This window comes from Tympanuchus pallidicinctus, unplaced genomic scaffold (assembly GCF_026119805.1).
Source record: "Tympanuchus pallidicinctus isolate F22 unplaced genomic scaffold, pur_lepc_1.0 scaffold8, whole genome shotgun sequence".
In the NCBI taxonomy this organism is placed as follows: Eukaryota; Metazoa; Chordata; class Aves; order Galliformes; family Phasianidae; genus Tympanuchus; species Tympanuchus pallidicinctus.
The window spans coordinates 34,764,925-35,341,640 of NW_026294802.1; the positions used below are offsets into that span (position 1 = coordinate 34,764,925).

Genomic DNA, 576,716 nt, shown 5'->3' on the forward strand with positions numbered 1-576,716 from the left:
CATCATCTGAAATGAGTCAGTGCAGTTCTCAGAAGTCGTTACAATGTCTTTGAACACAGCTGGAAAGAAAGCCTCTGCGAAGGTTACGGCTTCTTCCTCAATTTAACCATTATTTGTTTCCATTCCTTTCTTGGAATGGGCTCTTGTTTATGGACAGTGAGACTCATTCTTCATCAGGAGACCAGGACTTCCTTTTTTTTACCCAGGAATGTATCAAGACCGTGTACAAAATCTTCCATGTTGCATTTATTTTTGCAGGATGTAGAAGCTGGGATTCAGAATGAATTCTTTGGGAAAAGAACTTCTTTAAAATCACCATTTTTGGAGATAAATAAGAGCTCCTACAGCAGACAAATTTCCTGCCACAGAAGGTCAAAAGAAGGGAAGGGCCTGCTGTGTAGGATTTCTATTTCAGTAAAACTGCTCACAAGGACAGGAGCTCCCCATTATGGTTAGAATTCCTGCAAGTGAATGTGTGTATGAAATTAAAGCTAACTTGAGCATGGCCCTCTCTTTCTGGAGAAATATATGTCTCCATAAGCTTTCCTTCTCTCTTTGGACACTTCTTAATACTGAGAACCTGATTTACATTTTATTAATAAACATATCATCTCAGGCACTGTTTTGATATCCAACATCAGAGGCACTTACAAGGTACAGCACAAATGTAATATGCCACCAGAGAACAGATAAAGAACTCCTCCTCACTTCTGCTGGCAACTGGAGCACCTCAGTGCACCAAATGCAAATCTGTATGAACTAATACAACTTGTTCCAAAGTCAAAACACATTATGCTGCATTCAGCAGAAGCCTTCTAAAAGTCCTGCTGCTTAAAAGCAGCTTCACTCTGAATGCTGTATGTTAGAAAATGGTGAGAAAAAATTCCTGCTAAAACTGACAGTATCTAATCATCTTGCTCACAGCTATGAACAGCTCAGTTACTTGAGTTTTTCATCTAAAAAGGTTTAATATATTTTGCAAGCATACTGTCTATATTTTTTCTCCCTGCTTGCTCAAAGGCTGAGTTCATTTGTCATGAAGCCAGGGACATCCATGAAGGGAATATTAGATGTTTGTGGCATTTGTAATATTGCCTTCAGGCCAGTGCATTCCAAAATAGGTTGGATTCCCTCCACCTGTTTTTACAATGCTTGTTGAGTGCAGGTATGGTTGTAACTGTGTTTACACGAGATCTGAGCCAATGCCCACTGAACTCAGCAGGAGTTTTTCTTTCAAGTTCCAGGGATTTCAGATCTTGCCTACAGTCACGGTTATTTCACTTTAGACAACTTAATAGGAATTAGTTCTAATTTCTTTTTCTTTTATACTGGCACAGGAATATAATTAAAGACTCAGGGAGACATTTGAAATGCAACTAGAGAGACATTTGAGAAAGCGCCAGTAAAGTTTGCTTCAATTAGGAAAGGAGAATTGTGTTATACAGCACATTAAATGGCACATTAGCAGATGTAAATTCTTTCATCAAATTAAAAATGGCTATTTTGCTTGTTAGATTACTTTTTGTTACAGTAATTCTGCAGTTTTCTGGTTTTCAACAGAACAGAGAAAAAGAACTTATCCCACTTTTCTTCTCTACGTATGGGTTGACAAATGAAGATTTTTTTCTGGGAAATAGTGGACCACTGCATGCAATGCAAGAAGGCAGCAGACATAGGAAAGGCTTTTTTAAATGGAGCAGGGCATTCCCAGAAAAAAATATTTAAACATCTACAATTCTAATTCATTTTATAGCTATTTTACAGACTGCTTCAAATATTACTTCCACAGATAGCATCCATATTTTAAGATTCACTATCTCTTGGAAGGAAGAAAATGAAAAGCAGAGCAGTTGAAAAGGTATTTATGGTAGAAAGGCAGCAAAGCAAAATGGGTAACCTCAATGTGGTTGAAATATGCTGAGTTATTTCCCAGAAGGGTTTCCTGAAGAGATAGTCAGCCATCCCACGCAGAAAGACAAAGCAGGAGTCATGAAAAAAGCATGGCAAGTAGAGCTGAAGCAGGAGGGGTTTGTTGCTCTGCCTCCAACTGGAGCACATTACTGCACTGTGAAGGCGAGGAGTCTTGTTTGTAGCAAAGCTCTACTTCAGGCAAAATGACCTCCCAAAGCTTTTTGGTCCTGAAAGCCTCCACCACTCTAACTGGGAGAGCATGGGAAAACAAAACACTGAAAAGACAGTGAGATATACAGGTGTCTTCTCTTCACCATAGTGGCATTTGGAACAGCCTTCTTAAATGTCTATCCTAGCCTTTCCATTAAACACAAATCAGAGTATATTGACCTAACATTCTGTGGAGTAGAAGCTCAAAACCTGCAAAAACCTCAATTGATACCACTGTACCATGAGCAACCAGAGTTAATTACCTAGTCTGCTTTGACTTCTGCAGGATCTTCTAAACGCATCCTGGAAAAGCTTCACTTGTACTTGGAGGTGAAATTAATTATTGCAATTATTCAGAGATCCCACAGAGATGACACAGTATCTCTGGCATGCTCATGGGCCTCAGGAAGGTTCTAGGACTGGTGTCGATAGTGTGTCTCTCCTACAGCACTGAAAGTCCTTGCTCCCAGACTAGGCTTACTCGGGGAAAATGTCTCAAGTATCTCAGCAGTAGAATGTGCAGAACACAAAAGCTGATGCTCAGCTGTCTGAAACTGCAGAGATAGGTCACACACCCAAACCCCTGTCTCCCCTGAACAGGCTAAGTTACATGGTTACGTAGTTGGCGTAGAGGCCAGGTTCCTCTCCTAGACATGGTATGCTGTAATATTTTCTTCACTTAGCTAGCTTTGATTGAACTCACTGCACAGTAACATTCCCCCATTTTCAAGCAACTTTTATGTTCATCTGCCTTGTAGCTAAGTCACTCAGAAATGAGGAGTGAAGAGTAAATGCAGCCTTTCAGAAGGATCATAAGGCAGTTTCCATTTCCTGATTTGAAGACTTCTGATCCTAAACAGAGGAAAAAGCCCAGCAAAACCATACATTTGCTCATACATCTCCTTCATCTCAGTGTGCAAAATTAGATCATTACAAGCTGCAGCAGCCTAATCTGGCAGTCTTTGAAACACAAAGGCCTCTGACTCAAATAGAGTTAACAGAATATTTTTTTTCCACCGCTCCCATAATGTTTAAAGTAATGCACGTTTCAACAGAGTGCTCAGTGATGATTATGAGCAATGCAGCTTTGGATTCAGTTATACCTGTGCTTCCATCTGTTGTTGCAGAAACCAATTCTATCATAGTTACTTTCTTGTTAATGATCTACTTCTTGAACTCATTAAAGATACCTGTTCATCTCACACTCTTCTTCAGCGGCGGTGTCAGTGAAATAGCTGCCTCTGTGTTCAAACCTCCCAAGCACAAAAATTGCCAGTTGAATTATGTCTGTGCTCGGTGTTGAGATGGAGAGGAAAAAACACCTTCATTTTCTACAGCTTGTAATGAACTGATTCTCTGGTTGTTGAGGCACATCGTCTGACAGCACCTCTTGGTTTGGAAGTATCTTTTTATATTCACTGGCATGTCATTAATGACACACTTATCTTCAAATTTCTGGGGAAGGATTTCATGTTCAGCCAGTTCTTGCTTCACTTGCATCTTCTCAGTAAATTGCAATTTGTTCTGGCAATACAACACCTACCAGGATACTATTCACTGGTATCTTCTGCCTTTTTCAAAGGTTTTACAAATTATGGTCAAGGACTATTTAGACTAAATTTCCATTTGAAGGCTATTTATAGGTTACTGTGTGTATATATGTGTACTTTCTGTGTGTGCTTCAAGGATACTTCACATTACTCCATTACTCAGTTTCTCTCTGTGTGACATTTGAAACTCAAAACTTGTTTTTAACCATCATCAGCAAAACTCGCGGCCCCATCCTCTCCTGAAGTGCAATTCTTTCTCTTCCCCCTTTGCCTCAGTGCTTTGGCCAAATTACTCATTTCTCTGTCTATTCAACCTCTTTTACTCAGCCCCAGGTTTCATACCCCTGCAACTTTTCTCCTCTCCACAGCAGCTGAGCTTTTTCTACCTTCTGCTTTCAGCACTGAATAGCCAGAAGACAGAACCCTGTTACACACCCTTGCTTCTCTGCCTGGGCTGCGTTTCCAAAAGGGGAAGAGCAGAGCCCAGAGCCAGGTGCAGAAACCATAGCAGATCAGAATTTGCTCTGGTGAAGGTGACTGGATGGTGCTCCTAGTTCATCCAAAGAGACAATATGTTTATTAATTAACACGTCCCTTTTTGACATGAACATGGCACAGAGCAGTGCAGATCATCAGTCCATCAGAACTCCACTGAGTTCTGCCCAGTGCTGATCACTGCAGCTCCTGGGTCACTGCTCCTCACCAAGTTATGTCACATGATCAAAACTGGAGAAAGTGGGCAGATGTGGGGAAAGACATCATCAGTGTTCACCAGCCCCTTCAAACTTGAATGCAGTCTGTTACTGTTACTTCCCCCAGCATGCCTTTCTTTATTTCCTATTTATTCTGAAGCAGAAGGGTAATTATATTATATTCCAGGTTATTTTTTAGATGTGTTGTTTTGCAACGCATAATTAGATGAGAGCTGTCAATACTTCAGCACCTGATGGTGAAACTGGAGGACTGCAACTGGGAAGTGAAGGCATTTCTCTTCTCCAGGCAGCAATGACAGCAGCATTTTGTGATCTCGATTCCCTTTACTTCCTTCAAAGCAAAGAAGATGGTGGAAAGAAATACACGTGTGCAACAGACTACAGTAATGTGACAAAGGAAGTGGTGGTAGTGAGGAATTCTTTTCTGGATATTTGGTAAAAAGTTTTGAAATGAAATATCTAATAATGGCATTTATTGAATGCTTTTGTAGCACAAGAAATCATAACCGTTACTTTGGTGTTTTTATTTTTGCATTTGAAAGAGATTTTCAGTAACAAAGCTGGAATCAGTCCAAGTCAGATCACACATACAATTAAAAAGCTATGTAATAGAAGGTAGAGATGAGACCTTTCATCACAGACATGAGATAGAAAGTCCTAAGGAAAAATGAAAAAATAATTTGATGTCTCATCCACCACCTTAATCTCCTTGTGGAGACTGTGCTTGTTTGACCTAACCTAACGAGGTTCAGCTCACTTTGTTGTTCCTAGAGCATATTGCTGAAAATGCTAAAAGTGAACAGTACATTCACTGTACTGATACAACCTGCACCACAGCAGCAAGAATACCCACATCTCTCATACTGTGGATCATTTTTCTATTCCTTATCCTTCTAAGTAGGCTTCTTATTTTCTGCCACATGATTATACATTTGGAGTTCACAAATACAACCACAAAAGCAATAAAAAAGTGCTCTGACGTTTCCACGTTACCCAATAAACACTGAATACGTGATGACTGTTTCCTTATGTACAACAGTGCTATTATTTCAAAGACGTAGTAGTGAACACAAATGAAACATTTCTTTTTCTCAGCAAGGCCTGTACTTTTAAGAAAGAAAAAAAATACTAAACAAGCACTGTGCACTTTGTAATTGTTTCTTATTCTCAAGAAGAGTGGGACATGATTTTTCTGCATTTCTCAGGGCCAGAACAATCCAGGAATAGCCAAATAGCCAAGGTTCTCACTCTCTGGCTTGGAGCTGCAGCTGCAAAGCCCTTCTGCAGAAGGTAAGTAGCACTGCTGGGATTTTTGTTTGTTTGTTTTTCCAGAGGCCACCTTTTCCAAACATGGTTTGAGCAATCTACTCCTGTGGTGAGTATGAATTACTTAGAAAAAACTTCTGAGATGGTCTTGCCTTCCCGAAGTCCATCCCTTGCCTTAAGTGGACACTACTTACCAGAAAATTCACCCTTTCTTAAGAACAGGGTTCACCTGATCTTTCCCCTGCTGCTGGATAAGTAGAAGTGGTCTATAATTTGCTCCAGAAAGACATGGCTGGGAGGTAAGTCTGACCCTCTGATGCTTCTTCAGCATATCGGGTTAATGAGACAAGCTAGCTGGTCCACATGAAGTGGTTCAGAGTACCCCAGCCTAGCTCCAAACTGCCTAGTACAGCAAAGGAAGAAAAGAAAGATAACCCAGGTTAGAATGGAGTTTGATCAGACAGTTTGTGCATGTTATTCCCAAGGAGTTTCATTGCTTCTTTCAACTGAGTGAAAATCTTCAGATTTCAGAGCAGGTAAGCATGGTCATTTGGCTCAATGAGCAATTAGAACCAATAGAGATAGATAAAAATACCCTGCTTTCATTTTTACCACTTTTCCTTTGAGAAATGTAATCTATGCAATGACTCTATAACCACAGAGAGCTAAAGAATACATGGCAAAACAGCAAAGGTCAACTCTGGACTTATCTTTTTGATTACAGAAATGACACAGTGTGTAGCAGAACTTCCACTGCACCAAATGATTGATGTTACCAAAAGCAGAAATAACTTCTGGGAGCGTTTTTTGCAGTGAAGATGGAGGCATCTAATAAACTTGCCTTAAATATCTTCCTCTTACTGGTCTACAGCAAGACTTTACTCAAGCTATTGACCATCTTCATAATCCTAGTGTCTATTAAAAGAACCAAACAGCTGCATTTATTGCATTTGGTCAGGCTATAAATATGTACATCCAAGAAGGATGACAGGCAATTTAGTAAATTAATGATGATTGGGTTTAATTTTGCAGGGTTTACATTTTCTTCAGTTCATCATAGTGCTGTACAGCATAATTCCCTGTGGAAGGTACCAATCTCTTAGTGCTCCATTTCTTTACCCATTTGTAGTCAAGACATTTAGTGAAAATAATAATAATAAAAACACAGCAATATACTTCACCACCCCAGTGAACACAAAATTAATAATCTCAGAAAGTCTGTATTCAACCTGACACAGTGAGTGATGCAAACACAGTACAAAGTCTATCTTTACATTTATTTTCAAATGCGTATAGATATGCTTCATATAAATTAATCCTCTATTTCATTATAAGGAAGGAATTATGTCTATGGTCAAAAGGGTGGGGTACACTTAATCTGATTTAGCACAGCATGTGAAAAATTAATTGAAAGTCAGAACTCCATAGTGTTTATTATAAAGTAATTTCACACCAGCTCAGGATTAGCATGGTAACAGGTGACAATAGGTCATTACTATGTTAATTGAAAGACAGCATGCTTTGGTTAAAAAAAAAAAGAAAAAAAAGAAAAAAAAGAAAAAGAAAAAAAGGGATAGAGGCAAAATGAATTGAAAAGGAATATAACACTGAAATGCAGTATTTCATCTAGGATTGGGCTCTAGTTCTGTGGGACACGACATGGGGAGAAGATATCTTCAGAAAAGAACTCTTTGGCTTTTTGGTGATAACCTGGCATTGTTCACTGTGCCACGAAGCATGGAGAGCGTCTGAGCGTTCCCTTCTCTGCTCCCCACACATCCAGCTGGCTGCCTCTCTCCCCACAAGAGCAGGCTGCATCTCCTATAGCATGGGCTGACATTTTTGGCTCTCTCGAGCTGCTCACTGGCCCAGACCCACATATTTCACTTTCTTACTCTGAGGCACTGTGCAGCCCAACAAAGCCACTTGGAGCCATGGGATTTTGCAGCAGTGCTTAACAGCAGAGAAAACTCTATTTGTGTTCCTTGACAAGAGGATTAATAAAATAAAAAGACTTTCAAACCACAAATGGAAAATAAACTGTCACATTGATAGCACGCTGAAGCAAGAAGCCGGGGCAAACTCATCCTTCTCCTTGAGCTGGAATGCCATTATCCTGGCTTGGAATGGAAGTGGGTGCTGTGTGCTCAGCTCTCACTCTGCTGTGCAGTGCATGGCATTCCGCATTAAGGGCTGTGCTCTCAGTAAGCAGTCCTGAGTCTCTGGCTTCAGCCCACTGAAATAAATGGGGAGACTATTTTCTTATTTTATCTGCATAACAGCAAAAGGCATTAAATGAGTTGTGAGGGCAGAAACCATTCCATAGGTCCTCCTGTCGGCAGGATACAAAGGGCACAGTGTGCACCTGTGAGTAGGTGTGCGAGACTTTGTCCTTTCTGCAGCCACCACAAAAGGACCTTTGCTAATGGCAGTTATGATTTAAACAAGGATCATTTCTGAAACCAAAACACTATGACTATGCAATGAAGCCAGCTGCCTTGTGCAAAGTAAAGGGAAATTCAGCAGCACAGCTGGGACCTGAATAAGGGAAACTGTGATTTTATTTCCTGGAAGAAGAATTTAACTTCTTCGGAGATCTGCGTGCAGTCTGATACATGAGCTGATGAGAAATGTGACCTTTCAGCTCACTCTGCTTCAGAAAAGTTTGCAATCCAGCCTGACACACTGTTGTAATATGTTAATCTTGAGGCAGCTCTGCCACAAATACTAATCATGATCTCTGAGACCTTTACGTCGTGCAGCAGAATCCTTCCAAAATTCGCTCTCATCTCAAAGCACTCCGATTAAGGTGCCCGTTTTTCTAATAAAGGTCAAAAGGAAGGAAAGTGTCAATGTTCTTTGATTACTTACTACAAAGGAAGATGCTCAGACAGAGGACGGTACTTTTGCATTCAGTGCACTGTGCTGTGTGATGTTTTCTGCTGATATAGAGAGCAAAAGGGAAATGCCGATCCTGAACTGATCACTGATCATCACCTGCAACCCTGGACCTCTACAGAGCTATAGCAGTAAACCAGTATTAATCTCCATGGGATAGGAACCTGCCAGGCAATTGTTGGAAATAGCAATAAAGGAACAGTATTTGCATATCCCCAGCAGGAAAACCTCTCAGGACAGCTAGGACAAAATATGACCTCAGGTCTGCCTATGGCCTGAAGGTATGTTTTTCCTGATTGGACAGAGTAGTGAAGCAGAAGAGGAGAGGAACAGATTCCCCACTCCACATATGACACTGGAAAAGTATATTAGGGCTGGTGGTTTATTTAGTGACCGTGGTTTAATTGCTGCTCAACAGCAGTAGCCAGGCTCACTTTTAATAGGTTTGCCATGTATTTGCAGCTCAACAGCAGCAAGCCAAAGTCTTCAGTTGCCCATTCAGACTTTCGCAATGTGCATCTCTGTTCTGAATCTGTTCCTCCAATGCAATCAAATTGGTCTGCAAGGAGCCCAACTCCAGGTAGCACTGCTATCCTGCCCTGCTCACTCCACACGCCACAGGCCTGGGGACACGTCCAATTCACCCAGCCACTGCACTTCTCTTCTCTAGAGAACTGCAGAGGAAATTCTCCCACCTCCTGTGAGCACAGGGAAACTTCTGGAGCAGTCCCAGCACAACTTGCTCAGTCTGAGAGCAGGGCCTTCTGAGTTCTCATTTCTATCCAGCAGGGCCATCCCACAGCTTTCAGTGGTGCTTAGGGATGTTGGGTGCCTCTGGAGAGATTAATGGGCCTCACACATGGTGCTGGGAACACAGCCAGCACATCACCTCCTCTTGGGTTTGCTCTGATGTGGGCTGCTTTCTGGCCAGTACAGAAATCATTGCTACCGGCATGAGCAGAGCTGAGGGACTTTGAGATGACACTGATACCACTGCTATTTCCCTTCCTGTTGTGTTCTCTCAGGCAAGAAAGAGTGCCAAGAAGAGGATATTTTAAATGTATTAGCAAAACTGATGAGATAAACCTGAGAGAACCTGCATGGGAAGCTGCAGCAAACACAATCTTCCCTATTCATTTGCTCTGCTGCCTCCAGTGTACTCTGCTAGTCTGTGATCTTTAGCAATAACAGTTCAATTTAAACACTGTTCAGGGACGACTCTGCCTTCTCACCTTTCTGCACACCTCAAGGATGGGTTACACAGCCTGTGTTATGCCTTTGACCTTTCTAGATGAGGGATGTGTTGATTTGGTTTCAGCTCATTAGTTCTCTAAGGAATATTTTTGAGCCTAGTAGTCTGCAGGACTGGAATCACCCACACACCAGGATCAAGGTTTTTTTTTCTCTTTGGAGGCCTGGAAGGGTCTCCGCAAAGGTGCATACACTACAAGGAGCCCCAAAGAACTACAGGGTATATACTTCATGGAAAATGAGCATCCTCTTTTAGGATAATGAAATCTTATGTGTAGTGTTTGGTGTTGTGGGACTCATAAAGGTTATCAGGCAGACATTTATAATAAAAGTTCTTCCTGCTTTTCCTGGCATGCATTGGGAAGATGGGAGTGTTATCAGGCTGACATTTCTGTCAGAACTGGTATTTGAACCACTGGATGATTCTGACAAATGCCACCGCTGTCATCTGCTGCTCATTTTTAATTACGTCTGACTGGAGCTTTCAATGGCAGCAAGCAGAAAACTTAATTAGTTGGTTTAAGGGCTGATCTTCAGAGTTTAAGGAATCCAAACAGCTCTGCAGCATTTCTTACAGAAGCTGCCATTTTCACTCTGATGGTGCAAATCACAAGAAATAATGGCCCCCCTCAGGAAGGAAAACAGAGGGACACTAACAGTTACATACGTTAACAAAACACACCATTTCTGGACGAGATGCATCAGTGAGGCAACTTGGTGCCTCAGAAAATGCTGTGCTGGCTCACAGGTGGGTCTCAGACAAATGGTAACAGAATGTGGGCAAAAGATCTGGTGCTCATGGGAGCATGCAGTGAATGAGCATCTGTTACCTTAGACAGAAAGTATACATTTATTCTGCAGTGGACTGCAAGCACTGCACTATTTGGAAAGACTGAAAGGCTGGCATTTTCTCACACACCAATGAACAGTTCAAACAAGCTGCTTAAAAGAAGATTGCATTAACAATTTATACCACTTCTCTGTTTGCTTTCTGAATGTTAATATGATTATATTTCTACAGCATATCCTGGAAAAACAAGCATTAGTAAGATACAATGTCAAACTGCTAATATGATGCAATTAGAAGTCAACATTACAAACTCATATGCTGGCTGTAGGTTTTCTGTGGGGAAAAAAGAACAGCTGAAAATAGATCATTTTGTTCCAGAAATGCCAGGGTTGTGAGTTTGGACACTTAATCTGACTGCCTCATGGAGATGTGGATTGGTGGATGATGGACTTGGCCTGTCAGCGTGCATGGTCTGGAATGGCACTGCTGGTAGAGTAGCTGTGATCATATACGTTAGGATACAGCTAAATGTCATTGTTTGAATAGGATGGACTTCCTACATAAAATGTGCCAAGAACTCTGTGCTTGTGAACTGCAATTAGGCGCCAAAGCACTGTATGACATACTCCATCTGATGGAGCTGATCTGCTCTCGTTGGTTTCCTCAAAGCCTGGCTGGATGTGGCTCTGGGCAACCTGGTCTGGTGGTTGGAAAACCTGCAGATAGCACAGGGGTTGAAACCAGATGATCATTGTGGTCCTTTTCAACCCAGGCCATTCTATGATTCATGATTCTATGATTCATGATTAATGATCACACAAAACCTTTGTGCTTTTAAGTTAGCACTGATCATAGAACTACAGAGGCTGGAAGGCACCTCTGGAGGTTGCCTAGCCCAACACTCTGTTTGTGGCAAGGACACCTATAGCAGTTTGCTCAGGCATGTGCCCAGTAAGGTTCAGAGAATCCCCAAGGATGGAGACTCCACAACCTCTTTGGGCAACATGTGCCAGTGTTTGATTTTTCCTTATTTTGGTCTTGAGCCCACTGCCTCTCATGTTTCTGAGCACCTGGCTCTGTCCTCTTTACCCCCCCATCAGGTATTTATACACATTGAGCAGATCCTCCTGAGCCATCTCATCTCCAGGATAAATTGTCTCAGATCTCTCAGCTTCTCCTTTTATGAAAGATCATAGAATCAGAGGATCATACAATCACCAAGGTCGGAAAAGACCTCCAAGATCATCCAGTCCAACCATCCACCACTACCAATAATTCCCACTAGACCATGTCCCTTCTTGTTCAAGAAATCTAAACATTTCTTGAACACCTCCAGGTTTGGTGACTCCGCCACCTCCCTGGGCAGCCCATTCTAGCACCTGACCACTCTCTCAGAGAAGAATCATTCCCTAATGTCCAACCTGAATGTCCCTTGGCGCAACTTGAGACCATTCCCTCTAGTCCTATGCCACTTTTTTCCTTTTTCCAAATGGCTCACCCATCAATGTGAATGTAAATAAATGCAATAACACCCCTACCCATATTGTACAGGGTCTCAGGTTAAAGAAATTCAGTCTCCCTCACTGAAACTTGCATCATACATTGTGCCTTGAATAATATTTTAGCCAATGGTCATAACAGGAGCGTGCTTACATGGTTGGGGCTGTGTGGCAGGAAACAGTTTTGTCAGAAACAAGGAGTTTGAACAGCTCAAGGGAATGACAGCTGACACCCCAAAGCCATCAGGTGTCAGACTGCAAGGTTTGAACATAATCAAATTCATCAGTCTGTTACTATGTCTAACCAACTCTAAGACATTTAGCAGACACAGAATACCCTCTTTGAATTAACAGCCTCCTGAGTGCAAGTGTCACGGGAATTTCAACAAGCTGTTGTGTTTTGCAATCACAAAATGGAGTTTTCTTGCCAGCAGTAACTGTACTGCAGTTACAGCAGATCTCAACATGAGATAGGCTTTTAAAAGGCTCAGTCTTCTCTTACCATCACCAAATAGTTGCCTTATTCTTTTAAGGAGGGATGCAGAGCAATCAAGTTCCTCATAACGACAGCAGTTCTGCTTCTGTACGTGTATGACCTCCTGTAACCACAACATTTTGATATCAGAGTATGGAGGCCAAGTTCCTGGCAAAGAACATGATATACTACCTTCTTGGTACCTAAGTGCTGGAACTACTGTTTCCATCCTCTGGCTGCAGGATACTGCACCATACTAATGCTTCAGCAATACTGCAGAGGAGCGGAGCAATCACAAAATTCACTACCCATCCTCCTGAACTGTGCTGTGGCACCCTGTTGAAGGCAGGAGGGTTTACTTCTGTCTTTCAGCTCTCAAATGCTTGTGTCCCACCATAGGCCAGCTTCCTCCTTTAGTTTCGAGAAAAGGAAGCTCAGGGAGGCCTTACCAATCTCTACAACTCTCTGAAAGGAGGGTGTAGTAAAGTGAGGGTTGGTCTCTTCTCCCACATAACAGCGATAGGATGGGAGGGAATGACCTCAAGTCATGTCAGGGGATGTTCGGATTGGGTATTAGGAAAAATTTCTTCTCATGAAGAAAGGTAAGGCATTGGAACAGGCTGCTCAGGGAGGTGGTGGTGGAGTTGCCATCCCTGGAGGTGTGTGGATGCATTGACGGACATGGCTTAGTGGGCATGGTGGTGATGAGTTGATGGTTGGACTGGATGATAGTAGTGGTCTTTTACAAGCTTAATGATTCTCTGATTCTGTGTTTCCATGTGTACTAACAAGTGGAGAGATATCCCCCAAAATGATAGATGCACACATGCATATTTTTATCTACACCAAACATTCAGGACCACCTATGCTAAACAACTAAACAACATGGGAAACAGATTTGAGGCAGATAAGCAGTACAAGTACAAAAATTGTTGTCTGCATCAGAGCTCACTCTTGCATGTCTGTTATAATATCTGAACACATGCTTTTGTGTTGAAAGCAGTCTTCATGAAAACAGGGCCCTGCAGCACAGCCACCAGAAACACTAATGATTTCAAAGATATACCCTGGTTTGAACATACCTGCTTCCAGGCCTTCAGTTGCACAGCTGTTCTCTGTAATGCAATGAAGTCTTCAGGGGCATGTAGTGAGTGTCAGCAGCCAGACATCCAGACACACTTAGCAAAGGAGTTTATAGTTTTATGGCTCTTTCCATGAAAAAGTGTATATGTGTAACATGGTGCCCTAAGCTTCAGTGCATCTTTGGCCTGGTTTGTAGTGAGCCAAACACAGACACACACCTTTTCAGGAGAGTAAACCCAGACCTTTTGTAAACCCAGTTCCCTTTGTGATAAAATTTCTGGAAAAGCCTCAAGGGGAGATAGCAGTCAGCTATCAGACGATTTTGTAAGAGCCACATTTGCTTATTAACTAGAGCATCTATATTTCACTGGAGAAGCATTTAATTCAACAAATAATTTGAGTTCTCCTGCTCGCTTTCATGCTGCTAAACCTTACAGTTCTTTCGGAGTTGTGAAGAACAGAAAATTCAAGTAAGATGTATATTCAAGCCAGGTTTGTTGGTTTTTAATGACAAGTGAGGGGAACTCCTCATGCTGAATTTATAGACTGCCCTTAGACAAGATCTCCATGGGGCCATAGAAGCTTTGATATTTTTTCTCACAAAACTCCCACAAGTCGAACAGTGTCAAGGAAGCAAAGCTTCTCAAGGAAGCAAAACTGGAGTTCACAACCATGTCAAATTCACTGCCTAAAGTAAATCAGAGCTTCTGGAGGAGCTGGGGACTGAAATGGCACTGTGGCCTAAACATCTCACTCTGGCACCCAGGACCCAGTGATTTCCCTTTCCTCTTAAATAATGCACATGGAAATGGCAGTGTCCATTTTTGGCAAAAGCCTTTCATAATTCTGTCCCTTTGTTTGATGATGGCTGCAGTGTCTGCCAGTACAGACTCAGCCTTTTGGCTCAGTTGTCATTGTCCATCATCCAGCAAGCACAATTATTTCTATATTATAGGCCCATTGTTTTACACTGAAGGTAGCAAGCTAATATATTAGCTAAAGAATAGTTTGCTGCCTTTAGCAGGGAGACTTTTCTTTTAAAAATCCCACTCATCTTTCCTTTGCAAATGGCTGTAAATTGCATACTGGAACAAAAAAGCCACTTTCTGTCCAATTCTTTCTTGATTTTACACAAGAGGTACATAGAAAAGGTTGATTGAATTGTTTGGTATTGCTCTGCCTAAAGGAGATACATGGCTCTCTCATCATATGCATTCAGGAGTCCATAAAAGAGGAAAAGGGCACTCATGTTTTTTAAGACTAAAGCTATGTGAAACTTAGAGAATCATAGAATCATAAAATCATAGAACCACAAGGTTGGAAAGGACCTACAAGAGTTCAGTTGGAGCTAGCTGGACAATTGCGCTCCATGGCAGCGCCATCCTACAAAGGAAGATGTCTGTTAGAGGTGCCTCTTCTCTATTTCTTTGAGGACAAGTAAAGTTAGGTGAGGTGATGCCCACTGAAGTCTGCAAGATATTTACATATTTTTTTCCCCGTTTAGGCAAAACCTTCTTTTAATTCTGGAGGACAGAGAAATCCTGAGGATTCTCTTCTTGGTGCTGGAGAATCCAGAGATGAGGATAGCTTTTTAGCAATATAAAAGAAAACAACAATAACTGTTTTTTTCCTTCAATTTTATCTCCTCCCAAATCATCTGGGAACTTCTACACATTTGGGAATGGATGTCATTTCAGATCACTTCCATTTCTCAGTTAGCATGAGCACAAAAACTAAAGGGAACTTTATTCCTTTTCATGTCAGCAAAAATGGCAAGGCATTCAACCTTGCACTGAAAACTGAGATGAGGTAAAATATGAGGTATTCTTTATATATAAACCCTTTAAAATAAGATGATACAGATGACATAAGCATAAAAATTGTTACTAACATGAATAATTCACTAACTATTGCATGGTATAAGTCACCAACTAATGTGTATTACGTGCCATTTAATAGTGGATGTATTTGAAGAAATATGGAAATTGGAATACTTTAATAACTTTCTATATGAAAGATGATGAGACTGCCTAAATGATTAAGAGGAAGATATGTTATAATGAACTAAAGCCACTCGAGTGTAAGGTAATTTTAATTCAAATCTCCATCTGCTTATGTATAATTAAGACTCATTTAACAAGTTAATGCCTAACAGAGAGAACTGATAAGTTCGGTATTAAAGAGCTTAAGAGAAGTAAATTAAACTGTCGAGTTTGAGGAGCTTTCATTTGAATTCCCTGTACCTGAACCAAAACACAATCTTCCAGGGGCATTTCTTTACCATGACCCTGCAGCCAGGTGCCAAAGTTGGGGAGAAAAAGGAGGCAACAAAACAGAATATCCTTTTCATATTTTAATTTTTCATATCATTCAACTCAAGAGTTTGACAGCATCTTTGCTAACATGAATATTTATACCGTTCAACTTGCTCACTATACAGTATCTATACACCATTAAGAGACACTTTGCATGCCATCAAAAATATTTATGCATTGCAGAGATTGCCAGTGGGGTTAAATAACCTATGAAAATATGAGGGTTGCCTTTGAAGTGCAAAAAAGTAATATTTTGATCTGTGGTAAATTTTATGTGATATTCTCCTGCTTAACTTTCTATTTCATTCATTCTTCAGATATCTTTCCTGCAAGGTCCAGTAGTCAAAACAGTGACTTCAACCTTTTCATCTTCCATCATGCAATTTTAATTCTCCTTTTTTGGCTTCTTATCCACTGTCAAGATGAGAATTTCCTATATTCACTTCATACTTAAAATTCTCTGTGCTTTCATTTTTTTCTTTGTCGTTGGAGCCAGGGGTTGGCTTTGATTTGCTCCTAGCACTCAGCAATAAGTTATACACTTACAGGAATGTACTAGAAGAGTAAATGCCACAGTGTGTGGTCAGTGTCAGTGGATTAAGGAAGAGCAACTGATGTCATCTACCCGGACTTGTGCAAAGTTTGACATTGTACCACATGACATCCTGGTCATCAAATTGGAGAAAAATGGATTTAATGGATGGACCACTCACTGGATAAGGAATGGCTGGATGGCTGCATTCAGAGAGTAGCAGTCAATGGCTCAGTGTCCAAGTGGAGACCAGTGGCGAGTGGTGTTTCTCAGGGATTGGCGCTGGCCCCAGTGTTAACATCTTTGTAGGCAGCAAGTTTGCAGATGACACCAAGCTGAGTGGTGCAACTGACACACTAGAGAAAAGGAATGCTATCCAGAGGAACCTGGGCAGGCTTAAGAGGTGGGTCCATGTCAACCTCATGAAGTTCAAGGCCAAATGCAAGATCCTGCATCTGGGACAATCTTAAGACAGATACAGGCTGGGGTAGAGAATGGCTTGAGAGCAGCTCTGAGAAGAAGGATTTAGGGGTGTTGGTTGATGAAAGATTCAACATGAGCAGGCAGTGTGTACACACACCCCAGAAGGCCAACTGTATCCTGGGTTGCATCGAGAGAAGTATGACCAGCAGGTTGAGGGAGGTGATTCTGCCCCTCTGCTCTGTTCTTGTGAGACCCCACCTGGAGCATTCCAACCAGTTCTGGAGCCCCCAACACAAGAAGGAAACGGAGCTCTTGGAGCAGGTCCAGAGGAGGACCACAGAGATGATCAGAGGGCTGGAGCACCTCCCCTGTGAGGACAGGCTGAGAAAGTTGGGGCTACTCAACCTGGAGAAGGCTCTGAGGGGATCTTATAGAGGACTTCCAAACCTGAAGGGAACCTACAAGGAAAGCTGAGGAGGGACTTTATCAAAGCATTTGAGTTAATAAGCATTGTGTATGTTATTGTTTGTCTCACAAGCAAGGGAGCATATGTTTTAAAAGGTCTTCCTTTCCTCCAGGGCATAAAAATGCACTCTGTACAGAGATGTCACTGAAGACATTTGCAGCTCTTTAGCAGGTTGATCTGCAAATGGCATAGGAAAGGTTTGGGACCAAATAATCTAAAACTGACTAAAGATGGAAAGATACAGTTAAACACTGACATGCAGTTTCATTTGTGCTGGTAAGTTGATCTATAAGGAAAAAAACAAATAATTCCCTGAAAGCTCCCCCTCCAGTATTTATTATCTTTCAATTTCAATAAAGTCCTGCTATTAAGAGGAAAGAAGAAGCAATAGAGAGGGGAAAGGAAGAAGGGAGAAAGGGAGGCAAGGAGACTTAAAAATGCAACATGAGATTACAGTGCCAAGAAATTAAAATTCTAGACAAATTTTAAATCCAAACGTATACACACCAAGTTAGAAGTTCACAACTGCGCCATGAAATAGTCTACATTGGTAGGAGGTATGCATTATTTTTGAATGATAATTTCACACTGTACATCTTTTCTCTGAGAAATGCTGCTGATGTCTCTTTCCTGGTCCCTGAGTATATCTCAGATCATGTTGTGCTGGAACAACACTAATATTCTGGATGGCAGTGTCACTTCTGGCTTTTGGGATGAAGATATTGTTTTCATGGGACACCTTTGTATCTTTGCTGGAGAAAGAAGCTTTCAGCAGGGAACATCAGCGTGAGACTAATCAGTGAAGACTCGGTCCTGAGGCTTTATTAATGACATCGATGAGGGAATTGAGTGCACCCTCAGCAAGTTTGCTGACGACACCAAGCTGAGTGGTGCGGTTGATACGGCGGAAGGAAGGGATGCCATTCAGAGGGACCTCGACAGGCTGGAGGGCTGGGCTCGGGTGAACCTAATGAGGTTCAACACAGCAAAGTGCAAGGTTTTGCTTTTGGGCCGGAAGAACCCCAGGCACCCGTATAGGCTGGGAGGAGTGGTCCTTGAGAGCAGCTCGGCAGAGAAGGACCTGGGGGTCCTGATGGACGAGAGACTTAACATGAGCCAGCAGTGTGCTCTGGCAGCTCGAAAGGCAAATAGGATCCTGGGCTCCATCAGGAGAGGGGTGGTCAACAGGGAGAGGGAGGTGATTGTCCCTCTCTACTTGGCTCTTGTGAGGCCCCATCTGGAGTACTGTGTCCAGGTGTGGAGCCCTCAGTACAAGAAAGACATAGAGATCTTGGAAAGGGTCCAGAGGAGGGCGACTAAGATGATCAGGGGGCTGGAGCACCTCTCCTATGAGGACAGGCTGAGGGAGTTGGGCTTGTTCAGCCTGGAGAAGAGAAGGCTGCGGGGTGACCTCATTGCAGCCTATCAATACCTGAAGGGAACCTACACCCAGGAGGGGAGTAAACTCTTCAAAAGGACTGACAACAGCAGGACTAGGGGAAATGGATCCAAGTTGAAGGAGGGAAGATTTAGGTTGGATGTTAGGGGGAAGTTCTTTACAAGGAGAGTAGTTAGGCCCTGGAACGGGCTGCCCAGGGAGGTTGTGGATGCCCCGTCCTTGGACGTGTTCAAGGCCAGGTTGGACGGGGTCCTGGGCAACCTGATCTGAATGTGTACGTTTGGTGGCCCTGCTAGGCAGGGGGGTTGGAACTACATGATCCTTGAGGTCCCTTCCAACCCGGGTGATTCTGTGATTCTGTGAGCTCTGCCCATCCTTATGGACTAGCGAGTGTGAAATACAGCACAACAATCTGGATGTAACTTAGCTGTCAATTTTACTTCACAGTTCATATTGGAAATTAACATTGTTTACTGTTTACATCTACCACACAGAGGATGGCACATGAGACAATCTCCTGGAGGCTGCCTCCTGGTAGCAGGAGCCAGAGCCTTTCCTCAGGAGGGCAAGAATCCACTGGCTCCCAGGGAGGGCCCAGGGACTGCACTTGATCTGTCTGCTCTGCCACCCACACCCCACATTCCCAGGTTGTGCCAGTCTCAGAATTGACATCCAGAGACTATCACCTGCCTGTGCAGCTGTGACTCATATTGAACTGAGAATAGTGATGTCTGAACATCTAGACAAAACCTATACATGATGAAGCTATCTGTAACAAAATGTGGAGTGCTTAGCCTCGAAAATGCACCAATTGTCATCCAAGAGGAATGCTCCTCTTTAAACAAAGAAATGTGTTTCAGAGCAAAGGCATTTGAAGAAAAAGCCTGCTCATTATCCCTCTGCAATGAATGTTCTCCAGCAGTTATCCGACCTGCCTCTCACAGAGCACACCACCCCTGGTTTACAACAGCTGATCTGTTTTGCTTTAGCCAAACACTACTCCACATCGTGTTCATTCTATTCTGACTCCTTGAGAGCATTTAGTGTCCTGAATAAAGCAGTAAGACCATAAAAATGGATATTAATAGATCACTCAGCACATACAAATTTGCAATTAGCAGTTAAGAACCCAAGTAAAACAAACACAATTCCAGTCCTGAGCCAGGAGGTATTTTAGCAAAGTAGCCATGTCATACAGCAAGGATGCTGCTGTGTAATTTGTAGAAATGGAGTTTGGACATAAAACATTTATTTAAAAAAAAGTGAAAAAGGAAAGTCAGCCATCATGGTATTAATGAATAATTCAGTCCCCACTATTTAGAATGTAATGCTAATGTTGCTGTATCATCTCTTCTGAGCCCTATTGTGGCAAGGCAATGCATCAAGCAAAGAGTACTTTCCATCTCTGCTCCCATTCAATTCAAATGTGTTAGCAGTTCCTTTCTTTCAAAAAACACAATAGCCTGACTCAGAAGGTTTAGCTTATTGACACGAACACACTAAAAATATAATTTTCTCTTTAAGGATACTTACACCAAAGAAGAAGATCCAGCAATCCTAGGAATTCCAACCTTACCTATGGTGGCAGTATAGCTTTCAAGGGGCACAAGAGAACTCTTTTTACAAGGCCATCTTGCTGGCTTCTTGGGAAGAATTATCTCCCATTGGTCTCAGCTGGGAATCAGCTCTGGGAGAGGGATGAGTGGGATATTAACTCCTTCCCCAGCTGTGACAACACACCTATGCAGCTCCTCAACGCCTTTTGCTCTGTCCTAGAGCTGCAAACAAAACCTCTTTGACAAGAGCTGGTCTTGTTCCAGTTGGAAAGCATTTCTATTTTTATGTCCTGTCATGCAAAAATAGGTAAATAAATAAATTCATTTTCACAACCAGTAAGACACTATTACTTAAAGATTTATGGCGGCACAATATATATTTGTTTCTTCTCTTATAATGTGCCTCAGTGCTAAAATGTTATTTTCCTCATTGAAAGGTACTGAATTTCACTGATAGAGAGCTGCTGGGATGAAGGAGCACAATGCCAAATCCTGCCAGCTGTGAGCAGCAAAACCCTTGGCTGCCTCTCTGCCCCTCTCATCACCACAGGCAGCATCACAACCCAGCGCAGCGGCCGCATGGTTATTTCCTCAGCTTCCAGAACTGATCAAGACACTTCATCAAGGCATCAATCTTTTTCTCCCAAACACTGCTTAGAGAAGAAAGGAAATGTTACTTAAACACTGCTAAGGCCTACCAGAGAAGAAAGAGGAGGATAAGTGCCAGATGAAGGACTGGAGAAGGAGGGAGAGGATGGGTAGTTCTGTCAGGCAGTGTCCACATGCCACCAGGAGGGCTTAGCAGGACCTCAGCTTCACAGTGGGCTTCACAGTGGGCTCTACAGCTCTGACAATGGCCTGGAAGTGGTGTTTTGGGGGAGGAAAAATGGGAGGGGAATGTGTTGGTCATATTATTATTTTCTTGATGCATTAGTTAATATTGATCCATATCCTTTCACTTTTGCTGCCCTCCTATACAGTTATCTAAACTGACAGCTTAATCGCTATGATTTTATTGTTTTTTTTTTTTTTTTTCTCCCAGAATAAAATATCATCGTATCACCGCTCAGTCAAGGATTTTCCTAAATTTATTTCTCAATGAAATAAATTAATGATTTTACATTTTCTGAAGATTCCCATTTTTCTCTGAATTTGGGCAAAGTAATATTTTGTTTCAGAGCAGTTCTGAATTAGTAAAGGAGAGAAAACAGTCCTGTTCTTAAGAGAGAGGTATAGCAATAGCTATTATCTGGAACTGATGGTAGTCAAATTCTGATTAGGAGCAAGATCTGCTTTTAAAAGTGTGATTATTGAAATGCAACAAAGGAAATGGTGACTTTGATGTCTTCAAAGGAAGAATGCATATCTTTCTAGATGACTCAGGCTGGTCAAAGACAGTTCATTCGATCAGTTGGAGGGGTAGTCTAGTAACAGACCCTTGAAACAGCTCTGTTATCACCCTGCAATTCCTTTTACTCTTGGATTCCAAAATTTTTCCACTTTAATAAGAAAAAATGGAAGTGTTCCTCATTATGTATATTTTAGCAGAGGATTTAGAATGGTATTTTCCTGAGACTGATATGGAGAGTATTCTGATTATCAAACTGTGAACTGTGAGTGGCATATTTTTCCTGAGCACTCAGGGAGTAGTGTTCTTACAGTATTTATGTGCCTAAAGATGCAGATAGCACTGCCAATGCCTTCTAGTGCCAGAAGTGGTTAGAAAACAAATGACTGATTTCCAGAATTAAAGGCTTTGGAATAATATGTCCTTTTGCATCTTTATCTTTCAAAGCTTGATGCCAAGAGAATTCAGCACCTAATCCTGTTACTGAAAACATATCAGATAAGAACTGCATTGGCTGGGAGAACAAAGTGGGGGTATTCACCAAAAGCTTCCAAGCCCAACAAACTGCCCAAGACTTGCCACTTCAGTTTGCTGTGACTCACTGGGCTGCCTGAAGCAGCAGCTCAGAAAATGCCCCATTGGCAGCTGAGATGCCTTTGCCACAGGGAAAGACAAAGACTATACTGGGCAGCAGACAGCTGTCCTTGCTCCCCATCACCAGTCAGCCTCTAGGGCACTTCCAAACTACCTACATCTTCCTCAGCAACAAAATCAATGTCTTAACTCCTTGATTAATTCATTAATTCTCTATTTTTTCTTAACTCATCTTCTATGAAAATGTCAGTGATGACCACTGTTACTTCCCATGCATGAGATTTGGCTGAAAGTTAGCCATGTGCTCTGTTTATATTTTCTATGTGTAGAACACATAGAACATGTAGAACGCGTGTAGAACAAATACCAAGCTCAGCCAGGAAAATGACCCAAAATAGCTACCCAACAGCATAAAGCACAACAATATATTAAAAATCATTCAATCGACTAATAATAGCAGGTAAGAAAAAGCCAGCGAGCCAGACAAAGCATCTCACTCCTATGTGTTCTAAAAAGGGCAAAGCTAATTCCTAAGAACTAGTCTATGGTATCTTTTGTGTCTTGTGTTCTTGAAAGATATGCTGCAGAAATCAGACGAGGTGAAAATAAATCATCCTTTAAAGGCTAACAGTCAATTGAAATCAAACAACTTTTCACTTTTTTTTCTTAAAGATAAGCAATAATTTATTTCTCTTTCATCTTCACAATTACCACAGACTGCCTAGCTACATGACCAATGCTACTACAGAACACAGGAGAATTGTCCATCTACACTTTACTTGGACAAATACAATTGCAATTTATAGAATAAATGTACTGTACAATGTGTTGTTGGAAAAAGGACGTTCTTATCTATAAGACGGGATGTGGCACATGATTTATAAACAGATGCAATCTACAATGTGAAACTTCAACAACTTGTTAAGCCAAGGATACAGTATAAAGCATTTTGTTTTGGTATTGTTACTAAAGTAGAAAAAAGAAAACTAGAGAAATAAATCCAGATATCAATTCAGGATACTTATGAGGTTAAGAAATTAATTGCCTTCTCTGCTTTTTTTGTTTGTTTGTTTTGCTTTTCTTTTCTTTTCTTTTTTTTTTTCCTACAAATGAGTAATATGAATATATTGCAGGATATAGAAAGACTGACAGATAAAGCAGGTACCATTATATGAAAAACAAATGAAAAATTACCAGGTAATTTTGCTTACAAAAAAGATCAAACTATAAACAGTCACAAAATATATAAAAATGCCACATTGAACGAGGCAATCGTACTCTACCTAAATGGTAGTATACTCTCTGAAAGAAGTTGTGTTCATACAGTAGTAACTGATAAAAAGGCATTGTGCACTCTTGTGCCATCTGGAGACTTAGCACCATGTGTCATCAGTTCTTGGATTGTCATCCAGTTGTCCAAGATTTTCTTGTTTCTCTTTTTCATCATCTTTTTGTGACTTAGTTCAATAATGTTAATTTCCTTTTTGCCCTCGCTGCCACTCTGCGGACTTTCCTTCAGACACTCCAGCCTGCTACGCATCATGAACTCCCGTCGCCTCCTCTGCTCCTTGGCTCTCACCAAGTGCTGCTTCCGCTCCTCTTTGCTCCAGTAGCGACCCATCTTCATCTCGCTCATTGTATCATCATCTGTCGTCATTCCACTGCGCTCTTCTTTAATTTTTAAGGCACGTTCCTTTAGGATTCTGTCTCGAACTGGTCTCTTTGTGATATACCTTGTCCCATCACTCCTTATTTTCACTTTCCATTCCATCTTGGGCTCCGCACACTTCTGTGAGTCTTTACACATGCTCACCAGGCTGAGCTGGCTCTGGGCATACTCCACAGCCGACTTCTGCTGGATCAGCTGCATGTAGCTTTGATAATGCTTGGCATGAGCAGGTATATTCCCATACCTGTAAGAAGAGCTGTGATATGGGGACAAGTAGGGAATGTGTTCGGTGCTCTGCTTTTCCTGGTCTGTGAATTTGCTGTTTTCTGATGCCAGCATCGTGTCTTCAGCAGTGCTGTTTTGCTCAGTGGGTTTGGTTTTGACTGAGATTGTTTCCTTGTTGCTTTGTCCTGAGGATGACTGATTAGCCACAATTGTGCTCCTCAGGTTTTTCCTGTTGGTGATGTTGATCATCCGCTGGAGCGAGTTGTCCGGGGATCGCTCCACAGTCAGAGGGGTGCTTCTGCAACTTTCAGCCGTATTGTAAGCACTGGAGCTGTCCTTGTCAGACTTCTCAGGGTGCTCCAAGATGTCATCGAGTTTGCCTCTTTGTACGTCTATGCTGGTGTTGTAATTCCTGAATCCTTCATCATGCAAAGCCCAAATGTCTCCATACTGATCCCTCACTTTTTGGAGCCGGTGAGCTTGCATGATATTCTGACATTCGAGTTCAATGTTCCTCAGCTCTTCATTGAGTAGCTGCAGCTCATGTTCCACTCCATCTTGCTCTCTTCTGTTGCATTCTATTGTGCTGCTTGAGTAATACAGGTCATACTCCCCGTGGTTTCGAATCTTGCACTTCAGCTCCAGCAGCTGTCGAAATCTTTCACACTCCTCCTCTGGGTTCCCTATGAAATCAGATTCAATGTATTCCCCTGACACAAAGCTTTCATTGCATTGGAGCTCAACACTTCCTAATGTGTCTTGGCTATGACCCAGCTCTCGTTTGTTCTGCAGAGTTGCACCGTTCTGCTCTTCAGGTGCATTTTCTTGCTCTGAACTTTCATCGTTACGAAGACTCTCATCTGTAGGTCCCACCCCACTGTCCTTCTCATGATTGTTGGATGATGAGGTTGCAGTGTCTGTAGTTCCATCCTCCTCCTCATGCTTCTTTGGCTAAAAGAATAAGCAAATCAAAGTGACTATCATCACTAAATAAAGATCACATTATAGGAGAATATTTTCCAGCTCTGTTTTGCTTAAATTGCTGGAGTCTGATTTAAACTGAATTAAAAGAGATCACTAAACAGCAGTCCTAGTGCTCCTGGCTTTGAAACATTTCTGAGATTCATGCTGTGGTGGCCATACTGAGAGAAGCAGATGAATTACAGTACTAGTGACATATTTTCTGAAGTCCGGAAAGAAACATTTTCCTCTCTAGCTAAGCCACCTCTTTGCAATGCTTGAAGATAATGATTACCAGATGGTGCACTGTTTTTGATTCTGGATAATGGCCAGAGACTGGTGGAGCTGAGACCTTCTCAAACTTGGAAAAAAGCTTCAGTGCTGATATCACTTCAAAAATAACTAAATAAATACATACATACATACAAATAGAGCAAGCAGCCAATATAAGAATGACTAGAGCAACCTAAGAGGGTATGAAAAGACTGCTTTCATCAGTGGAGCATTTTTTTTTATCTGAGGACTCCTTATATGCTTCACGAAGATGGGCAGCGTGGAAGACTGCAGGCCAGCCTGTTCTACTACACCCCCAGTATTCCTGTCTCCTACTTTGTGTATTCAGTAGTCTTTTTCTGAAAGACTGTTCATTTTGAATTCCTAGATTTTGCTCAAGTAGACTTCTCTCTCGTACATCTCTGGAGATAATTTCTATTCCCTAGTTGGAGTTTATTTTCCTTAGAAATAAAAACAGCCTTTTACCATTAAGTGTACAACGACACTGAGTGCTTGCCATGGGCATGATGTCAAGTTCTTAAACTGTTGTTTTTTAATTAACACCCAATCGCTGTACCTAACCTATTTATATTCTTTTAATTCAAAGAATGTGAAATAATGTCTCTCTGAAGAGACACGTGCTTTTTATTTTTCAAACTGGATGTGAAAAGAATTTCCCTCTACTCCTCTCAGAGAGTAATCAGCCAGAGTGCAATTTATATGGCCTATTCACCAAATAGAAGTGCATATAGTATCAACCAAATGCTTCTTTTCGTTTGGAGGTATAATTGCATAATTATGTATAATGGTAGGAATAATTATGGGAGAAAAATGTACAGCGTACCCAATGAAAGGAAACAAATTCAAAGAGGACACTGACATAATGCCCTTTTTCTCTTCTATGACAGACAGTAAAACAGGATGAAAACAAGTCTCCCATCTCCTCCTTTCTCTTGTCTTCTTGTGTACCCCACGATCACACCACACACCTTTCAGCTGGTTTCTTTTCTTCAGTCACAAGGAAAAAATAATGGCCTAGTCTGAGGAAAACAAAGATAACCTTCACCCCCAAATACACAGTAACAGTAGAATAAGATAAATACTGAAAGAAGCAAACAAGATAATCTAGTGTCTGTGATGGACCAGTTACAAATCTCTAAAAGAGTGTTTTAGCAATGTGTTCTCAGACAAGACTTGAAAAAAAAATATTTATCCTTATAATAGTAGCAAGGAGTTCATACTCATCATTTTGTACATATAACATACAACTAATAACAAGGCACACAAGTGCTTAATTCCCATACATATTTGGGTGTCATATCTGCCAAAATTTTCAAAATTTACTGGCACATATGTAGACTCCCCAAAAGTACTGCCTCTGACTAATTTCCAGAGATACTACAACAGATACTGAGAACACAATAATACTATTTGATAGAGAATTTTTTCAGCTACAGAACAATATTTTTCAACATAGTCACCACCATTAGCTGTGCATTTATACCAGCAATGAATAAGAGCCCTCATGACTCAGTCATAAAAATCTGTACCAGTGGAAGTGATCTGCTTTTTCACAGACGCTATGATGGCATCACTGCTAGGAAAATATTGCCCACACAACTCCATCTTTCATCAACTTGAACAGATGGGAGTCAGAAGGCACCAAATCTGGACTATATGGTAGGTGTAGTAGGACACTCCAACCAAGATTTCAATGTGCTTCACGGTCTTGGGGCTTGGCATATTGTGTTGCAGGAGAACAATTGTCTTCTTCTCTGGCCTTACTCCAGAAGTTCAAACCTTCCGCTTAGTCAGCATTATGATGTCATGGTCACAGCTGATGGTTTGTTTGCATTCCAGGAAATCCATAAGTATCACTCCTCGCTTATCCCAAAAGACACTGCCCATCATCTACCCTCCAAGGGCTGCATCACAAAGTGTTTCTTTGATGGGGAATTCACATGCTGACACTCAATAGTAGTTTTGACTTTGAAACATTAAAATGCTGCCATCATTCCAATGCCCTGAAGCTGATATTCACAGTTTCCTGGCTGTAATCCTCTGATTTGCATGGATGAGCTGATCGAGACACTCTTCATTTTGTGGTATGACAGTTATGCATGGCTGTCTGGAACATGGCTTGTCTTTCACATTGCTGTCACCACTGCAAAAATGCATCATCCACTGCCTCACTATGCTCATATGCACTGTTTGGTCTCCAGAAATATTCGGCAAGAGTCAATGAATGTCAATGGGTGCAATTTTTTCTGCATGTATGAATTCAATTATACACTCTTGCCTCATAAGCACCATGGTGTCAGACCCCATATTGTCAGACTTCCCCTCTGCTGCCATCTGTTGCAAAGCAACAAACTGTTATCGAATATCAGTGGTAAGATTCAACCTCTACTGACAAACCATCAACATCTGCCTCTGATGTCAGGGGCCAACATAATAAAATAGAAAACATTACTTTTGGAGCAGCCATCGTATTTCCCCTGTCTGAGATGCTGTCAGATCGTTCTACTTAGCCACTTAAATGTAAGGACATCTTGTTGGAGGAAGAAGGAATATGAAGAATAGAACTAGTAACACTCTAAATAACTAAGTACTGCAGAATTATTCAGCAATAATTAATTATAATAATTTATCTAATCTTTCTTTCCTCAACTTATGCATTGTTGCGAGAGAGCAGCAGTTTATTTTAGGTTGTTGTTAAGGCTCATTAAATATTTCCAAAGTGGTCGCAACAATTTAGTTCTCTCTTCATGAGTATGTGGAGAAGTGATGGGACCTCAACTCTTCAGACATCAGCTATTTTTAAGTTACAAAATTACAGATTTTACACAGAGAAAAATTTGCTGCCTACGAAATTCTTCATGAAATTCCAGAGTAATCAGAAAGAAGGGCGATCCAACCAAGGAAGTGTCTAGGGCGTTCATCAGAAGTGCTGGAGATTTGTGTTTAATTTCATTTTTGTTCCCTATTTATGTCTTCCAAGCAAGTGCTGCTATATCAACTATTCTGGTCCCCTCTTTCACCTGCTTTGAAGCTGCTTCAGCTTGTATTTGTGTCTTCTGTTTTCAATTTTTTCAGCAGAGTTTGAGTGTGCACTCTGGCCACAACACAGTGTCACCTATGGCTCTTACTGCTCTGGAGAATATTCAACAACAGATGCAAGGTCAGTCCACTGGACCCTGGGATGGCCTTGCTGCAGAATAACCAGAAATTTGGGTGCCTGTCTGAATGTCACATTCTACATCACTAGTAGATCGAGTGAAGGAGGATGGCCAAAATCCATTTGCTGACACCAATGGGGAATGACACAACACAGTTTGTGTCTATGTGACTGAACTCAGCTTACACTTCAGAGTGGCTTATACACATTGTGCTAGAACAGTTATACAGCTTCCAGGTGCTGAGCCACATCATATTATTATAGACCTTCCTCTGGTATCTCAGCATGGTGCCACACCACCAGATGTTTGGGTATATCTGAAAAATCCTTTAATGTATCTGTTTGCACAGGCTTTTAAAGAAACTTCACAGTATGGGCTCATGCAATCAACACTTTCAGAATTTGGGGCTCATTTTCTATACCACTTTAATCAATGATTTAAATTTTGCTCCTTCAACTTCCATATGATCTAGATGGAGTGAGCATAATAAATTGCCTCTACTTTGCATAATCAACACACACACACACACAAAAGATGTAATTAAAGTAAAATCCATCTTTTGAGTCTATTGGAAATCAAATAGGTGGGAATCACCTGATCAAAAATGTCTATTGTACAGACACCTGAATGGAAGGTAGTCACCCCTGGATTCCTCTTCCTGTCAAGAAGAAACAATTGTCTGTTTAGGTCCTTCTCTGTCGAAAGCAGACGCTGAAAATAAGTTAACTTCTTTCCCAGGAAACAGATAGATGCAGCAAGCTCAAATAATAAAACTGAAAGTTTCTGTGTGCTTTTGAGAAACTTTTACAAAAATCCTCTGTGCTTTGTGCAAGATAGTCCCTGGCTTTTCTGTCCTGGACTTGTCATCTTTGACAGAGACCTTGAACGTGTGCAGGCTGAGCAGTCTTTTACAGTATGAGATTATTTTCATTTTGTTTTGAAGCTTAATTTCAGGTTAGGTCCCTTTTGCAAACCAGAAGATGGTCTTCAAATACCAATGTGCTGCTTTTGTCTATGTTATCTATTCCAAACAAAGTGTTTGTTTTCAAACATACATTGTCAATCTTGGGTACAATTATTTCTGTTTGAAATATCAAAGGAATCCTTAGGCCTCATCTTTGCAGCGAGCACTCAGATAATGAGAATGCAAACCTGGCAGTGTGTACAATCAAACAATAAATGAACCACAAAAGATGCTCCAGCAAGCATTCATGCCTATAAAATGGCTAATCTTGCAGGAATTTGGGCACTGTTCAATTCTAATTTTACAACTTAGGATGCATATTGTGATTCATAGCCCACCCTGCTACTGAAGTTTGAAAGCAGTGAGATTCAGTGAAGGCTTTTAATCAGCCTGGGCTCCCTGGTCAGTCTGAGAGTAAAAGGGAGGCTGACCACAATGAGAGGAATCTCCAGTGGCAGGCTAATCATGAGATACACTCATCACAGGGGAAGACTGGAACTGATTTCAGTTGTGCTTTAGAAGGTAAAATGCTCTTCTGCAAACAGTGCTGCTCTTTTGAAACAGACCTCTCTCTCTCTGTCTCAAAAAAAAAAATAAAAAAATTCCCCAGATATTTTCACTGCACTTCAGCTTTGAATGAACTGGAATGAATAGTTTTATCCAATTCTTTCTTTTCTTAATAGGTTTCGATATATTCCATGGTACTGATAAGAATTTCTGCATGGCAAATGTATGGTATTCATATCAAAGTTATCACTGCTACACAATGGGCTGCGATGTTCTAATGGGGAAGGAATAAAATGAATTATAAAAAATGAAGAATTAAATATTTCCTTTAGGTTTTTTGGAGAAGATACAATTCTTGATTAAATTCTATAGAGTGGCTAAAAAACACAAAAAGGACAGGACTATCCGATTAATTCTATACCATTCTTCTTTTACAAACTGTACCAATCCTTCCTCTGACAGCTCATACCAAATGTTCAAATGCTGTTGATAAAAAAGATTCATATTTGGAAGGATAGCCTGCTACTGTATGCATTCATTCCTGCAGATCATATGATTCATGATGGTCAGATATTATGAAACCAGAAAACTGTTCAAAAATTAAGGCTAATGTTGCAGCAAAATCTCTGTGGCCAACCTGGGAGCTTAAGGCTACTCAGCTTGTCCACTTGCAGCTGCAGTGAGAGAGTTTCATTATTCCAATGTATTATATGATTATATGATTCACCTCAGAAGACTGCTTGATTTCCTGGCCTAACAAGGCTAGGAAAGGAGTAAAGAACTAGTTTTCTGAGTTGCCGAGTCACTACAATAGAGTATGGAGAGACAGCAGCTGTCACAAATTACTAACGGCCCATTACACATCTAGCTGCATTTGGTTGATTCAATTACTCATCAGAAGGGCAAAGAACTGTCTGGCTGTTCTAGAATTACTTCAAGCAATGCAATGTCAGACACATACTTACAGACCATAATCTTTTCAAGTGTAGCTCTCTTCTGCCATGATATAAAATCTCAATAGGGGAAAAATATTCCTAGTCTAAGACTTCAATAGGAAAAAAAAATCTCACAGCATTTGATGAAATTGCCACATAGAACATCATCATTCAGTAATGAACACTATCCATAAATGAAATTCAGTGAAAAAAACAACAGTTTCTGGTTAAAAAAATAAAAAAAAAGATGCCATGTCTGACTGGTTAGCAGTGCAGTATTTAGCACATTGAACCTGGGAAAGCAAGACTTGGATCACTGCCTGGAAAAGAGAATCATTACTAAAAGGCCAATGCACATTCCATTGTAAGGCTCCCTTCACCTCTGACACTGGAGTTATTCCACTTTGTGTGAATAATTAAATGCTTGTAAGATCAAGGATTTGTAATCTGGTCTATCATATTCCAGATAATAGACTTAATTGCTTAGCTATTCTATCAGTGTCTCTGTCCCAATGAATATTTAATTTGTGTAAAGTGAATAGATTTAATGGGAGTTATCAACAGCATCAAAGTAGAAGGAGAAGGGGGGATGGAATGGGCTAAAAACAAGTTCAAGTCCCCAGCATGGAGCAGGCAGTGCAGGATTTGAAGCCAGGTCTCCCATCAGACAAATACTGTGAGCAGTTTTGGATTCCACAATATGAAGATGCCATAATACTGCTAGCAAATACCCAAAGTAAGGCTATGAAGGTGGTGAAGATTCGAGAGGGCAAGATGTATGAGGAGCAGCTGAGGTCCCTGGGTTTGCTCAGCCCAGAGCAGAGGAAGCTGAGGGGGGCCTGATGGCGGCTGCAGCTCCTCAGAGGGGCAGTGCTGAGCTCTGCTCTGTGTGACAGCGACAGCGCCCGAGGGAACGGCATTGAGCTGTGCCAGGGGAGGGCAGCTGGGGTTGGGGACAGGGTCTGCACCAGAGGGTGGTGGGCATGGAACGGGCTGCCCAGGGCTGTGGCACAGAGCTGTAGGAGTTCAAAATGTGTCTGGACAATGCTCTCAGACGTAACGGTGTTTGAATGCTGAGTGGTCCTATGTGGAGGCAGGAGTTGGACTCAATGATCCTCGTGGGTCCCTTCCAACTTGGGATATCCTGTGATCCTGTGAAATCATTTCCCTGGTTTCCAGAGGAAGGAAGGCTCTCAGAGTCTCTCCCTCTTCACTTCAAAGGAAAATGCCTCAGGCTTTGCTTTCAAACAATTCAAAACAGGGAAAAAATTCAAGTTGGAAATTTCTGTGGTTAGAAAAAGAGTTTCTCCCCAGCTGCACACATGCAGAAGCTAGGAGATGTGGTGGGATATTATGTCCTTGGCTCCACATGGGTATGCATGCTGACACATCATCTGCTTCAGGAACGGATAAGGTCTCTTACACCTTTCACAATGAAGTACAATTTTATTGAAGATCCTTTGATTAAACTGTACGGCTGAGGGCTGCACGTGTAACTCTGCCAGAGCTGCACCACTAACAGTGCATATGGGCAGATAAAAGGCTAGCAGCAATCTGAGACTATGTTAACAGTATGTGCCTTTGTTTCCATTAACAAAACAAATGATAAGCAGTGCACTGCTGGTGTAAGAAAAATACACTTGTGTTACCAAAACACCTGTTGTTTCTTTTAAACACCTCTTTTATCTCATTTATAAGTTAGCTTACATGCTCCCTGGTACGTGAGCTGGCTCATACCTTGCATGTGTACAAAAAGAGTGGCACCTATTCCAGCTCAGAGCTCTACATGCCACACTGATCCAATCCAGTAATTAATCAACATAAAGCCCAAACACTTCAGTGTTAAAGAAAGCAATAAATATTAAAAATATTATTTGGAGAGCCCAGAAAAAAAGAAAAAAAAAAAAAAAAAGAAAGAAAGAGAGAGAGAGAGAAATCTGCACTTATCCAAGCTTCCTAAATCATTTGCTAACTTATCATACTTGGCCTCAATATCTATTGTTCCCCTCTGCTTTACCTAGTTCAGAGCATTTTAGAGATAAAATTCTGCCAAAGCTTTTGACTCCATTTAACAGTGTACTACTTCATTCTCTATTAGTATGAAGTATACCCAGCAAAATTTCAAATGACACATTTAGTAGCAGTCCTACCTGCTCCACCTCATTGGCTGTGTACTGCATCGCTTCATTATGTTGCTCTTCCAACATTTCCAAGTTCAACTCCTCCAAGAATTCATTCCTTTCATCATCCAGCCACCCTTCCTCCAGCTGCAAACAATACATTAGTACATTATATTATGTCAGCAAGGACACATGCTAAAATAGGGTAAACCCAAATGGCAATGCTTGACTAGTTCTTTTTATCATAATGATTCACTTCAGAAAGCCAGGCGGTAGGAGTCCGCTTCTCAGAAAAGGAAGAAGAAAGATAAAAAATGGGACTCTCATGCCTTTTATCCTTTCTTGAAACAGTATGACTGATTTTCTTTCATAATGAAGGAGACTGCTCAACACAGACATTTTTTCTTTTCAAAAGGTATGAAAGGCACAGTGCATAATCCTGAGGCTGTCATGTTCATTACCGCCGAGAGCCCCAGTGCTGAAAGAGCGACATCATTACTAATAGGACCATGAGACAGTCAGGTTCTTTCTCTCAACAGCCTCCACCTCAGTGCTGTACCTTAGTGCTGCAACCTCAATAACAGCCTTGCATTGTATTTCTACTGCAATTTCCCCATTGATCTTCAAGGCTAACATACATATAGAAGATGGGAATAGGCAGATGCGGTGCCTAGAAGAGTCGTTATATTTATTCTTACAGTGAGCCTGGAAACAAGTCTTATCTGTTTGTGTTTTCCCTAAGTGTAATACTTGGACATTTGGTGAAGACAGTCTTGTGAAAGGACAGGAGGGAGTGTTGCATTTTTCATCTAGTGAGTATACCCACTTTTCACATCCCATTTGCCCCCTTCACAGCTTTCAACACTAACAAAACTAGCACCCCTGTCCTAAAATGCTCCTCTTCTCATTTTGCTTATTGTGCTCATGTGTATGTGCCCATTTGTATCTGTAATCCTTTGGCAGATGGTGCACTGCACTGACAGGGAAAATACCAGTCAGTGACACTCCTGTAAAGACTGTACTGGTGGGAAAAGAGCAGAAGGCAATATTTATTGTTATGTCACTGGTGAAAGGAGGAGGAAGGTGACAAAAGGATGGCACGTTCCTAAGCACTAGACAGTGACAACAGTACCAACTATTCATGTCTCGAGGCAGCCAGATCAGTGCAACACAGGCCACCACCTGCAGCAGAAGTGCCACCAGAACATCAAAGCACACTTAAGCAAATCAGCAAGTGGTAGTTCAAAACTAGGCAGAGAGTGATTAGTGTTGTGTGGTACTTACACCTGAACGCTGGTAGGATATCACTGTTTCCTTCAAAAAGTCTAATGTGCTTTTGTCGAACATAAACCTTCCATAGTTTTTCTTGGCAAGTCAGCCCAAGATTAGAAGGAAGGATGCTTTTTTTCTTTAGGACATGTAATTTTTGTTTGTCCTTAATGGGACTTAAAAAATATTCACTGAAACGTGTGGTACTGACCAATAGTTTTGTTAACTGTTCTCATTTTCTTTTTCTCCCAAGGAAAGCAGGAACTCAGTCCTTCTCTACTGTGAAGAATGCAGTTTAATTTACCACATTTGAGGAAATTGCAAAGATAACAAAATCTGGAGGATGAAAGATGGATCTCACTTGGGTAAATCTGCTGCTTTGATTATGGCAGACGGTGAATTTAACTTAATCCTTAAGATAAACTTTTAGAATACGGATAATATATACTGTAGCATACATGTGCATTACTTTCACTCTTACCTACACATGTGTGAATTCACCTGCTTGTGCTACTTCTTTCCATATACAACAGGTTAGGCGCCCCTTTAGTGACATGCTTCAAAACTTAACTTAATTATCCATCAGTATTCACCACAGAAATAAATGGCCAAAGAAGGTTTTCTTCTCTGTTGCCCAATGAATGTACTCAGCAGTCAGTCTTCAAGATTGCAATACTGACAATAGGTTTTTGTATCTGAAAATAAAAGCCTGCTTAATCCTGCTATTTTTTACCAGATTCAAAGCAAAACAGCTAGCTGAAATAGGTTTGCAGCAGTCTGACTTCTGATATACTATAGCTGTTTATTCAGTTTTACATAAATATGTACTCAAACGTAAAAATTAAACTAAACAAAAACAAACAACAAAAAAAACCCAGCAAACCAAAGTACACAGCATCCTGTGATATGGAAGGAACATCAGTATAGGAAGCAATAATGGTATGAGAAAGTAATTTCTTATGTCATATCAATATAATTTTTCTAATGTTCACCAATCTAAACAAATACAGAGAACAGATTTTCCCTGAGTATGCATTTTATTGGTTGGTGGGTTTCTGTTCCCTACAGAACAACAAAATCCAAGTGAAAAATAAAAAAAAATGATGTTGAAAAAACTCTTTAAAACTTCTGCAACTTCCGATGTGAGCTACAATAGCACCAGAGATAAATGGCAACATAACCAACTTCACTTGAACTGCTGACAGATGGAGAGAACAATGACAATATAACGTCTTTTTTGCTTTGCAATGGCTTAAAAATAGCATATAAAGGAAAGTACAAACAGTACTCTTTTTTCACTCTACCTCTCCTTTAGTTTGATGATCAACTTAACACCCCCCCTGCAATGATACGAAATATTCTTGGCATGACATAATTTTATTTTTAGCACTATTGAAATATTTCTAAAAGTGTTTGAAAAAGCACCTCCTGAGATATGATTTGTAATGTACCAGCATTTTTTTTTCGTGACCAGGGTACTTTGAAAACAATTCGATCCAGAGCTGCTGACTGGTACTGTAGTGAAATTTCCATAACTGGTACATAAGTGAACAATTGCTTACAAGTACATAGAATAAAAATCACCATCACCAGTGAAAAACTACAGCTTTGAGTAAGCTCGTATAAATGACTGAGGTAAGCATGGGAAGTTTATCCCCAGAACAACTAAGAATCATCACACAAGCAATATACAGTTTTCAAGTTCTACTTCATATTTTACTACAAAGCTTTACTTTGCTTATTTTGTCTGCCAAAAAAAATTGCTTATCTTTGGGTAAAGAAGTCCTGGCAATATCACATTATTTCCTCTGTTGGCTATAAGTTGCAAAGCTGTGCAACTATCTTTTTCCTCCTTTTGTTAGGAACTTTGGCATTCCTCCTTCTCAGCAGTTCGTTACTTACGGTGACAGTGAATGTACAGTATAACCCAGGTCCTGGCTCAGTGCATCTATTTACTCTAACCTGCAGTTCTGGCCTTGCAACCAGCAACACAATTTTCTTGCATTCATCACTGGAGAGCAATGCCACTGCCTCTTCTCGATTCTGGACATCTTGCCCATTAATCTAGAAAACAAATGAAAGTGGCACATTAGTTTCTATTTCTACAAAGCAACACACAATAAAGGGCAAATATCAGCTCATTTGTGGTGAATGTATGGACAATGAAACTCGCACAACGGGCTCATCTTTAGCCCCTCAGTGGTAAGTGCCTTCACTCAATTATGCGCTTACTGTAAGAGCTGTATCGATCGCTGAAGGATGGCGGACATCAGAGGAAGCAGTTATGTTCATAAATGTCCAACCTGCGCCCTGGTAACATACATCTAGCAACACAATTAACCAGCCCCTGACAGGTGACGTTCATCTTTCTTCGTTCAGAGTAATGGAAGTGTCACTCTGAGATAATAGTGCTGGTGGAAGCAAGACTGGTAATACCGCAGCTGAAATCAGTCACACCGTGTGCGTGTAGAGGGCCAATTAGGGAGCTGCAGCATTATCTCTTGCCAGGCAATACTTACAGGCCACTGCTTATTGCTGCTCCATTTAATCACTTTACATTTGTGTGGATAGATTAGTATCCAGAACCACACACAAAACATATGTATCCCCCTTGCCAGGGGATAATCAAAATAGAAATAGTTCTCCAATAAGAATGTGCTGTTCTTGTTACCCTTCTGCTGTTCTGTCACCTCATCGAAACAGACATGGCTGTGACTATGTGCAAATTGTATTTTCCGTATGTACTTAGTTTTGTCTGAATCTTAAGAAGTGGATTATTCCAATTGTGGTAGTGAAAAAGTAATTAGTCTGTTTGAAAATGGGTGCAAACAAAATGGGAAGGTGGAAAGACATGAACATTCGGGACAAATAATACAGTGCCCAATACTTCATCTCTTGTAAGTAGCAGGAATTTTCTTTCTGAAAAGAGAACGTCATACTTCTCTATGTGTGTGTAGGCCTGAAAATTAAGACACAAAACACAGCTTTAACTCAGATTAAAGAAAAACCTGTTCTACCCTGAGCATCCAACTGGTAATGAGTAAATGTTTGAGACACTACACAGGTTATGCAAAGGGGTAATGATGAGCTGCTCATGGCTTTCCACTTCTTCCGTCTTTGGCGACACAGAACTGCCCTAACCCAAAATGCCACAACATAGATTGTGAGAGCCAGGAGCATATCTCCAGCTTATCCAAACACCTCAAGCCACAGCAGCTGCTCCAGCAAGTCCTATCAGCTGGGCAACCACCCAGAGACCACAGCCCTGCTGACTGCACACCAGTGGAGCCATCACTGGGGAACAAGCAGGTATTCAGTCATGGAGATCACATCTCCAAGGACAGCATTTGTTAGACTGGAGTTTCACAGCTAAAACCAGCAAAAGTTTAGAGAGTTTCACTGGGACTGTCCTAATAATTTTTTTTCCCTTGGCTTCATAAAATTTGACATGAAATATCCAGACTTAATATCTTTAAGAAGACTGAGAAGGTGACTGGAGAGGTTGTGTGATGTTTGTGAGAATGGGAAGGGGACAGTTCCAGCCTCGTGAGGAAATCCACTGTAGTTTTGTGAGAAATGCACAAAATACTATCCCCCTTTAGCTGTAAGCAATGCCATCTTCTGCCCCCATCAAATGCCCCCATGCTCACAGCTCTGCCTTGCTCCCAGCCTCGGTATAATCCCCAATAATGGCACTGTCACCTTCTATTCCTCTGAGTTATCTCATCAATAAGAGTAGATAGAGGGTCAATGTGTTTTCAGATATGAAAGTAAACCCCACATAACTCTCTGGGTATTAACTTTAATGATCAAACTCATAGCTATATATCAGCACTGACATTAAAGTAATGCTCCAGCCTACAAGAACATGGCAGAATTACCTATGCTTTCTCTCACCTCTGGAGTCTTTACTCACAATTGAAATAAATTTCTTAAGGAATTTGTGAATGTTTGCCTGAGCTGCTCATAGCTTTCCACTTCATCCAGAAATTTCAGAAATAAAGGAGAATAGCAGGAAATGAATCTACCTTCAATTTACTTAAAGTTCATAGAGGAGGAATGAACAATGAACATGGTTTCTACTTGGCTGAATAAACAGGATTTTTCTCTGATTTTTTAAAGTTAAAAGCACCACTATATTTTGTTTACTTCCTTCAGTGGATATTTTATAAGAAGACATGGAAAACAGTACACTGACTTTTCCACTCTCACTCCCAGTCTTCAGTGTGGTCCCACAGCCACATCTTACTGTGCTCAGGAGATTAGCTACAATTCTGAAGCTGATACGAGGGTGAGAAATACAACTAGAGATTTCAACAAAGATGCTAGCTGCAAAAATGAGAAGACTGGAGAGAAGGAACTTGTGACAACCAGAAACCTAATGTTAAAGAAGGGCAATTCCAAAACTGTTTACAGAAAAGCAACCTGTCATTACCAGCAGCTATTTCTGGAAAAATAAAAATACAAGGGAAATAGACTGGAAACTAGACCTAAGATGCAGTAGTAGAGAAGTTTCCAATTGACTGATTTTTGGTAGCTATTTTGTGATTTTGTCATCAGTTTAAAATTGTCACTGACCATTCAGAACACAAACCCACTGCCATTCCAGCTATTCCCCTCTCCATACAGTACCTGCGTTCATTCCTCCAGACCTGGGCTACGGGTGCTGTGACTTATTGCACAAACCTATGTGCAGGACAGCTGCAAAGGCAGCTCTCTGAATGAGAAGATCCATAGAAACCAAAGAGAAGAAAAAAGCCAAGATGGTAGATCAGCAAAGAACCCCACAACAGTGTTGTTTTATTGGCAGAGAAAATAAAATATTAACAAAAGCCAAGTGAACGCCCTGCTCAAGTACATTCAAGATCATCCATTATGGACAACACATCTTTTGTGTGAAAATTCTTACCATCAATGCTCAGCTCAAGTGAGTTTTACCCAAATTTATGCAATCAGTGAATGATCAGCAAATTTCTGATACCTGTATTTATGTTTTCTGGATTCCTATTTCGAATTTGACACTGAGATGCACATAGGGAAAATGAGATTTGCTAATAAATACAGCAATGAGATACATGGGATGTAAGGGCATGAGCCAGAACAAGTTTGTCATTCTCATTTTTCAGTACACGCACTTTAGCTCCCAGCTATTGTGTTAAAAAACAGACAGACATGGATTTTCTCATCGATCACAGTAACAAAGAGAACTACCTTCCCTCATTAACAGTCCACGGAGAAGACAGCTCTGTATGTTTGAAGAAAGAGTTTAGGAAAGAGGCTATTGTCACATACTTGCAAAATGCGGTCTCCTTCACGGATCCGTCCATCTCTGGCAGCAATGCTGTTTGGATCAACCTGCATAGGACAACATTCAGTAACTGAACATTAAAATATTTTTACTGGAAACCAATTACAGCTGCTGAATTTGAAAACATGCCTTTTTTGCTCTGTACAGAGGCAATTTAAATCTTTTTTTACAACCCCATGAACTCAACAGTTCGTTAAATAATTGTATAAGCTTGTTTGAGACAAAAACCTAAAGACTGAAGGGGTCAGGAGCATATCACTGCCAGATTAATACTGTTCTATGCCACTGTAGGCATTAACCTTCAGCTGTCTGAGCACGAAGAATTAACTACAGAGACCCTCTGCTCTGGAAGTTCACTATGGGCTGTGGTGATTCTGTAGCCATTGATGCCACCATACAGATGGGCCTGTCTTTAGGAAAAAGCAGGATTATTTCTCTTGCATGAAAATATTTACTACTAAATGATTGCTTCAGTTATCAAGCTGTTATTTCCTCTGGAATTTTGCAGTTCTCAAGGAAACAGCGAAAAATCCCAAAGGATCTATTCTGTACAGATCACTCACAAGTTCTGTATAATGTTTCTGGTCTGAGCCAGTTAATTTTAAGTTAGTTTAACCTAAATAGAAGTTTAGAGCTCCATTAACAGTTTATCAAAGTCACTATAGCTCATCCCTGAGCAATGACCTACTGTTCACTGCAGGGCAGTTCGATCTATCACCTTTCATTCGATGGATATCTTGAATCATTTATTTTGCTTCAATGTGCCATAAGCTATTTTTTTCAAACAAAACATTTGAGTTTAGCATTTGTTTGCAGGTTACATCCTCTCCAGCTGTTAGATATCATTTTCTTCTCATGCACTATCATAGAAAAATATATTTCTTAAATGTTTAATCAAGTATGAAAGACAATAGAATTGCAGTCACTTTAAAAAAGGTCTGAGAAATATCTACCATGTAGGAAAACTAGCACATTTCACATACAGTTCTGGAGTGTATTAGAAGGTTCCTGCATTTTATTTCTCTTCACAGGTCAGACTTTAACAGCAGCACCCATACACCTGTTGGAAGACTTATACTAGTTCTATACTTTGTTCTATACTTATACTTACTAGTTCTTACTCTATACTTATACTAGTTCTAGGGCTGTGCTTTTCAGCTTCTTTGACACTGCTTCTGGCCTGTGAAAGATGAACTTTCTCTCCATTCTTCTTTATTAAGCAGGAGAAAACTCTCTACCAATTAATTCTGTCAATGAGCTTCATCCAGAATATGGTACAACAAGTCATAAAAATGTCAATCTGGGAAACTAGAACAATCATTAGTGAGCTTGGACTCACAAGAGTTCTGCTTTATCCAGGAAAACAACCATCTTGGATGTGAGTGGATACCCAAAGGGAATTAATGTGCCTGGAAGTCTTCTGGATTGACACTGCGGAACACCTCAGGATATGTGTAGGATGCCATGTTTTCCTTGTAAGTTACTGGAAAACTCAGGGTTCTGCTTATCTCAATACCCAGATACTCTATTTCCTGACTGATAAAAATACAAAAATTATTAGGAGAGATCAGTCATTTCTGACATGTTCATCTCCAGGCTATTCTTTTCATCCAACTGTGATATGCCTGTGATGTCATCACTGTACGAAACCCACAAATAATAAAATAAGGATTACTGAGGTTGTGAAAGGATGAAGTGCAAGCAGGGTATGGAGTATGCTTTCAAAATTCTGCCTGCTTTGCTATATAAGGGCAGGTTTCTTTCAAAATTCAGACCATGCTCAGGCTGCTTTGTATTTCCCTAACTATGATGCTTTAGTTAAAAGCATTTGGATTAAAGAAGCGTGCTAGTAATAATTACACTACTTGAGAAACACAATTTAAATTGATAATCTAAATGAATTGGAAGTGACACATGCTGGCTGATGGCCGACATTTCTGCAGCCTGGTCTCAGAACACTTGCTCTCATGTTCCCTGATGTGTTCCCCCTCCCCAGCCCATGTCTTTACCTCACTGACATAGATCCCTGTGTCTTCCTCATCATCAGTTCTGTAGCAGACAGTCAGTCCCAGCTTCTCCTGGCTGCTAATGCGACACAGCTCCACCTCCTACAAAGAAGCACACAGGCTCATGCAATGGCTTTTGCCAGAAGTGGAAAAAATTACTTGGCACAAAGGAGCACTGATTCCATTCTGTCCAGCCTGTACAGAAGGGACAGTTCTTCCTCAGTATGTCAAATCTCACACCTATACATCAAGATGCAGCTGACAAATGGCAGAATTTTGTTGTAACTGCTCAGTCTCAAGATACATTATTTTGTGTGCAACTTCAGGAGAGAAATTAAGAAGGAAATTCCAATATATGGTAGGTTCAAGTTATACAGAAACTATTTCCAAAGACTTTCCTGAGAAATATAGATGTGAATTGATTTTGCAGTTTTTTAGCCTTTGGATAATAGGAGCTGACTTACAGTATATTATACAGTCATTTTAGTCCTATCATGCCAACTATTGACTTATAGGATATAGGACAGGCTGGCTACACATCAATCAATCCATCACACTAGCACCACTCCCTTTCAGCAACACTCTAAACCATAAAGCAAAACCACAGCCTTCCACTAATAGCATTATTCATTCCCTGGCCAGCTTAGTGTCATACTTTCCTTGCAGAAGTTGTTAGATAACAGAGGGATGCTTCAAGGAATCTCCTGTGAAGCTGAACAACCATTGCATCCTCCTCAATTGCGAGATGATGCAGAAAACATATTTTTAGTGCCAGATATCCCAGCAGTGGCATCTCATGAAAAGTACAAGTTTTAGGGCAGATGGCACAGTGATAACTAGTACATCCATCCATCTGAGTTAAGCATCTTTAGTTTCATAGGGGAACCATTCATAAAAATGCAGAACTGTGCTTGGTTTCAACACACCGTGAAGCAATTAATTGCAATAAAGCATGATGAATCTAGTAACAGAGAGTATTAGCTTGGTTGCAAACAAAAAACTTTGGTTTATAAAGGTACTTTAAAGGGAGTCTGCAAGTGACACTTGTAACCACACAAAAGAAAAAGACAGAAGAATCCTTCACAATCTCACAATCCATCCACTTTTCATACTCGAAACAGTACAGTCTCATGTTCAGCAAGTGTCAGGAGAACCTCCCTAGCACAAGCCCTGTCAGGGCAAACGTGGGACCTCTTTGTCTGTTCTCTACAGTTCTCCTTCAGCAGCAGAGCCCAGTGCTGGGCCATGGGGAGAGAAGCTACACTCCTTTCTGCCTGAAATAGCTATGTATCCCAACCACAGACTTCTCCCTCTGGCTGGTGGAGAAGAGCAGAAAGACCTCAGGTATTGAGTTTGCTGCACAGTGACAGTGACTTGGCTATGCCACAGATCCAGTCCTCTCCTCAAATCCAGAGTTTGGTTCTCAGTCTGTGATATAGTTTATCCCTCCCTATCCTCAGTATGTCACAGAGATCAAGATACAAACAGGCGTAAAGCAGGGAGTCCAATGGAGAGGTAGGGATCAGACATCAACACACCACTTACTGAAAACCTCTGGTTCACACACAAGGGTTAGCCAACAAACCCCATGCAATTTGCTTTTCAGTAAGTGTGCTGCTGGGACTTGATGCCCTGCTCTCTCACCAGTGCCCAAATCTACATGGGTTCAGTATCTGCATAAACTTTATAAATGTCTCCCTGGACTTTGAACATTCAATGCTTTAATAAAAAACTTTAAAAGCATAGAAAATACTATGATAACCTGTAGTCATTCTTTAGTCTTTTTTCTGAAGTGTGATGATCACTTTAAATAGCTTATTGTGAGGTAAGATGTGAAATTAGTTGTGACTACATGTGTTATACATCAGGTTTGATAGGAAAAAAGAAGGGACAGTGTTTTACTATGAAAGAGAATTACAGTGACCTGATTCTGGCATTGGGAGTGAAAATACGTATACGGAAGGGAGGCCTGTTCAAAACCCATAACAATTGATGCCTCCAGAGGGAAAGAACACTTCACTAGAACTGTAATATTAGGGAGGAATTACAGTAACAAAATGGCTTCAATTATGGCAACAAGGTATACTTTTAAGGAATAAAGAAGCTTGCAGGCCCTTGGAGGCCTATAAGGAAACCTAAATACACCATAAAGGGCTGAGACTGGGACCTTTAAATCAAAGCAAATGAGGAGCTGTGCACAAGCTGAAATCCATTGACTTTCATTGTCCTGCTGGCACCAGCTCCCATCTCCCTGCATTGAGGCTGGACAGGGACCCCAAGGACTGCTCTGAACATAATTTCTTTGGTCAGGAATAACCCTAATGTTCCTGTGGATGATTTGTCTCAAAATGTTTGTTACTACAAAGCCACATGACGTTTCAGGCTGCAAATGAACTGAAACCTTTCAGCACGTGCTGGTTCAACAAGCAAAGTAATTTAACCATTTATGGCATTAAAGTGAAGAAAATGAGGGCAACTCCAGAGCTCCATCCTGGGAATCCAAGAGGTTTGCTACTTACTCTCTGGGAACAGGCTGCTGACAAATACCAGTGACAAACATCCCCCAACTGGGATACAGCATGTCTGGCTGTGCACAGTGTTTGTATTGACACAGCTTTCATTCCTTTTCCCTGTAAGAGAGCTCAGAGCTGAGATCTGTTTTCTGTAGTCTTGGGATTACACCTTTCCTACACAATTGTGTGAGATGTACTTTGATGATAGCGTTTGTGGCTGTGTGTGGCCTTAGAAACGGCAGATAGCCACTGTAGTACTCAGCATCAAAAGATAATTGCCCAACAAACATTTCACGTTGTTCAGTCTAGACTCAAGTATAGACTCAAGTAATATGTCATTCTGATGGGATGAAATTGGATGGTCTCTTCCTCTGTATGGAAATCACTCCAAATAACAATCCGTTTCCCACCACACAACTACAGTACTAATTTCAAAGCATCTTCTTTTTTAAAGCAAACAGAACATACTCTAGTCAAACAAATCGGGGCTAACAACATATTTGGGATATATAAAACACTTTGTATAAAATACTAAGTCATCTCTCAGACCTAAAGTCCACAAGCTCAATCTTTAGCTGATGGCTAACACTAACATCTGAAACAAAGAGAAGAGCAGCTACTGAGGCACCAGAAAACCAAGACCATGATGGTCGGAAGCATTTCACATTGCATTTCATGACAGATGCTTTTTAATGTGTGTTGGCGTTGTTGTTGTTGTTGTTTTCCCTACTGTTCTTAAACAAAAGAAACAATAAGTTTGGCAGCAGTAATGAATTTTTAAGGATATGTTCTCCTTCCTTTAAGTCCCTTCAGATATACACACATGCACACACACACAAGCAGATAGTTGCTTTCTCTTAATTCTAGTTTGGGGTTTTGTGTGTATGCATGCAGGGACTGAACTGTCTTCAAAATTCAGCATTTCAGAAAGCTGTGAGAAACAATATTTGGGGATTCATGAAGTGTGCTGACAGACAGATGGTGGAAGGAGAGGGACTGAGCAGAGCGCTCAGGAGATGACAGCCTCCCCCTCTTTTGGGCACTCTGGGGGCAACCGCTTCTCAACATGAATAGTATTCTGCTGCCAAGTGACAGAAATCAATGCCAAATTGCTAAATCTTTGACTTGGTGCTTCTTTTCTCTGTGTGGGCAGTACAATAATTCTGCACAATTCCATAGTGAAGACAATACTTCAGAGGGTTTTGCCATAAATTACTTTCTTAAAAGACAGAGATTAAAATTAGAATAAGAACTCTCCTGCCCTGAAAGACCAGGGTGCCAATGTACAAGATAGCCCATTTCTGCAAAGAGTTGGAGGTCATGCTGTTGAAGGACTGAAAACTGGTTATATTGGTCATTCTCTAAAGTGATGGAGTGGTGGTTATAGCTTCTGGCTCCCAGTTAAAGACCATCATTTGCTTTGGTGACAGAAAACCAGTTTACTGGCTGTCAGCCTCAGGAGACATAAGACCAAGCAAGGAGCTGTCACATCTTTGGGGTGGGAAGACCAGGTTAATACTGTCATTTCTCTCAGGTGGCAGAAAAGTGGGTTAGAAGTGTAATCAGCTGAGCTGCCTGCTTCCTACGATTGGTGAAAAAAGGTTAAGGAACATCAAAAGAGTGCTTGTAAATGTTTGAATCAGTTTGCAGTTACAGTAGGTCTTTCTGTTAAAAGCTTGATTACAGTGAGTAAAGCTGATTGTCTGTTAGAAAACAGATTGTGAACCCTTCCGTGACTTTCCTTGAATAGTCTTCTATGGACAAAAAGAGCTCTGAACTCTTCACGTTTTGCTGCCATATGGAGGAAAACAGATTACAGCCGAAGCTGGTAGTTTCCTCTTGCTGCACCCAGATGATGCTGATGAGAGTCATCCATTTGATGACGTTATGTTGGAATAACTGCATAGATCAAAAGCTTTCTTTGTCCCATTTTTCCTAGCTCTTCACTCTGCCAGTGGTCTCCACTAGGCCATAAGCACCTTAGAATCCTTCCCCCACTTTCTGTCAGGATTAGTTATACCTCTTTAAACCCATGTACAGTGTGGCTGAGCTCTGCATCATCACTGCCTGTCAGCCTTTCTCATTTATCCCATTCCATTCCATGCTAGCACTCTTTCTAGAAACAATTCTCTGTCTCCACCCTCAAAGTCCCTCTCAGCTTATGCTTCCCCAAAGTGATCTCTCACCCATATTTGTACAGACAGCAGCTTCGCTCACTCTTTTCCCCCATTTCATCCCAAGCATTTCCATTCTCAATAAATGCCCATACTCACATAGCCCTGGCATCACCTTTTTTTTTACCACCACTTTATAAACTATCCTGTTATCATGTCTCTAAAAATCTGCAAACTAATTACTGCCTGGCAAGCCAGAAGTCCCATATACTAAAATGTTTCCTTCGTTATGTATAAAACAGAGAGAGCTTGGCACTACTGAAATCATGAGGAAGTCTCAATGATCCTTGTGGATTCCCTCCAATTCAGGGTATTCCATAATTCTATGAAATAACGTTTTATTGGTGCCATGTTCTCTTTCCTCTCTTAATGTCCAATCTTTTGTTGTCTTACACTCTTGTGTGCTGTGAAGAAATCTTTGTAAAGATGGGAAGTAAATCAAACAGGAAATTAGAGCTCAATAGAAATCAGTTGTGATCAATAGCAAACTATACATTTTTCCATGGTGAGAGCTTCTCAAAGCCCATATAAGTACTTTGGAAGCAAGGAAGTGGTTCTGAAGCTCAGAATCTGGTGTGCCCCCCTCCTAGAACTATAGGAGAATGAGCAAATTCTGGAAATTTCTGACACTTTCTGTGATAACAGTATTTTTGTTAAATCTGACCTACTGCATTCACAGAATGATTAAAGACATTGATTATTTCCATAGAGCTATAGCTCTAGTGCAATTGAGTGCAATTAAGGAGAATAACACTGTTCCAACTCTAAAGAGCTTAGGTCCAATTGCTGGACCTCATAATATTGTCTTGTCTCAATTTTTGTCCATTTTTCACTTCCATCCTTTTATGCCTTAACTGAAACAGCTTCAGTATATTTTACTGTATTTACTGTAGACCATTTTAAGTAACAAGAGTTAAGTATTTAACATCACTCTACAGTGTGACAGATATAAACTGTACATGTAGCTGCCTCATAACAAAAAAAGGTGTCCTAGAGTGGAACATGAGACTACATTAAAAAAAAAATAAATCAGATCCTCTTTACAATCTCTTTGTATGGAGAGACTCACTGATCCACTTCTGAACTGGGCACATGTTTGACATTCATCCCTGGAAGATGCTATACACTGAGGAAGGGAATTTGCACCACTTCCTTAAATTCACAATCATTTTGAAAAATACTGAGTGAAGTTTTTCCTTGTGAGACAATTTTTTTCAAGGGTTTCCAGAATTTTTCTGTCTCTAAGTCTTAAAGTAAATTCTCACAAGATGAGAATTTCCTAATACAAATTTAAAAATAACTAAAGTTTGGAGCATGGCATTAAACTTGAATAAAATTCAACAACTCCAACACAAATCAGAGAAACAAATTTGGGATCTATTCTGTATTCAGCTGTAACTGTTTCAGTGTTTATGTTGTAGATGTTGGTGCACATGCAACTGCTTTTGGTCACTTCAGGTAACTTTTTGTGACTTGTTTCCCTCATCTACGAAAAGCAGACGACAATGCAAACAGCACAAGAGTAGCACAACAGAAAGGAATGAATGACTACAGAGTGTTTGAAAAGCACTGTGAAAAAATATTATAAACACTGCATGTCCTTCCATTATTCCCTGGCTGCCCTTATAGCAGTTGTTGTACACCACTAAAAGGACCAAGAGACTATCAGGGTTGTATTAGCTATTGTGTTCCATTCACCAGTACAGTATATCAGAGTAATGTGTCCCACGAACTCTGCAAACACCACGGGGTGGGGGGGAGCAGGGAATCAAAATATAACAGGTTTTTTCCTAAATGAAATGTGTGTGTTATCATTTGAGTTAATATTTAAGTCCTAATGACAATGAGGAAATTACCTCGCTGGTGAGAAAGCCAAAAGCCAAATTAATTTTAATCAATGTTCATTTTAGTGTAATGGGAATATGTTATTTTAAAACCTGATTCATATTTCAGCATTTGCTTTTTTGAGACATGCTAAGATAAAAGATCCTGAACGCATTCTGCTTATGATACAGCTGAATATTTAATCCCTTAGCATTAACCAGCATCAGCTTTGTCCCATTGAATTGAAAGGAAGTTTTGGTATTTACAAGAATGAAATCTCCAGGTTTTAAATTAGGAGTCAACAGTATATATACTGCTTTTAGGAAAGTAAGTCAATACATCCTATAGGAAGATTCTTATTTCACCAAAGGAAAGAGAAAAAGCTGCCAGTATGGAAAAAATCATTGTGTGGTGAAACATACAATAGAATTGAGATATATTTTTATTTTCATCCTAAAATGTATGAAAAGGCTATGTCCTAGCTCAAATTACAAAGCCCACAACAACATAACATGTACTAAGGCAGCAGAATTCAGAGATGGGCAGTACATGGAGGTCTCTTGGTTCAGCAATAACTCTGTAACATAGGACGATTAACAGCATCTCTTGGATCAAAATAAGATTATGAACTGTTACTAATTGTTATTATTGCAATATCAGGGGAAAAGAAAAAAAGAGAAAAAAAAAAACCCTAAAACCAGAAATTATCTTCACAGCCACCCAGAATAATACAGGTATCACAAACTAGTAAGTTAACATTCATCTCTATCTTGCAGTAAGTGGACACATGCATATTCTGCAACAATTCCAGGTGTGAGCAGAAACACCTTTATGTTCCAGACTCATTGAATGCAATGAATACATGCAACACCTGATGATCCACAGTAAAGGAACACAGCATTTCCCAAAAATTTAAAAGAAAACAAAAATAGTAGAGCAAAGTAAGAAAATACTTATTTTTATCTCTGTTTTTCCTCTTCACATGTAGTAATAGCTGAGAAGTTGTTCTAATGTTCATTTTGCTAATGTCATGATTACCAGAAAGATTACCTGACTGAATAAAGCAGAGAAGGCCAAGAACACGGAACTTACAGAATAGCTCAAAGAGGAATTAACTGAGAAAGTACATTAAGGACTGAATTATTAAAAAAAAGCTGCTTATGCTTAAAACAGTGTTCTTCTGAACCCTCAGACAGAAGTGCAAAGGGACTACAGACACCTTGGAATTAAAACTCATTCTTCAGTATCATTCTGTGTCAGTGTGTTTATGGGTAAGATCAACTTCTAGTCTATATGCGTAGTTGAACTGAGGACGCTGTTAGAAGGTTGTTCTAGCAAAGTCACATCAATTTTATCAGCTTCTTACTAGTAATTTCTGTAAACTAGGGAAACCAAGCAAATCTTTCTCTCAGCCTCATAATTTTGTTCAGTGATGCCATTTTTGCAATTTCTTATCCCCTTGCAGGGAATGACATGAGCAACCACTTTATAATCAGGCAAAGCATCTTGGTGGTGTATCCCTGACCACATTCACTTTCTCGGTCTCTATTTGGCTTGTCCAGTCTTGCAAATCAGCAGTCATTTATGTTGCTACCTTCTATGATATTTAATCTTCATAATGCTTCACACCTGTTGTCACTGGCAAGTAATCCTGCTCATGAAATAAAAATAAATAACACAAACAGAACCAGAGCTATCCCCTCACAGGAGCAGGCTGACAGTTCAATCTAATGAAGTCCTAGGAGGGTGAACAGATAACAGTGAAGATTCTGGAAACTAAAATCCATCTCTAATTCAGAAGTGACGAGAATGTAACACATATTACATGTTAGATAAAAACATATGTTACAAGTGAGTGTGGGTATAAAAAAGAGGAAGCAAGTCTGGGTTTGCATTAAAAAAAGGCATGAGTGGTTGAATAAATGATGATGATGTTCTTTAGACGATGTTCTTTTATAACATCATTTATTACACCTCTGAATTTGTTCAATGCTGCAGATGTGGCTGTCATGTACAAACAATCAGGGTGTGCACAATAAGTAAGGTTGCACACTTCAAGAGAATCTTGGTGTTTCAAACAAGCATTGATTACTTTACTCAAATCATAGTTCCCATTCTCTGACTTATTTAGGGCCTTTGTTTAGCACCAGTCTTTAACTGTGACCAGAAATAATTTGACGAAATTCACAAAAAAATGTGCAACTCCTAGCATCAGTAGGAACCGTCACAACAATCTATTTTAAATATTACTTGTTTCATTTTATTTTCTCTAGGGGTTACTAATCTCTGTTCAGATGAAAAGAGAGTCTGTGGTGCTTCCAATGTTCCTTTAACAAAGTAATTTCACTTTAAGTCTTTAAGTTAGTTATTTCATATTCGGGTTTGAGGGGCATTAAATATTTGTTTACTTGTGTGTGCATGTGTCTGAGTGGAGGGGTGGGAGTGGATGTAAGTTTATGTATGTGTGTGTACATAGGGAGATACAGTACAGTGTACACTGGGCAACCCTGGTCTAATGGTTGGCAACCCTGCACACAGCAGGGGGGTTGAAACTAGATTATCATTGTGGTCCTTTTCAACCCACGCCATTCTATGATTCAATGTGATTTTATGATTCTATGATATGCCTTTGTGTTTTGTAGCTATGCACTAAGAGGAGCCTCTTCTATCAATCATCAGTTCATTCTTTTAACAGAATGACTGCAACTCTTAAAATCAGAGATCTATTTCTCATCCATAGTGAGAAATCAGAAGTATCCAATGATTCCACAATACACACTATCAGAGCTGTGACATTAACAGCCATCTCTGGACTCTCTTTTTTAATGTTAAACCTTATGGAAGCCTAATTATCTATTAACAACAGTAATTAGAGATATAGCAAAAGGGAACAAGAATTTTCAGTTTGCTGGAAGAGCTCAGCTAGACCAGTAAAACAAAACAATCCCTAACTTCACCCCCATCATGCCTATGTGCATGGCGTAGGGCACACAAGGAAACAGCTCACAGGATAGATTATATAAAGGAAGTGGCTATGACTGCAGCTTTCTTAGGCGCACCAACAAAAAGATCAAACGATGCCTAGGACTGCCAGATTGAAGGAAGCTATACAGCAGGCAAACAAAGGCGTCACAGACCTGAGAACCACCACAAGTCCACCAAGGGTTATACTCCCTCCTCAGAAGGATTTTACAGGAAATATGTTAATGTCTATGAAACACAGGCTAATTGCAAGATATGTAGCAGAAGTATTCAGCGTGAAGCAGGGTGTAATTAAACTGCCCTCTGCTTCACAGGTCACTGCAGGTCCTATTGCATTTTTTCCACAAAGAAACTATATCTGAATGTTTGTAGCGCATTTAATTTACAAACACCAGCCACTTTCACTTCAGAAAGCATGTTTTCATCAAAAAAACAAAGCCCTTAACTCCTCAGGCACCATCACCAAGACAGGCAATCAGCATCACAGGATTTTAGCAGATTACATTTCATTTTTAGAACCTATTTTGTAAATGAAAATAGAGATCTGGTTGAGTTCAAGATTTCTCTTTTAAGGCTGCAGACATTCTTGACTTGTGAAAATAACCTTCTCTAACACTCCCAGTGTGTTCTGTTATGCAGATTTTACATAGACAGACACATCCACAATGTACTTCTGGGCTATTTGGATGGAAATAGAAAAGCTGTGGAGCAAGACAGAGCCAGCCTGGATGTAAACAAGCAGGAATTGCTGGCAGCTGTGCTGTTACAAATAAAATTGCATTCCCCACTGTCTTCTCACTTATCAATTCTGACAGAAGACTGTCCTGACTTCTCATAAACAGCATCGAAAAGGACAAATCACATTGGGTGCCAGATTTGCCAGAATGGATTTGGTTGGTAGCCACAAAGAAAGAGAGGGTTATCTCCATTCCACATGGTGGGGAAAAACAATGATCTATCCAAGGGGTGGGGGCTGTACCTGATAGGATAAAGTCTCATTTAATCCTCATTTTTTAAACACTGGTTGAGATTTGAGAATCTTTGATACAAGATTTATTTACATCAAAGCAGAAAGAAAAAGTACCAGCAAGCATTTCTCAAATGCATAATCCAAAAGCAAATACAACACAGAATGGGAAATATTTTAAAATTAAATCACTTTCCTGCTGATCCATATTTTATAGCAACACTTAGAGCCATGTGCTGCTTTGTATCTAGACAAAGAATGCTCTGGGACAGCAGGATGCTGTAGACAATGATACTGGTGTTAAAAAAAGGAAAGTTAAAAAAAAAAAAAAGAACAAAAATAGTAGTAGCAGAAAGAAAAAAAAAGCCACAAAATAAGCACGATGACATATAGGCATCTATTAATAAAATATTATTTTGCAATTGTGGGAGCAGAATTTGGCCCTGTAGCTGACAAATCCTTTAATGGTGAATCTGGACACTGGAATTCAGTATTTCCATGCAGGTCTGGAGGGAAAATTTTTGTTGTGTGCTGCACTCCTATCTAGAAAATTGAATAGTGGAGAAACTTAAGGCATGACAAGCCTGCCAGGGTGTATTCAGCACTTCTGATGTGTGATGATCGGTAGCAGTTTGATGTCCATGAGTGGGAGGGGAAGGCACCCAAGTGTCAGCTGAGACTCCCAGCAGGTGAGGAATGGAGGGAGGATAGCAGCCGCAAGAGCAGATGGGGGAATGGGTTGGGCTGGGTGAATGATGGAGCTGGACCATGAATGTGAGAAACCTCTGATCACTGCACCACGAACAAATTTAGCACTGCCGTGGGAGGAAGGATATAAGCATATGGGGATGAGATAAACACAACTTTTAGTTCTGAGGGCCTCCCAGTCTTGGTAGGGCCTTTCTGACTTCTTTCTAAAGGATATTTTAAGCCATGAGCTTAAAGACACATTGTGGACTTCACAGTGACTGTATCTCATAAGGAAGTCAAAGAGAAATAAAAACCCACCACCACCAAGCCCTTTAAAGATTACAGACTTCCTGGCTGTAAAAAGCTCAACAGCTGTCAGTATATCCTTCAGTAAGTCACAAACATCCACTTGAGCTTCAGTTTTCCCCCTCAGCTAGCATGCATAATAGTGACTCTTCAAATCCTTGTCAAAAGATAAATCCAAAAATGAACTCTTATGGGAAGCATATAAACATGAAGTATACTAAGCAGTAACAACATCAAAAACCCACATTTGTTTCCTACTATCTGAATGATCACACTTACTGGAAGGTCTTCAGCATATTTTGTTATTTCAAATAACATATGATCTTAATTCTCTCTCTAATTCTTCAACTTCCCCATATATTCTCTTTGTTTCTGTTCTTTCCCTATGGTGTGGTACCAATGCTAACTTACTAGGAACACTTAATGATACACACATATTTTCTTATGTTATATTTCTATATAAGTTCTCACCTGCTTGAGACCCAACACCCCTTCTGATATTTTCTGCACTTGAGAAAGCCATGAATCCTTGCTTCCTGAGCAAAGAGATCTGTGATAAAATGCCTAGATACAGCATTTCTCAGCAGTTGGCTTTGGTCCTCACTTTCAGTCTTTCCCTCAATAAATGTGTGAAGCTGCAGGGATATGAGAAGAGTTTAAAGTACAATTGACTAACTGATGATATGTGGCTAAGAGTTTCCTTTTCACTGATCTTAGATTCTACATTCTCACTTGCTTCTCATTGAACAAAGTAAGTGGGAATAACACAGACAAGACTGAAACAGGATCTTATGGTAAAATGAGATAAGCAGACTGGAGCAGTAACTATTTCACAGTGCAGTGTGTGAACGTATTAAAATGTCACACTGGCTTGCAGCCTCCGTATTCCAAAGAAAACCTTTACTTTTGGAGAATTTTGACAAAAGTAAATGAAAGAGATTTATTATTACATATATTTGAAGAAAAAAAAAAATCTCATTTTTCATTAGTGTTCCTATCCTGACTCTCCCTGTTGAAACTTTCTGGCTTTCAATACTAAAAAATAACAGAGAGCACTATGAAATGACTGGTCTGAGCCATTTAAGCTGAAAAAAAAACCCACCCAAAAAACACCCAACAAAACAACCAACTAAACAAAGAAAAAAAAAAACCCACAAACAAATAAACTAATAAACAGATTAAAATTTTATCCACTTTTTGTGTTCTGGTGTTTTGGATTTACTTTCCAGTGTAAATGACTTCAACATGAAGTATTAGAAAAGACATTCTCCTGGTTATCAGGGAGGAATACAGCACTCCGCATCTGGTTAGAAATCCATTAACTAATTACATGGATGGACTACATCTCTGATGAGAGGAGGATGCTGGTAAAACTATATTCAGTTAGGCTTTTAAAAAGGAAGTTCTCCATAAGAGTGAGATCTTATTGCTTCCTTCAAGTACCAAGTACTCAGGAAATTTCAGTCAGATATCAGAAAAGTGCTTCTTATCATGAAAGTAGCCAAGAGTTGAAAAGAGATGTAGAATCTCTACTTACAAAAGTCTGGCATTTGTCTCAGCCAGGGTTTGGACTACACTGTCTCCCTCATTTAAGTCCTCCATTATTTTGTCTTCTCTGGAGTGGAAACTATAAACTATAGATCGAACTATATCAGCTATATAATCAACATCCATATCTTTACCGCTTTAGGTTAGGTTCTCTACGCCATTTCTGGACTTGCCTGACATAGGGGTATTTGAAAGCAACTCAAAAAACTTGATGCTGCTGCTTCCTGAGGGGAATGAGCACAAGGCATCAATGCTGAAGTCTTTGCAATGATTTCTCTTACCATTTTCCATTCATTGTCATGAAAATTTAAGTATGGAAGGGAATCAATAAATAGAGCAAAAGCTCTGTGTAGTTGGAAGACAATCTCTGCACTTGAGATGGTCAGATATATCCTTCTCTGTCCATGAATACCCTCTTTGACAGAAAGATGGATCTTCTCAAGAGAAGACCCCAACGTCTGGAATTTTCCTGACTCTACTGGTATAAAAGCATTCAAGGGATAGAGGAAGAGAAGGCAGCTGTTGGAGAGGGTCCAGAGGAGGGCCAGCGATGATCAGGGGACTGGAGCACCTCCCCTATGAAGACAGGCTGAGGGAGCTGGGCTTGTTCAGCCTGGAGAAAAGAAGGCTGCGGGGTGACAGTGCAGACTTTCAGTACCTAAAGGGAGCCTACAAACAAGAGGGGAATCAACTCTTTGAAAGGGTTGATAACTGCAGGACAAGGGGAAATGGTTTTAAGTTGAGAGAAGGGAGATTTAGGTTGGATGTCAGGGGGAAATTCTTTACAGAGTGTGGTGAGGTGATGGAACAGGCTGCCCAGAGAGGCTGTGGATGCCCTGTCCCTGCAGGTGTTCAAGGCCAGACTGGATGGGGCCCTGGGCAGCCTGGTCTAGTATTGAATGTGGAGGTTGGTGGCCCTGCCTGTGGCAGGGGCGGCTGAAGATTCATGATCTTTGAGGTCCCTTCCAACCCTGGCCATTCTGTGATTCTGACATTCCGTGAAAACCTTTTGTAAGTTAGGATCATGATAAGATAAGGAACTTCAAGTCTCTAGTCGGCAGCTCTTCCCCTTCCAAAAAAGCAGATATGATATACTCCCTGATCAACAGATAGAAGATTCCTAAATCTTATTCCCCGCTCTCTTAAGTTTATTACAGAGGTACTTAATAGCTCAGAGCTCTTTCTAAACTTCATCTGGTGCCTTTTTTCTAGCTAACAAACATTATTTATACAAAGTCCAGAGACTTATGGGTTGTCACAACTCTGGTTCAAATCACCTAGGACTACTTGGTAAAATTAGCGCTAGCTTTTTACAATAATTTTCACTTTTTCAGGTAGAGTCATACTTTATTTTTGTCGTATTTCAAATGTTACTGCCCAGCGCTTGTCTCTGTAAACATCATCATTACTGCTGCCTGCTTGTTTTGGGCCTGAAACGTGTCAGAAGATTTATCTGTCTCATCAGCACTTTCTAAACACCCAGGCAGCCAATCGAAATGGGGAGGCATAACAGATGTGCCAACATCTGCTGCTGTGAACATTTATCTAGACTGTAGAACACATAGCTGTAGATTCAAACTCCTAACTAGTTACAACTCCACACATTTGGGCAGCCCCGATCTACAACTGTATGAAGGCTATTAGGGAATATTAATTAAAAACAAGTTGAAAATGTTATCTCTCAGTTTTAGACAGCTGTGAGAAATACACTTTTTTCTGTAATTCAGTTTATGCCTTTCCAACCCAATAAATGCAAAACACTGTGAAAAAAGATAAATTCAATGTTGAACTTATAAAATGAGAAATTCTCAGAAAGCACTAAGATAAAATTCCAACTACATATATATTAAAATATGGATAGTTAAAATATGCAAATGTTAATCACATACATGTACCTATAAATCAAGCACGCAAAGTGGTATGTACTGATTTTTAAAACACATTTTCATTTTCCTGGCACCAAAATTAGGTCTATGGGCACCATATCCATGCTGAGTTACAGCTGTTCAAACTTCTGTTACCCATGGAAATGTCCTCCTTCCCCAAACACATACTTGCATAGATTGACCATATCAGGAGATGAAATACAAAGCAAAACCATCATCTGCTTTTTTGATGCACAATACAGTCTCACCTGGATTTCTAACTTACAGTCCATGCCCTCCAGGAATGACTATCACATTCTCTTTGAAGAGCTGCCTCATTAAATAAAAAAGCAAATTTCCAGAAAAAGACTGCTTCTGTTTTTTGGTTTTTTTTTTTTTATTTCTCCTCTGAAGGCCCAGCATGCATAATACTGAAGCCTTGTTTAAAGTCTATTTTCTTGTAAAAGGTTCCTGTCTTGCTAGAGGGATTTGGTCCTTGCTTCCTGTGCTCATGAATTTCCTAATATACTAAGATTAAAAAATGTGACTTTATAAGGAATATACAAAAGAAAGTATTTTCTTGTGTCCTTTGTCTAGATAGCCAGATTCCATGACTCTGAAACACACTGAACACACTTTCAAGCAGGAGGCATATGAAAAACAGCATTAATAAAAACCTTAGAAACATTTTCACTGTAAAACAGATACAGGGGTATGTAGTATAATGCTATAAAAACTGTATAAACAAAGCACGTATCCAAAACATAAGATTTATAATCCACAGATTTCCATAAATATGAAAATAATGCCAGCACCTTCCTCTTCCTTCACTCAGTGAAAAACACATGCCATATGTTGCAATGTTGCCCAACAATAAAGTGTTGCTGAACTAAGCTCACTTTTCTTAATTTTCTAGGGAAAACATAAGCTCTGACAACAAAGAAGAATTTTTATTTGCTTCCAGGTAAAGTAAGATGTAAAACTGTGTTTGTTTTATGAAATCATGAAACAAAATGAATATCACTGACTTGATATATTTTCCTCCTGTTTTAAAACACAATAAATGGTAATAACTTTGATAAATTTGCCCATGTCAGTTTTGTGTCTTTTCCTCCCCATTCTCTCATGATGTCCTATAGCTGGGGACACAATTCAAGCCACTAAACTGGGATGTTCATTACTTATGGGAGGTAAGATGACAGCAACTTCATCTGCTTTGAATGTCAGATTTTTGTGATGAGATACAATAACATACTAAAAATTAACAAATAGCTATGGCAAAAATTACCCCTATGTTCTCTTCCATCTAGCTGATGGAACAGGAAGAAGAGTGATTTTATGGCAAAAAAAGCCACAAAAACAAAAACAAAACAAAGCAGCATTATAAATAAAGGCTGTGGTATTTTTACTGCCAGTTCTGTCACTGACTGTCTTGGCAGTAGAACTGACTCAGACTGTCCTCAGTTCACCTGCTTGTGAATTCCTGTGGCAATGCAGGATATAGCAGTACTGAAGTACCCCAGAGGAACAGTGTTAAGTTTAATTAATTTATACTTGAAAACTGACAGAATCACAGAATCACAGAATGGCCAGGGTTGGAAGGGACCTCAAGGATCATGAATCTTCAACCCCCCTGCCACATGCAGTGCCACCAACCTCCACATTCAATACTAGACCAGGCTGCCCAGGGCCCCATCCAACCTGGCCTTGAACACCTGCAGGGATGGGGCATCCACAGCCTCTCTGGGCAGCCTGTTCCATCACCTCACCACATTCTCTGTAAAGAATTTTCCCCTGACATCCAACCTAAATCTTCCCTCCCTCAACTTAAAACCATTTCCCCTTGTCCTGCAGTTATCTACCCTTCCAAAGAGTTGATTCCCCTCCTGTCTGTAGGCTCCCTTTAGGTACTGAAAGGCTGCAATGAGGTCACCCTGCAGCCTTCTTTTCTCCAGGCTGAACAAGCCCAGCTCCCTCAGCCTATCTTCATAGGGGAGGTGCTCCAGTCCCCTGATCATCTTCGTGCTCTCCTCTGGGACCTCTCCAACAACTCCCTGTCTTTCTTGTACTGGGGCTCCAGACCTGGACACAGTACACCAGATGGGGCCTCATAAGAGCAGAGAAGAGGGGGACAGCCAACTCCCTGTCCCTGCTGCCACTCCTCTTTTGATGGAGCCCAGGATACCATTTGCTTTTCGAGCTGCAAGAGCACACTGCTGGCTCATGTTAAGCTTTTCATCCATCATGACCCCTAGGTCCTTCTCTGCAGAGCTGCTCTCTAGGACTGCTCATTCAGTCTGTATGGATGTCTGGGATTCCTCCGGCCCAAATGCAAAACCTTGCACTTTGACTGCAAAATCAGAAGTAAAGAAGTGTTCCCTTTTTTTTTTTTTTACTAATATTTAGCTCATTTACAGTGTACAATTGGTCACAGTTAGGGAGAAATTACATATTTATTATTGTTTATAAGTAGATTATGGTGACTTAAATCTCCAGGGGTCTTGAACATAAAAATATCAGTGAAATGCATGATCTTTTGCTGTAGTATGCCAAATGCATACTAAAAGAGTTTTATTTTATTTATTACACAGTGCTATTCAAAGATTTACAGGGAAAAAATGTACCAATGTCACTTCTCCATTTTAGCTGTCACTTTTCCAATGTAATAGTCCACAATGACAGTCAGATGAATCACACACTGGCTATTAGTAGCTCAGAATTACTTTTGAGTTCAAATGAGAAAATTTTGAGGAATGCTTTTAAAAGTTCTATTGCAATTTTTTTCAACAGGCCCAGCTGAAACAATATTCTATTTACTAGTCAAAGAAAGAGAGTTCCTTGCAGGTTTCCCAATTAGTGTATTAAAGATATAGCTTGTAGTTTTCTCTGTATTTCTGTGATTCTCTGTATCACAAGCACATACATATGTGTTTACATCCTTCCTGAAGCTCCTTAACAGGTGCTAATTAATAATAAAAATTACTTTGAAATTCCTGAGCAGCAACTGTGGTATAATGTCTTTATACTATGGAACACCTACTATTCAGCAGTACCTTTAAGGCAATTATGAAATGCTAGACAGAAAATAGATGTAGGATGGTAATTTGCAATTTATCTGAGCCCACTCTGACTTGTCAGATCAGTCCTTCCAGCACTACTGCAACAGCAGCAGGCATCTGGTGAATAGTGCCTGTTTACCCTTTAAAATCTACACCATATTTACCAGCAAGCCTTTTTCCCCATTACACCAATGAGATTTGACCTCAGTGGTAAGGTATGGCCTTGTACACAACTTTGGCTCTTCAGCATTACAACAGCTACATGTCTATTAGAATTCTGCCTGTATAACATCATATTTCTTGAAGTCTTCTATTTTCAATTATATCTGGTGTTTGCTGAATTTGAAATCTGCCTTTCATTCACTGAAGGCTCTTTCTGATTCCTCCCAAGTTTTACGAGGCTCAGGAGAAAAGGAATTGAATCCCAGCAGGAAGTAGAAAAGAAAAAAGCTCAATGTGATAGCAAGTCACAAAGGTATTAGAGTGGTTCTGCTCATTCACTTCACTGCCATCCTACCTGCATTTGGCTAGAACTTGTCTCGTGTGATCCCTGCTGAAGCAGGATTTCGCTCACTCTGTCTTTTTCTCTCACCCCTTTATATTATTAAAAAACACAACTTAATAGATGTAAGGAAAAATGCCATGCTACATGTAAGGGATTTCTGGAAAGCTCTTATCTCAGGAACGTCTTCCATTTAGCTGGTTATGCTTCCATCTTTTGAGTTAGCTCTTATGTACAGAAATACTCATCAGGTAACAAAACAAAAGAGCATGACTAGCTTTCAGAAGCTCTGGCAGCGTGCGCACGGGCACTGCTTCCACAAAAACTGTTTATTCAGGTGCTAGCAATTGAAACAGGAGCTCCAATTGCACCGCCACAAGTGCCCATAATGTTCGCTAAAGGGTGTTTGCAGGCTATCACAGCTCTGAAGGGAGCTGTTACACACTATCAACTCAGTAATCCTCATGTTAAGAAGGCCCTAAATATGTATTTACAAGATAGATAGATCCCTTTGGTTTATTGGTTAAATAATCCCTGTGCTGGAAAGGCCTTAAATACTAATTCACAAGGCAGGCTGGTCTCTCTTGGCCTCCTACAGCAGTGATGGGCCTTCCAGAAAGGCTCTGGCATCCATATTTAACAGCATGGCCCTATAGCTAGAGTGCTGGGGGCCTCCACCCACAACTCTTTCTGCATTCACGTGACTTATATGGTTCAACAACCTCACTTGGATTACTATCTGAACAAAATTACTCCTTTTGGTTCTGAAGAGAAAGCATATCAGTGACAAAATGTTCTGCCACAGAAATGGAAAATTCAAATTTGCACCTGACAGAGCAATCTTCCCTACGTAACACTCAGGAGTGTTACTTGGAACAGCAAACCCAAGCTTTACCTCTCCATCGCGTCAGTTACAGTAAGAGAAATGAAGACAACAGAACAAAATTTTCCCTGCTACGAGAGTTTTAAGGAGTTTGGCTCTACGCAAAAACTTTTTTGAGGCCAGTTCCTTTAATTTTCAAACCTCTCTCTCTTTCTTGTTTAGTTATTTGTGAAAACAGGCAATAGCATGTGATCCAAAAATGCTCAGGTCAAAAGAAAACCTCAGCAATTTCAGTGCAGTTGGATCGGGCCAGTGATAGAACTGAAAGGGCTAATCCACATTTACAGTTAGCAGATTTATGAGTGCAAATACTTATCAACACGTTTAAGAGAACGGCTGTGCAGAACCATAAATTAGCACTTATATTCAGTGTGCATACACATACACATTTCCTTATCCTGACTAAAAATCTGTCTCTTGCAACTACCAAGTACCAAAAGAACTTACAGCTACTCAATTTTGAGACAGAGGTATTAACCCATGGGTTGTTCTTCTCATGAAGAGACACTAATAATGGAATTAAGAATCTTTCATATGAATTTTCTCATTTTCAGAAGCTCTGTTTTTTTCAGACCACGGAAGGAATCAAAATGGCAGGTTTTTTCTCAATGTAATATTACTATGCTTTTTTTCTCAATATAATATTATTATGCTCTTCTGTGGTTGCCATTTCTGGTGGGATGTCTGACTCTTTATTTATTCATAAAAAGCTTCTGAAAATCTTGCCATAGAAAAATCTTACTTGTGCATCTAGCATACTGGTCTGTTGATTTGGTGACATGCACTAAATTCTTGAGCAATACTTATCAATTCTTCCTAGCAAAGCAGAGAAGCTCAAAGATTTCTAACATATGAAGTGAAAAGCATCAAGAGCATCCTCATAATTTCATATACGGTCAACTCAACCTTTGGCAAATTCTTCCAGGTAATATGATTAATACTGCCTCAACCTGTCAGCACGTGTATTTGCATACATTAAAACAGGAGTCATTGGACACAGACAGGCTGAGATAATGGTTGCCATTCTGCATTTTTCATTCTGAAAATGATAATCCTGGCATCCAGTGGAAAAAAAAAGAATCTTTCTTATCTCAGATGCACAAGATTTTAGGAGCTGTAATTTCCATAACATCACCTCTCATGGCAAAATCCAGTCACTTCACACTTTCACTTTGTTTAAGGGTACTTTTTAGTACACAGACGTTATTAAGGTTTCTGCCACAGGATAAAGAACTGTTGACTAAACAATAATATCTGCTTGTGACTGCCTGTAACATTTTATTTTCTGTCGTCTTTCTTTTTGAAAGGCAATCATCTCAGACTGAGTATGTAGGACCAGACACTAGTGATGCACTCTTTCATCCAGCTTTGTCTTTACAACGTTTTTTTTTTTTGGTTCAATTCATTTCATTGTTCCAGTATGTAACTGATTTTGTACCTCTAATCTCTGCATTACAACAAATGTTCCTAACCAAGTATATGGTGCTTCTCTCTCTTTGATAGCAGGTTCAGAAGTGTTATTAGCAAAGCTTGTTTACTCCTCTCTAGAACCAGTATCTTCTGCACTTCTAACAAGCACAAATCTTTAGTGCAAATTTTGGAGCTATATGTAACACAAAATTACTGGAGGCTACAATGGTTTTAGTCCTTTTGCCTCATTGGTAGTAGGCAGTGTGATGCATACTCTAGTATCACATGAGGTAATTCCAGCAGCACAACTCATAGCCAGAGAGAAGCTGGGTTTGTCCTTGAAAATATTTGGCTCTCTTTCAGTCATCTTGACTTCAAGTCCAACTGAGCATTTACAAATTGGTCAGTTCCTACTTTATCTTAAAAGTCCTCCTGGGTATCTGGGTATGCCAGAAGCACAGATCTTTTGATCTCTTTCTGTCAACACAGACTGTTGCTGGCTCTAACCTGTCTCAATATAAATCAACAATTCAAATTCCTTTTAGGACAAGCTTTGCAGGAGACACATTAGGACACTTGAGCTGGCTCCCAGCAATCCCCCAGCTTTGTCATCTTCCCAGCTATTTGTTTAAAGTGTGGTGCTGAATGGAGCCTAATGAGCCTCCCAGGGAGTTCACCCTTCCAAGACAATTGGCTTGTACTTGAGTTTATTGAGCTGTGGCAAACTGTACTCAAACCATTATTTTTTTTTCTAGTGTACAAATGGAATCTTGCAAGTGTCTAATCCTACAAAATCCACCAGCAAGTGCAAGTCCATATCCCCAGTGCTGGGTATCAGATATGATCGTCTTGTTTTCTTTTTATGGTGGTAATTCAGGTAAACTCCTGCACTTATCTGTAAGCCAGTTCCAAGCTGATCAAAGCTTTGCAGGACATTGCCTTTCTTGGAAGACATTCTTGTTTACGGCATCTCAGTTGTTAATAATCTCACTTCTTCATTTCCTGATTTGGTTACATACTTTCTATTTGTCACATCAAAATAGAGGGACTTTGCACCATTCTAGAAAATAATCAGTCATTAGTACTCTTTCTGCATACTACCTTGTTTCAAAACCTTTCTGAAATCTCCACATTTGGCTTCAAAATTCATTTTTAAGTTCTTTGGTTTGACATGGAGACTTGTGAGCTGCTTACCTATCACAGAATCACAGAATCATAGGGGTTGGAAGGGACCTCCAGAGATCATCGAGTCCAACCCCCCTGCCAAAGCAGGTTCCCTACAGCAGGTCGCACAGGTAGGCATCCAGGCAGGTCTTGAACATCTCCAGAGAAGGAGACTCCACCACCTCCCTGGGCAGCCTGTTCCAGTGCTCCGTCACCTCACTGTAAAGAAGTTCTTGCGCACATTCGTGCAGAACTTCCTATGCTGCAGTTTCTGGCCATGAGAAGTTTCAGCCTGGAGAAGAGGAGGCTCAGGGGAGACCTCATTGCTCTCTATAACTTCCTGAAGGGAGGCTGTAGTGAGCTGGGGGTCGGCCTCTTCTCTCGTGTCATTAGTGATAGGACCAGGGGGAATGGTTTCAAGCTACGGCAGGGGAGATTCAGGCTAGACATGAGGAAGTATTACTTTTCAGAAAGGGTGGTCAGGCACTGGAATGGACTGCCCAGGGAGGTGGTGGAGTCACCGAACCTGGGGGTGTTCAAGGAAAGACTGGATGTTGTGTTGAGGGACATGGTTTAGTGGGAGCTATTGGGAATAGGTGAACGGTTGGACTGGGTGATCTTTTAGGTCTTTTCCAACCTTGGTGATTCTATGATTCTATGATTCATTTCCCCTTGTCCTGTCTCCACACACTGCTGAAAACAGTCTGGCCTTGACACTCTGCCCCTCACACCTTAGATATTTATAGACTTGGATCAAGTCCCTCTCAGCCTTCTTTTCTCAAGGCTAAACAGACCCCATTCACTTAGCCTGTCTTCATAGGGGAGATGCTCCAGGCCCTTCACCATCTCTGTGGCCCTCCGCTGGACTCTTTCCAAGAGATCCCTGTCTTTGTACTGGGGAGCCCAGAACTGGACGCAGTACTCCAGATGAGGCCTTACCAGGGCAGAGTAGAGAGGGAGGATCACCTCCCTCGACCTGCTGGCCACGCTCTTTTTAATGCACCCCAGTAAGCCATTGGCCTTTTTGGCCATGAGGGCACACTGCTGGCTCATGGCCAACCTGTCGTCCACCAGGACACCCAGGTCCCTCTCCGCAGAGCTCCTCTCCAGCAGCTCATCCCCCACCTGTAGTGGTGCTTGCAATTATTCCTCCCTAGATGCAAGACTCTACACTTGCTTCTGTTAAAGCTATCCAGCTATCCTTTTAATGCATGGAAATGCTAACCAGGTAGTTTGTTTTGTTCTGTGTAATTAGCTGGGGCTCACACCAGAAAGTCCTTACAAAGAAGGAAAATTAATGCCCTGCTGCTTTTCCCCTGGACAGCTAGAAAATCCATTTTGACTCGGTCCTTCACGAGATCTATTTTTGAAGATGTGTATCTCTGGGCTCTCTACTTACACTAAAGGAGCTTAATAACTTCTCATAAGGATATTAAATAACTTCTTATGAGGATATTAAACAACAGGTAATACAACCAATGAGCGATCATAATAAATCATAGTGCTACCACCACACAGGTTCAAATTTTAGGAAAGGGTTTCACATTTGGAGCTCTAGTAAAAGGTTCCAAGATGCTTCTCCTTCAAACCTTTCCTATTTAGAATGGATTCTTCTCCTGAAGGGAGAGCAGACAGTTCATTTCCTATTTGAATTTCACATGAAACACTATTTCAATCACTCAGTGCATTTGCCTTGGGCCACTGAATCACAGCTGACAGCAAATTAATGTCTGTGATGGTATGATTAGCAGTGATTACAGGCAACTGAGAATCTGCTGAAGTATTTGCCACTATGATAATACTTGTGCCAACTATTATTAGGGATTAATAATGGCCATAAAGAGGACTTGATTACACTAGGTAGACCCTATGCAGATTTGAAATCCATTACTATTTTAATGTGTAGCTGATAATCTAGTGAAAGAATATTTTCACCTAAAAATGTATCTTTTTAAAATTTATTTCTTCTAGATGTTTCCATTACTAATTTATTTAAATATTACTTGAAAAATAGCTCCTACTAGTTTAAGGAAAAAGCAATATAAACAAATACACTTGTCACAGAAACTTAATATTGTATTACACCCAGGGAGCTGAAGCAGTATGTAAGCTCTGAGATTCTTATGCTGTGAGATATCACACCAAAACCCAACTGGGAAGAAATAATGATTTCACTAATCCCTAGCAATGATTTTTTGAGAAGTTCAAATAAAAGTTTGCTTGTTTTGATTGAGATTCACTAAGCAGATGTTATTTGATTTTTCTACTTCCTGGGGAAGAACTTGGGTTCCCCAAGCTGCTAGGAGAAAAGAACAATGAGATGAACGTGCAGTAAAGCATCTTAGCTGCTAAAGGTAAGATAAAAGTGAAGACATAGCATATTTGCCAAAGCTTTTGCCATTCATTTCATTTCCAAATGTCAAATAGTTATGTGAAACCTTTAAAAACATTTCTTAGGATACTGCAAACAGAAGGATAGGATATTTTAATTCTTGTATTAAAGGTATTAAAGGTAAACCTTGTATTAAAGGTATTTAATTATTTATAATCACTCCTGTTTAAAATACAGCAATGTGAACTTATACAAAGACTTAGCACCGTTTAATAATAAAAAGAACCATCTGCTTCTTATGCCTGCTTCTACAAATATATTCTTCCTGAAATATAGCAGAAAACACAAAAACTCAATGATTGACAGGCAAGAATACTATTCAGGTATTGAAATGAAAATCTAATGAAGAACAACAACAATCATGCTATCATTTGGGGAAGCCCCAAAAAAGATTTTCCAGTGATTCAGAAAGACATCCACCCTTGTCACTAGAGAATACAATACATTAAAAGCAAAGGGAGACCTGTGGTACACAGCACAATTTCTTGTAATTGCAATACTTATAATGTCAAATTCAAAGAGCAAATAACAGAAATTATATTTATTATATTATATTATATAATTTTATATATTTTATATTTTATATTTTATATAATTTTTAATATTATATAATTTTCAAAGTTATAACCTGATCTTTCAAATGCTCAAGCACACGCCTAAGTATCTGCGAGACTAATCCCTAAGGCATGAGTAAAGGCCAATTAATTCTTAAAATTAAAGAGAAGAAAAAGAAGAATTAAGTTTTCAGCTACCATTTCTGATTTTTTTTTTGCTTTAGAGAGGTAAATGCACAAAGAAGGAGCATACTTAAAAGGCATCTCAAACTTGTTTGGTGACACCCAGTGCAGAATTTCACTTCCGTGTTTCACATGCATAAACTAACTACAGTAAAGCTTGTGAAATTATACAGGTAAAAAAGAACACTTTCTGATATTAATTATTTTCAATTTTTCCCCAGAGGAGCTTGCTATTACCTGTGCAAATACCATATCTATAATAGCAGAAAGAGAGGTTGCAGTGTGCCATTGATCTTACCTCATACTCAAAGTCCTCTGCTCTATCTGCATCAGCAGGCAGGCTGGAAAGATACTCATTACCTTCATAAAATTCATGCTCCACTGGCTGAAGAGAATGGCAGCTACGTAGAACAAAGCAATACAAAAAACAGTAGATGAAATAATTTGTTTTTTAAATTAAAAATGATTTTTAAAAATCACACAAAACCCCTGATCTGTAGTTTTCTTATCTCTGAAATATTACTCTCAATTGCCTGAGAGCCTGAATGAAATAGGACCTGAAGTAGAAAGGGCTGTTTTCTTTTCAAAAGCTCAGATTGTAGATTAGCTCATTTTGCTGGGTTCATCTTTTGTTAGATTTGCAGAGTGTGATCTCTTAACAGGGTCTGTTTCAGGCCAAACTACTTAATTATGAACATTTGGAATTCCTTTTGCTCATTAATGTACCTAACTACACACTCATATGCTGCATCATGATCAGTGCCAACTTATCAATCATCTCGTTATAAAAACATGAACATCTTCAATCTACAACCCACATCAGGCTTAAAGTTGTTCAAGTGCTTGCATTAAATGCTTTGCATTATATGGTTTTGTTAAAGTGATAACAGGGTGATGAAGGGCACTTGAATAACCGCACATTTTAGAATGTCGGTAAACTGAATGGTTACATGAGTTTGAGACACAAATGAGGTCTTCACAACATGCACTTAGGTACAGCTTTGGATCGCAGGTGTGGATCTACCTCAAACCCTTTTTTTTTAAATGATGTTTGCATCCAATTACATTTCAGAAGATGTTCATTCAACGAAGGCATAATTCACATTATATACCATATGAAAGGTGAAATTATACTTTCCTTCTCCACATTTTTGAAGTGCCTTAGCTAAGGGGGACTTTTAATAAAATAAAATAAATTACTTTCCCTCTTTCTTTAAGAAGTTTGAAATAATAGAAAGTAACAAGACATCTCTTTATGTGTTTTATAAGCCTTTTCAATACTCTGGAACACAGAACTGTTTTTCTTCTTGATCAAAGCTTAATGTTTAGATGAACATTGTGCACGAGCACAAAGTAAGTGAGAACAACATTCCTTGCAATTCTCTTGCAACATGCAAGAGTTGAGGAAAATCATCAGTAAAGTCTAAATGGGGCAACAATTACCAACATCTACAATTTATTTAAACTGTTCCTCTGACTTTTGTAAAAGAAAGCTAAAGGCAATTGCAATGCCTTAATATCACCTGAAAACTACAGAAGATAAGCCATACCTGTCTGAAAGCAGAAAAGGACAGATATCAGGAACAGGAGGTGTGGAAGGCCTTAGTTTGGCCAGAGCCATAATGTGCTCAAAAGTGATGTCGGTTTGAGTGCAGGCATCCACAAGCCGTACATCCTGAGAGCTACCATGAGCTTTGCTAATTGGGGCTCTTCGTAAAACCTGAACTACAATTGGCTCCTTAGCATTGCGAAAAGCTTCCACTGCCTCTTCATGAGTGGCCTTGGAGAGGTCCTTCCCATTGACCTGGACAAAAACAGTAAAATATACAGATATACCAAAGATCACACACAAGAGAAAAGGCAGAACAAAAATGAGAGTGTAAAATACAGGCAGAATAACTACTTGAGCAATACATCAAGTCATTTGCTGACATCAACTGAACTTTCTTTTGGTAGTCATGCAAGAGAGCAGATAAGGCTAGAGAATAAATAAATTCTTTATCATAGAAAATAGAAATGTTTTGAACTGTCACAATGGAATCTCAAAACAGCAAAGAAACATTTAAAATTAGTTCTCTCATTTTATTTTATTTCCCTCATAAAGTACAAATGAAAAAGGAGGGGTGTCTTTAATTTTCAATTTCAACATTTTCTGTGGCTTGCAACCATAATAAGGGATTTCTGGCATGGTATTGTTATTAATGCAGAAGTCAATAAACACATCTTGGATATCTGAAAAGAAACAAGGCCAACTTTCAGTGTTTTGCCACTTATCAGCTATTGCATTCATACGATAATTAAGGCCAAAAAAGGGAAGATTTGACTGACAGTCAGCTGCTGCTATTTCAAGGAAAGAGAAATCTAAAGCAAACAAACTGAAGAATTTATTTGCTACAAACAGACAACTAATAAAACAGAAAATTGTGCTGCAAATGCAGCACAGCTTGGGGAAAATAAAAGACTGTGTAGAAAGGTTTCTTTCTGCTGCTAAGTGAAGTAGCAAATTCCTACAAGTCCAAGTGGGGTCTTTTCATATTGAAAAAAGGTAACTGTAAGACTTAGTGCTGAATTCACATGAACTCAAGAATTAAGGGAAAACTTGACGAGAACCATCCCACTACAAAATGCAATGACTAATTTGCCAACAGCAGCCGGTATCCAAGTCCTAAAAGACAGTGCAACAATACAGAAAGTTACACAGAAACTACAATTCTGCATTGTTTTCAGAGCCATGGGCTTCTGTTCTGTTGCACAGCATCAAACTGTTGTGAGCTGCTGTGGAGGTGAGATGATCCTGTACTGTGGTAGAATGGCATTATTTTCTAGAAAGAACTGTGAATATCTGAATAGTGCCAAAGATAGATTTAAATTTATATCCCTGTGAAAATCTCCTCGCTGACAGCAAATCAGAAATAAGATTCTACTGCAACATAATGCCCAAATTTACTTTGTTATATAGACTATCAAGTCCTAAAACTTCTCCTTAATGAACTAACTCTAAGCCCTTCCCAGACACTGGACAAAGTCCACCAGAGACTTTTGCTGAAAGCAACATTTCTTTGCCACATGACTCTTTCATTAAAGAAATACCTGGAACTTTCTTGTCAAAAAACAAACAAACAAAAAAAAAAAACAACAACCAACAAACCAAAAAATCCAAGGACAACACCAGCAAACTCAAAAGACCCACTCAGCACAGTCAGCAAGTAACAGTTTTAAGCCTGCCAGGAAAAGCATTTGCAATTAAACATGTCATATTTGAGGCAACAGGTGTAACCATACCTACTCAGCTGGATGTTTATAACAGAGTTGACCATTAATTACTTACATATACCAACTTGATACATTTCCAGAGTGCATGCTTGAGTACAGTATATAACCAGCACTGCTTTCATGACCATGTCACCCATGAGGACAAGGGAAATGAGGACATACTGTAGTGTGGTCATCAGTGCAAGGATTTGATACCGTATAGTCACGAGCAGATTAGAAATGTCCTGAATAGATTTCTTTACCTAAAACTCCTCAAAACTCATGTGCTGAATATCTGGGAGCCTCAGAAGTGCTACACAATGTAACCTAGACTATCATCAAATAATACGAACGGCAGCTAGCTTAATCACCTGATTTCAACACATTTGTATGAAGGCTGCTCTGAAAGAAAAAGCCTCCTACTTTATCATGTCAGCCCACAATGCCATAGGCAAATGGTGGTGGTATGGCAGTAGAGTTGGATATCCCACCAATATTCCATTACATTTTGTTGCTGCGTGACAGATGGCAGCAGACGGGCAGTCTGACAGAATGGCATCTCACACTGAAGTGTATAAAGCAAAGGTGTGTCACTGAATTCCTGCATGTGGAAAAATTGCACCCAGTGACATGCTTTGAGGCTTGTTGAATGTTTATGGAAACAAAGCAGCATATCTATTTGCTCTATTAAATAGTGTTGTTGTGCCTGTTGTAGCTGTTGTACTTTCCATGGAAATAAATAGGAGGTATTACTTTCTGAGTGACTGCATGCTATTTCTCTGACGACTGAAGCCAGAAAATGTTAAGATTTTATCTTTCAAATTATAATTCATCCAATTACAACCTTTGGTTATGTTAAACTAAGTTACATGCAGAAATATCAGTGATGTACAAGAGGCAGTGGCAGCATGCTTGAAAAATAAGCTATGTTATGAGAAAATGAAAGAAATTTCCCCAAGGACTCAGCTTCTGCAAACCCTCTCTGATAGCACAAGTTACACTGCCAGGGCGTTCAGATTCAGCCATGTCTAATAGAGGCAATTAGAGATAAAGCTTTAAGTCTGGGTCTTCCAGCCACTCTTCAGCTCCAGCCTCTCCTCTGCTTCATTCCTGCTTCTAACTCAGATCCTATCAAAGAAACAATTTTCCACAGTTTTCACAGTTTTGGCAGCTTTTGTGAAAAGGCTGTCCTACAGGCTTTCTGAATAACTCTCATTCCCAAGGCTTTAGGAACATAAAAATTACTTTCCTGTCTTCCCAAACCTTTTTAATTCTTTTAAAAACTTTCTGATAACAGATGTGGTGTTTCTCCTAATAGCAAGTGTATAGGAAAAAATACAACATATTGTTGTATCATTTTCTTTTCCTATTCAAGTAATAAGGACACAATTCTGCCATATCCCACCTGAATTATGTGGTGATTTTTGGCAGAAGCTGACCATTTTACCACAGATCTGTATAAGCAAAGTGAAAAGATATCTGGATAGCATACAAAATATATGCTAGATTATTTTGAAATATCAGAAGCTGTGTAATTGATATCAGCCAACACCTAGCCCTTAGTCTGAGGAAACAGACATAAATACATGCTAATGCCATTTACATGCAAATTTTATTTCCAAAGAATATTAATATTTTAAAATCACATAAATGTGAAAAATCACAAAAGATGCACATTTTCATTTATCCTGGCAACATATGGCTGACCTCTATTTTCATTTAAATGCCTGTTTAATTTAAAGACTTTGAAAGCATTCCATCCTTTATGCTGGTTTCTTATGCACTCTGGACACCTAATACTTGTTTAAATTGTCACTTGAAGTTCATCAACACACTCTGTCGATCTGCATAAAGGTCACCTAATTTATGAACGCTGCCTTTCTCAGAAGGAAATCTATAGCTGAATTACTCTACTCTGGCAGCTGTCCTGCCCACTTGGGGCTGGAAAGAGTGAATTTATTTTAAAACCCAAAGCCAATACTACAGATGGGGCTGTAAGCTCTCTTCACTCAGTTTCTTTAAGGTTCGTCTGCCTCCTGCATCATCCCCTAACTTAACACTCACATATAGTTATCCTGGGAGGTGTAGACTGCTGAGCACTTATTTACAGCAAGCCACTTACAGATTCTTAGTGGACGATTAAACAAATTCCTTGCATCAGAAAGGTTACTTTCAGTGGAATCTAGGGTACTATTTTGAATGGATAGAGAAATCAGTCACTTTTAACAGTCAACACAAAGACATGGGAATACATTTGTTGCAGCAGATGGGCTAATTAATCCACAAGCAAGTTGTGAATGTTAAGTAAAGAATATATCTTTTCTCATGTAAACCATCCTCCTGCCCTGTTTGATTAAGCTTCTGTTTAATGAACACTCTCCCCCCTTTTGGACACATTGCAAAGTCTGGGCCACTTGTCAGCATCTTCCCCAGAGCGACTGGTGGCCGCTGCCTGGATGCTGGCCATCCCTTTGCTCTAAATCCAGCCACATGCAAAATTTCAACAGCATCAGAAAATAAACAAGCAATCAGGCTTTGTTTTTCATGCACAAATCAGCTGACATTGGCCAACCTCCATTTCTAACACCAGCACCACAGCACATAGGTTTATTCCCACACATGCAGAGGTGGACAGCAGAGAAGGACAGAGGGGACTGGAGTACATTACAAAACACTGAATATAAAAAAACATCAGCAGATGGTTGTTATGTTATTCTTGCACTTCGTAATCTAAAAAAAAAAATAGTGATGTAAGAGTGCTTCAACTAAGACTGCTTCCAAGATTTAAATGCTTGTGGTTGAAATACCCTCATCTTTAAATGTTTTTCTGATGTTGGTGATTTCTATCAATGCTAGCCAGAATTTTTTAATGAAGAGCCAGAAATCCTGATGTTTCTTGTAGTCTATCCTTCATACTATGTATGAAAAGAGAAAAAGGAAAAGAAGAAAAGAAAAAAAAATATATGTGTAATCACATGAATGCAACCATCACAAAAGTTATCACAGTAGCAGTTTAAGAGATAACCTTCTCTCTTCAGCAAGAAGCTTGCATATGCAACTTAAAATTTAAGATTGGCTCTTCTGAAGTAAAAACCTCGGAGACCTCTTGTTAATCAGTAAGGGCAAAGGAAGAATAACTTGAGCATTTTGCTAGACCACAGACGTCCAGCTACAAGAGTTTCCTGGAGAAATGACAGAGATAGTGTCTGACGTGATGATGGAGTTCACAAGGCTTACTGTCCGGAGAGATTTCAACATTCATGCAAAGGATGCCTCTGACCTGACAGGTGTTAAATCTGCTCTCATCACGACAGTCTCTTCACCTCCAGTCTCTTGCCCCTAAAATACACCCAGGTAACAAAATCCCAGAGTGCATCTTTGGATAGAAAACTGATTGAGCACTGTGTCATAGTTTGATCAGTCTTTTTTTAGGACAAGAATTTGAGCTCTCCCTAACTACAAGAATAAAAACAAAGAAAAAGAAGGAAAATATACCATCTTTCTCTCAGACATAAAGCTTTTGTTACATACAGACATTTTAGAAAACTTCCAATGCTAAAAGCTGCCAGAGATGAGGCTCTCCAGACAGAACAGGGGGCACAGGACATGTGGGCTACCAGAGATACGTGGGCTGCGGAGAGAACACTGCAACTTTTCTGCTAACACAAACGTGATAGTTCATCTACAGAAATGGCATTCAGCACACTGACCTTTTAGGTTATAGTTCAGTACTAAACTGCATTTCTTGAGCAAGTAAATCTCTAAGGTAGCAAATACAGTCATTATCCAATACCACTATCTCCATCAGGGTTCATGGAAGTTCAGTGAAGGGACAACTTTTATTATTCTGGTTAATGACATTTCTTCTTCCTCAGCCACATGAGTTAAATGATGTTTGTTCCCATTTGATCCTTTGTTGCCCTAATCGCCCAATCATGTCAGCCCTTCTGAAAGCAACAGAATCACATAATCTTAGAATGGTTTGAGTTGGCTGAATACACAGGCTCTGGCTGTTTTTCCTCAGGCTGTTTTTCCAAAGGCTAAGTTCTTCTTGTAATAAGAACTAATTTCCTATTTCCTGAACAGCTTAAGCTTGTCCTATTTGCTACTCTGTGTAACTGGTTCAACATCACTGAACAGACTCAGGCAATGGTCAATACTGCAGCCTCCTGTGCGGTTTCCTACGTGTAACCAGCATCAGTTCAGTTACCCAATATTTAGCAATTACCTACTGTGTCTGAAAAGCCTGTGCCTAAGATTTAAACTAAGCAAGAAAATATAAGTGTTAAAAAATTTATGAACAACAGAAATATCCCTGTTTCCACTTTGTAGAGCATCTTTCTAGAGAGAAACTTCCCAGGGACTTCCTAGTGATTTTGATTATCTAAACAGCAGCTGTCATAAGAAAGCATTCTTCTTTCAATTGACCTCAAGATTGTGCTTTGCTTTGTTCAGATATCCTCTGTGATCTGTGGGTAGGTCTGAGTGCTGCAGCTTCTCTCTGTGAAGGGCTGGATTCATCCCCAAAAGACCCTGGCAAAGAGCTGGACACTGCTTGAAAGTACTGCGTTAACAAGCTACCTTAGGAAACTCGAAAGAATTTTACACTGGATTGGAAATAATGCCTCAGGTAGATGTTCTGAGAATGGAGAAATAATTCCCATCACAAGTGCAGTACAATACAGCAAACTAGTGAGCAAGGTAAATAACACAAAAATGCTTGAGCAATTTTGCCTCTCCATCGGATACAAAATTGAGCTTAATATCTAATTCTCCTCAGTGTTACCTTCTTTACCCAGTCATCTCTACCTAAAACAAAACTCACTGCAACAAGTGCTTCCCAAAACTTTGGGTACAGAACCCCATTCATCTGCGAATGGAAAATCAAATCCACTAAAAGCAAAGAAATCACAAAGCCCTTCCCCCTCCTTAATGAGGAAGTTTGATGTTCTGAATAACAAACTTATTCTTCCTTGCAGTTAAGGTATCAAGCATAGTAAGACGATGGTATTTTAGATGCATGGCTATACCCTGCTTCCAGCTGGCTGGGTTAAGAATAACTGTAACCACAACTGTATATGAACACCTAATTCTTCTCTGGCAGTGTGTAGAAAATCAGGCAAAATATCCACCCTAAGAAAAGACAGCAAAAAAGAGACACTCAGCATTTCCATGTCTGAACTTTCTTTGTGGCTCTGGACCTTCATCTTGAAGTATTTTTCAGAAGAACACTTGGATGCTACAATGCTGCGTTAGCACCACCAGGAAAACTATGCCTGCTAGAAGTTTGAAATCACTTCTGAGTTAGCAGTGCTAAACTGTGCCCAAAATGTGATCTCAGTTCCTGTAGTTCATAGCATGGCACTTGACAGACAGTGTAAATGGAAAATAGAATATTCCATCTACTCACTACATGTTAGAGCAATGCAGTTCTTTCAGCTCCTTTAGTCTTGAACACAGGGATAGATCAGAAGTTCACCTGAGTTACGAAACAGCAAGCATACTCATCTGCAGTTTTGCTGGTTTGTGAGAGAACTGAAAATGCCAAATTAAGTGTAAGAATCAGTGAAGCAGTTTCCCAGTGAGCTGCTCAGAGCCAAGTGCTGGAAGACATGAATTTGTGAGCAGCCATTATTCTTCTTTTCTGTCTCCCTCCATACATCCAGCAGAGGTGTTACTGGACACTACGGACATCCTTCTTATCTCTTCCAGATGGTACTCTCAGTCTTGTTCTCCTCCTCTCTCTCCCCTCTTTGGCTTTCAGCTCTTTTCACTCTGCCCCCTCTCTTTCACTGCAGACCTCGTTTTTGTTCCCAGGACTTCCTTTCTTTCCTGCCTTAATTCCATCTTTCCTCTCCTAAATGCTTTTCCTGCTGTCTGTCTCTAAGCTTGGCTCCTTCTAGCAGGCTGGGAGCACCAGCTTTTGTCATCAACCCACCGTGACATCTGGACAGTCGCAGCACTTGTGAGGTTTACCTTCACCAGCACTGCCCAATACAACTCCAAAATCTCAGCTAACCTAGATGGTGATGTAACAAGGCTGGAGTGTATTTACTACGTAAATTGCATTTAATATTGACAAACAGTTTTTCTGATGATATTCAGATTATGCCTGAGGGCAATAAAGACTAAACTAGCTGTGGCATGCATAAAATATGTTATGTTACTCCTTGATATAATTAGACCATCACTTATTACATTAATTATTGCAACCTTTTTCTTTTTGTGGGTAGGACCTTAGACAAATTTCTCACCAGATCTACCACATGCACCAGCCCTTTGATGGTAGTGAAGAATACAGTCAAAGTCCAGTGTGTGTGCTCAGAGTAAATCATTTTTATCACTAAGCCCCTGCACTGAATGCTATATACTCCTGTGAACTTTATGGTGTTTTCTCTAGCACAAGCTCACTGTCCAATTTCTCTTCCAGAGTATGTATTTTCCTCAGAAAACAGGATTTGAAAAGGCAGTTGCTATTGAAATTTTAGGAGATCAAATTAATCACATTCTTTAATTGTCTGCAACTTCCAAAGAATAGTGGACAAGGCTGAACGGCAGATTTCAGGCATCTGTAAACAACGTGCTACTTTTCTCCTGTGAGGGGAACCATATCCTACATTTCATTAAAAGAAGAGTCTCTATTTCACCTTTAGAAAAAACCCCCGACCTTCCATGAACTCAGCGAGGGCTGGCACCACTGCATGAGTGTTACACTTATCACTGTCATAACAAGTCGCCCACATTCACAGGCCTGAAACTCCTGCTCTCCTCTGAACCAAGTAGTTTAAAAAGATAGATGGCTACCTTCTGGCTAATTGTGGGGGTTCTCTCATTACTACGAAAAGACTTTTTATATCTCAAGTGACTTTATAAGCAGTGAATAATTAGACTTAAAGTCTTTGGAAAGGAGTCCACTGATCAAATGCTAGGATAACTTATGGGCATAGTGACCTTTTCCTCAGCAAGATACTCCAAACTGCTGCTGTTGGCACATTATTAAAATTCCCCATTTAATGCATGCAGTTAAGCATAAGGCAGATTTTATCCTCTACTTTTAAATTCAATTTAAGGTAGTCCAGTGAAAGCTAGAGGACTAACTGCTACCTGCTCCAGCTGTGTGGGACCAGGACACACAGCAGCAACCTGCTCAGCTGGCCAGCTCTTGGCGCTGCTCTGACTGCTGCACTCCTGATCTCCAGCAATTCCTGTCGCAGCCAGGCAGCACTTTTCCTGCCCACAAATCCACCAAAAACCACCAGAACTCTGGGCTTTTTGTTACAAGCAGCAGCAGCAGCAATGAGCAGTTGACAGCATGCTGCCTGCAGCCCATCCAGCTGGTAAGTAGGACAGTGCCTTGGCCAAGAGGGTACTCCAAGAGCCAGTGTTTCATACTGTAAAAAAGCAGTGAGGTTAAACCCAGCAACAGAGCACCAGGCCCAGTCCCCTCTCTGACTGAGACATGGGATACTGTCCCAGCTGATTGAATCCCTCAACCTGCTGGGCCTCCAACCACATGCAGTGCTGATCCCTCAGCATTTACGTTTGATTTTCTTTAATGGACATACAACAGACTTGCTCTACTTCAGCATTCATTCCTTACTGTATATCTGTTTTTAAATTTTGAAGGAACAGAAAAGGCTCCTCTTCCCTTGGAATAAAACACCGCAGGTCCTTTTCAGTCATTTTCCATTCTTCTCTCACACTGCCTTGACACTAATTTGACACTGCTGTTCTCCATTTGTTTACATGGCTTTACTCCAGAAGCAGCATATTGGCAAAAAATCCTTCAACCTTTTACAAGACTAGATGTTTTAAAAATACTTTTCACAGGCTCACACATTAACAGTGTTTTAGCATTAGGGTCCAACACAGCAAGAGTTCACAATAAATTTTAATTTCATCCTGCTTCTGGAACAGGGCATATGGCACAACTTCCTTGATCTCTTTTTCAATAAAGTAGAAAATCCAAACTCAGAAGGACTCGTCATCTGACAAAATAAAGCCGGTGATGGGACTTTACCTGCTATCCAAAACACCATTTCATCTCTTTCTGCCAAATAGCTCCCATCAGCTCTTACGAACAGCCTTAGCAACCGCTTCTATTTGAGTATCAAGAAAGCAGGTAATGCTGACAAGAGCATCCTTGTACATGTTCAGCTACACACAATGAACACAAACAAAACTGCATACAGAAGCATATTTAGAGAGATAAGTTATGAGAGAGATACCACAATGATCTGTAAGATCCCTTCCAACGTAAGCCACTCTGTAACTCTTATAAAAAATGCTTGTGTCTGTTTCTTCCTTTTTGCTTCTCTCTCTTCTACCTTGATACTCCTTTAAAGACTATTTAGCCATGTAGGATTTCTTTACTTTTCTAATGAGTGATGGGTTACTGTGCTATCATGAATATAGCTTTTAATTTCTGAAGTTCAATTTCCACATTCCATGTTTGCAGGAAAAATTAAGTGATGTTAATGTGAGGAGCAGTCTAATTCTATCTATCTTATTTATACAGCACTGTGGCTGTGTACATGGAGTCAGCAATAAGAGCTCCAGCTCCTTCCTGGCTTAAAACCAATTACAGCTGCTATTGCTGTCCCAGTGTTTCTATGTTTATTCTTCCTTCTGGAGTGTCTCTTTCTATATCTGTCTTCTCTCACAATTTTTCCCTCTCTGTTTTATTCCACCTTCCACTTTGGCTTTCCTCTCCTATCCTTCTCTCACTCCTTTTATTTCCTTTATCACCTTGTGTTTGGTCTCTGCAGTGCCAGCAGCAGCAGCTGCTCCTGTAAAACTTCAGCACTTAACACCTGCAAAGGGAACTTTCCCCTTATGGATAAGACATTTCCACATAGGATTCAGGAGACAGCAAAGCTGTCTGCAAAGAGCTGCCCAAACACCTGCAAAAGGCACTTACTGAGGAAATTCCCACAGGACCCCATCAGTCTCCTTTTCCCAGGAAGCTCTGGGTGCACAGTAGAACTGTGCTGCAGTTGCTGCTCCAGCAGCAGACCACTTTTCAGGGCACGTCAAGGCAGTTTTGGACCAAGTAGCTGAAAGCTAGAACAGAGAGCTTACGGATGGCCGGTGGCCAAGGCTGTGATGTTGGCTGACCACTGAATGTGCTGCGCGGATCAGATTTATATCAGCATTGTGCAATGCTATGAATATCACTGAAATCCAAGGAGATTTTGAAGAATATCCCTGTTAGCTATTCAGAGGCCACTGGATGCATATGGCCATTCTTTCTGCTTTGTTGCTGTGAGTGACATCAGATGGGGAGCACTGTGCAGAAAAGGCTTCTTAACATCATGAACAGAGCAATGCTTTCTGTTCTTAGCAAGAGTCATCCTTTAATATTGAATAGGCTTTTGATTACTTAACGGAAAAGCAGCAAGAACAATTCAAAACACTGAAAAAATACTGCATCCACACTTTATACCTTTTGTACTTGTCTATTTAGATAAAATTGCCTAGGTGCAAGGACTGTGTCTTTTTGGCAACACAGCATCAAGCACTACAGGGTCTCAGACTAAATAGGGTACTCTAGGCATTGCTGCAGTAACAATCATGATTATACACCTGTGCTGAGAATTTAGATAACAAATTATGAGGGGACATGAATCAAAACAGACATGCTTTAAAACAAAGTTTATGGCCTAGACAATGAAAACACTTTAATGTGGTGTGGTATCAAGACAAGGGTGATTTCATCTTTGCTTTATCTCAGTAATACAATTCTTTTTAAAGGAGCTTTTTTCTTTTTAGCTTATATGGCATATGATAAAATAATAATAATTTTTAAAAAACCAGATACCAGTGAAAGAAGGATGTAAAGCTCTTTGTGTTTTAAGTTATATGTTAGATCACTCAGGTGCTCTTAAATGCTGGATGGCAAAATACAAATTATATACGTAGGATGATTTTATAAAGGCAGATATAAGTTCTACCTGTGCCTATAAATGAATGATCAAATAATAACTGACAATTCATACATGCTTTCAAAACATTTTAAACACAGTGTTGTGTTTGTAAACCCAGATGATGCCATTTAACCAGTGACCTTAACTGATGAAGCTGTTATGCCCAAATCAACAGCACTGAGAAGCAACATTTCTCAGCCTCCCAGTCAAATTTTAGGACAGCATAGTTAGCATCTTACCATGACTTCTACCTTTTAGTGTTTATCCACACAGTAACTTCTGTAACCTTCTTCAATGGAGGGCAAGAAACATGCCAAAATATAGCATTTCTGCTCACAGAAACTAAAACATGATGTTGCAATATTACTGCTCGTAGCAGTTGTACACTGAAGAATAGAACACTGGCAAGAAGGAACTGTAGGCCCTCAGTTCCATGGACACACAGCATCCATGTGCAAATTTTGACCAAGTTCTCATTCTGGGTGCTGTAACAGGTCAGATATAGAATCTACATCCAGATCGAGATTCAAGGGTTTGCTCTCAGCATATTTGCAGAAGAGGTTATGATTCAGAAAGGTTCCATTGTAGTAAAGCATGTTTTCCCCTTAAATTCAAAATCAAACAGGCTCCTACTTCAAAACCCACCTCATGCAGGACCCAAGAGCAGCTCTCATGTTACTGCTGATAGATACATTCTTTAAGAAAGCCAGATTCCTTTAAACTTTCATTGGAAGCTGGCTTTACAAGATAACAAAGCAAAATGTCAGGGTACAAAGTTATTGGTGAAAAGAACCGCAGGTGAAAATCTGCAATAAATTGAGAAACGTACGAAGTCAGTTCAAAATGGCAGGACAAAATTTAAACGAACCTTCCCCATCCCAGAAGAGGCAGACGGGCATAAATCATTCCCAGCAATCAATTCTGCTATTTGAATTCACACTGACACTTGTTGGGCTCAGTTGCTGACATGCAACCACGGCAGAAAGGCCAGGCCACCAGGGAAATTTGGCCAGCTTCCACCTCTGAGAGCGGAGCACCTGACTGCAGGTCTCCAGCCCTCTTAGCACCGCTCTTTGTTCCTAGCAGAAAATGCTCTGCCCTCTATTTCATGTCTGCCTCCAAGATCTGACAATCAAAAAAAAATCTTGAATTACTGTTCATCCAAAGGACAAGAAATACTAGGTGAGAAGTAGCCAGAGGTACTGCAGATGATTTTTCAGGCAGACTATTTAAAAATAAAACAATAAAGTTAATATTAATAGTATTGTTTCTCACTGTGACTACATTGCAATTAATTATTGACATATATTAGACAACAATAAAACATCAGAGAAAAGGGACTGCAGACTTCAAATTCTGTCAAAATTCAATATTTGCATGCAAAGGAGACGAACCTGCCCTTGATAGAGATTCTCAGACAAGAAGACTTTTGTGAGAAAGAATTTGCATACTGGCCTCGAGTGCTTCTTTAATAAATACCAAATGGAATTACCATCACACTCTCCTATGTTTGCCGTTGGTACAGAAGTTGCACTGAAGAAGAGTTAAAGTAGCCGGTGCTATCTTACATAAATTCATAACACTCATATTTCTTTCCCCAAAACTCAGCCTTAGGAAAACTGGTAAATGAGGAGGTCAGGTGCCCAGTCATGCAATCTGCACCTCCAGCTTCTTCCTGAAGCTGCTGCAGTCGGTAGAAATTAGCTGCAGGCAAGCCATCATATCCAGTATGTTGCATAAGAGGAATTACTTGGAGCAGTTTGTGCTACTGAGATCTCAGAGAGGGAGATGCTGTCCCATCTGACATCCTCATGCATGATCATTAGATGATGTGCCAGAGTACCAAAAGGGACTCGGAGTCTTCATTCCCTCCCTGTGTTGTTTGGTTTGGACGAACCACAGAGCTCCTCAGCTGTCAGGCAGGAAACGCACAAGGTCTGTGGGGTAAGCAAGGAGGCATTGTGCACACCAGGCTGGAAGCAAACTTGAAAAGCACTTTTGGTGCTTCCATGAAGCCTTGCGCTTAAGCAGCCACTTCTCTGCAGCAAGTCATCCCTGTTATTTCAGGTCTAGACTGTCAGTCAGATTTCTTTAAAAATAAGGAGCCCAAAGGAACACTGGACTTTCTCCTTTCTTTTAAAAACAGCAGAGAGAAAGGGCAGCAGCAGCAGCTGCATATTGAGAGTAGTCTAACAAAGCCATTTGCCTAGAAATTGTGAAACCTGAGCTCAGCATAAGGGTGTATGAAATCATGTTTTTCACTCTGCAAAAATCTGTTCATCAGGTTAGCAGATATTTTGGAACAGAACAAATCTGCAACATTTTCTGAAGCTATATTTTTCAGTCATTAAATATTATCTAAGCAGATATCAAGTAGAGTCAAAGTTAAGGAGTTAGTGTGGGTAGGCAAAGACTGCTCTTCCACAATGCTCCTTCCTTCTCAAGCTCTGTTCCAGTCAAATGAGTACAACAGCCATGTTTGGAAGTCTCCAGATAGCAGCAAGTGAGAGAAATAACAGATCTAGCCTCACTCTCCTGCTCTCCTCTCTTTATTTATTCTGCTTACTGTACTTCACTAAATCATGATTCATTACATTGTTGCTCTTTTTTTTTTAATCCCCTTTCTTTCCTCAGTATTCAGCTTTCCCCCCATCTCTTGCCCTCCTTACCCTGTTTTCCCCTCAAGGCACCCAGGTAAACCTCACAGTCCTGCTGAAGCCATCCGTATTTTAGATGGCATTAGATGCTTGAACTGCCAGGTGAAGACTACTGATATTTCTGCAAAGGTCACTAACAAAAGTGTTAAACAAGATCAGTACAAAGACAAACCCTTATGGAGCTCCAGCAGTAACCTCCCTCCATCCTTTCACTTTCCTTTTTAACATTACACACATAGATATTCTGGTGGATTTGACTCCATATCCTCCTTGTGACTGCTTATCTAACCATTTCTGTTTCAGTTTTCTCTAATAATTCCACCTCAGATATTTTTGTTTTTCTGAAGTCCAGATAAACCAAACCTACTACGTATTCTTTGTCAAGATAAAGTATCTGCTAATGAAAAAAAAGAAAAACACAATCCAAAACTATCAGTGAAGCCTGGCTTTGTAATCATCTACCTCCATCTGTGATTCAATATATCCTACTTACCCTTTACCTCCTTTATCCCTAATCATCCTTTCCTTCAGATTGTACTCCTTCTACACCGCGAACTTGAAGGCTTGCAAATCCCAGTCTGATCCTAAGCACAGGTACACTATTTAATTTTATTCTATCATCGTCAGCATGCTAAACTATCTTAACAAATGGCTTATTCATCCTGGCTACAACACTCTCTACACTGACACCCTTTGCCTCACAGTTATGCCTGTAGTGCTTATTCTGGGGGCTGTTTTACAAATCGAATCAATGAGAAAAAAAAAAAAAAAAAAAAAAAAAAGACTTCAAAAATCTTCTTATTAAGCTGTTAGTTTTTGATGTATAGATACCAGCCTCCCGCCTCTGCATCGCCTGTGCCCCACTCCTACCCTAACTCTGCAGGCATTTTTCCCCTCCATTCAAGACACGTACATTTGAAAATCCTTCCGAGAAGCTTTTAAAATTGCTGCTTGACTCTGATTGTACATCCCCCAAAAGAAAGTCATCTTCAAAAGGGGCAGACTGTAATAACATGACTACTCTCCATAGGCTGGATTTCATGTAGCTGGTCAGATACAGTTAGTGTGCAGTACAGCCAACCAGCTTTTCAGGTTGAAAAGAAGACAGCAATTTTTCCTGCCTGCTTAACATCCCGTATTTGCAGTTCATATTTTAAGCATGTTCATGCAGTTTTCAATCTTGCTATCAAGTAGTAATTGTATAATACGCAAGATGAATCATCATGTGATTAAATCATACAAAACACAATGAAAACAGAACTTTGATTCCTAAACCTACAAATAAACGTAATACAACCTTTCAGTTTTAAGAAAACTTACCCTTACGGGGGAATAAAGCTGCAAAAACTCAAGTGACCTGGAACGCTACACAAACATTCAACTTTAAAAACAGAGAGCTGTGTTTCACCGTAACAAAATCAATAAGGACCACACTTTGGGCACCCTTTGGTATCACAAAGCACTGGCAGTGCAAGAAGAAGCAGACCTCCAGCACTCAGCTCCGCCTTAAACCTGCCTGTGGCACGTGGGTTGGAACCTGATGATCCTTGAGTTCCCTTCCAATCCAAGACATCCTATGATTCAATGATCTCTGTTTCATCTCTAATTCTGCCAGTAATGTACTTCAGCAGCTTATCAGCTTCTACATCCAACTCTGACACAAGCAGAAGAAAGATCTACATTCACCCAAATAACATCTAACTTTCACACAAGACCTGCAGCTGCCTTTCCTACCATTATTTTTCTGCATGTCCATCTGAAGAGATTATTTCCTCCAGTTACAAGTCAGTGGGTGAAAGGTACCAGCTCCACCTAATGAACTGCAATTGGTCTAAGTTTTAGGGAGTACTAACTAACCTTCAGGTAACTTAAGGAGGTTACCTTCGGTAACTTAGGAGATACTGCCTACCCCAAAGTGGAGAGCAACCAGATAAACTACTGAGGAATTAAGAGATAAAAGATCAGGCATTAAAGTAAAATGATGAAGATAGAAAGAGAACAGATTTTAAAATGCTGAAAAAATACAGATATGTTTTATTATGGCTTTTGGTAACCGAGGGATAACATCTCTATTAATAGATAGCACCATTCAAGGATGTTGTAAACATATTTCCCAGGATGAAATCTGATTTATATAGTCCTGGACAGAAATTATTCTTCTCATGACTTATAAAAGCAGAAAAAAGCATTTGCTCAGCGTGGGCTTGAGTTACACAAGTATAACACAGCGGAGTCTCCACTGTTCCTCGATCCCTTCTGTGTTGCCATAAGTTAGCTCAAACATAGTTTAATTTTTTTTTTTAGAGTAATATTTTACAGGCTGTTAATCCACAAAGTGGATTATTGCCTTTGGGTATTTTGTGAAAAAAACAAAATTGAAAACAACTGAGGTATTTCATTTAGGATTGCTGCTGCTGTGCATGGGCAATCATTTATTTTTCTTCCACAATATAATAGGCTTCTCAGCACTTGGACTTCCTACACTTCACTAACATAGTTGACTGTCAGCCCCTCAGAGCCTGTCCTGTCAATTATCTATGAATTTAGAAGGATTTACACAAAAGATTGTAAAGAGCTGGGTTTGAAAGATGCCATAAAGGTATGAGGCATTTATTGTAAAGCTTCGAACAGCTATTCTGGAAATGCATACTGTATCAGCTCTTGCACTCAGACAATGAGGTTTCTTTTTCCTTTTTCCTTTTTCTTTTTTTCCTCTTTTTTATTTTTTTGCTTTTTAAATTTTCATTCATTTAAAAAGTTATGTTGAAACAGGCAATTGAACAAAGCAGGGCTGAGGATGCTCAAAGTCTGTCTTTATCACTGCTTGACCTGGTGACTTTTGCACAGACACTTACCGTGACTCAATTTTGACTCAGTTTTTCACACCTGTTGTTATGCTGAAGGTAAAATGTACATAGGCTGAAAAAAAAATCTAAAAAGGCAACGGGTGGGTAATAGCTGATGACTCCCAGGTCAGATTCACACAATCCCAAAATGGCTGAGGCTGGGATGGCCCTCTGGTCCATGTGTCTCAATCACTGCTCAGCAGGGACACCCTGAGCAGGGTGCCCAGGCCCACATCAAGCCAGATGCTGAAGATCTCCAGTGAGGAGATTCCATGGCCTCTGGGCAGCCTGTGTCAGTGCTCCATCACTCATAAAGCGCTTCTGGTGCTCAGAGGGACCCTCCTGTGCTCCAATTTGCATCCACTGCCTCTTCCTCTACCACCAGAACAGAAGAATGCTCCAAGTTTCTGTCCTCCAGCAAACTCACACCTTCCTCTCTCTGACTGCAGAGGTTACCCAGCAGAGCAGCAACTCACCTTTCTTCTGCCTACCCCAAAGCCATCATCCCTCACCATGCTTCCAAGCAGCATTGCATGTAGGCAGGAGAGGGACATCTCCCTGGCTTCTGTTGGCCAAGAAAGCAAGTGCTGTGCCATTTTCCAGGCACTACAGCACTGTGGGCCACCCTGGGCAGAGATGACAAAACCCATAGGCAGCCTCGGCCTCTGAACAGCAGCTGGAAGCTGAAAGGCAGTTGAAATGGCACTGAGTGAACAGGTTCATCAAACTGAATCTGCTGTCGCACACGTTAGGTTCTCAGCGGCTTGGAACAGACCTGGGGTCTGACTGTAAAAAGACACTGAAGAAAAAGGTGAACATTTTTTGTATTTTTTAGAGTTTCCAGTTTGTCTGCTTCATGCAGTATGACAGGTAAGGGAGGCTTCCACGTCACAGTCTAGCCCATAAGGTAAAAATCAGTTTTAGAAACAAGGTATAAAGTACAGGAGAATCCTCCCTGACTACAAAGGGGAGAGTATCAGAGTCAAATAGCCAATCCACTGAGAATTTAAAGCCTTGCAGATCATTTTGCTTGTCTCACATTGATCCACTGCAGTTTGGTGGATGAGAGCACACTGATGGTAAACAGCCTGCTTAGCTAACAGATGTTCAGGAATTTCCTTTTTCTAAGGAGAACTAACCAGTTCTCCTTAACATAAACAACAGCCTATTTTTTATATATATGCATATATACATGTGTAGATGAAACATATTTGCTGAATATGCGAAGCATCGTCTCCAAGTACGACACATACCTGTCATCTGTCAGAATCTCTGCATGGCTGAGTTAATGTTTGCAAAGCAATTCTGAAATCTCAGAAAAGAGCACACAGTTGCAAAGCAAATTACAATAAAGACAGATGTTCAAGTTTGATAAAGGCAGCAGCAACAGCACAAAGCAATAACATCCAAAGTTATGACTGACATTTGACCCTCAATTTGTTCATGTATTTCCAAATGTCACCAATGTTTAAAATTGGTACAGGATATGTTATAAGGAAGGGAAACACAGAGCCTGTTAGTATAAATAGGGCAAATTGTCAAGCCAGAATATCTGCATTTTCAATCTGTCTGACATCTGAAGGACTTTATTTAAGGTTTGAACACTAGTTGGCACACAGCTGGTGTCACAGATGTAAATAGCTTGAAGGTACAGGTCCTGGAAACATGAAGGCTGCAAAGAACCACTTCCAGTGGAGAGCACTTAGACAGCTCTGTCCAGCCCTGCCACAGGCTGAAACAGCTCTGTCCTGAGATTTCTCACTTCTGCTTCAGTAACACAGTGGATACAGGCAGAATTAGCCACAAAACGTGGGCTCTGCATGTTTATCTTGCATGTTGTAACACGGATGCAGCTGGGTCAGGACACTATGACAATTTGCTCTTTTGCCTGTTAGAAGAGTCTGGGACTCTCAGGTTGGCAGATTTGAAACCAGCACTCTCCTTTGGTGGCACACTGCATGAGGAGATGTTCAAACATCACCATAACAGGACCTTTGACTCCTTCAGGAACTCCATCCTGTGTCAAAAATAAAAAATAAAAAAAAGGACTGGAAAAGTCCTGAGGACAAAGGGAGAAAAAAAAAAACAAACAACTAGGATATATGTTGTTAAATACATTAACTAGCCTACAGGAACATTTACATAAAACAAGGCTTGTGACATGTAAAATTAAAAAAAAAAAGAAACAAAACAAAAACCCACAACAGAAAACAAAGAAAAAAAACACAACAAAAAACAAAACAAACGAAACAACTCTGTGAAAAAGGTTAGAGGCATATTTGATGAAAGGCCAGAATATCGTTGCCTGAAGTAGAAAGATATTTATAGACCAAGATGTGCAAAACTGGAGTGTAATTTTTGCCAAGTACAAATTAAACTAATGTACCATTAAAAGCTGTCAGCTCATATGCATTAAAGATTGAGATTAGGACACAGACCATGCCATGACAAACTGTCTGTGCAGGGACATGATAGAAGTGATCTAGCATCCAACTAGGAACTTGAACATCATCTTGCTACTTCTCCTATGGCATATTAAGGATGAGCTTTCTGAACACTAATACTAGTACAAAGATGTGCTTTCTTCCTTGTAAAGGACATGAGCAATGGACAGAAAAGAGCAAAAACAAAAAGACTTATCAGAGGTAAGGCAGCACTTCTGGAGACAGAATATATGGTTTTATTATGATGCACTGCTATTCTATGTTGCTTGAGGCTCATGGCTGCGATAAAGTTATGACCTCATGGCTGGAAGGCTCACCAAGATCTGAATCCAAGGTACTCTGAAGTATAGAGACATTGAGACATTCTTATTATGCGACAGTGCTCTAACCATGGTGCCATAAGTTGGTGTGTACTGAGTAACTCCATTGCTACTAAAGGAAAAGGATAAATGCAGGAAGCATCTTCCTGAGCACAGTGCACTTGAATGTGTTGCTCCAGTCCCCTCTTTACTCATCACCAGGACCCATACTGCTGCCTTTCCAGAAGGAAAACAAAACCTGTAGAATTCTGGTCAAAGCTGTTCGTTCTCCTAGATCCCTATGGAAAATGCAGCCCTAAATTTATTCATAAATCAGTGAGGAAAACATAGATCTGAATTATCTCCTAGCCGTGTGACATCAAACAAGCCGGACATCAGCAGGTTCATCAAACAGGAGTGGGATGCAGACACACCAGAAGAGGAGTTTAGGGGAGAGGCTGCACCTCCAGAAAGATGACAAGTTGCACACAAAAAGCAAACATCTCCATCTCTGTCAGTCAGACTCCAGTGCCTGCATTTGTTACTGTCTGGTTGGTAAGCTGTTTTCCACACTTTCTTCATCAAAAACAATTATCATATGTGGCCTTTAGAAATTATTTTCCAAAGATAAAACAATCATGCCAAGGACTAGTAAAAGCACTCCACTGTTCCATATCTTCACAAATTACCTTGTGTTTCAGATGATTTTATGTACATTTAACCACTACAGATTAATTAGATGGCATAAAGAAACCAGCAAAACACTGAAGAGCTAACTTCAGCTTAAGTGTGTATGCAGCTAACTTGTGGCTTTTTAGAACAATTTTAATTAAAATTACTAGAAAAATCATCCAACTGAAAATATTGGGAGCTTTGGGATGGGCTTAGCATAGTTAACTAATTGTATATTTAATCAAAGCAGCCTTCGGCTGTAATTAATAATCTATTTTCCTCTGGTAATAAATACGGGTAATTCTGTGAAATAGAATATATAATTCATAGAATGCCATATGTATGGAAAATTCATCCTGAAGAGAGATCATTGCAATTCCATCCTTTGGAGAGGAGGTTGTTTTTCTTTTAAATATGTAAGACTATTTTGAAATCAGCTTCAAATGTCACATCATAACAACAGTTTATGAAAAAGATGCCCCAGAGTGCTTCGGATTTCTCTGATAAAGGAAAAATAATCTGAAGTGACAGGTTTGAATAAACCTGACTTTTCCAGTGTGCCACAGAAAGAACACAAGAAATGTCCTCTGGCTCAGACCAATGCTCCGTGGAGGTAGCCGGCTGCCAGGACATGCTATGAACAGTGAGCTTATGAGACCAGCCACTCCTGGTAATCTATTGCCACATGCACTCCCAGGAGCTAAAATAATTTTACAGATCATCTTTTAAAAATGTCAGTTGAACAGAGAACCCGAGAACCTTTTGTCATTTTGTTTCCAAGCAGTACAGTATGGTAGCTGGCAGATTTCCGACTCCAGCCATCCAGACCAAATGCTGAATGTGATCCACACAACCAGATGAAAACACTTCCATTAACACAGCATAAACCTTCCAGCTTCAGGAGCCACAGAAACACCCATCCATCTACTCACATAACGAAAGCCAAGAGCTGCTTCAGCATTTTTTCTACTAGAGACTTCCTTACACTTATATGACACAAATTCCCAACTGTGCTGCCATAACGTTTTTTTTCATGCAGTCCTGCACTGAATTACCTCCACTTCTTTAACTGGGTAGATGCAAATTTAAATAAAATGGCTATATTAATCTAACATGATGCATCTTTCACTCCTGAAATATCTAATGCTCTAATATAAATAACAGCTTCAATTCACTGCTTGCTTTGTTAGTTCAGAATGCAAAGCATTTTATCTGCACTGCAATACTGCATTCAGTTTTAAAAATAAAAATATGTTCTTACCTTTTCTCTCAGTTAACACAAGAGACTGAGTAGAAAATTATCAGTATGGTGCACTCTCCTGATACAATTAAATTGGCAAACAGATTAGATATTGATCTGCTAGCAAACATCTATTAATGAGTTCCAGCTCATTGGGAATTAGAGTTGAAATGGAAATGGACGCTTCGTTTATACTATATATTATACATATATATTATATATATATATACATACATTGCAACCTCTGGTCATTACAGTCACACCATAGTAAATTCATAGATCATTGCTTTTATCCAAACACGCACACATGACGTGCATAGATTGTGTGAAATTACAGGCTCTTTCCCTGTAGGAAGACCGAACATTCACTCCGATTCTCTTTAATCGCCTCCTCTTCTTCTACTTTCTGGTCACCTATTACTTGAATATCCTCTTCTTCTAATATCCAGGAAACACGACCTGCTCTTTCTGATATTCATCAGAATATCCTCAGTGTGTTGCACAAATCTAAAGGTGCAAACTGGCAGTGCACAGATTTCTGGAAGCCTTTCTGGAGAACCTCAATTTCATGGTCTGCATTTTCAAAAGGACGCCACAAAAGGGATGAAGCTCTAGTCAAGGAATTGAAACCTGGCTACAAAACCATTTTTTTGTCATCTATTTTATTTCTATATAACACCTATTTTGTCTGGCAAAGGTATAGCATTTGGAGCACGTGGGAACTGCATTTACCAACAAACTCTCTCACTGCCTTCCAAAAGTTACAGCTGGGCCTTTCTCCATAGCAAACATGTCCTAATCACACTCACCTGGTTCATCAACCTTTTATCCCCATGCAAAAACATCCCCAGGAAAGGATTCTGCAAACTTATCTAATTAGAAGTGAAGCAATAAAGGGGCTTACTCTGCATGTTTACTCTGTAACTAACATTCCATGATAGCAAATCACTCATGTTTTTTAGCTACATTCCCCTTTATTCTGTTGGTTCTCATTGTTGCTAGCTGAGCCTCTTCTGGCACATTGCCTAAAATATCATCACTATTTTTCAAGACATCCTTTAATTATGTTATACCAGATACCTTTGGAAGAAAGCTATAAATATGTTGTTAATATACACTAAGAATGTGAAGAAAAAATAAAAAATAAAAAATTGTATTTGTATTCCATATTGACAACAGGTGTTTCTAGTGTTTTCTGTCCTGCCCTCTTTTTAGAAGGTATCAGCATATGGATGTGTTAAGCCTTACTCAGGTAGTTTGTTCTATAAGCACTCAAGAGAGGAAACTGGTCTATAGTAAACACAGATGTTGGACGGAAATCAATCAAAATGTAAGCATGGAATTTGAGGTATAAAACCATTCATTTCCACCTATGAATCTTCCACATGCTGCCAACTATAGTACCTCACACAGCGTGGATCAGGAGATAAAGATGGTATTTTAAAGAAGTTGGCACTAGCTGGATTGAACAACAATTGCACGTATAACAAAAGTAAAAAAAAACCAGATCGTTCATATACATATAATGTGTTATCTATAATTCTTATTCCGTAAGTCCTCAAGCTTTGCTGTCTGTTCTTTTGCACAGTTGCCTCCCACTGCATACTTCATGGAGAAGGAGGCTGGAAAGAGTTGTGCTTAGTAAATGGAATGTTTAAAAAGCTCTGATTGAACTTGTTTTCACAGACATTATCGCAGCAGAAATCATTTATCTATTCCGCTCTGAGTAGATTATCACTTCATAATTAGTGAAAATAAAAGTGTATCAAAATCAATAAGAATGAAAATCCGATAGAAGAAAAAAGGATCAAAATGTTGCTTTATAGGTCCAACTGCTGATATAAACATTCAGAATTTGCTGTAGAGAAGGTACCAGAGCAGCTGTACATTAAAAAATATATATCAAAACAAAACAAAGCAAGTGCCTTCGAAAATATGAGAATATGCAATACGTCTTATCTCTGCTGTAAGAGATAGAATTAGACTTAATTTCATTCTCATTGTTTTCAATAAATGATCTAATAAAAAAGCATTTCTCTGTTTCAATGACACACAGTACGCAGTCAGTCATGGCATTATTGCTACTATTATCTAAAGACATCAGAATAAAATACGTACAACAAGCTAATGTATCTTGCAGAAGAAAAGGTCATGCAGTGGTTCCACAGTTTGCTGATCCTAGATATATGCACAGTTGTATACTCTGCATTATAATCACATTTCTGATGTATTGCCAGAGATCATGATAGGAAGTTCATGGTACAATGCCAATTACATGACAACTGTGAGAGAACAGACAATTGTTGATCCAGCACAAAGTTAGAATGGTGCAGACAGATGAGATCTGGTTTGGTATTAAGCTTAAGCCTGCCTGTAGGAAATTAACCAATCAACTTTTTCAACAAAACTGAACTGGAAGATGAATTTTAACTCAACGATAAGTGCAATGTGGTTACAGAATTTGCTGCCTTCTATTTATAAACTCCAGAGTTGCATTTACTGCCTCAGTGAATGACAACCCAAGAGAGATGGCAAATATACATGGAATTTAGCCAGGCAAGCCTTTCTTCTCAATCAAAACAGACACAGCAATTTTAAAGGAGATGAGGACTGCAAAAACTGCTCTAAATAAAACCCAGCTATATTAATGGCACAAAGTGTAACAAAAAGGTAGTTAACACACAAAGAACAAGAAATGGTACAAATGAGGAGCAAGAACTCAGAAATAAAGCAGAAGAACTAATCAGCAGGTGGGAACAATGAAGGATTAGCTTATTCAGGCACAGGCTGTGATAGTAATTTATATACCAAAATGTCTCTATGTAGCTCATGATTTTGGGTTTGCATTGAAACATCTGTAAGCAACATTTGTCTCTGAGGAACTGTTTTGCAGGACCGCTTACATAACAGATTTTATGACTTTCGCAGAAGAAGTTATCATATTAAATGTTTCTTATTGATTGATGATGATAGGATCCATCATTAAAATAAATCAAAAATTAGATACTTTTTATGTAAGTCTATAAAGCGGAGTTTCTGTGAATATGAAATCAAAAAAGATTCAATTTCTCATCATTACAAAACAATATAAAGTAAAGCTGGGTTTAACTAAATATTCTAAATTATTATTGACAAGGTAATAGCAAACCACATCAACATTTAAGAATAGTGAAAATACCTGAAAGACTTGAATGAAGTATATGGAGATAACTAATTCTCTAACTAGGATGCTAAAATAAGCTCAGGTGCAAGTTTTCACTTGCACCAACCTATGGAAAAACTTTCCTTCTACTTTTTTAGAAATGATTAATCTTTTCCATTTGGGGATATTCGTTTTTTTTTTTTTTTTTCCATTGTGGTGTATCTAGGACTGTAAATCATGTAAGAAAGCCTGTTTCTGAGAAATTTCCTGTCTTAGTTTAGAAATGTACTCACTCAGACTGGACAAGTAGACACATCATAAAAATGATTTGGATGCTTCAGACTTAGTACGAACCAAGCTTCCTGAGCTCCTGAGGAATTTAAAGTTTTTCAGGATTTGGGAGATTTCTGAGGCTTCCTATTCAAGTAATGTTAGCTTTTTAACATCAGATATTGTGCAAAAATCTTATGTATGGAAGCTTATGTCCCACTCCCAAATGTTCTCTGCTTAAGACAGAAGCTCACTATTAAAACTACTGAACATAATTTTTTTCTCTTTAAAAAAATTTGAAATCAGGCCCTAAAGTCTCCACAGTGAATCACCAGTAGATCCAGTTATGCGCATTGAGGCTAGAAATATTCTGGGAAGGAAGTACAATCATGTCACTGGAAAAGGATGAAGGTAAGGAGAAATCAAAAAGGAAGGGCATTAAAACAAGAAGGTTATCTACTTTGATTTCTGTCAAATTTCCATTTAAAAAGAATACAGGCTGGAAAGAGTTAATACAAAGTGAAGGGGCCAATAGAACAAGCAGAAATACTGCCATACTCTGGTCTAAACATTGTGTTTGTTCAACAACACAGCAGTAGCTATACCAACTCTAATCCCCCACCAAACCACCACTTCCGACCAACTGCCTTAGATACTCCTCTAATTAGATTTCAGTACATCCGAGCTGCCACTTCGGAGCTAAAGCAAGCCTTGTCTCGTGGCTGTGCATCAGAGAAAGAGGTTTCAGCTACATTTTAACTGCCTTCTTGTAGGACCACAGTCAACTCATTTTTCAGTCAAGCAGAAGAGAAAAAAGATACGCTGCATCTTGTTTAGGATGAATCAACTTGGGAAAGGCACTCTAAATATCCCAAAATTCAAACGTATCTTCTATCAAGACCTAGAATGCAGAATCATAGAATCACAGAATCTCCTGGGCTGAAAAGAACCTTAAAGATCATCTAGTTTCAACCCCCTTGCCATGGGCAGGGTCACCAACCACTAGACCAAGCTACCCGGAGCCACATCCTGACTGGACAAAGGATTACAGTGTGATGTGGCCTTGATGGCAGCACTAACAAGGAAAATGTCAGGATCACAAGCTAAATGGATGGAGAAAAAAGTGACAAGCTATTTGTGAGGCAAGAGAGATGGAGAACATGTAGAAAACTAAGTGCTAGTTTTACTTCTTCAGACCAAAATCAGGATCAAATCTAGGAATAAATGCATCTCAACTCTTACAAGTTTTAAGCACATCTATAGTTTTTGTCTAAATTAGACAAGGCGCAATCATCAGTCACAGTGTATTAAAAAAACCTGTAAAAGAAACCCTTTAGACAAAGGCAAAGCTTGTTCGTTCTTATTACAGACCATTTGTAAGCTCTTCTTGCTACTCACATCATTGTTAGTTATTGCACTTTTTTTTTCACGGCTCTTATTGGTGAGTAAAATAAGAACAGCAGGATCTAACTCCTATCTCTGTAAGTCTTTCATCTGCTTAGCTACCCATATTAGTCACTTTCCCTGAACGGGGAAAAGGGGAAAAAGTTCAACAGCAGACTGACACAGCAACAAGAACACAAAATATAGATGAAAAGAATGTATGTCTAAATGTCTGATGAACTGTTATTACCATGTAAATGCACCGTATGTACAACAGCAGCCTTTGAATTAAAACACAAAGAACACTTTATGCTTGATTAGTTGTTTGTTTTTTTTCTTTTAAGGGGACACATCAGAGCCACAGACTGATGCCTTAATAAGGAACCCAGAAACCCTTAGTGGAGATTAAAAGGGCTAATGGTTAGATGTCATAATTTATGGATACTGATCGTGCAGGACTTTGACAAGAACCATTAATTGTCACTGTGTAGCTAGCTTCTGAAGTCACATAGTCAATTTAGTTCTAGTTCTTACAAGATGCGGCAGGATCATTAAAGGAAGCTTGAGGCTAAGCACAAATAATGGGAGCATTTTAATATTCTTGGTACTTTTACAAAGGAACAGCATGTCATACATCAGTTCTACGTATTGCACCTAAACTCTCAAAAGCAAAGAAAACAGCTTTTTGTTGCCTCCACTGTTATCTAAGAAAGTGAGGTATTATGCTTTCCGCTCTCTCTTGCAAGCCTGAGGCACAGGAGGAAGCAGGAAAAAAAAAGGCAGAGGGCTTTCATATTGCTTTTGTTTGAGGTCTGCCTCACCTTTCGGACTGCTCTTACAGATTGCCTGCTGTTTCACTGTACAACTTGCTGTTCCTTTAAAGTAAAACAATTAAAAGCAAAGGCTGCCTTCTTTCTTACTCAGAAGGCTTCAGCAGTCCTAAGAGGTAGGATCTTTTTTTTTGTTCCAATTACAATCAGGATGGATAAACAGCCAGATAAATGGAAAATACAGTAGAAACTTTTCCCAATCCTCTTTCTGCCTCCTCGGCATTTGCTTCAAAGGAGCAAAACAGAAACACAGTAGGATTAACAGAGGCCAAATGTGCCCATGCAGGCACAAATGCAGAAGAACATTTAGACATGAGGCCATGTCTCAGTGCTCATAATTAGGGTAATAGCAGGATTCATGTCACAGAAAGTACAGAAGAGGCTTGCAGGGGGAGACGGCTCCCTCAGAGCTCTGCATCTGCCTTCACTGGAAGGATTGGTACTTTTATTCTTCCATATGCTTTTCCTATCAGACAAACACCTCACCTACCTCACCCCTTTTTTAAGATATCTGAGCATACTTGCCTAGAGGCTGCAGGCTTGCTTTGAAGTCAAAGGGAGAAATGGGAGCCAATTCATCTGATCCTTTTTATCTCTGCTAAGGAAGAGGTCGCTGCCTTCTGATAGTATCTGTTTCTTACTACATCCAGGCACATGCCTGAATTAGGGCAGATAAATCCCAATCAAGCCTCATTCATTTCTTGGCAGCTTGGCTACTGACCACAGTGAGTCAGTACTTCATCTAGCGGCTAACTGGGCACCAGCCCCAATGGAAAGAAAACACAAATTACAAATTGCAATTTAAAAATTCACCAAGGGTATACTAACATACAAACAGCTTCACAAACAAGTCACCAGAAGTTTTCATTCAGGTAGTCTTATTTTTGCATACATTTTGCTAACTGGATGAAGCTATTTGCTAATTAAGATCACATTCTAGTGTTTTAATAGATTGAATACCATCATTGTTCATTCAGGACCACTTCCAATCTCAGTTCAGATGGATACTGAGCTCAGAATCTGGCTCTATGCCTGTAGCAGCCACAGGGTTTTTGTTCCTTCCTTGAGAGCAAGTGAGCTATTTCTCAAAGTGAGACAGCAAAACTGGTAATATTTCAGGAAGCTTCAAAACAAACTAATTCACTGTTCATAAAAAGGGAAACAAAGCCCAAGAAAAAGGTTTCAGCACTACAATTTCCCCCGAGGTTGGCCAATTAATTTTGGTTGTGGTACATTTGGAAGATTCAGAACCTGCTTTGTTTACTACTCACTCTATATTATTTAGCACATTATCATTGTTGACATCACATTAATTAAGGAAGCACAAAGACAGATTGTTCCAGCTCTTGAAAGCAGAGAGAATAAAAGACCCAAAAGAACAGATTTCTCTCCTTCACCATTCCTAAACTGGATCAGAGCCGGAAGTTTCCCCTGACACAATTACCAATTGTACCAACAAATACCAATCTCTCGGCATCTCTGTTTCTGTTTTGATTACACACCACACAAGAGGAATTAAAAACTGCCAGAAGCCTCAAAAAAGCATTCACTGAATAGGTAACTTGCTTTCCTGTTCTCTGTGATCACATATATAAGGTGAATTTAATGGACCAAGAGGTCATGGGAAACTTCTGTATGAAAAGCAGGGTGAGCTGTGACAAAAGAGGCAGCCCACATCGGCTGGCTGGAATGTCCTGGCAGCACTATTACAGCTCAGCACTGCTTCCTCCCCCTCACAACACAAGACCACTGTGGGGCACAGTTTTTGTAGGAATACAGATCACAAGTGAAGTGGTGCCATCAGAAAAGGTCCGGGAGTTCACAGCTCCTGCCTCCAGCACAAGAGATGGCCACAAATGGTCTGTGGCAACCAGGAGAGTAGAAGAATCAGTAGAAGAATCCACCCCATGGCACAAAATGCAAAGGAAGCTAAGTTGCATGACCCAGCTGTAAACTTCTGTCATTGATGCTAAAGAGTGAATTTGCACTCAACAGCCCCCTGAGCAGCAATGATTCCAGACTGGAGTCATGTGCTGCTTCCTCTGTCTTAAGGAATTGATTTAGAGCAGTAAGGGAGACATACATCTGCGAGAAAACCACTGCTAAAGCACTTTCTCTATAGCAAACCATTCCATTTAAATGTCTATATGTAGATAGCCTGACAGGGTCTCCTAGGACAGCTAATCTTTTAGCTACTCTTATCCATGCCATGACTCTTTGCTCATCAATATATCTGCAATGTCACCAGTGGAAAGGTAAGTATTTCCTTCAGTTTGCACAGACCTTGAAAGCTGCTGCTAGGAAAATAGTTGGCTTGTAAAGATTTGATCAAAAGCCAAAGGGAACATGTTGGTAGCCCATGCTGTTCTCTCTCTCTTTCGCTCGGCACAATCCACCCAGAGCGGAACTGCTAATGTTGTATCTCCTGCTACAAAAAGACAGTTTCTCTACTCAATCCTCTGAATGGAGATTTTTGGCACACAAAATTCAAGAATCAGAATAGTTGCAAAGGTTTCTGTTTCACTCCTTTCTCATATTTCCTTTTCCGCATTTTTGTGTCCTATCTGTTTCCTTCTTTCATATAAAATGCTGCTTCTTGCCCATGGAACTCCCTTCCTGACTTCTCTATCTACAGATCACATGGATGTACTGTGGAGAGTCTGCTCATTCATTTCATGTGTAGCCTATGGGAGCACGGTGGAATGACTACACATCTTTCAGATCTGCTATTAATATAAAATAAACTATTTTAACACATCCTTAATCTTTCTTTAATAATCCATCCTAAGTGAATTATCTTGAAGCTATGCTGGACTGTGATTGATGGCACCCCCTATAAAACCTCGCTGTTGGCTCAGTACAAAGAAATATTGTACTAATAATAGAAGGCTCACCCTGGATACTCAAACCAGCTTCTTGAGAAATGTGGTGAAAGAGAATACCAGTACTGCTGGAACTGGCTCAGTGAGTCTGTTCTGTATGAAACAAGACAGATGCATTCTACTGCCTGTTCTCATAGCTAACATCTCACCCTGTGTATGCGTCACTGGACTTATCACTAACTGCAGTAAGGCTGCACATGAAGTACTAGCACTTCCATGCAAACAGTGCTTATCAGAGCTGTATTTGCACATCTATACAAGGTAATCGTTGTAAAGGCATGGACACTTACTGGAATGGTCTGTGCTTTGTGCTGCTTGAATTATTGATCAATTACAAACAGATTACCAGCAACTATGAATCATTAAATCCTTACAATAAATCACACAGACAAATAAAACATGCCTAGGGTAAAAAATCTTATCTTCCTCCTTCTGAATTCACTACCAGAAGGGTGGCACAGGTTTATTTATAGCAGGGCTACCTTCTAAACCCAAAAGAGCAATATATTCAAAGAGCTGGTGGTCATTTGAAGCAAAAAGAGTCCCTACTCATGCATTACCTTAGCCGCCAAAACAGATATTAACAAGTTTATCCTCTAAAGTAGTTACATCTTTGAAGAAGTTAGTCATAAACAATTGACAACGACAGTAACAGAATGCCTTTTTATTCCTTTAAAAGCCCTTTTCTGCAGCAACTTGGGCAAACAATTCTTGAAAAATTGAGATGTTATCTAATAATACACATTACAGTGCCCTAACTCAAAAATAAGTGAACAACAATAAGAAATAATTTTCACTGATCAAGTGCAGTAGATCATACAGCACCTGGGAAACAATAAGTCTGTTATATTTAAACACTAATCTGATACTGATTTCCCAGGGACTTTCTATGTTTCACTGCGGTTTATTTAGCAAACAGACTCTTTACTCAAACAACTGCATTCAGATTTCAAAGTAGTCTACAAGGGCTCTTCCAAAAGCAATGCCTCCTATTTCATTATACTGGCCCGATGTTGGTGGTGTGGCAGGAGAGGCTGAACCTCCCCACTCATATTAGGTGTTTGCTGTGTGACAGATGGCAGCAGAGGGGCACTCTGAGGAATAGTGTCTGACATGGAAGTGTGGATGATAAAGCAAAGCTGCAGCACTGAATTCCTCCATGTGGAAAAAATGGCACTCACTGACATTCATTGATAATGCTGAACATTTATGGAAATGAAACAGTGGAAGTGAGCACCGTGAAGCAGTGGGTGATGCACCTCTACAGTAGGGTCGCCTCCTCTGGTGCAGACTTTTATGAGTGTGGCACACAGGCTTTTGTTCATTGCCAGTGAAAATGTATAGCTAATGGTGGTGACTGTGTTGAAAAATAGTGTTTTGTAGCTGAGAATTTCCTCTACCAAATCGTGTTATTGTGTACTTTGTATCTGTTGTACTTTCCATGGAAACAAATGGGAGGCATTACTTTTGGAGCAACCTAATTTCCAATTATAAAGACAAATCTCTAATGTGATGGATTGGGATGCAGGGATCCCAGTTTGTGAACTGTACTCCAGGTTCTTTCACTCACACACCAGTCCCTGCACTGCAAGTCACCCTACACTTTATTATACGTAACCTCTGAGCCTTCAGGTGTCAGTGTGGATCTTACTACAGAGATGAAGTCCCTCTTCTTCCATGCACTGTTGTGGATGTTTCTACAGTTTAAAGCAGAACAGTCCCTACTTTTGTCACAGAAATTGCTCTAATTTCATGGTCTTTCAGGTCCTTCTGTCCTTACAGAAGTAACAACATTCCTCTTGGACTTTCAAGTATTTTAAAACTCCCAATAAATATGCATGGTGTATTCCCAGCAAACAAATGGTGTGTTTCACTATTTATGCACTAGCAAGAGCCAGACTCACTGGTGTCAGGCTTGGAGCTGTCAATTTTAGGACTATCAGTGCAAAGAAACCACCACACCACGACTGCTGAGAATACTGAAAAACAAGATGACAGGAAGCCAAATCTTCACCAAAACAAATAAAATCACAACAGCAGCTTTCCTCAGTACTGAGGCAGATATCCTCTCTCTGGTAATATCTTCCTTGTTTGATCTTAGAAGGGTTTTGAGGAAAGATGGGTTGAAAGTTTCCATTTGTCTTGCCTTATCCTAGTCATGATCATCACCTCTGCATCCAGGCTGATCTGTACGTGCTCAGTGAGAAGATACAGCTTGAGCAAAGTGGCCCTTCTAGCTCCCAGAAGGGAAGGATTTGTACAGCACAGCATTCTGCAGGCAGGAACAGACCAGCCTGCTAAGAGCAGGATGAGAGGGTCTGCTAACAAGGCATGTGGCTGGTTAGGCAGGGGCTCAACAAAGAGGTCCTTACCAACAACTGTGAAACAGATTAAAGGAGGAATGAAGAAAGCGAGGGGCTAGAGAGCTTTGCTCTTAATGCTGCAGATAGTAAGATAACAGTGGGTGGGCCATGACTCCCTTGGTTTTTATGCTGTTCACAGGGAATGCAGTAAAACACGAGTGCTCAAGGGTCAGGATACTGTTGCCATACCTTTATGTGGAGGCACAACCAACAGTCCGTGCCTGGAAGACTTTACAGTTCAGCACATGAAAAAGAAATCTGCACAGAAACGCTAAGACTGAAATCATCGTATTATTTATATAAACTCATTCTATAATGTACTGCTGATATTAAATGATATCTCTGTTTTTGAAAGCATAATTAGTGTCCCTTTCACTAGTTACAGAAATGTCAAGAGCACATCAAAAAGAAAAACAAACAAAAAAACACCTGGTAACACTGCAGCAAACTGGACCTTATTTTTAACTGAAACCTCATTTTTAACTGAAACCTCCTGACTCTTCAACTAATAGAAAATAAACAAAACCTAAAAAACAGAGTGTCTTTAAAGATGTCACCACTTTTATTCTAATTACACCAAAAATCTGGCAAGCTAAGTTATACACATCTCAGTAATTCCCACATGAATTCTTCTAGTTACATTTCAACAAACCCCAGGTGGATTCCTTTACTTGCTGGAAAATAAAGGAAAAAAATTATCAAAACACATTAATTTCTCAGAAAAAGAATAGCTGTAATTTCAGGATTCCTACTCAGCCTCAAAACAGCTTCAATTACACCAAAAATTCCATGCAAGACATGAGGGAGTCCCCAAAAAGCTGTTTTAATCAAATTGAGCTAAAATTATTTTAAGCTTCAGTACTTTGTTCTGCCACTCTCTTACACCGCTGTAAGTTGTTCCCCAGCCAACGAATGAATTCTGGACCAATTCTGAACTAATGTGGGGAAAACCAGGTCCTTATAAAGATATAGGTTTGGTGAATGTAACACAGGGATGTGTAAAATGCATCCTTAGTCTATCAAACTTCTAGGCCACAATAAGAAAACCAGCACTATCTTCCCCCTTTTCCTGCTCTATTATGGGGATAACACAAGAGCTCAAAAAGACTAAAGATCTTACCAAATTTCCAGTGGGCACAGGTAGTCTGAGCCGCTGAAAGGAGAAATGGAGTAAACAGTTGTGGTTGCTCCATCTACTGTAGCAACATTTGGTGAGCACTGCTGGCTTCTGGATTACTGCTTTCTCTCTTCCTGAGCTCATGATGTTCAGGAGCCATAACAGAAACTAGACCACAGACAGCTTCACCCTGCCTTACACCAATAATAAAAAAAACCCTTGTCCTATATCCAGAACACCTCAATTCAATCCAATCTTACCAGACACATTACAGTACCATGAGTGGGCTAAGAGGAACTTCACTGATATTTTCAACAACCTAATGGAACAGCAATACACATCAACAAGACGTGCATGCTGATGGGGAAAGGGGAATTCCAGTCATACGCTACAAAAAAATACTTGGTGGACAAACACTGGAACAGGTTCCTCGTGAAGTCTGTGCAATATCCACCCTTGATGAGGTCGTGAGCTACCTTCACAAAACCAAACCTGCTCTGAGAGGGGACTGGACTCCTTGTCCTCCAGCCCTTCCCCCTCGTTATAGATGGACTCTGGTTCTGGGATTCTAGATCACCATATGTCATACAAGTGAAGAGAAATGAAGATAAATAACTTACCAGCCAGCTGAGTGCTTTAAAGAAAATAAAAGCGCCCTTACCTGAAAAACATAACAGAAAGCAAAACCTTAATAATTCATCAAAAGCACCAGCATAGCGAATCAGAGCAATTCGTGGTACATAAACTACACACACAAGTATGCATTCATAACATTGTAAGCATTTCCTGAATATGATTGTTCTCTGAGCATAAGATGTAGCAGTGCTAGAATGCAACCTATGGTCTTCCGTGTATCTGCACCTCCTGCATCTTACACCCATGGCACAGAGAAAGTAAGTTTACCATCTGCAGGTTCTGTGACCTGAACATTTTTATACTCTCTTCCTTAACTATTTCAATTTCACAAGACAAGTGCTAACATTTCTTGTAGACAATTTCACCTTCAGTCCCTACTGAGGATCTGTCCACTAATGACCATAATGAAACATGCTTTGTGTGAGAGCCTGTTCATTTATTTTCATTCCCATGAGTGCCTTCAGAGACCAGTGTTGCAATCACGGCTACTTACTATTTAATTCCCAGCCAAATTTATGGCCAAATTGAAAAATGGATGCAGCCTGCCTGATGCAGGATGCTTTTGTCTGAAGTGTCCTCGTGGAATCATTATACTTGCATTAATCTTTAATCTGCAATTAAACAATCAGTTTTATGTAAAAGATAGCTGCAAACAGATCTCCTGAATGTGGACGAGACAATATATCTTAATGGGCACACACATGCCACCGAGGATCTGGGGGAAGAAAAGTCGGCAATTAGGGCAGAATCCATCACTGGGCTCCAGGTCAGCCAGAGGTTACAGGAGAGCAAAATCTCCCAGATATGCTGAGCATCCTCTACCTGCTGCTGCTCTACGGCTTCTCCCGTACCCCTGGGGATCCACGTGGTGAAATGAAGAGAGAAGCCAGGTGGGGGTGGGAAAGGAAGCACGATGGATTAAGGCATGGTGGTGCTGATAAATCTGTCTTGGCAGAAAATGCAACCTGCTTTGAATCTGTTTCTTTCCAATTAAGAGCCCTGCTTCCAGCTCCGGCAGATGCTTAATTGGAGACTGAGACTGCCAGGCAGGCACTGGCGCCATGATCATTAACAGGTAGTTTGAAGCCATTAAGGTGTTCTTGCTTGTCAATTTCCCTCTCATACACTACTGACATAAACAAATGTATCTTCTTCCTCATGGCAGCAAGCTCGCCTCATAGATAGAGAAGCACATGTGGTTGCTGAAAACTCGCCTTTGGGCCCTAGGACTGTGAAGTTACTAAATTAGCACCCAAGGCATTTGATTCACTGGGGAATAGAAACAGCTTTCCTATCTCGTGTCAGTGTAATATTAGAGTTGCACCAACTGGCTTCAACAATAGGTAAGCAGAAGGGTGTCTGTTTCAGATTAGATGAAAACTGCATAATTAGATCTTGGTAAAAGATACCTCTGATCACGCGAGGTTTTACCAAGTGCTCTTGACTGGTCCAAATAATGCTAGAAATCAGTTGAGAAATTCTAGAAATCATTTTGAAAGCAAATGTGAGTGCTACCTTAAGAAACTCCACACCTGTGCAGAGCCCTTTCTATGAATAGATACAATACACTTGGTTTCTAATTACAAACACAAGGAAACAGATCTACCATAATACCTGTGAACTGTGCCTTATTATATTTCTCCCTTGCAAGTCCTAATCTTAATAAACCACACGCTCCTTTAGCAGAACAATGTCAATGAGTTTAGGTCAAGCAGTGAGACTGTTTTCTCTTACAAGGGTATCCCAACCAAAACTTACAACCGTCCCATTTGACAGTGTAGAGAAAACACTAACATGCACCGTTCGTGGCTTACAAATGAGCAGATCTAGACAAATATACACTAATTAGGGTAAGGAAGTAAAAGACATTTATTGATTGTAAGGTCTGAAGCACTAGAAAACTGATTAAATATATGTTGTTTAGGAGTTAATAAATGATTTAACTCCGCTATGCCACGCTCTATGTACACCCAGGGCTATGGCAGCTAAATGGCAATTCAGTGCTATAGTCTTCCATTAATTCCAGTGGGCTAATAAGACAAGCAATTAGATTGTTGTCTTCCTTTCAAACCACAGCATTAAGATACTCACTTGTGCAACAGAATGAAGGATACACAGCAGGTAGGAACAAAATTACCATAAATGAAATATTTTGCAGAAAGAAGATCCATTTGTTTAAAAAATGTTGCAAGAAAGTCTCATCCAGCTGCCATATGAAAACAGTATTTTACAGTTGCAAAGTGATCAAAGAGATTTCATATCCATGGTCCAGGAACAGAGAGAAGCATCTTGCTCAAATGTGTGACCTTTTTAATGGACTTGTTCCTAAGGTAACACAAGCCGCCAGAAAACTGAAATGACTGTAAAATGATTAACTGTGATACTTCCTTTCTGACAAATGGACTGCTGTTCAAAGCTCAATGAGTAGGCTCATCCTGAAACAGAAAACCTAGGGCCATATGCCCTAAGCCAAGTTTCAGACAGGAAAATGAGAGTTTTCTTGAAGACTATGTAGATGCTAACATGCTATAAACATTGTTCTCTACCCTATGGTGGCAGGTGCTCCTGGTTGAAAAGGGAGAAGGGCAATTAAAGCACCCTGTACCTACACACCCAAGGCAGGGCAGCCATCCCTAACTAAGGAGCCAGCTGCAGCTTGACAAGATTGCAGATCATCCCATAAGCCATGAGATGGGACAGCCTGGGGCTTCATCATCCCTTGTCTATCACTGGCCTTAGGCCATAGGCAGTTTGATTGGACAAATGCCACAGTCTTCAAGTTCTGCTCTAACAGAAGAATCTGCTGCTCAGGCAAAATAAGCATAATCATATAAACAAAGCCATATATTTCACTTTCTGATTCTCTTCCTAGCTCCATACTGCACTCTTTCTCATTACATTCCTACACTGCTTTGCAGAATGTCAAATGAAGACAAAGCTTTTACTAAAAACTGAGAATGTTTCTTTTTTTTCCTTTGCTCCTATAGCATATGCAATTACAAATGGGGATCAGAGAATAGAAGGATGCTTTGTAAGTTTCCTGTGAAATAAAGATCATCATCTCTGCTCTTCCTTTTCTTCTTCCTCACACATACACATGAACTCACTACACACACAGAACAAAACCATAGAAAAAACAGGCACAGTCTCACCTCAGGCAATCTGGAAAATCCACCCCACTATATCAAGGATTTATCTTAGAACTTTATTTACTCTGTTCTCAAAACCTACTGGTAATGGATGCCTACCAGCAACTCCCAGCAATTGTTCTTCTTGGACTTTAACCCAAACCTATACTGCTCTACTGTTCCAGTGCAGCCACAGAATATCCCGAGTTGGAAGAGACCCACAAGGATCATGGCACCCAACTGGCTCCACACACAACCGCACAAAACTGAAAGCCTGTTGTGTCTGGGAGCACGGTCCAAACGCTTCTTGAACTCCAACAGCTCTGTTCCATGCTCACCACCTCTGGCGCAGACCCTGTCCCTAACCTCCAGCTGGCCTGAAGTTGCTTTCCACACACATGCACATTTGCACGGGCATCTGGATTTGGACTGTTCAGCTTGGAGAAGACTGAAGGGAGATCTTATAAATGCTTATAAATATTCAGTGGTAGGTGTCAAGTGGATGGAGCCAGGCTCATTTTGGTGGTGGCCAGCAAGAGAACAAGGGGCAATGGGCACTAACTGGAACAGAGGAGGTTCCATACCAACACAAGGAAAAAATTCTTTACTTTAGAAGTGACAGAGTACTGGAACAGGGTGCCCAGAGAGGTTGTAGAATCTCTTTCTCTGATTCTCTGAGATGTTCAAAACCTGCCTGGATGCTTTCCTGTGCAATCTACTTTAGGGAACTTTATTTAGCAGGGAGGTTGGACTACCTGATCTCCAGAGGTCCCTTCCAACACCTATGACTCTGTGAATCAGTGATTTTAGCACATACTTTTAGAGAACAGATCCTTCAAAATGAATTGCAAGAAACTTCAGTGACAAAAAACAAGCTCAGTGGTTTGGTGCTAGATGCTTTCAAACAGGTGGGCTGTACACTCCCATCACCAATTTGTGAAGCTGGAAAAGGCTGAGTGAATGTTACTTACTGCCTCACTGATCACAGGCATGGGCAAAAAAACAGTTCTATAATGTATCTCTAAAAACAGACTTCTCCTCTATCAGAGGATAACACACCACTCGAGCTTCATTTCCTTGCCAACCCACAGGTGTGACTTCAGCCCTCTCCCTCTCTGCTGTTTTTTCTCTCACATAAATTATGAAGCTTTACACACTGAGCCATGCTGCATATCCTTAGCAATAATGTGATTTCTCTAAGAGTGCTTCGCTATTCTGAGAATGCCAAATATAAACCAAAGCTTTTGGTGCTTTGCATCTGTCAATCACACAGCATGCTCTTTCAAAAGTCATCAGTAAGAAAGAAGTGATGGATGGTCATCAGAGCAGTGCCTTGTGCTTCCATACTCAGCACAGAGGGCTATACATTTTTAACCAGGAAGCTGCAAGGGTAAGGAGAAAAAGGATTTACCAATCAGGATAAAACGTTTCAAGTGGCACATTTTCACTTTCTGTACACTTCTGAAAGATGACTGGAAGTCAGTATGAGAGATTAAAGTCTGTTGGCGGTGCAGGCTATTCATAATATATTAATAAGTGAATATGCCTCAATTTTGGTTTGACATCAGCAATAGACTAAACTACAAAAGGACATTCATACAGAGGTGAGAATGAAAGCTGAAGGTAGTGACAAGTGATTAGCCTCAAGTTGTGGAAAACAGTAAGAATGATGTTCTGTTTGCAAAAATACTGTAATCCAGGTATCGCTCAACAATCTTCCAAAATGAAAAACTGCCTCTGTGCATTTTGCATTTTAAACTCCAGGAGAGCCCCAGTAAAGCCAGCAAGTTACAGGAATAGAAAGAAATAAGTGACGTGCTGTTCAGATATAATCTCACAGCTTTGCTATGCTCTTGCAGTTATTACTCACATTTCGGTGACAGCAAGAGGCCCTGTTAGGAGCCACAGCCCTGATGCACTAAACCCATCCTACAGCTGGAATTTCCTCCCAGTCTGTTTACCAGCAAGTTAAGCCTCTTTAGATAAATGAGTTGATCCTTTCTAGCCATTAATGATTTAAATAAATATTCTTCTCTCTTTGAGGGCAAATCTTCTACCTTTGAATGTGCTTTCAGCAATGATGCATGGCTGTATTTATTTAATTGGAAACAAATCTACCCACACTCCAGGCTTTTAAAGGCACAAAGCATACTACATGTCACAGCTCATGTGAATAATGGCAACTGGAAGTCAGGCTCCTTGGACTGCAGCCAATAGTCCTCTGACACTGCTATGGATTAGAAAGTCAGCATCTCAGTGGGGAAAATGTTTTGTCAATTAAGAAGCCCCTTTTACTGCTTCTGGAAACAGAAATTCAGGTTTCTACCTGAGACGTTTCCCACTAATGAACAAACTTTTTGCTGAGCCATGTAAAAGCCAAAAGGTTTCTTATTGGATTGGGGTAGTTTTTCTGCTTGTATTGCTGTTACTTCCATCTTAGCTCCCAGTCTGAACTGGGAGACTCACCAAAATGGAAGTATATGCAAGATGCACTTGCAAAAATCAGACCAAGAGATCAAAGCCCCCTTACACGAATTACACAGGGGTGTATGTACCACTTTTTCACCTTCTTGCAGATATATTTTCAGTGTTTCCAGTCGCTAGTATTAGTGGAAATGTTATTAGCTAATGGAAATACAGAGAAAATAGACAGGTTTGAATCAGAGACACACAGGAAGTGCAATGCCTATGAGTTCAGGCCACTCAATGTCCAAGGAAAATTAAATGGTGAAATAAACACTTACAAGGAAAAAGAACATTAAGAAAGGCAAAGGTTACTAAATAAAAGGTGTTCTTTGCTTTCATATCCAGCTGAGGATCAAGACTGGGCACTGTAAATGGATGCAAACTCTGCAACTAACATTCAGATATACTGCACAAGTCCTACATGTCCTGTGCTATTTTGCATTGCAAAAGCAGATGATACAGGTCAGAGATCTGGTCGTAGATCACAACTTGAACTGAAGCCGAAGCCTGCAGTTTTCTCTGGGTCATGTATTTTTATATTCTTTCCTTGTGCTAGGCTAAAGATTGAAATATGCTTTACCTATGTAATCTCTCTTATTAAAAGTAATGGATTTTTTTTTTTTTTTCCAGGAGAATGAAGTGTGAAGAACAAAACATAGCACACAATGCATGCATTTATATTCCATTGAAAATGTTGTGAATGAGAGTGAAAATGAAAAAAAAATTGTATGGAGATGAGAATATCTTTAATCTGATGGTAGCATTTTATACTGCACCTTCAAGAATGTCACAAAGAGTAATTTGCAGGTGCATGGATGTTGCATTTACAGGCATTAGCTCTACACTGAGGCTAACACTGATTCTCATGGCATTTTGAACAATTTAATCTCAGACTGTGAACAAGAAGGCCCAATACATAACTGAGATGTTGGCTCTGTCATACTTCTTCACACTCAAAAAATCAAAGTCATCTATGTTAGCCTACTATAACTTCCTTAAACCAAACAGCGGAGAGAAATACTCGGTTCCTCTATATTTCTTTTTCTTTTTGCAAAATTTGAAACTTCCTAACAACCTTCCCTCCACACTGCCTCCTGTCACCCGTCCACATCATTGAAAATAATATTTGTAGCCGGCTGTCACAGCCACCGGCAGCAAAGCTGCTTGGTGCTGCCGTGCCAATGACTGCATTCATCACGCGAGCTTTGTTAGCCGCCCATTGTGCTCCCTATCGTCCTCTGCCCGGCCCCGGCGGCCCCGCAGCGCGCAGGGAGCACGGAGCGCAGTGGGAGCGGCTCCCCGCGCTCCCTCTGCTCGCAGCCCGAGACCCTTTCCCACTTCTGGAGGAATTACTTGAAATGGAAAGGGCTCTCAGAGGGCTGCAGTTGCCTCCTCCTTCTCCCTCGTCTCCTCATTTTCCTCTGAAATTGACTGCCCCGGCCAACCTTCTGCAGGGACGTGCTTTTAAGAACAGCTGCTGAAACAAAACAGTCTGAGCCATCACGCGTATCTCAGCAGCCCAGCAGGCTTGCAAAGACAGAAAACGATATTGACAAGTTTGGAAAGGGACGGACGCCGACTCTGATGCAGGCAGGCACTTGGGGCTTTTTTTTCATTAAATCTTTCACTGCTTAACGCAGTCCAACATATCATTCTGTACCTCCAGAGAAAAGCTTTTGGGGGCTGGAGCCAGAGATTAATCCCTCTGTAATTTCCACTGCTGCTGGCGGTACTAACTGCCAGGGGATTTTGGGGAGAGATAATGGTGCTGTTAACTTGTAACCTAGGTGTAAAAATGGTCCTAATAAAACCAGGAGAGCTGAGGCCCCATCAATATCCACCACGCACCCATTTTACTGGATGTAACAGATACAATCTATTTGATGTAAGGCAGGAGGTTCATCCTAATACAGCTGTTATTGTTGGGGAGATACTCAAACAACTGTCTTCCAGAACAACTCAGTTCAACCTCTAAGCAAACGTAAAGATGAGAAAACAGACTTAGGAAGAGAACTGGTCTGGATCTTCCTTTGGTGTAAAATGCAATTAAACTGTGTATAAAATCTGTGTATAATTAAACCGTTTTGGAATGATTCTGTCAGATATTTCATAATTAATGTTTATAGAAGAACAGATTTTCTGTTTTGCAAGAATCAGCAGATAATCAAAGTTGATTGTTAACCTGCAAATATGCTGATCCAAGCGTAATTATTTTTACACATACACCTAGCCTTCCATTAAAATGTAAGCAAGAGATATTTTTTCTACCTGTGGAACTGCAGTAGCATTATGAGGCCCAATTTCTAAGCAATTCCAATTGTATTTTCTCTGTTTATCTTCTGCAGTTGTTATTATTTTTTTTAAGGGTGGAATTCCTAATTTCAAATTCTTTGTACCCTGTGTGCCTTTGGGCAAAGATTTTTCTATGCCCTATACTTTCTCGTCCGAAATCAAGATTAATCTTGATATAAGATTAATAGGTGCTTTGACACTACAGTTAGGGTAAGCATCCTATGACCTAGAATAATACTGCTGTCCACTCTGTGCGATGTAACTATAGATACATTATGAACTAAGTGCAAAGTTACTGTAAACCCTTTTTGGACAAAGAAGAATAAGTAAAGATCTGTAGAAGTCAAAGGCCAAGAGAACAGAATACTAGGAATCCATCAGTGTGACAAAGAAAATAAGAGAAATTTAATACCACAAGACAGATAGTTTTCATTGGAAACTTCCACACTGCTGGTCTTCTGTTCTTTCCAATTTCATGTGGTGCCTCACCTCCCTGAATCTTCAGTTTTTTTGCCCTAGAGGAGCACACTGATGGCTCACATTGGTTTCTATTAAACACAACTGTGAATTTTCTGTATTTCAAGTGAAGTTTTGTAAATACAACTGAGCTTGACTGGGGATTTGTTTAACCATTTCTAACCATTACTATCATTTCAAGAGGCCCTGAAATGCTAATAGTCAAAATAAATTTCTCCTTTTACAAGAAATTCCATCCAACTCCACCACTTACTTCCTAAGCCTTATGGTTCATCTCATCCTCTGAAAGAGATCAGATTTAAGAGCTAGCCACAGAACACATATGGCATGGATAATGATGAATCCTACTACATCAAAAGAAACATTCAGATGCAACACTTCACCTTTTTTATTCTTCATGAGGTTGAGTAGTCAATACTAGGGAGTAAGTCACCAGTTTTCCAAAAGCTGCTCCTAGACTTTGATAATATCTGCTGTTATTATCAAGTCTTTTCTCATTTATGATCTTATTTTGATTAGGAGAGCAGTCCTAATGTGGCTGAGATTCCAGGTGTACAATGGTAATAAAAGCAGACAGCCCTTAAAGGCATGCCCGTGATAGCTGTGCTATGCATTTTTAGTAACAGTCATTAGCAAAGTTTCTTCCCTGTCCCTCCCTCATCTTATTCCAACCATGCAAAATTTATCACTGAGCAGAAGGCCATCCAAATCTTAGACAGTTTTTTCATGCGTTTCCTTGAGGATTGATAGGCCATTATCAGAAGAAAATGCCAAATGACTGCTGGCACCTCCAGTCAGCTGCCAGGAGCTGGGAATGTTACCTGTTTCACCCCCACAGCTGGCTGCAGCACAACACTGAGGAAAAGCTTGCTCGGGCTACCTCAACGACACAGCCTTGTTTGTCTCCTTCTAAACAGAGCTGAAATCTGAAGGGTCCACAGAACATGAAGAAAACTGAAAACCAAAACTTCTCGAAATTCAGTTGCAACAAATACCTGACTATTGGTAGGGCCTTTGAAAATTCTAGGCAAAAAACTGAACAACGCTAGAGGTAGAGGACCATATAGAACTTACTCTGCCTGTAACCAACAGAATAATTTGCATCTGTACAAAAAAGCATGAGTAGAACAAACTACTCGTCTATCTATACAATATTCATAATGTCTGTAACATATACAGTGGTTTACCAGCTGGTACATGCTATGTCACCTCTGGTGAAATGCTTGGGAAAATGGAACTGTTGTTTATATCCTCTGTATGCTGAATTACCTAGAGACAGAAAAAAACATAACTGCATACTTCTTACCTTTCTAAGTAGTTGTCTGTGTACCACACTACAGAAAGCTTCAAAGTGTACATACTTTGAGAAATGGGAAGCAAAGAGCTGAAGCACTGGATATTCTATTAGCAGCAGGAAAAATCTTTCAATTGGCCACAAACTCCACGGCACAGAAGATTAAATTTTAGTAGAAAATTATCAAATCAGCAGAAAATAAAATTGATTGTTCCCATGCACACTGAAAAAGCAATATTTTACTGAGAAGACCGGAGCCCTCAAAAAAAACATAAAAGCTTGCCATAATGACAGATAGTTCTATTACAAAAGGTACTGAGTGCATAATTAACTATTGCTAATACCTATCTGAATATTTAAAAAGAAGAAAAATTTACTCAATCGGGATATAAACTATTCACCAGAGCTGTGAAAAATATATAAATGAAACAGCTACAGTGAAAACATGCAGTAATCAGGCTATGTTTATGATCCTCTGACAGGAGATGTATAAATAGGAAAAATTTACCACTCATTCACTCGGGGCTAATGAAGTAGAACTAAGATCACACGTTCACCATCACTCAAGAGTAGGACATTTGCAACTTCTCAATTTTATAAGGAACTGCCTGTTCAAGTCACATATTTTGTAACAAAGGTCATTTTTTTTGTTCCAGTCTAAACAGTAAACTGTAATTGGCTCAGAAGTTTCATTTTTCTTATGCTAATGTTAATTTAATGAGTATTCTCTACACATTTATGGAAATAAGTGATGAAGAACTTTGCTTTCTCTGTTCCCTACTATCAGGCAGTTACATATAGCAAGGAACAAAAAGTGCCTCCAGTAGAAGCTTCCTCCTCTGTAAAATGGTTTACACTCTAGTATATACAACCACAACTCTATGATTTATTTTTAAATTCACAAAAATGAAGAAAATGTGACCCTGTTCTTTCCATACTATCCAAATGACTGCGAACATTTAGTTGCAAATGTGCAAACAGTTTAGTATGCATAATTTAAGAAAATGTTTTATACAGCTAAACATTTGTAATGGATAATCAAAAGTTTACACTCTGTAGACAGGTGCAAATAAGGTCTAAATTCTCAAACAACGGCAAGTTTCCAATCTCTGAATGTTCATTTAGAGTAATGCAAGCTGCATTACTGTGCCAGCCAATAGAGGCATATGGACAATATTCCTGAATATACTCTCAGTTCTGAAAGCTGTAACATTTGCCACTTGCAAGTGTAAACATATTTATGCATTCTTAGCATCATCTTATTCTGCTGACTTTATTCATCTGTAGCGCATAGCATTTTCTAGAACCTGTGAATGATATGTAACTTAGCTCTCACTGACTGGTTTGAAATATTTCTCATGAATTTCCTTTTATACAGATCCTACAAAAAATGTGGCCCTGTACTTTCAGTCAGTGGATTAGCCCTAATATATTAGTTTCTTTCTAATTTATTTACACAGCCTACAACACACTTAACAAAGATCTGAGTGTGCCGGGTGCTCTGTGAATACTAAAAAGATTAAATGGAAAAACAACAGTGCCATATGTTTCCAGCAGTGTACTAGAAAAATACTTTCCTAAAACAAACTCTACCCTTCTCAATGTAATGCCAAAATATATAGGAAGCATGCCTTCCTTCTGCTGCAAATACAAATCTCCATTACACTTATAGTATAAAAGTGTCCTTCCTACAATACTGACAAATTTAATTCTGCATGTTGAGTTTTAGAAGCACACTTTACAGATATCTAAAATGGCAAAGGGAAAAAATTGTTACAGTCCTAAAATATATGAGTATAAACAGGGTGGGGAATGACTGCATACAATTGGTTGACAGTGATAGGACAAGGGTGAATGGTTTTAAATTAAGACAGGGGAGATTCAGGTCAGATATTAGGAGGAAGTTTTTCACACAGGGTGGTGATACGCTGGAACAGGTTGCCCAAGGAGGTTGTGGATGCCCCATCCCTGGAGGCATTCAAGGCCAGGCTGGATGTGGCTCTGGGCAGCCTCGTTTGGTGCACATAGCAGAGGGGTTGAAACAAGATAATCATCGTGGTCCTTTTCAACCCAGGCGATTCTATGATTCTATGGAACCACAAGCAAGGAGAGTGTTAGCATTGCCACAGAGAGGACCACCCTTCACTTTTCAGCTACCCTGGTTAACAAATCTGCAGATCTAAGAGAAAGAGAAACAAAGTCCTTCTTCTTCGAGATAAAAGGAAAGGCTCTAGAACTCTGCAATTTTCTGTCAGTGACTCACTGAAGCTCAGACCATGCGTCTTTAACTTCACTCTCTCCATAGGAACCTGCCTGGAAAGGGATGACAGATACAGTTATCATCTACAGACTTGACCAAAGACCACCTTGCTTACACTTCAAATTGCCTAAGAAAAACTGTTGACTGAGCAAAGCGTTGCTACCAGGACTGGGGCAGGTCCTACTCAGCAAAGGCTGAAGCTGATCCTCTTTTTCCTTATAGACTGACTGAGAACAAACATTCATCATGACAAGGAAGTATAATTTCCTCAGTGCAATACCTTATGCACTTCTTAAATTGCTAGGTATAAGATGTAACTATCCACTACATGAGAAAGGCTATCAGTATTTCACAATATTTGAACTATAGAGAGTAATGTTTACTCCACACCGTTGCTCATATTAGCAATGCCAGTCTGAGTTGCATTATTCAAATGACTATTCGTGTGTGTTGTGAAGGTGAATAATTGAATAACTTAATCAGAGTTCAGTATGTGATAGTATTGAACACATCCATACACTTTATACAAAACCTCCCACAAAAGGAAGAGAAAAGAAACGAAAAGAGACAATTTGGTTGATGGCTTGAGAAGACATCCCATAACACTTTATTTTTATACACCCAAAGTATTTCATTGCTGATGAATTTGCAAATAAATTTTTTAAAACAGTTCAAATCCTTCAACTTTTTAGCTGTTGCTGAGGTACAAGTAGCAACATCTATAGTACTTAATCATTTTGTTTCACCGGTGAACAAAGATTGATATGGTAGTCAGAAAATCAAATTAGAAGAAAGAGACAGGAATAAATATTCTACAGTGTTCCTGTACAATAAAACAAAATCTGATTTTCTCAGCCCTCCTCTTGCACTCCGCTCTTCCTCACTGCAATAAAAAAATCTAGGCATTTCTCAGTATATTTCAATTAAAAAAAAAAAAAAGAGGACACAATTTTTTTCTGAAAACCTGTAACCCAAGGCATGGAGTAGCTCCCAGCTTAAATCTGCTGAGGCATGGGGAAGTGGGAGGCTGAGACTGAACCCTTCTCAAGTCACATTAGAAATGAACAGTGCTATTAACAGCACATGATGACCTTTCTGCACAGTGCTAAGAGGGGGTTTTCTTTGGCAACAGAATTTATTCAACAGGTCCTATTCTCGCACTGCAGCTGCTGATCTTTCATTTCAAGAGCAAGATCAATTCAGTCACCCTCAGTGGTGTCTGCAGTGTATTTGTGGGGGCTGAAGAAGTCCAAGAAGGGAAGGATTATTTTACAGCTCCAAGCTCGTGAGGACCCAAGAGGTGAGTGATAATAGCTATTGCCTAAGGAAAGCAAGATCCAGAGCTGAGAATTCAGCCAAGTTTGACCAGAAACAGCCAGGAAACCTCACCACTCTCAGAGCATTTCTCCAGTGGAGACCTGACTTCTGTGGCAACTGCAACCCAGCACCACATCTCTCAAAGGAGTCTTTGGCCAGCTTTCAAAGCAATAAAGCAGTGGTGTAAGTATGTCACCACATACTGCATTTATTTGAATGCTGCAGCACCCAGTTCACCTCCTTCTCATGCTCAGTGCTCTCATTTGGTACAAAGAGGGAAAATGAGACCTAGATATGCAATATTAGAAGAAGCTGAAGATCAGTGGAAGCCTCTGCTCACCCACTTCCCTATTCCTTTGTCCTGTAGAAAGCAAAGTTTTCTCCATTAGTACTGAGTTTCTTAAGGTTTCCAGGTGCAGAATCCCCAGAATTACAAAACTATACCCATTTACTTTTGGGAAAGTCAATAAAACTACTCAGAAGATGAACTTGATTCCATATCTGACACGTTGTCATTGGAATAATTCTCTTCAGCCTTTCACTTTGCTCAATTCTTTTGTCTTTGATATTGTTTTCTGTACAAAACTTGTTTCTTCAACAGACGCCACTTCAGTGACCCAAAATAGGAATGGAGGTTGTGAAAGAAACAAAGACAAAACTCAGAAGACAAATGTAATCTCAATTCAGGAGGGTAAATCAAGCTTTCTGTCCCACTTCTCACCTTTTTCATATCCCATAGAAGGTACAGGCACGGGAAAGAACTGCCATTATGGAGGTGGAAATTGCAAAGCATCAGATGTCTGTTGCATACTCCTATAAAAGGAAAGGTGAATTCTTCTTCCAGTTCTGTTTCCACATATCATTTTAATGAGGTGAAAAAAAATGTGCAAGGGTGCAAAGAGCATATTTGTGCATGCAGTTCATGTCCTTGTTTACCCTAGAGTAACTTGTTCAAGTGTCCTTAACGTTAAGGGTGACAATGTGCTTCAGCAGTACAAAGCTGCCCTGCATAAGCAGAAACTGACTGAAGTTTCACTGTATTTTTGCCTGTCTTCTACTCATTTCAGGAGTTAATTATCTGTAAGAATGTTCTCTTAAAATAATGAATCCATTCGCAGCTGGAGGTCAAGTAAGCAACTGAATAGAGCAAGGGAGCTTATAGAGAAATGACTAAATTAAGGTTTTAAAGTCTGATTTGCCTATTTAAATTTTAGCCAAGCTCCTCTTCACAAATTATAGACAATTGTCTTTAAAATATGGATAAATAATAACCCAAGTGAACCCATGTCAATGTGAAAATATTATCCACTTTGTAATACAACATCTGCACCCTGAAAAAACGTTGAACAAAGCAACAGGCCTTGATGTGTATCAGCAATCTCAAATAACTATAGATAATGGCGTGGAAAACAATCTTTTGTTTCCTACAGAGCTCTCTATCTCAGAGCTCTTCACAGACATTTACCAAAGACGTTTTGGAATCTTCAGCTACATCACCACCTCAGCCACAACTGCCGGGAAAAAGCACCTATTTCAAGGTAAAGAAGCCCAGATTGCTGCAACATATGAACCTGAAATGTACACAGAAATAAAACTCTAATGCACACAAGTGTTACTGTGGAAGTGCAGAACTGCATTCAACACTTGCTGAAGTCACTACAAGAATAACAGGGAGTCTAACGGGGCACACTGTGTTGCATATCTTAGGTTTACAAGTGAGATCACGGTCAAAGCCCAAATTTTTTCTTAAATGACAGCCTTTTTACCATGTACAAGTGAGAAAGAAAGGTTGGCTTCTACACTGAGAAGACTGTCACATAAGCTATAAGTAATGGATGTACCAGTCACACAGGAAACCTCACTTTTGCTTTCCCTCTGTGTTTTCTCTTGGACTGTCGATAAATATGACATCTATCCTCTCCATTCAGCTAGCTAATGGCTCTCATCTAACTCTGAAACACTGGACTAGCACTTTGGGAAGCCGTCTGCATCCATGAAATAAAGATAAAGCCAGTGTTGCAAAGGCTTCTGTATTTCCAATCTCCCATTAATTGCCCTGCAGATCTTAGTGCAAGGTGAACAAGCACTTATCTCCTAGCAGAACCTCATGAAATCCTACACAGGTGTCACCCCAGAGCATATGGGCTGTGTCTAAGAAAAGACCTGTGGGTCCTTCCTCAGTGGAAAGACTTGGACTCATCAAACATCTTTCCATCCTTACCTGAGAAGGTATTTAGGCACACAAGCCATATCTCCTCAGCACGGTTACCAGAGACAGCTGATACAAAGAGTCTGTATGTCCACATACCGTCACAAAATTAAAGGAGCAAGTTATTGACATAAATTTACCACTCTCAGTACAGTACCAAAAGAACAAAATGAGAGATCTAATATTAATAAGGATTAAGAAAAGTTAATTCATATTGCTTAAAACAGATCTACGTATTCAATTCACTCTAGATAGCAATAGAGTCTCATTTGCTCTTTGAAAGGCATAATCAGTTGAAGGGCACATTTTTCTTCTCTTTGTTCTTTCCCATCAATTTTAATGGGTGCAGAACATCAGTCACATGAAATGTAATGGGACAAGAAGATGGATGAGTACATTTGAAGCTACTAGTCACAGGACAGAAAACATCCTGACAAAGTGACACTGGCAGCATAGGGTTCAACAATAGAGCCTGGACAATATTTAGTAAGTGAAACTATAGTGCTACATGATTTGGTATTCTCACTGGGCAAAATCCTTTCCCTGTCACTATTCATCACGTTCCCAGAGGTCAGACTTTCAAAGACATTCTCTTACTGAACATGACCAAGTGACATTTTTAATTCAAGGAAATACGTAAATCTGGGGACAAAGAGGTCATTTGGAGATAAATGGGAACAACCTCCTGTATTAAGAACTTAAAACTACTTCATCAAGAATGTTTTAAATGGTTTAATAAGATTCACACATCAGATTTAAAATATATTATTCCCAGAGGAGTAATGAGACTTTATATCTAAGCTGAACTTACCAACAGCGATAGGACTCAATTGCTAATGAACAAGTGGCATAACGCCTATTTTTGCAAGTACTTGAAGAATACATTACCAATAATAATATTTATAATTCTGACAACACTAAAAAGCCTCTGAATAATTGTCACAGAAAAATAAAATACACAAATGAAAAAACAGCATCCCCTTTTCTGAGAAGAGGTTCATGGAAAATTGCAAATAAAATTCCAATCACAGTTGACATTTAGCACACAGTGAGGGAAAAACAGTCTTCCAACAAATTGAACTCAACCCCGTCTGAACTGTAAGGAAGCGTGGGATTCAAGAGCAAAGCTAGCACTAATATTGAAAAATGCTGCCAGATCTAAATTCTACTGCAAAGACCTACCTGTGTAATAGCCTTACTGATAATCACTGAGTGGATCGATCTAGCATTTTGCAATGCTTATTGTGATCACCATAATTATTATCACTCAATACTACCCTGCTTTCTTCATTAGCCATTAACCGAGATCTCTACAGTTAATCTTTAAAGCTTTAAATAAAACAAAACTTTATACCAGAAGGGGAAAAGTGAAACCAGATATTCAAATATATCTACAAGGAAAGGAACTGAAGCCAGACTTTGAAGTCCCACTGCTGTGCTAAATAAGCCCTATTCCTCAACATGTCACAGACATCCAGCCAGTAGCATGCAAAAGCCAGAAGGCAAAAAGCCAGCTTTTGGCACACACTCTTAAACAGGGCAATGTCTTTCTCTGGCATCACAACACACATGTGAATGTGATTGTGTATTCTTTTATAACAAATACTGTGTTGGAAACCATTTACATAAGCACTCCTTGATATGTATACTCTCCTCTTCCACTAGATGCAAGACTGCTCTCTAACAGCACCTGTACAAGAAGCATACATTGGTAAAAATGGGAGGATTTTTCTGCCCTACCAGAACACCAAGTCACATATCTCACAATGGAAATCCACCAACGAACAAAATTCCACATCAGGAGAAGGTTTGAGATTTCACAGAGAGTACAAAGAACTCTAGAAAGAGCAAAACATTTTCAGGCAGAAGAGAACTTTACTCACTTGGCTTCCATATTTCATTTTATGTACAGTAACACTCTATTTAAACAGTCATGAACATAAGATGGTTCAGAAGTTAAGTAACCCAAATGTTTCTCTAAGAAAATACTCAGACATTTTTGGAAATTTCTTTCTATGTTTCTTCTTAACAAGAACGTTTTGGTGATGGAGATACTTACTATCTCTTTATTAAGCATTTTGAACAAATTATACACACCAGGGAAAGGAATCTAGACAGCACACACATTTTCTGGAATTCCTGTTTATACGCTTAAGGATCTCTGTCTTTCCTGACTGTAACAGCAGAACACACAACAAATAGAAAGGGAAAAAAAAAAAGAAAGACTAAAAACACATTATAGTAAGCGATGATGCCACCTGCACATTTAGTAACCTTGACTTATGAGAAAGCATTCCAAATACTGAACTTTAACTAATAATTGAACCTCCTTCTCCCATCTTTTCCTGCCATTAAAAAATGTTTTTAACTGACAATTCATATGCCCATGGATATCATAAGGAAACTGAATACATCACATTCCAGCATTGAGAAAGTCTGAATAATGATTATTCCCCAAGCAGTTTCCCTGCAAGTCCATCACTATAATATGCAAAAGCACATTATAAGTATGACCCAGCATTTGAAATAGGTCAGCCCATTGTTCCGTTAGACTGCAGGTAACTGAAGATAATATTTTTTTTTCCTGATTATTTCAATTGTTCAGTCCTGCAAGAGGATTTTCCACACAGTTCACCCCTTTCCACGTTGTTTTGTCCTCAGGGCACAAATACTGGTACTGCAGTCAGAGTTGGCACCACAGTTATTTCCTTCTTTGACATTAGAGAGCAGCCAAACACTTCATGACTTTGTGCACCTTTCCCAGCAGCCTCTCCAGCTTGCCACACTCAGACATAAAAGCTGCGTAGATATTTGCAAGCGAAATGGTCCCTAAAGGCATATCCAAGGGTGCAGTGGCCGAACCTGAGTGCATTACATGATGTTATGATGTGGAATACTGATAACCAAAAATCGTAGAACTATGACAACTGGTCAGGGTCTCATGCCATGCAGCCAGAGCTGGCTCCTGCTGGTACACTGAGGACAAACATCTCCTTTCTCCTAAGGGCCACGCATGACTTCTAACCCCACAGCCTCACCACTCCAGCAGTGATGGCTACCACTCTGAACAGCCTACATAGGAGGGTTTGCTGTTTCTTAAATCTTTCAAGGTCACTCCAATTCCTTTCCATTTTCTTAAGCAGTAAATTAAGCCTGACTGGTATTAGTGAACTTTTTTCAGTGATCATGAGGCTGCTCTTTTAATAAAAAGCATCTTCTCAAGACAGTAGAATCCCAAGAGCCAGAAAAAAAAGTAATAACGATGTGGAATAAAACAACAACAGCAATCCTCCACCTAGTTGGAGAACACAAGGCTGAGCTGCATCTATCAAATTAAAGGTGCTTGTAGACTTTTGCAGATGGAGTTCTCTCAGGTTCAACTGTGGCACTAATGCATATGAAGCATATGAATTCTACACATGACTTGGTAGGAAGATTACTCATTCTACTCGGCTTATGTTGTTTCAGAGGTCAAACTTCATGGCCAAAACCTCCAAGGAATAAACCATACACAGTCAGACCACAAAGGAAATGAAAACGAATGTTTGCTTTGCTTCATTTCACTGATTATTAGGGTTTGCCTCTGTTTATTTAAAAAAAAAAAAAAAGAAAGAAAGAAAAAGGTAACCTTACTCCTGGAGGAAAAAAATGAACAACATTTTTCCACCTGAGAGAAGAAGGATAGGTAGTTTCCTAACTTCTTCAAAGTGAAACAATTAAAAAAAAAAAAAAAAAAAAAACCACAACAATGAAGTTCATGCAAGTTCACATCATCACATTATGAAGAAATGACCAAAGATGCCCTTTGCCTGTCCACACCAACGCTTTAACCTTAAATACAAAAGGCAAACAACTATAAGAGACAATTTCCAATGGGTTATATGAAGAAATCGCAATTCTATTTCAAGGCTCAGTCCATTGCATAAAAAAGGAGTATTGGAAAAATTCTCTTTATGAACCATTGCTTCTTATAAAAAAATATTAGTAACCTGTTAACAGTCATTGATTTCATAGGAGAACAGAATGATTTTTGTTTTGATAATAATAACACAAAAGAAAACAAATATTAAGCTTATAACACACAAAACAGCTAGTAACTGTCTTCACTGCAACCACAAAGCAAGTCTGTAAACAATTATCTCCATCTAAGTTTTTAAACTATTTCATTTATTGATGTTGAGGTGATATTTACAGGCTGGTAATTCCCCTTGCTTTTGAAAAAATGATTTGCCTAACTATCATCAAACTAACTTTCATAAAGCCCACGTATGTCTGCACTATCACAAAAACAATTGTACTTGAAATTAGACAGTGGGTTTAAAGTTATAGGGTGAACAGAAAAGCAAATACTATTAGAAAATCTCATTTTCTCTACACAAAGATGTCAAGCACTCTGAAGTTAAACTTCCCTAAAGCCAAAGGCGCAGGCATTTTTCAACTTCCAGACATGGGACTTCATGAAATCCCCGGAAGTAGAAGAACTGCTGGTTGTGACCAGGCCTTGTTGTGCAGGACACCACAAAGGTCTTACCTTAAGAGGACTTTTGGGTGAAATGGCTCAGTGAAATGTCAGTTAACACAAAATTGGCACAGCTTTCAGCTGACATTGTAACCCCTTTAATACTTCCCCTCCAAAACAACAACTGAACCCCTACCATATGCTTCTTTGGCAGCTATAATTCCTGCTACTGCTGAAGGTAGCAAAATTGGTTTCCTGACATCACCGATGGGTAAGACTCACGTGAAGCTGTTTTGCCTTAGGCCTGAGGATTATATCCATAGCAAAACACATCAGGAAGCCAGCCTCCAGAAAAGCTAGCTCTCTGAAAAATGTACAAAAATCTGATCATTAGAAGAATCCTTAATCCCCACTGTTAAATTCAAGATGTAAAGAATAGAAAAAACTGGAGAAAATCGTGTTATTCAATACCTCAACTGTTTCTTTTTTTTTTTCATGGCATTGCATGTCCCTGTAGGTTACTGATATAATCTCGGTATGGCTTTTATAGCTGCCACTGTTGTACCCATCCCCTGAATTGTTATCTCAGAGACTATTGTCTGCTTTCTTATCTCATGACTTTTCCTTTATCCTTCCTCCTGAGGTATGCGCAGGAGCTGTATGCCTTTTACAAGACTGTAAACAAGCACAGAAAATGAAAGCCTGGCTACAGTGAATTCAGTGGCAACATTTCAGGGTTTCCTGGATTTTATCAGGGAAAAAAAGAAGTGTTTTATCAACGGCAGTTGGGGTGACAATGAAAATAAGACTTAGGCTCTTAATGTCACATACAGTGATCCCCCCAAAATCCTGCTCTAGCCCTTTAGGAAAATAGATGACAACTTCCTTCCATGCCTGGTTGCATGCATGGCCACCAGCTGTCTGGGCAGCCAGGGCTGTTTATCTTAGAGCAGCACAGATCCCCATGGCACCATCCTCCAGGACTCCCCAGGGAGACTTCACAGTTCCGTGTCGCTCTGTGGTGGGAGCCTAAGCTTAGGTCAGGGGCTCTGGGGGTCTGTCTCTGTTGGCAACCGATGCTGCTGAGGTCCAGCTCCTCTTCAAGGACCAAATACTTGGTCATTAGCAATGCCCCAACACAGGAACCTCCTCTGCATTACAGTTCACAGAAACCTAGTTACTTAAATGAACACTGCTCACTTACCAGTTTAAAGAAAAGAAACAAGCAAACAGAAGAGCCAGAGAAGCTGAGACTGCTAACCACAACCATCTCCTATTCATCAGGGAAAGCCAGCTTTTATGAAGTTAGTTTTAAAGTTCTTTTTACTTCAGCAGAGAAGTTCTAAGCAAGTTTCTAGGACATGGCTAGAAATGCCTGACAAAGTCTACTTGATCATCTTTTTACTATAAATGCCTTGCTCTACTAATATGAGACAGTGCAGCAGTTAGGGAAACTCTACAAAGCTGGGCTCTAAACTTCTGCAGCTTAACGGAGAGAAAATGGTACACCTACAGTTTTGCTAAATACTTGAACACAATTTTTTTTTTTCCTCAAATTTCAAACAGATAAATCAGTATTCAGAACAGCTGCATGGAAGGATTCAGAATTGAGAGTCTCTATTTTGTTTAGAAATTTATCTAGGAACTAGAAGGGAATACTAGGGATTACAGTGACATTAAATTGGATCTGCTTTTGCTACTTATTTAATTTGATTAGGACAGTTCAACTAACTTCCACAGAATTATATCTAGATTCTTTTCTGTTCACATTTTCAGAGCTAAAAGTATCCTGCCACAAAATTTCTATTAAAAATAAAGATTATGTATAAATGAACCCCAAAATACATTTGAGGTGATACAGTACAAGATGGACTTTCCCATTTCTCGTGAGATTCATGGGAAGAGTTTAGAACAGATAATGGTACACAGCAAACAAAGGTGATGCAAAATCTTTTGTCAGACACCTCTAGAAAAGAAGGAGAGCTAGTGACAACCTTCACATTGAGGAGTAGTCACATAATGTCTCTCATGGCATAAGAACCAAAAATGAGTATTAGTGGCTGGAGGCTGGTTCAGAAAGAAAATAAAGATCACATTATCTAGTGTATTTAATTCTCTGAATAAATCCAGACTTCACTGAGATTAGAGAAGGCAGGTCCCAATGACAAAAAAAAACACTCTTGGCCTCCAGTCTTCTTTCATTACTGCAATGCCAGCTATTAGGATCATGCTCTGAAAAATACAGAAGTGCCTCTGCTTTCTCAGCAGGCAGGCCTGATGTCTCTCCTGTGAACACTTTTCAGTGTGAAGAGATGAACCACTACTACTCACTACTTCAAGTAGCCCAAGGGATGTCAAAATGAACATAAAATCAGAACTCTAAAGTGGTAAAAATTTGAGCTTTATGCTAATTATGGAAACCAACACAAGAAGCAAACTGCATAATCAGTCTTCAGAGGATTTAAAAACGCTGCAAGCAGGCTCTACTATCATCTAAGGTCAAATGTAAAATGAAAATGTGCAACCTTTTAGCTTTAATCCCAGCTCTTCTATCACTTACTTTTTCGAGCCATCCCAGACTGCCTCTGTTTTCCCTTCCAGCTTCCTTCTCTTCTCCCTTTCAATTTTTACTTCACCTGACCTGAGACAGTTTCTTGTTATGTAACTCCAGAAAGTTTACAGTGGTCTTCAATTGACCTCTAAAAGTTCTGGTGTTCTCTCTCTCCCTTTTCTCTTTTTCTCTGTGTCAAATTGCCCATTTTGAAAACAAAGCTTAAAAATTCTAGCAAACAGAAACATTTCCATATGATATCCATAAAACTGAGAGGAAAATTAGCATTTCCTTGAGTTTCACCTAAAGCTAGTAAAGATCACTGGTGACAACTGATCAGATGCTACTCCAGTTCCACTCACAGAATCACAGAATCACAGAATTGCTCAGGTTGGAAAAGACCTTAAAGATCATCAAGTCCAACCACAGCCTAACCATACTACCCTAACTCTAACAACCCTCCACTAAATCATGCCCATTCCCTTCAGTCTTTGGCATATTACCTCTTACTTTCCTCTAAGCAGGAAGATTCCTCACCCTTTAGCTAAGAAATGACTTAAACTCTCTTCTTTCAAGCTCCATTCCTAATAGACACCAGCACCCAACAGGTCCCACATAGCCTAAGGGACTCAAAGTAGACTTCCTGACTGCACGTTCATTAGCTCAATACTGCTTATGCAGCATGCAGGAAATAACAATGAAGTGCCCCACAGAGTGGTATGTAGGGCCATCAATTTCAAATTGAGACAACTTTCATTTGTCCACCGGCAGGAGTATGGAAACAAGGACTTTGGTGGCTGCTCAGCGGCACTAGATGCTGCCTGGTGCCTTCTCAGGAGGAAGTCGAGAGCAAAGCTGAGGCATCGTCGTGCCCTGAGGACAGGTGAAGAGGCACTCAGGAGCACAAGGGTGCTTCACCAATGCATAGTGGTACCTGAAAAGCCTTTATTCTTAAAATGTGAGGGTTTGACTTTTTGTTTTAATACCAATTGACATGTGCGAGACACAGCCATCAAAATAAAGGTCTTCAGCATTCAAACAAATGCTGTTTTCTGAGTGGGCCCCCATGGTCCCTGCTCTGCTACCCCAGTGACCGCATTGAGCCTAGAGGAGGGGGTGGGGAAGAGCAAGGAGTACATATTCTAAGGATGTCTTCATTTCCCAGCAGCTCTACAACAAAAAGCTCTCCAGTGCTGAATTGAACTCAGTACAAACAGCAGCAGAAAACAAGTCTTGCTATAAGCATTTGCATGGCTTTCCTCTGCAGACATGCTTTGCTTTCCTTTGTTTATTGCATTTTCAGTACGCAAGCACACTGACTGCCCACAGAATCAGGTAGCCTAGCACTGCAAAGGTGAGAGATGAGGCGAGGATCATTGCCTTATATGAATATAAATTACTCTATCTGATCCACATATGCCAGTGAGCCACAGCTCATCCTCAGTCAGTTCATGTCCCTGACAGGCTAACTTGTCCCAGGCTCTCCAGAAATCATGCAGATGAAAGAGCCAAGGCTGAGGAATAGGAATTACAGGACTGGAGAGTTAAAAAGGGATTTGCGTATCAAGTAGTAATGCCTGTCTTGGCTTAATTTAATTTATCATATTCTGTTGCTGCTTCCACCTCCCACCCCCAGCAGCAAACCAGGACTGTACACAGAGATAGCTGTGCTGTGAGCCGCTGCCTGATCCCTGCTGTAACACCTGGTTACTAACATGCTTAGTATCCTTTGGGCTCTGACCTGCATACACTGAAACAAAGATAGCAAGGGGTTTACAGATGAACACAGGATCTGGCAGCAAGCATACTAAGTCATTTCTCAGCTCTCCTTCTGCACCTTATCAGTGACATTTCCCTAACAGCACAAGATGCAGCACCAGGCTTGCTGCATTTAACTCCCTAAGGAACCTCACTCAGGTTCTCCTCAGGGGTTACCCTTTATCTGGAAGCACCAGAGTAGAAAGTAAAAGCATTAGTTCATTCTGCACCTTGGTTGTTTGTATCCACAAACACTCCAACTCAACAGCACAGAGGATAAATAAGGGGAAGAATGTCCTAGCATCTTGCCCTCACCCTTTTAGTTTGCTAATCATTACAGTAGCATTTATTGCTGTGCAACATTAATGCAAGGAATGTTTCGCAAATGCATTCTGTGAACCAGAAACAGCTTCTTTTCTCCCTAAACACATGCAGCCATTCTAAGATTGTCTAATCCCCTTCAGAGTGCAACCCAAATGTCTTATTCTCTGGCACAGAAAAGCAGGCACCGACCTACTCCACTCTCTCCATTTTGCACTTTCAGACCAGTTTGGCAGTTCAGAGCTGGGAGGGGGAAAGGGAGGAGATGGAAACGTGCTGCTGTGCTTTTCCCTCTGCTACTGCTATAAGAAAAAATGATGGTTGGATTATGAGCAACTATTTAACTAAAGGGAAGTGTTCCACCTAGAGACTGTCTTCATGTGCCAGAATAGCGGGCAGTTACCTGCAAGCAGACATTCTTTTAGGATTGAATATGCTTGACAGTTCATTGGTAAAAAATGATGCAGAGGTATTGCCCCCAGTAGTAATTAACAATGTTAATCTTTTTCTTCCTCTCTATGGTGATAAAAAGAGTCATTTTTGTATTTAATTAATGCAGAGGATCATTTTGGAAACTGGCTAATGAGGCTCTGATCACATTACCATGAAAATGTGCATTAACACTGCAACTGAGGAGGCTGCTTCATGTGTAGAGAATCCACTTTGTAATTAGCCCACTGCGAAATGAATCACGTCAGGAGGAACTCGCAGGGAACCAGTCGGCAATGGGCACTTAGCCGCTGCTGTGCCAATAGACCACCAACGCTGCGAGCTGTTTTCTCCTCCGTGCTGCCTGTCAGCAGCAGCGCAGCCCCAAACTGCAGCGCTCAGCCTCCGTCAACGGCAGTGTGTCAAAGCGAGGACAAATTACGGAGGGGGAGCGAGCAGATGCTGAAAGGCACTAAACTTCATTCTGTGAGGTTCCGCTATGCCGAGGGGAAAACAAACAAAAAGCCGCAAATCAAATGCTGATTCAATGGGATCCGAGCAAAATTGTGGGCTATTATGGTAAGTGCTTCTTTCGTCTTTTCTCGTCTTATTCCGTAGGAGCTGGGAACACGTTAGCAGCACAACGATACGCTGCTGCTCATGCTGCTACCATACTATTCTCCTGCTGCTGAATGAGACGCCGAAATAATGGGATGGGATTAGGATCTTTGTCTAGTAGTAAGCAGGAATAACACACGCAAGAGACGAACAAGAAGCACACCTCACCCATGGAGACCCTGTTGTGCTTTGCACCTGGTTAAAAGTAACAAGCATATTCTGGAATAATTTCCACTCTAATTAATTTGCAAATTTAATACACATCTCAGCCAGCACAGACACACCATAAAAACTTTGTTCCTTAACTTAGAAATACCTGACACCACAGACCCAACGTTATCAGAGACAGCAGTGCAACTTTACTGAAATGAGTCTTATTAGCAAAGCCAAGGGCTCTGTCAAAACACCACCGACATGGTTCAGTGAGACTGCTGCTATATGACTGATATCTTGGCAGAAGATGCACAAAAATGTTAAAAGAATCCCACAGGAAGTCATCTGAAGGGGGAGTGGCAAACGAACAGAAAACAACAGACACCCAAAATACCAATAATTACCACTCGCTCCCCTCCTTCCTCCCCCCCCCCCCCCCAGTATAACTTAGCAAATTTGCAAAAGGAAAAAATAAAAGCAGAAGAAAACAAAAGCATCTCTACTTACTGTCTGCAAAGCACACACATTTTTAGTCTGTAGATGCTGGAAATATCCTCTGCAACTCACCTGTGAAACTTCATAAAGCAGTTTGTAGTGTTCCTCTCTCTTCTGAAAAGTGCACAGATTGCAGCCCATTCTAATACAAAACACAGGAGCAAAGCCTCTAATTTCCCCAGCACTGGAAGCCAAATGCACTGACAGGGAATCACCCTCCAGACTTGACTACTGTTTTTCATCAGTCACTCCAGCCCAGAAACACAGACACACCAGTGTGCGCGGGAAGCACCAGGCAGGGCACTGTGTAGCAGCATGCTCTTCTTCCCTTTCCCTAACTATCTTACACTCACGTATACACACAGAGTTTCGACTCAGTTCATGGCAACACTCCCCCTGTCTCTGCATCAGTGCACATGACTACACAGATTCTCACTCATGAATATTAATAGCCTCTCATTGATTATTTATGACAGAACGTGTTAGCGGGGAGGGGTGTCATAGCTGCTGCTGATGACAGATGAATATTCACTAATTAAGAAGCAAATGTACTGTGGTTAAACAAAATTCACTTGTGTCAATACCATCTCTGTTTATTAAGGTTAGAGGGACCGGGGCTCATGCATTTCACCCACGTTTGCCTTAATTTTTATAGTGATTGTGAGACTAATTCATGAATGGGGACAGGAAAGGCACAAACCAAGTCTTATGTTAGGTCTCCACCTTGTGCAACAGGGATCATCTAATACATTTACGAGATTTGTAAGCATTTTAAGGGAGTGCTTATAAAACCTGGGCTGATGTTGCTAAAAAATTAAAAGAAAAAAAGGAGAGAAAATTAACCCAGATGCTTTCACTGCTAGCATCAACTATGACACAGGCAAATTTAGCCAAAATTCCAGTGTACTCATAAAAAGCACAAGTCTGCAACAACTTGTCATAAAAACTCAGTATATGTGGAATTGCAGGCATTTTACATATATGCACACGCTGTACTGCTTATTAAATAATCTCGCTTACAAGTCACTTTTGGCATGTAAAACAGATTAGTAGTAATTATAGCCTCAGTTCAACAGTTATACCCTCTTGGACTCTTGGATATCAAAGCTTCTATTACAACATGCCATTATATCTAATTTTAACATTTGTAAATTAGATTTTAATGCCTCCACGGTTCTCAGTGTGTGTAAAAGGCGAGGATGCATTTAAAATTAAACCTACATGTTAAATGCTAGGATCGATGGAAATCACCACTTAATTCCAAGTTGACATTAATTCCTATGCTGTATATTGTGTAATCCGTTAGAACAGTTCCACAAGGTAATAAGAACCACAAACAGAGATGGAACATGAAAACTTTCTTTTGTTTCTTCTCTCCTTTATCAGCAACTCTGCTAATCGAGAACTATGCCCTCGTTACAAAGCATCTTTAATCTGGAGGCGATAGCAGGTGGGATCCAAAGCAAAAATAATTACTTGGAAACCAATGAGACCGGTTAGTTGAGATTGACACTGGGCCCTAAAGAGTTGTAATTACTAAGCACTGATGTGCAGCTATGGTGTGGGTTTTTTTTGGTGCAGTTTCCTAAAAGTGCTTTGTCAAACATTTAAAATCGATAACAGGAAATGATTCTAATGAGCACTAATTGTTAACAAATTGGCTTTGCATCCAGGAGCACCTCAAACACCACCACCACTGAGTAGCAAGAAGATCAACAATCATGCACTGCTTATCAGTCCTGCCCCTTGGGATGCAATAATCCTATTTTCTGGGCCTTCATTTTACCTAACAGGCAGGATGAAAGCCAGAGAAACCTACAGGAAAGACTGGACCATTGCTGTCAACTCTATACGTAAGTAACGCTTGATAGAACCTCTATGTAAATTACAGATAGCTTGGAACTAAATTTTAATTAATTAAATTTAGTCTCCTTTAATAAATGGGCAGAGTCAGGAGGAATCAAATAGTGATGATTAACAGAGCAAGTTCTTCTTACATCAGCTTGTATATCAGAAATACAACATTAAGATTTATTGTATTTGGTGATAAAACACAAGTAGACAAGTTCAATTCAGATCTCTCTTTAAGTCCAAGGGATGCCAAGCCAAAACATGGGGGCAGGTTCATCATTGTTTGAAAGAATCAGCCTGTGTTCTCCTCCACGCCACAGTGAAATGCTGCTTATGCTGAGAGGTTTAAACCCATGAAGCAAACATTAACACAATCTTTGAAGGTTTATATATTGCGAGGTGCAGAAGGATTCTCAGATGTGCAAATTTTGAACCTAAGAAAGTCAGATCAAGGAACCAGACAACAGTCATGCAAGGACAGCCATGCCATCTTTCGATGAAAGTGTTCTCTCCTTCCACTGACACAACTTCCTATGACACATTCACAGTCTGAAAGCTAAACTAGACTCATAAAAGGAGCCATGATTCACCCCGGTATATTTTTGCTAGCCCTTTACAATTAATTCTTAAAAAAAAAAAGAAAAAAGAAAAAAGAAGATATATTACTACAGGAATCTGGTTTTACGTGCACAAAGTAACAAGAAACAAACAAAAGAAACAACAAACATGAAATAAGCAGTGGAAAACTACAGTTAATCTTTCATCAGTTTCCCTTGACAGTTTCTTTTTTCATTGCTCTTCCTCTGCTTCTTTGTTTCCTTCTCTGAAGCCGACATAGGCTCTTCTGCATTCATTTATCAAGTGCCTGCCCTTTGCCCATACGTAGAATAAAAAGGGTTCTGTCTCCTGCTTCTACTGCCACTTATGGGCACAGTCTGCAGGGCTGAACAGATTTACTTGAGGAAATATATATTTCCAGGTTCTTCAGCTCCATCTAAAATATGCTGCTTTGATTTTACATGTGGTCAAAATACCAAACTTCATGCATCACAAAATGAAATTCAAGGCAAAACTCAATTAACTAATGACTAAATTGAAATGTATTATGTGATTTTGTCCAGCTGAATTTTACGTAGGGAAAGAAATCAATCTCCTTCCTTCCTCTCTTCCTTCCTTTTCCACCTCCTCTTAATTCCCCTCCCACATCAAATTTGTAGCTAAATGGACCAAGGAGGTACTAAGCCTTAATCAAGTAATTCTTATTCTACATGTAATTCAAAGATATTTGAATAATTCAATACTTTTCTTGATTGTGGAGTTCTCCATGTTCATCACCTACAATTTAATGTTACCTTAAAGACTAAAATCATAATTTACAGTCAAACCAGGAATGCAGTAATGCAAAGTGATGGAGCTCAATTTCAGAAGAGTTACAGCAAAATTTCTGTTAACATTTTTAAACAAGGTGCCCTTGTTTAGGTCCCCTAATTCATTTTAAGTATCAAGAAGATGACTTATACACTTGGTATGTAGTTTCCTCATTGGAATACAGAAGCATCTAACTATAAGCAGTCATGCTTGAAAGTTTATCATTCCAAGTGAGAAAAATTTAAGGCAACGACACCACAAATTAAAGGTCACTCGCTCTTTCATCTTCTTTATCACACAGCTAAAAGACATTACATGAATGATAATATTCAATTTGAGAGGAGATCATGAAATTGTTGATCCAAACTCAGTGGTGAAGCCCAGTGAGCCAAATGTAGAATTCCAAGTTTTGTTTACCCTTCTCTAAACACATGCTCTCCCCCTGAATTTACCAAGCCCTATGCATACTCCATAAATTTTGAAGAATCCCTGGGAATTCAGCTAACAGAATAGACAACAATGCAATTTATAGTATTAGGGCTGCAAAGCTGTAGAAGAAAAATAATAAAGAAAAAAGGGACTTCCTTGGAGAATGGAATGTAGGACATGGAATCCCCATGTTCTGTTCTTTCCAGGAGAATTATATATCTGAAAATTATGCAGGTCATTCTGTCTGCACATCAAATGTGGTCCATAAGTGATCCTACGATCAGGCTTAGATGCCTCTTGGAAGATAGGGACCACCAATCATATGGCAGAAGTCCTGTTTATTGGGACTTTTTCCATCCATGGTTTAATTGACATTTATGAACTCTACTATGAAGCAGTGGGATTACCAGTTCATACTGTAAATATGTGTTTAAAAAAAAAAAAAGAAAAAAGGAAAGCAAGCACATGAAGAACCTTCTCTGCCAGGATACCTTTCAACATCAGAGTTACTCATCCTTTTTGCCCTCCACAGAAAAAATAAAGCAAATAATGAACAAACTAAAACCCCTCAACACTTTATTTACCATCCTTGTTTAAACAGGCTTGTAAGCTTTCTTTGGGGAAAAGTACCATGTTATTACCAGGCCTACTAACCAAAATTCTGACAGCTCAGATGCCTTATTTCTCTTCTTAAAGTTTTGTCTATGATACTGTTCTCTGAGGCTTTCACTCAGATCGGCTTCCCTGTCTTTTCTTAAACCACTCCCATAATCAAATATAGAGGTGTTACATGATGTTGCTTTTGTACCAAACAAGCAGTGTCAGTTAAATGGTCAGTTAAACTCTAGGAGTCTTCTAGAAACTAGGGATTTTCTTAACAAATTCTGTAAGAAACTGGACTTTATCTTCCTCATCAACTACTTAGAATGAAACCATATGGCCCACTTTTACTTTCCCTCCTTCCCTTTGCCTGCCCTCCCTCCCCATCATGATATCACATGAAACTGGACTGGTTGTAGCTTTCACTGTATTCATGAGCTTCAGTGCTCTGAAGTTACTCAATAGAATTACTCATAAATAAGCTTCAAATGATTTAAAGGAAATGACAATGTTTTTTTCAAGATATCCAAAACTAAAACAACTGAACAGAGTTGTATAAAAACTTTTGATTACAGAAGAAAACATAGAATCATACAATCATCGAATGGCCTGGGTTGAAAAGGACCACAATGATCACCTAGTTTCAAAATCCCTGCTATTTGCAAGGATGCAAACCACTCAATCAGGCTGCCAGAGCCACATCCAGCCTGGATGGAATATAAAATCCCATGTCAATTAAATAAAGCACGTAGGGAACACTGTTAAAACATCCAGAGCTGTGGCTTCTAAAGTCATTAATTATACTCAGAAAATAGACCTGGAGTTGTGGATACTTTCCTTGAAATACAAGTTCAGTATTCAACCACAGGAAGAGGTCAAGCAGAATGTGAGGATTTTTAGGAAACAAATGACAACAGAGCAAAAACTGTCATTGGGAAACTGCACAAAAGCAAGCAATGCCTACACCTGAACACAGCCATCAGTTTTCCATCTGTAAATCATTCCATGGAAATGGAAATGCTATGGAGAATAGATGAGAAACACAGATGGAAAACAATTCACTTTCTCCACCTTTCCTGTCTTAATCTTTATTTTTCCCTCTAGTTCTGATATAGAAGCCATTCCTTCGCACATTACACAGAGAAATAATCAGATTTAAAGCAGTAGAAGGAAGTTTGCATTTTTTTTCCAAGTTACTGTGGAACTCATTACAAAATCCATTGGAAGAAAAAAGCTGAAAAAGGTTCAGAAAGGTATGAGACAACTTTATGACAAAGAACTGTCAGCAGTCATCTGCCTGCTTAAGAAGTCTGTAATTCACTGACTCCTGGGAGCTATGAGACAGCAGTGAGAGAGCTCTCCATGCTTCCTCCTGTCTGAGTGTTTATTGTTGGCCTCTGAAATCTAATACTGGCGATATCTTTACTAATTCAATTCTAAAACTGAAAATATACCAGTTCTTGCACAACAAACTAGAATATGTACTAAACCCAAAGTTCCTTAGCCAATGCTAGCTGGTAAAACTTCATATAATCTAACTGCATTACAAGTCCTTACTAATGGTTGCAGAATGACTTTGAACTTTAGAAACGCATATAAAACTATGTTTCATCACTACCCCTGCTGGTTTCAAGGCTTTTCAAGTCACATATTAAAAAAAAACCCAACACAAAAACAAAAAAAGAAACCAACAAACAAACCACAGAATTTGTTATTAATTTTTTTCCTCACATCTTAAGATTAAACCTGAGCTCTTTTGCATCTGTAAGAAAGTCTGTCTATAGATCTGAGACACTACAAGCCAATTTCAGGCACAGAGCCTGAAACGCATCGATAGAAAACTGAGCCCACAACACAAAACACTAAATCAAATACTGAAGCAGCAGGAACTGGTTCACAGGATGGGAGCAGCAACACAGAATCCCTGCCTGTTCTCTGTCCTCTGCTACCTGCATCATTAGAAGTGCTTTTTATTTTTATATTCTTACTTACTAAAAAAGTAACACCTGTCTTGTAGGAGTATTAACTCAATGAACCTTCTTAAGACTTTTCAGAGCTTTTCAAAGAATGGACTATATAGTGATGTTACACCTATCTTAAGTTCTTCTTCTGAGGCCACCCCTGCAGTCTCCAGCAGTCAAATGTAATTATGATGTCTTGTGTGGTTAACTAATTAAAAGTTTTAAGTAGTATGCATGGTGTGCAAATCAGTATGAAAGTACGAAAGAAAAAAATGACTTCTGATCTGAGAAAGTCTCCTGCTAAAATGACGATGAGCAATGTGAGGGATGAAAAAAGATAAACAACAGATAGACCAGAATGATGTTTTCAATTCAGGGTGGCTAAAATACATGACATAGAGGTAGATAGGACTGCTTGCTTTTCTGGTTGCCTTCTGGCTTAAGTGCCTTTAGTTGGATAAATCTAAACAGTAGTTTTGTTGCATCCAAGTATTTCCAAAGTGAGGTCAAGATTCTGAGAAAAGTATCCTGTCATATAAGGCAGTATCATTATAAGGATATATTTACCAATATAGACACTTCACTGTTTACTGGCAAAGCTCATTCAAGTAAAAATCTGGAAGGCTGATCAAGTGATAAATTCAATATAATAGATCATTTGTTCTTGCCCAGTATAAACCACCATCTGCCTTAAAAAGCAAGATTGGGCAAGTTCTTCATTACTTTTTTTTCATGGTATTAAAGTGCAAAAAGAGAGCTGTACTGAATCAGGCCATAAAATCAACTTCTTTCCACTCTGCCAAAACATAAAGGTGTTGTAATATTATTGTCAGAAGTTCATGTTACTATTGGAAAAAAATGTGTACAGTTGTAAAATAAATAAATAAATAAATAAATCAACATAGAAATAAGTAATCTCTTAAGTAAAGTCTCCAAAGGAATATTAGGGCAGAGGGGAGATGGTTGTTTTTTGTGATCTCATTACACTATAATTAGTATCAGGTCATATATGTGCCTCTCAAATCTGGCACACCTGATAGAATGATGGATGGAGGAGCTGCACTGTGCAGTGCTACAGGAGGAATCATTCATACTGCTCCAGTGTCTGACAGCTGGCTAGTTTGATTTTAAATTACAATTTGAACAAAAATCAGCTCTGTTTGTTGACAGCCATTAACTGACTGCCATAAAGCGACATTAATTCTGTTGTAGCCAGAGAAGGTTTTCTAATGATCTAAAAGCAGCACTCCCTCCTATGAAGGTTTACTTTATACCCTGTTTGGGCTTTCTAATGCGTAAAATCTCTGCCAATGCACCTGCTTTCTAGAACATCATTAGGTAAAAATCCCAACGAAGTCCAATCAACCTGGCTTTAGTTACCTTGCCGTCTGCTCTATAAGAAAACTAATGTTATTAGCTGTGTTTTCCTCTGAAAATTGCTGGTGTTGTGTTACTGCGCCAGCTGTCTGGGAGGTGCACGGGGCTGCTGGACGCTGCCCTGGGCCTGGCAAGCTCCCGGACCTCATGCTGGCACCATGGGCTCCCCATGGCAGCTGCTCCAGCAGTGTGGGGGCAGCAGGACCTCCCAGCACAGCGAGCCCCGCCGTGCCAGGCAGCCCCTACAGCCTGCTGTGCTCACCCAGGCCTTCATAAAGCAGAAATGCTCAGGTGTGGGATGTGAGAAGGGTGAAGCAACTCTTGAAGGCCACATGGATAGAAACAAATGAAATCTGATTAACAAAGCCTCTTTTTTTTTTTTCTTTTTCCTGCTGTGCTTTCTTGCAGAACGAAAATTAGCATAGCAAATCCTGCTTTATCTCAGAAGAGAATTTCAGATGCTTAATCTGAAATCTGCTGTTTCCTCACAGAACAAAGAGGCAAACCAAGGAGCTTTTCAGCTTCAGAGGGACATCTGTCACAGGTTGGTAGTTTTAGGGGACAGGCACTTTCCTTGGTGCCCAGCAGTGGTGACACCCACATCTCTGCTGCCGCTCTCTTTCTGCCTTACCGCAGCACTCTGGTGCTGCTGGTTGGTCCCAACCCTCTGGACAGGTGAATCTTTCTGAATACAGTTTCCTAAAGACTAAATCTGCTGGAGAAAAGTAGCCCAAGTTCTGTTTGCAGTACAGGAAAAGCGTTCAGTCATACTACAGTCGAATGGTGCAATTAAAGTGAACAGTTTAACTGATACTTGGTATGACAGCTATCAGAAACACAACAACGGAAGTGACAAAATCGCTTAAAAGAAAACTTGAGATGGGTGGCAGAAACTTTAGGGTCTCATTCACTTTACCAAGACTGAAGTAGTTAAAAAATTTCAATGTATGCTGAAGATGGACTCCTCAGTGTCTTTCTTCACCATCAATTATTAGTGGATGTAAAAGTAGCAACACAAGTGCAATTCATCGGGGATGAAAACCCTTTCCAATTAAGTTTTCACACTGTGAAAACTATCTCCCTGAAGTTTTTACATTTTAGATTTCAAAATATGCTCCTGTTGAAATGCACTCTCAAACCGTGAGTGTATTTTCATTGTCAGTATCAGCCACAAATAAAGATAAAGCATGGAATAGAGAATTATGGTGAGAAATTACACAAAAATCTGCTCAAAAATATTCTGCTCTGTTAGTTCTCCATTTGTATTCTCTCCAGTCCTAGAGTTGGGAAAAAGGAAGCATCTCTATATTTAATTGAATTTTTTGCTTATTAGAAATGTCAACATGCTTTGTCCAATACAACAGCATGTGCCTTTGTTATCCTTGTACACTACCAAAGGAGGTTGAATGTTTTTGGAGACATTCTTTGGAGATCTCCATCTCAAAAAGCTCTAGGCCACTTGCACAACATTTATCAACTGCTCTAGCAAGGCAGATGTTGTAATTACATTTGCAAGAGTTTAAAAATGCTGTCACACTGACACCTTCCCTGTGCCCCTGAAACTACCCATCGACTTTGCCCAGTCCAACAAAGCACTCGCTGTAATATTAGAACAGATAGACCTAATCTTACGTACTTCAAAGACAATTTTAGTAGTACCAAATCATTTACGTTCAAAAGGAATACAGTGTGCTTCAGGACAGGTTGGCATCTCCTGTGACTAAATCTGATCATATTCCTACTGGTCTGTGAGAACTCAGCCCCCACATTTTCAACTCTTCGTTTTTAAAAGGGACAGATTCTCTCATTTACCACAGGAAAGAAAATGACATCTGTGAAAAATGAATTTGCTTATCAGGCTTCAGACTACAGGAAGCATGCATGAGAGTATGTACTGGAGGGAAAAGCTGCACATTTCCAAAACTCCCTTATATTTCATTTTTACAGAAATACAACTCAAGAAACAGACAAAAAAAAAAAGTAACCCTCCTCCTCTCACCCATCCCCCCCCCCCCCAAAAAAAAATAAAATCAGAAAGACGTTGGAATAGAAGGGGAACTATTTAAGCTCTCAAAGTCAAGACTTGTTTCTGTCATTGGTCCTGTAGAGATATAATGCAAATCATAGATAAATAAATAAATAAATAATAACATAAAAATCAAGCAGAATAATGGACTGATTTTTCTGCAAGACCTTCAGTTCTAGGCTGAATCTTTTTCATTTCTGTTGAGTTCTTGTGTAGGACACTAGGATTATATGCGTCAACCTAATTCAGTGATAAGAAAATCCTTACTATAAATCCTACCGTGTGGGACAAATCTGTCAAGATCTTGATTATCAAAACAAATGAACAGACAGTAAAATGTGACATGCACAGCATATACTTTACATGATAAATTAGCCCTTGAACAACTGACAGGCATACTGTATCGGGATGGTAAGGTTGCTATGGAAAACAATGCTTTTCCTTCCCCTGCTACTGAACTACAAGTTTCTAAGGGAGTGATTGACTACTAGCAAAAGATAACAAATTTTCTGTGGTTAAACACTACCTGCATATAACAGACATATTTCTGTAGTGTTCTTCAGAAGCTAGTATCTCAATGACCTCAAAGTGTCACTGGAGTGACTATAGCCAGAAGCTGTAAAGTTGTTCTCTCTCCCTTCAGTATATGCTTTTAGTGATTTACACTAATGCTTTAGGGATTCAAATAGTGATGGTCAAATAAATTAGAAAATGTAATTTATCATGTGCTGAGCAACAACATTGTCGGCTCAGGGAAAGCAAGAAACTCCTGTCTCAAGTTAGAAATGTGAAATACAACTTCAGTTACTTTATCTATCCGAAAGTTTGGATGCTATTCATTCCTCAAAACTAAGTTAACATGTAAGAACAGAGTTTCTTCTTCATATATATATATATATTTCTGTTTGAATAAAAATTGTGAGAAAGCTCAATTTTCAGCATACTTCACATCCAAGATGGTGTTTGAAACAGCTGAAGCAGGAAACATAATGATGCATTCAAAGCAAAGAGCAAACATTAATAAGAATTTAGTAAATCGTCTTTAAGAGTTATTTTCCTCAACAAGTCATAAGCATGCAGTCAAGAGCTCTCCTGCACAAAAACTAAAGCTCCAGAGAGACTCAAAGGTGATTGTATGTTCCTGATGTAAGACGTTCAGAACCCAAATCACAATGGACTCACGTCTGCTATGAAAGAATAACACAAGCCTCATACAGTAATCCTGACAACTTTGTGGATTACGTCTCCTGGAGCCCTGTCAGAAATTCAAATTAAATTAGTTTCTCCTGGCTTTCTTAGCAAAATCCAAACATAACTATGTTCTAGTTGAGCCCAAAGGAAAAGTGGATGCCAGCTGATCACAAACTCTCATTTAGTTGTTAATTTCTCTGGTTATAGGGCATCTTCTTCCTTTTAAGTTATGAAACATATGTGTTTGTCACTATCCAGTAAGGCTCAGACCCAGCTATGCCCACATCATATCCACCATGCAAACTGATCAGGTGTCTGTCTACAAGATGTTTTGCCATCTTTCTACTTGCTGTTGCAGTTAATCAAAAGGTCACAAGTCAACTGATAAACTTAATCATTTAGGTGCTTTTTCAAACACATGCTATCATAATGGAAAGTTAAGTGATAAAACAAGGGTGACAAGAGAAGGTCCTAAAAATCCTCAGCAATTTCATCAAAGCTCTGTCTATCCTATTGATAGAGGAGAATAATTTGAATAAAGACTTATTTCTATTTGAGATATTTTTAATTATCTTAGGCACAAGCAGAAGAGAGAACAAGTAAAACAAATTGGTTTTAACTATTAAATCTTAGCTTCTGTCAAAAAAATCTTCTACATGTCAGTAAAATATTTACATAACAACAGAAGTCAAGTTTCATACAGAACTTCTCATACAGAGGTATCAAATTATTTTATAAAGTCAGGTAACTTTATCACCAATGTACAAATATATGAATAATACAAAAAACGAGCACAATACTTAAATACTACAAGTAATTGCCAAAATGTAGTTCAGTTGTGCAAATCAGCAAGAAACTTAAAGCTGAGGGAGCTACCCAGCACCAAACAGGGTGACTGCAGAGCAATAGCACAGGAGAGAATAGAATCTAGGGGATTTCAGAAATTGTTTGGAATAACAACAATAACAAAATCAAGATCTTTTTCTATGCTTTGAAAAGAAACAAAATCAGTGTGACATTAAACCCAATTTTAAACAAAAAAGGAAGTCTCTTTGCAGGTGATGCTTGCAATAAGCCATGTAGAACACAAAATAAAATTGGCAGTAACTTCCCACTGGCAAGACAAATCTATGCAGTTTATCTCATTTTCTCATCTCCTTCCTTTACTGTACACTGAAATTTCACTTTTGCACATGTTGCTCCTTATTGTACTGTTTCCTATGCCCAAATTAAATTCTGTGCCCCACCATAACTCAGTATTTGTTTTCCCACTCATCCATTCATTACTCTAAACTTGACTGCTTTTGCACAAAATGTTCTTCTCCTTCCCAAGTCTCCTCTGCCTGATTTCCCTTCACCATTGGTTTCAAAATTTCTTTATCTTATGCATCTTAGTAGGAGCTGAACTCTAAAATACCCCCTTGCTAGGCAGAAGGCCACAGAGGAGACTTGCTAGAGTACTCCTGTGGATGGTCCCAGCTTGGGAGCTATTGTAAGCAACAGCTGTGTGCCTTCTCTCCTGTGCACAGCAAAACAAACTGGGATGCGTGGGTTGCTGGTTTAATTGATTTTTTTTTTTTTTTTTGGTCTTTCACCCTGCTTCAGATGTCAGCGTGATCAATGCTATTTCACACTCTCCAGCACAAGCTCTGCTGATCCAACCCCCAACTAAAAATACATTGTTCAAAGCAGCACCAGGGGAGGCAACATTTATCCCCCACAACGCACAGGGAATGTCACGTTACAACTTCCTCTTTGCTTTCCTCTTTTATTAAGAGAGGCGTGGAAGGAGGAGAGGGAAAAGGGACTCACAGGACAGAAAGGAGAGCCAGTATTGGAAACTGATGTTGTGTGTTTACCCACTCACATTAAGTATGGAAGAGGCAGTCACAGTTCATGCTCCCTGAGCGCTCTTGCAAATTCTCATCCTTTCCATCTTCCAGTGGGTGACAGAAAATAGCAGTTACTGACAAATTCTAGGGGAAAGCACAAGACCTAACAAATAAATAAAAGATGCATTCATATCTATAGAATGCCGTCCTTCAAGTCCACACAAAGTACCTATGAGAATTCTCTTAGGAAGCAGTGGAAGCTGCCAGTTCCATTCATAAAGTTAAATAAATGGATTTTCCTACTTCTTCCCTGCATTTCTTTAATAATCTGAATAAAAGTTATGAACTAGTAACACAGCAGAATGTATTAATTCACCCATACAAGGCATCCTTTCCCTTGGCAAGCACTCCAGTAATGAGTGAGGTAACTGGAAAGGCCATCTCTGGGAAAGGGAAACATCTCTGCAGGAGGTACCTAAACACCACGAACACAAAGAAGTAAGACTGGTTTTGTCAGTTAGTTCCATGGGAAAACATTACATTCTATAAAACTGACAACCTGCTACATGGACATGGTGTGAAAAGCCACTTGGACCACTCCAAGAATCTTTTTGTTTCCTCTCCATTCATCCATTCCTATTTCTTTCTCTTAGCTTGTTGTCTTGGTGTGCTTTTCATGGAGAATAGTCTCTCAGTCCTCTTCAATGGTGGGTCTACTGTTAACTCCTTTTGTGCCTTCTCCACATTGTCCCCACTGTTTTTCTATGTGGAATAAAAAAATCTCCCTGAAAGGTTGAGCCACGTTATAGCTTGATTATCATCAATCATATCTGCTGATCATTTAAATACTTTCTGTTTTGAGTTTTGCTGAGATCACTTCTTTTTTTAATCACTTCTCATTGAAGGTGGGCATCTTCACTAGAGACTCTGACACACAAATTACATCTGATACTCTCTCATATCATTGCTCCTCTTCCCAGAGTCCCTTCTTTCCAAGCCCAGCTTAAGTCTTCCACTGGTACCCCTGCTGCTATTGATGGAACTCTACAGTGCGAAGATAATACATTCTGTACCAAACTTCTGGCATCTCATTCATAAATCCCTGTTTCTTCTAGGGAGTCTTTCTACATCAGATTCCTCACAATGAAATCTCTATTCCTCTGCCTAAGCTGAGTTCTGGGCTGCTCCATAGATGGGCTGTGACACTTTCAGATGCACTTCCTGAACCTCTGTCATCTGGTTCTGAACTTGCTATGTTCTGAAACTCCCAAAGAAATCATTTCTTCACCCACTTTCACTCAGAATTATTCCAGAAACAGATTTTCTAGACCAGAAATATGAATCCAAAGCTTTCAGTGCAAATGGAAGAATGAAATACACTCTGCTTCTGAGATAACACTAACACAGCTCCAACCCAGGAATTGTGCCTTGCAAAGTGTTTCTGCCAATTTGAACAACTGAAAACAATTTATGCAGAAATCACAGGCTCAGAGTAATCAGATGTGCCATATTCAAACAAGTTTTCAAAACTGCTAAATGCTTACTTTGGGAAACCACAGCAGAGCATTATATGATGAAGAGCTTGACGTCACTTCCCTAGAAGCTCTCAGTTTGACCTGTGGGTACTAAATGAGAAGAATCATGCTGCCTTCTCATTTCATGTTGCATGAAGTATCCTCTCACCTGAACACTGACTACTACTCTTTCAGAGTTTCTTATCATGAGGTGTTTGCAGAAAATCATAAAAACCACTTCAAAACATTCCCCAGGATAAAGCAGAACTAAAACCATTATTTGACACCTCAGCCTATAGCCCTGCAAGTGTCTGCTCTGGACCATCAGCTAACTGGACCTCAGATGTGATGAAATAGCCAACTGGAAAAGAGCCAACGTATCTTTGTGCCCCAAAATTATTTTTAAAATAAAAAATAAACTCTTGTTACAAATTAGGAGTTTTCTTTCAAGTACTGTCTATAGAGTGATAAGAATTACTCTTCCCAAGCCTCAATTTCAAATGCTTTTTATTTACAATATAACTTTCTTCAGATATTAGTGCTTCTTTTTTTTTTTTTCCCTCTCTCAAAACAGATAAACACTGCCAAAGTAATTACTAAATACGTCTCTCTCCACATAGCCAACCAGGGCTCAATTTTGAAAACTTGCGCTATTAATAAATGACACACCGTAGTAAACTAATTGTATGTAAAGTCAACGGGTGCACGTTTAAGAATTTTAATTACTGCTCCATGATTGCTTTATATTCAACACATAACATCCAGGTAACACAGCCTTTATGATGATAAGCAGTTTAATTAGAAAGCCAAGATAAGAAAAAATGCCTTTAAGTTACTGAATTTGCTTATGCTGGCCATGCGATAACTTGAGTACATAGTTTCCCTCGGTATTTTAAAATGTGAAATGTTAATTCTACCCAAACCTTTGTTTCCTCACACTGTTCCAACTGCTTTGTGTGCCATTTGCTTCTCTCTGTCACGTCTGTCCACAGCACAGGTTCACTGGAAGGCAAAGCCCAACCTGCCCCTACGCTCTGGCCAGCCCACCCTCTGGGTGGCACACAGTGTTCCCTGTCAGCCCCACAGGCTGAGACAACCATGGGCTGCCCACAGCACACATACTCTCTCGGCAAACTGTCTCAGAGGATGGCCATTGATTTCCTAGTTATTATGAACACGAAATTATTGAATGACAGATGATAGAGTGTTAGGTCCTACAAGTATTTTCCCAAATGGTTATCTAGCCAGGGTTGCCGTGGCAACGATGCTGTTTGACAGCGCTTATGACAAAGAAGCCTTTGCTCAGAATTCAGCTACAAAATCACTCCTTGCTTCCTACCTTGGACCCACAGAAAGCGGAACAAGCTGCAAGGTGAAGGGCTGAGCACTCCCCATCCCTCCCCAGTGTCTACAGACATAGGCACAGGGCTGCCAGAAGCCCCAGGAGAGACCTCTGCCCTGGGTGGACACAGTGCTTCTGCCCAAGATCACATTGATCCCTGTAACATAAATTAATAGGTCTGACAGTGCTAAATCCATGGGGAACACAAGTTCTGCATAAGGACACACTGCTGATTATGCCTAGGAGAAGCCATGCTCGCAAATCAGCCATCGCTTTGCACAGCAAAAGGCTGGATCACTTCTTGCCAACAGGCTCCTTCTGTTGCAGGGACATGGTGAACTTCTCATTTCTCTTTCTCTTTTTCTTAATCATAATAAATTAAGTTTTCGTACATAATGGTTTATTTATTCACAGGCAGTTTCACAGTTCCAAGCATGGTCACAGCTCCTTCCCCTTAACCCACTGCAGAACACCTGCCCCTTTCCCCCAGCATCCCCTGGCTGTGGGCCCCAAGGGAGTTCCTGGGTAGTGCTCCCTGTAGAGTGTCTCTCTGTTTGGGTGCAGAGCCACAGCTCAACATCAAAGCAGCACAGCAAGGAAGCTGCAAAGGCTTAGATCAAACAAGAAAAGCAAAGCACAGGAAAAGTTACACTTCTGGAATATCTGCTCAAGTTCTCTTTCAATTATAGCCCTTCTACCTTCAAGTCATGATTATGGATTTTTTGTAAACCCTATTTCTACTGGTAGGACACAGCCCAAATATCCTTAAATGAATTTCTGCTACAAACTTTTTCCAATGGCCATCACCTTAGTCCAACTTTTCTGATGATTCTAGAACACATCTCCCTCATGAGTTTCTGACTCACAAAGAAAGTTGCTTCACGCAAAAACAGAATTACAGACGAACACAAATTTTCAATTACAGGTTGCTTTTCTTAAGCCAACTCACCCACAGTTTAATTCACTGGTTAGTTTTTCAGAAACTGAATTACGAGGGAGGAATTTACTGAAGAACTGAGAAGCTCCGCCTCCTTGCAGTGAGCTATCACAACCCTGTAGATTTTGGTGCCCAAGGGGGTCCTGGGTCTCTGCTCTTCACCCCCCTATCTGTGCCACTTCACAAGCCAGTACATGGGTGGGAAGAGGATTATTGAAATGTGACTGTTTTCAACAAGTGCCAAGTTATCAGAACAGAAGGCAGAAAAGTACACCCTGGAAAGCTGAAGAATGCCCTGCTATGAAAAAAATAAGTTAAAAATGTGACAAATAATCCCTGACGTCTTTAATGAATGTGAGATCTTCCTCCTCCCTCCCCCCCTCCCCCCCCCCAAAAAAAAAGTAAAAAAAAAAAAGTCTAAAAGATAGAAAAAAAAAGTCACCAAATATAGGTTTTTAAAGCAAGTGGTATTAATGAGGGCAAGTGATGACCAGGAGACACTGAGAACTAGGAATGGAGGGAGAAAACAGACAAGTTTCTGGGATGAAGCTCAAATGCTCATCCTGTGCCAAGAATTCTGTTTCTGGCAAAAAAATATTTTATGTCTTAAAATATTTTTAAGTTCATTAAAAAAAATATATTCCTGGTGCAGCCACATCTGCTCATAACAGCACTTTTATAGAACCGCTTCAATTAGAGCTGGCTCTCAATGAGCCTCATCTAGGCTGTGCTGCATGAAGCAATAAACAAGGCACTGAAAGCACATGGAGAGCTGCAGCTTCACGCTGCCACCAGCCCCCACTGTCATATTTCCTCTCCTCTCATCTCCTCTTTCTAACATAAGCAAAGCTGTAAATGTTTTAGGGCTGTGTGATAGTCCCTGAGAAAAACAGAGAGCATATGTAGTGTATTTTCACGTGGAAAAAAAAAGAGGAGATCCTAATTTCTAAATTGTGCCTTCTGTCCAAAGTATACCCTTGACGCTAACTCGGCTGTGATGCAAATCACTTTACACAGATTACTCAGCCATAGATGATACTAAGGTACCATCAGAAGGGTATTAGTCAACAGTTTCTCATGAAGCCCAATTACATGTTTTCTATATAATTCCCTGACTACCCACTAAAATTTTGCTGATATTAGCCCATCCAAAAGGCATTTCAGGGACCGAGAGCGCAGATAATATCCATTACAAAACCATTCTATGGTTTCTGTCAAATCTAAGTTAAATGCACAGTAGAGACTACTGTGGCTACAAAACTGCAGATTCAGGATATATATGAAACAAAGACACTGTGTCAATGCACTATTCTTTTCACACTGAGAGAAATTCAAACATGCGAAGACCAAACAGAAAAGAATGCATACATTGGCATAACACCACCCCAACCCCAAATGCTACTGGGACAGAACTGTAAGCACCCGTCTGTCCCACAGACACCACTGGTATTACCTGGCTTTTCTCAAATTGCTCATGCAAATACAAAATATCACATCTACTGAATTTTTAATTGAGAGAATAGGTGAGAAGTTTGGGAAGCAAATCCTATCCCTTTCTCTCTTCCCAGCCAGATTTTTGGGATGTTCCCCTTCTGAAGGCATTTAAACGGCTTGATGATTGAAAGCATAAGTAATGGCTACAAAGCCCTTCACCTGTAGGTCATAGGTTTGAATTCAACCCCAGCTGATCATGATGGAAAATTATTATGATGAGACAGCTGTTCAATGGCCTATCTGAAACATGCTGGTAGTCTCAGTCCAGTTCCTACTGGGCAGGTGTTTGTATTAATAAAACCACACCACTTAATTCAATGGCCTTGGTGGTAGTGTCAGAAAGGGGGCCAAGGACAGACAGACAGACTCATAGACTAGGTTCATTTTCCTGACAGAGAACCAAAAGACCTTTGCCTGCATGAGGTTGATGCAAAATGATGAGTAGCAGTGGGAAACATAAGCTGTCACTGGCTTTACTAAACATACTTTAGAGACAAAAAAAAAGAGTTTTCCATATTGCCATAAAAACTTCAACCAACTATTCCTTCAAGATTTGATTATTTTTAAGAATTTCTTATTTCATTTGAGTTTGCATACCATGACAAAACATATAGAAGACTTCAAAGTGGAAGCAAGCCTCACAAAGAATTCCAAGACCAAAAATTGCTGAGGTGTGGGGGGTAAAGATGTATGTTTTGTTTCTTTGTATTATCCTCATACACTCTTTCTCAAAAGAAAGGACTGAAACATTTGGAGAAGAGCAAACCCTGTGATTCAGGTTATCAGCATAAGCATATTTCTTTGTGGGGTCTCTGGGAAACATTCATTAATTCATTGATTTATGTTACAAAAGCTGTCTAACAGAGTACAACAAAAACTTAATGAAACAAAACAACTTAAGCACTAGCCTTAACCATAATCAGCGCTGGCACCTCTCAGTCAGTGCTGGAGAGAAGGGGATCAACTCCCATAGTTTAAGCTATGAGTAAAAAGAAAAGCAGTAAGCTACTCATTCAGGAGTTGACTGGCAGCAGAAAAACTCCTCGAAATATTTACAGATTCTGTGATATTTGCCCTTTGGGTTCATACGGCAGGGTTCATACTGTTCCACTTTTTTGATGATGGGTCCAGCCATTCATGGGCCAAAGCAAACTAGGAAGTCATTACTGAAGCAAGCTTGGAGAGAGAAACACTAACTATCCTGGTTTGAAAACTTTTTAAGAGTTTTGAAAGAAAATAGCAATTTGATTATGCTTTTTCAATTAAGAAGACAAAAATGTATCTATAGAACAACTTTCAAAAGGGAGATTGTGTTCCAGAAGCTGTAAGAGGGAAAAAAAAAAAAGCTTCATTGAGGAGACAAGTGCTAAGGAATATCCCTTTTTCACTTGACTGAAAGTGATTGCATTTGATTATGACACTGCAAATTGAATGAAAAAAGTGAAGGGCTATTTCACTCAAATGCTTCTATTTTAAAATCCTGATTAAAGTCTTAGTACAGTGCAATACTGTACAAACACACTTGTTTAAAGATAACAGTACTCAAACTTATTTTGCTATGGGCAGTAAGCTAAGAAAACAAAAAGAATACATTTACTCGCTGGGCAGATTTCTCTTATAAGACAAATAGCAAATTCAATCTGCTGTTAAAAAAAATTACTCCATTCTAAAAGCAATTAACAAGGGCATTTTCCCCCTAGCTTGACTTGTCAATCCTATTAGACCAAATTCTAATTAAGGGTAGCTATTTTATATGCCAAATGAAAATAATTTAGTGCCAGTTAATGAATACTGGCTTATAACTGATTAGTCACTTTGATTCGGGCTTGTTACAGTGGTAGAAATTACCTTTAAAAGACACAGTAGGATCAGCAGTCATTTTCACACATTTGTTAAACAAACAATTTTCCTTTGTGACCAAGTTAAGCTATGGAAATACCTGAAAACATGAAAAAGACAGGTGTAACAGTTTGTAAGTAGCTTGGAAAATATTAACTACTCCAAATAATAATAATAATATCTAATAATAATAATAATATCTAACTATTGAGAATGGGTATATTTTCCCCACATCACATCTGCAACAAGTAGACTGACTAATGAAGTCCAAGCCCCTCTGGACCCTTTCCAAAAGCTCCACATTGTTCCTGTATTGGAGGGCCCAGACCTGCATGCAGTACTGCAGATGGGGCCTCATAAGGGCAGAGTAGGGGACAATCACTTCCTGTCCCTGTTTGCCACCTCTTTTCTGATGGAGCCCAGGATACCATTTGCTTTCCAAGCTGCAAGAGCACACTGCTGGCTCATGTTCAGTTTGCCATCCACCAAGACTCCCAGGTCCTTCTCCACAGAGCTATTCTCAAGGAGTTCTTCTCCCAGTCTATATACATATCTGGAGTTACTTCCACCCAACTTCAAAACCTTGTGCTTTGCTATGTCGAACCTCATTAGGTTCACACAGGTCCACCTTTCAAGTTTCTTGAGGTCCCTCTGAATGGCATCCCTTCCTTCTAACATGTCAGCTGCACTCCTCACTTGGTGTTATCAGAAGACTTGCTGAGGGTGCACTCCAGCCTGTCATCAATGTCACTGATGAAGATGCTGAAGAGTACCGGTCCCAAGACAGACCTGTGGGGGACACCACTCATCACCATCACCACCACATGGACATAATGCCTTTCAACACAACTTTCTGTCTATGGCCTTCCAACCAAATAGTCCTCCCCTCAAATCTGTATCTCTCTAACTTAGATAGAAGGATGTGGTGGGGTACCATGTTAAAAGCCTTGCACAAATCCAGGTAGATGACACCGGTCACCTTCCCTTTGTCTACCAATGTGGTCACTCCATTACAGAAGGCCATGAGATCGGTCAGACACAACCTACCCTTGGTAAAGCCATGCTGGCTGGCTCAGACTATCTGCTCACCCCTCATGTGCCTTAACATGTCTTCTAGGAGGATCTGTTCCATGATCTTCCCAGGCACAAATGTGAGGCTCACCGGAGAAGGAGCCACTTGAACTGTTCAGAAGGCACCCCAGGACAGTTTGCGTTTGGTATGCCAGGACACTGCAGTACGTGAAGCAGAAATTTTATTTACAACCTTTTGAATGACTGTATGGTTGTATAGGTTTTAGCATTTCTCTACAATGATTTAAAAATATTTAATGCTTTCCCATCAAAATATCTAGAGTACTTTCTAACAACTGAGTTCTGTTTTTGTGGCACCTTACCTTGTCTTCTCATGTGGACATAGGTACCCAAACCTATTAATTATTATCAGCTTCAGAAAAAGTAAATTGAAAAACAAAGAATTCAAGATTGAACTGAACATCTCATCACCAGAAGAAGCCAGATTTATGACCAGTTTCACTCACACGAAGCAGATGTGCCTCTTCATATATTTGCCACCACAGCACCAAAATCACACAAAGTAGCTCTTCTCAGACTAGAAAAGCCCAAGAGACTTGTGTAGATGATAATAATCCAGAGTAAAAGCAGTAATAAGAATGCAACAAAAGCAAACAAAAGAAGTGGAGAATTCAAGCATGACAAAAGAATCACTTTTTGGATACCAGAAAGCTAATTTTTTGTCAAAAATCTAAGATACGTATTCAGAAATACACTTTAATTTTCTTAAGCATTTGACCAGTTCCTCCTGAACTTCTCACATAAAGTGCCTAACTGATTTTCAATCTAGATTAAAATATTAGTTGCTTAAAAAAATACAGTGGTAAATCAGTGGACAACATTCCAATATTTCTTTAAGCAGCAAATTTATATTCTACCTAAAACAAATCAGCGTTCACTCCTGTCCCCTCTCTGCAATGATTTAAAGCAGCTGCAGTATTGATATTTTATAATATTTAGACTTGACATTGAAAAAACACATACTCTACACTTATTGACAGACTGTGGCTCAGGATACCTAATTTAAAGCAAGTCACATTGATGAAAGGATTTTGCTGGCCTCTGTATTGCACTTTTTTATATTCACCTACACTTTTAGTTTATACAGGAGTCGTGGTCATCAGTGAAAATTAATGAAGGGGTAACAGAATTAAAAAAAAAACACACCTGGATATCCTCTGTATTTGATTTATGTGCAAGTTTCACCTTGACTTCAAATAGCAAATAAAAATCCAGATCCTTAAAAAGGATCCTTCTAGAATTCAGAACCGTATTCATGTAAAGTGTGGTAAATAGCTTCTGTTATTGAATCTATATCTACAACTATCACCATAAAATGATTCACATTTCAGTTGTACCTAGTTCCCTGAGATCCAAGTGTGCCACTGTAGCTCACAACTGTGTCCCCAGTGCAGGAGTGTGCCCCTTGTCCTCATACCTGTTAGAAACTGCCATCTCATGTGCTACATACAGCCCGTTCACATGCAGAAAGCAAAGAAGTTTGCTGTCTTCATCAGGATATTTCCTAAGCAGCAGCATTCAATTTCAGTTGCAGAAACAGACACAGATATTTCTGGTTTAAAACTGTGCAGCAACTCCATTGCTCTTTAATTTTGCATAGTCCCCCTGAAGCACTTTGCTGCTGAATAGCCTTTAATATGATTTGAAGCAAATACCACTCCAGGGCTTTCTCATCTTCATCACTTGTTTGTTTTGACCTTGACATTTATTCAATTAGAACTGATTTGCCAATCATGCACAACCCTTCTTAAAGTCCATTTCCATACACCAGTGAATGGCCCATTCAGTTAGCAATGATCTTTCAGCATGCCCAAAATAAAAACGTACAAACCCAGAAGCATACAAAATAGCCAAGGTTCCCATCACAAGGAATCCGCTACTTCTTTTCCTATCATTGCTCTCAGTAAACGGAAATGAAGTGGATCTATAAAACATCTTTTGGCAAATAATCAGCTCCAACATGGTCTCTCTGTCAGATTAATCAGTTCCTTGAAATCTGCGTCAGCGGAGGCATGCCTCAAGTTGGCTGAGGCAGGATCCGTCCCTGATTATCATGTCAGCTCCTTCACAGCTGGAGAACAGAGGAGAGCACGCCGTCCCTATCACATGTCTGTCACACGCTCAGTTTGGGGAGAGAAGGACTTGTTAAGATTGTCAAGTACCATTCACGAATTTATGCCTGTGGAGTTGTTCCTCCTGGAAGAGAACCAAATAATTCATACTTTTTGAAAATTGCTTATGACAGCTTTTCAGTCTGCTTCAGGCTGGCTCTCAGTGATGATTTGTATTTTCATATACTCCTCATAGATTAAGAAATTTACACCTGTCAGGTCCTGACAGAGTGTCTCCATCTTCAACCTTTTCAGGGAAAATTCTTTGCTTGCAGACATTATCCAAATAAGTTTCTATCAGAAGTCTGGGTGACATAACAGGTGGAGGTGCAAGAAATATGTGGCAGACAAGCAGTGAATTTTAATGAGAGACAGGGGCTTCTGTGCCAGCATGAAAGGGATGGAAATTACAGTACTGATCCCAGGCACTTTAAACTGCATATGAAGCCCATGGGTAATTGTTAGGAGAAGACATAAATGCTGGGTTGTGAAACTTTCTTTACTGCCCAGGTTGACATCAGACTTATTTCTGTTTAGAAATCATGCTTGGTGTCAAAGCAGCTCAGCTGACAAAGTCCTCATAAATAAAGAGAAAGTGGTTCTTCCCACTGGTATGTTTGTTTATAACATTGCAAAAGTTTTTCCTCCAGCCAAAGCAGAGGGATGCAGAGCAGGCAGTGGGTGCAGAGGGACTCCTGGGCATGGAATTCTAGGCATTCAGTCAATCCAGACCTGAAGCTCCTTGAAAGGCTGACACCCAGGAAGATGCTCACTGCTTATCATGTGGGCTGGGGCACTCTGTTCTGGCTAGACCTGCTGAAGCAGTGGGTGGACCCAGAGGTCCCTGCCAACCTCATCCAGTCTGTGATTCTGTGACTCTCTGAAGTAACATGATGATAAAACTAGGTATTCTGGTGAGGAAAAGAAATATTGGTAGCTTTGCCAGATCAGACAGTGGGCAGGCCATGGGATGCAACAACACATTCATCATGCTCATGTGGCTGCACGTCCTTCCCTTTGCCTCCTCCTCCCTCCAGTCCCAGCAGATTTCACCGTGCCTGATATACTTTGTTTTTATAAGGCAGACTGAATTTGCCTGCAATGTGGAACATCATGAGTGAGAAGCCAGGGAGACACCCTTGAAAAGCAGCACAGGGAGGAGGTTGCATCACCTCCTGCATCAGAAAAGTAGCATGTGAGGCCTTGGTGCAGCCATGTCTCCATGTCTGGGGCTACAACTAAAAGAATCTGGGGCAGTAGCATGGGGAAAGACATTGAGTATCCCACAGAGGTTTGTTTTGCATCACTGCTGTGAATGATACCTGAATGAAGGGCTACAGAAAAAGATGACCAGGGAGGCCCCACTTCTTCCCTTGCCCTTTGGCATCAGAAGGAAGCAGCAAGCAATAACCGTATTTTTACGCTCCATTCAGCAGCAGGCAAAAGACTGAGTGTCCCTAACACATTCTTCCTTCCCTGCAAAAGGATCTACTTGGCAAAGGAAAAAGCAATGTGGGGCAGCACCATGCATCTCCAGGCCTACTCCCTAAAAGAGCAAGTGTTTGAATTCTAGTGTTTTGAGGCAAGTTATTTCACATGCTTCCCTGCTGTAACTAACCATATAGCACCGCTGGGCAGTAATGCTTAATTACCATTGCTGTTACAATTTAAGAAATGGATGGATTACTAACGCTAAAAAAACACAATTTGGTAACTATAAATTAATGTTATTCAAATTAACTTTTGTTCATAAAGAGGGCTTTTAATGTCACTTATCCATTCAATGTTTACTGCCCCTATTTTGTGACTGATGTGAGAACTGCTGAATTATTGGATTTCTTTGATGTTTTAAAATTCTTTATTACTTGATACCTTCTCCCTTTAACAATCATGCCAAGTTCTTCCAAATAAAGAGCTCTGTTAAAAGAAAAGACCCAGTTAACCACTCAACAGATTAATTTTCCTTCTTATGTAATTCTCACTGTGAGCCTCTCTTCTCCCTTTGATTGCAGGAGGAATAAAACCTCTGATATGTATATTAGCTCTTGAACCTCTTTCTTTTGCTCAGGCAAGATGTGTAAGTTTGCTTATTTCCATCAAGTTTTAAAGGTAAAGGTAGCTGTGACATACATGTACACAGTGTTGGAGCTTGAGGAGGCACTCACTTGCTAGGAAGTTCCTGAAAAGGTCACTTCAGTCCTAGAGGCAGTGAAGTCAACCCCATTAATGGCATAGTCAGGCGCTTTTGGCATTATCTTTCCCAAAAGGCCATTTTAAGGTTCAGGCTACTAAATAAAGACTTCAGCTTTATTCCATTCAGAAATCCTTAACAAATTTACCACATTTAGATAGTCTTCCTATAAAAATGCTGTTTTACCTGATTGGGACAGTTAAACTATTTCACAAGATAAAAAAGGAAGTATTTCTTTCAGGTTTACTTTTTCAATGAGAAAGTTCTTATAATAGCAATCTTCTCCTTAAGAGATGGCACCTGCCAAGCACTGATACGGAGGATTATATGTATATGAAAATATACACAAGCATGAAATGATGTCATCCTGTATCAAGTGACTGTAATTAATTTCATTAAAAAATCAAAAAATATTTGTAAGTGGAGACAGACTTACTATTCAAATAGACAGCAGTCTGTTAGCAACGGCACAGCTGATGAACACCTGCTCTAATTCTATACACGACATGATGCCCAATTGTTTTGTCATTCTTTCTTATCTAGAGGAGCTTTATTACAGGATTGGAGGAAGTGCAGACATAAAGACTGGGAAGAAGAGGAGGAAATCATCTGCCTGACCCTCTTAAGCTGAGGCAAAAGAAGCTGGAACCTTCTCTGCTTTTGACATTGGTATGAAACAACTCTGAAAAATGTCTTAGAACTGGCCTGAACATGATCAAATCTCAGCAATGAAAAAAAGCTTGGTGAAGACAAAAAGGCTGTTTTATATGATATTATATTATTACTACTATTTGAAGTGACATTTTTTACTTGTATCAAGAAAACGAACGAAACTCCTTGTTAATAAGTATACAGTACTACATCAGGGAAAGTTCCAAACAACACTGAAGAAAAAAAACATGAAAGAAAATTGAGTGAAATTAAAAATATGGGTAAAATAAAGAAAGAGAATAGATGCAGCTACATCAAGTCTATCTGAGAGAATCAAAGGAAAGAGCCAAGTGAATGGAAATGTGTGAGACTTCTGACAGTTGAAGTGAATGATGCAGATGAAGTGATGGTGACTTCGAGCAGCAAATTGAGTATACTTGTAATATGATATAGATGCAAAAATTAATGTTTGTCGCTGTTAGTGAATGACAGGTGTGCATTCACATAATAGCAAGTTCCACTCCTTTTAATAAACTGATCTAATATCCTCCAGTTTCAGACACTGAAAATTTTGATAGCAAATCTTGATTTCTGAATAGAGGAGGTGAGCTTCTTGTCTCCTCCCATAATACTAAAGCCAAACTCTAACACACAGCTTTTTCAGCACTGCTGGTCTGGCACAGCTGTAGTCCAGCTTTCTGCGACTTACACAGTTCACTTACAGAGATTGCAAGGCAGTTGGTGATCCGTCAAAAAGAGATAAATATAATATGTATTTTATCACTCAATCTACACAGATTCATATCAATTAAGAGATTTAAAGTAGCTTTTAGCTTGTTTAAGACTAAATTCTCACATCTTCCATTCAGACATCCCCACTACTTCATTACTCATGTGCTCACCCTACTTCATCACATCATGTCAGGAACTACAATGTGTAAATTCTACAAGCATTAGTTTTTTTTTTCTTAATTTTTCTTTTTTCAATTTATATTTCATGGCTCTTCTTTAACTTTTGGTAGCTTAAAAAAACAAGCAGTTTAGCAGTCAATGATCATCTCAAATTATTGCTCCTTGTTCTATTCAATTGATTCCATCAACAAATACACAGAAGCTGAAAATTATATCTACACAAGAAATGAGAAATAATTTATTTGAACAAAGTTTACAATAATTAATTGTACTATTTCATTTTTTAAACATGCCTGCCATGTGGCTGAAGAAACTTTGAACAGAAAATTTTCCCAGTGCTGAAAACCATGACAAACTCCTTTTGTTAAGAAGCGCATCTGGAGAATTACTGGATAAGAAGATCAAACCAGTAGTGAAAGTATGCTGAATCAAATCCAGTTCCCTCAGTCGTAGAAAGACTCTTCAAGCCACTACAGATCACGTTCAAGAAAGCATCATGATACAGCTCCTTCCTTAGTGGCAGAGGCAGCCACATGCCCTAGTGACTGCTCAGTCTCTCGTGCAACCCTTGGAAAAGCACCTTTCTCTCATACTTTGCTCTCTCTCCATGTCCTTGCCAAATGGCCTTTGACAAAAGGCCATAGTAAAACTTAGAACTAGATGCCTGAAATCAAAAGATGCTGGCCTATTAAGTAAGCTTTACAGTGCCTGCAAGGGACAAACCACAAGCACCAGACACCTTCCTTGGTAAAAACCTCACTAAAGGAACAATCTCCAGGGAGACCAGCAGCCACCTCTCCTGCTGGCATCACAGCCAAGCCACAAGCTCCTCTGCATGTAGGCATTTGATGGAAGGCTTCCCCTGTAGCCACCATTGCACCTTCAGCATACACTGGGCCTGGATCTGGGCCTGCCAGGCACTGCACTGCTTTGTTCTGGCTTTCTTGCCAAGAAATGCCTCAATTCCAGCAGTAGAAGGAAAAGCTTTCCCGTGCTGTGCTCTGATAAATCATGAAGCAACAGTTTTCCAGCAGATTGGAGTACACTCATTAGTAATTCATCAGCATGCTTTTCTTTCCTACATACATGCTGCTTCTCATTAATGCACCACTGTGGTCTTACCCAAAGAAAGCAAGGAAGGAGCTGACAGTCCAGGTGCAGCATGCATGGGATACATGTACTCACAATGGATAGATATCCCTAAAATAATAGGGATATTTGTATAATGAATTCATGCATTGACAGAGAGAGGTCTGATTCACTGCCTTGCAGTTCCAGTGTTGTGCCAGGAAGACTTACTGGGAAGATCTCCTAGACCACATTGCCAGTACTCCACTGCCTGATACAAATCAAGCCAAAGCTGAGTTAAATGTACAAAAGCCCAGGAAAGAGATGAGAGTAAATAACATAATATTCAGGGGAGTTCAGCATAGGACTATCAATACTACTTCAGAATTAAGTTTTCAAAGGCCAAGTTCTTATAACCACATAAACGCACAACTCTGGACATTCTACTTTTATCCATGTCTAGTATTTTCAGTGTTCATTGTCCTTCACAGGCCCAAAATGTCCAGAGGATTCCTATTCTTTTTTTCCTGTAGGATGTTGCTTGCTTGTTCTTCATGATTTCTTCAAACAGATTTATAGCAGAGCTTGTGCTCTGATAGACATAAAAGCCTTTTCATTGAAGATGACACAAAGTTTTACCAGGAAAAAGTAACTGAAAGTAACTGTCTCTGCATTGTCATACCTAGACATTCATTTTGAGTTGTACACAGCACATTTTTCTTGTCGGTGCCAGGAAGCTCAAAAAAGGAAAAATAATTACATGCCCTCAAAAAAAGAAAAAAAAGGAAAAAAAAAAAAAAAGAAAAAAAAGAAAAAAAAAGAAAAAAAAGAAAAAAAAGAACAATTCCTGAGGAGATCTTTTCTTTCTGTCCCTAATACTGAACAGGGCTACTAACATGGATCAGCCTTTATTTCCTTTCTTGAATGTCATGTCATTGACACTGAACTGCCACACAGTTTTAACAAATGCAGGAGCAGAAGGATATATAGCAAAGCCTCTTAAATCCCCAGAGTACTTGAACTATCCATTTATGAGAAGAGAATAGGAAGCTCTTCCTGCTGAGAGCCCAGCCATCAATTTCTGAAGAATATACGTCCTCAGTGAAAGCAAGTCCTACTCTCATGGCTGGGTAGATAACCTTCCAAGTATGAGCTCCTATTCATGACTGGATCTGCAGTCAGGCAAGCGTGATGCCTCTGCTCCTGCTCATAACATCTCAGAGAAGCAACAGAGAGAAGTTAACAAACCAGGGAATGACAGAAGAGTTGCTTTAATTCAGGGATATTGGTGTTGCTCAATAAAACAGCACTCAGTTACTGGGGAAGGACAAATGATCTGTACTTTAATATCAAGACTGTTTCCCAGAGCAGCCAAGTATTTGGAAGGCAAAACAAAGATCTGCATGGTTGGAAAAAAAAAAAAAAGAAAGAAAGAAAATGAAGAAAACAACACTTTACCTCTTTCTCAGGAATCAGGTTGAGGTTAACTGTTACAAGTTTGCTAAACTACACACCATATTGAGTTACGCGGAGGTGTCTACAAATGAAAACCTAATAGAACCCTCTGCACCCATCTTATTCTTTGAAATTGAACTGTTCAGATTTTGTCTTCCTTCCTTAGCAGGTTTTTGTCTGCTCCAGTCATCAGCAAATTCCTCTACCTAGCACATGCCTATTAATTTCTTCAAGCCACAAAACAGTACAAATGCCTCTAGGTGAAAATCATCATGAAGTGAGTTATACACCCTATCTTTGAAGGAGATAGGCAGAGACTCTCTTCCTCATGCACAGCACTTACTATGGTTTTGCAGTTAGACACATTCAGGAGAAAATACAGCATGTTAAATAAAAATAAGTGATAGTTTTCCCCTTGGAGCTTTAAGTATAGAGTAAAAAAAAACACCACCACAAATAGCACACATATTTTAGGGTAAGAAAACAAAATAATGATCAGAAAGTTTGCATTTTTATCCCAATCTTTCGGTTATTTTTAGACATAACCAAAGTGATAATCTTATTTTTTAGGCTGATTCATGTCACATAAGGCATTAATCAATCTTCTATTCTTTCCATCTACAATGGTCTTGGTAACTGTTAATAGGACATTCAAAGCAAAAAGCAAGCTGTCATTTCTTTTTTCAGCAACAAATAAATAACTGGGGAAAAAAAAAAAGATTATACAGAATACTGGCACTGACTTCATTTGCAGTTTTTGCATTGACACAACAGTTGTTTTCATACTATAGAATCATGGTCTGCATTAACTCATATTTGAAATTCTTCCCCCGAAGCTACTTGCCACTTCTCTTTCTAATGTATGTTGAACTAAGAAACGAGGTTTCTAATACAGTTTTAAAATAATAAATGAAACCTCTTTTACTAAGAAAGTTTGGAAGGAAATGCCTAACAATTATCAATGAACATTCCTATCATGGCAAAAATAAGCCATACTGTCTAAATGAAGCAAAATATTGACAGCAGACTTTTTCGTTACGTTTTCAGTTAGATTTTTTTTCCATGTGGCAAGTTTCTATGGTCAGAATCTTCCTTTTACCACACCAATATTTAAGCATCATTCTTTGTCTGCTATTTCTGCTCTGTCAAATCTGGCAATACCCGTTTTACTGCTAAAGTCTTGTAAAAAGAAACAGGTTATCCAAAAAGGAAACATTATGGTCTATCCCATTAAACACCGTAAAACTTTAAGTCTCACATAAAAATAGGTCACCCAATTACATGGTAAAAGCGACATTTTTTCATTGTCCAGTACACAATATATTTACAGGAAAATTACCAGAAACCTCTCAGCTGTGTCAGATCTGAACCTTATATTTAGATGCAGTCATATATTACTGCTGATAATGTGATGCCAGTGAATAGATTGAAATTTTTCACTGTCCTTTATCAAGATAAATTGTTCTGTCAATAGCAAATGGCTGGTAAGTATTAACACTCTGCACACTGTATGACTTTTCATTCCAAGCAAAAATTGTATTTAATGCTTTTGCACAAAATCTATGGCCGTGACTATTCCTATTACGTATTTAACTACCTTTTAAAAGGAGGATTTATTTCTGAAAATTAGGATCCAGGTAACAAGATGGTACCATGCATCATAAACTTTAAGTCAATACAAGGCAGGACACTTGCAGTTCAAATGGGGAAATACCTTTCTCTCATCACTTAGTCATCCAGTAGCATTATCAAGCTGTGGTGGGAGCAGCTGCTCAGAGCAGAACTTTATCTTGGCTTCCTTCCACCTACACCGCCACAGAGTCCCACAGTAGCAATTTGCTCATTGGCCTATTACTTTCAATAGGTATTCCAGTAATTGGCTATTTCACACTTGTAAGGCTTGATCTGGCAGAGTGCAAAGGGCAGGCAACCAGCCTGTCAGGGTCCTGCAAACTAGTCGTCCATCAATTATCATCAGCTTTTACAAGAATGAGCAAACTCTGAAACCTTGTTGGCTTGGATCAGTTTTACTATGAGTGCAGTTTATCTCCAAATCATGTTAAGATCCCATGTAAAGATCAAAGAGGTTGCTATGGAGGAGCACATTCATGGCCTGGCACATACTGAGGTGGGAGGTGGCAGCTGAGGGACAGTGCTGATTATCTGGAGGACCGCAGCTTGTCCTAGGTTCTGTGGCCACCTGCTGTCCCACATACATTCCTTTTGGCAAGAAATACTCAGACAGATATATTTTGTTTTGTAAATGATGATTTAAAAGAAGAAACGATACTATCTCCAGCAGCCTGATATGGCTGGACACATCTAAGTATTTGAGGCAAAATGTTCCATACCTGCATTTATGGCAAATATGTCCAATGAAAACAAAATCAACAACCAGGGTTAAAGCACTAAGGTGTGTTAAAAAGTTACAGAGATCCTAACACAATTGCTTTCCTACCTCTTTCCATATCAGACTTTTCATTACAACTACCTAAAAAGCGAAAAGGGATACAAGTTATTGCTAATCTTATTTTCTATTTGTTAGATGTCCAGAATCTATATAATACCATTTTGTATAAGGTGTCTGGAGTTTATTAGCTACCAGCTTCCTGCATAACAAATCTGGATGATGCATTCCAAAAGGCCATTTGGATTTCTGTTGATCGGCTAAATAAAAACGTGGCCTTTCATCTAGCAACTAACTGCCTTGAGCAGAGTAAGCAAAACACAATTAAAAACAAGCAAACAAACAAAAAATTCATCCGTTACTGGTGTTAATAACACTTCAAATGTTTAAAAAAGAAAAAAAAAATCACATACATATTAAGAGCAAAGTGATTTAGAAAGCTGCTAAGGATGTTCAAAAATCAATTCCAAACTTTGAGAGGACATGACTAAGGCTCTTCATAAATCCACCTCCAAATGGATCTAAGAGTTATGCAGCCTTACTAGTTGAATAAATGAAGTGACACTGAAGCATATCTAATTGTAATACATCACAAGATAATCTGTCAAGCCCCAAGTGTTCGGGTCCTGTCACCCTTCTTCATCCATTATTTATATGCAACCTTCATTGCCAGAGAAATCCCTATGAAGTATAGCATGGCATCCAAATGCAGCCGTTTTAGTTGCTCAGCAGATAAAGACAGGGATCAAACCCACACAAGCTCTCCAAAATAGCTGTTACTCTGCTGCAGAGAGAGATCAGGAAGGAACAAATACAAAAAGAAGCTAGAAAGGCCACAATCATTTTCTGCCTTGCTTAATGGACTGAAGAGCTACCTACCCCTGTGCCTTTGCCAATTGCAGTGGATACTATGGTGTACCCTGCTGCCAAAGCTTGCTTTATATCCACTTCAAAATGCTGTCGGGGTCCCCTGTAGCCTTTATTCCTTTATCCTATTTTAGACAGGAAGGCATCTGCTGCTGTAATAGTCAAGCAAACTAATGGAGCAGCACAATATTTTTTACTCCAAACTTGCCAGAGATGTGTGAAGGGCAAGCAGTTGGACATATTTACATACATTCATGATCCAGAAAGTCTCAGATCAGCAGCTGCTGCCGCAAAGGCAATCCTTTCCTGTTAGCCCACTCAGCAAGCACAGCTCTGCTCTGCATCCTGTAGGGAGTGATGGGCAGCTTGCAGGGGAAGCCTCCAGTGCGACTGCTGGGCTGGAGGGGGGCTCTATGCATTTTTCTTTGTAATACACAAAGTCACAATTTCTTAAATACCACATTATTGCAGAGGAACAGGCATTCCTCCTCTTGTTCCTCTTCTTCCCCGAAGATGCACATTTCACGGTACTTTAGTGGTTCAGCCAGGACCTCTGCGTAACTCATGAGATTGCGATAACAACCCAAAGCTGCTTCAGGCATGCAGCACTAGAAAATTAAAGGACCTGTAAATTACATGGCTATATTCCCCCCACAGCCCAATAACTGGCTTTATAATTTGTCAGTAAAGTACCAAATAAAAAGGGTATTCTCCAGATAAGGCTGCTGTTGCTGTTTGGCTCTGGCAAGTCTTTAATGGCGTTCCATTAAGCCTGTGGTGTGACAGTCACTGATAGGCCACGTGTTATCAGCAGGAGCCCCACGGACACTGTTGGTGTCCCCGGGGCCCAGCCTCCAGCAGGCAGGAGGCCGCTCACACACAGCTCCATCTTGCCTTATCGCTTCCTGCTGTGGGAGCTCTGATGCTGCCTCCCAGTTAACAAAGCCACCACCAGCAGACATGTAGCCCTGTCCTGAGCTGCTGCCTGCCCCTCAGCATGGCAGCTGTTACAACCCCAGTAGCCGGAGGTAGCCATGAGATTTCTCCTTGCATACTCAGAAGGAAACAGGAGCAGGCCTCGGAGCAACACTTTCACCCTGTTGAAAGTTACTGTCCCTCATTCTTAGGCTAAAAGCTTGCCTGTTGCTATCCCTGATGCTCCCACCCCTTCCCACCTGCCCAGCAGGAGTAATTGGACAGGAAATCTCTCTCTTCCTCCATCCCTCATTCATTTGCACAGACTTAATTATATACAACTTTTTTTTTTTTCAGTGCAAAGAACAATGGCTCTCAAGCTGTTACTATGCCCGTGCGTTTTCATCGCTAAGAAATGGCAGCAGCCCTCAGGTTGCCAGCCCTTGGGAAGCAAGGCATTAAGACATCAGCACAGCACTCCCATGGCTTAATGCGAGTGATTCTTTCCCCTTCCCCAGCTTTTTTAATTTCAGGTACTTTCTACTTCCTATTTGGGCTTCTGAGTGATACAAGTGTGTAATTAGCCAAAAAGACGTTAGCACCTATAAGGCACTCTTCACCATCAAAAGAATCAAGCTATGCAATTCTGCATGCTGATTCTTGTAATTAAAACATTAATTTCTTACTTTTGGGGAAAAATAAAATTCCTGTATTTCACAGATGATGGCAGAGCTAAAAATTAATTTAAGATGATAATGCCACATGAAAATAAAAACCTCTTCTGATTGAATTTCAAGGACTCTTCTGTTTAACTAGCTTCAAGAGTCCTTTTTTTGATCATAATAAAATTATTTGCCATATGGTTCAGATGCTTGTGATCCTCTCTCAATGAGAGGATTATGCATGAGATATAATGCCTACTGTAGCTGCAGCCAAGCACACAGCTGGCTCTGATAATGCCAACAAATGGCTTCATCTATCTCAATGTCACGTAGGAGCTGGTGCGATAAGAATCAGCCCAGAGCACAATTAAAATCTACATCATCTGTGAGAAAGGTGATGGAGGTTCTGACATCAGAGCTGTGCCAGATTCATCCTCTTTCCATTGTAACAGAAGAAACATGTTGCCCCCTTCACCCTGTCACACTAATGATGCGCTTTGCACTTCCCTTCCTCGGCACATTAAAGGTAGTAAATCATGGAGACTCCTATTTAAAAGCTTCACCTTTATCTGACATTCAGTAACGAGAACAATTTCTAAATTTAAGTTAAGTGTATTTCTTGCTCCCCTCTCCGTGATGAGATAATGCCATTTGAAGTCTGCAAGTGAAATACGCATGGAGGAGTTTATGATCCACATTGCCCCAAATTGTGACAGCATGCAAGAATTTCCTTGTTTTAGTTCCACAATATTTAGTCACACCAATAAAATCAGGCCTGTGCATCCATTTCTTCTCCACCAAAGCAAATTTTATTGCAAAAATTTCCATAATTCACAACAAACAAGCTTGATATCAAGTCACTGATGAACCTCTTCTTTACGGTTTTTAAAACTAGTGGAGGACTTATGCAATTATTTTGCTTTATTGCTACATTCATTAAAGGGGAAATCCACAAAGATGTTTTATTAGCGTTTTCAGTGTCTTAATGTAAATATAAGACATAATTACCTATGCCTAACTCTCAAATTTTATTAGAAGACTGGGCTCTATTAAAATATTTAAAGCTTTCTATGTCAGATATGTAAAAGCTTGTCTAGTGGAACATAGGAAAACACTAGCTAATGCTGTTTTCTCCTTTCTGTCAATTTATCTGCATCAGTTGTGGCACACTGCAAGTGGTATTGCTAATCAATGCAGTGTAGGCACTGAAAAATAAAGATATGCAGGTTTACACTTGCTTGTGATCTGTAATGAGTTTTGAGATGTAATTGAAGTCTATTTGAAAATCTTTAATCACACGATACACATGCACACCATTTTCAGCTATCTTCTGGTTAGGTCTTAAGTTAAAGCCCCAGTGCAGGCTCCCTAATTACACTGATAAATGTATTTTTAAATGCTCATGTTTTGTACTCAATCAGACAAAATACATTACATTTGACTTTCTGGAGTTACTTTAGCTTGATGTCATTTGTCATAATGGTGCTACACCATGATAAAGCTGATAATATGCAAGTATTAAAGTATTATGTTATGCAACAACAGCAGAAGTCTAAATCCAGGAACAGAATGCTGAGCCTCTCTCCATATGAAAATTATCACCTCACTGCTTTCTATTAAGTAGTCAGTGATAATAGAAGGCTTTCCTTATGAGCCAGGCTGTGCATCTTGAACAACACTCTATTAACTTGATTTGGAAAAAAATGGCAAAATATTCTCTTCCTCAAAAGGTACAAGGTTTGGGGAAATGTCCAAGTGAAATTAAAAAAAAAAATAAATCAACAGCTTAGCGTGGCGAAACTTTTAGCATGGCAAAGAATTGCCATCCTCAAATGTTAAAGAACTGTATCAATGCAGTTTCTAAAAAATACCTCAAAAAATTGATGACTCTCAACTCAGCCATGCAATCTTTGTAGTTCATGTAAAATATCCTTACCATGGATTCCTGGGTTAAAAAAAGAAAGAAGGATATCCAGGCCAAATTTTTACTGCACTTGTTATGCCTGTTCATATCTAAACTCACTGAGCTAAAGACAAATTAAACAAAAAGCTAGGTGCCAAGGCTTCATCCCTCATTGAATAAATATTTGTTCCCTCAGCCTTTACTCCTCTATCTTTTTCCTTCCCAAATAATAACAGCTCGTAAAACAGCATAACAGTGCACACATTTATAATTCAGGCATGGGCTCTTTAAAACTCATACTAAAGATACCCTGCTTTTGAAGATAAGACACCTCCAATTATATCCAAGTTCAACTTTGTTCTTTTACCTGAGCAAATAAACAGCGTAGTCTACATCCAAGTTTCAAAATGTACTGCAAAAGCTCATAAAAGTAGCTACTCTAAATGACAAATTGCCATTTTCCACGCATCTTTCAATATCACTGAAATAAAGAACTCTGTCCTGGTTTGCACTGGGATAGAGATAATTTTCTTCCTAGTAGCTGGTATGGTACTGTGCTTTGGATTTAAAATGAGAATAATGTTGATAACATACCCATGTTTTAGTTGTTGCTGAGCTGTTCTTGGACAGAACCAAGGATGTTTCGGCTTCTTGTACTATCCAAACAGCAAGGGGGTTGAGGATGCACACAGAGCTGGGAGATGACAGAAACAGGACAGCTGACCCAAACTGGCCAAAGGGATATCACAGACCATCTGGTGTTATGGTTGGCTATAAATCCAGGGGAGTTGTCTGGCAGAGTAGCCACTGCTCAGGGAGTGGCTGAACATTGGTCAGTGGTTGGTGTGCAACTGTGCTGTGTAATTTTTTTATTTATTCTTTTATCATTATTTTTATTTTCCCTTCCTTGTCTGTCATACTGAACTCTCTACATCTCAACACACAACTTTTACCCAATCTACTGGAGGGGATTGAGGGAATGGCTGCATGATGCTCAGCTGCCTGATGGGTTGAACCACATCAAAGTCAAACCGCAGAAAAGGGGAAAAATATAAAGCAAGAATTCATAATATTATTTAAGGGTGACAGTTGTACAGGTAGTCTATAAATTTCGAACACAATCCACATCATCCCATCAGGTGAAAACACCATTAAAACCTAATCACACACGTCTACACTGTATTGCTGTTAGCACAGCTCAGCTTGGGAGAGTGATCAACACACTTTCTGTGGAACTCCCACAAATACAAGAGTTGCACAAATTTTAAATCCTGATACACAATGTAGGAATAAATAAATAAATGAAAGTGGATGTATTCTTAAGATGCATCTCTCAACAAAATAACTTGAAAACCAAATCTGTGAGCTTTCTATTAACAGCAGATAATGGCGTCAGATATATGCGGCTCTTTAAAGAAACACCAATGTTATAAGGGAAACAAAAACTCAACAGACATGCAGAAAGACAGACTGCCATCCTTAGCAATTAAGAATTTGAAAATCAATTCAGAAGATTTAATGAATCAATTCCTTTACAAAACTGTGAAACAAATATATAAGATATTAATCTGAAAGCAGACTTTTACTGTATGTAAAAGTATCTGAAATCAGACTTTTACTACATAATTACAGTATGTAATTACACTTAATGGCACAATAATACTTGAATGAAAATTAAGACAGAACTCTACAGGAAAAGACAGCTACAGGAAAAGAGAGAGATGGAGAAAAAGGATGATGTGACTGACTGAGATAAGAAATGTTATGGTAATCCCATCCTTAAGGACTTGTGTGTGCTTTCACTTTGTCAGTGTGCACAGTAAAACTCAATTCTGAGAGCAACCCGACAGTAAACTGCCAGACCCTTGAACTTCCACTATTTCAAGTTACATGGCTCAAGAGAAGACACAGAAGAAATTTGCTTCTGTACAGAAAAACAACCAACCAACCAAACAAAAAACTTTGAAGAACTCCAAAGAAAGAACTCAATGACTTTACTATCCCCTTGATTTCTTGCAAACAAACAAACAAAAAAACCCTGAAGTCTAGCTCTACTTATTAAATTATTTGGTCCAAACAGCTGGTATTGGTATAAAAAAAGTATAAAGACACATAGACAAACCAATACCAGATGTGAAATAGTACAAAGCCTCTCCTTTGGAAAACAAAAGAAAATTACTGACTCCTGAATCAGTGATGATCTCATAGAGACCAAATTCAGAATGCCAGAAAGTACCTTCAAGTAACAGATAAACTAGTTCAGTAGTGAAGTACTGAGGTTGGAAAGGAGGAAGAAGATGAATCACAAAAACAAATCTATCACATACAATGTTCTGTTTTTCTCATTCTCAGCAAATCTCTCCACCCAGGATGTTCTGAGCCCATCATTTGGAAGCAACAAATTTTTCGGAGAGCGCTTCTTGTCTTAACATGCTGAGCTGTCCAATTCAGTTTCTGGTCAGGTCACTTACGAACATCCAAAATATTCTGTTACAAGCTTTTAACAGTGCTTGTTATTCCACCTTTAGTATGTGAAACATCTCTTATTAAAACCAAAGTATCTACAGGGCCAGGTCCTTAACAAGTGTAAGACACTCTGATAGAGGAATATATACATGTGCTTAAGTTAATGCCGCTACCCAAACAGTCCTGCCCTGTTTTAAAGATCATATCAGAAACTCAAAGAGCACAGGGAAAAAAGAAAGAAGATGGGGAAGAAAGGTTTATTTTTGAGCTGGCACCAGTGCAACCTGGAGATCTGATATTTTCTGTTCACCTTCTATTTCCATTTTTCATTTTCCTAGACCCAGCTGTCTCTTCATAAAGGCAGAAAGATATTGCTTACTATGGTATCAGTATTCTTGGTATAGCACTGACAGATTAGAAAAGGTTGTTGAAAAGCAAATGCATATATGCAAATGTTTTTCTTATTAAATGGAAACATTCCAAAAACTCAAATGATCCATGTGAAATTTTAATTATAACTTAACAGCTGTTTGAGCTAATTGAAGGATATCAGAAAGGTGATTTCCTTCTCATTGTAATTAAAGAGTTAAGCCTAATTTACTGTTGTCAGAACAAGACTAAATACCAATCTGGTCTGCTTAATTACATAAAAAGGTAAACAGTAGAACTCCAAGAAAGGCACTAAGATGCTTTTTTCCACCTCAAAAAGCAATCAAAAAACAACACAGCAAAAGGAAAGTAAAACAGAGTTTCTCAAGAATTCCTTCTGCTGAACATCCTTCTTGGCCTGGAGATGGGCAATGACCTTTATAGCAAGTGAAGAGCTCACTCTAATTCTGCTCTGCCATGCTTTTATTAATCTTCCCTGGAAGCTATTTTCATTTTCATTTCCTTGGCTCTACAGCCTCATTGTTTAATACTGTGGCTGTGCATAAAGGTAAACATATGCTTCACATTCACACATGCTGCGTTATCTAGTTTTCACCAGCAAAATAATGGCAGTACAAAAATAATGCTGAAACAGCTGTTGATCTAATAGAGTATAACATTTTTTCCCCCTGAAACTTTGAAAATAAAAAATGAGAATCAAAATATATATGCACGTTGAAGAGTTCAAAATGAGGTATTAAATACAGTGATTTTTGAAACAGATACAATTCTTCATTTGAACAAAAATTTCTGCAAGTATTGCTTTAATATAAAAAGCTCAAGAATTTTGTTTTGTAAGCACTCGATAGATAAACTGTGAAGATACTGAGAACTTAACTACTGCACCTTTTGCCACCTCCCTTGCAACAGAGCTAAGATCTACTAGAGACAAAAAACCTGTCTCCAGGTATCAACAATATTCAGTGCAAAGGTGATTACTAAAGCATGAATTTTGTCAACATTTTTATATAATCGCATTTACTAAATCACATTTGCTGAAGTGTCATCTTCAATACATTATGGTGATCACCAAAGAATTTCAAAGTGATATATTCACACACACATAAGGGCAGAATTAGTGAGAAATGAGTGAAGCGGTGACTGATACTCCCCTAGAGAAAGGTCTATCTGCATATTCAGTTCACATTTACACCACACCTGAAGCTTTAAGTGGTTCATGTGCCATCAGCATCAGATCCTGGGGAAAATAAGCAGCAGGATTCTAGGAATATAACAAATAGCTCCACTAAACAGCATGTCAGTGATACATCAGGAAGCCAACTGAAAAATGTGAACATATTCAGAACTGTTTAGACCACATGAATCAGGAAGTGCCAATGCAATACGTCAGACATATAGGATGCCTAACAAAGGCCACTGCTGGTGGGAATGAAGTGAGGCTGGACAGACTCAGACTAACAGTAGGGCATCCTGTGCTGAGCATCATCTCTGGCCAGACAGCTGTAGTTTTCAACAGAGTTCACTGAGGCTGCTTTAAACAGGCATAAATAAAATACAGGGGAACAGTTATATAGTGACAACATAAGAGGCAATTTTGCATTAAGCATGCTTAGTGCATTTCACTGCATAGGAATCCTCACATCAATGCCAATCGCACTCTAAGCACTAAACACTCTGCTTTTACGCTCAATTAATGTGACTTAATCCAGTCATAAGCAGAATATTTCAGGCAGCTAGATTCTACTAAGATTCCCCTGCCTCCTTGTGCTCCAGTGGTTCTCCTGACCTTGACAAATCTCCTGGTTATCATCCACACAATACAATTTTCTACATCTTCCCATAGAGTCATAAGGAGACAATGTACAGCAAAAACTTAATGAGGAGTTATAACAGCGTACTTGAAAACCATCTCTGAGTAATTAACTTCAACACACATTAAAAAAAATTGCAATTTTATTTTCTATAGAATATTGCAAGCATAAATGGTACACACTCCATTTCAGCTGCCATGTCATTTGTACAGAGCAGGCCCCCACTCCCAGGTCAGTAGGAACAGCTATAGATGCTTCCCTGCCTTCCTTCAGCTGCTGTCTCTCATTCATTTGTGCCCAGATATTAAGAAAAATTCAGGGACACTGAATTGTTCAGGGACGCTCATCAAAATATTCACCTTTACAGGTTTACTTTTGCAGATAAGGAGCTAGTCGAATAATATTATTTTACTACTTGTCTTTTTCTGCCCAGTCAGAAGTACATTTAACATGATCTATATGATAAATGTGGCCTCATGAAAAGTGGGAGGGAAAATTAATTTGAGGGCCTGGCAATGAAAAGATCATTTGTCACTGCTGTGCTGAGACTTGCCAGAAAATGAGTACAGCCCAGCAATGTATTGTTAGAAGCCACTGTCTGCTGCCTGTTTTCTGCCCCTTTCTTTAGCAAACTCCTCCTCCCTAATGCTTCAGTTCACTCTGAATGAAGGTTATTAGCGATACTAACCAGCCACAGTGGCTAGCTTAGATGCAGTAGTGGGTGGGACATGAATCTGTAAGAACTGATTTGTCTAATGTTCAGTAACAAAGGCAAAGCGTCTGCACTGTGAATTAATATCATATCAATCACCGACTAACTGCTTGAGCATGTGTAATGAGAATATTCTAAGGCCAAATCTATGGTCTGCACAGATAGCTGGGGAGATAATAACCCACGTGAAATTGTATTTTAATACAAATTCCATATTCATAATAAAAACAAACAAACAAACAAACAAAAATGCCTGGAGGGGCTACCTTTGGTGTATTTGTATGCATACATATTTATATCCACACAGACGCATGAGCCTTTAAGGAAAGACCTTAGAATCATACAGTATAGTATATATTTCAAAAAATTAATGCCTAGTACTTAGAAAAATGTTCAGTTGGCTATAAGGTTCCTGGTTGAATAGCTCTTTTCTTTTAATTCCCTAAATTTTTTTACAGTCTCTGCAGCAGTTTTTAATGATGTTGCGAGCTCATCTTACTGTAATTTCAATTTGTATAAAAATAAAGAATGCTTGAGAACAGTTTAACATCCAGGAGTTTTTTTTCCTCTTCATTTACTGATCACATTAAAGGCAAATAGAAAAACATATATTTTATACTTATACATTAAACATAGCCACAATTTCAAAACCACATCCATTTGCATTTTTTTAACAAGGGCATTTACTGTTCTCATAGAAACAATTCCCCATTGTTTTCAAAACATGAATTTCTGTTTGTTTGTTGTAAAAAAAATAAAATCATATCACAGATTAAAAATGCAGACAGGCTGGGGTCACATGGAATAATTAATGGGTGCAACAGGCTGACTGCACTACTACCACTAGAAACAACAAACTCTCTGTGCACAAAGATTTCTCAGGGAGACTTTAGGAGTGCTAAGGAAGCCCAAAGAAGGACTTAAAAAAGTAACAAAGAATTAAGAAGGAGAAAGACATTTATCATGAAGATGAAAATGAATGTAGCTTTTAGAACAAAAAGGTTCACTGAACTCAGCATACCACGTGTGTTCTCCAGCGCAGCATACACATCCTACTCGCTACTCTCTCAACATGAGAAAGCTGCAGTGAAGCAATGAGGATATTACAACCAGTATTTATAAAGAGGAGGAACACAGCTCTTCTCAAGTCAGACATGACAAAGAATGAGGAGAAATTGCATGTGACTACCAAAGCACTCTCACCACCCCCCACTGCCACCAATTTATGTTACTACTTTGCTAATCATCTTGCTACTTCCAGCAGCATATGATAGCCTTAGACTAGAGATATCTAATATTGGTCTGCTAGGATGCCTCCTAGGTCAAATCATAGGTTTCATAAGGTAGACGTTATGCTGCCATCCAATCTGAGTGGTTTGGGATTTCAACCATCGTATACAGAATGTTGTTAGCCGCTGCTCTCAAATTTAAAAACAAACAACAACAAAAAATTGCATTCAATTCAAGACCTCACTATCATCTTTTAAGCACAAGCCATGCAGTATCACAACCCCGTCTCTAGACTAATATGGTCCTCAGAAAACAATGGGAGAGAGCAAACCACAGTCTAATGTCTTTGATTGGGAGTTTTGTGGAAGCATTATGATGTGACACTCTGGAAAGAATCTGCTATAACATAATATTTGGAGATAATACTTACAGTGGGCCAAAAAATCAAACAGAATTCATTTACCTTTTCCAAAATAACAAATGAGCAGAGGGAAAGCCATAGCTGCAGAAAATGACATACAACAAAAACATTCCTTTGTTGTTTTTGTTGTTTGTTTTAAGCAAAGGATGAACTGCAGCTACCTTACCCAGACAGGATTCAGTTAACCCCTCGGAAAGGCTATGTTTTATGTGCCTATTGGCAAGGGGTGCTGGAACTAATAACAAGAACCATTTAACTGAAATTCTTGTAGATGTGTGTTTATCAGAACAAAATATACATGTACAGAAATAGCCACACATCACCATATTGGTTACAGTAAACATTGGTTAAAGTGACATCGAAAAATATATATTACTGTTATTTATCTGTGGAACAATTACTTATTTGACAAGATCAGTGTGCATGTATTAAAGTTGTATCTGAAATGCTTTTTTGATTGTTTTATAAAAATTAAGTATTAAGCCTTCAGTTAGTTAAAGTACATATGCTATTTTTACTGCAGGTAGATGTAGATCCAATAGTTCAAACTTGACTCAGTGAAGAGCATAAGAATAAGCACAAGCATTATTACTTATCTCAGGATATGTAATACACAGTGCATTTCACCAGTCTAGGACAAGTCCTAGGAATGAACTGTGGTACAGAATTTCTTTCCATTACTATGACAGAGAAGAGAAGTAATTTACTGCAGCTGAATAGAGATTGCAGTATTTTCCTTTTCTTCTAGTAACTGGTAGATTGCAGCAGGTGGAGGAAATAAAGGCACGTATCACAAAAGCCCCTCTTCTTCTGCCCAGCTGGAAGGAGTTACACAGTCTCTGAGCCAGACTTCAATTCCCATACAGGAAAACACAAACGACTCAAAGGAGAAGCTCTGAATCACACACTGAAGGACTTCCTCTCCTTATATGACCTATAATATCTTCAATTCTTTTATAGACAATAAATAATTTTGAAAAGGAAAATGACTTATTATTTATTTAGAAGTGAAAACAAGAAAAAGAGTCTGGTTCTCACTTTAAGTGAACATTTCACCTATTAAGCAACAATTCAAAAAATTACATTGGTGATCAAATGGCAGCCATTATTTTAAGTATTATTTTCCCTGCCAGTGTCCTATAAAGCATGTTGATAGTGGAACAGTTGAAATCACCTTCAAACTATTTCTACAAGCCTACTCATAGAAAATCATGAACTACTAATCATTCACAACTGGCAGTGAATACATGTGTGCATTTTGTTAATTTCTATGAGGGCTGCTCTGAAAGCAACATCTCCTGTTTTATGATGTTGGCCCACAATAGCAGAGGTGGATGTTGATGGTATGACAGCAGAGGTTGAACTTTCCCACCAATATTCTGTCACATTTTCTTGCCATGCAACAGATGGCAGCAGAGGGAGAAAACGGCACCTGACATGAAAGAGCGTACGAAGCAAAGGTGTGTTACTGAATTTTTCCATGCACAAAAAATTACACCCACTAACATTTGTCAATGCTTACTAAACGTTTATGGAAACCAATCAGTGCATGTAAGCAGAGTGTCAGAGGGTGATGCACTTAGTGGTGAAAATGGATCACATCCGCTGGTGCAGATTTTTATGAGTGCAGCATGCAGGTGCTTGTTCATTACTGGCAAAAATGCCAAGCTAATGGTGACTATATTGAAAAATAGTGTTTTTTAGCTGAGAATTTGCTCCATCACTGTTATTGTACTCTTTATATCTGTTGTAGTTCCTATGGAAATAAAAAGGAGGAATTACTTTCTGAACGATCTATGTACGAATGGAATAAAATCAGGACTCATTATTTCATATTAATAAAAATAGTAATTTCAAATGCACATCAATTATGGTTTTCCACTGCTTACTTGTAGGAAAATTATATACATTTTTGCTCAAAAAATAATATTTGACATTTGTAATAATCAAAAGTGAGAATTCTAAAATTCCCAGTGACAATAGATGTAAAAGAAGCCTTTCATACACATTCATACATATTATCAACTGTGGCTTATCTTCTGTTGCATTTTTGTTTTGTTGGTGAGAGGTTGGATGGTTTGGGGAATCAGCTGAGTGTGTGGAATTAAAACCAACTCCCACTCTGGTGAGTTATCTATGGTGTGCAAGGCTGACACCATCCATTATGTAGCATCAGTGAGTGACAGTATGAATGACAGTCTTTGCCAGTTAAAGCCACGATAAGACCTGGATTCTGAGAGAAGCTCCTGCTCCATAGTGATCTCTATTGTTCCAGCCATCAATGTTGGCAGTAAGATTGATTGAAAGATAAGACAATAATGATGCTAGAGTTTTACACAGAAAAATCTCAGCAAATAATCAGTTCTTCTGCATTTATAAATACAACAGTGAAATTCATTTTTATTATGAAGAGCTCCATTGACATATTTTATAATTGAATAATTTTAGTACACAGATTTTCTCAGAAACAAAATCTGACTGAAGGCATAGTTACACAGTATTCGTTATTTGGATATCTAGGAGCAACTATCCAGTAACAGCCCTCACAACCTCACCTCTCCTTCCTTCTTTGTCTACAACTTCATTGCTAGCGATGGGCACATGTGCTGAACTTCAAGTAGCACACTTCTACTACTATAACCTTCTGCTCATCTAAACACGAAGTGTTCATATTCCCCTCTTCAGTAAGGGGACAGGGAATGAGGGTCTGGCAAGACTGCAGCATACAAAGAAGTTGAGAGAAAATGAAGGCAGGTACTTCAGTGGAACCTTTCAGCACCACGGACAGCGAACCAGGACCGGCTTTCCGAGCCTCTTTTTGAATGAGTTGATGAAATAGCAGTTTAATTGACCCAGTGTAATTAATTCACGTGATTTTTCAATGAGATTTTGATACGTTACCTCCATGAGAGACTTTTAATGAAAATAAATAACTATGGGGCAAGGGAGAGAGTCCTGGAATTGATTCAAAAATTGTTAAGTGGAAGGAAACAATGAGTAATGGCGAATGTCTGCTCCTCAGAAAATGCAACAGTGAATACTCTTGGGGCTGCTATTGAGATGAGGACTATTTATTAACGACTGGGAAATGGAACTGCACAGCAAGTTAATAACTGTTGTGATACTACTTTACTGGGCTTTGTAAGTGAATACTGGGTGGTATTTACAATGATTATCTTTTAAAAATAATCCTGAAGATCACAGTGTACAATGGCGGACTGTGACTTTTTTTTTTTTCAAAATGAAAGCTATCAGCTGAGCCAATACAAAGCAAATTATCTGCATGTAGGCTACAACAAACAGTCCTTCCATTTGCCTCTGACAATACCAAGTATATCAGTTAGTCCATTTCCTTTTGTAGTAAATATGAAAGAGAAAGCATTTGTCAAAATCACTAAATCACTGACTAAATTTAGCTTAAATAGACAAACGGTGTTCCAAATTAGAAAAAAAAAAAAAAAAAAAAAAGATCTGCTAACATTACAGATAATTCTCAAAGTGTATCGCAGAGATAACTGGGCTCAAAGGTCTGGTGAGGAATGAAAAATATCAGTTTCAGCAATTTTAAATTTGCAATTATTTTAGAGTCATTAGCTTAAAAATGAAATCTGCAGAAGAAAGACTACATTTTCTTTCTCTTTTACTACACTCCTTGTGGCATGAGAAAATATTGAAGAAAAAAAACAAAACAAAACAAACAAACAAACAAAAAAAACACCAAGAAATACATGCCTCAGACCATACAATGTGTCATTTTAAATGTGTGTTCACTTTAAAAAACAACAAGCAGACAAAAAGACACAAATAACTCCCACAGAAAAAAAAATAGTTCTAAGATGAACCAATAAATAAAAGGGAATTAAAGAAACAGCAAAGTTCGAAACTATAGCATCCAAAATGACATGCAGCTTAAAAAGAATTTCACAGAGATACTCACAATTAGTAGGATATATTAAAATCTGATCAGGTTCCTCTTTTTTTCACATAAAAAAAAAGGGAGCTTTAAATCACAGAATGGTAAATGTAGAAACCATAAAAAACACTTATTTTATATTGTCAATGGAATTGGCTAAAAGATCAGGTCATTGAGATTAAAAAGTTACATTTTAAAAAGAACAGGATAATTTTATGACTTCTAGTAACATCTGTAGCTACACAAACTAGGATAATAAAGGTAATCAAATCTCATGCTTCGGGGTGTAAGACAATTAACTGCAAGGTTTAGAGAGAAATGTGCAGTGCCACATAAATGGGTAAGACGCATTAGCAATTTGGGAAGAGATTTAACTCCTTTTAAAAAATCAAGAAACAGTCAATGCCAGAGGAATGGCACTAGACTATAGGGACCTAAGGTCTGATCTGCTGTGACAAATCCTTTGTTATTATGAATTTGGCTTTGATAGACAATAGATTCTCTTGAGTTTTACGGAGCTGAATTCAAATTAAAAGCACATGCTCTATGAAAGCATAGCTTAGAGGAAGGATCTGAAGGACAGAACTGTTAGCCAGTAATTAAGAGTTCTGTACTGTGCTTTCTGGCAGTAATTATTTTAACATAATTCTTAACAGAGTCTATTAAAGAGGAAATGCCAATTAGGAATAGCTTATTGCACAACAAAACAATGTCTACAGATATAATTTACTACCATAAGCTACACAGAGAATTGACTGCTGAAAATAGGTTTGGATGTTTAATTAAAAATGGGGGAGAGAGGGGAATCTGCATGCACTTAACATACAGAAGTCTGATGAAACTTCAGTTCGTACATAAAAAGCTCAATTCAACATCATGTTGCCCTATCCAGGCTATGTAAATTATTCAAGGATGCCTTTCAAATCAGAGTGAAATGATTAGGTTTGGCATGAGGTTCTTCATATTAACTTGTCATATCTGTCAACCAGACAGTTACAAATTTAGAGGGAGAGCAACTTTTGGGGACACTCATACTTTACATCAACATGAAGGAGGCCAAAAGTAGCCAGAATGAGCTGTTAGTGGAACAAAGGTCATGCCTTAGTGGAAAAAAGAGCAACTGATCTGGATCCACATACAAGAGCATTTGCTTTTCTAGGGTTTTCTAGCAACGCTTCAAGTGACTTCTCAAATTGCAGTCTTTGCCTTTCCAGTCCAGTCTGAGACCTGTTTTCTCTCTCATGAAGTTTCTACTTAGCAAAGACCTCTTTTGAAAGATTTACTGTCTGCATCCATGAGATTGCAGGTGTGAGCTGTACGTGGCAGCAGTTAGCATCAATGCTTCCAGGAGTTGTTTGTGTACAGTTCGAATACCATCAGAACCACAGACGTTCTACATTACTGCTTTTGAGGCCCAAGAAAATAAAAGCAGAAATTGAAGTTTGGGATAGAGTACTTTTATTCCATGAAAATGGAATATGGAAAACAAAGAGAAGATGCAGCAGGTGCTGTGTAAAGAAAATCTACAGAGAGATCTTCTTTTGCTACAAATAGGCTCTAAAAAAAGAAGTACGCAGCATACTTTTTTAATCTTCCAGAAGTTACCTCCAAGATCAGCACAGATCTGCCAGTCACCTCTTTGCTTCTTAGCTATAGCAAACAAGAAATAACCTCTCTGTATTCTGACCTAGAGAAAAGGATGACAGCAAGAGAAAGAGAATTACCTTTAGGCTGGAGATTTAGAGGACCTGCACTGTAATCTACCTCATTAAACTGATAAGGCATACCATCACATAAAACTGGCATGCAATGGCACTGATGCACTTAAAAAGATAAGACGATGAAAAGAGAACTGAAAGATTTTGTTCTGCAATTCAGAGTTTCTGCTGGAAAATCAGTTTGGAAATATAATCAACTAAAAAAATCACAGTTCTCCATAAGAAGAGTGGAAGACTAAAAGAAGAAAAGAAAAATGATGCTCTTGATTTCCCCATAGACAATGGAATAAAATCTGAATAATAGGGTTGGGGGCTTTTTTATTAGGGTTGTTTTTTTTTTTTCTTTTTCTTTTTTCATTTGGTAACATGAGAATTAGAAGCCATTTACAGACAGATTACTCCATGAACTCTTGAGTGCAAATCAGATAATCCTCAGAATTCACTTTAATTTTGCTATACACTTTGTTGCTTTCTCATGTTTAGGTTTTGTGCATCGCTTGTAGATGGAAACATGCAATCTAATTCTTTGGCTCCCAGTTCTGAATTTTAGAATTAATTATCTCTTAAATCAATAAATTAGCAGACAATCCTTGCTTTTAAAAGAGAATATAACTCACTCAACTGTGCTCTGCCTGTCTACCTCAGAGTGAGCTCATGCTTCCCAAAGCCTCAGGTCACATGTAGCACTGCAGAAGATGGTATATTTTTATTGATGAAGCACCCCATTGATCTGTTTTCAATTTTAGGTGGCACTTAGTCTCCCTCTGGAGAAAAATAGGCCTTTCATTGGTAGTTTAATTTGTTTTTGCTTCTTTTTTCCCCTCTCCCATCTAGAAATACTGAATTCCTCTTCAGTATAATTCTCTTAACTGCCATAAATAGAAGAAAAAAGCCAAACCTGAAGTGGGAACTGAAAAATGGTAACAAATTATCTTTTAATGTACTTGTACATACAAGCTGTACATACAGCTTCTCAGATGATGTATTAATTCTTTTCTCATAAATTACAATAGTACTTAGTAACTTATCTGACATATTTGAAGAAGCATAACTGAAAGATTTCTTAGTTTTTTTTTTGTTTTGTTTTGTTTTGTTTTTTTTCACTTCAAAATAGCCCTTCAATTCTTTCTTTTATTTTAAAGTAATTGTTGGGATTAAGGTCTGGGAAAATGGATTATAAATAAATGAAAGGACTGAAAGTTTCTTCTAAATTTAAGGTGGTCTGACTATTTCTTACTACAGTTTCCAGATACTTAGCAAAAATAAAAAGAGTCATTTTTGAACCAGAAATTGAACCAGCACTGCTTTTGAAAATGTTGCTAAAAACAAACAAGCAAACAACAATAACAACAACAAAGTTTCACATAATCCTAAGATGTCTTTCTGAGGGAGCATAGCACAAATCAACATAATTAGTATTCAGGAAATTTGCTCAGAGCTACTTTCTCTGCAGTAAAAATGTATATATATACAGTGAGACTGTACCCAGAGAGCAGTGCTCAGTGCTGGATCAGTGACAAGAGGTGTCCCTCAAAGGGTCAGTACTGGGACCAGTGCTCTTTAGTATCTTCACCAATAACATCAGCAATGGGATTGAGTGTGCCCTCTGCAAGTTTGCAGATGACACCAAGCTGTGTGGTGCAGTCAACACATCCAGAGGATGGGATGCCATTCAGAGAGACAGGCTTGAGCAGTGTTTTAACAAACCAAAGTGCAAGGTCTTGCACCTGGGTCACGGCAACCTCCACTATCAGTATAAGATGGAGAATGTTAGGATGGAGCTAAAAAGGTCATGGGAGTACTGGTGGATGAGAAGCTGGACATAAGCCAACAATGTGCCCTCACAGCCCAGAAAGCCAACTGTATCCTGGGCTCCATCGAAAGAACTGTGGCCAGCAGGATGAGGGAGGTGATCTTGCCCTCTACTCTGCGCTGGTAAGATCTCACCTGGAGTACTGTGTCCAGATGTGGAGTCCTCAGTAAAAGAGAGATGTGGACCTGCTGAGTTTGAGCATGTCACAAAAACGAGGGCCACAAAAATGATACAAGGGATGGAACACCTCCCCTGTAAGGACATACTGAGAAAACTGGGGCTGTTCAGACTAAAAAGAGAAGGTTTTGAGGAGACCTGCAGGCAGCCTTTCAGTATCTAAAAAGGGGATGTAATGAAGAAAGGGACAGACTCTTTAGCAGGGTCTATTGTAACAGGACAAGGGAAAATGGTTTCAAACCAAAAGAGAGGAGATTTAGACTGGATATAAGGAAGAAGTTTTTTGAAATAAGGGTGATGAGGCACTGGAACAGGTTGCCCAGAGAGCTGGTGATGGCCTGTCTCTGGAGACATCTAATGTCAGGCTGGGTGGGGCTCACTCTGAGCACCTTGATCTAGCTGTAGGTGCCCCTGCTCATTGCAGGGGGGTTGGAGTAGATGACCTTTAAAATCATCTCAATTCAAAATATTCTGTGATGCTGTGTGTGTGCGTGCATGTATATATATATATATATATATATATATGTATGTATATAGCTCTTAACAGCAACAATTTCAGCAGCAACTATTAAGATGTTATTAACTACAGATATCCACTGAACACCATAGAGCACAGACACCCTACACACTGGTGTGAACACGGCAGATACTTAAGAACAGAGGTACAGACTTACTCTCTTTGTTTTAAGTTGAAGGCTCGCTCCTAATGAGCCCTGAATTTTACTGAAATACAGACTATCACATAAACGACTGAACAGCAGCAAGCTTTCTCCCATAAAGAGCAGGAGCTCTAAGCCAGGATTATTCAAATTATTTTACTTATAAAAGTGCTTATTTGCATTTTCTTGTATGCCTGTCTAGAAAAATGTTTTCGCATTTGAATCAGCAAATCCCAACCTGGAAAATCCAATTCTCCACAATACAAAGACTGAAGGAAAGGTTTAGATTTCTTTTTTTTTTCTCAGTCCGAGTGCTGAAGGGATGCATCTGACCAACAGATTGAAATAGCTCTGGGCTCCTCAGAAAAAGGGCATCTCTGACCTTATAGATAGATACTACAACTCAAAAATAAGCTTCTCAAAACAGACATTCTCACAGATTTAAGCACTGTATTTAAGGAAATGCTTCTGCAGAGATTTGGCTAACATCAAATATATTACTCTCATGCACCAACCCTTTCACTCCTCCTGCATAAAAAGCATCAGAAGAAAGTGTTTATTCAGAAAGCATTTTTCATCTCCCAAAACCCCTGTGTGTTGTCTTCTAAAAGCACGTTGCTCCTTCAATGTTTTGGTTTAAAATACATAGCTACACTTTTTTTTTGTCTACAAAATGATGTCTTGACTATTCTAGCTGTAGGAACAGGCTGACAAAGATGTTTCTTTTTCTGATGCCTCCACTTTCTATCTTCTAATTACACATCACAGTATTTACTTGATAGCTGTATAGGAGATGAAAACACAGAGATTATTTATTGAACTTTTTCTGTGTCATTAAACTTGAACAACAAACTGCTTTTTGTAAATAATCTTCCACTCACATCATGTTGCAGAGGAACTCACTTATCTCTCCCTTCCATCCATCCTGTCAAGGAGCTTGGAGATCTGCAGTACATACTTCTCATTCTATAAACCTGATATAAATGATTCCAATAACGTTGTGATATCACAAGGTATTCAATAGTTACAGCTCACTCATTCCAGAGCATTTCCATAGTAAATAGATGGCGGTTTCTGTTTCAGCTGAAATTTCCTGTAGTTAGAATACCCTATATAAGCATTAATGCCCATTAATTATGTTTTTGTCATTGGTAAGCCAACATGTGCTACTAGTTCTGAGTGATCACAGAAAGCTAATGAATAAATGACCAGTTTCACTCAGGCACTGGACATTTAAAGACATGAAGACTTCAAGAATTAGAAATCTCTTAGATGTGGGAGAGAGGGGCAGCTTTCAGTAGGCAGTCTTTATCAGTTTGCTTACTCTATCCAGAAGCTGGCAGAGAAATAAGTTTGGAAACAAATATAGAAATGAGGTCTTTTGTGATACTCTCAATGAAAACAAATCACTAGATTTGAGATCAGGAAGTTCAGGTCACTTACTCTAGCATTCATGGAACCTTAAAAGATATATGCCCTCATTTTAACTCAGGAAAATAGCATGTCAGTCTTGCAAAGCAAATTTCCACATTGTTGTTGTTTTGGGGGTTTTTTTTGCTTGTTTTTTAATACATAATCAAATGTGGATATTATCACTGCCATATCTAGGATTAAGCATTTCTTTACCTTGACAAGGAAGTTAATGTCAAGGGTTGAGAGAATGTTACACCAAAGCCTGACACTTCTGCTTCCACAACAGCAACAAGACAGCACTGAGGCTCACAGATTTAAGAGCCAAGTTCTGTTAAAGCTCTAGCTCTGTCTCTTTGTATATTATGACATCATAATGGCTACATCAGCTGTAATAAAAAATGAATTCCCTTGACATATATTACCCGTAAGTGCAGCCTAGTAAATAAATGATTCATGCAAGTTCAATTACAAGGGTATGATGTCTATAAATGCTGAATACCTGCAAGACAGCAACGGTAAAGGAAATGAACCTATGCAGTGCTAAAAATGCCTTCCAGCTAAAAATCTCTGACCGCATCTTTTACCTCTTTTTACCTGTGTTTTACATCTGTTTTTACAAAATACGCTCATGATAACAATCAACTGAAAGGTTACATACATACAGCAATTGTTTCTATTCTTATTATAGACAAATTTAAAAAACAGAAATAGGCCACTTTTGTCACAGTAGTGACAAGGAAATCTTTTTAAGAACTGGAATCCCCATTGAATTTAAGACTCTACCTGTGTCCTACAGTGAGTTAAATTATTAGATTTAAAAAAAACAATTGCATCTACGCATGATGACACATACACTCTAAAACCAATATATTTTGATGTATTTAGTTTTTTGAGTATATGTAAGATTACAAAACAACAACAACAACAAAGAACACTGAAAACCAGTTCCTTATATTTTTACATGTCTTTATAGGAATCTTAATGGCTCAGAGAAGTAGAACAGCCTCTAAATAGGTAATCATAATCAACAATAAACCATGTGTAGCTGACAAACTTAAGCAAACTCTCTAAGTCAACATCCACTGTAAGAGAGAACCTTTTGTGGTAGCAATTTTACTGACATCATTAGTTTCTAGATGGATTTGCAGTAACACTCATCATCTTATGCTGTAGGTAGTTACAGTAGTACAAGATATACTATGTGAAGACTGCTGTACTATTAGTTCAGAAGCTAACTTCAATAATCAGGATAAGCTCAGTGCACATTAGATAAAGAACACAAATAATACTGTGATAGCTTTGCAGTTGCTCATTCACCCACAGATTAAATAAGGATGGCCATGTGGATCAGTCACCTCATCCAAACAAATCTGCTTTGTGTTTCTACTAGTGAAGACCATAAGATGTTTAAAGGCAGTCTACAAAGAGCATCAGAATACAGTTGATGAGTCACTGCCATCTCAGGTCTTATCCCAGTATCTCCTGTAAGGTGGAATAAAGATCATAACACATATAACTGCTACAAGTGTATGTTGTGGTGGTGGCAACTTCAGACATTTTGGACAGACTGAACAAATAAAGCGCGACTTCGTTAAACTCTTGATTTTCAGTTTATGAAAAAGATTCAAGAACTAAAACACATTCATCAAAGAACTACATATCTTCACCTCACACTTCTTGCCTTCTGATATTTTTTATATCATGAGAAAAGGAAACAACATTTCCCTGCTCTGTGTTCTCAGCTCGCTCATTATTCCTCATTTGCCCAGGTTTTTACTTCTCACAAAATTGAACAAAACACATCCAGTACTGGCAATGCAGCCACAACATTTGTGCCATGGATGAAAGTGAATCAACAACTTTGTGTTTTTAGTATTTGACTTTGTAATAAACAGCATATTTTTTATGTGTTATGTGCTATTGCATATAATTGTATTTTCACTAAGACTGGAAAATTGACAGTAAATTTTAAAATTCCTTATCATGCAGACAAGGCATTTAAACCTCTATGCTTCATTGTAAGAGTTTTTATGGAAGTTTATTGAAATATCTTTAGTTCAACCAAAAGGACAGATGCTTTTGGGATGAATCAAAGCTTTATAATGCAGCAAATGAGAAATGCAAATGTCAGTTTGCTTATTTTTCTGCTACTGCCATGGAAGTAGAAAGAGTAAACCAAATTTTTATTTTTATTTATTCTTCAGTTCTCTAGCAGAAGGTTCTCACAACTTGATGAAATAAACATTTGTGAGAACAAGGACAGAGAGAGTTCAAAATGTCACTCCACAAGGAAATACATGCATATTTACATTCAGACTATCTAAGTCCAAATGGGTGAGGATTGACATTTAAAGACTATTTTTACTATAAGCAATAATGAAGGAAAATTCTTCTAGGTTTGAGATATATTTGATATTAAAAACACTACAAGACAGCTGCTGAAGATGAAAAGAAAGCTGCAGTACATTTTGTTCACTTCTTTACCATATGGCTGTAAACTATTCGAACTGAAAGCATCTGCTACAGAACATCTTAGAACAACAAATCTTTAAGCCACTTTAAGTGGAACTGCTAATTCTCTTGTGGAAAAGTAACGCACATGATTACACATTTTCCTTCCACTGCACCAAAAATTTACTGGGAATGATTATTCATAAAATACCACTGCATCATTATTTATTAATCTATTTAAAAGTGACATCATTCCCCTCAAACCATCTTTTCACACATGCCTTACTTGATTCTAACCAGACACACAAATAAAATACCGAGGGTGCAAATGATTTGAACTCCTTAGTTTACAAGCTTCTTAGTATACAACAGCCAAAGGATCTGAACTGCACGATATTTAACTGTTTTTATCATGAAATACATTTCCTGATCTCTGCCAAATTTTATGTAGTAAAAATAAAAATGTCATTCGATATGTATATCTCTGTCCAACTCTTTATATTCACTTTCCCTGAAAACTGTACCATATTGCAACATTCACCTTTACAGATTCCAGCTGTGATTTCTAATTTCACTTTTTCTTTCATTTTTCAAGGAGACAATACTGTACAGACAATATACAAGTAGATATAAGTAATCAACTTAGACCCTGTGTGTAAACAAAAACTACCATGATTAATACTACAAACCCACGTACAAAAAGGACAAAAATAAGTAGTAAATTCTGTATTTTTTTTTTAGCTTAGAACTAAACTTTGTCTAAACATCCTTGCAGGGATAATTGGAGGAATCATACAAATGGCTTTTACAGCATTCTCCACACAAGCTCATAAATGTGCTGTCATATTCACTCCAAAACTCACATTTACTACAGACACGCTTCTACCTAACTCCACATTTGGAGGACAGGAAGCTGCTCATGACTCATATGGATCCTCTAGGAACTTCTTTGCACATAATATGTGCATTGTGCTACACTGTACCTTCAACTTCTCAGCATGCCACAGCCATACCTCCTGTCATTTTCCTTACAGGATACACAAACAGGATTACAAGAGGCTATGGGTAATCAGAAAAGGGAAGATAATGTTGCTCATTCATCTCTGTCTTTATGAAGATGCACCAAGAATTCTCAAAATTGTGTTCTTAGCATTTGTTGTAGCAATATTAGAGCTCTGGGTCCAAAATCAGAGTTGGATTTAAACAGTGCTATCCAAGAGCACACACCTAAATGTTACAGAAATGTAGAAAAACAAATCCATCCCCAAATAGCCTACTCCCACGACCCATTCAAGGAATAACCAGCCTTTCTGACATGGCAAAGAATATGACTTCATGTTCACTTGAACCCAAATGATGCCAAACGCTGCTCCAGCAGAGAAGGAATGCGCCTCAATGATTTCTCTATTAGAGGATGTGTCTCCTGTCACTCCTAAAAAAGTCAATGGAAGAGAGTAAAACTTAGCTGCTCTGATACACTGTCTACGAGAGTTACTACAGAAGCTTATTCACTGTAAAGAGAAAGTAGCATGATCAATACTTCGTGGTTTATATTCAATGCAAATATCTTCTAATTATGAACAGGTGTTACCATAGCCTGGACAGACTTGGGAATGAACAGGCTCCAGAGCAGAGCAAGGCCACAAATCTTCATCCCTTTGTCTTTTATTCTGTCAGCACTGTCTGCTAGCTAGCGTATCTTCAGTTCTCCCAGGAGACTCAATCTAACCAAATGATAAATTAACATCATTTTAAAGATGTTCTCCCAGTCAGAATATCCAATATTCTAATTAATAACCCTCTAAGATTTTTCTTTGTCAATTATTTCATTCTCTAATCCTTCTTTTTTCTTTTTTCTGATACAAGGCAAGGTTTTTCAGTCTACACTGTAATTCTGCAGATATTTAAGGTAGAATTAAAGTAGCAAGAGTAGGCTTAATAGATTTGCCATGTAATTCTGCTGCTTTAAATGGTCAAGTTCTTCACAAAACAAAGGTTTAGAATTTCTATTAAAAACTTCTCCAAATAAGATCTACCAGACAGATCTGAAATGCAAGTTTCCAAACAGCAAACATCAGGAAACATTAATGCCACAAATACTAAGTGCCTGAACATAGTAGTAAGGGAATTCAAAAGGCTCTAGACAGTATTTTTCACATGCTGGCATCAGTGTTCAGATTGCCCAATGATCCAGTAGTCTTTTTTAACGCCACTTTGCAACAGGCAATTGTAAAGATGATCTGGCTGTTGCCATAATAGGCAATCTGACTCCTGTCTGATATGGCAGCTATTTTCTGAACCATCATTATATTTGTGAGGGTATCAGTTTTGAAACTAGCAGTTTATTCCTCCAGATGACCTGCTTCAAATGTGATACCTATCACTTTCTTATGCCCATCAGATTTGCATCTCTATTTTCTTCTTATCCGTTTTTCTCTCGCATGTCAAAGTGACCTTGTATATTAGTGCTATTTGGTATGGCAGGGCTTCACATTAGAACATCAGTATTATAAGGGTGGATTTGCTGTGCAGTTCTGTCTCTGAATAAAACATGTCAGTATTTTACTAAAATAAGTAAGTTTCACCAATGGAAACACACACAGAAGCAATACTTTTCCATACAGCATTCTTCTTATTTTCAGAACTCTGCTCATTAACAAAGATCAGCAATTGACTGATTACTTAGCAACCTTACTGAGCCTGATAGAGTCACACTGTGATAATGGAGCTATCAATGCTGTTATAATGTACTTATACGCAGTAAATAGTTGTTTCAAATGGAGCACCATTCCCTTTCAGTCCAGTACTTCACTGCAAGGACAGAAAGCCTAGTAATGACAGCACACATACCTTTAGAAAGTATTACAGAGAAGATTCACTGAGGATTCACTGTCTTTTTGTGCCGCATTAAATATTGACTATGCCACTTTTTCCATGACAGAGTGCCAACCCACTGTCCCTACCACCACTGATGAAATGTACCATCCAGCACCTCACTGTGCTCCGATCCACTGGTTGGTCCCCATAAACATCAACAAATGTCAGTGGGTGACATTTTTCCACATAAAGGAATTTGGTGACACACCTTTGTTTCATATGCACTTCCATGTCAGACACCATTCTGTCAGATACCCTCTGCTGCCATATGTCACACAGCAACAAAATGAAATGGAATATTGGTGGGAAAGTTCAGCCTCTACTGTTGTACCACCAACACCCACCTCTGATGTCATGGACCAACATAATAACATAAGAAGCATTATTTTTCACAGAATCACAGAATTGTAGGGGCTGGAAGGGACCTTTAGAGATCATCGAGTCCAATCCCTCTGCCAAAGCAGGCTCCGTAGACCAGGTTGCGCAGGTAAGTGTCCAGACAGATCTTGAATGCCTCCAGAGAAGGAGACTCCACAACCTTCCTGGGCAGCCTGTTGCAGTGCTCCATCATTTATGAAGAACTTCTTTCAGTTTCTGGTCACCTCCCTTTGTTCTGCCGCCACACACCGCTGAAAACAGTCTGACTCCTTTTGGAGCATCTCTTGTAATTTATAGCACTGAAGTGCTTATCTAGGTGTAAGAAGTTATGACAAAGTGTTGCCTTTATATAAGTTAATCAACAGAAGAATGCTTAAAAACAAGAAGATAGAGGCCCCAGTCTCACCGGTTGTATACAGAACAGAGAAAGAAAACCATATTTTTTTTCTGGTCCTGAGCTCAAGAGGCATGGCTCAGCCAAGTTTCCAACAACTGGACTCTCTTAATACCCAAAACAGTGGCTTCATTTACTGTGCCTACTTCACTCCTCCAATCTAACCTTTATCATTTAGTTGCCTATGTTAACCACGTACTCATCACAACTAGACTGTAGAGAGAAACTGGCATCTCTGAAGAGCAGTCATCATTTACTTCAAGTACACTGCTCTAGCACTGATGCCAGCTCTCTTAGAGGTTTTAAAGGGATCTTACTTCAAGCACATCTCAATATAAAAATGCCTTAATTCAGTTTGTAAAGGAAAAAGAAACTCTAGTTCAACAGAACTTACACTTGTTTGAAAGTTTGATTTGACGTTGCTTTTATTTTTTATCTCACTAGCATTTTCCAACGCATCCAAACAAAGCATCTTGAACATAACACTGCTAAAAGACCAAAGCAATAGGATTTTGTTTGTTTTTCAGCAAAATAGAGTTTAAAAAATGTTAGTGCACTACCAGTTCTCAAGTGATGGTGATGGTGATGGTCACTTAATAGCATTTAATGTATTAACTGAAATTAATTGAGAATTTACGAAGAGCAATGAAATGTGAGACAGGAGGGCAGACACAGAACCTATGCTTACAACTGAAAAAAGCAATAGGAAGGAGTGAAAAGCAGTCAGTCTATTTTCAATAACTAGAAAGATACAGAAACAAATTATTAAACAATCAATTTTTAAAGACCTTAAGGATAATAACGTGATAAGGAAGAGACAGCATGGATTTTCCAAGAAGAAATCAGTCAGACCAATCTAATTTCCTTCCAACTGGCCTGGTGGATAAGGGACAGACAGTAGTGAAGTCAGGCTACATTACCTCTATTGCTCCTCATGCTGTCAGACATGACATTCTCAGAAGCAGAAGAGTGAAATGTAGTTGAGATTACAGTACTATAAGTTGTGTTCACAATTTAAAGAATAGTTACCAATTGTTCTCTTTCAAGCTCAGAAAATGTATCAAGGAGATTTCCAGGGATTTGCCTGTCTCAAGTCCTGCAAAATTTGCTATTTTCATAAAGGTTCTAAATGACAGGTTATATTGTATGTGTATAATATGTGCAGATGTAAGTTGACAAATGTTATGCAATTTTAAAGCTAGCTTTAAAAATCAGAACTGAGGAGGTTGCTCCCATGTCCATGACATTAGAGGCGGATGTTAGTGATATGGCATTAGAGGTTGGACCTTCCCATCAGTATTCCATTGTTTTGCTGTCATGTGATAGATGACAGCAGAGTGGCAGTCTGACAGAATGGCATCTGACATGGAAATATGGATGAAGCAAAGTTGTGTCACTGAATTCTTCTGCATGGAAAAATGGCACCCATATGGCGACCAACCAGTGGATGTGAGCACAGTGAGGTGGTGCATTTCAGCAGTGGTGACAGCGACAGTTGGTCACCTTCGCTGATACAGGTTTCCATGAGCACTGCAAGCAGGTTCTTGCTCACCTATGGCAAAAGCTGCAAATTTGCTCTAATATTGTGCATTATAGTGCATTGACTGCACAATGTCAATGCATTATTGTGCTCTTTGAGTCTTTTGTAGTTCTCATGGAAATAAATAGGAGGCATTACCTTCAGATCGACCTATATACGTTGAAGAAGTGAATAAACAATTCATGCAGATATATGGTAAACAACTGACTAGACACCAACAGTACAAAAGTACGGGGTGACAGCAGTTACTAGAAGCAGGTGTCAACAGCACAATACTGTTCGGGCGGGTGATAGCAGTTTTCTTTTTCACCAACCATTGGACAAGCTGCAATCAGCTTACCCTGCAAACTGTGTCAGGAGGAAAATAAATAAATATACAAAATGAACTACACCATGGTTAACATGTCTTTCCAATGCCTTTTTTTATCTAGTGAGACTGGACAAATGTCCAGTCATGGACCTCATGGCCAGTCATGGAAAACCTCATGGAGGGAGGTTTTCCAGATTATTTAACATCTGTCAGGGATGGTGATACACCTATCTACCCTACGTTGGAGAAGAGACATAAACAAAAGGAACTATCAAGGCCTCTTACAGTTCACCATACTCTGATTCACAAATAGTAATATTATCACACATCTTGTATTTAAGGTTGTACTTAGCCTAGGCTCTCCTTTGATGTGTGTCACCACCATTTAATTTTCCCCCCTGAATACCAGTAAAAGCCTCAAACAAACAAGGTAATGTAGGCTATATTTGTATGTGCATCTTTGAATTACTGCTAATTCACTGTTTTAGTTGCAAAGGGTCACAGCCTAGGTACAAGAGCATACCAGAAAGCACAGTGGCAACTTGTTATCTAGCCAGAAGATAATACAGACCAAGCCTACAACTCACTTTAAGAATTAATGAACAGATATGACTGCAAGATCAAAGAAAATTCCTTCAAGAGTGAGTAAGAATGAAGTTAGCAACAAAATTAAATTAAGCTTGTAGCATTTCTCTATTCACCTTACAGTTGAGAAAAAAGCTTTCATTTCATGGGTATCAGATTTGAGCTCCTAGAAGGAACTCTTCCATAAAATTTATGTGAAAGCTTGTGGCTGAATGTTCATGCACTGCATTGTTTATTTTTCTGAGAAAAAAATGTATATGTTAAATTCTTGCACTAAAACAATTAATATGTTGATAATTAAACAGTAAGGTGTTTAAAATTTTTGTAGGTCAGAAGACTGACCGAGTTCTAGCCACAGAAGAGCAGCTCAGATGACAGAGAAATATTTTTCCTTACAGGGAAGGAGAGGGAATTTTCCCCATCATGATGATTTTAAATTGGGATATTGATACATGTTGAAGAACGAGAAAGTGAGGGAAAGGACTTCTTGCATTTATGACAGCTGCCACAATATCCCACTATTTTGTGACTTAGTTGAAAGTGGACAATAAGTCAACATACCTCTAGCTGATTGTTACTCTAGTGAAATATGATGAAGCATAATTTAAAAAGTGACTTTTAGGGGGTAATTGTTTGGAGCTTTTATGTCACACATTCGAGGTTTATTTTCTTTTCCCCATGAAAAATGTGTCAAACCTGTGCGTAAGATTGGGGAAGTTTTCATCCAAACAACCTGCCTTTCTCCCTGTCTTCAGCACCTTCTCTTTTAAAACCATATCATTATTTTTGAGCTATGTTTTCAGATTTTAAGTTATACTGATTTTCTCATGAGAGATTATTGTGCAGAAAGTAGCGCAAGGCCCTTCCATCAATACATTTTTGTTTTCACAAATGAGCAGATCCAGTACCATTAGCAGATCCAGTGCTTCATCAGTCAGACTTTGTATTCTGAAGTTTACATCATACTAAAAACCCCTGACCTCCCTTCCTAAAGAAGGAAAAATATAGTTTAAGAGAGCACCTCATCCTCTTTCAATGTTTGAAAGTGGTTTTGTCATGCAATTTCAAGAGCTAGCTGCTGGGGAACTAATCAGGATGACATTCTGAATATGACTACTCAAAGCAAAACTATGGAGTTCTACTACTGTCCCACTGCTCACATTAGTAATATAAGTAGACAGACGATTTTAGATACTTTAAATATGCTACGTAATATTCCAAAATTACAGTCTAGGGTCAATGTCAAGTAACATTATCATCATGAAAAGTTAAATACAGTTTACAGATGAGCAGTTCTGCAGATGGACAGTTCATGTGCTTAAAGTCCTGGCACTCGAGTTTTCTGCCATACACACACATACTCTTTGCTGAATTGACAGTGTAAATGATGTCTTTGCTTTAACTTTCATTTGCTAAACCCAAAATATGAATTGGCCTGATCAAGCATCAAAGTATAGCTTATAATTCCCCAAGAAGATAACCTAGATCTAGTAAAGGCTCATGATTTTGCTTTGTGTACCATAATAACCAACAAGAGATGAACTTCCAGTACTACATATTCTCAAGAATACAATTTGACTTATCAAGCAATCTTCAGATTGACTTGGTTAAGTACTTGGCAGAGTATTAGTAAAATTTGTATTCAATTCAAGCTTCAGTTGCTTTAATCAATACAGAGTTTGAAAGCTTTCATTCCAGGGGATAATAAGAGGAGATCAGAACTAGAGACCTGACAAAAACTAGCAATCAGTCGCCTTAGTAGAGAATATTAAAAAATAGTGAAAGAATGGCAAACAACATTAATGATATAGAAAACAAATTGATTAAGAAATTAAGGCTTTCCTGTAAGTGTGCTGGCAGATGTGATGCAGGTAATTCATTAATTCAAATGTGAAAGAATAATTACACAGATGAATTTGATCATTCTCTGCAGTGTACTATGGCTTTATAATATTTAAAATTCCTAGATGTACATCTCTAAAAATTAATCCTAGCCTTAAGAGGGAGTGTATTTTCTATAAAGCAACAAATCTAAATTTACAGTAAACCACAGTTTCATTCCAGATAAAGGGACACCAACCTTTGCATGGACATGAGTAAGTTCTAAATTTCAGATTGCTCTGCAATCACAAGTGGAGAAATGCAGACAGCATACACAAGCGAAGTGACACACAAAACAGTGTCAATCAAACTGATGTTTAAGTGACATGCCTTTCACTCTGCCTTCAGAAGGATGCTTGATCCTGAGACAATTTCCTTCAAACGCTCAATGCTCACTGGCTTTCTTTTTTTCTAGGATATCAGATAGAAATTGCAGAGTGAAAACATAGGTTAACCCACAAGGTCAGATTTACATTGTGAAAAAATTCACAGAAGAGGTTAATTGCATTTTTCTTTTGCATTCTCTTCCCACTTATTATCCTGATTACTTCCATGTTTTATAAAGAAATTACTGCAGAGTATTAATATTCTTCTGTATGTAAAGCTACACTGATTTAACCAAAAGGCATGACTTAATTGTGCAGTTTTAAAACTGTTAAGTTTAACAAGGGCAACATTTGGAGGATGTCCATACTTTGGTTAGATCTGGGCTAATATACAGTATTCTAACATTATAATGGTTTTAATGCCAATACTGTTCTAATACCAATAAGCAATGACTTTAAGCTGAAAAATAAAACGAAATAACAGAATAAAGAAATGAAAGAACAGAAGCTGTCCTGTTTTTTCACTTTACGACAATAAGTTTGGCCCCACGGGACAACTAAGTTGCAAACAGATCCCACTTGTCAGGAAAACATGAGCAACTTCACAAATGTGAAAACGTATGTCTACCTAAGCAGCAGCCAATAAAGAGAAAATGAAAAAAGTCTGTTTTGTCTACTTAGTGTCAATATCAGTGAAATTGGAAGTATAAAACTAAGTCACATTATCACATAATGATTTCTCAGTGCATCCAGGGACCAATTTTAGAGTAAAACAAGAACAGACAGAAAGGCAAATTCCTCCAAACATGAAGTAAAATGTTCAGTTTTAGGAAGGCTTCATCTACCTGCAATTTTTACTTGGTTCAGATAAACTACTGTAATCTCATGTTCAGCATCTCCTGGTGCCAGCATTTTAATACTGTGCACTGGATTGCCTCTTTCTTGGGGGAAAAGGGAGCATTATCCAGACAATTGTTTTGACAGTCAGCTGGACAGATTTCACCACCCTGCACACCAAGTTCAGGTTTCTTGGCATGGCCAAGAACCCCATGAACACAAATTGACCACAATCATCTGGCTATCAAAGAACAGGAAGAGTTAAAAACAGAATTGCTTACATTTTGTCACAAACAGTGATGATACACTTAACGTGTATTTGAGCATGTAGGACCGTATCCAGATGTTGCAATCAAGGGAAGAATGATCTAATCCCAAAGAAATATGAATAGTAACAATATTACCTTTAAGAACTTTTTTTTTTTTTTTAATTGTTGGTTGTTGTTGCTTTGGCTTTTTTTTTTTTTTTTTTTTGGTGTGCGTGTGACTTGACTCATCACTGTTTGCCTTATCTGCAGAATTATAACGCTGAAGCAGCAGGACATGAATGTGCAAGACAAGTCTTCATTCAAATGGGATGCTAACACAAATGGAAGAGCTTTTCTTTCCCAGCTTTGACAGGAAGCTTCAGAACAAGGAATGTCACAACTGCTGTCTTCCTCTGAATTCCCTCTTTCAATCAGAAATAGGAGGAGAAGAAACATGTTTTCAAAATCTATCTACTGCATAGGTAAGTCTGTATCACTCAGTTCTCATCATTTTGGATGTTTAATCTGGAAAAGGTACTTTCATTTTTCTTTAAGGCTTTCTAGGAATAGTCATGGAAGTTTAGAAAGAAACAACAGTTCAAAATAGCATCCATTTGGACAAAATCAAGTCAATTAAATTACTAATATGTATGTCACAAACTTGGCAAAATATCTGATGTAGTCAGCATAGTAATTTTAATACCTAATAGCTATGAAATTACAGATATTTCAGAAAACATCTTCTGAAATTAAGTTTGTTTCTTAAAAAAAAAGAAGGTCCTATTCCATTTTAATTGAAGACCATCACTAGAAACTGATTGCTATTTTTTACTTTAGTGAGGCAGATCATGTCATGAGGCCTTAATTGATCTGCCTGGCATGGACACTGACTATATATAGCATAATTACTTCAGAATGATATTAGAATACATATAACTAACTGCATGTATATAAAACAGAAGTTTTTCTTAAAGAGGTCATCTGCAGGTCATAATAAACAGCTCAATGATTAAAGAAAGATACACATCCAGTCATTACTTGTTAACATAGTATCAACCCCATCATTCCGCACAGCTTCCCCATTCAGTACATCATTCGAAATCAATATTATCTATTACACTGTGTTATAATATCCTCATAGGTAAGTTCAGGAAATCAGTACAGGTTAGAGTCTAACCTGCTGGAAAGGAGATCAGCAGAAAAGGACCTGCATTGTTCTGGTGGACTGCAGGTTGGCCATGAGCTAGCAGCATGCCCTTGGGGCCAAGAATACCAATGGTATCCTGGGGTGCATTAAAAACAGCGTGGTCAGCAGGTCAAGGGAAGCAATCCTCCCACTCTGCTCTAACTAGGTGAGGCCACATTTGGAGTACTGTGTCATGTTCTGAGCTCCCCAGTTCAAGGAAGACAGGGGATCACCTGAAAGAGTTCAGCAGAGTGCCAGAAAGATGACTGGGACCTGAAGCATCTTCCTTATGAGAACAGACCGAGAGACCTTGGACTGTTCAGCTTGGAGAAGACTGAGCGGGGACCTTAACAACTCAAGCAGATGGGGCTAGGCTCTTTCCAGCAGCGTCCAGCAACCAAACAAGGGGCAATGCCTAACATTTCCATAAAACTACTCCGAAATCAATTTAAATAGTAAATATGCATAATACGTTAGTCAGAAAATCATAGTATCATTTAAACTGTGTATTTTGAATTGCTCTTAGTCTCTGAAAAAATCACAATTATCCATTGGTATTGCACAATAACCGGTAACATTGAGTCGTTTTTTCCTTTGCTTTGAAACCTCAGGGCCTATGGACCCTGTGACTGAAGCTGCCTGTGCCTCACTTTCACCCCACTCAGTTTGACTGAGCTACTTGTCTCCAGTCCCCTTTGGCTGATGGTTATTCCTTTCCATCTCATGTAGAAATGACAGACAGACACCTTCAGACATTCCTTCAGTTTACAGCAGACCATATATTCATGAGAGCCTAATCTGTATTTGGATTGCTTGCTTTGAACCCCTCTCCTCAACTTTCCACCAGGCAGCACTTATATCCTGAGATTATGACATTCTTAAGTTGCAGAAGACGTTATTTCTTTTGCAAGCTAATGCAACAGTGCAGTTCCTGGAAATAGAAGTCTCATCAGTAACAGCAAATATACTTGATGTCTTAAACAGGCACAGAGAAAGACCTTGTTTTCATTTATGCTTATTCCTTCCTCTTGCACTGCATTTTATTTATTTACGTGTGAAGACACAGCCTAGCAAGTGGATTTGACAAAGGCAAGATGAAATGGCATAAAGAAAGAGGGAAAACCAAAATGCGTGTCTGCTGAATTCTTCAAACTCTCACTTGAAAATTCCAAGTGTTTTATTCTACATAAAACAGCTTTACAGAACACCTGCAAGAATAGATTTGTCTGTGATAAAGATGTTCATATGTGATAATGCTCTGCAGTTTCATTTTTCAGCATTAAAACTTGTTTTACTGGCTTCATTTTGCAGCACTGCATTGCTCTGCACGACTCACAGAATGAACAGGCAGACATGAAACACTCTAGAAATTAGTTTTAAGAAGAGGACAAATGAGATCAAAGAACAGAGTCTACATCACATCTTGTTGAAAGAATATTCAGCCATTAGATCAAATATTCTGTGTCACATTCTCCTATAATTTCCAAAGCAACTTCTTACTGGCATAGATGAAACATTACTGACACTTTGTGATGTGTTGTGATGAAGCCAGACTGATTTAAGATATTAATTCCTCTTTTACCAAAAGCCACAATCATAACTAAAGACTTCAAGATCTGTTAGCTGTATAGAACACAAAAAAAGGTATTCCAAAAAGGAAAATCAGAAACTGTCAAGTAAAATGTTGTGGGAACAGTTTTTAAGGAAGGAAATGAATGCTTTAAAACCAACCCAGTGGTACTACGATTGTTCAGTGAAGCAGTAGATGAAGCTACGACCCCACTATTGCCATCAGACTCTCTGGCTCTGCCACAGCCTTTGCACACTGAGCAGACCTGGTAGTTTCACAGAACAAAGAGAGGCTTGGCCTCAGCAGATCTTACAACTGGCTCAACTACAGCTTTTCATTTATTTTTTTAAATCAATTCCAATTTCCAGTGACAAGGAAATTGGCACAGTCTTGGACTGAGGATAAATGAAAATAAAAGACAGCTCAGTGTCTCTGTGATATTTTTCCATGTAGACCAGAAACAATTACTAAAATACTCACAAAGATTTGCAGAGCCTCTTGATTTTTCCTTCTCACCAGCTTGCCTTTACTTTCAGAGGAAGGTCCACATGCCGGGAACTAATGAAGCTTATTCAGCAAATTGCTCATTCCCCTTTACCAGGCAAGACTGACTACATTTCATTGACTTCATCAGATACTCTGAAAATCACAGTGAATATGTAGGACTACAAACTTCATTTTAGAAACGCAGCTCCTGAAAACTAAATACAATTGCAATTTAGGACACCAGTGAAGAGCCAGTTACTATCTTGTAAACTGAGGGAACACACGAATAAGACACTGCCAAAACTGAAGAGGATGAAAGGCAAAGAAACAGTTACAGCACTGAACTGCTTTTAAAAATAAATAAATAAGTTGCTTGTCTATAAGACAAAGTGCACTGCTGTTTGTTAAATGCACTAATGGAACTGCTTATTATTATTTAACTTCTAAACAAGAAAAAGACCATTAGTCACAATATAGAGTAATCACATTAAAACTTCAATTTGCAAAAGAATCTTTTTAAAATATATAGCTGTTCTTTAAAATACACAATACTTTCTATGACCAATTCCAGAATAAAATGCACTAAATTACTAGAAGCTAGAAGATTTAAAGACCAGCTTACATAAATATGAGACTAATTACACTATCCAGAGCCCTGGAAGAGCAGAGCAATTGTTCTGAACAAATAACTCAAGGGCCACAAAATCTTCTGAGGGAAACTACAGCTGAGAACTAGGTGACATTCAGTACATTCAGACATTCATACATTCAGTAAAGAGCTGTGTATTCAATTTCCTGAACCCACAAAAATAAACAGATGTTGTTTTCCATGGAACACAGATCCAGACTACACCTACACACCCTGGCACGCAGGTCATATTATGGAGGAGTACATCAAGTATGCAGACGAGGATGAGAGAAATATGTAGGATGCAGTGGGCAAAGCAGAAGGAGTCACAGCCTCCATGTAAACAAAGGGGTTCCCTCTCTTCTCCATTTCTATAGAAGCTGCCTTCTGTCTCCATTGACAACTGCTCAGAGATAGTGCCCATAAAGCACCAGATGCAGGGATGAACAGTCAGACGGGTGTCCCTGAGGTGGCACCAACCACCATTCAGGTAACCAGGTGCCACTGCCATCCCAGCAGCGCCCAAGCAGCAACAAGTCACCTGAAAACAGCAGCAGCGACAGATGAAAGTGGAAGCTCCTGAGACCAAAGGGAAATACAGGTGCTGTCCAGGGACATGACAGGTAGGGATTTCTGTGGGAAGGTGATACAGGAACTGTTCCTGGCTCCAGAAGGCTCTCAGTGAGATGGCTTCAGGCTGTACACATCTTCCTCTGTTCCTCCAGCCCTGCATCAGATCATATCTGTAACTTACAATGACTGTGAAAATTGGTAGTGAGGAACATTCTCATGCACTATTTTTCCTTGGTCTCCAGTGAATCCAAAGACAACAGAGAATTAAAGTTTGGGATAATGCTGAGAGATTTCAGTGATCACAACTAACAAGCAGACAATAAACAGGGCAGTTTGTACAGCAGTCCTGACTTCACTTTAGGAAACTTCAGGACCTTCTGGAGTTGAGGTCCTTAAGTTCTAGAGACCATCTGACAGCCCAATGAAGAATTTGAAGGTGCCTGCTGCTGTTAGGCAAATGCAAGGAAGACCAGTGGGGCATGGATCTAAAAACAGACCTCCAAATGAGCTCTAGAGGCTTTTAAGGAGCATAATTTGCTGACCTTTGACATAGGGTGCTGGGAATCCCTGTTGCAGCTACTCCTGGTCAGGGAAGGAGCCAGACATGCCTACTGTGAATGGATCTAGTACACTCAGACCACACAAGGCAGCCCAGAATCAGCAGCATGTCACTGTAATTGGTGACTGCCTGCTGCAGGGGGACAGAGGCATCCATCTATTGACTCAATTTATTAACAAGGGAGGTTTGCTACCTGTGGGGGCACAGACCAAGGAGGCTGCAGAAGCAGAACTAAAGCTGGTTCATTACCCCCAGCTCTTATTCCATGTGAATACAAATGATACTGCTAGAGGAAACATGGACAGCATCAAAAGAGACTACAGAGCTCTGCAAGCAGTAGTCAAGGGCATAGGGTCTCAGGTTTGGTCACTCCAATCCTACCGATGACAAGGGCCCTGACAGGACAGGTCAGTAACAGGCCGTGGAAGTGATGCTGGTGAAAGGGCTTGAATTCTACGACCATGGGATCTTGTTTGAGACCGAGTGTCTGCTTAGAAGACACAGGATCCAAGTCTAAGCAGAGCTACAACATTTTTGCCAGTGGAATGGCTGGCCTTATAAACAGGGCTTTAAATTAGGAAGGAAGGAGAGGATTACCAGCACCGTGTGGAGAAGTGATGCAGAAGGCTGCTGAACAAGGAGCATCAAGTGATGTGATAGGGAGGGATCGCAAGCAATAGTATGGGACTCGAGCAGAACCAGCTCCAGCATTTGCAGGCTAGCAAGGATAACATGGCCACCAGGCAGCACTACGGAAAATTCCTCAAATTAAATATGTCTATGTTGTGCAGTACTTTTGTTCTCATTTATTGCATGTGAAAGCCTGAGTGACAAACAAGACTTGACTGAGCAGAGAACGTGCACTAAATCAAAAAATAGGCCGTAGAGCCTGAGGTTTCAACAGTTTGCATAAGAAACAAGGCTGTATCAGTCAGTATGATGGGCAGCACAGTGCACCACATCAGCAGCCCACATCCTATCTTTAAAAGAATGTATACAAATCACAGATCTCCATTTCTATATTGGAGACGTGCCTAACCAAAGCTAATGGGCACTTCACCAAGTAGCCAAGAAGGCCAGTGGCATCCTGGCTTGTATCAGAAATTGTGTGGTAAGCAGGACTAGGGAAGTAATCCTGCCCTTGTACTCGGCATTGGTGAGGCCTCACCTCCAGTACTGTGCTCAGTTTTGGGCACCTCAGTACAGAAAGGACATTGAGGTGCTGGAGCAGGTCCAAAGAAGGGCAGCAAGGCTTGTGAAGGGCTTGGAGAATATGCCCTATGAGGAGAGACTGAAGGAACTGGACTATTTAGTCTTGGGAAAAGGACACTGAGGGGAGACCTTATTGCTCTCTTTCAATATCTGAAAGGTGCTTACAATGAGAGGGGGATTGGTCTCTTCTCACTGGTGACAGAACAAGGGGAAATGGCCTTAAGTTGCACCAGGTTAAGTTTAGGTTGGATATCAGGAAGAACTTCTTTACAGAAAGGGTTGTTAAGCACTTCCCCAGGGAAGTGGTTGAGTCACCGTCCCTGGATGTGTTTAAAAACCATTTGGATGTGGTGCTCAGGGCCATGATTTAGCAGAGCGTTGTTATGGTAGTATGGTTGGCTTGTGGTTGGACTTGATGATCTTCAAGGTTTTTTCCAACTGAGTGATTCTATGATTCTATGATTCAGCCAGAACAGAATTTTGGCTGTGCACTTCACAAGCATGTCTGTACAAAAAAAATAAATAAATAACAGTGAAAACAGGGCTCTGAAAGCTCTGGTTTACTGACTTGTCAGCTCTCCTAAGAGATGACATGCAAGCTGACTGTAAAAGCACCTAACAAGAAATAAATAGAATAAAGAGGATGCTTAACAATGGATTTGTCTTGAATACCTGCTTTTCATTTTTTGTGATTACTGTTACTGCTATCAGGGAAGCATCCCATGGACTTGGTACCAATGTCTCGCCTACAAACTACTATATGGAGAACTATGTCAAAAAAAAAGGACACTTTCAACAACAATGCAGAAGAGAACATACAGTTCTGGAAGCACTGCCCTGCACTGCCAAAATACAGCATAGTTTGCAGATAGAAGAGTTCATTCCATCCCATCATATGTGAGAAAAGAGAAAGGAGCATGTGGTCAGAGAGCACCAAAAGGAGAAATGAGCATCTGCAACAGCTGCTGGCCTGCTCCTTCACAGTGTGAACTTTATTCAGGGTGCTCCAGTTTCCTCCCATCTATCAAACCCTACAAAGACACTAAGCTACAGCCAGATATATAGGACTGTGTTCTTATCACTTAGGTTATTAAAATCCATTAAAATTTCATAAATACAAAAAAAAAAATAAGTCAGTAACTAATAAAGGTTTCTTCAAGCAGAAAGTACACAAAATGAAAGTGAGGCTGCAATAACATACCATATGATATTACTGAGTTATTTAGATAAATGAGATAAATGTGCTTTATTTTTTTTTCTGATAATAGCTCGTAGCATGCTGCACATACACTATAAAATATTCTGTACATATGATGAAAACTTACTGACTTATCTCTACACCTTCTGCTTCTGAATCTTGGCTCAGAAGTGGGAAGAATCCATCTTCTTTAATCTAAATAATGAATTGTGCAAATTAGGAAAGCATGGATTAGATAGACTCTCTATATTTCCTGAGAACACCACAACACAACTCTCTGAAAATTAAACTGAAATTGATGAACGTGAGATAACTCATAGATTTTAGTGAGGTTTACACAAGTAGTTTCATCTCCAGTCTTGTATAATCAGCCCAGTTCTTTTTCTACCAACTCTGTGTTGCCATCATCTGGACTGTCCGCAGCAGTGATGGGCTGATACAAGGAAGCATAGGGAAAGACAGCTTTCATAAAGACTGCCTCAAACAGCACTTAGGTGTGTAAAATGAAAACAAAGTGTAATTAATATCCAAAAGATACCCAAGCAGCAGAGCTGGCTGCCGCTCTCAGCATTCCTGCACAGCTCTTCAGAGAGACACGAAGCCATATTGCAGATAGAGACACAAAGCATCACAGTGGAGCTACGGTTCCAATTAGGATGAAATCAGCCACTCTAGGCAATAAAACAACAGGAGGCATCACAACATCGATACCTGAGAAATACTGCCACTTGTTATCTAACCATATCGCTCACTCAAAACATTACCCAAGAGATTCAGAGCCAGCGTAACACTTCAGAAACCATCCAGAGCCGTATGGCACAGCATCCTTTCATACCTCAGGAGTAAAAGTTAGCCAGAGCCTTCTGACAAACTAAAATGATTTATTATCACAAAGCAGAACTAATGCATTCTGCTTTACAACTCTCCCGGTAGTCTAGGAGAGACGTTGCATTTATTACCTACAGTACATAATGCCCACTGCAGAGCTCTGTATTATTCATAAGACTGGCTTTTTTGTGCCATCATAATGCTGATAAATTATGAAAAAATGCATATTTTATTTCAATTTCTAACATTTTGGTATACATATCAATCCATCATGTTGCTGCAGGAGGAACAAGCATTACCGCTGACAGTTGTTGACATGTTCACCTATATGGAGAGGAAGCAAAAGGGTTGCTGACATCGTCCTTACTCATAGCTATCATTCCACTTTCATCACTTAATTCTTTCAGGTTTAATATTCTGAGGCAACTACAAAAAAAAACAACATCAGAATCAAGGAGCATTGAGAAATGAAATAAAAAAAAAAAAAAACAGACATCAAGAGATGGAAGTTTTATTCAATGGCACAGGTAGCTCCACCACAGAGTGGCTCCCCAGGATAAACTGCTTCCTAGATGAAAGTGAGGTTAATTTCTAAAGAAGCTAATACAGGTGCTGCTGAGTAACTACAAATGCAGGCAGGGCATAAGGGAAGGAAGGGTTATTTCTGCTTATTTCGCTGGCAGTGGTCCACTTCTTCCTCTCTCAGCTGGAGATAACTATAGCATGCACTACAGAGGGCCCCTCCTCCACTGCTCATCAATTCCAATTAAAACCACCACGCTAAAAATATTACAGAACCTGGAAATACAATGCCCATCCTGCAACCCTGCTCAATTGTTCTCAAAAGCATCATCCATATTGATAGATAACTGTGAGCTGAACTACTTGACTCCATCTGTATTATTTTCTGTTTTTTTCTGAACCATGACCTGATGATAACACTTCCAGTGTCTTTCACTGCAGATAATTTAACTGCAACAGCCCTCTATCCTTACTGCAGCATTAAAACACTTACAGTGTCTTTCTACCACTTTCATTCAATGCCATAACACAAAACAGATCATCTGAATTACTGCTGTAAAAAAATACCTGCACCCACAAACCTTGAATTTCTGCCACTCCCATATCATTAACTTTTGGAAGGCTTAGATCTTCTTATTTGCCATGCTGTGTACTATTCTGTGTTTTGCTTTTAACTTGAAACAACTGCTCTGAGTACAAAGAGCAACTCAGTTCCCTGCCCTTTCACTTTTATTTATTAAATTATTTACAGAATCACCAAGATTGGATCATCCATTCCAACCATCCACTGATCACCAATACTTCTCACTAAACCATGTCCCTCAACACAACGTCCAAACGTTCCTTGAACACCTCCAGGGTCAGTGACTCCACCACCTCCCTGGGCAGCCCATTCCAGTGCCTGACCACTCTTTCAGAGAAGCAGCATTTCCTAACGTCCAGCCTGAATCTCCCCTGGCGCTCCTTGGAGCCATTTCCTCCTAGTCCTATCACTAGTTACGTGAGAGAAGAGGCCAATCCCCAGCTCACTACAACCTTCCTTCAAGTAGTTATAGAGAAAAAAACTACTAATACTTACTGGAAGACCACAATACAAGGCCAACAAAAGTGCTCTGCTTTCATCTACAGCGCCCGCGTCACGTACATAAGGTGAGCCCTTTAATCTGCACACACGTTCTGAGGTAAAGGCCTCTGCCTGACATGTGGCCACTGATTGCTGAGGCCATTAACATAATTGGCTCTGGAAAAGATGAAAGGTTGTTTGCCTTAAAATCCTAGCAGCAGGCTGAAATATATATAACTCATATCAATGGTCAATGTCAATGGTCTTGCTAAAAATAATGTGCTCTCTCCCTGTATAAAGAAGAATTTGGACATGGCACTCAATGAGCTGCTTAAATCACTGAAGTGGAAATTGATTTCCTTTAATGAGTGCACCTGCCCAGCAAAGCCTGGATGTAGGCCTGCCAAGTGACGTCCGGTACTATGACCCAAGCTACAAGATGGCCTTTGCCTCCACGAAGGTCTCAGTGGTGTTCCTGGCAGCAGAACCTCTCATCCCAAACAATCCTGTGCAATTTGGATCCTGTGCAATCCTGTGCAATTTACACAGACCGGCCTCAAAAGCCTATGGTCACCTCGTGCACCAACACGTCCCAAAAGGAGCTGTGCCAAAAGGACATGGCTGCCCACGGTCACCAGGGCTCCCCAGCAGAGCGAGGGAGGTTTCGCACAAAGGTTTTCTGACTCGGAGTACTTTAAAGTAAGATCAAATATGCATAAAGTTCCACGAGTGCAACACACAAGAGGAATCCGCAGCCCCAAAGGCATAGACAAACCCAGAAAGTACGCTGCATTAATCGGATGTCGTCCCAAAAGGCGCAGGGAAGCCGGAGCTGCAGCTAGCAGTAGCGCGGTACATAGACGAGGGTCTCCTGCCATCTGCTGGGAAACGCGGGCTGCTGGAAACGCAGCAGCAGGGGCTCGGCCCTGGGATGTGTCCCCTGGTAAGGAGAGCTACAGAGTTGTGCCTGCACAGCCGGGGGGTTACAGTCAAAGATAATTTATCCAAAACAGATTCTTTTTGACATGTTTATCACCACAAACACAACTGTATGCTTTTAAAATTCACAGCCAAATGAAGGCTATGAAAATAGGTACAAATCTTTATGTCTACAGCGCAGGACACTTGTGAAATCCACAGTATTCTACATATGTCAAAGGCTTTTTTTTTTTTTTTTTTCAATTTGCAAATATCTCCTCTCATGTTTGCATTATTTTAAACAATATAATGAAAGATTTATAACATTGACATGATTAAAAGAAATCTTCAGTCTCATTAATTCTTGAATGACCTGATTTGTTCATTAATAGAATCATAAAATCATAGAATCATAGAAGCAGAATAGCTTGGGTTGGAGGGGACCTTAAAGACCATCTCATTCCAGCTCCCTGTGTGGGCAGGGTTACAGCCCATCAGACCAGGTGCCATTTAAAGAATGAGATGACCCTGACTCCTCAGTTGACTAACTGAGCATAATTGGGTATTTTATAAATTACTACAGGCCACCAAATGGCACATAAATCTTTCTACTTATGTCAGTAAAGACATGATATCACAACAGTCCTGTTATTTAAAATATTTTATTCTATTCACAAAATGCACTGTTAAATATTTTGGGGCATCCCTGTAAATACACATACTCTTTATAACTCTACAAGATGAAGCAATATGAATAAATACATATAATATACTACAAACAAGATTAACACAAGTGCAGTTAAAGCAGACTCAGATATTGGAGCCCCTGGAAGTGGTAAGTGCATTTACTTGAGTTGGCACCTGCTCAGGACACAGGGGATGATGCCACTGGTCCATGGAAAGCTGCTGATCTAAGTGTACCAGAGTCCCAAGTTAAGTTTTACATTTAGTCTGAGAAGCACCACATCTCTCCATGGAGTGCTCCTCTCTCACTTGTCAGCGGAAAGGAAACAGACTGGTTAAACACTAAGCTTAAATATTACACAGAACACTACATGTAAGGCAGCAGTTTAGATGTGTTTGTGTAGATGTTTCAAAAAGAAGATGCTGACACTGCACAAGTCAAAGCTCATGCATTTGTGCCAACATTAATGCTAACTGAACTTCAAAGCACTGCCAGCACAGAGGCAACAACAAAAACCTACACCTACAAAAACCAGCACCTACACAGAAACACACTGCTGGGGAAAGAGAACAACTTTCCTGAAAAAGCTCAAAGTGACAAAGAAATGCAGCCTGAAAATACATTCGGTATAAAAACAGACCACTAACCAGGGAAATAAATGCAACTTCACTCACTTGGGTGGCCTACACTTCTTCCTGCCACTCAAGATAAACTGATTGTATTCACTCTTAAAACTAAAAAGAGAACTGCGTTTCCACTAAGTGATTGAAGTTAAATTACTGAATTTCCTGCCCTTTGAACTGCAAGCAAGTCCCTTTATAACAAGTCAGAAGTAATCAAAATAAGAACCACTATGCACAACACATTTCCCACAGAGACTTTTTAATATACAGGGAACATCCTGCACATGGATGATGTGGGAGGAATGACTCCCAGGTGCTGCCTGCTCAGCTCAGAGAATGGCCTCCTTTCTTCCCCAGCCTCCACCCACCTCCCAGGTCCCTCTGCAGCCCCTCTGCAGGCCATCAGTCCCTGCCTGTCCTGTGAGCTGCCACCTCTGCTCCAGCTATTTCAGAATACTTAGAACGAATTAACCCTCACATCAACAGAAGGATTTAGAGTGAAGAAACCACAGGTCATAATCGCAAATAATAACAACAAAATAAAGTCAGTTTTTGACAGACCACCCACATTATAGGTAAAAGCTGCAGCACAGCCTCCTTTATCTGAATTTCCCCACTCTTTCAACACAATTCCACATACAGATGTGATTACTGGTAGCTAAAATGGGTGAAAAAACAAAACAACAGGTGAATATATAAAATGAATTACCTGTATAAATATTATTTCAAAGCAAAGCAATTTATTGCAAGACTTCATTTGAAAACAATAGTATTTGAAAACAACAGCCTTTCAGTACTTAAAGGGAACCTACAAACAGGAGGAGAATCAACTCTTGGAAAGGGTACATAATAGCAGGACAAATAGAAATGATTTTAAGCTGAAGGAGAGAAGATTTAGGTTGGATGTCAGGGGGAAGTTCATTAAAGAGAGAGTGGTGAGGTGCTGGAACAGGCTGCCCAGAGAGGCTGTGGATGCCCCATCTCTGTAGGTGTTCCAGGCCACGTCGGTTGTGCGCCCTGGGCAACCTGGTTTAGCATTAAATATAGAAGTTCATAGCCCTGCCTGTGGCAGGGGGGTTGGAGATTCCCTTCCAACCTGGGCCATTCTGTGATTCTATGACAACGTGAAGTGGACAATTCTTTTTTTTTTTTTTTGTAGAAAATTACTTTTGGACATGGCAAGTGCTGAAATAGGTACTTTCAAGAGGATGGCCCCAGAACTCAATGATAATTTCCTGTTTTTACGATGGATATAAGCTTCCTTCCACACTCGCTTTCATTCTCTGTATTGTAACCATTCCTTTATATGTTTACAGATACGCGTAAGAGCAGTACAGGGCCACAAAGATTTCTGTAAGTGATCTGCATTGAGAGGCACTTAAAGCAGTGACCCCTTAAAGCAATTTAAAATAGTTGCAGAGATTTAACACTTATTTTGCTAGACAAATAGCCTTTTATTGGCAAGTTGGTTATTGTTCTAGTACGTCAATCAGGTCAGGCTTAAAATCAATACGCAGCATTTATCAATTGTGTTTCATGCATCTTCAGCCCTGATTATATTCACTAGAAAAGATCAGACTCTGCTAATAGAGTTCATTGTAAATGAAGGCACAGTTTCAGGAAGCAAACAATCTTACTGCAAAATAATGAGCTTACATTCTCTCTAAAAGAGCCACACAAGCAAAGCTCAGCTATAGTAGCAGAAAAGCGTGCAGTCTTTACTCTAAGAGGACCTTCATCTAAAAAATCCTGGAACAATGTTGCCTTAGGTATTCATTCCATCAATGCATGTTAATACTGGTCACAAGAGGAAAAGTAAACCCAGCCAAGTCCTTCTCAGAAAGAAATCAGATTATATCCCAGATGCCATACCTTTGTCCAACCATTATATACTGATGTTTGAACGATGAGAGGGAGTCATTTTGCTCTCAACCTTCTGCAGTCCCCAAAGACAGAAAAAACTACAGATCATGTTCCTAAAATAACCTTTCAAGCATATTCACTTTTTTTTTTTTTTGGTGATACCATCTGATGAAAATCAGTGCTTCATGTACACCCATCTTACACAGTATGCTGCAACAATGGGTGTTTCATTCCCATATTTCTGACATTTTCAAAATGAAACCTGAAAGTTTCACTGGACAACAGAAACATTTGTTTCTGTTGTGCAACCATAAACGAGACAATGGAGCCCAATCTTCCCTACCTCTCTGCAATTTTAGTGACAATCCACATTCCAGCTGCAACTGTGAGTTGTCACCCCTGATTTATGTTCATTAATCACAACAGCAAATGCAAGTGAGCACAGATTAGGAATTCCAGGCTGTAGTCAGTAAATGTGATCAATCATAGCTGATTGGCATTCTGGGTCAAACTATATGGGAATGTGAAAAAACAGATGTTGGTTTGGAATGAGAAAAGGGAAGCATAGGGCCAAAGGGGTAGGGCTCTAATTGGCACAATGTAAATACTAAAGAAAAAAAAAAAGGGTGAAAAGCCTTGTCAAAGCCTTTGAGTATCGACAAAGGAGAAACGAGCTGTATTAAAAACACCAGAAAGTTATTTACAGTGCTCCCACTATTTCAGAGGCAGCAATACCTAAAAGCCAATTAAGTAAATGCTACTGAAGGATTGCCAAAGTTCCCATTTTTTGAATTGAATTATTGAATTGTAACCAGTCGCTGAAGTAAGTGCTTAGAAGACTCAGCATAGTTATTATTTGTTACCATGGAAGCAGAGAAGAATGACATTCAACATATTTCAGAAAAGAGGTTTTAAAGCTATTCATTAATGGTAATTATCAACTTTTACAGACCTATAGAAATCACAAACATTTTCCTTGCTTCTATAAGATTCCAAATACGTGATCAAACAGGACAATGGAAGTATATTTGAAAAAAAGAAAAAGAAAAACGCTGAGCACTCAAATTTATTCAACTGATAAGACTAAAACATAAGCCACAGTGTGATCTGCTTAGTAGCTTAGCAATTTTCCCATATCACTGAGTAAAGACCGATTATATATTACCATCCTTTTCATGTACTCGACACCCCATTGCCTTGATCTGTCTAAATGTTGTACACTTCACAGCACCTAGCAGATAGGGCAACCTGAAATTTCACTGGAAGCAGGAAAGTAAATGTTAGGTAACCTCCCTCAATATTGCTGCATTGCCCTTTAATAACGCAGCTAATAACTTGTGTCAACACAGACTGTAATATATGTTTGGAATCCTTCATTTTAATCAGCATCTTTCCATCCTTTGAAAATGTGGATGCAAATGATATAGAAATTAACATATTGCTGTATACAACTGAATGTTAACATGAATGAATTATTTATAGGATAAACTAATGACTAGATGGTATTGACTTGAGAAACAGTAAAAATTCAGGCTCAGCTAAGTCTTTTTATATCATTCCATCTTAACAAGCAGACTTGAAACACTCCTGCTATGCAAAATCTGGCATTCTTACTTTCTTCCTACATTATCAATTATTAAAAAGCAAAATTATCCAGAAAAATGAATATAAGAAGCTCCAAATAGTAAACAAATGGAAGCATTTTAAGCCACTAAAAAGGAAAACAAACAAAATCTTGGAGAGAAGCTTGGTATTTACTTCTCATATATTTATATTCATTTACATATTTATTTTTCTGCCCTTCTTACTTTTCACCTGGAGTACATTAAAAAGCCAGTTGTTCACTGATTGCAAAAAAATGACTGGAAAAGAGATATTTGTAAGCCAAATGATGAACTGCATTCGTTTCACTCACATTTATATGCCCCAATGTAAGAAAGTAGGATCAATGCAGTCCCATAGAAATTAAGTCCGATTTAAGCAGGTTTCAAAACAACAAGACAAACATCCATGTCATTATTTTTTTCCCTTCAGTTGGCAAAGGTACACATAATTTTTGAACCAAAGGTTTTAGTAGGTGAATTACACAGCTCTGAAAGTTTGCCTTTGAATCACATGGGAAAGACTAGTGCACCTAGCTTGAATGAGAGACCACGCAGTTACTCTGGGCAACATAGATGTTATTAACTTCTGTTGAGCTTCAACTGCACAATTTTCAGACTGTTTCTAAGACATGAAGCCCTTGATCTTGCAACTATGATCTGTCCTGAAGGCTGCGTGTGAAACAACAAAACTTGGTAGCAATAGCCTTCCTTACCCTGTCATAGATAATGAGCATGTAGCAGCTCAGTTTCAAATGCTAATTAATTGGTTTTAGCCGTCCTGAAACTTGGATTAAGTATCCACATTTACAATGTGATGAAAGAGGCAAGTTTTCCCATCAACACATTTTCCAAGGCAAGCTAGTCATTACCCAGTTGGTAGACTAAAAGTTTTATGTCAAACCATTTTAACGACCCTTAACAACCAAAAAGAAACTAGTATCTCTGTCATCAGAAAACTATCATTTCTTCTGCCTGTTACAACACCTAGAAAATCTCAACATTTAATAGTCCAAATTAAACTGTCTTTTAATTGAATCATTACAATTTGTTGCAGTTTTATCTTACTGCAAACCAAGGACCTAAAAAAAATAATATCAGAAAACCTGCTCTTTCCCCAGTGCTTTTTCAGATTTTGAGATCAGTGCAGACCTCCAAGCAAAGCGATGATGTAAGCAGGGAGCTCTTTATAAAAGCTATTCAGATATCAAATGTACATTTTCCCACTCCTTAATTCCCAGGAGAGGGGGGAGTCAGGCTTGCTAAACTCAGCAAGCATGAGCACATCCCATGAAAATCTTTTTCTTTTTCTTCCACCCTTAGATGTTTCGAGGAAAAAGGGTGGGAGGGTGAGGAAGAACGGAATAATTGAAGGAAAAAAAAAGTCTGCTGTACACACTGTATGTTTTTCTTACTTAAAATAATAAGCTGGAGGTATTCCCCTATGAGAACTCTGTTTCCTGCATGATGTGCCTTTGATTCAATATTTTCTTCCCCCAAGATTTATAAGCAACAATTACTACCGCTGCTATCTACAACAATTAAACATGATTAACATCTATACTGTACAATCAACTCAATCAGAGCCCAGCCAGTCATTCACCCACAGATTTCCCCTCCCCACCCCACCCATCCCTCTTCATCTGGGAAAGACACTTTTTCAGGAAGCCACGCACAAGGGTGGCCCCAGGAGCATGCCAAGGAGACCACCCACCCTCAGCTATCTCAGACCAGAACATATGGCACAGGTAACACCATGCACAATGAATATACAGCTACTTCTTGATAGCTCATGATATCATCACTTTCACAGAGTAATCGTTAACTGCTGAGTGACTGTGAAACAGTTGAGCTAACTGGTTTCTGAGTTACTCATCCCATTTTGCGCCTCTCCAATTCGAATCAGAAAAGAGTTCTGGAGCCTTGAGCAAGTTTGGCATGATTAGTGGCATCAGCATGGTGGTCCTCCCGATTCAACACCAACATAAGCTTTTAGAAACTTTGCTCACAAGTCCACACTACCCAGGCCTATGAAAATGAAAAAGGAGGCAGAAAAGTGGCTGACACATCTTACAAAGTGGATTTTCACTTCTGAGTACTTAAATGCAACTCTTTAATCATGCTATAAAGCCATGACAGCTAACCAATATCACCCTCCAATGTAAAAGCTGAGCTTCTTATTAATGTCACTTTTCTAATACGAGATTCTGTGTACTGAGAAGGAAAAATAAAAACAAAGACACAAGAACTTGTCACTTGCTGTAAAGTCTCTAGGTATCCCCATGATATCTATCACTTTCTCCCCCCTGCAAAAATGCCAAGCTTTGTGGGGTTGCATTTCTTTAACCCATTTTTGTTGTGCATCTTCTGAGGTGTGACTAACTGCCTGACTAAGCCCGTCTTCATTTCAGCTGTATGAGATATTTAACTGTAGCAAGGTGAAAAGTTTCAGTGTTACTGTCATCGTCAGAAAATTCTACAGCAATTACAGATCTGATTTTTGAAGTGCTCTTCCCCAGCCTCTCTTCAGGGGCTTTTCCACTGTGGGGAGAATGCAATTCAGTTCAGCACTTTGCAGCTATTTGTCCGTGAATGAAATAAATTACCACTGATTTGCCGGCAGATTGTAAGTGCTGGGTGGAAGCTCAGTCGTGTTATCAACTCTCTGAAGGAGATCAGGAAGCACGAAAGAAAATGAAACAATCACAGAAGAAAATTGTGTGTGGCAAATTCGTGCAAGCTGACAAAAGCTGAGAATGTTAAAAAACACACACACACACAAAAAAAAAAAAAAAAAAAAAAAAAAAAAAAAAAAACAACACCAAAAAACACACACACACAAAAACACAAAAAAAACCCCTATCAACCTGGTCAGGAAAAGTGCTCCATACACACTGCTGTTGAAAACCATCTTATTACCCACAAAAATCAAAGGCAAAATCCTGTGTCACATGTGTCTTCATAACAATTCATCCCACTTTCTCCCTGTGTTCCAAGCATTTAAACAGCTGCTGAATGAGAAGTGTCCTCCTCACAGGAACCCCCCTGCCCTGAGAATTGCACCTCAGGCCTCCCGCTTGCACACTGTGCTCTGATGGATGAGTGCCTCACACAAACCTCTGGGAAGCAGAAGATGTCATTTGAACACTGGGACACAGCACACAGCCCTGCAGTGCAGAGCACCTTGGGAGGCTCTGCAGACCCCTGGCAAGCTAATGAAAAACCTCCATGAGAGAGCACTGCTGCAGCAGTCCTTCAAAGTGCAAGAGCGAGGCAATAAGGGAAAATAAGGCAATAAGCACTCCTGTGCTGGGGCACTGACAAGCCTTTCCTCTCACATGCAAGGGCTGTTTCTTCAGCAGCTTTTCTATCAATTAAAATTTTTAGATAGCTAAGAAAAAAAGATGCCAGCTTTTACAGGTGGCCCAGAGGGGTTGTGGATGCCCCATCACTGGAGGTGTTCAAGGCCAAGTTGGATGGGGCCCTGGGAAGCCTGCCCAGGCTTAGTAGTAGATATGGAGGTTGGTTGCCCTGCCTGCGGCAGGAGAGTTGGAGCTTGATGATCCTTCAGGTCCCTTCCAACCCAAGCCATTCTATGATTCTATGATTTATTAAGCGTGTTGTTGAGCTCACAAAGAGCGTTTTGTACCTTCAGGTGTGAACTTCAGCCATATTTCCAAAGCACTGCACTACGGAACTATGTGTTCCTCTTCAAAGCACACACTGGGCTAGGCATTCTAGGAAACACACATAAACATTTTCACAACGGAACCTGCACTAACCAGAGACTACTGATAAAAATAAATAGCACTAATGAGAAAGTGAAAAGCTTTGCCAAGATTTAGATAATTTAGATATGCTGGCTTTGTGAAAGAATTCTTTATTTGCTGTAGCATATTTAAGAAATGGGATATTACGAGATATGATTATCATTGACTGGTATCCCTAGAAGTGCTATACTTTCTCCATGCCCTGTTCCTTCATAATGTGTGCTTTGCAAATCACTTTAAATGTTCAACATTCACACTTAGGAAATTCATCAACTTTAAACTTCTCCAGAACTGTCTTTGAAGTCTGGAGTTCCGATAATCACATCTGTACTTCTAACCCTTCACAGGAACTTTTCCAATGCACTGATTTTAATCAAATTTAATTGCTTTCCTATCTGTCGAGGAACAAAAGTGAAGGTCCCTAATAAAATAAGAAATATAAGGTTGGTTTGCTTATCTCTGCTCGAGAGTCAGCAGCAGCATGTCAGACCGAAAGTGGATCCAAGTCATCGTGCTCTTTTCAGCACTATTTGCTAACACACATGCTTAAGAAAAGGAGAAAATATAAAGCAATATTTTGCTGGCATACCTTCTCATGCTTCCAGCAGTTGTCAGGAGATTGCAGAAAGATCAAAACATACAAAGTTTAGCAAACATTTCCTGCCACAGTGTAGGCAGTGACAGTATATTTACAGCAGCATGCTTATGGTATAATGTTTTGTTCAAATGTTAACACTGAAAACCTCAGAATGACAATTCATGATTTACTGCCTTCCTAAAGCCTGAGACAAAAAAAAAAAAAAAAAAAAAAAAAAAAGATCCTAAGTGTCTGAGATCTTGAAAACATACAGTAAGTGATTTGATTCCAATGGAATTTTTGCCTTAATCTACTTATTTAAAGAGAGTTTACAAGCTTAGCTTTTCAAAAAGGTTACAAAACTTTTGCATGAGCAACCTGGCCATAAACAGATGGTAAATCAACTCCAGATGGGATTTACTTTTCCAAACCCTGTTGTTACCTCTCCAAACTAGAAAATTTTAAGGACATACAAATCCATTATTTTTACTCAATTTTTGTTGTTGTTTTGACAATTTTTTTATTTATTGCACTACGAATCTTATATACACTCTTCAAACATCTTAGAAACAGAAGGTCATGTTGTACATTAGTATCAAAATTGTTGCTCCTGTTGCTTATACATTGCTCTGCTTCCTATTCCCTCATTGATTACTTCTTTCCAAACAGCAGAGCAATATTATATTGCCCTCTAATGGATTACCTGGACAACTGCACAATAAAGTGTTTGCTGTTAAAAGCTCTGGTTAAGAAGTAAGCAAGGTAACACCAGAAATGGAAAAACTAATGCTGTTTTGTTTCTAGTAAGTATAGATTTGAATGGAAGTCAACTTTTAAAACCTTCTAATTTTCAGTCTACTCGTTGCACTGTATTGTAGCAGCATGTCCTGCACATTCCATTTATAAAATTGTCTCAGGCTGCAAACCAAATTAGAAACCCTATAAATAACCAGAAATACCAAAGTAGAAACTGAACCAATAAAGGATTTCTCTCTTACATCAAGAGACTTCAGCTCAACTTGTGTATCCAGTCACCTACTCAGAACTCAAGCTAAACTTGACAGCTGCTCCTCACCACTGCTCCTCCTTGTCAGCTAGACGACTGCCAGCTCATCTGCTTTCCTTTCTGCCTTCTCTTTTTTCTTCCCTGAAAAAGAGTTGTCCAACTCTTCCAGGTGGGAAATGAATGTTTTCTAAAAAAGATTTTAAACATGATATCCTGAGGGAACACAAAGCACATATGGATTCACACTACATAGTGTGAAAAGAATCTCTTTATATAGTTAAGATTTATAAAGTGATTGAAAGGAAGATCTCACTGCTTCCGGCCTAAATATGCAAACTAAAATCACATGGCTCAAAGAAAAAGAAAAAAAAAATCTTCGAACTTTTTAATGAAGAAATGCAAACGTTCTCCTACACCCCAGTGCACTTTCTTGCTTAGAAGTGTGGATGAACTGATCACCTTGGAGGCATCCCATCCAACAGACAGAGTACTAAGAGCTTAAGTAGCACAGATAAACCAATCCCCCTTCACTACACTTTTTTCCTCATTCTGTACTACCCACAGACCGTGTGGCAAATATGGATGGGGTAAGAGTACAAGCACAGAAGAGCTGGCAAGGAGCTTCCAGCTGGACTGGCAAATGAAGACTGAGCTCAGCAGGCCCTGCTATGTACCAAGGCACTGCCAGAGGTACAGCCCACAGCTGCAGCAGTACTCCCAATAAGCTAAATTTGCACAGCCTCCAAAGTAATATCTGCACCGGCAACTCTTGCCATACATTGCTAGGACTTCTCTGCCAATTCCTACTAAACTTTAACAAAGATACAAGCACAAATGCTCCAAGACTGCTCAGCTGTAGAATACATACACATCTGTAAGCAAAAAGCAATTAAAAAAACAAAACAAACATTTTAATACAGTTCATTTTCAACATGCGAAACACCCAGTGTGTATGTTTCCTTAAAAACAGTTGACAGTGAACAAATTTCACTTAATACAATATTTAATATGCCAAAAGAGCATCAGTACACAAGTTTAATCATAGTATCTATCTTCCTGTAGTTATGTATCCATATCCTAAAAACCATCATGTCCAACATTTGTAAATAAAAAATATTTTATCTTTCAAGTCTGAAGAACTAGATCTGCAAATACAAAATGGAGACTTGAACCTCTGAGTACAGGCATTACTATATAATCATAGTTCTTCCTGGGAACAGAATGATGGTGTTCCAAGGGAAAAGAGACAACAGGAGTTTCCAGATTGCTAAATTCATTAAATATGAGCAAAATACAGAGAAGCGCCATCATCCAACAGTGGAAGAACCAGAGTCTGGCCTAGATTAATACCATGAAGCTAAAATAAACTGTAGCAAAAACTACAAATTAAAGATGTTTGAGTAATCACATTTAATTTGCTGCACAAGTAATATACTTTTGATGATATTTAAGAAAATTACATTCTATTCTTTTGTTCATGTAATGAGATGCAAGCTGGTTAAGTCTGAAAATTCATGTACAAACAAACAACATAAATAATCTGTCTGATAATATCCAAACAGTGCACCATAGAACAGTTTTCTAGCTGAAGCCATAATGACTCACTTTGGAATTTTTTCTCTGAAGCTTATAAAGGTTAAACATCTCCAGAGAAGCTGTGTACTTTCAAGTAGCAATTCTCATCCTGCTGTGGTTGAACTGAAATTTCAGCTAGAATATTTAAAACAAACTAAAATGAAAGAGAAAAACCTGAACTGGCTATGACATTTTCACCCATGGAACTAGGTGCAGTCCTCAGTCTTGGATATAATGAATCCTGGCACTCATACACAGAAATGGAAGCGATTTTTACACTCAGACCACCCAGAATCTTACTGTCTGATTTAGGGTAGAAACAATGAGTACTAAAGATTATATATAATTCCATATTCAAGTGCTCAAATATATGTGTATATATATATATGTATAGTATCCCAAGAAAAGTGCATCTCAGGAATGCTGTTTTTTCCTTTGTTCTTATCCTGAACTTAGACTAAAACTAATGCAGTAGTTTCAAAATTACTCAGGTATAACTAAACAAATGAGCTCAGTCAAATACAAAGCAGATTATTGCGGAAAGTATGAAAGTAAAATTTAAAAAGAGAAAAAATTGAGAATCTGTTACAAAGATTGTAGAAATGGTGACTTGCCTAACGGAAAACTTAAGTTTCAAGACAGAGAAGGAAAATATATAATTCTGATTTATTTATGACAAAAGCTTCAGACATGTTATCATTGTTTTAAAGGATTAGCAATCAGGAAGGATTCCTCAGAGGCTTTGGTGTTGAGTGGCTGCAGATGATGCTTCTGTCTCTTAGCTTTCTTGTTATTAAAAAAGTGATTATATAGCTCTTTCACAGATCAATCAAAACCAGAAATGTTTATTCTGTAAACAGTAAAGGAAACTGTCTGACTCCAGGGAAAATCTTGAAACAGATGACAAGACAAATACTGACAAATAAAACAAATCAAGAGAGCTTTCCTCTATGCTCTTTTGGTTAAGCAGCTTTTGTCTTTATTTCTAACAAGCAGAATGCTTGTGATGATACTTCAAGTTTCTTTCAAAAAAGAAAAGAACTTCCAAAATCGTTATGGATTAGTGTCAAACCTGGTTCAGACTTAGAACGGCAAATTATATTTCCATCTTATCCCTGTAAATGTTGAATTAAGCCTTGGACAATTGTTCTCCTTCAAAATAAGGATCTGGAGTTAAATGATCAGTAGGTAAATTATTAGAATTTCCAAACAAATTCTAGTTAGTCCCATAATGTGCTCATCCAGTGAAAAACAAAGATGAAGACTCAAGCTAAGACCTGCGTTGATGGAGTAGGAGACAAAGCCAGAGTGTGAGATGGTTTATCTGAACATTTGAGCATTTCAAGGAAAGGCTGGATGTGGCTCTAAACAGCCTGGTCTAGATGGTTGGCAACCCTGCCCACAGTGGGGGTTGAAACTAGATGATCTTTAAGGTCCTTTTCAACCCAGGCCATTCTATGATTCTATGCCCTTAACAAAACTGAGAAGTCCCAAAGAGGTCCTTAATTCTCATAGAAGATGAGGAGTAGAACTACTTCACCTCCACATCCATGAAGGCAAACAACACATTTGAATGACCTGTACCCTTAAAACAGCAGTAGACACTTTTGGTCAGAACCTACTACATGATCACTTACATGTTTCATAGTTACCACATCTATCTGCTACTCCTCAAACAAGCCAACTGTGATTTTCCCCCATTTATCTAAAGGGATTAAAGCCACTGAAAGATTTTGTTGCACAGCAGGTAGCCATTTAAAGTTATTGCATGTTTAATGTTTGCTGATGCTGGTAACAACAAAACAAAAAACACACTCTATATGGTTGATTTCCTCTTTAAAGCGAGTCAAACAGACTTTTCAACTACTAACAAGAAGAACAGGAAATGACTGGATATTTTAATCACACGAACTCTAATGTCTTAAGGATGGAAACTAACTCAGTAAAAAAATTTGCTGAAGGCTAATTAGATCACATGACTAGCAATTCACACTTCTCATCAAACTCTACAAAAAAATCAATTACTCTGCAGAGTAACTAGGTGCTCCAATAGACTACTAATTGTGTCATATGTAGGTGGAAGATATCATCTCCAAGACTTTGCTCAAGCTGCATTCATTTTCTCCTGTTAAAAATGCATTCCTCCACTTCTTTCACCTCACTTCTAGATCCATATCTAATGGTGGCGCTAAGAAGGAAAAAAAAAAAAAAGAAGAAAAAGACTATCAGCCTGACCTCATGGATTGCTTCAGCATCCCTGTGCATAAACCCAGTGATGGTGTAAGAGATTGCTTTAGAAGAAATTCTTGCTTTTTTGGGAACAGGCCTCGGATATAGATTAATCTCAGCAACTGCCTTCTGACTGGTGAAAAGGACAGAATACCTCATCAATCAGCTGATGTGTTCGGAGAGTCCTTATGAGGCAGGTGAATACTTAATGTAAATTATACTCCAGTCACATGACTCCAAGGAGCTAAAGGGGAATAATTTAAATGGATCAGAACAGAACGAACCACTGATACTTGCAATGATTATTTCAAGTTTCAGTCAGATATGCAAAGTTACATCATTAGGTGATAAAAGATAAATGATAGGAAAAGAGAAAAGAGCCAAGAGAAATTATATACCTGTAAAGAGTTGCCAGATAATAAAAAATAATAATAATAAAATCTGCGTATTTGTGAGGTGAGAGGGAAGAGAAAATGCAGAATCTTTTCCTGGTAGACCTGCCTTTAAATGGAAAGTCTCAGTTCTGAAGTCACAAAATTTCAAAGATTAATTAGACCTTTTAGACTTCAATATTTAGGAGTATAATCAAAACGAGTTTGACTCAACCAAAGCAGTTTGCAAAACCATAAGCTCTTACAACACTAGAAGCACCAACAAGCATTTGTCAGTGCAAGCACACACTCTGCTTCCATACCTATGGAATCTGTGGCCTCACTCTCTTTTTTCAGAGGAAATTTGAGGTACTCACTCTCAGCACATGTACACTAAACACCTCGCCTCTTTCTCTGCTTTTCACTTGCAACTTTCCCCTTTTTGATTAAAATTCCTACATTCTTCTCTTTTTATTTTTCCTGTTTTCCTCCATTCCCTCTTCTATGCCTGTCCACTCCCAAAATTTTCACTCCATCAACACAAATGCAAAGGATACTCAAGTCTTACAGATTCATTTTGCATGAAATCTCCAGCATAAAGCTGTACTATTTCAGCCAAAACCTACATCCAGCATCCTGCCAATGGGGGCAGAAGAAAAACAGAAACTGCAGTAATTGCAACCTTTCCCTGTTCACATCCTCTCAAAATGTGGCTGAACACGACTTCCAGGCTTGTTCCCTCAGCTTTGTGAAGCAACTTTTTGCAGAGACTTGTTTTTGCATCAAACAAGATGTTTCTATAACTAATCATGGCATCAGCCTCATTTCCCTGCCTGCCGTATTTCCAGATAGGTGACATGCTTTCTCCTTTTCTTCTTCGCCCATCCCTTCATTCTTCAACTCCACTGAAGATGTTTTTGCTTTAAATCTTGCTTTAAATAGCAGCAATTTAAAAAAATTAAAAAATCAAATAATCAACAAAGAAACCTAACAAGAACAACAGAATTCAGACTAAGCTATCTAGTCTATCATGATGTATTTCATTACACTCTAAACTTCTTTCCCTCTAATTTGATTTACACCTAAATTGTAAGCTAAGTTGATAACATCTTTTTGCTCTGCACTTGAACATCATCAAGCCCAAAAGGACAATATGACTTGAGTTCTAATAATTTGATAAAAGTAGTAAGAATTTTCTTCTTGTTCCCTAGTATTAAGGATATATTTTTACCTTCAATTCAGTGTCAGATAAGGAAAAAAAAAAAGAAAAACCAGAGACAATAACCTTAACAATTAAAGACAAATATTTCTCATTTCCCAAACTATTTCAGCTTCTTGTTACCAAAAGGCACAGGCAGTTGGTAATTCAGAAACTGCTGTAAAGAACACACTAAAACACAAATTCAATTCCACCAAAATTATGATGAAGTCTGCATTCAAACAGTTCTTGGGCATTCCAGTAAGCAAGCCAGAGATGCACAGATCTATGCGGGAAATCTTGTTTCAATGGATTCAGTCACATGAAGTGGGTTTGACAATGGTGAAGAGGCTTTTAAAGCTCACATTCCATTCTGAGTAAAGACAAGGATATATACATTCTGTAATCTTAAAGCTTCCTGAAGACTGCTTTTTTGTGGGTTGTTGTTTTGTTTTGTTTTTTTCTTCTTTTTCATCTTTATCCCAACAAAATATGAAGGAAGCAAAAGGAAAGCAGACACGTGTGATGGAAAAATCGTGACTAGCAATATAAGTCTCTCCGCACCCAATATACCTCATCGTCCCAGGAAAGGCGCTCTGGGGCTCACAAGCTGTGATGTGCCCAAGCAGGTATGTTTTATCATCAACAATGAAGAAGTGTTAATGTATTTATTATCCCTGAAAGTTCCAACATTATTCAAGTACTGTACGCTCTGGTATTTCCTACAGTAACATCAGCTTTCTATTAATGTTTTCTTCTGGTAGTAGTTAAAGTTCACATGATAGATTTAGGGTCTGTCATCTTTGAGAAGAGAAGGTGAGGCAAAGAAGCACAGGTTTGATGACTGCTTGGTCAGCTACAAGCAAAGAGATTACTATTATTATTATTGTCATTTTTGTTTTGTATGTTCTGAAGTGTTGTCCTACGCATTGCAAAGAGGAAAAAAAAAAAAAGTCTGCCAGCAGATTTTGACAGTGAATGGAAGAGTTGATCAGCTACAGGTTTGGGGAAAACTTGTAATATCCCTAGTCAAAATTCGTACAACTTCACTACAAATAAAAGGCTTTGCTCTGATAAAACTGATGTTTTTCAACTTCTAATTTTTTTTTAAAATATACATAAACATATTGTTTTCAGAAAGTATTATTCACAACAGAGATAGAACTGGTTTGCTCAAAGTATGATAGAGAAAACACAAGCTTGAATTTTCAGCAACTTCAACCTTCGGAGAGCTAAAAAAAGCAGCAAAGGATGCATTCCTTTCTTTTACTTTGAGAAACACACCATAGCCTCCTCCAAAAGACCTGCCTCCCACCATTTTTTCAGCAAGGATCAATGGACATATGCCAATTGCGTTCACTCAGATATTTTCACAGGTGAAGGTGCTCCTGGATGCACCAAAATTATTGCAATTATTAATAAAATATATTAATGCACTGAAATGATACTTTAGAAAAATTGCCAGCTAATACATGCTAATTAAGAGTGACCTTACACCAGGAAGGCTCTCACCACAGAAGAGAACTGGTGTCCTGTTGCTGGGTTCCAACAGCATCACTACTCACTGCAGCTTCTTAATAAAGATTATTCTCTTGTTGGCTGTAATGACTGCAGATAACTTGGCTGTGAATTCCTATCATTAGCTTTTCCATGATGAAATCAGTTAGTGTAACACCAGTAATTGGTCCCATCTTCAGACACTCCTAGAAATAACTCTTTCTAGACACACCCACTGAGCACAAATTCTGAGACACAGGAGTCAATTCATCACATTGTTTTTGTCAGCACTTTTGGTACACCTTCAAATTACATATGAAAAGACTTGACTGTCTAGAGCACATTCATTCAACAACTTTGTTTTCCTTAGCAGCTTGCCTTCAGGTTACAAATTCCCATTAATGTGTCAGTTCATGAAGATAATGCAGTACAATGCAGCAAACAGTCATTTATCATCTGTATCATCATGCTGCAAAATATTTCTTTCAAGTGCAATATTGACAAACAGAAAATTACAGCTGCTTATCCTTGTTTGTGTTGATTCTTCTTCATGAACCCTGGCAGGTTCAATTTCTGCGTAAGAATATCAGCCCTTGTTCTGGCAACGTATGCAAAAAAAGAACAAGTGAGTTCAGATGGCAGATAAGTCAACTGGTAAAATGACTTATAGGCACGAAACTGAAGAGACAGCAAGTTTGTTTATGCGGGCCATGGCTTAACCCTCCAACCACTCCAGGAATTTCAGACGTGCTCTTATGGACACATGGCGTGACATGTTAGAATTTAATTCAGAAGAAAGAGGAAAGACTGAATCAGAAGTTTCTGAGCACAAAACTACCAGCCTTAGAGAAGATGTGCATGGAAAAAAAAAAAAAGCAAACAGCAAGTGTGTGTTTCTTAATATTGCAAAGAGGGAACTGACCTTTTTTTTTTTATCAGAAAATATAATGCTCAAAAGAGTGCAAAAATTATATTTTTGAAGCTTAGCAACATTTAAAAACAATCATGTTGCATTTTATAATGGTATAAAATAAGTTAATCACCTCAATTTTTATTTAACTCTTGCAGTTCTAACTCCCAGGAAACAATTAGTTTTTCTTATTTATTTCCCCAGTTCAAGGAGAAGCGAAAGCTCATCTGCTGACCTCCTTTGTCATTGCAGCTACTGAATATTGGGAAAATATGCAATAGCTGGAGGAAATTGACATGGTATGGTATGACATAACCACGAATGCTGATGATCTAAGTCAGGGGCCAGGCATTTGATTAACTGCATTTTCCAATGAATGTCAGAAATATGAAAGTCTGATGACAAACAGAGTCCTTTAACATGGATAGGACTGTGCAAGATACAGAAGCCTGAAGTGTGCTGTTACTTATTTCATACAGTTGGAAGAAATTTGCTACGATAAAATCAGACTTCTTAATTCTTAAAGAAAAACATTAATGTGTTCAGGCTGCTCGATAATTCTGCACTAATAACACTGCTTAAACTGCTTATAACATACTTGATCCACAACATTTTTTTTTTCTGTAGTGAATGCATAAAGTAAGTTAAGAAAAGTTAGTGAGTAAAAGGTAAACTGCAAGCTAACTCTGCCTAATGTACCACTAGTGCACTTCTACAGTTATTATAACAAGATAAAAAAATTTATCACTGTGTCTTTGAGTTAAAGCCATACAGGATACATTTCCTTAAACTATTTAACAAGGTGTACTTTAACTGGCTGACTTTACCCTGAAAACTCCAGAAAGGTAAGAACAGTTATAGTAAGCCATGCTCTGGCAGCTACCATCACACTGTACAGATTCTGATCTTGTGTAGTACAATATCTAGGGTAACAAATGAAGTTCAGGAATAAGGGTCCAGAAAATAAATAAATAAATAAATAAATAAATGAGCAATAACTGTAGTACAGCTAATGAGTTAGATGCAGTTCAATGAAGTGAAGCTTTGCAATAGGAATAAGCACTACATGAGTTTTCTAGAGAAGCAGTTCAGAAAGTATAGAAACATCTCTAAAGCTGGTGCAGAGAGCGTGGATCACTGTTGATTTGTCAATTTAATTTAATTTATGTAAAAACATACCTTGTTTGGATTGCTAAATCAAAAGGAAGAAAGCTTACTACCTGCTTGACGGGAGAATATTTGGTTAGTCTGCCTACTTCGCAAATTAATACTTTGAATTTCTGTTCTGAGTATTTTTTAAATGAGATTTTCAGTTTTAATTTAGATAATTCTTAGAGAAAAAAGACGACTAAACATGAATTGAATATGAAAATCATAGAACCAGATCAATTTAAACACTACAACAGAAGAGAATACAGTAAGATAACAACAGAGGTTGTTGGACCTGCAGACTCACATTTGTGGGTGAAAGCAATTCACACTGCTTTATGGATTCCATGTGACATCATGATTTTCCCTTGATACTCTCTTAGCAGCAGCTTTTCTTATTAGCAAACTGTTAATGCACAAAGGTAAGGACTGTCTACAGTGCATTCCAAGCGCTACAAAGAGAGAATCTACCATCAGGTCTTGTGGAGGAGATCGGTTTTACTGGTGTCAAGTGAGAATGAAGGAAGATTTGCCATCTAAGATTAAAATGCAAAACAGTGAAGATAAAAAGCCTACAGTAAAACAGTATTTTTACTTACATCTGACTTCAAAGAAGCATTTCAAAATATCTGGAGAAAGTATGCAAGTAAAATCATTTGGTATTTAAACTGTGAAGCATAAACACTTTCTGCTCATTACTAAATGAACATTAGTATGAAATCCAGGTTAGGGTTACATTTGTTATGAGATAAACAGCTTTGCAGAGGTTTCTTTTCTGTCATTTTGGTCACTTACCTCAAATTTCTCCAAATTCTACTCTGAACAGAAGAACACACCTCTCCTGCAATAACATTGTGGTTTTTTGTTTATGCTGCACCTTTGCATCAGAATGCAAAGTTTTCTTCCCTGTGTTAGTATATTTTCCTAACTACTGGGCTTATCAAATGTGTTACAACCCACTTCAGTTATCCAAAAAATGCATGATGCACTCATTAACACAAAATACCTCAATCACCGCTATGTACTTGACAGCATAAAATAAGGTAAGAATGTCTAAGCTAGTAGACCCAATCTTAAATTAAGCACTACATTTGTTTAAAGTTATTTTAACTCATATTACATACATTGCTTTACGTAGGTAGCTTATTATTAGTTCTATCCTGAAGACTTTATACATACATGCAACAATATTTACAGAGATTGTAAAAGTTCTATCAAACCTAGCCTTATGAAAACTAGTTCTACCACAGCACAACTTCCACCACACCATGAGTAAAATACAACACGTGTAGACATATCACAGTCTGTAGAAAGACTTCTGAATTCCTTACCAAAAAGCTGTATTTGGCCTTCCCCTGTCAGCTTGAAGTTACACTTACGAAACTGTCCTAAGGGTTTTAGCAATTCAGTTGTATCACATGTAAAAGCCAGATGCGACAATCTGTCAAAGCAGAACAATATAAGGCCACCTTTCAGACTGACATCCCATCAGTTGTCCCAGAGAGGCACAACTCCCTTGCATCTTTTGTTGTTAACTGCCTGCTTCACACAGGTCATTTCCTGTTTCACATTGGCTGCCTAAAACAACAGTCTCATGCCTCTCACATCTGTAAAATCTTTCAGCAAATGGACCACTGCCAGCCTCTCACGCAGCTGAAATGTCCAGAGACTGCGCAAGCTCCTGAACTTGTGAGCTACAGTCTGTGCTCCTCCATGGGATTCAAAACTTTCTGAGTTTCTTCTAGAACAACACTTATTGCTTCTTCCTCTAAAGGACCCATGTTCTTTTTTCAACTTCTTTACACCGGTTATGGCACTTCTCCCCCTTCATTCATCCTGTGTGTATGAAGAAGTCAGTTCTGTTAATGGCAAAATGATTCTGGATGAAAAAGCTCTACATTACAATACAATAAATCTTATTGCAAGTGAATTATGTTAAAATGAGATTTTCAATTAGCAAAATCCTTATTACACAGATTTCTTAAAAAAAGAAAAAGAAAAAAGAAAAAAGAAAAAAGAAAAAACCACCTCACAAAAACAACACAGCTGTTGCAAATAACCACAGACCCTTAAAGGCTTCTATCGGAGAAAGTGTTCATAAACACTGGATGCTGTTTGTACACCCATCTGTGTGAAGTATCATGGTCAAAAGAGTAATAACCAAAATTTCATGAAACATCCAGATTTTAACAGTTAATAAATAAATAAATACAGATGTAACTGTGCTGCCATCAAGCCAAGTATGGGAAAGGAAATGAAGACCTGCTTGCCAGAGGCCTTCAACTGGATCCAGACCACTGCTGTTCTGACAGTGAGGGGAGCATTATATCATGGGCAGGGCTTAGGGACTCAGGTCCTTTGCTTAATATTTGACTAAAAAACTACCTAGTTGTAGTAGCAGGGATAATAATTTAAGCTTTAAGATGACTGCAGCAAGAGCCCCAAAGCCTCTACGAGGCCACTGATTCACATTCACAAGGGAAAACAAAGTTATTAAATGTGAACTAGAAATACTGCAACAGGGAATTAAGCTACAGATTTGGCCAGTAATGAAAGGAACAGTGATGAAAAATGATTAAAGCACAGGACTGTGTTGCAGAAAACACAAGTGCTCAGCTATTTAGTTGCCAAATGACGTGACCTGGATTACACAAGGCCCGACATATGCTTGGAACAGATACCAGCATACACAGGTTGAGCAAGGCAGTTCTTGAACATCTGGCCCCTACAAGCAGGGACTTTCTGGCATGTAGCACATCATTTCGTACTCCTCTCCTAGCCCTGACCTCCCATGTTGGCCAACCAGCAGCCCTTGTGGTTGGAGGCACGCTGCTCAATGGGGATGTTCCTCAACCACCGCTTGGAGTTGCGGCCTGAGCCTACACTCTCCTCAGAAAGCTGCCTAGAAAGAAAAGCTTGAGATAGCCTCTACACTCATTAACAGCCTAATAGCATCATTTTGCACGTTTTGCTGAAGAAAGTGAACCCCTGCATCCCATTTGCCTGCCTCCAAACTCTGCCAGGAGATAAATCCTGACCAGGGATCTTTTGTTATTTCATTCAAGCAAAGTGAGATTTTCTCCTAGTAGATTCTGAAGGAGATTTATTGCTATGTTATTCTGGGGAATAACTTTTGAGCAGTTCGGTAAGATTTGGAGAAAAAGTAGGTTGCTGTAAGTGGAGCTAACTTCTGCGTGTGATGACCTGTTATGTTTCAAAAGGCTTAAAAGGAAAAAGACTAGAAAGTCATAAGATGGAAACTTTAAAAAAAATAACTACAACAAAGTTTTTAACTTGTTTTTTTCCTAAAATTCACTAAGCTTTTTGTGAAAGTGTGAGAAGGATGACAGGTAGGAAGTTGGATTAACACTGAGTTATGGGCAATAATGCATGTAGGTGCGGAGGGGAAACCCTCAGAACACAGAGGAATAATGGTTCAGGATAAAACAACTTGAAAGATCTCAACATCTGTGAGAAAGATTTCTATGAGCTCTTGTATCCACATAGGATTTCCTTCCACAGTTTCTGAGCATGTTAGCCCAAAGGACCAGTCTGGAAAATATGACAGGGAACAGGCAGAAAACAACAGAAATATACGCTCTAATGTTAAAGTGCCTTCAGACCACTGAATGTGTTTACGTACTGAAAGTCAAGATTTCCATACAGGTGGCACCCAGCGAGGGAAAGAGGTCAGATCAAACCCTGTACTCCTGCCTTGTTCCAGTCTCTCATCCCAAAGACATCAGCATATCACCACTGTGGTTGTGGCCAGTTTAGTTGTTCATAGAGTGGGTGGAAGAAAGAAAAATGAAATGTTCCTTAATTACACAAAATTTCTAAAATATTATGAATTCTGTGCTGTATGGACAAATGCAGCCACACATATATCCTTCTGCTGTGCGAGCTGCCTTGTCCTCAGCAATCCCCTCTGCTGCTCCCAGAGCTCCTCTCAAACTGATAAAGTCGCTCCATCACATAGCCCTTTGAGATTAACCCTGCATATGAACCAGCATAGGTATTCAGCACATTCTAACTCTATTTCTGGCACTCTCTCACCATGCAAACTTATTTATTTTCACCATAACCACATCATGAATTGAACAAACTAGAAATAACTTCCTTTCATGGACGGACTCCTTCCAACTTGTTCTCATCTCGCTTTGAGGGCTGTCATGTAAGGGGAGCCCATCCTTCTGGCTCAGATATGCTGGTATGGACTAAATGGCTATGCAACTAGGAGGTGGTTTTAATTCTTTCAGCTGATAGGTGTCATTTTCCAATCAAGTGCAGGAGCTAACTGCACAACTCTTTCCCTAATCACCAGTCTGGGGGAAGCAGCAACCAGAGGCTCCCAGAACAGATCAGAGAAGGAAAATGTCATCATCCCTTCCCATACCAGAAGGAGGGGACCACGAACTAGTATATCCCAGGTAGGATCACCTTCATTACTGCTATGTTCCAGCAGCCCAGTCACTCAGACGGGAGGCCTAGAAAGGGGCAAATTCATGAAATGTTCCTACAGCTCCAGAAACTCCTCTTTCTTTTCCCACATCTTGGCTACTCTTTCCTCACTCTGCTACAATGATCAGAAAAAGCTTACCTGTTTAATTAGCGAGTTCTGAAAATCTGCTAGGGACATCTTGTAAAAAAAAAAATACAAAAGGAAGAAAGGACTCACAAAGTGGTAAAAGCAACAGTTCATGCATCCAGCTAGGGAAACCCTTTAACATCAGAGATGCCACTACATATCACAGCGGAAACCAAATGCCACTGTCAGCACGAATGCAGTACATAGGGTATGGCTGTTCTGCAGACCTTCAAACATTTATTTCTGATGTAGGTGTAGCAATTACTTTTAAAAAAATAATACTAAAATGTATTTATATTACTTGCAGTAAGAAGAATAAGGAGCATTGATAACAGGACAACCAGATAGGGAGAAATGAGAAAAAAGACAGCACCTTTAGAATAAGCAGTCAGCTTGACAGAATGTCCAGAGAGATTGCAAAAAATAGCAAGATCCTAAACTGCACAGAGTTAGCAGCTGACAGAACATAATAACTAGCAGATTAATCTATATTTTTTCCAGTATGAGGTCAGAAAACTACAGAAACTAACACTAAAGTGCTAGCATTTTTGAAGAGAGTGAAATAACAGAAATTAAATGAAGCCATGGGAGTAAGGGTGGTGCAGGGCAGGGTCAGTCCTGGTGGACAAACGCTCTGCCAAAGCTTCCAGGTTCAAGAAAATGAGAAAACCAATGAACTGCAGCAGACTGTATCTCCTAATCTTCAAGCAATAACAGCAAGTCAGATGCCATTTTTCATCCTAAGTTGGAAAGCACTTTTTGTGGCTGCAGAGGGACAACACCACTGTCTTTAATTGGAAGCTATTACTACACAGAAAACTCCAAGCTATGATGGAAGATGAGCAGACTGTTGCATTATAGATTTAGCTAATTTCACTAGCAGGAGTAAGTAAAAGAAGTTTGTCTTCCTATAAGAAGAATAGAGCAGACAAAAGACAACATACTTCTGGACTTTAGGACAGGCTTAGTACAAGGAATGTGCAAGTGCTGTGTCACTGCTTACTATGTAGGCTCCTTACCACCCCAGTACTTCTATTACTCTTCTGTGCAATGGTACCTAAAAGCTGAGCTGTAAGCTATGCTAGCCACAGTGCAGAGACTGTTGACTGCTACACTTAATGAACTTCATGATGACAGAACTTCTTTGATCAGCAACAGCAGACAATGTTTCCACACCCACCTCTGCTACACAAAAGAAGAAACGAAAAAAAAACCAAAAAACATTATGATTCAAGAATGGGAAAAACATTTTTTAACCAATTACTTCAACAGTTGAAAATAAATCACTGGATTTGTGACTGTATAACTCTGGGGAAGGTGGGGGATTTTACAAGATCTCATGCAGTTGGAGCAAAGATACGAATGTACAAATTTCTTTTCTTGATATCAAGTCTTTTGTTTGTTATCATGTTCCTGGAAGAATGTCCAGGCAAAATAGGAACAACAACATAGCAGAACGTGCTAGATTTAAATAGGATTAAAAGAATTCTAAAGTCAGTAGTTGTACAATACGTATGTTGACAGTGCTATCAAAAAAACTCATATTTCTAGGAAGGTTTTGGTAATAACTCTATGCTACTACATTATCAATGTCTTGGTGTCCTTTGGCAGCCTGTACAGTATTTAGGATGAGCGTGTACACCCAGAGTGCTGCAAGAGCAAGGCAGGATGCGCATTAGTAGGAATTAATTGCTAGGATGTTCCTAAGTTTTTCATGACTAATAAAGATAGGCATACTTGCTGTCACAAGTAAAGAACAAGGGTGTTATTAAAAATTGGCATGACTAGCACCTAAAACATCCTCTGGCGAGTGATTAAAGAACTGGATTAGTCCTAAGTTTAAAAAAAAAAAAAAAAGTCAATGATCAACTCCAAAGGATACAAACTCTATTTTTTCTATGGGTACCAATAACCACTATGTTTTGAGGACATTACAGAAGTAGCAGAACACTTTGACAATGTCTAGATCCAAAACAAACAGGTAAAAAGGTCCAAGATACAGCAGGATATCTCAGTCTCCTCATGACAAAGGGCACACACATACAGTCAGTAATGAGAGAACTGGAAAAGACAAGTCAATTTCAGGCTAAGATCCTAGGATCTCTCAAATTATTGCCACGGGCTTGAATTTACTAGTAGAAGGAAAGAATAGAGCCTTCGGAGATTTTAGCTCCTCATTAGCACATTGCTCCTATGTCAAATAATCAACATCCACACCCCCTTCCCTCATAAATTCAGATATTTTTTTTCCTCCCCAGATCTCACTTCCACACCCAATTTATTAGTAGTGTATTTATGTAATGTTATGCATGCCACAACATTACCCAAGAGATTTGTATGTTGGTTGTAATTACAGTTTGTGTGTGCTACGCAGATTAGTGGAAATTATATGAAAGTGTCCTTCATAGCCCTTTGCACTTAGTGAAGTTACTTTCTCTTCCAGGAAACCCTTCAGCATGATTTCTTCAGGACCACATACACAAGATTTTACATTTTACTACTCCTCCTCTGCCTCTTCTATAACTTCATGTTCAGAAAGCAATTCCTCAGACACAGCTGCAGCACTGCCTGATGCCTTAAAGATGTGTGAATGCAATATACAGGATTCCCCAGAGTAATCTTTATTACAGGGGCAGAGTTTCAGAAGAGTTAGAGGTGTCTCTAAAATTTAAATTCTCTTGACTTTTTCATGCTGCTAAAAAGCTATTGAAGCTTTATGAGTCCAGGATGCTTCCCGTACCCCTCTCAGTCATCAAATGCGAAATAACACAGTAAGAGGTTGTAAAATGACACTGCCTGAATGTCTGGCAAAGCACCCTCAGCCTTGCAGGACACACAGCCCCTCTCCTCTTTGGGAGCAGATCAAGAGTCTGCTGTGGATTAGTGCTGTGAAGGAGATTTCTTCCAATGCTAGAAGAAGTAATTCAAACATAGTCCTGCAAGACCGGAATAACTATGACGTTTTTAATCTGTGTCTCAGCGTAGCTCCATTTGGAACTTCTCAGTTTGACAACAGAAGCTGTCTTCACAATTACATATGGGCGCACATAAAGAAAGGTGATGAATATTACAACAGACAATGAAACCTGCCAGGTAGTGGTTGAAGATAAGCTTCCATCATCCAGAGCAAACCAAAGGCCTCTAAAAATCACCCACTACTTATGTGGGACTTGTTTTCACCCACCTGCAAGCTGTAGCTGCAGAGCAGCTTCCCACGGGGTCAGGACACAAGAGTTGCCCACTAGGTTGTGGACTACAGAAGTATTAGTTAATTTGGGCCATCTTAAGTCTTACTTTGCTACATTACAGATGAGGAGAGGTGGAACCCAGCTGTCTGCGCCATCCCAGTGTTGGGAAATGCTTCGAGTTCAAATACCATCCATACCCTTCAATCTAAACATGTCTGCACGTTTGCCTTTTATCAGGATATCCTTACAGAAGTTATTAATTCTTTATATTCACAAGATGTGGACTCACGTGGTTCTTATAAACCAGATATTCATGTGTCATTTCCAGAAAAACTCCAATTTTTGTAGAGTGCAGCTGTGATAAAATGAACTTAAAGATCTGATTCTGAAAGGGGAACCAGTTAAATCTATACCAGACAGTAGCAAATCACTTCAGGAGAGCATATCCTTCACAGTCACCTGTAGCTTTTTAAGAAGTTGATGAACCACGCATTATGTGATCCGCCTCTGTTAATGTAACTTTTATTTTCCCATCGTTTTAATCCTTTCAGAGATACACAAAATGGAAATTATTGATGAAGGGGGTTGAACAGATGCTGCTGCTTATTGTTCCGTCTTCAAAATCTTTTATTCAAAACTGAAATAAAATGGACTTGGGGAATAAGTTCCCCAGTTCCACTGAAAACAAGAGGCAGCTTATGTCACAGTGCAGATAGAGGAAAACTCATCAAGTGAATTCTGTCACACTATTACTGTCGTGCATGAACACGTGTTGTTACTCTAAGCATTACTTGGCTGGATTTTTAGCCTTCTGCAAAACGTTGTTACTGTGGGTACTAAACCAACAATTCTGCACAGAATTTTAAAAGATATACTAGGAGTTTCTTTATAAATCTTCTAGTTCAAACTGTAATTAATTTAATGGCCAGTTCCTCACTTCACTGCTTTTCTGGCAACCAAACCTTCTCATTTATTTAATTTTATTATTTATAAAACTGTGATGATTCATGGAAGATTACCTGGCAATAAATCTTTCTGCAAAATAACCAAACTTATACAGACAAGTTTATATTCCCCTCCTGTTCCCTCACTCAAAACAATTAACATAATATACGACAACTAGGTTTGCATTCTGAGCACTGTTTTTAAATACATTTTTCTTCTGTCAAAAAAATTGCAGATTATTTTTTCAAGCACAAATAATGAATAGTTAATTGCTTTTTGCTTTGTTCTTAACTTCCAGAGTTGACCTGAGGCACTCTGTTTCTTTGACAAAAAGAGGAAGATAGATAATAGGCATTTCTTTAGGGTCTCCCATCTATCACTGTTATCAGGACAGGAATGGAGATCTTTCCTACTGCTCTGCTGATAATTCAAGAAGTTCACCATGTGAAACTGCCTCAAGTTTAATATGTTTGTTTAATACAAGAGATTTGAAGTTCTACAAGAAAAATAAACACATTCTTTCAGCCTAACTTTAAAGGTTCAAATCTGACAGGCTGAAAAGAAAAATAAAACCCTCAAGCTCCAATTTAAAGGGAACAGTTTTTCTGTTCACTGTTAGCAATGCTGTCTGTAAGAAGGACACGTAGTTCTTCGTGAGCCTTATAGCTCATGTTTTTTCCCTTTCATTAAGTAGCTCTTGAAGCAGTAATCAATTTTAATTAAATGCGGAAGCTGTAATTTTAGCAGAATTCATACGCTAATCAAGATCCTGCTGGCAAAAGCCAAACCAGTACAAAAGAACAGCTGAAAAACAGCTGCAGGACAGACAGCCTGCTGACTATATCTCTGTTAGTAGCTGTAGTCCTCAAATTAGGAGGCCTAGGAGTGGATCTATAATGCTAAACACGTAGTTACACTGGAAAGGATAGAGGATACAGTCACATCATATCTGCAGCACAACAGGCTAAGGAGGGAAAAAACTTGTTCTTAGCAAGCATTTCCAAATAGACTAACCTGTTGCTTGCTTAATGTCATAATTCTCTTCCTCCTTTCCCCGAACTCTGTAGGTAGTTTACCTATTCATTCTCCACAAACACAGCCATCTATTCACACAATTCTTTCATGCAAAGAAAGGAATGCCAGCCAACTCGCTGTAATTGGGAAGGTGCAACCAACTCTAAGCTACATTCAGCATGCTGACACCTGTTGATGATGGCATACATCATGTCTTCAGTGTTACACCTGTGTCTAGTGTCCCCCTAATAGAACTCTCCCCACACTCTCCAATGCAACAGGTTTCCTGATAGTGAACTGAAGATGGAGTCTGGAAACAGACAAAAGATGGACAGTCAAGTAAAGATGCAAGCAAACACTAGCACTGGTATTTTGAATAAGAAACATCTGCTACTCTTATGCTTCTATTTTACGGCACCTCAAGATCTGTACAAACTTAGCAAGCAGCTACTAAAAAGTAGTTTCTTCAGTTTCCTCAAGTCCTTGCCACTTGAATTTTCAATCTTGTATTAGCTTAACTAATGTAAAAAATCCTGTATTAAAAAAAAACTGGAAGATACACTACAGTTCACCCAGCCCCAAGTTCTAGCACCTCCCAGGGAGGTATGGCATTCGTGGCATTCATTACACTGATCTTCTGTATTAAATGATTACAGTTGTAGAGCTCAGCAGAGTCAGCAGGAGGGAAAGTAGTCTGTGCTGGCAGGTCTCATAGTGAACTGACATCTGTATAATGTAAAGACTCACAACTTTCTGTTTGTTGTAAAGAAAAAAAGAAAAAAAAACAGAAAGGAGAAAGGAGAAAGGTGAAGACGACAACAACAGCCTTTACTTGCTACCTACAACAGTCCCCAGTACATCTCATTCAGCTTGTTCTAGTGTCTGATCTAGTTCTAATTCATCAGTGGTTTTTATTTTAGCCTCATTTACCTAGACAGACAGCCCAAGTTCTCAGTTTTGCAAGAGCAGCAAATACATATATGAGTACTTTTTATGTGATTGCCTTGTTTGATGTAGTGAACAAAACAAAAGAAGTTATGGAAGTTAAAAAATACTTTGTAGTGATAAACCCTGAACAGACAAGTCACTCAAGCTAAAAGAAAATGCTAACATAAAGGCCATAAAACAACTTAGCCTTTCAAATGTGGAGAATTTAATTACGTATTGCAGAGATTCAGGAGAAGAAACACCTAAAGTGTATTGAAAACTTCATCTAATAACCAAGGCTAAGCTGTTCAATATCTTCAGAAGTAAGGAGCTATACAGATCATCTGGTCCATCTTCTGCAAGGAGCACATCTGCCCTGTCATCATATATAGGTGTCCCTGAAAAGTTTATATAGAACACTGCACTTATATAACCCTCTAACCTTTTCCAGCTTAGGCTGGAGAGGTCACTTACACAGACCAGTAGCTGGCTTCAAAGCTGATGGCTGAAAAAAGAGTGACAGCGATGTATCCTTCCTTACCCTCTCAGCAAGCCCACTCCAATTACTCTCATATTCACTGACTTCTGTGCTCACTCACATTTCATTTTTGCTCTCTTTGATGGTACAGACATCCTGGCTCCATCTGTCATAGGGTTAAAATAACCATCTCTGATTTCAGTAGCTTCTATGAACTACAAAATAGAGCCCTAAACCAATGAAGATTTTCAAGAGGTTTCCCTGCCCACCCCCCTCCTCCCACCCAAGAAACCCAGTCCCTTTTCCAGTTGAAGGCATAGAAATTCGTTTGAGTTTCAATGGACACAGGAGACAATACTTACTATATGGAACTATCATGAAGATAAATATACTTTTTTTTTCAAAAACTATAATCACAACATTTTATTTTAGGAAAAAGAAAGCCGGCTGACCGTTCAGCTTATATAGCCTGTTACAGTAAGCTCATTATTGCCTAGAATGTGTCAATGTACTGTTTTCAAACTTCAGAAAACATTATAAATCTGATGACATATTTGCCTAATGAGCCATTCTGAAAGCCTACAGAAGGCAAAGCTGAAATATCTCTAACACATGTTCACAGTAACAGTCTAGTGAACTGGGATATACTCCCTTTAAACCCATCGACTTCTCCCAATTATGTATTATGGTTTCTACTCTGTGTATTTGCCCATCAGACAATCTTTCATATATTAATCAACAGCACATGACAGCTCAGATATCCCAGTAGACAGAAAATACACATGCTCTGTTAATACAGGCATTCCATCACTCATCTAGATTTTTAATATTAATGCATTCCACTGTACCGTAGACATACCATTTTTAACCTGTTGTATGATCTAGGAGAATAATACCTAACAGATGCTCGGTTTTTTTGGAATGGAGGGTAATATTTTCAATGAATTTGAAGGCATGATTTATAAACAGCTTTCCAGGATTTCTTGTATTTGCAGATGAATTATGTTCCTGACAAAGACACCAATTGGTATCAGCTTAATCTCCAATCAGTGCCACTACTCTTTTTGCTATCATTCTCTTTAAGAAAACTATCAGGAAGCTGGCTATGTAAATAACATACTCAGCATGGATGCTGGACATTCAGAAATTTTTCTAGCATGTCCTTCGTAACATCTACTGCTGCAGGATGGTGATCTTCTTGGCTTTTCTCCTTCCCCTATAATTTTTGAGAACGATCTCAGTGAAGTACTGGCCTTAATGAAAGGATGTCGGCAAACACTGAACAAAATCCATTAGGATTCTTTCCAAAGTTGGCTTCCAAACGTGAAACGTCTAACATATAATAAAGTCTTGCTCATATCATTCTCCAGTTACTGCCATGCAAAATTCATTTATACATTGACTAAACAGTCCACCTAAATACCTGTAGTTGTGGTCAAAGCTTTGGAGGTGAGTTTAAAGAGCAGTTACCTTCCAGAACTCTTTGTACAGTCACACTGGGCTTAGCAGAGCAGACAGGATAATCTTCACATAGCCTTCCCAACACAAGGAAGTTCACCATTCCCAGTTTATCTGAAATAGGTTTTGGACTCTATTTAAACACAAAACAGACTACACAAAAGAGAAACCTTGTCCAGAAAAAAAACCAACTCTCTCAATATGTCATCTTCATCAATGAAACTTAACAAGAATTCTGACATGCCACGAAGGGAGAGAACAAAATCATTTTTTTAATACTTTCAAGTAATATCCCCAAATAAATGTGGGTTTTTTGTTTGTTTTTAAACACAAATTAAAAGAAAACAGCAAAACCAAAGAAAACACCCACCTAAGCATCCTGTGAGGTTAGCTAGGAAAATTTAATTATTTGGCACAGGAAACAGTGGCTTACCAAACAAAGCGGAAAACAAACAAACAAACATTTGTTTCAAGTTTATCATCAGGTAACAAAATGAAAAGAGACATTTGGGTTTAACAGAGTGCCAAGAGAGTGAGGAAAAGCTAGAGCAGAAAGTCAGGCTCTTGTGCACATGCACACTGGTCAGCAGCGGGAGCTTGACTGCTAGAGACTGTGATTTGACCAAAGCCAAACCAAACACCAAAAGCTTCCACAAAAACTATGCTGACTGGAGCCAAAGGTCCATCAAACTCAAGGTCTTGGCTGCAGCTGATCAGTATCCAGAGCCAAAGAAAGAAGGCAGGAGCAAAGAAAAAGGCATACTTCCCGCATGCACCCTCTTGGACTTCTTAAGGAAAAAGTTCATTATGGAATTTGCAGTCTTTGAGGGAGTTTGAATCCCATAATCTGTAGACCGGCTTTCAAGTTGTACCAAATGAAATTAAACATATCAAGTCTTTGTGACAATAGCTACTCAGAATGCCCGAACAAAACGTTGGTCATATTCCAGTCAAAGCCTTCGGCATCAGCACCAGTGAAACTGAGATTGAACCCTGAGCGATCTTCGCTAGCTTATAGTAAGAAATGCGATCGTTCCATAGGAGTCCTGTATTGTTTCAACAGTTAAGGGGAAAACAGACTCCAAAACCACCCTCCCCCAAAGCACGCTCTGTTATCTGTCTGGGAGCTAAAATGTAAAAGAGCTCTGTGTTCAGTTCTTCTGACAAAAACAGATAATTCCATTGTTCTTAAGAAAGAAGTACCAGGCATGCTTATTGAGAAAATAAGGTTTTACAGAGGGGGAGGAGGAGAGAGGGAGGAGATTACATAATGTAAAGGTGCACTAATCTTTTTGCTGAAAGAACTATCAATTGCAAGTTGTCTTGACAATTTCCTTTATTCTCACACAAACTGATCTTTTACTAGTCATCTGTTTGGATAACATGCCACAAAATGAGAAGCAAGTCAATTAATTGATTTTTGCTCTCTTTTTTCTATTCCATTAGGAAAGTCTATATAAGAAAGGCATATAATTAGTCACCATTTGCAAAACAAGATACTACAGATTAAAGAAAAAACAATAAGCTACAATCATTTCAGCTGAGATTCACATCTTCCCCTGCAATATCAAGAAATATTTCAATGAGAAATAAAAATGAGAACGTAAGAATAAATCAATTTTCATTTATGTTTCATTTATGTCATTTATGTTCTGGAAAAGTCTCTTTGAGGAAATATGTGGAAGAGAATCAATGAAGCAACATGTGTAAAAAACTTAAATGTGTAAACAAATTCACTCTAAAAGTCAAGAACAAAGGGGGTGGTAAAACAGAAAAACATTTTATGATGTTGTACTAAAATTTTACTGTTTGATGTAAAAATTCAAAACTTTAATCAGTCAACAGACTCAATGGTTCAACATTCTTTCTCCACTCTGGAAGCACCACAGATTAATGCTGAGATTAAAGAAACTTTATCTAAATTAAACTTAAAGAAAAATACATTTAAAAAGAAATATAGAAAACAAGAAAACATTCACACGCCTCAAACCAGTGATAAAGGCAAAGTCAGGCAAAATCAGGGAACACTGGAAGTACTTCTGGCACTAGGAATATACATTTAAACACAACCAGACTCTGGCAGAGAAGATTCATTCAACTTTCCATCTGAAGGCTTTCAAACATCATGCCCGCTCATTGAAGTTGTCTTGGGACAGGCAGAAGTGTTCATAGCCTTTCTCCAAAAATATTCCAATTGAAAAATTGCAAACACAATGGTAAGGAAATAATCAGAGATTTGAATTTGCAACTTCAGGCCCAGGAAATGATAGCTGTAGTTTTCCAGGTAGTGTTGGCACTACTCAGACAGCAACAGAAAAACCTAAAAACTCCACAGACATTCCTTATAAAAACATGGTCATCCTGCTTCACTCACCCACAGGATTACTGGGAAGCATTTCATTTTATTTACTATGGGGTTACAGTGTTTGACTTCAAAATACAGGCCTGGACCTCAAACCAAATTTTGAATTTCAAAACATGAATTCAATCACCCCCAACAGAAACAGGAGCTGCCCATATCACCTTTCAGCCTGTTTACAATCACAAGTATCAATTTAAATATAACTGTCTAAATGCTTAATGTTTTGTTTTTTTTTCCCAATCAAGTGAATTTTCAATTTTCATTTTCATGATGTTTTGTCCATTCCAATAAAAGATATCAACTCTAGCAGCAATTATTTCATTCTGAAATGTATTGCTAACTACTCCAAAGGTTCATCGGCTGCACAGTGAAACAGTATTTTCTTTGATGGATTTGAGTTTGAGGAACTCTTTATTAAAAGCAAAGTTGTCAGCAGGGAAGCCTTAAACAAGGGCTTCTCCTTACAAACAAGTCACAGAACGGAAACTTTCTTGTAACAGATAAAGGCAGCTCCACATGTATTCGGATGAAAGCAAAGATATTTCAGGAGAAAAACAGATTTTTCAGTGTGTTAACTAGGAACTTAACTCAAACCACATTCTTACTTGAGGCAGCTACAAGATGTCATTTCATGTAAAGAATTCCAGCATTTTCCCTTTGTTGCATTATCAGAAAATTAATCATGCTATTCAGATAATGCCCATTCTGATCTTTTTGTGTTATCTTAAGTTTGCAAGATGTTTATAGAAAAGTATGCAGTTGGTGTAACTTTTGACCTAGCAATCTGACACAGTTAATTAAAGTTAACCCAAGTGCACAAGAATCAAACTATGAATTTCCTTACTGTATCACGAGATCATTATTGTGACAAGTAAATGGTAAGATGCTGATGAATGGCTGCCACTGTTCAATAGATTGAAGAGGGCTTCAAAATACCTTATCTGTGCTCTCCTGAACAGGAAGATTAAGGAAAGGGTGGATAATAGTCTGTAGTTTTACTCTCAAACACAGGATTCAGTCTGTCTGGCTCCAGGCTGTATTATTACTTTGGTCCAGGCTATTGTCTATTCTCACGACATTTATAAAAAAAGAAAACATTTCAGACATATGATTTTTGGTTCGTTTTACAAGACAAAAGTGTTGTTAATAGCCTTCCAGACTGCTCATAGTGCTACAGATCATTTAAATAAGCTGCAATTATGAAAGTCAGCAAACATGCTATGAAAGGTACCCACATGTAAACATGTCGATACCCATTTCTATTTGAAATAAATAAACGTCCTTTCAAGCTATGTCCTTTTAATGGTTAATACAGAGGAAAGTCTCAAACAGTAGCTAGAAGCTTGTCAAAATAAATTGCCAATTTGTAAAAACAACTGTAACTGAAGAGTTGGATCTACTTTTCTTCCTAACCTATAAAGAGGATCTGACAAAATTTTTCTGCATATACTTTAAATGTAATAGCTATTTTTCTGCATTTATAATCTTTTTTTGTGTGTGTATTTTTACTGCATGTTACATATATATAATATATATGTATGTGCTTTCTCTTATAGAACAACTGAAGACTGGAAATTTTTTGCAAACTCCCTGAAAGAAAGAAAAAAAAAAAAAAAACACAACAAAACAACAAAGAAATAAAAAGCTTGAAAAGTTGCATACTGTTTACAGACAACAGCAGAACTGTTCCACTTTGATGATATAAACCCTAGCAATAAGATTCCCAAGAGCAGTAAGAAAAACTGGACAAGAGCAATTAATTATTCAGGCCTAAATAGTTTTCTTCACATGCATGAGCTGTGAAATTTGGGAAGCATATCCGTTAAGACTAAGTTTGAAGTTGTTAAAAAAATCATTGCCAGTCAGTGCTGGCCTAAACTAGCTTTCCAGGTAATATACTCAAGTTAAAACATTCAATTTGATTAAGCATTGTAACTATTATGTATTATTATCTGGGTTCTCCATGCTCTCACAATATTTTGAAAATTCTAATCTGCCATGAGCTAATATCAAAATAGTTGGATTGGAAATGTCTATACTAGCCCAAGGAAACTTCTTGACAAGATCAACAAATAGTAATTAAATATCACCAGCAGCTAACATTATTGAACAAGAAATAAGAGAGGAGGTAGGGAGGCATGTCTGAATCATACACAAGTCATCTTCTGATGAGTTAGAACAGTGCATCGTAGTCTGTACATTTTTCTGTTGAAAACTGTCTGTGTTCTTCAGTGACAAAAGGCATGGAGTGAAAACTCTGATGTAACACAAAGGCGAACAATACTTAATCACTAGCACAGTTTCAGGACATCCTAAGTTATATCACTGCCTCCCAAGCTGTTTTGGCATTTCCACGTGTAGATGTACCAGATGAGCTGTGCCCCATACCTAAGTATGTCAGGCCAGAGGAAAGAACCATGGTCGTGTCTTTGTTGCTACCAAAACACACAAAATCCAAGGACACTTTTCGTGACAACCTCTTAGATGTTTAAAGACTATTTCATCATCTATTAACCATTTTTTTTACATCCATTTATCATCTCACATCTGCTTTCTGTCTAGTTTCATCATGCTGCTCCTTCACCCTTTCTTTTATCTTTACACGTATAAAACCATCGTTCATGCACTTTGATTTTCTTTCTCCATACATGCCCTTGGGAACAACCACCAAGTGACTAAGGGTGATGCTGCTGATTACACTGGGTGCTGCCCCAGAGCACAGCAATAGCTGTTCCTTGTGGTTTTTCACACCACCACAACCACTACATAGGATATTTCACACCTACCAACAATCTCACAGGTTAGTCACAGTTAGCACTCAATATGAAACCACACAACCTCAGTGGACTTTCAACTGAGCAGATGAGGCTACATTAAAGTCAGGCACAGAAAATTGTGGTACATGATTCAGCCTGCAGGTATATATAAATGCACGCACGCATTCAAAAAAAAAAAAGAACATTATTTTTCTAAATTTAAAACCAGTATTTTTCTGAACTTGTACTATTCAGACAAGCTTGAGTTCAACAAAACAATCATCTTCAATAAAATACACAACGTATTTCGTAATTTATTTTTAGAAGAATAAAACTCAACAGTAATGTCTCTAGAAACATTTCTAACACTAACGGAATTATTCACTGGATAAATACCTTACGCTGAAAGGGTAAACTTTCATCAACAGTAATTTTTCTTCAGTAAAGTATTTAGTAGGAGCGAGGAACAAGAACGAATTTATACAATATAGTAGTTTAACGTTTTATCATAAGCCAACTAATGCCTCATATAAGAATCACTTTTGTCTTTGGTGACACTTTTGTTATAAAAATTAGAGTACAGTTTTTTGGATTTTTTTTTTTTTTTTTTAAAAGCAAGTCTTCTAGCATAGCAACGATTTTGCGTACTGTATCCTTATCCACTACAGGAGGTCACAGCATTAAGTTACTAAACTACAAAATTATTTAGGAGCACTCTTACCGTCCATAAAAATACACAATCTTCATATTTAAATGTATTCATTACCCCAAATTGAGTGATACATTACTAGTTCTAGACTCTATTCTTCCTGCTCTCTGCTGTGAGACACATTATATCTCCATATTGCAAACCAGTTATTAGAACTAACAGGAAAGGAACAAAAATTACAGATTAGCCTATTTCTCAAGCAGGATCATTGCACTCAGCACATCCTCAAGTTTGCCCAACAAAAGCATTTCAGAGCTCAACTATGGAAGTCTTCAAGCAGCCAAGAACAACCTGTATAGAATCACAGCATATCCCAAATTGGGAAGGATCCATGAGAATCATTGAGTCTAGCTCCTGGTTCTACACGCAACCATCCAAAATTCAAATCCTACCTTTGAAATCTTTCTGAAACGTTTGACCTTTGGTAAGATTGGAGCTGCAACCATTGCCCTGGGGGAACCTATTCCAGTGCCCAGCCACCCTCTCAGTGTTATATCTTTCTCTAACACATAACCAATCCCACCCTGACACAGCTCCTCATACACTTTCCCCTCCGGACAATACCATCATTTTTTGCTGGCTAACAGACAATCCTAGACACAATAGCAAGCCTCATCTTCTTCTCTATGAAGCACACAGCTGAACAAAACCTAAGAGACACCTAAAAGCAGGCATACAAAACCTCCTATAGCAAGGATTTGACAGACCAGAGACCTCAAGAATGATAGGATGCTCAGTCCCACGTGCATGATAGCAGACCTCAGTTTCACATTTCTCAGCTTCTGTATGTTGGGTAGATTTTATCTCAGCTTATTTCACTTCAGCATTTCCTAGTTGTATAAACCAGAAGACATCAACTCTTGCATTCACAAGGAACTCAATGACCACGAGTCCAACTTCATTGTTTTGCATGGGAAATTACAGACAGAGTAAAAAAGCAGTTCAAAACATTGGGCCCTTTTCATACATTTTATTTTATCATTCTATATACCACAATCTTACAAATTGTCTTTTTGACGATATAGATGCTTGCCATGTTAGGAAATATTCCCTAGATGTTACCTTCCTGCATAATCTGGACATCTACCACATCACTACCCAACAATAACACATCCCCACTTTTCAGCTCCAATTGCAAGGAAACAGAACCTTTTCAGTCAGATTTTCTTCAGCAGAAGAACCTACAAACTAGTTTAAAGGAAACAGGCTATAATGTTTTCCTCTAAGCTGCCTTTATTCTAATAGTGATGGCCCAATGTTACCAATGTTAACTAAGACACCTCCACCTGGCACTACTTCACTTCTTATGTTTTGAGTCAGTTTATAAGACAGGTTATTATAAAACATTACATTTATTGATGTTTACAGTGCTGAACCCTGTAAGCAGTTAATATGGAGTAAAACAAAATCTTTGCCAAGCAATTAAGCCCAGCAGATGATACGCAGATGACAAGAATTAAACTCATTAATTCACTGCACAGAAGCTGCAGATCACAGGAGTACAGAACGCCCGGCTACTCTAGCTCACAGGCACTCCCTCACCATACTGCAGGTCCAGCACAGTCCTTGCTGCCTTCTTGTTTCCCATTCCTCATACAAGGTGGTCATAACCATCTTGTTCTTCAGTCTTTACCGATCCTTTGATTTTTGTATCTTCCTGAACAGAATTATAGAATTTTAAAGCCACCCAACATCAACAAGAAAACTGATTGCTTTCAGGTGACTCCAGGCAGCTGTGCAAAGCAGGTTTCCATGCCAAGAATGTCAGAAAAGATGCAGAACAGAGCATGCGCAGTGTGGTGCAGAAACAAAGAACAGAGTGAGCTTCCAGGAGATAATAGTAGATACAATTAAAGTACCACTATTTCTGTAGTTCAACTAACTGCCATTAGTAGGCACTGAACTCAGTATTACGTGAAAGGACACGAGTAATTACAGATGTGTAAAAAACACAGTTTTCAAAAATATCTGCAGCATGATTTTACAGGGGAACAATGAAAATGCTTTCTATATTCTCAAAATTGAGCAAGTAGTATTTCCTGGAGTAAGACTTCAGATGAAAGCATGAAGTATGAAGAAAAACGTTTCAGTACAGAGATTTAGCCTATTCAATTCAGTTTTCAGTGACTTCACCAGTTTATATTTTGCCTTGCCAACCATTGTTCCAAGATCCTCAGATTTTGAGAAGAACTATAGAGACAAAATGAATACAATCAATTATGCTTTCTCAGTATGACTGTAGTTAGTGAACTGAGTTCCTGACAGACATTTAAAAGCTACATTTCAAGGAACCTACTCCTTATGACAATCATCACACTTCAGAGCTTTTACAATTCTTTGAGTGACTTCCATGAAACAACTTACAGATTTTTCTCATGTATGAGATCATTTGCACTTTATGATACTGAATTAAAACAGTCAAGTAAGCATACACTTGCTGGGTTATAATACAGGCAAGGAAGAAAAACCATACATGCTTGAGTAAGTTCCTCTTACACTGCAGTAATTGAAATATCTTCCAAAAATCTTACTGCCTCAGCATTATCTTCCCTGTCAGGTAGAAAGGAAAGCCTAGACCTTTCCTTCCTTCTGCAAACTACAATGGCATGAAAAGGGACAAAAATACAAAGCATACTTCTCTCAGAAGACAGCCAGATGTGTCCCTGTAGACTGATAGTCTGTTATTCCATTGTAAAAATAAATACTTCCAGACAAAAAGATAGTATGTTTATTCAACCAAAATCTGCAACTTAAAAAAATACTATAATACATGCATTTTAATTCAGGTATTAATTATCTAATTATGGCTAGGAAGATGGAAATTTCCCAGTGTACAAAAAGGAATCAAAAGTTTAAACATGCCTAATACAAAAACTACAACCTTTTTTTTTTTTTTTTTTGTCAGAAGCAATTTCAGTCTCCTAAGTTATTCTACTATTCTATCTCAGTTTTCCCACTCAAGTCCTGTTTTCACCTCAAAAATGCATCCCCTCCCAAAAAGCCCATGTCAAAACCATACTTCTCACATCATTTCTCTTCTGTATCAGAGTATGCATAATAAAGATTGCACACCTACCTCAGTATTTCAGCTCTTCAAGCTCTGTTCCCACCACACCCTCCCTTCCCATGCAATGAGTCCCTCCATTACCTCCCCATTAATTGCTGAGGCCAGTGGAATGTTTCTGTGTCCAGAACTTACCCCTGGTTCTGCTCCAGTAGAAAGTAGCCAGGCACAGCCTCTAATTAATGCCATTGTAAGGACAGAAGAAGAGCCTCCATAACACTTAACTGTTTGTAAAGATGAGTAAACCTGAAAAACGTTCATTCAAATTCAATTCATTGGATAAATATAACCTAAGTCAGTAGGAAAAAAGAAGTTATTTTCTGCTTCGTTTTCTTTCCTCTATTTCCAGTTGTTGTAAAATAAATTCCCCAGCTGTGACTAAATTGTGTGCAGTCAGTGATGGCTATCTGAACCACTCTGAGTCGATTTTTTGCATTTACTCACGGCTTTCAATTAGTATTGAACATTTGTGTTTACCTGAGCACCACTAATTGACATAAAGCACCAACTGTTCTTTTTTAATAAGTATATTAAAATAATAATAAAAAAATGTTGACCTAAATCTGGCACAGATGCTTTTTCTTCATAAATTATAGAAGGAAAGGTACAGATTTATGTCTGATTGAACTCCTTTCAGAAGTGGAAAGCTATATTCGTTGTATGTTCAGACTGTTACAGGAATACCAATGAAGTATCAAAAAATGTCAAATTTACTACAAGATACATACTCACTGCTGGCTTCACTGTAGTTTGCTTCGCTGTCTGAGTCCGAAAGACTAAAATTTTACATAGATATTCCAGCACCACTTGTTGAATACCCACAGCCTTAGGAAAATGAATGTGCTCCCTGTACATGGACTCGGCACAGCACTGAAATCAACTGGCCTTTTCATGTGCAGTTCCTAGCGGAATAGTGTGAGACAAATCTTCAAGGATTTCCCTCTTCCTTTCAACAAGCCATAACTGAGAACAGCTTGGGTTCAGATCGCTCAAGCATATGCTTAAGGGATGTCTATACTACTACTGAGCCTAATTAAGAGCTGTTTCTTCAAGGAAGCCATTTACAGACAGCACACACACAGATCCGCACATCACCTGAATACTGACAAGCTCAGTACTCACATTTAATATCAAATTTGTCTGGTCAGTTGACAGCTTCTGAAGGCCAAAGTTATTCTTGGTTCATCAGAGACAATTAGCATTGCACCTTGCCTCTTCACATGTCCCAGCACATCACAAAATCAAGAACTGCAGAGATTGGAAGGGTCCTCAAGAGATCATCAAGTCCAACCTCCCTGCAAAAGCAGGTACCCTATTCGTAGGTCACATAGGTAGGCATCCAGATGAGTTTTGAACATCTCCATAGAAGGAGACTCCACAGTCTCTCTTGGCAGCCTGTTACAGTGCTACCATGGTCAGCCAACATATCATAGGTACTACCATTTATTTCCTTGGTAGTACAAATAGGAGAATGGAGGACGTAAAGCCAGGACAGACAGAAGGCATCATTTCCTTCTGGAAGAGCTTCTGGGAGCTGGTACACAAGCCACAGCAATTCCACTGTATTCACTCTGCTACCCCAAATCTTACCTGCCACAGCAAGCTAAAGGATAAGCTGCAGACAACCTAGATATGGATCTGACGTTGCAGCTGTGTCTCAAATCAAGTACCATCAACTTCTACTGTTCACTGCTCTTCTGTATGTGAACTGACTCAGCTACACTAAAAAAAGAAAAAAATACATCTGCTTGTTGTTCATGCAGAAAATAACAACAGCCCTTTTCAGCACCAGTCCATTAATTATTTGCAAATAAAAACCAAAGAAACCATCACATTATCACAGTTTTGAGCAATAAGATCTCAGTTTTGAGCAATAAGACCTCAGTGTTTGCTTTAGCAGAATCCTACAAGTCAGTTTAAGAAGCTCATAACTACTTGAAATGCTGTTCAGGATGGAATGAGCCTGTGCACAGAATTCTGCCTTCATTTTTTTCCTACTGTTCCTTTACAATATCTCACATCATGCAGTTGACTTTCCTCGCCTTGATGAATGATTTTTTTTACTGCACACATACTTCAGGATGTCTTGGTCAGAGACTGAATGATGTGTTGCAGTAGCCACAGAAACAATCTACATTTGCAAAAATTCCCTCTAAGTGGTCACAGTTTTAGACCATGAGAAAGAAAAGAAACTATTATTTTCTTTTGCTTTTATTCCTTAATCACTTCCAAATCCTCACATGTAAAGCACAGTTTCTCAAGCTACACTAGCTGTTTTCTGACTCAGGAAGACACAGCTCAGAAATTATAAGAAAAATCTGAAATCTCATTCCAAAAGCACAGCTTGACAGTCATATAACATCTGAAGCTGGAAAATGGTTGTGAGAGAAAGTGATATCCAGAATACACCATTCAAAAAGCTCTGGAAAAAAAGTACTGGAAAACAGATAAATCTTCAGATGTTCCTTCTATACTATTCCTCTGTGACTGCCTAGCAGACCTATTACTATGTTCACTGTATCAAATAAAATGATACAAAACTTTCCACTAAAGAGTATTTTAAGAAATAGAGGATTTAAAATGGCATTTGAAAACCATCATATGGAACATTACATGTCTAATTTTCCTTTAGTCTGACTAATTTATTGAAGATAGTTAATACATGAGGCAAGGACTATACTTTATGCTGGTGTTTGTACATCTGCTGCAGTGGTGCTCACTGCAACTTCTCAGTGCTAGTTCATTAATACAAAAACAGGTTTGCTACAGTCCTACATGGCAGATATATAGAACTTCTTTTTTGTTGCTGTTTTATATTTATATTTAGGGACAGGAATGATTTGGGTTATTTGGGGTTTTTTGGACAGAAGCACTTCTCTACACTCATCTGATGCAAACAAATGTACAACAGTTAACCAACCACTTTATATAAATCTTTTGTAAAGTCCCTCTGATAGCATTTAAACAGCAATCTATTTCTCAAACTTCACCAAATTTAGAACCAGACATAAGCCTGCCATAGACCAACAAACATCAAATAGGGGCTTAAAGAAACAACAACAAAAAAAAACAGACTAAGTAGTAAAAGCTTTCAAAGTATTTCTGCTGCCAACACATCCTTCCAACTGCGGCTTTTAATTTCTCCCCACAGAGGCATCCTCAGAATCAATGTATCTCACATGTGTGCATCCTAAAATCTGCTATGCTCATCCAAAGCACAAATATTCTTGTTGAAACTGGGTATAGAAGCACCTACCAATGAAGCACCAAAACAAACTACAGATATCAATAAAGACTACTACAAACATGAAAAGAACACTTCACAGGACTCAGCTGCTCAATCTCTTAGTTTCTTAGCCCTGGTTTCAAAATAAACAACATTTATATAAAACCTCTTATGTCAGATTCATAAAAATTTTGCCCACCTTTTTCAATTGCCTTAGTTTCTCTGATAAAACGGACTGCTTGCTTTCCCTTGAGTACCTTAGTTCTCCATACAAACCACTATATCCAAAGGCAACAAAACAGAAGATCAAAATTTCTTAGTTTGAGCAATGAGACAATTCACGCTGATCTCTTGCCAGAAGTATTTCACCAGCTTCTCAAGCTCTGAATGGTTTATTCCTCCAAACAAATTCCACGTCTCCAAAGACAGACAAAATCCGGACTGTTGCTTCACTGCTTGGATGGAGGGATGGCTGTACCACCTCAACTGCATATCTGCATCTTCACTCACTAAAAACCCATCACCATGCTTCCAAGAACAGCTACTCATATTCCTCCAGAACCTGCCAAAGTCAGGGTTTGCTGAAAAGGCCCAGAGAACACCCAGAGCTGAGATCTAGGAAACTCCCTCAGCTGACACAGCTGTTCACCTCATTTTTTTCTCTACATCAGACAGCTAAGCCTGTGATATGCTGATTGTCTTACTTTACTCCAATCTGAAAGATACAGAGATTAATGAGACTGGATATGACATGAAACCACATGTTAAATGACTTCAAAGCTAGTCTCTAATATAGCCAGGGGCTTACTGGAGCATTTCAAATTTCATCTATTCTCATGCTAATTCCTACCAGATATTCAGTAACAATGTTAAAAATACATGGAACATGTAAAAAGGCTTGAAGTTGTATGAATTTTTTTTGTTCATTATCGAAAAATACAACTTTAAGAAAGTCATTAAGACTATGGAGTTGAGGTAGTCCATGTCAAATAGGAGTACCACAGCATGGTAAATGGATTCCAAGCCCAGTTTTGTACTTCACGATCTGTTTTTGTACTTAAGGTGTACTTAAGGTGTCATTAAACATATTATGAAAAGGGTAGCCAATTTCTTGTACATTCCAGCTTTCACTTAAGTTAGCAGAGTATGTAATTCCAGAAGAACAGTGTATCAGGGCTATGTGAAATGTAACACAAGAAGGTGAGTGAAACACATTACCTTATTTCCTCTTAAGTTTTATTCATTTCTGGATGAATTCCAAACAAGATTCAGTAACTTTTGGTCTGGATTTACAGTGAAGAACTGTGCACAAAATGGCCCTTTATCCCAACAATCCAAACTCAGAAGCTGTAAATAGCAATGAAAAGGAGTTGATTCGTATGAAACTACTGAGGAGTTTAATTTGAATGGTCAGATGAATCCTATCCTAACTGAGATGTATGTAAAATACCTCAGGCTGAACTAACTACATTTACTAAAAAGATATGCCTAACTCATCTTTAATACTTACAGAATGAGAAAGCTTTTAGAGATTTAGCATTAGCCAAGATGAATTTCATCTTAAATGCTCCCATGTGCTTTACATCCCCTATCATCAGATTGGCATTTGTTTTTTCTAGGCTTTTCACACTGCTAAACATGTAATTAATACTCACAAAAACTAAACATCAGGCAGATGGTTTGGTGCAGGTGTGTTCACATCACTTTTTATTGTTTTTCTACCTAATAAGATGAATTCATTATGCAAGATTGGGCACTTCAATCAGAAACCTCAGGAATAGCACTGTAATGACACTGTCTCCAAGAACAGAACGTTGAGCCAAGTGCTTGGTTTGGCCAGCTACGTCATACACTTCACAATACCTGCATCAGTAATGGTGCATATAATTTATAATTAGTCTACTATTTTGTGAGAGTTTAGCACACATTTTCACTTCCCTCTCCATTAGCATCTAACAACTGGTTTCATCACTAACTGGCTGAAACAAAGAAGCAGCCCAGCAACAGGGGTTATGTAATTTAGGTTTCTCATTTGTGAATAGAACTGTAATAGCTTGAGATAGCATAACTAGGCAACCTGTACTTTGAGACTGACACTGACAATCTAACTCCTTCCCATACCCAGTTCTTATACTGTAAAGGTAAATTTCCTATTGCAAGAAAGCCTAAAAGCTATGATTTCCACAAGTTCATAGGGAAGGGCTACAAACCCACCACAAAGCCAGTAGGTAGGAAATAAGTAGACCTGAGGTCAACTGAAATAATACCAAACAATTTTTCCCAAATCTTTAAAAAAGGAAACTGATCACTACAGCCAAGCTGATCTCAGAATTCAAAGCAAAGCATTCACACTAATAGGTAATAACTTGATGTATTGGTTTTCATATTAATAACTTCAGTGACTAGTATATGCTGTTTGCCATATGATGTGCTCCTCAAAGTATACACTGAGGGAGCTCCCTGAACTACTGAAACTAAAAAAAAAAATAATAAAAAATCAGAGGAAGTCAAATGTAAATGGCAGAAAGACAAAGAGAGGAAAAAAAAAACGAAAAAGAAAAAGAAACACTTGCACATACTCAGTTCTTCATTTTGTATTGAAATTATCTAAGGTGCTTGTTACTGCCATTCTGCTGATGCCATTAACATACTCCAGCACCCTGAGTGGCATAAGACAGAAGATTAAGCCATCACATTAGACCTTTGTCCTTAACTTGCTCTGATAAGTTATCAGAAGCATTTTCTGAACAGTTCATTTTCTGAATTCTGTTTTGAAATGTCAGTGTTTTCTTTAATCTTTATGTTGTCAGTGGTCTGTGATAATCTAGAGATTTTATTTTTTAATTAAATGGTGAATACTAATTCTGTAGATTTTCATTACTTCGTAGCAGAGAGGAGAAAAAGAGACAGCAACAAAAAAACACTCTTAATTCAAGGATATAGGACTTGAGTCACTCAGAAAAGAAGGCTGAAAGGAGTGGACAACAGATATTTAATGAGAACCTATAGCAATAGTGAGTTCTTTCCTCTAAAAAAATAATTATATGAACCACTTTTGTTTTAAAAGCTCTTTTTATAACTGAAAAATACCAATGATTTTCTGAGTCCCTTGTGCTCTTCCTACTCTTTCATGAAATCAAGATGAAAAAATTGAGAAATCAGAAAAGGAGATTAAATATTTGAAATACTTTAGAAGTTTTTTTTGTTTTTAATTTTTGAAAACTATCCCTCTATTCCTGTATTTTTAGATTCAATCATATGTATTTTCACAAGGAAACATCATTCAGTTGATTCCTAGAAAGTAAAACATTAAGACTCTCAGAGCAGTCAGCTTTCCACTGAAGCACACATCTAGAGCTTGGTTAAAAAAAAAAAAAAAAAAAAAGAAAAACAACCAGTTGTGCTGAGCACTTAAATATTTGACAGAGTCATTAAAGCAAGATGTTAGGGATGAAACATGTAAGTCAGAAAGTGCTGCTGTATATCTGGCAGTAGCCAGATGTCCGATTTGGACACGACAAGGTGTCCGATTTGGATCAAGGCTGTGACTACTGCAGAGGAAATGAAGGATTCAGCTTTCTGCTACAGACTTGTGTGTTGTACCACTCAAAAATGTAATTACTCCATTCAAGAAGAAGGGCACAACAGCCCAAAAGCTCTCGAAACATTTATCTTTCCAGTTGCAGTAGCAGCTACCATTCAGAGGAGGCATGTGCTGAAAAGGCTTGCTGACAGCACAAAGACCATATGGCTCAATACTTGTCATGTGCCAAAAACTAGCCCAACACAATCTAACTGTAACAGCAAAGTGTAGGGGTCCAGATGTTTCAATTCATGCAAGACAGCAAATCCTTTCCATTTAAAATAGCATGCCTTCTTCCTGGAAGTTGCTGGTAGGACTTCACACACTATTCCACTTGATCAGCGTGCTTAAAGAAACTAACACAAGATTGAAAGATTGTACTCAGATATGAATGGGAAAGCTCAGAGCCACTATGTCCCTCAATGTTAAATACTCCAAATAGAGACAGACGAAGGAAAAACAAACTCATCTCCTAGATCTATCTATTTTAGATCTTCTCTTACGTTAGGTAACCACTTGCAGAGAGTCATATTTTAAAGAAGCTAAACTGTTTGACTGGTATGTGGTATACAGTGATCTCCAAAGTTATTTTTCATACTTTAGTTCTTAACATGCCACTCTTTTAGTCCTTTCCTCAATTTCCTCCCTTTTTTCTACTGTACTTCCCATCTTGCTACTTGAAAAGATAATCACGTTGCTCAAAGAAAACATTATGTAAATCATATAATCCTGTAAATAACATGTAGACTTGTTAGGTAAACAAACACAGAAGCCACAATTTATTTTGTCAACAATATTTTATAAAGAAAATACCTCACACAATTATTTGAATGAAGGAACCACGCTGAGTCATTATGCACTCAGTTCCTGCAACAGTCAAGTTGGGTCAACATGGAAAGTTGTAAAATTACATTAGAACTGCAATTCCAGACAAGACCCACATTTAGTAAAACGTCTGTTGTACTTAGCTTAGTATATTTGATGTAACTTAGCATTCTCTTTGATGGGGGAGGAGACCACAACTGCTCCTGTCTACTTGAAAATGAATTTTTCCTTTATTGGATAATCTTAAATACTACAGAATTTTGCATTTTGGATAGAAGAAGCTCCAAACAACACTTTTTACATTATTGCTTCAGTTTTCAAAACACTCGGAAAGAACAAGGTTGCACATACTTCTGGCTACACCTATCCACAAGTTCAAAGGAGGAGCATCCTCCCATTTCACTGCCGCATTTCACAGCTCTTTAAAAATTTGGTTATTAATTTTAAGTGAAGCCATGAATAATGACTTCTTTTTGAACACTTCTTTGACAGATACTAATGGCTTTTCTCACTCAGCTTCCAATTATGGAGCACAGTGATTAGCGACTCCCTACAAATACAATTAGCTGATTAAAAAAGAGGGCAGATGAGATCAAAACTCTTGGAGCACACAACCTTTGGATTGCAACTATCAATGCATTTGACTTAAGAGGATAAAACATTGCATTCATATGACACATGTAAGCTGTCATCTCCTCTAACTGTTGTCTCAACCACAATAAAGAACAACCTTTATGAAAGGCTAAAAAAAGGCCTTTTCACTTTCAGAACATACAGCTTCTGGAGGTGCTAGCAGCATGTGCTGTGGGAGACAGCTTCCTCATACTGCCTTCAGTTGTATGCAATAAACTAAGCATGGTCTCAAACTACATCAGAGCTTTCCATAGCTGGGCTTACCATCAGTTATTGCAACTAGTCTTCATCATTTAAACTTTTGATTCATCCTGAAGTGTTCTTTGAAGATTTGGCTTTCTATTCACAACATAAGTAACATGGTTAAAAAAAGTTATCAGAAAATGCCTTTCACCGTTGGAAAGCTTCTGTATTTCATCATGTTTTGGTATTTCATCTCCATATCAACCATCAAGTCCATCATATCTGTAAATGTTCAACACCAATACAATGATCCACAAGCACAACTACAGCCCAGTTTGAATGCCTGTACAGCTTGTCAACAGAAGGCAAAGTACTTTCTTTAGGGCTTATCCAAGATCATGACCAAAGCAAAGACCACAGAAAACTGGTCTTCATCAGAAAACCTTGCCACCTTCAGCAACAAATGTAGATACATTTTTATGACCTTGTCTTCCCTAACGTAAACAGACACCAACGTGCAAACGTGTACATGCAATTATTTGAAAGATTTCTAAACATAACACTCCTCTGCACCTTTTCTTCCTGGGAAGTGGATGAAAGAAGCAGCACGTGACAGATGTTAGTCATGTTGTTAAACGCATTCCTGAAAGTGCTCATGAATACCTCTGAGACTTCATATATACAAAAATTTACTCTAAAACTACTACCCCAGTTGCATGTAAAACTGCACTGCTCCTGCTGCTGGGTGAGATAATAGCATCAGATGCCAGCTGTTCAGAACAGCTTACCTTAATGTTTAAAACAGATTGAAAAATATATACATAGGAAGTAAGAGAAAGATAGCATCTAGTAAAGACAAGCCTAAACAGAGCACCTAGGAAAACATCAAGTTTAAACTTGCCAATTATCTGACAAATAAGCCATCAAGGGTGGGATCAGACACTTTATGAAGGAGATGGGTGTGATCAGGCCTCCACACAATGCCTAGGGATCTATGGTGCGTGAATGCAGTACCCACCAAGATCCCATAAATGGTGTTACATTAGTCAGCTGTTCCACAAGTTAACCAGAATGCTTCCTACCTACAGCACAGATGACTTGTCAGTTTGGCTACTGCCTCTCTCTGCAGACACAGTACAGTTACCACAGCTTTGCTCATGGAAGCACATATATATGATTCCATCCCACAGTTCAGTTAATCACTGTTCTATATCCCTCTCACTTCTCTGCAGACACTTGAAAGCAGAAATATCACACTGGAGACAGAGGATTATACACATTTCTGTGTATAATCTCTCAAAGTCTTTATTAAATGCTGAGTATCTGATCACAAAACCTTGAGTCATTAATCACCATTATCCTATTAACACATAGCTCCCTACTTTTTAGTCACTGTTTTATTTGATGTTTCCCTTTTCTTTAGGATAGAAAGTATTTTCTGAAGTTTTATTTAGATCTAGACGAGAACATGAAATGTGAAAATATATATATTTTAGTAATTTATTCTCTAACATATTTCACCACAAAAATGCAGACTTCTTAGTTCACATGCAAACATAAGTCTCGCTCTCTTTTTAAAAACACAGACAATAAATAGCAAGGAACACAACCTGGTTTCCTAAACACAGTATTTGCATTTTAGTTCAACAAATAGATAGGAGCACAGGCATCTCCAAAGGCCTATAGTAATTCCAGTCTGGTTTAGGCTACTGATATTAAGAACTTGGGCAATGAAGTACAAAATGCAGGCATTCTAGATTTTCTCTACTTGTCAACCACTAGTACAGATGGTACACTGAAAACTAAGTTTCTCCATCACAATCCAGCTTGCACAACCTTCTAAAAGTGTAACGTTAGCAGCTGTAGCCTCTTTGCATATTACACAGCAGATAGAGAAAACCGTGGGCAAGGGGAAACCCTGACATCTGATATTCGCACACTCATAAACCAATTTATTTCATTTTTAGCAAGATGCCTTAACTAGAGGACATCCTGGCTAACATCATTTCCTATCCTCCCCTCCCAAATAGAGGGTAGAGTGAATTCAAAAAAGCAAGTATCAAGGACATGCCATACAAGCCATAAACTTGGCATCATACAAGACAGAGGCAGACCCTCATTTACTGAGGCAGGCCTAGAGAGGGGCAGAGCCAGTATTCCAGATACAGCTCCCTGTAGAACAAACATCTACCTCATAGCAGTTTATCATTGGACAACAAATGGCTGCTAGCACATAACTCACCTTGTAGGGTTGGGTGGTGACTGGGCACATACAGGATGGACCTGCACTAATAACAAGGGTAATTACCTGGGTATTTCCATCCAGCCCTTTGCAGGCAGGGAAGAACCCACCACCCAGATTTCCCACTTCTTCAAGAAGTGCTCTAAACTTTTAGTTAAGTCAAAAACATCAGTGGAGTAAGTAACACATATTCAAATGTAATTATGTACTATCTGGCCACACCTGACTTCTTTTAAGCACTGTCAGGCAGCTGAATGAATTCAGGTGACCAAAAATCTCTGTTTCAACAGGTGAGGGAGAGATGAAAAGAGGCTACAGGCATTTCTGAGCTTTGATATATTGATTTATTTTGCTAGAGATCTTTCAGACTAATTAGTGGCATCTAATGAATATAAGTGCCAGACATAAATGTGTTAAGGATTTAAGAGAACTTAATATACCTAAGGCCACTTTAGCATATTTAGACATTGAAACTCAGTAAAATTATCTGTGCTATGTATCCCTCAGCTACCATCCAGATCTTGCTGGTCATCATGTGCAGCTCTCGTTCAAAGCCATTCCCAATCTATTATCTGTGATCCCAGCAAGCTCACAACTTCTACAGAAATCTGACAGTGGAGATTCCTTGCAAAACAAACATGGCTAGTATCAAAGATTTTTCTTGAGTAACGTAGTGAGCGTAATGACAGAAACATGCAGAAGATAAAACATCATGAGGCTGACACACAGCACAGTCAGCAGTCTGGCAATAGTTAAAAAGTTTCTGTGTAGGCGCTTTGCAGATGTAAGCTACTTTTGCCAGGATAAGCCTCAAGACTTGATCTTTATTGAAACTGGCTTTGCTGACATGAGCTTGAAAGCCATTGTGTGCGTACTTTCCAAAAAAAAAAAGTGAGAAGAACAAAGGGAAACATGGAATAAGAGATGAAGCCTAATTTATTATGCACTTATAGAGCTCAGGCTGTATAAACAAAATAAAGTCATAATACATATGCATCTGTCTCATTTTAAAAAAAAACTTAAAATCCCAGACTAAATATTTTTTTTCCTCTCTTTTCCATCATGCCTGTTTCTCAGTCAAGGATTTAATAAGAATCAACTACTTAAAATGCAAAAGGTCCAATATTCAAATATTTCAATATTTGAGAATAACATAACAGAAGCATTTGCCTCTGCACAAGCAATCAAAAAGAAATACCTTGAGTGTTTCAGATGATGATGCACTTATAGTTCCCCATATGAATTGTTTGGTCTTCAGCCTAAGCTTCTGTTAGATGCCCTTGAGGTTTTTCACTGTCGTTTTGGTACTTGGAAAACTTAGGACAGAAAGTTCAGTCATGGCTATACAGCTTTGTCTCCTATGCAGTGTGAATGAGAGTCATGCTATTTTTTTCAAATTCACGACAATACTGTTTTTTAATTTTTGTTTGTTTGTTTGTTTCTCTGTTTGTTTTCAAATGAAGGAATTCCATCTGGATTGCAGATTCTTTATTTGTCATGTATTTTTTATGTAGCACTGAAGCAAGAAGTTGAAATATCAGCAATTTTGCAAGGCACTGTGACTTGCACAACAAAAGAGGACTTGAGAAAATCAGTCACTGCTCTTTCTAAAGCTGGGCTCAAGACCAGAGACAGTTTCTATAAAATTTAATGTTATAGAAAAAAGCACCAAGTATGAAGAACCAGCCCTGAATAGAAGCTTTCACAAGTCCACAAGGAAATCATCACTCGGTGTCTGCATTTTTCTGATGCTCTTCCAAAGGCATTAACTAGAGACTACCCACAGGACATCAGTGTGCATGGAGCTCTTGCCAAGTGGTGCCATTCTTATGTAAAGGTGAACCGACTGACTGCAAAGTGAGACAGTAAGATTTTCCTCCATACAGAGCCTATTTCAGCATTACTGGTCTGAACTATAAACATATATAATAAAAGCATCAGGTAAAGCACTTCTGTGTATCAGCAATATTGCCAAGAATCATAACTGCCTTTTACTGCCTTGAGAAGGCTATCAACATCAGCAAAGATGAGCAGTGAACTTCTTCAGTAGGAAAGATTTGCATGAAGTGAGGTAGAGATGAAATGATGCACAGTATAACTGTGATCCAGGAGAGAGAAGAGCACTTATTTATTTCCTCCCAGCAGCCACCAGGTCTCTTTGAACCAGCACCAACTAATGGACAATCCCACGCATGGCTTGCTGCCTCTCCCCTCCCCTCCTCTTGGCACTCATAGGCAGGGCAGAAACTAAAAGGACAAAGAAGTCCTAAAGCGAGGTCTGTCGGCATTACACCACTGCTCATAACTGATGTTTTCATGCTGAGAGCTACAGATACCAATGCTGCATCATGCTTTAAGTGACTTTTTTTTATAGCATGCAATCAGGATTTTGTCCTGGAACACAGGCCGTGCCATATAGAAAGCTAGATTTTTTGAATAAGAACTTTTGAAAGCAGCAGAAGACCTTGACAGCTCGATAAACAAATAACAATCATTTGTTATGTGTAATGAAGATCCTGAAAGAAAACATCACTCAAATGCTGCTGGTGTACCTCCCTGTCGCAGGTCAACTTCAACAAGCAAGTCTCTTCTGATGGAGGAGTTAACCTTGAATAAAGTGGGAAACCTGCATTTGGGCCTGAAATCCTCTGTCCCTCAGAAGAGCAGAAGAAACAATCAGTGAATGTTCTGTGATAGTACTCTGTGAAGTGCTGCAGCCCCTGACATGGGGTACCTGGAGCTCACCCTGCCACCCTCATCCACCACAACCCTGCCAGCCCTGTCCTCAAGCCTCCAGCCCAGCTCTCAGGCACTCCAGTACAAAATATCCTCACCTGAGAGCAAAGCCCACACAAACATCAACATTTCTCAGATAAATGCAAAGAGACTCTACTACCTGCATTCTGGGCAAACTGATCTGCAAAACCTCCATGAGTTCAGTTCATGTGTATGGCATTTCTACAATTACTACAAACACCTCAAGGAAGAAATCTGCTTTCTCGCCTTGGCACCTTTTCAAATGACAATTCTTTGGCTCACAAGTCCAACTGCCACTGCCACAGCACTGTGAAATCCATTTGCTGCACTAGGTTACCCACAAGACAGTAGGCTGAAACATGCACAGCTCACTCTTGTCAACCACGTGCAGTTAACATTTGTTAAACATCTGATAAAGCACTGAAACAAATTGCCTTCTTTATTTAGCAACACACTCTGAGAACAGATTTTCTCCTGATTTAATGGGATAGGTCTGTCCATTATCCCATTAGCTACGCATTGCTAGAAACCCCCAGGGCATCAAACTGCCAGGCGACTGACTGAAGATATCAAAAGCTCTTCCAACAACATCAGCTCCTTCTGCTCTTGATTACTGAAAAAAGGTCTCGCAAAATATCACTCATTAGATCACATCTTCAGATGAGCAATACTTTTCACCCAAGCTGACGCACATTTTGTCTCACCAAAACTCAAATTCTGTGTGTCTGCCAACATTTTTGAAACAGTTACACCATCTGACTTATTTCCTCACAGCTTTCTTACTGGTTCTTCACAACAACAGCAGCACATCTAGCAGGGCAACCTAGTGCAGAAAGACATGAATGGCTACATATGGAACAGGAAAAATTCAATCTTTTGACTCCAGCTGCTTCTTCTGGCCTAGATCTAACATGGAGGAATAGTTACTGGTTTGCATTTCAACAGAAAATCTTAATGTTACCTTTTCGCTTTCTCTTATTTTAATTTAACAAATTATGAAGCAGTACGTTGTTTACTAAAATGTTTGGCCTAACACTGGACATTTTTAAACACCTGCTTAAATGTAAAAATTTATACACAAAGATGCTGTATATTAATATGGTGAAAATGATGTCCCATTCAGAGCTATATGAATATTTTGTAGTGACATTTTGAGAAATTACCTCAAGTGTAATAAATGCTGATTTGTGAATTTATTCTTCCTTCCCCTAAAGCCACTCAATTTTGTCTTTAAAACCCAGGAACTATAAAGAACAGTAAAATAAGGAAGAAAATGTTGAACAGATACATAAAACTAGATCTGTTTCTAAAAGTGAAACAGCAGTGTCAGAAAAAAGCAGAATTTTCAAGCATGGGGCTGTTAATAAGAACAGGATGCCAAGTTTTTCCATATCTTGGGCAGATAGGAGTTAGGTTGCAAGTTCAGTTGTGCTCAGCCAACTGGATATCCACTAGAGGTGCATTTATCTGCCAGTTAAGGGCATGAGCTTTCTTTTTCCAAGAAAATGTAATAATTTGGTTTCACACACTGCTCCAAGCTCCAAAATTAAGATCAATGCCAGCACTCAAACAGTCTTGGCTTCTGTTTCTAGTCCTTAAGAGTGAAATAATAAAAAACAACAGCACTCTATATTTGCCTCCCAGTCTACTGCTTCGCATACCTTTGTTTGAAACACTGTCCAACTGGCAAGTTCACACAACGCTTCTAAGCCTCCTTTAAACCCAGGGCTAAAGCAACGTATCCTAAACAAACCTAGCAACTACTGTTACACACTGTCACCACGGGAGTATTTAGAGAGTAGATGTGAAATGCATGTTTGATAGCACTGTATAGAATCTATTCTGGTCACTACTTGAAACTATTTTGTCAACACCTTTCACAAGGCTAATTATGGTTCCACATGTAATCATTACAGCAGCCTTCTTTTCAAACTGAGGGTTTTTTTTGTTTTTGTTTTTAAATGGCTATTATTCTTCTTTTATGGAGAAAAAAAAAAAAAGGAGGAGTAGACTTCAGCATTTCCATTCTAGCATAATATACAACTGGGGATCATCTATATTGGTCTTGGTGAGAACCACAGATGATCCATCTGCTCTGACTTGTTGTCACAGCACTAATAACCCCTGCACAGAGCAAACCCCATCATCAATCTCCATAGAGTCATTTAGACTATTTTCCTCAAGTTAACAAAGAAATGCAAAATGCCTGCTATTTCAATCTAGACACCTTTGACTCACTTGAATTAGCTTAATCCTGAGATCAATGCATATATTAGTTGTTAAAACTCAGTATGAATTTTTCTAGCATCTGGAAAATGTTTGAGCAGTTCAGTGTATAATAATCACATTTTGATACAGCAAAAGAACAAAACCACAGCATATCCAGCATAAAAACCACCAAATCCTTGATTAATCTTATAACAAACTAATCCACCAGGTTGTTTTTTTGTTTGTTTGTTTGTTTGTTTTTGTCTTACCTCAATAATCTTGTCATGAATTTGTAAGCCTTCTGCTTTGTCTGCAGGTCCATTTTCCAAAATTTTTGACACATAAATTCCCTCAGCAGATTCCTCCTGATTGTTCTGTGCCAGGCAATAAGAAAGTTGGGAAAGGACCACATTAGTACAAGAAATGAAACATGCTAAAACCAACACCAGCAAACAACACAAATCCACCTGAAATATGCAGCTGACTTTTCTACCAGAGAATTAAAATCCTTGGGATTTTTTTTTTTTTAAATTTGCTTAGCACAAAATAGTCATTAATCAAAAGGACAGAATTAATGAACTGTTCCAGCATTTTTAATAAGATTATCCATTTACTTCTGGTTATTTTAGTCTAAATGGGACACAGGGTGCAGTGGTAATCAAATACAAGCAAAAAGATTTAATGCAGACCTCAGACATCTCAGCAGAAAGCAACTGCTGTGTAACAGCAAAGAGGAAGATATTCATAAAAAAGGGATGCACAAGTATTTCTCTCAGGAAGGAAAGTGAACCTGCAGCACCGCAGCTTGTAAACATTTTACAGCATTTGGAAATAAGCCCCAAGGAACAAAGTGACATTAGTTAACTGGCATGTAACAGTGATGGGATTTGGTGGAATTGGTTAACCTCATAAATCCTATTCACGTGGAAGATTGAGAATTTGCTCAGCTATGGGCAAAAAAAGAACCCACGTCCAGTTGATCTGTACACATTCCTAAGTACAACTCACATGATGATCAAATTTAAAGCAGAGAAGTTATTTACTACAGCTGAAATACACCTGATGTTGTTGCACAGCCTGAAATTACTTCATTTCTTTGCACAGTGGTTTAAAAATTTTTTCAAGTATCATTTTAAATCTATATTACTATAGGAATAATTCCAAGAGGACACTGCAGAAGTACTTTTAAGTATTCATGCAAATAATAAATGTCTTAGCAAGAAGTAAAGGAATTTTCTTCCAAATCATACTTTATAATTTATACTATGGAAATCAGTTGATATGATGTTTATTTTCCCTCTATTTCTGGTAAATCCTTAACCAACAGTGTGACTCATAGGTGTGCTAATTTCTAGGATTAGGTGCTATAAACTTGTGGAAAAAACAAAACAAAACAAAACAAAAAAAACACTATTTTTTACATTAAGAAAATGATAAATCCATTACAAAATATGGATCCACTATAAGATATGCTTCAGAGCATGTGGCAGCTGTCCCATGCAGACTTAACCCAAGAAGATTTCAGGCTAACAACTATTTGTTCAACACAGTCAGGTCACACCATGATCTCATACAGTCCTATTTTGTTGTTGTTGTTGCAGACACTCATGGGTGTCAGGTAAGGTGCAAAAGTGAAATTTATGAATGGCTTCAGAAATGTTTTGGAATGGCTAACAGACAGACCATGAAAGCAGTGAGAAATAATGAAATTCCAATAAAAGAAATATAATAGCCATTAACCAAAATGAGCAAAGAATTTGGTCTGTTTCTTTCTTAAGAAAACAAAAGACTAGATTGCAGTAACTTCATCCACATAAAATTTCGTATTTTTCACAAGAAATTGTACTTCCCTTTTAGAGACTATGTATGACTCAGTAAGAAAAGGGGTATTTTTGGCTTGTAGACCCCATTGGTCGCACATGCTGCTATCTTTAAGTCCTATCAAGAAAACACTCCACAAGGCATGCAGAGCTTCAGCACCTGATCGCACAGCTCAGAGGCCATGAAGCACGGGGAGCTGCGGGGACCATTGGTTTATCTGCCCCTGATCAGAGTCCCCAGGCTGCAGCACACATCTGCATCCAGCGTGGCTCAGCCAAGGCATCCTCAGAGAGGAGGGAGGCCATTCTCGGCCAGCCAGAGTGAGGGCCTGGGACAAAAACGGGATCAAAGTAGCTTAGGGTCTCCAGAATAATGAATCACCACCCACCACACTCACGTGATGTTGGACCTTTCCTGACAAAATAAGACAAGCTTGTGGTGGGTTATTCCCTTTCCTATCATCTTGCCTTCCAGGTAAAAGGCAAACAGTGGGAAAGCCTGCAATGAAATCAAACGAAACATAGCAAGTGGAAAGTACCAAGTAATCAAGTGGCACCTGTTTTCAACAAGAAAAATCTGCATTGTGCATGTAAAACACAAATTAAAAAGTACATTCCAACCTACATGAGTGGTGCAGTGACATGTTTGTTCTGCTCTTCCTCTGCTCAAGCCAAGGTTTCACACAAGGGCACATTTCCTCTCAACAACTTAAACATAAAATTTGCCTTCATGAACTCTTTTTGACTTGTTACTAAAGAATTCCTGATCCTGTTTTAAGGTTTTGAGCAGTTTTTTGCTTTCATTATTTAAGCCTACTTGACCTTTTTTTCCCATTATTTCCTCTGGCTCCAACCGTGCTGAGTCAGAGCCCACACTGACATCCAGGCCCTACTAATCAAACGTGTGTGGTACTCACACTTATCACAGTGAGAGCCGAACAGAACTTCTGAAGTCAGTATCAAAGACTCAGAAAACCCTGAGACCTAGTTCAGCTCCATGACCTTCTCTGCCTTGCTATCAGTGTTAGTTAAAGGCTGATCACGACCATTTCCTTCCTTCCAGTCAGCCATTTTCTCCAGAACAGTGCTGTGAACCTCCCAAGCTTCCAGACTATCCACAACAACTCACAAAGCTAACAGTTGGTATGTGAATTCTTCAGAGGAACTCGGTTGACATCTGAAGCTGAACACTGCACTCTCTTCTCCCTGCAAAGGCCCTGCAGTTTTCCCTCAGCTGAAAATAGCAGAAGTCACACTGCAGTCTCAAAGATTGTGTGGACTTTCATAATGCTATATTGAAAATATGAATATAATCCAAGTGCGCCTGTTTTATCTTACAGTGCCTGTTGTCTCACCCTTACATTAAGGAATCTAAGAAACTCACTTTGAATTTCCTTCTAGCACACGTTTGATAACTGTGTTTCCCCACAAGGAACAGCATTTCTGAAGTGCAGACAGTGAACTTGCTAAGCTAATGGGAACAGACTCTTTGGCACCACTAAATATAGCTTGAGAGCAGAAGATTGCCAAACTGCTATAGAGGGTCCCATTCCCCTCCCCAGTAATAGCAGTAGGTTAAAGTTCTCCTGCTTAACAAGAACCTGATCCGTGCATAATTATCACCAAGCCTTTTTAATCAACTATTAATTTTCCAGTTTAACAGGTTACTTTACCCTTCATACGTAATGACAGCCCTGATTAATGCTTTTGGAAGGACGAAGTTAAAAAGAAAAAAAACAACAAAAAAACAACCAACCATGCATATTCTTATGCATATTCAGAGGGAGAAGGGGATAGTAATTCCTATTCAGATTCTACAGTCTTTAATGAACCTTCCAAACCTAGACTGATGATTTGTGAAACCAGATTTACTTAAGATACCAGATCAATGAAAACTGTTTCATTCAACTGTTTCAGTTCACAAAGAATAAAAAAAAAACAAACCTGAAAGCAGACATGTGAGAGCAGGACATGTGCTCAAAGTATTTAAGCAGCAGAATCAAATTTTCATTTCTTTTTTAAATGAGGGAAAAAAAAAAAAAAAAAAAAAAAAAAAAAAAAAAGCAAAAAAGCAAGCAGTTTCCAAAAATTCCAGTGGCTTAATCCTGCAACAATTACTCTTGTAAGTAGTCCCAGAGATTTCCATTGAACAGCTTCCATGAATACATATTACTCACGTGGGAACTGAGTGTAGATCAGCCTCAAGTTTGAAAGCAAGAACAATGGGAACACCTTTCCTGAAAGTGAGAATAATCCAATTCTCACAAGACTGTCTTCAAAGCAGTGAATCTAATTATACCTGATAATACACAGTACTTATATCTATGAAGTTCATTCCACACCTACTGTCATTGAAAGCAACTCTTTTATGACTAACAATGCACATAATAACAGAAAATATGGTCCAAAAGTAACCTACAATTACTTTTCTCATTACCTGATTGGGTCTTCCTCCTATAATATTGAATCCCAAAGTATCATTTTCTCTGTGCAGCATGATGGTTAAAGGTTTGGGCTCTCCTGTCTAAGAAGAAGAAGATGAAATACCGTTATAGAATATTGTCTTAAGAAGAACATCTTAAATGAAAGCATTAATGTAAAAAGACTTTTAGCTGGACAATATGTAAGATAGAGCCCAAAGACAAATCAGGCTGGGAAGAAAGAACAAAAGACTGGAAAAAAAGCAAATGGAAGGACACATCCCACTGCAGTGTAACAGGAAGCCAAGCACCTGACAGTACCTTACCTCCTGAATGGAGGAGGTGCAGGCGTTTGGTGGGAGGAGTACTTAGCACCACTTAAATAAGTCAGTGCACCGAATCAGAAGTCACCAAAAACTCCTGCATGTGTTGGTGTTTCAGATATTAAATATACAGATTCAAATCCTACACGTGATACTAATCAGATCCAAAAGTCATATTAGTACAGTTCTGTTGCAGCTTTCAGGAAAAAAAAAAAAAAAAAGAAGAAGAAGAAAGCCCAACTCTTCAACCCCTCAAAGAATCCAAAACCATTTCTGCCAAAAAAAAAAAAAAAAAAAAAAGTTGCTTTTTCTAAGCAATTAAAACCAGTGATGGAATCAAACTTAAAAAACGAAAAAGGGAAGGAAGCAGCTTATTTTCTGTTGCTCACATAGGATGACAGCTACGTTTCAGGAGCCATATTCTTCACACCAATCTGCACTCACCCAGCACAGTCAGGTGTTGGCGTTTGCCTGTCCCTTTGACTGAGCTGACTAACACAGCTATGACACCTACGTAACTTATACCTGTCCAAACACTCAAAACATAACACCGAACGCTGAAGCCTGCGTTTCATCCACTGTGACAGCGAAACGTTTGATTGCAGCACGACAGATTTGATGTTAATGAAGTACATCTCTACTTCATCTCCAGTTCTCCCAGACGCTGCCGCAGCTCCCGGCCGGCAGTGCTCAGCAGCCCCTACCGGCAGCGCCGGGCACGGCGGGCGCTCAGCTCCGCTGGGAGCAAACCCACTGCTCTCACCAGCCCACACCTCCGTGCCAAATCCTCCCTTAGCAATTCCCATCTCGCTTCTCCTCTCTACAGTCGCTGCCGTGCTCGGGCGCCCTGCACGCCGCTTGCTGTCCCCCACACGGCCGCAGCACAGCTGCCGGGAGAGGAAGCAGCTGTACGAATGCACTCGCAGTGACCCGCAGAGCGTGGGCTGGCTACCCCGGGGAAATTTGAAAAACAATTTTTTTTAAGGGAAAAAGTATTCCAGTCTCCAGACACAACGTCTCTCAGTGTCAGCAACCCGTGCTCCTGGGCACAGAGATGTCCTGCAGACGTCCCCATTGCCGTAGCGATACACACCATCACTTCAGGAGTGGCTCTGGCTGCTCGGACCCTTCCCACTTCGGATTTTGCTTCCTAAGGGTGCCTGAAGATCTGGCTAAAGATCCATTATAGCACTCCTTGCCACGGCTGCAACCGAGAGCCCACAGCTCACATCTACCACAAGCTCCCGCAGCCTACCGGGCTCTCCCCTCAGCCCCGAGGCAGCAGGTGCCCACCCGAGCACTGAGTGCCACCTGACTGCCAGCCGGCGAGGCACTCAGCTGCTCTCCGCTACAAGCACCATCAATCGTTATCCCGCTTTCCCAAACGGAAGAGATTTCGCTGTCCTTTCACAATCGTTTCCAAAGTTTACCACGATTTTACGTTCCAGCTTTTTAAGCAACTCCTTGGCTGCAGGAGCAGAAGCCTCAAACCAGCCGGGTGCCCGGCCAGCCCCAGCTGGAGCCAGCTGAGCGGCAGCCAGGGCTCTGCAAGAAGGGGATGCTGCGGCCTGAGGCGGTTCCAGGTGAGCCCCGTGCCCGCAAGCTGCCAACTCAGCAGGGAGCCCTTCCTCCCCTCCCCTCTCCTCTCTCGCCCGGCCCAGGCTCCGCTACTAACACCGCTCCCGGGCTTCGGCCACCGACGGTAGGGGAGAAATGCGAGGCACCGAGGTGACGAGAGAGAGATAGCGCTGCCCGGGTGCGGGGATAGGACACGCCCTGTGTCCCGACGCAGACTCGGGGGGCTGCGTGTCCTCAGGGTTGGCAGTGACACCTCACTCACAGACGTCCCACAGCCGGGCGCACCCCGGGAGCAGCAGCACCGCCGTGGAGGAGCCGGCGGGTATCCGCACTCACCTTGCCGCGCTGGCTGCCCGTCAGGTCGCGGGTGATGCTGCTGATGTGGCTCATGTACTGCCCGAACTTGGCCTGGTAGCGCAGCGCCGTCAGCTGCACCTCGCTCTGCAGCGCCGAGAGCTGCGCCAACAGCGACTTCTCTCTCCTGCTCCAGCGCAGGGCCTCCCTCTTCATCTCCGGCCCCGGCACTGGACCTCCGCCGCCCCGCCGCTCCCGCTGACACCGCTGCCCTCCGCCTTCCGCCCGGCCCGCGGGCAGCGCATCCCGCGGCGGCCCGTAGCGGCACGCGGCGAGGTGGGCGGGCAGCTCCCGGAGCCGCACGACGCGGCCGCAGCCCCGCGGGCTGTAGTCGCACCTGACCTCCAGCTTCTGGACGAGGCTGCGCAGGGGCAGCACGGGGCGCAGCTCGGCAGCGGCGAGCGGCCGGCAGCGCAGCGGGCAGCGCCGGCGCCGCGCCGCCCAGGGCAGCAGGCAGCCGGCGCAGAAGACGTGCCCGCACGGCGTGGACAGCGGCTCTTCCAGCACCCGCCCGCACAGCTTGCACTGCAGCTCCGCCGCCACCGGCGCCGCGAAGCGCGCGGGGTCGAAGCCCATTACGCCCGGGGACCTCGAAACTTTCGGCGGCGGCGCGGCCCCGGCGGCGCTGGAGCCGCTCCCGGCGGGCGGGAGGCGGCGAGGGGTGGGCGGAGGAGCGGGGCCGGCCGGGGGAGGCAGCGGCAGCGCCGGGCTCAACTTCCCGCGGCTCCCCCCTCTCCTCCGCGCCCTCCCGCATTAACTCCCTCTCGCCGGCGATACCGCCCCACGCCCAGCCCCGGCACCTCCTCCGCCCTCCCGGGGCATCCCGGCTGGCGGGGCAGAAACCGCGGCAGGGCGAGGGAGGGACGGAGGGAGGGACGGCGCGCGGAAAGCCGCCGCGCCCGGCTGCCGCCCCGGACCGACCCGACCCGACCCGCTCATTTCTCTCGTTTCTCTTTTGTGCTCCTGTTTCGGGATGCATAGGAGAGCATGGAAAGCAAAAGTCTCCGGTACGAATGCTCTCTTTGTTGTCGCACCGTAAATAGATAACGATACAGCCAGGATAACAGAATTGCTTGTTGAGCTCCCTTAAACAACAACGTATGTGCAAACAACACTCCTTTCAAGAAAAACTTAAAAGACGGCAAAATCTGGAAACGCGCGGTTAGGATCAATAGCCGGTCTGGATTCTAGCCCTTCATTGCTGTACAACCCACAACACACATTGAAACATGAAACCCCTGACACATTCCCCACATAACTCTACTATTGAAAACACGGGGCCAGCCCGCTGCTCCCCGGCCCGGTGGGAACCTCCCAGCGGAGCTGGACGGAGCTCCCTGCCCTTCTCCGCCGGGTCCTGCACATCCGGACGGAGCGCCGCCCATGCGGGACGCACGGCAAGCCCGGCTGCGGGCACGAGCCCGGGCCCAGGTCGTGCGGTGTTCTCTGGGGCCGAGAACTGGGGCAGAGTCAGGGTGTGTCCTCACCAGCTGCGTGATTCCTGACTCGAGCTCCTATCCAGCATCCCTCCAGTAAGGACGTGGAGGCTCCCGAGGCCACTAATGGATGGTTCTTCTCCGTGACTGAAGAGGACAACACGGGAGCAATGCAAGAGGCATGCACTCATCCCTTTTTCCTCAAGCTAGAAGGGAAGCTCTGAACCTACCACACCTGGGACCACAAATCTCATTTACCCCTCGTTTGCTTAACAAAAGTTTCTCAGCGATTTAAGCAGTAACAACAGACAATGCCTCACAGAATATCTCCAGACCCAACCGTTACTGAGAAACTCTAGCAAGGCATCATTTCTGACCTGCATCACAGCTCCATATGGATTACGAGGGCTCTAAAATAAACTGTGCCACCAAATAGTCTCTCAGCTTGCAGAAAGTGCTGTAACACTTCATGCAACGTATCGTTGCAGATCAAAATCTCATTCTCCCATGCAAAGAAGGAAATCAGACACCCTGAGCAACTAATTAAGCTATTCATACTGGCTTTTGATGATCTAGCAGTCACATTGATTTTAATTGCATTTCTCATAGGGTCGGAATCAGCCTCTTTTTGAACGTTATAGAAAATGATTAGAAAGCAGTACTCTTTATCTGTCTTTGCCTTTGCCTACTTGCACTCATTATTTCTTTACACTATCCCTTCTTCCCGCATGATCCAATCTATTCACTTTATCTCCTTTTATGCAGCTCAGAATCTCAGCTCTGTACAGAGGCAACAAGCTCAGTGTTCTGTGCACAGTGATCAGTGCTCTGTGCTCAGTGCTCAGGCACAGCCCAGCAGCTGCAGGGGCCAAATCCAGTAGACAGCGATGAGGGGAGAGCTCTGCAGTGAGGATGTGAACCTTTCCAGTATGAATGGCTTGGAGCTTTAGAGATTTATTTTTACTTAGGTGAAAAATAAATGTAGACTTAGGAACTGTACAGTAGCCTTACTTTTTAAAATGTCCTGTCCTTGCTGGGCTGGCACTCGGCATTGGTGAAGTGTCAGTACACCTCATACAGTTCCAGGTGGTTACAAACTTCCTCTGCCCGTGCTGCAGTAAGGAGCTATCTCTCTTTGCCAAGAGGTCAGCACAGATGACAGCACAGACAACTGGGTTTATATCAAAAGTAATTTTCCACTGCAGCAACCTGTAATATAGACAAATGCACAGAACTCATCTAAAGGTTACAGCTGCCTGCGTACCAGACCTCCACGGAAATGGGTACACATGAGTGAATACATACAAAAATCACTGATGTGCTTACATGGGAGTATTGCTGGGATTAGTCCTATTAGCTCCTTTGTGATCAGTGCACCCAGGTGTGGATAAAATAAACCCTATACTGTGGCTTGTCTCCAGGACGATCACAGTTCTGGTTTCAGGATCCACAAATAACAGACACTCCAGCCTTTCAGCTTCCTATAACTCAGTCCTTCTCCAACAGCTCCCAGCATATTCCCTTCTTCTCTGTCAGGCAAAGCAGCAAAAGCTACATGAAATAAGAGATCCCTCACTTTCCTAGTCACATGTAGTTGGACACACAGACACACATTTTGAAGGAGGGTTTGGTGGGGGCATATTCTGCTGAGGGAGTCCTTTATCAGCAAGGAGAGCCTGCTGCTTCTGGGTATCATGCAGAGGAGGAAGAGCTTTTCCAAGTCCAAAATTAAGGGTTATTTTAGCCTGTAGCTCTTGCCTCATCCAAAGAGAATCTGTAGTTTAAAGTGTGAACTGCACAGTTGCTTCCAAATCTTATGATGAAAGGATACTAAGATAAGAATTATTGCTCTGAAATCCTGTAGGTAGACTGGAAGCTTCCTGGCTTCATTTAACTCAAGGGGGAAGATCTAGTGAACTTTCAACTCAGATATGTGGGGATAAAGTGTACTTTTTTGCTTTTTCTTCCTCATTTTCATAATTGTTTTGTCCAATTATTCATCTGTAGGATTTCAAAGGAAGATTCTTTTCCCAGTCATGCTAATAAAACTCCGTGTGACTATATTAATTGCCAGGAGGACTCAACAACTTCACTCTGAGGGCAGAATTTAGACTCGAGCATTTACTATTAAAACCGGTTATCATTTGGAGTCTGGGAAGAATGAATACCACTGCACTTTAGAGAACAGATTATGAGCATAAATTCGGCTCATACATTTATGTTTCATTACAGAGATACAACTCAGAAGGTAATTTTTTCCCTGATTTCCAGGTCAACAAGCAGTCTTTCTGCACTGCAGTCTATCACTGCAGCACACTAAGAGAGTCTGAGGAGCTGTCCCTGAGGTGAAGGGGCAAAAACGAGTCTGAGGGCTCACAGTTGTTTTCTTGAAAGCCTGAGCAAGTGTTTCCACTCACCAGCTTAGAAAAGAAACTCTCCAAAACCTGCAGAACCTGCAGATATTCAGTAAGGAAGTTTTCACAGAGAAAACATTTGTGATCTGTAATTTTCCACTGGCAGAAAGACTGTACAGTCTATGTTTAATTGCATTTGACATCAGATGTATCACTGATCAACCACTAGAAGAATGTGAGCAGGACTTACTTAAAAAGCATCAAGTGTGAGTCTGGATTTTGGATCTACTTCTTTTAATGGTCTTCAGCAACCATATAATACATTGTCATTTTTCACTTTACTTACTGCTTGCTGCTGGCCTGCAGACCTGGGCAGCCTGATCTAGTGGCCTGATCTGTCCGTGGGGGGAATGGGGGGGGGTTGAAGCTAGTTGATCTTTGAGGTCCTTTTCAATCCAGGCCATTCTATGATTCTATGATGCTGTGATTCTATGAGTGTGTGGCATTCGATTGTGTGTGTCTTTAACACACACTGTACAGGGTTATGTGTTAAGGCACAAGTCTTTAGGATAGGCACCTTCCAGCGCAAGACATAAGTAAAAGCACCCAAAGTACTTGCAGTGAAGCCCAGCCTGCATGCTCTGAGGTCAGCCCATAAGGACTTGGAAAGGACCGAAGACAGCAGAGGAGTTTTGGCTGTGATGTGAGAATCCAGTGCTATAAAAGCCAAATGTTCCTGAGCATACCAGTTCAGCAATTTGAAAACTCAACTGTTGGAAATTAAGGATGCCACTGACTTTTGATGTCTTCAGCTGCTGAGCAATTGTCTCTGAGCACAACGTGTTCACCCAGAGCCTTACAAAGACTATGTGAGCACAGAAAGGAATCTCTGCCACACTTTCCTAACAGAACACCATAACACTAAACTCCCATGAGAGAGGAAAGTGCTGATTTCTCTGTTTTACAGATGAGGAGATAGATAATTAAAATTTTCTGTGTTCTGAGTCAAAACAGCTTGTGTGGACCAGAAGTTTCAGAGCAGGGAATTGGGACTGCCCTTCTCTTTCTCTGTAGGAAACTACTGACAAGGAAGGGCCTTCTAAACTGGAAGCCAGGTCTGTGTGATACATCTGACCTTCACTAAGGTGTTTCTGATAGTTGGAAAGCCAACAGGGAGAGCAGTGTTCTGACATTGGAGGAGTGGCTAGGGAACAGGAATAAACTGAACTGGAGGGGTGAATTGGCAAAAGCCAATTTAAATTTCTAACTGCAAACTCCACTAGCAAAGGCAGGAGATGACTCCAGACTTGACACATGGGAAAAAAAATGGATCAATACACTTGCTCAAGGGTTGACATGGTGCTTTTCCTCAATTCTCTCTCTTTTTTCTTTTTTCTTCTGCCATGTTAAGGAGAGCTATTTTTTTTTTTTTTTTCTACCACAAGAAAGAAGGAAGGAAGGAGCAAGAAGAGGTGAGACACTGTGAAAAAACAGGTCTGCCTCACATTTGTAAGGACTCACATTTGTGACAGCCTCACATTTGCCAGGACTGTAGTACATTCCCACACCCAGCTGGATTGTTGCTCAGCTGTCTGCTAAAAGGCTCATTGCAGACTGCATCTGCCCCCTGCCCCACACTGCATGTGCTGTCCTTCATACCACAGCAGTAACCCTGGTGAACCCTAAACAGAAGGAGTTATAAGTACGGATATATGTAAAGGAACACAGGAGTCCTACCTTGGGTATTTTTACCTGACAGCCCTTTCCTGACCCAACAGTTTTCTCTGCTAGATGTCCCAGTTTCTAAATTTGTCATTGCAGAGCCAACCCACAATCCACTCACCTGCTGCAGACACCTCCTCTCAGCACTGAGCTGCTCCCTAGGGGTATGCAGATATCAAAAGCTTCCTAGCATCCATGAGCTCATGAAAAAAATTCAAGTGGATAATTTTTCACATCATAAAACCACAGCAGCTGCCAGCACTGAGCAGAATGGAGAAACAGTCACCTTGCCCAATGTCAGGGAAAGTAGGTACATCATAAACTGAGAAAGAAACAGAACCTCAGTTTCTAACCTCCACAGCTCTCAATGAAGGCTTTGATAGCTTTTCAGATGAGTAGAAATCCTTTAGGGTATCACCAACCTCTGGGGGCTTTAGCATGTCCTTTGCCAGTGTTACACTGTGTGGTGTTTAGAAAACTGTCTTTACCTATACATTCCATAGTATTAGCTTGCACATGTACTATTAAAGAAAGTAAACCATGTTCAAAAGCATATATAAAAACTCAGAGAGAAATACCACAAAATGAAGAGAAAATATGTTGTTTTTTTTTTATAGGAATTTCAGAAGTCTCATGTAAATCTGTGAATTGAAGTCTTTGAAATTAAATGTAATTACTGTTGCCACCAGAATGTGGCTGCCTTTAGTTTAAGCCAGGTGAGCAGCCTGAGAAATGTGTGCACAGAATTCTTACGCATTTTAACTGGACTTAGACTGGAAAAAGCTATTAGTAAGTCAAAGAGAACAAGACAAAAATCAGTCAAGGAAAACAAGACAAAAGTGAAAGACAGAATTTTAAAATGTTAGCTAAATATAATTACAGTCAGATTATGGGAAGATAGGAATCTATGCACTGTTCTAGCATTATGAGACTCCTATTAGATGTAGTACAAAAAGCAGATTGGAAGTATGGAAACAATAGAAACAAAAGGGAAACAACAATTAATATGGCAGTGTTCCTATGGATGGGGCTCAAAAAGAGAATATAGGAATTTGCTTCTGCTTTTTTCATATCATCTGTCTCTTTGTTACACTTACTATCATTTATGTATATTTTGAAAATGTAGCTTAGAGTGCTATTTTCAACCTCCATGACTTTTGTCTCTATGTACAAAACAGGTTAAGAAAAATTAGCCAAGAAACACTGTATCAGTGATCCTCATGTATGAAATCTGAAATTCTCACTCCAAATATTTAATTGACCACAAGGCCACTCCCTCTGAAACACAGCTTACATTAACACAAATAATAAGCATAAGGAAAAATACTAGTGCTCTAGCAAACCGATACCTAGAAATATTTCACTTCCTCCATTAGAGACATATATCATTAATTTCTTGTTTTTGCATTTGACAGTACAAATAAGATGGAGTAATGATTTGCAGTACTAAAACTTTAAAATATAAGCATAAAGTATAGCCAAATTATGAATGGTGAGAGAACACGCTGTTGAATTTTGTAATTTTTCCAGCCTGTGATTTGGTTTGCCTTATTTTTCCTCCAAGTCCTGTTTTCCTAAAGCTACACTTTAACAAATCACAAAAGAATGGGACTAAATCAAAATAAATGCAATTCTTAACTGTAGAAGTAAACTTAAACCATCCAGAAGGCTGCTATTTTATTTTATATGTAACTAAGATTCATGATACTTGTCTAGCGCGAAGGACTACCTTGACCAGGTATTCTAAAAATGTACTGAGGATATTATTCTTTTTATCACCTTCTCTCATTCACCAGCCCCTCTAAGAGCAGACTGAGTGCCCTCCAGTTTGTGATTTTTTCGCTTGTAAGTGAAAGAGTTTCACTAATGTCACATCTCCTTTGTTCGGGAGACAAAGATGAGAGGTAGGTCTGATGCCACTGATAAACCTGTACAGAGGCACATAAAGATCCTCTGGCTATTTGTCCCTGCACTTGAGTAAATGCAGTCCAGCTGAATGTCTCCTGGTAGACCATTTGCAGATGTCCATTTCTCCTGTTTCTGGAAATGTCAAAAGTGCTGAATTAGCCATTTGCTACTTCACAGTTTAATAGTTCCCATCCCAGTGAGGCCGGAATGGGAGAAGAGAGAATTAACTTTCCAATGCTGACAAATTTTTACTATATTTTGAATTTGTCCGGTGATTTCTGCGTGTTTTTTTGTGAGAGACTCAGACGCGAATAATCAGAAATGACAACATTAAAACATATTTGGACAAGCCAAATCTACATGTTCCAAAGCTGCCTATCATCACGGATTCATGAACATTAATTCTGCTGTACTAACCCAACTTTGTAATGACTATGTAGTCCTGCACTGAGGATTGACATGTACAGCCTGATAGTCTTGTTACAGAGTGTTTTGTCAAAATGCTAATATAGCTCCTGCCTGCTGGATTGCCTCATCATTATTTTTTTTTAAGAAAGAAGACTGAGTTTTAGAAATGCTGAGCAGCCAGATGCTTCAGTGACATCAACAGAGATAAAAGCCCTCAGAACTGTCAGTGCTTTTAGAAAGGATTGAACGTGTCTTTCTTCATACCTGTTGGTACTGTTCCATTCAGCATACTTAGGTGTGCTTTATGGTCTTGCCTGCCTTCTAACCATGCTCTTGATGCATCAGGTTCTGCTAGTGCCCAGAAGAACCAGATCAATAGAGTATAATTTAGTAGAAGAGTCTGCTATTAACTTCTAAGAGATTCCCCACTTAAATTAGTTAAGCTGGATTTGGCACTTGGTTATGTTTTAAAGTTATGTATGATTAAGGAACAGCAAAATGGTTTTTATTAATCTGATATTGTGCTATTGGGGTTTTCTTTTTAAATAGAAACAGGGAATACATAAACTGAAGTTTGGGATAATTTAGCTTATCAGCTTAAATAGGAAAAAATATATGTTAAGTGTGTTATCTGGTGTATGCAGGGGCATGGCTTCAAATTCATTACAGTTCATCTTAGAGCCAGAAAATTTCCAAAAATTAGTAATGATTCAAACTAGTAATAAAAGCTGAAGTCCTTGCTAGATCATACATATTAATATACCATCAGCATAAAATGCCAATTTAAATTCACTGATGCCAGTCTCCATCCCATGAGAATCTGAAGCATCATTAGCAGCTCCTGTCAAAGGCTCTCATGTTAAAATAAAACAGCAGAGTGGAAGGAAATGAGAGACACAGAAAATATTTTTTTCTGCAGCATTTCGACTTTTAAAATCCCAAGTTTTTTTGATCTCTGCAATTTGGCTGTGTATTCAAAAAAGCAGCCATTCACTGCTGCTGATGACAAGATCCAACAGCGTCAGTCTCCTCAGAAGCAGAAGTTAGATTAACTTGGTCTTTTGGCAGACCACATATTAAGAGCTGCTCAATTCCCACGTTCTTTTCAGAAGACATCAGTGAGATTAGCAAGGTGTCATCAGACTTGATTTTGTACCGTTTGGGAACTTGGAATTTCAGTTCACAACTCTCCAGGCTGGTTTTGTAAATGCAACATTCTGAGATTTCCTTACCAAACGCTACCAGCCGACTGCAACACCCTCTGCCTTCAAGCAGTGTGATTCAGACAAGCAGGAGCTTTTCTTTCCATTAGTCCTACATTCAACTTCTTTTTAGCAACAAAGTGACTCCCTCCCTCCATTCCCACACAAATAATCCTCTCCTGAAGAAGTCCAGCTTTTAGTGATTAATGGCATTTTGCAAAGTCTGGGTAACCCTTTAACAAGAGATGTCAGAGTGCCAAGTCCAGGGAGAGAAGCACTTAGGACAGATGGTCGTTACTCAGATTCTGCCACTGCCATGCCTTCAGAACTTTAATAAGTTAATTAACCTCTGTGACTCAGTGCAAGCACTGGTGTAATGCACACAGTAATTCTTAACGTGGAGTCCCACAGATGTAAGGCATGATAAAAGGGTACAGGAGTATTATCGTTACTAATGATCATTAGTTTGAAATCATAGTCAGGCAAAACCAAAAATAACAAAGCCATTGCAATTAGTTGCAAGGCAGGGTTGTGATATTTAATTACCATTAAAAGGGTACGTGATGAAAAATACATTACGTATTTTCAATAGTACTACTCAGAGACAATAAATAATTGGTGGGATATCCACAGCACATACCAGGAGTAACAGTCTGAAAAATGAGGATCACTAGATCTTACGTTTCTTTCTTCCAGCATAGAACTTATTTTTCATTGTGTTGAGCACTGCAGCGGCTACAATAAGTCTATTTTTCATGCATAATGCCCAGAAAGGTAACAATCCACAAGTTCATCATTGTTCTTCTCATTGCCATTACTATTGCTCTTTATATGCTTAATAGTAACTGTACGCATTATCCTGAGAACTCTACATTTGGATCAGAGCTCTTCTGTCCTGTGTGCTGCACAAATACTTTGGAAGATGTTCACGGTCTGAAAAAGAGCTGACAACTTTCTGCAGCACAATTGATTATAGCTCTCCTTCTATTTCTTTTAAATATTGCTCCTGGGGTTTAAGTAGATAAAGCAAAGAAAAAACTCTCTTCCATCAGGTAAGGTATTAGTGATCAGAACTGAACATTGGCAACCTTCAGCACATTCCTTTCCAGCTATCAAGAGTTTTCCTTTATTGACTAGTGTCTCTCGGCCTACCAAAGAATTGTTTAATTTGCAGCTGAAATCCTGATCCTCCGATGAATCATGTTTTCTTTTGAATGCAAAGGGCGTCTGTCTGGCAAAGTTGGCAGTCCAACCTTCATAAATATTGTTCTATTGATAAAAAGAGGAATTGGATATAGGGACTATCCAACATAAATATTTTGCAGGGATCCTGAATGTCTGAATACAATAGAGCAAAAGAATGTTATCGCATTTTAAATAATTCAGACATAAGCTTGAAGTGAATATTAGTTTTAGTTGAAGAACTGTCAAACGTAGTTTGCACCTTTAGTTTCATCTGGGAAACTAAAATGGACAACTGTTTGGGGGTTGCAGTTTTTCCTTTCATCATCTGTAGGGATTTGCCTTTGATTTTGTCAGGAGCAAGCCTGGGCTTCTTATTTGCTAGAAAATTTAAAGCAGAATTTCAATGAGGTATTGAGAAACATCAGCACAATGTGCTCTTGCTCTTTGGGTGGAGGTGGATGGAAAAAGGGCCCTTTATGTCCTCCCTGCTCTCAGGGGAGCCCGGAGCCCTCAGGGAGGCAGAACACTCCAAGGGGAATACAGCTTCAGGCCAGGCAATGGAAAGGCAGCTGTGTGGCAGGAAGCACACAGGCCTGGCCTGTCCCCAGGACCAAGAGAAGGGAATTGCATGCACCCTTCACAACAGAGAGCCACAGAAGCACATTTTCTCCCCCAAAACAATCCATCCTGGGGCACTCTTGGCATGGCACTCCTCCCTGCTGCTCCCCAGGAGCTGTGCCCAGAAAAATGAAAGACATGTTGCTGTTTGTGCTGGCAAACCTTCTCATTTTTGTCCCTTTTGGTCCCCCAAAGCCACTTAGATAAAGCAGAAAGCGAGTGCAGGAGGAGGAGTTTCTGGAGAAACCCTCAGTAGGGCTCACATAGGCATCTCACACATGGAGGCATGAGCCCACTCATGCTGAACTCAGCAGGACCCCAAGCACCCAGGGCAGTCCTGCTGCTGCTTCTTCCCAAACGCAGCAACAGAGGAATTTTTTCTTCTCATCAATGAATTACACTCCACCACCACTTCCACAATATAAAGTCTAACAAAGGACACATATTTTTTTGGGTCATCTATTTAAAGGAAGAGAATGCCTGTCATTGGTGCTGAACTGTACACTAAAAATGGAGGATAAGATATGGCATAATATTTCTTTGTTCTGTAGCTTACAGAACTGCTGTGCCTGCCATGCAAGGGAACATTTTTATGGGGCATGTGACAGCTATCCACGACAGGCAGTTTATCTATTTCTCTCTTCCTATGGATCATTCTTTTTTCTGTATTCTGTATCTCCTTAAAAGGGTGTCCTGGTTCAAATATATATATATATTTACAATAATATTATAATAAAACAATGTTTTTGCAATTAAAATAATGGCATTATTTACTTGGAAAGAATCTGCATCCCTACTGGAACCTCATGCTAAATTTCTCCCTTTGCTTGCGTTCTACATCACAGGGAGACTTTGTGTATACTAGTTTTCCTTGCTGTAGGCACACTTCTGTGCTTTCTCCTACTCAGCAGTTTGAAAAGGTCTACTCCTTTTACACAGGGGTCACATTAGTTAAATCTACTATTTATAGGAATCAATCAAAGGCCTTCTGGGCATGGACTGCATCTTAAACATATTTCTTAGTTGCTGAAAAAGAATCAAAACAGTGACAGATGGAGACAGTACTCCTCTGCACTGACCTAAATTAAGTTTTGTCTCAAAGTTCAAAGATCATTTAGCCAAAAGCAGAGAAAAGCAATGAATCAGCCATCCGTGGGCTTTCCTCACGGTACTAAACATACAGGCACACTCTCAGAGCTCACTGAGATGCCTATAGAAGCTGTGCATCAACATGCAGAGTCCAGAGCTCGCAATGGGACTGAAGGACTGCAGCCAGGAACTGGGCCAGCCCTATCACCGCCCACTCCCTTTGCCTGACCAGGAAAGCTGGCAGTGGGCTGCTGGATCTGCTTCTTAAGAAAACAAACTGTGCACCTGAGGAAGAATAAAGAACAGCTTGTAAAAGGAGCTAAGCAAAAAGCGCAAGACAAAACAAATAATGAAAATGTCACATGGCTGAAAAGAAGGTTGGCGAGTTCCTTAGGCAACCTAGCAGAAAAGCAGTTGTGTTCTTTACGGTGTCATCTGCTAGACTAAAGGTTCTGAAATCTGTCAGAGGAAAGCTGCGTACCTAATCAAAACATCTCTCTCTCTTTGTTCAGTTATTTAATATCATTGCTTTCAGGTAGAAAAAGTTTCCACAAAGTAACCATTCTGGTGCAAGTCCCAAGAACACCTTTCTGACGTGTCTATTAAAAGCTTGATTTCCAAACACAAGGTGAAGTTACTGGAAATTTTGCTCAAAGTCACATAGACCAATATGGATTGCTGCATGACAGTTTTTACCTTACTGACCCTGTTCTTGTTCTGTTGCTCATCTGCTCTAATTCTCACAGCTATAATTGCTGAAGCAGGGATTTTGGAGAGGCTTTTGTTTACAAAGAATTTTTCTTGTGTGTATCTGCAAGAAACTTTAATTAGATCTACAACCTCAAATTTGAGTTTAATAAACCCCTTTTCTCCATCAGCTTATATTATAATACTATGTAAGAAATCTAATAAATAAAAAGAAGCATTTAATATCACTTTTCTTTCCAGGATTTATAGTCATTTTGTTGCATTTGTAGATAAAATGCAATTAGAGCACCACATTGGTAAGAATTACAATGAAAATGCTGAAAATAATCCATATTAATGCTTTTGATCCAGTTTCAGAAGCACAAAGCCCAGTTCAGCTGCCTAAACCAATGCTCCTGATGCTACTTGCATATCCTTCCATATCCTGCCTGGTACCTCAATGCCTCTCATTGCAAGGAAGGCAGGGCCCCATGGGTTTGCGGCCAAACACGATAGCTTCTTGCATATGTCCTGATCATATTTTGTTTCTTGGGATAGTCTATCAAGCCACTGATGACTGCATGCCTCATCTACTTCAAAATTCTTAAACACATCTCACGATGGAAAGACTGGCTTTTAGCCTTCGCATTTTTATAACCATGCTAAGAATCACAGAATCATACTGTACCAGAAGGGGTGCATTTCCCAGGAATTTGTTTAGAGAAACTCCCACAGCCACCACAAATGCCACTGTATTCACTAGAATTTGTTTACTTCCAGCAAGCCCCAAATGCCACTGATCAAGTCATTCTTTCTCTAAAGCGGTAACTAGAAGCCTCAAGAGAGACTGACAAATACTGAACAAGAGACAAAAACTTCCCTAAACATTCTGAAAAGAGAAACATCAAACAGATGTGATAGATAGCAGGAAAATAAATTGCTGGGTTTTTTTGTTTTTTTTTTTTTTTTCTTCTTCTTTTTATTATGCTCATTTTACAGATTTAGTTTCTACAGTAGGTACGTGGTAGAATCTGGAAAGAAGCCCACTGTCCCCAGGTCCCAGGTCAGCACTAAACTAGAAAGACATCCATCCCCACCTGTCAGTCACAAGATACGTAACAGAGATTAGGTTAAAGACCATTATTAAGAGCTCAGGAGTTAGAAAATGCATGACCTAACACCCACACAATTTCTAGGCAATAAGGCGGAGCATGTGCCCTAGGATGCTATCTTTCATCACATCCTTATGTCCTCTTTTGCTTCCCACAGTTCTTTTCTCAGTGCAAAGAACTGACTGTACTCAGTTAAATAGTAACAGCACACTATTTTATTTTCACTTCATTGTTCAATATATTACCCGAGCTGCTTTCCTCTCCACAGATGAAGCTGTGGTGTAAAGGTGGGATTATTCATATTCTCAGGAGCAATACTACAACACCTATCACTGCAGCACATACGTGCTTCACAGACATTCGTGACTTAGTTTCATACAGCTCCTCTGAGGCATGGACTTTGTATTTTTCCCATGTTCCAGATTTGAAAATGCAATGCAGAATGACTAACATTAAGCTGTGTAGCATAAGTACACTAAGAGCTGCAGTGCCCTGGGGTGTGCTCAGAGAGCTTGTGCAAGAAGTCGCCTCATCTCTGGAGACTTTAACTGGTGAACACAAACCAGATTCTACTGAGATTTTGAACTATGATATTTCAAATGAATCTCATATGGCTGAAGGTGAATTTTCATAGTGACAGTAGAAGAGATGCTTCCAACAGAAAACATTTCCTTTTGCAAAATTTCGTATCCCAGCTCTGAAAGATAGAAGGTACTTATATTTAAAGTAAAAGATGCTGTGATTTTTGAGGAAGATAAAAACATATCATTTATCATTCATGCTCAAATCCAGCAGTGCAGATTTAGCTAAAGCATTATTTAGAAAAACAGTAATTAGATAGAATTTCATTGCAAATAGACAAAGTTTGGAAGAGTTATAAGAAGCTGAAATCAGGCTAAGAAATGTGCAACCTCAGGAATATGCTACTGGGCTCACTATGGACACAGAGAGCATCCAAAAGAGAGGTAACATTAAAAGAAGTATACTATAAGACTGACAAGGAAGGAAGCTATTATAAGAGCATCTAAGAAAATAATACCTGCCAAGAAATAAAGTCTGTTTTACAGATAGCAATCACAGAGGATGTTGTAGTCTGTATTTCTGTGAATATTCTGACTCCAGACTTGTGGCACCATGGAAATATCCTTTTCTTATTTTCCACTGCCAGCTTGTATGGAAAAACAGCTTGCTGGTTATACAAAATAGAGGTTATCAGCAATATTGCTAATTAATGGTGTAGTTGCCAACTAAGAAGTTAGACTCCGACAAATATGACCTAATGTTACACAAATATGCTTCATCAATCACAGTTAAAATAATAAGCAACAGCCAGTATTTTCTTTGGACTAGTAATAAAATCTATTGGCAGTTAGTGTAATTAAAGGCTAGTAAGCAGATTAAACTGGAGGTTTATAGTCTTCTCTTCTACAGAAAAAGGATGAAATGCTTTTCAAATGCCAAAGCTTTGAACTAGTGGTATTTCTGTTTGCTTAAAAGGGGAAGAGTTTAGTAGGAGCCCAAGAATCAAAAGGCAAACCCACGTTTGGCGTGGGGAGAGATCAGGCCCCTAAGCACAATCAGACTTCGGGATGCTCTCTGATGCTTAATGCTCCTGGCACTGATTTGGCTCACAGCAGCTGGTGGCACCATGCAGCAGTACTGCTATCTCAGGGTTTCTGGTACGGTGACATTTAGAGCTACTATTTCTTAGTCCCACTATTACCCAAAACCTTTGAAGACATTGTGGAATGTGAGTGACCTGGAGAAGTCTGAAGGGCTCTTCAAATACAGCAGAGGGATGTACAGACTTTTTTTTTTTTAAAATTTGTAGAACTCATATTTTTAATGATGGCTTGTAATAGATGGGAAGATGCTGAAGATTACAAAAATGATTAAGGTGCTTCAGTAATTATCCAAAATTTAGCAGATTATGTTCTAAATGCAAGGCATAAAAAAAAGAAAAACAGTCTTGCATAGGAGATGTCACTTTACCAATTCAATGAAATTAACATAATTGCTTTTATAATTCTACTTCAAAAAATGAAGAATAGTGACGATGAACCAAACAAATATTTGCCCTAAATGCAATTCTGTCAGTTTCCCACATGTTACACACGAGAATGGTTTGGCCATTTTTTTCCTGCACTGTCAGAACAATGCTAGTCATCTGTTTGTAGTCCAGACTCTGTAAATCAAGGATACATTTTACAGTAATATTTATTTAAGCAGCACAACATTACTCATTGATACAGAGTACTAATGTTCCATTTATCCTCCACAATTTATCATTAGACTCACTGGATTTACATGCCATCCCTGCAAGATAAGGAATGCTATTAAAAATTGTTATGTATAAAAAAGAAAAAGAAAAATTTGAATATCATACACATTTCATTGCACTGCAATGGAGCTTTTTTTTTTAAAGAAAGAAAATAGAACTAAAAGAGTAGAACATACTACATGAAGAGAACATGGCTGTCAGTCGCAGCACTGATAATTGGCTCCAAACCATCGTGAACCCATTGATTTCAGTGGCCTTTGGATAAGGCCCAGTAAAAAGCCACATTTTTGTATGGCAGGCAGAGTTCATAAAGGCATAGTCTGAATCAGAAACAAAGAACTTTTAGGGAGCAGTATAGAGTGGACCATGAAGCAGAAGTAAAGAGTATTTACACAGTCAAAGGAAGAAGTATAGCAATTGCATTCATTCACATTAAATCCAGTTCACTGAATTTAATTTAAGGAAGCTTGAGGTAGAAAAGGAGGAATTCAGAAATGAAAAGAGAATCTTCAAGATCTTGGTTACACATCTAAGATAAGTCCTGCAGAAAATGGTATATCTCTTGTTTTTGACATTTGATGAACTCTTTGTATTTAAGATGCGTTTCAATAATCACAAGCCCTCAACAGTTTATAACTTCTCCCTCCTCCTGGTACACCTGACCATCTCTCTAATATGCTTCCAAGATATGGATGGCCTATGACATCCCATGTACAAACACAGTCTTTTCAAGTCTCCTCATGAACAGGGGTAGGAGTTGCTGTTGCCATCAATGTAGGATAGGATCTCAAGTGAAAGAGGTTCCCTAGTTAATTAAGCAGTGAAAGCCTCCTGCCGAGACATCTGCTCAACAGAAAGAAGCAAGCTAATGCTTGAGGTAGGTTAATGCAAGTGCAAAACTGCAATTTTGAACCTCTTAAAATACCCATAGGTATTAGAGCTCTTCAAGTACCATAGATTTTTTGCTTTTACCAGGATTGTCTGAATTAGATTTTATGCAATTATCCACGTGATTTAATCATCAGTGCTGATTTAATCAACAATTCTGATTTAATCATCAGCAGATAGAGTGAATCTCTCTTTTCTTCCAATACGGCTGTGATTTCTCTGGTCTTGTTTTCAGTTCTGACAGAGGAGAGATCCTGACCAGATCCTAGGACAGCCTGGAGACAGGTCCAGGGCACCGCTTAAGGAACTGGGCCATGTAGACACACGCTGTAAGGAAAAACTTGAACGTGTCTCTTATCATTTCTCCAGTAAAGATTAGAAAGGGATAAAGCATAATGGCATATAATGCCTATGTAGAAGAGGGTGCTGCTAGCTTCAAATGCTGACCAGATTGTGCTAATAGCAGCAGTAAGTGTCAAGATAAAAGATGCATGATAAGCCTTATGTACATATTAGACACCTTCTGGCCAATTTTGATTCTCTAGGAGGGACAGTTTATCCTGAGTTGTATTTACTCTACCCCACTCCAGAGGCATTCTCTTACTTTCTTGGAGTTCTTTGTTGCCCTGCAGAGACAGCAGAGACCCAAGTAGGATGATGTAGAAGCACATCTCACATTGTATTATATTGGCCTCCCTTCTCTGGCCTGCTGTGAATAGCTGCATTTGTTACAGGGCATTTCCTTAGATTCTGCAGGAGATTGAGGAGAGGAGAGAGCAGGGGGAGAGGGAAGGGAAGAAAAGAGTTCTGCAAGAATGTTACTTTACACGTTGGCTGATACCAATCCCATTTATATTATGGTGTTACAAACAACTCTATGCGGCTTTGGTGTCTTGTCCAGGCACATTGTTCCCATACAAAAATTAATTGCCACAGAGAAACAAATTAAGTACACCAAATCAAAGGATTGCTTTGCCCAACTACTGACAGTCTCATCTTTCATATTTAGGCACCTATGTTTTCAACTAGCAGTCACCTGTACGCCTATTCACAACTGTTGTTCCTATCCTTCATAATCACCTTGGAAGCTCTCTTGACATGCTCTGCCGTGTCACTAGGCTGAAAGAAATAGTTACAGATCCCAGAGGAAAGACTGCATCTTCTTCAGTATCATTCAGATACGCAAACATGTTTGAAAACTCAAATAGAAAATCTGAAGTGATTTTCTCCTGCTTAGAATGTCACTTTTTGGACATGTTTATATGCAAATGCATTGCAACACTGAACTAGCATTAGACTTTGTCTTCCGCTATATTTGTAAGACCTGAATGAAATCCAGCCTGTTTCCTGTATTGGTCAGTGGTCTGACTGCCCAATCAATTGGGGTTTCTTGAGAACAGTATTTGCTTTATTTTGGGAAGAAAAATGAGCCTGCAGCTGTGAACATCTTAGAGCAAAAAGTTTTGCTCTGCAGAGTAAAATGATCAATGGAAATAATTTTTCTTATGAGATATAACTAATCTTTAAACTTCTCATTTTGCTATTTCAGAATCTCAGCTGCAAACATTTTATTTTGCTTATTGAAGAAAGGACATTTTTACTGCAAAATATTTGTTTAAAATCGGAGTTTAGATTTTTATAACACAATTGCTATTATTAAATCAGAAATCTTTTTAATCAGGATATAGCTTTAGAAGTAGTTAAATAAATACTAAGTAAGCAGTGAAATGCCATCCTTCAGTATTAAACCACTGCACACAGAAACATCACACACTTTGATGACAACTTTTCAATCCTATACTGTGTTGTGCAATGGTTTCCACATCCAGAATAGAGACTGAGTTGGGGATGACAGACTGCTTTATCTCCTTCACTGCAGAAGAAGAGAAAGCAATTGACAGTGTACTTGAAGAGTGAGGAAGAAAGAGAGAGAGAAAGAAATTTGAAAAACCACCAGTGATACTATGAAATATCAAGTTCTAATTCTCATGACTCACACTAACTATTCTTCGCAGGCTGGCCAAATGACAAAGCACATTATAATTATGTGGCTGAGACTAAAATGCTCTTAAGGCCTATGCAACTAGCCTAATGGACTCCACCAAACCCACCAAGGACACTAGACCTCACAACCAAAGACTGTAGCTAGATATTACAAATGGCAAGGCTGTTGTCCAGTGAAAATACAATGCTTGCAAATTGTTGCTCCTTAAAATGATTGCTCTGCTGAATGCTCCAGAAGAGTGACATCAGTTCGTGGTCGCCCATGACAGTTTTCTTCCCTTAGCCTTTTCCTATGACTTCAGCCTTAGCATAAAAGGTTTTATTTCTTCACATGAAATTCCAATTGAAAAGAATGGGTGAAAGAAATCTTTCCAAAAGCTAGAGTTCTCATTCCACGAGTAAACAAGAAAATTCCTTGAAAGTCTTATTCATGGCAGGAATATTGTTCTCAGTGTAGGTCCTCAGCAGAACATTATCCCTCTGCATGTAAAATCATTTGGCCAAATGATAACAAGAGTACAAACTGCTGGTTTCAATGGCCAGACTAGATCTGTCTTCCTGATTAGTTTTTCTGTGTTTTTTTTTTTTTCTGCCTTGACTATCCACTCAGTGCTATAATTAAAATTCATCTGTACTGTGTGTGTGTAAAAATGTTTGCCCATTAACATACATTGTTGCCGAACAGTCAGTTCACTGCAAGGCCACCTAGAGGGTCCTCAAAAGGCAAGCTCAAAAAGGAAAAAAATACCAGGAGAATATATTTTCTAAGTAAAAAAACATAGAACAGAAGCACAGTTTCCCCTTTCACAGAATGGCCATGGCTGGAAGGGACCTCAAGGATCATGAAGCTCCAAGCCCCCTGCCACAGGCAGGGCCACCGACCTCCCCATTCAATACTAGACCAGGCTGCCCAGGGCCCCATCCAACCTGGCCTTGAACACCTCCAGGGACTGGGCATCCACAGCCCCTCTGGGCAGCCTGTTCCATCATCTCACCACTCTTCCTGTAAAGAATTTCCCCCTGACATCCAACCCAAATCTTCCCTCCCTCAACTTCAAACCATTTCCCCTTGTCCTGCAGTTATCAACCCTTTCAAAGAGTTGATTCCCCTCCTGGTCTGTAGGCTCCCTTTAGGTACTGAAATGCTGCAATAAAGTCACCCCGCAGCCTTCTTTCCTCCAGGCTGAACAAGGCCAGCTCCCTCAGCCTGTGTTCATAGGGGAGGTGCTCCAGTCCCCAGATCATCTTTGTGGCCCTCTCCAACAGCTCCCTGTTTTTTTTTTTTTTTGTACTGGGGGCTCCAGTATGCAGTGTTGGAGACGCAGTATTCCAGATGGGGCCTCACAAGAGCAGAGGGGAACAATCACCTCCCTGTCCCTGCTGCCACCCCTCTTTTGATGGAGCCAAGGATACCATTTGCTTTTCAAGCTGCAAGAGCACACTGCTGGCTCATGTTAAGTTTTTCATCTATCAAGATCCCCAAGTTCTTCTCCACAGGGCTGCTCTCAAGGACCGCTCCTTCCAGTCTGTACAGATGCCTGGGATTCCTCCGGACCAAGTGCTAACCTCTGTACTTTGCTGTGTTGAGCCTCATCAGGTTCACCTGGGCCCATTTTCTAGCCTCTCGAGGTACCTCTGCATGGCATCCCTTCCTTCTACCTTGTCAACCGCACCACTCAACATGGTGTCGTCAACAAACTTGCTGAGAGTGCACTCGATTCCATCATCGATGTCACTGATAAAGATGTTAAAGAGCACTGGTCCCAAGACAGACCCCTGGGGGATGCCGCTCATTACTGGCCTCCACCTGGACATAGAGCCAGGTGATGACCACCGTCTGTCTGCAGCCTTTCAAACAGTTTCTTATCCATTGAGTGGTGCGCCCATCAAATCCATATCCCTCCAATTTGGAGATAAGGATGAGGTGGGGGACCATGTCAAAGGCCTTGCTCAAGTCCAGGTAAATGACATCTGCCCTCTTTCTCTTATCCTCATTTCTAGTTTTAATGACTTCATTTACTTCTCCCTGTAATCATCTTGCCCTTTCTCTATACCAGTCTCTGTCTGTCCTCGTTCCAATCTTAAATATGCCAATTCCTCCTACTCCCCAGCTCACTTTCCCTCCTCTTTTTCATCAGCTATTCCTCCATTTCATGTCATATTTTCCATTCTTCTTTGCTAGTGAGAGCTATGAGCTAAGCTCTCCTCCCTGCCTCAGAAGGGAGGAGCACACACAAAGGCAAAGCCTTGTAGGAAGGAGGGCAGGTGGGAGGAATCCCACCCAGACACTGCCTTACCCTGCTTCCATTCAAGAACTTGCTTCTTGCAAACTTTCTTCATCTTTTTTTTCCCTCCTGCTTGTATATTAAGAGAAGGGAGTAATGTATCCCTCACCGAGCTCCCAGATCACAGGCACAAGAAGAAAAAAAACAACCCAAAGCATTATCTTCTAGCAAAAGGCAAACACATGTATATGCTTCCTCTGGAACCTTTAGAAAGATAATACAGACAAATCCACTGGAAAAAGTTACCAGTTTTCTGCCTATTTTCAAATCACTTTCTTACCCTCCTTCTTTGCATTAGCTTGTTACCCAGCACAAACAGCCAGCAAGTATTCACACTACCAACTCAAGTTCTACATTTCCCAGTGAAGAACTCAGCAAAGATACAATATCAACCACAATTTAATTTTCATTACTTTCACTTTTTTTTTTCTTTCTGATGATTTGAAAAAGAGATCTTAGAGAGCTTAGCTGCTTCTAGTAACTTACTTAAAATGCAAGCCTGCCAGCCTGCTTTGCTAGACCTAGCAAGAATAGTGCTTTTTTTTTTTTTTTTTTTTTTGGCATCTGGACTATATTCAATTCATGATATTAATGAAGAATAGCGACAATATAAAATTGGGCTGTTCTGTTTCCCTGAGAAATCGCTGAGATTATATTACCAAAGCATAGTTTACACAGGTCCACAACCATTAAGTAATTTGCAGTAATATTTTCCTCCTTTGTTTTTCACTATAAGGGACAGTGTTTGGGTTTTTTTGGTTCATGCCTCTTAAGTGAAATTTCTAGGGGATACAGTCACTGGCAATTTACCAGGGCGCCAGAGGCTGAAGAATAAACCTTGCCTTCAAAACAATGCATCTGTTGGCTGGGTTCTATTGTAATCAACACTTTAATGCTACTGCTTTTTTTTTTTTTTTCTCTGAGCTCATCAGTACAGAGCTGTTGAAAATAGCTTGACGTTTCTCCTTTGCCTCCTGACATTAATCATGGTTAATTAAGTGACAATAAAGTTAGGGCTAATGCAAACAGGCATTAATTCTTGTCATCTCCCTGTTCTCAGGAGTATTGAAACTTGGACAAGCAAAGAGAAACAACATTGAAAATGTATCCTAAGAAAAAAACATTCAATTAACATCAACATTGGAGGTCTTGTCAGAGATCTGTTATAACGTATGCCACAGTTTTTACCAATAACTGCATGCCAGAATACTCCTGTGTCTACTCAGATGTAAGACTGAGGTCTACTTTTCCAAGCATGGGGATATAAGCTCCCATAACCTTTCTGCTGGACAAATGGCAGGCAGATGTAGACAAATGTACCTGGTCCATTTTTGTAGAAACTCTTACCAAAAACGCTGACATGTTTCTTTTCAAATGTAGGTAGCTAAATCAAGGGTGTTCAAGAGTGAGTAATATTTCATGAGTGGCAAGTAACAGATCTGGAAAGAAAGGTCTACATAAACAATTCCTTTTTTTTCCATGCAAGCTGAAGAAAAATAATAATTAAAAAAATCAACTCAGAAAATCCAACTACCTTGCACAAGATGAAACTACTGCTGTTCAAAGGTGTCTTGGCCTTGGAATAGTTCTGAAATTCCTCTTTCAGCTGACTGAGGAAGCAGCTAGCTGCTTACCTGCCTATACATTACTCACAGCTCACTGCCTAGGCCTGGAGGTAAGGCTAAGTAGATCTTTTTCTCAAAGGATATGAGATCATAGAATGGTTTGAGTTGGAAGGGATCTCAAAAGCCTCTAGTTCCACCACCTGACAGGGACAGGACACCTTCCATTAGGCCAGGTTTCCCAAAGCTCCATTCAGCTTGGCCTTAAATACCTTCAGGAGTGGGGTATCCACAGCTTCTCTGGACAATCTGTTTCAATGTCTCACCACTCTCATGAAGATTTTCCTCCTTATATATCTGAAGGATATATCTACAAGGATTATCCTCCTTATAAATCCCAATCTTTTTTTTTTTTTTTTTTTTTTTTTTTTTTAGTATAAATCATTACACTTTCAACTGTCACCGCACTCCTCAATGAAGAGTTCTTCTCCATCTTTCATCAGGCCTCTTTAAATATTGGAAGGCAGCTATAAGGTCTTCCCAGAGCCTTCTCTTTTTTTAGGCTAAATAGCTCAAACTTTCTCAGCCTGTCTTTGTAGGAGAGGTCCCTCAGCCCTCTGATAATCTCTGTAGTCTTTTTTGGACCTACTCCTACAGCTCTATATTTCTCTTGTGCCAGGGCCTCAGATCTAGATGCAGTAATCCACATGTGGCCCCACAAGAGCAGAGTAGACCATCACCTTCCTCAGCCTGTTTGCCATGCTTCTTTTGATGCAGCCTAGGATACAGTTGGCCTTCTGGGCTGTAAGCACACTATGCTGGCCAATGTCAAGTTTTTCATTGTCAGTAGCCAATTTCTCACCCATAAGACTGCTTTTCATCTACTCATCACTCAGACTGCATTGCTGTTTGGGATTGCCTCAACTGAGATGCAGGACCTTGTGCTTGGGCATAGCTGAACTGCATATTGTTCACATGGGCTCACTTGTTGAGTCTCTCAAGGTACTTCTGGATGGCATCCTTTCCCTCCAGCAAGGTGTTGATGTTACGTATTTCAGCTGAAGTAGTTACAGCTCTGTTTCTAGATACAAGGTCCATACAGTATCTCTGGCTTTAAATTTGTTCTCCATGGCTTCACCTTGTCCCAACATTTTGCTGGCACCAAACCAAAGATGCTTCATCACTTACTAGCCAGCCTCACAATATCACTGCCACTGCTCCTTCAAAGCTTGCTACTGCTGTGTCCCCACTGCAAGATTATCCAGTCTAACCCACTGCAATGAACAGTTATCCACTGTTCACCATCTCTTGGTGCTGTCTTCTGGAGACCTTCACAGCACCTCTGCAGCACTTCCACCTGCTGGCCTACGCTCTGTAAAGCTGTCTCCTACAAGGAGAAGATGCTAGAAGCTGGGGTTCAGCTGCTTTTTTTTTTTTTTTTAAACTACCATATGGTACTCTGGAGACATTTGTCTTGCTCACAGGTTATCATATCAGATATTAAACTGTGCACCACTTTCCTGAACATTAACTGAGACTTTTTTCCCAGTTAAAAGGCACATGCAAGGCGTCAGCTATTGAGTCATCTCCCCTTTCTTTCTGATACATCCTTGGAAAGAGTTCCTACACATCACTTTGACCACTTCTACCGAGAAATTCCAAGCGTTTTGCAGGATCTACAACTACAGCACCCATCAAGTTCCTTCTGCAGCACCTTCCATCCCCTCAGTCCCCATATGAGAGTGAAGGCTGGAGCAAGGCTCATGGCACAGCCACAGGAGCTTAAGCACACACCCCGTGATGCCCTCATGGGACTCTCTAGGGCCAGCTGGACAGACTTCCATTCCCACAAAGCAGCATACAAGTTCCTGCACCTTTTCTACCGAGTACCATTTCCTGGGATCCTCACCATTACTGTGCACTTGAGGTTGCTTCAGTCCAGGTAACGACCTTGCAGTTGGCCTTGTTGAATCAAGTTGCATCATATTCCTTTTTGAACAATACTAGATAACTAGCACTGGGGAGTATCTCTTGCATAAGTTGTGTGGTTACTTATGGGGTGTGCAGGGCATAAGGACACTAGTGGTTCTTGGCTGTCTGTGCACTATGGAGACGAGATATTCTGGGGCAAAGTACATTCAATATGGATAAAGATAATCTGAAAAACTATGTAAAACAAATACATAGCACTCCCATTGATTTTAAATGACCTTTCAAAGTTACATTCTTTGTGTGTTCTGTACTGTTCTAATGAACTTGAGGATGATTTGTATTCGAAGAAAAGCATCTTCAAAATGAAGTCATGGAAGGCCATGTACCACAAAGAAATGGTATCCACAGCATTTCAAGTTTCTCATAGCAATAATTTCATTAAATCTTTTAATTTGGGCACTATTTTACATACTGTGCTTTACACATCAGCGTTGACAGGTGGAAAAGCAGGCTTATGTTGCAGTCACAGGAAGAGAACTTGAATTATTTACAAGGGGAAAGTTTTTCAGTCTGGGAATCATAGTCAAATGAAGAAAATTAAAAATCTGAACTACTGCACAGAGCAAAGGCTATAAACCTAAGATCTTCCATCCCTATTTTTTTATGTGGCTAAAGGACATTTGTATTCAGTAGATCACAAAAATAATTTATACACAAGAGGATGCAGGAGGACTTGTTTTCCTCTGCTTTGGCTCTTAGAATTAAAATACTCTAAATACATGTTTTGATACGGAAACTTTACTTGCTCTATGAATTAGTTATCACTGTCCTATTTTTGGCACATAATAGCGGTCATGCTTCTGGTGCTTGCTTGCAGTATTACTGCACTTTTTTTAGTCATCATTTTAGAGCTTGCTTCAGCATAAACTACCAGGGTGTAGCTGGTTTCCTTCTCTCATTGCTCTGTAGAGCACATGCATCTAGTAGCAATGGTGAAAAACAAAAGGAATGGGGAAATCCAGATAAAACACATCTTCATAGGTACATTTTTGCTACTATTGCATATATATACACACATTTGTTCATGACTGCCTATGCTTTTTATTTATACCCACTCAAGAAATTTGTTTTAAAGATGTATTGATATATAAGAAACACTAATGCATTCTTTTGACAGTATTTGAGCAACATTCGCAGAAAAGACAGATTTCACTTTCTTACTGTAAAACATCATATGGATAATTTCCTTCTTCCCAAAATACTGGTGCTTGCTCCTTTAGAGAAACAACCAATCTTTAGTAGAAGAGCTTTGACCCCATTCTGGGAACAGGATATGAGGGCCATGAGCAATCCTGCTCCTTTGGATATGGAACCAGGTGCAATTGCTCCAAATTTCAGAGGACCCTCTGACGACAGCTAGATTCATGTGCTATAGATTTTGTCTGCCATGTCAAACAGTTAAAAGAAATAAAATTTGCTTCCCTGTTTCTAATACTATAGAAGTTCTGCACTTTTGTTAATCTTTCCTCTAGCAGATGTACTGTGTCCGTGAAGAAATTAAAAGCAGCCAAAGATCAGACTCTTCATTGAAGTGGAGTGAGTGGGAATCACTTTGGAGAGAGAAAGCCATAGCAGAAGGAGAAAACAGCTATTTACCTTCTAGACGCTAAACCCAAGGTGGAGATCACAACACTGGCTGCACGCCTTGAAAAACTTGAGAAGTGGCCAAATAACTCCAAAGAGGTCTACCAAGAATTATTTTCATAAAGGCAACACCATCTCACCAGGTAAAAGCCATTTTTCATCTGTTAAAAGTCAGAAGGAAAATTTAAGAAACACAGAATTAAAATTTACATAATTTCCTTCCTTGTGCTTTCTTATATATACATTCAACCAAGCTCATTAGTACTTGTGAGATGTCTTTGCTTTAAAAATATTACAAGAGTAATCAATTATGACTGCTAGCTATTAGATAAGGAGGTGACAGTTGGGAGCAATTTGGAATGCCGAGTTCATTTGAACAGTATGCACTTGAACACAGATAATGTAATGTCATTAACCTTGCCATAAAAAAAATAAAAATAGGTTACTGTTATAGAAAAGGTCACTGTATTTCAGAAATAAATATCCAGATCAAGGATTTAGGGGTCATATTACCAGGCAACTCATCATACATCCTTGATGTGAGGCTGATCCTGACTGTACCACTGCTTTTGTGCAGAATGCGGTATTAACTACTCAGGTTGTCAAGACTTCACTGAAATTAGCAGAAATCCCAACTGGAAGGTAGGAATAACTGAGAGTTTTTAAATATAAATATTATTTCAAACAATAATATTTATGATCTACTGGCATTTATTTTGTATCTGTGATGTTATTGCATGATTCTTTTTGATAAAGCTTTGCATCCCAGAGTCATGCAGTCTTGTCAGAAACGCAACATTCATTAAAAATGAAATGAATCTCCCCCAGATATTTCTATCTAGTTCTGAATTCTAGGGCAAAAAAAAAAAAAAAAAAAAAAGTAAAAATAAAAAAAACCCTGAAAACATGAATCATGTATATTCAAGGACATCCAAATAAGTACCTTTAATTAATCTCATCATGTTTGGACTTGCAGTGCTGCTCATACACATACACAATAAAAGACAACAAAAGCATTTCCATTTTAGAGAAGTGAATATATGGCAAGACTGCATAACTAAAGTTAAGACACTCAAATATGAAGTAAAATGGTAAGATGCACAGTTTTACCACTGAAGGAGTTTCACTTTTCTAGCAGGAAAAATACAGACTAGTGCAGGAAAGACATGCTGGAGTAGTTTGTCTTATGTAGGTAGATGGTCAAGAAACTGGGACATCTCCTAACTCCAAAATCTAGGATTTTAAAAGTGTCCCTGTTTGGTTTCTTGGCTCCCATCAGCTAGACAACAGATGCTTACCATTTGTGTTAGTTGGTAATCAATCAGTATTTTCATATCTCAGCTGTAGGTACAGCTGGGTCCCTCTCGAGACTCCTGCAACCTGAAAGGTTCTGCTGTGTTCTAGGACAAGGGACCTAATCTCTGCACAACTTGCTCTTTCTATTACTGAAATTCAGTGCAGATTTCTTTTCTCATTCTAATGGGCATTTCTTGATTTAAAAAAGTGTGTTTCTTAACAGTTTTCATCCTTCCTAACATAAGGCAAACTCTTTCTAGGTGATCAATGTTAGACTTCTCCCTACAACCTTCTCATCCTACTTAGAAAGTGACCTTGCAACCGTGGGCTGTGCACCAATGCTTCCTAGGGATCAGCTACTATTCCTGCAAAGTCATTCCAGAGGCCTTTGTATCTCCTCCAGGAACAGTCAAGCTCAAACTCTGCGGCACTAAAAGAGAAATTCATGTGGCCCAGCCCAAGGCAAACTATGCTTTCTCCTCCCAAAGGAAGACCCTGTCTCTACTTCATACCTTGCTCAACTGCCCCAGAAGATCTTTCTGCCAGGTCCCAGTATTACCCAGGTGGGTAACTAGAGCCTAATGCTCCCTCAGGTCTCCAAAATGACTTGACTTACTCTGGTTGGTGTTTTGTTTTGAATCAGAGAGAACCCTTTACAAGACCTACAGCTTTCTTGGCATCCCTCTGTTTTGCCTGGAAGGCCATGTCTTTTTTCCCGTGGCGATTCTTCCCAGCACTTTTCTGCTCCTGTGCCAGGATAGCTTGCAGGAATGGGGCTTGTGTGAGGATATAATCTCTTGGGAAAGGAATGTAATTAAAAGCAACATATAAAGCAATTAAAAAAAAAAATCTTCTGAGGGTGCTCAGCTGACACAGTGAGAACCTTGTGAGAATATTTAATTGTTTGTGTTATTGAGTGCAGAAAGGTTGGTTTAAATTCAAAATAAACATGGGAATTAAATACAAAACAGTATCAAAAAACATAGCTATATAGTTAAAAAAACAAAAACATTTAGGAATGATAAATATTAAAGCTCCATAAAAATGAGACTTACTGGATTAAACAGGTAATTAAAAAAAAAAAAAAATCAGAGTTTTATGCCAACTACAACATAAAGATCTAGATATAACACCAATGCAGCTACCTTGATTTTTCATATTTTTAATCCTGTTTTTCCAGTTAAATCTGTAGCAAAACATTGTGATTGACAATATCAAGTGCCTATCTGTATAATCAAAGACTATTAGGATGTTATAATCACAAAACAAACAATAGAGTTAGGCAAAGCAGACTATGATAACAAAAGAGAACAAATAGAAGGCTTACCCCTATCCTGGGCTCACTCACCAGCAGAGCAGATCTCCAAAAGAGACTCTTCCCAATGGTAGCCAGCTCTTAAATAGGTCTAGGAGAGGTGCAGCCAGGCTCCACTCCTTCCGGCAGCACAGGTGAGTTGCCTTCACCTGTGCTCCTCTGGCTGACTCATGGCTCGCCTCAGGTGATCAATCAGAGGTTCAGGCCGTGACTCAGCAGTTCCCATACACTCCACCCCTTCATGGCGTGAACCAATGACCAGGTTAACTAAAGGGTAAGCTTTCCCTAATACAGAGATCTGTTATATCGCGACACTTGTACAATTTTATCGCGACGTGTGTTGGTACAATTCAAGATGAGTGATGATCAGTGGATGCTCATACTCTTCTATGGGCCAGTGCTCGACGATGTGACTGGAGGCATGAGGTCCTGAGGTGCAGGTCCGTTCTATGTTCCACCAGTCCCATGCAGACCATCACCGGGTGTTGTATGTGATCTGACAGCAACACTGGAACGCTTGATGGCATTTTGTTCCTTCCGGTGGTCCTGAAGGCTCACAGACTCACGGGGAGTAATACAGATGTTTCAGAGGTACCAGGAGGGGAAGTTCTGCTCTCCAGGGCAAGATACAGGCCGTATTTCTATCCTGGGTCAACACTTCCGCCTGTATTGGGGCACGTCCTGGCTGCCTGTACCACACCTTTTGGCCGGATATCTGCGGCTGCATAACGATATCAGGCACCAAAGGAGGTGTCCTGATCTGCCACAAGGACAGGATGGGGGTCCCTTTAGCAATGAAAATCAGAGTGTGAGCACAATACCAGTAGGCCATGTACCTATTACTGGAGGGACTACTGAGCCTCCCACCTCCAACAATCCCCCCCAAGGTGCAAGTAGGCCACACCACTTGGGTCCTAGCTGCACCTTCCAGGGCCATTTTATTCTACGGGTACCCGGATCTAAATTCTCAGGGGCAGGGAGCAGAAGGTTATTTTCGTTACCAATCTGGGGTCTTACCTGATGATCAGAGCCCATAATTTGGATCCTAAGCAGGGTGGCCCATGTCATCTGCAACATTCTCAGGGCACTGGGTCTGCCGTCTCGAGGTCTTTCATTCAGGTCCCGCAGGATTTCATACAGTCTTTTCGTCCACCCCTGCAGGGACTGAGAGTCTGTCTTCAGGGCAGCCTTAAGAATACCGTTATAACGTTTGATGGGGCCTGCTCCCATTGGATTATAAGGCAAGTGGAATTGCCATTTGATGTTATTTTCTTATGCCCAGCACTGCATTGTTTCACCGGTAAAATGAGTCCCTTGGTCGCTCTGATGACTTGAGGTGACCCGTAGGCAGACATCAGTTTAGTGAATGCCTTGATGATATATGCCTGGTTTGCTCTCGGTACTGGATAGGCCTGCAGTAGCCCACTTGCAGTGTTGATGCAGGTCAGGGCATATCTTGTCCCCTCGCAGCGAGGAAGGGGCCCGATGTAATCAATCTGCCTTCGCTGGAGAGGATTGTGTCCTCTAGCAAGACGGGCTGTTTCAGGCAACGATCTCAATCTCATGTTGGAGCAAGCACCACAGTCTCGGCGTGCCTGGGTGATGTCAGGTAGCTGTACGGGCAGTCCCCACGCTGCAGCAGCTGCCCACAGTGTCTTTTGTCCTTGTGCCATAGCTTCTGATGTAACCAACAGGCAATGTTCTCAGATGGTCAATTCTCAATCCATTGCACTTGGGCCAGCGTGTCGACTTTGTCGTTTCCTGGTGCCTGTAGGGGTTGGTGACCAGAGACCTGGTAGACACGTACAGTCCTGTGTTTAAGCACATTCCATACATCTAACCACACATCTCTGCCCCAGATTGGTCGGGCGTGGATTGTCCATTCCTGGGTGGCTATAAGAGATTATTCTGTTAACTTCTGTGTCTCAAAGCTTGCTGGTGACACAGATGGACTTGTTCAAGTCCCGAGCAAGGATAGTGAAATCCTTTGTCTGAAGGACACAGATGAGCAAGTCCAGGCAAGTCCTGGGCAAAGGTTGTGAGATCCTTTGTCTGGGGGACGCAGATGGGCAAGGCCAGGGGCAACGAGAGCGATATGAGCTGCAGCTAAATGGCTGTGAAGTACTCCTTTGTGTGGACCTATCTCCGGGTGATGGCCATCTCAGGGGGTACTCAATGACTCTTGCTCAAGGCCCATCCTTGTCACGTAGGCAGGAGAACAAGGAGGATAAAAGAGGAACTGAAAACCATGAGGATAAGGTTTCTGACAACAGATTCCTCAAGAAGAACAGAGGTTTTCTGACAACAGATTCCTCATGAAGAACGGAAGGTTTCTGACAACAGATTCTTCATGAAGAACGGAGAAGGTTCCTGACAACAGATTCCTCGTGAAGAAGGGAGGATTTCTGGCAGCAGATTCCTCCTGAAGAAGAAGAGGGATTCCTGAAGATTGAGGTGATTCCTGCATACTGTCAAACTCTCCTGAGCCTGCTGCCTGACCGCTGTTGCTGCTTCAAGAATTGTCTCCTCGACTTCCTCGTCTACCTGCCTGCTGCTCAAGGCCGGCCACGCTGCTGCTCCCCGTCTTCTGCTGCGTCTGCCCGGGACCTTCAAACACCGTGCAACGGGACCGCTGCTGGATCCTGCTGGTGACTATCCTCGCTTTACGCAACTCCTGCTTCTTTTCCATCTTTTCTATCGCACTCCTTCCCTTCCCCGTCTCCCTGATTAGGTTTAGTAATAAACTGGATGCAACAACATATGAACCGTTGTTTCTTAATCTCACACCGGGTATACAGATATTAAAGAACCTCATTTCCCTCCTATAAATTGGAGCAAGACAGTGGCCCACTGTGCAATGCAAAGAGCGAGCCCCCTGTATACAGCCCAACTATCTGTTGGATATTCAGGATCCCGTCACCGGGTTCCTTGGTTATAACCATGCACGCAGCTTGCAGTCCTGCCCACTGGCTGCTCTGACCATCCCCCTTGTCAAACCAGATTGTCTCGGTGGAGGGATGGGATGCTATTGCTCTCACTAGCTCAGGTTGCCCTTGCTGGACCTATCTGTGTACCAGGCATCTTCAGGAATGGGACTCTTCTCCGGTGGAGCAACCAATGTTTCTTTTGATGCATCACTGTGTTACTCACTGGGCCTAGGATCTTCTGAAGTTCTTCTTCCAATGGAGATGTGGACAGACTACTCCTCTGGCAATCAGCCATTTTGAGAGGGATTTCACCATAGGACCACTGTCCCCTGTAGGTCCCAATTCTTCAGTAATCCGAGCTGGACTTTGCCAAGGGGAAACTGAGAACCCTGGGGTTTCCCCTGGGAGTTTCTCTTTTGTTGTGTTTGTGGTCCCAGTGACTGTGCAACATGCAGTTGGCGTTGTCCAGCTTGCAGTATTGTTTTCTTGCAAAGGCTTTTAGGTGAATTTCTGAGAATGGAAATGTGGAGGGGAGAAGTCTAGAAGTCAGCTACAAAGGAGAAAAGTTCTCCAAAGCTCTTTGTCATCATGGAATGCTCTGCCATTGAAGCATGGAGAAATGACAGTCCAGAAGGAAGGGATGACATGCAGAGGACCTGGGCAGGATGGAGAGGCAGGCCCATGCCAACCTCATGGAGTTCAACAAGGCCAAGTGAGAGGTCCTGCAGCTGGGTGGGGGCAATCCCAAGCACAGAGGTTGGGCAGAGAATGGCTTGAGATCAGCCCCAAGGAGAAGGATTTGGGGGTGTTGGTGAATGGAAACCTCAACGTGAGCTGCCAATGTGTGCCAGCAGCCCAGAAGGCCAATGGGACTCGGTGATCTTCAAGATCCTTCCAACCCAAACCATTCTGTGATTCCATGATATACAGATGCATAAATAGGAGGAGACGGAGAAAATGAGGAAACCTCCCCAAAGTAAGCAGTAGGGATGATACGAGATGGAAGAAGCACCACAGGCGTAAGGAAACAGAAAGTTCATTCTGAAGGCTGTTCAACTAGTCTTTAATTGTGTGCAAGCTTCTTGGTGGTCATCTGGGGTCCTCATCTTCAGAGTTCTGTTTCACACAATCCATGCGGTTCCTGGAGGCGCTGATGTGTGCAACACTGAAGGTCCTGACTGGGCTGTCCATCTGCAAGTCAGAAGGGGAGGAAGGATGAAAGGAGCAGCCTCCTGCCCCGCTTCCCTGTGCTGCTCTCTCCTGCACAGCCCTGCTCACCGGGTTGCTGCTCTAAAAATGGTTTCCTTGGCCATTTGGGGCTGCCTGTGTCACCAATGCCACGTTGACACAGCCACTGCAATCTGCAGGTCTGGTGCCAGCACCTGGAGTAAGGTCAGGACTCAGCAAAGCAGCACCAAATGTTGGGGTGAGGGCAGGGGGATTTTTGGGAGCTTTAATGGTCCTGTTGGAGCACGGCCGGCTCCAGTTTGGGAGCTGACTTACCTTTTTTGTAGGACACCAGAATGGAGGGGTGAGCTCCAGCACTTGGGGTCATCTGGTACCATTTGTGCTGAGCTGTCCATCTGCAAGGCAGAGGGGAAGGATTGAAAGGAGCAGCCTCCTGCCCTGCTGCCCTGTGCTGCCCTCCCCTGCACAGCCCTGCTCACCGGGTTTCTGTCCCTAGGGCTGTGTGGAAAGGCCACTAGAATCATCAGGTCGGGTGCCAGCACCTGGAGTGAGGTCAGGACTCAGCACAGCAGCACCACATGTTGGGGTGAGGGCAGGGGGATTTTGGGGAGCTTCCATGGTCCTGCCGGAGCACGACAGGCTCCAGTTTGGGAGCTGACGTACCTTTTTTGTAGGACACCAGTATGACGGGGTTTGCTCCAGCACTTGGGGTTATCTGGAGTCATTTGTGCTGGGCTGTCCATCTGCAAAGCAGAGGGGAAGGATTGAAAGGAGCAGCCTCCTGCCCTGCTGCCCTGCACTGCCCTCCCCTGCACAGCCCTGCTCACCGGGTTGCTGTCCCCAGGGCTGTATGGAAAGGCCACTGCCATCAGCAGGTCCGGTGCCAGCACCTGGAGTGAGGTCAGGACTCAGCACAGCAGCACCAAACTTTGGGGCAGGGCAAGGGAAACCATGGGGAGCTGCCAGGGTCCCGCAGGAGCAAGGCGGGCTGCAGTTTGGGGGCGACTTATCTGTGGTGTGGGTGAGCACAGGAACGTCTCGCCTTCCTGCTGTGTCCCTGTCCCCGTGTGTGGCCGTGAAGCAGAGGAGGAGCGGCCCCATCCGTCCCCATGGGCTGCTCCTGCCTGCCACAGCCCTCGCTCACTCGGCTACTCGGCGGCGATCTCCGGCTGGCACTGCCCTCCTGCTCAGCATTCCGGGCTGCTGTGACACCAAGCAGGCTCTGGAACACAGCCCCCCCCCCCAGCGCTGTGCTCTTGTGACATGGCTGTGCCGGCTGCAGGGGGCTTCCTGGAGCTGCTGGCTGCCCCTGGCAACGTGGCCGTGACATAACAGGGCTGGGGCTGCCTGGCGTGGGGCTGCTGCCTTCTGCCGTTCATCTAATAAATGATCAGTTGTTCATCCCTGAATGTCTGATGGTGCTTTGCCCATGTCTGGCTGTGAACTACATGCTTTCTCTTTCTCCCATCTCCACCTGGACCCCAACAGGAGGTGATGGGAGGCAGGAGGAGCAGTGCACCATAGCACAGCAGTGGGAGGAGCGCTCCTTCCTCCCTAGAGTCCGAGCACAGGTGGATGAATACTTGCTCAATGCCTTTGGTTCCCATGGCTGAAAGGAGTACTTCTGACCTCGTGCTACCCAGGAGACTCTGTAAATGCACCGGCTATTGCCAGCAACTCCTCTGAGCCCTTGTAGTGTGTAACAAATCCATATAATGTAAACGACCAATGTCATTACACCAGAAGTCTAGAGACAGGAGGACCAGTGGGATAGAAAGGTGCTATAAACGATGGCGATAAGATTGCTCATATCAGTAGATTTCAAGTTCACAGGGCAAGGCTCCACCAAGAACAGATCACCACAAAGAGATCCTTCCCCAATGGGAGTATGCCCATAAATGGGATCTAGGAGAGGTGCAGCCAGGCTGCAGCCCTTCCATTTGCACAGCTGAACTGCCTTCACCTGTGCTCCCAGGGCTGAGCTGGTCCTTTCCCCAGATGCTCAATCACTGCTTCAGGCCATGACTCAACAGTTCCCATACACTGCACCCCTTCACAGCACAAAGCAAAAACTGAGTCAGCTGGAGGCTGAGCCTTCCCTAGAGCAGGGATCCAATGCACTGTGACATTTATACAACAGCCCATCGTGATGCAGGTTGACACAGCCTAAGACCATTAATGATGGGTTTGTGGTTGAAGTTCATGTTCTCTCGTGGGCCGGTGTTTGGTGGTGTTTCTGGAGGCATGCAGTTGTTTGGTGCAGGTCCATCTTGTGTTCCGTCAGCCCCACGCTGGCCATCACCAGGTGTTGTGCTTGATCTCACAGCAACACTGGAACACTTCAATGGCATTTTGCTCCTTCCAGTAATCCTAGGAACTCAAAGACTCACAGCGAGTAGTACAGATGTTTCAGGGGACCAGGAGTCAGGATTTGGGTCCCCTTAGCAACAAACACTGGAGTACTGACCACAATATCCGCAGGCCATGAACCAGTTACTGGAGCGCCTACTGAGCCTCCCAGCTCCAATGGTGCAAGGAGGCCACGCCACTTCTGTCCTACCTGCACCTTCCAAGGCCATTTTGTTCCATAGGTACTTGGTTCTAGATTCTCAGGGGCAGAGGGCAGAAGGTCATTTTCATTACCTATATAAGGTCTTACCCAATTATCAGTGCCCATAATTTGGATCCTAAGCAGGGAGGCCCATGTCATCTGCAGCATTTTCACGGTCTGCTGTCTCTAGCCTTTCATTCAGATCCCGCTGGGTTTCATAGAGTCTCTTTGTCCACTGGGATCTGCCCTGGAATAATTTTCTCTAGAGGAGCATTGTTCTCCCCCTTGACCCATTTATAGAAATTCCAAAGAAAAGACATGATGTAAATTTTAGTATATTTGGCCTGCCTGGCTCACCAAGTGTATAATCAAAGAATATTAGGATGCTATAATCACAAAATAAACAAGGGAGTTAGGCAAAGCAGATAATGATAACAAAAGAGAATAAATAGAAAGCTTACCCCTGTCCTGGGCTCACTCACAAAACACCAGCAGAAACAATCTCCAGACGAGATCCTTCCCCACTGGTAGCCAGCTCTTCAGTAGGTCTAGGACAGGTGCAGCCTGGCTCCACCCCCTGCCAGCAGCACAGGTGAATTGCCTTCAGCTGTGCTCCTCTGGCTGACTCATGGCTCGCCTCAGGTGATCAATCAGAGGTTCAGGCCCTGACTCAGCAGTTCCCACACACTATCATACAAAACACTTCACAGCTGAATTAAAATTGGTTACATTTTCGACATTCCTGTCTGCTTATTATCTTGTCATATAAAAGTTAACCAATGTTAATAGCATATTAATGTAAAGCTTTCGATTCTTTTCAAAGATTGTATTTACCTGTTTTGTTATTTGATGCAAATGTGCTATCAATCGTTAGATAGAGTTTTGTGAGGTAATGGATGAATTGATCAGAAAGAAAAATCAAAGCTACTCAATTCTACAGATAGCCAACAAGAAAATCCAGACTTCTTGTCAAAGGCACTACTTAAATTTATGTAATACTTTTCTTCTGTGAATTATAACCAATTAATCTATTCTTATTCAGTTAAAAGACACATTTAGCTTTATTTGGGAAATGGGAAACCTAAGTAGGGGGGTTAATTGACAGCTGCCAAAAAAAACCAAGAAAATTCTTTCTTCTAGAGCTGTTATTAGATATCAGGAGCTCTAAATTTCTCACCTTTGCTCAATCCTGTAGAAAAAAAATGACTCCACCTACTCCAGGCAAAATACTTAATATCCAGAGTATTATTATAAGATGTATTTCCCAAATTTGACCAGTTTCTTTTTTTAATATCTGTTCCCAAATTCCTGTATTTATTCCCATTATGATCTTAGCGCCCAAAGCATACATTCAGGCAGTGCCTCGTAAGCCAAGCCAGCACACAACTTTTCTTTTGTGTCCAAACAGCATTAAGGAGGAGGGAATAAAGGGTACCAGGAGGACATCACTGACACTTGAGCTACTGTGTAGAATCACAAACATGATGCTCTAATAAATAAATCCTGCTGACAGGGTAGAAATCAAAACTCATTAGCACGAAGGAGAGAAGATGAGCATTTTAATGTCTCTGGATTCTATCCAGTATGATTAACAGCACATGCAGCATATTGTTCACCTAAAGCCATAAATCACAGTAGCAAGTGTCATATTACACATGGATTCTGAAAACGCAAAAATGAAAGTGAATAATGGCTTAGAAAAATGATGGGATATCACATTTTTCACGTAGCCAACTGGAAGCTAAATCTATGCTGAAACCACTTTAAAATCTATTACAAAGGATTGTCTTCATAAATATGTCTGAAGGAGTCCATTTACCCAAATAAACTACACTGCAGTAATGCCTCTGGGCCTAAGCCTATTGAGACAAATAATAAAGAGTCAGTTACTAACATTCCTGACCCACATAATAATAATGCCTCATATGCATTGTTCTGTTATTGGTATAAATTTTGGTAGGAGTCTTCCTCGAATGTTTAAGGAGAAAAATAGTGACCCCCAAGTTCAAAAGGCATCAGAGGCAAAGCTGAAGCTGAACATGTCCCCAGGTGCAGATTAAATAAAGTGATTACTTCAGAGTATTTCTATTTCCAGGTTAGTTGGATCCCAGAAGAGGGAGTTGTTAGATTGCTGCTGTTTCAATCACATCCACTGCATTACTTTTTTCTTCTTATTTTAGCCACTCAATGCACTGCTGGGAGAAGCACATCTCTTTACAGGCCTTGTGCTCTATCTACTATCTTTTCATGCAGACAACCATCTTTCAGTAGTAAATAATGCAGAATGTTAAATACAATTTACTGATACATTTTATTATACTTCATTAGTTTTTCTTTAAGCTCTCTTCCTGCCAGCTCCTAGTATTACCCAGGGAATTAGTCAAGCATATTGCACAGCTGAGAGAGCCATCAGTTTGAAACGCCAGACACTCATGTGGAGTCCACCTCAAATGTTGGACATTGTTCTGATAAAATTTGCATCCTAAAATCTTTTGGACTGTATCAACAGTGACAATGACACAAGAAGAAATCAGAAACTGTTCTGAGGTCATGCCAGGACAATTTAGTTGTTCCTCAGAGGTAGGAAGGATTGCACACTGAAAGCCACCCCTTACAACCCCACTCTTTGTAAGAGACTTACCAAAGTCCTGGTCTGGCTTCACTATCAGTCCCAAACCAGGCAAATCCCCTTCCCAAGAGGGATTGTGCAGCTCTGCTGGTGTTCTCTGCTCAATGATCTGGGCTTGGCTGGGTGTGGAGGAGGGCACAGGACTCTCTTGAGGAGCAACCTGATAAAGCAGTAAATAGAGGAGAAGTGGGCTCTTGCTGCCACTTTCCTTCATAGATAACTTCTGCAGAAAAGAACTATGAAACCACATCCACTGCCAGCCTGCCCACTTCTCGGCAATGGAAGAAGGAGATTCCAGTAAGAGAAGCCCACTGCCTGCACCTCAGCTGGAGAGCTTCCCCCAGCTGAGTCTTTAGCTACTGGGCTACACTTCACTTTCTCTTTCCATCCCACAATACCTGTGTTCCTGTCAGGAAGGGCCTTCATTTGTCAGGAGAACTAGGACATATCCAATATTTAGATGTTATACAATGAACATGGTTCAGTGGGAAATATTGGTGATAGGTGGATGGTTGGACTGGATGGTTTTAGAGGTCTTTTCCAACCTTGGTGACTCTATGATTTTCCTGGCCTCCTTTTGGGATGTTGTACCAGCTGATAGTAAAACCATTCCCTTGGGAGACAGGAATTATCCAGCTGCATCTTCTAAAGGAGACTACAGCTCAGAGCCCATCTGAGGAACAAGCTGGTACCACCAGCATGGAGACAGCCTCAGCAATTCTACACCCACAATAACAGACCATCACTCCAGGGATGGACATGAAGGTCGTCCTGCTCTGTAGTTGAAGGTAGCCCTAATGCAGGCACTCGAGGGCCAAAATGCTCTGGGAATTCAGGTGCACCTCTATACCTACCCTATATTCCTACTTGAACTGTAAAGCTTGACATGAATCAGTGTTTGAAGGCAGGAATCTCAGAGCTGGAGATCCAAGCACCTTTCTTAGGTGGTCTAAATTTTCCTCTTTCTTTAATCTAGAGCTTTCTTTTTTTTTTAGTCACTGCCTGCTTTTTGCTGTTTGCTTCATGTGTTGCAAATCTTTGTCTTGTCCTTAGGCACCAGAAGAAGGAAAATAATCAAGTTTTACGTCAACAACTGATTAGAAAAACATAGTCCTAACACACCATTGTTTCTTTTCTGGGAGAGAAGGGAGACCTGTAGCAGGACAGCAACTGTGAACCTCACATGTGCTTCCTTCCCCTTTTTGTCATGTTTCCCTGCACACGTCCAGTAAGTAACAGGAAGCACACAGAGTAAGGGGTGGCAGAAATATGACCTTGTGCTCATCCTGGAGGGTTTTTTTCTGCACTTGTCTTGTATTTCAATATATTATCCAAAGCACTCAGTTCCCCATCTTGTAAAAAGAAATTTAAGAAATTGGCACTTCCAGAAGGGTATAGCTTTTAACTACAGTATAGCAAAATTCTTCTCATAGTTTTCTAATCGAGTTCTCTATGGGTATTTATTCACAGTCCTACTCTGAGTGTCTCTTAGAAAAGACCACCCTACTCTCCACAATTATCAATTATCCAGCATTATTAAGATAGAATAGAACAGTTTCCCACTTGTCTGCCTTTTGTTTGATTCTCATGCAAAAATATTTCGCAATTAGCCAAGCAAATATGGTCTATGGGGAATACATGAAGGCATCCAGCTGTACCTGGTGAGTGGATTACTCTGCACACAGGATGGACTTGGTAGTATGCTGTCAGTCATGGTATTGGAGTGAAAGCCTAGCCCAGTTTTCTGATAAATGATTAACCAGGCATTTTCTGAAGCCACTGGCACATCACAAATAACTGACCAGTCTTCAGCTGCTTCTATTTGGCACTCCAGGCCAGGTGACTATATCATTCACAGCTGCAGCTTTAAGGATCACATAATTAATTTAGTGTGGACAACCTGTGACACAAGTGCAGTGTAAAGGTTCAATCATGTTACGATACTATGATGCTCTTAGAGTATCCATACAGCTTAATCACATAAAGAAATCATGCACTTGCTCTAGCGTGTTTCTGGAAGCTGAACAAACCTGTGCCAGCAACAACCTAATGATTCCTTTGGAGTAAGGAAAAGTTTGGGGCCAAAGCTGCTACAGAGCCCTCTGCTTTCCTTCTTCTGCTCTTCTCCTCACTGGAAGCCTTAAATTATCCTCCTGCAGTAGCCACAGCTGGCTAAGTTTTTTGTTTTTGTTTTTGTTTTTTTCCTTTTCTTTATATAGCAACTTTTGTGTAGACAACTTGTTTTGTTCCCATCTTTAATACAGCCCTTGGTAGAAGATTGCCTCAAGCTCATAGAAATCCATGTGGAAAAATCCGTAAGTTTTCTTAGTCTGTCCACAATGCCAGAGTCTGCTGTGACACCTCTGTGGGCAGCTACCCTGAAGCCAAGAGGAGAGGTCAGCCTGTCTTGACCTGTTTGGTGCCTCCAGGAGTTCCTCAGCAATCCTGGGATTTTGCCTGCAATAACCCAAAACCACCTCTCGCACTGTCATACCCATTCTCTGGGGCTTAAGGTAGTTATCTTGCAAAAACAAACCAACCCCAAACATTTCCAAACAACAAATTAAACAAAATAAAACAAGTACCAACAATCAAAGCTGCATGGATTCTGTGGGCAAAACCCATAACAATTTATTGTCTGTTTACATTCCTTTGAAAAAAAAAAAAAAAAAAGCAAAAAAAGCTCACCACTTATTCTACAGATTTGTTCTGATGGCAGTATTTTGGGCAGCAGCCAAGAAAGGATAAACACAGAGTGTCGGTGCTTACAGGGGAAAGATAAGAAATGGAGGAAGAAAAAGAAAAGCAAACATGTATATACACATATGCAAAAAAGTCTCTGTAAATAGATCAGCAAATGAGGAGAATATTTAAAAAAAAATGTGGTTTGTCATTGAGTTGAGTGAATTAGTTAAAGAAGGTGATCTTCTAGAACAAAATGATTTCATTATCAGATTGAGAGAAGGTGTATTTAGACATTCAAGGTTCTAAACAACTTTGAGATTATTCTAAAGACAAAACTTTTACGTGTATCCTTCTCTGATGCCCATTTCTCACTTCTCTGGTACTTCATCTTTTTCTTGTCTCACAGTGTTACTGCTAAACTCCTAAATCACGACCACAGCCTATAATGCTTCTCTCCACTCCACTTCTCACAGACTTCTCATTCCCTAAACTAGCCTCTAAGTTTCCTAACACCTTCAAAAACTGTTCCCTAGTCCAAATCCTCTCGATGCCCCCCTTTTCAAAGACTTGATTTGGAAAGTTCTCCAAAAGCAAAAGCCATAAGGATGCTGCCTCAGTGAACAAGGACCCACACAGCACACCCTGCCAAAAAATAGCTAATCCAGACATAGCACCTAGGTGCAGGATTAACACTGAGAAACTAGGAAAAAATAATGGTTGAAAAAAACCCAGTGTCTTTGAAACACCTGCAGAGCAAGCATCCAAATCTATCTCAACATACTCAAAATTAAGACTGGGTATGTAGATACAGTTTTTTCCATTTGAAAATATGGGTGTAGATAGTACCACAAAATAGGTAGGTGAAGATATGCCTAGAACAGAAGTCAAAATATGGATGCTGTGTAAGTAACCTAAATTTCAAAAGGGCCAAGAACACAGTAATTTCCATTGAGACCAGCAGCATTGCGGCTTGACTGTGACTACATGTACTGTAAACTCCAGCATGAGTAAAACGTACAGAAAAGGAAGGCTGACACTGACTCTGAATGGGAAAGCTGACTACATACATCTTCCTTGGCTGCTATTTGCTGCTATTGTCCCTGTATCTAGATGTTACTTATATCATGCTTGTGTTTGTCATGCTAAGGCACACTGTGTTATTCAAATAATCCAAATGCTGAACTGCAAACGTTGCATTTTTTTTTTGGCAAGTTGCAGATGGAAGAGATACTGTATGAGTACATATATAGAAGACATTTCATTTTCAGGAGGAGCAACAATAAATAATCTATAACACTTAACAATGACTTGTGTGCTTTTACTTGTTTACATTTAGGACTTACAGGCCCATAACTATGAAGATTCATAATATTAATTCCATACATCACCAAACCGTTGCAGAGTGAAATATACTGCACATGGTGCAGTGCTCACGTAGTACTGTAAAATGCTCATCAGAAATAACCAGATACAAAGCTGGCTACCAAGTGTATGAGTTAAGATACATCAACCTGGTTTACAAGACCTACGTACCTGGTTTATCATCTGGCCAAAATATAACCTAACCCCAAAATATTTTGCCCTAGGATATTCTGTCAGTGACATACATTACATGGCGACCAACAAAACTTCTGATATTCTCCATGTGGTTAAGCACAGCTACAAAGTAGATGGGGCATACATAATGTACATAGCTTTACAGTCCATGTAGCCTAAGCTGTAAATTCATTTCTGATCTCTCCACTCCTGGAGTTCACTTTCCTCAGCAGCATTCCCAGCACCACTACCTTACTCTGCCCAATGTGTCGGTGGGTTTCCTTGTTGGGATTTGATTGGGAAGGCTCTGGTTAGGTGCCACAAAAGTCTCAACAATCCTCTTGTTCTTGAAACCCCAGAACTGGAATGTACCTGCGGTTATTCACATTAGCATTGTTACAGGGTGAGTTTAATCTTGCTGGTTTATTCCTCCTCTAGCAACATATCAGCTCAGAATACAACATCCAGTGTTTCCATGATCCTCTCTCCAGTACCACAAGCATAAACAGGAGGTGTGCAAGGTGTAAGGAATGTATTAAAAGCACACTAATTTAAATGCCTCAGTGCCTACATTTGCCAGCCTTGCCGCCCTGGGCTCTCCTGATAGAGCAGACAGGCTGTCTCCCCCAGAGGGCAAGTCAGAGCCTGCAAACTAGGCTCCTCCTTGAGTCACCCCCAAAGTTACCCTCTTCCTCTGACTGCATCAAGGATAGGGAGACTCGTTTCCTAACACAGGCATCCCAGTTCAGTATCTAAACCTTGGCAGCGCTGTGTCCTCCATCTTCCCTGGATATTTTCTTTTTCTGTTTCTCAAGGGAAAAAAGAATAATGAAAAAACCACAGAATTAGAAGCAATTGAGCTGAACGCAGACTAGCAGAAATACTCTGTTGGCACATTGGCTTAATGAAGAAACAAACTCCAGCCAGGAATGTGTGACAACACTGTCTATATCTGAAAGATGGACTGGGATGATATATGGCGAAACCAACCTTCCCAACTTGTAATGAGTCCTACTGCATGTATAGGCCCATAAGCAAGGGTTCCATATACGGGGAAAATCTGGTCAGTTTCCAGTGCATCCTCAACTCTATGTAAACCAGGAGGAGAATGACTAAAGTAAGATCCCAAATGAGATACCAGATTGTTCTTTCATCTAGTTTTAAATAAATGAATACCTAAATCAATGTGAATGTTTATGTGTCTGGCTCCAATTAATAAGTACCCATCCTGTGCCCCAGGCTTCCTGACAAGCATCAGAATTAATAATTTTATACATGGAAGGATGGTAATCTTGTGGTTAAGTCAGAAAGTTGGTTTCAGTTCCTGGCTCTGCCATAGATTTCCTTTGTGACTCTGGGCAAGCCACTTAATCTCCTTGGCTGTGCACCTCAAAGGTATGTAGGAGCCTGATCCCACTAGTTAGGCGCCACTGATATCTTCAAAAAAACATTGCTCAGCTGTTACTTCAGCCAGTAGGTGTCTAATATATGTCAGTAGGCATAAACAGAAGGCTGCTGACATCATCCCACAAGCTAATGAGCCTCATAGAAGCCTTGTTCAAACTCCTGGGTCCCTGAAGCGTCACAGCAGTGAAAGCTGGCTCTTAGGTAATGGGACCCTGAGGTGCAAAGGACATGCTTGCCTAGTTAGAAGGAAGGAGGCACTTTTGGCCGAGGAAAGCACTGTCTTTTCACAAGAACTTTGCCTCCTGTCAGCTTCTGGCTCAGCTGGAAGTTTATTTTCACATCCATCAGTTGTCTGGACCACTAATTCAATCCTGTACATTCAATTAGGTAGCAGGGAATGACAGTAGAGAAAAATATTTAGAGAAAGGACGGAGGGGACTGAAATCCTGATGACAATGTTGGCCCTGTCAGTACCCTGTTGAGTCACACATGGAGCTGAAGCTGGGATTTGCAACTCCACAGAGCACTTAAACAAAAAAAAAACCAAAAAACACACCTTCATGACAGATTTGGAATGCATTCATTAACTAAGAGATAGGAAGATTCACTTATTCCCCTTGTCTGTCATTACTTGAGTAACATGTGGGGCACTTGGGCCCTGCTCATCTTTCCAGAGAGACTCCAGGACCTGGCTGGCAGTGAATAAATGCAAACATGCTGTGAAAAGGAACAACCATAGGGAACTATCTCCACATTTTGCTGCTACTTTCCCAGATTTCTCTGGAGAAAGAGTTATGAAAGTTATGCTTTCAAACTGTTGGGAGTTTTACACTTTGAGAACTGGATTTAAACGAGTCAATCTTGCTGTTCAGGTCTTTAGCATATGTGCTAAGCTCAGCTAGCTCTACTTCATCCAAAGAAAGAATAAAAAAAAAATTTTACATGGCAGGATTAGGGTAAACAGAAAATATGGTGGTAAAATTAATGTTATTTGAGAAATTCTTCCAGCTCAAAACTTACTGTTAGATATCTTAAAACACTGCAAACAACCGAAGTGGTAGAGAAAATTGACTTTCCATACGTGCTTTAATTCTTACCATAACAATATGTAGCTGCTAAATCATCACTTTTCTTAGGTATGGTTCATGAGATCTCCAAGCACAGCTCAAAGGCACTGAACTGCTATGATAAAAAGGTCTTGAGTAGGTGAAAGTTATTTCCTGAAGTCAGTGTCCTTGTGGATGCGCAGAGTTGGCTCTGGTGCACACATCTGAGGGATAGTAGATCAGTGAGGAAACAACCTGGCACTTGTTTCTCCTCCTGCTGCAGGTGCAGACTTTCTTACTTTGTAGGCTCCTTTGCCTACAGAATTACTCAGCAAATCTCAGCTCTGCCCGGGAGGGCAAAAGCTTCCACAGCCCCGTAGGTCAGGCTCTGTGAGATTTCGACCAGGATCACAAGTCTCTTGACTGGATTTAATCAACCTGAAATGAAAGCCTGCTCTACAGAGTTCAGTGTAATTTCAGATACACCAAGATTTGACAAATGAACTCCCCTAACACTCATTACTGGATGGAAATCTAGTTCAGGGTGTTCCTACCCCTTCATATTACTGCGGAGTACAGCACTCATTGTGAATTAAATGAGAGCTTAGAAATTCCTTTCTAGCTTTTAAAGTTATTCAGCAGCACAGATTGTGACATGATGTAGCAAACAACAGAAGGCTGGAGATACATTGAAATATCACAATATTTAGAAAATAAGTATTTCAGAGAGAAAAGCAATTCTTCTATACCTCTGCTGCAGGCATCCTCCAGAAACAATCCTCCCAGCTTGAGTCTGCAATATCATCAGTCATCACAGTCAGCACCTGCCATAGATACCTTTAGGCAGGATCAGATTTTCTGCTGTCCTGGATCCTATTTAAAATAGATAATAAAGCAAAAATAAATATAAAAATGTGTGCCATTTATCCGAATGACAACAAAGGTTGATCTCTTTGTCAGTTTATCTAGTGTACAGGAACCAATTAAGTAAATAATGGATGTAGGCTTCACCAAGAAATGTATCTACCTGAAAGTGGAAGACTGACCTAAAAAAATTCTTAGACTATTATAGTCTGAAATGTTATTTTTCCTTCTCATTATCTCGTAGAGAACAGACTTTTATATAATGCATTTTCATTTAAAAACATGTATCCAGACGTTGGTCCACATGCTGTGGTTTAAAGGCCCATAAACAAGAAACACTTCACGAGCTTAGTCATTATTATACCTAATGATAATAATTTAGGAATATCTTATTAACATCTGGCAGTCATCAGCTTCTAATGAGTGGTAATTTTAATACATCCATTCCAGAAAATTAATTTTTGATGCTTAATGGCCTGAAGCATTAGCATCCATAACTGAAGGATTTTTTTTCAAAACATCTTAATTCCACATTTATTACTAGATTTCATGCTTATTGATTTTTTGTTTGTTTGTATTTTAAAATATGAATTACTTTCAATCTCTTATTGAATGTACACTTTATAAATAAAATCAATGGGGGCTTCCTGTTCTGAGTTAAAGAATGTCAGAAAGCCTTACAGATGGATACTTTACTGGGTATCTTCACAAATACACATAATGGTTTTTTTCATATGCCCCTAGTTCAGTGTACATTTGCATTATCTAGATTTTGCTAGCAGTTATGACACAGAAAAGCTTAATAACTGCATACTTGGAATAACTACTATTTAACCCCTTACATGGCTGTTTAAGCAAATTGAACGCAGACACTCTCAATTTTGGAACGGTACATAAAGTAGAAGACAGTGTTCACTTCTAGACCAGAGAAGAATTCGCCTTGTAGTTAATAAAATCAATAGAAATAGCACAAACTGCTATGACTCAACAAATGCACTCAGCAGCTTGCTACAGGGCAGTTGAAATTTCAAAATGCCTACAGGTTCAAAAAGATAAATTATTTCTAAGTATGTGGCACTAGTAGTCTGGACGTAGTGGATTATTCCCATAGTCACCGAAGCAAGCCAGTGAAAATCATGAAGATGTCAAAACAACACTAGGCATATTTAATAACATGATAAAAAGAACATGTATATGTTCTCACTGTTTCAAATGTTGAAGTGGATACAGAAAATGCAGAGCGACATTGTGAAAGACAAAGACAAAAAGACATTCACTGCACCATATTATATTGATAAACCTGTTCCATCCCTTCAGCTCATGAGTAAATCCATGAGGTGTGGGCACATTCTCTCACTGTATCTGCTTATTCTAGGCTGGGGTCTGCTCATTGCTGACTTTTTGTATCTCTGTAATCTTTGATTTGTAGCAGTTTTTAATCATTTTGATGCAGAAAGTAATAAAACTTTCCAGAAGTACTTCATACTGCTTTCTCTATGGTTCCTAGCTTCACCAGCAGTAAGACACAATATAATGGAGATCTTTTTCCTTGTCTGTGATCACAACAGCATATTTGTGGAGACTTAGTATGGCAATACTGCCTGCTTTTGCAGGTAGTGATAGCAGGAATAGAGATGTCACAGCCACAGTAGATCCCTGGATCCCTTACCAGCCACTTTGGCCCACTGCAAAGAAAAGTCCTTTCTGGACTGAGGGTGGCTCATTCTGCATTTTCTTCTTTGATCATTCCCAGTAGAGATTGGCTCTAGGAAAGAAGAGAAATCTTCAAAGGAAATAGATCTAGCCCGTTTTTGAACAGATCTGCGGAGTTTGCTGAGAGATGGCTATCTTGAGATATGCTCTTACTTCCCACCTGCCACTCTTTCAAAGCCTCCTGCTCGGGTAAATCCATCTGCAATTAAAACAAGGAAACAAAACAAACCTCTCACAACAGATCCTGTTGCCTGAAATTGGCAAAGAACACTATCCCAGTGAAAAATTAATAGCTGTTAGGACAGGAATATGGAAATCAGAATCCACAGCACCACCTTTTAGAAATAAACATAGGGAGGGAAATGCTTCAAATGCTAATTACATATTTGTAATTTTAGCATAGGTTCTTCTAGTTTTCATGTTGTACATGTAGTTATAAAAGTATACTTTCTCATGAGATTTTTGCATCTTATATTTACTAGCACTTTTTAGAGGTCATAATTGGAGTTGGTTTGCTTTGAGTTTTGAGTTTATAAATTAATTCTTGGTAAACATCACAGCTTCTGGCATAGCGTCAGTATGATTGCATTTTATAAGCAGTAATTCTCACAGAAAGTTCTAGCTCATTAATTTCTGAAAAGCTAATGCTGTCAACAACACTTTGATTTTTAATGATATCATTAGAAATAATCTTTCTTCTTTACTGTTATTTCTCCAGTGGCACATTTCAGAGTACTGACTCTTCACTTTGGTTGCCCTGAGTTTCATCTTTGCGAGGGTGGTTACAAAGTCTATTTCTCTTGAGCAGATGCCTCACGGGATTTTACTTGTGGTATCATAAAAGTCAAGTATTTCACTGGTGTTTAAATTTTCCAGTATTTTGAGATCTTACTGCAGAAAATTGTGTGTTGTGCAGTTCTTATTTCTCACTTTTCTGAAAATGTTTGTCAGCAACAATATAATATAGAGTTACTACCTAAACTATCAAATTTTCTTGTCACTATACCGTTGGAAATAGATGCTTTTGAAGGAGGGATTTCCATGAATATTAGAATAATTCTTCTCCCATTGTAGAAAGTGATGGCTTTCACCAAGGAAATCTTGCTCGGTCAATAGTGGATGGATCCTATCTAGGCTCAGAGCACTGCTCTTAATGGAGAGCAATAGAAATGAGCAGAAGGTGCCCAGACTACCTGAGAGCTGAACAGCTCTTTGAGAAGTACCTAAACTGGCACACGTGGTTTTTGTAGTGGAGGTACCTGAGATGGGTTGGAGTAAAGTTGGCTATGCTGAGTAAATAATGAATGCAATAATCTGTTACCCAGTGTGAAGCCAAATGTATTCTTTTCGCTGATTTTGCTATGCTGTATATTGGAATAAAAGCTACTATCCCACTATCTATCAGTTACACTATGAAATTAGAAGGGAAATTTTGTGTTAGTCACCACATAATGCAAAACACATAAAATTTTGCTTGAATTTCAGAGCACATGATTTAAAATCCTTTAAGACAGCTGTGATTCTGATGCCAAGTCTTTCGAAACTACTGGATTATAACCTTTATCCTCCAAATTCAATTCACATCTTTTGGAAGAAGCCTATGTAGTGCCTGAAAGAAATAAAAGTCACAGAGTTTTTATTTCTTTCTCATGTTAGAGTTTTTGGGGAAATTGAGTACCTCCAAAATCTCTTGAATACACAGCTAGTCTGTAAGTGACTGTTTTTCTTCAGAGATTGATCAGAGATTATATTTTTTGCCGACAGCTTTATACCATTGATGTTCAAATTCCTAGCTCTGATTTTCTTTTGAGAAATGGAAGAAAGAAGAAATGGAAGACAGAGGAAGAGAGAAAGAAGAAAAGGAGAAAAGAGAGAAAGAATGGAGACAGAAAAGAACACAGAGAAAAAGATGAAGAAAGACAAAGAAACACAAAGGGAAAGTGTCTTAGTATTTTTGATCTTGAAAACGACTGTTTTAGTTTGCACTTGCCTGAGAGGTTTGTGCAGGAGTGAACATTGGTCAGAAGCCATCAGGTTATCACATCCCAGAAAGGATATTTTGAACCAAATAGTATAAGGAAATAAACTGTGTTAGCTAAGTTTATGCCCTCTGTGATCCTATGTTCCTGACACAATGAAGTTGCCTAGGTTGCTCAGTTTGCTGACTAAAAACAGATGAAGTCGGCCATCATGCTGTTTCTATTAAGAAAATCCAGTTTTTCTATGTTCTGGAATCAGTAAACTCCAAAGGCGAGTGTTATTGTGCTGCATATCAACATAGTTACTGAAATAAAGTATTTATGCTGTTTTCTAGGTCATTTTTATTAGCACATTTAGCTCCATATTGAGAGTTTGAACTAGTGATTGCTCCTTTGCTTAAACAGAACCATTCTCCCATCTTTTCTCCTTTTCTACTGTCTATGTAATCACATCTGCAACACTACAGAAAGGTCAGTGCTGTAAGTTAATGATAGAAAACTCCATTGAGCAGAACTGAGTAGAATAATTTTGCCTACCTTTTTTTGGCTCTGTCAACCTGAAGTTTAAAAACGACCTCAAAAAACTGCTCAATTCTTTTGTTGTTATTGTTTGTTTATCTACCTGTACAAGGCTCACATTTACAGATCCAACCTTTTGCATCATTCCATCAGCTACTTTTTACTGGAAAGCAAACCAGAGAATGAGGTTGGCTGAAGATCCTTGGAATCTGGTGCCAGGAGATACATCATCTGGGCCTCAGCAGACATCTCGGAGGCCTGCAGTGGTAGTGTGGTGTTCTGGCAGGCAGAGAAGCTTCCTGGCAAATGGGCTGCTTTTTGACAGCTCATTGAGCTACAGGTCAATCCACAGAAAGTCTGTTATACATTAGAGTGTTCTGCCAGAATACAGTTAAACTATGATCTGTAATTAATTGCTTCAGAGTGTTGTCATTAAGGAGGTCTGACGGAAGTATATGCCTCAATATTTATAGCAAAAGTCTTTCTGCACTGATGTAGTAGAGAAAGCTACATATGATTTCATTAATATTATTGTCTACGTGTGGACTCACAAGGCAAATGACAGCAGTTCAATTACAAGATTTAAGAGATGGATCAGCAAAGGTCTTGTCACACAGGGCCATGTCTTAAAGTCCTGTTCATGTCCCCATACTGCTTTGAGATTATACCATGCTCCATATGGTTGAACCATCACATTAACATGTTGACCCAGTCAGGATGCATAAGCAGTTCAGTCAGGGGACAAAGCCCAACAAACTCAGTACCAGAGAGGAGCCCCAGGCAATACACTTACTAGTACAAAGCTGCTATGGCCACAGATATGTCATGTCCCTGCTACCGGCTCTGCAGAGAGGCTGATAGCAGGGAGCCACCTGAGCAAGATCAGTTCCTGAGTCTGAATGCCTCTGGAGACTCTGTGCTTTTCTACTTTCCTCCTGTGAGAATCAGAAGTGTACCTGCATGGGTAATCTGTGTGCAGGGCCTGTGCACTGGGGTTATGCGCTCCCCACCCTTTGCTGCCATCCATGCCTGCTGACACGGACAAGCTGCTGAACCCTACCAGCCATCTGTATAGTATGAGGCCCAGTCTTTGTATTCTCTGTCTACCTTTTTACCAGTGGCTGACCTTGCATGTTGTCATAGCACAGCCGAGGTTGGGTTTTCTTCTCCACCATCAGATAGCTAAGAATTAGATCTCTTTCACAGTGAGCAGGCATGTTTAGGGAAGTCATTTATTTATCCTATTTACTCATTCAGTACAGGATGAGATTTGAAGTGGGTGCAGAGAAGAGTTCTCTTTGAAAAACATTATCTCCTACCATACTAGAGAAGGATGGAGAAGGAGAAGCCAAGTGGGTCTTTAATTCTCGTTTCTGCAGTCAATCCATTAGTGGTGTCCAGGAAAGGACACACTCCAGAGCATATGACACAGCTCCAGTTGGAGAGGTGTGCCTGTACAGTCTCTCCCAATCCTCTTGAGGCTTACTTCCTGATGGAAACCAGTCTTCAATGCAGTGCTTTTGCTGCCGTGCTGTTTAGTGCTTCCTCCTAGTGGGTGCAGAGTACTTCTAACAGACATTTTGCCAGTATAATTATTTTACTTTTATCACACAACACGAGCTAACCCTATGTCAGAACAGCTGCATGTATGCCAGAAATTAATCAAGAGAATAGATCATAGTCAAGGTAGTTGAAGTTAAGGCTTCTCATATGTCTTTTCAGACATCCTTTAGAGTGGAAGGAAAAGACAGTGCTGTTTGAGATACTTCACAAACAAAAACAAATTCATCTGGAAATTATGTTGACTGGAAATAATGAAACATTTTCTCTTATGGATGTATATTCTCTCCCCAAATCCTCCCCATGTTGCTGCAGCGATCTGTTTCCCTCTGTTACATTTAGCTCCTACAATGCCATGTGTTCTGACTTCCTCCCAGCATACGCTCACTCTGTGCTCTGCAGGCCCTGGGCAAGGCAGGAGCAAGGCAAGCTGAGGTGTTTGCTGGCTGGGTGTCCAGAACAGGAAACACACTGACCTTGCTGCTGCCTGCTTGGTTCCAAATTTCTAATTTAAGTCTTCACTTTCTAATCAGGCTATGAATTTCTGTAGTATGAAGCTGTTTAATTCACCTGCCACTTTCCAATAGATTCAGAATTATTAGCAGGTAGTCAGAGAATCAAAAACTTAATTCTCTTAGAGACCAGGATAAAATACAAAACATACCAAATCAAACCTCTCATAATATCCCCTTCCCCAGTCTGATCTCTGTTGCAGTTGACAAGACAATCTTCAGGTGCAGGCCACGAAGGCCTTTTCCAACCGAAATGATTCCATGATTCTATGAAATGTATTCTGTCAACAGCTCTTCTCTTTTGGGATGTCTGAAGATAAATGAAACCAAGATCTGAAATATAATCGTGAGCTTCACCGACAGATAAACTTTCATGCTACATTTGGTGCAGCTTAGAGTCTGAAAGTGATCCCTAATAGGCCAGCAGCCTCTCAGATTTTTGATGTAAGTAAGCCCTTGAAATTGTGATCATACAACGTATGAATCGGTGCAGAGCTTAACACTTGGTTAACTCTTCCTTCCAAAAGTTCTGAAAAGCTCTCAGTCACGAAAATCTTTCAATCTATGTCACCTATAATCAAAGTGAAACAGCCACCCTTACCCCACAGAAGCTCTTTCAGTTCTGCTAAACTCATAAGAACCCAGGGAGGGATACACAGGCTTTCATTCTAACCACATTCTTACTGCTACAGAGAACCGCATCATTATTGTGAAAGCAGAAAGCTCTAATTCAAAAGACAGTTGTTATATCTTGAGTAACATTAATACATTTATTTAACTTTAATTTACTTTTCATTCATAAAAAGGACAAAGCACGGTCCTGCTCTATTCATTTGAAAAAGAAAAAAAGAAGATAAAAAGTAACTAAAAAAACAGTTCAATATTCATCTGTATCAAATAATAGTAATATCAAGTTTCCTGAAATATAAAGAAACAACAAATATGTCTATCTATATAAACTTTAATTAAGAACCTTGCGTTTTAAAGCAGATGATACATTAGTTAGTTTTTCTTTACAGCAATTTGAAACTTCAGGTCCCAGTCGAATTTATACAATTATGTGAAACAATGAAAAACTTTGAACTATCTGATGAGTACGTGAGACCTACCTCATCTGTGCTGCTGATTTAAAAAAGGAAGTGGCTTTCCCTCCCAGGTCATTTTCATGCAAAAACTAACCAGTTTTGCTTTTTACACCATGTATTAGAAAAGTAAAAGGCAATCATGCATTTGGCAAAAGTTTTAGTTGTGGCTGTAGATTATATAAAAATGAGTCATACTGCAAAAGAACAAAACCAAATGAAATACAATAAAACACATTTCTTTTTGTACAGAAGGCTTACAGCATATTAGCTTGTCATGTATGAAGACAGATCATTTCTCTTTCAAATAATGATACAATTTACGAAACAGAGTAGTGCTTGACACTTTGACATTCCTCTATAGGGAAGTTATCACTTTCACCTATTTAAAAAATTTTCATATTGTAACAAATAGTTAAAATTAAACTAAAACAGTATTATTGATACTTCTTGATGAAGATTCTACACTTCTACATGTAAATATATAGTACAAAATTATACAAATTAAAGAAGGGGGTGAAAATCATTAATAGGCCTATTCTTGCTTCATGTAAATATTGTTATGGACCTCTACAGTATCAGTTCTAAAAAGATAAAATCTATTTCTAAGTAGCTAGCAAGGTTGTGCTAATAAAATATGATTCAAAGCTTATAATTCTTGAAGCATCAGACATTGCACTATTACTCGAGCCATCTGATTCAGTATCGCTGTGTTTCTTCAACATTCACACTCAAACTAATTCCCAGCATACCATGGAAAACATAAAGAACGTGTATTTCTTTAAAAACTTAAAAAAATAAAACAAACTCCAAAAAAACACTAAAACACTTTAGACACAGTCAGAACAAAAACATTCTCTACCTCTAATAGAATTCCCATTTTGCAAAGGTCATAGCAAATATTTAGTTTCAACTGACATTTGGGAGCTGACTTTCATATATTAACACACAGTTGGACCATTCAGTACTCTGTCAAACAGGGAAACAGTCCCAGAACTTTAAAACTCTTATTTACAACACTATGAATATTAGAATAATATCAAATTCTTGAAAAAGCATATAGTTCTCCCAAATGTACGCTTCACCACAGGAAGGTAACACCTGGCATCTGCAGCATAGAAATGTAAATATAATAATTTTTTAACTGTGCTACTCTGTTTGTGTCATTTACTGTATATCTATTTCTTTTTTTATATTTTAAATCTTTTTACTTTAAAAAATAACGTAAGCATCCTACCATTTCATGGTCCATTTAGGTGATCTTAATACTATATCTTCAGTCTTCTATGTGTTATATTGCTACCTTAATAATAATAATAATACTAAATCAAAAGTGATATATTGTGCTGCTTCCCTGAACGCTGACATTTCACTCCTAAAATCGTCAACAATGACCGTAACAGAATTTTCAACAGAACTGTTTTAAGAAAAAAAATACAGTAAATCTAGTGTCAGTGAAGTACAGGTAAACTCCTTTAAGCTGAGCATACTATGAATGTCTCAGGTATTCTGAACATATTTAAAAGAAAATTTTTCTTGCCGTTGACATTTACTTCAAGTCCTTCAAATTGTATCCAATAGCCTCAAGAAATATAGCTGTGAAAATGAACAAAATGTTTTTGCTTTGACTGTCTCTCAAAAAACCAGTAATCCCAATGAATGATGATGGGGCCATTCAAAAATATGCAGTACACAAAACATATAGGATAGTACAGACAGACGTAGTACTCTTACATTTATCACATACAATCAACATTTCAATCTCTATTATATTTCACAATTTGTTATTCAAGTTAAAGCACCTACGTATGGTGATTTTACTTTCACTGTACAGCCTATGTTATTGGATTTTAACACTGTAACTTGCCCCATTGGACCGAATCATGCAACTGTCACAGATCAGCATAAGTGTTTTTATAAGGCATATTGGAACAAGTTAAAAATATTTCTTATCCTTTCAAAAGTTGATTTACTTAATGAAGGAGTTCCTGGATGCCTCAGTCCTTTTAAAGTCCATAGGAAATCGGTAGGGTAATTTATTTTAAAGTGTAATTTATTTGGCTTAGGATGGTGCCACAGGAATCAAGAGTTGCAGTCCTCCTCTTCAAAGGGAGTCCCTCGTGTTCGGGTGAGGACAAGGTAAATCCAGCTACATTCAGAATCCCGAGTAGGCAAGGACAGCGAGGGCAGGCAGCACCAGGCCCAGAAGCAGAGTCGGCACTCCAGCAGTGGCACCTGCACAGTGAACAGAGAACAACGTGGTGATGATTTTTCTTTAGCATTACTCAGAGGAGGGAAACAAAGCTGGATGTCAGCAAGAATGCAGGGTAAGAAGACTGGAAAACCAGCTGGCATATCTCAACACAGCTCCTACCTGTATGGATAATCTGAAACGGACAAAGAGACTTTCTACAGCACAGCAGAGGACTTGGTCTTTTGTTCTGCAAGAGTTGTTTATGCAGCGTGTTTATACAAGCAGCAAGGCCATTCAGAACACATCAGTGTATTTTGATTTGGATGGTCCAACAAGCCAGGAGGTTATAGCAGGAGGCAAAAGGTCAAAATAAATATTTAAGCATGTGAAAACAAAATTAATGGAGTCTTTGAAATGTGATGAAGCAAAGAGACACCTTTGGAAAAGTTAATGTTATTATGATCAGCAATAATCTGAGAGATGTCGAAGAGCCTGGTCCATTTGTTTACCTGCTTGATTACAAAGTCCAGATGGCTGGCTTCTAGCAGTGTGGCATTTACACATCTGTGTCTGTGCAAGTCACAAGGATCTTTCTAGAAAGACAGATCTGCAGGCTTTATGTGTCAGTCTAAGAAGTTTCTGTATCTTTTGTTCTTGAATATTCTGTTAATAAAGGGCTTTACTAATTAAAAGTCATCAAAATATGATAGTGAGTGTAAAAAAACCATGATGATTTAAAGTACGAATTTGACCAAATAAATTCTGGTAGGTTACCTTCAAGCATTTATTTCTTCCAGTATTTCCTACCAACAGTCATAATGAGAAAGTAAGGAAACTAGACAGAAATGAAACTGACTGATAACAAAAAACCTTTTTCACGAAGTCAGCAGCCTGAGTACAAATCAGACAACTGCAGAGCTCACCAGTTCATTAGTTAATTGTGGATATACAAAAGCTGTATTCTTCAACTGTTTGTGGTTCCCACATACATAATTGCAGGAATGTTTGTTTGTTTGTTTGTTTATTTGGATGGTGTTTTCATGATATGTCTCAACACAGTATGGGTTTAACTTCTTTTTCATCAGTGACTATGATGCACCAAAAATGTACTATTCGCAATTCCAGGACACAAGCTTTGCTCCATGAAGAAGTCTTCTAAGAATCATCATATGCAATCTTAATATTTGTACTAGGCAGGGTTTTTCCTCTTTTCAGTCATTTAATGGAGCCTTCAGGTGTAGTTCTCCATGTTCAGAGCACTATCTTCTTTTCTCCTTCAACTTCAAACAGCCCTCCATCCAAATTCAGGCAGTTCTTTGGAAAGCCTGTTGAGAGCATATCTCAAACTAGAGTGCTTCTTCTTCTTTCCTTCAACTAGCTTACTGCAGTACTTCCAACTCATTCCTGAATGTTGTCATAGTGGGAAGAATTATGTTTCACCATATATATATAATACATGTATATCACTGGAGCAAGTTGGGTCTAAAAACACCTTTAGCCAAAATCAAATGTGTGTCCTCTCCATCCCAGGAACGGAAGGAAGATGTTCCTATAGCTTGTCATATAGCAACTCATTTAACAGAAACAGGACCATGAGCCACTCGCAAACAGAAGGCTTGGCTTGTTTACAAGAGGCCTTAAGCAGTGAATTCTGAGTGCTATTAGAAAGGCAGATCTAAAAGGCAGTGTCTCCTGACTCATGGGGGAAGTTCTACACAGATCCCATCACAGATTTGTCAGAAAACTGCCTCTGAGATGGAGCCAACTATTTCCCTTCCTGCTTCTGTCACAGGAGGAGGAAGCAAGCATTTTCACATCATCCTGGTTTCTCTGCTTTCCATCCAGGGACAAAGTCCACAGCATCTGCCACAAAATCAGAATTTCAGGTCTTTCCCCGTAGATCTTCTTTTCAACTTCAGCCATGTTCCTCTTATTCTGCTCCCTCTTTGTAAGTCTCTCACCCCATTCCTCTCGGCTCCACTCCTCTCTCAAATGAAGGCATTTGTGCTGCTCCATTCTCTTCTCTGTCCCCCATATTAAACTCCATCTGCTGCTTTCTCTTACTTCTGACCCCCTCAAAACTCTTCTCTGCTCCGACTTCTCCCCTTTCCCTTAGCACTGTGGGGTTCCTTTCTGAAGTTCTTCTGTACTTCTTTCTCACATCCAAGCACTTAGAGAACCAAGACGAGAGACCTACCAATCCTTCTTCATTTCTTCAATTCAGCTGTAAAAAGTACAGCACAGTAAAAGATGAAATTAAGGAAAATATTGAAAGGTTGCTTCGAAGTCCCCATAAATGGAGGAGATTTACACTTAAGATGCATACAAATGTATGTTCAGATATATTCATACATAACAAGTTTCACACATAACAAGTATATATTCTGACAACTGTGAAAAGTATGGGAGCATATTTATCTATACTTCTTAGTGATTTGTGAGGCACATCATTCTTTTTGTGTAGTCTTTATCCTCAAATATCAAAGTAGTAGCTTTTAATGAATGAGTTAATGGCCTTAGAAAACAAACTCTATATTATATGCTTAAGAATATCCACAAAAACATATTCTGCCTTTGTCAGAGTAGGAAAATGCAGTTGCAAAGACACAACTAAAGACATATTTTGAATGCTGCTGATTGAAGAAAACATGAGGAAAAAATGATGAGAAAATAAAAGGAAATTTCTATCTGCATGAAACTATTCTACAAAGAGAAAGCAATAATAAATCTTGTCCCATTACAGCCATTCCTTACAATGCATCAGACTAGCGGAACATTGTGAGGATAAATCCACATTAAATTCATCTCCTGTTTTCATATATATTTTGTGTTATACTACCGACCCACGTGCCAGGAACATATTTTACTTGAATTACCATTCAACACTGCATGATGGCCTGTATTCTCCAGAAGCTCATGAACAGAAATCAGTGCACATTGTGCATGAGGAACGATCACAGTTAATTCTGTGCAATAGAGTACTGCAGTTGTGATCTGCCAGTTTTAACAACCTCTCAAAAACTAGAGAAATGCCAGATAAAGACTTACAGAAAGTGAAGAGATAAACATATGGATTTAAATGAAAACAGAAGGGTTATTAAACTCCTCTTGAAGTCTAGCCAGGCACGAACAATTTAGCAATATAAAGCTTCATTCTCTCCTCAGTGCTACAACATTTATTCTGTTCTCCCCGTCAGCATCTTATGTATCCAGCACGCATGCCATTGCAAGATACAGTCATGAAAGTAGAGGCCAAAACGAAACCACTGTCACATCACCTAATTACCACTCCAACCCATTATCTGTGGACATCAGATCAAGATTCCTCATTTCCTTCACATAAACACACCATAAATTCTTTTTTTTCCCAACAGCCCCAAACAAAAGAAGCCATGAAATCTTGTTTCTTGCTATATTCACATGAAAGCCTTACTACTGTCTGCTGTAGAGTTCCTATGGTTGCTATTTTTAAGCCAATGACTAAACTATCCACAGAAATGTATGCCTTATTGAATACAATTTGCATTTGATGCATGAAATTATCGTAACTTTTTCCTTCCTTCTTTTCTCAGCAGCCTTCTGGAATAGCTATCTCACGAACAGCTGCTTACCTGAATAAATGAAGGGCACAATTGCTAGACAGGCTTGCGTTCAGCAAGAACTTTACCTACTACAGGAACTCCTGGTAAAGTCCTACTAATCCACAGCTTTCTATTTGTACTTTATATTCTTTGTTGCCAATTCAATCATGAGTCGAGAGCAAATTTTTTTATATTTCTGAATGGAGATTCCAAATCTTCGGCATCTTGAACACTGTGCAACATGCTTTCCAATTATACTCAAAAGTAATGAAATTAATTTAAGGTCCAAATGAAAGAAGTTGAAACAATTCAGACTTCTGTGTATTTCCCAAAACTCTGCAGTAATTTGTTATTAAAAACATGTCATTATCTTCTTTAGGTGTTACCTATCTTTAAGACAAGACGTTTCTGGACCTTTTCCCAACATTAGTATCCTTTCCATATTGATTACAAAAAAAAAGTAGAAGACAATTTAGAAATCTTACTTTCATCAGGTCTGCGAAACAGGAAATTAGTTCCTGATCATCTGTGAAACTGTCATATGTAAATAACTTCTCTTTCTCAGTGAGAAAGCATTTGCTCTGCCAACATACACAAATGTCAAGCTGTTCCTTGGCTGATCATGAACTGATCCTGTTGTAGCAAAACTCCTTCTCTGCTTTTGTTATCAAGAAATATTGTTGAAGAATTAATCTGTATTAAATTACATCAGTTTTCTTAGTTCCTGGGAACTGAACATTGCGGGGAATATCTACATGAATGTTCTAGTTTGAGGAGTGTGATAAGAAGTATCTCAGCTGACCCACTTCTTGGGCTTTATTTTGCACTGTGGAGCTGACTTAGACACACTGTGCAGGAACAGAAGAGACAGCATGCAAAGCAAAACCTGGCCTCAGCATACATTGTGGAGCTGGATCCTCAATGTCAACTGTTTTTTTCTACTCATCCACCCTCTACTGTGCTGTACAAACCACTCAGGTAGACGCAGACTGACCATCTGAATGATACAGTAGATGTAACACATTTTCCTGACAAAACCTGTCATAAATTTATTACAAGTGAGTAAGGAAAACAGAATATTTCCTTATCAGAATTGAGATTTTATAGGAATAATAATCAATTTAAGTTTATAGCAGAAGAAAGTTTTACTCTTGATATTTAATAAATGTATGTGCCTTTGCACCTATTTTCAAAAAATGGATTTTTTTTTCTTGACAAAACTCCTATCTACTTTCCTGTAAACAATATGCTCCTTTTGGTCCAGTGCCCACAAAGCAATGTCCATCAGGGCTACCTGTTTCTATATTTCTCCTTTTTACTTTATGAAAGGTAAATGCAAAGCCTTCTCAAATTTTCTATCTCCTTGTTTGCAACTAAGCATGTTCACTTCTGTGGGAAATAACTGAGCCAACTGGAAGAATTATTTTTGGAAAAAGTATTTTTGCCTCCTCAGATTCTCTGAATACTGTTCCTTAGTTTCTTTAGCATCCCCTAGGCTCCATCAATATCTGTTTTGAGTGCATATTTACCCAGGCAGAACAGAAAAGTGGGAAGGGAGGAAATAAATTTTTTTTTAGGTTAAACTACACAGCATAAAACAAGAGAGTTGATTTGTCATTCTGTGAACTGGTTTCTGAAAAGAAATATTACTTGTCTCAGCTGGAAATAGCATCTTCAAGAAGGGTTACTGCTACTAAGAAGAAATGGGAAATATCGGCAGACATGGTTTCAATTTTGCTATTCCTATTCATGGTAAATGGAAAATAATTGAACTAATTAAAATATGTTTATCTTGCATCGGTGACAACATTGCTCAGTCATAGTTCCAAATTTCCATCGTCTAGGATTACTTCTGTATAGGTATGAGGAAATTTTTTTTTTCTTGTCTATGCCATAAACATTTCAAGAAAGGCTCCATAGAGTAATTCTGTGAAGTACAGTTTTGCAGCACAGTAGACATGTGATGGCAATAATGCTGCCTGTGCATTTCCCTGTGCTTAGTGCTGTGCTAATGCTTACTGCGTTGCTTTAGAACACATTTAAACCTATTACAAGAACAAAAGAGACAGCATTAAAAACATGTTCAAAGGACTACTGATGGTCTGAGTGGTTTATTCACCCACTATTAGTTTGTCTTCTCCTACTTAAGAATCCGTAACAGAGCCAAACAAGCTTTTTGTTTTGTTCTGGCAACAGCACCTGGCTTGCTGGAAGCTGCATGGGCTACCTTTCTATTGACTCTGGCCCCGCTGGAGACCTGCACTGCCAAAATGACAAGATGCCTTAGACTCTGAGGAAAATGAGATAATATTCAGTTGGCAGACTATTATTAAATGTCAATAAATGTGAATTATTTCTCAGAATCTTCTTCCCCTTTACAGATTACAGATTATCTTGCATGGATAGTTAATTAGAAGACCACACACAGTATTTTTAAAATGTACTTTTAAAGTGATATGCTCAACAAATAAGAGCAAGAGCAATCCGTGGAGGTCTGTCTGTGACCCAGATTTGTACTTTTTACCATTTTGTGAGATTCAGGCAAAGGCTTGTTACACCTTTCAGCATCTGCTCTCTCTTCACTTGTGAGCAATCACACCTGACAAACTGGCTTACAAAAAGCTCAAGCACTACTGCCAGACCAAGCAAGGCTGAATCATGTTTTCTGTTAAGAAGAGGTGTTCACTGCTGGAAATTGCCCGCTGAAGCAGCAGGAGGAGCTTGGAGCAAGTTTTAGTAGGTCATCCATGTAGAAAATCTCATCTGTGATTACAGAGATTGCCCGGTATGGCAAAACACTTGGCTGTGAATGTTCCGCACTGATATATTTTTCATGGCCTCAGAAATTATGGTTGATAACTTCTCAGAGGAAGTCAACTGTTTTCTCTGGCAGTCTCACTGACAAGGCCTAATATTTCAGGGAAAAAAAAAAAAAAGGGAGGCTAGAAAAGAAAGTTTGATCATAACCTAGAGAAGAATTTACATCCACTTTTCTGGTTCTTCTGACTGGGCACTGGCTTGTCACACAATACGACATGGGATGCCCTAGACTTCATGTCTACTGACATCTGTCTTAAGAGACTCACTGTGGTTCTACATTGCCTTTTTCTGATCCAGTTTTTGGAATGCACACTGGAAGAACATTACATACTATGAGAAAAATAAAATGTACAGTCACAGCTATTTCTTCTCAGTGTGCATCATTTAAAGACCAAAAAGCACAGATTTGAAAAGGAAAAAAAAGGACATATATGTTAAGACTGATGTTTCTTTGATTCAAACAAACCAAAAAAATTGTGACTGGTCTTCTTTCAGAATTTCTCAAATGATAAAGTTCTTCCTTCGGTGACACTATAGAAAAAAGCCACAAGCACCAAATTTGATACTCTGAACAACTCATTTGAACAGATATGAAAGGTTCATTTGAAATTTCCTACTTCAACAGCATTAATATTCCTCCTTCCATTCCCCACTGGCTGAGTATAACTGTTGTACAGGAACAGAAGACAAACAAGTACCTTGGTATCACTCTCACAAACCTTATTTATAGGACAAATCTATCTTCACCTCTCCATCTATTGCTTCTACGAAAAGGCTTTAGAATATGGTGAAAGTAAAATATATGGCATTAACATTTAAAAGCAAGAACATTCTGACCTTTTAATCCTTGAAGTATCCTGAAAATGGCACGGAGCATTTTAGTATGTAATAAGATGTACTATTAATAGATCTACAGAAAGAAGGCAAACATACACCAGTATTTCCCATATGGTCACTGTCACTTAAAAGATAATTCTAACTTAGCAAATAAGTGCTTTTATCTGTGCTTTATACCTGCAGTAACTAAAGTAAACAGAAAATCACCAATGGCTTTTCTCAGAGAGTCACTGGTTTTTGTTCAGTTACAAGTGAGAGAGGTTTCATGCAAAAGTATGATACAGCAGATGTCTAATCTAGGAGTTCTGAATCACTCTCCTCACTAAATGAGAAGAAAAGTAGTTTGGTTAGGTTAGGTGCATACAACTGAGAGTTATGAGCATGCCACCACTTCATGGCACCCCTGAGATAATTTGTTAACCACTGAACTTAAAAATAATTTGAATAATGAACTTCTATTGCTACTACTAAAAATTAAAACGTGCAAGAATTGTCACAGCTAGAAACTATTCCCTTCTTCATTCCTTCATCCCTGTAATCACCTTTGAAATCCTGTCTAGATTATTAAGGGGAAAAAATAATGAGATGAGCCCTTCAAATATTACTTTAAACCACTCTAAAGATCACTTGCCTTCCTTTGATTTCTCAAAGCAATTAAAAATGCTGCATATAGTTCAGTAGTTAAATGTCCTACCAAGAGGTGAAATTAGAATATGCATTTGTGTTAAATTAAATCATTATGCATCAAAGGAATTACTATATTAATCCAAAATATGCTTCTTAGCATTCAGTCTATGGGCTACGTGATTTCTTCTGCAGTGTTCTATTTATTGTGTTTCTACATTTAAAGAAGTGAGAGTTAAAATACATAATGAACATTCAGATTTCTTCCATCTTCCTCTAATGTTGAAGTGAATATACTATCAAGCATTTTGCTTCATTGTTGAATTGATGGTCCTATTGAAACAGTGTCTATCAAAAACTTGCCAACTTTTTCAAAAAGGTATTTTTAACTGAATAGTGAGCCACAATTTATTTTTCTTTGTCTACTCAAACATCTTAGAAGTCAGTCATTGATTGGTGGATAACATCCAAGCTACTGAGAACAGTAAGGAGAGTATGTGAGGATTTGAAAAGAATAATCCTTTGTCTATCAACTAAATATTATTGAAGCATTTTGTAGTACACTTTCCTAAATCTGGAAGCACAGGGTCAGATTTAATGAGTGATACCCAAGCCTCCGCCTCATTCAGGACACTGACTCCAACAGTGGTCTGTAACAGATGAAATGGAAAGAAAAACAAATTCATTGCCTGCAGAGTACAGTTTTGGTCTCATATTCTTCCCCACATCTGTCATTCAGTAGTTCTTGAGTCAAGGTCTGGATATAGGGCATTAATTTAAACAAAGCAGTGACAGACCAGGTCTGTATTTATAACTCTGTCCTGTTCAGTCTCCTGGCACTGGAAGTTCCACAGTTTAATTCTGTACCATGTAAAAGAGTATTATTTGGATAGCTTTCAACTTGCTGCCTGCTTTTATTGAGTACCTCCATCCACATACTATGAAGAAAAGTGAATGTTTTTCGAGTTTAGTTTTTCCCTACTATGAATGATTACTTTACTAACTACCCTTAGTCTAGCTGAAGATCCTTGCTTCATTTGCAGATTTCACCCCTTCCTTGACTTTCTTGATAGTTTTTCAGTATTTTTATTGAGTATCTTTTTCTTATCTTTAGAACTTTATCATCAGAAATCCAACTACAGTAACAGAGACTGTCATGTAACATACAGCCAGTCAGGGGCCTCTTTTCATAAGCATGCCTTATGATTTTTACCTGCTTTCTCCTGTTATTTTTCCTATAACTGCAACCAGCTTTGCAACAGACAGACATTTTCAAATTATGATCAAGAGAGCTTGACTGTAATACATAAAAACTGAATGACCACCTGATTTGTTTGACACTAATGTGCGCAGCATACATTAATATCCCCTTTAAATCCTAATTAAAAAAAAAAAAGATAAAATAATTAAAATGTTTGTGAGTTCCTATAGGTAAAAGTTTTCCATTTTGCTTTGAAAAAACTACTTACTTCAAAGTAAATATTTCTTCAGGATCATAAAACATGGCCTTGGCAAATAGAACTCATAAATACACACATGCACATATATATTTATATGTAAGCAGTGAAAGCAAAGCTATAATTTAGTTTAATTTTGTTTTCTTGCTGTAAGAATATGCAGTATGTAAGTTATTCTTTGTCTATGTCACTACTTAAAATGGGATATTAACCTTGTTTTATATTTGAAGGTGAAAGTGTTATCTTCGTTTTTTTTCACAGTATTTTCTTAAATATGAAGTTACCCTCCTTCCTCATGGATGCAATGTTAAGATTTGAGAGCTTGCTTCCATTTTTCTTTTCTCTGGCATAAATTATCTGCACTGAGGCCAATGCAGTTACATAAGTGAAGTGAGAGAAGTACTGAGTATCCCATGGTTTTAGTTCTGACTTACTGCAAGATTGCTTTGATTACATTAAGACTAGTATTATGACAAAGCATTGCAATCCATAAAGCAAAAAAGAGACAAAAAACCACAATTTTCAGCCTTTAATGTATTTCAAAGAAAATAGATAAGCCTACGTTAGCCGTTGGAACGGCTTTCTTTGGCCATACAAGTAGTGCCAATCATCAAATAGTTGTGGTACCTCAAGAATTATTTTTCAACTGCGTGGCTCATGCATTTATTATAGTGGGCTTGAAAAGTATCTGCAACCTCTAACTGTATGACAGGCACTGCTCAGTAAAATACAGTGGTTCACAACTAGTCTACAGATTGTAGCAATACGTCAAAATGCAGCTCAGCATATATGCAGTGAATGATTTTATGAAAAGAACTCATATTTCAAGATGCTCACAGAGCAGAAATGTGTGTGTGATGGCTACTTGCTAAATTTCCTTTACATCGTGCTCAGCTAAAATAGTGCATCCTTAGGAAGGTGACTGGATGTCAGTGGGAAAGGTGCTTTAGGATGTTTTGCCTCCTTTGTCAGCCTATGCCTAGCTTTTTAGTAAGAAAAACAAGGTTTGTGCCTTAAATAAGAAGCTAGAAATAACACGCAGTTCTAGTTTCTTTTATATTTGACTTTCAAATATAACTTCTGCTTGTTAAAATGTACTGTAGATTTCATACATAAGATCTCGGGGCTATCTAGGGCTCCTGAGCTAGATGTTCTTGTACACAATTCAGCAAGAGCTTAGAACTGCACATCTACAACACACTGACTATGCTGTAGCCTCCTAGCACAGCAATTTCAGCCACACAAATCAAGGAAATGGTTTTGGTTTGCAAAAAAGTGCAATTCAGATGCCTGAAATACTGGGCAAATGGTGCTTCTAAGGTCCTGCCTGGCCTCCAGTTGCTGATCCAGAAGACGTAAGGTCTCCTGTAGAACCTGTCATACCTGCCAGCATTACATGGACGTCTCTGCTAATCTAGGGCACGTCAAATGCCAGAAGCATTGCTTAAGCTGTTGAATGTTTAAATATCTGAATCACACCCTAGATGAAAACTGTTTATAATGGAAATATAGTTACCTAACTTGGTCATATGAGGTAGGTAACTTTGGATTTGATACCCAATGAATAGCAGGAAGACATAAATTTGGAAGAAACACAGATTTTTTAGACGCTCCTCTCTCTTCCGTGCATCCTTTCAGTTTGCTTAGGATGCGTTCCATCCTGGTCAGCATCCAGGCTATATTCAGTCCCTGCCCTTGCTGCTTAATTCTCCCCACTCTTACACAAGAAATTAATGTAGTTTGAAAATTCTGGAATCAGATGCCTAAAGGCAACGGTCTGCTCTAAATTACATAAGATGCTTTATGCTTTGCTTTCTCTGTTGTTTACATCACTCTAAACATATAAGTTCCATTCTGGCCAGCTGACCACCAAAACATTTGTTTCTAGGAAACCCAGCCTCCTTTGCAGGTTTCCAAGAAAAATCATCATCCCAGATAGCATGGGAACTTAAGGTCATTCAAACCAACTGTGCATAATCACAACCTTATATAAAATTACACACTAAGGAAATGCTACACAAATCAGGAAGGGACACTGTATATCCTGGAAAGCTAGGACTCTGGGAAAAATTTAAGGGTGGAGTTGGAAAACAAGCTGAACACCATTTTATAGTCCAGTGCAGTGAAATAAACGACTAATGAAAGCCTTTCATAAATAATGCTGGGAGTAGTGAATGTAGGGAGGCAAGAGCATCTCCTCCGACAGCAGTACATACAGTTGTAGCGTTTATAGTCCTGAGGGAATTCTCAGAAGTCAGAGAAACGGAGCGCTGTCAAAATTCTTTAAGACCTGAAGAAAAGGCTATCACCGAGAAAGTCAAGGCGCTGATTCCATTTAGCTTAGGATGGAATCAGTTACTTGATCAGTTACTTAATTGATATGTATAGGTTGATCCAAAAGTAATGCCTCCTATTTATTTCCATGAGATATAAAAAGCACAGTAATGCTATTTGACGTTGCAAATTCTCACATACAAAACACTCTTTTTCAATATAGTCATTTCCATTACCTAGGCATTTTCACCAGCGATGAACAAGAGCTGGCATACTGAGCTCCTAAAAATCTGTACCAGCACAGGTGACCCACCGTTGCTGTCACCACTGATGAAATGCACTACTCATTGCTTCATTGTGTTCACAACTACTGGTTGGTCTCCAGAAACATTCAGCAAGTGTTGATGAATGACAATGAATGCCATTTTTTCTGCATGGGGGAATTCAGTGATACAACTTTGCTTAATTTGCCATTGTGTCAGACTGCCCCTCTGCTGCCATCTGTTGCATCGCAACAACATGTAATCAATATTGGTGGGAAGGTTCAGCCTCTACTGCCATACCACCATCATCTGCCTCTAACTTTGTGAGCCAACATAATAGGAGTCATTACTTTCAGAGTAGGCCTTGTATATACCTATCTTAATGGAGGGGAATAACAGATATGGTAAGATTTTTTGGTCTAGACAGAAGCTATAAAAGAAAGCAACGGGTGGATCTCAAAACCAGATAAAACTAGGGCAGAAAGTTGTCATCAGCGAAGGTGATTAATGACTGGAACCAACTCCCATGGTTCTCCATCTCTAGATTCCATTTTACCAAGACTGGACTAGATGCTTCATCCAAACAAGACTAGTGATATCCACAAGTTCACATTAGGTGATTTAAACTGTATATATAACTGAAAAACAGCAAGTCGGAGATCCATTCTTTTCAGAATTGGCAGATTTTCTTAAAGTACACTCACAGGATAGCACAGATGTTGCTTTTTTAAAAGACACAATAATGATTGCATTGATGGTGTGACAACAATATTGTTGTGTTTAAACAATACTATCCCCAAAGTTCATTTTTTAATTAAAGAAAAAAATAAAATAATACAGCACATGTTTAAATTATAATTGTGCAAAAACACTGAGTCCTTGATATCATTATATTTTCTGCTTTATACAAAGTGTGCTAAGACACTACCTTAAATTGCAAAATTGGTAGGCAAGGGATGTACAGATCATGTCTGACCTTGTATTTAGAGTCAATAGTGAACATAAGATGAATCAGCCTGGCCACCCTCTTTATCAATCATCCAAACCACTCTGAAGTTGAACGTTTTGCATCTCTCATTTCTTTTTAATCTGTGTGTGGTACAGCTTCTCCTCTACCTTGAGAAGTGGAACTCTTCTAGCAATTGGTTTGTGGACCACTGTGGACCACTCTTTTCTCAGTTGTCTTTCTCCTTGTTGTGACAGTAAACAGTGGAACGAGATGCAGAGATACCAGATACTAGGAACTACAGGATTATTGGAAGTTGACTTATTGAGCCCTAGGCATGCACATGTATTATGCACGTGTAGTTATGCTTGCAGTAAACTACAGAAAGTGGCAGCATAACTGAAGGCACCTGTAGAAGCAGTGATATCTGGAAGATTGACAGTGCTTCCTGGACTGAGTTGGCCCACTACTGAAGTGTCTTGTGTGCATTATCAGTCTTCAGGAAAACTTAAGATAAACCATAATTATCAGTGCAGTCACTTCTGAAGAGCTAGCTACCTCTCCAGTTTTGAGCATGAACATAGTGGACATCTCTGGATAGTACACAAGAAGAAAGTGCTTACTCCAAGATTTCCAAGGAGTGTTGGAAGGAAGGAAGAAGTTCTGCTCACCTGAAATTTTAATTTGAGCTACTTCTCCATCTCCTCCTTCACTGTGTGCTCGGACCTCAACAACATATTCACCATCACTGGGAACTGGGACCTCTATTGTGTGTTTTCCAGTTGAAAACAACTTGCCTTCATGTTGTCCATCTGGTCTATATAGCACCTAGGAAAGCCAGAGCAAACATTTTTATTAAAATGACACATTTCCACAAAAACATATATGTACAATGAGTGAATTAAAAGGTACTGGGTTTATGCGTGTATATATCTCAGAACTTAGCTGCATCTTTTAGTACATCTTTTAGTACCATCTTTTACCTTTTTATCTAGGGTGAATATAGATAAGACGTTTCTTCATTGCTTTCTCTGTCATATAATTTACACCACCTTTTGAAAAATAATTTCAATTTTCTGCATTCAGAATAAGTGTCTGAATGATGGAGGACAGAAATGGAGGGTGTCAAAGAGCACCAAATAAAAATCTCACTCCTCAGTTAGGTTTTTTAACATAAAATTGATTACTATTTTCATAAATTAAACAATTATTAATTTCAATATTAAATTTCAGTGCTGTTAAACTATTGCAAATATGACAGTGTATGTCTTGTGGGACTTTTAGAAAAGATCTCCACTTTCTCCTGAATTATCTCTGGAAAATATTTTACACCAATTCCCAGGAATTAATTCAACTCCTCAAGGAAAAATTGTATGTGTGGAAATTAATACTGATTTTCCTACCACCATGCAAGCAGCAAAATTAAACACAAAATTATTTCCGAAGCTTTTTGTACACTTTATGGTTAGTATACACACTTGCTCTCATAGGCTAGGTGATAGTTTACTTCCCTTTTCCCTGACTGTAAAGAACTTGTGTTCTTTAACTGCAAGAACTTGAGTTCAGTTCTGCAACTGTAGCTCCCATGGAGTTAGGAGAGAAAGCTGGAGCAATGCAGCTGGTAAAGGGAGAAACTTTTAAAGAAGTTTTTTGAAATACTGTTTAGCCTATGGACTAAATTTAATCATACTGGATATCAGGTTGCTACAGTCAGAGCAGATCTAAACATTACCATAATATGGGTGACTACTCACACTATTTTCTCATCATATTGACTAAGCCCATCAGCTCTGCCCTGTGTTTACTAGATGTTTAAGATCTCTGAGCCTGACACCTTCATCTTTAGCATGCAATTATGTTTAAGCTCATTTAGGTACTAAAATGCATTCCTGTTTATAAAATGCAGCTCATGTAGAATATGCATAGATAAAAATTATTTTCACAGGTCATACTTTGTATCCTTCAACTGCAGACTCATTTGACATTGCCTTCACATGATCCCAGGTGATGATGTACCTTGAACCAGATCTTACAGAACTGATGATTCTTGGACGTTGGCTTGGAGCTGAAAAGCAACATATGCATTAATGTGCAAAGAACAGAGACTTACTTCATAAACCTTCAGTGAAATTTTCATGGATATGTAGAAACGTAAAAAGGGAAATTATATCTATTATTTTTATATCTATTTATATTATTTTTATAGTATCTATTATCTATTTTTTATATTTTTATATTTATATTATATATTTTATATTATATATTTTTATATTATCTATTATCTATTTATATTATTTTTATATCTATTATATCTATTATATCTATTATAATTGTATCAGGAAATTATATTCCCTGGAAAGGTGATGGAACAGCTTATGCTGGATGTCATCTCCAGACAACTGGAAGAAAAGGAGGTTATCAGGAGTAGTCAGCACGGGTTCACCAGGGGGAGATCGTGCTTGACCAACCTGGTAGCCTTCTATGATGTTGTCTCTGGCTGGGTGGATGGGGGAGAGCAGTGGATGTAGTCTACCTTGATTTCAGCAAGGCATTTGATACTGTCCCCCATGACATCCTTATAACAAAGCTGAGGAAGTGTGGGATAGATGAGTGGACAGTGAGGTGGGTTGAGAACTGGCTGACGGGCAGAGCACAGAGGGTCGTTGTTGGTGGTGCAGAGTCCGGTTGGAGGCCTGTAAGCAGCGGTGTTCCTCAGGGGTCGGTGCTGGCTCCGGTCTTGTTCAACATCTTCATCAATGACCTTGATGAGGGGATAATGGCCACTCTCAGCAAGTTTGCTAATGATACGAAGTTGGGAGGATTGGCTGACACACCTGAAGGCTGTGTTGCCATTCAGCAAGACCTGGACAGGCTGGAGAGCTGGGCAGTAAGAAACCGGATGAGGTTTAACAAAAGCAAGTGTAGAGTCTTGCATCTGGGGAGGAATAATTCCATGCACCAGTACAGGCTGGGGGATGAGCTGCTGGAGGGCAGCTCTGTGGAAAGGGACCTGGGTGTCCTGGTGGATGACAGGTTGGCCATGAGCCAGCAGTGTGCCCTTGTGGCCAAAAAGGCCAATGGCTTACTGGGGTGCAATAAAAAGAGCATGTCCAGCAGGTCGAGGGAGGTGATCCTCCCCGTCTACTCTGCCCTTGTAAGACCTCATCTGGAGTACTGTGTCCAGTTCTGGGCTCCCAGTACAAAAACGACAGGGATCTCTTGGAAAGAGTCCAGCGGAGGGCCACCAAGATGGTGAAGGGCCTGGAGCATCTCTCCTATGAGGAAAGGCTGAGTGAACTGGGTCTGTTCAGCCTTGAGAAAAGAAGACTGAGAGGGGACCTGACCCAGGTCTATAAATATCGAAGGTGTGGGGGGCAGAATGGCGAGGCCAGACTGTTTTCAGTGGTGAGTGGAGACAGGACAAGGGGAAACAGCTGGAAACTGCAGCATAGGAAGTTCTGCACAAATGTGTGCAAGAACTTCTTTACAGTGAGGTGACGGAGCACTGGAACAGGCTGCCCAGGGAGGTGGTGGAGTCTCCTTCTCTGGAGATGTTCAAGACCTGCCTGGATGCCTACCTGTGCGACCTGCTGTAGGGAACCTGCTTTGGAAGGGGGTTGGACACGATGATCTCTGGAGATCCCTTCCAACCCCTACAATTCTGTGATTCTGTGATTCTGTGATATCTGATCTTCATATAGGTATGCAGTTTTCTTCTTTGAACTAAGTGCTGCAGCTTTGGCCAGGCAATTTTGTATGGATTGTGCAGTGCCTGCTTTGTGGGTTTGTCCTTCTGTCAGAATGGAAGTGGCCAAAATTACCCTTTACTATGCTGCTGACCATGTGTGTTTGCTGGTATCCAAATATGTTCAGAACCTCCCTGAAATGTGGCTTAAGTCATATTTATTCATTGAAATTTAATATTTATTATTTAACCATATAAAGGCAATTCTGAAGCATTTAACTCAGTTAATCAGAGCACCCACTGCAGAAGCTGTTAATCGTATTTCACACTGTAAATGTATAAAATATATTATTATTCAGCACAACCCTGCAGATCTAAGTTGCCCAGTACAGTATTTACTGACAGAAATCCTCAAACCGGTTGTACACATTTTTAGTGCACAGAAGTGTGTAATAAATACACAAGACATACTTCTTAATTGAACATTGCTAAGAATGTTCAGAGAGACCTGGAATATCATGTCCTGCTTTGGGTCCCCCAGTAAAAGAAAGACACCGATAATGTGCAGTGAGCTTAACACAGGGCCACTGACCTTGTAGGGAGCTGGAGTACCTGCCCTTTGATAGGAAGGTGAGAGAGACAGGCTTGTTCATTCTCAAGAAGAAGTTGCTTTCTTTGGAGCAAATTACGAGCAGCCTGTCTGCATTTATCAATAAGATTGAGCCAGGTTCTCTAAAGTGCATGGCAGGAGGGATGAGTGACAAAAGACACACATTTGACTACAAGAGGCACAGACCAGATGCTAGGAAAAAGTTAGGCTGTAGAACAGGGTTCGCAGGGAGGGTCTTCATCCCCACAAGACCCAGCCCTGTGCATCCTGGTCTGAGCTTGCAGCTGGCCTTGCTTTGAGAAGGATGTAGGGGCTTCTGAGTCCTTTCCACCCTTAATTAATCTGTAAGTGTAAAACTAGTCGAATTTTTTGTACAGAGAATCAATACTACATAAAGGGAGAATGTCTGATACATAAATGAGGAGCCAAGCTTGAAGAAATGATAGATGTGATACAACATGCAATAATGATGTACAGAACATTATAAATAACCTAATGCTCAATTTACTTACGTGCTTTCCTGGTAATAATGTCAACGGTTCTACTGGGAGGTCCATAGCCTGCACTATTGAAGGCAGACACATCTATGTGGTAGCGTGTATTAGGCTTCAAGTTTTCCAGTTTGGTCGAATACTCTTGATTGCTTACTTGTACCCTCTGTGCAGCTGCTTCTTTATCATGAGCAGCCCAGTAACGAATCTGTAAGCAAATTGAATAATTAAATTTAACATACTTTGTTATAAGGAAAGTTTATAAAATACCATGTATACATTTTGATACTTCATACTCTGGATGTTAAGTGAGCTAAAAGACATTTAACAGCAATTGCATGGAACTCCTTCTCCAGGCTATAGTTGCCTATAAATGTATGTATTATGAAAATTTTTCTCAGAGTGGATTACTTTGTTCTCAGTTAATTCATTAAAAGTCTGGGAAATTAATAATGCCTTTGCCAAATGAGGCTATTTTCTTGCTGTTTTGATGCTGAGCATTTTACTCAGAACTTTAATATTGTTCTTCTACACTAGACTGTGCTCTGCTATTGATTTCACAATACTGTGTGTAAACTCTCTAATAAATCTATTCCTTTTGTACTTCTCTCTAGAGAAATGAGAAGAATTCAGTCATCTGGTGTGCGTATATCTACCTGTGCGTACATAAACATTTTCTGAAGTTCTCTGGCTAAATTCAATGTGATTTCAGAGTACAATGTGACATTTGTCAATGTAGTTGAGAAAGGACCTTTAAATGCTTAAAATAGAGGGAAAGCATCAATGTAAACCTATCTTAAAATACAAAGTCAATTAACTGTACAGAGAAAATCTGTCAGTTTTTTCATGAAATTGTTCATTTAACTTTAATTCATTACATATTTCTTAGAAAAATGAACTAGACCATACAACCTCCCTGACATTCTTAAACACAGTCCTAAATGCACAACTACGACATTTTTTGTTTCTTTTTATGATTAAAAAGACTTATAAATCATCATCAGTAAAGATTGGCTTAAAAAATAATGAGATCTGAACGGATATCTATTTCTTACCTACTTTTCCATAAGCTACTTGCTCACCAGCTCTTCTTCTATTGGCCCTTAGACTTAAATGTTTTATCACATATTATGTAACTTTTTTTTTTCCTTTGAGTAAAAACTATTTTTTCAAGAACTTTAGTAGCATCATAAAGATATCTGAGTGGACAGCCTTTGCCCGGAGATGAATGAGAAATATATGCCCAATCAATTCTGCAAGCTTCTCCAGAATGCTGGTAACCTCTCTTTTCTGAACATTTCAAGTTGGTAGGGGATGTTAACATTTCAGCTGGCATTTACTACACTCTTCAAATCAGAATTGGTTTGATGTGATTCTAATTAACAAACTGTTGTAGATAAACTCTTTTTGTTGAAAGCAATCAGTGGGGTGCCATTAGCTGCTGTGATTACTGTGATAACTGTGATTAAATCACGAGAGATTTTGTACTGGAGGACATTAGGTCTTTCTCTGTACCAAAGGCCAAAGCTGTAGCAAAGGGATATCTGTGAAATTCTAGACAGTCAAAAATGAATTAGCTACTAAGAGCAGCTTTATTGTAGATATCAAGTAGTTGCTGAAGACTTATTCATTCATTTTTTAGCATGTTCTACTGCCAATTATCTGCTTCACGCAAAGATGGCAAGCACCTTATATGAGAAGCTTTTGTTAAACATTAGACATATAATGGAAGCTTTTGAATACCTTGGACTTGCAAAACTTTCTACTTTTTTTACTGTTCACTTACACTACAGGAATATTACAGGCATAATATAATAGGTAATGTGCAGCATCAAACAAGACAAGTGAGAACAATGAATGAAAATGTAAATTACACTGACAGCATATTACATTTCAGGTAAAAATAATATAATTTAAAAATTAAACTAAATCTAAATCCCAAATACTATTGCTCTTGGCTGAAATGTTGTGCATTTAACTACTCCTATAATGTGAGTTGTATCTCTATAGTTGGATTGTTGTAGCTACTCTTGTAAAATTTGAAATAAGACAACTCCCTTGAGAGCTGAGAAAAAGTACTGTCTTCTTTATTCCTACATTTCTCTTCTCACATATTGTTTAAATACTTTAAAAGTCTTTTGAAATACTTAGGAATTTTCCTTTCACTCTCTTGCCTTTCTGGAAGTTGTATCCAGAATGCTGTGCCCCACTGTTACAAGAATCCACATTTTCCCAGTTTGCTCTCTTTTTTTTATTTCAGAGCATGGACATGAATCTCAGTCAATCTATTTTTTTTCCCAGTGCTCTGCATTTACCTTGCTGGGGTAGCCTATGGATCCTTAGAGGACAGAGAAGAATATTTAACTCCAACTCTAGAGGCTGTTGAAGAATTAAGCCAAAACCAACAAAAGGTTCACACAGTGATCGGTGGGAAGAGAATGCTTCTGCCATTATGAATTAGCACAGCTGCCTGTGTTCAAAATTAGGGAAAAAAACCCCACTATCTTACTTTTTCTCTCTTTTAATTCAAATTTTAATATACTGAAATACGTCTGAAGATTTTTGTTAGTATCATGAAACAACATCTTTCATAGCATGGAAGCTTTACGTAGGAGTAACAGAAAAGAGACATTCTATTCATAATAACAAAATGTTAATGACTTATTTCAGTGAATGGATCAATAGCAACGAACAGAGATAGATGTTTTTAATAAAATAAACATCTGTTTCATAGAAGCAGAAGGAATCATATAGTGTCTGTGGTATTGCACGTCCCAAAGAGCTGTGGCTTTTAGCAGTATACTGCAAGAACTCATAAATCTCAAATTTTCTGTATGGATGGAGATAGTTTTTTTACTTTATCTCTCCTTTAAGTGTGAGCTGAAGACACTCCACTGTAATGGCAAAATGTATCAGCTCACACTCATCACTGCAATGGTAGTCATTCTGACAGTGTGCATTAGTGTCAAGAAAATCTGACTCCTCCTAGTGTGAAAAACATCATGTCACACGTGAAATACCTCCAGATACATAACTCAGAATACTCTCACCTCTTAAACTCTAGCATTTAGGTCAGTTATGGCACCGTCAGGTAATAATAAAGACCAACGTGAAATTGAAAAAGTGTTTTGGTGAATGAGGGACTTTGTCAACAAGAGTTACAGCTAAGCACTAATTGAAAAATAAACATTGGAAAATTTATTTATGTATATACAGACAGAACCTTCTAGATATTTTCATTCTAATTTTATAAATCTGTGCCCATTTTATAGATCTGTGCCCTTTCCTCTACAACTTGTATTGCAACTTCAGAAAGGTAGTCTACAGCTTGAAGAGCCTTCTATTTTTCTGCGTTGTACAAATAGCTCCTACAGTAGTGATGAGGATAGCACTTCTGATCTTCAGGAGCACAGGACTTTCTTTCACCCCTACTGGCTTACCCTTTGCTGCTCTCCTCTCTGCTAGAACGATGCTGATAATTGTTCTAGAGAAAAAGATCTCAGTATGAACATGCTATTGAACTCCATTATGCCTATTTGTCTGCTTATTAATGCATCAGATACAAACTTTTCTTCCCAGTCATGATGACTAGATTACTTTAGGGAAAGAGAACAAAAAAAGAGAAGAAACTCAAAATTTTAATACCGCTGCTTATTGTACATATTCAAGCATTGAGTTCATGCTGGATTTGTGAAAGTGTAGTAATTTGTTAGGAATCAGTGGACAAACCATCACTGTCAGCTCCAGCTGACAAAATAAGGCAACATCCCTTACATGCATATTCTGTGTAACATTCTGTTCCATCCATTGCCAGGGTATTCCAACTTTCTTCAGAACTGTAGTTATCCTCTTTCCATCCCAGCAGTCCTACGTGCTTCTATGCGCACTGCAATAATACTGACTTTTCCCTGTATCCTATTTTTTTCTGATGAACGAACACAGACTCATCAGCCTGATCTCAATGCCTGGAAAGGTTTTGGACCAACCTGATTTTCTATGACTGAGCTACCTGGCTGATGGATGAGGAAAAGGCTGTTGATCTAGTCTGCCTTGACTTCAGCAAAGCCTTCAATGCTGTTTCGCCACAGTATTCTGGAGAAGCTGGCAGCCTGTGGCCTGGTACACTCTTTGCTGGGTGAAGAACTGGCTGGATGGCCATACGCAGAGAGTGATGGTGAATGGATTTAAATACACCTGGTGTTCCCTAGGGGTCAGTATTGGAGCCTGTTCTGTTCAGTATCTTTATTGATGACCTGGAGGAGGGCACTACCTTCAGTAGGTTTGCAGATGACACCAAGCTGGCTGGAAGCGTCGATCTGCCTGGGGATAGCAAGGCCCTTCAGAAAGATCTGGACAGGCTGGATTGCTGGGCTGAGGCCAATGGGATGAAGTTCAACAAGATCAAGTGCTGGATCCTGCACTTTGGCCAAAACAACCCCAGGCAATGCTACAGGCTTGAGGGAGAGTAGCTGGAAGACTGCGTGGAAGAAAGGTACTTGCAGGCAATGGCCAATACTTGGCTAAACACGAGGCAACAGTGCGCTCAGTTGGCCAAGAAGGCCAATGGCGTCCAGGCTTGTATCAGAAATAGGGTGGCCAGCAGGAACAGGGAGGTGATTTTCCCCCTGTACTCAGCTCTGGTGAGGCCACACCTTGAGTACTGTGTTCAGTTTTAGGCTCCTTGCTACAAGAAAGATATCGAGGCCCTGGAGTATATCCAGAGAAAGGCAATGAAGCTGGTGAAGGGTCTGGAGCACAGGTCTTTTGGGGAGCAGCTGAGGGAGTTGGGATTGTTTAGTCTGGAGAAGAGGAGGCTCAAGGAAGATCTTACTGCTCTCTATAACTGTCTGAAAGGAGGATGTGGTTGCCCTCTTCTCCCGCATAACTAGTGATAGGACAAGAGGGAATGGCCTCATGTTGCACCAGGGGAGATTAAGATTGGACATTGGGGAAAACTTATCCTCCAAAAGATGGTCAGGCAACAGAATGGGCTGCCCAGGGAGGTGGTGGAATCACTGACTATGTTCAAGAAAAGTTTAGATGCTATACTAAGGGACATGATTTAGTGGCGAAACATTGGTGGTAGGTGGGTGGTTGGACTGGATGATCTTGGAGGTCTTTTCCAGCCTTGGTGATTGTATCATTCTCTCTTCTTCCCCTGATGCTCCCTGTAAGAAACTTAGCTGGCTTTAGGTAAAAATAGTGCAAAATAAAAATGTGACCTAAAATACCTATGAGAATGTTCTCCCACCATCTTCTTCCCCCAGTCATCCTCAGCATTCCTCCATATGTCCTCCCCCCACCACACATTGCAATTTTAAACATCAATTGCCATGTTCTGTCACTAATGCAACCCCAAGCTTTCCAGCACACTTTCAGTCCCCTTTGCCACTGGTATCTGCATCCCTACAAGTTCCCTGGTGTGCATCTGCTCATTGTCTGTTCAGGTTATTCCCAGCACCAAGGCTTCTTGCTCACTTTCTGCATAGACAGTCCAACTTCCAACTTGGAAGTGCAACTCTGCTACGTGGCTAGCAGAGTTGAGCTCTCAGATCTACACTCTCCACCCTACTCTCATATTTGACTATGACTTTTTCTATTAGATTTTAGTCGTACAACTCATATGAAACACCATACCAGTGTGCTGTTTTAGTAAATTGAGAGTTACAGTTGATGATGTCAGTGCCTTTATTTCAAATCTCAGTTTCCTGAGTTTGTAATTGTGCTTATAACTTTATGTGCGCATTCTGGAGAATCAACTATCTTCAATCCTTTTACATGGGACACTGTGCTAGTTCTTGCTGAGATCTTCACTATGATCTGTGTCTTGTTACAATATCCTAAAAATATTACACATATCTCACGGAGAGATAAATCGATATAATGAAATACAGAAGCAAGTACTAGTATTTAAAAGAACATTTCTTCATATATATTTCAGTCATGTAGACACATTCTACGAAGTTATCCTCTGTTCATTTTGGAACACAGAAGCTACCACCAAGCAGCTGATGACTTAAACATCAAAGCAAATCACTAACAATCTAGTGCCTTTTCTGGAATGCAGCCAAAGTAAGCCAGCTGAGCTCATCCGGCTATGCATGGATGATGTAAGAATTCCCCTGCTACATGGAAAGCTACACGGTCATTTCTAGTAGCAACCATCTTGTGGCTGTTATCATCTTTGTAAAAGGACATGAACAATTTTTACCAGTACTACCACTTACTTTTGGACCAGAAAAACATACCTTGAAGCTCTTTCTCATGTGAGGAATAGAAACCACGAACAAAACATTGCCTTGCACAATAGCACTGTACCTGTTCTACAGGATTATATGTGTATTTCACCATGTTCCATGTAATAAAGAACTTGTGGGAGAATTATATTAATAATTGCTGATACTTTAAATGGGTCATGAGTTACTTACAGTTTCATGTCTCTGTTGGCAATTACGCCCTAAATTTAATTTCAATATGTTTTGAGAAGGTAAACATACTCATTTGATTACATAACATAAACAGACAGCATTATTTCGTGATTTAACGATGACTTGCCAATGTCTTAGTAAGGAAGTACACAGCACCAAAAATAATCTCTTTCTTGGGATGTGAAATCTGGACAGCAAGCTTAAGACAAGTGAACCTGAGAGCCAGAATGTTACAATAGGAATTATCCTTGCATTTAACTATGGAAATTGAATTAATGAGAAAACGTGCAGTGCTGCAGCTATACTTACCTGATATCCTTCCACAGATTTCTCAGTAACATGATGCCAAGAAACAGAAATTTCAGAAGATGACAAAACTTTCACGCTCACATCTGTAGGTACCTCAGTTGGAGCTGGAAGATGGAACACATGTACAATATCTAATTTCATTTGCTGCTATTGTTAAACTCATCTACAGGGACTCATTGTGTATTAGTCTTTAATCTGTTTTTACTTGTGTAAACTTTAAATTCAGTGATGATCTGTATGGGAAAGTACTATAAAAAAAAACAAAACAAAGCAACGTTTCTTTACTTGGCTCAGATTATGTATTTTCACGTTTCAAGAGATTCCGTCTGTGCAAATTAAAAACTGGTTTTGACAAAGAACTGAATGAAGCATCCAGTGATCATTTACTAAATTGGACAGCAGTTGACAGATTAAAACACATACATCTTTTTTTCTTTTTTTTAAAACTATCTACACACAAATATTCCTATGTAAGTCACTTAGTCATGATGACACAAAGTTTTAATGAGACCAGATATTAAAGAGCTGACTAGTGGCACATAAAAACTTAAATATATGTGTGAAATAATCTGAGAGTACCCTTCTATCAGCCATATTGATTTTGTTTTGTTTTTTTGGGATACCAGCCAAGTTAGAATACAGACCATAATAATGTGACGTTTTTATTTAAGAAGGCTGTAGGTAAATTACAAAAAGCTTTTAATTTCACCATTGCTTGTATTTTAAATGAGGTAAGGAACTTCAAAAGCCATAACTTAGCAATGTTTACAAAAGATAAAGTTTTTCAAGCTCAGAACAGCACTCTTTTGTGAATCTTTTGAAACAAGTTGCAACAGACAGGCATGGCAGCAGGAGCTGAGGAAAGCTTTCATATACTTAATCTTCTAACTGGGCATCAAGTCAACTATGCATCAAAACAGCCACTGTTAAGAAAAAAATCAGCTACATCTCATATGAAAAGTATCCTAGGTAACAAAATAATCTTATATGCAAAGTTACCTTTTGTAATTGTCTTTCAGTGACTGTTAATAATGTAAATGCATAATTGAAAAAATGATGCATTATTACAAAATTGTTTTCACAATGACAGGCATTTAGATAAGCAAGAGGCCTGTGCACTCACTGCTAGCAGTTGTTACTCTCTACTAGCAATGGAAGGTATGACATGGAGCTGTCAGATATGGAACTTGGCTTAAAACATGTGGGAAAGCGGAAGTTCTCCAGTACAAAATTTAATAAAGATGCTCATAATTATAACTAGACACACAGAGATATGTTACCAAATGTACAGCTTAACAGAAATACTGGCACTGCGCATATGTATGTATGTATGTATGTGTGTGTATGTATGCTTGTAAATATTAGAATGGAATATTGTACAACCATATTACTTTAAAATACCTCTGCTGCCTTTGAGAAGTTGTAATTTCTGATAGTACAACTTGCTGATTCAGAGGTACAGAAGTACAGGTGGAATAAATGTGATCATCTAATCCAGTTCCAAATCAGTGTCAGAATCTTCATCATATTAATTACAGAATTTCCCAGAGTATTTCATATTGAAAATTTCCAACTGAAAGGGATTTTGCTGATACTATATTCTAAATAGTATTTCATCTGCTCATGATTATTTATGAGCTTGAAATTTACATCCCTATTTGGCATCAATGTTCTGTAAATGTTTGCAGTCTTTCCTGAACCGAAAAGATGACATCAGCTGCTTTTCTCCAGACCTCTAATTCAGTAATTCTATCAATTAAAAAAAAAAAACAAAACAACAACAATCGAATGTGCTTCCAGTAAATCCTCTTCACTAAAAAAAAAAGCTGTCATTGCACAAATATATAAATTCTAAATGTAACTTTATAAAGTTAAGGATGGGAGGCAGCAAGGGGACTTTGTACAATTTCAGAGGCAAGAACAGAATGCTTTTTGGATTAACTTTCTTTACTTCTGCTGGAAAATTCCTTCTAACCTGTTCTGCACTTCCTGTGTTTGGTACGTTCAGTAGTCAAGTCATTTTGCACAGCAGCTGTTAGCAGTACTGGTAAGGTTTACAGCAGCACAAATCTGACATTTTTTTGTTTCTTGTGTTTGAAATCTATGAAAAGAAGTAGGTTCACTGAGCTTCTACTACATTTGCTGCCTATATCTGGGCATCACTTGTTCACAAATGTTTCTACCAATAACGTGTCTGAACTTTGCTAAAATCTATGCTAGAACACCAGCAACCACCAAAATGATTTATTTATCTGGAAGCTGGCACTACTGCACATTTGCTTTTCTTCCACCTTTTGGAGCTACTAGACTCTGCTATGTCTCTGAACTTAAGAGAGCTATACAAGCACATCCTATCCCTGACACAGCTAGTGTAATCCTAACATAAATACATGTGAGCTTATCAGTCCGCTGTCAATAAGGCCTCTGAGAAAGGATGGATATTGAAACATTACTTGGCAGTTGTGGCTTTTATTATACCATAGCAATTTATTAACTCATTTAGACAATTGCAAAAACAATCATAATTTGCTGCTGTTAAAGACAATATCCTAAGTTTTTTTGTTTTGTTTTGTTTTGTTTTTTTAAAGGATTAATATTAATCTCTTCAGATAGCTGAGTGTTGCTAGCTTGAATCCTGAATTATCATATGAAACAAAAAGGACCACTTTATCTTTTCTCTGTGTGTGGGCGATTTGTGTGCAAAGTTCCCATTAGTGCTGATGGGAAACATGAACATAAATCTCCCATAAAGTACACAGAATAAAGATTAGACTTGGAAGTGTGAGAATGTGGCCTTGTTATCGTAGCCCTCCTCTTGGCTCTTTCATCTAGATCTGCTGACTTTGTGAAAGAGGTTCTGTTCTACAGAAAGAAAAAAAATGAGCAATTCTTTGGGTTTTGGCAGAAATTAATAAGCTATACTTTTCCAAAAACAGGCTCGAGTGATTATGTTGCAATTAGGATACTGTATATATTTCTTCTGATTAAGGTAAACTTCTGGTGCTTACCCTCCTCTGCTGATTTTGAAAATGTCATTTAAACTTCGATCATAACAATCACAGCGTGTGAAATAATTCCAGAAAGAATTGAGAAAATGATTTTAGTGAAATGCCAGAGGTTTTCATTAAATTATTCACTTGGTATCTCTAACATCCAAACAATAATAAAGAATGTGACAAAGCTGACTTATATTAGACTCTAAACATGCTGATAATGTAACTAAATAGAACTGAACTATCATTACTTCACAATTTTTGGGCTGAATACTAGAACAACAGACTTCAGTGTGGTCTATTAAGAATAATAAAACCTATACACATGTCAATCACATGTATTAAGATCGCATTGGCAGAACTGTTGGATAATGATGAAAATTTTTTAGATAATAAATAGGAAGGTAATATATATATATCAGTTTAATTATTAAATCTTCTAAGAAGTATGAAAAATCTTGAACACTTCTGCAGATTGCTCATTAAGACTGGAAGTATAACCAAGTAATCTCCAGCACTTAGAAAGTCCAATGTTATTGACTATGAACAGCAATTATTTGTGAGCTAAATACATTCTCCTTGCTGAAGGACAGTTGCTATACTAATTAGGGACCCTAATGCAGTGCTGATTAGAATCCACAGTGTAAACATTATCTGGAAAAATTAGTACTCACCGTCCTGTGCTGAATAAATGACAGCAGTGAGACTGAATGGTCCATCCCCTTTGTTGTTAAAAGCTTTCACTTTTACTTGGTACTGGGTGGAAGGAGGCATTGATTCATCCTTGTGGACATAACGGCCAATTTCAGGATTAGTAACTGTAACTCTTCTCCATTCTTTCTCACCAAATGGCTTGAAAGCCACTATGTAACCAAAGTTATTGCCATAGTGGTATTCCCTTGACAAAGGCTAAAATGACAAAAGACAAAACACTGATTTTCACAGCTGATCAAACAAATGGATCACTAAAGAAAAATAAATTATATGAAAATTATCATGTATTCTGAAAAAAATACTGATCTAAAGTTCAATTTTCATGGGATTTGCTTCTACTGTTTGCTCCCACCCTCTTTAAAAATAAGCACCACCTTCATTATGCAGGTCTGTAGTAGCACGCCTGCTGCTAATACATTTTAAGGTCTTATTCCTCCTCAAAACTCACTGCAAGACACATCAAGCTATTGCCTACAGAAAGAAACCAAGAATAACTGTGTATCACAACTGTTTTCAGCTTGATCTAGGAAAAAAACTCTTTCTTAAGGAATAAGCAAAGGAGGATATGAAACACATGCACTATGCAAATATCTGGGTATATGTACATATGCAGAGATTATTTCTGCAATACACACAGAGAAAATGTGTCTAGTTTAAATTTCATTTATGTAAAGCTTGTGATGAAGGAATCCTGTCTGCACAATTGATTAAGAGATGGACATATTCAAAGAATTATTAATCCTATCTCTTTTCATTGATGAGAGGGTCCAGTTAGTTTAGGCTATCTACTCACCCAGCTACTATCTGGCAAAAGTTTAAGTGAAAATGGCTTCCACTTTCAGCATGAACATTAAAGGTATTTCTTGAAACTGCAATTTATGGCCTATCACCAGGAATGCTGAAAAATATAAAATTACAGAAAATCGTCTGCTATAAAAATTTTTGCTTCGTTTACCAAAGCTCTACATTGAGTGATTCCTCCTCTGCCCATGGAGCCTTAACCAAAACTATCAGCACGTGTGCACAAAATAATGTCAGTAGCTCATCTGAAGGCTGACGAAAAGCATCCTTTCAAAACAGAATTTCTGCATTACTTCTTCACATCCTGTAAATCCCAGAGATGAAATTATCTTCTTTTGTGGTGAAGGATTTGGAACAGTACAGACCTTCCATGCATCTCAGGACCAACAAGATCAGACCCATGGAAGTACATGCTTACTTTCATCTCAGTGCAATACCTACCATCCATGTTATTGTCAGCTCTCGATTGCTTCCACCTCCTCCTCCAACATCAGAAGGAGCCACATTAGGAGCTAGAAAAACAGAAGAGACAAGAAAAATAACTACAGAGTATGCAGTCAGTAAAAAGAAAGCAACGGTATGATTTCTTTTCTCTTTACCAGTAAGTCCAATGAGCACATGTGGGCCACAAAATTAAAATAATGATAGTCTGTAGTAGCTGTCAGTCTGTGGTCTTGCCAAAACTAAAGTATAGCTACTGCTACAGGAAACATGCCAGTTCAAACCACAGTTAGCAATCAATCATTCTTCTTTTTAACCATACTCTCTATAAATATTTAATTTAATATCTAGAAGTGGAACACTACTCATAGGCCTCAACAGAAAGACAGCATATGGTTCTTATGCTTCCTCAGATGCTGATATTCCAAGGGCTCAAGTACCCAGAGAATAAGCATGTATTTATGTTAACAGACTGTGCTTAGTTCCTATTCAATGGATTTACTATTTCAATGGATTTACTCACAATGTGTTACATCAATCCCATGAGTATACGTTTGAAGCACCTCCTTCCTAGTCCTATTCTAGTTCAGATGAATGGCAGATGTCTTCTTGATTGGCATGGGTAGATATTCAGAACCAAAGCTGGCCTTAAGTAATTTAGTAATTGCATTTCACACTGTTCTGTGTGATGCAATAAAATCTGCTAATCTCTCACTGGTGCACAGTTGAGTGGTAAGGTAAGAAAGCCTCAAGGGTTCATTAAAAGTCATTCCTATATTTAATTTCTGTCAAACTCCCTGTATTTATAGTTCCAAAAGACTCTGTCAGTACCTACATTTCCTTAACTACCTTAAAAAGCTGAAAACTATTTTCTCTCTGGAATCCAGTATAGACACTTCTCCAAAATTTTTCTCTATAATGTTATACAGAAAACACCCAACAAGAGCTGTCTAATTAATTCATGACATGTTTGCACTAAATATGATGATTTCATTGCTATTGTCTGTCGTGGTTTTGTATTTACTTGCTGTCTCAGAAAGGAGATGCACAGTACTGCTGGTAACAGCTAATGATGGTTAATGCACATAGTGTGCATTAAATGAGCCTCAGGTGATCACTTCATGCTCTAATGACACGGACACATTCTTTGTGTTAAAATACTCTTACATGATCAGGCATTTTCTCCTACAAATCAGTAAAGGTCACAGGAGAGAAAGAGGATAGTTCCTAAGTGGTCTCCCTCTGCTTAAACAAGATGTTTGCTGAGGTCTACTATTAGGATCACTTGGGAATAAACAGGAAAGCAGAAAACAATTAATTATTTAGAAAGGAAAAAAATGTAAAAATAAATTTGAAGTTTCATTTGGTGCACAGTTTATGTTATTTATTTCTGGCCTTCCAGAAAAAAAAAATAATCAGTGGAGAATGAAGCCAAACATAAACTGAAGCTAAAATAGAATCATCAGCCTTTGATCAACTGAATTTCAAGAAGTCACTGAGAAATATGGGTGTCATTGAGGAAGAATTCAGATTTTTATTAAAAGATCTCTCTTCCAGCGCACAAACTCTTGGCATGCTAATTAAAATGTTATTGAAATTAAATCTACAAGAAGAGAGACATCAGAACTGAAAAAGACATTGGTAACATTAGAGTTGAATGAACATTATCTGTCACACACAGTACAACAGAGATGCAGTAGTCTGCTGCTGTTTCAGAGATGCAGCACTGTTTGTTGCTGTTTAACACAGAACAAATGTTAAAAATAATGGCGATGTATAGAAATGGGCTGTTTAGGCAACAAAATACTTAATTTATTCATTTTAAGATGAAAATGCATACACAGTTCTGTTCTGTAGCTCCCTGGAGGGTGATAATGCATCCCAAATGCTATTGTTGCTGCTTATGAAAATTCTAGCTTCTGCAAGGAAATGTTCTTGGGCATACAAGTTTATCAGCAAATAGTTACTGACTTATAAGCTCTTGTAGCATTGCAAGAAGTCTTCACTGATTCTTAAGATACTACACTAAAGTTTTGCTTTGTTTCACCACTGATGTCTATCAACATCCACCAAAGATGGCAATAGCTGTACATGGGAAATTGGACGACAGGCTAACAGACTGCATTCTGCAAAGCACTACATCCTGCTAAAATAGTGCAGCATTTGCAGTCATGAGGGCTGTATAAAGAGGCTCAAGCAAACTTCATGAGTGTGAATGTGGCACACTGCACTTTGCAGGACACGACCATGGTCACCACCTGTGAGTGTTTCTTCTGAGCCCCGTGCCAGTCCTTAATCTTTCTGTCTCCTTCCTGAAATTTCAAAAATGGCTGCTGTGCACCCAGAATTACCAGGAGCACATCCAGATTTCTCATTTAGACCCTTGGGCTGTGTTCAAATACAGCTGTTGAGTTAGAAAATACACAATATTACTAGTCAATTTTTTATGAAGCGATTTTCTTCTACTTTGAGTGTTAAAATTCTGTGCACATTTTCTTTCCCTGACTGATTTAACTAATCTGTATTTTCTTTCTCCCTAAGCAACACAGTTCTTAAATGGACCAAATGTGGATCCTTATAAACAAATGCTTTCAAATTTGCAATGCAAATGCATTTACAAGTGCTATCTAATAACAGCAATGACCTATCTGCTCTAATTGCAAAATTTAATTTTTTAATTTTGGTTTTGCATTTTTATTTTGTAATCACAAGCTATGGGACAAAGGCTTTTTAAAAATCATAAATATCTCAAGGTTGCACACAAGTGCTAATATGCACTGAGGAGAATATACTGGTACACAGGCTTTGTTGGATAAAGCCATTTTGAAGTGATACATCACTTCCTAAAGCACTGCTGTTATCTCCTTTGTACAGTTCAAACAGAATGTATTATCTTGAATAATGACATATAATTCTTCATTCTCAAGAATCCATTTTAAAATGGGCCTGTCTGAACCTAGGGGGTGTCCTTAAATAGTTTAATAATTATAACATAGAGCAATTAGACTGCTACGGGCATTTGCTATGTCAAATAATGCCACATCTCTAATGCAGAATAAGAAGACACAAGACCAAACCTGACAGATAAATAGCATTATATGGTAAGACAAACACCTTGTCATGCATCTTTTATTTAAAAATAAACCAAACAGCAGAAGGACATTTTCTGTCAAAAACATGCATCTGTTTTCTTTTCTACTAAGCCATGAATCTCAATGTCAAGTAAGTGCATGTGTTTACCCAATCTCAATCACAGAAGTCTCTGAAAGTCTCTGAAAGTCTCTGAAAAATCACAGAGGGAGTCTCTGAAAAATACAGCGTGCCTATTTCAAGAATGGAGACAAGTCTGCTGGTTTTATCACAGTGCTTCTTTCCTGCCTGCTTTAATTTTAAGACATCTAGACAGTCTGCTAAAATCTATAGTAGTTAGTGACTAAATTTTCTGAATTCGCTTCTGATAAAATCCTTAAAAAAAAAAAAAAAAGACAAAACACAATTAATAAAAATATGAAAATAAAAAGGACATTTAAAAAAATGTCATTTTTTGTTTACATACGAGCGCCTTCAGTTCTGATCCTCTGGGATGGCATACTCGGTTCCCCTGTTCCCAAAGTGTTTGTTGCTATTATCCGGAACTCATATTCCATCCACGGAATTAAGTCAACCACTCTAGCAGATTCCATGTTTCCTTCAATATCTGATGGCTCTAAAAGAGATCAGAAGTTGCTTTAGAAAATACCAATTTTAGAATGAGGTCTGTCAACAAAGAGGCTTTTAAATCCACAGAACCTGCCCCTAGTCTACAACCGCATATAGCCAGCTAAAGGAGCACCATATGATACAAAAGGGATACCTTATTTTACAGGGAGTACCCTGGCAATGGCTGGGAATTTGGAAGTTATAACATTTTCTTAGATTCTTAAATAAACCATTATATATTTTTAAGTTTTAACTGGTTGTGAACTAGCAAAAGAGGTACATTTAATTATGTAGTTATCCTTATTAGTTACATATATTGGAGTTGCAGAATTTCATTTTATCTACAGAACAATACAAGGAGAAGTATGTAAAGCAAAAACAATATAATAAAAATTCATAATGTATGCAATAGCTAGGCAGGTGTAAATTTTGGGACTGATCAATTGAGAAAGAGTAGTTTATAAAATGCAATCATATTTTGGTGCACCTTACATGCAAGCATGTTACAACCTGTGATGTAGTTCTGATGCAAGGGGGATAAGTGTTCTTATGCAAGTCCTTTTTAGGATGTACTTTATCCAACTCATGACATTGTGTGTACAACTCATGGATAGTCAGCACTCTACAGCTACAGAAAGACAGAGGATTTTCATTTCTTGCGTGGGCCAAGAGATGCCTGTCAAACTAAAATCTTGGGTTCAGAGGGAGATGAGAAATGACATATTCTGCACTGGGAAAGTGGCAGGTTTGGAATTAAAATATGAGTGCAGTGGCTGCCAAAAAAAACAAAAACAAAACATGAACTACAATGTAAGCATTGGATAGTATTGAATAGTGACAGAGCTTTCCACTACCAAATGATCATCACATTTTTCATTCCAAAGCATGGCCCTGAAGGAGAAAGGAAAACACCTTCTATCTCTTTCCATCTGTCAACCACCTTCCTCATCATTACTGAAATTACTTTTCTGTCCAGACAATAGAGCCATTGCAAACCTCCTATGGCATCCAATCCATAATAAAAATTTGTTACTCTTTCTTCTATGCTGCTTTCAATCCCTCCATTTAACCTTGCTGTGCCACAAATTCCCAAAATAACAATTAAAACTCAACACTATGAGAATTAATGCTTCCAAAATACTCTGATCTCCTCAAACTGAACAAGCAACACAAATGTAAACAACTTTTTACATAACCTATCCACACATATTTCCATACTGTCAAGCAGACAGTATTCTTTCAAAAAAACCCTCAAACAAATACACTTGGTATTATGAAACCTGAGATGAATTTCTTGGCTTGCGAATAATGGTTGTAGCAATAATAATAACAACAAGATTTCCAAAGTGCAATGCCAAAGTATATTTTTTGTTTCACACATTGAAAGTTGACAGCATTAAATGACAGCCTAAATACTGATGAGAGATCAATTTGGACTGATCACTGTGTCTCCTTCTTACGAAAGTGAGCAGTGAACCAAACTGGGAGGAGCCCAGGAGTTCAGTAATACTGGCAGTGGTGCCAGCAATGGTTATTATGGTGATTTCAGCTAATCAAAAGTACTTTGTGTGGTTCTAAAGAAAAGCAATGAATTTGGAAACACTGCAATAGTCCATTTAAGCTTTTCAGAAGTGAAACATTTCTATATTTCCTGCTAGTTTCTTAAAAAAGGAATTTAAGAAACCCGGTTTTTCTCTGCTCAAAGATGTGAGTCCCACTCAACATATTACAAGACTGAAAGTCTGACTGTCTGTCTCAACAACTGTTTCTCTAATCATACAAAGAACTTCAGAGATGCAGAGAAGTTCATCTCATCATGCCAATTACACTGCAAATAAAAAAATCTTCCTGAAAACTGAATTCAAGTGTCTGCTCTGAACTGGAGAGAGTGAAGGTCTGAATCCTGAACCTGGATGTCCTACGCAAATATTTTGAGTTCTAGTAACATGCAGCACAAAATGTGACAATATCAGAGATGTCATCTCCTCTTCATAAATTCTTCTTAAATCTTCCCACAACTTGGCTTCTCCCCAGATACATATCCTTTATTGAAAAGAAAACTATCAACTGGAACAGAATACAATTTTAAGTGAAAAAAAGGGAGCCTGATCTAAATGAGTCCTCTGTATATTCACCAAAACAAGCAATTAATCAATTATTTGAACATTTCTAATCTTTACATTCATTTTAAAATTTCAAAAAAAATTTGTTCTAACAAAACAGTTAAACGAGGTACTGGAGTTAAGGAGGAACCTCCTAGTTCTATTTTCCAAGCTACTCAACCATAAGTTAGTCATATAGTAGTACTGGTTGTTGGAGGTAATTGTATACAATAGTGTTACATATTCCTCATGTTTTAGAAGAGAGAGATGATTTCAGGTTGCAGGTCTAGTAGTTCTGACTATGTACTCTAAAAAACTTCCACTAGGGTAACAGATCTTTTGAGGCAAACACATCAATGTTTATTTCTAAGATATATATCTCTGTAATTTAAAAGGATAACTTAGTTGGAAGAAAATAACTGAAATTACCAATATTTTTAATACTAAGAAATCCTGAGTATCTGATACCGTAATTCCTACACCCTAAAAGAGCTAAAGTTGCAATTTATTACAGTGGCCTAATGAATTATATTGGTAGGACAACTGAGTATACCTTGTAGCAATGCTATCCATCATAAAGCATTCAAATATAACAGTATTTTAATTTTTTTGCTACAGTTTATGTATTTATGTTAAATTTTATAAGGAAATACTCTGAGTCAGCATGCCTGTATTCAGATAGGTGTCTCCTCAACTACAATTATGTGGCACACTGATGACATCCAGTGGTTAGAAGGATAATCTTAGCTGTTTTCTCTAGGAGTGCTGTTTTTGATAAAAATACCAACTTCACAGAAAAAGTAGGCAATTTCAACCAATTTTCTGCATAAAATATTCAGAAATTAAGACATTCGTTTATCATCCAAATTAACCTGAAATGCTGTTTTGCAATTCCAGAAGCAACAAGAAAAGAGAAAAAAAAAAATAATAATAATTTTACCTGTTCTTGTTTGTAAATTTTGGTATTCACTTCAGGCTCTCCTAATGCTGGGAACAAAAATACTGACAACTGACGGGACAGTGCCTGGTCCCAAACTTTGAAGCAGACATTACTAGTATCTCTGGTTACTTTTTATTGTGACTATTTTCCAAGTAGCCAAGCTTCTTAACAATCAAAAATGTTGTAACCTATTGATTTTATTGTTTCTGGCATTATTCTTACCTGTTTTGGCATCTTTCCACTCTTCAGATAGGAAAGTTTTTGACTGGATAGTGTATTTAGAAATAGGGCTATGATTGTCTGTTCCACGACTCCAGGTAAGTGCTACAGCAGTGTCTCTAATTTCTTCTATTCTTATACCTCCTGGAGGGCCTGGAGGACCTGACAAAAAAAAGTAAATAATTACAGATTAATTACACAATACTATATGTCTATAGACATCTTTATATCTGTCTTGGCCCATCATCTTAACCCAAATCTGGTAAACCCACTATGAGATTTGAACTTTGTAAGGGCTAAGATAAAATTGGGCAAAAGCAGAAGTAGTCACTGTTTCTCTGAAGTCCTCCCAAAACCTTCCCACAACAAGACTCTTGAACTCCATGCCATGCCACGATGTGGAATTCACTGCATACAGTCATCCAAACAAAACTTACAACTACTCATGTAAAACAAAGAAAAAAAAACCCTGAGCACCAGAAAAAAAAACAAAAACATAAAGGTCATCAACAAAGAAGTACTAAACTGTCAAAAAGAGCAAATATTTGTCACAAAATTGCCTTTTTTTTAGTAAATAACATGAAAATAATGATTTATTTTTCCTCAAAAGATTGATACTTGAAAAGATGAATTTCAGAATTCTTAGCTGTACTGTACATTAGCTGTATATTATTCTTATGGGACAAGTGGAAATGTCTCCAAACTAAAAGAGGGGAGATAAGGATTGGTTATAAGAAAAAGTGTTTTTATGATAAGGGTAATGAAGAACAGGAACAGTGAGGTGGTGAAAGCTCTGTTCCTAGAGACATTCAAGGCGAGGTTGGACCAGACCCTGAGTAACCTCATCTGGCTGTAGATGTCCCTGTTCATTGCAGGGGGGTTGAACTAGATGACCTTTAAGGGTCACTTCTAACTCAAATGATTCTATGATACTATGTTTCGTGGAATGTTACTATCTTCCCAACATGCAGCTAAACCCTTTCAGAAAAAAACTACTCACCCTAAACAAGTTCACGGTCACATCTTGGTGAGTTTTACGTATTGTACACAGGTTTTGCTCAAAGAAACCTATCAAAGTAGTCATTTTATAACACAGAAATAATTCTCAATCCATATTTGGCATTAAGTTAGTCAACTGTACTTTAGATCTGACAAGATACAATTCTGTTCCCAAACACTTTCCTGTTTTTTCCAGGTATATCACTGAGTCTAATAAACGGTATTACATCCCTTCGTCAAATCGTATCTGGTTTATTTCTAAACAGTAACAACATGCAAAACCTCTGTAGTGAATGGCTGCATTTATCTATATGCATTTTGAACATCTCTGTTTTTAGTACTACTCCTGTCATGCCTGCACTTTGTGTGGGTTATTTTTTCAGTGTAACTGTAGACTGTGCTTCGAAGGGAGGCTAAAATGTGCAAATCATGTGATTTTTATTACATAAATGAGAACACTATGAAGCAAGTGAGTGATGTAGGCCCACAAACATACGAGTGTTTGAAATCCCAAAACTTAACAGTAATTCTGTAACTTGAAGCTAAGCAGCTGTTTATAAACATGGTCTGCACAGATATTTTCATATTATTTTTTTCTTATAGACTGTTCTAGTTCTGTTACATGTTTTATATGATACACGTTTATATGATATGCCAATTGTGGAAAAACAGAAACTATGTATGAGAACTACTGAGAAGTAGTTTCAGATTCCACTTCCAGAGATAACAACATGCCAACGTGACTCAGGTAATTACTTAATAATCTGATTGAACAAGTCTCAGAGCACATTAAAAAACAAACAAACAAAACAACAAGAAATAACAGGACAAATTTATCTGCAGCATGTACAGGGAAACCACAGAAAACAGGAACGAAAACAACAGTAAGAATGGAATGGAATTTCTACATCACATCTAAACACAAAGTGTGCCTAGTGTATCTTCAGCTCTTGAGCTCTTTACTTTTCCTATACAACTGAGGAAAAGTAATCAAGTTGAATGAACCAGAACACAGAAGAGTATGGAAAGGTTCATCAGTGCTTAAGTCTTTTTTTCCTACCCTCTTTGAAAAGGATTTCTTACAGCTTGTCATCTCACTGTCAAATTTTCTGAAAACAGCCTGTGCTTGGAAGCACCAATGGCCAACTGCACCCTCAGGAAAGCTAAGCCATGACATAAGTGTAACCACTGGGTAGGCTATGCCTTCAGTGAGGAATACAGCCCTGTAGGATCAGAATGTGGTGGGCAGAGCTAGGTGGTAGTAAGGCAGTCCTGGGCACCACAGGCAAAATGCATCAGGTGCATCCAGGTGACAAGCTGCAGCATACAGCCAAGAGGTCCATCCAGGAGAGAAGGTCAGAAGCACAGATCAGAAGTCCATTCAGGAGGCAGGGCCAGAGACAGTGCTGGAATCAGCACATTTGTAATGTAGCTGAAAGCTGGGCTAGGACTGAGCTTAAACTGGGCAGCTGGGTCCTTGTACAGTATACACACATGGGTGTTCTGGACAGAATAGATCACGGCCAGCAAGCCCTGCTGGTATACTCAGAGGTCTCACAGCGTGGTCTTCTGCACACTACTATCAGTTCTCCTGAACCCAACTCAAATTTTAATGCTTTAATGTCACAAAGGACAGATCATATGAACTGTCCTGTGCAAAGACAAAATATTTTGCTTGCATGAACAGTGCCTATAGTTTACTGTTTCACTGATGAGGTGCTCTGGAACCAAATTTTGCTCTTGCCTCTTACTATCAATATAGTGAAATTATAATGTCACTTCTGCAATATATCATAAAACTCTGATACTTAGTAATAAACACCAAATCAAACTACTTAAAATGTACTTCAACAGAAAGAAAGTATGCATAGTAAAAAAACCTTTATTGATTTTCAGGAAAACAGATAAGTATCAGAACCTCTAGAACAGGATCAATATACTGATAAGAACTCAGGGACTTCACATGTTCATGTAATTCTCATTTTAATTACAGTTATTTCTGAATGAGAAATAAAATACTCTGAACAGCCAGAAACACCCTACTTTTCTTGATGAAAAACAGCAGAACAAAACAGCAACATTTCTCGTTTACACAGAGAACCTTACCTCTTACAACAAGGTCAGCTGAAGCTGAAGAGTTGTCAACAATTGTCTGGGCAGTGCATGTGTATCTTCCAGCATGCCGCAGCTGAACATTTTTAATGAGCAGCTCACCATTGGATTTAATCTGTTAAAAAGAGTACTTAATGAAGCTAGTAAACATCCCTGCGTAACTGATACCCATCTACACATACCTCCCATTGATATACAGGTATACAGTAGTAGCTATTTCCAAAAAGTGCTTATTTTGAGATCACTCTCAAAGGTATTTTTTATTCATGAGACAACTGCTTTAAATGCCCTGTGTTTCTTGAAGAGATGCTTGCTCTTTACCATATATGAAAAAAAACATGATGCAAGAGAGTAGATATTTCTTCACAAGCTGGCATTGTTCATTTTCTACTATTTTAAGCCTTTTTTTTTCACAAACAGCAATCAGACAATTCATCTATACAATTATTTCCTAATTATGCATGTTTGTATGACAACAGTTTCGTGGAGACCTGTTAACAGACCAGAATGCTGCTTGGCTGTTCTTTTACAGACCTAAAACAGCATGAAGATTTATATCACAGGCAGGTTACAATCTAGGCCTGGCTACAGCTCCCACCTCACTGTGGTCTGATATAGCCATCCCTGAAAGGCCAGCTGCCATCCTCACCTGTCCTTGGCCTGGCATTCTCTCTATAGACTTGTTCTGCTCCTGGGCTGGGCCTGGCCCTGGCTACTGGACTTGCTCCACCTGGGATGAGTAAGGGCCAGCCGCTACAGAGAACATCAGAAATTCCAGGGAAGCAATCTTCCATTCAGGAGGCTCACAGACTCATCATCATCATCACTGTCATCATGATCACAGACCTTAATCCTTTCCCCGCACTTCACCAATACAAGGCTAACAATATCTAATTTCAGATTCATGATTTCCCACTCAAAGGCCATTTGCTTTAAATTGACAATCAATAAGCAAACACAAAGATCTGACTGAGCAGTTAATAAAGAAACTCACTCCTCTTTGGACCTCTCAAGTTCCTACAAGCACAACATTTCATTACAAAAAGCCTCTTCTGCTGCGGCACTATCTAAGTGTATACCACTTAATTCCTAGCATGCCTTCCATGCACAATTTTAGCCTATGTCAAAAGGAGCCCCAGCCAACACGTAGGCATCTAGTACACAAGAAATCCTTGGAAATGTAGTCTCTCCTACATACAGTGTTGGGAGAGCATAAAATTTAGCAAATTTGAACTTCCTTCAAAAGTTGTCCTCAGAGCCAGATAAAAGGCACTGGTCTGTATTCTTCTGTGATATAAGCATACCTGTACAGTTAAAATGGGAATTCATGTTAGCACTGCCCAGTGCTAACCCTTACATAGCACTTTGCTATGTAAGAGTTTGGTGTCTAATCCAAGCCCCAAAGCTCACTTTCCATTGACATTGCCAAATTATCTACCAGCAGCCATTGCTGACATATGCATCATTCTCTGTATACATACCACACTTTTTTTTAGTGTCATACTGCTGGACATCTTCAATCTTTTCCCTTCTAATTTCTCTTTATATTATAAAGGAACATTCAAAAAAAGTCTAAACCTCAGATAGCTTTACACAATGCTTTGGAAATCTTGCTATTTTGAATTCACTTTTTAAAACCTTCAGTTGATGTAGCTAGATATATATATATAAGGAAAATGCTGACTGCTTTTATCTGTTTAATAGAAAATTTATTCTGTTTTTTTTTTTTTTTTTTTTTTGCTTTTTTTTCTTGCGGGAAGGGAGGAGAAGGTGAGGGGGGAGAGTGTCTCCACCTAGCAAGTTAACAGAGGAAGTACTACTCCCATCTTCACAGATTTAAAATCTGCTGGTTCTAATAAAATACAGCATAATAGTTTATAATGGCTAGGTATTTCTGCATGGTGTCTTTAAATTTCAGTCAGAATTTCCAGGCTTTTAGTATGTAAAACATAAAGTGAATAAAATTCTACAGAAATACAGAACGTGCTCTTATAAATAAGAACAATTAACTAACTTTGAGAAACATTTTATAGTAGGTGTCATCATTAACTGCACTCACGTAAAAGAAAGTGATGGGATTCAGTATTATATAGCAAAGACTGCAGTATAAAATAAACTTCTCATCCCGGAGAGTCTAATACAAAGATGAAGTCCTTTGTAACTTAATTGCTGTATTACACATTATGTAGCTCATTCAGTAAAGCTACTGAGTAGCTTTTTTTAACGTACATGCTAAAAAAATACAGGAAGTCAGTTTCAATAAATTAAATGAACAACAACAACAACAAAATCTTAGCAAAGATTATTATTAGTGCGAGTAAATAGCAATCCTTATATACAGTCTTAACGCTTCATGACCATGTGGCATTTGGACCACAAGTAATCTCTATTAGCCTCTTATGTTTAGGAAAAAGTTCTCCAGTTGGGGTAAAACTGACTAACCTACGAATTACACATTCTGAAAAAAAACTGTAGTGTGCCAGGAGCTAACCTTCTTGATGTCTGAATCATTAGATCGAGGTGCATTACTGAGCTCACAAGAAATTAAAAGCCACCATTTTGTACACTTAGAAAAATGTCCAGTTGTAGAGATAGCCTGTGCACCTGCTTTGTATATTTAAGACAAGGGTTCCTAATTGTGCCCTCATGTTATCCTTACTCCAAGAGGACTATTCTCCTCCTCTGCTCTGCTCTGGTGACACCATATCTGGATACTTTGTCCAATTCTGGGCTGCTCAGTTCAAGAAAGACAGGAATCTCCTGGAGAGAGTTCAGTGGAGAGCCACAAAAATGATACAGGGCCTGGAGCATCTTCTGTATGAGGAAAAGCTGAGACACCTGAGGCATGGCTTAGAGGGGATATTATCCATGCTTATAGATATGTAAAGGGCAGGTGTCAAGAGAATGGGGTCAGGCTCTCTTCATTGGTGCCCAGCAACAGGACAAGGGGCAATGGGCACAAACTGGAACACAGGAAGTTCCATCTAAATATGAGAAAAAACTTCTTTTCTTTGAGATTTGTAGAGCACTGGCACAGGCTGCCCAGAGAGGTTGTGGAGTCTCCTTTTCTGGAAATATTTTAAGCCCACATGGATGTTTTCCTGTGTAATGTGCAGCAGGGAACCTGCTTCAGCAGAGGGGTGGACTAGATGATTTCCAGAGGTCCTTTCCAACCCCTATGATTGTGTGTAAAGGATGCCTACTTGTTTTAATGGATAGCTTTGGCAAACTCCCATTTATTCACTCTTTCTTCATTAATCAAATATGTTTGAATACTGAATTATTATTTCTTCATGAACTTTTTCTCTTACTATAGAAATCTTCAGGGAAATTCATTCATTTAATTTTTGCAGAGCTACAAGTAACATGAGTTGTTTTAACTACCCCTATGAGAAGGAACTGAAGCTGAGAGAGAATGGTATTTAAAATGTCCGTTCACAATAAATGACCCATAAGTTGAGTAAATGGAAAATGGATGTCTTGAAAATGTGATAAATTCTCACAGCAAATTTAAAACCCTTGCTGAGGGGTTTAAAACCCTTGTCTGATGATATAAAGAGTTAAAATTTCTTAATGTATCACGTGAAGAAGTTCTCTCAAATCCCCACATAAATACATTTTAAGTTTTAATCATTCTGCAGGAAAAGAAAAGAAAAATAGGAAAAGAAATGAGAAAATGAAAAGGGGAAAGGAAAAAGGAAGAGGAAGAAGGAAAAGGAGGAATGAGAGGAAAAGGAAAAAGAAAGAAAAAGAAAGAAATAAAAGCCATATTTGTATGGAAATTCAATAAAAAGTGTTTAAGTGATTATATCTGAGGAAAATATGTAGTCACACTATCAGATGGCTATAAGGCTCACTGTCTCATGCTATCTGTGATAGTACCACAAGCTGAAGAAAGTATTTCTGTCTTAGGACATTTCTCTGAACCCACTAGACATGCACCTGTAGAACAAGGAGCATAACAGAGACCACAATATATAACACAGCTACCCTGAATGGAAAACACATTTTACATTAAGAAATACAATTATATATATGATTAAAAATAAACATTTCTAATAATTTGCTTATCCCTAAAAAAAAAACAAACCCAAAACAGATTAGTAGGTTAAATCACAAGCTTATGCACGTGCTAGTCTTAGAGGTATTTCAGAAAAACAAACAAGCACATATACACAAATTATATCTGACTGCTTTCATGAAAGTAGAAATGTTAGAAAAGATGAACAGATGGTTTTATGCCACACAAAATTGGAATGGGCAACATTGTGTTTTCGTAATTCACTCCAGATTGATCAGAAATCTCATTTTGCTACAAAAAAAAAGGAAACCAAAACACTGCAATCCTGAAACCTTCAAAAAAGAATTCAGATGCAAAACAGTAAGTAAAAGTGCTGAATGTTTAGGCACAAGAACTAGTGTTATTATTGTAACTGGACAGTCCTAGTGAACAACAAAGATTTTAACGCAATTTGAAGTATCAGTCTGTCATTACTGTCCCTGAATTTTGATGTTTTGGAGAAATGAAATGAAGCTATGTCATCCAGTTTATGTTTCCTGACTGAAAATGAGGGGAAAAAAAAAAAGAAAAAGTAAAGGTTAAATATTTTCCAAATGCTCTGAAACTAGAAGCAAGTTCAGAGTTTTATTTAGAGGAGATTAAAATAGTCAGACAAAACTGTCCCCTTCCTACACAAGGTAGGTCAGGAACGGAAGCATTTCTGGATAAGTGCTCCTTGCCCTCAGTTAATTCATGAGATTTGCAGGGGGATTACCTTCAAGGACAGCATCCTGTGAAAATCTGTGGGGATTATTGTGTAAATGAGCACCAGCCGGCTGCCTGACTATTTGTCTGTAGCAGGCTACACAGTGCTGTCAACAGCTTTCAAGAAGAATTGTAGTAAAAGTAATTGTAGTCAAAAAGTAATTAGGAGTATCAGTACCAACCTAGGAGTAGAGAAGGGCAGCTACCTGCTGCTTTGAGTTCCAAAGATGGTAACAAACAAATGGTGTAAATTCTGACCTCTTGAGTTTCCAGTTTGTGGTTGGATTTTTATGTTGTTTTGGCCTTGTTGTTCAGTTTTTAATAAAAGAGACAAACGATCCTCTACTCTAGTTCTCTGCTATAAGCTTGTAGTTTATTAACACTAAATGTCATCCTAAGAAGAACACTACAGTCCGTGAGTCTCTTATCATTGCTTATACTTTGATCTACATATAAACATATGAAAGTTTGTCCAATAAAGTTTTACAAAAACTGCACAAACCTAGAAGTCTTTTAATCTCATTTCTACTTCATAAAAATGATTACAATTTCTTAAGTCTTAGTACTTACTAATTTGTATTTTAGCAAATAAGTTAAAATATTTTGTTGCATTTATTAATGATTTGCCCACATACATCCGTTAACAATAATTTCCCCTCTGGGAACCTGACCTTAAAATCCAAATGATGAAAACCAAATGGAAACATGTAATGTAGTTTAAACATTATCAGCCTATAAATATGCTATTGTACCCTGTTGGTTCAGAAGCTCTCTTGAATAAAGATTTTATATAGTTGGTGATAAAGCTTTTCATGCACCAGAAGAAGCCCAAGTTCTTGGCAGTAAACGAAGAGCTTACAAAGCAAATAAAGAGTATGGGCATCAGCAGATTCTGTCCACAAATTAGATATGAATGCACTGTATGTTTTCATTGAAAAACCTCAGCGTGGCTGAGCTCAAAAATGCCTTCCTTAATACACAGAAAACTGAATCACAGACTGGAAATTGTGATAGCAGTACTCAGGGATGTTCCAAGTGTATCTGTGGTTTACCACTCAGACATTTACCAAGTTTCAACCAAGACTTTCATCACACAAACCCTATGTTTATGCTTTAATATTGATGTCAAAAATAGTGCTGTATGCTCTATGTCTGAGATCCACTGTTCCTTTTTGACAGTCACCTTTGCCTGTGCACATAATTACTAAAAGTCTACAGAACATAACCCTACATGACTGAAAATCATTTATAGGAGCCTACTCTTTTGACTTCGGTCATGACCTCAGCAAGAATGGAGGACTTTATGTTACTATGAAGCTGACAATCCCTCTGTCATAACAAAATTATGTAAGAATCTGGTATGCAGAGATGGAGAATTCCCAAAATCTGAACTTTAGATGTGTTTTAATGCACAGCGGGAATACAATGATAGAACAGTTAGTAAGAGGTAACTTGGAAGAGATGAGAGTCTTGGAGATTACTTTTTCCAAAGCTAGCAATAACTTAAATATTTTTTCTAAAATTTATCTAAATCTATGAACTTTAAACACGTTCATCTGAAATGTTCTGTTCCTGTCAGGAGAGGATCTGCTACCTGTTAGATAAAAGTACGTAATACAGAAAATCCAACTGCTGTTGATTAATGCTTATGTAAATATGATTATGGCTGTTTTCCTGATATGGAGATAACAGATTATATGGGGACAAAAACATCAATGCAGTTCCAGTGTCTTTATCATGTTCATGGAAGATCTTATCTCACTTTGTTTTATAAGCCAAATCTGGCAAAAAAATAGATGGCTAAATAAAAAAATCAGCAGGATAATGATGACAGAGCCATTCCCAATAAAGAACCTCTTCCTTCAGTGAACTACACTTATATGTAAAGGAAGTACAGTGCTAATTCTACCTCTGAAATGTGAACTGGGAAATACTTCCAACACACACATTATTCTTTCCCATTCAGCACACTGTTGGGAATGCCTCAGGATACTTTGCTTTGTACCAGTACTCCTGTGGTAACATGCCCCATTATTTTACCTCTAAGAGGAAAAAGAAAAGTCTATATACTTGTTGACTTGTACTCATGGCTCATAGCTATGGCTGACAATGAAAATTCACAATCAACTACCAACTATATTTCTATGGGCAGTACTTAACCCATGAGACTTTTTCAACTCCTGTTTAACTTAAGCAGAATCATAGAATGGTTTCAGTTGAAAAGGACCTCTAGTTCCATGCTCCTGCTGTGGGCTGTTTGCTACCCAGGCTGCCCAGCACCTCATCCAATCTGCCCATGAACATCTCCAGGGATGGAGCATCCACAGCTTCTCTGGGAAGCCTGTGCCAGTGTTTCATAATCATCTGAGGAATTTCCTCCTATCTAATCTAAATCTCCCTTCTTATTTTAAAACTGAATATCTGCTATGTGATCTTATCAAGGTGAAGAAATATAAAAAAGTGACCTTACTATCATATATTGTGATTTTGACATGGGACAATAATGTGGTAACAATTGTGTAATATATCCAGTATAAATTTGGATATAAGTAAAAAGACCTTTACAGTGAGGGTGATGAGGCACTGGGGCAGGTTTCCTATAGAAGTGGAAGCCTTGTCTCTGGAGACATTCAAAGCAAGGCTGGTCCATGCCCAGGGCAACCTTATCTAGCTGTAGTGTCCCTGTTCACTGCAGGTGAGTTGGACCAGATGATCTTTAAAGGTCCCTCCCCACTCTAAGGATTATATGACTGTAATACCTGATGGATACAGCTGGATATTAGACAAGATCTGATGCTGTTTACAGGCTCCTACTACCTTATGTTACTATAGTCTTATATCCTGATGCTAATATAGACTTTTCTCCACAGATTCTTTTTTTGGCAGAGTTATCTAGACATTTTACATGGATTTGGGCAGTTTGTGAGGACTCACCATCATCTAAGATTCTTTTTTTTTTAATTCTAGAACAGTAGTTGACATATAATGATCCGCTTAAATAGGCTACATTTCTGTAAACTGTTTAACATTTAGTGCTGGAAATAGCACTGTGGATTAATAATAGGCTTCCTCAATGCCTTCTGTCAGAGCTAACTGCTCGTTGGCTTCATCTTCAGCACTATGTTTTCTGCTTTCCTACCCTTCCTTACTTTTAACCACTGGCTCCATCCATCTCATTCCATGCACTACATTACTATTAAGATTTTTTCCCCAAATCTGGAGAAAATATTTGACTTCAAACTCACTCATGTCCAAAGTGCCTCCCTGCTGCATTAAGGCACTGGTAATAATAGGTTCAGACAGTGCCTTCAGAGAGTTCTGGGACTTTTATTCAGAAAAATCAGGAGCTCAGATGATTTGGTTGGCTATGCTTTATGAACAACCATCTACTCCCCCAGTATATTTAGAAAACTGTACTGATTGAGCTCACTATGTCTCTGACTTCCAGGTTTTGTTCCAGTCCATACCAAGCTTTTTAGTCCCTGTCAGCAGGTAACCGAGCTTCCCTATCCAAATATTTTTCTCAAATTCTTCAGCTCTCCTCCTGAATTTTCTATTGATTTTCTGTCATATAGCTGTGGCTAGACTCAACAGTCTGCAAGGAGGACTACCAGCGAAAAAAATTATATGAAAATCTTTTTATCTTTTTTTGCTGCAGTACAGGAGGGATTTATAAAGTAAAACTGTCTAGTCAGTAATCTGTTGAGCAGGAACATACATTAATGCATTTTTGTCTATTATGCCCAAGCAGGGAGTCACCATTCTCAGCAAACTGTAACTCAGAAAAACTAAGCAGCTATTATGCTATATTCATCTAATAGGATTTTTACAGGCCAACTTAATCTGTGTGGTTTACAAAAATGTCTAGGAGAACTTTCCTTTTTGGTAAATGTCTTCAATCTAGAATTAATCTCAACAGTTTACACATCAATAGTGTGGATGTTGGTATCTGATCTAACCACTTTTTGCAGTGAAGGCAAAGAAACAGGCCCTTTTGTGTGTGATTTACCTTAATATAAAGTAGCTGGCCACACATCTTCAGAGTACTATAAATGTGTTCTTCAAAGACTGCAAAGCTTTCTGCACTTTGAAGAGGAGTAAGGTAAGATGAATAATATTTGCACAAGTGGAAAAAGACACCAGTAACTTTTGAGAATACAGTGAAGTCCAGTTCATACTGTTGCAGTTATGCACAGACAGGTTAGATTCAGAAGCGACTTCAAAAGCAAAGAGAGCCTGAGGTACAAGCCCTGCAAGTTCTGCACCAGACACATATGGTCAACTTTCCGCCATGTCTTTGCAAACATGGGAGAGCACCATGCAGAGGCCTGACTTCAGAGTCAGCATGGATTCAGCAGATCTTAATCCCTGCTCAGTAGCAGTCATGACAATGAGGTGTGTCAGCACCAACTCATCCCATACTCCTCATTCACTAAGAGCTTTTTACTTGATTGCAATGCCACTTGATTACAATGCCCACCACCTAAGAACTGGGCCTGGGATCTCCTGATAAAGGTTCAGTAAAAGAAATTCAATCATTAAAGATCCTGGTAAGGTAAAGAACTCCTAAGAGAAGAAAAGGGAAAGCTAAGGAAAGAGAAAGGGAGAGTTAAATTATGCAGTTCTTCTTCCTTATTATCTATACAAATGAACTAGCATGTTCTGAAAGTGTATTAAAAATACAAAGATACAACTTCACTTTCACATTTTAAAGAGAATGTTCCGTAACAAACTAAAAATCAAAACAATTTGTTTGGGTAGTGTACATTATTTTTCAGTATATTTTAAAAGTAGGTTCTTTCAATCTTTAAATATACGTGGCAAAAAGCAGATCCATAAATAACAAATGACCAGACATCAGATGTTTCCTGATTACTTGAAGCACTACATCTGTAGTGCTTTAAAGGATGTGTTAATGTCTAGTTCCTCAATTAAATAACAAACATAAAGTCAAAAGCAAGCAATTTAATAATAAGATTTTGAAGAATGCATTTGATTCTTTGAAAGTTAACCAATTAGTATATGTACTTTTCATTTCAAATATCACTGTTACGCTTGGTCATGTGAAATCAAAACAGCGCTGACAAACATTCTTTTGATTAATCAGTCTTAGTACTAATGTAATGCAAATTACTTATGCCTTCAGTAAATGGTGTCATTACCAAAGCTTCCATTTAAAGAAAAAAAGACTTATGCAGGTATTTACATGAATTTCATTAGCATGTCACAATGTTTATGTGATGACAATATCAAAATTATTTTGAGAACTGAAATCAGTTTTATCAAGATGATCTGCATGTCACCACGGATTATTAGCAATGTTCTCAGGAAGACAGATTAGGATCAGCAGGAAATGATAAGCACAGACATGCATTACATGTCCATTGATTGCAATGTTCATGATGGAATATTATTTCTTCCACGTTTGAGAAGAGTTGTTTGGCAATACAAGAGTTAGAGCTGTTGTGCCTAATGCACAGCAGCTCATGCCTTTTCACCAGAGAAAGCCTGAGCAAACCTGCCACCCAGTGACTTCAGCTGAGAATTACCAGAGGTACATTAGCAGTAGACCAGAGGAAATCCCTTTGCTCACATTTGAAGGGGAATAAAAAGCACTTTTCTGTTAGAAAATTATACATGAAACACAGTTTAATGTTTAAAGTGCATATTCCCCTTAATTACATCCTACATAAACGTTTATATGTGCCCCTTCCTTTTTCTTTCTTTCTTTTTTTTAAATTCTCCTATATTATTAAGTTCTGAATCCTGAAATAACTACATAACTGTACTATAGACATCAAATGCAATCCTACTGCCTCTCTATCCTGAGCGATGAAGACTGAGTTGCCTTTGGAAGAGAAACAGAAATGATTTGCACTTGCTTTGCATTTGAAAGCACAGAAGTAAGGCCAGGAAAAGCTAAAAAAAAATGTTTTGATTATTTATATCAGTACTGATGAAGTGCAAAAGGAACACAAAGTAAGAAGTATCCCTCAGGGAAAATGGAGTTACACTTTGACAAATAAATTGATGTTTGGTTCTAACTTACTTAACTGTCTAAATGAATTAAGAGTTAGTCAAACCTCAGCTACTTCTGTATCCCATGAAGTACATATCTCTATAATCTATTGAAAGACATAAGTTACTTCTAGCACAACATCTAAATGAAGTGAATGACTTCCCTCTTTCTCTCTCCGGACCATAGAAACAAAATAGGTTAATTTGTTTTTAAAAATCAATAACCTCAGAGAAGTATTTAAGATATTGTAGAGATAGTCAGAATTTAGGATCAGAGATCCAGGACCACTGTCTGTATCTGAAAGATGAGATTGTAAGTCTAAATGTGAAGTTAAACTGCAGAAAGAATTACGCTCTGCACACTTGCTGAAGCATGCATTTAGCCCCAGACTCATTCACTTGAAGCATTTTGATAGAAAGTGCCCTAACATTGGGATTACATTTCAGAATAGAATGCCTAAATATATGTATTTATATATTTATTTTCCTTCTACGTTCACTGCTAAGGGGAAAACACAGAAGTGTATGTCAGGGACAGAAAATTTTTGTTAAACACCTGATAAACAGATGAAGAAATTTGGGGTCTTGGGTTACGTATCTTGCATTACAGTCCTCTGGTAAAGACACTTTCACCTTTCCTCCATAAATCATTGCTTCATCTACTACTTTTGTCAGATTTGCTGTTTAGTGGAACACAACTTCTGTCTGTCATTTCTGATAAGTGACTAAAAAAAAAAGAAGGATCAAACCAGCAGTGGTTACTTTTACACAGAATATACTGAAATAAGGCTTTATGCTTTGAGCTCTTATTTTGACTGTCACTCGGGCTCATTCTTGCCTTCAGCTGAGGGAAAGCGAATGCTATTAGAAGGTGACCCAAGCATCTTCACCTATGTGGGAATACAAAACTTACCAAAAGTGTGACATAACAGCCACATGCAGGAATTTTCTGGATAAGAAAAGCTGGTGTAAATCTACGTAGTTTGTAATTTGTGAAGCAACACAAAATATGTTTTTCTACTTGCTTAGTACCGTGTTAATAAGTTTGGGGAGTTAATAAATTAATTAAGTTAATAAATTTTTGGGGAGTTAGTTGCAGAAAAGACTTTGTATCTTTGAGTTTCAATATTTTTCATCTGACCTTAGCATAGCTACACTGGCTTTTTGGACAAAGACTTGTTCTTTCACTGATAGAGAACAAGGTGACTTCCTAGGGATGTCTACAACTTCGCAAATGAGTAGGCTAAGGTAACACTGAGCCTTTCAAGAACTGGTTTGTTCCAGATTAGAATAAAATAGTTATGCCTGAAATATCCTCTCACGTGGACATAAATAGATATTGAAAAACAACAACATAAAAAGAATCTCTTCTTCAATGAAAGATCAAGTAACATTGCTGTTCTAGGACTCCGCAGGAGGGATGTTACAAGTTAGGTAATTTTGAAGATACTGACATTAGAAGCATTGCTAACAGCCTTTTCTCTTCATATCTCCAGCTTCTCTTAGGAGCATGAAAAGAATCTGTGTCAAAATTTGAATATTTTTATATCACTTAAACTTAAGCAACTTAAATAAATACACTTTTGGCAACCAGTCTGAGGTTGTTGTTGAATAATACAATTAATCACTAGAAAGGATTTCTGCTCAAGGTATTGATTTTGAATAAGCCTGACAGAAGACTGTAAAGAAATATCCATACATGCAAACACAAAAGCTTTGTAATTCCTCTTCATATGTGCCAAAATGAGCGTCTTTGTATTAACTTGTTTAGACTTCACACAAACTCTTCTTGCTCAGTGTTTACAGACTGCTTGACTCCTACCCACCACCTGGCCCAGTCTTGTGCCAAATTCCAGAAACATTGAGGAGAAAAACATGGGCAAGTTAAAATGAATGCATGTGTATGCTTTTTCAAGACAATCTGCACCTTTGCTTACTAACAGGTAAGTACTACTTACCAGCTACATTCACTATTCATCAGGCTGGGATTTAACTGAAGTTCCAAAATACTTATGTCAATTTGGGTATCTGAATTCATGTACCTATCTGCAAGTGTCTACATGTCTAGAAGGTGTCGAAATTGTAATTTCATGCTATGTTCTTAGCTTATTGTATTTTTACAGACTTGGACACACAACAGAAAAAGTAAAATAGCTATTCACAATAAAATAAAAATTAAAAAAAAAAAACAAACAGGCTTTCACAAACTAAATAAGGATCAAAAATATCTTACCATTACATTCCTTTCATAATGTTCGTGCTCTTTCTCAAAATCTATTACAAAACCATTTAGGGACCAAATAAATGTCAGGTCTAATGTGGGATCATGGGATGCAATGCATTGCATGGTAGCATTCTCTCCAACGGTGACATCAACATTCAGTGGTGCTAAAGTAATCCTTGTAGCTTCTGTGAAGTTAACAGCAAACATGGAAAATTCCAATAAATATTTATCCAAATGCAAACTCAGCTCCATAACTGTTTGATTAACTATGAAATTAAATTACTCCCTCCACTCTATTTCACATTACTCATGCAGCTATTCTTGATAGAACCAAATTAAACAGAACAAAGGAAAACTGCAACTGAAACGCCTCATACACAGTTAGCTGCCCTTTGAAAATGTCTGTTTCAGACTCTGAATCATATTATTAACTATGCAAAGCTATTTTTATACACTGACTACTTCCGGTAGAAAGAAGATACATAACAAATCTTACGCAATTAGTGTTGAACTTCTTGTTTAAATTACAGAATTTCTTAAGGTTTAAAAGATACCTCTTTTAACAAATCAAAATTTCTATTCAATTGTCAGTCTGAGTCAGAATTCCATTACAGCATCACAGAATGATCTTAATTTATCTGCTGAGAAACAATATAAAGGATGTGTAACAAACTATGGAAATAGCTATGTGTGGAAAGAAATAGAATACAAGAAAAGGAAGTAAGCTGTACACCTCCCAGAAACACGTCTATCATTACAGAAACAGAAAATGGCAAGAGAGTTCACAATGATTGCTAGAGATCTTGGTACATGTACATATGGTAAATTAACAAAGTTCTGAAAGGGACTCACTGGATCTCTGATACACTCCTTTTCTCTAGAAAATGGTCATAAAACGAAAAGACATGGAACATCATCCCTGGAAGCATTCAAGGTCTGGCTGGATAGATCCCAGATTGTCCTGATCTAGTGGGTGGCAACCCTGTCCATGGCAGGGGGGTGGAGCTAGGTGATCTTCAAGATCACTTCCAATATAAGTCATTCTATGATTCTATGACTTATTCCCCATATCATGACATGTAATATCTTTCCCACAAATACAGAGTGTACCAAAACCTGGAAGATGACAGTGATAAAGCTATTGCCCCTAGTTAAGATCCAAATTTCTGTGTGCTTCAAAGGACCCCGCCACACACGAAACAGTGAAATGAGCCCAACAAACATAATTCTTGTCATTCTGATGAGGAGAAAACTTCCCACATTCTACTCTAGTAATCCAAAACGTGTTTAATACTGAGACTAACAGGATGGCACAACTACTCCATATTTCAGAAACGAGTACCATGGTACACTGGACCAACTTAAGATCTGATCTCTAAAGTCCTAGCTATGGACTTGTTTTAGGATACACAATGTTTTCTAATGTTATGCCTGTTCAGTCTTTGATTCTACCACCAGTGAATTTCTAAATGTTCATGTTAAGGACTATTAATCTAAGAAGTTGCTACAAAGCAGTGAACAAACAGCATGTGGAAAAGGTCATCAAACTGTACAGTGTCTGTCAGCTTCACTTTAACTTTTTAATTTCCTGTAGTTACAAGCAACATCTGAAAAATTTTATGGGGCATACGAAGTGCTTCAGAATGTCATTTTCAAAGCATTCTTTGTCGACTCTCATCATTGACCACAGTGTGAAAGTAATTTTAAAATATGTTATCTGACCATCTTTTTTCTGCTGTGATGCAAGGGAGGAACCTTAGCCTTTTGAAATTCCTCTTCAGATGAATCAGAGCAGAATACTCCAAGCCTGGAAATTTCTTTATAACTAGTTTGTACCATATGAATGTCTGTGGCTTAAGTGTTCCGCTGTGCAGATTTATCATGCAAATGTTCACGCAGATTTTAGAAGATATGACTGAGACTAATACCAAGATGTAAAATACAGAAGATGATAAAAAGTAACTGCAAACAAGAAACATACTCGATTAATCAAAATAAAATCTTACAATACCGTCTCATTTGGTGCAATAAATGAGCTAGAAAAAAATGATTTAATTTGATCTGAAGATACAGACTAAAGCATAAGTCAGTGCATCAGTGTTGTGGTATTAAGCTTCCAGATGTAGCATGATTTTTGGAACAGACATTAAGAAAGTAAACAACTCTCCTATTGTCAGTGAGACTTGGTAGACATAGCTGTTCATGAATGTCATCCTTTTTATTCGTATCCTACAGGTACTTGACGTCAGAATTTAAAATAGTTAGGGGTATCAATATTCAATCAGTAAAAACTAACGCCTCTAAGTGAAGGGAGTTTAGTAGTGCAACCCTATGTCTACATGCTCCTATTTCACAAATTAAATCTGAATTTATTTAACTGCAATGCACTCTCAGGCTTGCTCACCTCAAAAAAAAAAAAAAAAAAAAAAAAAAAAGGAAAAAAGAAAGAATGAAAGATGGTCAATAAGAATCCCATTTCTCTTTTCCGGCCATGGTCCTCCATCCATTTTTGAGCTAAGTCACCATGATCTTGAAAGAGTTCATCACAGTATGCCAGTTTAATGGATCAGATTTAAGAATTCCTGAAAACTGATGTGCAATCTCTGAACGGGTGAACATGTACCCAGTTTCTACTGAGCAATACATTTTAAAAGCCACAATTTATTGTTTAAAGACCCATTAATCTAGAAAGGAAAGATAAGCAATGGCTTGCAAAAGTAGCAATGCTGTGAGTGAAAAATAGTGATTTTGAACAGGGGAATTTACCCAGAACAAGCGTAGGCAATGTAGAGGTTTACCTGTCATTTCCAGAACACCAGTGCTATTAGCTTTTCCTCGGTTATTTTCGGCAAAACAGGTGTAGCGGCCTTCATCCAACTTTGTGACATTGATAATTTCTAGGCTCCCATCATCCCAAATACGTATGCTATTGAAAGTGTAAATATTAAAGCAAGAGAAATTTGGCATTTAGACCAGAAAGAAATACTTGCAGTTGGAACTGCATTAAGCTGAAAGATACCAGAAAAATATCTTGTCATCTCATGCCTGACTGCTACATATATAAACACTCCTATAGTCCAAAAATATCTAAATAGATTGAGGCAGGACTAGATGCCTTATATTGCTGGAGCAAGAGGTTCTACTTTCATTTATTAGTAGTCATTCAAATATTTTTCTTACAGTTTTGTGATACAATTCAATTTTGAAACGTGAACAGCACCAACCACACTGGCTAGAGCTGCATGCCATGCATGCCCTGCCAGCTCTTTGGACCCACAGTGCCTGGTGTATCACTTCCCTGAAATTATACAGTCTCCTGCCAATGATCTCTGCAAAAATAAGAACTAGCTTGCATGATAAATAAAAACATAAGGCAGCATTTTAAGTTTCATAGTGTCCACCAGCAGTCAATACTAACCGGCTCCCATTTACAAGCAATTCTGTTCCTTTGCTCCAGGAGAATTTTGGCTTAGGAGCAGCTTTAGGTTTGCATTCAATGATTACACGCCCCCCTTTAGCTGCTAGGATTTTCTTCTTCATAGGGTTCAGTTCAAAAGTAGGAGGTGAAGCTGAAAACAAAATTTAACACGAGTACTGCTGTTAGCGACTTTTCTGAGGAACGCAATTTGTTTGCAACAGTAAAATGAAGGTAATTAACAGAAATATTGAATTGTATACAAATGTCCAATATTCAGACCAGTGAGAAAAATATTAATGATACAGAGATGTGATGAGAAGCTGACAGTGATCTAAAAGAAACAGCAAAAATCATTTAGATCTAATAATGTGTTAGAGCAGAAGTTTATTTTTGTTCACTTCTGAACTTCCATCTAAGCTTAATCTAACAAGATCAAAGTCAACTGAAATCAATAGAAAGCTACTTCTTTTCAAAGGCCTTTTGATCAGTCCTAATAAAACTTAGATTCCTAGAGGCCCACTTCTACAAGAAGTAGCTCACTCCATCAGACTTTCAAATAGCACATTGTTTTTACTTTTCAGCAATTCTAAGCCCCTACCTAAAAACTTAAAGGTTGTTCCCTTTTCTTTGCAGCTTTCTCTTGGACCAACTATCCTTAGGCGTGCTCTTACATGTTCAACAGTGATGAACTGCAAGCACCACACTAACATACCTTAGATCAGAGCAGTGCTTACTAATTCTCTCTTTATTTATAATAAAATAGGAGAAAAATACTTCAAGTTGCTTTGTATTTCAGTGCACTATCACTGTTAACCATGTCAGCAAATCCATGCATAGCTGGGGAAATACAGCTATTAGTAAATTAGGGCAGTACAAAGTCTGCTTAAACACCCACATCTTATCAATCAATATGTTTGAAAATGCTCTTGCAGAAAAGTGCTCCTTTCTGGGTAATCCAGTCTGGTACTGAGTACATGGCAATGGAAGAACAGCAAAGGACAAAGTATTGCGAAATGTGTTGGAAATCAAAAGCAGTTTAACTATTGGGAAAATCTGGACACAAATGCGAGACATAAAGAACCCAAGGTAACTGCTCCAGGGAAATTTACTATGAAAACCATGCCAAATAGCTGGCCCACCTGCTCTAAGGGCAACACTAAGAAGGTAAGACATTATTTTAGGCCTGTGTACTCTGGATCTGAAAGTCTAGCTTTCTACTACAGAACACTGCTTTGGAAAATACAGAGGATTAATAACTATCCTGCCATCAAGTAAGACAGCTATACCGTGCACAAAAATTGCAACTGGTCCTAATGGGCCACAAAAGGCAAAACCGAAGGCAAGAGTAAAGAGGAAGTGTTTTCAAAGGCCTGGTGCCTGGCAACATGGCTTCATAAAAAAGCAAATTTCGCCCAACAGACGACTGAATATAGGTGAGTAAAAAAGAAAACACTTATCAACGTGTTTTGCAAACTTGACCAAGTAGTCAACAACTCCATGCACTAAATATAACTTCCATATTATCATTTCCTCTGCATGGTAACAGCAGGCAAACATCAGAAAAAGTACAGTAAACATTCTCCATAAATTAGTAGCTTAGTTGTTCCTGCTGTTGTCAAAATCCAGCTAAAGAGCTCAAATAATCCCCATCTCACCTAGATTCAGGGTGCGTTCATTCCTTCATCCTCACAGTATTTGTTACCAAACAATGTCTGCAAATAAAACTGCTATATAGGGCAAATAATCTCACTCACCCACAATCTTCAGTTCAGCATTTGCATAAATAATTCCATGTGTGTTTTCTGCTATACATTGATACATGCCAGCATCTTCAAAGGTCAGGCTTTGAATTCGTAGTTCACCTTTTCGGAACTGAAACATAAAATCAGTGAAACAATATGTTCCTCAAATATGCTGAAGAATTCCCATCCACTCCTCCATTGCTTAATTTTTTTCTTTTTTTTTCAGTAACTGTTCAGAAGAGATTACTTCATGTAACATTACAGCACTGTCAAGACTTTAAAAAAATCTGTTACATTCCCATATACATAAGTCAATTGGAGTGGAAAATTAAAATAATATTTATATTAAAAAAGGACTCATATTCTTTGTACTGGTTTATGTGAAAACATCAATTTTCCACAAGGAATATTTGTTTTGTGCTAAGTAAAATACATAGTTAAAAATTATCTGATTTAGAATCAAGATACATTATCAAAGCAATTTAAATATTTTTGCTATTTTCCTCTTGGAAATCATCTCACAGCATTAAAACGCAACATAATCTCTTGGTGCATTACTGGAGAATTACATGCTTTCTGAAATCTAGCATGTAAATTGTCAGTGAAAGTCAAGTTCAGTGGGGACTATCAAGTAATTTGCTTGTAAAATAACTTGTTTGTATTAAGTGCAGAAGATAGAAAACAACATTGTTTTTTTCTAATTTAAGCCATCTCCATATGGCACATCATGAAATTCCTGTTCTCCTTCGAATCCACATTTTTCTATGCAGACAAAACAACTCTGCCTTCTCATTTTCTTTTGTTTGCACAGCGTCACAGCATTTCCACAAATGCAATCTTGTATTGCGCCCTCTTCTACTCTACAGTACAAGCAAGGGATATAAGTACATTTCTGAAATATCTGGCCAGAAAATCTACTCTGTTAAAAAAATAAATCAGAGTAATGAACTTCAGTTATCAAATAGTACTCATTTAAACTTCACATCATCTGCAAGAACGGAACTTTGCAACAACAACAAAAAAAAAAGTGAAAAGTTACATTGTAAGAACACCACTGATCATTTTTAAATGATTCTTCTTGTCTGCACTGTCTCCATTCTTACTCTTTCTTTCTTTTTTTTTTTTTTTTAAAGATGCCATCATGTGTAATGTGATAAAAAAGGATGATTTTTGGAGAGAGGCTGATAACATTTTTCATCCAGAAAGGAGTAAAAAAACAGCAGTTTCTTATAATGGCCTGGAGAAAAAAGGAAAAATTCACTCCCAGACATGTAATCAAAAGACAAGGTCAGAATTCAGAGCTGAATACTAAATAGTGTGAAAAAATGTAATTCAAAACTTATGAAAAGACTGACATAAAACTAGAAAAAATAGACTTTAATCACTAGCACAGGGGGAATCAGCAGATCTTTGTATACTTATAATTCAATTTCTTTTGCCCTTTAATAATGCGTGCTTCAAAAAACCATTTCTATCAGCTAGCCTATCAATCTCGTGTTACCTATGGCAATAAACTTACCGAGACTCCATTCTTCAACCACCTAATTGTTGGAATAGGCTTGCCTGTAGCTACACATGGCCAGTAGAGATCACTGCCTATATCCTTCTCTGTGTCGTTGATATGTTCTACCCACTCTGGAGAGGCTGAAGAATAAAAACAAAACAAAACACAATATCTTGTAAATATAGATGTGTACTTAAATAGCATTACAATCTATTAATTCCATGATACTTAACTGGTCAGACATAGATGATAACTCAGCACTGTATCAATATACCAACACAAGAAAGAATTAATTGTTTTTCTTTCACCACGTAGACCCCAAACAGTTGCAACTCAATTTTTATGAGCAAAAAGATACAGAATTGTAAGAGTGATTCACAAATGTCCAGAAGATGTAAGATGTTAACATTTACCTGTAGATTATACAACAAGTACATTATTCAGTAGTGTCATAAAAAAGATAGTCAAACAGAATTGTGCAGATCTAGATACGCACTGAAAGGGCATCCAAGAAAAACATTCTTTTGGTTCAAAAAATATACTTAATAATATTGAAATATCCTTGTATTTTTGGCTTTGCCAAGTAAATTAATTAATTTATTATGCTAATGTATGTCAATCAGTACAATCTTCTCATGCCAATTCTCATTTATTCCAGAAAGTTCGTGAGTTTAACTGAGGATCTTAACTCAGAAGATGTTCTTTATTGCCAGTGAAATGAGACTGAAATATTATCAAGGTAGTTCAGATATTAGGTATAATCTCAAGCCATAGATTTACAGCATGAGTCTTAGTCAAGGAGTTTGGCTACTTGAAATGATTCCACTATAGCAGTAAGTGCTTTTTGGTTTGTCCTTTATTCAAATGCGTGAAGGGAAGGGACAGAGGCTGAAGGAATGAAATGACTGTAGCTAATATAAGACAGAGCTAAGATACTGTCATGGCTGTATGATTTTTGGTTATTGGTATTCCACATCATAACATCACGTAGTGCACTGGGAGTTAAAGTGTTAAAGCTCCAGTTCTGGGCACCTGTCTGGAAGAGAAGAACTACAGACCCCAGGGGGCTCTGCGGTCAGAGAGGAGATACAACCCCTGGCAAGGTCACCTGATGAGCTCTTCTTCGTCAGGTCTCTTCCCTGCTCTCAACCAGACTGCACATCTCACCTCACTGTTACGGTGAGGCCTATCCACCTTTCAGACACTTTCTTTATATTTATTAGCTTTGATTCTAATTATACTGCATTATAATGTGTTATCTTGGATTCCAATACCGTATTTAGTAAATTAGTTCGTTTCTCCTCAGGTCGTTGCCACTGTATTTAATTATTTTGGGGCTCCCAGTTTCCCTTTTCTGGAGGTGCAGGTTTTGCAAAATCCCTCCGCCCCGCTACTCATGGACCCGGGCCGAACCAGCCCCCAAAATGCTGACAGACATAAAAGACAAAATGCAGAAAAAAAGAAGGTGTAACAAATTTGTCTATTTTTCTTTCTGGTAGTTCTTTCATTTCAACTATTATCAATCACTTAATTTTCATTGTGCATATTCCATTATGCACAAATACATTAATACTAATAAATAATGCTATCAAAGTGTATATAGATCTACCATAACCAGGCAAACTGAACTGCTGTTAATAATTAATTCATGAATGCTACACTTGATATTCAATGTAGGGATTTTGATTTTGTTTTATTAACTCAAATAGCAGTGTGCCAGGATGATGCAATGAGTCCACACTCGAGCTTGAAAATACAGCTACTTCCAATATAAGTAAAAGCAATATAAATAAAGAAGAATAATTTTTTTCTACCTACCTTGCACATAAACTCTTGCTTGATGTTTATCTTTTCCTTTATAGTTTTCAGCTTCGCACTCATAAAGTCCTTCATCTTCATACTGAATATTAAAGATCTTAAGAACTGCCCCAGACATGCTTATCTCAGCAGTAGCTGGCATAGGTTCAAGGTATTTACTCCATCTGAGTTCAGGAACCGGACTTGAAAAGGTACAGTAAAGAACAAATCAGCATGTTCTAGAAGTGGCTGTTAAATTGCAGACTACAAAAAAGTATTTGATGATGAAACATATTTTATTTTCCTGAATTATGAAAGCAAACAGTGCTCTACAGTATCTTTAGAACACACTTACTTTCCAAGAGCAAAACACTCCAGTGTCACATTTTGCCCCAGGAGAGCATATGTGTCCTTGAACTTCACCTTGATATCAGCAGGATACACTTTGGCACCTAACATGAAAACAAGAGATTCTCAGAAGAGGTGTGGTAGGAAAAAATACAGCTATTAAAACTTCCACAGTTCAAGAAAATCCATTGTAATCCAGACAAAATCCTTTATAGTGTATATAGCATGGCTATTTGTGAAATCTGATTTAGCTCAAAACTTGCAGAATTGAGGCAGGATTGTTTTATTCAGCAAACAGTTATCTCTGGACACTAATGCTTAACATTTCTTTACAACACAATAATTCAACAAAACTCATTTATTAGCATTTAAATTGTGATGATGCCTTGTGTAGGAATAGAAAGAAAAAGGCTGAGCCTTTATTTTCTACAGATTCTTTCAATGAATGGAATATTTAGAATTACTGTGAATTTAAGCTCTATAGTCTCTTACTAATGGTATGAAGGGAGCTACAAAGAGGAAATCTACAGCTGAACAAGGGTACGAGTATGTAATACAATCAGATCTACCTAGTGCAATCTCTGTGATACTTCTTACATAGTTCTAGGTGAAGATTACAGTTTGAGTTTCCGGTATGGAAAATTTGGACAAAGATCACTGATTTGTAATCACCCAAATTTGATCTCTTCACTGTAATAAAGGAAATCTAACAAATCAAAGGGGCACTGAAATCCTGATGATGTTCATGAATCTCTGGTGACTGTCTGAAGTTGCAGAAAGGAATGTGATTACCGTGCAGAAAATATGCAGATTTAGGAAATGGCAGAGAACAGTCTAGTAACAAAACGAAAAAGGTATCAGGGGATTGTCTGGTGAGATACAGAGTCCTTGGACAGGGTATTTCAACAGAGTAAAAGGAATTGCTATTTTCAAGAAGACGACAAATATCTGAAACTTTCTATTAAATTCTACACAAAATTTCTGCTTTCCAGTCACAACCTTTTGAACCAATGCCAAGACCACAGATGATATTAAAGATTTTTAGATGAATACAGAGACTTATCAGATAAAAGAGATGAGAAAAACTCTGTTCTCAATGATATGAAAGGAATGTTGTGAATGAATCCAGGGAGATTTCCTTCACAGAGTTCTCATTGTGGATGGCAATGATTTGGACCCTTTCTGTATGTGGAAAATTAAGGAACAGATGTGCAATAGGCATTAGGACTTGCCATTTAATTCTTCTTACAAGAGATTAAAACATTTATGAATGAGTGAAGTTGAAATACAAACAGAATGTAGTATGTAGAAACTATTTCCAATAAATACTTACGATCGGCCTGTGGAATAAGTGGAATAAATTTACTGAATACGCTCTTTGTTATTGAAGGGCTGGACACAAAACACGAATAATTGCCCTTATCTGATGCTTCTACATTTGCAATGTAGAGATTGCCATTCGTCTGAGACACAAACCGTCGTCTGTCCAAAGCAATGAATACTGGGAATTCATTTAGAAGCCAGCGATAACTGAGATCATCTGGAGGAAAATATTTTCTAGTTAATATTAAAAAAAAAAACAAAACAATAATAATAGTGTCGGCTACATAAACCACGGAATACCCTCTGCAGATGAATTGCTTCATTTTGAGTTCCAGCTTACACATAAGTTACAGAAGAAAGATAGCTATGAAAGAGAGAATATGCAGATCTCAGTAGCCAGTCAGCTATGGGTACTGGATATCAGAATGCTGCTTCCCTGAGTGCAGATTACTGTGCACCTGCTTCTCTTTAAAACAAGCCTTTCCACTGGAGCTAGAGTGAGGTGGAGAGGAGATGTGAAGCTGTATCTTGCCCAGATCCAACTGTGGAGCTGGGAAGCCCTTGTCAGACTTGTGATTTGGAAAAAAGCCTTTAGAATATTTTAACTGGAGTATGTTGTGGTGAGTTCATTGGGTGGAATGAAGCTGCAGCAGCAAGTCTGGGATGACACAATGACATAGAGACATAATCGGATCTTCTAAATGGCAGGTCAGGCCCACCTTCCATTATCCAGATTAGTTTGAGTAATGTTATTTGTAATAACAAAAACTGCCTGAAAATTCAACCTTGTCCTTTACTTACATTCAACAGCAAGTATATATTCAAGATCAAAATCAAATCTAGAGAGAAATTCTCAAGCTCTGTAAGAGTTACTGTTTAATTAAACATAAAGGAAACTTCTAGAATTAAATATTATTTTTGTCTTCTACTGTTATGCATCAGAAAATGAAGCACTTAGGGCTCAATTACCTGGGTAGTGGGAAGGAGGCTCACAAAGAAGCACTGCTCCAACACCTTCTCGTATTTTAACCTCATAGTGTTCCTCTGGTGGAAAAGGATCCAGATCTAGTATAAAAGAGGGTGGGGGAGGAAAACTGTGGGCTTTTCACTACAAAAAAAAATTATTTTTTAAAGTATTTTCATTCTGTATAAATAAAAATAGAAATACAACAATATCTTGCATACATGTGTCTGTGGACCGATTATGACAAGTTTGCTCATTTTAACCCTGCCATTATCAAGTGCAAAAATTTTTTTACAGTATTTTAATCATTATAACTACAAATTCCGAGGAGAAAAAAGAAACACCTCTACATCAGGAAGCACAGTGAACTCGTAATACTGGAATCCTGCTTCAAATACTGATGCAGCGTAAATAACACATCAGTAACAGTGAAGTGCAGAGTTTCTAAATGCAATATTTTATCATAGATATCATCTAAGCAAACATTATTTAGATTATTTCAACTTTCTTAAGTGGCTTTTCTTCTAAATTCCTAAGAATGACTCTGATACCGAACTAAAATTTCTGTTCAAAAGCATTCACCCAGAAATAAAAAAAAAGCTACAAAGCTACATATAAAAAAGGATTAAGTAGAAAACAGCGACTATTCACAAATATAATTGCAATGTATAGTTAGATAGATCCACTAAACACTTGATAGGTCTCTTCCAAAGCTAATCACAGCTTTCAGACCTCAACAGCTACAAGAATCAAGGAAGAAAATGACAACACTTTGCTAAATGCATGGAGAAAACCTTAGGGAGAGTTATGTGAACTTCTATGGAAATACACCTTTTCCAGTTTCTTAATTACTAGTTTTTCTTCTATTGAAACTGATTAGAAGATAAAATAACTTTTCCAGTGACTATCTGAATCTTTACATTAGATAATGCATGAAATACTAAGCCATTCTAAGGACTTCTGATTACTACTAAATATAATTTTGTCATGTGTCTTAGCACAATGTCTTCTGTCCCCCACAAGTGGCTCCCAATTAATTTGGAATATCACTCTTTGATAAAGAAGAAATTGAACCTTTAAAGGTCCCTTTCAACTCTAAGGACTCTATGATTCTACATACTGACTGACCTCCCGCAAACATCTACTTCCCTCATCAACAACCTTTTCATCATCTTGTAAATGTGACGCTGTTCCCTTCTACTTTAATTATAAAAGATTGGCTTTTACCATCTGCTACAGAAACAAGAAAAATTTCAAAATGATGAACAATTGAAAGAAATCTTTTGCTATTTTAGTACTCCCTTGTATTTGGAGAGCGTAGGGCTTGAGAAAATGAAAAACTACGGCTGCTTTTCATTTTCAGTTTATATTTTAAGTCTAGAAACTAATTTGTGCAGTGTTCTTTGACTAACCTTTGAAACTTTAGGACAGTCACCACCACAGATTTAATGACAGTGGATAGGATAGGAAATTTGTATATGTAAAACGTCTGTATTTTAGTACTAAAATAGAACAATCTATACCAGGTGCAGGAATGCCATACAATTATTAAGATGTAATTTGTATACCTTCTTCCCACTTATGAACTCTGTACTCTGATTGGGTCTTGATGTCTTTTTTGCATAAGCACTACTTGGTTATTACTCAATAATTATAATAAGCATGATTCCATGAACTCTTAATTTGAAGACACTCATTTTTAGCTAGAATGAAAGAATTAGCATAATCACTGCACTCTCAGAGGCATACAGCTAACAGCTAGTGAGTATGGAAATTTCTCTCCATTGTCGCTCTTGCAGCTTCCCTACTATGAAACTGCTGCATTTTACGTTTATGAGTATAATACAATAAGTGCCATTGTATTTCAGCTTCTAATTTTGCACAGCGCTCACAAAAAAAAGCCACTAAATATTCCTGGAGGATACAATTCCCGTGTAGATATGCATACAACAGCAAAAAGATATTTGGGTGGTTTTGAAGCACTGCTGCTAAAAATAATTATTTTCTTCTTGGAGGCCAATCCAGATCTGCTAAAGACAGTGCTCCCAGATGGTTTAATTGACATGAAGTTTACAAGAGTGTGACTTTTGCTCCATAGTTTCAGCAGACTTGACAGTAAGACAAAAAATAATAGGTCTCAATCATAACAGATAGTCAAGATTTTCTTGAACTCTTCAAAAAATGGTTTGTTGCCATTTTCCAATCAGCTTATGCACAAGCTAAAGAACAAAAAAATCTACTTATGGTCATTTCCTGTGACCTTAGTAATTTTGTATTCAATTATTTTGGAACTATCACAGTGATCATCAAAGGAAGTATTTTTTACAGATGATCATAAAAAGGAGAAAGGAAGATACACAACTACCAGTTTTTTAAACCTGTCTGGGTTACTTCTCTCTAGTGGAGGTGACATAAATACTCAGTTTAAAGGATATTTGCTGCTGTATTCAGTGGTAGAAGTACATGGAGTTCTACAAAGCAGGCATCAAAGGTGCCAGTCCTGAACGAGTAGGATAAAAGATAAAACGTAAACTGATGCTAAAATAACTATTTACTACTCCTGAGTTTCCTTGAGATATGAAGCACCACAGTATTACAATTTGTGGCAGAAAACAGAACTTCTCAGTTCATCTCCGATGTTAAACATTAAGCAGTTAAACTGTTCTGCTGAAGGGCACTCAGGGTGTTGTGAATGGCCACCAGGTAAGAGTAAGATCATTTTTGTGTTCTGATGAAAAACTATTTCCAGTAAAAGAAAAAGTACTTTAAGGCAAAATAAAATAAAAATCCCAAACTGTCCTCAGTCAGTAAAATTTTCCATTAGTCTTCATGTTGTACTTCAGTCTCTTACACAGCATGCATTTGATAGCAGTGTACGTCTGTACATATGCATGAGTTCATGACTGCAGCTCATGTCTGCCTGAAGTTGACAGAAAAGTCCTCTGGCAGGGCCTTCCCACAGCCCAGCAGTCAGGGAGCATGCCTTGTAACAAGTGCCATGCCCTCCTCCTGCAGGCATCCCACTTGTGCTTTCACCACAGCGTTGCCTGATCACCACTTGTCACTACTGATGTCCTTCTTCAGTGACTATTTCCCCTTTGGTTCTACCACAATTTAAACTGTTTGAGCATTATTATTCACAACCTGGCTCTGCTGTGAGTTGGTTCAATTAATAACTTAATTCTCTGAGAAAGTTGGAATGACAGCTGAATGCTAAGCAACATAAAATCCTTACAAAACTTAATCTGTGTTATTCTCAGCTTGTTCTCCTTTTTATTTTTTTTTAACAGAGTAATACAGCTACAGCACATATAAGCAGAAGACACTGCAGTGCAAAACCACCGGACATTTAAAGCTAGACCCACAAGGCTTCTAGGTTTTGACATAAACATTGGCTTACATCCAAAACTCAGAGTGGCTTCACTGCTTCTGACAGTTCCAAAGATATTCGATACTACACAGACATATTTTCCAGCATCCCTTGATTTCTCTGGATTACTGATAACAAGTCTGCCTCCTACCATACTGTAGCGATCCTTTGTTAAATCAATATCCCAGTTGTTGAGTTTCCACCTATTAAAAAAAAAACAAAAAAAGGCAGATGTAAGATTTGGCTCCAAAAACAAACTGAGTAAGCAAAGTAAGTAATCATGATCTGAAAATTAATTCATGTACTGTGATAAACTATACAGAAGTTCAAAACACAGTATTATGTTTTTTTGAAGCTTTTCTTCTGCAAAAGCCACAGATTTTATGAACATTATAGGTGTTTTAAACATAAGAGTCTCAGATGTTTCAGCCTTCTCAGAGATGGGATGTACATTAAAACTCAATCCAGGTAGTACAGAATGCTTGAACTGACTGCCAGTGAGCTAGCTAGTAATCAGGCACTGGAATCATAAACATGAGCTAGCTAGTAATCAGGCACTGGAATCATAAACATATCATCAGATAGCTTTTGAAGGCCAAGCAGGCTAAGCAAATGTTCTTCCATGTCTTTGAAGTGAGATTTTGAAGAGATTTTTTTCGCAAAATTGCAGTAGGAAATGAAAATGTTTCGTAAAGCCTAAACTGCCAGCAAAGTCAGTGCAATGACAATGGCACAACTGACTTAAGAGCTGCTTCCTACATTCAGAAAATTGCCAGAACTCCCATTTTAGTCCTTGTAAAACTCTACAGTGCGTTTCCTGAACTGCTGTAACTTCACAAACTATGAGAGGAGCTATCAATGAAGTCTGGCCCTCTTTACTATGTCCACCAGGGGGGGCACATTACCTTCTTTGAAAGGAAATACACCTTTTCTGAGCACAAAAAGGAAAGATGCAACTCAAATACATTTAGTAATCATAAAAGTCTTGCAGTGTAAGTCAGATTTTTGTACCAAGCTAAAGACAGACACTGCTTTTTCATATTGAGAGTACATACATTGTTTCTTCCTGATTAAAACGTTTCATCAAAAATACAAAATAATCATTTGTAAGGTGAAATCAGAATTGTCATAGAAGAAAGTAATAATAAAAGTGACACTACCACCACCAACAAAAGAAATAAAGAAGTAAAGAAAGAAAGAAAGAAAAGAAACAGGAAGGAAGGCAAAGCAAGGAAACAAAAGGCAGGATTTACAACGTGCAATAAATACTATTTAGCTTTTATAGGATCTTAGGGGAATCCTTGAGATATATTAAATGTCTGTATTATGAATAATAACTATTTTGTCCAGAAATATCTAGGAATAATTGTCAGGAGCACAGCATATGCTGCACTGAAATAGATCAGATAAGCATGGCATTAAATGTGCAGCTGGGCGGTGTAAGAATAAAAACAAAACATGGAAAATTGCTTTCTTCTGAATTTATTAATTTAAAAATCAAAACACTGTATTCACATGGATAGTTTCACTGGGTTCTGTTGGACTTCTCACATGGATAGCGTATATCATTCACGAAAATGCATCAGGGGAGGGTCAGGTTGGGTATCAGGAAAAAGGTCTTCACCAGAGGGTTGTCAGACACTGGAACACGCTGCCCAGGGCAGTAGTCACAGCAACAAGGCTGCAAGGGTTTCAATTCTGCATGATCTGCTCTGGAGCCAGAATCTGGGAGTCAGTGATCTTTCCAGGTCTCTTGCAACACCCATTCTATGCATTATGCTATGCTTCTAGATGGAAGAGCACTACAGATGCAAGATAATGTTTCCAGAGTGACTTTATTCCATTAAGGAAGAACCCTCAAATTTAGGCAGAGCTTATAATCATTCTCTATATGCTATGCTGTTTACATTTGCAGGCAGGGTGTAGTAGGCTGGGTGAATTGAATGTGATGGCTATGTATATTCTGAATCTGAATCTCCACTCTGCTACATGGCTTCCAGACCTTTCCAAGCACAGGGAGAACAAAGAAGTGAAATAGCAAAATGCCATGTGGAAAAAACTTATGCTCTCAGAGCTAGAGATGAGATTCAAAAGCAGTATTATAGTCACCTTTGCTCTCAGGTAGATCTGTATAAGTAGATAGCAATCTTACTTGTGTTTTTCTGTCTCCGACTGTCTCTGACTGAGTTAATTCTGGGAAGACGAATATTGGCGCAGATCACAGGATAATTTAATGAAATGGAAATAGTTTGCTGACAAGAAATTGTATCTGCCCTTAGTTTGATCTACCCATGACTAGATTGTAAACTAGTCAGAATAATGATAATCGTAAGCACATTTTGCTATACATACAGAGAAGGTAATAGACAATAAACTCACATGGATGCCCTGAAATCTCACAATGAAAAATAACTGCTCTGTTACTAAAAGTATACTTGTCACAAAAGAGGTTATATGTGTGAATCTCTTACATTCATGAGCAGCTCTATACAACATGGTGGTGGCAGAAGCAATGTAAGATATTCAGGCTCAATACCTGTCCTTCTTTCAGAGTAAAATGGGATCAAAAAGATATTTTGATCTAAGAAGAACTTGAACCTCAGCCATTCCTAACCTAAGGCAGAAAGCCTCTGAAGTGTTTCTTTAAAGTCATTTTTTCATCTTTCGAATCTGGATCAGCATTCCTTTCAAAAGCCAAAACCATCTAAAACAACAGGAATGCAGTATTTTCAAAAACTATCTAGACATTTCAGTGACTTTAACCCAGGTTGATTCTTACCCCAAACCAGCAAGTCTGCCATTTTTTTCCTGATAAGACAATCATTTAACAACAAAACCTGAACAATTCATTGAGTAAAATACATAATCAGATGTAACAATCAAAATAAGAGAGGTTACTTGTAAGTAGGAAAAGGAACAGCTCGAGCCCTGCAGTTCATTGAAACTTGTCCATCTGAAGATTCTTCTGGATAGATGGTATCAATTGGTTGCTCCTCAAAAACGGGTCCATAACCTTTGTTTCCTTCCTCTGAAAAATGGGTAGAGTCTGAAAATTAATCAATTATTTGTTAGTAGCCAAAGTGAACAGGAATTTACAACAGACCTACTGTATTCAAAATATGAATACAGCTAAATAGCAAGCCCAGCAAAATCAAGTTTCATTTGCATCAAGAAAACTAGAACAGCATGGATAATAGTGCTGACCTTCCTTCACTGTCCTCTGAGAGTGAGAGTAGTTTAAACCACATTCCTGTATAACTACCTTCTTTGCATTCTCTGCTGACATGATAAATTATTTTTCACAGCTTATGCGAGACTTGACGAAGATGATTATGAATTGAAGATATGCCCTTCAGAAATGCAGGTAAGACCACCTTATCTCACAGAGGTTAACAAGTTTTGATAAAATAGGTCCAGGTAGAAAACCACAGTTTAAATATTAATCGTTCATTATCTTACAACCTAAACAGCTCCAGTTGTCCCATATATTCAGAAATAATCTTTATAGCACTATACAAATAAAAACTAATACTGGAGACCACTGTTGAGAATTGCATTGTTTCCAACAATGCATGGAAGCTCATATATGTATGTATGTATGTTAACGCTCTTCCCACTAAAATAAAATAAAGGAAGTCTCACGCTAAAAATAATTTACATTTGTCAAAACAAGCAGTTAAAGGTGAACTGAAAATCAAACAGGTTTCGAAACAAACAATTTTTTTTTTTTATCTTTATCCTCCATTTGCTGATGCTGTTACAATGATTGCAGGTTTGGCTTCTCCCTGCTGCATTCCCTTCTCCTTCATCTCTTCCAAATGCATAAGGTGGCTGTTCTTTGAGGTCTGCAATAGCAAGACTAGGAGCAAAGGTGGAAAAGCCTGGGAAAATTTTGCTTGGTAAATCCACGATGTAACTGTGCTTTTTTTGTTGTTGTTATTGTTTACTTCTGTTTTTATTTTTCTGTGAAAGTGGCAAATATGCCAATAGTACATGTCTGCTACCAGGTTCGCTTTCCACTCATGCTTAGACCTTCGTCAAATCCTAGAGATGCCTTCTGGAAGATGATGACAAAAACCTTGTAAGATTAAGGAACCAAATATCATTTTCCTATAATGATCTTTAGAACTGATTGAATATTGTTAGCTTAAAAATTTCCCAAATCAGTTATTCATGACGGAGAAACCCTACCATTTTGCAGTAGTATCTGTGTAGTGTATACAAAATGCAATATGTCTTGCATGTAATGCAGCAGATGAAATTCCCTAAATAAAATTACGATTCTGTACTTATCCCCTTAAAATTCTTACCTCTGTTTTAAAACTTTTTGGAAGAAATTAGGCAGTTCTTATAAAATGTAAAATAGAAGGTAGAGTTTACCTAAATAACTAAGCAATCAAATTGTCAGTATTAAAATATCATATATGCACTTAACAATCCTAATGTAAGTATTTCATTGTTTCTAAAATCCACAATCATAGATACACATTTTACAGAACCAGGAGAAAATTGTTTACAAGAAGATAAACATTAACTTCACTTTCCAGTTCAAGTTTGAGTGAAAATAATCACTAATTCCCTTGGGCACAGGAACAGATCCAAAAGGCACTCCTACGCTGTGATAGTCAGGCAACTTCATTTTTGAAATGAATTCACCTAATGAGAAGATAAGTCTTTAAAAGAATGAAAGAAAAGCAATCGGAAAGAAGAGCTTTTGAAAAATGGCCTTCTTTCCTTGATATTTTAGAGCACAACACTACAAAAAGATCTATGTATTACTAGATCAAAAGAAGACCATTCAGACTGCAAAGGCAGAAACAGCGTATTTGCTCAGAGCCTTGAATGACTGAGCCACAGCCCTGACAGCACTTTCTGTGCAGACCTTAAGTATGAATATAGAATAACAATGGCCTCTAGCAGGGAACAGTCATATCAAATGCAGCTGACTGTTTCCACCTTAGGACTCAAATGGTGTTACAGACCACTTAGGCATTTCATGGCATGCATTTTTAATGCTACCAACACTGTTAATTATACTGAGTGAATGGCTGTTTCTTACACCTATTAAATATGCTTTATAATGGCACTTCTGCTGCAATCTATTATGAATTGAGTTTCAGACGTCTGGCTGAGTGAAATAAGATGAGCAGACTGCATGTCAGGTGGGACAACCAATAAGCCCTTCATCTGAGTTCGGTCAAAAGCTGAATGCACACCAGTAATATGCAAGCAGCATTGGGGAGAAAAAGGAAAAGAAAGGGTTTGTGCAAAGAACAGCAACAAATTTTCACACTTTAGTGGAGAAACATGACTATGTGATGGTATTTGGGGACTGAAGAAGTGCACACAAAGAGGATGAAAAAAGATTTGATTGACATTGTGCTTACAAGAGAGTGGGCAGAAGTAGAAGCAGAGACAAGGAAAAGGAAATGGCTGCACTAGATAAACGAGATGAGAAGCAAATTGTCTCTGTTCAGGTCCTGCTTTAGAACAAGAGAATGGACTACGTGACCTCTCAAGGACACTTATTGCCCTATTTTCTGAGCATATTTATTCTGATTTATATTTCAAATTAGAGCAAAAGATGTCATCCACTTCTCACTATCCAAGGCATTGTTCAGTGAATTCTGCAAACGTGAATTCGAATTTTCAACAGGGTTAAGAAATACTTAGTAGTCTTGGTGAAGGGCAAGAAAAAAAACTACCCAATGCATTAGATCATGGATCCTGTGTAAGTAACAATGCTGCTGGAAGGTGGCCCTTTAATATTCCTCCAAGCAATACTTTCCAGCTGCCATTTTCCCTCTAGCCCTTTCTGCAACATTCCTTATGATCAACTGACTACCGAAGAAGCTGATAAAATTAAAGGGAGTGGACATCTACTTATTTCTAGCTTTCTGGGTTCCGTTCCGGGTCATTTCTTGCCCTTATATGTACCCACTGCAGATTGAAAGAAGGTTGAGTGTGGATGGGGAAAAGTATGGGAACTTGACTTTGAGATTTGAGAATCATGAGCCTGAGAAGACTCAAGGTAAGAGCATCCCAGAGATGAAGCTTGGTTTAGTTTGAGAAAGGGAGGATGCAAGTGTTGGGCCTGTGGCTGTTTTGTGGGAGTGATAAAATGATCTTGGACTGCCTTTATATTAGCATAATGAAAAAAAATAAGAAGAGGCATAACTACAGAACTGCTTAGGATACAAGAGGGAAGGAAACCAGAGGAAAAGAAAGGAAATAGACAAAAAGGTATTTATCAGGTACTAGGAAATCACTGGCCTGTGTAGAAATCAAAATACAGACACAATTTATAGGCAGAAATGAGGGCAGTGTTAAGATAAGTGTAAGAAAAGTGTAGAAGTGTAGTAAATTCTCATTGCCTAGGAAAGAGTGAGCAGAGCTAGCTTGCACACAAATGTACTAGTGCAGAATTCAGCTTCTTTCTTCTTAACTTCTTCTTCACACAGTTCTTTAGAACAGTATCTGAAAAAGATTGTTCTGAACAAATACTGTTTTGATAGCTAAATTGTTGTATTAGTTCAGAAAAATTCTTATCAGTGAATTTTATTTTTTTGTTTGTTTGTTTGTTTGGTATTATCCTCCTTAAGACAAAGCATTTTACTGTTATTTCTAATTAGCTAGATTTTCCATGTCTGTTCCAGATCGGATGCAAGATGTGCATACTACTCATATTCAGAGCAACATCCCTTTCATTTTTTCCACGTTTGACTTTCCCAAATACATGAATTTTAATCTTTTTAAAAACAGCAAATAACTCACTTTTTCTTTTATTACAAAAGTCAGTTAAAAGGATGACTGATTACCTGGTGCTTCCATTTGATCTAGGTAGATCCTACCAAACCTAGCACACCGAATTATCCCAAAAGATGCATTTTTGACTGATTCTAAAAACTGCACATGTAAGGCTTCATAATTTTTAGCATTTCTATTCCATTACTTAAGCCTGAAGTATGAAAAATTTTTAAAAATATCTAAATTTTAGTACCTAAAGATCTTCAAGTTTCTAATTTTACTGAAAGTTCATATGATAGATCTGTGTTTCATCTTCTGATGTTTTACCTGTCTCTTGAGTCTTTCCTCTTATTAGCCTGAAATACTGAAGTAAAAAAATACATCAAAAGCATTCATGCACAACCACTCATCTTGTTCCCATATCCAATGGAAGCCCTTAAACATAAAGGTAATATTTACATTCCACATAGCATTATGAAACTATGCTAACTTGCTATCATAGATATTATATAATCTTGGACTCAAACCATCAATTTCAGTGGGTTGGAGTTCTAAGCAAGTAATTTTTCTGTTGAGAGAGATCATCCAAATCTCTTTCAGGTAAGACAGTTTATTATCAGCTACTTCAGCCTTTCAAGGATCCAATTCTGAAAATCCATTTTGGTCATAGATTAAGGATAACCATATAAGAATTCTATGATTCCATGATTCTACAATGTCATGAAGCAAAGCTCCTTATGTTATAATTATAAAAATTACTGTGAACACAATCAGACAAGAAAGTTAATATATATAGTTAATTAAAAACCATTGTAAAGTTGTTTATTTCACAGAAGAAAACGGCAGTTCATGGGCTTATTTTTTTTCCAATACAGAAAAGTAAATAAAGCCTAATTGTTTACTTTTGTCTTATCCATTTTCAGATACAGATTGCTCACATCATTCTTAATTTAGGGAGTATTTTACAAGCTGTATGGTGAGGAATATAAAATGCTTCAAAAGGCATTCTGGGTTTGCAGTGCACCTGTATCTCAAGTCTTAATGAGATGATAGCGAGGAGAGATAAAGTTTAATAAATGAAGAGATAGCAAGAATAGCTATCCTTTTTTCATCTTTCTTTCTTACTCAGCCTATTTTCTTGTGTACGGTAGTAAATTCAGAGTGAGACTCTTGACACTGTGGGATTTATCTCATGTAATTTTAAAAGTTAATGATTTCATTCAAAATAGTCATATATCAGTTCTCTTTAGAGGGCTTAGACGAGTACTTCAAGCAGGTAATTAATCCATCCCCTCTTCATGAACCACATAGAAAGATGAAATTCGTATAATGTACCGAGCTCATAGAAAGTTAAAACAAAGTCATATGAATTTTTCCAGAGTCTGGTTTTATTAATTCAACTGTGAAATGTGACCTGCAGTCTCCCAGGTGAGACTACTGGCACCAAACCCAAAATGAAAGCCTTCTCCTGGAGCTCCCACACCTGATAAGGAGCCTGTTTTTATATAATTAGTTTCACTTGTCTTGCAGCAGCATAAATAAACCTCAGTGGAAGGTCAGGGAGCACACTGATATTGCACCAAGAAAAAAGTCCTTACCCTAAAGAGATTGTTCTTCTGCTCCAGTGCAGCACCAGAAGTGCAACTGTGCTTTCTGCTTCTTATTTGCTCTGCAGGGCTCAGACACCCAAAGAACATGGGGAGGTCAAGCATGAAGAGTTAACACTGTCCTCACACCATCACATGTTCTAAGATATAACAGTGTATCTGTTCCTCCTTAGCAAAATTTAATAATAGTAATTTCTCCTGGAAACCACGTAAAAAATATTTTTTTCCACAAACCTTACACAGAAATGTATTGAAACAGTCTCAATATATACAGGAACGTAAATTCAGAAATATGTAACAGATTCTTATGACAGATAAGTTACCAGATATTTTATCAGACCCTAATGTTCCTTTTTTTGTGTGTGAACAGTACCTCTGAGTATCACTTACTGCCAGCACAGTCACTGCATGTGGATCTCTAACTAACACATTTTGAAGCATAGCTTTAATCTATGAAGTCCCTGGGGGTAAAATTACTGTCAGTCAGGGTATCTGCCTCCGTGGGACTGAGGGTGTAGGAAGTCCATAGGGCTTTCCTAAAGCTATTTCTAATGAAGAATTTAGTTTCTGGATTAAACAGGACACTAGATATGACAAAAGCTGAAGAGAGAAGTTCAGCAACTTTCTATTTTAAAATTTAAACCAGAAAAAAAGAGGAAACTTGCCCTACACAATCTTTCCTTCCTTTTGCAGACTAGAGGGGACTGCACTGCTTCACGTTGTGCTCTGTGAAAGCTGCTTCAGCATATCAGGCCCTGTTTGTCAATCAGAGAGATGTAACTGCCTGAATTCCAACCCAGGGAATGAGAGAGAGATGGGCCCAGTCTACCGCTGCCCTGAAGCACAGGTACGGTAATGGACAGAAGTTAGTACCTTCAGTTAGGCACAAAATTGAGAGATCCCAGAAATCTGAAGTCTGCCAAGCACAAGCCAGTTTTCTATACACAAACAATTTCTCCACAGAAATATAGTGTCTGTGGCAACCTGCTGCAGCAACCTCATCATGCTTCACAGGTCTGAGCAAATTGCAACCCTCAGCATCTGGCACAGCAGCTGGCACAAAGGGCCCCACACCTGCTGTGCTACTGCGCTTAACAGAGTCAGACTCCCCACCAACAATTTTTAACAACTCATTCTAGGTTCAATCATTTTTTTCTTCTCTGCCAGTCCCACACTTGGATAGTTTCAGAGATTTAGCAGCTTTCTGATGAGATGAGAATTAGCCTCTGGCGCATTGTCTTCCATGGCAGCTAAAGGAACAAGCTCAAGTACAGCAGACTGCCTGCAGTTAAGCAGCCTCGGGTTTTCGTTGATACTTTTAGCAAAGGGAATCATAGGGATGATATAAATAAAACACAAGGAGTATCAAAAAGCTGATGGTCTTATTAATGACTTCTGTTTCAGGAAATCTGGAAAATGGGAAATGAAGACACTCTGCATCTACGTTTAGATGCAGAGCCCATAATAATATCATCTTATTTGAGTTAACATTGAACAGCCACCATCATTCAAATTATCTGTTTTTTTTTCCTGCTTCGAGACAGTTGCCACATGAATGCAGGAAGCTACTTTCTATCTGATAGTTCACTTTGGAGGGAATCCAAAATGGATAATTTCTGAAATTTTTCTTTGTTCAGTAACTAATTTGTACAGGCTTCTGCCTGCCCAAGCAATATACCCATTCTCACATTCTGTGCCATCAATTCTCTGCTCAATTTGAATACAAAAAAAGTAGAAAACAGAAAATTCCCAATATATACTGAAATTTTACTGTTACTCTTCTATAATGATTTCCTTGCATTTCTCTCATTCAAAGAGAGGCCAATAAATCATGTTAAACATCTGTTTACCTTCATGTCTTCTTGCAATTAGTATGATAATAAGCAAATAATGTTATAAATTAACATTTTATCTCTTTTGTAATTTGATAAATCTGTGAAAGATTACAAGTATGTCTTCATTTTCCACATTTTTTTACAAGATACGCCTTTTCACATTGTCTTCACAGGGCAGTTATAATCTATATTTAATGCAGAAAATTCATTGAGGAGTAAAAATGTATTTTTTAAACTTCATCCTTGTTTACAGAATTATTTATGCTTTATCTTTCTGGAATGTACAAAAGCGACCCACATTTCCCTTTAGAATAGAACTGTCATGGGTGATGTACAGTATCATTACACAACTTTTAAAAATGTTATGTATTTAAACTGATTAATCAGAAATGGTGGATATGTAGCTATGTGGATATTAAATGGGAAAATACACTAAATGTGACATTAAATATAAGATTAAGTCACTTCACCCAAATGACTCTCATTCTGTAACAGCAAGATATTTTTAATGGATGTCCATTTGTATATTTGCCTCAGTTGCTCTAGCATATCTTGAATCTTGCTAAATCCTTAAATTAAAACACAGACACACAAAAAAAAACAAAAACAGAGAAGTAACTGGTCCTTAAGAGGAAACAGTCAATTAAGCAAAATGGAGCATGCGTTCACTTCACTGTATTTAGGGCACTCAGGCTCCTGGAAATGCTCCCAGATCTGACACCACTGAAAAGGTGATTTACTCAGTAAGAACAACTTGCATGTCAAACAGGAAAAGATTAGTGTGTACAGTAACTTATGTAAAATAAACTAACAAAGGAAATGATAGATTGCTGAAACGCAGTGAAAGGCTGGTAGTAAAACATGCAGTGCTATAAATAACTATGAATGCTTATGTTCAGAAACTACAGTGCAAGTATCCTAAGGCCCTAATCCTGCAAACACTCCTGCAAATGCGTTTCTTTACTGCAATTGTATAGTACAAAAATCTCAGACTCCAAGACCAGAAAACCCAAATTCAATGTACTAGAAGGCACTGCTAAAAAATAAAGGGATAAAGATTTGAATGCTTTTCAAGATTTACAGATTGCATGCTAGAGCAAACAAGCTATCATTTTGCTTTATAAAAGCAGAGATGTAAAAAAATATATATGGATTTTTCCTTCATAAATATCTGTGCATAAAACATTTCATTTCAAAGGTAATTGTAAAGAAGGTTGGCAGGTAGTTTTTTGATGGATAAATGCCTAATAATTCAATTAGGTCAGGAGAATATATTTTCAATAAAGGTTGGTAACAGTTTTATTAATGGATAAGAGATTCTTCTGGAAACATTAAGATCTTTAAGATCATCTTTAAAAAGGGTAACATGATATATTGTTTGCTTAAGGCAAATAACAATGAGACAGCACTGAAAGTTCATTAAAAGTCTCATATTATTTCAGGCACCTGATTCATCACAAAACTTAAGAACATAAGTAGATCCAATTAAACAAGATTACTTTTGAATGCAATGTTAAGCACGTACTCAAGTCCTGTGCTGGATGAAAATCAACTTGATTCTAAAAACACCAAAAATTGTGATGTAGCAATAACAAATCACAGTAAAAAGTTTTCAGGAAGTCAGTGTCAGAAAGAAGCTATAATGTGCGAAATTGCGTTGTTCCCACAGCTAGCCATCATAAAATTATTTTCAATACCATTTTATTTTGTCACTCCACTGAGGATCTTCTGCTCCTGCTTCATGTACTCTTCTCTACTTCTCTGTCATTTACCATTGCTAAGTGTGTCTGCTTGAGACAGACATTCAGTATCACTATCATCAGTATTGATCTATCTGGCATTGTTGTATCCTGTTACATATTTTCACATGAGAGAGGGACAAAGATCTGTTGACACAGCACATGGCTGGATTAACCTTGAGTGTTAATAGCTACTGAACAGAAGAACCATGGACTCATTAATTACCTCAACTATCACTTACTCATCAAGTTCTACATCATCACTGAAAGCGTGGAAACCGTATGATATTTAGAAGCATATTCCATACTGTTTTCAATGTCACAGAAAAGAGCACCTACTAGTACACAAGAAGCCCACAAGTGCTTGGGTCCAAGCTGATCTGCAAATCAGACAAAATATCTGTACCATGCTAGCAGGAAGGCAAACAAAGCACTTTCAGGTTTCAGAATCATTATGATCACAAAATACATTGTGATTATTTATCTACAAATGTCAAAAACCCTGCAGTAGCATTAAATGGTTTTCTAAGACCCAAACATGGAGATGGCAGACATGATAAATCAGTATTAAGTGTATTTTTCCATTTCATATTTTATGGAAAAAAAAAAAACCACCCTATAATTGTCTTTAGGATTGTGAATAACACCATCTTACATGGCTGAAAGTTTTAAATTATGTAGATTTCAACTCAGTTCATAACACATATTTGAACCTACTGCTATATTAAAAATCCAAGCTTTATATATTCTAAGGTTTGTGGTGGGATAAGTTATACTTAGCCTTTACGGGAAGCTAATATGCTGAGGCAATAACATGCTAATGTCGAAAAAACTCATGATGAAGCATTTAATCATCTAGAAAGAAGACTCTGTTATGCTGATGGAGGCACCAGTGTTAGCCAGAAAAATGTTAGAGGAACATCAATCACCAAGAGCCAGCCAGAACTCAAAACAGAAAAAGTAACCACTCAAATAGTTTCACTTCATACTAGACTAAATTGTCTTGGGGAAGGCTACCTCTACTTATTTGGACTGAAAAGGCAGGAGAATCACTTCCATCTTTTAACCTTCTCACGCACGCTGTCTGAGACTGGTTATGAACGTATTGTGTCAAATCAACATAAGACAATCTACAACACTTTGTGGGCAGTTTTACATTCAAATGCATTTCTTCGGAGCTGTTTGCTTTCAAGCAGGGAGGCCCAGGAATTTTTTCTGGCTGAAGACTTGGCCTGGGAGCAAATTTTTCCAGATTGATACAGGAGACTGGGAGATGATACCACTGGGAGATGATGCCATCCTGTGAAGGCAAGACACAAGCTGGTGTCTCCCTGCTTTCTCTTTTATCTGCTGATTAAAATGTGCAAGATCTAGAACTGGATTACTGGACCATTAAGTAAGAGTATGTATGTTTATCATTAGTCTTCAACTGACCACCACAACCTTGGACGACTCAACACTACCAAAGATCAGGACCCTCTGACACCAAGACATCCCTGGATTGAAGAGATGAGAATTACCCTGCTTTGCTGTGTTTATCTATCTGTCTGTTTCTCTTTCCCCATTTTTTCTTTTCTCTTTCATTTTTTTTATTCTTTCACTCATTGAAGTAGCTGTTGCCTAATATTGTCTCAGAACTTTTAGCATATAAATAACTCCTTGGCCAAAGTACTCTTACCTGTAACACTAATCATTATTAGCAAATTAGCCAATATTACTTCAAAGTAGTGTCTCAATTGTTGGTAGGGTGCTCTCAGTATACTGATTTATATTGTTTCTCTGAGTCTTGGATGATTCTTGTCAGCAACCCCTGCTGACAAGGGGAGGCAAGACTCCAGAACAGCAAATGATTCAGCTTCTTTGAAACCCACTGAGTAAGACAAGATACATGCCAATAAAGCCCTTCATGAACCATGTAGCTTATTACGTAGTTTCACTTTTATAACAAGTTCCTAGTATAAAATACGCCAACTCTTCTAAAAGCAATTTTATCCACTTATGCCTAAGAATGAAAAGGTGAACTTTGCTTCTTGGAGTTTGCCAATATGAAAGTATTATAGTACTTTTCAGCACACACACTTGCCTATTACGTGACTCCTCTTCTGAAACGTAAGGACTATTTCAAAAGTTACTTAAGGGCCTAACAACTTGATCTCGTGGGAAAGACAATACTCAGAAAATTAAAAATTAATTTAGAGTGTGTTATTATTCTGCATAATCTCCCAACACAAGTGCATATGAAATATCAGCAACATAGTCAGAAGTTCAGCATGCTGTTTAATGGCATCCTCATTTATACGCCACAGTAACTGTCCTGTACTGAGAAGCCCTGTGTCATACTGACTTTCAGGCTTATAGCTTTCACTGAAATGATTTTCGAAAACAAGGCATTAGGTTCCATAAATAATGGAAGTGGTTTTGACACTTTTACCCTTGGACTATCAATTCATTTTGCACAAATGAAAATAGTTCCTAGAATAGCAGGGTGCCTTTTGAGCCCTGATCTGACCCAAAATCAAATATTACCAGACTCTGCAATATGAAACTCAAGGTAAAAAGTACATCAGTTTGATCAGAATGAAAAAAAAAAATAAAGGAGTAATATTTTTTCTATTTGATTCTTTTTACAGCCAAATGTAATCAAGTACTCACTAATCACACACAGAAAAAAAAAAAAAAAAAAAAAAAAGCCTTTTGCAGTTATTAGTTAGCTTTTTGTTGCTGAAACAGACTCTTAATTCTTTTGGCCCAAGGTTATTCTCCCAAGTGAAGATACAATATGATTCACTGATTTATACGGGATAAGATAGATGAAAGAAATGCCTGAAAACCAAACTCAGCAATAGTATATGAATTTAATAGGAAGTCAATGGCAATGGAGAAGTATGTTGGAGATGTCAGAGGAAAGAGAAGTAGAGTCAAATATTACTTGTAATAGGCGTGAAATAACTTTTTTGGCAGTGGATTGACATCCATCTTGATGTTCCCTGAGGAGTGATTCACTGCTCTCATTTGCCTTGTGCTGCTCAAAGTGCACTCTGAAAAGCAACCCTTATTATAACTGACTGTTATATCACTAAGTGAAAGACCAAATTACTTACAGCTTTTTCATCAGCTTTCATCTGCAAGGCTACATTTCAAGCACTAATTTACCTGGAAAATAAAAACTGCTCCTGTCTCGTGGCAGATGATTTCTGTCTAAGCTCCCAATGCACTGATTTGTGTAATGTTTTCTTCCCTTCATTCAAGTAGCTTCACATTCCCCTCTAATGGAAAATGGCTAGTCATTGTTAATTTTTAACTTCTGCCCCTGATTACCATAAAACAGAAGTGGCTAAAAGTTTGGGTTTTCATTGAAGAGAAAACTCCAAAATTCTAAAAACCATATATTTTACTTTTGGAAAAAAAGGAGAGGGGAGGGGAGGGGAGGGAAAGGAAAAGAGAAGGGGAGGGAAGGGAAAGGGAAAGGGAATGGGAAAGGGAAAGGGAAAGGGAAAATGAAAAGGAAAGGGAAAGGGAAAGGGAAAGGGAAAGGGAAAGGGAAAGGGAAAGGGAAAGGGAAAGGGAAAGGGAAAGGGAAAGGGAAAGGGAAAGGGAAAGAAAAATCCTTTGTAAATTTCCTGTAATAGGAAGAAGACCTGTTTGGAAAAGAAAAAAAAAAAAACAACAACAGATAACAATTCTTGACACAGAGTGAGAAAATCACTGTGACCCTTGCAGGCCTAATTCTGAAAATCTCAAGTCAACATGACATTCAGTTTTTCAGTTTCCTGCCTTCCTTTTTTCCAGGTACTTCCAGTACATATTTATGGAGGCTCACAAAGTTTAATCCAAAGCACAAAGTCTCAGTACTTTTAGGCTTTTTGGCAGCTATCTTTGAACCTAAGACAGACCAGATGGTGGTACACCTGGAAGGACACTGGTTCTGAAAGCTATTGCATTTCTGGATCCAGAGCAGATCATATACTACATCTTAGGAGCCATGGGTTGCAGAAACCCTGACCGGTGGCGCCGGTTGTGAACTGGTTTGCCCAAGGGAACTTAGTTTGTAGAAGCGCCTGAACTGTGGATCCAGTATTACAGAAGGCAACTTGAGCAAAATACACTTCCCATGAAACCCCGTGTTTACTTAAAAAATGTTGAAGCGAAGTTTTTAAAATCGTGCTTTCAAAATCTGTTCCCTGCTAACTTCTCTCTTCAATATCACCCCTGGCTTATTTGGTTGCTATATGAGAACTCATGGTCTTTACTCATAAAACATTCTCAATTTCTACATTCTCTGTTACTATTTACATTTACAGCATTCCTCTTTATAGCATCCCATGTCGAAGAATACTTTCTAAAACTCAATCTGATCACTCTAATCATGCTCCCTCTTTTTCACAGTATCTTTCATCTTTTAACCATGCTGTGAACACTCTCAAGCAAGCCTTTTTATGTCTGCAGCTAAGCACTTAGTGGTCTCTATGACATTTTCATTGCCAAAAGATATACTGAAAATGAAAATTGGCTACGGCTAATTACCAGCAACTCTAGCACTCATGCGAAATGAGAAACTCTTTTAGCAAGATTCAAGTGCTAGGGCAGAGCAAAGACTGAAAAGATTCAGATATAATCTAAAACGGCGCTAAAATGACCAGATGATAGAAACAGACTTCTTAATTCAAATGGCTATTCAATTAGGAATGCAAAATAAAGCTTGCTTGTGTGTGTGCTACCCAGCCTTGTAATAATACACTAGGGATAATGAATTCCCTCTGACTGTATAACACTACGAATTCTTCACGTTGGTAGACTGTGCCATAATCTTGTTCCCTCTTGAAATAAGTCTTAAATTTGGCTTTTGATTAAAATTCATGCAAGTCCTAAACTTATTCCTTACCAGAAGTCAGGAATTTCGTTTGAACTTGAAGATCCTTATAATACCAGCTCTATTATAACTTACCCACATTCAAAGCCCTTCACACCAGTGGCTCCTATTCAACTCACCTGAAGCTAACACAGCCAACTATCATCAAATGAAAGATAAACTAAATATTGCTATAAATCTATCAAAGCATACTGCATACAATATCGTTATACTCAATTTCATTCTTTTTATGTCAGTTACTCTGAAAGTAATGCCTCCTACTTATTTCAGTAGAAACTACAACAGATACAAAGAGTACAGGACTATTTGACAGAGCAAATTTGCAGCTACAAAACAATTTTCCAGCACAACCACCACCACTAGCTGTGCATTTTCACCACTGATGAACAAGAGCCTGCATGCTGTGCTCCTCAAAGTTCATGCTAGTGGAGATGACCCACTGCTGAAATGCATCGCCCACAGTGTCATTTTGCTCACATCAACTCTTTGACCTCTAGAAACATTCAGACATTCCACATTAGATATTGTTTTATCAGTCTGCCCCTCTGCTGTAGTCTGTTGTGCAGCAACAAAATGTAACATAATACTGGCAGGAAGTTTTAGTCTCTACTGCCACACCACCAAAATCTGCATCTGATGTTGTGGGACAACATAATAAAACAGAGGGCCTTACTTTGGGATCAGATCTTGCTATTGACATTCATAGAATACCACATTCTAATGTCAATCTGAGGCACTTGCAATGTGCCAAGCACAACTGCAATGCACATAATACACAAGTAATAGCATTAATTGTTAGCTGATTATTAATAGCTGCCCATGAAGAAATTAAATGGATTTCATTTTGCCAATAGTTGACTCATAGAGCTTTTTTTTTTTTTAACCAACCAATATTTAGCCCTTGCTTGTCTCCTACAGTTGATGATTCTGTGTAATATGAATGCAATCAGATGTAATGTTACTGATGGTAGCTGACAGCCTTTTTTCAAAAAAAGTCCAGTATTAAAGTAGTGAAATTGATTTTTTTTCTGGTACCATCAGCAATTCCCTTATCTTAACAAAGACAAGGCCCTTAAAATACATAATAAATACAATGTAAGAGATTACAATATTTTAAAGGTCTTGATTTTTATTATGAGTCAGTATGTCATCTAATAAATTCAGACATGGAGTAAAGAACGAAGTTTAATGCTTCGTAGAATAAAATAGTGTTCCTTTAAGTTAAAAAGTACTCATGTGAACTGTGGAGTAGCTTCCTATGGCTGGTGAACTTATAGCACAATATTAATAATATTTTCAGACTCAATAATATCATCTCATAGCAGTGATATTGAGGTGATGCCTGAAATGGTGGGCCAGACTGAGCAAGAACATGAACTGCTAAGTTTGCTGGAAGACTAAATAACTACGTAAGGAATCCCCAAAAAAGTCTTATTGTAAATGCAGTAGAACTAATGTTCATTAACTTTAACCAAAGCAGGACTAACTTACAGCCTACATTGATACAGGTTAGAAAATAACCACACAGTTCACACGAATATTTGTACTTCTGAAACCTTTTTATATGCACAGTCTAATTATTCTGCTTTTTACATGCTGAGATCTTAATTCAGTCCGTTCATAAGCAAAATGTTCTCTTTTTTGAGCTCTATACTGGCAACCCAATTCATGACTGCAACTAAAAACCAGCATTCATTTAAGTTGGCAAGAATGTTTGAAACAGGCTTTATAAATTTCAGAGATGTTTGAAAAGGGTAATGAGAAATAAATTTTAATACTGAATTTTAGCTTTCCAAAGAGCTCTTCTATCTTTTAGAACCGAACCAAAATTTGAGTTGCAAAAATCTCTGTAATTTCAGATATAGGAAATATGGTTCCTGCAAGTTTAAAACAGCCACATCTACGTTTATGAGAAGTTTTACTATTTATAATTTTCAATCAAAGTTAGTATACATAGCATTGCTCCACTGCATTATGAAAACTACCACAACATCCTAATTCTAATTTTGTGAATTTTAGACGGTGACAATATTAGAGAATTCTGTGTTTATTATGTCTTCTCATGGGCATTTTTCCATTCTTCTAATAATCTGGATTATCTGTGCACAAATAGATAGTTGATACAATTTTATAACCTTGGATGAAACTAGAGGAAATAACTGGTTCAGTATACTGAGTGGGAATAGCCAAGAACAATTTTGAAGTCCAGATCTGCATTTAGTACGCTTCCCTACTCATACTTACTCACATTTATTAATTAACTGTACTGAAACCATACAAAAAGCAAAACTGACCTTGGAATGCACAAAACTGAAGACAGTTAAATGGATTAACACATCTTACCTGACACACAGAAGATGAAACAGAGTGTAACAAGATGACTGATGAAGAACCTCATGGTTATTCTCTATTCAGAGATTATCTCAAAAGGAATTCTGCCTCGCAACACGAGTATTCAGAGAACCACAACCACCTGATTAGAGAGAAAGAAAAAGGAGTGAATAATTCTGACATAAAGCTTTATCTAATATCATTTATGGGACTTTAAATTCCCATACTATCTGTCTAAACTGAATACTTATGAGTTAATATAGTACAGAGACTTTTGAATAATTAATGTACTGCTGAATTTTCTACATTAAATTAATGATCTCTTTTATTCAGTCAGCACACTCCTTAAAAGTCCACACAATACTCAGGCCTTCTGGTGGTAATAAGTTGTATAGCAACTATCAGTACTGAACATTCTCTTTTATATCCATCTTCCTAAATCAAAACTATGCTTTGGATTGGATCTAGATCATTTATAGATTTCAGATTACTAGAAATACTAATATTATGCAGCTTGTACCATTCTATCCTCCCTGATCTCAGTAAACGCTACACAGTAATTAACAATTTTAAAGTCTACAAGAAAATTACAGTGAAACCAAAGCACATGAACCTTCTTCAGGGCTAATTATTTTGGCTGCTACATAATTCCTTTAAAAGTTGTAGCACACAAGCAATGATCCTATGGAAAAGCAGTATTAGTTTTTATGTGTTTCCTGAACATAATGATTATTGGAATGTTATATTTAAAGCTTTCTTTTCTCTCTATGAGAGAAATTCTGCCTGAGCATATATTAAAGTGAAGTTAATGGAACACATAGTAGCTTCTTTTGAATATTCTGAGATTGTTAGTTACTTGAATGCTTTACTTCTATGACACTTTTTGCTTTTCTCAATCAGTGTTTTGCTAGACTCTTCCTTCTGGTTGGTGGCTTTGTCTATTTCTTTAGGGCACTGCATCAGCATTTTTGCAGTGTATAATTTCCTGTCTTCTTTAATGGGTTTCTTGCCACGCTTTCATAAAAACGCTTTTATATGCATCACATCTTGTTCATACCTCTTTCTGTCTCCTCTTGATTGGCTCTACTGTAGCACTGGTTAAGCTATGACCTTCACACAAAGCACTGTTTCCATCGCTAACAGAATATTACTCTATCTTGGGCATGTGGTGATCTTATCTGCTCTATGCAGTTCATAAATTTTGTTACTATTTTCATTACGCAAATTTGCTCATAGGTGCTTAAATACCCTTCAGGAATATGCATCCTAGGAGATGTGCATGTTCAAAAGGCCTTTTCACTTCCAGTGGGATGCAGTTTTGATGCTTCTGTTTCCCAGAGTTCCATAACAGGTATCAATGACTGACCACAGCTTTTGCCTTTCATCTAGACTCTCCATCTTCCCAGGTCACAGTTTTTACTGTACTGGTCTTTTTTTCCCACAACATTACTTTAGATCTTGTTTGAAAACTGCTCAGTTTCCCTCCTTAAACACCAGAAAACTGGCAGTTTTCAATGTCAAATCACAAGTACTAACATACCTAAATCTGTAGGTATGCTTGGGATAAATTGTGCTGTGATTACTAGCAAGTCTCTGAGCTGCTGCTCGATATGCCTGCCTCAGTTCCTTGTCTCGTATCTCTTCCTGAGGCAACCAAGAATACATTTCAACTAGCAGGGCTTTTCACTTGTCCCTTGTTCCTTGCCTTGAAAAACCTCCAAAACCCTTGGGGCTCCTGTTTTACTATCATCCAGGGCTGCCCATTTCTCCTTCCTAACTCTACCTTGTGACTCCCAGATTTTTCTCTGGCAGCCAGAGATACAGTCAGGTCAGTGACAGCAATCTCAGCTGCCTCTTCTAGAGTGCACCTACATTCACATTTCTGTTCAAACTTAGTAAAAAAATGCAAGAAAGGTTTGTATCTAGTGTGCTCCAGCTGCTAATGTGTATCCCATCCACAGCACCAATAAAGAGCATATTTGAACTAAGACTTTCAAAACATGTGCGATCAATCAGTGGGCTCACAGCATCAACTTTTGCTCTGCACTCTGAGTGTGCTGGCTGTTAGCTAACAGCTGTTGCCTCCTTTACTCATTTTCATCAGTAATCACTAGAAGCTCTCTGAGCAAAGTTAGTTTCCATTTTTCTTGCCAAACCTCTCATGCATACAGAGTTTCAAATAATGCTGAAAAGGCATTTACTCGAACATGTCTCAAAAGGTTGGGAGAGCCTTCCCTAAAGAGAGTAACATAGGATGTTTTATTAAGCTCACAGTGTAGGAAAACAGCAGGAAATACAAAGAGATAATCTTTCTGGGTCAGAAATTATGGAAGCTTCAGGCTTTTTCCTAAATCTTTATCAACCAACCAGCTCAAAACTGTACTAGTTGCTGTGATCCTGAAAATCTTGTTTGTTTTGCTGAACATTCTTTTCATGCAACACTCAAAAGACATGAACAGGGTTCCCAAGAACAGGTATTGATTTGGAAACATTCCCTTGAAAAGGGCTCTTCATTTGATAACAAATACAAATGCATCCTGTAGCTGAATCCAAGTGTCATAATTTAACAGAAGAGAAATTGTTTCTCTCCTGCTTCTCTTAGCTCTGAAATTTCTTAGATTTCAGCACTGGAGTTTGCTCTGGCAGCTAAAGGATATTCACTGCCATCTCAGCCAGCTGCTTTAAATGGTGGAGCTATGGTCTGCTGTGTCTCTGCAATGCCTCAAAAAGACAGAGGTAGGTTACATCAACAGATGATTTTGTACACTTGTTCAGTATTCAGATCCTGACTATCAAGTTTCTTTTGGTATGACACTGCCTCTCCTGCAACATTTATTTCAAAGACAGGAATTAAATTGCACAGTCATTCTGAAATAACGCACATAATTAGGCAGCAATGAAACAGTAACTCTGTTGGGAACAATAATAATTACACAGTAACTCAGGGTCATAATAACTGTGTTCAAATGCATTGATAGATGAAACTGTTAAGAGCAAATGTTTGCTCTCTCTGTGACATTGCAGACACTGCAAACAGCAGATCCCTCCCCCCTCTCTTTTGCAGAATTCGGGTTCTTTCTGGAGTATTACTTTATTCTTCAGCACTCTGAAAATTTCTTCCTGTTGGCTTGGAAAATGTAATTTGAACAGTGGTTCAAATTACAGTAAATAAAAATCGTGTCAGTAAATGCTATAAATACCTCATTTTATTCAGATACAGAAATATCCTCCCTGCCAGGATTAAAATCCTTTCCTTGCTCGCACTTATTTCAGCTGAGTGGGTTCTGTCTATGTAGCACATCTCTCCTGATTTATCTCAGCTTGCAGACAAGAAGTGAGGCTGCTCCACATGGCTCTGGTGAATTCGGGCAGCAGTGCCTGCTATTAGATGAGACAGCACGGGGGTTATCTTCTGCACGTTTGAAGCAGCGTGACTGTAAGTGATGGCACCGCCCAGCCGACTGAGTGTGAGTCCGGGCATATTGGAGGCAGCAGCTCTCCCACCGGGGGCAGCTCCGTGGGCTGCAATGCTCATGCAGTGTCATCCTCTGTCTTTTTAACTTTACAGCTCTCATCCTTTTTTTCCTTGCAGAGAGAGAAGGATATTGTCGCCTTGTTAAAAATAATTCCCTAACAAAAGAACGATCATTAGTACAACTCACTTTGCTCCCTGTAAAAACAGAGTGATCACATGTTGGGATCTATGCCTTTTCATCTGCACAGTGTACTGTCCTCTTCTTCTTTCCTAACAACAAAGCATCACAATTTCAGCAAATGAAGAACACACTTTAAAGATGCTCGAGTCGCTCCAAAAGTAATGCCTCCTATTTTATTTCCATGGGAACTACAACAGGTACAAAGAGCATAAGTTCTCAGCTACAAAATGCTATTCTCCGGTACAGTCACCACCAATTAGTGTACATTTCCACCAGCAACAAACAAGAACCTGCATGCTCCACTCGTAAAAGTCTACACCAGTGAAGGTGACCCATTGTCACCGTTGTCACTGCAGACATGCAACACCTGCTGCCCCACTGTGCTCACATCCACTGCTTGGTCTCCATAAACATTCAGCAAACAACAATGAATGGCAATGGGTGCAATTTTTTCTACATGGAGGAACTCAGTGATGCACCTTTGCTTCATCCACACTTCCATCCCAGACACCATTTTGTCAGACTGCCCCTCTGCTGCCAGCTGGTGCATGGCAACAAAATGAGTCACAATATCATTGGGAAGGCTTAACATCTACTGCCACATCAACATCCACCTTTGTTGTAATGGGCCAGCACCATAAAATAGGAGGCACTACTTTCGAAGCAGCCCTCATGCTGCTTCGCAATGAGCAAGCACTTAGCTGCAACTGCACCCAACTGAATTACTATATAATGCTTATTAGCACATTTGAATCCCTTTTGACTGTTTTGTTTCCCAAAACACAACTACAGGTCTTTGTCTTTCTAGATTCAAGAAATCTCCTTCTGGTGATCTGTCTGGAGTGCAGTCCTCCCAGAGACAGTGGGAAAAACCTGGGACACCGGCTGCTTAATAGAAAATGTGTTCAATTTTGAGCATGGGGACCTCCCAGAACTGCTTTGGAAGCTTTTTAGTGTCTCAGGATGCTTCACTATGATCATGGTGCTTGCTCAAGACAAAAGGAAAGAGCTGCCTCTCTACATTACCAGATACAAAGATTCCTTAATCTCTCAGAAATCCCTTCGGGAAAATGTCTAAATTTTCTTCCATATTCTCTGTGGCTTTCTTTAGATCTTCACTGAATACCTTTTGACTTCATTAAGAAACAAAAGACACTTGCTTCACAGCTATGAAATCACCAGGTTTACAACACTTCTCTACTTAATGTGAACCTGTAGATGAACTCGTAACCTAGACACAAAAGTGAACGGAAAAGAGTAGGTAAACAAGTCAGTTAAATAAAGATTATACGATCTAAAGCAGTATCAATAAATTGCATAAACTGCCAGAAATAAATGGTGGGACATACAAAAGGAAAAAAAGTCTGCAGTGGAAATCAGAGCAACAGTGTGGATGCATAAGGAGTGAAGAGGAAGCAAAGAAAGACAACTCAGCATTAGAGAGGGGAGGGAAATTGGCAAGATCTATATGTGAAGCATGGGACAATGGGAGCAACAAACTTCCCCAAAGGGGCAGTCAGAAATAAGGAAAGAAAGGAAAAGGGACAGAGGTGTAGGTAGGTGAATATAGATGAGGGTAAGTCTGCACTATCCAAAGCAAGAGACCAAAGGACTGAAGGAACTGAATTGAAACCGATGGGGAAGTTTATCTGTGACTTATCAAACTAGACTAGCACACAGTAAAAACAGAGGAGCTGGGAAAACAAACAAATAAACAAACAACAGAGAATCAGAAAAATAACTATAAGGATGAAGAAAGTGGAAGAAGAAGGATAGACAAGTTGTGCACATCAATAAAGCTCATCTTTTACCACAATGGGATCTCCCCTTCATGAAGCTTTCAGCATGGGAGCAGCACGGTTGCCACAGCAGCTCCCAACATCTGTTCAAGGCTCCCTTTTAGAAATTCTGAGTACAGAACTAATGGAGAGGGGCCACACAAATGTGCTTAGGAGTTCTGGATTAGTACACTTAGCTACAAGAGGTAAATCAAGACTCTTGTTGCAGTCCTCATTTCCCGCTGTATTATTATAATTATACACATTCAAGTTTTAGAATTGGTAGAGATTCTATCCAGATTAGACTATAAATAGATACAATAATCTAGAGGAAATCTCTGGTTCTCCACCCTTTTTCAAAACATGAATATATATAATTGCAATAATTCTTTAGTAAATTAACATAGTGGAAAGTTATAATCAAAGCTTTTTAGAAGCGACACAATACTTCAACCTAATCAGTATTTTCTATTTGTTTTTATTTCAGGCTTTTTTAGTGATTTTAGTAAGCATCTAACTGCTTGTTATGTTGATTTTCTTAGAATAGGTTGCATTTTTTTTTTTCTACAAAATCTAAATCATCATAAGTCTTAATACTTGCTCAGTACTTTGAATTATCAATAAACATCTGAAGTTAAAGAAAATAACGATGCGTATTAAAAATTACTGTCATCTTCTACTATTTTAATCCTTGCAATTTAATTTTGTGATCAATCTGTTTTTTGAATTTTATTTAAGACGGTGACATAAGAAAGCACATGACATCTTTTTCAAAAGCCTGTCATCCCAAACCCCAACCTTTAATTCTGAAAACAATATGTTAGCCACCAGTGTTTACTACTGTTGTCTATTACCAGGCAAGGCAAATATCTTCCCGCCACACAAATTAATCTCACTACAGTCCTCTGGGATCACTGTTAAGTAAACTTTCAAGTCAGCCCCACTCATATAGCACTGCTAAGTCTACAAAGGATTTTTAGTGACAGCTGGCTGTCTCTGAAAAATCAGAGTGGCTTTAACTCCTTTTACAAGGAATTTTTTACAAAGGCTTGTATATAAACTTTCTTTTTCTTCTGATCAGCTTTGATTTCTATAATTATGTTCTTTTCTTGCCATATCTGTCCAAGTGGAAATGCAAGTTCAAATTTCTACCTTTCAAAACGTATCCTGCTCCCCGCAGTAGTGACCACTGGCCCAAACAGTCAGCCATCAACAGTGATGCTCCCAATACTTTCTATGCTACTCTTTTTTAAAGAGTATAGCTATTTTTTTCATATCACTTGAATGAAAGCCAGCAAAGAAGCTCATCAATGTGACAGCCCATAAATAAGATGTTCTTGAACAGAATGTACACTTTCAAGCACAATATGAAATAACATAACAAGTGCCCACTGAGCTGGAGCAAAGAGCAGTCTAACAGCACCCACTCCCAATTCATTTTCTATTGTTTACAGGTGCTATATAAATAACTAAATAGTTCAGTTCTTCCACAAATACTTATAAAGCTGCTCTTATTGCCTTTCTTTTGACTGAAACTCTCAAACCTTAGGCTTAAAAGAACAAACATCCTGGTTCACGATTGACAACACAGTTACTCTTTTTGTACATTTCTAGACCAATCTTTCTTTGGCACAAAGAAGATAATAAATTCCTTCTATAGACATGTTTTGAGCCATTGCACTTGAAAGTCATAGCACCTATTCCACAATGCAAGAACACATAATGCCTAAGAAGAAACAAAAATGTGTTATTAGTACTACACTCAGAATATTGTTACAAAATATAAAAGATACTACAGACCTGAACACCAACTTTCTTGTTACAAGAGTCTGTTTTACATTGCAATTTTCTAATGCATTATTTCTTTTCACAAGTAGAAAAACATGCTGGTAGTTAATCACACTGTGAATGTCACCCTCCTGCTTCTTTTATATTTGCACATCTAAGGTTCCAGATTTCAAGACTCAGTGACTTCTGCAGTCAGTTGCTCAGTAGGTACTTTGTTTTTTGGTTAAGCAATTAAGGAGCCCTATGGAATTTTCCTTTGCTTGACTACTGCATCATTTTCTTTTCTTTTTTTCTTTTTTCTTTTTTTTTTTTTTTTCCCACAGTTTGCTTTGGCTTTCTGTTATTTTGTCCTCTCAGACAGCTCACACCACTAATGAGATTTACTATTTTTCTTATTTGCATTCACAGATTCTTTATAAATCAAGATTCTTCTCCCTGCAAGGGTTTTACAGTGGCCACACACCTATCACATCTTGCAGTCAATCAATGACTGCAGTATGAAGGGTCAGTTAGTGCAGAGTTACCTTTCTCAAGCTGTTGAGCTGTGGAAAGGTTTTGCTTTGAAATATCTTCAGATAACGTAGTACTGCTCACAGGTACTCCTTAATCATCATGTCAGTAGCAAAGGGCTTGGCAGCCAGTCCTCCAAGCCTCTATTCACATGTTTTGCTCTATCAGCAACTGGCTATTCTTTCTTCTAAAGTAATAAATAAGAAAAAGATCATTTACTGCTGCTATAATTCACAGGAATCACTCACACTTTTCTGAAAGCATCCTGTAAGGGATGCTGCTTAAAGACTGCCAGGTAGAGAACGTCAGCAAACCAAAATCAATGAACAAACTCCAGCAAAACACAGAGCATCATACAAAGCATACTGCTCTGTTTCTATCATAGAATGGTCTGGGATGGAAGCAACCTTGGAGATCATTTTGTTCCAATCCATGGTCAAGGATACTTCCCACCAGACCAGATTCTGAAGGCCCCCATCCCGGAGGTGTTTAAGGCCAGGCTGGCCTAAACACCAATTGCTTTGAAACCTCAGAATATCATCTTGAAATTAAATCTCAGGTATACTAGATCAATTTCTAAGAAAAAAAACATTTGATGTTTCAAAAAATGTAATGAAATTATGAAAATCTTTATAGCACTTTTCCATCTGATTTTCATATTTTTCTGAACTTAGCAATACTTTGTATTTCATTGCTAAATGAAGATATGGGAATTAATCACGTGTATTCAACAGGTCCATAGCAGATGTATTTATATTTATAAAAATTTAACAGTTTTCTTCATGGAATCTATAACTTAAGACACTGTATGATGTACTTCTTATAGCACAGCCAAAGACAAGCTCTGTGGGAGATTTCATCTTCAAGCTACGTTTCCTAGCAACTCTCTTTAAATTGGAGTAGTTTTTTTTTAAAATATACATCAATCACTTGCAACTGTTGAAAATGCTTAAAACGTCTCTTTCATCCCGTGAATAAACAATTTGAATCAGACCAGCAGCTGCAAACAGTAGAAAAAAGGAAAGTCAATTCCATGTGTACTAGAATTTGCTAGTACATTTTGGAATACCACATCATTTATGCCTAGTGGTTTAAGACTGCACATTTCATAACAGCTATGGTGAGATCCATGGTCATTTTTTACACAACTGCCATATACCATTTCAAAGACCTTCTATGTTTTAAAGACTGTACTTTACAAATTCTTATTTATGAGGTAGACTTTATTGCATCCCAAACATTTCAGGAGATAAATTACTTTTAGCATATGTATAATTATCAGCAATAAAAGCATTGTTTCCACAATCCCCAGATGATCGTGGTTTTTGAGAAAGCTTAGTTCATCCTCTGCTGATCAGTTGATACTTTTCATACATATATTCCCCATCAATGGTAACACACTCTCAGAGGCACACAGAATATACAGAAATCTCTCTTAATTCTCTCACAGCTGGAGAAATGCACTGACACATACCATTGAATGGCCTTTGGATGAATTCTAGAGTCAAAACCACAATATCAAAGAAACACCAGAAATGAGATCTTCCCGTGTTAATAAGGCAGAACACTGATGGCATGATGTCATGATGGATAAAACCTTTTTCTAAGCTCACTGAAAACTTGAAATCTTGCTCAAAAGAAACATCAAAACTTGAGCCATAAAGCTACAGTTTTAAAGGCTCATCACCACAAATGCAGAAACAAAAAGAACCAATGCAAGGCATGGAAACCCAGATCCCATCAGCTGCCCAGCTCCTTCCAGAGCTACAGTAGCCATGCACTAGCCTGAAACTCAACAAGGACTACAGCAGAGGCTCTCCAGAAGACCTCACAGGTCTCAGTGAGAGACCAAGGCAAGAAACTGGTGCAGGAAAATAAAGGCATACCGGTATAAATTGGTGTGACTATGTGTAAACAGTGGGCTGGTGAGTAGGCTTGTCTGGCTATGCTCTGCCCTGATGAGCAGTGTGTGCCCTGTCTTCTTATTAAACTCCATCTCTATCTGTTTTCCTAGTGAGAGGTTTCTGTTGTGTGTGCATGTATGTATGGAGTGAAAGTGGAATAGGACCGTGAGCCCAAAGGGCCAGGCGTCCATGGGGAGAGCACATGGAGAGACTTGTGTGTGAGAGGGGCCCAAGCGGTGGCCACTGAAGAAGGGGCCATGGGACACTGCAGAACCTGGAGTACATAAATACGATGTGAGCGCAGACGTCGCAGAGTGATCACCAACGGACCGTCAAGTCCAGAGCACCGCTTAACGCCTGACCTACTGAAGTATCTACAAATATTTAAGTGTCAGATGAACACGTATAGCAAAATCACCATGGGCATTCCTACGTTTGCAAGACTGAAAGCCTAGAAATCTGCATTTCAAAGATCTTCTCCCAAGTTTCATAATGTTGTGACAAAAACTGCATTTAGATATGTAGATAAATACAGATTAAGCAAGTCAGCCACAAGAAAGACATTTCTTTTTGGTTATCAAAGTCACATTAATAAGTAATTCTGATTCCAATGGACTAATTTCAAATAATTACATATACTTTAGATGATAATTATTCTGTTGAATGTAACATACGAGTGTATTCTTTCATAGATGAAATTCTAGAATGGCAATATGCCAAGAAATCAAAATAACCTTCTCATTTAAAAGGAGTTGACTGCAAAGGAGACAAAACATTTTGCAGCAACTCCACTTTGTTCCAAGCAACGAAATAGAATAATCACAGGTCTCCACTAAACAACTACCCCTGCAGTTCCTGCACACCTACTGTTCTAATCACCAAAAGCCAGGTCACTATTACAGATTCTGGTACCTTAGGTGATATGTCAGTACATCTGAAAAATGAGAATATCCACACACTTAAAAAAAATAAATCATTGTAAGTGTTTTAATTTATTAACTTTTACGCATATTCTTCTGTACTTCCCCTTAACCTTTCACCCTGGCCTCCTCCCCAGTGTTTTCAAGTTTTCTTAAATGCCCCAAAGGTTCAGTTGAACTATTTCAACTGGTGAAGTACTTTTCATTTTAAATTTATCTGTAAAGACAAAGATGTACAACTTAAATTAGGAGAACAGACAATACAATACATAGAATAACCAATAACAGAAATCAAAATAATCAAAATCAAAATAATATTACCTCCATGGGCATCTCTGTGCTTTCATACTGATGGAGATACACTGATAACATAGTCATAACATGCCTTATTAATCATTTTATAAGGCAATATGAAGGATGCTACTATTTATAACTACCAAAAACTGCTGTGCATCACATTCTGTGGTCTGTTAATGCATCTGTCAAATGAATCATTATGGCAACACATACATGGTCATTTGGTCTACTTCTAAAAATATTACAATGAGTCTTTTTTTTTTTTTATAATGTACAAAACTGGCATTATAATTTGCCTTATGTTCTAAAATGTTCTGAGAACCCAGGAAACACTTTTTTTTGATGAGAAAATTTTCTAATTCTTATTAGAGTACCAAAAACATGAAAAAAAAATCTTCTAAAATGGGAAATACATTTAGCTCTTTGCCTGCACGATATTTTATATTCAAATTCACTGAGAATTTTGCAGTACATTTTTAAATATCACATTTTTTCTTCTCCTTAACACAAGCAATTTTTGATAGCTTCTGTGTTGGTTGTCCCTAAGAAAAGGAACTGAACATTCCTTCTCTAAGATATTAAAATTTGATGATAAGTCAGTATGGCTTGCTATCTTAATCAAGAGATGGCATTGTACATTACTGTTTCAGATTCAGCGGTTTATTTTAATGCTGCAATCTGGCTTTTCTTTTATAGCAATCACAGAAATGGCGCTGGCAATTTTAAAGAGCTAAAAGTTGTGAGCTGCCACAGGATCTAATGCTTAAACATTTGCAGATCATTCTCTGGATTCTGAAACAGAAGCAAGACATCGAGGAGTGACAGGAGCAGGCAGTCCCTTGTCAGTTAGTAAGGCATGTGGGGAATGAAGAAATTAGGCACGTCGGTACAAAGGAAAACTTAAGGACTATGATATCAGGAAGAATTTTTGAGTGATCACTTTATCTCTCAAAGTTATTCCTTTCCAAAACTAACTCCAGCTTTACACTTCCTTGATTGGATTCAAGGACATGAAAAACGTTGAAAGCTAAATGACTGAGAGAGAACTTGTGTTAGGTGTTTTGTGGGAATAAATCTTAGGTGATTTTCATGGAATGATGAAGTTCAGAAGACAGGCAGCAACCATTTCAGAAACAAGCAGAACTCCTCACAGCAGAGCACACACCACTGACAGCTTTAAGATCTACCTTGATAACCAAGCTTCCTTTTTTTTCCACCTATACTACAGCACTGAAGTGAGTATTTGCTAGCTGTAGCAGCTTGCAGTACTCTTCTTGAGCAGAGCACGCAACAGTTTGTAACCTGAAGTCTACGGACATTTTTTATGGATGGAAAAGAATAAATAACAAGCCAAGCATGAGCAATGTACTGAAATATTACATACCTGAATTTCCCTCTTTGTTGTACATGAGAATTGAATAAACTGAATTTCTCCCATTTAACATGGGCAAAATCCACTCTGTGTGAAACTACTGTTGCATGGCCAAGAATGGATTTATTGGTACAGTGAAAGAAAACATCTCTGCTACCTATATTTGTCTCTGCTATATTTGTCACTTGAGATTGCAGACAAAAAGATTATATAAGGCAAACACTGCTTCTTCTAGTACATTATATGAAGAATGTACTTCATACTTGCCTACATGTCTTACAAAAAGGAAAGCAATCAGACTGAAGAGAAAAATCAAAGTAAGCAGATTTTCTTTCCTTTATCACTGATCTTCCTCTGTCTTGATGAGTGTTTTGTGGTATACACCTTGAAGAAACCAGTTACGAAAGTACAAGATTACTACTGACAAAAGAACATAGTGCTCTTTCTATAACATACAGTGAGTCAGATGTTTTCATTAAGTGTTTGCATTTTCCACCACCATTACTTTATGCTTCACAGCGCTTATAAACATTATTTCTTCTAGAATATCATCAGCATTTTTATTAAAAATGGTTGCACTTAGTGATTTGTATTTATCCCACAAGAAGCATGTGTCTACAATGAAAACCAAATGAATTCAAATTAAATAGAGAGATAAATTGTCAGATGATAGTGTCGGTGACCAATATCAACAGTTCTGGGTCTCTATTATGTTCTGAAATAAATGTGACTCATCTTATGTCTCATAAATTTCATGCAAATTACCCAACACAACTAAAATTTAAAAACAAAACAATCTACTAAATTAACTAAGAGCAAGGCAATATATTTGCAAATCAAAGCTACATACACAAGCCAGTATCATTAGGCTGGATGTATTGAATTAGATAAGTCTTCACCTTGCCATCACATTTTCAAGTAACCAATTCTTTCAAATTCTCAGAGGGATTATCTGGAAGTGATTTTCTGCTGTAATGAAACAATTTAATGAATCTGACTCAAAAAAACTGACTCTTTATCTGGAAGATGGCTCTATAGGGTTATTTACTGCTTAAATCACAAACTTTCTACTGATTTTGTAGATTTCAATTTATTTTTCATTTTTTGTATGGTATATAGCCCTTTGCTCTTCCTAAATCCCAACAGACATATGACAGACCTTAAAAGAACGCACAGGTAAAGGAAGTCTGACAGCTCTTGTTAGCATCTTACAGCAGGCACTGCAGAAGTTTCCTTCAATTCAAGAAGACACATCAGAGTTATCTTTGTGAGATCATATTTTAGGGTCACTTTAACATAGGAAAATTCTTTTCTGATGTCCTTCCTTTCAGAACTTTACTGACATCCATTCCAACAGGCAGACACATGACTGTACTCTTGAATTAAAGATTAGAAATGTTGAGCATTTCCCACCTAGTAAAACTAATGGAAGAAAATACAAATTACGTTTCATGGGATGTTTTTGACATGTTCAGCTTGATAATACATGTTATTTGGAACTAAATGCAAAATCACTCCTGTTACATTTGCAGATGAAAAACCATGAGTTAAAAAAAAATAACAGTAAGGAAAAATTGCTCACAGTCTCCAACATGGCTTAGAAAAACACAGCATTCAGTGCAGTAAGGAATAAATTATTGAGGTCATAGAACAGACCAGGCACACTGTGGACAACAGCAACTCTGAAAAGCAAGCATCTGAAAAGCAAAAGGGGATACAGTGGACAAGAAATTTAACTTGGGTTTCCAGGACAATGCTATGGCTAAAGGAATAGTGTGCACTGCAGGTATCAAAAAACTAAGAAATGCAGTTATCATAGGAACTATCATGGTCCTTAGATGGAGCTGGCATAACTCATATTGAACATTGTAAATAATCATAACACTTGATTTTTTTTAGTCTCTTTTAATTAAAATTAAAGTGGAGAAGTGTAAAATATACATACATATATAAAAGAAAAGGAGAAAATGCCTTATGGCATTTTCAAACCCTTTTCTTGTTCGGTCTGTCTGGCATACCAAACTAGTAACTGAGAATGTCCTGATTACATAACATAAACTTGGACTGAAAATACTTGATAAAAACCAGTCCATCAATCTATCAGAGAAAGGCACAATAAAAAAGAAAAAAAAAAAATGCTGGAAATTGAGGGACTGGATGTGTGGCGAAATTTTAACAAAGAGTACTGTGACATTCCCTGTTCTCAAGGTCTTCAAATAGACGCTAAATTCTCTCGTGCAAAGCACATTCCAGCACAGCATAAAATACTGGACTAAGTGCTGAGGCAGCTGGTATTTACTGATGTATCTCTGAGTTCTCACAATCTTCCAGGAACTGGAGCTACGATAAGAAACCAGATGATGATGTGCTGGCACAGTGCTTCCCTAGAGGGGATCCTATGTTTTCAGATCGGCAGGCCTTGTTTTTCGTTCCAGAAGTCAGAATCTCATCTTTTTCTAAAGGTTCAATGACTCAGGCACTTGTCTCTTTAGTGTATAAAAGTCACATTTTGAGATCCATTACTACTACATTTTATAGCACCTTTTAGTGCTTTCACCATTAGGCCACATACTAAATTGCTTGGCTCCAGAGAAGTTCGAAGCAGATTATTTTTAGTAAGCAGCATTTTTGATTGCTCTTAACAAGCAAAAAAGCCTCCAACCTGCTTCATGTTTGAAAACTTCAAACAACAGTGGAAACTGCAAACAATACCAAAAGAACAGACTGTAAAAAATACTGTTTTATATAACTGCACCAGCAACAAAAAGTCTCTTTATGAACTATCTTAAAAGAAGTTCAATTCACATAGTAATAAACTAACCACATGAAAAAGATCTTTATAACCTGCAGCCATTCAGCACTCCATCAGTAGCAAGATTAAAACAGATTTCAAGGTATATTGGCTTGCTTCTCTCTTATAAAACATAACCTACAGTAAATTTTAAGTTTACGCAATAGACCATACGTCAAACAGCTTATTGTCCAATAGTTCTGTAGTAAAAATAATTGAAGCATCCAGATAAATAAGTTCTCTGTTCCCACAGATGCCAATTCATTTATTATCAAATCCCCAAATTCCAGAGTTTAATTATAGAATGATAAACATGTTCTAATATTATGCTCTAGTATCTGTTTTGCTTTGCATACATAAGACGGACAAGTAACTGAGTAGACCTGCCCCTGTGTGCACACACAGTTGCACACACACACACAGCCTCGTCCTAGAAGTGAAAAACCTTCACAACCAGCAGAGGCTTTGATTACGCAGAAATCCAGCTCAGTTTTGGCTCTGCCACATTTATTTCATTGTTGTGGGTTAACTTTTTTCTTTTTTTTTTTTCATTTTTTTTTTTTTTTTCCAGAATGAACACTTGATGAGAAAAGATGGTATTTTTACTGTCAGAGTGACAGCACTGGAACAGGCTGCCCAGAGATGTTGTGCAGATTTCTACTCTGGAGATATTCGAGACCCATCTGATTGCCTCCCTGTGCAACCTGATGAACGGAACGTGCTTAAGCAGCAGGCTGTACAAAAACATATCTTGAGGTCCCTTCTAACCCCTGTGATTCTAGTGTCCTAGCAGCATGCTGGGCAATGATACTGATTTTGTAACAAAATGTGTGAAATTCGGTGAGAACGTGGTGAAAGCTTAAAGAAAAAAATCAACCTCATACAGAGATTTCTGTGCAGCCCATAGGTAGATTAGAATATATAACATTTTTTGTAAACATTAGCTGAGTAGAGTCCCTTTGAGACAGCCAAAGAGACTGAGTTAAAATTGTAGAGTTAAAAGGAGAAATTTTGCTTTCAGATGTGTTTGCAGCTCCCACTACAGTCTAAAGAAATTATGCATGTAACTGACAGGATAATTAGACATAAAGTAGACATTAATTAATTCATTTGGCATTAACAACAGGTACTCATTTTTGATAGTTCACATAAGGCTGGGGAGCTCCCAGATTCTCAGAACTGGGCAAGTTACATTAGCTAACAGTTCTGACTATAAGTTACGAAGACAGAAATTATCAGACAGACCAGACATACCTTACGACGGAGATGAACTGAAAACCCCAGAAACTGTTACTTTCAGTATCCTTCCATTCTGTTGTAACTATTCAATGTTAGGGAAGGAACTATTCATTTCCTTAAACATGTTTTTAAAAACCCTGTGGCATAAATTTGGTTCTGTGAAATGCAGTTAATGAACTGTGCACAATGATTTTCTGTTAGATCTTAGCTTTCCCTATTATTTAATTGGCAATTAGCTCAACATACCACATTGCGTGCACTGCTGATGTTACCAGGTAACCAGGACAGAAAGTACTTTTTCTGAAAGGAGTAAAAGGGTATATGACATTCCATCACTGGAAGGGGTGTCTGAAAATCCATCACTACCGGCACTTGGCAAAGACTAATGAAGGAGAACAGATCACGAAAACAGCCTCAATAGGGAATACCCTGCCAAAGGTCGTAGTGATGCACGAAAGGAGTGGACTGAAAAAAGCTTAAAAAATGACCACAGCATTCTTCTGATTTCTTGGCTCTAGACTACTTAAAACTTTACAGCTTTTACTCTTATTATTTCTACTTCCTTTAAATTAGTATTTAAAGGTGATGTAATCATTCATATTTGCAGTGTTTCTAGTGGCAGTATAACAAGAGAGAATAAAAAAAGAAAGGACCAGCATGTTGGCTGTTTCTTCTTTTTCCGTATAAATAAGACTATTATGTCTTCAGACCATAACCAGAATTCTCAGCCAAGTCAGTCTGAGCGAATCTTGGATTTAAAAAATGTGCCTGGAGAAGCTGCCAGATTTACCTCTCTGTTATTACACCTTCTGCATAAGGACATACAGCTTTAAAGTGGAAGCAATGCAGCACTGAATTAAGACTACGTCCTATCTGGTACAATTTTAACATTGGTTTTTAAAATCATTTTAAAGAGAATTCTGTGGGATTGGAAATGCTATTTCAATGCTATTTCATGAGTTAGAAGACAGCAGCTTATTTTAAGCACTGCGTGGACTTGGGCTTTTTTTTTTTTTTTTTTTCCCCAGGTAAAGAATTAAAGGGAACAGTCTGTCCTAATGTCTCAAAGTAGATTAGAGTAACAGATGTATATAACTACTGTGCATCCCTGTAGTGACGCAGCTGCTGCTTTTGTGTTACTAATGGATCCTTCTGTTGTCAGACAAGGAATTTCCAGTCTTTTTTCAACAGGTGGCAGGCAAAAATAAATTGCAAATACTTGAGTTGGCCTAACAGGGAGCTGATTACCATTTCAGCTGAACAGCTACACTTGAAAAGACAGAAGAAATATGACAGAAAATGTCAGAATGATGACAGAAAACTAACAAATTTGGACAAAAAGGAAAAATGGACTCAATGTTGAAAATAAGAGAAGCCTCAAAATAAAACTAGGATAGCCTTCTCATAGCTGTTGCATCTTCCTTTCTTTTCTGGTATCTTAACAAAATACTCTTTGCCCCTGGCAAGTTATTCAAATTCAGTATGTCAGTGAGCTGGGTTTTAATGGCACGCTGCTTCTTATTCAGCTGGAATTATTGGCATGAACATGGAAGAAAACAATGGTGGAAGAGGAAAGGAGATAAAGGGAAGGCTGAGTCATCCCTCCAGTTGCCTGCAAGAGGGAAGACTACTGGTCTCAGGAAGCAGGGTGCAAAGAAAAAAGGGATAAACATGGATTTGGCTCAATAATATGCCGCCTACCATATCAAACTGGATTAGATACAGCCTATTCTCTATTAAGATTTCTCCAGCCTTTTTTCACACTGCCTTGTGCCGAATGAGAGAGTTGACTCTTGCTGTTCCATAATTGTGATTTTGGTAGAAGGATACAGCATTAGAGCAATATCACAGTTCTGATAGTGAATCTCAGCATATGGTATTCCCCACTCTGGAGATTGCTCATAAACTGCCCCTCACGACCTCTACTGGGAGAACAAAGACAGGCAGATGACAAAGATGTCCAGATGCAATTCTTTTATGTGCAACATAACATTTAGAACAAACTTAATGACTGTATGAATAGCAGTTCTAATGGTACACCACCACTTTTTCCTTCAGAGTTCTCAGAAAACACAGTAGTCCATATGGTGTTATTTGTTTTGCAATTTATAGCAAAGACACTTGATTTGAAGTGATCTATACGTAACAATGTAGTGGGAGGAAATATAACTGAAAATCACCACTTTTTAGTTAAATACTTATCTTCTTGCAATGCATATAAAATCTGAGCCCTTTGGGAACTGGAATGAGTGATGCCACTTGAGGCTAGCATATGCAAGAGGCAGATAACAGACAACATACTGGTTGACTTCTCTGGATCCCATACTTAATCCTGCATCACAATGAGCTTCCTACCTCTGCAGATGATAGTAAATAAAAGGAGATTTGGGGATTCGTAACACAAATACCTTCTATCAGGAGAGAGTAGTTTATATTGCCCAGAAGCAGATCCTCAAGCAACTTTAAATGTTCACAGCTCCCTACATGTCTGGTATACTGCTCTGTACTGCGTGGAACTCTACAGGCTTTTATAAAAATATACCAACAGAAATAAAATACAATAAACTCCCTGTCTCAAAGTGCTTTTGAAAAGATCCCCCCAGGCCCCCATTTAATTTCAGGTAAAAAGAAGAGGTTACATTAGTGCTCTTTAGCACAAGAAATATAGAATATATGAGGTACAGAACATCCTTGGAGTGTTTCTGTCTGCTGTCTAGAACTATTTATGCAGAAAATTACTAGAGATAAACAACAAGAGTTTGTATCGAAACAGTTCATGAAAACAAGAACAGCCTCCCCCCCCCCAAAAAAAAAAAAAAAAAAAAAAAGAGAGAGAGAGGAAGAGTGAGAGATGGAGGGAACAAGATTGTTCTTCTGCTTGCCAGGTACCACAAAAATGTTTCCTTCACGTTCACCCTCCAGGACGTCTCAGCACTTCCTGAACCGCTTTCCATGCCAGGTAATGCTACCACAAAGCCCTGCTCTCCAATTCCTGGCTATGAGACAAACATTTGGAGTCTCTGTCACATTCCTTTCCTTTTCTGCCACCTGTTCCCACATCTGTTCTTAGCCTGCAGCAAATGCTGACCTGCTACACCAGCCTCTGGCTAGAAAATCTGATAAAAATTGATCTTTGTAAAAGCACTGCCTTTCTTTTTGATTAGTTGCCTGTGAAAATTAGTTTTTGAAATCATGCAGCTTTCATGTGAGCTCAATGTCTATTCAAGAGTTTCTTCCTCCTGAAAAACTTCTATCTTCCTGGCCCACCTCAAACAAATTTGGTGGAAGTCTGCAGGACGTATGCAAGTTAATTTTCTAGAAGTGTCATGAAAATATCTACTTAGGCACAGGCGATGGGTCTTGTAAGTACTACCAGTAAAGGAAAGGCAGAAATTGCATGAAAGGATACCAAAGAACCTTCACAAGAGCTCACTCAAGAATGTTTCAGCCATTTGAAAGCCTGTTTATGACTGGCACTTCACCACAGATCAGGTAATGTAGCAAGGCAGCATACAGTAAGCCACATTTCACAAACTCTTCTTCGCACAGAACTACTTGTTCACTTTATATCATAGGGTAATTAGTTTGAAAATGAAATACTGCTTCACTACTGGACTGGACCCAACTGCATGCTAGGTTGATACCTGTGCACTATAGAAGAAATTACAGGAAATTTATCCCAAAATATAAAAAATTGCTTTGAATTTACCTCACAAGAGTATATATACATAGATACTAATTACATATTTAAACTCTACTATAATTTGCATTACTAGATGCTTTCAGCCAAGTCTAAATTAATCACGTAGAGTTTGAAGTAGAACTTTCGTTTCTTGGGGTTCTCAGCAGAAAACTACGCATATTTCTTCTGAATGTAGTTATCACTTAAACAAAGTATTTCTTATGCCATTTTATATTTTCAGTGAGATCTTCTATCCCAGAAAAAGTGCATTGAAGATTTAAACGCTATTTTAAAGGCAGAACTGACTTCTTAAAACATAGGCATATGTCCCTACAAACAAGCATAGATGGGCAGATGAGAAAAGGATTTGTGTGTTAGTGTATGAAATGCGAGTGGGCTATTGTGACAGTCTGTGTGTAAAAAGGGATGATAAGGAGTTCACATGTGTGTACATGCAGGGAAGAGGTCTGCACAAAGGGCAGTGGTGGAGAGGATGCTTGATGGCCCCTCCTTGGTTCCTGGCAGAGCAGCCTGCTCCTGCAGGTCTGGACCTATTGCTTCATCTCCCTCTAAAGGTAGATAAAAGGCTGTGCTTGTACACGGGGGAAAGGCAACTCAGAACAGAAAATTTTTGGAGACCATAATAATTTACATCCCATACGAGGTAATTCACAGCCATTCCAAATTAATGGCATCCAACAGTTTAGAACATTTAGGATGGTATTTTTTGAAGAAAACTGGCTAATTCTCACATGGAGGGAATGATACCATTCTGTGCATGTCTTCAGGAAATGAAATGAAATGAAGAGTTTAAAACCTTGCTGTGCGCTGTGTCCAGCAAGAGGTTTATTACTGTTCACTGCCAGCCAAACTTCAAATTCCATTAGCAAAGCCAAAGGCAAACTCCACGGCAATCATTTAGACATTATCCCTGCTTTTGTAACCTGGTGGCAAGCTTCCTGTGTCATGAAAGCAGCTGGGGACTGCACAGTTCTAAATGCCTCACTGCCAACATTGTTTGTCCCAGTTTCTGTATTATAAAGCAAAATAAAGCAGATACACATACTTTATATCTTAGCTTTCTGCACTGGGATCACCGTTAAAAGCCCATTTTAACCTACCAACTATTAATGTGTGAGAAAGACTTCCATCACAAAATTTTCAAAAGTAGATTTTGAATCCATCACTTAAGGTTATCTACTGCTAGTCTGTAAGACATTCTGTGATACCTCTGAACTGCCTGCAACATATGCATATATAATAAAACATCTCCTGGAAAATATGTTTTGCTTATTTAATTCCCAATTCACTTGCAAAATTCCATCATTATATTTGACAATGGAAGTCTTATAAATAATGTTTTTTCTCACAGAGCATGCTGAACTATTCTATTCTTACAAGTCTGAATATCTCAAGAGAAAACAATGGCGGGGAGAAGACTCTACCCTATTTTTATGATTTTTTCTGCCAAGTATCCAAATTTCATTATGCTACAGACACTGATAGAAAGTATTCAGATACCTTCCAACTATTTATGTTTTCCATACTTGCAAGTATTAAAACAGCACTTGTTCTTAATAAGCATCTCATTTTAAAGCATTTCAAATATCTGTAGTACTTAGCTCAAGGAAAAACGTGCATCCACATTGACATTCTCTCAAGAACAAGTGATTCATTCAATGGTCCTTGCTCCTAAAGTTAACATTTTCAGCATGACCTAGGCTGACTGAAAATCTTCATACTTTTTTTTTTCTATGTTTTGTTTCAAAATGTCATGTCATTTTAAAAATTCTGCTATAGTCCCTGTCTGGAAAACTACAAATTCAGCACTCATGTTTCTGCTTCTTGCAGTTCTTTGCAGCAGCAGCAACACTGTGACCCTTATTTGACACCATATCAGACCTGTTTAGCAGGAAGATTGGGCCAACTGCTTTAATAGGAAGAATCTTTATTTAGTAGCAAAGAAATAAAAAGAAATCTCTTTCTGTATGCTGGTTGAAGGTCATTTAGTTCTCTCTTGCACCTCTAACTTTCCCTGGACACTCACTCTGTATTGAAGGACCTCCTCCACACACTTTCTTTTAAATCTGTCAGAAGAGCAAGTGCTTCTTTTGCAAAAGCATGATAAAGAGGTTCATCTTTAAAATTTAAAACACAGTGTCATCGTGAGATTAATTTAGAACTCTTCCAACTCCACGCAGCGTACAAGGCACGTAATTCCCCAAACATAAACTGCCTTAGGACACATATATCTTTCTTCAATACAATGAAAGTTTGAAGGATTCACTTGAACCCACAAAATGCCTCACAATGCAAGTTGTAACTTTTAAGGGATAAGTTAAAATTCTGTTCAGCATCACCAATAGCATTACAAACGCCAAAACAGACTCAAAACGAGTAAAACAAAAAACACACTGGTGATGGAAGCCAGATTCTACAGTCTGTTTTGTTCTGGTCTCCAGTAATAAAAGAGATGAAATATTTCCTTAGCCCACCACCAGCACAAGCTCCAGGATGAAGAAACAAGATGTACCCTATTGTAGCTGCCAAGCCCTAACAGGCCTGTGCCTGCTTTAAATACTTAACTTCAAGAGGACCAGTTCTCACTGTTCTGCCAGGAACCGATTGCGGCAGCCATGAGCCAACACAGGACTTCATCATGAAAGGGCATTTTCTAAAGGAAGAAAGCACAAGGCATCCAAGGTGAGAGAAGAAATGCCTTTTACACTTACTGCAGTGCAACCCAGCTATTTCCATGAGGAACAGAGTTCTGATGCCTTTACAGCCCACTTCTCCATGATAAGGTGATTGCTTTTTTTTTGTGGGATATTAACAGCAAGTTGATCAGACATTTCAATAACGTTTACACTTATCCAATTTGCTCTGTTGAGTTGTTAGATGATGGCTTAAGTCTGCCCCTGTCAAGCATCTACAGTTCGGTGGACCTGCAGGCCCCTTTATCAAGGAGATCATCTGTATTTAAAGGCACTGTAAGTATTTAGAGGAAACCTATGAAATGTGCTAGGCAGTGAGACAAACCAAGGTCCTGAGTGGCTCAGACATAGAAGAGAGGACAGCAGTGGCAATTCTGCCCTAATTTCATCTTAACATCTGGAGAAACCAGTGAGAAAGTGTGCTAGCTACTGTGGTCAACAACATCAAATAACTGCAGTGGTGTTTTCTGGGATGGAACTCTTTCATGTCTATGGTATAGACTACAGAACTGCTTTAAATAGTAACATATGTCAATAGGTAACTAAAAGAATCTCTAATCTTTTCATACTTCAGGTTTTTTTCCCTCAGTTCTTTAGAACAGTTCACATTTGGACTTTTATTTTATTATCACTGGAGCAGCTAGATGTACTTGACACCTTACAGTGATCTTTATGCATAATCATTTAGACTGAATTTGGACACTGAGTCATGGCTAAATTGATCCAAACAGAGTTTTGTTCATTTACGCTGGAGGATGAACAGTTCCAGAAGTGGAGCATAGAGTCCATTCCTACTTTTATTTTCAGTATTAGTGTCATTGCACAGCAACATCCAATAACATATTCATGTATTCTTGTAAATAATTGTGGTAGGAACAGTAATTTCAGCAGAGTGTAAGTGTTAGGCAATTACCTCTTTTTAGTGTGGAGAAGTACTTGAAAATGTTAAAGAGAGATGAGAAAGAAGATTAGTGAAAGGTATTTCAATAATTAGATATTATAAAATGGAAATTTCTTTAAAGGTCAGTGTGGAAAAAAATGTACGCCATAAAACCTGTACATACAGAATATTACTTAAATTTCACAGACTGCATATGACATCTCTTTTCCTTTTTGCTGAAGATAAACTGCTTAAAGTGATGAGAGACAGACTGCAAATGTCGTAACTTCTCCCTGTAGCTCTGGGAATACATGCACTCCTCACTCATAAAGACAACCTGAATCTTTGTAATTCCAAATAAAATGTGATTTTTCCTGAAGTTGGCTCAGTCCAAAAAGAGACTGAACTATTCCTACCAGACTGCAACTTTCAGTGACGCTCATAACCTGATATTTCCTTCCAGTGGGTGCCAGTAGTAGTTACAGATCTTCAACACCTTTTAAAATGTAGTCCTTAAATTGCAGTCACTGTAAGTGATCAGATTGTTTTCATTTTAGTATGCTTCTGTATGCAAATTTTCTTTTTACGTTTTGTACCTTTAATTTTTTATTTTTTTTTAGATCTGTGAAATTTCCAGAAAGAATGAATAAACTCTTAATCTCCATTCGTGTATAAAAGAACCCAGCTTTTTTTTTTCCCACCATTCTCCAATTCATACACAAAAGTGCTAATCCTGGAAACAGTCAAACAAAAACTATGAAAATTAAACCAGCTTGTCTTTGTGCTGCAGAGCAGATAAGCCGCCTGCATGTAAGGTTTTAAGGTGTAGCAATTTAGTGGAAACCACAACGGAAGAATGAATTTAGGATTGGTTGGGAGCCAGCTCTTTGAAAGGGTAGATAACAGCAGGACAAGGGGAAATGGTTTCAAATTGAAGGAGGGAAAATTTAGGTTGGATATCAGGGGGAAGTTCCTTACTATGAGAGTGGTGAGGTGCTGGAACAGGCTGCCCAGAGAGGTTGTGAATGTCCTGTCCCTGGAGATGTTCAAGGCCAGATTGGATGTGGCTCTGGACAGCCTGGTCTAGTATTAAATGTGGAGTCCCGTGGCCCTGACTGCAGCAGGAGGGTTGGAGCTTGATGATCCTTGAGGTCCCTTCCAACCAATTCTATGACTGAAAAGGAGAAAAACTTCCAGAATTAGAATTCTTACAGTGATTACAAAGATATTTTTTTTGCCCTTGGCCTGGAACACATCTGTCTCCTGTCAGCTAGATATTAGAGTAAAAATGTTTGTGATGAATTAATCTATTAGAATTTGGAACATGTTTTAAGTAGAGAAAAGTTTTGGTAAGATTTTCTAACTTTTTTTAATTTCACACATTTTATCTGACACATGCTTCATATGCAATGAAATATTACAATTTTGCGTAACCGACACAGAAATACAAACTATGTTACATTAAATCAGTGAAATCAGGTTCTCAGCTGTACAGTGCAATCATACATATGAAGGGCTAATAAAAGGAAATCAGCAGAAAAGCAGAAAACTTTTTGAAGGCAAAAAGTTTTAAAAATTGCTCTTTCAGATGATGCTAAGATCACTGCAGGCATCTTTCCTGCAAGGTTGTAACAGAGAGTAGTATGTGAAACCTTGATTTATATTTCATCAACAAAGATATTTAGCTTATATTTTCCTTCAATTTCTTTTTTCTTTGCCAACAGTTTCCTCCACTAAATGTATGTATTACTGTAAAGACAACTGAATCTAACTGAAATAACAGAAATAACAACACTAACTGTTGGATAGTTTAGAAACTTACCTAACTTGGCACAGAGCCTTAGTTTGTGGGTTTTTTTAAACCTGAAGTTCCCTTACTCAGGGAATGTGTGTTCCGTTTCATTAAGAAATATGTAGGACATTTGTTAGACCTCTAATTGTGCCATGAGCAATAAACAGAGCCTAAAGCACTTGCTACAGAAGCTGTAATATCCTAGAGCACACCGTAGCTATTTATAGGTTTTACAGACTCAGTGAAAAATAGCTGCATTATTTTAAAATAACTCTTCCAAAAAATAATGAATTGTTTGAAAATGTACTGAAAACAGTTTCTGATGCTAAACGTGTTTTTGTTTTGTTTTTACAAACTAATTAAGTTAATGATGGGGAAATCACCCTTTACTGGATCATTTTTTGAGTACATCCTTTTTTACAGATGCGTGATCTAGAAGTAAAAGTCATTTCTCTGAAGCATATCCTGCAGCGCTGATATGCCAAACTTAAGAGCAGAGTCTCTGAAGGCACATCCTGTAGTTGGAGGACAGAGACATGTCTATCCAGGAAACAGCCCAGCTTACCAAAGAACTGAACCTCTTAGTAGGTACGACTGTCTTCTTTCACTTGCTCCTTCCTAAAAGAGCACAGCAGAACTTACGCCGAGATCATGAACCTCACTCAGATGTCTGGTCTGTTGTGAAGAGCCTGGCACGTGGCTCTTAACAATGCTATATTAATGATAGGATCTGCATCTTCCATTCCTTTATTGGAACACACATGCAAACAGTAAGAAAGAGAGCTTACAAAAACATATTTATCATTTAGTGACAGGGCCTGTTTTTATGCTTCACCTTCTACAATACTTAGTGCATTTTTACATAGCCTCAGCAACACCCACTGAATAGCCTCAGAAAAAACGCCATTCAACAAAATCATCATGTTGAAAAACAGAAATAAAGCTGTGGCATTTAACTTTGCAGACCTGGCCTATTTCTGAATGTCTCAGAAAGATTATACCCCAGGGAAAAGGCAAATTCCCCATAATTTCCCTTTTTTGTTATGTTCTGGGTTTTTTTGATTTTTTTTTTGTATGAAAAATTCTCTAAAAAACAATATTCTCTGACATACTGCTACAAGCAAACAGACCTAAAACTAAATTACTAAGAATCTAACATTTAAATTTGCTCTCATTTGCTTCAGTAACAGGAAAGAACAACCTCACAACTGCTAGAATTATTTCTGAAAAAGTATGCATCTAAAAATCAGTCAGTCCTTCTAATTGCTCTAATATATCTAGAGGGCAGATAAATGCCAGACAGGTGTTATTGCCATGAATATATCTTGTATTTATGAGAATTAACATTCTTACTGCATTTGTCTTGTGCTAACACTGATACTACCAAGAGACAAAATTGAGCACAACCAGTTAAAAACGTGAATAGAAATTTAAGATAGGAAGAAGACTTTGTAACAAGCTGAGATTTAAGATTTCTATTATGTATTACTTTAGTTGCTACAAATCTCAGATATTATTTTTTTCCCACCAGGTGTTAAAAATGAAACAAAGTGGAAGGATATGAGGTTTCAACTTTTGTTGTCAACACTACAAATAAACATGAATTCGTCCCTAATAAGCACTGCAGGAAGTCAACTATACAATCTTAATTATCCTAGATTCTTTTCCTAAAGCATACAATTGGTAAACTCAAGCATATTCCAGAACACTTTATCTATTAGATATCATGCAGAGCCACAAAGAAGGCAATGCCAGCTGGAGGGCATTCATTGAACCTCGCTGTCAAGGCAGTAATAAAAGAAATCCTACTAAAGTTCTACTAAAATGAAAACAATAAAACATAGATAAGCTGAATTAGGTTAGGAAGCAAAACAATCCTGAGATGCCAGCTTCAAATGGCTGAGTATTCAAGGTCTTTGGATTATCTATGAGTTAACAGATTAGGGACTGCCTAAGTGGATGTGGTTGCTGCATGTCACTGCTGCTTGAACAAAAAGCCACTGTGCAAACATTTATCAGGCTTCACAGCTCGGAAATGGCACTACTGTGAATTACAATCACCCTCATGTTGACACCCTTCTTTGGCTTGCTCTTCAGTTTTATCACCTGTCCAACCTACTTCACAGGTTGAAATAGTTCATTAGGCATCAATAACATTTAAAGAAGCGAAGGAATAGACAGAATTATACAGCTACTAGCCACTACAACTATCTCAATATATTTTGTTTTCTTTTATAGTAGGCATATCGGGCCTCACAAAATTGAAGTCAGCTTACTTGTGTCTACTCATCATAGAGTTAACATTTCACTATTGAATGTTATCATCATGTTTTATCATAGCATGAGTTTATTGGCCAGGTAAAATGGCATACACACATCACAAACCTAAGTATCACGTTTCTGCAATACATGTGTTCAAACAGCTAAGGCTGGAAATCACCAACATTCAAGCTGTCATCTTGCTTCAGAATTCAGTCATGATAGAACCTACTGTCACCTATCAGGGATATAGCTAAAACAAAAGTGATGCATTTACATCGTTTGGAATATTTACTTTAGTCCAGTGGCAGATCTGGAAAGAAGAGAAAAAGCAGCCTCGCTATACTGAAGCATTCTTCTCTACTGAAGGAAGCTCTGTGAAAAAAAAAAAACAAACCAAGAAACCAGCAAAGCAATGAATACCTGAGATCTGCATGAGGCCTCTGCCCATGCATGGAAGGTAGCAGTTCCATGGCAAGTATTCACTCTTCCCAAATTCTCTTCTTGTGGATTGAGAAATGTTGAAGTGAAAAAACAAACAGAAAAACCCAACAAGAGAAACAAAAGGTTGGTTTTAACAGTAGAACAAGGCTACCAAAGGATCCCTGAGATATATTTGCTGTTCATCATAATCATAGATGGAATGGCAACAAAAAGAATCCTAAGATGACAAAGACCACTGAAGTTACAAGACTTTTCATGGCAGCAAGATCAAAGCTATTGTTGAAGAGTTACAGAAGAATATCATGGTACCAAGTAACTGAAGGTAAAATGGTAAAGCAACATTAAAAAAAAAAAAAAAAAAAAGTGCTGAACATTGGAAAAAAATAATTGTATATACAGAAAAATGCAGACTAAATCAATCGCTGCTATTCAAAATCTGCTTGAATACAAATATATTCTTTGAAAATAACACTTCAGTTTTCAGCAGTGGTCAAAAAGTCAACATCTTGCATCACATTGTTGTGGCTGCAATACATTCTAGATAAATGCAATGGCAGTTCCAAAACAAGTGATACATATAGGTGGAATAAAGTAACCACCTTTCAGACTCTCCAACTCTCCTTTGGCTCTTAGCAGCAGCAGTCTTCAAAACTTACTACAAGCTGCTACCCAGTCATTTTCAGTTCAACTATGTCATGCAGTCAAACCAAGGTGAGCAGATAGGGGGCTGTAAGGGCGCTGACTAATGGACAGCTTTAAATGCTGCTCCCATTGTCCAAGCAATCCCTCAGCTTTGTTAAGCTCCTGCTTAGGAGATTCCCCTCACGCAAAACATCTGCTGGCAGTGGAACCAGACTGGGCACAAATGCAGTTTTGTGGCCACCTTCAAAAACAACCAAAAAAAAAGTCCTTCACACAAGAACCATAAAAACTCAAGTATCTGCACAGCCAAAATGTCATAGCAACACCTGGTCATTGGTTGGAAAAACCACCTTAAAAAAGACCTTCTCTAATGTCTCAGCATCTACCAGATGTCTTCTGAAGATAAGCCTTAGAATAAAAACTCATTAAGTAAATGCCTTGGACTCAACGTGATCATTAGTTTTTTGAGCTATATTAAATTCCCAGCTTGATCACAGCAAATTCCATTCCACTTTTAAAGCAATAATTTACATAGCAACCAGTGATCTCATCACTTTTTGTTTTGTTTTTTTTTCTAATAGTCCCACCTTGCACCACAGATGGGAGGTATTTTTCTCAGTCAGCATGATTAAACACCAAAGTTGAATTCAAAACAACCATTCCCAGCTTGCATTTAGCCTCTAAGATTGATGTTTCTAAAATAGGGATAATAAGGAGTTGATGATAGAAAAAAATTGTTATGCTTCCTGGTAAGTCTGTTCTGTGCCCACTTTACTTATACAATTTTCAATATGGCCATTCATTCTGAAAAAGAAGAAAAAAAACACAACCAGAAATTATATAGATGAAAGGGAAAGAGAACTAAAGGTATGGAACATCTTCCACACAAGTAATGCACAAACCTGTACTCTTTGTTTCGTAAAAGAGGTAGCTGATAACCTTAGGAAGTCCATCATCTTTGAAATGATGTGGAGAAAATGAGAATGCTTATTTACTATTTATTGTAATCATAGAATGGCTTAGGTTGGAAGGGACCTTAAAGACCATCTAGTTTCAACCACCTTGTTATTTCTGGACACTGGACAGAACATGCTATGCAATGCATCCTCTCTCTACCTAAAGCTCACAATCCTTCAGGTTTTTGTCAGATGGATGACAGGCTACAGGTCAACTCAGCACGCAGAGAAAGAGACATATCGTTAAGACTGTAGCAACACTAGCTTCTGAATCCTCAGTTAGAAAATGGTTGCTCCAATTTCTGTAACCTTGATGTTCTTTTGGATTTATTTGTTTTCTACTTCAACAAGAGAACAGCTATTGCTCATTGAAGTCTCAGCAAGGTCACTTGCTGCAGACTGCAAGATGAAAACTAGCAGCAATTAGTGGATGTCAGCAGAAGCAATCATTCTCCTCACTTGAGCAACTGAGTTGTTGCTCTCAATTACATGTATTTAGCTTTTCCCTTTCAAATGTAAATGCTTACATACAATAATTACATCTCATCCTATATCCCAAGAAAGGAGAGAAAAAAAATAAATGATAATGTTTTTATTCTTTTTCACTTAAGTTTTATGCTTTTAATTCCACCAGCATTACAAATTATAGTTTTAAATACTTTTTAAATAACTTTTCCCTAGTATTTTAGAAATACAGATGAAAAAACTCTGTGGCTTTGAAAAAAACTTCTCAAAACCTACTTTATTGCTTGTGGACTCAAGTAACTTGAGACTCACAATTAAAAGTACTAAGTAACACATTATACTTCATTTATGTGTATCATGTCAAATAAATTTAAGATAATAAATTAAGACAAATTAAAAAATATTCTTTTGTATAAATTTAATAGTCAAGACACAGCTGAAACATGCCATGAGATACTTCCTTTTAAACACTTGTTTTAAAAGTCCTTATGAATTCTATATTCTTTTTCAGCCATTAACGTTACACTTAGTAACAGTGAATTAAAAATTAACACACAGTATGTAAAAATATAATTTTTCTTCAAAATAGTAACAAATTCAGATATTTATGCATGTTATGAGAAAAAGCAGTAATTTATTCTTATAAAAATAATTTACTCTTTATGAAATGGTAACTCAAAACTACAAACATATTCTTGTAATTTTTTAGATATGCCATATATGTCCCTGAAATTTGTTCTGTGATGTATCAGTGAAGATAGTGAAGATCAGTTGTAATTTTAAACAAGAAATCATGCCTCCCAGCTCTGCTGGAGTCCTTTGAAGGAGCCAACAAGAATCAACTCAGTGCTCATTAACAGCGGGAAAAAAACCCACTAAGTACTACTCAGAAACACAGAATGCACCAGCAAATGTCATTATACCATTTTCTAGAAGCCTGATGTCCCCCTCCAGAGCCCTGTGAACAAGTCTGCTCTTTTCATTCCCTTCCTCTTGAAGATGCTGTAGGCGAAAAGGAATCAGTGCCACAATCTGGGTGTGCATCTGACAGGGAGAATAAGAACAGGCACGAGGCTCTGGTACCCCCACAAGTGGTGCTCTGGGCGTTCTATTCTCAGCTAGCTCTTGTGTTGTGCCAAGACTGAGTATTCACTGCTGTCAGGGCCTCCTTCAGTCCAGGGTTTGGCTCTGTAAGAAGTCTGGTTGCGTGACCACAGATCAGGTTTATTCAACCAAAACATCGTGAAGGTGTGAAACTCTGTGTGCCCTGAAGTTATGTGTGATAAGAGAAGTAAAAGTAATGTAATGGTTGAGAAGATAAAAGACAACAGCTCAGTGGCACCAGAGGAAAAGTAAAAGTAATGATATTGAAAGATTAAAGCCCCAAGACAAAAAGCAGGAATGAGAAGATGGCAACTCAGCTAAATCAAAGATCTGTCTGATACAAGTAAGGAGGAGGGCTAATCACTTCCCTGCATGGCTGACGCATACACAGAACAGTAGGACACACAGAATAGAGTGGCAGCTCAAACATTTGTAGTCCTATATACTGTATATATGAAATAACACTTCATATTCTTCAGTTGCATCAACGCAAAGTCTCTTGATGACGAGGTCGTACTCTCCCAGGGACAGGTTTCATGTACAACAAAGATGCCCGCGGAGCACAAGTTCCAGTTTAGCCTCAATTTACAGAGTTGTGTGAATTGGAAGGGATCTTTAAAAATCATCTAGTCCAACTCCCCTGTAATGAACAGGGACACCTACAGCTAGATCAGATTGCTCAGAGACCAATCCAGCTTGACCTTGAATGTCTCCAACTTCAGAGCACCCACTGTCTCTCTGAACAACCAGCTCCAGAGTCTTAACACTCTTATTGTAAAAAACTTTCTCCTTTTATCCAATCTAAATCTCCTCTCTTTTACTTTGAAACTATTTCCCCTTGCCCTATCACAACAGACCCTGCTAAAATGTCTGTCCCCTTCCTTCTTATAGCCCCCTTTACATACTGAAAGACTGCCACCAGGTCTCTTCTCCAGACTTCTCTTCTCTGGCTGAACAGCCCCAGCTCCCCCAGCTGTCCTCACAGGGGACGTGTTCCACTCCTTCTACCATTTTTGTGGGCCTCTTCTGGACATGCTCCAACAGGTCCATGTCTCTCCAGTACTGATGAATCCACACCTGGATGCAGTACTCTAGGTGAGGTCTCACCAGAGCAGAGTAGAGGGGCAGGATCACCTCCCTCAACTTGCTGGCCATGCTTCTTTTCATGCAGCCAAATCAGAAGAAATTTAGATGCAATAGAAGAAAAAATTTAGTTTGCACATTTCCAGCAGTTTTACAATAAAAGGGGAAAAATTGGCAATCTGTATCAAAAACTCACTCTGTATAAGCAACAGGCGCTCCATGGATCTTACCACTAATTATGTAATGATATTATTTTATAAATAAATTCCCAAACAATTAGACAAACTTGCAATACAAAATCCTATTCAGTTCAAAGATGGTAGATGTGATTCAGGAATTCCCAAGGAACAAATTGCTGAGGACAGATTATTGTAGGAGTATATTATGCTGCCTTTTCCCTCTTTTTACACTTTCCTCGGTATGTGCTTTGAAATTCCCAGAGACAAAACACTAGTCCAGATGGACCATTCACAAAACTGTACGTGAAACTTGTTTGTATTCAGAATTTTGCTTATGTGTGTTTTCACCATTTACAGATCAGTAAATCTTACATGCACGCCCCTTTGCATACGTAAGAAATAAGCAGCAGTATTTTGACATCTTCGTCTCTCTTCTTCATATGGCAAAATAAGACTATTTTTTGAAAGCTTATTTGATTTTACTTTGTCATATTACTTACTCGATGGTTTTGCTCAAGTACTGCATAAATGTTAGCTACTGAAATACATATGCTTTAAAAAGTTGTTTATACAGAGTAAACACTCAACATGTCAATGTCAGGCAAAGTTGGGATAATTGGGCATCTCGGTTTAGCCACTACCATGGTGGAATACATTTCTCTTTCTTGACAACTCAAAAACTGTCTTCCAGAGACAATTTCAACACAGAATATTTTTATATTCTCGCACTGGTCAGACTGTGCTGCAGTTACAAAAATAATACTATACACACTTGTGAATTCATCATAGCTTTAGATTTCTCGCATTGTCATAATGTCAGGTGTTGAGCATGCTTTTCATCTCAAGAATTCTGTCCTGTTACAGGATTTTTAAAGTTTGATTAGATTAACTCTCTGAAAAAGGAACTATCAGGCAGAGAACAGCAGGGCCATGGAGTCCACCAGGGAACTCGGAGCACTTCTGCATTAAAATAGGAATAATGACAGTTGCATACAGTGCCTCATATAGTGCCTTGCACTGTGAAGCAATTGCAATTATTCTTTAGTTGCAAAGAAGCTGATTTCAAGGTGCACAGTATGCCCTTGATTAAGGCATACCTTCAGTACACTTCTTACAATGAAATTAGGCATGTATAGACAACATCTTTTTAAGATGAGTCTTTTGCCTGTTGGAGGAAGAAAAAACAAGAAAGCTGTTCGCTCAGGTAATTTCAAAGCCAGGAAGCCTTTGAAACAAAAATGAAAAACATGATTATGTTTTTCTTAACCAGGACACTGGAAGACATTTGCTCGGAGAAGAACACACCCTTTGTCAACTTCAAACCTATTCTTCCATCCACAGATTCAGCACTCTGACGTATTTTTTAAGGAAAAGATATGGTAAGTTTTTTCAGTTTCCTGATTGTCAAAGAAGGACAAATTTATTTCAGCTCTGAATACACCAGAGGCAAAGACATTTTCATTAAAAGGAATTCATGGAATGAAACATGAAGGGGCTGGCAAGGTAGGAATGCTTTGCTGCCCAAGCACAGAGCTCGTGAAGGATGCAGCATCAAGCGTAGCTTGTGATTCACATCGTTGTAAACATGGGTTCTTAAAAATAAGTTTAAAATTCACAAACAGTTTTAGATGTAAAAATGACTTGTATTTAAAGATGTCATGCATCTACATCTCCTGTTGGAGCTGACTGGAACTAGCTTGCCAGCATTTTAGAATGCTTGATCATATTTATTTAATTTACAGAGTTCAAAGGGCAATAATAGAGTACCAGGAAAGTTTCTTGTTTATTTTAGTTCCATATACAATCTCACATACACTATTTCAATCTCTAAAAGTCTGAAGGTGACAGAGTAAACTCATTTTCATCAGAGACATCTATTTTGTATTTACCACTTCTTTCTTCTGTGATTCTCTGTGTGTGATTGCCCATCAGTTTTCTAACATTGCCTCATATTTTACCGTGTGGTTTTGGCAATGTTAGATTTGTGTGTAACACAGAAAATGAATGTTTAAGTTATAATTTTAAAGTAGGCATAATTTTGAATTATTTAAGTTCCGTAACATTTTAATTCCCCCAAGTTTTAACATCAAGAATCTGCATAGATTAGTCTCATGAGCAATTTATAACCCATCCTGTCTGCAATTCTGAGAATAATATATCGATGCACTCCATAATTTGAGACCAGAGAGGAAAACATCTTCCTCTGAACATGCATATAATTATTTGACGCTCTGTCAGTGCTGGCAGTAGTATAAATCTGCAGTTTTCTGATGCAGTAGCTCTGGATTTGAGCCTAGAGCACCTACACAGGGTATGAGAATAAGAGCAAGAGCTTGAAATGCACTAATCACATAGATGCTGCAGTCTGGCTACATCACATTGATTGACCAGCATCCCTGGGTACCAAAAGGCTTGAACTTGGAGACCCACTTGATTTGATTACCACTACAATGAGGGAGAGCAACTCAGCTGGAGCTCTACTTCTTGTTCTTGCTATTGCCTATTTCTAGGCCATTTGTTGATGCGCGGTGTAGACATGGCCTAAATACTTAATGTCTGAGCACCCGCTAATATTCATAGAAAACAGATGGATTGGAGGAGGTTTGAAATGCCTGAGGCTCGATTTTTGGCCTCATCCTGCTCTTGTATGGAGCATCTGGCAGCTGTATCATAATGTTTTCATTTGTTTTGCATCAAATTTCTCTTTGCTCCCACCCTATCCATTTCTTTTTCATATTCTTCTTGCGACTCGGCACATGTGTAGTGTCTGTTGTATCTATGAGTCCCTACCAGCTGGATGCAGCCTATCACAATATTTATAAGTGTGTGGTCCAGATAGATTGTTTAAGCAGTACTCTTAAGGACAGATGATTCTGTTACCCTTTTCAATTCTAGAACTTGCTACAGAAATCATCTTAAAGGTTTTTTACAACTTTTTTTACTCATGAATTAAAGTACAACAGAGGTTTTGGATTTCGCTTTGTCAATGTCGCCCTGAATTTAGTTGATGTAGTTAAAAAAATACTTCTACACACTGCTCCGTTTTGTGTAAGACATTAAAATAATTTAGTCCCTAATGACTGCATTCCTGTATCTCCAGAGAATTTTATAGCTCTTGAAGTTTCTTTTAAAAAGTCAAATAAATCTGAGAATGGTTCATTAAAAAGTAATATAGAAAATGAATACAAAGACCATAAACTCTTTATATAGAGAGAGAGATAGATAATAAACACACTTCAGAAAAACAACTCTAGAACACTATAAAAATTTAAAACAGAGATCTGTTATCCAATTCTGATTCAATGGTTATTCGTTATTTGAAGATTGATTAGTATAGTAGTTTGCTTTTCTGACAGAAATGTACATTTCTACTAACGTTTACGTAGGCATATAATTTACCACAAAAAAGCCTTTTTTGACTCCAGAAATGTAGGGTTTCTAGAACCAGCATCAAAAATGAAATTCTTTAAAAATAAATACACGTAAGAAAACATTAAATTTCATTCTTATTCTTTTCCATAAGTTATTTTAAAAACTGAAACAAACGTAGAGTAAGTTCCATCTATGCCCTGCAGTTTATTCCTCAAAGTCTTCCACTGCAACCTCTTCCAGTCCTCCCAGTTCAGATACTTCTCTAATTTAAGAAAATAAAAAATTGAATCATTTCCTCTCTGCATTCCTCTTATTCTAAGTAAATTCTAATAACAAATAGCTGAAAGATGGAAATGAATAAAAATTATTTCTTTTCTTCTTTCAGAATTCAAGTCCTTGTACCAAATATGACAGTTGCCTCTGCAGTCACAACATGATGTATTTTTGCCATGGCCTGGTCATACCAGGAATCCTGATAACCTGAGGTATCTTACTAAAGAGTCATGTCAATCCCACTGCCACTCAGATGATGTTGATTCTGCATCCCACAGAAAAACAATCAAGATGATTCCTATTGCCTGATTTCCTGTTCCCACTCATTTTATGCTTGTCCAGCTTTCAAGACCATCAGAGCTGAGTTAATTCTATATAAATCTGGAACTGTTTTCTCTTAAGAAGGCTGTGCAATAAAACTTGGAGTTTTAGAAGAAGCTGCTTAGCATCACAAAACAAAGGGATCAATCAAAGGATGATTTCTTTAAGTTTAATGGATGAATTACAGTAGTAGTTGTGAAAGCCAAGACTGGGAAACAATAGCACTGAGCCAGTCTTGGACAGAAATGTTCAGAAGGTTGAGGTATGCTAACTGAAGTGGAAAAAGGACAGTGCTGTCTTAGTTGAGGTCTTGGTACAAAAGATGGACTAGCCTGCTTAGTTCTGTAGGAATGAAACAGAGAAGACTTTAAGACTAACCTAGACTTCAGAGCCTCTGGAGGAATCTGTCACCCAAGGGTCTTTAACTCTTCTCCAGCTCAGGCACAAGAGGCCACTTTCTGCTTGCAGTTCTGGGTCTCAGCACAGAGTACAAAGCAAAATATTGCAGAGAGGGCTCCACCGGAGCCCTCAGGTTTTGGCTCAATCGTCACTAAATGTGCTTGGTAAGATTTCAAAGCCATGAGACACCCAGTAGGCTCAACAAACCTCTTCACTGGGGGTCACACCTACCTTGTCACTGGGGTCAGCTGAATCTCAATGGAAACAGCTTAACAGTCCCTTGACATGATTTACTGACATCCATTCAGATTAGATCTAACAAATGCTCTATCTAACATTACCACCTTGAAGATACTTTATTGATCTGAGATTACCATTGAACATTTCACCACAGCTCTCAGATCAACCCTGTACCAGGAGAGTAATGGGCAAAAGTCAGTCTGGTCCCTGCTTATCCTCTGAGTAAATGACTCTACAAGGCCCAAGACCTGTGATAATGAATTGCAAAGGCAAGAAGAGATGCTAGTCTTATACTGGTAAAACTCTAGAGACTTCAACTGAGTTACTTCTGATCTGGACAATAAAGGTGGGAATGAAAGTTTTACAACTTTTCTTAACAGAAATCTTTAAAGATTTTTTCTCTGTAATAAATTCCCCAGGAGGCTCCAATGTGCCTATAAACAGACAGGGGAAAAAGGATGAGGAAAGGATTTGAAGGAAGTCTCAGTCACCAAACTTGTCATGGTGTATCACACTCTGGTGAAAACAGTATGAATATATTGAACCCCTATGCATCCTGCACATGTGTACCACTGCGGCAAAGGGCATGTCTGGGGGCAACCTTATTATATCTGAGAGAAGAAGCAGAAGGAAAGACCTGAGCTGGTGTCTAGCTTGTTACATTTTGGAGTCTCTCATTTAATGTGCAGTGGCAGTAAAAAAAAAAATTGAAGAATCCTGAGAATGCAATAAAAGGCAACCGGGTGATGAAATGTGCACAAGCACTTGATGAGAACAGGGGTGATTACTAGAAACGGTTAATCATTTAAAAAGACAAAAACAAACTGTCATTCAATTTGAAACATTTCTGAACTGACAAAGCAATGAAAAATGTCTACTTTTACGCCATTTTTCCTTATAAACTACTACTCTAATCAAATCGTTACTCAGAATTTCAAGTTAAATTTTCAAGGGAACACGAATTAAAAAAAAAATAACGTGAAGGTGATTTGTAGTTTTGACCACTCAAAAAGCATACAAAGGTTTATCACATGTTAAGAGAAAGAAGAAACAAGACTTTAATCCCATCACATTTCAGAGTCTCTAATGGTTTCTGACCCTGCTCATGTTCCCCGACTCACTCACTGAACTGATCACTGGACACATCTAGCAGCCAGCTGTGACTACACAGCACATCTCAAGAAGCCTGCAAGCTGTAATACTGGCCTGCGGCTACTGGGTGGAAATCAACAGATTCAGTATAATTTTTATTTTTTTTTCAAAGTAGTATTTGCTTAAGAGAAGACAGAAAACCAGTACATGTCCAAACTTTAAAATTCTAACTTTCAAGCTTTCAATTCTGCCTAAAAAACTTTGTCTCAGTATGTCACACAAAGAAATCATCTCTTTCCTTATTCTGCAATGCCTTTAACTTACTCCTTTACCTTTTGGTTTCCCACGCTGCATTTGAATGTGGGGTTTATATATTCCATCAGGTATGTTCCAGCACAGACATCACTGCAGAAATCTCTCTAAATAATTAGGCACAGTGAGTGGCTTATCTGCTGTCATTGCCAGCTGAGGTCTGTGCAGCCAGGAACAGTGACAAAGACATACAGAATATCCACAGACACATTTCTGACATCTTCCACTGCTGAAGAAACTCATTACAGTCATGGACACTGTTATCATTTCATCTTCAGGGAACTCGTAACCAAAGCTCAAAAGCTGCTGCTTACAAAAAATAGAATAATGTTCTCAAAGAATTTATATTTATTAAAAAAAAGACAAAAATGGGAGGAAGGTAGCAGCACTGTTATTTCCACATTAAACACAGTAAACTCAGATAGAATAAGATTATTCGTCTTTTTTATTTGGTCTTGCAAAGCTTTTTCATTGTACTTACTCCACATGACATTGCCAGGCTGCACAGCCACACGGCAGCTACAGCAAATAATGTAGTTCGCAGCAGTAGGCAACTGGATTAGCAATGTGTCTAGTTTCACTGGTGGTAACATCTTGTAACCTCATTTTGCAGGCAGTTTTAGTACCACTGGTACTAATTACTCCAGGTAACTGCTCCACCAGTTTTGCCTGAAAATTCATTTAACAGAAGTGAAAGGTTTGGATGCACACAAAAATCAGGCTAAGGGAAAGGGAAACTACAAATAGAAATTACAAGTCTGTATTGTTTTTTCCAAGGTCATGAAAAGGACCATGGCAGAAGCAAGAATACAACATCCTGTTTCTGCATCCTATCTTACCTACACAGCAAACATTCCACAATAACACAACTCAACAGATGAGTTATTATTGCAAAATAGAAACATCTATATAAGCCTTCTTTGTATACGCTTTTATCAGGCTAAGAAGGAATAAACACGGCAAGCATAGAAACGTATAACATACATTTATTTTTCTCACTTTTTTCCGGCCTCTATTATAAATATCTGGCAGTATAAGAAATTCTATAATTCATGACAAGATGCACAGCAAAAGAAGGAAAACAAAGTCACTTGTGAAGCCTCTGCAGTTGCAGCAGAGATACAATAAAAAGGGAAGAGCTCTTAAGAGTCACCTTGAAAACTACTGAGGCACAGCATTCATCTTCACAGCGGGGAACAAAGAGGAAACACATTACAGCATCTAAAATACACAGTGGTAGTTAAGAGAAAGAAGTTTCTCTGTGGAAGCACATATTTTAGTTTATAAATTCTTTTATCCTAACACCTTCCCTACTTGGGTAAGTTTTGACATGATTGCCTATACTCCCATCGGGCTGAAAAAGAGAACATATTACAAGCACGGAGATGAGTGCCACGAAAATACTTTTACGAGCATCTGAAGAGATAAAACATTTCAAAAAGAGATGAGAGAAATTCCTGGTGGACACATTAATTAGTGGCTCTTAACCACACATCAGCTTGCTCCATGTCAGGACATCAGAACACAGCTGAAGGCTGGTAGCTTGGAAGGTAAAGCAGGGGAAGCATTTGCTGTGAGACCCTGCTCAAGGCAGGATGCTTGACTAGGCACAGTTCACCATTGTTTATTTATGGCCTTCCATTATGGCACTCTATGACTGCACTCGATCTGCTTTCATTCCAGTTATCACACCTGACATGCCAGCACTGGCTCCTCACACACGTACCTGACCAGTTTCTGTAAAATAATGAATCTCTTTTTTTTCTCAACAAAAATCCATTAAAAAAATACTTCATGGTTTGGACGGCTACCAAGACATCAATGGATTTTCTGGTTGTTATTGCTGTTTCTCAGACAAAGAACAGGTTAAAGGTTTATATTTTATGCCAGATGGTACCAACTATCTGACAAGTACTCCTCCTTTAATGTGTTAGCTCATTATGGATCGCAGTTCAGGTGAAAATTAATGTAGTCTTTTTCATTTTTAAATGTGTCCCAAGTGGAGAACCATAGTAACAGATGTTTGACAGAGTGGGGGAAAGAAAGGGGAGTTTCCATCTCCTTGGTATGCTATGCTTGATAAAGCTTTTTTATGGTTCCTTGAGAATGTATAAATATTATATTTCCATGTGCACGTGTGTGAGTGTATGTCTGTACCAATTTGTATTGGTTTATTTCATCTGACCTTCTTAAAACACATAAGTCTAAAATATTTAAATTCTTAAAATTATTTAAAAATCTATAAGATTATAGCAAAGTGTGTCCAACAAAAAGAAAAAGCTGAACATTGCAATGCTATAGGATTAGTAACAGAAGGTATGATTCCTCTGAAGATGGAGCCATTGCCATGGTCAGCGATAGAAACCTGTAGGATTGCAGTCTTGGCTCATGGCATAACCCAGAAAATCCTGAGGGATCTGGCAGAGACCCAGCAGCCTGTGATGAGCTGCATATGGACATCTAGAGTGTCCAGAGCCTTCACTACTGCACATGACAGCTTCTTAGCTGCCTGTCACGCAGCTGGCACAACCTGCACATTGAAATCTGAGAATGAAAAGGTACAGGTTAAGACCACGGTGCCTCCCATCTTCTCAGGCAGCCCAAGGGAAGGATGTTAAAACCCTACTCTTTCCCCAGAAAATCCTTTTCTTCGACAAATTTGGATTCTGGGGATTTCCTCTATCAGGGATAACATCTTTCTGCTTTTGATGGTTTTCTCTCCTATGAATTCATCCCATCACTTTTTTTCCGCCCATGTGAGAACATTTTGCACTTATACATCCTGCAGCAATAAGACCAGCAGTTTAACCATTCATTACGTTCTTTTACTCTGAATCTTTTCTCACAAAAGAATAAGGGAGCTTCAAATGAAATCTCTATAGGAAATGGTGAGCTGTCATCCCAATTCACCTTCTGCATGCCCTTCTTAACTTTACAGAGTTCTATTATATCTTTATCCCCACTCCACTAAAACATTTCTTTCCAAGGCTGGGGACACTTTACATCTACACTATGCTTTAAGAGTCTGGATAATACATTTCACAGGAAAACTCTTCCAGTTTTCTATTTCCTGCGATGTCATATCAGGCTTTTTTTTTTTTTTCAACATTACAGAGAACTCATCAGGCTAGATACAAATGCAGAAAATGATACACAATGAATCAAGCATATATTTCTTTTTGGTGCTTGCCATATGTAAGCAAATGGCCACTGAAACATTCTAAAAGCAGAATGAATGCTATATATGGGGAAAACTCAGGAGGAAAGTGCTACAGTGCACGAGAACCAGAAACAGTCATACAGTCAATGCACCCACTCCAGAACACCAAATGTCCACTAAGATACTAACATTATGTCTCTTTTTTCTTTGGTAAAAAGTACATACAGGAATGCTCTGTTGCTTCTAGATGGGAAACAAACGAATCTGGAAGACTCATCAAAGAACAGCTGAAAAAGGCTGAAATCAGTGTGTCTCCACGTTATGAAGCTGTGTTATGAGTTGAAGCCACTTTTGCCAGTGCCATCAGATTACAGACATGTTTTTTAGCAGTTTGCTCTGATGTGCCACAGTCCTGCAATTACTGACAATTTTACACAGTATTTTCATTGAAGGGGTGTAAATATTGACAATTGATTAACTTTCCCATCAGGAAGAGAACCTGTTATCTTACGCTTAGTGAATTCATCAATAAACTGCAATTTTACATAGTAGATGAGAAAATCCTTGGGAGGCCAAAAATAGACTGAATGCTAAATTTATCTTTCTGCATTTTTCCACACTCTTTACCACCGAAATCATGACAAGAAAATAAACAAGACACTGCCAAATATCATTTATCAAGGTATCAATTAGCTAAGTCTAACTTATATGATGGGAAACCTACGTGTAGATTCCAGGGCACTTCTGCAAGCAAGAAGGAAGGGAGAAGTCAGTAATGCTCTTACTGCAGTGTTGAAGCTGCCCAACAAGAGAATGATGTGCTCAAAAGCTCAAGTGTCAAAATGTCAGGGAGTGAAAGAACCCAGTACTGATGCCATGGAATGTTTCGATGCTGAACTGAAGAAAGACTGTTTCACCCCTGAGACAGGAAGACAGAGAGCAGTGGGAGCCAGGCTGCTTCCCAGCTAACTGGCATGTTACAAGGATGACAGGATATTTAAAGCCAGAAACTCTTGCAGCACTTCTGCTATTTAAAGAAAGATATATGGACAGCTTTTGTGTAGATTTCCTTCTCCTCCATGCCCTTCCTAATGTTTTAGGAGACCATTCTCCTGGACTAGAGATGGTTCTTGGGCTGACTGGAACATGAGAAATGGAAAAAAAAAGGAAAGAAGGAAGGAGAACAGAACAATTCACCAGGGAGCAGACATCTTTTTTTTTTTTTTCCTGGAAACTTAGCTTTGCTGAAGCACATTTCCATTCCCATATTAGGACGGACAGATGCCTCAACCACTTAAATGGAACCAGACCCAGAAATACCCTGCTGAAAAGCACTGATTGCTTCAGTGAGTTATGGGGAAGAAATACCACCAAGCGTATTTCACACACTCTTTGCTTGCATAAATACCTTGTTCCAAGGTGGTCTAGTATTGAACATATTTAGGCACAAAGATAAGCAATAACTAATAAGCATTTCTCTAAAACTAGCAGCTTTATATTCTCTTCCTTCTTCAGGTCCTTTTCAATTGCATCTTTCAAAACGGGTAAAGGAACAGGTAGGAAATAAACTGGCTTGGCTCTAAATTTGAAGCTCTAAAATCTAAGTAATAGACCAACTTTATTTCCATTGTAGCATACATTTTTTTGGCAAAAGATAAAGTATTTATACCTAATCAGCAAAAGTATTAGTTTATTCTGAAACAGTAACAAAACAGTATTACTTGTTTTCCAGCACAGCTTTCTCTGTTTAAGCTTGAGTATGAAACCAGCAGTGAGAAAAATTGCAGAAGTAATTCTACAGATAAATCCATAAATCAATGCTACATTACCATCACAACCTCAACAATCAGAACTTTGAGCTCTTATGTGGTAAAATAAATAAATAAATCATTATTCAGGAATCTGAAACACAAATTTGGACCAAGTTACGTGTGGGCACAACTTTGTGACACTGCCAACAAGTGAGCAAATGGCAGAAAGAGAAAAACTTATGCACTTTTTTAATGAATACAGTAATGACTCACAGGATCAGATCACTTGTTCTTCTCATTTTGCCATGTATTGGTTGAGGAGATTTTAAAAAAGAGAAGGTTTAAAAAGCTAGCGGGGGATTTCTTGGGGTTCCAAGATATTAAAAGCATTTATTTATGCAAGTGAACATCAGAAATTCTCTTGATGTCCAAGAGATATCATACATAATTCTCAATGTATGGCATTACAGCAGGTAAGAAAAGACATCAGCAACTACAGTGTTGGGAGTAGTAGCCAATATGAAGTTCTTGAGGTGTGCTTAATTCATAAACAGTTCAGGTATAGCTCTCATGCACAGCTAAAGGATTCTACTGACAATGCAGTTGCTGGATTATCTGAAATCTTAGCTATGGGAGAAATCAAACAACTGGTTGGTTTGAGGCTGCCAGTGCCAGTTTATAATGAGCCCCAAGAACTCTGGTACAGGGAAGCAGAAGAGTTTGCATTTCTATGGTATTATTTCAATTCATATAGAACTTCTCTTTGAAGCTAATAGTTCATGTGAGATTTAATAATCATATATGGCATGATTGCTCGGGCTGCTTAGCCAAATAACAATTCATATAAATACGATTCTACATAACCAAATATTTATCAGCAGCATCAGATCTTAGTCAATCCTATCAGTAAGTTGTTTTACTCCTCATTTGGGATCATATGTTATTATGAGAAGATGGTAAAGTTATGAATAAATGGGCCTCACTATATTTCAAGATGAAAAGGTTCCTTATGAGAGCTCCAAACCCTATGTCAAAGTGAATAGTCCTCCAGACACTCCAAACAGGCCATACTCTAGCAGGATCCTATGGAGTCTGGAGAAGCTCTTCATTTTCTTGTCAGTGTTTTTCCTTCTCCATCCCTTACACTCCTCTTCTATCCCACTGAAAGTCACTGCAGAATCAATGTCGATGGAAATTTCTGTTGATTTCACTCCCACTGAATTGTGCATGAATACAGCAGAAAGGCCTCAGCTCGAGTCACTATAAGAAACAAGTTTCCTCAAGGAACCAAGTAAAAACAAGAAGCAACACCACAGTCTCCTGTCTGGCAGTTCTGCCAGTCACAGCCCCTGGCTGTTGTCCTGCTAAATTTCAGCTTTCAGTGAGACTTCTCATGCCCATCTCTGATGTTTTCCCATCAAAGACAGAAAGGGAACAGCACGCTCTATCCCAGGAGGACAAAGACTGGCCAGATTTGTGACTGCTATGCAGTCATTCCCTGTGGCTACAAAATCCTTGTCACCCACCAAGAACAATTTCAAAAGAGCACAATCTTTGAAATACAGAAACTTATATCAACAGCATGTTCAGGAAGAGTTTGGCTCGAGCCCCAATACAAAAGATGACATACTTTGGTCCCTAAAAACAGCTGAACCTCCCTTCCAGAGCTTAGGTTACAATTTGGCACTGGTCAGATATAAGTTGCTCAAATCTGTAAAGTGCTTTTTGATGATGGTCTGTCTCTAACCATGAGCTCATTATTTTGCTGGTCTACTCACTTAACCATTCTCAGTTACAGAGATTTCAGTGTTTTCCTATAAAGAAATACGGTCTACATTTTCCCAAAGCAATGCTGGGCTATCTAAGTAATCACCATCACCATCAGCACCATCACTGCAACTAGATATGTACACTTAATAACACAGTTCTTCATTTCTATTGGTTAATTCAATCAGATTTTACATTTCATTTCTGTATCACTTTCCAGTCAGGAACAACTAGAATGCAGTCATGACACAAAAATGTGAGCTAATGATATTCATGTGATTTCAAGAGCATTATCTTGATGTTTCGAGATTGCTTGATGTTTCAATAAGGAAACAAACAAATAGCACAAGGATCATCTCATCCTGCAATGGGATGCAAGAGGAACAGCCTTTTAGATGATGTATAAGATCATCTTCCCCTTCCTCTTTGAAGAAGGTCTTGGGATAGGAAATGAGCTGCTGGTCAAAGAAGAAAAAAGGTTGTGGTCAGGTAGGATTTTCACACCCCAAGGAAAAGCCTGTGTTTGAGCCCTCTGTATTGACAGGTCTGCAAGTTTCTTTGTAATTCTGTTAATGCACTCTATCTGCCATAAGCACTAAACCTGGAGGAACTGATTTTGCTGTGACTATTTTATTGCCTGCCATGTTGTGCCACCAGTTAACATGCATGGCTGCTGTGGGAGGCACAAGGAGTATCTTTTCCAAATCAACATTTTAAGGCACTAAACCAATTTTTTAAACTAAAAGAGATGTAGTTAAAAAAGCTAGGTTGAAAAACTCTGTGCAGCTTCAGTGACCTACATTAATCAGTGAATTTATACCTTCCATGTCTAAAGGCAGGTGAATAATAACTGTTTTTATAAAGTAATCTTTAACTTGTCAGTGGTTTTTTTTAATAGTAAAAACACTGTTACCTGTTGAAATACTACCTCATCGGCTCCTCTTAGCAGTTTCTCCTAAGAGATTAAAGAGCTTGTTTCCAGGATACTGAGATTAAAGAGCTTGTTTCCAACACAGTGAAATATTACTCTACTCAGATTAATGTCTTTGGCAAATGGGAGAACATAGTTTCAGTTCTCTTGCTTCTCAACCAAAGCAAATGAGTTTTCAGGGCAATCAACGGGTGATGTTTAGCAGAACTCAATTCAGTCATCCCTTCCATTTTATTTACTGGGAAATAATAACAGAATTTTAAAAAGTAGCTCTTCCTAGAAAACAGCTGAAAAAACAGAGACAAAAGAACAACAGATCTATTGAGAAAGCAGGACCACAGGCATATAGACATACATACATATGTGTACATATACAGATGTACTTTGCAGCTAATAAGCACTAATGACATGCATAGTTATTCACTTAAAATAATTCTAAGGAATTTTTAAGTCTCTGAATATGTATTCAATTATAAGCAATCTGATTATTCTCAGTGACCTCTTCCCTAACAAAGTAGGAAATGCAAAAATAAATTAATGACTAGTTAGAGTGTATATAACATCAGTAAACTAGGAAAAAAGTACTAATTCCATGTTAATTAACACCTTATATGCATTCCCCTGATAGGAAAGATATTTTTTTAATTGCTAATGTATGACTTTACTACTATTTTTTGGAACAATTCTTAACTGTATGATCACTTATTAATGCATGACAATCTTTACCAGTTCCTTCTCTTCTGCTTTGACTCTCCTACAAACAAACAAACGAAAAGCACTATAATCCAGAAGAACAGTTCATTTATTTCTCACAGAGACTTAACTCAAAAGTATGCCAATGCCACTTCACTACAGCTGGAACTGAGAACTGATTAGCGTTCATTAGGGTTCACACGTTGGCTAAGCATCAGCACTTGAAGCTCCTGATTTTTGTAAGTAGTCACCCCTCCAGTTATTAACTGTACTGAACGGGGCTGCTCTGTAGCCCAGAGGGAGAACAAAATCAATACGCTCTGAAGCAGGCATCAATTGTCTGATTGCAGATGTAATTATAACAAGACAATTCCCAGAATTAGGTCTATATTAGTTAAAATATGCAAAGTCAGGACTTGAGAAAACCACATTCTGTTACTCTATCTTTGACATTATAATGAGACACAGAATATTCCAAAAGGTTAATGAAGGAGAATCCTGCTTCCATTAAACTGTATTTTTCCAACAACATTTCTTAATAATAAGATACTAGGAAGATCTTCTGTTAACCCTTTTCTTTGTATAACACCCTAAGTTGTTTCTGAATACCTTTTAAGATATAATTACAAGGTAACCTGAGTAACTAGGGGAAAAGAATGAAAAAAAAAATCTTTCTCTAATTGCTTACATTAACAGCAAAGAGTTACTGGCTTTTGTTTTCCTTCCTTCTTTTCAAGCTGTTTTCTCAGTAGTCACTAAAATATTTTTATATGCTTCTCCGAAAATCTCAGCTAAAGAGATTAAATGTCACAGTCCCCAGCAAATTTCAGTGAACACCGAAGACCTGTCTCAAATGCCCTGGAAAATCCTAGTCATTATCTCTTACAGAAAATTTGTATTCTCATTTCTTTACCATTTATTAATAAATGTTTCCTTTTAAAAGACAGAGAACGTAAGTAACTGTTTCAGTGGGGGAAAAAAATGTGGACAGAGAGAAAAAAGCAAGGATATTCTTACCAGATTAACATTTGTCTGCATCACCGTGACTGACTGTAGTAGCTTTTAAATACAATAGTCAAAGAACGTAAGTAACAGGTTTATCCTGTTATCTGGAAAAACTAATGAAGCACTGAAACAGCAGAGCCATATTTCAGTAAGCCATATATGCTCTGAACTCAGTATGCAAATGTGCAAACCTTCTCTGTTTATATAAGTAATCCTCTGCAAAAACAGTCCCTACTGTTTTCCTTAGTTACTGTGATACAATTAGATACTCCCTGATTAACCACAAGAGAATTTAAGAAGTCTTTCTCCTCCTGTCAGTTATTCTCTTCTTATACCTATTTTCTTTGTTGAAAGTCTGCTTTATCTGCAAATTCTGCATTTCTGGTGACACTAAACTGCAGAGATGCAGTAGATATAATCAACCCTGCAGACCAGTGCAGGATGACTAGCATATCTGCAAGTGGCTGCTAACAAATGTGTCCTCCTTGCTACTGAGCTTTTCACTCCTGTCCCCATTATGCCCTCAGGACTTCCAGCCTTGAGCTTGCAAGCCCAGCAACGTTTGCACTTACCATGCTCAAGATGTGGTGCTTGCCAATGAGGATTTCTAACACTTCCCCTTCTCTCTTTGCCCTAAATAAATGCTTCTGAATAGATGTGTGTGTCTTCCTGGCTGCCACAGCTGAAATGCCTGCTGATGGGCTGGCAGCATCTCTCTGGCCCACTTGTGACTCAGCATCCAGGAAGCCTTCAGGAGACCAGAGCTGAACACATCCCTCACCCCTCTGACAGCTCTTCCCAGCTCAGGAAGGATGCAAAGACACAGTCCTGTGCAAGCAGGCAGGGTACAGCTTGCAGAAGCAGCAGGGAACCTAACCTGGGCGCTGCCCAACACCACAGGCATTTCCATACAGAAGGGTTCAGAAATACCACCTTGATCTGATGACTGCTTGATGGCTTTTTAGCATAACATGAGTAAGCAATATTAACATCCTATTGTCTGAAACGGGCAATATTAGCACCGGTTGATTTCTAGTACAGCATTTTTCCAGCTGATTATTCAGTTCCTCATACATTCCCTACGGTCCTTTGCCAGGTAATTAATAGCCAAACATACACTGTGCTTTGAAGCAGGGGTCTTTACATGTTTCTATACAACGTGGTGTAAGGACTGGCATCATAACTGGAGCATCCAGCGCTATAAAATGCAAATGTCAGATAACAATCTAAATTTAAAGGGAAAAAAAGGCATTTATCCAAGAAAGGGTAGCACATGGCATTGCTGTTGTGACCATCTGTAATGCTGACTGGCAGCACCTTACTAATCCAGATCACACAGCAAACAGCTTTCAGATTTATTAAACTAGCTATTTCTCAATGTTCTGTGACAATATATCTATTTTAAAGCATGGTAATACCTTCAAGTTGCTGAACACTGAATATAAAGTATTTCTACTGCATTTTCCAAAACGTTTTCTAAAATATGAAAAATTTCATACACACAAAATACTAATGATGTATAAGGCTTTAAGCATTCATTTTGTTAAATTATTAATAAGCAAAAATTATGTAATTTAACTGCACTCCTTTTAAAAGGTGGTATCTTTTTTTTTTTGTAGGCTACCCTACATTGGTTAGACAACAATTTGGCTGAACATACCCTGAACTGTCAAAGGTGAAAATAAAAATAATATAAATGCTTTTAAAATCTCTCTCTTTTGTCTTTCCCCCCCCCCCCCCCTCTGGTGAATGACATAATTAGAAATAGCTGCCTTTGTAAAACCTCAGTACCTATTTTTCTGAAGGACAATAAGGACAGGTTTTTCCCTTCCATGTACGACAGCTCAGTCTTATATCCAAAAACAGTCTGATCACAGTAATTTACAGGACAGGCAGGCAATAGATTCTGGGACCTTGTTTGCCTGACAGCATTTCACTGTAGTTTGCAAATGTTACAGAGAATTTACAAGTAGAGGAATAAAAGTCAATGAAATTACACTATCATTATTCAGTTAGGACCTCTAATGACATAGATCATGTTATTATATTGATTAAGCTTGGTGACTGTCCTGCCCCTCCCTACAATGCAATCAGCTACAGCAGATAAAAACTGATCAGAAACGCACACTCTTGAACAAACTGCAGGATACAGAAAGTAGAAGAGTATTTATTCTCAGCAATATTCAAACAACCATTCTCCAACACGCACTCTGGCAGAATCCATATCCCCCCAAGAATCCTGACGCTGCATTCCAGAACAGACATCTGAGTCAATGTAACCACACAGCATCATCATAATCCCGCCTCAGCATATTCCCTCTGCTGCACTCAGAGCTACAAAGGAAAAATACCCCGTTTTACCTTAGGTGGTGAATTCCTTCTTGTCCTTTTGTTCATAATAACTATCCCAAGTTTGTACCTTTGAAAAAAATACAAGATTGGTTGCACCAAACTTCACAGATCCTCTCCTGCGGCAGAAAGCAAATTAAAAAAAAAAAAAAAAAAGACTTCAAGCTGTGACCTCAGAGCAAAGCACAGCCGTTAGCATCCCTCAGCCAACCTCCGGCAGAAAGCAGGTTAGGCAGCAGGAAAACTGGCTCTGTGCATGACTGCAATGCTTTCAAATCAAGCATTCTGTGCTGTAAGCTCGGGGATTTATATCTTCGTAAATAGGCCGTCCCACTCAATGCTGCCTGTGTGCATGAAAATATGAAGCATTTCGCTGCAGTCACTTTATGCAAGAAACTATCCCAGTCATCTTTACAATCTCTGCCACTCTGCTTTGAGACTAAAGAATGAGCACAGCATGCATAATTCATGCATTAAAATCTTCTGTGCGCTTCCTGCAGCAACTGTTACATCCAGTAATGGGATATTGATCAGCTCCTCACAGAAACAGTTGGGCTAGGCAATTGGCTTACTGCAACAAACAATATTCCATCCAAAATGGAATGCAGACACGGGCTTCCACCCCTGCAGCACTCAAGCACGACTCCAACATACGTGGCATGGCATTTACATATTGCAGTGTTTAATCTGGACTCTACATTTCTTTGACTGTGAAAAAATGCTGCATTATCTGAGACTTTTATTTCAAGTCTGTATTCCCTACAGCTTGTTTTTCCTTTAAACTCCACATAGCGTGAGAAACAACTATAATTTCCCAACTCCATGTTCAAAGTACACTGAATCTCCAAAACTAAAGAGAAAATATAAAATCTTTCTACTCGTGATGCAGCCTTTGACCCATATACACCTATCTGTACCAGGGGATTAAATCACTATCACCGAATCCTTTTATTGTAACATATCTATTATATTAAATCCAAAAGAGATGCACATATGCATCATTTTTGTCTAGCAAAATTCACATAATCTGTATCCAAGATATTAATTAAAATCACAGAAATCCCAAACTTTCTGCTTCTTCCCACAGATCTGAACATCTTCCATCCTTTCCAGCACATTCCCTTTTCTTGCACCCTCAGCATTTAAAGAAACCTCATCAACAGACCCCTAGCTCTGTCTCCACCTCTTTCTCCAGCCATTTCCTGGCAACCCCACCCTTCAACTCCCACATGCCTCTCCCTCCACACACACAAAAAAAATGACACGTTGTTCCAGAAGAAAAAGACGAGATGGGGAAGACAGACACAAGCAAACACTAGAGCCAGGACTGAAGTGAAGCTCCAAACTAATATCTAACAGTAAAATAATAGGAATCTTCATAGTCAGACTGGTGCTGACAAACAGCACAGTCACCTGAGTTTGTATCAAATTTCCAGTTTCCCCAAATACATGGCATGAGTTTTAGTTCTGATGGAGCTTGGATGGATGTGATCTTTTAATACTAAAATATGTAATCATTACGAAAATAATTCTTACTGATGTTTATTTGAAAAGAAATTCAAGAGGTCATAGAATCAATGAATCAATCAGGTCAGAAAAGACCTTAAAGATCATTGAGTCCAACCATGACCTAACCTTACCACCCTAACAACCTAAACAGTAGGTCACTAAGACCTACAATAATTACCTCTTGCTGGGACTGAATAGGATACAATTGCCTAAATCAAAAAATCTTGATAGGACAGTAATATCAATAGGGACGCCACACAAATTCATGAAAACATGAAGTTGAGCTCATCTACCTCTTCTATTGCAATTGTACCCTCTCAAAGTCCTCTCAGGTGGTTACACAGAAAATTGCCTGGAATAGCAAGATTTTGTTAATAGCTGGAAACCAGAATAAATAGAGGCTTTATCAAACTTCTGGAAGAAGTTTGGCTTGGTAAGTCTCTCACCAGAGCAATAGCCTTACCGTATAACCAATATCTACTGCTTTCGCTTAGGCTAAAGTACATCCATATACTTCATTGAGTTGGCAAAGGTGTCACAAGAAATCACTGAGAAATCTGGTATGTCCTTTTTTTCCCCAACAGCTACAAGGGCTATAATACAGTTAATCTCTACTTCGTGATAAATCGAGGACGGAAGCAAAAACATCTTCAGCCACTGCTACATCCTGAGTTCTGGGTCACAATAATCTCTGACAAGCATTAAACTAGAAGTTACAAGCCATACCATAAAACATGATATTCTGAACCTACCTGGCTAATTAATCAGATTACAATAAGAAGAAATCTCAGAGAGGTGAGATTCATGCCCCAGGTCATACAATCCCCATGAGTTCACTCTGCTCTTACTCTAATCATCTATAAGTCAAAAATTTACTGGGAAGAAACAACAACAGCAACAAAAAGCCCACACAAAGCACTGAAGATCAACCTGCACTCACCATTGCAGTGATTACCTGCCATTTTTTGCTAGGTTGAGACTGTGCTCCCGTCAACACTGGGTTAGTGAGCTAGATGCAAGCAACATCCCCATCCTTAAGCAGAAGATTTCTAACATTTGTTCAGTTGTCCAGCTCTTGCTGTCTATTTAAGGGGAAGTTGAAGTATTCTCATCTCTACTCACTGTTATTGACTAGATTTCTACTGACTGTGACTGGATTGTGGATGTGTAAATCCCATATACAAACCAACATGCAGAGCACTAAGTTCAAACACCTAAATCTGGCACTGTATCTACCCTGCATGTAGATTAACAGAGTTTTTCCCAGGCACAAGGCAGGAGACATGATAGTTTGGGGCAATTACATATACTTAGATATCTCCTACTCTCCCTACTCTACCTCTGTTTTGAGTAATTGCTTAGAACTGATCTCATATGTAAATTCCACGAGACCAGTGAAATACCAGTTCTGTTCAGAGTGCTGATTTTGACTACCAATTTTAAAAGGAACAGTATTTTTTCCTCTTATGAAGAGCTAAAGGTGAATTTCACATTATACTACGAGTTCATATTCCCATTTGAAATGTAAAACATCGCCATGTGTATATCATTTGTTTTGTAATATCATTCTTAGGTATTTTAAGAAGAAAAAAAAACTCTTCAAAATTTTGCAATGTTTGGTATTTTTTGAATTCATACAGGTTCCTCTAAGCAAGGCTACAAGCTTGGGAAATAAAAGGTAAGTAAGTCTTCCCTCTATCAGAGATCTTCCTAAGGGGCAAAGACAAGAAGAAAGACAAATTGGTGACACTTTCTTTAGAAAAATACAAAGATATAAAGAGGGTTTTACTATTCAGATAGATAACATCTAAAAAAAGGGTAAATCAGTGCTTTGTTTCTGATGTTAGGAAACATATATAAGGAAAAATAAAGATGCATTTTATTACATTGAAGTACAACCTATGGAGTCACTTTGTTCAGCACACATCTCAGAGAAATCTGTCAATCCATGCTGATAGACAGAAACCTTGTATGTGCATTTACCTCATTTTTTTATTTTTTATTTTTAATGTTCCCTGATTTGCCAGTGTCAGAAAAGATGTAGTGAAAACACCAAGTCTCCTTGTTCCATTACACTGGTTGTACGCTCTTCGTACCAGATGTTCTTATTATGTTCTTATTATGTCTTGGTAGAAATCAGAAGTTTCAGCTCACTACATAGCCTCCCAGCCTTCAGAGCACATTACTCTTTCAAAGTAGAAACTCCAGAAGTAGGAAGCTTCTGCCCAGTTTGAAATGGGGAAGCGTTTGCGAGTCAGGAAGGTTTAAGATGCACTATATGGCAGACTGTCAGGTACTTTCAAACACAGTACCTATTTTTAAAAGAACACAAAGCCATCTCACAGATATTCATTTTATTTCACTAATTAGTTCTTTGAATCCCCATTTCATGCACCTCTTTATTTTATTCTTCTGCCATTCTCAGTTACTATGGTCTAACCCCATTCTTAGTTCATCATCAACATCTTCTTCTTCTGCTCCTCTTCCAGTACCGAGATAAAACTAATTCTTCCACAACAAATTAATTCTGTCCCCGTTCACTTTTCCTAGGTAAGTAACTCTTATTCAGCCATCTATTTATCACACCCACAATGACTCTAACTCCTTGACTCCAGCTCTCAAACACTGTTGTCACTACTTCTTTCTACATACCTCTTTCTCCAACAGAAATCTAACAGCACCACGATTTTTTGTTCCTTTGTTTCTCTTTCTCTTCCTGTCTCACCTCTGAAACACAGAAAATACTTCTGCTCAGGTGTGCTGTATGTTCCACCTTCCTAAAAGACACAGCCGTCTCCCATAGTTTCATGATTTCTTTCAGAATCTCTGATTTCCCTGTAATAACTGCCTTAATTCCCCTCCTATTCTCACAAAGCAAAAATTGCCTCATCTTTCCCTGAACTTCATTTGCTTCTGAAGTCCATTACCTCTCACCCTCTCCTTTGATGTTTAATACTACTGCATGAAGTTCTGTTCCTTTCCTGCTGGCTTGTACCTTTTGCATTCAAATAGAGCAACTCTTAAAATCTCTAGCATTTGTACTTACATACACCTCAGAGACTGAGCTCATTCTTCATTCTTCTTGATATGTCAACTGATTTTTATGGTTAGGAGGCGTAAGTTTTTATGTTTGAAGTTTTTCCTTCCTTGACACTGTCTTATCCTGATCTCTGTAACAGCTGCTTTGGATATATTTCATAGGAACCACTTCATAGTTTCTTCTATGTTTTGTACAGATTTTTTTTGGTCTTTTTTGCTCTTAAAATTGTAGTCTGTAAACACAGTGTCAGCTACCAACTCCTCTTTTGATGCTATGCCTCTACTCCATTATTTCAATACTACTAAATTCTTTTCAAACTGGCCAATATTTCTGATACAGTAAATCATCTGCCATCAGTCTAAGCTCAATGTTGTCAAATTAGGGTTTTCGTGACCCACCTCCACAAACTTATCCAGACAGATCCTTCCTCAATCACCACCACTTACAACACACGCCCATGAGCTGTCTTCAACTCAGACAGTTTTTTATGTCATTAAATACAGATAAACTCTTGCAGAATCTTTCTGCATAATACTGCTTATATATCATCTTTTAAAATGCACTTAATTAGTAACCTTCTGCAAACTCTCCTGGTCTCAAATCTTTTTCTCTGGCTTGGACAGGCAAAGCACTGTGTGCTGTATGCTATATGAGGAGCAGCTGAGGGAGCTGGGATTGTTCAGTCTGGAGAAGAGGCGGCTCAGGGGAGACCTCATTGCTCTCTATAACTTCCTGAAGGGAGGCTGTGATGAAAAAAGGTCTGGTCTCTTCTCCCAGGCAAATAGTAGGACCCGAGGTAATGGCCAGAAGTTGTACCAGAGGAGGTTTAGGTTGAACATTAGGAGAAACTTCTTCTCTCAAAGGGTGGTCAGGCACTGGAATGGCTGCCCAGGGAGTTGGGGGAGTCGCCGTCCCTGGTAGTGTTCAAGAGGCGCCTGGATGAGGAGCTATGAGAGATGGTTTAGTGCTTGTGGCACTGGGAATGGGAGGGTGGTTGGACTAGATGATCTTGCAGGTCATTTCCAACCTTGCGATTCTATGATTCTATGATTCTGTAGCAAAGACTATTCTTCCAGTGCGTTACTCTAACTGTGTGACTTTGCTCCCTGCATCCCTCCATTCCCTTCCTTAGTATATCAAGTGCTCTCATTATCATTCTTCCTCACTACTCAACAGCCAACTTACAATTAGCCTTCAAGTTACTTCTTATTAGCCCCTTTTTAAGTTTACAGTCAAGCACTTCTTTGCTTCCTCCCATTACACTTCATACTTTGGAAGAACTCTTTGCAACACCTGCAAAGTCACTCAGTGCATTATCCTCCTTCAAATCCTTTCTTAAATTTCATTTGCTATGGTAGTTACAAAGAAATTGACAGAATATAGGCTGCTTGGGAAAACTGAGACAACTGCCTATCTTTGTGGCTGATTTTTTTCATCATTTCTTTGCAATTCTCCATCTGTCTTTGCCTTTTATGTTATACTCATGATTACTTATGAGTAACTCCCACTGGGAGACCAACAGACTTCTTGCTTTGTTTGTTCACAGAGGTCTCTTGTTGATGACTGTGGCTTTTCAATACTATAGCAATCAACAGTGCTGAAGGGCATAGAGTGCTCAGCACATTGGGAATCTAACAAGAATTGTTTAACAGAACTTGGGGACTCAGGAATAAAATCTCTGCTGCCCCATGATGCTTACTGAGCAGTTTTACAGGGCTGAAAGAAATCAGGAATGCTAGCTTAATTATTTAAGCTGAAAACATAATTTTGTTACAATATGGAGCACTTCATTACAAATACCTAAACATATTCCTGAATAAAACAACTGCATGTTTTGCTTTACTATTTAAATCAGTGTTCTGAGATATCAAAGATACTAATTAATATTAAAAGGTCTTCTTTAATTATTGTTCTGAAATAAATAATTTGTCAGAATGATAAAAATTGCATGCAAATATCATTGTCTCAACTATACGTACTATGCTGTATAATATCAGTTATTTTTAAGATATCATACTTGATATTATAGAATATTGCTATGATTATTATAATAGACTACCATCTACTATGTATACATATATATACACATCATACATCAAGTATTTAAGAGAGCCCATTTGTACTGAGGAAATGCTACTCTGTATATGTTCATATGTTCTATTTGAAAGAAGCATTTCTTCTCCTTCTGTGGAGGTCTATGAGGCAGATGATACTCAAGGTGCCATTTGCCTTTCAGGAACTAACTACACACACACAGCTGGAGGGAGCATTACTTTCATGTTCTCTCAGGACTTTGGTCACAACAGCAACAAAGACTTCATCCAAGATAACACACAGAACTTCCAAATACGTTCCCCCACTTGCAGAATTATTTACTTCAAATTGCTACTGCTTTCAAACTAGCATGACCTACAGTATATAAATCCATATAAAGTCCACAATACTGGTGGAAAAACCATTCTTCCATTCTCTTCAACTGATTCTTTGGTCACATTTTTGTCCTCGAGTCTACAGCCCAATTCTACTACAGCACTGAACTTCTTTGTGCATAGCAAAAAATCTGACTGATAAAATCTCTTCCTGTATCTTCACTACTGCTGGTCTCACTGTGAGTGCTTCCTTTAAGCTGCTTCTGACCTCTGGATTGATTTTCCTATCCATCATTAGTTTCCTCCATAGCAAAGTTTTCTGGTCCTCATTCATCACCCTAACAACTTACATTACTGCATAAACAAAGAAAGCCCTTATACTCAACCGAGTAGCAATTCCCTTTTGAGCTGCTTCACTTTCAAGCCAGACCCTTCTGATTCTCTTATCCATACACCCACAAAAATGCATGGAGCACCACAGGAATCAACTGAATTATATGTTTTGGTGAAAAAAAAAGAAAACGCCAAATAACCACCAGTGCAAGCAGACATTCAAGTACTCTGCCTGCACACAGCAACATGTTCACAGCTGCCAGCTCTGTAAGAATGCAGTTCAAGCCAACAAATGTTTCCAGTTGACTGAAATGCTTTCACTACAAGCAGTTCACCACACAAACAAAAAACAAAATGCAGGGATCTTATTGGGGTTATTCCAGAAAGGGCTGTGTGGAAGGGGGCTGCCGAGTGAGGACAGGAGCAGGGGAACTGGGGGCAATAGGTAGCAGATGGGGCCCTCAGCTCAGGGGCACAACCCCTTAGCCTCTGAACAACCATAGGGGGCCAGACTGAGAGCAAGCACGGTGTGGCCACGGGCCTGGGCCTCTGGTCAAGGCCCTGGTGCTGGTCCCTGGTATTGCAAGAAGATGGCAGAACAGGGGCAGCTGAAGCTCAGGCAAGGGCCAGGTTCTACAAGAAGCCCCCAGATAAAAGCCCTTGAAAAGGCTTTATACAGCTGTCATACAAATCTGATCCCAAGCTATGTAGCCTAATCATTTCTGAATTGGGAACACCTGGAGCCAGCTCCAGAGAGGGAAGCCTCCTGGTGCACTCAGGATCTTGACATCTGCTGCAAGAAGGAAAGAGGAATTTTCCATGAAGAGTGATGAGAGAGATTTTCCACGAAGAGCAGTGAGGTGAAAGGGAAAAAGAAGAGGAAGGAAAAAGGAAAAAAGATGCAATAGAAAGAGATACACAAAAATGACATGAGGTTTGGTCTAAGTAATGAGAAAAAAAGCAATGGAAACTGTGAAATTGAAAGGCTACCAAAAGTGTCAATGGCATCAGCAGAATGGTGAGAAAGGAAGGGAATTGTGAGCAGGGGGATGTGAACACTGTGAGGCAGGTGCAATAAAATGGGTGGAATGAGTATTAGGGGAGACTCACTGCCAGCCTGGACTGAAAGCAAACAGAGGGCTTAAAATGGGGTGGTGGCTGAAGTTGAGGAGAGGAGCAAGGGCTTAAGGCAACAGACCTGCCTGTCATGCATTTTATTTTGTGCTGTTTCTAGGGAATGGAATGGTGAATATCTCTGCCTATGAAATCCTCTCTACATCCCAGAGAGCAGCGTGTCAGAAAGGAGAGACGAGGCATGCAGCTGAGCTGCTTCCAGCTTCTCTGTCAGCCTGGGCCCCAAGAGCCAAACCTGTACATTCAGCCTCTGCCTAGTCTAGCCTACAAGCTGCTGGGGAAGGGGAAATGGCTTAGCTCTTCTTCATCACGAGCTGCTCTCCTCCCCACTGCACTGATGGAGGAACTGAGGGTGCGCTCGCCCATAACAGCTCACTGATCCTTGCTAGCTCTGTATGTCACACTACACATTTGAATGAAGAAAATGTCAGCATGTTCCCTGATACTCAGCATGAGAAGAATTTGGCTGCATGCAAACGACAGGAAAAAACCAAGATGGGAGGCCAGTATTTAATTTTCATCCTCATGTCAAACATATTTGCCAGTCAGTACCACCTAGCGTTTTCAAATGCAGGTCAGCTTACATCAGTAGCTTGTCAGTAAGGAAGCAAAAGTGACATGAAATAAACAGAACGCCTCCTACTTTCCTGACACCAACAGCCTGCGTTGTCAGTGACGATCATCCTCTGCTGCAACCACCAGCACACAGCCTGCACTCATCTTTGCCAGAACATGGCTTTTAACTTTGTCATCTCCACTTGTTTACAGTGCTCTGAATCAACAGCTGCTCTACCACACAACACACACCATTCGTCTGACCTGAGCAAAGAGAAAATAAACATATAAATACAAACTGCAAAAGTGCCTCTTTTTAGCTTTTTGTCAACTATATTCCTTCAAATAAAGTATGAAGCAGATATATTTTCAGGTTCTTGTAGGCAGGAACTGCCCTGCAGTAATATCCACTCCCAGGTCCAAGAGCAATCATGTTTTTAATTTTCCACAATCTCCTTAGAAATGATCTCTGAGAAATTACTAACTGCAAACATACTGCTCTAAATATACATCATATTTTGCAGAGAGTAGAGCATAGTAATTAATGGAAATAGAAAACTCTCAGTTGTCTGTGAGAATTTAGTGTGAAATAAATTAAATCTGTAAATTTCACTGTTGTGAGAGAAAAAACTAACCTAAACTCTTTTCAATTATTATTTTTTTTTTAAACTTGACCTTCTTTTCAGCTAAAGGCAGATGCCATCAACATATTGAGAACACGGTATTTCCACAGTGGAAACTGAATGAACAGACTGTTATCTAAAAATTTGTAGCAATAGATAATGGGATAGTAGGCAACACTTCTTCACAAACATTGCACATGATATGGACTGCAAACCATGAAGGACCTCAAACATTACACTGACTACAAAAGCTGTTTTGCATGTTTTAAGAGAAATATCAATTTTAATAAAAGCAATAGGCAGTCGCCTTTGAGGCAAGAAAAGCCTAATTTCATGTCCAAAAGAAAAATGTTGCCATGTAAGGGATATACTGAGGAAACACTGTTTTGGAATAGGTAAATACTAATTGTGTAAATAACAAGTGAAGAAAACCTTTGAAAAGGTGTCTTTTGTTTCTGATTGTTTTGGTCAAATGACTCATGGCTGTTTATGTCATTTTAGCTGTAGAAATCAAAACAAAAATACAATCAAAGTGATAAATTACATACATATTGTCACACGTACATCTTATATACTGAAAAGTAAATGTTCTCCAACTTTTTTAATGCACAAAAACTTCACCTAACAATCTGACAGATGGGAAGAAACCTATACAATTTAATGCTTATTAAGTTTCTAGTCACTGGCTGGCAAAGAGATGGCTGTAGGACTGTAATCATCTCCCACTACCTCTGTAGACAATCATGTTGTCTCTCTACAATGGAGACAGTCCTATGAAAATTAAATAAACCTTCAAAAAAGCTCTTTTAATAACTGAGGTTTACAAAGAAAGTAACACGAGCTTCTTGGCTAATATGCGGAATATGTTCCATTCAAACTGTAATACAATTTAAGACTAAATACCATTCCTGATGGGATATATCAGCTAAAAGACAGTAAAATGGAAAAAAAAAAAAAAAAAAAAAAAAAAAAGCCGTGCAATTTTGCCTTCTTTTAGCTGTGAAGCTAAATAACTGAAAATTAATTGTTCTGTCCTTACAGTTTATAGACTTCCATTTCCTTTTTTGTTTTGTTTTTGTTTTTTGCTTTTACAGTTGAATTAGCAAGCAATAGATACTATTTTTTTTTTTCCTGCAGAAAAAGTACATATTTCAAAGAAAAGGAAGCTCTTATGAACAGCTTAATGGACATCTACAGGAACCCTCTTTAGCATCTGTAAAGATAAGTGGCAGTGTTAATAAAAGGTACAAACTGCGTCAAACTCCTCAATAAAAACAAGCCTTTTAGCTATCCCAGGTGCAATTTTTAACTTCCCACCAGCTACGTACATCCGCTTAATTGCATACATGGAGTCAGAGTTACAATTTCTAAGGTTTACATCAAACGATGGACTCCTTGCTGTACACAAAGCCTTTACTTACAACAGCAGCATAAACTAAGGAAACTAACAAATAACTGAACTGGGATCACATCCTGAAATACAATTTTAAATATACCATCTGGCACTTAAGATTTGACTAAAGTTTATCGATGCAGCCCAACTGTTCAGTAACAGCATCATCATGTAGAAGGATTCACCAAATTTGACATATAAAGTATTAATCTGTTCAAGCACAATGTCCTAGAATAAGAGAACTGCAGGCATACAGCTTTAAAACTAAAGAACAGAATTCATCCATTACAGTATGAAATATAAGTGTATTTAATGATCTTTAAAGTGGAAAAAACCCAAACAACTAAGTCTTAAATTCTTAAGAGTGCAACTGGCCATGTTCCATTTCTTTACCCTGTTTTCAAATGTATTTTCCGCTATAAAAGCTTTTGTACCTATCAGGATAAGTAACGTCCTAAGATAACCTAACAATAAAAATGGACAGGAATGTTCTGAGCAATTCAATTATGAACTTACCAAAGTATTTTCAGACTACTGATTTGTTATCACCTCTTAGAAAGCTAGCAATCTTTTGTTATAAGAGCATAGAGTTTGCTAGATGTCTCTTAATGGAGAAGTGTTCATCTCATTTTCTAACATAAAACTGCTGCTCTGCTGCAAAACACAAATTAGTGACATTTAAATGACCTATGCAAGCTTATAAACCATGGTCAGAGTTTGAAAAATCACTTTTTACCTACGGGTTCCAATTATGCCTTAAGGGTATAGGCAGTTTCTATTAACATCAGCAGTACTGCACTGTGTCCAAGTGTGAGAAACTTGTTTTTAGTAATTAGTTATGTTCATCACTGGAAAGACATCTGCTGTTGTCTAGGGCAACAAGGTAGACTCCACACCTCAAGACTGCCTCCACCAAACAGGAAAGAAAGGTAATTGTGGGCAACTCCCTTCTGAGAGGAACAGAGGGTCCTGTATGTCAGAACAAGGTGCTGGCAGGCACCCTCAACCTGCTGCACCTCATGATGAATATACTAGGCGGCAAGTTGGTGGGGCTCATCACCAGGGCTTCAAAATAGATTTGATGGGGGAAAGGCATGCACTGCTGAAGAGCAGAGAAGAGTAAGGGAGCACTTGTTTTTAGGAAGCAATGGGGGAAAACCTCAGATTTTTCCCAGAAGTTGGGAGGGCTCCTCCAAGAAGGTAATGTGCCTCTATATGCACCTCTATACCAATGAACACACAGCATGGGAGGAGGAATTGGAAACTGTGGTGCAATCGAAAAACTATGAACTTATTGCTATCATGGAAACATGGTGGGATGACTCACATAACTAGAATACCATCATTAATGTTTGTGAGCTTTTTAGAAGGCATAGATGAGGTAGGAGAAGTGGGGAGGTTGCCTTCTATGTTAAGAAGTGGATATACTGCAAAGAGCTGTTCCTGAGAAACAGTCATGATATGCTGAGATATTGTGAAATTTGGGACCAGACCAGTAAAGGTATTCTGGTGACTGGGGTCTGCTACAGGCTGCCTGATCAATGGAAGCCTGTTGATAAGATCTTCTTGCTTCAGTTGCAAGAGGTGTCCCATTTGTAAGCCCTCATTCTAATGGGGGATTACAACTGCTCAGATATCCGCTGGGAAAACAATATGGTGAGGGCAAACAGCCCAGGAAACTCCTGGAGTGAATTTATATCATCTTCCTAATTCACGTATTGGACAGACCCACCAGAGGTGAGGCACTGCTGGACCAGGTGCTTGCCAACACAGAAAAGATCATAAAAGATGTCAAGATTGGAAGCAGGCTGGGCTGCAGTGCTCATGTCCGAGCTGAGTTTATGATCTCAAGGAATACACGCCAAGCAAAGAGTGGAATCAAGTCCCTGAATCAAGTTCAGGAGAGTAAATTTCAGGCTGTTTAAGGAATTGTTGGATGACATGCCCTGGGAAACTGTTGGTAGGGACAAAGTAATGGAACAGAGCTGGCAGCTCTTTAAGGATGCCTTTCTGAGAACACAAGAGCTCCCCATCCCTCAAAATAAGAAACCAGGCAGAGGAGGCAGGAAACCAGCATAGCTGAGCAAGGACCTGCTGGTCAGGCTGAGGGAAAAAAGAGAAAAAGTAAAAGCAGTGACAGTGGAGATGAGTGGCCTGGGAAGAATGTAAGAATGCTGTCCAGATACACAGGTATGGAGTCAGGAAAGCCAAGGCGCAGATGGAACTGAACTTGGTGAAAAATGTGAAAAACAAGAAAAGATTCTGTAGATAAATTGGGCAGAAGAGACGGGCAAAGGAGAGTGTACCCTCTCCTTTTTCAGCATCTCCTCTGTCTCCATTTCTAGTTCTTTACTGATGCATGTGTATTCTGGAAGATAGTACGGCATTTTAATTGGCATGTTTTCAGTAAAATAATATGTATAATGTGTATTGCACAGCAGGGCAGAAAGGATTTGAGTTGTCTTTCTGTGCTGCCTCAGTACTGGATTCTGGGGTCAAACATCTTCAGAGAGAAAAAGACTGTGATTCCTCCTTGTGCTTTGCCTCCCAAGCTGAGAGAGCTTGCATGGTGCCCCACTTTCCCAGGGAAGTCTTTCCCCAAAGGGTTTCCCCAGCCAGAAGCAACTAGTCAGGGTAGAGTGACCTTAGCTGATAGGAGAAGTGTAAGACACTGGGACCCAACAGCTCTGGGGTAAATAGGAAACCCCTGAGAAGGTGGGGCACTTGTTCACATTAAGGATCAGATCTGCAGGCAGCACTCAGTGGTTACAAAATCAGGGACAACCAGGGTGACCGTATGCACTTTGCTACGCCTTACAAGCAAAGCTGAAAGAGCTAGCTCCACAAGAACACAAAGAGAAGGCTTTTCAAAGCCTTTTATCTCATTCATTTTACTTTAATGTATTTCACCTGCAGTTTTTCCTATTCAGTGTGATACTTGCTTCAGTTTATTGATTTGTGTCCTAATGAAGCCTATCTTTTAAATCCTTTCTGGGTCTTTTGAGTATGCTGTTAGATAGGAAGAAGATAAAGTTCTATTACCTCAGTTTTCCAAACAAACATAAACTCATCATCTATATTACACATACGCTACAAAAACACTCTGACTTCTCAATCCATCTTTTAGATACCACAGAATGTTCCTACAAGGTAGGAAAAGTACCTATACCATTAACTGTGAAATAATATTTGATAAATCTCCGTAGATGCACATCAATATAAATAGCTCGTACACTGCTCTATGGTAACCTTTGCCTTTCAACCAAAACAACTTCCTTGATTTTTCCTGTAAAAATTCCAACTCCTACCATTCTTATGCAAAAAATCAAACCAAAAATCTTGTAGAATCTCCAATTTCTGTGGTTCCCTATCTGCTGCCCACTTCAGTCTACAAATCCTGCAACAACAGATGCCATGTACTCCATACACGACTTCAGTCATGTTCTCCACACCTTTCACAGCTTCCCTTCAGCCATGACATCATGCTTTTTCCTGCCAATCAATCCTGCACTGGTACTTATCATCAGACCAATGGCATGGACACAGAAGACACTCAAGACTGGAGTTTTGCTGGAAACTGCTGACAGGAGAAAGGACTCCAGCTCCATGTTAATGCTCAACTGGATGAGCAGAAGAGAGGAGTTGTTCCAGGTGCTCCCTGTAAGCGTCACTGTAATTCTCCTACTACTCAGTCTATTCAAATTATTTAAAAGACTATTAAATGACATTTCACTATACATATGCAGCTGCAAGAAAGAAGAATGAGCCCAATCCTGGACTGCTTCAGCATTTGATAATGCCACTGGTGGCAGAGGACACCTGCAGCACTCCATTTAAAGCTCCTCCCAAGCACATTCAGTACCAAAGGGATGTAAAACAGAAGGATGTGGATGCCACCAGGAAGGATCAAGGGCTTAGTGCTACCTTTATTTTGTGGTGTTTTTTTTTTTCCTCAACACTCATCTCTAGAAGTTGTATAAATGGTTATAAAAATGTGAGAAAATCTTGTGCAAATGACCAGGGCTTGATTTTATTACTTCAACTCATTTTTAAGTTCTAGTCTTTATTAATACAAAGATCTAGATCCAGTGTCCTTATTTTGCTCCCTAACTTCTAATCTCATCTAATTTTCTTCTTAGAGTTGGAAAGGAAGGCATTTGATGTTAAATTCAACTCAGGCTTTTGTGTTTTTTTTTTCAACACATGCTGTTTGGAAGAATCCTAACTCCCTGTTATCAAAACATCTTTCTTTCAAGGGACTTCTCTTTACCAGGAAAAGTAATAAAAGAAATTTATTTATTAAAATTATTAGTTGGTCAGAACGTAAATAAATTGCATTAAAATTGCTCAAGTATATTTCTGAAATACTGGAACTAGGCTCTAATTCCTGTATGCAGTTACATTCGCAGGAGAATTTACAGAGTAATACTATTTATTAATAATTATTGGTATAATTCCCTTAATTATGACGATCAAGGAAGATTTAGAACACTAATTTGAAAGAGGTAACAATCATCTGGGCCCTAATCCAGGAAAGCACTCAAAAGTGCTAATTTTGACCACAAAAATAATGACCTGGATTTGAACAGGACTGACATGCCTAAGTTAAGATAATCTTGGCTTTGTTAAGCCTGTAGTGGGAAAATCAAGTAGAAGTATTACAAGAGTAATCCATGAAATCCTGCCAGAATTTTTCCTCAATATTATACTATTATCAAACATTCTCTAAGGGCTGCTTTCTTCTAGAAGATTACCGAGTAAAAGTGAGAACTCATATAGGACCTGATTTTGGGGGAAAAAAAAATCTATTGCAGAATCAAGTACTTTTAAAACCCATATATGGAACAAATATAGACAGTGAAAAAATCTGTATCTGCTATGGATGGCCAGGTCTGAAGTGTTTGACCTGAACCTTCACTCTGAACCTGGTCTTCCATATCTGAATTTGAAATACATTTTCTTCTTTATTTTATCTTCAGTAAGATGAAAGGGACTGAAGCTGGATGCAGGCAGAATGCCTTCCAGAAAGATTATAGAATCTGGATGGATTATTTATTTATTTAATCCAAAAACACAGGCAAGGTGTCTGGATGCTCAGCTGTAATTTGCAGAACAAAAAAAAAGAAATGCAGGAGCACACTTCAATGCTCATCTGTGTGACGTTTGTCATTGGAGCTCATCATAGTAGTTATGGATAAAAAGCTTTCTTGGAAGGGATTCTGCCTGCATCCAGCTCCAGTCCCCTTTACCTCACCTAAAGGGGAGAAGCTCCCTCCTATGGCTGGGAACTAATCACATCTTGTCTAGACTCTCAAAAGCTATCTACCTGTCTGCTTAAAACAAGCAGTGTCTTTGGAATACCATATGGAAACATGTTCTGTTTTGACCAAAGACTTTCTCCAGCTCACAGAAATAAAAAACTAAAATGAAGTAGAACAATTAGGATATTCAGCCTCAAATGCAGATAAAGCTTTGTGGAAGCATGTATATCCCTCTATTTTCTTCCACTGATTATCAAAACAGTGGCATTCAATGAAGAGTTTCTTTGAATTTCTTAAACAGCTTTTAGCTGCAGCAGAATAAATTCTGAACAACTCAAATAAATTTGATTTTCAGCAGTTTTTGAGAATCTGAATCATTTCTTTCCTTTTTGTTCTACATCTGATCGTGTTCTCTTTTTACTTTCCTGTATTATTTCTGCCATTTCAGACCACTTTAAAAATCTTTATTGATATTTAAAGCATTTCATTTTAGATATAGTGAGTCCAGTAAATTCATCATCAGGCATTTGAAAATGAAAACTCTGCCTACAACATTTATCTATCACTTGCACCATGCTACCTAGAGATTTCTCCTTCTAAATGAATTCAACACAGTGAGGAATGAAATGAGAGGATGATTATCACATTTCAAATACTCTGTCCACATTCCAGACACATTTATATTGTAATCAACCAAATTCTCAATATAGATTCTCACCTCTAATCTTCTCTCCCCGAACTGCCAGTGAACATTACATTCTACTCCAGTGCACATATCATTCATAGAGACACCCATTTCTCTTCTCCCTACCCAATGTACATTTATACACAACACATTTTAGTTAATCTTGAAGAGTACCGTCATGCTGAGATTATTATCACGGAATATCTATGGGTCATGCAGATACATACATAAATACTTTTAAACTTTCATATTAATCAAATCATTCCACCTTCTCCTGCCCGCTGTTCATCCAAAAGAGCATGCAAGAGAGTGACAACAAAATAGTATCATACTGAGGCCTCGAGAAACTCAGAAAAGATGGAAGGGCATGAAATTTCGACTGTATTAAATACAACTCAGTACAGAAAAGATGACTGCAAGTATAATTAACTACACTAAAACAAATTATATTGGAGTTACTGAAAAGACTACGTACTGCTGATGGAACTTAATGGATTGCCAGACTCTGACAGAAGGTTACTTATAAAGGTTTCAGAAACCAAAGCTAAGAATAAGCAAAAAAAAAACAAAAAAACCCACAAACCCACAACACCACTGAAGAATATTTCATTAATTATACACATACACCCAACCTTGTGCAAACACTTCCTGGAGAAGAACAGGGTGACAGTCTAGATTATAAGGTTTAACTCTGTGTCATGCAGGGCAAGATTGTGCAGACACTCAGCTAGCTCCAGGACTAGAAGGAGTAGAGATGAGTACAGCTGCATACCCATCAGTCTTTCTGACACGTGCACTGGTGGCACAGACACACCAGACCTCTCTAATGTGCCATGGCATCGCACAGGTTGGCTCATGCAACAGAATCTAGAAAGGAACAGATCAGGAAAGCAAGAAATGAGGACAGAATGGATGTTATGAAAGACAGTGTGGCAGCAATTAGATCAAACGTAGTATTTTCAGTATTACATGACTATAAGGATATTACATGCCACATTCCAGTTAAGTCCTGGTTTGAGATGAGATCTGGATGAAACCTCCTCTTGCTTCTATTCGTTCTTCTTATCCTCTCTACTCTCAGTCTGTATCAGTTCCCTTTCAAATGAATTCTGAGAAGAAGCTGTGCTGTGTGTAATGAGATGCATTATAAAAGGAAAGGAAATAAAGGCTGATTGAGAATGCACACAACTGAATATCAGGATTTAGGGGTGATGGCACTCGACCTGCAGGCATCAAGAGCTTAGCTTCATCTACTCTGATCTCCAATTCAACAGCAGCACACTGGGGTCTGAACAAAAAACTGTTTGGATGTTCTTAATGAACACCTCTGCCTTCAGTAATTTTCAAGCTTATGCCCTGAAACAAAAATAGGCACATGTTTTTTTCTCCTCTCTCAGGGAATAATCATTGAATGTTCTCTGGAATTTTATTAACCTCTTTATATATGCTACACTCTGGTGACAAATTTCATAAATAAGTAAAGTATGTATCCTTTTATTAATTTTAAATTACTTATACTAAAAAATTATTATTAAAAATTATTGAAGTATTAAAAATTATTATTTTTTAAATAACTTGAAAAGGTACGTGAAGCTTTATACACATATACACTTCTATTAACCATATTGTAGATTTCTAGTTGGCAGAAGGAATAGTTATTTATTTTTTCTTTTCTGGTATTCTTTGTTCCATCTAGTTTGATGCACAAGGCCACTCAAGGTTTTATAAAAGCGAGGTTTATGAACTGATGTTATGCTTTGCTTGTTTTTAAAAATTATTTACTGTACCAAATCCTTTTGTCATGATACAGTAAATATATTGATATTAATGGAGATACAAACATAAATAACTAGCTCTTGGAACAACAGCAATAGTTACGTGTTTAAATGCGACTGTGAATCCATACTGTAATCTGTTGTTTTTCTTTAATGGTCTTCTGGAGCATATTTCACTGAGCACTACTGCATAATGTCTAATGAAATTATTCAAAGACCAATGGAAAAGTTTTCTGAAGCTGCAAGTCAGTCTATAGTTAGAGGGGGAAAAAAAAAGGAAAAAAGGGCTCACTGCTAATAAGTCTGAAGATAAAATCTGAAGCACAACACAGGTAGCTGTATTAAGCACTTAATATCCCACTTGTTCTCTTCGTAGAGGCATCTTGTACTTGGCAAATTCAATAATTACATTACTTGAAAATGAAAATATGAATGGCGAAATGAAAAAAAATAGCTTTTCTGGAACCAACAGGTGTAATAAAAAATGATCTCCTACGTCTCTCGCATTCCTTAACCAAAATAATTTCAGCCACATATACTTTCTGACATCTCTTCTGGGCAGGAGATTGCACCTGCTGTGCTTAGCCTGAGGGCATGTACATATATTGATTGCTGCCAAGGAGAATATATAACAGCTTTCCACTCCATAGGACACTGATTTGGATTTTTCTCTTTCTGCTGAACTATAGGTATTGTGAAACTTGTAAGAACTTAATTATCTTCAAGACTTGCATACTTTTTTTCCCTGTACTGCAGAACCTAGATGAGCAGTTCAACTTAACACAAGGGATTGGCAGACGGACAGTGATGGCCTAATTCTTATTTCCTTAGGAAACAAGTTAAAATATCATAACAAATTAAAGCTACATAACATTAATGGTGCAGGCAACACAAGCTCTATGAAAATTTTAGCAGCTCATTACATATATCAATATAGGTAACACAAATACCTGGCTTAAAATGATTAAAAAATATAAAAGATGTAGGTTTTTCTAGAATGTACATTTTGAAATTTATACATAATTTTCACATGATAGATTTTATATATAAACCATATATGCATACATAACTATACATAAAGTATGAAATAAAACTCCCAGAAGAAAGCATTTTAATTGTACTGATGCATATAAATTTCAATTCCAAGCCTTTCGTCTAAATAGAAACCAATGTAAATGAGTGATTAGATATTTCTGATCCTTTTGTGAGCTTCTGGTGCTTGCATGCCTGTGGGACTCAGGGGACTGAATAAAAACTGCGTGCTGTTCCTACCACAGCTACATCTGGACGCAACAGACAGACCAGAGAAGATCAGTAGCTCACAAGCCAGCCACAAGGCCTGTGTTATTCATTACTCTTGTAATGAGTCTCTTTGTGGGCTTCACCACTTTCTTAAATTCTGTCAGGAACATAAACAAGCTTTAGTTTTACTCTGGAAAGAGAACACCAAATGGGATTTCTGTCGTACCCAGCCTAATGTAAGGATGTTGTCGCTTTCATGCATTCCCTAAGGGTGTATTGCTTTGGATTTGAATCGCAAGTCTCTGAGTACTTCTGCTTAAAATCCAGAGTTGCTTAAAGATTTTCCTCCTGTACTGACTTGACTGATTACTCATTTCTTAGTTAAATCCCTGAGGAATAACTGGTCCAGGTTTTGGCCTGAGCGCTTTGGACAGACAGCTCTCCGTGTCTGCTTCACTTGGCTTCCAGTCAGAGAAAACCTCTCTGAAAAACCTCTCTGACACAATCCTCCTCCCTGCATCTCTCAAGAGGAATTTCCACGTTCCCTGGGCCAGCCCCATTCTAAAAGGCATCATTCAGAGTGGAGCAATACTGCTGGCAATGTGCTGCTTGTTTTACTTGTAAAGTCACTCACTGTGTGATTGCTCCTGTCACAATTTCCCACATGTCGTTTGGCTATTACATGCAAATCCGTTTCTTGAAATGCACATACAAAGCTAAATTAAAGTCTCCTGTCAAAACAGAGGTTGTGATAAAGACGATGCTCATAGAACCAACACCAATTTTACACTCCCAAGCTACAAAAACATCTCTTTAAAAAGTGTATTCTATTGTTCTATAAAGCAGAAAGGGAAATTGGCTTAGAAATATATAGGTTGCTTCTCACACCTTAAATATAATTCTCCAAACAATTTTTGCGAGATGTTAGCAGTAGCAAAGTAAATCAGAGCAAGCTGATGCAGTTCAGTAACATTCTCTTAATAACACATCAAAGCACCTTAACCTGATTTATTTTTTTTTAAAAAGTAAGCCTGCAATCTCAGTAGCATATCTTCTATTCTTCAAGGACTTCTCTACACAAGAAGTGTTTTGGCCAATACTTCTTGGTTGAATTTCACTACGGAAACTGATAAAAGGAATTTAATGAGCATGGAAGCTAAACCGTGCTCCAGGCAAAAATACACATACATATATGCAGCACATACATATCACATGGGCACAGCCACAAAATGGCAGCACAGCTCAACACCCTAAGCAATAGGCAGTCTTCAACTGTAGACCACAGCTTTCATGTATGTTTAAACTTCAAAATATTTTTGAATGACCAATAAAGCTGAATCTCCTTAACCAAAATAGAATGAAACATACACCAGTTTTCCAGTCTATATTCTCTATTTGATTTGAAATTTAGGATTAAATCCTTTATCAACTCAAACAAGTATTGTGGCTGCAGAAGAGCATTTTCATTTAGAAAAGTATTTTCATTAAGTTCTGTCACAAAACAGAAGGTAGAACATTTTTACGGTGCAATATTACTTACGGCAATCTGTTTCCATTTGTCCTTTTTCATATGCTGACCTGGTAGAGAAACGGTCTAAAGAGTGGGCCTGTCATCACTCCAATCATTTTTACACAAGAAGTTTGCTCACTGATTATAGGGTTACTATGTTGGTAGTTTTTGCTAGGAGGCTGCTAGGAACCCATAAAAACTCAAGGAAGCAGACATGGTGAAGAAGCTTCTACCTTCTGCCCAAAGCAGGGAGGTTGAAACTAGATCACATATAAGGACCCTTCCAACCAAAGCAATTCTATGATTCCAGCTTTTCTGCCTTCTCAAGCAAGCCTTAGAGAAAAAGAGAACAGCTGCTAGCTAGAAAGACAAGAAAGATCCTGGCTAAAATCCTATCTCTAATACGGGGTTAATGGCCATCACATTTTGGTGAAACTAATTACTCCAGAAGAAAGGAGATAGCAAGAGAATACAAAATGAGCTAAGAAAGATGGTGGATTATGGAAAGGAAAAGAATGATGAAAGAAAAAACCCCAGAAGGATAAAGAGAAAAGAAACACTTGTACCATCTACATCAGTTTGCATGTAACATCCATAAACAAATTGTCTTGCAACACTTCCTATTTTAAATATCTATTAGGACAGTTTTAGAAATAAATTTAATTTTCAAAATGAAGTTGTCCCTAGCAAAAGTAAGTGGCCCCTGCATGTCACTGCCCCTCATGCCAACACTAACAACATTTATGTGGATAAGCAGGGCTACTTCACAACTAAACAGATGAGCTGTCTTCAGCTCTCCAGAAATGCTCTACAGTTACAGTTCTTGTTGATAATAGACTCGGTCTATTAAAAGCATTAGAAGATCCAGCTAACACAAGTCTCATCTACAGACGCACAAACCACCGTTCTGATCCCTTAACTAACAGTGGACTTGACTGTTGCCTAAACAGACTTGCCTCTTTTCCCATCCGCTGTCAGCACAGTTCCCCTCACCCTGAGAATGGCACAGAGCAAACAGCAGATGGCCTCTCTCCTGGTGGTATCCAGAAGCAAACCCATAACACTATTTTTCAAATGAATTAGATTTTTCTGAGCTACTGCAGCAGCAGCACAGTGATTCCTAATCTAATTTGCATAGTAACCACTGAAATCTTAATATTGTTTTGCCACTGACTGTTTTCATATTTGTGATTCTCTTTACTTAAAGGGAAATGCTAAGGGTTCTGAGAAATTTTCAAAGGTTGGGACAGTAACCACCACATACAGCACATTAGCCAAATCCTTAACAAGAGATTACTGAGAATCTCTGAAGCTTATACTGGGCAGATGAAAATAAATCACACATAAGCATCACACAACTGTATGCACTAGAATTACTAAAGCAGGTATCGCCCAGAAGAGACCAAGACAACAAAAATATTCCTTGCTTATGTTTATGTGTTATTATACATGTGTACACAAGTGTAGGTAAAGAGATGCAGAAAGGTACTTAGATGCTTACATTATTATGATTGAGAATTAACAGAGCACACATAAGAACAGCTGTCATAGTATACTGAGTGGGGACAATGAATCATTTATAATGCATGTTTGGATCAAGTTTTTAACCAGTTTCTAAGACATATAATTCTGTTCTACAAATGAAGAGCTACAGTTTATTTCAGGGACTTGCAAATGCATGCTGTCAATGCAGGTACTTTGTTTCCTCCAAGGTACTGCCTTTTGTGACCCAGCCTAGAAAACATTTCTCTGCACAGAAATGTGCATGCTTGACCCTCTGTACTTACTGCTGCTTTGACAACAACTCTATCCAGTAGAAAAAGGGCAAGATATGTTATGTGGAGTATTGAAATGTTTACTGAATGTGTCAATGGATGGCACAGTCACTGCAAATTCCCAAGTTTCAACAGACATTTCTGTGCATACTGCTACCTTAAGAGTGGTTAAAAAACCTGTTAGTTTTATTAAAAAAAAAAAAAAAAAAAAAAAAAACACAATTAACTACTCTGTTGGAAAAGCTGGTGTGTATCCAAAGCAGTTCATAGATGAAGATTTTTCATGAAGACGATAGTGCTACACACTTATACAAGGGCTGCTCTGAAAGTAAAGCCTACTATTTTATTATGTTGTCCCACAACACCAGAGGCAGATGTTGGTGGTATGGCAGTAGAGGTTGAACCTTCCCACCAATATTCCATTATATTTTGTTGCCATGCAACAGACAGCAGCAGAGGCAGTCTGACAAAAGTGAGTCTGACATGGAGGTGCATATGAAGCAAAGGTATGTAACTACACTCCTCCATGTGGAAAAAAACTGCATCCATTGACATTCATCAGTGCTCGCTAAACATTTCTGGAGACCAAACTGTGGACATTAACATAACAGTTAACAGAGGCAGTGGGTGTTGTGTTTCAGTAAAGACACCATCATAGCAGCTGTGAAACAGTGGGTCATCTCTGCTGTGGAAGATTTTTTATTTATTTATTTTTTAATGAGAACCATATGCAGACTCATTCATCACTAGCATAAATACATAGTTAATAGTGGTGGCTATGTCGAAAAACAGCATTTTGTTGCTAAGAATCTGTTCTACCAACAGTGTTATCATGCTCTGTATTTGTTATGGTTTCCATGGAAAAAAAACACGGAGCATAACTTTTGGATTGATCCATGCATTTTGTCAATTGCACTAGAAAGTATTCTCTTTTAAAGGCTGCTAAGCGAGGAGTTGTAGGCCATTCCAACAATGCAATTCTTGGGTAAGAATGTGGAGCAGCAGGAGCTGAGGCAGTTGTGTAATTCATCTCTCTTGAGAGGAGTAAGACACGATTGCACTCTCTGTACTGGCTGGCACAAACTCTTTAACAACAATCTACTATGTGGAAAACAGACTGGCCTTTGTGCTTTGTTTATGCCTTTACAAGAGCATAGCTCTTCACATACTTCAGTAATTTCAAAATAATGTCAACTATATAAAAGGCAGCTGCACAGTTATAGAAATTAATGTAGAATGCATCCTGTGTAGGCCTTCCTAAGAAAATGTTGATTTGAACTGCTTCTACTTACTCAAACATATTCAAACTGAATTCTGAAAGACTGTCAAGAAGAATTTAGCGTGAAAAAAACAATTACATCCACACACAGATCCAACTCTTCGGTACTTTCTGGGCACTACACTGCTTAGTTTTAAAAGAAAGTGATCATTCTGCATCACAGAAATACAGTTATGTGGAAAGTATTACTTCGAGTGTTTGGATATTCTATCAGCTTATAACATCCTTCAAAGAGCTTTGTTGGGTGAGATTCTACAGCTGATGCAGTAATTAACAACGCACAGCAGGCCCTCATTGCTCCTGCTGAATACTCACTGAACAACAGACTTGCCGCCCAGCTTTCCCCTTTGAACAGATGAGGGCCATCCTGCCCTCATCACAGAGCCACCTCTCCCCATCAACCCAAAGCCAAGGTGCTCAGCAGGCAGCTCACCCTGCCTGCAGTAGCCAGACAGCAAGCCGCTGCCATGGCTCAGCATAGCACCACACCTCTCCCAGCCTGAGCCCTGCACAAAACCCTGGCAGGTCCTACAGGAGGCTGTCTCATCCCATCAGCTCACTGCAATGTGCAGGCTGCCACAATGGTGCATTGTGGCTGCGCTGCTCTGCTGCAACCTCTCTGTCATCCTGCATGACAGGCCGTGTCAGAAGATGGCCATCTGAGCTGCAAGCTGACCATGTGGCCTCCTTCTTCTGCAAGCTTAGCAAAAGCCCTGCAGGAGCCTGGTGTCTTACTCCCAGCTTTCTTCCCTGGGGTAAAATAGTGGGTGGGACTTGCAGACTACAACACTGCACCTGGTCTGCCAGCTTACTGCACTGGCCCTGGACAGAGTCACAAGCTGAGGGACCAGGAGGCTGGTGTCCTGTGCCTGTTTCTGCCATGGCAGTAAGGTGCAGGATCCTTCATTTCCTTCTCCTCCTCCTCCATAAGGCTTTCATCCTTCATTTTGCTCCTTTTTCAGCCAAAGAATAAAAGCAATTCATCTCTGCTGATGGCAGTTACAAATTAGAAACAGCAGGAAATGGTGGCCATTTTGAATGAAGACAAAAAGCATCAGGTGTATCCAGCTGCTCCTGGGATCACAAGCTCATTCGTACAGAACAATAAGCAGGGGCATGATTGTGTTTTAATAGGAGAATAACAGCATGCACCATGCCAATTTATGGAGTTCTTAGTAAGGAAAGTATGATATGTACATGGAGCAATTGAACACGAGCAACAGTGCAACAATGGTAGCAAAACCTTCCTCAAACAGAGAAGTTGCATGAGTGAAATTTAACAGACCTTATCTCAAATAGAAAATGGGTTTCAGCAATGGAAGATGTGTGCCACAAACCCCCATCTCATGGAAACAGAGGTAGAATAAGCTGCATTTGTAAGCACAGAGAGCAGAACTACTATAAAAGTCTGTTTATTACGTGGGATCTACCTGAGTTTGTCATTGTACCAAAATTAACTGAAGCAGTATGTGAAATAGAAATGCAAGGAGGCATTTCACATACTCAAAAAAGCAATGTGTAAGAAGAATTAGTATTATTTGTGTATATAGCAGATTCTCTAGCCTCAGTACTATACAGATGTCCAACAAAAATGTCTGTCAATATATCAAGGACACGAAGATTTCAGACTCCCCAAAGGATTACAGTTAGAGATAAGTATCTTCAGGTTTCAATACAGCACAATTCTGAGCTGATGCTCCCCTTGTACAGCGGCAGAAAATTAATAACCATATAGAAGGTAAAGATGCCAAAGTTAAAAGTGTCAGCGCCAGGGAACTTTAAGTCAGGGAAGTGTTGCCATTAGGAGCCATGAATTCCTCTGGTCCCATTCTACATGAAAGAGGATTTCACAGAAGAGTTTTCACTTAGTGCTTAAAAATTATATTAAAATGTCTCTTGCTTATATTCCTACTTGAACAATAGCCTTAGGAATATTACATCAACTTAATGCAATCTTTAAGTGATCTAAAGGAGCAAAAAAACTAATTGCCTACCCCAGTGAAAATCAAACTCCTACTTGCGGACAAGACAGGTTAGAAATGACCGTGCTCTGCTCAGTTGCTACAGCTACTTAAGTTGTCCATCTTAGAAGACTAGCTAAGAGTAAGAGACACATAATGTTGCCTACTACAGAGTAACATGATTTTAAGGGCAGCCCAAGGTTTGAATGTAGTCATCACTGAGCTCTCAGCTTCCTCCCACCCAGAAATATGTACATACGGAGATGTCAGGAAGGGATTTACCCTTCTCCTGATCAGCAGGTGCCACCTGACACTTTAAAACATATTTTGTAGAGCTTAATAGGTCATTTCTGAATAATCAATAAGTACAGATCAGATCCTATGCCTCTATATTACACACACAAGTTCATTTGGTGTGGCTCTTACAGAGGGTCCAATCTCAGAAGTACAGATTACTCTAACCTCCTTTCTACAAAATATACATAGTAAATATCAATTCAAATCAGAGAAGTCTTTGAATCAAAAAACTTTGCAGGTATATCTGATAAAAAAAAATGCTGTATATCAATGTAGCTGACAATAATTTATCACGTTGAGGTCAGAAACACTGCTTTCTGAATTAACTGTGTTCTTACCACCTACTTCACAATTCTGGGATTACTATTTTTGTTAATAAGAAGCTCCTAACTTTTATTTCATTACTTAAACATGGTAATAACTTAGAGAACTGAAAGTCACCAACCTCCAGCAAGGTGGACTCCGGTTCAGAGCAGATCCAGAGGCAGTATCTAGGATTGAATAAAAACAGAGTTCAGTCTGGTTGCTGAACACTCAATTTTGCAATTACAGATGATGTTTGAATTGCATACTGTCATACTGTGATCTTACAATCAGCTTTTTACAGATGTTTCTTGCAATTTGTAAACATGTGGGTTTCAGTTACCCACTGTCCTGAACAGATCTAAGACATATTAATAAAATCCTAGTAACATTAAGCTTAAAAAGCAGAGAGATCTTGTGTGGTTTTGTCTTTTCCTTATTGCTTGATAGACAAGCTATAAGATCATCTCTGAAAAATAAATTTAAATGTTTATTATTTTCTGTCATTAATACCTTAACAAATAAACTAGATCCTAAACTTATCTTCTGCAGTAAATTACACTGCCGTGCCTGATAACATTCTCAGTTACACAATTACTCCTTTCTAGAATATTTCACTCTTCCCTTTTCAGTACGCCACCTGATCCCTCCCTATTCTCATTTCCACCCAGTATATTTTGCCATATCCACCCAAAATGATTCAAAAATCTTTACTCAATTTCTACTTTGATTTCTTTTTTCCAAACCTCTAATTCACAGCTGCAGATACCCTGTACCTACTTTTATATCTGCTTTTCTTTTTTTAGCAGCTTGGCTGTAAGAATCACAATATGTTTGGATCAGTGGATCCAAGATAACTACACAACACTAGCACTAAATGCAATCTTGCAAATGTTTCCAAAATCCAGGACAATCCAAGTACATAATATAATGCAGAGTACTCACTTCAGAAGTGGGCTACATAAACTAACACATTTACCACTCACTCCTATGCTTGTATTTCCTTTTAAAACAGTAGCTCATCCACAATATATGAAAGCTTTCTAAGTTATGCTGATAGCTAAATGGGCAATGATTTAGGAAGGTAAATGTGAGGTAAGAAATCTTTTAGATATGTAAGGTCTAATTGCTAATTCAATTGATGACAAATGAACCAAGCACTCAGGCTTCAAAGCAGTATTTGTCTGAAGCCTATGCTACTTTATAGGTAGCTTAGTCCAAGTGCTGTCAATACACTTTCTATTGTGCTCAGATTTACTGCAACACAAAATCAGATCTGTCTTCAGTGGTTTTAGGACTCTTTACAAGACTGGAAATGTAATAATGTCTCTCTGGGCTTCATTAAGTGGTACAGTTCCAGTTTCTTTCCCCACGTGCATGTCTACGTAAACCAATGCAACACTTCTGTGGCCCTGGCAACATTCTCATTAAAGAGCCTGTTATCTCTAAAAGTTTAATTTCACAAGTGTTCCACTATGCTGAGAGAAGAACAATGACTATTATTCCAGGCTTATCCCTTCTCTCACTTGTATACAATAAGTAAGTGTACTCTTCATATGCAATATGATGATGACATGGAGAGACTATCAGAATATTCCATCTATAAACAACATTCCTATTATTTTTCCTTTCTTGTAGACTATTCTTGAGAGACTGTGGACAAAAATAATTTAAACTAATCCTACATAAACACATGCACAAAATTTTGTAACTAAATTTTAGTCCCCATTCACTGAGTACTTGCTGAGTACATACTTGCATGTTCATAATTCTTAGCAACTCTGAAAACTGATTTCCAAGTGACACGTTTACACTGAATAGGAAATTCCTGAGGTAACAAATTATATAGTATATCATCAAGATAATACAATATATTCTGATCTTCTAACACTTAACAGGAAGGTTTATAAGTTTGCTTCATAATTTATTATCTAGGGTGGAAAATAAACTGAAGTACTGAAAGAAGAGCCTCAAGGTTCTGAACAGCTTTAGAAAATTATATACACTTAAAGAATGCCAACTGAGGTCCCGCAGTTTACAACATATTTTTAGTAATAAGGGGATGAAAGCTATTACCTACCACATTCAGTGAAACATGCTAACATTACTCACAGAATCACAGTCACAGAACACTGAAGAAATCAACAGGCATTAATTTCATCTTTAAGAAGGCAACACTTGTTAAGAAGTAAATGGTGATAAATGTTACACTTTCTTTCCCTTTTATAGGAAATTATGCATATTACCAATTCACCATTTGAGAGTATTTCACCTCTGTAAGTTTTAACTAACAGTGTTCTATAGAAAAGCCTATCAAGCCCGTAGGCAGCCATTCAAAGAAAAGACAGACTATGGATATTAGGAAACTAGAAATGCATTTTCCAAGTGTGAAATGTAGGAGGACAGCAGAAAAAAAAAAAAAAAAAAAAAAAATATATATATATATATATATATAAGCCATAGAAATATGTAATTCACATAACAGAATATCTAGAGTGTTACAGTTATTAAAGGAAAATATGCAATATCCAAGAATAGTGTGGGAAACTACCAATTAAGTGCTTGTTCTTACAAGTGTAGAACCGAATATAAAATTTTCTTGCTTACATGGCTAGCAGAGGACTACAATTTTTAAGCTAGTTTGGTGAAGAATGCAGGGTGAGAAAAGGGGTTTACGTAGCTCAGTGCATTGACTTGGAATAAAGGCAACAACTGGACGCTTATGAATGGAATATAGGAACTCGGATGAACGACTGTTCCTCTGTTCTACTCTGTAGGACTTAAATGTGAAAGAAAAAAAATGCATCAGTAAAACCAAACAGATTCAGAGAACTCTGAAAGTAGAAGAACTCTGTAGGTCCATAGCCCACAAATGAAAGGGAAGCAGGCACAAAAACTTCATTATTTTTTTTCCCCTTTCTTATGCCCTAGAATTTGTTGACAATTATTTAAAAAAGTCAATCCTTACAACAAACTAGAGCTGCTAACAGTTTGAATGTGCCTACAAAATACCTAGGTCTGCAGTGGCACAGATGTCCTGTTCCTGCTCCCTGACAGCAGCTCACATCACTCACAGGACGTGCTGCTTGGTTCTTCCCTGCTCACCACAGGCACAGAGGAAGGACGGATGTGCTCCAGAAGTAGTCACTCATGGTGACAAAACAAGCTGTCTTCCTCAGAAGACTGCTGGAACCTCTATATTGTCCAGGTGGCCAAGAAGGCCAATGGCATCCTGGCCCACATCAGAAATCGTGGGGCCAGCAGGACTATAAAAATGATTGTTCCCTTCCACATGGCACTGGTGAGACCACACACTGAGTACTGGGTTGCTCAAGTATGTGCAGAGAAGAGCAAAGAAGGATGTATGAGGAACTGCTGACGGAAGTGGGACTATCTAGGCTGGAGAAGAGGAGGCTGAGGTGAGACCTTATTGTTTTCTTCAGCTACATGGAAAGAAGCTGCAGGAAGGAAGGTGTCAGCCTCTTTTCTCAAGTGATCAAGATCTTAAGTTGTGACAGGGGACATTTAGAATTGGGTAACAGGAAACATTTATTCATAGAGAAAGTTGTCAAGCATTGGAACAAGTTGCTCACAAAGGTAGGCAGTTCCCCTGGAAATATTCAGGAGACGCGCAAACGGACTCAGTATCTCAGGTTGGTAGTTGGACTTGATCATCTTGAAAGTTTTTTCCCAGCTTAAATGTTTCTAATATTTTTTCTTCTTTTCTTTTTTTTCCTTTCAGTTTTATAGCATTTTGCCTGTTCAGTGGTTGGTGAAAGATAGTGAAGTAATTTGCTTGAATCTCCATACATCTAAATTAATGAAAAAGCACATCAAATTTTACATAATCTTTGCAGATCTAAATTCACTTCTTCAGTCTAAATAACAGCATGAGGTAAGAGAGAAGTGCAACTAAGACAGATTACTGCTGAACTCAGTAATGCCTAAGCCATGATTAGCTCTTGAAAAAGCCACTTCCAGTCTTCACTCATCAGTAGGACCAATCAGTTCAGCATAAGGCATTTGATGTGCATAGTCACTATAAATTAACCTCCACGAAAAAAAAAAAAGCTTTTCTGTAATACTTATTACTCTTTTGATGACTCCGTTGCAGAGGATGCTATATGAGAAGCACATCATCCAAAACATCAAACAAAACACAAAGGAGATTAACTTTACCAAAATAAAAGATAATTTATTATTTGTCTTTGAAAGATACCTGTGTATCTGTTATCTACTAAAGTCAATCGGAAAGTAATGCTTCTACTTATTCCCATGGAAACTACACCAGATATAAAGTGCTCAATAACACTATTTGATAAAGCAAATTCTCAGCTACAGAACATTATTTTTCCACATAGTTACTATCATTAGCTATGCATTTTCACATGTCCAAGAGATATTGCAAAGCACAAAGACAGATAAAGCTGTAATCTACCTAGGGCTATACTGTGCTCAGGGCTGAGTAATCCCTCTGCACACTGCCCTAGCAAGGCTGCATCTCAAGTCCTGTGTTCAGTTTTGGGCCCCTCACTACAAGAAAGACAATGAGGCCCTGAAGGATGTTCAGAGAAGTGCAATGAAACTGGTGAGGGGTATGGAGAACAAGTCTTACGAGGAGCAGCTGAGGGAACTGGGATTGTTAACCATGAGGACACTCAGGGAATAAGTTATTGCTCTCTACAACTGCCTGAAAGGAGGTTGTGGTCAGCCTCTTCTCCCACATAACTAGCAATAAGACCAGAGGAAATGGTCTCATATTGTGCCAGGGGAGGTTCAGATTTGTTGTCAGGAAAAAAGATGTTTCCGAAAGAGTGGTCACTGGCACTGGAACGGGCTGCCCTGGGAGGTGGTGGAGTCACTGTCCCTGGAGGCGTTCAAGAAACTATCAGATGTTGTACAAAGGGACATGGTTCAGTGGGGAAATAAATATTGGTGGTAGGTGGATGGGTGGACTAGATTATCTTGGACGTCTTTTCCAACCTTGGTGATTCTCTGATTCTATCAAGACCCAATTGAAAACCACGTGATTAGTTTATAGCACTTAAAAAAATTGACCTCAGTAATAGCTTTTAGACCAAGCTCTTCTAAAGACATAAACTATATTCAGCTTTAAATTCTGACTCAGAATGTAAAAGACTTCTGACTTTTTTCTACTAGCTTTTATCAAAGTTGTCAGTGATAATTTGTTTCCTTTCCATACAGCCTTCCCGTACTTTTTCATCTAATCTATTTTCATGTTCTGACACATATGGCCTTTTCCATAAGGCCTTAAAAAAAATGTCAGAAATTTGCAAAAAAAAACTATGTAGTTTAACTCTCCTTGCAATCTCTTATCATAATAGCTAGAAAATTCAACTTGCACTTATCACTTGCACCCTAGTAAAAATGACAGAAAATAATAAGTGAGGCTCAAAAATTACCATGAGAAAGAAGCTGTGTTTAAAAAAAAAAAAATCTAGAAATTTTTTCACATCTTTTAAAAAATAATATTTCTTGTAGTATCCAGGCAATTCTGAAAAACAGAAGCCAGAATGAGTATTCTTTGACTTACACAAACAGTAAGAAAGAACAGTTTCATAGTTTCAGAAAGAATATAGTTGCAATATAAAACAAAAGATACAACCAGCACAACAATGGCACAAAGCACTGGCTCAGAGAGAGATCCAGCTTAGTGGCCATTTGGGTAGTAATGTGAAAGACATACCCGAGACACCATAGATGCAACATTAGAAAGATGTCAGTCAAAACACGCAAATTAAACTCACATTGTTGGAAAATTATAAATTAAGTGGTTGGTTGAGATGTTAATTGAATTTTCCATCAGCTTTCTAACTTCAGTTCCCATCCTTTAAGCAATTCGTAATGCAAGCTGACCTTACTACATTTTTTATACTTCCCCATTTTTTCTCTTTTTTTTTTTTTTTAATTCTGATGATGGAAGCTGCTTTAGCACATACACACTTTTTTGTACCTCATTCAGAAAAAAAAAAAAAAAAGCCAGCAAGACAGGAAGTTTAACCAAGTCTGCTTCCAAATACATCACTCAGCCTCATCCAGAAATTTTAGAAACTTCTGTTTCTTGGAAAATCTTCTAACATGAAATGCCCATGTGATCTCATAAAACATCTGAAATGACATTTTGATAATCTATTCAGTATGTGCTCAAGTATCACACATAGAATCTCTCATACTGAATCTCCCATTCACTTATAATAAATGTGTGAGTGTAAACTGATGATATTCATCACTTTAAAAATGAAGCTATATCTTTAATTTATATTTTATTTTTCCCTACAATTTCAAACAGCATTTCCTCAAACTCAGCAGTTGTATAAGAGGCCTATTTTGATGGATGGAATCTTTAACTTTCATGTAGTTGCTATTAAAAAGAGCAATTTTTAAGAGTAAACATTGAGAAAGTTGCAACAACAACAGAATGTAAAAAGCAAAGCATGCAGATGCAGCAAGGATGAGCCTAACAATTCTAGAAATACAACCTGACACACAAAATATGATTTATTAAAACAACTGTTCACATAAATCTTCAGAGAGCTTATTTTAACAAAGACGTTATTATGATGATGATCACTGAAGTTTTAATGTATACTTTATTACCTCACTGGAAAAAATTTGCATGAGCAAAGCAATGAACTGCTTGAGTTGGTAAGTATTTTCCATTTACCTTTGCTATAGCATCTATTGCTGGACATTTTGACAGAAATTATCAGGGGAAAAAGAGGAAGAACTTTACCATTCAAGTTATAATCTTTCAACTCAGGCTATTAGATTTTAATCTTCACCTCAAGAAGAGCTTTACATTGGTGTCAGGAGGCAACAGGCAAAACATGGCTCTAAATTTAATTTCTTTCACCTATGGTTTGTGCTCCAGACACACTGCTGAGGACACACTCCTTGCCTGTCCCCAGGTCATCTGCACCACTCGCAGATGGTAACAGTTTGATGTGAATCTACCATGGATGTGCTCCAGTTTGATCATCCCTCAAGAGTATAGAAAACACTTGGTATTGGCTCCCCATCACACAACATAGAACGTAGGCCGGCACAAGGAGAGACTCCAGCTCCTGTGGTGCATTTGCCTTTCCTAGTTCTACAGTCTACCCAGCATTATGGAACAGGAGGGTGTATGTTCAAAATTCTCTTGCAAAAGTAACTGCAATATGCCCTCTGGGCAGAATGACCACACCATCATCTCCTTCAGGATGGGCTGCTGTAGAAGTCCCACCAAATTTTCTTAAGTGGTCTTGTAAACCTAAGCTCAATTACTGGATTCTAGGCTTAGACTGACTTTAAAAAAAAAAGTACGTTCACATTCAAATCTATGAGTGTAAAAAATTAATTAACCAGGTGCGATCTTAATATTTAGAAAGCTTTTTAGTTCCAAATTTCCTTCCTAAGTGTTAGGGAAACAAAACATCAACTTATGCATGAACTATCAACTGTCAGATCACGAGAAAATCACAAAACTATAAATAATCTTCAGTTAGGCTATAAATAAATTTGGAGTTCCATATCTAACTGCTGCCTTTCTGCCTGTATCAGGAGCAAAACACCTGCAGCTCCATGTGATGTGCACTGCTCTGACTAGAGCTACTGGACCAGATAGAGAAAATATTTCCAGATGCTACTACTGAGCTAGAGGGGAAAATGGTTTTAACAACACTTTGGTTAGTCATGTCAGCATCTCATCATCTACTAGCTGCAGGCTGTGTCACTAGATACAGAGGTCTGTGACCAGGGGGATCTAGATCTGGGTGCACTGGAGATCCTAACTCCTGCTTTCTCACCAGATAGTCCTTTGCAAAGCCAGGCTGCAAAGCAGGCAATTCACAGTGCAATAAGCAGGATGCGACAAATCTGCTTGGAGCCTCTGTAACACTTGCTCTCCAATTATTCTGGATTTAGCTCATGCAAAAAAAACTGCCACTGGCTATAGCTGGAGGCACTGCTTTCACATGGAATTAAAACTGAATATTATTAGTTATGCATTCGTACTGGAGGCGCATCACAAAGCAAGCAGACAGATATGGTTCCTGCCCCAGAAATTACAAACAAAGGCTTTATCCTGAAGATTTACACAGAAGGAGCTCTATTCACACAAGCAATCCTGCAGGATTGAGATCTTCTTTGGTATTTCTTTAGACACTGAGCCTGTAAGAGCAGTATGGAGAGAAAGCCTCCACATCCAGTAGCAAGTCATTCATTTTATATCACTAATTTAGCAGTAGTGTCAAAAAGAGAACTTCTAATACATTAAAATATTAAAATGATATATACAGTTTGCATTTGAACAGCTTATAGACTAACAAAAATATAGCAGGAGATGATCTCCACTTACTGCAAAATCTGTAACTTAGCAATGCATAGGAAATGCAATGTTACATGGTGGACAGTAGGAAATTCTGTTCAAAACCTTCTACAACTCAACTCCTTCTTGAAGTGAGAGGGAAATCAATCCCAGCAAGGCAAAAATGATCTGCCTGTGGCAAGCTAGGTCTACCCACTCTGTTAATATAAGCTTAAATAAGGATTAAAAAAAAAAAAAAAGGGGGGGGGCGGGAGAGGGGGCCAAGAAAATGATGCCTCTAGCTTTAGAAAAAAAAATTTAAGGATATCTTCAAGCTACTGCTGTTCTGGAAACATGAGAAAATAACTACTTGCTATGTAAGCCATCAACTGACATGTGCTATAGCACTCGAAAACACAAAGTCTCTTTGCAACTGCCTGTGATGTGTGATGTGTAGTATTCTAGGAAATCTCATACAGACAACAGGTTAGCAGCATACTAAACTGTAACCTCCCCTCATTCCTACATGATTTTAACACAGAGCAAACACACAAAAAACAAAAAGTCATCCTTTTCATAGTTACTCTCACTATCTGCGTAACAGTACAGTGAACAAGTAAACAAGCTTCTCTAAAAAGACTGTGATATCAAAATGGCAGACAATATTTTGAAAGAATTGGTAAATTTTATTCTGCACAACATCAGAAATTCCTAGCATGACATTCATTACTAAGCAATCTTTTCTTGCTCTGACTTCACTGACATTTGTCTGTCTTTAAAAAGCCTGTTCAGTGAAGGACAAAAGAGATCATTAGTAGATTCCAGTAATTCAGGGAGCATGTTGGACTCTAAACAGATTTTGCCTACACACTATATCTTGAGTTTAAGATACAGCAAATTGTTGACCCGTTCTGGCTGTGGGGATTTAGCATCAAATGACTCAGATGGATTTATGTAAATGAGTGGCTTTCATTATGTAAGCTAGACGAGAGACAATATCTTGCATACTACGTTATTAGAACTACACACCAATGAAGAATTAGGTGGTATTTCAGTGAGGAATTAGTATTGCAGTTAAGGGTGCTATTTCAGAGTTGATTAAAAAGGATGTTCTTCAACACTAACCAGAGCACTTCCTGGCTCAATTAAATATGAAAAGCATTCTCCTATTTCAGACAAAACATCACAGGGAGATGAAAAAAAAAAAGTCAAATCTTTACTGATTCAATCTTATTTATTTTACCACTGTGGTATTTGCTTAGAAAGATAACAGGACAGGTTCAGTAGCAGGGTGCAATACAAATGTTTTTGCCAAAACAAAAGTATCAAATCAGAACAGCTTACCAGAGTGGACCAAGCTCAAATGATGTATCTGAGATGTCCAAATTCAGGACTGTCAAGGACATGTAAAATATTTCTCTCAGTAGAAGAAAGAAATAATCTTTTAGCTTTGAGAATAATGTCAGCAAGCATATCTGATCTGCTCAGGAAAAGTTATGATAAAAACCTTGTTCACCTCTGTACGTGGACATCTTCAATCTCCCACTGTAGAATTTGATAAAAACGTTTCAAGAACTGACGAAAGGTTCAAAATTAGTAGCAGTGGAATCAATAAAGATTGCAGAAAACTAGTTCTACATCATTTAAGTTTTTTGATTGCTGACTTGTGAGGTTCATAGCTAGACCTCTATTACCTTCTAAACTGTATTTCATCTAGTGTGGAGAGAGTAATTCATTTTTACTCCAGAGAATATGAAATTGTCACCATTTAAAACTACATTCCCCAGGCCCAGATTTATTGGGGAGAGCAAGGAGTTGTTGCACCTGCCCTCGTTTCTATCATGTAGAACACCAATTAAACGAATGATGTGATTCTTCATTACAGGATTTTCAGCTAATCAGTGTGTGCTGAAGAACTACAAAGTGATGTGGATTTAACTCCACTTATGAAACCAGAAAGCACATTTTATCTGTTCCTCGGGAACAACCAAACAATTTTTAGTCATTACTTGACTATAAATGCAGTAAGACTGCCTTAAACTTTCTGCCAGGTAGCAGGATGATAAATAGCTTACTCAGTCTGAGAGCTTTAACTGGAAGACAAGAATGAAAAATCACTAATAATTCTGTAATCTTCAAGATGCTAATTTGTTTCCCCGACAGAATCAGATGAGATATTCAAAATACCATCATCACAAGTACCAAGCCTCAGGAATGAGCATGCTATTATTTAAATAGTATGAAATAAAATAACTTTTAAAAACAGTGTTTGGTTATTAGTCTTTATTTATCACGCATAGCACTGAGCAGAACCTCTAAAAAGAACCATACATTAAAAGCATTTCGTTTTTACTATCAAATACTGAAAAGTCATTTATCATCTTTATTAAGAAAAAGTACCTGGACAAGAAAAATGTGCACTTCTGGCTGTACGAGCAAAAAATGACTTTTTATATCTGACTTGTATTTCCCTGTTGCTTAACAGCACCGCTCTGTGTCGAACACATGACACGTTTTTCTTGCATTTCTTTAAACACATGTAGAGACAGAAGCTGCTGCGTGAGCAGACAAATGAAGAAGCCTTACACAACATATGCCTCCTGCGAGTTTACTGACTCCACTGTCTATGTTAGAAGCCCAGCTCTCTTCCCTACCCCATGGCATCTTTAAGTGTACCACAGCACTCACAATTCATCACCACATTCCAGAAATTACTATTTTCAGTATCCCTGAAAGCTGCCATATATCTTACTTAAGATCCAGATGAGATGCAGCGATCCCTGCAGGTGTGTGCATCACATACAGAACTGGTAACCAACACTCTGCTGCTCTGTTGCTGCCATTTTTTAAAGTTCCCTTCATCAAATTTGAAGTTGAAATTCATACAATAGGTTCAAAAGTTATCGGGGAAGTACTGATGACTGCTAACAGTACTATAGTATATGTGCCATTTCTTTATAAATAGGCTAAAAATAGGCTAAGGATTATTTTTTCATTAAATATTGGTCTGGAAAACTAGATATCCTTAGCATATCAAAGGCTTTCTTTCACATGCTATAAACGTAAATTTCACATTTACATACAGCCAGTGTAAATCAGCTGCTCTCAGGTTATTAATGACAATTTACCATATTTTTTTCACTTCTCTGAAATGAATCAATTACCGAAAATATTATTTTTATGCAAAATTAGTCCACTGAGAACTGAATGAAATCATCAGTTCCTGTCACATGAATTACCATCTCTAAATGTCAGATATTCATCCTGTTAAGATACTGATCACTTGGGTTGGATTCAATTTGAACTAAAATTAAAGCCGTTTCTGTTCCATTACATGCTCCCTTATCAAACTGGCCTTCCACAGAGGCAATTTTTGGTATTAAAAAAAAAAAAACAAACACAAACAAAACACAAAAGTGTTTCCACTAAGTCAAAAATGTCATAAATAATAAATGCATGCTTCCTCTCTTTTGTTACAGCCCAATTTATGAGATAACAGCTCTATTCCACGTTGAATGATTTAATTTAATGATTTTATCTTGGTACTTTGTGAACCACAGTTCATTCCGTAAAGCAAGTATGTATCATTTCACAGAGATGGCACAACCAGCACTCCAGACCAATAAAATGATAATTTTGTTTACTGCAGAATCCCCAACAGTCTATCTCCAATTTTTTTCTATTAAGCCTACGCCCTGGGCATAAAAATCTACAAGTCAGAGGAAACATATCCATATATCAGGCAGGCAGCCAAATCAAAGCTATGCAGAACTCTGACCTCCTGCATCCATTAGAAGATGCATTACACAAACAAGGAGTCGTCTCCATTCTGAAACAATGCAATAAAAGCATCAAAATACATATCCTAATGGTGTAGTATATAGATGTGGATTTACGTTTAGCTTACTAATAACAAGATAAGATCCAGAACAACCTTCAAATTCTCTGGCAAGGGTACTGTCTTATCCCCCAGCATGAACTAAACAACACTTGCCTAGCTCCAAATAAGAAGGTGGTTTGGTGCAAATAGATTAGAAATGAAATGCACAAGGTGGAGAGAAAGCTTTTTTTTTTTTTTTTGTAGAACTTACAGCTACCACTGCCATTTCCCCACAGTGGAGTGGAGAGAGAAGAATGCCAGTGTAAGCATTATTAAGTTAACTACAGGACTATAAATGTGGAGGCTAACTGTGCTGAAGTTCAGATCACGTGTTCCCATTTATCTCACAACAAACAATTTCTCCATTGGCAAAAATAAGTTTAAAAATATGAACTTTAAGGTTTTTAAAGAACTTAAGTGAAAAGGAAGAGAATAGAGATAATTCCTCAAGCACATGAAAGGGCACATACAGAAAATGAGATTGCTAGTAAAACACTATGGAAGGTTCCAGGTTAACATTACGTACACTGTTTTAGGTCCCTGATAGTTCAGTGACTTTGGGGCTCCTCTCCCTATCTGCAGCAAAACAGTACATCATAGTTCAGCCTATAGGACTACAGACTATTCTTTTTTAGTCTGATTTCTTATTCTTCAACTTCCTCTTTCAAATACTTTCCAAATCAAATATCTCAACATTCACGAGCTAAAAAGTAGTCCTAAAGCAAGAGATGAGGGATGTAATCTGCTCTAAGATCTTGGAGTATGAGTCAGGACAACATACAGCCACTCAATTACTATCATCATGGAGAGACAAAAGGAAACATAGTTTTCCCATGCAAAGGAGAAGAGGGAAGACAGACAAGTGTACTGTACCCCACTTTCCCTCATTCAAAAGAGGAGCTGTTTGTGCTGGAGCATCATTAGTCATCCTAGTCACCACCACCATTGGTCACATGGCTTCCACAGGACTTGCCCAGAAAACATCTCTTTCTGGTGGCTCCAGATTGGTCTACCTGGCTGAGGCAAGTGGCTCCTGTAGAATAGACTTCTCCAGAGTCATGGGCTTTCCATCCTCTCTGTTCTAGGAGTTCACAGGACCCAGTTAATGCTTATGCTCTTATGCAGACATGATTGTTCAGGCAGTCCTCTTTCTTCCACCAATTCCCTCCTACCTCTGTGGGAGTCAAATCTCACTCCCCTTGAAGGGGAGGAAACCAAATTCCTGGCCTCTATTCTTCCTCCCAGCCTTTGTTCTATATATTTGAGTAGCTTTTTAAAGCTCTAACAACAAATACTTTGCTTGATAGTCTTCTGTTACTCTACCATAATCAAAAATCAGAATTAGTAAAAAATACATGCTAGTTCGTTATGGTTACCCCAGCAAGTAGCTAAGCACCACACGGTTGTTTGCCCATTCCTCCCACTTCCCAGTGGGGTGGGGGGTGAAAGAATAACAAATAAAAAAAGAAGAACTTGTGGGTTGAGACAAAAACTTATTTATTAAGAAAGAGAAAGGAAGAAGGAAAAAAGATCATTCTTATGAGTACACATACATACATGCACGCAAAAGTAGCAAGGCATATGCAATTGCTCACTACCCACTGACTGATGCCCAGCCAGTATCCAAGCAGCAGTGGGCCACTTGACCAACTCCCCTCATTTTCAAGCTTTCTTTTTCAACATGATGCCATATGGAATGGAATATCCCTTTGGCCAGTTTAGGTCAACTGTTCTGATTCTGTTGTACCTTCACCTCCCTCCCTCCCACATCTCCCCCAAAACTCCTTTTCCCCACTCAGCCCCCCTCACTGGTAGGACATTTCGGGAAGATGAATAACTAAATTGTCCTTGGCTATGTACAGTGCTGCTAACAATTTGAACCACTGGTGTGTTATCAATGTTGTTTTTCTCCTAAAAGCAAAGTATCCCAGATGAGAACAGCATAGTTTTGTTATGCTTCATTAGTTTCATTTACTATTTTTAAGTTACAACTTGTCTAGTTATTCCTAGAAAGCCTTTGCTAATAAAGGAATCATTTCCATCTGGCTTCTGGTAAAAGTCTGCAAAAAAAATAACCAGTTCCGCTCTGACTGAAGCCTCTGACAGAGCTCCCACTAATCAAACAGGACACAGCATCATGTACTAATTGCGGTTCTGTTCTTTGACCTCAACAGCGACTACGTCTTTCTAGCTTTTCTGTTATTTTATGAACTCAGTCTAGGTCATTTATCTTCCCATATCACAAAAGAAGTACAAGAACAAACGCTGTCTGCCTAGGAAAATATTGCCCTCTTGACAGCAGTGCTCTGAACCTTGCCATCCCCAGCACAAGCCCTTGAAAGCAGGGAGCAGAGGTTCTATTTGCACTGTGAAACTGATGTATTATATCATGCACAACATCTAAATATGATTTATCACAATGACAAATTTGATTTATCATGCAGGAAAGTTATCATTTCACTTTTACTACCAAAAGACCATATATCTCCCTTTACACCACTGTCAAATTCCAATTCTGTTTATGCTCAAGTCATGATGCTATAATATAATGTGAAGTTTACTAGGCATGGCTTAACCATGTCTTGTAAACTTCAATACCTCCTGGATGTCTCAAAAATCTGGCATTGCTGCTGGTCAAATTTGGCTAAAAGCCAAAAACAGTCTCAGAATAAAATCATCATGGTTCATTAAGTAGGTTTCTAGGCTTTTAGAGACAGACAGACTTTGATACATACTCATACTTCCCAAAACTAAATTATTCGCATCGAAGCCCGTTAGCACCACTAATATGCTGGAAAAAACCCTCATAGCCAGGAAATTGTTCATAATGCAAATGAAAATTGGTTCTTCCATTCCATTTTCAACCCCTCATTACTAGGCTGTAAATTAATTTGTTACATTTCTGTTTATTCATTACATTTCATTTTGATTTCTCCCAAATAAATCTGGTGAAAAATAAAAATAAAATAAAATCGTATGTGAGTGGTACAATTTTTCTTTAATGGCCCTTAACAGGTTAGCACTTGCATAGGTATTACAGTGCCATTTAACACAGAATACCTTGCAAAAAATATCTTTTCAAGAGTTTCAAGAAGTAGCAACTTTTTGCCAGTCAGTAAATTAAAGTTCCATGAAGAGAATTTATCCTGTATCTTACACATTTGCTGTATCAACTACTCCACAGTGTCCTATTAGAAGTAATTTCCTGTAATAAAAATGTAACAGTCTGCAACATGGGAACGGACTACTAATGAAGATGAGGAGGATTTTATGTGGATGCAAACTTCTAGAAGATTAAAATGGTTTATGAAGTAGTACAAAAGTGCCCGCTACAAAACAACACAGCAAGATAGGCAGTTTGCACATCCTTCTTACGTATAGGCTTAAGAAGTATTTTTTATTAAAAGGACAAAGGGTTAGGCATCGTGTGCAAGCATTTCTGTTTCAATTCATTAACAAAAATTACAGAATGGGTTGGTGAGGATTACTCAGCTTCCCAAGAAAGACTGGTTTACAGTTGCCTGTGTGATCCAGTCTGCTTATTCATTTGTTATGTAGTTGTCTTGTTTTTGTTTTGTTTTTTAATTGATCAAGAAAATTCAACAGTCAAACCCAAAAAGTCTTATTTTTCTAAAGGTGATTTCTGCTGCACCCACCATCTTTCAAAGACTGGAAAACTGAGGAGGGAAATAATTCCCCAGCCTCCATGACAATCCAGTGTGGTTTTAAGGGAATACTGACCTGAAATTGATTTTGCTAGACTCCTTGTTTGTTATCAAGTAAACTAAATTCCTGTAATTCCTATAATTAGATGATTGACAGAAAAGCCACACTTAGCAGGTGACAAATAGGAAAAAAAAATCCTGAAATTCTTATAGACACAGTGACAGATTCATTGCTAGAAGTAGGGCATATTCAAACTGGGAATGCTCTCAATGGAACTTTTTCACAGTTAAGTCTATTCAAGTAAGTGATACTCAATGACAGCTGGGAACCAGCAAAAATCAGAAACAGACTAAATACTACATTCAGTTTTAACTGATACACCATACACGTTCAATTGACAAATCTGGAGTTCAGTTCTTCATATGAGATGAAAAGGTTTTGAATTGTCATCCTTTTAAGGTTGTAATCCAGTTGTGATTGGCTGTGCTGTTTCTCTGTCCTTAAGAAGGAAATCCTGAACCTCTGACCTTCTGCCTCTGACTGTAATCTTCATTATTAACTCTCTGAATCCAAATTAAGTTTAATCTTTGAAAGCCAAAGCTATTTCTGAATTATGCATTTACTTCCAGATTAGGAAATCCACTAAGTAGCCTGTTACCTGGATAAGAAACTAAAATCGATAAATATATAAATTAGATTCCAGAGTTGGGTATTTTAGTTTGATGCTTCAGGCCAGGTCCAGTATGCCAGACTTTCTATTGCTGACAGCTATAAAGTCAAGCAGGAAAAGCAGAGTCTCAAAATTTTGAATAACTCTAGGAGAAGACTGAAGAAATGTCAGGAAATGAAACTGATCAAGTACTTGCTGATTTACTAAAAAGTCAATGTGGGCATCCTACCAAGAATCAGCACCTGCTTTCTCTTAACTGTACAGGGAGACATAAAAGTGGTTCTGTTGGAGTTAGGCTTAGTAGCTTCGCAGAGTCAGCGATGAGTCAAACTAACTTGTCTGATACACACAGCTGACTTTGATAGTGTGCCACCATGCCTGACTATCCACTTAAAAATGATTAAGAATCTCCATTACACTGATTATTTAATTTTCTGCCTCTGTAGAAAACAATCAATTAGCTACAACACAATACAAACGGGATCAAACAGTTGGGTAAGGTGCTACGTGGCTCTCTAAGGAATAGCAGCCAGTGACAGTTTGTCACTTTGTTCTTCAGCTTTCTAACCCCAAACTGTGCCCCAGATCGGTATTCCTTTTGCTCAACATGATGGATTTGATTAAGGAAAATACCTGAATACTTTAAGTCTCTTTACTCTCAAACCTTTATCTTTTTTTTTTTTCTCCTCTCCCCCCCCCCCCCCCCACCCGATGCTTATACTTAAGTCTGTCATAGAAGTCCCTCATGAAAGATCATAGCTATAGATGGGAGTTGGCCTGTCTTGCATTCCTGACGGATCTAGCTAAACACCTAAAAGCACCCATCAACACTGAGGAATAACATAACACAAACCTTCAGTTGTAAGCACTTGCGAAACTAGCAAGCTACTGAAATCTGAAAAGAAGCTGTTTGTATCCCAGAATGTCTTTTGACAATCTTCTCTGTGCGTGTTCTTGAAAGCTCTTGAAAAAAGCTTTTCATTTCTAACCACAGAGAGTTTAACAAGTGTAGCTGCTGCACTGACCCTTCAAATATTGTACATATAGTCTCCTGTGCTTTATTTCATTGCTGTCATGGAATTCCCCAGTACATGCAAGATTATTTCTCACACCTTTTAATTAGAATCTCCTGGCCATCCCAAATTGCCTGTATTTTAACTACTCCCCAAGTTTAAAATGTACATATAAACAGCACTGTTTCAGCTCAAGCAATCCAAACTTGGATCCTCAGAATCCAAATTAAGTTAAAAAAATTTGGGGAAAAGCATTTTTTTTTTTTTTAAAGTCTTCTACTATAAAAATAAAAATAAAAATAAAAAAAAACAAACACCAAAACACCTTCTTCCATTTCCTCTCTTTCAGTGAAGATTCACAGACTGTTTTTCTCTGCTACTAACCCGCAGTACTCTGCCTGAATACATTCTGGAGAGCGCAAGAGAAAATATCTCTTTCCTCAGTAGAGGAAACACTGCCAGCAGAAAGTCAATAAAAATACTTGTGACTGTAACTTTTACTTACTCTGTGGATCCTCATTTACTTTCTCATCATATCATCTTGTGGTATCTTGGCAGTATGTTTTGCTTGTGTTTGTGCAAGCCTTCAAAATAAACTGATGACAGATACCTCAGCATTGCTGAATACCAAGTGGAGGAAGCAGGATCAAGGGGAAGTACACCAGTACCTTTCAACAGCATTTTTATTAAAGGAGCAGTAAACAATCTCTTAATGCAAATGAAAAAAAAAAAAAAAAAAAGACAAGAGATGCTTACTTGTCACTAGAGACTACATAATTTGCCCTTAGTATTTTCTACAGGAATGACTGCTCTGCATCTTCTTTGACTGCTGCACCAATTTGTAAACTGCTGAATAAAAGCATCCTATTTTGGATCATATGACATCGATGTGCAAAAACACACATGAATGCTGGGAATAAATAGTAATAAGCATACAGCCAGCACAGTGCTACAATAATTGTTGAAAGGAACTCCTCATACTCCCAACAGGAAAGCATAATCTGTCTCTGAATTCTGACAGACGAGAGCTGAAAACTGCATTTCTGATGCAGAGAAAAGATACTAGTTTAATTTAGTTTCTTGTTCCGCAGCTGCTTTCCCTACCCCTTCCCAGCTTAAGCATTCTACACGGGATCATTCATAAAGCCTATTTTGCTGCAGATGTTGACAGCACAGCATCTTCCCTCACATAAATGCTTACATGCAGGTTTAATAACTCAATAACAACCTCAGTGTGAGGAAAATGAACTAATATGAAAGAACTTGCAGGGAGAGAATGGCTTACGAAGACCCCAGGACAGTCACTACCTTACTGGCCTTTCTGGCTCAAGATGAGAAAGGAGGGCCATTGCAACACACAACAATGAGGCACAGCTTGGTGGGTGTGCAGCAGAAGCATTTGAGAAGCCCAGCGCAGGAACCTCCCCACAGCCAGGACAACCACTGCTCTCATAGCCCTTGGCAGCCAGTGAGCTCTATTGACAGAGACACACGCACACATTCACCTATGCCCAGAATGGTCTGAGGCATAAAGGAGGCAGTAATGCTGAATCACACTTGAGGGATTAAGGGTTTTTTTTCCCCACCACTTCCCTTTAACATCAAGTGGAAACAAACCCTGGGGTTTGCACTATTTTTTATTGTTCTCTAGAGCAGCAAGTGCTGCACCAAGCACTCCTGCTGTAACCTTGTGCTTCCACAGTGCTGGGCTTTTTTATAACACTACATTTAATACTGCTACCCATACTAGCCCTGACAAAATAGACGTAGTGGACACCAACACAGTAATTCCCAGTGCTGGTTCTGGTGGTTTCACTGTGGTTTTATTACAGTAAAACTTCACCAGAGCACACAACAACACAAGCATGAGTAAGATATACCTTTTTTTCCCCTTCCGCTTTGATATTACATACCCTGAAATTACACAGTGAAAATGACGCTTGGCTACTCGCTGTTGCTGCAGATGACTGCATACATAAAAATGAAATCCACTCGACCATACTGTCATTTTCTTAGCACAGTTGCAGGTTTCAGAGATGCAAGGAGGAAAGAAAGTATCATCAGCATACTGCACATCACACCATCAGTTTCCCACATACAGTGACCTGTGTAATGCACTTGAATCCACAGGTTGCCAGCAGCGCCAGAGGTAACCTTCATATGCACTTTAACAGCAAAAACAATTTAAGAATTTGTCTTGTACACGTATTTCCATCTTGAAAGGGAGAAAAATGTATTTCCTCTTTCTCTTAGTTTCCTTTACTAAGGCTTAAAAAACTATGTTTTAATGCCATGTTTTCCCTTCTTTATACTTTCAGTTAACTCTAATGTACAGATTATTTGAAGACAATGAGATTCCTCGTGATAACATAACAGACACCAGCCAAATTTCTGCCAAAAATACCCTTACAGACTGGGAGAGGCACATCATATGTGCACTCTTATTATTTTATTATTATCTTATTATTTACTCTTATTATCTTATTATTATTTAACATGCTTTTACTTCCTATTATTTATCAAAGATTGTATTTACATTCAGGCAACATAATTTAAAATACCTATCAGTTTGCTTACTAAAGGATTTTTAAAGGAAAGAAATAAGGACAGCGAATTGAGTTGATGTGAATAACCAGTGCAGATAATGTGGACTTTCCTTTTTGTCATTTTCACAACTATATACACCCAGAGAAGCCTACTGAGGTCAGAGAATTAGCTGCACATCTTGAATGGTGCATAAGGAGCACCTTGTATGTTGATACTCAGAGTATCATCAGCCTTTAAGAGGGAGGAGCCACTATGGGAAATTTTTATTTCGCTCAATTAGAAACAACAACAAACTTTTTCCAGTCTGCTTACCATTGAGTTAGTTTGCCAGGGCTGTGCTGATACAGGACTGTAATCACAGCTTCCTGTCCTCACTATCACCAGAGCAAGTTAGCATGACTGAAAAGTGAAATGTATTACATGATTTGACTCCAAAAGTAAAGATTTCTCCAGACCATTGCTCATGGCAATCAACATTTGTTTACATGAGGATACATGGGTATGTTTATTGCAGGTATTGCATCACAAAAACTTTAAGGTCATTTTTAGAATACACGTTGCTGACAGTGGTCAGCATTCTGACTAAAGGAAAATACAAAAATACCTACATTTTACAGACTTTGGCATTGTAGAAATGGCCTTTTAAAAAGGATTTTGCTGAACTATTTAACACTATCACAAGGATACATACATAACACAGTTGAAAACATCTGCTCTACTTTATATCTTCTAGACAGATCTTTGAAAATACTTCCATCTCCTACCTACTTATAAAACTAACTCTGATTTCTGTACTTATCTCCTACATAAACTGCTGCTTTTATTAACATTTTATCTGTAGAAATTGAGTGACTCTTTTCCTTCCAATATGGAGTAAGAAATGCATACACTTAAAAAAAAAATCTCTTATTTTACAGACTGCAAATGTAAAGCACAAGGAAAATATTGATCTATATGATTAATTTCATATTCTACTGAAATAAAAGTAGTGGAAAAAGATATAGGCAGCACAAATCAAGACTGCTTTTATATCTATTCCTTCTCTGCCACAAGAACTGTCTTCTCTAGATTTGTTGTTCCTTCAGTTTCATTACTTTCCCTAAAATTGATTTTCTTTCCCTTTCTCTTTATACTCTGAGGGCACTCAGAAAAACCTCACATTTTCCAACTTCTACTGCTTCCACGATGTAGTTCCTTCTACCAGCTTTACTTTTAGGAAAGCAACAGGACAGGGACCATTTTCACATCTCTTACTGTGGTGCCTACAACAGCATTTACTGTAAGACATAGTTCAGATGACTGAGAAATCATTTAGTACAGCGTTGAAGCTCCTTAGAGAAGGGTGGCCATGCCACTTCGATTGAGCATGTATACTGCCTGCCCAGTGTAAGCAGCCTACCTCAGAAGCTTCTTTATACATCAATCAGGCTTCATGGAAATCAGGATCCATGGAGATGTCATGATGCAGCACAGTGTCAGGGCCCTCCACAGTCTGCTAAAAACACTGGGGTTGGCTCTCAGCAGAGAATACACACACACACAATAGTGGCAACCACTGAGTCTCTACATCTGGACTGGCATGGCACCATGCCAAGCCAACTCATGTGCTCTGTTTCTCAATGGGGTTGATTTACTGGATAGAGAATAGCTGTACAGAAATATCTCATGGGTTATGCTGCAGCATATGGGCACACCCTCATCTCTTGTGTCATTTGCATCCATGACCCTGATGGATCTGGCAAGTATATAAAGATTATAAATACACACCATTCTGTGCAGTGGTTGTTTTAAATCTTAGCTTTGGTTTCAAATGTGAAATAACCAGCACATCTCTCTTCCACTGTGTGTCTTCTACCATTATTATCATCAAACATTGACAGGCACTGAAGTATAAAGAATTAAAAATAACACTCCTGAAGTTACACACTGAGATGGAGGGAACAGCACTGGGAACAGAACTGCCTCTTCATTTGCAGCCTACTGCCCTACTCACCAGGCAGCACTCGCTGCTGCACTGACATGAAGGGACTAGAAGCGCCCCAAGGAACACCAGCTGCATTAAAAGGACACTGCAATGTTCTTAGTGCTGGTTTTATTAAAAAGTAAATAAATAAATAAATGATAAGGAAGAAAATAATAGAAGACAGCAGTAAAAACATGAAAATGATGCTGTTCTTCAAACTGAAGAATCTCTCTTAGTGATGAAGGCTATTTGTATTATCAAACCTTTCAGGATTGTCACTGCTTCCACTTCGCTATCTTTCATATGACACAGTTGCAAGACTAAAATGGATGCGATAGATAATACCAAATTATAGCAGCTTTATTTTTTTTTTTTTTTTGGAGCTTTCTATAATCCATTAAGTTACCAGAGACAAAAAAAATATTTAATTTAAAAGAACATACATGTAATTGTTTTCAGAAATATGGCAGTTATGTCTTTAAATGGACAATTTCTCTCTCACACTACATGACAGGCTGTATTTTTCATATAGAGAATTAGGCCTGTATTTGGCATTTCAACTCTTCTTCCTGAAGACACTGAAGAAAGAAAATGGAAGAATGAGCAGCTAAAAAAAAAACAAAACCAAACACGTTGGTGTTCATTTCTGTAAATCATCTTCTTCCTTGAATAGCTACTAGAATGTCAGATCCTTGAACAAGGCTAACACAATGTGAATGAATCAAGAAAAGTGGGAAATTGCACAGCCTGCAACTATTAATGACACCATTCTATCTCACATGGCTTTGTTATGTTAAGCTAAAATAAAAAGAGAAATAAATGAGAAGGATTCATTCATCATGATCAGTGATAATGAATTTTGCAACTGCAGTGTTGCAATATTTTTATTTAGTGCAACAATTGTGTAGTACTTCTGAAGTCTACATCACACACTGATGGCTATGTTTACAAAAGGAAACAATTTCCCAGAAATTATGTGATAATTGCTCATCACCATGTATGGAAACATGAATAAAAAATACGTATATTCACATAAACACACTGTATAAAATGAAAGCAATTTCAGTTTTTTTTATTTTTAATTTTTTTTTCTTTTCATATGAGACCTTAAGTGTGATATTTGATTATTGCTATCTGAAAGAAAATCCAGCACACCTTAACTGAAGCATTCCTTAAGCTCTTTGGGAATTCAATTCTCAGATCATCTTTTCTGTCCCATTTCAATCTTCTATATGTGACTAAAGTATTTGGTTTGCTAGCTTTAGAATTTAGAAAAAAAAAAAACACATCTGGAACATGACTCAGCCAAAAATACTCTGACAACAGAAGTAACATAAAGCCTAATGACTTAGTTGTCTGGAGTAAAAGTGAATATTCTCTTCCATTTTTATATTTTGAAAGGTCTGAAAGATCTTCACAATAACCACGCTATTGGAGACCTCGAGGAAGAGTAAACGTTAATTCATGGTGAAAAGTTACAACCACAAGCAATTATCTGTCTAAATAGCTAAAGCCTTTCAATCAGTAGGTTTTCCTGTGCAACTGCTGGTGCAGTCACTTATTTGGTGACAAAGATTTGGATGGTGTTCAACCAACACCAGAACCACCAGATTCCTCTGGCAGTAAAACAAGGAACCTGCTTCCTCCCACCTGGAGCTGGGGCCTAAGAAACAACACTGGAGAAGCCAGTATGTGTAAGAATAGACTACTGCTAAATGTAACGCCTCTGGTATCCTATGAGCAGTATATACTTACAGTGTAATTAGATATATATTTTATCACTGTAAAATTATGGATTTCTCATGTATTTGTGTCCGAGAGAGACTACTTTCTCAAGTATCACAGAAAAGGCACACAAATACTTAGACCTGAGCAAACAAGCCTGGTCAAGGACTGCAGAGCATGTCTGAGTTCTACTCCGGAGCAAGACCAGAACTGCAGATTTTACAGCCATCTAAAGCAACATTTTTACATGAGGGGATTATTTCCATCCGCACTATTTCTCTTCTGAGAAAGAAAAGAACGCTGGATCTCTGGGTTTACATCCTTCTGAAGTATTCCATTGCACTGCTTTGTCCATGCTTCCAGTGCCATTGCCACTGCTGAGGCAGCCCAAGTCTTAGATAGACTGCTGGACTTCTAGTCTCCAATGATGAACCTTAGACTTCCGGAGCATACATTTTGCTAGGATCTCAAACCAAACAGTGTAGCTAAATAAAGGGCGAGAATATTAAGCCATATAAATGGCTAGCAAGAATGCAGCAGTAACTTTAAGAACTTTCCCATTTGGTCTTCAAGCAATTCATCAACAGAACTCATCAGAAATTTGAAACTGAATAGTATTTTCAATGTGCAAACAGAACTGATCAACAACATAAGACGACAGCAAAACAGTACTTCTCCATTATGGGAATCATATCATCCAAAATAAATAACTTCCTCATGTCCACCAGCTGCATCTAAGAGTTATTTTCAAGGCTGACAACTATTTGCCCTATTTTATAATTTAGAAATCTGAAGTATTGATGCTATTAAAATTCTGCATATGCTGGAGATCTTGAAGAGATGCAAGGCATAGACTAGATAACTTTTTTTCTAACACAAATGAAAAAATATGCTTTTACTGGGTTCCTAGCAACTAATCGTTTCTCTGAAAATGACAACTCTGGAAACACTAGAAGTTACAGCTAGATATTACAACAAATAAATTATAAGAACAGTATTTTTTATTTATTTATTTTTAAGTAAATTTGAACACACTGTAGATTTCTTTTCTGATCTTCCTTAGTCATCAGTTTCTGTTTCTATGCTTCTCTGAACTTTTTTCCTGCAAATAAAGTGTACATTTACAACCCAAAACAATCCAACAACATTCATGAAAAAGCAGATTTTAACAGAAATTTTCAAGTGTAATTCCAATTAAATAATACCAATTATATATTCAGAAAGTTCTATTCAAATCTTAGCCTTATTTTAGACATATCTATTTAGAAAACAGTATTCTTGCTACTGTATGTAAAAAAAATGAGTCAAGTTCATATGTTCTAAACTATTGTTGTGTCAGAAATTACTACTGCTTTATTACGTACTTTTCTGCATAATGCCAGCAAAGTTTCTGTCAAACCTCTTTGTGAATCTAATCTTGTCTCTTGTGACTTTGAAGGGAAGAAGAGAACAGAAGCAGAAAATTGTCTCTTTTCCTAATCTATTTTGCTGTCTAACCTTACTGCATACAAAGAAATTGTCCCTATCTTCTGCAGATTTTGAGAGTTTCTATAAGATTAAAATGTCAATGTTTTCATGGTTAATTAATATACATTATCTAACATTTATTTATATAATTCTATTTGCCTCTATTCCCTTCTCGTTTTGCATTCTGAAGGAGAGAAAGGCAGTTTTCAGCTGACCTAATGAAAACACTGCCACAACAAATGAGAAACCAACCTGTGTGCAATGGAGTCCAGCCAGAGAGAATGCTAATTCTCTGCCTCAATACCGCCTTCAAAGAGATTATTCAAGCCTCTCTCTGACATGGAACACAGTGATCAGCCAGCAAACGCTGGAGATGAAAATAACCTTTATCTGTTTTAACAAAAAGGTGAACTAAAAAAAGCACCCAGTCATGTCCAGAATGTTTACTATTAGCAACGAACAAAGTGACTTTATTTAGCGTTTACTGAATAACTTTCGCTGATAGATCAGTTACCATATATTTTGGAACTATAAATCAGTTTATTTCATCTATATGAGGCAACAGAAGGAATATAATAAGTCATTAGAATCTGATAATAAAAAAAGAAAGATGAAGAAAGAAAGATAAAGAAAGAAAGAAAGAGGAAAAGACCTGTTTCTAAAATTCAGGAAATGCCATAGCAACACTGAATAAACAGTTAAGCTGCAGTTTAGTATGTGAAAACTACAGACACCAGAGCTCTTACTGTCCTTGTAAACTGGTTGGAAGTATTTAGAGATCAGGTATCAAATGCCTGAGGACAACCCAGATAAAAAAAATGTGGCACAGATCCAGTCTGTCAAAGATGCACAAGTGAACTGAAGTCAGGAAATGAATCAAAAGATTAAACCTAGGAAAAGCTCTGTTGAGATTATGACACCACTACCAAAACAACTGAATGCACTTAATTCATTAACAGACACTAACTTTTGCTCATGATCCCTATTCTAAACATATCTTGAACTCTTACAATAATTAGTGCCAGAGAGAAGCCAATATATTGTATTATTATTATGACCAGAAAAGGTCTTAATGAGAGAAGGCAGATAACATTATCTGCAGTAGAAATATTTCTAAATAAGATCATGACTGCAGCCTTCTGCATGAAGCAGAATTTTATCTAGCAATAATCATACGGGGTAGTACCTTGCATGATGTAATTATATTAATATCAAGCTTTTATGTAGTGCTTTCCATCAGCAATATCAAAGCACTTTAAAGCAGAAGCATCAATATTTCTATTTCACGTATCAGGAAATCAGAGACAAGAATTATCTGTCAGGGTAAACATTAAGAAAAGATGAATACTATTTCTAGACATTGATGATTTTCTGCAATTACAGGCAAGCATTCATCAAATCTTACATGGAGTTGACCTCTAGTAAGCAACAAAAGGATAATTCAATGCCAAAAAAAAAAAAAAAAAAAAAAAAAAAAAAAAAAAAAAGAAACCAGCCTACAAATTGCAGTATTTAACATTATGGATTCTAAGGGGAAAAAAAATAAACACGCATCAGCAATTGAAAATAGGAATTTTTTTAACTGTATTTGCATAACTTCTCCTGCTCAAGATGAGTTAAGCCAGAAATACTCAGAAATTAAGTGTTCTTGTGTGGCCCCACCACACAAAAACATGCTATGTACTTGGTGACAGGAACAGTTTAAATTTCCAGGGAGATTTTGAAATTTAACCTCTAGGAATAACGTTGTTCAAAGTAGTGCAGTAGTGATGTTTGAATTTCACAGCAGTAATACATGGTGGTGAGTTACCATGAGAAAAGGCCCTGTTTTTGTCCTGACACAGAACAAGACTGCCACTGACCATGCTGACAAATACATTTATCATTTTACATGGGGTCCCATACCCATTCAAGTGATTTATACTCCTATTATTTAAGTTTTTTCTACACCTTTCCTACCTTACTTGAAAAATAAAAAAGGGCACATCTTCTGGAAAGTGGAATGATACCTTGCACAGATATCACTCAGTGTGCAGAGCCTTATAATTCAATACAGTAAATGCAAATGCTAGCAGTCACTGTAACAAATGTAGATCTACAGAGTGGCAGTCAAAAAGAACTACTGTCACAAACAGCAGCCAGACAGTTAGAGAATTTTTACGAGAGAAATAACTAAGAACAGTTAAAATGAAAAACTAAAAACCCTTCAACCAGAGCTACTAACCTTCAACTTTTTCCAGAACTCCTCCACACATTAAAAAGGATCTCTAGCATCATGACACAAAGAAGCAGTATTCCCTTTCTGCAAAGAAGGCCAATTATATCCTGAACTTCACCAGGCAAAGTACTGCCAGCAGGTGAAATGAGGTGATTGCTCCTCTGCTCAGCACAGCTGAAGCCACACCTGAGGAGCTGGGTCCAGTTCTGGGCATACTGGAGAAAGCCCAGTAATGGGCTATGAAGATAACAAAGTGACAGGTGCACTCATCCTATGAGGAGCAGCTGAGAGAGCTGGGACTGTTCACCCTGGAGAAGAGGAAGGTGAGGGATCTCATTAACATCCATAAATACCTGAAGGGAAAGTGCAAGGAAGATGGAGCCAGTCAGTTGTGCTCAGTGCTAGGATAGGAGGCAATGGGCACAAACAGGAACACAGGGGGTTCTGTTTGAACACCAGTGTTCTGTGCAGTGGCAGAGCGCTGCCCATAGGCTGCCCATAGGCTGTGGGGCGCCTTCCTGGGAGACTTTCAGTAGCCACCTGGATGTGGGCACCATGCTCTGGGTGTTCCTGCTGACCAGGGGCTGGGACAAATGGTCCCAGAGGGTATTGCCAACATCAGTCATTCTGGGATCCTGATGCTCCTCAAAAGGTCACAAGCCCTAGTTTAGATATTCGAGGAGTGGAAATCTTTTCTGAAAAAAAAGATGAACTGACTGTCAGGAACAAAATCCTAAACAAGTACCAGTTTGGACCTGATTTTTACTGCTTGTCCAATACCCAAAGAATCCCCTTCAAATTCAAATTAATCTTTTTGCCTTAAGAAGGTATAAAGAAAAAGACTGGAAGTCATTTTCTTACTGATTTGTTAAAAGGAATTTGAATTTCCAAGGACTGTTCTTAACTCCACTCTATAAGCTACGCTTTCCAAAAGAAATTTTTAAGACAAGCCAGTGCTGCTTTGCCACACTAATGTTACTCTTTTATTTTGCAAAGTTGAACAAAACCTGATATTTATATACACTTCAATGTTAAAGACGTGGTTTGGAATAACTGGACAATCATTCATAAAATGTCTGGGACTTTTTGCACATTTTGAGTGCTGGTTGCCCAACGATTCTGACGCAATCCTCAAGCTACCAAGCAGTAACCATCACAGTATAGTAAGAGAGCTTAGAGAACTTCTGGAGAGCTCCAGCGTCTTATTTCACTCTTTAAATTCAGTTGAAGGGAATACTGGGGAAAGCAGAAATACACATGATAATGCAATCAAAAAGTTATGTCAACTAAAATCCTTGCTTGGAGAAATCATACTATTTTTCACCATGTTATAGTGGAAATATGTTTTTACATTTACACAAACACTAACACTCACAAATACTCTGATAGATGCACTGCAAGGTCCTTAATTAAAATAATAATAATAATAATCTCAAACTAGAAGATATTTAGACTGCAGAGGAGATAGGAGGGGAAAAAAAACATATACAGAACTTCTCCTGACTTGAGATCTCTTATCTAATAAAATACAGACCCTTCCAAATGTGATTTATTAATGAACAATGCTTTAAATTTCCAATTTGACTAATGTAAAAAACATCCAGAATTCTAAGACAATTTGTTTATGGAAAGAAGCAAAAAGTAATGGTGGAGTGAAATGGAAAGCAATGAAAGTCATCTTCCTTCAGTATCATTACCCAAACTGAAGGTCATCAGCTTAGGCCTCCTTCATTATTTGCTGGCAAAAACAGAGACATGACATTAAGAGGCATGACAGGGGATTCCAATGCGTACTTAAAGCTCCAGGTTTTCCTCTACAGGTGATTTTTTTCCATTTAAACTTCAAATTTCAATGATGGGCAGCTTACATCCTTTGATCCCTAGTCCATATTTAAGAAAATTCATGTGTTAGTTTTAGTTTTCTGTAAGTAATCAGGAAGATCACACAGCTGTACTTTTCTCCATAGACTGCAGTGACAGTGTTTTCTAAATCCTTTTCATCGAACAGCCATTACAATTCTGCTGCTGGAACCGCATTTAAACCAGTATCTGCCCTTCTGAGAACTGAATCTTAAAGTAGGACACTCCTGTGACAATTCTACTAGAAACAATAGGTTTGTTAAGATGCCTAAAATTGCTGAAGTGTCTGACAGGAAAAAAAAAAAAAAAACCATGTTGCCAGCATTGCACAGGATACATTTCAAGGGCAGAACTGCAAACAACATTTATGGATTGCGCAGATAAAGCAGTCCAAAAAAAAAAGTATTATGAAGTCTTCCTAACTACAGCAAAGGACTTGGAGAAATTGTATAGTCTTTGCTCCTAAATTTCTTAAATTGAACTCCAGAAACTACACATTTCTTACTGTCTAAGAAACAAGGTATATCAAATGGCATAGGAGACTTGTCAGTCTCTCATCGGCCAGATACAGGAAGAGCACTCCAGAATTAAGGTGCATTTAACATTCTTTCTTCAGGGCACAATGTTTTTGTTATCACTATTGGAATTAGAAAAATGCTGAAACAATTCATCCAGCAGCTGCTGTTACCTGTCTCCATAAATGCTCCCCACAGAGAGGGAGATAGAGAGAGAAGCTGTGATTCCTCAGAATAGACTCAGCACCTGCAGGCACACTGCCATGTCACACAATACGTGCCTGCTCCTGCACCTTTCTGGAGCTCATTTCTCCAGACCTCTCCTGTACTTTGTCATCCTACAAATGATAACCATACGTTGATGAGGTTGTGGTTCAGGTTGACTGATTGCACATTTTGAATTACGATGAGCCTTAAAAGCCCTTAAAGGCGATAAGTCATTACTCATGCATTCCTGGGAACTACTTTTCAATCTGGGAGCATTATTAGCTATCTGATGTCTTAGTTCTTCAACAATTGTACCATCCATATCTTCAGGCTCAGACACTGTAAATGCCAGACAGCATTACTAGTCATGATTTATCACATTATTCTTTCCCTCAGTGGTATTTGTGTCACTTAGTTCCGTCAGTTTATTGTACATCAGTTTCAAAAGTGATCATTTTTAATCACCATTTTTAATCTTTTCATTTGTAGTTTTCTACGACTATTCTTCCTATTACAGTTATGAGAAGCAAGAGATAAAACACCTATTCTATTGCTATTTGTTATCTTCATAGCTTCACATTAGCATCTCTATCATCTCTATCTTGCTTAAAGAGTCTGAAAAGGTACTGAACCAAGTGCTTTGCTATCTATTAAATCTTCATTTTGGATTACTCACAGCTCACTGTGAAGGTATGGATACGCAGCCAGTAAACCTTTCTGTACCTATAACTGAAAGGTAGAAGACACAGAGCACAGTGGGAAAATGAAAACTGTTTTCTGTGTAGAAGATCTACATTTTGGATGCACTGAGCTGGATGTACAGTGTCTTTCTAGGATCACATGGAATGCTGCCCTCACAGCTCTATTCGGTTGCTTCCCCCACAGCAGTTCTGATGCTGGCCATGATAATCACAGCACCTGAGAGACATTTAAACCATCTCCTGAGCTGCCACCATGCCAGCACTACATCATGTCCGTTTTCTTCTGAACACTTTAAATGACTCTTCCAAACTCACCAACTTCTATCCTCACTCATAAAGACTTCGACTATGCTGTGAACACTGTGCACAAATCTGACTCTAAAAAGAGAGTTAAGGGCACCTGACTGGCTTTAAATGTGGTCAGAACCAGTAATATTGGCAAGCTTATGAAGGTGATGGTAATTTCATACATGTTCACTTCTGTGCAATACAGAATTCTGTATTCGACTGCCTGTCAAGCAGAACGAATTATCAACTGACTTCTTGACTTCTGGCTGAGTCTAAGGGCTATTTCTATTAAATCAGATTGTGACTGTGTGAAAGAAGTGTGAAATAAAACCAGGATTAAATGTTGGAAACACTCTCTGTTCTCCTGTCATCTCTATAATTTAGCTTACAGATCTGAACCTCCTCCCTAGACAGAATTCACTTGCTTAGCAGTCAGATTTCTCAGTTTATATTCCATTCAATTTAAGTGTGAAATTTGCTATGGGAACTTCATGGTATTACCTAGAAATTAATTTGCAGTGTCATATTGCAGAACTGTATATTCTCATATAAAAATGCATTGAGACTCAATCAAGTCAGTCAACTCATTGCTTGAGAAGACAACGCAGGGCCTCACATATTCTTCAAAACACCTTGCTTTCAACATAATAATATATTTTCAATACTGAGAGTTGTCCCCTTCCTCCTAACTACTCTCACTATTTAGCTTACAAAGCAGATTGGGAACTCCTCTGAGAAGCAGAAAAAAACAATCAGTTGCATTGCACTTACAGACAGATGTTCAAGTTCTTGGGTCAGTGCTCTGTATAAAAAGCTACACACCATATTCCCTGCCTGTTTCTTAAGGAAAAATAACAGCTGAGACAATCCAGGATTTTTCTACAGGTCTGCTTTTAAATGGATTTATGAGGCACATCCCCTGGACACATGTGAAACCAAACTCTTCAGAGAATTCAGGTGAAGAAACACTTAAAACAAGACTCATTGCATCCAATTACAGCACTCCACGAAAATGTCAAAGCTACAAGCACAATCATTCCACTGTGTAGGCTCCTAATATGAACCATGAAGCACAGACAAAGGTAGGCACCTTCAGCCCATGAGTCACACGATGGGTTGTCAATATAAAATAAAAGTTGTCAATACAACTGGAGTTCTGGGGCTTTGGACTCAGGTACCTAAGGTCTGTCTTAGACAAAGCCCTTACTTGGCTGTAATTCTTCATTTATTTACTAGGATAATTTAAAAGAATGAGAAATAATATTAAAATGAACTGGTTTACTACCCTGACATAAGCATGCAGTATCCTGTGCTTGGGTTCTCAAACCCTAAAACTCTGTGCTACGTCATAGAAGTTTTGAGTACAAATACCAAAACTGAAACGACTTATCCTGCCTGGTAAACGTGGTCTCTTTACTGCTAAATTAATATTTATTATTCCACAAAAACAGATGCAAAATGCAACCACCCATTTTAAGTTGTTCTTTAGAAGTTATGAATAATGATAGATACTGAATGCTCTAATAACTTATGGTCACAGGCCATTAAGGTGGAATCACAAGATTACCAAGAATAATTTTAAATGTGAGTAAAACTTGAATAGCATATCAGTTAGGGGTTGTAACAACAGAATGAGTGTTTCCTGAATACCAACAGCCTGAATTTTTAAGTCAATTTTCTTCAGAAATGCTATTATGTATTAAAAATTCTAGGCAAAATATGCTCTTATTCAACCATAACGTAATAACCTCCTCTATACTGAAGTATATATGCAGCACTGACAAATGACTCACCAGAGCACATTTCCATGAACAGCTCCTAAGCAAGAATTATTTTTCCAGTCCATAAGTCACTCTGATTGCACACTTGTGGACCAAAACATTAGCATGCACACTCCACATTTGTTCATTATATTTTTCCAAAAAAAAAAAAAAAAAAAAGGAAGACAAGTAAGTTCCTAGCAATAATGTCTAGGTAATAAAATTAATTTTAATTAGCTCAGCTAGGATACAACTTTGCCCACTGCAAGAAATGAATGGCGTTTTCAGGAAATTTTCTCTCAAAAGATTGCTCAGCAAACAGAATTTCTCTTCTCCTTTGAATTGTTTCGCTGAGAGTTTATTAACAAATTTCTCTTTCCTGTCACCTGCCAATCAATTGAATTAATTAAATGAAATTGATAAGGTCAAAATTAGAATTCCTTGAGAGAGTGGATTATTAAATGCGTGCAAGCATCAGGACTAAAAGGGTGAAACATAACATGACTCTTATCTAAATTTTGCTGTGCAAAAAAAAGCCAGATTTCAGGTTAGTCATTCAAATTAGCCATCTGCATGACTTTTATACATCCTGCTCAAAATCTGGAAGAATGGTTCCTCTCTGGAGAGGCCTCCATCTCACTGTTTACCTAGACACACAGCTTTAGAGGACTAAGATTAGCAAGAGGACACCTAATCTATGCTTAAACTGGCTGTAACCAGCATCCCAAGCTATTTCCGATCCCTTTTTATCTGCACCAATACAATGAATGAATCAGATCACTGTGAGTTTTCAAGTGCTAATTCTAACACGAGACAGTGAGACCCTGCTCAGAGTGAGAAGGATGCCAGATATTCTCTTTCAGTGGCTGGGCAGATTTATAGGAAAGAAAATCGCCTCTCACAGTACAAAGGGTACAATTCATCTCTCTGTTTTTGGAGCAGAAATCCTGTTTAACCATGCAAGTTTACTGAGCAATATTCCCACTCAGAAAACTCTTCTTACAATGATTTCTAGCAGTGAACTTCTCTGATATTTATTTTTGCTCATTTAGCAATATTACAAAACAGTACTTCGTGTCAAATTATACGCAGCCAACTCCCATAATTTAGTTCTTATGCAAGTACACTCCATCAGCTCACAGCTTCTGGATGAAAGCGAGCCACAGCCACTGATAATATTTCAACACAGTGATACACATATACTTAATCTTGCTATGATATTTCTGTTTTCCAGACAAAAAGAAGAAGGCATCTTTACAGTTCTAGAAATCGCCAATACCAGATACTGGATCTTTAAGCTGCCAAATCTGTTAAAATCACACTAAAGAAGAGAGAAGGCAAAATTGAAGAAACAGCAACAATGAATACACTGCTTTATACAGTTACAGTCTGCCAACAAGGACACCTACAGTGAAATTCTGCAAGGCTTTTTCTCTCTAACTTCAGCAGTAAAACATATGATTTGAAATATTTAATAATACTTCATAGAAATTACGAAATCTGAAGTGCTCATAAACAGCAACAACAGAACTAGTGCTCCAAATAACAACTGGCACAGGGCTAAGAGCACTACAATGCAGGTGAAAGGTGTCAGCAAGAAGATTCCTCACAAACTGAAACTGAGTAGGATCTGGCAAAATCCCAAGCAAGCATTAAACAGCTTTAAGTACAATCCCTGACCCTGTTTTGAGCCAGAGCTTCTACAGAATCTCAAATGCCTTGTGGGGTGAGGAAAAAGGATAGGCAGACTGAAAAGCTGGCAACTAAGCATGAAGGCTTAAAAAGGCAGGTGTGCAACTGAGCTAACAGTGAGCTTAAATGATAAACATTATGAAAGCACTCAATGCAAAGACTGAAAATGTTATAAAAGACATTGGTGTTACTGTCCAAATACAGCTCTTGAAGATACGCAGTTGAAAACACAGCTGCTTCCATCTATACTATACGTATTTATTTTATGGGAAAAGTATATAATCAGTGGAAAATAAACTGCACCCAGGACACTAACTGACAGGTGGTGCATAATGCAGTACATCATGAAGTGACTGGAATGTCCCTAATGGAGAAACATAGCTCAGATCTGAGCTGCTACTCAGCGAGGCCCCTCAAGCAGCTCTTCAGCAGCGGGTACTTAGTGTGATGCTACCAAGTCATCCTGGATAAAGAAGCTTCTCTGACAAATCCTCTGACAAACCAGGTTACTTTTCTCATCTGTGCTGTGCAAGTCCAGTCTCAGGGAGACATAGCACTGCAAACACAGTGGACCAGCTGACTGCAGCTTGGGAAGGCACTGCATACCAGAGCTCCAGCAGTGGACCAGGGCCACAGCATTGCCCACAGTGGTAAGCAGGTCAGGACAGCAGGGCTGGATGGAAAGGCAGATGCTGAAAGCCATGCACATGAAAACACAGCTCTAAGTTCTGCAAACAAGCTCATCTTCCCAAATGGCCAGTGCCGAAACACCAAACTTCAGATGGTAGGTAAAGCTGATTCCCTCTGAACCCTTTGCATGAGGTATGCTCTGTTATTAAGACTAAAAACTGGGGAAACTAAGCTCCCTCCAAAGTCTGCCACCTCCAAGGAGGAAAAAAAATTGAGTCAATGGAGAGAGATTGTGAAGACACTGCTGGATCTGCATGGTAAAGCTTCTCCTTTTTTCAACTTTAAAAAGCAGAAAGAATAACACAGAGAAAAGGATGACAAAAACAGAAATGGAGCCAACAACCTCAGAAAGACTGCTGAGGCAGCTTTACAGATCTCATTTCAAACACTTAGCAAGCAAGCATGGTAACATCAGCTACAATTAGGCTGTGTTTTAAAATGAGAGCTTGAGGAACAACTAGGATTGTGGGAATGGCGTACCACGCAATACCAACGCACAGCAACACCATTTCTTCAAGGAACTGCTCCCTCTCAAAGAAGATCCAAAAATAAGGATACTCTAGGCTCAGTATCCTGAGCCTAACTGGACTGAGTAATAGCAAGGGATGAACAGTGAGGTAACCTCCTTCACCTACTAAGAGCTCAATAAAACACGTATAAGCACTGGTGAAAACCTCCCTTTCCTCACTTGAGGTGCTTAATACTCTTTCTGTTCAGCTCTCCATTTGACCACAAGTTTCCAAGGCTAGAAAGGCAAAGAAAGCAATTGCCCCCATTCCCAAGCGTGCAGCCTTCCCAGGAGGCTGCACACAAATTGGTTACCAGAGAGAAAGGTTGTAACACCAAGCACTTACACCATTTAAAAAAGCATAATCAATTTGCTTCATTTGCTAATACTGAAAAATGCATTAAATTAATAAAATATGAAAAAGTATTGACTATTTTCACAATTCATTAATTAAAAAGATATCTGCAATGACTAACTTCACAATCTCCATAGCATCTACTGTACTTAGAAAACAGCAACACAGTACACTTCACTCACCACAAGCTGAGGGGTAGTGAGCTGGAAGTTTAATTAGTTAAAAAGAAAATTACCTAATTTTAGCAGTTACTTCCAGAGGAGATGAGCTACACGTGAATGATTTTTCCACTTCTGTGCAAACTACTAAAATAAAAGCAAATACTGCTTGGGAAAGTCTGTATCCTTTTCATATTTACTAAGCCCTGAGACACTAAAAATGAAATTAAAAACAAACAAAAAACAATGCGGTAGAAAAACCATTTTTTAAAAACTATTAATTTTTCAATTGATCATGATTTCCTATTTAATAAAGTCATAATTTAAGATTACAATAGGCTGGTTTTAGACTAATAAATTCTCAGTAAAACCTAATGTTTTTATGGAACTTGTAATAGCAACATTTTATGTGTCAGATCACAAACTGAACTAAAAAGATTGGTAAAGCCATCTAATAACCTCTTTCAGCAGAAGCAACACATTTCAGAGAAAACGTTACTCTCCCGTTAACCTCCTTTTAGTATGGGTGAAAAAAGATTATAGTAGCTCATATAAAACAAAAGAACAAAAATATCTGTTCTAGTGTATTCTTGTGGCTACTATTAGTAAACAAAAAAGTAAAAACAATTCTGCATGGTTTTTTAACATGCTTGTTAAGTACATGTGCACATAATATTTGAACTAATGCATCTGATGTTTGCCTGCTTCACACTTTTTGTTCACTGAATGCAAGAACTCGATGAAAAGAACCACATTATTTAGTAATAACTCACCTGTTACTTTTAAATAAATTCCTACGACTAAAAAACTGCAGCAGGCAGCACACGTGGTTTAACGCTTACATTTTTAGACAAACAAAATCCCTAACTCACTGCTATTTGACCCCGTTACTTCAAATTTCAAACAGAAAATTTTAGAAAGCCCAGTAAGAAAAAAACAGAGGCTAATCAGACACACTAACATATTTAATTTGACTTTTTTCAGCAGCAAAGCAATCCACTATATGAATGAAAATTCAAACTGAATGTCAAAGAACTCTTAATTATCTGAATTATCTTTATTTATGTAAAGATCAATGCAATTGTAGATCATTGGTGCAATAAGACAAAGAATTCACATACTGATAAAATCACCTAGAGAGAACAGATGAAAAGCAAAGTGTTTATGGGCTCTGAAAAGTCTTAATTTTTAATACCTTCTTAATTTTTCCTTTAAAATAACAAATTACCTCACTGAAAAATTATTTCTAATGAAATGCTACATTTTTATGCAGATTGAATTTCTCGCAATCTACTTACAAAATGTAGCAGTTTTAATATGCATTTGCCATAAAACACTCTAGAAGCTGAAGTCAACAACTTTCACAAGAAAACTTGTAAAGTTTTGCATGCGAAGAAAAAAATTTACCATTTTTGACCTCTATTTCCTTTATGCTTAAAAGAGAAATATGAGTTACAGTTAAATTGGTATCTTAAGTACCTGCAACGTCATACGGACACACAAAAGCAGCAAAGAAGCACTTTAACTGATCACACGGGAAACGGTATTTTAAAGCTCACTAACTATACAGTGCAAAGAAAGCCAATGAGAAATGATCCAGGTAAAGTGGAGGTATTTCTTATTTTTAACATGTCTAGTTGAGTCTCATTTTGCATTAACTAAAATCTTCTGTCTAAAATCCAAAGAGGAAAGCCTGCACAAGGGAAGAACAGTAATGAAGTTTCAGACTGCAAGGACAGAATGCAACAGTGTGACACTGCCTGAGCCTGCCGCATGGGGTCTGGGACTATTCCTGCAACAGACAGGCAACTGGAAACGCTAAAAGTAAGACAAAATCAAACATTTAGCTTGCTCTATTAAGGATGAAGAATTACATTTTCCTGCTGAGATCTCCGTCAAGTAAGCTGAAAACAGTTTTCACCCATAAAGTTGTTCAAGCAGAAGGTTCTCCTTTACACCGCGTTCTTCTGAGTCGAGGGAGTAAATCCAGGACAAGCTCAACAGCACTACAGCATGGACCAATAAACATAAAACAAAGCCAGCACTGGCACCAGCAGCTCATCATTCACAAACATGTGACTACGAAGAATATAGTAATAGCTTTGTTCTCACTCTGAAGCAGAGTTATCAAGGAATACTCAGCACAGAAAGCAGAGATAAAAGCACATGTAAGTAGAAAACTCTTCATGGAGTTCTGCTAAAGAGAGGCTTTCAAAGTTTCAATTTTCTCATTTAGGGACTTTGTAGCAGTATCAAAAAATAAAGTTCAAGCTGCTTCCTTTTTCTACATCACTGGAATGAAACTGAAGTTTCTTTGAAAAGGGCAAAAATGGAAATAAACATTTATTCGACTTATCAGTTTAGAAGATAGTAAATGTGTGACTACTCATACTGTGACGATGCAAACTATTTCAGGAAGCTAAAGACTGCTTTTATTTAGGAAAGCATGTTTAAAGCTTGAAATGAAAACATGAGTAGCAAGATATTGCGTCACTGCTCTGTTTCAGCAATCAGTAATGCTCAGTATAAGTAAAGCATAACTCATCCCTAGCCTAGTTCTGTATTCCAGCAGGAAATCCACTCCAACAGTCAAACGGAAGATCTGTAGAGAGGTAGAGCAGAGCTGCCGCATGAGCTGGACTCTGCCACCAGGTCCCATGGGGAGACACGGGGCTGCGGCAAGGCACAGCGGTGCTACAATCCTTCTCACCTATGAAGCAACGGGAACCTGGGCTTGCGTCCTACTTAACGACTTCGATTTAAATTCTTACAGTGAACCAGAACAATCACGTTCCGTGATGTGGACATTGCTCTTAAATGGGACTAATTAATAATAACAAATAAATAAATAACTGGAGGAAGGTGCAATCTCTCAATGTAAGCGCAGGAGGAGGGCAGGAGGCGCTCCGGCCGCGGAGCAGCAGCTCCCCGCAGCCCACGAGGGGCGCACGGAGGAGCCGCCGTCCCCTGCGGCCCGCCGGCACCGCGCCCAGCCGATCCCCAACTGCGGCCGCGGAGGTGGGGGTACGCCGCGGGGCGGCAGCGGATGCGACCCGAAGGGGTACGGCCGTGGATACCTCAACAGGAGCAGCCCCGGGACGGAGCTGCCGGCCGTGTGGGGCCGTGTGGGGCAGTGGCTGAAGGGCGTGGCGCGCGGTACGGAGCCGCGCTGGAGCGGTGCTGGGAAAGCAGGGTGCTGGGATCAGTCCGGGCAGCACGGCATCAGTGGAGCGGGGGCACGCTGCGAGCAGAGGAGCGGCAGAGACGAAGCCTTACGGGCTGAGCGCTGCCCGTTTCACGTTCCCCCGCCCCGCTCACGGGAGAAGGTAGAAGACGGTGGATGGGGGAAGTGTTTTTAGTGTTCTCTTTTCACTGCTCTAGCCTGTTAGCAGTGGGCAGTAAATTGTATTAATCTCCCTATGCTGAGTCTGTTCTGTCCATAACGGCAGCTGGTGAGGGAACTCTGTCATATCTCCACCTATGAGCCTGCTTTCATTGTACTGTCTCCCCCAGTTCTTCTGTGGAGGGGAAATGAGAGAGTGGAGCGATGTAGTTTAGCTGTCTGTCAGTGAAAACACCTCACCCAGCCTCGGGTGGCCATATTCTTTAAATAGATGTGTCACACATGGGCCTCTCGTACTCACTTAAGGTTCAGAGGAAAGAAGGAGGGTAAATTAATCTTCCTATTAGCATGTCAGTTTTTCCCTTCTGAGGAATTAACTCAGAATTGATTGCTGACACAAGTAACTTTTAGCTGCCTGAATTAATTTAGCTGAGTTTCACCAAAATACTTAAGAACTTCCCCAACTTCCTCTCAGTTCGCAAAACCTGTGAATGCAGAGGAGCTGGTTGCCATGAGCAGTGCAGTCAGGGATGGCTTCATACTGTGAGCACTGTCCTGGTTTTCTGATTCTAAGCTCCTAATGGAAAGAAAGTCCTTTGCATTTGGGATTCAGCTGATGTAACTCTTGTCTGTTAAAAGGAAGATGAAATCAAGATAAGTGAACTAATTATGGAAAGTAATCTCAGTGTAATTCTTGATACTAACCTTTTTTCGCTTTTCCAGTTAGACACTGTAAAAATACCTCACAACATTTCCGGGGAACTAACAAAAGCAGTTTCCAAACTCTTCACAGAGACATTCTCAAGAGATTACACTTAATGAGGAAGGCTAAGGCTGGAAGGAAAGGGAATACATATAAAAGGAAAGCAAGCAAGTTCCTCTGTGTGTTCTGAAAGTACTTGACAGTGCATTTGTCTCGCAATCAAGCATATGAAAAGATCTAATAGGCAAGGAAAACTGGAGGTCAATGAACACTAGAGAAGACATTCAGTCAAGTGAAATTATAACAGTGCAACATAAGAGTAACTTGATTGGGTTTCTTGTATCTTATTTAATAATTCTTACAGCACAAATGCTTTTCCTTGCTCATTAGATTACTGAATTAGGTACTTCAACTGTAAAGGAGTCTGATGTTCCCTCAGGAGCTCAAGTGTAATTTATGAATTCACCTGATAGTATTTTGAAAACTTTTCAAGAGCTACAACTAATTGTTAGCTGTAACACAATACTAAGAAGAAAACTTTAAGGAACACATTACAGGACGATTTCCCTAGATACTGGATACATAGTACAAACTAATTGTACTATGCTGAGGACATTGCACACTGTCACTTTTTCGTTAACTACTGGAAAATAGCCAGGGAAAAGAAAAACTGGAAATTGTTTGAATCTAGTGTCTTTATCCAAGGAAAATGTGCTTTCCATGTGACCCTTGAGGAGCACCTCCATCTAATGCTTTATCTCTGTTCTTCTGTAGCCTCTTACACCTCAGAGCTTTCTGCCAATATTGACTACATTTCCTGGCAACCTTGGAAGAAAATAAGCAGATCACTCTACGATAAACAAATGGAAATATCGTAAACTAGGTCAACATTACAATGGATTTAAAATACTCAAGAAAATACATGTGAGGAAAAAAGTGTATATATAAAAGGAACGGACAGTGTTTTTAAATGACACTTCTTTATGTACATCCACACATGTAGTAATGTACTCAACCACAGTAAATGGTAACTTAAAGCTTCCTGCAGGTAGCAAAACAAAGCACAAATGCACTTGACATGATTTGGTGACCAAAAACAAACCACAGTAATAGCTTACTTTGAACTCTTGTACAATACACACTGCAAACCATTACTAGTAATACTTCCATCAATTTGCATAACATATTCACAAGAATGATGATCAGAGGGCTGGAGCACTTCCCCCGTGAAGACATGCTGAGGGAGCTGGGCTTGTTCAGCCTGGAGAAAAGAAGGCTGTGGGAAGACCTCACTGCAGCCTTTCAATACCTAAAGGGAGCCTACAAAGAGGAGGGGAATCAACTCTTCACAAGGGTAGATAACTGCAGGACTAAGGGAAATGGTTTTAAGTTGGGGGAGGGAAGACTTAGGTTGGATGTCAGGGGGAAGTTCTTTAGAGAGTGGTGAGGTGCTGGAACAGGCTGCCCAGAGAGGCTGTGGATGCCCCGTCCCTGGAGGTGTTCAAGGCCAGGTTGGATGGGGCCCTGGGCAGCCTGGCCTAGTATTGAATGGGGAGGTTGGTGGCCCTGCATGTGGCATGGGAGTTAGAGACTCATGATCCTTGCAGTCCCTTCTAACCAAGGCCATTCTATGATTCTGTGATAATGGTTTGGACTGGAAAGGGCTTGAAAGACTACAGATGTCCAACCCTCTTGCTGTGCAAAGGTTGCTATCCAGTAGATTAGGCTGTCCAGGTGTCCAACCTGGCCTTGAACACCTCCAGGGATGGGACATCCACAGCCCATCTGGACAAACCGTTCCAGTGCCTTACCATCCTCTGAGTGACAAATAAAGTTAGGATAGCTTTAAATACTGTCAGAAATTCCAAAAGAACAGTCTGCATACTGTATTTAAACATAAAAAAGAATACTGATAGAATACCATGTGAAATGACTGATCCAAGGAACTCATAAACTAGTGTTAGTCAATGAATGATACTCCTCCAGAAGAGGACAGATGTGTCAGGCAATCTATCAGCTGAACCAGATAATCAAAAATTTCTTAAGTTGCAATGATTGACTCACAAGCATTTTACTGGCCGAACTCCATGACATACACTAATGATTTCAAAAAGAAAAAAGTTTTCACCAATCTGTGAAAATTATTCTCTGCTTGCAGAAATTATAAAGCATCTCTATCAAGTTCTATCTTTTTTCCCCTTTCTGCGAAATTATTTATCAAAGATCTGGAGGCAAAGGACAATATCAAGGGGTTGTTCACAGACTCTTTCATTAACCTGTCTACACAGAATCAAAGTTAAGTACGAAAATCCAGAAGTTCTAGATATGTTTTCAATTTGTAAAGTCAACTTGAAGCCTTACACGTTACTCTGCTTTTATTACTAATTTTTTTGCACATAATATTTGACTCAAGTCACTTGACACCAAGTACATCATTTTATACACAAACACACGCATAGGAAATCTGTATTCGATATTAAATTATTTTGTTATTTTTGACCAAAAATATCAAATTGTTCATGTGATTTTCTTGGGCTTAACATTCATCACTTAGTACGTAACATACACTAAAACATGTCAGGAAAACACTGACATTTTGATGGACATCACATTACGTACACACACTTCCCATTTAGCAGTCACCATTCAGTGATTTAAATTTTGCAATTGCTGGTATTTAAGTTAATTACCTTTCAACACACAAAACATCATAGTTCTTTTCCGTCAAGGAAATCCTAAGGCTTTTTCATTTAATAGATTCATGGAGTATTAAATGCCATTAATGGAGCACTCTTTAGTTAAAGAAAGAAAATCTCATTTTCACAGGATTAACAAACTTTAAATTGTATTAAATCAACAAAAGCACTAATCATGTACATCTACCTCTGTCATATTCTTTTCTAATATTGTTTGGCATGTGATGTAATTCATAATTCACCATTCACTTTCAAGAGAAACATGATTCATACTTTTGTAGGCACATTAAGTCATCATAATATTTACTTTATAATTGTTGCTTTATTAATAAGCACTTAGCTGCATGCTTGTACGGAGCCCAAACTACATCATTTTGCAGCTGTCAGTCATGTGCCACACAATCCTACAGTACTAGAAAAATTCATAATCATTTTGCTGATTGTCAGCAAAACTACAATGGACAGTATTATCATAGCTGGCCAACAAATGTCAGAGAGCCCTCAGAGAGTCATGCTGCATGCGAAACACTGGAAATCGTATTTCTAGAAGGGTTCACTACTACTCCCATGCCTGTCATTGCACAAAGTACCCTACTAAAGACTGAAGGCCACATAAAAAATGAGATAATTGGCAATTAAACTGTTGGGAGATTCTAAGCGGTTCAGTTGTTATTGGGCTTCATCCAAGTCTGAAAGAAATCACTGAAAGCCTCCCCACGATGATGCATGCTGTAAATAAAGCTCTTGAAATAAAACCTATTCAACTCTAGGCCTGAAGTTATGTTCTATATTCTACACATTTATAACTACTGAGAACAGTGAATTCCTACCGTTCATCAATTTTATTTTTAGCACATATCCCTCTGAAATGCTTAATTAGGTAATCTAATGTTCCACTTTACTATGACATTTATTTCTGCAGAGATAGCAATAAATGGCACACAAATAAAAATCTAAACAAAGCCTGAAATATTTCATGATAATTCTTGTGAATTCAGAAGATACAGTAAACATCAGCCAGTTTAATAAATAAGCAAATATTGACATTTTAAAAATAAACCAGGGCATCAAATACAGCTGGTAATGAAATTAACAGGAACTAATATACCAAAAATATCCATCTGTTGCCTGTGTAGTTTCTTGTCCTCTTTGCATTTCTCATCTTTTTTCATTCAACTTACAAAATGTATTTGAAGTGAATGGCTTGAATTTAGTGGCCATCAGGGATGACCTCATGAGTATACCTTTCACTTTTAATCAGATTTAACTACTAATGCTTTCACTTAGGATAAATATTAAATTCTGGAATAATTTTCCCAAGACCAAACAGAATTTTTTCTATAGCAGTTACATTTGGCTTCCTGAGTAGCCTTTGTTCAAACATACTGGCCATTGCTCAGAGAATCTTTTTGCCTAAGAAAGTGCAAAAGCTAGCGAGACCTGCTTTAAAATACTTGTATGTTGACACTGCTTTCAAATGAAAATCTAATTCATGAGATTAATGATGCAGCCAAACAGTTCAATGGGATATGCAAATTATTTACCCTGACCAAAACAAAAGGAAAAAAAACTCCAAACCTACCCCATACTCCACAGATATACAATCTGTTGTGCATTACTGGATAAGGAAGGAGAGAGATGCATGACTTGATGAAAAAGCTTGGAACCCTTTTCTTCTAAAATGTTCACTTGTAGCTTCTGTATAATTTTTCTACAGTGTAACTCCACAGACTACAAAGATTTGTCTCCTTTGTGTCCTGGAGTGTGCCACCAAAAATCCACATGCAGCACTGTCCTCGTTATTACAGTTCTTATCCTGAAGATGAAGACCAAAGCTTTTTCTTTTTTTTTTTAATGGCAGAAAATGGCAACATTCTGCTTTCACTAACAGGTCTTTTACACAAACCAATGCTTTGAACTCATGGCACTGTTTCCAAAGTTACTTATATAATTTACACAAAATTATAATTGCAGCGTATTTACACTATTTACTTCCACTGCTGACAGTAGCATCAGTGTGGCAGCTTGGGAGAAACTGTTGGTTAATTGCTCAAGAATTTGCCCAGAACCCCAGGAAGACTCTGCATTCATTGTTGAGCCCCATTGTCCTAGTCTTCTTTCTTAGCAATTAACACATTTAAGTGAGCTTAAAATTAGCTCACGCATAATTAAAAACGCTAATGCCTCTGACAGTGGAATAGGCACCTGCTGTTACGTACCTATATTTCTTTACCTTTGCATGGGATGTAGGTTGCTTTGATTTTTTTTTTTTTTTAACCAAAACTAGAATAACAACTAGATAAATCAACAGAGGATCACAACCTGTAGCTCTCTAGAAGGCATGCATATCCCAGACAGCAAGCCCTAGGCAAAGAATCACTGACTTTGAAATAAATTATTGAATTAGAGAACTAGGTGAAGAAAATTTAAAATATACAAACAAGAAACTGAAATGGAATTAAATGATAGAGTGCAATCTTTTTTTATCTGATATATGTTGGTTTGTTTAGCAATAGGGATCAGTATATTGGTTTGGGGACAAACATATTAGTTTAGCAAAAAGAATCAATGAGTGCTAGTTCTAAAACTTTCAATTTCGACTTTGCTTTTGCTTACTGTGTGAACAGCCTTGTTTTCCTCAACGATTCTGTTTCACAGGAAGCACGGGAGTCATAACAGACTATTTTTATCATAGCATTTCACCAGGTGCAAGGATGTTTTCCTCAGATTTTCACATATATTGTTTTGGAAATTGCTCATTATATCCTAACAAACAATGGAAGTTTGCCAAATTGGGAAAAAACAGCTGAAGGTCAGACAAACATCTCTGTGATGAAGCTGATGATGGAAAAATGGGGATAAACTGAGTGGTCATACGACCAGCCCAGTTGCAACTAACTGGGCATGCACTGAGGGATATTAGCAAATAGTAATGAGTTCTTGGAAGAGAAAGAATATGTATGCCAATGTACTGCATATGTATGTCTTAACTGTTTAAACATAGAACTTGAACTCCAAGAGAATGCACTTTGTCAAGTTGCCTGGTATATACCATGAGGAATAAAGGAATGCCACTTTCTAACACCACATTGGAGAGTTTTCTTCCCAGATTTCAGAAGACATATTCACAAATATAATCATAAATCCTACAATCAGCACATAGACAAAGACCTTCATTCCACTCAGGTTGGAGAATATTACGGATGATTAATGCAGTCTAGGATTGTGTTGAGAAAAGAGATATGGTTCTTGCAGCTTAGAAGGTAGCTATTCTCTTTCCTCAGTTTGGGATCTGCCATTTTCCCTTCTGATTATTACAAACATAAAGCTTATGCAAGGATCTGATCAATCTGATGGCCTTCTGTGATGGAGTGATGGCATTGGTGTGATGACAAAGACAAGGCAATTGATATTGCCGACCTGGACTTGTGCAAGGCCTTTGACATGATTTCACACCACACCCTTACCTCTAAATTGGACAGATACAGATTTGAAGGCTGGACTATTCAATAGATAAATAATTGGTTAGATGGTCGCCGCCAGAGTTTTGTGGTCAGCGGCTCTACATCCAGATGGAAGCCAGTCTTGAGTGGTTTCCCCCAGCAGTCTGTCCTGGGACTGGAGCTCTTCAGCATCTTTATCAATGGCATGGACCGTGGGATCAAGTGTACCCTAAGCAAGTTTGCTGATGACAATAAGCTGAGCGGTGCTGTCAGTACAATAGAAGGGAGGGATGTCATACAGAAGAACCTGGACAGGCTTGAAAGGGGGCCTGCATGAACCTAATGATGTTCAACAAAGCCAAGTGCAAGATGTTGCACTTGGCTCAGGGCAGACTCAGAGTGATGTATAGACTGGAAGAAGACGTCACTGCCAGCAGCTCTGTGGAGAAGGACTTGGGGGTTCTGGTCGATGAAAAGCTGTACATGAGCCAGCAGTGTGCGTCTGCAGTCCAGATGGCCAACTGTACTCTGGGCTGCATCAAAGAAATGTGGCCAGTGCGGCAAAGAAGGTGGCTGCCTCTCATGGCTCTGCCCTCTTGCCCCCAGCACAAGAAAGAAGTAAAACTATGGAAGCAGATCCAGAGAAGGGTCACAGAGATCAGAGGGCTGGAGCACATATCCTATGAAGAAAGACTGAGGGAGCAGGATTGTTTTTTTTTTCAGTTTGGAGAGGTGAAGGCTCCAGGGAGACCTCAATGAAGCCTTCCAGTACCTGAGAGATTATAAACAGGATAGAGACTGACTTTTTACACAAGCAGTGTAAAAAGATAGTGATAGGACAAGGGGTATGGCTTTAAACTAAAAGAGATATTAAATTAGACATTCAGTGGAAATTTTTTACTCAGAAGGTGGTAAGGAATTGAAACAGGTTGCCCAGAGAAGCTGCAGAAGAGTTCGAAGGCCAGGTTTGTTGGTGCCCTAGTATTGTATTAGTGTGAGGCAAACCCTCTCACAGCAGGGGAGTTGGAATTCGATGATTTTCAAGGCCCCTTCCAACCTAAGCCATTCTACAATTCTATGATCTTCCTTGAGATCATAGGCTGAGCATTGGCCATCAATCTCACAGAATCCAAACACTAAAAGTAACATGATCCATACAGTTAAATCTACCCATACACACACTGTCTACCCTGTTTGCCCTTGAATCTGCTCTCCAAAATCAATTATCACACCTTTTTCTAATAAAGATTTACCCTTGGAATGTTGTTCTCTTGTATACACTGCAGCTCTCCCTGCACTCTAACACAAAAGCTCAACCCGACTTGTCAGCATGACTATTTGCGTAACCTGGTTTTTGAGATTGCGGCTCAAAATGCTTTGATACCACACTTACATTTAATGGCTCTTTAAATCAGTTTGGAAGTGCCACTGGATAATTAAAAAGGTGGTTACATCAGAAGCACAGATGTTAGTCAAAAAGCCCTCAGTCTTCTTCCTTCTCATGCAGAAACAGTTTTACTATTTCATGGGAAGATCTGCCTTGAGAAAGATGAAAGCCTGGTGTAGAGTAAATCCATAGCTGGTCATTACAGTTTTCTTCAGTTTCACAATTAAATCATAGAGAGAAACACAACTAACATGCAGAAGTCTAGAAGATGAAAACACACTTGCCTGGGCTCAGGCAATTTTGTCTGGTATCAAAGAAAGTAACGCTCAGTCTCAATCCTTAACTGGGAGCAATCACATATGGCCTCGTCCTAAGCATCTTTTTTAATCAGGCTGAATTGCTGCCTGGTTAGAAACAACACAGGACCTGGTGACATTTTTCCAGAACAAAAAACAAAAAGGCTATGTCTACACTAGGAAATTAAAGATGTCCTCAACTATATTGTTTGACACAGAAGTCAAGTCAAGGTTTTAAGCAGTCCATATCCACACTGCTACCATCCTTCATACACTACAGCAGAATGGCAACATTCAAACTGTCTCCCGGAAAATGATTCCAGGAAAATTGTTTCTAGTTTTCTAGGTTTTTCAGACCAAAATCCCCAAAACAGGTCACCATTACAGGCAACTGAGTTCCTATGCAGAAGAGTATTTCCTGTCACTCTTTGATTGCTAGCACAGAGGCAATGCAAGTGTCCCTAAGAACAGCTCCATCAAGAGGTATCAAGACCAAACACTGCTCCTGTACGCTTCTAAACTTGATGGCACCCGTATTTCAAAAACTGTGCAGTTAACAGATTTTGATTCTAAGCAAACACTAGTAGCAACTAGAGCAACTGGAAATAATATACATGCAATTGGCATATAGCGGCAACACGAAAGCTCATGTGAAAAAGATGACGTTTGAATTATGGACTGCCATGTGATTATATTAAAAAACACTTATTTGATAAGAACTATGCAACCAGATCACTACACTAAAGCCACTGCGCTTTGTGTCTTCCATTCTCATATGTATGGTTCTCCAGCTACAAAAAAAAGTCATTCTCTGGTTCCAGATTACCTTCTCCACCCGCATTAACTTCCATCCACACTGTCACATCTTTACAAGATGATTAATTTCTTTTTGAAATGTCACTTTAAAACGCAACAGTCCTTTTGGTCATTCCAAGGCAAAAAACAAAAGTAGCCTGGATGTTAGAAATTAGAATCACTATTAGAATTAAAAGATTATTCATATTAAGTATACACTGAGTGAAGTTATACAGAATGATCTAACACTTAAAGAAAATTCTTGAAGAACTTTCCTCAATCTGACATACAGCAAACCTTTAAAACTCACTACAGACTTGTTGAATAGCAGAAATGGAAAAACCACTAAAGTAACAGTATTATGCTGTTAGCACTAGAAAGTTAAATCACACTGAAAAAAATTAAGTTTAAGTAAAGTATTTACTTTTCTTAAAGACAAGCTAGTTGACAACATATAATTATAATTTAACATGGTATTTTTCTAAAGAAATTGTAATGCCCTCGTGAATGGAGGAATATGACATTACAGCACTACGCTGTGACTCATCTACTTGACCAGAAATTAAAATTAGAGTAATTTGTCTCCATTTATTACAAGCAGTACACTCAGGCAATTATGATCAGTTTGTGCATATCTCCTGAGGCATAGCTCCTTTTGAATGCTTTTCTTGAGCATTCTAGTTCTTTTAACTAGGTACATCACTAGAGGAATTAGAGGGGGAAAAAAGTACTAATATTTCTTGGATATTTGTCCAGTATCTGAAACAATGACTACATGACATTTAACTGCAAAATGTACTGTATACAACACCAACAGAAAAACAACCTTGCTTGCTAAAACCTTGAACAGCCAGCAGAATTCTACAAAACAAGGCCACGTATGTAATAGGTACCTCTCTTTCCACATTCAAGATTTGGCCCAAATCTCACCTGTATTGGAGCTGAAAGCATTAATGACCCAGTGGTTACAGATCAATGTTTCTCCTAAATGACAGTGCAAAAAAAGGTTGCATAGCTTCTACATGAAACAGAGATTTTCCAGGTTTTCCATTTCCATAGTAACCATTACAGAAGAGTTGTCACCCTGAAGGAGTTTTTCCTTAGCAGTACTGGCCCAATGGAAATACTGCCATCCAACCTCCTGCAGGTTTTACTGTCTTCTACAGATGAAATCTCCAGAGGGACAACAGGCAGGTCTGAGCTCACTACCAATGTCCACCAGCAGACAAAAGAAAACATACCACTATTCTCTTGTTGATCTCAAACTGTTTCCAAAAGAAAATGTGAAATATTTGGTTCATCACACACTTCATAAGGAGTTAAAGAAAGCTGTGATATTTGCATACTGAAGGTCAGTATTTAACAAACCAGTGCAGAATCCTCCATTTTTGGAACAAGATTAACAGTTTCATTATGGAACAAATCATAACTAAAAATCAGAGCTAGGTTTTGGACTGAAAAGAAAACAAATGCATGTTAGAAACATGAGTGTTTAACCCATTATTAACCTGCTATTCCATCAAAGAAAAAGAAAAGCAAATTAAATGTTAAAGGGTTGCTTTTGACAACTATTCAGACCAGCTGAGAGCAAGGCACACAATCACACTGATAGCCTTAGAGTTACACTAGGAAGCATGTGTATTTGTGAGCTGGGAACTTAATCTCTTGCCATTGATGCATCCAAAACCACGTTTCTGTCCTTGAGAGTGATGCAACTAGTATGTTACTGCTGTTTAATAGAACAACTTCTAGCATAAAACTATGCAAAAATGGTAATTTTCTGATATGCATACAGAATTAAAATAGATAACTAACATTTAAGGATGGTAAGGGCAGTTCACAAATATTATTGCTACTTACTTAGGGTATATATTGACCAAGTAACACAATTACCAAAAAGACTCACCACATCGTTCACCTGCTGAATCTCTCAGTTCTATCTGCAACAGTAAAAAAAAAAATTTAAATAATCACAACTACAAGAATGCAGAAGAACACTGCTTCCACGCTGCCTTACATTGGCTTATGGCAGGTAAATTTTTATCCACGTTTGTTTACTCTCCATACTTCAAGTCAAGATTAATTATTAATATTAATTGACTTTTTTTTTTTCCTTCTCAAACATCAAGCTTCCATCGTTGTCTTTTTGATTATAAGATCACTGTGGATGATTTGACAAAACATTAGCTGATATCACATGTTTAGGAAGCTCCTTGTCGTGGATGGCCATGTACTTGGGTAAAAATACCTCTGCTCATGAGGTACAACTGCTACCTGCATGTCAGTAGATAGTGACAAATACTTAAAACTAGGAATGACTGAAGAAATAAATCCTGAAGAACATATATTCAAGAACATATATTCATTATTTCAAATGAGCAAATATATGATTAGCATCTCATCTACAAATTTAACATGTGAAACCATATTTGTCAAATACTTTTCAACTTTTCCCTCCACTTTTGTCACACCAGTGACATTGAATCAATAACATATCAATATGGAAGTAACTAATTATTTGTACAGCCAACTAATTTTTATGAATCTTTTGTTTCATTATCCTATGGTACTTCTTACTAAATTCCACAGGAAACTATAAACAATGTCTGTAAATGGACTTTCATTTCTCAGTATGTAGTAGGACAGAAACATATTTCTAAGGAGCTGAAATAGCAACAAACTCATTGCCTTCCTTTTTATTTAAAAACACAGGCTGGATAAATTTCTAAATCTGCCATGTAAAGTTTTAAATCTCACTCAAACTTATTTATGTCAAATTTGTTTTAATAAAAATAAGCAATTCTGGGAAAAGATTTTTTTCTTTAAGAGATATCTAGCTAAGAAGCACAAAGTTTTTGATTAAAAGATGTAATAAGAGACAGTTATTTTCAATCCTGGTCTTCCTAAAGACTTACTGAATAATTAGAAAGTAAATGTTCATTTCAAATCAAATCAAATCAAATCATTTCAAAAAGTAAATGTTTCAGAGAGAGATATACCAAAACTAGTTTCACATCTACAGAGGGGAAAAAGAAAAAGAAAAAAAACAAAGGCAAAACCATCTTCTGGTTGAATAGAATCAAATCAAATGGAAATAGCATCATCACCTCTTTTCTCATTAAATCTGATCATGCAAATTTTTAACCAGGGACTTGTTAGACTCCACCTCATGATGACAGTGTCAGCATCAACAAACAATGACATAAGGTCCCATTATGCACTGAAGTTTAAATTACTGCAGTTAGTGAGAAATTCAAAAATGGAATGTAAAAAAGATCTACTTCTTCCATCTTAACAGTTCTCATCTACTACCTTTAATGATAACCAAAAGACCTTTCTCCAAGGAAAATGAACATTAAACCCCAGCTCTCAATAGTCAAAGCTGAAATTCCATTCCTGAGATAAGAACATTCTTGCACTATTGTACAGGACAACCATCTGTCCAAACGGGTCAATAAGGAATGCTGCTGTTTGAACAGCTACCAAAATTCGGAAGCAGAACATAAAACCTATTCAAAATTAAATGAGTATTTCAAGACTACCAATCTATCGCATTATGCAAAAAAGTAACATCATTACCCATTAATTTAAACAGAATTAGATATTAGATCTTTTTATCACAGAATGAAATTCAGTAGAGTTCTTGGTCCTTTGCATCCATGATAATTATTCAAGTTGTATTCTGCTGTTTTGACACTTACACGTGTTTTAAGCACCAGGGTAAAAGAAGAAAAAAAAAAGGATCACAATGCAGTATATGAACAAAACTGCTCACAGTTCTCCACCCTAACATCTAAGGGCATTTCTCAGTATAATCACCCATACGAGTACAAAGAAGCCCATATCAAACAGATCCACAAAAGGTAAAACACTACACCCACAAAGATAACAAATACAAGCTGTGTCTTTGGGGTATTATCTGGTGAGACTCTGCATGGCGGTGAGTTTCACTAAGCTACAGAAGAGCTGAAAGGAGACACATGGTACTGGCAAATAGTTTAAGGGAATTTGATTTTAAAGGACCGTTGAGATTTTCACTGTTCAGACAGTGGTTATGAGGTCAGTGTGTTCTTCCCAATTCTCCTGAGCATGTCTTCTTATTTTTGCAGCCAAGGACTCAGAGTTCTTCCAAACTAAATGTTGTAATCAGGTAAGTACATTAAAATATGGGAGGAAAAAAAAGAAAAGAAAAGGAAGAAAAAAAGAAAAAGAAATAACCTGAGAGGAGGCAGACATTTTCAGCAAAAGGGGTTGCAAGGTCAAGTCTGTTCACATGCACGCACACTGAAACATGTAAAAGCAAAAAAAAAAATCACCTGTAGCAGGGGACATATAAAAGCTAAAGCTAATCTTTGTCATCTTCCTTTTCTTTTACTCCTCCTTTTAAAAAGTAATACCTTAAGTAACTGATGACTACAGGCATTCTAGAAATCCTGCACTAACTCACAAGCACTGCAGAAAGCCAAGAACCAGCAGAGTGATTCTTTTGAATTTTTAAGTGGGAAACATCTTTTGAATTTTGGGTAGTGCATCCAATGAAATCTAAGTCTGTGATTACAATAAAGGCCCTATAGAACTGATGACAAACTGATTCTTTACAATATGCAGTCTGTTGGATATAAAATGATCATAAAATGATGTGGGCTTCATTCTTTTTTTTTTTTTTTTTTTTTTTCTCAGAACAAAACACTATTTCTATACAACAAAGTATTAGAATCTGTTGATCTGTTGATTAATATTTAATGAACAGTTTTAGGCTACTGATCCAGGCTACTTGTGGACTTTTTTTGTTTTTCATTTTGAATATTTGATTATAATTGAGAATAGACTCTTCCTGGGATGAAAAAATATTTTCCTCCTGTTTCCTCTTAATTTATAAGTAAGTGTCCATTGGGAAACTGCTGCAGCATCTCAGATTTACTGATTACTGAATTTTGTATTTCTCTGGAGAGGAGAAATGAGCAAAAAAAAAAAAATAAAATTAAGGAAGATGAAGAAGAAAAATAGTAAGTCTGGGGAAATGCATTTTCTAAATCCAGTTTACCAGATTTTAGCTATTTGCCTTTTCCATCACAAGAACCACGGCTATGTATCCAGAAGTGATCAGCATTTTTTTTTGCCATCTGTTGCAGAAGTCTGCTTTTGATTCATCTCACTTAGAGCCACAGAAAGCTGCATTACATGTACGGAAATACACAGCTGTATTTCCATGCTCTTAATCTGCTTTTGTTACATAGATTTTGCAAATGATGCCAGACATTTATGTCAAATCCAGAACTGTATGGTGTTTCTTAAACAGTTTGAAGTGCATGAAAACTTAGGAAAAATTTATTCTGTGAAAGAGTGATAAGGCATTGGAACAGGCTGCCCATGAACTGGAACTCCACCAGAGATTGGCGGAGTCACATTCCCTGGAGGTGTTCAAGAAATGTGCCAATATGGCACTGAGGGCCATGGCTTAGTGGGCAGGAGGGGGATGAGGCAGTGGTTGGACTAGATGACTTTGAGGTCTTTTCCAATCTTTATGATTCTATGATTCTATTACCAAAATGAGTATATTGTATCAGTAGCAAGTAAATAACCTGTGATACCATTCCTTCCCTTGAACTATTCATGTATTTCAATACTGCAACTCCAAGAGCCATTAAGTAGGCATTCAAGTCTATGTCAAAAACACTCAACCTTTTCTTCCCCAAACCCTAGAGGCTTGTAAGCAACATAGTCAATTCTATTCCAAATGAACAACTCTGAGTATGAAATTTGAAAATGCACTGCTGTATCTTCAGATAAGTTCTTAAATTTCTGCATCTTTATGATAGCAAAAATTTAAGAACAGAAATGTTCAGGATTAATAACAGTAGCCACACAAAGATTTAGAGGAAAGCAGAATGACATCAAAATGAGGAACTGCATTATCCGAAACTGAACAGCACTGAAAAATTATCAAAAAATTAAACACTACCAAAACCTCTCCTCCCAGTCCTGAATACTCAGTGCTATGATTATACATCATCTAATGAAATTTGGGGAAACACAGGTACAACAGTATCTGATATCTGCTGGATGTTACTTTTTCTCTCACTACCTCCAAGCAATAACAAGATAAACATGACTGAAATACTGTAAAGCATGGTCTCCACTCACTGTATTTTGATTAGATGTTGCTTTTAACTATTTAGTAAACCAAGAATTGTTATGTAAAAAGTAGTTTTCACACAATAACAATAGCCTTAGGTTTTTTAATGTCACAGTAGTCTTAGCTATTTCCAATGCCTTTGGGCAGCCTGTAAGATCATGAACTCAATTTTTACTTATTACAAACTAAAATACTCAGATATTTATATGCAACATGTCAATAGGAACAGTAGTGACAAATTGATATTATTTTATTACATTACAAATAATCGTTCAGAACAAAATTGGAAACAAACAAACAAACAAAAAAAGATAGATCTAATTTCCTGCAAGAACACACATTTTACTTCATTTTATATAAAGCAAATTGTCTAATTTACTTGCAGCATCTTATAAAATTGTCTCAAGACTCAGAAAAAGATATAATGTGCTATTTATAAATATGGCTTAATGATTCCTAAAGAATCTGAATTAGCTTTTTTTCAGAGATGACTGAAATCCACAATTCAGTACAGTTACAAAATACAGAATGTCTGCATAATTAGTAAGCTATTCATCACATAAAATTGACAACCCCATATAGTGAAACCATCAAGAGAACACTCTGCAGCCAATATGCTCCAAGGTACATATTGTTGCCAAATGAAAAGTTCAGGTAATTAAGAGTCTTGAAATGAAATTAAAATGTAACAGTTGCGATCTATATCTGAACAATACGCGAAATGGCCAAACACCCCCACACACCAAAAAGCACATAAAAACCACCTCACTTGGAAATTCACCTATCTTGATGTCTAATGTCAATATCCACAAAAGAGACTATTTTTTTTCAGAAGTGAAAAGCACAAAAAGCACAGCCTAAATTTATTCACATGCTGAGGCATTCAAGCTGCCTTTACCAAGCATCAGAAATGAAACACATTAAATCTGAAGCATCAATTAAGTTCTTTTTTCAAATATATTGTTATTCCATTTCACCATTTGAAACAAAGCTAGGGAAATGGCTTTTGCAAAGTAATAAAGTCAAATTTAATTTGTATCCTTATTCTACACAGCTGTCAATTGAAAACAATGTGGTATTTCAACAGAAAATTCAAAGATCATCTAACAGGATACAGACATAACACATCCTGTATAATTTGATGACAACATTGCTCAAGAATCTACAAAGGTAGCTAGAGTGAACTTCAAGCAGCTAAGACAGTAGGTTCTGAGAGGCTTCAGATATTGTTCAGATAAATGTAATGTAGAGAAGTAATGTTATCTATTAGAAGTAGCTGATTGAACAGTACTTAGAGAACAGTTGATTAAAGAACAGTAATTGCAATGTTCTTACATTTTCAGGTCAGATCTTTCTGTCTTACTCTGAGTGGACCAACAGTACTTTAAGAACCGTCCAGATAATGGCAACTAAAAAGATGAATTAATGTTCTCTTCTGTGGGCAAAACAAGACGTTACATAAATTAATTTTCATCTTCAAAGTTCTCTGCAGCTGCAGATGAGGCTCATCACAATCAGTTTTTATGTCAGTGCCATTTCCTAGAAGTCAGCTGAACTATTCCCAATGCATACTTCCACTTGTTATTGTTGCAGATACAACAGCCTATTATAGTGGAAATCCATAAAGTTTTCTGATGTTTCTTTCTAGGAATCATAAGACCATCAGAGGGTGCAATATACTTTATGTTATGGTATACTAATGCACTGAAGTTCTTTTTCATTAACAGCTGGAAAGTTTCACAGTAATGCAAACTTCAGCACATCTGCACATGCAGGTACTGACAAGAGGCTGTGCAACAACATCTGAGGTGACAGCAGTAGCAAATGTGCGAAGCGTTATCTGTATTCACTAATAGTTTGATCCTACTAATAGTGAAAGTTTAATTAACAAAAGGTGTTGTAACAAATTTTCATTGTGATTTACCTCTCCCTGACTCACTCCCCTAGCAGGGAAGAGAGAATTTACAACTATGTCTGGATGCTCTAAATGAGATCAGGACCAAAGTTCCTACACTTCCAGATTATATGCATTATAATACTTGCAGAATAAGGTCGTGTTCAACGTGGGGTTTTGTTCCTCACACAATTTAAGTCATTTCTGACAATGTACTCAAATAAATGTTTTTTTATTAAGAGTTAGAAGAAAAGACACTATGAACTCCAAGACTTTTTCACCTTAGATCTTTTATGAAGGGACTCCTCTGTTTACTTGGACTGCCAGTTTTCTGTGAGTTTGCCAATTCTTTGAAGGGCACGGTGATTATATCCATCTATGATGTCAAAATCATCAGTAACTGTTACTAGCAAAACTTTTAAATGCCTTTCAACAGTAATATCATGCATTACACAACTCACCTTGAACTCCACTATCACTTCATTTAAAAAAAACAAAAAAACAACACACCAAAAAACAAAGGTAACACATGTTGCATAAGCCTCACTGTTCAATCATCTGTAAAGACTGAACAGGTAAGAAGACTCTTAAACAAGCAGTATTTTGTCAAGGAAATTGGGTTCCATCAGAATTCCCTAAATGGTTTCATACATAAATCCTACACAAAGAGCAGTTATTCACCTGTCCTAAGAATCATATATATTTCTTCTTTAAAGAAAACTCCTTGTGCCATGAGCTTAAAGAAGGAGCTGGTGTGTTCAATGAGGAACATGCCAAGACATTCCAACACTTCTCCTGCATGCCTTAATGTTTCTAATTGTGCCAGTTTTACTTTCTGGTCTTTCATTATGTTTTTATATCTTCTTAATTGATCTTATTATTACTATTCATAAAAAAGTATATTTATGCACGAGGCTGACTGTGTGACATAAAGAAGGACTGCTCCAATGCAAATTAATTTATAAGTGTTTTCTTAATGAATCATCTTAAAGACGGAATACTTTGCAATAGAATCTCAGGATAAAATCCTTTCCTCTTTATTTGGAGAAAGAGAAGGGTTTTTTTCTCTTATTTTTTAGCAAGCAGGAAGAAAAAGAGTGGAGCTAGGATCCACATTTTCAGATGCGTAGTACCAACATTATTTTCCATGGGAGGAAAAAAGGAGTCACAACCTGTATAACAGAAAGCTGGTATTTTTTTATTTCACTTTTCCCAATCAGTTGAATCATTTGCAGCTGAAGTTTTTATAACTGGCAGCCACTGTAGCTTTCAAGCATCCTCAGACTGGTTTTCAAAAATACTAGTGATGCTGAGCTGTCAATCCTTAGCTGGTTCAGCAAAATGCAAACTTTTCTGAGGACTTATTCCTCATGCTGCTTATATACATGCACGCTCTTTGAGAAGACTGGATAATTGCTGATTTTCTCTGGAAAAGAAAAAAAAAACTTGTCTTAAAAGACAATGCTGCTTCACGAGAGAAGGAATTTCCTCACCCAAGTTTTATGCCAATTACCAAGCTGCACAGCAAACAGCTCTCGCCTACTAAAAGAAAGCACTTGACAACTTTCACCACATCAACAGAGGGAAAAAAAAGAGACAAAATAATGTTCCAGCAAAAGGTTTCAAAGAATGAGAGTAAAATTAAGTCAAAATTAAATAAAAACTGCAGATTAAACAGCTTCACATGACTTACTCACATCCTGAAGCACTGCTTAGAGGGATTGAGTATCTATGTTGCAAGAGGTCACAGAATCATAGAATCATAGAATGGCCTGGGTTGAAAAGGACCACAATGATCATCTAGTTTCAACCCCCCTGCTATGTGCAGGGTTGCCAACCACCAGACCAGGCTACCCAGAGCCTTATCCAACCTGGCCTTGAATGTTTCCAGGGATGGGGCATCCACAACCCCCCTGGATCCACACACCTCAATATTCTTATGTGATGCTATGATAAACAACTTCAGTCAGAGCGCTGGGTCCTACTTAAAACTTGTATCTGGATGACAAAGTTCAAAGGCCTAATCCTAACAGCTTATAAAAGCTCTTTCTTTTAAATGCCCCTCTATTTAACTCTGAAAAGCATTTACAGAATTCTGTGTTCTTACTAAAGAGACATGCATGTTTATGCATCACACAGAAGAGTGACATGCAAAAAATTATTGGGAACAACTGATTATCCAGGAGCAGGACAGAAATTGCCCTCAGATTCTCTGATTTATGCTTATGAAGCTGAACTGGAATTAACATGAAGGTAAACTAAAATTCCCAAAATGTAGGTTATCAGCCACATAAGTAAGTAAGCTTCTCTTTAACATATTTTCCTTTGAATGATTTTATTATTTTAGATAACACATTCAAGCCAAAGTCAAATAACTGCTTTTTGGCTAACTGTATCCCCTATTCAACAGCACAGTATCTATTTAGCAGCCAACCAATAAATATGCTCCCCTTTTAAAAAGAGGCATCTGTAAAAAGAAATGAGTGAGTAACACACTGACCACGGAAATTTCTGCAAGATAGGCCATGAATATCCTAAGTGTTTCACGTGATTTACTTAAAGCAGTCACTAATGTGTCAAAGTAGTGAATAGCAAGAGGCTATCTGGAGGATAGTTGCAAAACTGCTGATCAAAAATTGCATTACGAGATACTTTATATCCTTATCTGTACTTATATCAAAATCCACCAGTAGAAAATCTTCCTTCAGACTGGTCCGGAAGAATGTCTGAAAAATCATTAGTTAAGTAACATAACATAATGTGGGTGCACAGATACTAAATAAAAACACAGAAGTAAATTCTGACCTGTTCTCATTGATTTATGCAATACATTAGAATTCTTTTGCCATCAGTCAAAAGTGTAAGTATATTGCTTTCAAGTTTTCCTTTCTTCACATTGGTACCACTAAACATTAGCACAGACACAGAAGAGTGCTTGGTTTAAAAAAGTGAAACACAAAATAAAACCATGCACAGGGAAAAGCTTAGTGACTCTGTGCAAGCTTTATCTAATCAATGTCAGTTTGAATACTGTCACTTAGTAACATTACCAAAGATAAGATCATCTATAAAATGTTCAGCAGACCACCAAAGCAGTTCACATGAACATAAATGAAATTGCGACAGTATATAAGTATGCATTAATAGAAGTAAGTATGGTTCTATCAGAGTTGTTCTACCTAATAAAAAACCCACATCCTGAATCTGTGTGCCTCCATTATATGAACAAGCCAAGGTCTGAATGGCATGTAGCTGTTCTAACTTTAGATACAAACATCACATTTGAGTGGAATTAATCACTGAAGAAAAACAACAACATAAAAGGAGTCTTTATATCTTTTGAATGCTTTAAATAAGATCTCATAGAAATTGGACAAAACAGGTTTTATGGTTCAGCCACATTTAAGACTGGGTCAGCTGGTCTGTAGAGAACCCACAGAACATATTACAATAAAAGAATGTGAGCGGAAACGGGAACAGCTGTGCTCGACTACGAACCTGCGGCAGTTTTCGGTACAAAACTTTCTTTATGCCTTGAAGGAGACTCCATGCTATCCTAAGGTAGGACTCCATGCTGTTCTGAGCAGCATATTCACAGCTGCCATTTCCACAACGAAATTCATCATATTTATCATGTCTTGTATCTCATCTGTACAACTAAGTACGAATTAATTCTCAGAAATACCACTTTCTTCTAGGTTTGAAAAATCAGGTTCTGTAATCACAAAGACAGATAAATGAACTGACAAATCACAGAATTGTAGCTAAATCACTGGTAATGAAAATACAATCACGTTTTCTTCATCCAAAACTCTGCAGTCATCTCAAGTATTCTCAGCTAATACAACACAGTTCACCCTCAAATTAAAAACAAAAAGCTATTCAATATTTTTAAAATAATTATCTGCTCCACTATCGCAGAAAGAGAATTTAAACTGCTTTCATTCCTGATTCATATTCAATATGATTTTTCCAAGAAGAAACAGAGACATACTTCAGATCTCAGGAAAATCCCTCAAGTAATGACTCATTCTTTGCACATATTGGCTAAATGACCCCAGACGAATAAAAACCATTCATTATCAGGGATCTGTATTTTGATTTTCTCCTTATTTTTAACCATATAGTGTAAGTAGTTCAAAAAGCTGTTTATACTGACATTTTAATAATGCAGTTATGAATCTCTAAACTCACTTCTTAAGGGCATACTACTTAAGCCTATCTGTCTCTGTTTTGGGGAAATTTTTAGAGGCTGTTACGCTCAGACAAATAAAACTGAATTGGGAAAAAAAAACAACAACATATATACAGGTATGTTTGTGTATGCGTACATATGCATGCTAGTTCAATGGTGACTGAATAAGGCTAGAACAATGATATGAAATTCATGCTTTTTCCCACTTTGATTAGTTTTTTTGTTTATACATTCCAGGTTCTTTTTTCCAAATACCAACTGCGTAGATGGAAGTTAATTCATCATCTAAACCACTAATTCTACACTTACACAGATAAACAACTTATAAAAAGACATGAAAATTGACAGAAATAGGTTGTGATATAAATAACTTGCCATGTATTACAAATCTTCATTTAATGCATCAATAAGTTTTGTAAATCTAGCATTGCTCACCAGTGCTAGCAAACTGACTCGGGACATCAGGAGTGGTGCTTGCCTGGGCTGTAGTGAGCATGCAAAGATGGAGTTCACACTTCTGAGGGACATGGCACAGGTAGAGAGTAAAATCAGGATGCTGAATTTTAGGATAGCTAAATTCCAGCTCCTCAGAGTTAGTCAACAAAACTCCATGGGAATCTATCCTCAAGGACAAGGGAACAGAACAGACTAGGCAGGTCTTCAAGGAAGCTTTCCTTAGCAGCACAGGAGCTCTCCATCCCCATGTGCAGGAAGTCAGGAAAGAAAGGCAAGAGATTGGCATGGCTGAACTGGGATCTGCTGGTCAAACTAGAGAGCAAGAAGAAAATGCACATGCAGTGGATGGAGGGACAAGTAACCTGTGAGAGTATAGGGATGCTGCTAGGATGAGTAGGAAGGCCAAGGCCCATAAGAGCTGAAGTGGGCAAGGGATGCAAAGAAGAACAAGTACGGCTTCTGTCTGCAGATATATCAGTCAGGAAAGTCCAAGAAGGCATAACCTCCTTAGTGAGCAACAGAGGCAGGCTGGTAACAACAGACAAGACAAAGGTTGAGGTCCTCAACAACATTTTTGCCTCAGTCTTCAGTGGCAAGAGCTCTTCAAACACCCCTTGAGTGGATGGGTTGGAACAAGGGACTGGGGAAACGTCCCTCCCAGTGTGAGCAAGATCAGGTTTGTGACCACCCGAGGAACTACGGTCCTAATAAAATGCAACCCAGGGTCCTGAGGGAATTGGCTAATATAGCCACCAAGTCATTCTCAATGATAACTGAAAGACGTGACAGACAGGGAAAGTTCTTGGGTGACTGGGAAAAAGGCAATATAGCACCCATTCTTAAGAAGGGTAGAAAGAACAGTGCCTGTTATCCTCACCTCTGTTGTAGAGAAGATCATGGAACAAATCCTCCTGGGAGCTATGTTAAGGCATGTAAAAGAGAGAAAAGTGACACTAGACAACCAACACAGCTTCACCAAGAGCAAGTCCTGCCTGACAAACCTAGTGGCCTGCTATGATGGTGTAACTGCATCAATGGACAATGGGAGAGCTGCTGATGTCATCTATCTGGGCTTCAGTAAGGCCTTTGACATGGACTTTCATAACATCCTTCTCTGTAAATTGGAAAGATCATAGAATCATAGAATGGCCTGGATTGAAAAGGACCACAATGATCATCTAGTTTCAACTCCCCTGCTATGTGCAGGGTGGCCAACCACTAGACCAGGCTGCCCAGAGCCACATCCAGCCTGGCCTTGAATACTGAATATGGATTTGATGGGTGAACTGTTCAATGGATGAGGAACTGGTTATGAGACTTTACTCAGAGAGTGGCGGTCAATTGCTCAATGTGCAGATGGAGATCACTGAAAAATGGTGTCTCTATTAGGACCAAAGGTCTTTAATACCTTCATCAATGAATCGACAGGAGGATGCAAGGTGGAAAGTCCTGCACCTGGACTGTACTGAATGACCTTTAGAGACATCTTCCAACTCAAACGATTCTATGAACCAAAAATGTTATGAATCAGTCTAGTTCCATGACAAGGGAGAGAAGGGACCCATGGACCTACACCCCAGGAAAAGGAGAAGGGGAGAAGGGAAGAGGTAAGGAGATGGGCCCAGAAGAGGAAAACAGCGGCAATGAGCTAAGGCAAAAAAATTAATTTACCAAATATAATAGTGGAATGCTAGACAATACAATATAATACAATATGATTGGTACTGAAGGTAATAAATCAAATGAAATGAGAGTTTCCGAAACTGAAGTCCTTACTCTAATGCTGTAGGCAAGACAGGCATGGAGCAAAGAGAGCAAAGCGGGGGCAGTCTTGTGACTCCCTGTCAGTTTTATCTTTTCCTCCAAACAGAAAACAGAAACAGAAAAATGAAGTCTTCTAGGAGCTGTAGTTCATTCACTCTTCTCCTCTGAGACCATGAAACTGGAAATATCAACAATCCGTAAACTGCAGCATTAACTCTTTAACTCCCAGTACACTACATGATGTTACAAAGTGGAAAACCAATCAAAAACCATAAAGCCATGAAAAGGAATGAATTATGATGTTCAATAAAGGAACTGAGGATCTCACTGACTAATGAAATACTGTACTCATCTGGCAAGATTTAAGGCAAAATTAAAATGGAAGATGTTTAAACATCCCAGCATAACTGAGCTATCACTTCACTTATTTAGAACAGAATTCAGCAGTGGCACTACACTGCTAGCTCTTCTTTAGTAGTATTTTTGCAATTGCAGGCACTTTTATAATGTGCTAATGTAGAGTCAAGAAAAAAAAATGAAAGCAATCAAAAAGAAATTAATACAGACTTTTTAATGCTCAGCAAATGTTAAAACTTGCACATTAATTATTCTTTAGTTTGTGACTTTCAAAAATAACCTGTAGCAGTCAAGGTGTTGACTACTTTTGCCATCATGATGGCCTCACTATGCTTTTTCTGGAGAGAGTGCTGATACAAGTTATAAAAATGGTGGAATCAAATACTTTTTCAAAACATTAATATGTTTAAAAAAACAACAACAGGAAAATCACATGGCTAAGAAAAGTCAGAGGGAAAATATATAACAGATAATAAGAGCAAAGAGAGGCAGAGTTCAGGAAGTGACAAGTGAAAATGGAGTTTCAGAATGCTTGCCTTCCCAAGATCTATTTCAACAGCAGCTGGTGTCCCTTGGAGCTCCTTCATAATGAAAATCTGAAGTGGAAACTGTTCAATATTCAAAGTTCACATTTAGAAAACTAATCTGTAGACAGTCAATGAAAGGGAAGCTGGCCTTCTGGCAATAGCTCAAAAGACTGATGGGCTTCCTCTTCACAAGAAAAAATATACAAAACTAAATAATGTACATTTGTAGCTGCTCTTCCCCATCTATCCTAATGACTCTTTTTCTTTTGATTTGCTTGAAAATCTTCATAGCAAAAAACTGTTACACTTTGGCTGTACTTCATCTAGAAGCATTATTAGCAGGAGCAGTTCCTAAGTTCTAGAAAGCCTTAACAACAGATATATTATCCTATTAGACACCATAAGAAGTTCACTAATAGTGGTTGATAAACAGAGTGTTTATATCTAATATTTTGAGACATTTCACTTCTTTTCATTTTATTTTACCAGTGAGTAGATGAAAAATAACTGACTGTCTCTATCAAAACAAAGTTGCCAGTATCTCTAGTTTCAAATGTTTGAAAATCAGTCATCTTGAAGGAAGTCTTTGTTAAAAATACAAAGCAATTTAGCTTTTTGCACACATGGAAAAAAATGTTTTTTTTTCCTCAAACTGGGCTTGAAGATAAAAAATCTGAAGAAAAAAAAAACCAAAACAATATGTGAATATGTGAATTTACACTCTGTCTTAACATCAAAACAGCTTCAAAAATGGTGCATTCACTACTGTGTTACATATTACTTAAACTACAAATAGGCTCTGCAAATATCATTGGGTTTACAGAAAACAGAAGTTAAAAATGACATGAACTTCTTTCCCAGCTGTGGTAAATCTTAAATTCCCCACCTTGCTAAGGCTAATGTGTTAGAAGCAGTCATTCTTCTTCTGCTCCATCCCTCCAGTTGAGAAGGGGCCCTGAGTTATCTCCTTCATTCACCAAACGCCACTGTCAGAAAGATTCAAACATTAACAAGTAACAACATTAAGACAGCATTAACAGCCTGTTCCAGTGTTTGTTTTAAATATCTACATTCTGTAGGAGAAGATTAAGTGTGTGAGATTCTGTTTGAATAATACCAGTTTCATATTGTAAAAAACTTGTTTTAATAATGAAATCCTTTCTCCAGATGAAAGGGAAGAGTTATCATCACTTACAAATAAAGATACCACCATCTTTCCTTTATCTTTACAAACAAATGAAATTGAAGAGTTGTTAAGCTGAAGTGCATTAATTCAATTATCTCAGATAGAAAAACAATTGCATGCAGAAACTACTCAAGCAGTGAATTCATGTACAAGCCTCTCAACTTTGATTACTGTCTTGACCAAAAGTCATCAGCAACTTACAGTTATTCTTGCGTTCAATTTATTTTCCTAAACTGGAGAAAACTGAATTGTCTGGGGTAAAGGAGGATGTTTGCTGAAAAGCTATAAAAAGAACACTCATCTCATGACTAAATTATGACCCATGCATGACATAGTAGCTCCACTGCAGAGAAACAACACATAATCTGGGCAATATATTTCCATTATAAAAGCAAACATTACATAACTACAAGCAAAGACCTTGTCAAATATGTATTTACAATTCTTCATTTCAACATTGCACTGCTCATACAAGCTTCAAGAAGACTCTATGCATATTCAACTGTTTTTATATACTCTCACAAGAATTACAATATTCAATTTATGATGTGAACTACAACTCCACGCCCCCCATTTCAGACTAATCATTGCAAATGCTATTTTCATCACATTCAAACAACTCGCTTATGTAAACAAAATACTGTGGTGCAGTGCTAACTCCATCAGTCACAATTTTATTCAGATTTCAATCCAACAAGAGGCTTAAAACACACTTTTGTAAGTATTTCACTAAAACAGTAAAAAAAAACAGTAGAACATCAAATATATATATATATTTATATATATATTATACATATATTTTATATATGTATAATATATAATATACATATATAATAAATATATATTATACATATATATTTGTATATATATTATACATATATATATATACATATATATATATTCATATATATATATGAAACGCTAAAAAATCAACAACAAACCCCAATTCATTTTATTTGCCACTCCAGAAACCCACAAAACTCAACAGGGTGAATTAACCAGAAATAGAAATATAATAAAATATAATTAGAATAACTTCTTATAGAATAAAGTATCCCTAAAAAATACAGTATATTACTCTAGGCAGAATTGCTGATGTCTCTTTGTAATTAGGATTCTCTATGTTGTTCAGCATTTCCAATGTTTACTATTATTTGCAAATCACCTTATCTGTCCTCCTTTGCTTTCTACCCGTGTGTATATACAAGTACAATACATACTCTGAACTGTACTGAAAAATGTGCCGACCTCAGTTTCAAAAAGTAACAATAAAGAAAAAAAGACATAAACAACTTTCTTCCTTTTATTCAGCAAAAGAGTCAAAACGCCTGAAAAATCATTACTATGTTTTCAAGCCATCAACACAGGCAGTCATTAAGTAAATGCTCCACATTTTCTTGCATCTCTGAAAACGGACACAAAATTAACCAACTTCTTGGAAATAAGTACTGTGATGTTTCAGTACAAACAAAATCCATTGGGCTACAAAGAGGAGTTAGGATTAAGACCAGTGTCTGACAGAAGTGCTGCAAATGTGTATGGAGAGTCTAGACTGGAGTGATGCGGGAAATCAAGATGATAATGAAATATAAGCTGAAAGAAGGTTGACAAGAAAAAGCAAGGAGAGACAGGACTGGGTGAGGAAAACTCTGGAAGAGTCAAGACTAGCAGTATCCAAAGAACTGATGTTTTGACTGGTCACAGGAGAATAAAGAGTTTTTTTTTAGGAAACTTGCAAAGGATAAGTGTAAAGGACTGTGCTTGCAAAAGACAAACCCACCATGACAGAATCTCTCTAAAGCCCAGAACTCAAAGAATTCAGTTTTTTAACTGCTTTTCCACTATAATAAATAACAGTAGAATCCCTCCATGAATTATCTCATTCTGCTTCATTACTGGCATAAACTCTAATAGTATCACTCTTATCTGAGAGCTTTAGCAAAGGATGTTACTTTTCCATTCCTACTGATAATCGCTGTAAGTAGAATGCAGTAACACATAAGGAAATGTATGAAATTTACTTTGAAAGTTGAAAAATTTCGACACTTTCTTTGTTTGGTTTTGCTTTTTTATTTATTATTATTTTAATTTGCTTGCATTTATTTTTCCAGGTTTTAAGAATCATGAAAGAATATCATTCGTGTTAATGAATAAACCACTGAATTCCTCTTTCTTCCATCCCCACTGTGGAAATGCTCAAATATGAGCCAGCAGTTTGGACAACTGCATCCTGGGCTGCATCAAAAGAGGGGAGATTTAGGCTATAATTTAAGAGGAATTTTTTCACTAAGAGGGTGGTAAGGCACTGGCACGGCTCCCCAGAGAAACAGTGGATGTCCTGTCCCTGGAGGCATTCTAGTCAGGTTGGATGGGGCCCTGTGCAGCTTAATCTAATGAGCAGTAACCCTGCTAACATTAGGAGGGTGGAAACTGGATGATCTTTTTCAGCTCAAGTCATTCTGTGATTCTACGTGTGGAACACTCAGGACCATCAGTAAAAACAGTGGCAGTTAGGAGTTGAGCAGATACATAGAAGTACGGTTGTTTACAAGTGAATGCTTTCAACCTAACCCTCTGATCACCATCTGTAAATGTCGTTTCTCACCTTAGGTAGTGTTTGATAACTGTGAGGTATCCTGATCACATAACGATAAGCACATAAGCACAGCCTATACAGTTCTCCATTCTGTCTTCAAAGCAGAGCTATGTGAAGGAGAAAATAAATCATGTGCTCAGGCATCGATCAATACGAAAGATAAACAAAGAGTGAACTGTGTTAGGTGAGCTCCATCCACCTCGTGCACTGAATGAGGCAGGGTTCCTGTAGAAAAAAATAATAGCATGTAATCATGTAGATTGTATTAAAAAGACGTGCTGAGGAAGTCACTGCTCAGTGCTCCGTTCCACAATCTTAATAATCTATGGCAGGCATGCTCAACCCGCTTGCAATACAACATCACCATGTTGTAAGCTCTGCCCCACCAAGCTGCCCGGCCCAGCACCAGGACAGGCGTGCAGTGTAGTGCTGACAAATAACGTGGCACTATGCTTCATTTGCAAGGAAATCGTGTCTGGTTTTGAAAATTACAATTTGAAAAGACATTGTATGCAGAAACATGCTGCCAAATTCGATGCATATCAAGGAATCACAGGACATTTTGTGTTGGAAGGGACCCTTAAGATCACCTAGTTCCAACCTCCCTGCTATAGGCAGGGACAACTCTCATGGCTGCTCAGAACCCCATCCACCCTGGTCCGGAATGCTTCCAGGGTGGGAGCATTCACAACCTTACTGGTCAACCTGTTCCAGTGTCTCACCACCTTCACAGTATAGAATTTCTTCCTAATGTCTAAATCTACCCTCTTCCAGTTTAAAACTTCCTTCTGTCACTACCTGCCCTTATAAAAAGTCCCTCTCCTGCTTTCCCGTAGCTCCCCTTCAGGTTCTGGAAGGCTGCTATAAGGTCTCCCCCGAGCCTTCTCTTCTCCAGGCTGAAGAGCCCCAACTCCCTCAGCCCGTCCTCATAGGAGAGTTGCTCCAGCCCTCTGATCATCGAATGCTTCCTAGCAACAAAACAGCAGAACTGAAAAGTCTGTCACCTCAACAAAATATTTTTCAAAAAGTTAAAACTAAGATGGACTTTGTTATAAAAACTAGCTCTGTGACAGCGAATCTGATAGTAAAAAAAAAAACCAAAACCATTTCCCGATGGTGAGTTTATTAAGCAATGTATGGAAAGCACAACAGACATAACGTGTCCTGATTAAAAAAATGGACTTCTCTAAAATCAGTTTGCCTCATCAGACTATAGCCAGGAGAACTGAAGAAACAGGAACACCTATCAAAAGAAATTTGAGAAAGTAAAGCTGCTGATTTGAAATTTTATGCTTTGGTAATAAAAGAAAGTAATGTCTTTACAGATATGGCTCTACTTGCCATTTTCATTGGAGGTGCTGATAACAAATATAATGTCACTGAAGAGATGGGTCTTTTTATGCCACTGAAGGACACGACTGAATATCCTGATTTGTAAGAAGCACTAAAAAAAACGCACTGAAGTGATTTTTTTTTTAACTTTTGTCAACATTTCTGGTCTAGCTACTAATGGCGCCCCAGTGATGGTCAGTAAAATGGAGGAACTTATAAAATTAATATTAGATGATGCAATTACCACCAGTAATTTGATGAAATATCATTGCATTGGCAGCAAGAAAATTTATATGCTAAATCTTTAAAAATGGATAACGTCATGCAAATCATCATCAAAGCTCTGAAATTCATGAAGTTCAAAGGACTGAATCATCACCAGTTCTAGAAGTTCTTCAAAAGCATGGATGCTGATTACAGGGTCATCATTCACTTTTCCAAAGGAAGGTGGCTAAGTTGGGATAAAATGCTAGAAAGACTCAATGGCTTGCAACGTGACATCTAGTCCTTAATGGAATCAAAAGGAAAGTTTGTGCCAGAATGTAAAGATTCAAAATGGCTCAGAGATTTAGCATTTTTGGTGGACATGAGCACTCATTTAAATGAGTTAAACATGCATCTTCAAGGTGAAAATCACCTTCACTGTGCTACGTTTCAGGCAATAATCATGTTTTACATGAAGTTTAAATTATAGCAAGCTTGTATTACGGCAAATAATTTCATTCATTTTGATACATTGGCTAAACACAGACCTGTGAACACTGAAGAATATGCAGCTGTGCTTGGCATTTTAATGCATAAATTTGAGAACAAGTTTCAAGATTTCCAATAAAATACACAAAAAATGATTATTTGCAACTCCATTTTCAGCCAACATAAGTTACTTGCAAATTTTCACCTGGAATGTATAGAGTTGCAGTCAGGCATTCAACCCAAAGAAAAACGTGTCTACCAGATTTTTATAAGCCCCCTTTTACCATAGAAAAATATCCCTTGCTTGGCAATCATGCCTTATTCACGTCATTGCTTTTGGGCAATACATACATTTGTGAACAATTATTATCAAGGAAGTATGGGAAGAACAATATTTCATCAAAAATCTGATCAACACCTTAAGAACTCACTAGGAATGGCAACCGCTGCCGCTGAACCAGACAGGTGTGTCAGTTTCACAAAAACAAGGTCAAGCATCCCACTAGTTTTACGTTTTTGCTGCTCTCAGTTTTTATGTTTTAATTTAAAAAATACATTAAACAATCAACTTTGTTACTTAAATACATTAAACTTATTATATATTTTATATGCATCTCAAGGCAATTCCTGTTTGCTCAATACTGCCCAAGCAAGCCAAAATGTTGGGCAACCATGATCAACGGTTTCTTCTACAGAAGGTGTACAAGGTTTAATGTCCCGTGAAATCAACTAATTTCTTGCATAACCATGCAGTTGTAAAGAAGTTGAATTACTTTCTGGTGTTAGATTGAAGTGAAACTGAAATCTCTTGCTAGTTTAGAACAGCACTGCAGAAAATACAAATGTGGGAAAGGTCAGTCTTTTCCTTAACTCCTAACTTTTACTTTTTGAAAAATGTAGGGATGGGTAAGGTATTTTGATTCTCTGTCAACTATCACTAAACACAAATACAAGAATTCATCAAGTGATGCAGACAGACATAGTAAGTATTCAGATGTAAACAAATAAACAAGAAATCCATGCTACCATCAGGCTTCTGCAGCATTAGAGAAAGTTCTTCTGACAGCTACTGGCAACAATAAGTCATATAAGATGGGACAATGATCCTCCTGACATACGAACCTGTACAAGACTTGCACTGCAGAAAGACATTAAATAACTTAATAGCAAAAAAACAAAAGGGATCATTTTCAAAACTCCACGTTATTTCAGTACCCTTTCCCCTGTGCTCGTGCTGCTTCAACTCCTGTGCTATTTTAACTGCTTTAAGAGTAATTTATACAAAGGAGTGACACTAAGCGAAGCCTCTGTGTCAGCACCTCCTTTGCTGGAGCCACCCCTGCGCACGTGGATGCATTTTTAAGCATTTTTTTGCCTAAGTTGCACACAGTAATTACATAACTGCTTGTTTTTAAAACCCTGCGGCCGTTTTTAGATATTTTTTTTTAACGAGTTCTAATATCACAACCGTTAGAGTTGTTCCCAGCCCATAGGTCACAGCTTAATTACTAAACGCAGCGCGGCTGATTAACGGCACACATCATCTGCGGCGGCTGAGAGCAGAAGCGGGCAGAGCTCCGCCGAGTGGACGCGGCTCCCGAGAAGGCTGAGCCCCTCAGGTGCCTCGAGCAGAGCCCAGCAGCGGCGTTTCTGCTCTCTCTCACCGGCAGGTGTTACTAGCGCGAGCCGCAATGACTGCCGTTCGCGGGAAAGTGGCACAGAAAAGATGCACAATTAGCGCTATACAAGAGGGGAAACGAAGTGACACGGCATTACATCCCCTAAAAGACGGAGCAGCAAGAAAACGGGCTCCACAGCCGCCCGTCGACAGAGCCACAGCGCGCAGCCGGGCTGCAGCGGGCACGAGCCGCCGGCACCGCGCGGGCGCGACGCGGCGACCCCGACGCGGGCGCTCCGCTCTGCGGCACCCGCCCGCAGCGCCCCCCCCGCACGCGCCGCGCCCCGCCGCCCGCCCGAGGGCACAGCGACTGCGGCGGCATCGCCCGACCTCCCGCCATCCCGCTCCGCTGCAGGGAGATGCCGCCCGCGCCTTTACCCCGCCGCATCACCACCGCCCCCCGGGCGAACCGGGAAAGTTGTCGCGCCGCTGGCTCACAGCCCCCCATCCCCACACAGCCGAGCCCCGTTGCGCTGAGCGGGGGAGGATCGCGCTGCGGTGACAGCCGTGCCTACCTGCGCAGCGCTGCCGTGACAGCCGGGCTGCCACCCAGAGGCGTCCCGGCACGGCACCGCACGGCTGACAGCCGCCCGCGCGCCGCCCCCCTCAGTCCCCCCCTCCCGCACCAACTGCCGCCGCGCGTGCCGAGCCGGCGGGCCCGAGCGGGGCGCGGCGGCGGCTGATTGGACGCGGGTGATGTCACTGCGCGCGCGCGCGAGCGGGACCGCGGCGGTTGGGCGGTGGGGGGAGCGATGGAGCGGGAGCCGAGCGCACGCCCGCGGCACGCCGCCGCCCGTGGGGCAGCGCGTACCCTCAGGGCGGGCGAAGCGCACGCGGAGCTACTGCCCGCACGCGGCCACCGCCCACCGGCAGCGCGGTGCGCGGCGGGGACGGGGCGCCTCGCACCTCCGGGTCAGCGCCGGGCGGTCAGCGCGCAGGGAGGAGGAGTTTTGGCTCGACGCGAAACGGAACGCAGCTTTTTCCGAGCTGACACCGCGACCCTTTACAATGGCAGAGAGCACACGGCCTCAGCGCGAGTAACACGGCTGTGGTGGCAATAAGGGCCAGGGAATGGAAAAATTCAGCCAGCCCAAGGTCATCTGCCTGGCGGCCTGAGGTCCCTGTTCTATGAGCAACTCCTGTTGGGAGTGACACCCAAAGGCATACATTCCTCCACATGGGAAAGCAGGTCCATGCAAGAGAGTGGCTCCTGATGTACTTATTTTGTGTAGCTTGAGGTGGGGAGTCCGTGTGGAAGACGGACCTGGATTATTTGTCAAATTTCGGGTGTTGTCTTTTGTAAGACAAAAGTCCTACCTAATGCAGGTACTGACAAGATACACATATTCCCTTGCTAAATACAACTAAAACAGCTGCAAGAGCTTTTAGGTATATTGGGGTACTGACAGCCACTTATACCACAGAAATTAAGATGCTTCTATTGGTAAGAAAAAGTCAGATGTGGGATTGGGGCCAACAACAAGAGGATGCCCTCCAGCAGGTGAAGCTACAGTAAAACAGGTACAGGCATTAGGCTCTACATGACAGCCACCCCCAGAGATGTGAGTACCTATTAAATTGGTGAATATTCACTTGCTTCTGTGTACTTTCTTTGGGATCAGTGAACTATACACACAAGCACTGGCACTTCTGCACGACAGAGGCATGGGAGGAAAGAGCCAGGGCTGCTTCACTCAGCCATCCTCTGAGACAGTCACTGTATGTTTGAAAGGATTCAAACTCTCTCCTGTAAAGCAGGAGATATCACCAACCTCCCGTCTTTACAGTCTGCAGATTACAGCAAATACCCTTAGGACAATTAAAATGGGATCATAACTCCCAGAAGCATATGGGTCAGAAGCTTGTTGTTCAAGGAATAAAACGATAGTTCATAAAAATACCCCAGCAGATCCCCATTTAATCATTCCAGAGTTGGAGATTTAGAGCTGGTCTTTAATTCCTGTATCTTAATCCAGTGCTGAGCACTGGATGTGTACACAAACATGTAAAGCAGAGGAGAGCTATTGCTGTGCTTGTGCTTTGAAAGCAATAGGAGCCAAGGCAAATTTTTGCACACCAAAGAGCAATCAGGGTAACACTAAACATGAAGGAAAAAGGGGCATTAAAGTATAGCTAGTCATATGAAGGGAGACAGATGGGATTAAATATATTGGGCAATCAGTATATATTAACAAAGCAGAAGGCTTCAAATATTAATAAGCGTTGAAACTCTGGCAGAGACTTCATCTGAGCCCCAGCTTTTAGAGACCTTATCTGCCTTCGTACAGTGAGGACCATAAAACCATCTCAGCCCCTAGCACAATTTGGAGCATTTTTAGGACTGCTCTGAATGGTGCTTGGTTCCAAAACAGCCTTAGGGTGCATTTTGCAGCTAGAAGCACTAAAACATGAAAGTCAACTTTACAATGAAGATTTGCTGAAGGGAGTGCTGGTTCCTCTCAGAGCTGCAATACAGGCAGCTTCATACTGCTGCAGTATGTTAAATATTTAGGATACCCTCTAAAGGATGTTTTTCCATAATGCTCAGTGAATTTAGGTTTCAGTTTCATTGCCAGAAGATGGCTGTCACATGCATTTTGAGCCAGGGTAATTTTTTTTGCTTAAATATACCAGTGGGTGTCTCTGCACTGCACAGAACATCCCTGCCTCTCCCCTCGCTTGATTCCAGCATCCTTCAGTAGAGCCAGACACTCAGCAAAGCAAAACAGAAACAGAAAACATGCAAAAAGCAGAAATGGAGTGGATTCAACACCCTGTGCATTTGTAAGCACCAGCTGCCTGTTACTCTGTTCCTAAGACAAGTTTATATCTGTAACTCATACACGTACCTTCATCCCTTGGCATTTGATTCCTGAATTTGCTTCCTGGAAAGAGGCAGAAGTCGTTCAGGATCCAACTGTATATAGGAAAAAGGCAGAGATGCAGCCAGCAGCACCCACAAAGGAACAGCAGCCACTGACCTCGCTTCATGTACGCTGCAGCAAACACTCACAGCATCCACCTGGAGAGGAAGGGTTGGCAGGGGAATATGAAGCAAACACTACAGCTTTCCATTATTACGATAAGATGGAGACTCAGGCCAGCATGAGCTTTAGACACCACTACCCAATCTCAGCAATCTTTTAGAGGATTAATAAGATTAGAAGCGCCTATTGTTTTGCTAATGGCTGTTTATTTGAAAAAGGGCTTTTCTTGTAAACATACAGAAATGACCATATGTTGCTCCATGCTCGAGTGCTGCCTTGGACTACTGCTAAAAGGAAAAAATGAAAATCACGTTCCAACTGGCAATTTCACAAAAAGAAACAATTATTTAACCTTTCACTCCACTGCTTGTGGTGCAGCTGAAGGTTACACATTAAAACGTCTTGAGTGTTCCCTTTGAAATACCTTGCTGCAGCTTACGTGGCCATAAGAAGGCTAACAATGCCATACATCCACAATTCCACAGTTAATCACTATTTTTTCCTCTTACTGAATTTCAGATGTGTATTTGTGGAGGTAATTTGAACTCTGACCACATCTGAACCATAAAGCTGATGCATGCGAGTTCCTTTTCATTGCTCCCAAATGGTGCAAAATTGTTCCCATGATATAAAATTTTTCAAATGAAAGTAAAAGGTTTGGAGTCAGCCACCACTGAGGTGAAGACTACCCTTGTTGAATTCCAAATTCTCCAAAGTGAATAAAGAATGTCAGAAAGGTCATTTTATTTATAGGCCTTAAATTATGGCATACAGCAAAACCTACAGTTCAAGTTAGCTTCTGTATCTTACAGCTCTACTTTCAGTAGCTTGTAGTGTAATCATTTATTCTTTCCTATACTTAATCTCTTTCATGACCCAGATGTTTATGAGAATGCAAAATGACAAAATTGGGTAATTTTAATGAGAAACAACTTATCTAACCATCCTTTTAATGGAATACTGTACCTACATACATTTACTACTGATGCCTATCGCTAGATGCCGTAGCTGCTTACCTTCACTTACCTACAGCCTTCCAATAGAAAAACAAAGGAGAAAACCAAAATGAATAGAGATTTAAAAAAAAGAAAAAATCATATTGTTAAACAACTGTGTCGGCTCTTTCTCATGGAGGATAATACCTATCAGTGCCAACAGTTACTAATTTAGTCCCAGTGAGAGATGACCATGTCACGAATAGAAAAGTCTTCAGCTGCTGATAGTTCTACTCGTTCAGAAGACATCTCCGTTTCCTTTAAGCGTACACAGTGCTGGCTATATAAGTGCTGTGCAAATATCACCCTTCTCTTAATCATTACCCAAGCCTTTACATCAGATTAATACTTTTTTCTATGAATCCACATCTCATTCTTCAAAGTATATAAGATCATAAAATATGATGGCTGCTCGAAAAGTAATGCCCCTTATTTTATTATGTTGGTCAACAATGCCAGAGGTGGAAGTGGCATGGAAGCAGAGACTAGCCTTCCTGACAGCATCCCATTCCATTTTGTTGCCAGATGACAGCAGAGAGGCAAAATGGCATCAGATGTGGAAGTGCACATGAAACAAAGCTATGTCACTGAATTCCTTCATCAGGAAAAAAATAGCACCCATGACATCCAGTGGCGCTTGCTAATGGCTTATGGAGACCAACCAGTGGATGTGAGCACTGCAAGGCCGGGGGTGGTGCATTCCAGCAATGGCGACATGAAAGACAAGCCATGTTTCAGACAGCTTGAACAGCTGACACATTGCAAAATGGAGAGTCTTAATCGGCTCATCCATGAAAATCAATTAAAGGTGGTACATATGTTAAAAACAGTGTTTCGTAGCTGAGAATTTATCAAATAATGTTATTGTGCTCTTTGTTGTAGTTTCCATGGAAATAAATAGGAGCTATTACTTTTGGAGCAAGCTATGTACATTTAGTAGAGTTTTTCCTTCATTCTGTCCTGAAGAGAGCATGCATTGTGTGACTGTCTTAGCTTGCTTTCATGTGACTAATACACGTTCTCCAAAGCATGCTCAAGTCCTGCAGCTACAATATAAGTGGCATAGGAGTTTGCTATGTACCTACCAGTGCTAATGGCAAGGCCTCCAATCTACATAGCCATAATCTGTAGCTTTGCCTCACTTTGACTGTGTGGATAGAGATGATATAAGTGACATAGATGCATGCACATATGCATACCACAATACAGATATACACACATAAATGCCATGTACAAATTATTTTAGAACAGATTTTATCGGAAAAAAATAACAAAAAGAACTACGATGTCCTGATTTTCATCCAGTACAGTCTTTTCTTTTACAGCACCAAAAAAAGTCTTTAATCTTCTCAGCAATGTGCTGCTAAGCTTAATTTAAAGAATTCTCATGGGGCTGACATAAATTGGTTGCCCAGCAGTTACGATCATCTAAAAAAGGCTAATCTTTAAACTTCAAAGAGCAGGAACTTCAGCTTCAAAAGATTGTACATTTTTCACTCATTCTTTTTCAAGCCACATGTTTTTTGCTTCTTAAAGGACACAAAAGTAAAGAAATATAGAATGGGAGATGTAACAAAATGCATACTTCATAGAGCTCATATTTCAAAGTTTTCTCCACCCTTTTTACTATTTGTAAGATGCTTTACAAATAATTTTGCTGAATTTATTTTAACGAATTAACTCAGTTAATTGAAAACATGAAGAGATAGAAATAACGACAAAGAGTTGTAAGGAATCAACTAATTCTTGTTCTTCAAACCCACTTCTTTCACTAGTTGTCTAGAGTGAATATAGCTAACTCAACTTTTGAGCAGTCTGGATCTCTGTTCCAGTGTATGGAGTATTATCTTTCCAGTGCCAAGGTTGAACAAATAGCACTGAAAGTTTACATTGGCTTTAGAGTCAGTTGCCGTATATATCTATAAATAAGTAATATATAGATAGATAAACAAGTTTTATTTATCTACTAGCATATTTTAATAGGATTTATGAACTGTTGTTCTAAATCAGACAAGCCATCCATCCGGCTCATAGTGTGTAACTTCATTTCATTAAAAATCTGCAAATTAAAACTTAAAAATGTAAGCTATGCATGTACTTTTGTTTTCACTGGGCTGAGAGAAGGAAGCCTTCAGAGAGCAATTTACCTTGCCTTACTCCAGGAGCATATTACTTTAGGACAGGGTGACTTGCCCTCTGAAACTTCCCATCTCTTTCTGATGATGGCATTTAGTTGCTTAGCTGAGATGATTTCCACACAGTTGGACGAATCACAGAATTGCAGGGGCTGGAAGGGACCTCTAGAGATCATCAAGACTAATCCCCTGCAAAGCAGGCCTTCTGCAGCAGATTGCACATGTAGGCATCCAGGTGGGTCTTGAATATCTCCAGAGAAGGAAAATCCACAACCCCTCTGGTTAGCCTGTTCCTGTGCTCTATCACCCTCACCGTGAAGAAGTTCCTTTGCATATTGGTGCAGAATTTCCTATGCTCCAGTTTATGACTGTCTCCCCTTGTTCTGTCCCCACAGACCACTGAAAAGAGGTTGGCCATGCCCCTTTGACTCCCACACTTAGGATATTTATAAACAATGATCAGATCCCCTCTGAGTCTTCTTCTCTCAAGGCAGAACAGACCCAGGTTACTCAGTCTCCTCACAGGGGAGATGCTCCAGGCCCTTTGTCATTTTTGCAGTCCTCCACTGGATTCTCTCCAGGAAGCCCAGAACTGGATATAGTACTCCAGTTGAGGCCTGACCAAGGCAGAGTAGAGGAAGAGGATCAGCTCTCTTGATGTGATGCCCACACTCCTTTTAATGCACCTCAGGATCCCATTGGCATCCTTGGACACCAGGGCACACTGCCAACTCATGGCCAACCTTTTGTCCACCAGGACTCTCAGTCCTTCTCTGCAGAGCTCCTCTCCAGCAGGCCATGTCCCCGCCTGTATTGATACTTGCTGTAATTCCTTCCCAGGTGGAAGACTGTACACAGACTCTTGTTAAACCTCATCTGGTTAATTGCTGCACAGCTCTCTAGTCTGTCCAGATCTTGCTGAACAGCAGCACAGCCATCCGAATGTGTCAGCTACTCCTCCCAGCTTTATATCATCAGCATTCTTGCTGAGGGTGGACACTATCCCCTCATCAAGGTCGCTAATGAAGTTACTGAACAAGATTGGAACCAGCACTGAGCGCTGGGAGACACCACTAGTCACAGGTCTCCAACCACACTGCTGATCACCACTCTCTGAGCTCAACCAGTCAATCAGTTCTCAACCCACCTTACAATCTACTCCACACTTTTTCAGCTTCGTTATCAGGATGTTGTGTGAGACAGTATCAAAAGCGTTGCTGAAGTCAAGGTAGACAACATCCAGTGCTTTCCCACATCTACCCAGCTGGTGATGCCATCATAGAAGTCTGTGAGTTTGGTCAAACACAATTTTCCCTAGGTGAATCCATTCTGACTTCCTGATGAACTTCTCTACCAATTACTTGGAGATGGCATCTAGAATAAGCTCTTCTATCACCTTTCCAGAGACAGAGGTGAGACTGACTGGCCTGTAATTTCCCAGGTCCTCCTTGCCCTTTTTGAAGATCAGAGTAACACTGGCTATCCTCCAGCCTTCAGGCACCTCTCCTGTTCTCCAAGACCTGACAAAGATGATAGAGTGCAATAACCTCTGCCAGCTCTCTTAGCACACATGGATGCATCCCATCAGGGCCAATGAGTTCATGCACATTGATCCCACCTAGATATAAAATTTCATCTGTATTCCACTAGATTATTTGTTAAATCTCATGGTATTAGACAAACTGTGCTTATAAAAACAGAATTTAGAGAATGAATGGTACTGTAAATGGCACTGTTTAATAAAAGCAATTATTATATTTAATACCAAGGGCAGTTTTATATGCAAGTCATGTATTATAGCTGTAAGTTATACATATTTTGATTCCTGTTACTTCTAGACATCAATGAAAGACAACATTTATCATAGAATTAAAAATGTCATCTGTGAATTAGAATATATTACCTTTAACAGACGCTGTAACTCAAGGGGGAAAAAGACAATTACAATTCACAATTAGTGTCTCCTTTGTCCCTAACATTTTAGTGAGTAACTACAACATGCTGGATCATTACACTGCAGTGCACATAATTCCTCTGTTAAGAAGCTAGTTTAGAAAGGGAAATTTAAGTTCAGCCTAATACCATCTGTAGATTTTGTCTGTTTGTTTCCAGTGACATTCTGTTGGGAAATACAGAAACAGTTCTGAACCACAACCAGAACTTGAAGGTCTCAGTCCTAGGCGAGCAGTGTAATTCCTTTTTCTTCATATCTCTCCCATTAAAGCTTTTTGGGGTTTTTTTGGTTTTTTTTGTTTTTGTTTTTTTTTGTTGTTTTTTTGGTTATTTTTTTTGTTGTTTTTTTGGTTATTTTTTTTGTTGTTGTTGTTCCCCCCCCCCCCCCCCCCAGGGCTCAGGTTAAGAAACTATTAAGATCTTGGAATAGAAGCACTAAATTTTGGGGTGCAGGCCGAATTTGCCAAAATACACACTTCCTGGAGAAAACATAGAAGCCAGAGAATTCAGGTTTTTGGAGTTATGAGTTTTGAGAATGTGGGTCTTAGGCATAAGAAATAACAGTCAGGTGGCACTTAAATCCTTTTCTTAACCCACATGTCTGCTTCTCTGCAGATATGTCAGGAACAAATTGTATCAGTCCGGGGTAATCTCTTACACAACAGCATAACAGATAAAATGCAGTAGATGTCAAATACTAGGCATTTTTTAAAGTTTCCCATAACAGGCTAGAGCAAACTGGGGAAGATGGATTAGACAAAAAATGCCATTGCCTGACTAACTGTGGTTGGAAGAGCATATCTAGGGTAATTGGCGCTGACTCAGGATCAAAACGGAGAGGTGCTTTAAGAGATGTTTTATCAAGGGCCTGTCCTGGAATGGCATAGTTCAATATTTTTGTTGTTGACAGAGAAGTAGAAAAGACACAAGGCTTACTAAATTTCAGGACGGTTTAATACAAGGGAGTTAATTTGGCAGGACATGTTTTAGTTCAAAATGGAGTATTGAAAAGCAGAAATTCTATCTGATAAAAGTACTGTGCACTGACAAGTGGAAATTAGTAGCTAAGTACAGGAATGGAATTTGACTGGCTTCTGAACTGTCCCATAGGAAAGGATTCATGGGTTACTCATAATGATTCCCAAGCATGAGAAATGGTGTTGTATTGATGTAGAAACATAATTGTTATTTATGAAGGAAAAAATAAAGCTGCAGAATTCTGGATACAAAAGCAAATGGATGTGCAGCAAATTTGGACAGATACAACACACACGCTGAGAAGAGTCACAGTGCCATATGGAAAAATTGGACCAAATGATTTTGTTTAGCCTAGAGGAAAGAGAACTAGATGATCACATGATGGCAGTCAAGTAAATAAAGGAAAAAAAAAAAAAAAAAAAAAAGTTCACCTGCTCCTAAAGCCCATAGCAGAGGAAACAAGAAGTAAATTGCAAGAAAACAACTGTTTAGTTACTCCTAGTCTGGGGACTCCTTCTTGGGAGTTTTTTAAAATCATGAGTAATCCTTCTAAAGATGGTCCTACCTCTTGGCTGCACTAGGTAGTCTCTTCAAAGTCCCTTCAGCCCTATGACTGATGTCTTACTGATGTCTAAATCCCAACCAGACTATTTTCCTGTAGCAAAGGCCTTAAATAACAATAAAACAGTCTTGAGTATTTTTTTAGGTTATCCAGATCATGACATTATTGTGTTTGGAAGCTGTAAAAATTATTGCGCCTGTATTATTCTGCATTAACTAAACGATGATTGAAACACCTACTTCTTTCAAAAAGAAGGTATTGTAAAATAGGCTGTGGTTAATTTATTGCTCTTCCTGGGACCATATCGGTTCAACCATAGCATAACCTGCAAGTTATGAAACAGAGAGAGCTGATGAAAATATAAAGGCAGTGGCCAGATTCATCTCACTTACCTACCCATGTCTTCAGTATATCTTCAGCTGCAACATTCACTGTAATCTTCATGCATGGTGAATGGGGAAAAGTAGGCAGTTTTAAGATGCTGTTCATTTGACTTTCTTTAGATGTCAGTTATATGGTGAACAAGCCAAAGTGCTTATTTCTCTCCGCTGATTAGGCACAGCCAGGTTAGAGGAATAGCTCAGATGGGGAAATCTGCACAGCAAATATCCTCCTCTCCCCAAATAAGTTCTACCTGGTGTGCTGATTTCAAAGCACAGCAGTATCCACACCACAACACTGGATATGCAACAGTGCTGACCAGCAGCTTCTAGAAAGAACTAATAACAGCTGATAACAGCAGATAAATCTTAGAAGCAGATTACATTAAAAACAGAATTAATATGTAAAATCAGGATCAGGTGTTGGTTTGTTTTTTTTTTTTGACAAAAAATCCATTAATTACTACTATTTTGTACATGACTGCAGTACACTGATGATTATTTTAGAATAGAATGACCCCTTATATTGAAAAGGACAGTATTTCTTACCTTGGGCACACCAGATAAATTGTTAAAAGTGATGTGCCTGGGATTATATACATTCATTATCAGATTTTTATATTTTCAAATATTTAAACAAAAAAAAAAAAACAAAAAACAAAAAACACCTGAAAAGGCAGGAGAACTTCACCTTAATTCTACCTGAAAAATGACAGCCTATCTTATTCCAGTATTTTCAGTAAAGCAGATTTTGTAATTGAGGGAAAAGGAAAGGAAAATCCACTGTTTTGCCCAATTCTTTTCCTCAGACCTCAATGACTGAGTTAAATAAAACAAAATTTCTATCTTATCACACACACGGTGTTACCAGTGCCTCCTCAGGAGGGCCAGGTGTCCTGACTGGGATCACGGTCCCTGGCTCTCCCACCTCCGCTTTCATCTGCTTTTCACCACCTCCCTCTTCAGCATTTTCCCCCACTGTGTTTTACTTTTCTTACAGGATTGCCTGTGACAGTCAAACCCCATAGAAATGGCTGCAGTGCATGAACCGAGTTAGTGGAAGCATTTGATTTTCCATTTCTATTGTAAATATTGGTTTCTATAACACTGTCATAATCAAAGAATCACAGGAGAAAAATGCAAGAAAACTCTTAGTTCTGAGGCTGCTGGAAAATAAGTGCATAAAGGATCAATTTTTGTTTGGTTGTTTGAAAACCCAGAATGCAGAAGCAGATCAGTACTACCAAAGACCATCCTCTAGACATGGAGCCCATGGAGTGAAAAAATTTACACAACATCAGCTTGTGTTTCTTTCAGCTTTCACCAAAAAAAAAAAAAAAAAGAAAATTAAATTTATGGACTAGTTTGCATATAAAACAGAGTAATTGCCCTGGTGATGTAAGAAGATCATAGGAAGGCTTCTGAGAATTCAGTACATGTTAGCCAGATACACTGGAGCTCTGAAAAAAAAAAAAAAAAAAAAAAAAACCCCACACACAACCAAGCTGAAAAGCATTCCTCTGAATTATAGGTTATACAGCAGTCCCTAGAGCTTCATTATAAGTGTTTTTTAAAAATAGCCCCTTGGGACTCATAGTGAGACAGGAAGGAATTGTGAGGATGGAAAAAGATTTTGTTAATTCCATTCTCTTAGTAGAAAGTATTCCCGTACTTATCATGAAATTTTGAATCTTTGACAGCAGTGTCCATGAGTCTTCCAAGGTAAACTTCATATTCTTACCAAGGGAAAAAAAGATTATTTTTTTTTTACTGGAAACAGTGGTTTTAAACATCTTTGCACTCTGGAGTATTCTTTAAAATGCATTTTGACTACACCATTATATGCTGCATTCGCTAAATATTAACCACTTGTTTGAAACAAAAATAAACTGAACGTGTACTGCTGAAATTGCATCAGAAATAGTTAGGTTACCATAAAGTAAACTGCTAAGAAGCAATTCAGAAATTCACTCATTTCTGATTCACCTTCCTGTCACCCAGACATAAGTTGAAAAAACTCTCACAAACAGAGGCCCGCCAACATTTATCTGGTCAATGAAATATGCAGAAGTTTTCTGGATAAAGCTCTTAATTTCCTGCTAAGCATTTTAAATACCATAGGAAAAACACTTCATCAATATTTTACATGCATATTTACTTATTTTGTGGTGACTTCCAGATAGCTGGTATTGTCCAGGCTGCACTCATTGAAATTGCATTAAAAATAAACAACACAAACACAATAAGCTAAGTACACAGGTGAGTAAATGTGCAGATTCAAGAATTCTGCATGATTGTCACCCTCTGGAGTTAACTCTGCATGGTCTGGATTTTCTTCTTCTTAAAAAAAAAAAAAAAAAAAAAAAAAAAAGTGGTTCAAGCCAAGGAACCCAAATACCTATAGCATATTTGAAATACAGTAGAAATATGAAGGAAATTAGGATGAAAAGGATAAGTACAAATCAGAAGGAGACACAAAAAAAATAATTGTAGGCACTGCTTCACTGCTTACCCACAGCAACTCGCAGGTCATTGCCTTGTGGAGCAGCATTATCTCCCTAGGACCCAGTGCTGGCCATCACTCCCACCCAGAGCTTGCTCCATGGCTGGCCTCTGGCTCTCACCTTATGCTGCTAGCCCAAAGTAAGATCAGGGCCACAGGTGGCCAGGGAGATCAGCTGCTATTCTTACATCCACTGACTGTTTTCATGTGGAAGCCAAAAATCAAGTGCCTGGTAAAGTTCAACCGCGCTGAGGGCTTTTAAACATGTGATGATAGGCTTCAGATATCAGCTGTGATGCCATCATGCTGTTAAGTGACAGTTTTCAATAGACCCAGAACAACCCAAAATGCTGCAGCTGTAGTCCTGAAAGGCTCCTTCCATCTACAAACCTGAATCCAGTAAAGCAGAAAAGAGGGAACTGCCAGCAGTGATGGCAGAGTAAATGAGAATTTTAATGTCATACAGTAAGAAGCCAAGACACCGGTAAAACCAAAGCAACAACAACAACAAAATCATAGCCAATTAACATTTTGGCAGCAATCTTTCTGAGCTCCATACTGATAGCAAAGCTATCAGTTTATGCACTTCAGAACAAAGTGCGTAACTTTATGCAATTTAGAACAAAGTAACAATTTTCAGCCCCCAGCTGCTTAGCCAAAGTCACGCCTCTAGTGACTATCACATTATTCCTGTAGCTTTCCCAAGACCACACTTACTGATAGGATCTTTCAGAGCTATACGGGGATGTTTTGTTTCCTTCCTGAGCAAGAGGCAGTTAAAAATGCTAGAAATTGTTAAGGCCGTTGTCATTGTGTCCCTTGTAATTAGCTAGCTGTCTGCTCAGAAGCTGAGTATCTCTTACTGCTCTGCTATTGGAACTAAGGAAAGTAAATCCAATCTCTGCACGTGCTGTTCCCTGTGCAGTAATGCTTAACCTTTTCACAAATGTGGGTAGGGTAATGACTTTGTTATAAACGTCACCTTTGCATTAGGAACTTTTGTCCAAATTCTTCCAGAATATTCTAGTTGGTTTTTTTAAAGTTTTTCAAGACTTTTTTCAAGTCTTGACATTTTCCATGCCCAACCACACATAATGAAATCTTTAATGAATTCTTAATTCCCTTAATGAATTCTTTGCGCTGTTATATCTGTCATGTTGTCTCAAACTCAGGCAAACTGCCTGCCTGACTGAATAAAGACTGCTGTTGTTATACAACTTAAAAGTGCAATGTGTCAGGAAGCAGAGACCATGACTGAGAGTCTCAGGGTTTATTCAGGCCAATAAATTAAATGTGCCTGATCTCTGGTACAGAGACCAGCTGGTCTGGCACTGCCCATGTCATTACTATATTCTCGCTCCTTACAGCAGTGGAACCTCATTGCAGCTGCCTGCTGGGAAAGGTTCTTGGCTGAGTCGATTTCCAACTTGTGTTCCTGAATTGTTTTTGAAAAAAAAAAAAAAAAAAAACAACCAACAGGTAAAAAACTGTACCACCAACTTTCAATTTACTAGTATGGCTTTGACTGCAGAGTTTCCAGTCCAATGTGTCATCTTCATGTCCAAATACACTTCACATTCTCACTGTTCCTAAGTAAAACCGAGTTGCATGGCCATACGAGTTGGTCCAGACTTAGTGGAAAGCTGAATTTTCCTTGAAAAGGCCCCTTCTGCCCAAACTTAGAGGACTCTTCTCCTTACCTGAAGTCATGCCATCATGCTAGAAACAGTCTGACTTGGTGCCTGCTAGACTTGTGTGCTGGGCAAGGTGCTGAACCAGAAAAAGCAATGCCAAACATGAGACCATTACTGTTTGGAGCTGCTGGAGAGGTGAGGAGTGCCTGGGCAAGGGAAACAGCATCAGATGGTCACAATTGTCCAATGAGCAACATGCTCAGGGATGTGGTAGATGCTCCGTACTCAGAAACATTCAAAGTCAGGCTGGACTGGGTTCCCAGCAACTGATCTAGCTGTAGGAGTCCCTGTTCATTGTCAGGGAGTTGAACTAGATGACCTTTAAGGGTCCACTTCAAATCAATTTTATGACTCTATAATTATACTAAGTAGTAATACCCATCCCCAGAGTAACTCCAGGTTGCTGCTCTGCATATTTGATGAGACACCCTCATGGTGGAAAGAGTAATAAATCTGTGGTCATGTCATCAAAAACTATTGTTATACATGCAAAAGTGGATAAATCAAGGTTAAACAGGAAAGTTTGATTTTACTACCCAGTAGATTTTTGGTGTTTGTCTTTCTAACATCGAGACTGTATCTTTAAAACATATTTTCTGGTTTATTTGTCATTTAAGATAAATCGTGCTCAAATGCATTTATACTTTCTCTGAACAGGGATGCCATGAGTATTCTGGGTACTATAACTAAGCAAAAAATATCTAGGAAATGCCATTTAGAAATAGAAAACTAACAATGTTTGCAGTTAAATAAACATTTTTACTTGTTTGTTTCAGATATGATTGTCACAGACTATCTTTCATTTGGAATATAGGGAGGATGGAATATGTACCTGATACTGTTACTAAATCACAGTAATGAGCAGCTGCACAATATTTTCCTCCAGTATTGGGGAAAAAAAGTGAGTTTAAAACAAAGACGGGCTGTGTTTTATTCCAAATGTACTGAATGTTCACATCTGAGAGATCTCCAATAGAATAATAGAATCATAGAATGGCTTAGGTTCAAAGAGTCCTTCAGGATCATCCAATTCCAACCCCTCTGCCATGGGCAGAGTTGCCACAAGATGCAGCTGCCCAGGGCCCCATCCAACTTGCCCTTGATTACATCTGGTGATGGGGTATCCACGACTTCTCTGGACAGCCTGCTCCCGTGCCTCTGAGCAAAGAATTTCTTCTTTGTAGCTAAATTAAATCTCTCATCTTTTAATTTAAAGCCATTCCCCTTTGTCCAATCACTACCTGCCTGTATAAAAAGTCATTCTCCGTCCTTCTTATACACTCTCTTCAAGTACCAGAATGGTACAATGAGGTCTGCTAGGAGCTTTCTCTTCTCCAAACTAAACAAGCCCAGCTCCTTCAACCTTTATTCATAAGAGAGGTGCTCCAGCCATGTGATCATCTTTGTGGCCTTTTCTGGATCTGCTCCAATAACTCTTTCTTGTGCTGGGGGCTCCAGACTTGTATATTAGACAGTATATCAGGTGGGGCAATCACCCTCCATGCCTATTATTCCAATAGAAATCACAGCATCTGTTTTATATGTGATATACTAGACACAGTAGAGGAATTCAACAGTCTTTTGAATGGAAAAACTGCCATGGAGGGGGCTTAAAGCTGTAATAAATCCCTTTGGATCTTGCACAATCAGTGTTCTTTTTATTCACAAAGGAGACCATCCTCCAGTAGCATTACTTGCTATTCCAATAGGGAATTTATGTAGAATACAGTTCAAAACTTCACAGAATTTTAGGCATGGAAATAGAATAGATGTTCTCTAATGTGCTTAGAAAATACAAGTGACATTTGTACTTCTTTAAAATGCTGATTAAATCAGAAGTACTACAAACTTATTAAAATAATCTATCTTTCACTTTGCAGAAAGATTGAATGAGATATTCACAGATAATAGGTCGGACAGGGAGACTTAAAATGAGACAATCTTTTAATACAGAGCTTAAATTAAGTTTTGTGTATTCATCTGATCACATATTCTAGTTATGAGATTGGGCAGCACAATATATACTCATTCTATCTTATTCTATACTAGGCCTATATGAAACCCACTTGTTGTTTGACATCAGTCCTAAGTGTATCTTGAATAAAAAGCTAACACAAGATTACAAATGGGTTGAAATCAGGATGATTACATTTTTTTGTTACATCTGGCATTCTGTAATTATTTCAGTGTCCTATAAGGCAACCAATCAAGTCCATAAGAAATGGATTATCCATGCATGTATCATTAGGCAAATCCAGACGCTCCCAGACTAATAAAATCTGTTCTTTCATATCCCAAAAACACGCAACAGAGTCTCCATGACTCCCTGTACTCTTTGCTATATTTTAGAGCCAGATGCTCTGATGAGATTGCAGTGCCACTGTGAGGACACACATTCACATCACCAGCAGACACCAACAACATCCTGTGCCCATTATTTTCCTTAAATCATTTGGACTGTGTGGTACTGATCTGTGTGCAGTTTAGACAGTCAGCAGACTAATGTGACTTTGGCTGGCAGTCCAAGGCCGTATGATGCTGGGATTCACACTGCAAGTGCTGGGAACAAGGAAGTATAATTGTTTTGAGGATGGAAAAAAATGGCCACAATTGGGATCGAAGTTCAAAATGAACTGTGACCACATATTCATTAATCAATTAGAAAGTCTGTGCGGCATTGCATGACTGTTTATTTGTGAGAAATGCTTCCATTAAATATCAATGATTAGTAATACAACTGATAATAATTCAAACAAACTACAGCTACTCTAAAATTAGATTTTTTTTGTTTTATTTTTTGTTTAAGGTTGTTTTGTTTTGTTTTTGGTAATGTCTGTTTTTTTATTTAGGAGATCGTGCATGGCATACGTTTTATCTCCATAAGACTCTTCCAAGTATTGTGACTCTCTTCACTCTTGTCCTGTCCCTCTAAGTCCACCTAGTTCTGGCCTGGGCTATATGTCAGTGTTTTGGACCATGGTTTGGTGCCTCTCCAGCATCTCTTAAAACCTGAGGCCTAAATTCTGAGCTATCAATTCTTTTTTACAGAATATTTGTGGGATAGCTCTGGTACGGATTCATGCAGCTTCAGAATGCTGGCATATGTGTTCTGGGATTACATGATTTGGGGGAGAGACTGCATCTCTGATTTGAGGGTGCCTTGCAGGAGTATTATGAGTGTGCACAGGGGCATCTTGAAGACAGTCCAGGCTTCAATATCACTTGGGCCCAAATAGCTCAGCTAAACATAGGCAGGATGATGAGGTCATGTTGAATTCACAGCTTTATTTAAAGGAAACTTATATTCTCAGCACCAGGCCCTGTCTCTGTCCATCTGTACCATTGTACAGTATTGCAAGATTTTTAAGTCCAAAAAGAGAATAATAATTTTAGGCTGTGGTTGTCTTTGTTTCCACACAAAGAGAAAACAACAAAGACATATCTGGAAATAGAGCATCTCTGAACATTCTCCTTTGTTTATTTTTTTCTGTGGTTGTGTAGGAAGTTCAGTAGCTATTAAGTATTCATGAGCAGCTCATCAGGTCAGTAAAGAAAAAAAGATAAAATTGGTTCAAAGACAGGTCAAGAAAGGTGCTTGCATGCAGAAATGAATCCCATGCAATTCTATTCTAATGAGTGTTTTTCCAGCTTCTCTTGTGAGAGAAGCCTTCTGCTAGGGTAACATTTATCCCAGTGCAATACATTCCCTTTGTCTAGGGAGTCAGCAGGGGAGGGGACAGAAGCTTTTCAGGCTGTAGAAGTTGTATTTAATAGGATTCACAGAAGAGATTTAGGGAGCTAATCATCATTATAGCTGCTCAAGTTCAATTTTTATCCCCCAAAGCTACTAAATTTTTTAAGCGTGTATTTTTGGCAGTAGTCTTCAGAAAATATCTCCCCTTGGAACACACTGAATTGTGTAGGCTGTATTACATAAATGAGGTTTTTGCCATCTCTGTAACACCCAAATCCTAATGAGACATCTAACATCTAAATGCTACTGAGACGTATATATATAGTTAGGTATTCCCATCCTTATCTCAACAGGCTGAGATAGCCCTAGCCTCCCACTTAGAGGCAGAAGAAGACAGTTGTTCCACATAGGGCCAGGGACACAGTGACACATGGCTCTACAGTGCCTGGATGCCAAGATTCAGAGCTGAAGTGACTGTACTGGGTTCCCAAGGAGTCTTATCCAAGCCGGAGAGGGCTCACGTGTCCACATCAGGGTTCAAAACAAATGGCACCCTCACACCCAGCCAGCCAACGGATATACCACAGGTGACAGTATGTCTGATTGTTTGTACACTTATATGCTGTATGGAGGGAAAAGGGTGGGCAAATGAAAAACAAGCCAAGGATTACTTTGCATATGTTTATCCCTCTGTATGCGCCCTGCTGCGGGTACATCTTCCTTTAAATGAATAGAGCAAGAGGAACAGTGTCTACTTTGGACAACTTGGAAGATGTGCAGTGCTGTTTCCGTACTCCTTATGTTCTGTAGAACATCACTCGTTCTTGTTAGCATAATGCTTGGGCTGGCAAGTGCTTCTAACATGCAGTAAACAGATAGGAAACAGAAATAAATATGCTTTTAAGGTTTTATCAGTTCAATATTGATGAAACAGTTATGCAGGCTTTTTGGGTTCTAAACCCAAGCTGACCTAAGTCATCTCTTATTTAAGGTAACATCCATCTCATAGAAATATAGTATCTGTAGCACATCCTCTTTAAAATAGGCCATATCTTAGCTAACTAAACACAAGGTCACCTGATTAGATTACTCTCCTTTTCCAGAAATGAAGTGTCTTGCTTCACAGCAGCTCTCTTCAAAAAAAAGCCTCTTGCCTTGCACCTATATAGCAGAAGTGGGTCAGTCATCAGTGCCTGAGCTCAGAACTGCACTGGGAGATGGCTGGTCCGAACCATGCTGTCCTGCTGCTGGTGGAATGCAGACTAGCAGAGATTTCTCATAATTTGACAGTTACTCACAGAAGCTCACTGGGAAAAGATTGTGGTTGATATGAGGTAAAGCTGCCACCACCATTTTCAGCAGTGACAGCAGAAGTTCACCTCCTTAGGTGCAGATGTTTACAAACACAGCATGCAGTTCTTATTCATTGGTGGTGAAAATACAGAGCTAATGATAGTGACTGTCTTGAAAAATAGTTCTGTAGCTGAGAATTTGCTATATTACACAATGGCATTGTATTCTTTTTAACAGTTTGAGTGACATATATATATATATATATATATATATATATATATCAGGCTTTGGACTATTTCAGTTCTCAGAATTAGCGTGCAACCCAAGCATCATTTTCCTCAAGTCTTTCTATGAGTTCTTACAATTTTCTGACCACCAGCTACTTGACAACATTTTGTCTGTGCTGTCTGTGCTCCCCGGCTCCCCGGCTGGAAGTAATTTGAGTCTTGTAGGCTGGGACAAGGCTGTCAGGGCTGATAAGAATTGTGAAAACACAGTGAAAAAGACCTGAAAAATATTGAGATGCAATGCAAGATTTTAGTGATTATGGAAGGCCAACATTAA

The 576,716-nt window shown here is 38.8% G+C and overlaps 2 protein-coding genes across 2 annotated transcripts; both read right to left on the reverse strand.

The window, feature by feature from the left end:
• Nucleotides 1-22,942: 22,942 nt before the first annotated feature.
• On the reverse strand, nucleotides 22,943-267,511 carry PDZRN4 (PDZ domain containing ring finger 4). Its single transcript, XM_052668979.1, has 10 exons — nucleotides 266,862-267,511; nucleotides 264,642-264,728; nucleotides 260,654-260,758; nucleotides 68,261-68,514; nucleotides 67,009-67,111; nucleotides 41,698-41,796; nucleotides 39,673-39,735; nucleotides 36,343-36,444; nucleotides 33,142-33,258; nucleotides 22,943-25,124 (listed from the first exon to the last, which is right to left on the reverse strand). Exons 1-10 carry the CDS (start codon nucleotides 267,453-267,455, stop codon nucleotides 23,598-23,600), a joined length of 3,051 nt encoding a protein of 1,016 aa, XP_052524939.1. The 5' UTR covers nucleotides 267,456-267,511; the 3' UTR covers nucleotides 22,943-23,597.
• Nucleotides 267,512-319,868: 52,357 nt separating this feature from the next.
• On the reverse strand, nucleotides 319,869-557,592 carry CNTN1 (contactin 1). Its single transcript, XM_052668980.1, has 25 exons — nucleotides 557,494-557,592; nucleotides 536,071-536,104; nucleotides 485,453-485,498; nucleotides 408,159-408,288; nucleotides 391,916-392,063; nucleotides 389,048-389,220; nucleotides 385,653-385,748; nucleotides 384,694-384,900; nucleotides 383,368-383,464; nucleotides 383,034-383,215; nucleotides 381,231-381,355; nucleotides 379,724-379,841; nucleotides 377,970-378,120; nucleotides 377,350-377,477; nucleotides 374,561-374,736; nucleotides 361,539-361,659; nucleotides 358,437-358,595; nucleotides 355,030-355,179; nucleotides 351,474-351,544; nucleotides 350,192-350,426; nucleotides 346,525-346,628; nucleotides 339,809-339,995; nucleotides 336,954-337,066; nucleotides 335,673-335,829; nucleotides 319,869-322,240 (listed from the first exon to the last, which is right to left on the reverse strand). Exons 4-25 carry the CDS (start codon nucleotides 408,211-408,213, stop codon nucleotides 322,161-322,163), a joined length of 3,033 nt encoding a protein of 1,010 aa, XP_052524940.1. The 5' UTR covers nucleotides 408,214-408,288; nucleotides 485,453-485,498; nucleotides 536,071-536,104; nucleotides 557,494-557,592; the 3' UTR covers nucleotides 319,869-322,160.
• Nucleotides 557,593-576,716: the final 19,124 nt, after the last annotated feature.

Bases quoted from the DNA above. Each gene is read 5' to 3' on its own strand.
- PDZRN4 (XM_052668979.1), bottom strand. From the start codon at position 267,455: ATGGGCTTCGACCCCGCGCGCTTCGCGGCGCCGGTGGCGGCGGAGCTG. The intron at 33,259-36,342 runs GTTAGAGTAAAT...TATTGTTTGCAG, and splicing joins TTGCAAGGCCAGAACTGCAG to CTGGAGGAAGGGTGGCTGGA. The intron at 25,125-33,141 runs GTAGGACTGCTA...TTATTCTTTTAG, and splicing joins CAGCCAATGAGGTGGAGCAG to CCAAAGAAGCATGAGGAGGA.
- CNTN1 (XM_052668980.1), bottom strand. From the start codon at position 408,213: ATGAGGTTCTTCATCAGTCATCTTGTTACACTCTGTTTCATCTTCTGT. The intron at 379,842-381,230 runs GTAAGTTTATTG...TTTATGTTTCAG, and splicing joins GGTTGAAGAATGGAGTCTCG to TTCCGAAAAGGTGAACTACG. The intron at 322,241-335,672 runs GTGAGCAGAACT...TTCACTGTGCAG, and splicing joins AGCTCAAATTAAAATTTCAG to GTGCCACTGCTGGAGTGCCG.